General features: G+C 49.0%; 27 protein-coding genes, 3 long non-coding RNA genes and 2 pseudogenes across 74 annotated transcripts; 12 read left to right on the top strand and 20 right to left on the bottom strand.

Annotated features, from left to right (window-relative positions):
• Positions 1-56,562: 56,562 nt before the first annotated feature.
• Positions 56,563-61,378, bottom strand: AHSP (alpha hemoglobin stabilizing protein). Of its 3 annotated transcripts, none has more exons than XM_087417379.1 (3): positions 61,289-61,378; positions 57,174-57,252; positions 56,563-56,946 (listed from the first exon to the last, which is right to left on the bottom strand). In XM_087417379.1, exons 2-3 carry the CDS (start codon positions 57,246-57,248, stop codon positions 56,743-56,745), a joined length of 279 nt encoding a protein of 92 aa, XP_087273505.1. In that variant the 5' UTR covers positions 57,249-57,252; positions 61,289-61,378; the 3' UTR covers positions 56,563-56,742. The 3 variants fall into 3 exon arrangements, with proteins under 3 accessions (XP_087273505.1, XP_087273503.1, XP_087273504.1); XM_087417377.1 differs by lacking the exon at positions 61,289-61,378 and adding an exon at positions 60,377-60,482; XM_087417378.1 differs by lacking the exon at positions 61,289-61,378 and adding an exon at positions 57,425-57,614.
• On the top strand, positions 60,468-76,221 carry RUSF1 (RUS family member 1). Of its 4 annotated transcripts, none has more exons than XM_004439475.3 (13): positions 60,542-60,935; positions 61,149-61,263; positions 65,742-65,787; positions 67,442-67,474; positions 67,564-67,669; positions 69,899-70,000; positions 72,019-72,089; positions 72,169-72,353; positions 72,435-72,492; positions 72,920-72,990; positions 73,913-74,056; positions 74,166-74,243; positions 74,752-76,221. In XM_004439475.3, the coding sequence occupies exons 1-13, from the start codon at positions 60,636-60,638 to the stop codon at positions 74,847-74,849; spliced, it is 1,407 nt and encodes a 468-aa protein (XP_004439532.1). In that variant the 5' UTR covers positions 60,542-60,635; the 3' UTR covers positions 74,850-76,221. The 4 variants fall into 4 exon arrangements, with proteins under 4 accessions (XP_087273502.1, XP_004439532.1, XP_014650086.1 ...); XM_014794600.2 differs by having other exon boundaries at positions 74,693-76,221; XM_087417375.1 differs by lacking the exon at positions 74,752-76,221 and adding an exon at positions 74,610-74,745.
• Positions 75,168-82,360, bottom strand: SLC5A2 (solute carrier family 5 member 2). Of its 5 annotated transcripts, XM_087417374.1 has the most exons (14): positions 81,559-81,723; positions 80,927-80,998; positions 80,746-80,850; positions 79,690-79,854; positions 79,242-79,347; positions 78,453-78,533; positions 78,082-78,311; positions 77,634-77,769; positions 77,283-77,390; positions 76,988-77,138; positions 76,696-76,864; positions 76,405-76,620; positions 75,480-75,609; positions 75,168-75,394 (listed from the first exon to the last, which is right to left on the bottom strand). In XM_087417374.1, exons 1-14 carry the CDS (start codon positions 81,682-81,684, stop codon positions 75,168-75,170), a joined length of 2,022 nt encoding a protein of 673 aa, XP_087273500.1. In that variant the 5' UTR covers positions 81,685-81,723. The 5 variants fall into 5 exon arrangements, with proteins under 5 accessions (XP_087273500.1, XP_087273498.1, XP_087273497.1 ...); XM_087417372.1 differs by lacking the exon at positions 81,559-81,723 and adding an exon at positions 82,153-82,360 and having other exon boundaries at positions 78,082-78,533; XM_087417371.1 differs by lacking the exon at positions 81,559-81,723 and adding an exon at positions 81,752-81,885 and having other exon boundaries at positions 78,082-78,533.
• A 3,118-nt stretch (positions 82,361-85,478) lies between these two features.
• TGFB1I1 (transforming growth factor beta 1 induced transcript 1) lies at positions 85,479-90,890 on the bottom strand. The gene is made up of 11 exons (XM_004439473.3): positions 90,817-90,890; positions 89,460-89,575; positions 89,281-89,333; positions 89,040-89,182; positions 88,784-88,871; positions 88,560-88,665; positions 88,273-88,467; positions 87,206-87,379; positions 86,856-86,937; positions 86,401-86,549; positions 85,479-86,156 (listed from the first exon to the last, which is right to left on the bottom strand). Exons 1-11 carry the CDS (start codon positions 90,827-90,829, stop codon positions 85,890-85,892), a joined length of 1,386 nt encoding a protein of 461 aa, XP_004439530.1. The 5' UTR covers positions 90,830-90,890; the 3' UTR covers positions 85,479-85,889.
• Positions 86,477-88,304, top strand: LOC147913632 (uncharacterized). Its single transcript, XR_015548570.1, has 3 exons — positions 86,477-86,655; positions 86,870-87,011; positions 87,228-88,304. It is a non-coding gene; the product is annotated as an uncharacterized LOC147913632 (long non-coding RNA).
• A 1,757-nt stretch (positions 90,891-92,647) lies between the features above and the next one.
• ARMC5 (armadillo repeat containing 5) lies at positions 92,648-99,665 on the bottom strand. The gene is given in 7 exon segments (XM_014794623.2): positions 92,648-92,945; positions 92,948-93,732; positions 93,835-93,967; positions 94,634-95,148; positions 96,680-97,466; positions 97,566-97,673; positions 99,122-99,665. Coding segments are annotated over 7 exon segments (2,838 nt in total). The 5' UTR covers positions 99,600-99,665; the 3' UTR covers positions 92,648-92,913.
• A 22,987-nt stretch (positions 99,666-122,652) lies between these two features.
• LOC147913631 (uncharacterized) lies at positions 122,653-127,079 on the top strand. Its single transcript, XR_015556444.1, has 3 exons — positions 122,653-122,804; positions 123,729-123,836; positions 126,666-127,079. It is a non-coding gene; the product is annotated as an uncharacterized LOC147913631 (long non-coding RNA).
• Positions 127,080-132,628: 5,549 nt separating this feature from the next.
• Positions 132,629-133,289, top strand: COX6A2 (cytochrome c oxidase subunit 6A2). Its single transcript, XM_004439471.3, has 3 exons — positions 132,629-132,763; positions 132,919-133,055; positions 133,166-133,289. The coding sequence occupies exons 1-3, from the start codon at positions 132,691-132,693 to the stop codon at positions 133,247-133,249; spliced, it is 294 nt and encodes a 97-aa protein (XP_004439528.1). The 5' UTR covers positions 132,629-132,690; the 3' UTR covers positions 133,250-133,289.
• Positions 133,290-134,236: 947 nt separating this feature from the next.
• On the bottom strand, positions 134,237-166,138 carry ITGAD (integrin subunit alpha D). 7 transcript variants are annotated; one of them, XM_004439533.3, is made up of 30 exons: positions 159,369-159,740; positions 156,833-156,935; positions 154,823-154,926; positions 154,619-154,689; positions 154,385-154,499; positions 151,259-151,389; positions 150,463-150,608; positions 147,580-147,733; positions 147,330-147,480; positions 147,056-147,129; positions 145,635-145,764; positions 145,379-145,521; positions 145,053-145,193; positions 144,750-144,959; positions 143,919-144,049; positions 143,642-143,799; positions 142,582-142,736; positions 142,190-142,321; positions 141,270-141,343; positions 140,895-141,036; positions 139,307-139,420; positions 139,115-139,194; positions 138,917-139,000; positions 136,530-136,608; positions 136,261-136,368; positions 136,082-136,159; positions 135,766-135,879; positions 135,522-135,623; positions 135,154-135,264; positions 134,238-134,666 (listed from the first exon to the last, which is right to left on the bottom strand). In XM_004439533.3, the coding sequence occupies exons 1-30, from the start codon at positions 159,412-159,414 to the stop codon at positions 134,553-134,555; spliced, it is 3,495 nt and encodes a 1,164-aa protein (XP_004439590.3). In that variant the 5' UTR covers positions 159,415-159,740; the 3' UTR covers positions 134,238-134,552. The 7 variants fall into 7 exon arrangements, with proteins under 7 accessions (XP_087273490.1, XP_087273491.1, XP_004439590.3 ...); XM_087417366.1 differs by lacking the exon at positions 159,369-159,740 and adding an exon at positions 165,942-166,138 and having other exon boundaries at positions 134,239-134,666; XM_087417367.1 differs by lacking the exon at positions 159,369-159,740 and adding an exon at positions 165,942-166,138 and having other exon boundaries at positions 134,239-134,666; positions 145,056-145,193.
• A 16,766-nt stretch (positions 166,139-182,904) lies between these two features.
• On the bottom strand, positions 182,905-202,370 carry ITGAX (integrin subunit alpha X). The gene is made up of 30 exons (XM_087417363.1): positions 202,239-202,370; positions 201,544-201,649; positions 200,960-201,063; positions 200,584-200,654; positions 200,318-200,432; positions 198,482-198,612; positions 198,217-198,362; positions 197,820-197,973; positions 197,358-197,508; positions 197,076-197,149; positions 196,782-196,911; positions 196,526-196,668; positions 196,200-196,340; positions 195,897-196,106; positions 192,564-192,694; positions 192,289-192,446; positions 191,992-192,146; positions 191,139-191,270; positions 190,977-191,050; positions 190,617-190,758; positions 188,147-188,263; positions 187,977-188,056; positions 187,803-187,886; positions 185,743-185,821; positions 185,521-185,628; positions 185,326-185,409; positions 185,006-185,119; positions 184,763-184,864; positions 184,405-184,515; positions 182,905-183,852 (listed from the first exon to the last, which is right to left on the bottom strand). Exons 1-30 carry the CDS (start codon positions 202,291-202,293, stop codon positions 183,754-183,756), a joined length of 3,501 nt encoding a protein of 1,166 aa, XP_087273489.1. The 5' UTR covers positions 202,294-202,370; the 3' UTR covers positions 182,905-183,753.
• A 10,822-nt stretch (positions 202,371-213,192) lies between these two features.
• Positions 213,193-262,400, bottom strand: ITGAM (integrin subunit alpha M). Of its 4 annotated transcripts, XM_087417359.1 has the most exons (31): positions 262,291-262,400; positions 260,767-260,872; positions 258,626-258,729; positions 258,229-258,299; positions 257,957-258,074; positions 252,508-252,638; positions 251,925-252,070; positions 251,001-251,154; positions 249,831-249,981; positions 248,870-248,943; positions 233,354-233,483; positions 232,925-233,067; positions 226,514-226,654; positions 226,211-226,420; positions 223,935-224,065; positions 223,677-223,840; positions 221,803-221,957; positions 221,575-221,706; positions 221,339-221,412; positions 220,988-221,129; positions 220,774-220,887; positions 220,147-220,226; positions 219,230-219,313; positions 218,851-218,926; positions 218,213-218,320; positions 217,934-218,017; positions 217,660-217,773; positions 217,472-217,573; positions 217,131-217,241; positions 216,367-216,463; positions 213,193-213,430 (listed from the first exon to the last, which is right to left on the bottom strand). In XM_087417359.1, exons 1-30 carry the CDS (start codon positions 262,316-262,318, stop codon positions 216,404-216,406), a joined length of 3,438 nt encoding a protein of 1,145 aa, XP_087273485.1. In that variant the 5' UTR covers positions 262,319-262,400; the 3' UTR covers positions 213,193-213,430; positions 216,367-216,403. The 4 variants fall into 4 exon arrangements, with proteins under 4 accessions (XP_087273485.1, XP_087273488.1, XP_087273487.1 ...); XM_087417362.1 differs by lacking the exon at positions 213,193-213,430 and having other exon boundaries at positions 215,403-216,463; positions 262,291-262,333; XM_087417361.1 differs by lacking the exons at positions 213,193-213,430; positions 262,291-262,400 and adding an exon at positions 262,013-262,231 and having other exon boundaries at positions 215,403-216,463.
• Positions 262,401-297,461: 35,061 nt separating this feature from the next.
• TRIM72 (tripartite motif containing 72) lies at positions 297,462-304,883 on the bottom strand. Its single transcript, XM_004439469.3, has 7 exons — positions 304,673-304,883; positions 303,831-304,227; positions 300,933-301,028; positions 300,614-300,844; positions 300,136-300,158; positions 298,978-299,096; positions 297,462-298,055 (listed from the first exon to the last, which is right to left on the bottom strand). Exons 2-7 carry the CDS (start codon positions 304,218-304,220, stop codon positions 297,481-297,483), a joined length of 1,434 nt encoding a protein of 477 aa, XP_004439526.1. The 5' UTR covers positions 304,221-304,227; positions 304,673-304,883; the 3' UTR covers positions 297,462-297,480.
• On the top strand, positions 301,850-302,988 carry PYDC1 (pyrin domain containing 1). Of its 2 annotated transcripts, none has more exons than XM_087417357.1 (3): positions 301,850-302,260; positions 302,561-302,602; positions 302,779-302,988. In XM_087417357.1, the coding sequence occupies exons 1-3, from the start codon at positions 302,000-302,002 to the stop codon at positions 302,809-302,811; spliced, it is 336 nt and encodes a 111-aa protein (XP_087273483.1). In that variant the 5' UTR covers positions 301,850-301,999; the 3' UTR covers positions 302,812-302,988. The 2 variants fall into 2 exon arrangements, with proteins under 2 accessions (XP_087273483.1, XP_087273484.1); XM_087417358.1 differs by having other exon boundaries at positions 301,852-302,267.
• An 8,157-nt stretch (positions 304,884-313,040) lies between the features above and the next one.
• On the top strand, positions 313,041-314,419 carry PYCARD (PYD and CARD domain containing). 3 transcript variants are annotated; one of them, XM_087417355.1, is made up of 3 exons: positions 313,041-313,363; positions 313,648-313,704; positions 314,061-314,419. In XM_087417355.1, the coding sequence occupies exons 1-3, from the start codon at positions 313,105-313,107 to the stop codon at positions 314,315-314,317; spliced, it is 573 nt and encodes a 190-aa protein (XP_087273481.1). In that variant the 5' UTR covers positions 313,041-313,104; the 3' UTR covers positions 314,318-314,419. The 3 variants fall into 3 exon arrangements, with proteins under 3 accessions (XP_087273481.1, XP_087273482.1, XP_004439524.2); XM_004439467.3 differs by having other exon boundaries at positions 313,042-313,375; XM_087417356.1 differs by lacking the exon at positions 313,648-313,704 and having other exon boundaries at positions 313,041-313,375.
• Positions 314,420-322,250: 7,831 nt separating this feature from the next.
• On the bottom strand, positions 322,251-333,213 carry FUS (FUS RNA binding protein). 4 transcript variants are annotated; one of them, XM_087417353.1, is made up of 15 exons: positions 333,130-333,213; positions 331,489-331,513; positions 331,245-331,399; positions 330,350-330,494; positions 329,933-330,153; positions 329,283-329,496; positions 327,639-327,673; positions 326,097-326,129; positions 325,141-325,244; positions 324,289-324,418; positions 323,924-324,025; positions 323,667-323,790; positions 323,214-323,314; positions 322,943-323,090; positions 322,251-322,612 (listed from the first exon to the last, which is right to left on the bottom strand). In XM_087417353.1, exons 1-15 carry the CDS (start codon positions 333,140-333,142, stop codon positions 322,573-322,575), a joined length of 1,590 nt encoding a protein of 529 aa, XP_087273479.1. In that variant the 5' UTR covers positions 333,143-333,213; the 3' UTR covers positions 322,251-322,572. The 4 variants fall into 4 exon arrangements, with proteins under 4 accessions (XP_087273479.1, XP_004439523.1, XP_087273480.1 ...); XM_004439466.3 differs by having other exon boundaries at positions 329,966-330,153; XM_087417354.1 differs by having other exon boundaries at positions 330,350-330,491.
• LOC147913629 (uncharacterized) lies at positions 331,520-333,123 on the bottom strand (annotated as a pseudogene).
• Positions 333,214-353,832: 20,619 nt separating the features above from the next.
• PRSS36 (serine protease 36) lies at positions 353,833-364,173 on the top strand. Its single transcript, XM_087417352.1, has 15 exons — positions 353,833-353,904; positions 354,205-354,240; positions 354,437-354,472; positions 354,702-354,864; positions 355,284-355,564; positions 357,741-357,907; positions 359,733-359,982; positions 360,091-360,220; positions 360,554-360,810; positions 360,897-361,063; positions 361,424-361,661; positions 361,770-361,911; positions 362,172-362,437; positions 362,515-362,636; positions 362,867-364,173. The coding sequence occupies exons 1-15, from the start codon at positions 353,868-353,870 to the stop codon at positions 363,140-363,142; spliced, it is 2,568 nt and encodes an 855-aa protein (XP_087273478.1). The 5' UTR covers positions 353,833-353,867; the 3' UTR covers positions 363,143-364,173.
• A 1,421-nt stretch (positions 364,174-365,594) lies between these two features.
• Positions 365,595-369,738, top strand: PRSS8 (serine protease 8). The gene is made up of 6 exons (XM_004439531.3): positions 365,595-365,911; positions 366,172-366,189; positions 367,665-367,827; positions 368,098-368,369; positions 368,456-368,622; positions 368,755-369,738. Exons 1-6 carry the CDS (start codon positions 365,827-365,829, stop codon positions 369,076-369,078), a joined length of 1,029 nt encoding a protein of 342 aa, XP_004439588.1. The 5' UTR covers positions 365,595-365,826; the 3' UTR covers positions 369,079-369,738.
• Positions 369,739-370,052: 314 nt separating this feature from the next.
• Positions 370,053-380,955, bottom strand: KAT8 (lysine acetyltransferase 8). Its single transcript, XM_004439463.3, has 11 exons — positions 379,719-380,955; positions 378,307-378,381; positions 378,054-378,229; positions 374,306-374,359; positions 374,040-374,204; positions 373,165-373,254; positions 371,268-371,408; positions 371,077-371,170; positions 370,833-370,983; positions 370,481-370,635; positions 370,053-370,221 (listed from the first exon to the last, which is right to left on the bottom strand). The coding sequence occupies exons 1-11, from the start codon at positions 379,927-379,929 to the stop codon at positions 370,157-370,159; spliced, it is 1,377 nt and encodes a 458-aa protein (XP_004439520.1). The 5' UTR covers positions 379,930-380,955; the 3' UTR covers positions 370,053-370,156.
• Positions 380,956-382,490: 1,535 nt separating this feature from the next.
• Positions 382,491-387,002, bottom strand: BCKDK (branched chain keto acid dehydrogenase kinase). Its single transcript, XM_004439461.3, has 12 exons — positions 386,874-387,002; positions 385,939-386,306; positions 385,747-385,815; positions 385,541-385,651; positions 385,178-385,225; positions 384,978-385,097; positions 384,794-384,892; positions 384,527-384,600; positions 384,063-384,191; positions 383,881-383,970; positions 383,039-383,197; positions 382,491-382,946 (listed from the first exon to the last, which is right to left on the bottom strand). The coding sequence occupies exons 2-12, from the start codon at positions 386,131-386,133 to the stop codon at positions 382,802-382,804; spliced, it is 1,239 nt and encodes a 412-aa protein (XP_004439518.1). The 5' UTR covers positions 386,134-386,306; positions 386,874-387,002; the 3' UTR covers positions 382,491-382,801.
• A 6,475-nt stretch (positions 387,003-393,477) lies between these two features.
• VKORC1 (vitamin K epoxide reductase complex subunit 1) lies at positions 393,478-395,787 on the top strand. 2 transcript variants are annotated; one of them, XM_004439459.3, is made up of 3 exons: positions 393,498-393,731; positions 394,500-394,609; positions 395,318-395,787. In XM_004439459.3, exons 1-3 carry the CDS (start codon positions 393,559-393,561, stop codon positions 395,524-395,526), a joined length of 492 nt encoding a protein of 163 aa, XP_004439516.1. In that variant the 5' UTR covers positions 393,498-393,558; the 3' UTR covers positions 395,527-395,787. The 2 variants fall into 2 exon arrangements, with proteins under 2 accessions (XP_004439517.1, XP_004439516.1); XM_004439460.3 differs by lacking the exon at positions 394,500-394,609 and having other exon boundaries at positions 393,478-393,731.
• Positions 395,788-395,845: 58 nt separating this feature from the next.
• On the top strand, positions 395,846-402,188 carry PRSS53 (serine protease 53). Its single transcript, XM_087417350.1, is given in 12 exon segments — positions 395,846-397,270; positions 398,188-398,208; positions 398,315-398,477; positions 398,774-399,056; positions 399,059-399,337; positions 399,498-399,717; positions 400,499-400,649; positions 400,735-400,976; positions 401,058-401,203; positions 401,440-401,656; positions 401,906-401,943; positions 401,945-402,188. Coding segments are annotated over 12 exon segments (1,890 nt in total). The 5' UTR covers positions 395,846-397,212; the 3' UTR covers positions 402,017-402,188.
• A 79-nt stretch (positions 402,189-402,267) lies between these two features.
• On the bottom strand, positions 402,268-411,974 carry ZNF646 (zinc finger protein 646). Of its 6 annotated transcripts, none has more exons than XM_087417344.1 (3): positions 411,834-411,974; positions 404,201-409,614; positions 402,268-402,866 (listed from the first exon to the last, which is right to left on the bottom strand). In XM_087417344.1, the coding sequence occupies exons 2-3, from the start codon at positions 409,530-409,532 to the stop codon at positions 402,745-402,747; spliced, it is 5,454 nt and encodes a 1,817-aa protein (XP_087273470.1). In that variant the 5' UTR covers positions 409,533-409,614; positions 411,834-411,974; the 3' UTR covers positions 402,268-402,744. The 6 variants fall into 6 exon arrangements, with proteins under 6 accessions (XP_087273470.1, XP_087273471.1, XP_087273467.1 ...); XM_087417345.1 differs by having other exon boundaries at positions 411,885-411,966; XM_087417341.1 differs by lacking the exon at positions 411,834-411,974 and adding an exon at positions 410,997-411,638.
• A 27-nt stretch (positions 411,975-412,001) lies between these two features.
• ZNF668 (zinc finger protein 668) lies at positions 412,002-420,309 on the top strand. Of its 2 annotated transcripts, none has more exons than XM_004439457.3 (3): positions 412,002-412,156; positions 417,652-418,320; positions 418,879-420,309. In XM_004439457.3, exons 2-3 carry the CDS (start codon positions 417,674-417,676, stop codon positions 420,089-420,091), a joined length of 1,860 nt encoding a protein of 619 aa, XP_004439514.1. In that variant the 5' UTR covers positions 412,002-412,156; positions 417,652-417,673; the 3' UTR covers positions 420,092-420,309. The 2 variants fall into 2 exon arrangements, with proteins under 2 accessions (XP_004439514.1, XP_087273473.1); XM_087417347.1 differs by lacking the exon at positions 412,002-412,156 and adding an exon at positions 412,315-413,065.
• A 9,656-nt stretch (positions 420,310-429,965) lies between these two features.
• STX4 (syntaxin 4) lies at positions 429,966-440,727 on the bottom strand. Of its 3 annotated transcripts, none has more exons than XM_087417348.1 (11): positions 440,471-440,727; positions 440,182-440,283; positions 439,970-440,069; positions 439,759-439,833; positions 438,412-438,482; positions 436,854-436,962; positions 436,704-436,780; positions 436,096-436,233; positions 435,057-435,167; positions 434,871-434,969; positions 429,966-430,574 (listed from the first exon to the last, which is right to left on the bottom strand). In XM_087417348.1, exons 1-10 carry the CDS (start codon positions 440,498-440,500, stop codon positions 434,889-434,891), a joined length of 894 nt encoding a protein of 297 aa, XP_087273474.1. In that variant the 5' UTR covers positions 440,501-440,727; the 3' UTR covers positions 429,966-430,574; positions 434,871-434,888. The 3 variants fall into 3 exon arrangements, with proteins under 3 accessions (XP_087273474.1, XP_087273475.1, XP_004439513.1); XM_087417349.1 differs by lacking the exon at positions 429,966-430,574 and adding an exon at positions 434,526-434,775 and having other exon boundaries at positions 439,970-440,091; XM_004439456.3 differs by lacking the exon at positions 429,966-430,574 and adding an exon at positions 434,526-434,775 and having other exon boundaries at positions 440,471-440,726.
• A 6,657-nt stretch (positions 440,728-447,384) lies between these two features.
• Positions 447,385-451,227, bottom strand: LOC147913628 (uncharacterized). The gene is made up of 3 exons (XR_015556443.1): positions 451,134-451,227; positions 448,741-448,824; positions 447,385-448,182 (listed from the first exon to the last, which is right to left on the bottom strand). It is a non-coding gene; the product is annotated as an uncharacterized LOC147913628 (long non-coding RNA).
• A 1,214-nt stretch (positions 451,228-452,441) lies between these two features.
• STX1B (syntaxin 1B) lies at positions 452,442-471,849 on the top strand. The gene is made up of 10 exons (XM_004439455.3): positions 452,442-452,700; positions 461,530-461,604; positions 461,861-461,960; positions 462,051-462,125; positions 464,830-464,903; positions 465,302-465,410; positions 465,593-465,666; positions 467,802-467,939; positions 468,040-468,150; positions 468,409-471,849. Exons 1-10 carry the CDS (start codon positions 452,671-452,673, stop codon positions 468,487-468,489), a joined length of 867 nt encoding a protein of 288 aa, XP_004439512.1. The 5' UTR covers positions 452,442-452,670; the 3' UTR covers positions 468,490-471,849.
• A 111-nt stretch (positions 471,850-471,960) lies between these two features.
• Positions 471,961-475,669, bottom strand: HSD3B7 (hydroxy-delta-5-steroid dehydrogenase, 3 beta- and steroid delta-isomerase 7). 4 transcript variants are annotated; one of them, XM_087417338.1, is made up of 7 exons: positions 475,507-475,669; positions 474,962-475,133; positions 474,595-474,750; positions 474,205-474,307; positions 473,792-473,897; positions 473,438-473,600; positions 471,961-472,999 (listed from the first exon to the last, which is right to left on the bottom strand). In XM_087417338.1, the coding sequence occupies exons 1-7, from the start codon at positions 475,627-475,629 to the stop codon at positions 472,584-472,586; spliced, it is 1,239 nt and encodes a 412-aa protein (XP_087273464.1). In that variant the 5' UTR covers positions 475,630-475,669; the 3' UTR covers positions 471,961-472,583. The 4 variants fall into 4 exon arrangements, with proteins under 4 accessions (XP_087273464.1, XP_004439511.2, XP_087273465.1 ...); XM_004439454.3 differs by having other exon boundaries at positions 473,792-473,891; positions 474,199-474,307; positions 475,507-475,667; XM_087417339.1 differs by having other exon boundaries at positions 473,792-473,891; positions 474,199-474,307; positions 474,962-475,328; positions 475,507-475,583.
• A 467-nt stretch (positions 475,670-476,136) lies between these two features.
• On the bottom strand, positions 476,137-501,209 carry SETD1A (SET domain containing 1A, histone lysine methyltransferase). 7 transcript variants are annotated; one of them, XM_087417332.1, is made up of 20 exons: positions 499,584-501,209; positions 499,034-499,503; positions 498,122-498,286; positions 497,803-497,898; positions 495,487-495,757; positions 494,242-494,363; positions 493,769-493,995; positions 492,631-493,480; positions 491,689-492,474; positions 490,994-491,170; positions 490,782-490,869; positions 489,662-489,819; positions 489,420-489,507; positions 487,334-487,663; positions 480,141-481,193; positions 479,567-479,739; positions 479,374-479,484; positions 479,073-479,192; positions 477,040-477,177; positions 476,137-476,960 (listed from the first exon to the last, which is right to left on the bottom strand). In XM_087417332.1, the coding sequence occupies exons 3-20, from the start codon at positions 498,269-498,271 to the stop codon at positions 476,787-476,789; spliced, it is 5,112 nt and encodes a 1,703-aa protein (XP_087273458.1). In that variant the 5' UTR covers positions 498,272-498,286; positions 499,034-499,503; positions 499,584-501,209; the 3' UTR covers positions 476,137-476,786. The 7 variants fall into 7 exon arrangements, with proteins under 7 accessions (XP_087273458.1, XP_087273459.1, XP_014650008.2 ...); XM_087417333.1 differs by having other exon boundaries at positions 487,334-487,609; positions 499,034-501,209; XM_014794522.2 differs by having other exon boundaries at positions 499,073-501,209.
• A 44-nt stretch (positions 501,210-501,253) lies between these two features.
• ORAI3 (ORAI calcium release-activated calcium modulator 3) lies at positions 501,254-506,283 on the bottom strand. Its single transcript, XM_004439452.3, has 2 exons — positions 505,610-506,283; positions 501,254-502,699 (listed from the first exon to the last, which is right to left on the bottom strand). Exons 1-2 carry the CDS (start codon positions 505,835-505,837, stop codon positions 502,040-502,042), a joined length of 888 nt encoding a protein of 295 aa, XP_004439509.1. The 5' UTR covers positions 505,838-506,283; the 3' UTR covers positions 501,254-502,039.
• Positions 506,284-507,741: 1,458 nt separating this feature from the next.
• FBXL19 (F-box and leucine rich repeat protein 19) lies at positions 507,742-526,843 on the bottom strand. Of its 3 annotated transcripts, none has more exons than XM_087417336.1 (11): positions 526,515-526,652; positions 525,005-525,205; positions 523,442-523,585; positions 523,244-523,330; positions 522,932-523,150; positions 522,275-522,436; positions 520,636-521,147; positions 513,732-513,895; positions 513,481-513,642; positions 508,351-508,560; positions 507,742-508,244 (listed from the first exon to the last, which is right to left on the bottom strand). In XM_087417336.1, exons 2-11 carry the CDS (start codon positions 525,179-525,181, stop codon positions 508,066-508,068), a joined length of 2,016 nt encoding a protein of 671 aa, XP_087273462.1. In that variant the 5' UTR covers positions 525,182-525,205; positions 526,515-526,652; the 3' UTR covers positions 507,742-508,065. The 3 variants fall into 3 exon arrangements, with proteins under 3 accessions (XP_087273462.1, XP_014650093.1, XP_087273463.1); XM_014794607.2 differs by having other exon boundaries at positions 507,753-508,244; positions 508,351-508,569; positions 526,515-526,843; XM_087417337.1 differs by having other exon boundaries at positions 507,753-508,244; positions 508,351-508,569; positions 522,404-522,436; positions 526,515-526,843.
• A 1,268-nt stretch (positions 526,844-528,111) lies between these two features.
• Positions 528,112-529,214, bottom strand: LOC147913627 (uncharacterized; annotated as a pseudogene).
• Between the last annotated feature and the right edge of the window lie 12,456 nt (positions 529,215-541,670).

Raw genomic sequence — 541,670 nt, 5'->3', positions numbered from 1 at the left:
ATCACCAACTCCTGAACAAGCCCCAGTGATACTTCTAGAGTGAGAACCAGCTTGAAGCCAGTTTAAAGCCAGTGCCAGGTTCCGAGGAAGAGCCAGCTCCAGCACCAGCTCTAGCATTGGTTCCAGAGTTAGAGCCATTTCTGGCACCAGGTCCTGAGCTAGAGTCAGCACCAAGTTCAGAGCTAGAGCCTGTTCCAGCGACAGCTCTAGTACCAGCTTCAGAGCTAGAGCCTCCACAAGTGCCAGCTCCTGCACCAGCTCCAGAGCAAGAGCTTGCTTGGGTACCAGTAGCAGACTTAGAGCCAAAGCTGGCTGAAGAGAAAGAACCAGCTCCAGCAACAGCTCTAGCACCAACATCAGAGCTAGATCATGCTGAGTTACCAGCTCTACCACCAATTTCCAAGATAGAGGTAGCTCTGTCACCAATGCCCCTGCCAGACACTGTGCCTGCTCTAGTGCTGGAATCTTCCCTGACACCAATTCCAGAGGTGGAGCCAGCGCAGGAGCTGCAGATGTCTCCACCACCAGCCTTGGTACCAGTTACAGAGCTAGAGCTAGGACTGGCTATACAGCTAGAGTCACAAGAACCATGTCTAGCACCATAACCAGAGTTAGAGTGAACTCTAAAGCCAGAGCCAGCTCCAGCACCAGATCTCACACCAGGGACAGCTCCTGCACCAGTTCCACAGCTAGATGCATCACTAACTCTAGCACAAGGTAAAGCCACTCCGGCACCCACTCAGGAGTCAGAGCCAGCTTCAGTGTCAGCTTCAGAACTAGAGCCAGTGCCAGCTCCAGAACCAAAGCCACCTACAGCAATAGCTCTATCACCAGCTCCATTGCCAGAGTTAGAGCAGGCTCAAGAGCTATATCAAACTGCAGAATAAGGTCTAGACTATCTCTGGCGGTAGATCCAGCTGTAGCACCTTCCCCAGAGCTAGAGCTAGTGCCAGCTATAGAGCTAGAGCCAACTCCACCACTGGCTCTTGCATCAGCTCCATAGATTAACCCAGCTCCAGCTTCAGCTCCAGTGCCAGTTCTAGGATCAGAGCCATCTTTTGAACTAAAGCCAGCTCTAGCACCAGCTAGAGAACTAGCCCATGACATCACCATTATGGATGGGGCCAGGTTTGGGGCCGAGGGAGAGGACATTTTGTGCGAGGCAGGAAATTCCCAGGTACCTTGAGCACCTCCACTCCAAGCTCCTCCTCCTCCTTCCATCACTGAGGTCTAAGCCCCAGGGTCTCCACACACCCGCTTTCCCCAACAAGGGTCAAAGTTGACAAAGAGACATCTGATGTTGAAAACTATGGCCAAGACCTTAAAAACTGTATATATTTTGACCCATAAAATCAACTTCATGGATTATGTCCTAAATAAATAGAGACTTGTGGATGCAGATGTTCCCTTCAGCATGATTCAGAGAGCTAAAAACTGGAAATGGCCCATGTTCCAAGCACAGGTCTTCATAATTTCTGATGCTGGGACACAGAAGATACAAAGAAGGAAGAGGACTGGCAGTGGCAGTGTCCACCCCTGGACAAATCAGGCTCTGGAAGAGCACACACCCCAGAGTCCTCCCTGCCCGACACCCACAGCTGGAGACACACATGTGCACACACTGTATAAGTATTTCTGTGGGATAAACTCCTGGGATCAGCGCTGCCAGCACAGGTGTGCACCTGGGGAACTGTGATGGGTCCTGCACGCTGTTCTCCAGAGAGGAGTGTCTTTTCACACTTTTCTCTAAGGGTCTGCTGGGGCCTCTCCTTACATTGTCACCAGGGCTGGTTGTCACCAGACTGGAAACCTGTCAGTCTGATGGGGACCAGTGCTCTCTCCACAGTGTTGACATTTGTGCATGTCCTCATCGGGGAGGTCGAGCATCTCTGACACCTACTGCCCCTGTGTTTCGGATCTCATTGGAATTGAATGTGTTTGGTCTTTGTCTCTTTTTAAAACATTGACTTTTGAGAGATTTTTGGACCACAAGGATGTTAAACCTTTCCCTGGCCTTGCATTAGGAGGAATGCTTTTCAGTTTGTGGTTTGTCTTTCCAGCTTTCGACATTTTTCTTGTTTTGGCCACAGGGAGAGCCATGCATTTAATGTCTGGCTTCTGGTTCTGGTGTCACACTTAGAACAGCGGTCTGTACCCCAAGATTTTGCACACATTTACTGAAAGGGAATCATTTTATATGTCCTTAATCCATCTGAGATTTTCCTATCAAATAACAAAAATGCTATTTCATATAAAAACAGAAAAGAAAAATCTATCAGTCCCTCTGAAAATATACGGGCAGACACAAAAAGCACCTATTGCAGGATTCCATTAATAGGAAACATGCAGAATAGGTAAAAAAAAAAAAAAAAAAAAAAAAAAACAGAGACAGAAAACAGATTCAAGATTGCCAGAGTCTGAGGGAGGGAGGAATGGGGAGTGAGTGCTTTTGGAACAAGGTTTCCTCTCAGAGAATGAAATATTCTGCAACCAGGCAGTAGTGACGATTGCACAGTGTTAAGAATTTACTTAACGCTCATAAATCAATTTAAAATGCTAAGATAATTTTTTTTAAATTTACGTTAAAGGTATTAAACTTAAATACAATACAAAAAACAATATCGATAAAGTAAACAAAAACAGTGGTGTGGGAGCGGGTTGAAGGTGTGGTTAGGTAGCTGGTGATAAGGGAGGTTCCAAAGCAGGCTCTCCCTGCAGGGATGGTGCGTCCTGAGCTGGCTACAAGTGTCCTGCAAAATCAGGTGCAAGTGAATGTGATGGTTCTGGGTCTTCTGCAGGAGCTGGGCAGGTGATGGTTCTCACTGCAGAGATGGTGGGTCCTGAGCTGGTTCCAGGTCGCCTGTAGGAGCAGGTGCAGGTACAGGTGATGATTCTTCCTCCAGGGGCGGCAGGTCCTGAGATGGCTCTCTGTCTCCTGCAGGGACTTGTGCATTTGACAGTTCTGCTTGCAGGGAATGTGGGTCCTAAACTGGCTGCATGTTTCATGCAGAAGCGGGTGAAGCTGGACCTGGTGGTTCTGGATCTGCTGCAGGAGTTGGTGCAGGTGATGGTTCTCCCTGCAGAGATGGTGGGTCCTGAGTTGGCTCGAGGTCTCTTGCAGGAGCAGGTGCAGGTGCAGGTCATGCGTCTCCCTCCATGGGTGGCAGGTGCTGAGCTGGATTCAGGTCTCCTGCAGAAGCAGGAGCAAGTGGAAGTGATGGTTCTTCCTCCAGGGATGGCAGGTCCTGAGTTGGCTCTGTGTCTCCTTCAGAGACTCATGCAGGTAATGGTTCTGCTTGCACGGATTGTGGGTCCTAAACTGGCTCCAAGTTTCCTGCAGAAGCAGGTACAGGTGGATGTGATGGTTCTGGATCTCCTGCAGGAGTTGGTGCAGATGATAGTTCTCCTTGCAGAGATGGTGGGTCCTGAGCTGGCTGCAGGACTTCTGCATGGGCAGTTGCAGGTGCAGAGGATGTATCTCCCTCCAGAGGTGGCAGGTTCTGCGCTGGCTCCAGGTCCACTGCAGGAGCAGATGCAGGTGCAGGAAAAGATTCTTCCTCCTGGGGTGTGAGGTCCTGAACTGGCTCTGTCACATTCAGGGACTTGTGCAGGTGAGGGTTCTCATTGCAGTGGTTTTGGGTACTGAGCTGAATCCAGGTCTTCTGCAGGAGCAGGTGCTGATGCAGGTGATGAATGTCCCTCAAGGGGAGGCAGGTGCTGAGCTGGCCTCACTCCCCTGCAGGATCAGATGGAGGTGCGGGTGATGATTCTTCCTCCAAGGGTGCCATGTCCCGAATTGACCCTGTGTGTCCTCCAGGGAGTCATGCACATGCTGATTCTCATTGTAGGGACTGTGGGTCCTGCGCTGGCTCCAGTTCCACTGCAGGAGGATGTGCAGGTGCAGTTAATGGGTCTCCCTGCAGGTGTGGCAGGTTCTGAGCTGGCTCCAGGTTTCCTGCAGGAGCAGGTGCAGGTGCAGGTGGTGATTCTTCCTTCATGGGTGGCAAGTCCTGAACTGGCACTGTGTCTCCTCCAGGGACTCATGCAGGGACTGTTTGATGGTTCTCCTTGCAGGGATTGTGGGTCCTGTGCTGGATCCAGGTCCCCTGAAGGAGCAGGTGCAGGTACAGGTGATGAATCTCCCTCCAAGGGTGGCAGGTGCTGAGCTGGCTCCAGATTCCCTGCAGGAGCAGGTACAGGTACAGGTGAAGAATCTCCCTCCAGGGGTAACAGGTCCTGAGCTGGCTCCAGGTCCCCTGCAGGAGTGAGTGCAGGTGGAAGTGATGGTTTTTCCTCCAGGGGTGGCAGGTGCTGAGTTGACTCTGTCTCCTTCAGAGACTCGTGCAGGTAATGGTTCTTCTTGCAGGGATTGTGGGTCCTAAACTGTCTCCAAGATTCCTGCAGAAGCAGGTATAGATGGAGATGATGGTTCTGGATCTCCTGCAGGAGTTGGTGCAGGTGATGCTTCTCCCTGCAGAGATGATGGGTCCTGAGGTGGCTCGAGGTTTCCTGCTGTAATGGCTCTCCCCACAGGGTATCAGACCCTGAACTAGCTGTGTCTCCTTCTGCGACTCATGTATGTGATGGTTCTCCTTGCAGCTATCATGGGTCCTGAGCTGGCTCCAGGTCCCTGCAGGACCAGGTACAGGCGCCAGTGGGGAATCTCTCTCCAGGGGTGGCAGATTCTGAACTGGCTCTGTGTCTGCTTCAGGGACTTGTGCAGGTGATGGTTCCCGTTGCAAGGATTGTGGGTTCTGAGCTGGCTCTAAGTCTCCTGCAGGAGCAGGTGAAGGTGCAGACGATGATTCTTCCTCCAGGGATGGCAGGTCCTGAGCTGGCTCCAGGTCTCCTTCAGTAGCCAGTGCAGGTGCAGTTCATGAACCTCCCTCCTGTGGTGGCAGATTATGAGCTGGCTCCAAGTCCCCAGCAGGAGCAGGTGCAGGGACAAGAGATGATTCTTCCTCCAGGGGTGTGAGGTCCTGAACTGGCTCTCTGTCTCCTTCAGTAACTCTTGCAGGTGATGGTTCTTTCAGGGATTGTGGCTCCAGGGTTGGCCCCAGGTCTCCTGTAGGAGCAGGTGCAGGTGAAGGTAATTAATCTCTCTCCAGAGGTGGCAGATTCTGAACTGGCTCTGTGTCTCCTTCAGGGACTTTTGCAGGTGATGGTTCCCATTGCAAGGACTTTGGTTACTGAGCTGGCTCCAGGTCTTCTGCAGGAGCAGTTGAAGGCACTGGTGATGAATCTCCCTCCAGATGTGGGAGGTGATGAGCTGGCTCCAGATCTCCTCCAGTAGCAGGTGAAAGCACAGGTACTGAAGCTCCTTCCAGATGTGGCAGGTTCTGAGCTGGCTCCAGGTCTCCTGCAGGAGTGAGTGCAGATGCAAGTGAGGATTTATCCTCCAGGGGTGGCAGGTCCTAGTTGGCTCTCTATCTCTTCTGAGACTCTTGTAGGTGATAGATCTCCTTGCTGGGATTATGGGTCCTGAGCTGGCTCCAGGATTCCTGCAGCAGCAGATGCAGGTGGAGGTGATGATTCTGGATCTCCTGCAGGAACTGGTGCAGTTGATGGTTCTACCTGCAGGGATGGTCAATTATGAGCTGCCTTGAGGTTTCCTGCAGGAAAAAGTGCCAGTGCAAGTAATGGCTCTACCAACAGCAGTGTCAGGTCCAGAACTGGCTGTGTCCCCTTCAGGGACTCATGCAAGTGATGGTTTCTCCTGCAGCCATTCTTGGTCCTGGGCTGCCTCCAGGTCTCCTGCAGGAGCTGGGGCAGGTGCAGGTGATAAATCTCCCTTAGGGGTGGCAGGTGCTGAGCTGGCTCCAGGTCTCCAGCAGGAGCAGGTGCTGGTGCAGATGATGATTGTTCCTACAGGAGTGGCAAGTCCTGAGTTAGCTGTGTGTCTCCTTCAGAGACTCGTGCAGGTAATGGTTCTGCTTGCAGGGATTGTGGGTCCTAAGCTGTCTCCAAGTTTCCTGCAGAAGCAGGTACAGGTGGAGGTGATGATTCTGGATCTCCTGCAGGAGCTGGTGCAGGTGATCGTTCTCCCTGCAGAGATGGTGGGTCCTGAGCTGGCTCAAGGTTTCCTGCAGGAACTGGTTCGGTGCAGGTAATGGCTGTCTCGACAGGGGTGTCAGGTCCTGAGTTGGCTCTAGGACTCCTGCAGGAGCAAGTGCAAATGCCCCTGGTCATGAATCTTCCTCCTGGGCTGGCAGGTTCTGAGCTGGCTCCAGGTCTCCTGCAGGAGCAGTTGCAGGTGCATCTCATGATTCTTCTTGCAGCGGTGGAAAATCCTGAACTGTCATGGTCTCTCCTCCAGGGACTCATGCAGGTGATGGTTCTCCTTGCGTGGATTGTGGGTCCTGAGCTAGCTCCAGGTCCCCTGCAGGAGCAGGTATAGGTGAAGAATCTCCCTCCAGAAGTGACAGGTCCTGAGCTGGCTCCAGGTCTCCTGCAGAAGCCGGTGCAGGTGGAAGTGACGGTTCTGTCTCCCGGGGTGGCAGGTCCTGAGTTAGCTCTGTCTCCTTCAGAGACTCGTGCAGGTAATGGTTCTTCTTGCAGGGTTTGTGGGTCCTAAACTGCCTCCACATTTCCTGCAGAAGCAGGTACGGGTGGGGGTGATGGTTCTGTATCTCCTGCAGGAGTTGGTGCAGCTGATAGTTCTCCCTGCAGAGATGGTGGGTCCTGAGCTGGCTCGAGGTTTCCTGCAGCCACTGTTGCAGATGCAGGTGATGGCTCTCCCCATAGGGATGCCAGGCCCTGAACTGGCTGTGTCTCCTTCTGTGACTCATGCAGGTGATGGTTCTCCTTGCAGCTATTGTGAGTCCTGAGCTGGGTCAAGGTCTCCTGTAGGAGCAGGTGCAGGCTCAAGTGATGACACTCTCTCCCAGGGTGGCAGGTTATGAACTGGCTCTGTGTCTCCTTCAGGGACTTGTGCAGCTGATGGTTCCCGTTGAAAGGACTGTGGGTTCTGAGCTGGCTCCAGGTCTCCTGCAGGAGCAGGTAAAAGCACAGGTGATGAATCTCCCTCCAGATGTGACAGGTCCTAGCTGGCTCCATGTCTCCTGCAGGAGCCAGCGCAGGTACAGGTCATGAGTCTCCCTCCTGTGGCCAGAACTGTGGCCAGTTCTGACCTGGTTCCAGGTCCCCTGCAGGAGCTGGTACAGGTGCAGGTGATGATTCTTCCTCCAGGGATCTGAAGTCCTGAAATGGCTCTGTGTCTCTGTCAGGGTCTCGTGCAGGTAATGGTTCTCCTTGCAGAGATTTTGGATCCTGGGCTGGCTCCAAGTTTCCTGCAGAAGCAGGTGCAGGTGGAGAAGATGGTTTGGGATCTCCTGGAGGAGCTTGTGCAGGTGATGGTTCTCCCTGCAGGGATGGTGGTTCCTGAGGTGGCTGCAGGTCTCCTGCAGGAGCAGGTACAGGTGTAGGTGATGAATCTCACTGTAGGGGTGGCAGGTCTGGAGCTGGCTCCAGTTCTCTGGCAGGAGCAGGTGCTAGTGCAGATGATAATTTTTCCTCCCGAGTTGACAAGTCTTGTGCTGGCTCCAGGTCTCATTCAGTAGGCAGTGCAGGTGCAGGTCATGAATCTCCCTTCTGTGGTGGCAGGTTCTGCGCTGGCCTCCAGGTCCCCAGCAGGAGCAGGTGCAAGGACAAGTGATGATTCTTCCTCTAGGATTGTGAGGTTCTGAACTGGCTGTGTGTCTCCTTCAGTACCTTGTGCAGGTGATGGTTCTTGCATAGATGTGGGTCCGGGATTGTCTACAGGCCTCCTGCAGGATCAGGTGCAGGCGCCAGTGGGGAATCTCTCTCCAGGGGTGGCAGGTTCTGAACTGGCTCTGTGTCTCCTTCAGGGACTTGTGCAGGTGATGGTTCCCATTACAAGGATTGTGGGTACTGAGCTGGCTTCAGGTCTCCTGAAGGAGCAGGTGAAGGCACAGGTGGTGAATCTCCCTCCAGATGTTTCAGGTGATGAGCTGGGTCCAGGGATCCTGCAGGAGTAGGTGCAGGTGCTCCTGAGGGTGATGAATCTCCCTCCATCGTGGCAGGTTCTGAGCTGCTGCCAGGTCCCTTGCAGGAGCAGGTTCAGGTGCAGGTGATGAATCTCCCTCCAGGGGTGGCAGGTGCTAGGCTTGCTCCAGGTGTCCTGCAGAAGCAGATGCAGGTGGAAGTGATGATTCTTCCTCCAGGGGTGTGAGGTCCTGAGCTGGCTCTGTCTCTCCTTCAGTAACTTGTGTAGGTGATGGTTCTTGCAGGGATTGTAGGTCCAGGGTTGGGTCCAGGTCTCCTGCAGAAGCAGGTGCAGGCGCCAGTGATGAATCTCTCTCCAGGGGTGGCAGATTCTAAACTGGCTCTGTGTCTCCTTCACAGACTTGTGCAGGTGATGGTTCCTGTTGCAAGGATTGTGGGTACTGAGCTGGCTTCAGCTCTCTTGCAGGAGCAGGTGAGGGCACAGGGGATGAATCTCCCTCAAGATATGGCACGTGATGAGCTGGGTCCAGGTCTCCTGCAGGAGCACGTGCAGCTGCACGTGCAGGTGATGAATCTCCCTCCATGGGTGGGAGGTTATGAGCTGGATCCAGTTCCCCTGCAGGAGCAAGTGAAGATGCAAGTGATGATTTTTTCCAGGGGTGACAGATCCTGCGTTGGCTTTCTGTCTCTTCTGGGACTCATGAAGGTCATAGATCCCCTCGCAGGGATAGTGGGTCCTGAGCTGGCTCCAGGTTTCCTGCAGTGCTGGTGCAGGTGGAGGTGATGATTCTGGATCTCCTGCAGGAGCTGGTGCAAGTGATGGTTCTCCCTGCAGAGATGGTCAATTATGAGCTGGCTCGAGGTTTCCTGCAGGAACAGGTGCCAGTGCAGGTAATGGCTCTCCCCACAGCAGTGCCAGGTCCTTAACTGGCTGTCTCTCCTTCAGGGACTCATGCAAGTGATGGTTCTCCTTGCAACTATTGTAGGTCCTGAGCTGGCTCCAGGTCCTCTGAAGGAGCAAGTACAGGTGCAGGTGATGAATCTCCCTCCTGGGGTGGCAGGTGCTGAGCTGGCTCCAGGTCTCCTGCAGAAGCAGGTGCAGGTAGAAGTGATGATTCTTCCTCCAGGGATGGCAGGTGCTGAGTTGGCTCTGTATCTCCTTCAGAGACTCATACATGTAGTGGTTCTCCTTGCAGGAATTGTGGGTCCTAAGCTGTCTCCAAGTTTCCTGCAGAAGCAGGTACATGTCGAGGTGATGGTTCTGAATCTCCTGCAGGAGTTGGTGCAGGTGATGGTTCTCCCTGCATGGGTGGTGGTTCCTGAGGTGGCTCAAGGTTTCCTGCAGGAACAGGTGCAGGTGCAGGTGCAGGTAATGGCTCTCCCCACAGGGTTTTCAGGCCCTGAACTGGCTGTGTCTCCTTCTGTGATTCATGCAGGTGATGGTTCTCCTTGCAGCTATTGTGGGTCTTGAGTTGGCTCCAGGTCTCCTGCAGGAGCAGGTGCAGGTGCAGGTGATGGATCTCCCTGTAAGTGTGGCAGGTCTTGAGCTGTCTCCAGGTCTCCAGCAGGAGCAGATGCTAGTGCCCATGATGATTCTTCCTCCAGGGATGGCAGGTCCTGACCTGGCTCCATGTCTCCTTCAGCAGCCTGTGCAGGTGCAGGTCATGAATCTCCCTCCTGTGGTGGCAGGTTCTGATCTGGCTCCAGGTCCCCTACAAATGCAGGTAGAGGTGCATGTGATGATTCTCCCCCCAGGGGTCTGAAGTCCTGAACTGGCTCTGTGTCTGTCAGGGTCTCGTGCATGTAATGGTTCTCCTCGCAGCAGTTTTGGGTCCTGAGCTGGCTCCAAGTTTCCAGCAGAGGCAGGTGCAGTTGGAGGAGATGGTTCTGGATCTCCTGCAGGAGCTGGTGCAGGTGATGGTTCTCCCTGTAGGGTTGGTGTTTCCTGAGCTGGCTCAAGTTTTCCTGCAGAAACAGGTGCAGGCGCAGGTAATATCTCTCCTGGCAGGGTTGTCAGGTACTGAGCTGTCTCCAGGTCCCCTCCAGAATCAGGTGCAGGTCATGAATCTCCCTCCATAGATGGCCGGTTCTGAGCTGGCTCCAGGTCTCCTGCAGGAGCAGCTTCAGGTGCAGGTGATGATTCTTCCTCCAGTAGTGGCAGGTCCTGAGTTTACTCCAGGACTTATTTTGGAGTTGCTTCTCATGTTGGTCCTCTCACAAGATGTTCTGATGCAGTGGTGTGGTGCACCTGCCCCTCACTTTGGAAGATGAAGTGGATGTCTCCATTCACCAGTTCCTCGCTGATCTCTTGTGTGGATCTCTTCAAAGACAGTGACCAGCAGCCAGCCCAGCAGTTTCAGATCCCTGCCTGGCTGTCATCTCTGCTTCTTCTGTCCACTCGACCTAATTCTCCCAGATCAGGCACAGACCTGTGTCTGCACAGAATTCTACCCTAGATGAAAAAGATATACCTCAAGTGCTTGGGGTAAACTTCGGCAGAAGGGCACTGCCCAAGCACTCCATGTCCCATGCAACCAGCCTTGACCTTTGCTGTGAACCTGACTGGCCCACCAGGCTTGTTTCCCCTCATCAGCCTGCTCCTTCTTGGGGTGGCCCCGCCCTCATGACCCTCGCTTCCACACACGCATACATGGGGAGGGGATGTAGGGCTTCCCAGGTGTTATCAGAGTGGTGGCCTGGCCTATATTGGCCTGCCCTGTACCTCCCTGTGTTACCTTTCTGTCCCTCTGGGCAAGTGGCCAGAGGCGTCTGGGGTGAGATCTGAACCACCATCTACAGTGTGGGAAAAAGCTTTCACTTGGGTTTTCCTGAAGGCTTCAGCCTTGATACCTGGGGTTGCAACAAGAAAACATGCTGCTCATTTGAGCTTCTCTAGCCAAGTGAGCTGTGTTGGGGGCTGTCTCTAGGATGTGGGTGCCTAGTTACCAGAGTTCCAAGTTCTCTTCGGCTCTGCAAGGTCACTGCCTGGGGTCCCCCTACCTATGCTCTTTCCTAACACAAGACCTCCTCAAGAGCCCCCTGGGCTGCTGACTGCTCATACTCCACCCATACACCATGTCTATATACAGTTACGTCATCACAGACCACCCCACAGCCACAGGGGAGGTCTGGGTGCAGCCAGGGCCCCAGCTTTGAGGACATAGTATAGGGTTCAGATGTGGCTCCTCCTTCTTACAAGTGATGTCACCCTGGACAAGCCATGTGCCTCTCAGAACCTCCCCAGTCTACCTGTGTGCACAGGGGGTCATTCTAGCATCTAATTCCTCGGGATACCATCAGGTGTGATATAATAAATTTTATATTTTCAAGTGTATAGGGAAATCATTCTGGTTTGAACCTGATTTGGCCTGAATTTTATTTAAACCAAAGAAGCCTGAGTTAGCTTGTCGAACAGACATTGTACATATACTTTAATCGTTATTGTAAAGCAAAGGATGTACTCTTTGAAGATAAAAAAAAAAATCTTGCTTCCCTTTCTTTGATGCCAGCACTCTTTAAAGATAAGAGTTAATGCCTCCTTTCCCACGGTACCAAGGCCATGTTGACTTGCTGTGTACGTACTGATCTGTAACAAAATATCTCCTTGAATCCTTAATCCTTGAAAGAATGTGCACCTGTCATGCTTGATGTATGTCTCTTTGTTTGGAAATGGTATATAACTGTGCTGAAAACCAGTATTCTTCAGGGTGCTTTCTTCCCTTGTGAAGGCTGCACTCCTGGGCTATAGTCTTCAATGTGGCTCAAATAAAACTCTATACTGTAGAATGATTGTTGATTATTTGCATTGACATTTCTTGGCGACAACAAAGGTACTTCGGAGAAACCCGCCTGAGACTACCTGGAGCCTACTTTGAACCAGCACTTGGTACCAGCACAGGCCTATTGTGCTCCCCACCCCCTCCCGCCCCCAATTTCCTGGCACTCTTCAGGTGCTTTGGTGAGTTCTCCTGAAATCTGGACCTCCTTATTTAAGCTGACAGTCATGACTTATTTGAACTGTTTCAGGTCTTAAGGCTTCAATTTTTTAAGAGTATACCAGTACTTTTCCTAGGTAAAAGGAACCTTTGGGGAATATTTCCTAGGTAAGAGGAACCTGGAGGGAAAAATTCCTAGGTAAGGGGAAGCTAGGGGGAAATTTGTTGTGAACTGGTTTGGCTGACCTCTTTAATTTGGCTTTCAATTGAAAAATATACATGTTTATAAAGTCTGACAAACTTTTTGACAGGAAAATGAGAGACTGAATTTGTTCAGCTCTGAAGAAAAGGGACACTTGCTCCTTCCAGATACAAGGTGTTCTCAGGTGACCGAGAACCTAGTGGAAGTGTCTGAGGAAAATCTCCGTGAGGTGCAGTGGTTCAAGAGAAAACTCAGTCGTGGTCATTCATTTTAAATAATTAATGGCTCATCTGGAGACGCACACACAAGGATTGGTCATCCAGTGCTCTGTGCCCCCAGGGTAGTTTTAGACCTCCTGTGGAAGAAACTAAGACACATAAGAGAGTGTTCACAGCCTTTTAGGAAGTGACAGTCACAAGCAGCACACTCTTGACCCACTACACTGTCCTTAGGAATTGTTCAGACTTTATATTAAAATGAAACTAAAAGAAAATGGGAAACCATGCTTCTAAAGCTAACAAGCTCCCAGACAGGCAGCCACCGACTGAAACTCTGGCTGGCTTTATGTACAATACGTATGAAGCCTTTACTTGCAAGTACTTAACAAAATGGAGATAGCTGTAAATGGCTGGATCTTTGGATCAAGATAACCTGGGTTAATTTAAAATTACAGTGGCCACTTTGGGGCTTCTTTGAGTTTCCAAAACTTGTCTTTTTGTACACTAGATTTGAGAACTGGGGAACAGACAGATTAAATGCAACCTTTAATCTCTAAAGAGTGAAGCAGGTCACCTTCCAGCACACCTGCTCAAAAACTAAAGGTTCCAGAAGCTGTAAATATTTACAAAGAACAGGAAAATCTTTCTAATTTTGTTTTGTGTACTGAGAGTTTGGCTTGGTAACCATCAGGTTGGGTGCCCTAAAATATGATCAGAGAGAAATGTGGGTTGTATCCTATTTGTGATCAGGTATGGTCGGACAGAAATGTGGATTGAACTTCATTTGCATCTAGGTCCTACCAAAATGCCACCAGCCTCAGGAGTGTTACTTTGGCCATCAGATGGAATGTTCCAGTTAGATAAGATCATGGAAGAAGTGCACTTAAAAGCAAAGGCTCAAAAATTCCAAAAAGCATTACTGAAAGTTTTGTTGCAAAAAACTAATGAAAAATTAAGTTATAAGAGTACCTCAAAGAAAAGTCTATGAGGTTATGGCTTTACAGACACCCCCATAATCTACCTTCAAAGGAGGGTACAGAATGAGCCCCTCCCAGTGTCAATGAGACTCTGAGAGATTTTCTAGGAGATGGCTATTTTTCTCTTAAACAGTCAAGAGGAAAAAAAATTGAAGGAGTTGTTTAATAGTGCTAGAAACACAGTTTGGATCCAACTATTCTTTTATAAATTAGTGGGTTTTGTGATGTACCTGATTCATAGCAAAAATTTAACAAAAACTATTTAAGATCTCTGCTCATGTCTATGTATCTATGTATGTCTATATATATATAGTATATATGTGATATTTTTCTACCTCTGGATGGTATAACTTCTAAAAGAGCTCTATTTAATTGGCTTAAAGTAAGCACCTATATAAATTATTTCCAAGTGTAATAGAAATGAACCCAAATGTTTTTCAAGTTAACATAATATAAAATAATCTTTGGTAAATGAAAGCTTATTTAAGTTTGTTGGCTTGATTAAAATAAGCAAGTTTTCAGAGTTATCAGCATTGTATATGATGTATATATGTTATCTCTGTTACAAAACTTGTCAGCAAATATAATAACTTAGAATGATAACTGATTTTGTCTAATGTCTCATGAAATTTTTCTAAGCAATCTAAACATAATTATTGGAAACAAGTAAACTAAGTAGATGTAAAAGATAAAAGTTTGGGGGTGAACTTTTTAACAATAATTATGTGTTATGGTATATGTACTTAAAAATAATTTCAAAACCCTTTGGATAACTTGAAACCTTAGAATTTTGCTAAATTAATTTAAATAATAGAAATTTATTGAGTGTCTAGGTCATTTCCACATAAGATAAAATATTAGAATTAATTACTAAACAGATTTATCTACTTCTGGCTTCTTATTTCAGAGAAACTGGGAACATACTTGAGTTTATTAATAACATGTTTTGTGCCATGCTGAAAGGCATAAGGAGGTGTAAGGAATGGAGATATTTTTGTGTTTTTGTTAAGAAAGTTAAATTTGTCATAAAATACTAGGAAGGAGGAAAGACATGGGAAAAATTCTGAATGTAAAACAAAAAAGTTATAGAAGGTTTGTGGAAGAAAAACCCTGAGGAAAGATTTTTGTGCGTGGTCAAGTTGGCTAAGATTGAAATAGATTTAATTAAGTAAATGAGTTTCAATATCAAAAGTAAGCTGGAGCAAAAGTTAGTATATGCTTTTCTTTCTATTAAAAGGATAATTTTCTTGGACTTTTAGTCTGATCTTGATAAAGAGATTGTAAAAGGTTTTTCTTCACCTTTGAGTAAGTCTACCAAAAAGGCAACAATTTTATGTTTTGTGAAAATAATTTCCTATTTTCAAAAAGCTGAGATCTCTATTAAAAGAGGTAAGGTTTTTTAACTGTTTAACTCTCTATGTTTGTCTTTAACATCATCTGTTGTTGCTTTGGTTAAATGGATAACTAAACACTGTTTCACAATGACTTATGATCCTTTTGAGCAAGTGTTTTAAAACCTTTTGATATTTTTGACAAACTTCCCCCAAATTTAAATCCTAAATAAAGTCTTTCTTTTGACTTAGATGTAACTTTTGGAATGTCCTGCAGGCCCCTGGGACTTCTCAAAGAATTTGTTCCCTCTTCTTATAAAGAGGGAGATACTAAACTAAGTAGGTTTATTTGGTGTGTTAAATTGCATGGGAAGCATTGTCAAATAAGTGATGATAAACCTTCTTAGGTTATTTTGTGTGGGTATATGTTATTAACATAAGTATTCTAAAAATTATATAAAATTCCTAAAAATCTGATATGTCTTGGTCTAATTCTAGTCATTATCTTAAAATGTGTGTTATAAGAATAGCCAAATTTCCTTGTCAATTGCGTTATCCTGTCAAGTCTTTTGTCATCTATAGATAGTTATTATTTTACTCTAATGCTTTTACAAATGTTTCATCTTCAGAGAGATTCATGGCAAGGCCTCTGACACTTACTCTAGAAACAGGTTTCTGATGAACTTTCAGATCATAAAACTGAACTGGATTTAAAGAAATCTTTTCTCTTATCATATCAACAGTTTGTTAAAATATACCTTTGTGAACCAAGATGATAATCCCAGGAAACCACTCCATGGGTAATAAGCCACTTTCCTCTTCCTGAGGGGCCCTTTGAGGTATGGCAATTGGTCTTTGTTCAAATGCCACCATCTCAAAGATATAAATATACCTTGGTAATGGTTTATATGTTTTTACATTGAGTTGAAGCCTTTCCTTACAGCAGAGCAATGGCTCTGACAGTAGGTAAATTGATATTGGAGAGGATAATTCCTGTCTGGGGTGTCCCTTCCAAATTACATAGTTACTGGGAGACTCATTTTACCAGAAAAATAATTAAATTTATTTGTAACATTTGACCAATAATGCAACATTTTCACTGTGCTTATCATCCCCAGTCCTCAGGATTGGTGGAGAGAATTAATAGCAAATTCAAAATTGAATTGGCAAAATTTCTAGACAGTTTTAATCTCTCATGGCCTAAAGCTCTTCTACTAGTACTTCTCATTCTTAGGTCTACACCTTTGGGTAAACATTGGCTGTCTCCTTTTGAAATAATAACAGGATGACCTATGCAATTAGATGAAGGAATGTATGAACCAACTTTACTCAAGGGGGATATATTACACTATTGTCAGGGTCTTATTTAGGCACTTAAAGAAAATGAAAAGTTAGTAACTAGTTCCTTTCACAGTGAACTCCCAGGACATGAAGATCTCAAGAATCACGAACTATGACCTGGGGACTTTGTTTATTGAACGATATCAAATAAAGGATTCTCTGTAACCCTGTTGGAAAGGACCTTATCAGGTATTAATGATTAATCCATGCACCACAAAACTAAAAGAAGTAAGCTCATGGATTCACATTTCTCATTTTAAAAAGGCCCCTGCACCTGAGTGGACCTTAACTCCTGTTTCTGATACCCAGCTCTGACTGACTAAAACAAACCAGGAGGAGAAAAGATGGCATCTATGTAGACAGCAAATCCCAAGAGCCTGAACCAAGACTGTATATCCACTTCTACAACCACTTTGATATTACTATTGTCATATTGTTCAAATGTCATTTAAGATTTTTCTGATACTGTGTGTGTGTTTATCCAATCCACGTTTGAATGGGCAACTGATAACGTTATTTTTACAATGGGCCCATTCCTTTGCTGCACACAATAACCAGTCTATATTCTCCCCTTCAAGGCACAGACTGGAAAGCTTTAAGACAATTTATTATGATGGAAAGATCTGTTTCAAGTGTTCACAGCACATCTGACATTACTAATTTTGACCCTGATACCTGGCCAATCGCCCATACTATTAATGATACAGGGCATTAATACTCTTTTTCTGTTGCTCAATTTTCTCAACAATTTGCAATTAAAGCAACAAAAGTGGGTACTACAATGAGAATCATGGGAGATTTCACACAAATCTGCAATAGGTTTATTTGGCTCACTCCAAGCTATGGACCTTTACACATACCAGCACCTTTTATGCTTAGAACAAAAATCATTCCAGATAAGATCAACCTAACTACTCTCAAAACATGGGGTGGATAACCCCCTGAGTCATGCCAAAATATCATTATACTTAAAGAAAGTGACTAGTTTGGGATGGACTGGTCTCAATGCCCAGGCATTTACTGAGTGGCTCTTAATGGAACTCAATGGTTGTGTGGAACAAACCTTTGGCCCTGGCTTCCTCCTGGGTGGTTAGGGTGTTGTGCCCTGGGATTTCCTTGGATGCAAGTAATGGCTTGCCCCAAGTTAACAACCATTGCCAATATCCCAGGTGGATTCATGCAGTTTTTCACTGGTAGGACTGCCTGTCTGCTATATTGTCCCTTCCATAGGATTAGAAGATGTCATATCGCATATAGAAGCCCTGATAGGTTTACTCAACAAGGCCTTGATGATAGTCAAACTGAAATATTATTACATACTGAAATGTCTTTAATGAGAAAGGCTGTCCTTCAGAATAGAATGGCCCTAGATATTATAATTGCATCACAAGGTGGTATGTGTGCAATTTTTCAAACTAAATGTTGTGTTTTTATACCTGATGAATCTTCCAATGTGTCATCTTTGCTAAATCACATGAAAAAGCAAGTAAAAGCAATCCTACATGTGGCTTGAAAGATTTATTTAGTTGGCTTCCTACAGGTATTAACACGTTTCTGTCGTCCTGATTATAGTTCCTAATTCTGTTACTCCTTGGAACCCTTGTATTGACCATATTTAAACTAATCACTGTTTTCTTTACTCAATGTTGTAAAACCAGTATTCAGGCTAGAGTGATGATTGCTCAACAACTTGAGATGATTGACCAATCTTACAACTCCAAATAAACTTTTTTTCCAGACAAGGACTATGCTTAAGACTTATTTCCTGACTACCTTCTCATTGCTCAAATACGGCCACTTCAAATATTATTGATTGATTTCTTATTATTGTTACTGTACCTGTTCTACAAGTGTTATAAACAATGATCACAAATGGTCACACAAAATCACACATACAATATTTGTGCAACAATTTGATTTAATTGAAAATATGTGTAACCTATAAAAATGCATCCCGTGCCAGTGTGTACATCTATGATTGTCAGTTATTTTTGGTTATTTCCCTCCAACGTGGATAACTGGGCAAATTAAAATAAAGCCCAGCTCTGAGGGACATGATGGACCCAGGGCAGGGAGCAACCACCCTGGCATGGAGGGACAATATTTTGATCGTCAATGCTTTCTATCAAAATTTATTGATCAAAAAGGGAAAATGATATAAGAAATTTTATATTTTCAAGTATATGGGGAAACCATTCTCGTTTGAACCTGATTTGGCCTGAATTTTATTTAAACTAAAGAAGACTGACTTATGGCCTGTCAAACATACATTGTACATCTGCTTTAATCCTTACCCTAAAGTAAAGAATGTACTCTTTGAAGATAAAAAATATTCATGCCTCCCTTCCTTTGATGCCAGCACTCTTTAAAGACTGAATGCCTCCTTTCCCACAGTGCCAAAGCCGTGTTGACTCACTGTGTACATGCTGATGTGTAACAAAATATCTCCTTGAATCCTTGAAAGAATATAACCCTGTCATGCTTGATATATGTCTCTATGTTTGGAAATAATATATAACTGTGCTGAAAACCACTGTTTTTTGGAGCCCTTTCTTTCCTTATGAAGCCTGGTCTCCTGAGCTATAGTCCTCAGTTTGGCTCTAATAAAATTCTTATAGAATTATTATTGATTATTTGCATCAACAGGAGTATGGACCTATAAATAGTTCCTGTAAAACCCATGGGTTGCTATCACATGTAGCTCATGCACAGCCTCAGCAATGGATAGATTACAGAAAGGGCTGAGCATAGCAGACCCAAACAGACATGGGTCTGCTCTGGGATCTGGGGAAAGTCACTTCACCTGCTGCATTTTCCCAGTCCCTCCCAGGGAGGGTTGAAATGAAAATTATATTCAGACATCATCTCCCTCTGGCATGCAACATTCCAGGTCCTCCTATTATGTTTGGGCTCAGGTCCAAGGGCCTTGTCTTTGCCTGTTTGGTGGGCAGCACCCACAGTGGCTCCCAGCATACCCACCTCCTGGTCACACATCTTATGTAATTCTCTCTCCTCAAAAGGAATGGAATTTGTGACTAGGTTCTAACCATAGAATAGGGCAAAGTGATGGAATGTCACTTCCGTAATTAATGAAAAGTCTGTGACTTCTGCCTGGTTCACTCTCTTCTGTGTTCATTCTCTGTCTCTCTGTATCTCTCTGTTTCTTTCTCTATCTCTCTGTCTCTACTCTTTGTCTCTGTTTCTGTCTGTCTCTCCACCTCTCCCTCTGTATCTCCAAACCATTGTTTTGGAGAAGCAAGATCTGCTGCTCTATGATGCCCCAATGCAGAGGACTGACAGAGGGTACCAGCCCACAGACAGAAAAGAAATGAGACCCCCCCCCATCCAAACTGAATCCTGCCAATACCCCGTGAATAATCTCACAGACAGACCCCGCCCAGTCAAGCCTCTGTTTAGACCACAGCCCCAGCCTTCTGAGAGACCTTGAGGTAGAGGTTCCCAGCTGAGCTGAGCTTGGATCCTGGTACAGAAACTGTGAGATGCTCAATGTTTGTTCTTGTAAGCTCTAAGTTAGGGTAGTGCTGTCGCACAGCATAGACAACTAGTAATCCTTCCATACTGGGGTGTGGCCCTACCCTCCCCCTCTCTCCCTCCTCTCCTCCCCAGCTGTCTCCAGCCACACTGGCTCCTTTCACACCTCCTCTCTGGCCAAATTCTCTTCTGCCTCTGAGTCTCTGCACTTGTGAGTTCCCCTCTGTCACACTGCTTGCAGACGTGTGCAGGGGTAGCTCCTCTTGTCCTGGTCACAGCAAAAGATTCACCATGGATGCCTTTTAGATGCCACTGAGGGGCTCCTGGACCTCCCCCAGCACCCTGCTTCATTTCCCTGTAGCACTTGCTCTTCTCTTTCAAATGGATTTGCTTTTGTGCTTTTGTCCCTTCTGGCTCCAGGCTGTGAGCTCCTGAAGGGCAGGGACCATGTGGGTGCTTTCAGCACTGCCCCCAGGCCTAAAGCAGCCTCTGTTCAGGGTGAGTGCTAGGGCTACAGTACCTGAAAGAATAATGAGAGGATCTCAGAGCCCCCTCCCACCTCTGAGCAGCTCACATTGTGGACTTGGATGCCAACAGTAAATGGTACCTGTTGGATCAGAGCCAGGGGGATGCCCAGAATGACCCTTGGGTGTTCCTTCCCTCCTCCAGTTGCTTCACTGAGCACAAGGGGGCACAACTCACCCCTGGTGGTCAGCCCTGGCACTGCAGCCCCAGGCAGGAAACCAGAAAACAAAACACACACCTTTGTGGTCCTCAAGGCAGTGGTTCTGCCAGGGCCAAGGGGACAAAGGAGCAGGACCTGCAGGCTCCAGGAGTGACATGAGGGACTTCAGAAGCCTCTCTTGCTCCCCTCTTTCCCTCCACTGGCCCTGGTGTGTCCAGTTCACTCACAAGGCATCCTCACCCCAGGCAGGGCAATGACTCCATCCCACTTCCAAATAAGGACCCTGAGGCTCCAAGAATGAAGGTCTTGTCTCTGGCCCCTAGAACAGTAGTCTGGTGCTCTGCCATGTTCAGCACTACCCAAGTCCCCAGTCCTCCAAACCCTCAGGCTGCTCTCTGCTCAGAAAGACCTCGAGGGAGTGAAATGCATTTTCCAAAGACTGGGAGGACAGTGGGTCATGGATGGAGAGCTAAGGTCAATATACTCTTCTACAAGCTTGTGGGACCCTTGGAGTCACCACATCTATGGACCCCAATTTACAGATGAGTAAGCTGAGGCCTTCTCTCCTATAGTCCCTCCACACTAGGGAGTCGTATCCTACTTCCAGGTGCCCAGAGTGGTAGACGAGGACCCCAGACCATGTCTCTGCAGGCTGCTCTAGGTATGGCCCTGACCCAGGAATCCCCCTGGCACCTTGGGGATGCCCTGCCCATCAGTCTGGCATCTCTCCCCCTCCCCATGGTATGGGCCTGGGCATGTTGCTGGGGGACTAGATGTCCCTTCCCCATGGCAGAGCTGCCTCCAACCTCTTTCTTCTTTCCCCCATCACCTCACCAGTGTGCACTCCCCTTCTGACCCCAGCTGGGCAGTTAGAGTATGTGTGTGGAGGGGGGAATGCCTGGAGGAAAGGGATCCACATGGCAGGGGTTGGATGGAGGTCCCCTAAGATCTTAGGGGCTCTCATTCCGAAAGCAAACCCCATGGGTGGGTTGAGCTGGCCTAGGAGCCCAGAACTCTCTATTCTCCTTTCGACTCTGCCTACCTCATGGGCCCCAGCCTAATCCCTGCTTCTCCTGACCAGTTTCCCAACTCTCCCATGAGGGCTGGACATGGAACTGCATCAGCCCAGCTCAGCATGGACACAGCACAGGCTCTCTGCCCACGTGGGTATGGCAGGGATGCACTTGGATTCACAGGCCTCTCTGCCACTGGGCAGCCAAGCCTGCTGTCCATGGCCAGGTGCACAGAGGGGCCTGTGGATAGCACATGTGGGTGACCCAGCCCCCTAGGATGCACTTATAACACAAGAGGCTCCTGACATGGCTGGTTTTGTGTCTCCCCCTCCCCACCATGGGCAGGGCTTTATGCCCGTGGGCAGCACTCCTTGGCAAAAATCAGCTAGTCCTTTGGATCCTGGAGAGCAGAAGGCACATGTGGTCCATGGGAGGCCAGGACAGCCTGGTGACTGGCAGGCATCATGCCTGCAGCAGGAGAGGTTCAGGGTGAAACTGCTACTGGGTGGCCTGGGCCAGCAGGTTGGGGAGAAGATACTCACCTGGTTTTTGTCATTCTAGTCAGTAAGTGCTTAGCTACCCAGCTATCCAGACCCTCAGGAGGGTGACCTTGTGGCTGAGCAGCACTAGGGACTGATGAGAAGATGCCCTTGGCAATATCAAGTCCCTTCTCTTCAAGTGAAGGAGGGTTGAGCTGGCTCCATGCCTGATCTCATTCCCTTGGTGAAGGTGGGCTTCTTCAGGACAAAGTCATACTAGGTACAGAGTTCACAGCACTGAACACATTGGCATCGTCAGGGGTCTTCAGCTTGGTGGAGGAGGAGCCGAGGGATGGTCAGCTGTGCTCAGGACAGCCACACCAGGGAGAGAGAAATGCACAGAGACAGGAAGCAGATTGGTGGTTGTCAGGGGGTAAGGGAGTAGGAATTGGGGTGTGGCTGCTTGATGGGTGGAGGGGTTCTGTTGGGGTGATGAAAATGATCTGGAATTGGATAGTGGTGATGGTGCACAGCATACAGAAGGTAGTTAATGGCCCTGAAAGTGATGAAAACATTAAATTTTATTGAATCTAAGTTTTAACACATTAAATATAAAAAATCATAAAACATATAAAAGAGAAAAAAATAGTGCCCTCACAGGCAAGGTGAAGGACAGCTCTGGGGCAGAGCTGGAGCCAGCTGGGCCTTAGTTGCTGGTGACGAGGGTGGTGCTGGAGCTGCTCTAGCGCTGAAGCCACTGCTGTGGCTGATGCTGCAGAACCCACCAACTCTGGCTGTGGTACTGGCCTGGGAGCTGTACCTGATCTGGGGCTCAAGTTGGGTCTATGATCTTTTTAAGGAATTGTTGTATTCAATTTGCTAGTATTTTGTTGAGGATTTTGCATCTATGTTCATCAGTGATATTGGCCTGTAATTCTCTTTTTTTTGTGTTGTCTTTGTCTGGTTTTGGTATCAGGGTAATGTTGGCCTCATAGAATGAGTTAGAAAGCTTCCCTTCCTCTTCAATTTTTTAGAAACCTTTGAGAAGGATAGGTATTAAGTATTCTTTGATTGTTTCATAGAATTCACCAGGGAAGCCATCTGGTCCTGGACTTTTGTGTTTTGGGAGGGTTTTGATTACTCATTCGATCTCCTTACTAGTGATTGGCCTATTCGAGTTCTCTATTTCTTCTTGATTCAGTTTTGTAAGGCAATATGATCCTAAGAATTTATTCATTTCTTCTAGATTATCCAGTTTGTTGGCATATAGCTTTTCATAGTATTCTCTTATAATTCTTTGTATTTCTGAGGTGTTCATTGTAATGTCTCCTCTTTTGTGTCTGATTTTATTTATTTGAGCCTTGTCTCTTTTGTTCTTGGTGAGTCTAGCTAAAAGTTGGTCAATTTTGTTTATCTTTTCAAAGAACTAGTTCCTAGTTTTATTGATCCTTTCTACTGTTGTTTTTTGGGTGGGGTGGGGGGTCTCTATTTCATTTGTTTCTGCCCTGATTTTTGTTATTTCTTTCCTTGTACTGATTATGGGCTTTGTTTGTTCTTCTTTTTCTAGTTCTTTTAGGTACACTGTTAGATTGTTTATTTGAGACTTTTCTTGTTTGTTCCAGTAGGCTTGTATTGCTACAAACTTCCCCTCAGTACTGCTTTTGCTGTATCCCATAAATTTTGGCATGTCATATTTTCATTTTCATTTGTCTCCAGGTATTTTTTGATTTCTCCTTTGATTTCTTCATTGACCCAATAAGTGTTCAGTAGAATTTTGTTTAATCTCCACGTATTTGTGGCTTTTCAAATTTTCTTCTTGTAGCTGATTTCTAGTTTCATACTGTTGTGGTCAGAAAAGATAATTTGTATTATTTCAATATTCTTAAATTTATTGAAACTTGTTTTGTGGCCTAATATGTAATCTATCCTGGAGAATGTTCCATGTGCATTCAAAAAGAATGTGTATTCTGCAGCTTTTGGACAGAATGTTCTGTATGTATCTTCTAATGTGTCTAATGTGTCATTTAAGGCCAATGTTTCTTTACTGATTTTCTGTCTGGATGATCTATCCATTGATGTAAGTGGAGTGTTAAAGTCCCTCACTATTATTCTGTTACTATTTCTCCTTTTATGTCTGTTAGTAATTGCTTTATATATTAGGTGATCCTATGTTGGGTGCATAGATATTTACAAGTGTTATATCATATTGTTGGATTGTTCCCTTTATCATTATGTAGTGCCCTCCTTTTCTCTTGTTACAGTTTTTGTCTTAAAGTCTATTTCGTCTGATATAGGTATTGCTACCCCAGCTTTCTTTTCATTTCCATTTGCTTGGAGTATCTTTTTCCATCCTTTCACTTTCAGTTTGTGAGTGTCTTTAGGTCTGAAGTGTGTCTCTTGTATGCAGAATATATATGGGTCTTGTTTTTTCATCCATTCAGCCACCCTATGTCTTTTGATTGGAGCATTTAATCCATTGACATTTAAAGTAACTATTGATAAGTATAACAATATACTATTGATAAATATATACTTGGCAATAAGTATATACTTATTGCCATTTTGTTACTTTTCTTTGGGGTGTTTTAGTAGTTCTTCTCTGTTCCCTTCTTCTTCTCTTGCTCTCTTCCCTTGTGATTTGATGGCTTTCTTTAGTATTATGTTTGGGTTCCTTTCTCTTAATTTTTTGTGTATTTATTGTAAATTTCTGGTTTATGATTAGCATTAGGTTCATGTATAATAATCTATGTAAATAGCAATCTATGTTAAGTTAATGGTCTCTTAAATTTGACCTCTTACTAAATGCCCTACACTTTTACTGTCCTCCGCCCACATTTTTTGTTTTTGTTATCATATTTAAGCTCTTTCGTGTGTGTGTGTTTGTGTGTGTGTGTGTCCCTTAACCTCTTATCATGGAAATAGATATTTTTAGTACTTTTGTCTTTTGACCTTCATATTAGCTTTATAGGTGGTTGATGTGCTACTTTTACTGTATATTTGCATTTACCAGTGATTTTTTTTCTTTGATAATTTTATTATTCCTATTTGTGCTCTTTTCTTTTGTACTTAAATAAGACCCTTTAACATTTCTTGTAAGGCCAATTTATTGGTGATAAGCTTCTCTAGTTTTTACTTGTCTGGAAAACTCTTTTTCTCTCCTTCCACTCTGAATGATAACCTTGCCAAGTAGAGTGTTCTTGGCTGTAGTTTTTTCCCTTTCAGCACTTTGAATATGTCATGCCACTCCCTTCTGGCTTGTGAGCTTAGAGAAGTCAGCTGATAGACTTATGAGGTTTCTTTTGTATGTAACTTGTTGCCTTTCTCTTGGAGCTTTTAGGATTCTCTCTTTATCTTTAATTCTCGACATTTTAATTATAATATGTCTTGGTGTGGGCCTCTTTGAGTTTATCTTGTTTAGTACTCTCTGTTCTTCCTGTACCTAGATGTCTGTTTCCTTCCTTAGGTTAGGAAAATTTTCAGTTATTATTTCTTCAAATAGGTTCCTTGACCCTGTCTCTCTCTTCTCCTTCTCGGACACATATTAAATGGATGTTAGGATGCTTGATGTTGTCCCAGAGATGCCTTAGACTTTCTGCATTCTTTTTAATTCTTTTTTCTTTTTTCTGTTCATCCTGGGTGATTTCCTCTACTCTTTCATCCAGCTCACTGATCCGTTCTGTATCATCTCTTCTGCTGTGGATTCCCTCTAGTGAATTTTTTATTTCCATTATTGTATCCTTCATCTCTGATTGGTTCTTTTTTATATTTTCCAATTCTTTGTTGAAGTTCTCACTGTGTTCATCTATCCTTCTCCCAAGATCAGTGAGAATCATTGTGACTATTAGTTTTTACTCTTTATCAGGTAGACTGTTTATCTCTGTTTCACTTAGTTCTTTTTCTGAGGATTTGTCCTGTTCCCTTATTTGGAACATATTCCTTTGTCTCCTCATTTTGCCTACTTCTCTGTGCTTATATCTATGTATTAAGTAGATCAGCTATGTCTCCCAATCTTGGAGATGTGGCCTTAGGTAAGAGATATATTATGGGGCCCAGCAGTGTGCTTCCCTTTTGTCACTAGTTCCAAATGTTCCAGGAGTGTCCCCTGTGTGAGCTACATGTGCCCTTCTGTTGTGGCAGGGTTGCTCTTGCTGCAGGTGCACAGTAGGCTAGGCTGGCCCCTGGGATGACTAGTTGTAAGGTTCACAACTGCTACAATCTCTTTAGACACTTTATTGGGCAGGGGAAGCACCAGTGCAGCTGGATGCAAGGTCTAATAGCACACACCTGTTGATGTTTTGCTGTTAAGTGATTAAGGCCCTCAGCATGACTGGTTGCTAGGCTTAGGGGTTCACAATTGCTGTAGGCCTCTGGCCTGTGAGGCTGTTGTCCACTTTCTCAGGAGTACAGCTGGTTGGGGCTGGCCCCAGGCATGGAAACACACAATCGTTTCATGTGTTGGAAGGTGGGACAGACCCCCTATATGGCTGTTCGGGGAGGCTAGTGACAAGTCTGCTGCAGCTGACAAGTCCCACTGCCCCTGGGCCCACACACCCTGCCAACACAGTCCTGCCCCATGTGCATGCCCTGCGTTACCAAGGTGGACCCACTAGCCCCACTCCAGAGGTCCCACACACCCTGCATATGCAAGCCCATAAGTTCCCTGCAGGTTTGCTGGTGGGTGGGGCCAGTCCTAGGGCGGGCTGCTTGCCCTGACTGAGCTGGATTAAATCAGTGTTCTTGTGGATGAGTCAAACCGCTGCACCAACAGGCCAGAGGAAGAAATCCAATGGCATCTGCCAGCATCTGTGTCAGCCTGCCTGCACTACATCAAAATAATGGCTGCTGCCAGTGTCTCAGTCCCTGGAGAGGTGAGCCCAGCCACCTCCTGCCTCTCTGTGATGTGCTCACAGCTTAGCAAGTGAGTCTCTTTTCACCAAAAGACTATGCACCTTTCTTTCTGGTGATTTTTTGTTGGTTTCTGGAATGGATAAATCTGTGTATGGGGCCTTTAAGAGCAGGCTTTTCTTTCTCTTATGTTCAGTAGTTTTTCTGGGGGTATTCCCTATTGGTTTTAATAGCCAGCAAAGCCAGGTATTATGAAACTCATCTTGGTTGTGCTGAATTCAAAGGCTGGGATGCTTATTGTGGCATAGATATCCCACTCAGATCCCCTGCTCCTCCAGGAAAAGCCTCATTCCATAAGATTGGTCCCAGCTGTGAAGTACCACAGCTAGAATGTGTTTTTTCCTCAACAGAAAGATATTTCTGCCTCTTCCACCCCTGTCAGTGTTGTCCCTTATTATGGAGTTTTTTTAAATCCAGTTTCCAGTTCTCTCTCAGAGGTAATTTTTCCACAGGTAGTTGTAAATTTGTTGTGTCCGTGGAAGGTGAGTTCAGAGTCCTTTTACACCACCATCTTCCCTGAAATCTCAACATCACTTCTAATAAAGATGTTTTGAGACTGCTACTTGCAAGCTTCATTCAGACCAGTGTTATAATAGTGAATGGAAGTAACATCCATAATGTAATGAATGTAACGAAGAATATTAAAATACTTGTAATAAAGACATTTCTGAGACTGGTATTTGGAAGCTGAGTTCATACCACTGTTACACTAGTAAAAGGAAGTAACACCCCAACTGTAATGAATGTAGTAAAATGATTAACATTGCTTCCAATAAAAATGTTTCTAAGAAAGCTACTTGCAAGTTTTTTTCAGACCTGTGTTATACACAGAATGTAAGTGAAACCCATTCTGTAATACAGGTAATGAAATGTTTTATAAAACATATAATAATGGTATTTAAAAGAATGCCACTTGCAAATTGCATCGAAAACAGTGTAATATCAGTGACACCCCTTCTGTAATTAATGTAGTGATGTGATTAAGATCTCTTGAAATAAAGATAACTCTAAGAATGCTACTTACAACCTGCATTTAGACCAGTGTTGTATCAGTGAATGAAAATGATCCCAAATCTGTAATGCATGTAGTAAGGTGTTTAAGAACACTTGTCATGAAAAAGTTTCTTAGTACACAACTTAGAATTTCTGTTGAGAATAACGTTATATCACAGTGCATGTATGTGACATCCACTCTATAAGGAATGTAGTAAAGCATTTGAAATCAATTGTAACAAAGAAGTGTCTAAAAATGGTAGTTGAAAGCTGTGGTCAGTCCAGTGTTATATCACGAATTGAAGTGATCTACATTCTTTACCTCATGTGGTAAAATGTTTAAGAACACTTGCAATAAAGATGTTTCTAAGAATGCTGCTTGCAGCTGTGTTGTGACCAGTGTTTTCTCAGTGATTGGAAGTGATCCCATTCTGTAATGCATGCATCAAAGAGTTTAAGGACACTGGAAGTAAAGATGTTTCTTAGAATGCTACCTGCAAAATGAGTTCAGACCAGTGTTATATCAGTGAATGGAGGTGATCCTCATGTTCTAATGCATGTATCAATGTGTTTAAGAAGACTTGTAATAAAGATATTTCAAGAAGCACTACTTGCAAGCTACGTTGTTCCTGTGCTTATCAGTGAATGGAAATGATACCCATTGTGTAATATATACAGTGAAGTGTTTAAGAACAATTGTAATAAAGGTGATTCTAAGAAATCTACCTGCGAGGTGCACTTAAACCGGTGTTGTAACAGTGAATGCAAGTTATCTTAATTTTGTAATGCATGTATAACGTGGTTAAGAGCACTTGTAATAAAGATGTTTTTATAGAACACTACCTGCAAGCTGCATTCAGACTACTGTTATATTGGTGAATAAAATTGATCCCCATTCTGTAATACTCGTAGTGAAGTGTTTAAGAACACTTTTAAATAAGAAGTTTCTAAGAATGCCTCAAGCAAGCTATATTGTTACCAACGTTATATCAGTGAATTGATGTTATATTTGATTCAATGTTTGTATTTCAGTGTTAGAACAATTGTAATAAAGTTGTTCCTAAGAATGCTACTTACAAGATGTGTTGTTCCAGGATTGTGTCAGTGAATGGATTGATCCCCATTCTGTAGGGCATGTAGTGAAGTATATACAAACACTTGTAATAAAGATGTTTCTAAGAACGCTAATTGTTTTAAAACCAGTGTTATGTCAATGAATGGAAGTGTTCCACATTTTTTAATGCATGTAGTGAATTATATAACAACACATGTAAAAAAGATTTTGTATCATGATGATAGCAAGCTGCATTGTGAACAGTGTTATATCAGGGAATGGAAGTCAAACCAATTCTGTAAATCATGTACTGAAGTGTTTAAGAACACTATTGTTAAAGATATTTTAAGAACAATACTTGCAAGCTAAGTTTAGACCAGTGTCATATCTGTGAATTTGAGTGATCCTCATTTTGTAATTCATGTAGTGTATGTTTAAAAACTATTGTATTAGTTTTTTTAAATTACTTTATTGAGGTCATATTGGCTTAGAACATTGTGTAGGTTTCAGGTTTATGTTATTATATATCATTTTCTGTATAGACTGCATTGTGTTCACCACCAGTAGTCTAGCTTTTATCAATCAGCATATATATGTGCCCCTTTACCCCTTTCGCCCTCACCCTAACCCTTTCCCCTCTGGTAACCACTAATCTGTTCTCTTTATCCGTGTGATTGTTTGTCTTCCACATATGAGTGAAATACGGTGTTTGTCTTTCTCTGTCTGGCTTATTTTGCTTAGCATAATACCCTCAAGGTGCATCCTTCAAAATACACTACAAAGCTACATTTTGTTGCAAATGGGGCGATTTTGTCTTTTTTATGGCTGAGTAGTATTCCATTGTGTGTATATACCATATCTTCTTTATCCATTCATCCATTGATGGGCACTTGGGTTGCTTCCACATCTTGGCTATTGTGAATAATGGTGCATAAACCTCTATGAATTGTTCGTTTCATGTTCTTTGGATAAATACTGTGGGAGATCAAGATTTGGCCACCCTGAAATATATCTGTTTACCTTGATTGTTTTCTCTGATGGACATTTGACCTCCCCCACTAACTGCCTAAAGAATTTGACATAGATAAATAAATAAAAAATTTAAAAAAAAAGGGCCGGCCCCGTGGCTTAGCGGTTAAGTGCGTGCACTCCGATGCAGGCTGCCCGGGTTCGGATCCCGGGCGCGCACAGACGCACTGCTTCTCCGGCCGTGCTGAGGCCGCGTCCCACATACAGCAACTAGAAGAATGTGCAACTATGACTTACAACTATCGCTTGGGGCTTTAGGGGAAAAATAAATAAATAAAAAATTAAATAAATAAATAAATAAATAAAAAATAAAAAAGAATTTAACATAGTAACTCCTACCTGGAACAGATCTTCTATCTGATGGCTGTAATATAATGTAAAACAGATGTTACAATAGGAAAGGCACTAACAAGCCCATCTTATCAAAAATTCTGTCTCTCTGGCCACATTCCCTAGATAGCCCTGCAACGAGTTGCCAGACAAACATTTACATTTATAAGAGAAATCTCCATTTGTAAAGGTATCTCCCTCTCTGTACTGGGAAGAGGGGGGATGACCTCATTTCTAGAAACTTATCAATGTGGAAGGTGAGGCCTTAAATCTGCATAATAACCTTACTCGTGTTTACTGTGCTTTAGTGGTAATCTCCTGTAACTGACTCCCCCCACCCCCAACATCCTCCTTTGTCTTTAGCCGAAGATGGTATTTAAGACAAGAATTTCTGCTATTGTGTTGAGAGAAACGCAGTGTCCCTGCTTTCTCTCACGTATACATGTTATTAAACTTGGTATTATTTTCTCCTGGTAACCTGTCTTGTTAATTATTTGGCCATTCATAAGAACCTTAAGGGAAAGGGCAGAGGGGAATTCTCCCTCTTCCCCTACAATACCCAGTAGTAGACTACACGGATCATATGGTATTTCTATTTTTAATTTTTTGAGAAATCTCCACACTGTTTTCCATAGTGGCTGCACCAGTTTGCATTCCCACCAGCAGTATATGAGGGTTCCCTTTTCACCACATCCTCTCCAACATTTGTTATTTCTTGCCTTGTTAATTATAACCTTTCTAATGGGTATAAGGTGAAATCTAATTGTAGTTTTGATTTGCATCTCCCAATAATTAGTGATGTTGAATATCTTTTCATATGCCTGTTGGCCATCTGTATATCTTCTTTGGAAAAATGTCTGTTCCTATCTTCTGCCCATTTTTTGATCAAGTTGTCCGTCTTTTGTTTGTTCAGTTGTATGAGTTCTTTATATATTTTGGAAATTAACCCCTTGTCAGATATATGATTTGCAAATATTTTCTCCCAGTTGGTGGGTTGTCCTTTCATTTTATTGATGGTTTCCTTTGCTGTGCAGAAGCTTTTAGTCTGAGGTAGTCCCCTTTGTCTATTTTTTCTTTTGTTTCTTTTGCCTGAGTAGATGTGGTATTTGAAAAGATGCTGGTAAGACGGATGTGAGTATACTATCTATATTTTCTTCTAGCAGTTTTATAGTTTCAGGTCTTTCATTCCAGTCTTTAATCCATTTTGAGATAATTTTTGTGTATGGTGTAAGATAACGGTCTCCTTTCGTTCTTTTTGTGTGTGTGTGAGGAAGATCAGCCCTGAGCTAACATCTGTCACCAATCCTCCTCTTTTTGCTGAGGAAGACTGCCCCTGGGCTAACATCTGTGCCCATCTTCCTCCACTTTACATGGGACGCCACCACAGCATAGCTTGACAAGCAGTGTGTTGGTGTGTGCCCAGGATCTGAACCCCGGGCCGCCACAGCAGAGGGATGCACTTAACTGCTATTCCACCAGGCTGGCCCCTCTACTTTCATTCTTTTGCATGTGGCTGTCCAGTTTTCCCAACACCATCTATTGAAGAGAATTTCCTTTCTCCATTCTTGGCTCCTTTGTCAAAGATTAGATGCCCATAGATGTGTGGTTTTATTTCTGGGCTTTCAATTTTGTTCCATTGATCTGTGTGTCTGTTTTTGTACCAGGACCATGCCGTTTTGATTACTATAATTTTGTAGTGTATTTTGAAGTCAGGGATTGTGATACCTTCAGCTTTGTTCTTTTTTCTCAGGATTGTATTGGCTATTTGAGATCTTCTGTTGTTCCATATAAATTTTAGAATTCTTTGTTCTATTTCCATGAAGAATGTCATTGGGATTCTGATTGTGATTGCATGCACTCTGTAGATTGCTTTAGATAATATGGACATTTTAACTATGTTTATTCTTCCAATCCATGAGCAAGGAATATCTTTCCATTTCTTTACATATTCTTCAATTTCCTTCAATAATGTCTTATAGTTTTCACTGTATAGATCTTTCACTTCCTTGATTAAATTTATTCCTAGGTATTTTATTCTTTTTGTTGTGATTGTAAATGGGATTATATTCTTGACTTCTCTTTCTGCTAGCGCATTATTAGTGTATAGAAATGCAACTGATTTTTGTATATTGATTTCGTACCCTGCAACTTTGCTGTAGTTGTTGATTATTTCTAATAGTTTTCTGGTGGATTCTTTAGGATTTTCTCTATATAGAATCATGTCATCCACAAATAGTGAGAGTTTTACTTCTTCCTTTCTGATTTGGATCATTTTTATTTCTTTTTCTTGCATTATTGCTCTGGTCAGAACTTCCAGTACTCTGTTGAATAAGTGGCGAAAGTGGGCACCTTTGTGTTGTTCCTGTTCTCAGGGGAGTGACTTTCAGTTTTTCACCACTAAGTATGATGTTGGCTGTGGGTTTGTCATACATGGCCTTTGTTATGTTGAAGTGCTTTCCTTCCATGCCCATTTTATTGAGAGTTTTTATCATAAATGAATGTTGGATCTTGCCAAATGCTTTCTCTGCGTCTATTGAGATGATCAAGTGATTTTTAGTCTTCATTTTGTTAATGTGGTGTACCGCATTGATTGATTTGTGGACTTTGAACCATCCATGCATCACTGGAATAAATCCCACTTGCTCATGGTGTATGATCTTTTTAAAGTATTGTTGTATTCAATTTGCTAATATTTTGTTGAGTATTTTTGCACCTATGTTCATCGTCAATATTTGGCCTGTAATTTTCCTTTTTTGTGTTATCCTTCTCTGATTTTGATATCAGAGTAATGTTGGCCGCATAGAATGAGTTAGGCAGTGTCCCACCTTCTTCAATATTTTAGAATAGCTTGAGAAAGATAGGTATTAAATCTTCTTTGAATGTTTGGTAGAATTCACCAGAGAAGACATCTGGTCCTGGACTTTTGTTTTTCGGGAGGTTTTTGATTACTGTTTCAATCTCTTTGCTTATGATTGGCCCATTCAGATTCTGTGTTTCTTCCTGTTTCAGTTTTGGAAAGTTGTACGTGTCTAAGAATTTATCCTTTTATTCTATACTATCCAGTTTGTTGGCATATAGCTTCACATAGTATTCACTTATAATCCTTTGCATTTCTGTGGTATCCATTGTAATTTCTCCTCTTTCATATCTAATTTTCTCTATTTGATCCTGCTCTTTTTTTTTTCTTAGTGATTCTGGCTAAGGCTTTGTCAATTTTGTTCATCTTCTCAAAGAACCAGCTCTTAGTTTCACTGATCCTCTCTACTTTTTTTTAGTCTCTATTTCATTTCTTTCTGTTTTAATTTTTATTATTTCCCTCCTTCTGCTGACTTTGGGCTTTGTCTATTCTTCTTTTTCTAGTTCTTTTAGGTATAGTTTAAGATTACTTATTTGAGATTTTTCTTGTTTCTTGGAGTTGGCCTGTATTGCTAGAAATTTCCCTCTTAGTACTGCTTTTGCTGCCTCCCATAAGAGTTTGTTGTGTTTTCATTTTCATTTGTCTCCAGGTGTTTTTTGACTTATCCTTTGATTTCCTCATTGATCCAATGGTTGTTCAGTAGCATGTTGCTTAGTCTCCACATATTTGTGACTCTCTCAGCTTTTTTCTTGTAGTTGGTTTCTAGTTTCATAGCATTGTGGTCAGAAAAGATGCTTGATATGATTTCAATCTTATTAAATTTATTAAGTCTTGCATTGTTTCCCAACATATGATCTATCTTTGAGAATGTTCCATGTGTGCTTGAGAAGAATGCATATTCTGCTGTTTGGGGATGCAATGTTCTATATATATCTATTAAGTCCATCTGGTCTGGTGTTTCATTTAAGGCCACTGTTTCCTTGTTGACTTTCCTTCTGGGTGGTCTATCCATTGACGTATGTGGGGTGTTGAGGTCCCTACTATTATAGTATTGCTGCCAGTTTCTCCCTTTAGGTCTGTTAAAAGTTGCTTTATATACTTTGGTGGTCCAATGTTAGGCACATATATATTAATAAGTGTTATGTCTTCTTGGTGGGATGTTCCTTTTATCATTATATAATGGCCATCTTTGTCTCTTGTTATCTTTTTTATCTTGAAGTCTGCTTTGTCTGATATAAGTATGACTATACTCATTTTCTTTTGCTTGCCATTTGCTTGGAAGATCATATTCCATCCTATCACTCTGAGCCTGTGTTTGAATTTAGAGCTGAGATGTGTTTCCTGGAGGCAGCATATTGTTGGGTCTTATTTTTTGATCCATTCAACCACTCTGTGTCTTTAGTTTGGTGAATTCAGTCCATTTACATTTAGAGTGAATATTGATATATGAGGGCTTAATACTGGCATTTTATCTCTTGTTTTCCAGTTGCTCTATATTTACTTTGTTTCTTTTTCCTTATATTTCTGAATGCCATTTCAGTTTGGTGGTTTTATATGATATTTTTCTCAGTTTTCTCTTTATTTATGATTTGTGACTTTGCTCTGATTTTTTGTTTTGTGGTTACCATGAGGTTTGTATAAAAGATCTCACAGATGAGATAGTCCATTTTCTGATACCCTGTTATACCCATTAGCCTAAGCGAATTCCATCCCTATCCTCTTCCCCTCGTATGTTTTTGTTGTCACAAATTATTCTTCTTTGTGTTGTGAGCTTGTGATTAAATTGAAGTGTTTATAGTTATTTTTTATGATTTCCCTTTTTTTATGTTATAGTTGTTTCTATTCTGATAGGGAGCTGCAATTTTCTGATTTTGTCTGTCTATTTATCTCCTTCTGCATAGCTTTGTAAACTTTTGCCTTTTTGTTTCAGGTAAGAGGGCTCCCTTCATCATTTCTTGTAAGGTAGGTCTAGTGACAATGAACTCCTTCAGCTTTTGTTTATCTGGTAAAGTTTTTATTTCTCTGTGATATCTGAAGGATAATTTAGCTGGACATTCTTGGCTGGTAGTTTTCGTCTTTCAGTATTTTGAATATTTTGTTCCATTCTCTCCTAGCCTATAATGTTTCTGCTGAGAAATCCACTGAAAGCCTAGTGGGGGTTCTGTTGTAGGTTATTTTCTTCTTTCTTGCTGTCCTTAATATTTTTTCTTTGTCATTGACTTTTTCTTGTTGTTGTTGTTGGGGGGAAAGATTCTCCCTGAGCTGACATCTGTTGCCAAACTTCCTCTTTTTTTCACTCCCCAAAGCCCCAGTACATGGTTGTATATCTTAGTTGTAAGTCATTCTAGTTCTTCTATGTGAGCCTCCACCACCACTTGGCAACCAACAAATGAGGGGTGTAGTTCTGCAACCAGGAAGTGATTCTGGGCCACTGAAGTGGTGAGCACCAAACTTTAACCACTAGGCCCTCAGGGCTGGCTCTGTCATTAACTATTGGCAGTTTTAGTATTATATGCTTTGGAGAAGGTCTTTTTGCATTCATGTAATTAGAAGCTTCATGTATTTGTGTGTCCATTTCCCTCCCCAGGTTTGGGGACTCCTCAGCTATTATTTCTTTGAACAAGCTCTCTGCTCCTCTCCTCCTCTTTTCTCCCTCTGGGATATGTATAATCCTTATGTACTTTTCCTAATTGAGTTTGATATTTCTCAAAGAATTTCTTCATTTTTTTTAAATCTTAGTTCTCTCACCTCCACCACCTGAGGCATTTCTAGGTTTCTATCTTTGAGGTCACTAATTCTGTGCTCCATAAGGTTTACTCTATTTTTTATGCTGTCTACATTTTTTTATCTTATTAATGGTGTTCACCATATCCAGAATTTGTTTGATTTTGTTTTTAGATCTTCAATCTCTTTGGTGAAATATTCCTTCTGTTTATTAATTTTATTCCTGAGTGCATTGAACTGTCTTTTGGAGTTTTCTTGTAACTCATTGAGTTTCTTTATGGTAGCTATTTTGAGTTCTCTTCAGTTAGACTGTAGTTCTCTGTGACTTCAGGTTTAGTTTCTGGATAGCTGTCATTTTCCTCATGTTCTGCTGCGTTGATGTAGTTCTTCATTGTGTTTGCTGAATTGAGCCTCTGCTGGTGCATTTGTGGTAGTAACCACCTTTTCTTATTTGGGTACCACTTTGGTTACTTTCTTTCTGGTAACCTGGGTCTCATGTTCCTCCACTGGCTCTCCATGGGCTTGGATGCCGCTGTCCCATAAACCACCTGTGCTGCTGCTCCTGGGTTGTCTTGGGGTGCTAGTTGCACCACTGCCAGGAGTGCTGGGTTCATGGGTGTCACTGTCAAAGGCAGAGGCCTGGTGACCCAGGGACTTGTATAGAGCTCCTCCTGCTGGTGGAGCTGGTATCAAGGGTGCCAGCCACCGGGGGCTGGGGTCACCAGTTCTGCTGTGGTTCCTGTTGCTTCAGTTCACAGATTCCCCCTGTCACCATTGGGAGGGGCAGGTGCTGATTTTATGTTCCCACCCCATCTGCTGATAGTTGTGCTGATCAGCTGCTCTGTGTTCATGTGGGCTTGACCGCAGCCACTCGGCAGGGAGTGTTCACATGGGTGGGACTGCTGCAGCTTGGTGGGCACTCCCATGTGTCAGGCTACTGCCACTCCACAAGCATTCGTGCACAGGCCGGGCTGTCCCCACCTCCACTCACAGTCGTTCTGGCTGCTGTGTGAGGAGCCACATCCTGGATTGCTGCCACCATGGAGGGGGAGGGGGCCACTCCCCTATTTCCACTGCTTCCTGGGGGGTCAGTCCACCCACCTTTAGATGTATAGCTGCATAGATCTTTCAGGTATCCTGTTATGCCATGTAGGGTATCTTCTGTTGGTTAATGGATGTCCATTTAGTTGTAACTTAGAGAAGAGAGACAAAGGGAACAACTCACTCTGCCATGATGATGACATCACTCCCCTCAACAATTGTGTTAGTTTTTTCCAAGAAAGCTACTTGCAAGCTGCATTCAGACCAGTGTTATATAAATCAATAGAAGTGGTCCCATTCTGTTAAGCAAGTATTGAAATGTTTAAGACCACTTTCAATAAGGTATTTCTGAGAACGCCACTTACAAGCTAACTTCAGACAACTGTTGTATGGGAGAAATAAAGTTACATCCTTTCTGTAATGCATGTAAGAAGTGTATAAGGACGCTTGCAATAAAGATGTTTCCAAGAGCTCTACCTTCCAGATACATATAGACCAGTGTTATAACAGTGAATGGAAGTGTTCTTAATAGTGTAATTCATGTAGTGAAGTCAAGATCACTTTTAATAAAGATGTTTCTAGAAACATTATTTGCAAGCTTTGTTTAGACCATTGTTATGTCAGTGAATAAAAGTGATCCTCATTCTCTAATGCATGTATGAAGTGTTTAAGAACACCTGTAATAAAGATGTTTCCAATATGCTACTGCAATGTGCATTGAGAATAGTATTATATAATTGAATGGAAGTGACACACATTCTCTAATGTATGTAGTAAAGTGTTAAAAACACTTATAATCCAGCTGTTTCTTTTTTTCTTATAATTTTATTTATTTATTTTTTCCCCCAAAGCCCCAGTAGATAGTTGTATGTCATAGCTGCACATCCTTCTAGTTGCTGTATGTGGGACACGGCCTCAGCATGGCCGGAGAAGCGGTGCATTGGTGCGCACCTGGTATCCGAACCCAGGCCGCCAGCAGCGGAGCTCGAGCACCCAACCGCTAAGCCACGGGGCCAGCCCGATCCAGCTGTTTCTAAATGCTACTTGTAAGCTGCATTGTTCCCTCTTTATATGAGAAAATAAAAGTCTTACTCATTCAGTAATGCACGTAGTGAAGTGTTTAAGAACACTTGTAATAAAAATACATCTAAGAATGCTACTTGCAAGCTGCATTGTTTTCATATTTTATCAGTGAATTCAAGTGATCCCCAGTCTGTGATGCATGTAGTGAATTGTTTACTAACAGTTGTAATAATGATGTTTCATAGAACACTCCTCACGAGTTGCAATCAGACCAGTGTTATAACAGTGAAAATAAGTGATCCAAATTCTGTAATGCATGTAGTATAGTCTTTAAGAAAACTTTTAATAAAGATGTTTCTAAAAATGCTACTTGCAAGCTGCCTTCAAGACCAGTGTTATATTAGTGAATGGAATTGATACTAATCGTGTAATACATGTAGTGAAGTGTTTAAGAACATTTGTAATAAAGATGTTTCTAAGAACACTATTTGCAAGTTTCATTTAGACCAGTGATATAATTGTGAATGGAAGAGATCCCAAATCTGTAATGCATGTAGTGAAGTCTTTTTGTTTGTTTGTTTGTTTATTGCAGTAACATTGGTTTATAACATTGTATAAATTTCAGGTGTACATCATTATACTTCTATTTCTGCACAGATTACATCATGTTCACCACCCAAATACTAATTACAACCCATCACCACACACATGCGCTGAATTATCCCTTTCGCCCTCCTCCCTCCCCTCTTCCCCTCTGGTAACCACAAATCCAATCTCTGTCTGTATGTGTTTGTTTATTGTTGTTATTATCTACTACTTAATGAAGGAAATCATACGGTATTTGACCTTCTCCCTCTGACTTATTTCACTTTGCATAATACCCTCAATGTCCATCCATGTTGTCACAAATGGCTGGATTTCATCGTTTCTTATGGCTGAGTAGTATTCCATTGTGTATGTAGACCACAGCTTCTTTATCCATGTAGTGAAGTCTTTAAGAACACTTGCAGTAATGTTCTTTCTGGAGAACCCTACTTGCAAGCTTCGTTCAGACCAGTGTTATTTCAGTGAACGGAATTGATACCCATTCTTTAATACCTGTAGTGAAGTTTTTAAGAACAGCTGTAATAAAAATGTTTATAAAAAATGCTACTTGCAAGCTGCAGTGCTATCTATATCAGTGAATGTAAGTGATACTCGTTCTATAATGTATGGATGGATGTGTTTAGAACACTTGTAATAAAGTTTTTTAATAAGAATCCAACTATCAAGCTGCGTTCAAATCAGTGTTATATAATTGACTTATAGCGACATCCACTCTGTAATGAAGGTAGTGAGGTGTTAAGATGACCTGTAATAGATGTTGCTAAGAATGCAGTTGTAAGTTGTGTTGAGACCAGTGTTATATCGGTGAATGGATGTGATCTGCAATGCTTAACACAGATAGTGAAGTGTTTAAGAACATTATAATAAAGATGCTTCTAAGAAGGCTACTTACAAACTGCTTTGAAAACTGTGTTATTTCATTAAATAGGAGTGCCTCTTATTCTGAAAAATATATATTGAAGTGTTTAGATCACTTGTAGTGAAATTGTTTCTAAGAACATTACTTGTAAGTGGCATTCAAACAAATGTTATATCAGTGAATGAAGTGACATGGATTCTGTAATGAATGTAGTGAGCTGATGAAGAACATTTTTAATAAATATATTTCTCATAACACTATATGCAATCTCAGTTAAGACCAGTGTTATATCACTAAATGTAACTGATCCACATTCTTTAATGCACGTAATGAATGTTAAAGAACACTTGTAATAAAGATGTTAATAAGACTGCTGGAGCCGGCCCAGTGGCACAGGCAGTTAGGTGTGCGCGCGCTCCGCTGCGGCAGCCCGGGGTTCGCTGGTTCAGATCCCGGGCACGCACCGATGCACCACTTGTCAAGCCATGCTGTGGCGGGTCCCATATAAAGTAGGGGAAGATGGGCATAGATGTTAGCCCAGGGCCAGTCTTCCTCAGCAAAAAATAAAAAGAGGAGGACTGGCAGATGTTAGCTCAGGGCCGATCTTCCTCACAAAAAAAAAAAAAAGACTGCTACTTGCAAGTTGGATTTCCCATGTTATATGAGTGAATGGCAATGATCCTCCACCTGTATTGTATGTATTGAAGTGTTTAGAACACTTGTAATAAAGTTGTTTCTAGGACTTCTACTTCCAAGCTATGTGCAAACCAGTGTTATATCAGAGACTGAAAGTGACACCCAATCTGTAATGAATGTAGTGAAGTGATGAAAATCACTTCTAATAAACATTTTCTTAGAACACTGCTTGCATGTTGTGTTCAGTACAGTGTTACATCAGTGAATGGAAGTGATCCTCATTCTGTAATACTAATGGTGAAGTGTTTAAGAACACTAGTAATAATAGGCCTCGTGGGGCTGCTGGGGAGGTGGAGAAAGAAATTTGCTAAATCTCCAGGCAGCCTCTGGAGCTTGTGGTCTGCGAGTGACGTCAGCAACATGGCAGAGTGAGCTGTTCCCTGTGTCTGTCCCCCTTCAAACTACAACTAAAAGGACGTTCATTGATGATCAGAGGATACCCACACAGCACATCAGGATGCCTGAGAGACCCGAGCAGCGATACATCTGAAGGTGGATGGACTACCTCCCGAGGAGGTGGGGGAGGTGGGTGAGCACCCTCTGGACCCAAGACAGCCTAGATCACGTGTGTGGCTACTTTCCCGGCTGAAGCAACCATAGCACCGCTGCAGCCCCAGGGTGGGAGCACGCCTCAGCATGACTGTGGAAACAGGTGACAGCAGCCTTGAGCCCCCTGTGTGATTGCTTCCCCATCTAGTGGGAGAGCCCTCAGGGCCATGCTGCCCACAGAGAGCAGTGCAGGCTTGGACCCAGTGGGGAAGTCCACCCACCAAGCACAAAGGCTGGTGCAACCTAGGAGCAGTGGGTGGCTGAGCTACTGCCTGGGCAAACAAGCTCCCGGCTGCCACAAATGCCCATAGTACTGCTGCAGCCCCAAAGAGAGGAAGTGTGTCTTGGCAGGACTTTGGGAGCAGGCAACAGTAGCCCTGAGACCCCTGTGATCACTATCTCATCTGGTGGGAGAATCCACAATCCCACCCAGTCCTAGGGAGTGGCTTTGGCTCGGTCCCAGAGGGGAAGTCCAGCCTACCAAGGACAAACGCTGGTGCGACCTAGGAGCAGAGGGCAGCTGAGATCCCAGTCCATGTTGACATCTCCCAGCTGCCATGAACGCCCATAGTACCGCTGTGGCCCTGAAGCAGGGAGCACAACTCTGTGGGTCTGTGGGAGCAGGCGGCAGTAGACCTGAGCTCCCATGTGATCACTCTCTCATCCAGTGAGAGGATTCACAATCACACCAGGGTCTTAGGGAATGGTTTTGGTTCAGTACCAGAGGAGAGGTCCCACCCACCAAGCACAACAGCTGGTGCGATCTAGGAGCAGAGGGCAGCAGAAACCAAACAAGCCCCCAGCTGCTCTGAAAGCCCATAGTACCACTGGAGCCCCAAAGGGGGGAGCACAACTCAAAAGGCACTGTGGAAGCAGATGACAGCAGCCTTGAGCCCCTCACAGGACTACTTTCCCATTCAGTGGGAGACCCCCACAGGGCCACTGCAATCCCAAGGAGCGACCCAGTCTCAGACAGACACAGCTGACAGAGATCATGGCAGTGGGCTCAGATTACACAGCTCCTGCCCCTCCCCAAGTGGAGACAGGTGGAACCTGCGTCCAGAAACTATCACTATGTACCAGCACAAATCCACTCCATCAAATGGTATAAAGAAATATATTAATACACCAGACCAGAAGGAAAAAGACAAACACCCAGATATCAATCCTGAAGGCACACAAATCTACAGTCTAAATGACAAAGAATTCAAGACAGCCATCGTAAGAAAACTCAATGAGCTACAAGAGAATTCTGAAAGATAGTTCAATGAAATCAGGAACCAAATTACTGAACAGAGGGAATTCTTCACAAAGGAGATTGAAACTATAAAGAAAAACCAAACAGAATTGTTAGAGATGAAAAACACAATGGATGAGATAAAGAAAAATCTAGAATCCTTAAACAACAGAGCTGACAATATGGAGGATAGAATTAGCAATCTGGAGGATAGGAAGACAGAAATGCTTCAGATAGAGGAGGAGAGAGCTTAGACTAAAAAGAAATGAAGAAATTCTCCAAGAAATATCCGACTCAATTAGGAAATGCAAAATAAGGATTATAGGTATTCCAGAGGAAGAAGAGAGGAAAAAGGAGCAGAGAGCTTGTTCAAAGAAATAATAACTGAGAACTTCCCAAACCTGGAGAAGGATCTGGAATTACATGTAACAGAAGCCAACAGAACTCCTAATTACATCGATGTAAAAAGACCTTCTCCAAGGCATATATTAGTAAAGCTGGCAAAAGTCAATGACAAAGAAAAAATATTAAGGGCAGCAAGGCAGAAGAGAATAACTTACAAAGGAAGCCCTATCAGGCTTTCAGCAGATTTTTCAGCAGAAACCTTACAGGCTAGGAGAGAGTGGAATGATAAAATCTTGAAAGACAAAAACTTTCAGCCAAGAATACTATATCCAGTGAAGATATCCTTCAAATGTGATGGAGAAATAAAAACTTTCCCAGATAAACAAAAGCTGAGGGAGTTCATTGCCACAAGAACCCCCCCTACAATATTTGATCAAGAAGGACCTCACACCCAAAAAAAAGAGAAAGAAAGAGTTTACAAAGCCTTGAGCAAGGGGATAAATAGTTAGACAAAATCAGAAAATTGCAACTCTCTATCAGAACAGATTAGGAAACACTTAATTTTAACTCTAAAGGTAAAGGGAAGGAAAACACCAAAAATAAGTACTATCATTTCATTTTAACCACAAATTCACAACACATAATGGAATAAGTTGTGATAACACCTTAGAAGGGGAAGAGCAAAGGGATAAAATCTGCTTAGACTAAGGGAACAAGAGACTATCAGGGAATGGACTATCTCATCTACGAGATCTTTTATACAAACTACATGGTAACCACTAAACAAAAAATCAGAACAAAGACACAAACGATAAATAAAGAGAAAACCATCATAGAGAGGCACAAACTGAATTAGCAGTCCAAAACACATGGAACAAGAAACAAGAGAAATACATAACAACTGAAAAACAAGCGATAAAATGGCAGCATTGAGCCCCCATATGTCAATAATCACTCTAAATGTAAATGGATTGAATTCTCCAATCAAAAGACATAGAGTGGTTGGATGGATTAAAAAAACAAGACCCAACAATTTGCTGCCTCCAGGAAACACATCTCAGCTCTAAAGACAAACACAGGCTTAGAGTGAAACGATGGAAGATGATACTCCAAGCTAATGGCAAACAAAAGAAAGCAGGCATTGCTATACTTATATCAGACAAAGTAGACTTCGAGATAAAAAAGATAATGAGAAACAAAGAGGGGCAATATATAATGATAAAAGGGACATTCCACCAAGAAGACATATCACTTATAAATATATATGCACCCAACACAGGAGCACCAAAATACATAAAGCAACTGTTAACAAACCTAAAAGGTTTTGCAATAATAGTAGGGGACCTAAGCACCCCACTTTCATCAATGGATAGATCATCCAGACAGAAAATCAATAAGGAAATAATGGCCTTAAACCAAAACTTGATGAGATGGACTTAATAGATAAATAGAGAGCACTCCATCCAAACACAGCAGATTACACATTCTTCTCAAGTGTGCATGGAACATTCTCAAGAATAGACCATATGTTGGGAAACAAGACATGCTTCTATAAATTTAAGAAGATTCAAATCATAACAAGCATCTTTTCCGATCATAATGCCATGAAGCTAGAAATCAACTACAAGAAAAAACCAGGAAAGTGACAAAGCTGTGGAGAGTCAACAACATGTTACTAAACAACCAGTGGATCATTGATGAAATTAAAGGAGAAATCAAAGCATATCTGGAGACAAATGAAGATGAAAATACACCATACCAACTCATATGGGATGCAGCAAAAGTGGTCCTGAGAGGGAAACTCATAGCAATACAGGCCCACCTTAACAAACAAGAAAAAGCCCAAATAAGCAACCTCAAACTATGCCTAACAGAGTTAGAAAAAGAAAAAGAAACAAAGCCTAAAGTCAGCAGAAGGAGGGAAATAAAATCAGAACAGAAATAAATGAAATTGAAATCAAAAAAACAATAGAAAGGATCAATGAAACAAAGCTGGTTCTTTGAGAAGATAAACAAAATTGACAAACTCTTAGCCAGACTCACCAAGAAAAAAAGACGAAAGGCTCAAATAAACAAAATTAGAAATTAAAAAGGAGAAATTACAACAGATACCACAGAAATACAAAACATTATAAGAGAATACTATGAAAAACTATATACCAACTAATTGGACAACCTAGAAGAAATGGATAAATTCTTCGACTCATACAACCTCCCAAAACTGAATCAAGAAGAAATAGAGACTCTGAATAGACCAATCACAAGTAAAAAGATAGAAACAGTAATCAAAAACCTCCCAAAAAATAAAAGTCCAGAACTAGATGGCTTCTCTGGAGAATTTTACCAAATATTCAAAGAATATTTAAAATCTGTCCTTCTCAAACTATTCCAAAAAATAGAGGAAGATGGAACACTTCCCAACACATTCTATGAGGCCAACATCACCCTGATGCCAAAGCCAGACAAAGACAACACTAAGAAGGAAAACTACAGACCAATATCCCTGATGAACATAGATGCAAAAATCCTCAACAAAATATTGGCAAACCAAATACAGCAATACATTAAAAAGATCATACACCATGATCAAGTTAGATTTATACCAGGGACACAGGGATGGTTCAACATCTGCAAATCAATCAATGTGATACACCACATTAACAAAACGAGGAACAAAAACCATATGATCATCGCAATAGATGCAGAGAAGGCATTTGACAAGATCCAACATCCATTTATGATACAAACTCTCGAAAAAAATGGGTATAGAAGGAAAGTACCTTAACATAATAAAGGCCATACATGACAAACCCACAGCCAACATCATACTCAACGGGGAAAAACTGAAAGCCATCCCTCTGAAAACAGGAACAAGACAAGGGTGCCCACTCTCACCACTCTTATTCAACACAGTACTGGAGGTTCTGGCCACAGCAGTTAGGCAAGAAAAAGGAATCTAAATAGGCAACGAAGAAGTGCAACTCTCACTGTTTTCAGATGACATGATCTTATGTATAGAAAACCCTAAAGAATCCATTGGAGAACTATTAGAAATAATCAACAACTACAGCAAAGTTTCAGGGTGAAAAATCGACTTACAGAAATCAGTTGCATTTCTATATACCAACAATGAAATAACAGAAAGAGAGCTCAAGAAGACAATCCCATTTACAGTTACAGCAAAAAGAATAAAATATCTAGGAATAACTTTAACCAAGGAAATGAAAGAATTATACAATGAAAAATATAAGACATTATTGAGTGAAATCAACAATGACATAAAGAAATGGAAAAAAATTCCATGCACTTGGATTGGAAGAATAAACATAGCTAAAATGTCCATACTACCTAAAGCAATCTACAGATTCAATACAATCCCAATCAGAATCCCAATGACATTCTTCACGGAAATAGAGCTAAGAGTACTAAAACTCATATAGGGCAACAAAAGACCCCGAATAGCTAAAGCAATCTTGAGAAAAAGGAACAAAGCTAGAGGCATCACAATCCCTGACTTCAAAACATACTACAAAGCGATAGTAATCAAGACAGCATGGTACTGGTACAAAAACAGACAGATCGATGGGACAGAATTGAAAACCCAGAAATAAAACCTCACATCTATGGGCAGCTAATCTTTGACAAAGGAGCAAAGAACATAAAATGGAGAAAGGAAATTCTCTTCAATAAACGGTGTTGGGAAAACTGGACAGCCACATGCAAAAGAATGAAAGTAGACCGTCTTCTTTCACCATACACAAAAATTAACTCAAAATGGATCAAAGACCCAAAGGTGAGACCTGAAAATATAAAACTCCTGGAGAAAATATAGGCAGTACACTATTCGTCAACAGCCACAAAGGGATCTTTTCAAATTCCATGTCTAATCAGACATGGGAAACAAAAGAAAAAATAAACAAGTGGGACTCCGTCAGATTAAAGAGCTTCTACAAGGCAAATGAAACCAGGATCAAAATGAATAGGCAACCCACCAGCTGGGAAAAAATATTTGCAAACCGTATATCTGACAAGGGATTAATCTCCATAATATATAAAGAACATACACAACAGAACAAAAAATAAAAAACCCAATCAAAAAATGGGCAGAGGAAATGAACAGACACTTCTCCAAAGAAGATATACAGATGGCCAATAGGCACATGAAAAGATGTTCAACATCACTAATCATCAGGGAAATGCAAATCAAAACCACACTAAGATATCATCTTACACCCATTAGAATGGGTAACATAATCACCAAGACAAAAAATAAAAAATGCTCGAGAGGCTGTGGAGAAATAGGAACACTCATTGACTGCTGGTGGGAATGCAAACTGGTGCAGCCTCTATGGAAAACAGTATGGAGATTCCTCAAAAAATTAAAAGTAGAAATACCTTATGATCCAGCTATCCCACTACTGCTATCTACCCAACGAACCTGAGATCAACAATCCAAAGAGGCTTATGCACCCATATGTTCATCGCAGCATTATTCACTGTAGCCAAGACATGGAAGCAACCCAGGCGTCCCATGACTGATGAGCAGATAAAGAAGATGTGGTATATATATACAATGGAATACTACTCAGCCATAAAAAAGACAAAATCGTCCCATTTGCAACAACATGGATGGACTTGGAGGGTATTATGTTAAGCGAAATAAGCCAGAAAGAAAAAGACAAACACTGCATGATTTCACTCATATGTGGAATATAAACCAGCACATGGACAGAGAGAACTATTTGGTGGTTACCAGGGGGAAGAGAGGTGGGGGGGTGAGCACGAGGAGTGAAGGGATGCATTTATATGGTGACTGACAAACAATAATGTACAACAAAAATTTCACAATAAAGAAAAAAAATGTTTGGTAGAATTCACCAGTGAAGCCACCTGGTCCTGGGGTTTTCTGTGTTGGGAGGTTTTTGATTACTGATTCAATCTCTTTACTCATTATTCGTCTGTTCCAATTTTCTATTTCTTCTGATTCAGTCTTCGTAGCTTATGTATTTCTAGGAATTTATCTATTTTTTCTAGGTTACCTAATTTGTTGGCACCATTGGTCTTGGTAGTCTCTGAGGAGCCTATGTATTGCTGTAGTACAAGTTACAATCTCTCCTCTTTAATGTCTAACTTTATTTGATTATTTTCTTCTTTTTTCTTGGTTAGTCTAGTTAATGGTTTGTCAATTTTGTTTGTTTTTTTGAAAAACCACCTCTTAGTTTGGTTGATCCTTTCTATTGTTTTTTTCTGGCCTCTATTTCATTTATTTCTGCTCTAATCTTTATTATTTCCTTCCTTCTGCTAACTTTGGGCTTAATTTGTTCTTCTTGTTCTAGTTCCTTGAGGTGTGAAATTAGGTTGCTTATTTGAGATCTTTCGAATTTCTTAGTGTATGCATTTATCACTATAAACTTTCTTCTCAGGACTGCTTTTTCAGTATCCCATATAATTTGATATGTTGTGTTTCCATTTTCATTTGTTTTGAGATAATTTTTTATTTCCCTTTTGATTTCTTCTTTGACTCATTGGTTTTTCAGAATTGTGTTGTTTAGTTTGCACATATTTGTAGGTTTTTCAGCTTGCCTCTTGTGGATTTCTGGTTTCATACCACTATGGTCAGAAAAGATGGGTGGTATGGTTTCAATCTTTTTAAATTTGCTAAGACTTGTTTTGTGTTCTATCATAAGACTTATCCTGGAGAATGTTCCATGTGCACTTGAGAAGAATGTGTATTCTGCTGCCTTTGATGGAAAGTTCTATATGTGTTTAAGTCCATTTGGTCTAAAGTATGGTTCAATTTCAACATTTTCTTGTTAATTTTCTGTCTGACTAATCTACCCATTGATGACAGTATTGGATACTTAGGTTGTTTCCATATCGCGGCTATTGTAAATAATGCTGCAATGAACATGGGGTGCATGTATCTTTTCAATATAGTGTTTTGGTTTTCTTCAGATAAATACCCAGAAGTGGAATTGCTAGATCATATGGTAGTTCTATTTTTAATTTTTTGAAGAATCTCCATACTATTTTCCATAGTGGCTGCACCAATTTACATTCCCACGAGTGGTGCACAAGTGTTCCCTTTTCTCCACATCCTCTCCAACACTTGTTATTTCTTGTCTTTTTGATAATAGCTCTTCTAACAGGTGTGAGGTGATATCTCATTGTGGTTTTGATTTGCATTTCCCTGATGATTAGTGACGCTGAGCTTCTTTTCACGTACTTGTTGGCCATCTGTATATGTTCTTTGGAAAAATGTCTATTCAGATCTTCTGCCTATTTTTTAGTTGGATTTGTTTGTTTTTTTGCTATTGAGTTGTATGAGTTCTTTATATATTTTGAATATTAATCTCTTAGATGTGATTTGCAAATATTTTCTCCACTTAGTAGATTGCCTTTTCATTATGTTGATAGTTTCATTTGCTATCCAGAAGCTTTTTAGTTTGATGTAGTCCCACTTGTTTATTTTTGCTTTTGCTGCCTTTGCTTTTGGTGTCAAATCCAAAAAATCATTGCCAAGACTGATGTCCAGGAGTTTTATGGTTTTGGGTCTTATGTTCAAGTCTTTAATCCATTTTGGGTTGATTTTTGTGTATGGTGTAAGATAGTGGTCCAGTTTCATTCTTTTGCATGTTGCTGTCCAGTTTTTTCAATACCATTTATTAAAGAGACTGTCCTTTCCCATTGTATATTCTTGGCTCCTTTGTGGTAAATTAATTGACCATATATGTGTGGGTTTATTTCTGGGACATGCTGTGTGTGTGTGTGTGTGTGTGTGTGTGTGTGTGTGTGAGGAAGATCAGCCCTGAGCTAACATCTGCCAATCCTTCTCTTTTTGCTGAGGAAGACTGGCCCTGGGCTATCATCCTTGCCCATCTTCCTCCACTTTATATGGGACGCCGCCACAGCATGGCTTGCCAAGCAGTGCGTCGGTGCACGCCCGAGATGCGAACAGACCAACCCTGGGCCGCCGCAGCAGAGCGCGCACACTTAACCGCTCGCACCACTGGGCCGGCCCCAGGGATATACTTATTTTTGATACGTTTTTTCTTTAACCTTTTTACTATAGTTAAGCAGTTAACACACCCTTCTAACATAGAGTTACAGCTTTCTATTTCTGGCTGTCTATTTTTCACACTTACCAGAGTGTTGTGTACTTTCATATGTTTTTATGTCTCTGATTAGCACCTTTTCATTTCAGCTTGAAGAAGTCTTTTTAGCATCTCTCAAGGCATATCTAGTGGTTGTGAACTCCCTCAGCTTTTGTTTTTATGGGAACACCTTTGTTTCTCCTTATAGATGAAGGATAACTTTGCTAGATAATGTATTCTTGGCTGGCAACATTTATCTTTCAATGTTTTGAATATGTCATTCCTCTCTCTCCTGGCCTGCAGAGTTTCTGCTGAGAAATCTGCTGATAGCCTAATTGGAGGAGGGGGAGGGTATTTTTTGTAGGTTACTTTCTTTTTTTCCCTGGCTGCTTTTAAGGTTCTTTCTTTATCGTTGATTTTTGACAGTTTCATTTTAGTGTGTCTTGGAGAAGGTCTTTTTGCACTGAGATAATAAATTGTTCTATTGGTTTCTGTATGTCCAAGTCCTTCCCCAGGTTTGGGAAGTTCTCAGCTTTATTTTATTTTATTTTATTTTATTTTTGTGAGGAAGATCAGCCCTGAGCTAACATCTGTGCTAATCCTCCTCTTTTTGCTGAGGAAGACCAGCTCTGAGCTAACATCTATTGCCAATCTTCCTCCTTTTTTTTTTTTCCCCCAAAGGCCCAGTAGATAGTTGTATGTCATAGTTGCACATCCTTCTAGTTGCTGTATGTGGGACGTGGCCTCAGCATGGCCGGAGAAGTGGTGCATCGGTGCGTGCCCGGGATCCGAACCCGAGCCACCAGTAGCGGATTGCATGCACTTAACCGCCAAGCCACCGGGCCGGCCCCTCAGCTTTATTTTTATAAGTAAATTCTCTGCCTCCTTCTCCCTGTCTTCTCCTTCTGGTACACCAATTATTCTTATATTTGACTTTCTGATTGAATCAGCTCTCATAGAGTTTCTTCACTTTTTTAAATCTTAGTTCTCTCTCCTCTGCTGACTGAATTACTGCTATATCCCTATCCTTTAAATCATTTATTTTTTTCCATCTGGTCCGTCCTGTTACCAATGTTCTCTATTGCATTCTTCATTTCATTCATTGAATTCTTCAGCTCCAGAATTTTTATTTGATTCTTTTTATAATTTCAATCCCTTTGGTAAATAACTCCTTTTGTTCGTTAATTTTATTTCTATGTTCATTGAGTTGTCTTTCTGAGTTTTCTCGTAGCTCATTGAATTTCTTCATAACAGCTATTTTGAATTCTTTATGTTGGATTGCAATATTCCATGCTTTGGGGTTCGGCTGCTAGAGAATTATCTTTTTGTGTGTGTGATAGTATATTTCCTTTACTTTTCACAGTGTTTGTAGATATGCTCTTTTGCTTTCACATTTGAAGTAGCAGACAATTCCCTAACTAAGCTTTTATGTCTTCTTTGGTTCTTACAATTCAACAGGCTGGCTATTAGAAAACTTTCTTTTGTATTCCAAAAGGTGGCGCTATAGCTCAAGTTTGTGGTTTCTTCCTTGCCCACCAACCTTGGCCTATTATCCTAGCACCCACTGTGTCTACTAGGGCGCGCTCTGGAAGATGCTCTTGGGAGCACACAAGGAGCTGGCAGCAGAGTGGAGGGAGGTTAGATTTAGCGCTTGGGGCATTTGGGATGCCCACAGCCAGTGGGAGGATCCTCAAGTGGGGTACGTCAAGAGGTTGTGGGCAGACTTCTTGCTGAAGTCGTGAAGCAGACAGCAGGAAATGCTCCTTTAATGCCCTTTAATAGTCTCATCTGCTTCTTTCCCTTTTTCCTCCCTTCCCCCAGTCATGGAAGTCCCTCCTCAGAAATCCAGGTGCTGCTGGAGAGAAATGGGTTTCTCCAGCCGTAACTTGCACAACTGGGATAGCTGGGCAGTTACCACTTTCGCTTTCCACCTACTCCATGGGAGAGGTCACTGCTTCACCTCCTCTGCCAGAGAGGTCGCTGCTGCTACTGCTGTCAAAAGCTCAGCCTCTTGCAGTGTCTCGCTGGGGAGAGAGGCCTCCTTAGCATCTGCATCCGCATCCAAATTCGTCCTTATCCTGCTCCGATGATGTGCTGGAATCGCCTCTCAGGCAGGCTAGACTTCCACAAATTCTCTCTTGCAAGGGTTGCAAGGGTCATCATAAGGTGAGGGTCAGGGGAAGGTAAGGTTTAGGGTAATGGTCAAGTCAGTAAATATGAGAGTGAGGGTCAGGATCAAGGTCAGGTGAGGATCACATTATAGTTGAGATTCAGGGTCAGTGTGAGGGGTCAATTTGATGTCACTGCCAGGGTCAGCTTCAACATTAGAATCTAGATGAGGGCGATAGTGACGTTGAAGATAAGTATGAGAGTGAAGGTCATGGTCAAGCACAGGTTCCACGTGATAGTCAAGGTCAGAGCGAACATGAGAATTAGTGTGTCTAAGTGAGGATCAGGGTCAATGTCAGAATGAGCATCATGGTCAGAGTCAGGCTGAGAGTCACGGTGAGGGTCAGAGACAGGTTAGGGGTCAGTGTCAGTGAAAGGGTGAAAATCAGAGTCAAGGTGAGGGGGAGTATACATTTCAGGGTCAAAGTCAAGTAGGGCCGGCCCTGTGGCTTAGCGGTTAAGTGCGCCAGCTCCACTACTGGCGGCCTGGGTTCGGACCCCGGGCGCGCACCGACGCACCGCTTCTCCGGCCATGCTGAGGCTGAGTTCCACATACAGCAACTAGAAGGATGTGCAACTGTGGCATACAAGTATCTAGTGGGGCTTTGGGGAAAATAAAAAAAGGAGGAGGATTGGCAATAGATGTTAGCTCAGAGCTGGTCTTCCTCAACAAAAAGAGGAGGATTAGCATGGATGTTAGCTCAGGGCTGATCCTCCTCACAAATAATAAATAAATAAATAAATAAATAAATAAATAAATAAATAAATAAATAAATAAATAAAATAAAGTCAAGTAGATGACAAGTGTGAGAGTCAGGTTGAGGGTTAAGGTCGGGGTCATGGTAAAAGTGAGAATGAGGGTCAGATTTAGATTGAGCATCAAGTAAGGGTCAGGGTGAGGATGAGGCTCCGTGTCAGGTTCAAGTTTACATGAAAGTCTGGTCAAGGCTGCAGATCAGGTTCAGGATCTGTATGGGTTCAATGTTCAGTAAATCATTTGGGTAAAAGTAAGTGTCACAGTGAGGATCAGAATCATAGTCAGGTTAAGGGTCACAGTCAGTATCATAGTGAGTGTGAGGGTCAGGGTCAGAGTCAGAGTTAGTATCAAGTAAGGGTCAGGGTGAGAATGAGTTTCAGTGGCTCTTTCAGGATTGTGGTGATGATCAGGTTCAAGAGGAGTGTGAACATGAGGTTCAAGTCAGGTTCAGGGGATGGCTGGGGCAAGTGTCAGGGTCTTGATGAGGATCAGGGTCTGGGTAGTGTTAAGATAGAGATCAGAGTAAGGGTCATAGTCAAAGTTAGTGTGAATGTGAGTGTCAGGGTCAGAGTAAGTATTAAGTAAAGGTCAAGATAAAGATGAGATTCACTGTAGAGTGAGGGTCACAGTCAGGGTGGTTGTTGTCAGCATCATATTAAGGGTCATGGTCAGTGTGATGGTCACAGCCAGGGTAAAGGACAGTGTGTGGGACCAGTTCAGGGTCATGTTGAGGGTGAGAATCAGAGTCAGTGTTTATGTGAGCATCAGAGTCAGGGGCAAGCTGAACATCAGAATCACAGTCATGTTCAGTGTTAGGGTAAGGTTCAAGGTCATATTCTGTGTAAGAGTCAAGGTCACCTTGAAGGTCAGAGTCAGGATGGGAGTTAAGGTGAGACTCACGGGGACAGGGTGAGGGTAAGGTCAGAGTCCGGGTGATGATCAGAGTTAGATTAAGGTGGAAGATCAGGGTCAGGATCATGGTAAGTTGAATTTGAGGATCAGGGTCACAATGAGCATCAAGTAAAGGTCAAAATGAGGATGAGATTCAGCAACAGTCACAGTATCAGGGTCAGGGTCAAGGTGAGAGTTAGGGTCAAGATAAGTATGAAAGTGAGGTTCAGGGTCAGGGTCATGGTTCAGGGGAATGTTGGGGTGAGATCATGGCCAGGGTCAGGGTTTGGGTGAGGTAAGAGTCAGGTTAAATATCAGTGTGAAGGTTAGCATCATGGTGAGGGCAAGGGTCAGAGTGAGAATTTCCATCAGCAAGGTTGTAGGTCAAGGTGAGGTCATGATTGATATCAGGGTCAGGTTGAGTGTCAGCATCAGGGTAGTGATCAAGGTCAGTGTGAGGGACACGTTCTAAGTTAGGGTGATGGTGACAATCAAAATTGGTGACTAGGTTGCATCAGTGTCATAGTTAAGGTGAGCTTCAGTGTAAGAGTCATGCTCAGTGTCAGGGACAAAGTTAGGTCTGTATCATGTTTGGTGTCAGGGTGAGGGTCAGGGTCAAAAGTCATCCTAGGGTCAGGTTCAGCATGAGGGTAACTAAATCAAATTTAGGATGAGGGTGAGGGTCAGGATTAGCATGAGTGTGAAGGTCTCAGTCAGAGTAAAAGCAAATATCAGTATTGGGTTAGACTCAGGTTGAAGGTCATATAAGGGTCAGGGTATGGGTCGGGTGTACAGTGAAGTTGAAGGTGAGGGTCTGAGACAGGTAAGCTTCAGGATTGAGGTCAGGGTACGGGTGAGGGTCAGTTTATAAATGTCAGATTCTTGGTAAGAGTCAGGGTCAGGTTGAGAATGAGTGTCACGGTCAGGATTAGAGTTGGAATGAGGGATAGAGTGGGGTTCAGAGTCTGTTTCAATGTCACAGTCAGTGTCTTGGTGAGAAGCAGGTTCAGGGTAATGGTAAGGATCAGGTTGAAGGACAGGGTCAATGTCAGGGTGAGGGTCATCGTCAGGAAAGCTTGAGAGTTAAGGTCAGGATCAGGGTCCCAGTGGTAGTAGTGTCAGGATCAGCTTCAGGGTCAAAGTCAGGGTGTTGGTCAGTGTCAGATTGATAATTCAGGTCAAGGTGAGGGTCAGGTTAAGTGTCAGATTCAGGATCAGAGTCGGTGTGAATGCCAGGGCCTTAGTGAGGGTCTTGGTCAGGGTCAGTATGAAGGTGAGGGTAAATGTCATGGTCACAGTCAGGGTCAGGGACATGCTGAGAGTCAATGTCATGGTTAGGGTTGGGTCATAGTGAGGGTCAATTTCAGGGTAAGGGTCAAAACAAGATTCAGGTTGAGGGTCAGGGTCAGTGTCAGGGTGAATGTTAGGGTCACGTAAGGTTCAGGGTTTGGTTCAGCATCCAGATCAGTGTGAGGGTGAGAATAAGAGACAATGTCAGCGTGAAGGTCAGGGTCTTGGGACGGTAAGGGTGTCTATCATGGACAGGATCAAGGTCAAGTGGGACTGGGTAGGTGTCAGGGTCAGAATGAGGTTAAAAGTGAGGTTCAAGTTCAGAGTCAGCCCTAGGGTCAGGGTCATTGTCAGGGCAAGGATAAGGGCAGGGTTATGGCTGTAATATTTCACCTTTTTTTTTTTTTTTAAAGATTTTATTTATTTATTTTTCCCCCCAAAGCCCCAGTAGATAGTTGTATGTCATAGCTGCACATTCTTCTAGTTGCTGTATGTGGGACGCGGCCTCAGCATGGCCAGAGAAGCAGTGTGTCGGTGCGCGCCCGGGATCCGAACCCGGAACACCAGCAGCAGAGCGCACGCACTTAACCGCTAAGCCACGGGGCCGGCCCTCACCTTTTTTTTACAATCTTATTTCTAGTATTAATTCAGATACTGCTGTCAAAGCAAAAGAAGCATTACTCTTCCTGCTAATTCTGGTTAATTTTTCTGCAGGAACAGTAATGGATTTGGAGTACTCACTGTCCCAGTAATTTTAATTTTATTATTTGGACCATCAGATCCTGATGGTTCATACCACCATCTCTGAAAAATCAAAATATTCCAAAGCTTACTTCTTTGTAGATTTACGACCAGATGCTTGGGTCATAGGAACATGCAGTGCAGTGTAACAGGTTTCTGTCCTAAAAAAAAGTTTTGCAACTTCTCAATTTCATACAGCTTATGGAAGGAGTAGAACAGAATTTAGATGTTGAGGTTCTCATTCCACTACAACATACCTGATAATTGGTCATCTTCCTTTGAGCATTTGAGAAATGGTTAGCTCGAAGCTCCAAGGCTGGATAGTTCCCAATTTATGAAAAGCTTATCTTTGCTATTTGAGCCAACGTGGCTTCTGACCAGTCTTTTCAGCTACATTTCATACAGCAACAGAGTAAATCTCATACTGTTTTCAAATGATTCCTCGGTGGTCTCTCTCCTCCACCCGTGGCACAGTAGTCTGGGTCTTTTTGCAAATGTAAGGCTATTTACTACTGTCCCACCTAAGCAAGCCCTGTGTCCCCATTAACGGGCTAAGACTTCGCGAGAAGGCCCTGGCTTCCACCTGGACCACCAACCACACCTCAGAGGACCTCGCTGGCCGGTTCCCTGGGAGGCTGCCGCTCTTGCTGGTCTGGGGCCTCCCCAAGTTTGGAAGGACGGTTAGGGGCACTGAGTTCGTTCCCTTTGGACCTTGAACCAGACTACAGAGGCCCAAAAACCAAACGTCGGAGATGGGAGTGCACAGATCCGAAATGAAGGCTTGCTGGAGGCTGGAATGAGAAAACTATCCCTCTCAGCCCCAAACCTTTCCGGCTGAAGACATATCACACACAACGACCAGGAGAGCACCCCGCCACCTCCCGGGGCGCGCGCCACGCACAGCGTCTGATTGGCGCGCCCCGCCTCCTAGACCCGCCCCTCCTGCCCCGCGCGCGCTCTCCCTCTCTGCGCCGAGGCGTTCCGTGGAGATAGCACAGCCGGGGGGCCCGTCCGCATTCTCCCTAATCGTCATTTCGTTTTTTAAAATCTCGTGAGACTGGCCTGGCCCTGGTTCCACCCTAGAGCCCTAAAATAAGGAGGCTTAGGGTCTGGAGGTCGAAGGGAAAGGAGGTCTCCTCCGGAGAGTGACTGGAGTAGGTTGGGGCAGCAGGGAAGGTGGGCAGGAATCGCTGCTTCCTAATCTTGAGATCTGGGGATGAGGGATAAGGGAGCCAAAGGTTTTCCCGTCTGAAAAATAAGGGATGTGCTGAGTGGTTCCAAAGATCCCTTCCAACTCTAAATCACAGCGATACTCCGGGGAGGTATTCTGTGGTAGTCTTTAGAGTTAGAAGATCCTACTACTTTGTTCAAGCTGGGATTAAGGGCAGGGGATTGGAAAATTGAGGCGGTTGGACTCTTGATTTCACCTAGTGTAGGATGAAGACCGGGAGACTTCCATCAACTCTCTATAGACAAGTATGTCACAGGACCACAGTTTCTGGAGAGCCTCTGTCTCCCTCTTTTTTCCTACCATCCCTCCCCCCAGCACTTTCTCTGTAGTCTCTGCCTGCTTGGCCCCTCCTTCAGCCTATTTCAGTACTGCCCATTGGTTACTTAAGGCTGCTAACCTCTGCTGTAAGGAATTAAATATCCAAGATCACGTCTAGGAAGCAGGGCTGAAAGAAAAGGGACCAACTGCCTCCACAAGTCAGGGACCAACAACCAAAACAGAGCCCAAGAGCAGAGAAGACCGGAAAAACCAGTATCCGTCTTTATTGAGGTTTCAAGGTAGAATAACACTATGAACGGGCAAGAGCATGAGGATTTGAGGAATACAGAGGCGGGATTTAAGGGTTTCCTGGAGATGCAGGCCTGTCTCTGGGCTAGGAGAAAGGCAGTGGGTGGTTAGGGTGCTCACAAGGACTTCAGGAATGCCTTATATTTGGCCAGGAAAGGGGCAGACAGAGTATTCAGCTCTTGCCGAAGTTCCTGCAGAGCCCTGTCCTGCTCCTGCTGCTCCCCCACCATCTGCTCCTTGTAATAGTTGATGTAGAAGTTCACCCAGTCATCCAGCACAGTCACCATGGCTTCTTCAGAGATAGGAGGATCAGAGAAGACCTGGGGGGTGGGGGGAGATTTGCACGGGGCGAATGTGGTCAGCAATGCGATTCGGGAATAATCCACAAACTCTGAAATCCTCTTTTCTCTGATTTGTTTTCCCTGTTTCTAATTGTTTCCATCAACTCCACCATTACTCTCCCAGCTCCAAATTCTTCTCTCTTCTCTGCTCTCACCCATCCCCAACACTCCAGGCCTGTCCTTTGAAACAGAGGACCTGGGCTTACCTGCTGATTCAGCAGAACATTAAATTCCTTAATTCCTGTGGCAATGAGATCCTTATTAGCCTGAAGAAGGGCCATCTGCCTGGTTAGAGAAAGAAATAGAATTTAAGTATCCTTTTCCCTCATCCCTGGGTATTTCCTCCAATTCCCTCACTCCCCTTAAAGATCCCTGGTGCCCTGCGGGGCCACCTCCCCTCCAACACCTTTCAAATCCTGCCATGCTGAAAGATCATGTTTCTCCCAGGTTGGCTCACCTTCAGGTCCAAGAGTGCTATGTATGTCTCACCCACACTTTTCAGGATATGTCTGCCCCTCTGTGCCAAGCTAGATGTAGACAAAGAGTCAAGTATAGTCCTAAGAGGGAAACGCCCTGCGTCTAGGACCTGAGGGAGGGTGATAGGTCAACCAGGGGAGGGGAAGGAGGGAGAGGCTTCCCTGAAGTTAGAAAGATAGCAAGGCCAAGAAAAACAGATAAGTGGGGAGACCCAGAAAACCCTGCCTTCTGCCCCACATCCCAGTATCCAGGCTCCAGATGCTAACAAAACTGACATTAACTATATGATGATATATGATATATCACATCATCATAGATGATATATTAATAGCAGCTTACATTACATTTATCATTTGTGCCAGGCACTGTTTCAAGTATCAAATACCTTAATAGGTATTTATCCTTATTAAAAAATCCTATTAGACAGGTGCTGATGATAGCCACATTTTGCAGATGAGCCATCTGTAAGATGTGGGGACTGGACCCTACCAGGCTGCTCTCCACAAGAACAGAGACACATCTGTCTTGTTCTCTACCATATCGTCAGGTACTCAACAAAGCAGAAATACTCTTTTTCTTCTTTTTAAATATTTTCCTAATGTTTTCTCTTTTTGGTGGATGTTTTTCAAATTTCAAAATCACTGTATACTAGTTAAAATAAATGAAACGAGAAAAATGTACACTGAAAAAGTTGATCCTTTTTGCTCCCTCTCCTCACAAAGTAACAAGCATTAAAGATGTGTGAATTTCCTGTCACGTCTTCCTCCATTCAAAAACCAACATTCATAGGCACCTACCTATACACTCATAGAGGTTTGCTGATTTCCTTTTTTGTTTACAGCATTTTCTTAATTAACATACAGCAAAATTGACTTCCTTTTGGTGTACAATCTATGAATTTTAATACATAGATTCACATAACTACCACCACAATCAGGATACAGAACATTTCCATCACCCCAAAAAACTCCTTCGTGCTATCCCTTTGTAGTCACCCCCACTCCCATGCCTAAACCCTGCCAACCACTTATCTGTTCTCCATCACTACAGTTCAGTGTTTCTGAGGGTGTCCTCTAATGAAATCGTACATTCCTTTGAGACTAGCTTCTTTCACTCAGAATAATGCCCTTAGGGTTCATCCAAGTTGTGGCAAGTAACAGTAAGTTGTTCCTTCTATTTGTTGAGTGTGCATCACAGGGATGCACTACAGCTTGTTTATTCGTTCACCCACTGAAGGGCATCTGGATTTTTTGCAGCTTTTGACAAGCATGAATAGAGCTGCTATAAATATTTGTGTACAAATTTTTTTTTTTTTTTTGGTGAGGAAGATCAGCCCTGAGCTAACATCTGATGCCAATCCTCCTCTTTTTGCCAAGGAAGATTGGCCGTGGGCTAACATCTGTGCCCGTCTTCCTCTACTTTATGTGGGACGCTGCCACAGCGTGGCTTGACAAGCGGTACATCAGTGTGTGCCCAGGATCCAAACCTGCAAACCCTCGGGCCGCCAAAGCGGAGCGCGCACACTTAACCACTACGCCCCTGTGTACAGATTTTTGTGTGAACATGTTTTCCTTTATCTAGAGTATAAAATATTTGTTACCACTATGAGAAATAAATAGCATGACCATCTCTCTCAATCCACCCAGGACAGCTCCACCTGTTATCCCAGTGTAATTATTAATAGCGCTTCCTTTAATGACACTCTCAAAAATCTTGATTTGGACAATAAATTATATGGTGATGCTAGTGGCCATTTGACCTGCCTCATATGGAGCAAAGGGCCTCACATTTGAATACTTGACATTAATTCGAAATAATGGTCAACACTTAAATAGCATGTACTATGTGCCAAACATAGTTTAAGAGCTTTACACATACGACTCATTTAATCCTCATCCCAACCCTATGTGGTAAGAATTAGTATTATTCCCATTTTTCAGATGAAGAAACTGAAGGACAGAGAGACAAGAAACTTGCCCAAGATCTCACAGATACTAAGTGACAGAACTAAGGCCCTCTGATGGAATTCATTCATAGAGGTCGGCCTCCAAGCTCAATACACTCACAGAAGCTAACATTTAAAATATTACATGTTTGTTACCCTTCAATTTTTCACTCTAACAGGAAACTCAAAACGTAAAACAAAGAAGGAAAAAAAAAGTGCTCAGGGTCTATCTCAGCCTCAGAGAGACTCTGTATAGGTCTCAGATAAGATAATGTGGAGTAGAAGGGTGTTCCAGGCTGAGGAACCAGGATGTTTTATTTTCTGATAAAGAGAGGGCACTTTTTGCAAATTTCTACTTTGGAGTCAGTACATTGCACTAGATAAGAAGGAGAAAGGGAGAGAGGGAAAAGAAAAGATGTGAGTTGGGAGGGAGAGAAACACTGTTAGACTCTCCCTCCAACTTCATGGACCCTCTTCCCCAATAAACACACAAGAACTTCTTGCCTATTTCTCTTGTTTTCTGACACTATTAACTGCAATCCCTTGATTTTCTCATTCCTCAGATGTCCTTAGGATCCTTTCAGAAATAATCCTCTTTCAGTCTTGGAGAAGGCTGAAGGGCAGAGAATCCCTATCAGAAGGCCAGAGAGGCCGGGAGGAAAAACAAAAAAAAAGGGAAGCTTAACAGAGCCTCAGGGATCATCTGGTCCAACTTCTTCTCATCACGCATTCATTCATTCATTCATAAATATCTTTTAAGCACCTACTATGTGTTATGTACCGAGGATAAAATAAGGAGTAAAATATAGTCCCTGGTCTCACAACAAAGAAGGTACCTAAGGCCCAGAGAAGGACATTGACTTGCCCAAAGTCACCCAGTTACAAATTCTGTGGCCGCCCCGGGGCACACAACACAATGGTTCCCTAGGTACGCCCTTTTTCCTTCTCCCCATAGCTGGAAGTTGTAGGTCACAGGAATGCAGGTACCTCCAGGACTAGGCGGGTCAAAGGGCCCCCATTACTCCCGCAGCCCAGCTACAAAATGCTACAAAGAACAAAGGCCAGGATCAGCCCTGAGATGTCCGAGAGGTCAGAGAGGAAGAGTCTGGCTCCTGGGCTGGACAAACGAAGACACGGGAGCGGCTTTCCTTTCGCGAAGGAAGATTGCCCCTCTGCAGCCGCCGTAGCCGAGCGGAAACGTAGTCTTGCCACGTTTCTCAAGTGGGGCCGAAGGAAGAGATCCGGCATGGCTGACGACGCGAGTCTTGAGGCCCCGCTGTGCTCCGAGCAGTTCGGCTCCGGGGCGGCCCGGAGCTGCTGCGCCGCCGCCGACGGGGGCCTGCAGTGGGAGGCCTGGGGGTGGCGCTGGTGGGGGTTCTCTGGGCCTGTCACAGTAAAACCCGAAGGACGAGATGGGGGTGGAGAGGGGGCTCCCGGGACCGCCTCACCGCTTCTCTCCCGGCTCCTGGCCGTGTTCCTGCCACAGGGCTTCCCCGATAGCGTCAGCCCGGACTATCTGCCCTACCAGCTATGGGATTCTGTGCAGGTCAGCCCGGCCGACTCGGGTAGGGGGCGGCATCTAGCCGGGGGTAAGGGAAACAGTGCGGGCCACCTCTCCCTTTCTATTTATAGACTGGAGAAGGAGGCCCAGAGCGGAGCTGTAACGTGTTCCACGTCACACACCAAGAAGAGCTGATAATAGAATTTAGGCCCCCATACTCCTGCGCCCACTCCTCACCCCACTTCTTTTCTTCTGCAGGCTTTTGCTTCCAGCCTCTCCGGCTCCCTGGCCACCCACGCAGTCTTGCTAGGCATAGGGGTAGGGAACGCAAAAGCTTCTGTTTCAGCTGCCACGGCCACCTGGCTCGTGAAAGGTGAGCTTGGGTCCTGGAGCCTCACCTGTTGCTGATGTCAGCTCTGCCATCTCCCTGGCCCCTTCTTCCTCCGACTGCAGAGCCCAGCCCCTCCTTTGCCCCTGCTAGAGTGCTGGCCTCTAGCTTTAGGCTGCGATGTGTATCTTTGTGGACTCGTGCCTGATTGTATCTAGGAGCCAAGTCTCCCCAGTGCCTAGAACAGTGCCTGGTACCCTGTTAAAAAACAGAATTCTACTGAGTAAATTTTAAAGATCTTATCGGCTTTATTCAGCTATTAATTAGGCACCCACCGCTGGAATACCCTCATCCTGAGAGCCAGCCTTGTAGCGGCACTCTGTTCCCTATACATACTGTTCAGAGGCCCTAAATCATCTGGAGCCCAGATCCCTAAGTTAACTGTTCCCTCCCCTTTACTCCTAGTCTCTTTGTGGAGGACTGCCTAAGAGTGTTATTGGATAAAACTGCCAGCTGCCTGAGGTGCAGGAAATTGATTAGTTCTAGAAAACACAATCTTGTAGTTGGTCCTGAGTAGGAGAGAGGAGGTTCTGGGAAGGATGAAAGGCATTTTAGATCCTCTGATGCTATAAATAGTAATTATAGTAATCGTCTGTTGAATGTACAGCTTTTTGAAAAACCACTAAAAAAAAAAATTAGAATTTGGTACTGTGCCATCTAGAGAGTGAAGTAGAGAAGAAAAGGGAAACTGTTCCACATCGGAAGAGCACATGGCTCTCTCCGCTGTTCTTTGTTTTTCATTACTGTTCCCAGTGCGGATTTAAATCAGACCCAAGGTAAGGCTCATTCTGCTCCTAGCATCAGCCTGGCCACACCTCTGTTGAGCCTCCCTGGATCTCTCAGAGAATCGAGAGGTCCCTGCTCGCACCTTTACCGTTAAGACTGAGGAGACTGACCAAATATGAGTCACCTCTGGAAAGAAGCTCTTTCTCTGATGGTACATGTCAGTGGAGAAGTGGTAGTGATCTGTGGCTTGTTGTCCTAGTTGTCTCTTTTCTTAATAATAATAGTTCACGCAAGCAGTGCTTATTATATGCCAGTCTTTAAATGTACTTGTTCAGTCTTCACAATAGCTCTGAGATGGGTAGTATTGTCATTATCCCCATTTTATAGACAAGGAAACTCAGACACAGAAAAGTAACTTGCCCAGGGTCACAGCCAGTAAGTGGTAGGGAATGGATTTGAACCCAGAACGTTTAGTTCCAGAGTACACATTTTCATACCACCACACTGTGCTTTATTTGGATCTTTTCTGTTGCTCTCCTATTGGCTAAGTGTTTGGAATGCAGTAGGAGTTAGGGTCAGTAGCTGATGTTATGTCATTTCTAAGCCTTACCACCAAGATGTTGCCTATATATGTCCAACTCAGGTTATTAACAAAAAAAATAAGAGCACTCTAAGATTTGAAAATATCCACTTACTTTAGAGCCTGTTGTTGATATTAAAAGAAGCCCTCTTAATTAGAAAGGATTTTACAAACTCATTTCCATCAAACATGGGAAATTTGTATGCAGAGCTTTATACAAGAAACTCCCTTAGAATTTTTTGATATGGTCGTTTTCATCTGCAGATCTCTTAGTGGAACATGATGTCAGTTCTCATAATTAACAATAGTGGGGCCGGCCCCGTGGCTTAGCGGTTAAGTGCGCGCACTCGGCTACTGGCGGTCCGGGTTCGGATCCTGGGCGCGCACCGACGCAACGCTTCTCCGGCCATGCTGAGGCCGCGTCCCACATACAGCAACTAGAAGGATGTGCAACTATGACATACAGCTATCTGCTGGGGCTTTGGGGGACAAAAAGAGGAGGAGGACTGGCAATAGATGTTAGCTCAGAGCCGGTCTTCCTCACAAAAAAAATTAAAAAAAAAAAAATAGTAATACTACCAGCAGCTAATATTTTGACAGCCTCCTGTATGCCAGGCATTTTGCACACTTATAAGTAAAATGTAGGTTAATCTCTGCAGCAGCCATATTAGGTAGATGCCATTATTAGTACGTTTTTCAGAGGGGAAAGCTGAAGCACAACTTGCCTAAGGCAGCACAGGGCTGGGATTTGGACCCAAACTGACTGACTCCTGGGTGCCACTCGCAACCACCACACTCTTCTGCCAGGTGGGGTTTTAGAGTGGAGCCAAGTACAATTTGTAGATACATGGATCCTTGGTAGGACTCAGAAGCTTCTAGATCTTACAGCTCAGCTAATTGTAAGTGAGGCAGAGAAGAGTAGGTGGGAATTAAGTTTACTAGTCTAGTGGACAGTGCTGACTGCCAGATAATAGGGAGGGTCTGTGTCATTACTGCATCCTAGAGCCAACCTCCGTATTCTGACAAGGGCCCTGCAGCCTGCCTCTCATAAAACAACAGGCCCCCTTTCTGCCAAGTGGCCCTTGTGTGTAGGACGTACACCTGATTGGATATGAGTGCAGTCAAAGGGAAGAAAAATAGAGTCTGGCCCAGTGAGCTCTCTCTCAATCAGTAAAAGTCATCTTGCCATGTTCGGTCACTAAGTTGATGCAATACAAAAATCTTAAATGGAACAAAAAAAATTTTGTATAGAATAAAATGTACTTGAAGAGAAGAGTATATAAGGTGAGTGATAGAGGGAGGAGGCCTGTAAAGCCACCTCAGTGGGTATTGCTTCCAGGGATATAGGAGGGACAGAAATGGAGGAGCAGAGCAGGCCGGAGGGGAGATGTGTCGTACACATACCTCCTCTGAACAAAGGAGCTGCTGCTCAGCCTCAGCCAATTGTGGCGGTAAGGGAAGGCAGGCCCGGTGTTGCCATGTCTTCAGGTTCTTCCAGAAAAGCTGCAAATCCAGATTTTCTTGTAAAAAGTCCCATTTTTGTTCACCTGTCTTCTCTGAACTTCAGTTGCTTCGTCTGTGAAAAGGAATGAACCCTCTCAAGCTCATAGGATTGTTGTAAAGATTGAAAGGCATAGGTATTTCAGGTGTCCATCAGAGTGCTTAGTGGTCCCCCTCAAGTCCAGGGTTGGGTAAAGATGTCTACTTAGAAGGCCTCAATGCCCAAGGATGGAGGTTGTGGCAAGGGGTGAGTACATCTGTTTGCAGTGGAAAATGGGGAAGGCTGGCCTGTGTCCACCTTCACATGTTGTGGGAAGCTCCCAGCCCTCCTTCCTACAAGCTAGTTTCCCATCTCTTTGTATCCCCCACTTACAGGTCCATACCCTCAAGCTCAAACACGTTGGGAGTCCTTTGCCCACTGTATCTGTCCCTTCCTGTATGAAGCCTTGCCAGTTGTTTGGTTCTGAAACAGTTCTTTGTGATCCCCGTTGAACTTAACGAGTGCTGCTCTCAGTATGAGGTATAGTCTAAATCAAGAGTTGGCCAACTTTCTGTAAAGGACCAGATGGTAAATATTTTACGCTTTGCAGGATGTATGGTTTCAGTCACAGCAACTTGATTCTGCCGTTGTGTCATGAAAACAGCCATAAGACAGTCTGTAAATGAATGGGCACAGCTGGATTCCAATAAAACTTTATTTATAGAAACAGAGAGTGCAAGCCCACAGACCACAGTTAACTGATCCTTAGTCTAAACCAGTGTTTTTCATACTGATGGCTGTCTGCTTTTGTACTGGATTTTGAGCCTAGAACCATGACTTTCTGGGTCACTGTTGTATCCCCCATGCCTCCTGTAGTGCCTGGCACAGAGTAGGTAGCCAGTAAGCATTTGTTGTACAAATGAAGGTCTAGCTGATTCTGGAGACTTCACTGACTCTCCCGGGCCTAAGGAGGCCTCTCCCTCTGCCTTGCATCCCCAGCTCTCTGTCTCCAACCTGCAGTTCAAATCTTTTATTTATTTATAGTCTGATGACCACCAGTGAACTCACTACCCAACCTAAGAGCTAGAATATCAACAATAACCTCTGAACTTTCCACACAAGATTTCCTGCTTTTTTTAATAGTTTTACCATTTAGATATATATTTACCTAAACACCGTATTGTTTAGTTTTAGTTGTTTTAGAGCTTTATGAAAAGTGCATTGTGCTGTATGAGTTGTCATGGCTTACTTTTTCACGCAAGATTATAATACTAGGATTCACCCATTTTGATGTGAGTAGTTATAGTCCACTGGATTTTCGCTGCTGTCTAATATGCTGCTGAGTGAATGTACCAGAATTTATGCATTCTCCTGTTGATGAGCATTTGCATTATTCCCAGTTTTTTGCTATTATGAACAATGCTGCAAAGAATGTTTCTGGTTCATGTCTCTTGGTGTGCATGGGTACATAGTTCTCTTGGGTACATACTGAGGAACTGCTAAGTCTAGGTACTTCTGACCCCATTGTACAGCTGTGTCTATCCAGAACTTAGCTTACTAGACTGAGCTCCCAAGAGCCGTGACCCAAGGTGAATCAGCCATTTCAATGCCAGGGTCTGCTAGGCCCCACAGGCCCCAAAGCTCTTCCTTGTTCTCACCAGTGCCTCTCTCCCCCAGATTCAACTGGCATGCTGGGCCGCATCGTCTTTGCCTGGTGGAAGGGGTGAGTTTGTCTTCCCAGTCAGCAGACTTCCAGCTACTCTCCCCAGACAGGTCATGTCTGTTTCAGTCCTGGCTGTATTTTCAGCTCCCCCTCTCTCCTACAAGTCTCCAGGGGAGGGGAGATTTAGCAATTAATATTTTCAGAGCTAAGGAGTCTTTAGTGAGTGCCCAATCCTGGTGGCTTGCCCAGAGTCACCTACCCGTGGAGCCACAGAGCCTTTGCTGTGATCAGATCTGCTTTCAAGAGCACTGATTTGCCACTCTGATGCCCATCACGGAAAAACACAGAGAGCCACAAGGCTCTAAGTTTGCATGTTGAAAAAGAAGCCTGAAAGGGACAGTGCTTAATCCAAAAGGGATAACTTTACTCCAGAGGCTACTTTGGTGGCTCAGACGCTTGGTTGGACTTTGCTGAGCTGAGTAGGGAGTGGGCTTGGGCAGGTCATCAGGATCCTTGTTCCACATGGAATCAGTGTCATTATTTATCTAGAAGGGATTAAGGATGTTGTGCTGCCTGCTTCCTCGAGTCAGTACTGGGCAACCTCAAGAGTGACTTAGTATCTGCCATTGTCATTGTGAAGTTCAGTGACATAGTTTATGCAAAGTGCTTAGCACATTACATGGCACATAATAAGTAAACACTAGGTGCTAGTAACAGCTCTATGCCTCACAAGCTGTCTATATGTATCAGCCTTAGAACAACTTTGTAGAGTAGGATTAAATGTGTACATTTTACAGATGGGAAGCAAACCTAAAAGAGAGAAGTTACTCACCCAAATCACATAGCTTGTAACTAGTGAGATGGGATTTAAGCTTAAAGCCTGTACTCTTTCCGTAGTATCAGGCTGCTTTATTGGGTAGAGCCCTAGACCAGACCCATGTGTTCTAGTCCTGCCTTTGTCATATGTTTCCTCCAGAGCTCCCCATGTGTGTCCCAGACCTCACCAAGGAATGCTCTGTTTCCCTCCGGGAGATTGCAAATTAAGAGTTAGGGCTAATGCTGCAAATTCTCAGCTGGGCTGGGGGCGGCAACATCTCCTGCCACTGGAGTTGTAGAGAAGTGGTCCCCTGGTATTTGTGCATGGGCCAGGGAGTCACTCTACCTGGCAGAAGAGGCAGCCGTCGTCTTGTGTAATAGAAATATCCTAGGCTTGGATGTCAGAGCCTGGCTCTTTCTCTTGGCCTTTTCCCCCCACTCTCCATGTAATCTGAGGGAAGTCATATCCCCTCTCTGGGCTAGTTATCTGTAAGATGCAGGGCCTACACTAAATGTATTGGTTACCAGTCCAAAATACGTGCACTTCTTGCTGGGTACCCTTGATGAGCAGGAGGAAGTAGAGGGGAGATGGCAGAGGAACCCAGGGAGACCCTCTCTCGGAAGAGGGGCAAAGGTGGGGAGCAGCCACAAGACAATCAGTTTTTTTCCTTGGTGCATTATGGGTTAGTAAGGGGGAAACACTAAGTGACCACTGAAAGTCCTCCCAGCTAATGACGGCATTTCAGGCAGCAGTGACAGTGTTGGGACAGATCTGGCTTGGGTATGGGTTTTCCTGAGACCTTTGGACCTTACCTCAGCTTAAGGATGGCCTGCACTGCCCACAGGATGTGTTTTCTCCTTAAATCCAAATTGTAAACCAACGTCTCCTCCCCAACAGGAGCAAACTGGACTGTAATGCCAAGCAGTGGAGGTGAGGAGGGGCTGGGACAGAGGGGAGGAGAGTCTTCTATTATAAGGGTCTCTTACCTCTGACCTCTAACCTCTGATCCCCTCCGCCAGGCTTTTTGCTGACATCCTCAATGATGTAGCCATGTTTCTTGAGATTATGGCTCCTGTATACCCAATCTGTTTCACCATGATCGTCTGCACCAGCAACCTGGCCAAGGTACCTACCTCTGGGGCACCCCTATACTCTAGATATCTGCCTTGAGCCCTGCCTGGACCTTGTGTTCAAGGCGCTTCTAGAAGAGTAAAAAAGTTCAAGTGTGTCTACTTGGACCCAATTATATGATCTTCCTCCAGCCCAAGAGCCTCCACTGCCTCAGGTAGTCAGGCGAGGGCAGTCTCTGGAGCCACAGTTCTGGTGAGGGAGATCTGAGCTGAGAGAGAAATGGTGTCCCAGTGTCAACATCTTGAGACCAATCCTCTGGCTACCTTTCATCCTTTCCCTAAAATATTTATTGGGTGCCTACTGCAAGTTTGGCACAGAGTATGGGCCCTCTTGTCTTTGAAGGAAGGCCACACATAATTAAACAAATATTTATAGAATTATAGCTACAGGTATTCCAGATGGGAAGTGGAGGGGGCTGCAAGAAGGTTCAGCAGGGAATCTGGCCAGTCACAGGAGGCGGGAAGGCCTCTCCTGGGGCTGGGTCTTGAAGAATAAGGTGCAGGGTGGGTGTTCTGAGCAAAAAGAACAGCGTAGGTCAAGGTCTGGTGGCCAGACAGAGCACAGACTGGACAGTGAGGCTGGCGGGGCAAGTGGGGTAAATGCGAGCTCTTCTCTGCCAGGCCCTCACCCTCATAGTTTCTTCAGGTTGGCCTCATCCAGTGGGGATGCTGAGGCCTAGCAAGGTTCAATAAAGAGCTTAGCCTGTCTTCACCACAGGGTTAAGTACCTGGCATAGAGTAAAGACTCTTCAGAAGACAGGTAAGATCCATCTCAAAGGCCCGTCTGCCTGTTCAGAATCACTTTAGAGCGGTGTTTCTCGACAGGGCACTACTAACGTTTTGGATGCAGCAGTTCTTTGTGGTGGAGGACATTTAGCTTCCCTGGCTCAGGCACTAAATGCCATGAGCAACCCTCCTCCCCCGGGGCAGGAAACCCCAGAGAAAACCACTACTATAGCTGTGGACCAGGGATTGTGACCTCTGCCTAAATTCTGCACTAAACTCCACCTTTGAGGCCTCAGTCTCTTCATCTGTCAAATAAGGAAAGAGAACAGGGCTATAATCTTCCTTCTCCCCTTCACCCCCAACCCTCTCTGGAGTTCTAGTCTCCATGACGAGCACCTCTGTCCCCCAGGTACACCAACCAGAAACCTGGCTGTCATCCATGCCTTCTCCTCCCCCCTCACCTGTCACCCTCAAATAAACCTCCATTCAGTTCTGTTATTTCCCCTCCTAAATCTCTCCAATCTGTTCACTTCTTCACCTCCATGTCACCTGGTCACTCCTGACTGCTGAAAAAGCACAGTTACTTCCTAGGTAGTCCCCCTATTTCCAGTCTCACCCCTGCTCAGTCCTCAGGGCAGCCTAATAATCCTTTTAAGAGTGGAAATCAAATCAGGTCACTTTCCTGCCCTCATTGCTCTTAGTATCAAGACTTTAACAAGGCTTGCAAGATTCCATGGGATCAGGTCCGAGCCAGTCACTCCAGCCTCGTTTTGCACCACATTCCTCTTACCTTTGAACAAACTCTGCCTGTATAATAACTAGTTTATCATCTGTTGATTTTTAAGCTTCATGAGGGCAGGGGTTGTGTCTGAATTGTATCACAGCACCTAAATCTGTGGCTGGCATCTAAGAGATTTGGTAAATATGAGATGAATGAAGGTGATCAGTAATCCTCATCAATGAGCTTTACCATCCTAGATCTCAGAGGGGGAGATCCAGGTGCCTGGGAGGTCGGGGCCAATGGTGTGGGTTTTGAACTGGCCTGGAAGGCTTGGACAGGCCTCAACTAGGGCAGGAAGAGAGTGGAGTTAGTCACAGGCAGGCAAAAGTTAAGCATAAAGTTAGAAACCAGATTGGGCCTGGGAGCTCAACAACAGGGAGGGTGCAGCCAAAGTAGAAATTGGAGGCTGGGGAAGTTGTGGGCTCAGAATGGTCTTTGGGCCTCCACCTTGGGGAAAGAAATTGAGTTTCCTTGGGGCCTGGTCCACAGGGTGGTATGGCAGGCAAAACTTTAGTTTAGTCTTCTCCTGGAACAAGACAGGAGGTGGGCCTAGTGGATGTGCAGGCTGAGAACAAGACACCAAGGACGGCATTCAGGGTTTTGCTGTGTGGTGGCCTAATGCGTGGTTTTCTCAAGCTAGTGTGAGCCATTTGCTTGGCAACTGTGTTGCCACAGCTCATGGCTGCTCTGACCCTCACTCTTCCCTTTCCCCACCAGTGCATTGTAAGCGTGGCTGGCGGGGCCACCCGGGCTGCACTGACCATGCACCAGGCCCGGAGAAACAACATGGCCGATGTGTCAGCCAAGGATAGCAGTCAGGTGAGCAGCCGGTATTAGAAGGATAGTGTGGGGGAGAATGGGGGGACATCAGGCCAGGCCACAATTTGGGAGTATGGAGAGAAGCACCTGAGTGCTTCTGGGGGTAGGAGTAGGAGACACACAGGAAGAAATGTCGGTGCTGCCCCAAGCTCTGACTCTCAGGATAGGTAGTCCGATATGAGGACACGGGCTTTGGTGGCAAGTCTAAGCTGATCATCTTAGCCCCTGCCTGCTGCCCATGTGCCTGAGAGTGAGCCCTTGCCCTGGCCCTCGCCCACTGTAGGCTAGAGCCACACCCTGGGAGGTGGATGTTCTGATCACATGAGGCCCACATGTTAAAGCACTTGGCAAGTCAAAAAGTGCTCAGCATGTGAGGTTGCTGGGGTCACTGGGCAAAGGCCTCCACTCAGCAGTTTAGCAGGCCCTCTGGCAGCCCCTCAGCTGACCAAGGGAGCCTGCAGTAGGGGTGGGGACACCCCTAAGGCTGAATCTTACAGGTATTAGATCCCCTCCTAAGCCCCCATGCTAAGTGTTTATGTGCACTGCATCATTTAACTCTCACACCAACCCTATGAGGTAGATACTGTTATTATCCCTGTTTTACAGATGGGGGAAGTGAGGCCCAGGGAGGTCAGAAGTGTGACATGGTTTTCTTTGACTGAAGCAATTTAGAAATCTCTGTTCTGTCCAGTCCTACTTTTCTGGCCTTCTCTTATATTGTTTTGTTCAGTTTCTAAATAGAACTTCATTTGAAAAAAAATTAAGATTCACTCCTTTCAATAATATTAACACAAGCTAATATTTATTAAGTATTAACCATGTGCCAAGTATTTCATTTCTGTGAACTCATTAAATCCTTACAATGGTCTTGTGCAGGAGGTACTCATTGTTGCCATTCTACAGATGAGGAAATAAGGCATAGAGAGCTTTGGTCTCCCTGGGTACCTTTGGGCACGTCCCTTCTCTCAGGAAGTGGTTGGACTAATTCTTCCCCGTTATCTCCTCCATAGGTGGTTAGGGAGGGAGAAATAAGTACAATCCAGGCCGTAGTCTGTAGGATCTCCCAGCTTCATGCCTGTTGTCTCTCATCTGCTCTCTTTCTAATTCCCAGCCATCCCCTCACCCTCAAGCTGTATTTTCCAAGGCCCCAGGGCTTCCTCAGTCCACAGAGGCGGTAACACATCACAGGAGCAACCCAGGACGTGTGCTCAGTCCTGCAGCAGGCCCCTGCTTTCTGCTGATGTTGCTTTGTTGCCACTTAATGTGGCTGCCAGAAATGACTGTTCCCACCTAGAGGAGAGGAGGTTCCTCTGCTCCTGAGCTCCCAAGGCCCCTGATCCCCAGTTTACTGTCACACCCACAGCCTTTATTTCCATGGCCCACCCCCTTGCCAGGATGGCTGAGTAAGAAGAGCCCTCTAGTCTCAGGCCCACTCTGCCAGGACCAACTCTCCTGAGGACCCCATAGTCAGGGGCACCTATCCAGACTCCTCCCTCATGATGAGTCGGGGGCAGGTGGCCTGGAGTCTTTTCCCCTAGGGTGAGCTCAGTCAGGCCATCTCGGGCCATCAGAGGGGTCTGATAACACTGATTCTCAAGGGAAGAGGTTTAGATCTTATACCTTTCTTCCTGGGTGGTTCCTTGACCCCTTTGCAAAAGTGCCTGCCAGTTATTGCATACCAATGGGCTGGTGGTGATCAGCCTTTTTAAACCACCAAATAAAAGTAGTTCCACGCTCTATGGACATTCACTTGCCTGAGTGTAGGGCTACTCAGGTGACTCTTGCAAAACAAAGAAGACATTCCAACAGCATTGCATCTACCTGGGCAGAAAAGCAGCTGGTATCTTAAATGACAGCTCCCTCAACAAAAATATTAAAAATTTACTAGGCACCCTCATCAGTATAGGGAGCCTGGGGAGGTTCCAGAGGAGGGAGGATTGTGGTGAAAGGCACTCAAGGATATTTAGTCTAGCCTGGAGGGGAGCTTTCCAATTCCCAACCCCTCTGCCATTTTCCAGGAGACGCTGGTAAACCTGGCAGGGCTCCTGGTCAGCCTCTTGATGCTTCCTCTGGTGTCAGATTCCCCTGGGTAAGCTGGGATTAAGGGCGGGGAGGAGGTGCCCAGCTAGGCCTCTGCCCCCACTGACCACCTTACTCTGTCACCCCAGCTTCAGCCTTGGTTGTTTCTTCCTCCTCACTGCCCTCCACATCTACGCCAACTACCGGGCAGTCCGAGCCCTTGTCATAGAGACCTTGAACGAGGGCCGGCTCTGGCTGGTCCTGAAGCACTTCCTTCAGAGTGGAGAGGTTCTTGGCCCCACTTCAGCCAATCAGATGGAACCACTGTGGACAGGTGACCCAACCCCTTGGTCTCAAGTTCTGTGTCTCCCAGTGTCTCCCCCTGCCTGGACATCCTGACTCCAGCTTCCCACAGGTTTCTGGCCATCTGTGTCTCTATCTTTGGGCGTCCCCCTACACTGCTTGATCTCCAGGTGAGTGGCCCAGTGTCTCCCACCTACTCACTACTCCCACTCCCCACACATGCTCATTATTCCAGTTACACACTGGCCTCCCTGACCAGGCCCCACCTCTCTGCTCTAGGTTCTTTATCTCTACTGAACAGACTTCGGGGTCAGTATGGGTGCTTGAGGGCAGCAGATTGTATAACACAGAGTAGATATAATGGATGTATTTGTTGGATGAAGGAGGAAAGGGTGGATAAGGAAAATGGAGGAATGGATGCAGGAAGAAAGGAAGGATGGATGTGGGGTGCCTGGGTCATGACTGAGGGAGAGCTGGGAAGTGGGTGAAGGACAGATGAAGGATGGTCAGTTATGGTTAACAGGTAGCTGTTCAGTTGACTGGATGGTTGCTCCTACTTTTGCTTTCTCCTCCCCCACTGCACTCTCTTTCCTTCAGTGTCTTTGAGCTGCAACAGCTGGTTGAGGGGCACCAAGAACCCTACCTCCTTCACTGGGACCAGTCAAAAAGTAAGTGCGCCACATTCTCCCAGCCTTAGACTCGCCCTCCTGGGTTCAGCTTCTCATTCCTCCAGCTTCAGGGCCCCAAGCCCTGGACAGTTTGGAGGCTGCCTGGTGTCCTGGAGTGAGCTCTGGACGAGACTTGACACATTCAAATCATAGCTGCATGCCCCAATGAAATTCACTTTATCTCTCTGTAAAATGGAGCTAACAATACCTGCCTTAATACCTGCAGTGTTTTTATGAGAATCAAAAAAGGTATGTACAAGCACTTTGTACATTGCAACACACTTACTCATAGAGTATGGCCTTGGGTTATCCCTGAGGAGCCACTTTTCTCTCCATCTGGGGTCACCACTTGAGGAAACAAGTACTCGAGTTTCCTGGTCTGCTAGTTGTCTGTTAAAAGGTGCTTATTCTTGGGCTGACCTGGTGGCATAGCGGGTAAGTGCACGCGCTCTGCTGCAGTGGCCCGGGGTTCAGATCCCAGGCACAGACCGACGCATCGTTTGTCAGGCCATGCTGTGGCGGCGTCGCATGTAAAGTGGAGGAAGATGGGCGCAGATGTTAGCCCAGGGCCAGTCTTCCTCAGCAAAAAGAGGAGGATTTGCAGATGTTAGCTCAGGGCTGATCTTCCTCACCAAAAGAAAAAAAAAAAAAGGTGCTTATTCTCACTGGCCATTAAAGACATGCAAAATGAACCAACCTCAGTGAGCTGCTGTGAAGTTGTATTTGGAAGTTGGGCATTTCATTGTGTCCAGAGCATTGGGGAGCAACATGAGATGAAGTTGGAAAGGAAAGGGTGAGAGATGGCCTTTCATGCCAGGCCAAGGCCTCTGGGGGCAGACAGGGATGAAGCAGGGTGGCAGGGTTGAGAGTGTTTAGGGAGGTGGCCCTTCCCTGGTACCAGTCTGTCCCTGGGTCTTTCCAGACCATGTACAGGTAGTTCTGAGCCAGATGGCAGGCCCTGAGACCGTCCTGAGGGCCGCCACACACGGGCTGGTGCTTGGAGCCCTGCGGGGAGATGGGCCCCTCCCGGGAGAGCTGGAGGAACTGAGGAACCGAGTACAGGCAGGTAAGCACCTCCCAATCTAAACCAGATGACTAGAAGTGGGGTGGAAAAAGGAAGGACTCCCTGTTCAGCTTGGAGATCTGAGAGCTTCTGGGTCACCTTCCCCCACCAGGTCCTGAGAAAGAGAGCTGGGTCATCGTCAGGGAGACGCACCGAGTGTTGGACAAGCTATTCCCAAAGTTCTTGAAAGGTAACAACATCCTTCAGCCCTATGGCTCCTTGGCCTCTGAGGCCTTCTGCCCAGGGACCCTGCCTCCCCATCCCCACCCCTCCACCTGGGAGGTGGAGGACTGCAGTTCTCTCTGTGAGCTTAAGTCTGGGCCTCAGTTTCCCTGTCTGCAGGATAGGGAGGTTAGGATGGTCCCTGAGGGCTGTGTCAGTGTTGACAGTTTGTGTAATCCCAGTTGGCATTGAAGAACCGGTGGCAAGGGGAGGCTCCCAGATTACTGATGATGGTCTTTTATTTGGCACCTACTCTATTGTAGCCCTTTTCCGTGTGCTAGCTCAATGAATTCTTGCTGCAACCAAATGAGGTTTTAACCTTATTTTACGCCAGAGATTACCCAGGAGAAGCAAGGGGAGCCTAAGCAGTGCACAAAGCCGCGCCCGGCCTGTGCCGCTCCTCACCCTCCTCCCCAGGGGCAGCCCAGAGTCTCCTCCCCAGCAGTCCCGGCAGCACCCCCATGACCTCTCCCCAGGATTGCAGGATGCGGGCTGGAAGACTGAGAAGCACCAGCTAGAGGTGGATGAGTGGAGGGCCACATGGCTCCTGTCTCCAGAAAAGAAGTTCTCATGAGCAGCCCAGACAGAGGTCCAGGTCCCAGGACAGGAGCCTGGAGCAAGGACACTTTGGCCACAGCAGAACGTGGGAAAGGCAGCTTTATTTTTGCTTAGGGGAACTGCGTGGCAGGTTGGCCAGGGCCTCAGAGGAAGTGACTGCCAGTCAGATGGACTGGACCCCAGGCAGAGACAAGGTGGAGAGAAGGGGAACCAGGGCCTTCCCCCTCCCCCTCCTGCCCCACTCCCTTCTCACCACTGCAGGCTCCTCACCCCCACTCATTGTGAGGCTGAGCCCTGCCCTGGCTGTGGCTTATGGTGTCCAACACAGTTGGCCTCAGGCATAAAAGCCCCAGAGGAACATGGCCACAGCCATCATGAGCAGGGCATTGATGTTCACCACACGGGCCCAGCTCGGGTCCTCACTGATGTCTTCCAGCCGCCTGGCTGCTGCAGCCACCTCCTCCTGGGTAGGAGCTGGCGGACTGCCTGCCCCACCCCTGCTCATTCCACAGAACCAGAGCAGGCACCGGCGGAATGGGCCTGGTGCTGGGGACTGGAGCTCTGGGAAGAATTGAGGCCCTACAGTTAGTGTGAGGGAACTTGGCTCCCCCAGCTCCCTACCCCACCTCCTGGGGCAGTGCCTTACCCTCCATTTCCACTGCATGCTCGGGGCACCCATTCTGTACAGGGGGTGAGGTTGGACCTTCCAGCTCATCAGCGTCCAGGTCCACCCGCTTCTCCTTGCTGTGCCGGAGACTGAAAACCAGGCGGTGGAGCTGGGGAAGGGTGGGAACAGAGACCAAGTGGCAGTTCTGTTCCCTCACCGCAGATCTTCAGGCCTCTTGTCCACACTGGCACTCCCTAACCTCCTCTCTGTCCAGCCTGCATACCCAGCCCGGGCTCAGCTCACTCAAAGCCAACCTTCCATGGCTGCCTCCAACTAAACCCGAGCTCCTCTTGGTCCTGCTCACCCCCCTGCTTCATCACCCCAAGTCCCCTGTCTACACTCAAAATTGCAGTACCGTACTTTAGACTCTAGTCTTACAGTCCTTACAGTGGTCCTTCCTGTGGGTATTTGCTCACATAGTTTCCTCCTGCTGCCTTCCCCCCTTCTCCACTGACGAATCCTGCCCATCCTTCCTGGCCCAGCTCTCTTGTCCTGCCCTCCAGTCAGCCCTGCCCTGGAGCACCCGCCCTGCAGCAGCACAAGACCAAACCCTTTTGTGGGCTTTCACTATAGTACTCTGTCCTGCTCAGCCACCAGTCAGGTTCTGTGTTTTGAGTGCCAAAGGCCATGCCAAGGGTTTTCGGGGGCTTTAATCACTTCCCCCACAATCTTCAAGTCATGTCCTCCCAAACCACCTCAAATAAATGTCATTTAAATAAAACAGTGTGCCTGATTTGCAAATGCAACTTCAGAATGCACTCCTAGCCTGCCCTCACCAGCCCTATGTAGAAATTGGTCCTCCCCAGCGGGCATTCCTGGAAGGGGACTGGCAGACTGCGGGTGGAGAAGGTTGCACTAGCTCACGTGGTGCATGTTTGGTGCCCCTCCAGTGGCCGGCACTTACATGCTTGTGCGGGATGGGTGCTGTGCACAGTGAGACTACAAGGGTGAGGAGGCCAGAGCAGATGAAGAGCACGATGGCAAAGTAGAGGTAGTGCACGCCGCAGAGGAGAGCTGGGCATGCCGAGGGTCGCGTGCAGCTGCCAGAGCCAAAGGAGACCTCCGGAATAAGGCGCGCCAGACCCATCAGCAGGCCCCCAATCAGTCCCCAGAAGGCACCCTGTGGGGGGAGAGAGCATCAGCCTCCTGGGGATGTCCTGGTCCTGCCCCAGGCTCACAACATACACACACTCACCTTCTCGTTGACGCGGGGCACAAAGAGCGCCAGCACGAAGACAGCGGACACAGGTGGCGCTAGGTAGCTGGAGACTGCCTGGATATAATCAAACAGCTGCCCGCCCTGCGCCGCCTGCACCACAGGTAGCCAGGCCACCGACACGGCCACGATGAACACCACCCAGAGCCTGTGGTGGGTGGCCATGAGATGTCACCCAGGACCTCCATCTCCCCACAACTCTACCGGTGCTCCCTGCCCCGACGCCGAGCTGGTTAGTAGATGAGGAGATGGAGGTAAACCCAGGCCGCACCGTCCTACTAGCAGCAGTTCGCGGTCGCCTGCGCCGGGTCGTAGCCGCGTGTAGATGTCCATGGTGAAAAGCGTGCTGCTGCTGTTAAAGATGGAGGCCAGCGAGGACATGAGCGCGGCCAGCATGACCGCCAGCATGAGTCCGCGCAGACCTGCGGGCCAATGGGAGCCATGAGTCTAGGGCCACCAGGGTGTCCTGGGAGGGTGTGGGCTAGGCGAGGGGTGACTTGTCCCAGCGGGAGTCTGCAGCGTGTCTGCGCGTGTGAGCAGGGGAATACCCGGGTGCTCGCCCTCACCACTGGGCATGAGCTTCACGACGAGCCGCGGGTAGGCGATGTTGGAGCAGCCCACTTCAGTGCCGCACACTCGCTTACACACCTCGGGCACCACGCACGCCACCTCGTCTGCGGGAAACGGCACGACACGGCTAGGACGGGACCTAGTCTGGGAACTCAGATCCCTAAAGCAGGGACGGGGAATCCTAGTGGAGGAGAGATGGGACCACCGGTGGGAGATGGGACTGGGTGACCAGATTCCCAAATCTTAACATGGTAACGGAAATGGGAGACAGGCACCTGGATCCTTGCACAACAAAGGGGCTGGATGGGACATAGGACTCTTGGTCGGGGCGGGGATGAAGTCGTTACCCGGGTAAAGAATTCGGCTGATCATGCCGGGCATGACCATGAGGAACATGGGCATCAGCTTCAAGTAGCCGCACAGGATGCAGCCCCCCTTGATGTGGGTCAGGTTTTTCCCGGCCAGGCAGCGCTGCACTATGACCTGCGACGAGGGGCATTCAACTACCTGCATCCAGTCCTGGATACCCCCTCCCTCGGGCCTTGCCTCAGCTCGCCGCTTTAATTCAGGACTCGCCTCTGGCTCAGAGGTGCCAGCAATTCGTTCCACATGCAGACCCTGCCTCTTGGATCCGGCTCCATCTGGTTTAGCTCCACCCTGGTCCGGTTCCCGCCCCCTCAGGCCACGCCTTCGACCTAGCTCCCCTGATGGGTTCAGGCTCCGCCCATCTCAGCTCCGCCCACAGCGGTTCTGGTTCCGCACCAGCCTTGCTCCCCGCCCAAGCACTAACCGCACCTGGTCGCTGCACCAGTACCAGCCTGAGACGATGGTAAGCCCCACGAGCAGCGCGGGCCACGGCAGGTCCCCCGCCACAGGGTCCCGGAGCAGATGGTAGGAGTCGGGGCGGGGTCGATAGCAGGAGCTGGAGATGTTGCCCACGGCCGGATCCTCGGAAACCGTCAGCGACGTCATTGCCCCCAAGTATTTGTCAAAAAGCCCTGAATACCCGCCCACCTCGTGGAAAGCTGTAAGAGCAAGGCCGTCAGGGGACCTGGCGTCCGCGCCAAGGCCCTCCCTAGGACCCACAAGCCGAAAATGCGCAAAGTCCGTGCCCCCAGGTTGAGAGCTCTGTGACCCGCGACCTCCCCGCTGGCTGATACCCGTACCGTAACCCATGAGGATGAAGGCCCCCATGAGAATGACGAAGGTCTGCACGGTATCCGTATACATCAGCGCTGCCAGCCCTCCTGCAACAGGCCTGGGTCAGTGGGGACAACCCAGACAGGCTGCCCCTACATGCGGTGTCCGTGCGAATTTGAAAAAGGTGCCCCTTCCTGGAGAACAAATTTCAAAACGATGGCCCGTTCCCCAGCCTCCTGCACGCGGGCGTCAGGAGGGTAGCTGGGTTTTAGGCTCCACTGATGTCCCCTTGGCCAGGCGCCCACGTGCAAGACCCTCACTAAAGTTCCCCTTCTAGGCCTCAGTTTTCTCGTCTGTGTAACAGGAAGGGGTGATTCTCTAAGGTCCGATTCTCAGTTCCATCCCATCCCGGAGACCAGGCCCCATCCACTCTGGTCCAGTGTCTGGCCTCGGGCCCCACCCCGGGACCCTCTGAACTGCACGGGGTTTGGTGAGCAATCCTGGAGACTGGCCAAGTCCCCTCTCCCCTCCCAGGCGTTCAAGAAGAGTAAGAGCTGCTAAATAAAATCTTCCTCTTTCCCGGGCCCAGCACGGGCCCAGCGCTCTGAACTTCCAGTCCAAATCCAAGGAACAGTGGGGAAAGAGAAGGACTTCGCTTTCCAAAGATTTAGGTCCTTCTCCTTCTGGGACCACATCACACTTCAGAACCTCCCCACCCCGCTTGCTATGGTGACTCCCCTCAACCCGCCCTCACATCCACACTCCTAGCGCGGCTCCCGAGCCGGCTCCGTTCCCTAAGCCCCTGCCACGGCCACCTGTCACAGTGTAGATCATGGTGATGCCCAGGAGCGCGATGACAGAGGCATAGATGTTCCAGCCCAGAGCCTGCTGAATGAATACCGCCCCGGAGAACATGTCCACCTTGGGGTAAGGAGCGAGCACGCAGGTCAGGACCCAGGGGTCAGGGCAGAGACCCAGGTCCACCTCCTGCTCAGACCACAGTCCTACATGGCCACGCCTCAAAGGTCCCCTCCTTTTTCAATGGCCCGCCCTTCCCAACTCCCACCCACTGTGGCCGTGGCCCCAGAAACCTACTCCTGCCAGGGCCTGTCTCTGTCATGATTCTTACAGCGATTTCTCTTTGATCCCGCCCCCTCCAAGGCTTTCTGGAGACCTCTACTCCGCGGTCCCGCCCTTCCTGGGTCCCGCCCTTCCAGGGTCCCGCCCTTCCAGGGTCCCGCCCCGCCCGCCGCGCATGCGCACCGAAATCTTGGTAAAGATGTACAGAAAAAGCGAGAGCACCGACAGGTAGAGGCGGATACGATGGCCCCCGAAGCGTTTGCGCAGGTACTGAGGCATCGTAATGACGCCCGCGGTCAGGTACACCGGCGCGAAGAGCCAGCCGAGTAGCAGCACCACGAACAGCGCCTGCGGGCCCAGCGCGACAGCTCTGGGTGAATCCCGTCTGAGATCCTACTGTAATCGGGCCTTCGCCCCTGAAGAGTCTGAGAAACTTGCTTCTCTTCTTGAATGTGCTACTCCTAGAAGAGGTCGCACCTGGGGCCCAGAGGACACAACTGCAGACGATGTCCCTGGGCATTAAGGGATGGGGTCTTGACACCTTCTTGGGCCTTTAAACTGGAGTCCACCTTGCCCTCCCAGACCGTGAGCCCTGGCCTGTTCCTCCCAAGATGTTCCCTATCTTCCTCTTCTCCTCCATGCCCCCTGCCCCCTGTAGCACATGAACCGAAGCACGGATCCCTCAGCCTGACCCCAGCCTCTTCCAAGTAGGGCTGCCTCCCCTCTCCTCTCCATCCACCCAAACCTTCTGTCCCTCAAGGCTCAGCTCAGAGGCCTCCTCCTCCAGGAAGCTCTGAGCTCAAAGCCCTGGTCTCTCCAACCCTCCAAAGCAAGCCTCAGTCCCAGAGCTTTGTCTCCTTCCCACTTCTGCAAGGTCCTTTAATTTGGCCCAGAGATCTTCACAGGCCACAACTTCAGAGACCATCAGAACAAGCACTTTACTATCTTTGAGGCTGTTCACCCCACTTCAGAGGAGAAAATCAAGGCCACAGAGGGTAGTAGCTGTTCCAGGCTCACACAGCAAGTCAGGAGCAGGCCCTACCCCTGCCCTGAAAGTGGTCATCTGCTACATCCCCTTGCCCCCAAGCTGGGGGTGTGACCGTCACTCGAAGCCCAACCCCACCCAATTAGGAAGTCCCACCTCCAGGTTCATATTCCCCCTGCCTGGAGCCTCCCCAGGTCTGACTCTTCCAGGGGTTCCCACTGGGGGTGGAGGTTGTTGGCAAAAGTGGGCCTCACATTCCACTCAAATCCAGCCACAGCCAAGCCGCCTGCTGCACCACTCCCTGCCAGGCCCACGAAGTGGCCGCTGCCGATGTTGCTGGCAAAGAGAGAGGCCCCAACCTGGGTGGCCAGAGATGGGGATGAGCCAGGCTGCTTCTCTAGGCCTCCTCCCACTCCATAGCCCAGCGTGTCTCACCGGCCACCACACCATGCTTCGTCCCGCCAGGAAGTAGCCTCCGACAGTGCCTCTGTTGGTTCTCCACATGGACTGGGGGACAGGAATGGAGGGAGACCTGGGTTTGGGGCACATCTTTGGACCTCATTAGCCTCCTCAACACATTCCTCAGCCTTGTTTCAGGCTGAAGATTAACCAGTGCTCGGCTCCTCTAATGGTTCACACCCCACCCCACCCCACCCCCAACCTCTTCCCAAGCACCCATAGCGACCCAGTCCCTAACCTAGTGTCCAACTACCCAAGCCAGAGTGTGGCTGGATTCAGCTTGACTTTTCTGGGGGCCTTGGATCAGGCCTATGGGCTTCTTCTGGTCAGCCATAATGTAGAAAGAGGAACAGAGACCTCATTTAGAATGTTGTCTCTGATGAAAATCCACTGACCCCGTCAACTAGCCTGATCCAAAGTTGGGAAGACAAGGAATGAGTGTTGGCTCGGCCTCCCTGAGGCTATCAAAAGACTTTCTTGTCCCCCTGCCCCGGGTTTCTCGCTCAAAGATGCAGACATCCTGCCCCTACCACTACCTGGGTCTCCCTGAGACTTTTCCCCCAGGCTCCAGAAGCCTGGTCCCTAGTAGTACCCCCTCGACTTCTTACCCATAAGCCGACACCAATGACCAGCAGGAAATAAACAGCAATGACCAGAATATCAGCAGGATTGTCGATTAGGACCCTCTGGTCCCCTAGCCCTGGTGCTGAGCTTGCCTCTGTGTGTTCCTCCATTCTGCCCAGGATCTGCCCCTCAAGGGATGAGCCCCTGGATTTCCCCAGGGGAAGGATTAATGGTTACCTCAGGGGCAGTGAGCCGACAAGTCCCCCAGGTCTTGCCCCTCCCCGGCTTTGTTTTGCTGAATCAGTTCTCATCAAGGCCGAAGGCTGGTCCTGGGCAACTAGACCCTTTCGAGTTAAGGAGCACTCCCTTTTTGGCCTTAGCCCCCATCCCTTCCCCAGTCCCCCAGGCTCAAAAATCACTTCTTTCACCCCCTTAAAATGCCTAACCTTCAGCTTTGACCTAGGGAGCCTGGCTGAGCCAGCCCCCTGGTTCTGACTAATCCAGAGGAATCATTTTCAACCCCAAATCTGACAGTGTCACTCCCCTGCTCGGAAACCCTCCATAGCTCCCCATCACACTCAGGAGGAAGTAGAAGATCCTCAGTCTGATGTTCAAGCCCGCCTCGCCCCGACTCCTACCCGCTCTTCCCCTTGCTGCTCCGTACCAAATCTAGAGTGGCGTCACATTTCCTTCCCATGCCCTTGGCCTGCCCAGCCCATATATTTTCATACCGCCAAACTTTTGCATACGCTGTGCCTTCTGCTTAGAGTGCCTCCCTGCCTCCCAAATGGCCAACTGCTACTCAGCCTTCAATACCCAGCCCATGTCATCTCTTCAGGAAAGACTTCTCTGACTTTTCTGATACAGTTCTGAGCACATTGTGTGGTCCTTGCCTGCATACAGGTCATCTCCCCAACTACCTAAAGACTCCTCAAGAGCAGGGAATGATCTGATTCATCCCTGGAGTTGCATTGCTCAGCACAGGGCTGGATATAAGAAGGGAGGAGGTTGATGAGGATCTGTACCTCTGCTTTTCTAGAAGAATTGACCAGACTTGGATCTCTGGTTATGGAAGTTGGGTTCATGCCTGAGATGGGGGACAGAGAACAATATTTTAGAGGAATATGATGAGTTATGTTTAAGGAATGCCTTAGTTTGGGTTCCTTCAAAAGCAGACCCTAAGATGACAATTGGGGTGCAAGGGCTTTACTGGGGGAGGTGATCCCAGTAATGGCCATAAAGGAGTGGGGAAGTGAGATAAAGAAAGGAGAAAAGCCAATAAATGGTGTGTTGATTAACAGGTTACCACCGTGAACAATTGGAACCCAATCCCAATGAGGACCCTCTGAAACACTGTGGAGAACATACCTCAGAATTGACCTCCAGGGGCAAGCCCAGTGGCGTAGTGGTTAAGTACATGTGCTCTGCTTCAGTGGCCCAGAGTTCACGGGTTCAGATCCCAGCCGCAGACCAACACATCACTTGTCAAGCCATGCTGTGGTGGCGTCCCATATAAAGTAGAGGAAGATGGGCATGGATATTAGCCCAGGGCCAATCTTCCTCAGCAAAAAGAGGAGGATTGGCATTGGATGTTAGCTCAGGGCTAATCTTCCTCACAAAAAAAAAAAAAAAAGAAGAATTGACCTCCAAGGGGCGAGGAAGCTGGGGTATTTATTCACCAATTGCTGTCTCTAACTGGTTGGAGGTTACAGAACCTCTCCCACCCACTTCAGGCCTGCTGGGTACAGGAGCATACTCCTTCCTCCAGAGACCTCCTTCCCCTCAGAAACTCAGGAAGCAGCTGGGGAGACTAGGTGTCTGGGAACTGTCTACATATGATTTCCCAGGTGGGCTAAGCAGATATGGGCAGGGCATACACAGCATCTGCTTCAGGGGGCGATAACTTGAAGTGCCTGAGAGAAATCCAGGGGCAAGGACCAGAGGACACATTGGGTTATAGGCACTTATAATAAAATCTATAGGCCCCCACTGTGGCCTGCAAAGCCCTTCAAGATGTGGCATCTGTTTCCTCTTCAACCTCATCTCCTGCTACTCTCCCTCTTGCTCGCTCTAATCCAGCCACACTGGCCTTCTTTCCTTTCTTCCAATATGCCAAGCTCTTTCCTACTTCCTAGCCTTTGCATTTGCTGTTCCCTCTGCCTGGAATGCTCTCCTCAGGTTCTTTGCCTGGCTGGCTCTTTCTCTACCTTCAAGTCTCAGCTTAGATATTACATTCTCCCAGAGGCCTTCTCTGACTATCTCGTTAAAGTAACTCCTTCCCCACCTTCTCTAACTTATTAACTCTATTTTTTTCCTTCTCGCCTTCCCTCCTTTCCTTTCTTCCTCATTCCTTCCTTCATTAACAAACAGTTATTAAGCACCTGCCACCTGCTAGACACCATTCTAGACACTGGAGAGACATCGGTCAGCAAAACAAACATGTTCAGAAACAGACATAAACAAGCAACAAATAAACCCCTGTTTGCAATACTGACAAGTGCTATAAAGACACAGGGGAGGTACTGTGAGTGGAAACAAGGGGGAAGAACAACTTTCCCTGGGCCGTCAGGGAAGTCCCCATTACTTCATCACACTTGTCACTTGTGTACTTGTTTGTCATCTGTCCCCCCTACTAGACTTCAGCTCCATGAGGGCAAGGAGCATGTCTGCTTGGTTCCCTATGGTCTCCCCAGCACCCGGCATGGAGCCTGGCACAGTATGTGCTCAAGAAACACTTGGTGAATGAATGAATCAAGATTGGAGATGGCCAATTTGGGCATCCTCAAGACAGGGAGGTGGTTACAAGCAAGGGGATGGACAGCATTGCCCAGGGAGAATACGAGGAAGGGGAAGAGCGGAAGGCCTGGGAAGACCCAGGGGGAGGAGCCTCAGAGAGGAAAGGCTCTGGGAGTCAGCCTGAGGCAAGGGCAGAGAACACCTCACCTTTTTTGTGTGTGTGTGTGAGGAAGATCAGCTCTGAGCTAACATCCATGCCAATCCTCCTCTTTTTGCTGAGGAAGACTGGCTCTGAGCTAACATCTATTGCCAATCCTCCTCCTTTTTTTCCCCAAAGCCCCAGTAGATAGTTGTTTGTCATAGTTGCACATCCTTCTAGTTGCTGTATGTGGGACGCCGCCTCAGCATGGCCGGAGAAGCGGTACGTTGGTGCGCGCCCGGGGTCCGAACCTGGGCCACCGGTAGTGAAGCACGCGCACTTAACTGCTAAGCCACGGTGCTGGCCCCCAGAGAACACCTCACCTTTGTCTCTTACCCACGTATGCTCTCCTTGGCTGCTAGCTCCTCCATGAGCTGGAAGGGCCTCTGAGGTTCCATCATTTCCAGCCTCAAAGGCTCATATATTTTGGACCCAGGAATCCAGGTCCCCTCCCTAGGGAACTGCATGGTCTGAGGTGAAGGTTCTGGGGCTCAGAAAGGCCCCTGGGGCTTGGGGACTCAGATGGAGCCTGAACTTCTCCACACCCTAAAAACCCCTGGCCCCACCCTTCTCTGCTAGGGCTTAGCTCAGGTGTCACCTCCTCCAGAAAGCCTCCCAGTCTGAGTTAGAAGCCTCCTTCTGGCTCCTACAGCACCAGTGTTTCCCTCAGTCACTGCCCTAACCACCTCAAGTGTCATCCTCTGCCTAGGGGAGATGTTATGAGTCAATACTAGTAAGAAGGAAGCTGTGCCTTAGTGCCCAGATCCAAAGGGTGTGGGACGAGGCAAGAAGGTTCGATGGTGCCCAGCTTGAGCTCCTGGCTCGCCACTATCTGTACAGTCTGGCGCTGGTCGCCACCCTTTCCAGCCTCAGGCTCATCTGACATGAAGGACATCCCGCAAGGGCTGAGGCTGCAGGTCTGGCTCTGAGCACACAGAGGTGGCCCAGATCCCACTGAGGCCAGAGACAGCACAAGGGGCACGGCGTCCCGACTCAAGGCTCTCCCGCGCAGTCAGAGACACGGCACCATTGTGACGTGGAATGTTGTTTATGTAGGTAGAAAAAAGTGCACAGAACAGTGAGGGAGTGGGGAGAGGGACGTCCTGGCCTGGCCTCTGACTGGTCGGAATTGCAAGGGTCCTCCTCCAGTCAGGGGGCTCCCTCAAGAGTGGGAATAAAGTGAAGAGCTTCCACGGGGTCGCTCGTCAGTGTACGACCCACTCTGGGGGCACGTGGCCTTGGGATTGGCCGGGCCTTTTCTGAACTTGCCCACGGAGAACGTACAGTACCTTAGGGGCGGGTCTCTCCAGTGGGTGGGGCCTCACACAGCTGGGCTGGGGAGAGCCCCAAGCTCAAAGAGCAAGGCCTAGGGGTCTGGAGAACAGGGTCTTTTCGGGAAGGGCGGGGTCTTTAGGGCCGTGGTCTCCCGGAGGACCGTGGTCAGCCGAAGAGCTTGAGGAAGCAGGGCTGGCAGTAGGGCTTGCCGGCGCGCTCCTGGAAGGAGCCCTTGGTGAGCGGGCGCAGGCAAAAGGTGCAGGTGAAGTGGTCCGGGTGGAAGCGGCGGCCCAGGGCCGACACGCAACGGCCGGTCACCGGGAGGCCACACGTGGCGCACAGCGAACCGCGCCGCGCGTGGAAATGGTTCTCGCACAGCGGGCGGCCTTCGTGTTCGAAAAAGCTGCCTCCCGAGAAGGGCGCAAAGCATTCCTGGGGAAGGTCGGCCGCGAAAGGACGGGTCAGTGGCCAAAGCCCGGACCGGACCAGATAACTCGCTGTACGAGCTGAATAACCCACTGCGACCCCCGCAGCCCCACCCAGACGCGAAGCCTCGCCTCCAGGAGCGCCCTGCCCTGAATAATCGCCCCGCCCAGAACAATCGCCCCGCCCCAGGCTCCTAGTCCCGCCCCCCGTTGACCCATCCCTCCCAGGCTCCGCCCCCACCGCAGCGCACCCTGCAGACGAAACAGTCTGGGTGCCAGAGCGCGCTGAGCGCCGAGATGTAGTTATCCAGAATGGGGCCTTGGCAGCCCTGGCAGCGCGGGGCGAACAGCTGCAGGAAGTCCCGGCGGCAGTAGGGGCGGCCCTCACGCTCGTGAAAACCTAGGGGCGGGAACCGAGTGGGCAGAAAGAAAAGGGTGCGAGGCCCTACCGGGGACCTACAAGATCTGAGTCTGTGGGGCCAGAGGAGCGGCAGTCAGAGCGAGCAGTAGGTAGTGGGGGACAGGGTCTGGAGCAGGGGCAGAGCGGGAGGGGATAGGATGGGATGGGAACCCACGGGTGGGAGAGGGTGGGGCCAGAAGAAAGCAGGAGAAAATTCCCGGCCCCGAGGACTTGGAGGTCGTAGCGGGCTGGGCCAAAGTGGGCGGGGCGGGATGTGGAGTGGACTGGCGGCTTTCAAGCTCTCACCCTCGTCTCCGAAGGGCTCCCCGCAACTGACGCAGCAGAAATGCTCCGGGTGCCAGTGGGTGCCCAAGGCAGTAACCATCTTCTGCGGGGAATGAAAGGGGACACTCAGTGTGGCCCTCCATCGCTTCTTCCCTCCCTCTCCCGCCCTGAACCTAGGTGAGTGGGTTGAAGTATGAGTTTAAGGCGCCGGAGACCTAACAAGGAACTTGGGAGTCAAAGAGAGAGGGCGGAGTCCAAAAGGCCACGGAGAGGCCAAGGGGCAGGGCTGGGGAGCGATGGGGGGCTGTGAGTGGATGAGGGCCATCCCGCAGTGAGACAGAGGTGGGGCTTGTGGGCCGGGCGGGGCTCACGTGTCGGATGGGTTGATTGCAGAGGCCACATCGTGGGGAGAAGCGCTCAAAGTAGCACTCGGGGCAGAAGGGGGCTCCATCCTTCTCGAAGAAGCTGCTGCCTCCCAGGGCCATGGAACAGCCACCGCAAACGAAGTGCTCAGGGTGCCAAGCACGGCCCAGCGCTGTCACTACCTGCGAGTTGGGGGTGAGGCCCCAGGTCAGAGTGGCCCTCGAGCTGCCATGTTTAGGTGGTGCATTTCAAGTCTTTTGTTGTTGTTGTTCTTTTTACCTTTTGACTCCCTTCATCCATTTCTCCCACCTCCCCACCCAAGTCTTATCTCTGAGACATCAGGATGAAGAATCTAATATTTAAGTCAGTCTGTAAGTGCCCAGGGCCCACAATACTTTTAGGAGCCCAAGAAAATGTAATTTCTTTTAAAATCAGAAGAAAAAAATGAGCTAGAAGAAAATGACTTAATACATAATAATATATTCATCCTTACACCCACCCAGTCATAATACACAATTTTTAGTATTTTTTTTTCTAATGGAGAAAGGGATCCACGAAGGCAAAAAAAGTGCCTAGAGCCTACAAAAGTCATAATGCCACCCTGCTCTGATGAGGTTGGAAATTCTGGGATGGGAGCAGGGCACTTGATCTAGCAGGAGGATCTAGGTCAACCACGGGGCACAGTTGTCAATAACATCTGCTCAGTCAATAAGCCAAGAACCAGAGCTCCCAGATCAGACCCTGGTGGAGGAGAAACGGTCTTTGGGGGTGCCTGAGAGATGGTGGGTGTGCCAGTGAGGCTTCTGTGAAGATTAAATGAGATGGGGGTTTGTAAAGGAGCTGGCACACTGCCTGCACACAGTAGGACCACAATAAATGGGAACTGGGTTGGAATTCTCACTCTGCCACTTACCTGCTGTGTAACTCAGAGCTTCAGTTTCCTCATCCATAAAATATAAATAACAGTAATAACTTCTTCCCAGAGTTATTTTTAAAAGGGAACAGCACAAAGACTAGCTCTCAGTAAAGATGGGTCCATGAGTCTCTACCTCTCTACTCACAGGGCTCCACTTACTTGCCCAGCAATGGGTTTATTGCAGGAGCCACACAGGCCCTTGGCCTGGGTGGGAACGCCACGGCGGCTGAGGTCGGACTGCAGCAGCCCCAGCATGGTGTCTAGGCTGCCCTTGCTAGTTGGCCCTGGTGGGGATGGGGAGCCCTCATTCATGGAGCTCGGCACTGTTGGCTGGGCTGGTCCAGAGGCTGGAAGCTGCAGCAGGGAGGACATGAGATTGAATCAGCAAGGCAGCAGATGTGGAAGGGTCTAAAATCCACACAGGCCCACCCTGCTGCCTGACTCACGTGGTTCTGGACGCGGAAGTCAGAGAGTGAGGCCATCAGTCTATCCAGCTCCAGGGTGGCCGAGGTGGCCGAAGGCTTTGGGAGAACTGGGGATGGGCTGGGAGGGCTGTGTAGAAGACAACTTGTGTCAGCTCAGAGCCTCCTAGAGTAATGCTCCCTCCAGTAACTCTGGCATCCAAGATGGATCACCTCTCTCCCAGCCCTGCCAACTATACCAAACTCACAGGCTGGGCCTTTTCTTGTCATCAGATTGGTCCTCCTTCTGCTCCTCTGCAGTCTCCTTGCTAGATGGGAACTGAGACATTATTTCATCTGCAGAGAGGAGAGAAGGGCACTGGACGCGGGTCCATGCTCTACCCACCTTCCCAGTTAAGTTTTGTGTCCCTTTAGCTGCTACTCTGGGAAGTCTATACCCCTTAGTCTCCACCCTGCCTTGCCCTGCCCCCACCCCATCAAGGCATGTCTCAGTAACCCTGGTACCTGTGATGTTGAACTGAGTAGCATTAAGTTCCTGAAGCAACCGGTCTAGCTCACAGAGCCCTGTGCCCAAGACACCGCTGGAAGAGGAGAATGGAGGGGCCGCAGGGGCTGCAGGCTTCGGGGACCGAGGCTTGCACACCGTACTGGGAAACAGGGTGGGAGCCTGGGTTCAGGGGTGGGGAATCCAAGCCTCCTCTGAGTTTCAGTTGGCTTCCCCATTCCCAATTCCCAGGCCCCTCACCTGTACAGATGGTCCTTGTCCCCAGAGGCTCCTGAAGACTCTCCAGACCCCGTCTACAGAGAGAAGGACACATGTGTGGGATGATAGGCCTGTACTTTGCCCCACTCAGGCCCACATCCCCCTAGCCCTCGCCAAGCCTGGCCCTCATGGTTGCCCCCACCCTCAGCATCTGATCTCACCTGTGGCTGGTGGCCATAGGGCAGGGAAGATGTGAGGGGCTCTGAGGGCCTCTCTTTTGTAGCCCCTGACCTTGGCATGTGTGAGGTGGTGGTCTCCAGGTCAGAGAGCAGGGCATCTGCAGGGAGAGGCCGTCAGGGTGAAAGGCTGAGAGGTCAAGGTTAGGGCAGAGACAGGGCCTTAAGAGATCGCAGGATAAGGGTTCCAAGTGGGTGTATTTGAGGAGGACCAAAGCCAGAATTAAAAGCAGAGGTCAAGAATCAGAAGGAAACACAAGGCCAGACCAAGACAGAGAAGTGGAAGTGCAGCAACCAATATTTATGAACAGAACATCCCACATGGCTCATCCTGGGAGTCACGCACAAACTCAGCCTCATGTTTCTTTTATTATCCGAATCTTCCCTAATGCAGTCAAAATTGGCTCTTTACTAGAGCCAATTTTGGCTGCACCCCAAACTGCTCAGTTGGCTGTATGCCTGGCACCCAACCTAAATAGGCCCTGCCCAGTCCTGGCCCACCTCCAGGCCACACTGGGTTCCACCCTCTGCACCTCATTGGTGAGTCTGCTGGGACCTGCTTTTTGATTGGCTTATTCTTCACAGCACCAGTGCCGATTACCCCTACTGAGCAGCACCCCCTACTGCAGGGTGCTGGAACCCCTTCTGTCCCATGGAGGGCACAGCCTTCCAGGCCCAATTGCAATGCACAGGGAGGATGTGATGCCTGGATCCTCCTTCCGGCCCAAAGACAGCCGCCCCATCCCCAGATCTGGATCCTTTGAACCCTGTGCCTTCCAGAACCTGGAAGTCCCTGCCGCTTTACTCTTCATCTCTCAGCACCACAGTGGAACCCTTAACCTCTCCCCGGCATCTTGACACTCCTCACCTATTATTCCCTTTCTGCCCCAAAGACCTGACCCCTACCATACTTAGGGGCCTTGAACTCCTCCCCAAAACCCTGGGGCAGGCTCGTTTTCTCCTCCAGAACTTGATGTCACATTCTCCCCGTCCCGTCTACTTTCCCAGGCTCGGACCCAAGGCCTCTTTAACCCCTCCCTTCCCAGAGCCCGTGAGCCCAGGGGCCCACAGGCGCTGCACCTCCCTGCCCATCCGTCTGCAGCCAGTGATGGAGGAGCGGAGTGAGGGAAGAAGGGAGGGAGCGGCCGGCCCGGGAGAGGCAGGAAGGGAGAGGCAGGAAGGGGGACGTGGAGTCGGAAAGGAGGCACGGGCAGAGACCAGAAGCGAGGAGACAGGAGGCAGGGATGGGGAGATGCGGAGAGTGCGAGCGGGCTCCAGGATGGGGAAGCGGGTCCAGGCGGTAGTGGGGGTCTGGGGACTAGGGGACCCGGGACCCACTCACCCAGGTCCTCCATGGCAGGGCGCGGGCGGACCGCGCGGGGCGAGCAGGGCGGGGGCCGTGTCCGGTGGGGGCGGGGGGCGGGGGGACGTCCGGGAGCTGGAGGCCCGGCCGTGACCATGTAAGGAAGCCGGGACCCGCTGGGATGGGGCTGGGGGGGCCAGGGGGGAATGAACGGGAGAACCCGGGGTGGGGGCGTGTAAGGAGGGAAGGCCACGGCCCAGCCTGCCTGCCTGCCGCGGAGGCGGCCACACCCCAGCCCTGGCCTCAGCTGTAAGGAGCCCCAGGCAGCCAGAGCCAGAGTCAGAGAAGTGGCTCTTCCAGACCAAGCCCGGGATCCTCTGTCCAGTGAGACTCTTAGACACCTCTCAGGCCCCCAAGCAGACACCTCCCAAATCTAGCACCCTGAGTCCTAAACAGAGCCCTCCTCCCACCCAGGCCGGTCCTGAGAGACTTGCTACAGGCGGAATTTTTGGGTTGGAGGCAGGAGTGATGTTCTAAGGGTCAGATCCCAGGTTCAGAGACCTTCCCTTAGAGACCCTGACAGACGTGAACAGGGATCCCAAAAAACACACATACTAGACATAAAGAAATCTCTGAGACTGAGATAGACACAATGAACCCTCTCACAAACTCTAAGCCAGGAGCTTCTCTCCAAGACTTGGAAACAGACACAGGTAAACCAAAACCCTATGCAGACTCAGGGAAAACACTCCCAGGCAGCCAGATCCCAACCAGCCTTCAAGACAAAGCCCTTCCCCCAACACTAAGGCAACCCAGACCCATTCCAAAAGAGCCCTTTCTCAAGATACTGATGAACACAAAGAAGCAAGACACAGACTCCAGACACACAGGAACAAGAGGCCTTCCCTGGACTGAGACACTCTAGAGATGGGTATGGACAGACACAATAGTGCCGCAGCCCCTGGACTGTGGGTCTCAACCCAGACCTGAGTACTGGAATGGGGGTCTCAACCCAGCAGCAAATCAGAACAATCTGGAGAGCTTTTTAAAAATACTGATGCTGGGCACCACCCCCCCTCAGTCCAATTCAATCAGAAAGGGCCCAGGAAACAGTTTTTTTCTTAAAAGCTCTCTGGGTGGTTCTAATGCACAACCTAAGAACAGAGAGCTGGACAAACACTCACAAAGGCACAGAGACAAGTATCAAACTTAGCTCCCCAGAAGCTAACTGGCAGGCCCAGTCCAGACACTCTCCTCAGCCTGCCACCTGAGTGGTCAGTGATCCGAGAGCCAGGTGATGGAGACCCTGCCTTGGAGACCAAAGCAACATGAACCCTCCCCTCACCTGAATGCCAGCCCAGGGCTTTGGCTCTCTCTGGGCATGACTAAGATGGGCCTCAGGGACTCCAGGAACACAGCAGGTCTTCCCTCAGGAAAACAGCAGGAGGACACTTGGCCCAAGAGATGAAAACAGACCCAGAGACTGAAGGCCCAAGTTGGGTGAAGGGCACTCATAAAACAGTAATGCCAAGGCCCTGGACATACATCTCCACACTCACAGCATTCCCTCAGGACACTCACTCAGCCCTGACCAACGTTTATGTGTCCAGCTGGGTGGCTGGGTGAGCAATGAAGTCCTGCGAGCAGGAAGCAGGCTTCCCCTGGGGCCCAAAACCACATCCTAGGGAGAAGCCTGAGAACTCCACTCTATCCTAGGGCTCCAGGAACCACTACATAATTACTTATTAAACTCCTACATGCCAAGAGTGGCCTGTATTGAGACACATAGACCTGGACAAGACCTGCTTGATGTGTGAAGGGGTGGGGGGACTTCCACAGGAGAGTAAGCAGACACCACACAATAGGGATATCCAACTCCAAAGTTTTTAATTCCAACTCCAGAAGGCTGGGCCAGGCCAGGTGCCTGGAGCCCTGGGCTATTCTCCATCTCGTGGGCCCAGACTCTGGCTTTGGCTTCTCACATCATCCTGAGTCTTCAGACCATCATCCTGGAGTCTAATTCCATCCTCTCATCAGTCCTCGATGGTGACTCCTTCTGTTCAGCCTTCTCCCATGCTGTTCTGAGGGAGGCCTCCTTCATAGCCAGCTCATCCTTGGGTTCCCTCCCAGTGAACATCAACAGCCTAGGCTGGGACCCTTGCCCCCAGTTCAACCCCCATCACCACAGCCAGTAAAGCCTCAGTCAGGGGCCCTGCCTCCTCACCTGCTGCCTCCACAAGCCCCACTAGGGCCAGGGCCCTCTTCCGAGGGCACTGTCCTGGTCCCAGTGTCCAGCGGGCACAGTGGGCAGCCAGCCGGGGCCGGCCCAGGCGAAACACCTCACCCACTGACTCTGGGCCACCCTGGGGTCCTAGGTGGATACGGCCCACAGCCTCTTCCAGCTCCTCCTCCAGCCCAGGCAATAGGAAACGGCCAGCAGCCTCCAGTGCCTCCTCAGCCTCTGAGCCCAGCAGGGGCTGGCCTGGCGGGGGAACGGGCCCCAGGGCAGCTCCACAGCCCCGGCAGCCATGCAAGTGATGCAGGATAGGCCAGGCTGCGCTGGGTGACAGGCCTCGAAGTGGGACGAGGTCCATCTGGGCCTCGGCAAAGCTGCCAGCCAGCAGGGCCCGGAAGAAAGGGGAGGCAGTAGCCGAGGCTGCTCGCTGGGCAGGGAGCCGTAGGCCTGAGTCCAGTAGGAAGTGCAGGTCAGGAGCTGGGATGGGGGCTGGGCCCAGCAAAGGTTCATAGAGGCAAGGGGAGGGTGGGTCTAGGTCCATGGGGCCTGCAGGCGGGAGGGCTGGGCTCACAGTGGGAGACACCAGGCCTTGGAGGCAGGAAAGGGAGTCTGCGGCAAAGAAGAGGAAGAGTGGATGCGGAGCTGGCCGAGTTAGTGCTGAGAGGAGGAGACGGAGACCACCCTGGTCCAGAAGCAGCCGGCGCCACAGAGAGGGCTTCCTTTGGGGAGAAAGAGAATCTTTCAGAAGGTGGAAAAGGGTGGGACTGGGAACCAGCAACCTTGCTCCCTTGACCCCTGCAAGACACCCACATCCCGCTCACCGACAGATGAAGGGCAGGGTCAGTGCACAGGCCACACGGTCCTCAGGGCTCCCAGAGAGCAGCAAGTGAGTGAGGGCACCCACTCCAAAGGGCGATTCGGCCTGCACGGTCAGGTTCTGCAGCAGCATCTCACCTGCAGGGATGGGCAGACAGGTCAGGTTGGGAGCTAGTATCCAAGACTGGGGTGAGACGGGCAAGACAGGCCTCTGGGACCCTGAAAGGAAGGAGGGTAAAACCTCAGGGCATGGAAGAGGGGGCTGACTGCGGGCCCTGGAGGGATGGGGTCCAGATGCTAGGAACTGGAGGGCAAGGGCAAGAACAGGAAGTGGGATGGTGAGGGAGTGAATCTGGGCCTTCAAGGACTGAAACGGGGCACAGAAAACAGGGTAGCCCCTAGCAGTGTTGGAAGTGGTGGTAAGGCCCTGGAGGACATGGTACCTGAGCGTGGGTTCACAAGTCAGTGTGCCCAGTGGGGAAGTAGGACAATGCAGAACCAAGAATCGATTGGGTAAGGAAATGCAGACAGGCACAATTCTAAGTTGTTGGGGCCTGGTGTCGGGGGTATCTGGGCCCCAAGGCTCGGGCAAGGGATGGAGGAGAACTCTGCACGCTTGGATGGTGGAGCATAAGGGAGTCCCTCCTCTCCTCCCACCTGGTGGCTGAGGTTGCCTGGATGGTGGGCGGGGGAGGGCAGTGAGAGAGCAGGTGGCAGTAAGCTGTGTGCCCACATTCTGGGCCCACGGGAGGCATCAGAGGGGGATGGGGCCTCGCATGCAGGCGGAGAGGCACGGGGACACACCCAGCTCGCGGTGCTGGCTGCTGCGATCAGGCCGGGTACCCAGCGAGGGCCAGTCGTCCGGGGCGACGCCGAGGACGAGCCAGGCCCGCAGGAGCGCTGCGCCATAGCTGCGCACAAAGGCCTCAAGACAGGCTGGGTTGCATGTGAGGCGTGCCAGGATGCGCAGTGCACGCGGGCTCGGTGGGCCCGGCGCACCCGTCACGTAGGCCAGCAAGCCGCACAGGGCCGGGCCAGTCACCAGCGCCCCGCTGGGGTCGGGAGCCTGGGAGAAGCGCGACAGCAGTAGCAGCGCTGGCCCCTCGTGGCCCCAAGGTTCCTCAGCAGCGCCAGGGCTGCGGCCCGGCGTGCGCACCGTGCGCACTGTGCGAGGTGTCCGCAGCAAGGTCGGGCCTGGGGCCGGGCTGGCTGGCTCAGCCGGTTCCGGTGGTGGCGGTGGCTGCGGACATCGCTCAGGGGACCAGTCAGGAGAGATGTCTCCTGGGCCTGCGGCGTAGCCCTCGGAGATCAGCCATGACCTGTGGGAGGGGAGAAAGAGGAGACTGAACCCAGAGCCAAGGCGAGGGAGCAGGGCAAAAAGAGTGGTCATGCAGAAGGAAGTGACTGAAGGCAGAGAGAGGAGGTGGGTCCCAGGGGAGATAGGGGGGAAAGAGAGGTGGGGGAAAAACCCAACTCATTCAGCAAGTACTGAACTTGCTATGTGCCAAGCCCCCTTTGAGGAGCTGGGGAGAAGCAAAGCAGAAAAGGAAAATTCCTGTCCTCCTATAGTTTATATTCTAGCGAGGGGAAACAGACAAAGTCAATAATGAAACCAGGGCTGGCCCGGTGGCGTAGTGGTTAAGTTCGTGCACTATGCTGTGGGTGGCCCAGGGTTTGCAGGTTTGAATCCCAGGCGCAGATCATCACAGTGCTCAGCAAGCCATGCTGTGGCGGCCTTCCACATACAAAATGGAGAAAGATGGGCACAGATGCTAGCTCAGAGCCAATCTTCCCCACCAAAAAATAAAAATAAGGAAATCATAAGGTATGCCAGTGTGGAGTCAGTGAGGTGTGAAGTGATGCATATGAGAAAAGTAAAAGGGAACAGAAAAGAGCTGGGGGAGGGAAGATTCGACCTTTTCTTTTTTCTTTTGTGAGGAAGATCAGTCCTGAGCTAACATCTGTTGCCAATCCTCCTCTTTTTGCTGAGGAAGATTGGCCCTGGGCTAACATCCGTGCCCATTTTCCTCCACTTTATATAGGACGCCGCCTCCGTATGGCTTAACAAGTAGTGCGTCAGTGCGCACCCGGGATCCAAACTCCCAGCCACCACAGCAGAGCACACGGACTTAACCAATACGCTACCGGGCCGACCCCAGATTTGACATTTTAAATAGGGTGATGACGGTGGCCCCCACCAAGAAGGTAAGATCTAATCAAGGCACACAGGAGGAAGAATGCTCCAGGCAGAGGGAACAGCAACCCAAGAAGCCCTGAGACGGTACTTAACTGTCACGTTCAAAAACAAGCTAGGAGGCCCGTCTGCAAGAGTGTAGTGGGCACCAGGGAGAGTGGTAGGAGATGAAGTCAGAGAGTTCACAGGAAGGCTGACATTTATTGAGCGCTGCTTAGTGCCAGGTAAGGCGTAAAGTGCCCTCATTTAATCTTTACAACTCTATGGGGTAGGTACGTATTATTATCCTCCATTTTATACACAAGGAATCGGAGGCTCGGAGAAGTTAATTAACTTTCCCATGATGACTCAGCTTGTAAGTGGTGGTATCAGAATAAGAACATACCAGAGCATACCAACTAGTACACATACTACTTTCCAGTGCCCCTGTCTGGGCCCCAAAGTTCAGAGGTGTTGGGGTGGAGCGAAGGCCAAAGGTGGACCCAGAGGAGAGGAGATGTGTTTAACGGGGACTGGAAAGGGGTCAGGTCTGGGGAGAACAAGGAATCAGGAGTCAGAGTCAATAAAAGTCTTACTGAGACAGAATGAGGATGAGGTAGTGAAGAGGGCTGGAGGAGACACAAACCCCCAACCCACAGCATCAGGTGGGGACTCACCTGAGGCTTCGGAAGCTTCCAGCCTCTGCCCGCTCAGGGGTCCGCTCCTCAGGAAAGTCCCAGGAAGCAGCTTCTCTTCCCTCTTCTTCCTCATCACCAGCCTCACCACAGAGCTGCCCAGCCAAGAGGGGTACAAGTCCCAGAGCCTGTAGCCGACCCAGGGCGCCAGTATCATAGAGGAAGCCCACGAGGGCAGCCACGACACGAGGGTGCCAGGCACTGGCACGGGGGTCCCGCAGCAGGCCCATCAGCAGCTCCAAACCACCAGCATCCCGCAGCCGGGCCCGGTTGATGGCCTCCCGGCACAGCAGGCACACAGCCCGCACCAAGGGCTGCTGAGATGCTGGGCTAGCCCCACTGGAGCCCCGGCGCCGCCGGAGCTCACCCAGTAGCACCTCCACACCACCAGCATTGCCCAGTGCAGGCCGTACCAGGCCCTGGGCACACAGGTTGGCAAGGATCAGGATAGTTGCCTCGCGTACCGCCCTTTTGGGGTGGGAGGCCAGGCTGACCAGTGGGCCTAGTGCCCCACCCAGACTTAGCTGCTCAGCACAGGCCCGGGAGCAGCCTCGACTCAGCTCCAGGAGGGCACGGACTAGGGCCAAGGTCAGCGCAGGGTCTGGGGCAGCAGCCAGAAGCTCAGCCAGCGGGCGCACTGCTCCCTGCTGTGCCAGAGCCAGGCGGTGCTGGGGTGAGTCTGCCAGGTTACGGAGGGCGCGAACCACACTCTGCAGGCACTGTGAGTCCTGGCAGGCTGTCAGGCTCTCAACGAGCAGGGGAACAGCGCCTGGAGAGGGAAGGGGAGGACAGAGGGTGAGCAAGGACAGACACCCAGCCCTTCTCCCACCCCAAGCCCTAGCTAACTCCACCCTCACAGCCTTCTCACCAGCGGAATGGATGTCCCCACAGCTCTCAGGTTCCATGGCTAAGTTCCCCAGAGCACGAGCTGTTCGGTTCTGGATGCTGTCTGTCTTCACGCACTGAAGAATAGTCACTGCAAGAGAGTTTGGCCTCTGGAGGGTTCTACCCCTTCTTGTCCCCTTCATTAATCACCCCAAGAATGTGGCCTGAGAGGGTCAGGCAAGACCTCCAGAAGAGGCTTGCTGCGTCTGGAAGGTTAAATAGGTGGGTATTTGCTAGAAGGATGGTGGATGGGGGTATTACAGGGCATTTCAGGTTTGGAAGCAGCCTTTGCGAAGGCCCAGAGGTGAGACCCAGTGTCTGTGCTATGACCTCATGAAGGGCCTCGAATGCCAGGCCAAGGGGTCAGGACTTGAATGTGAAAATACTGGGAGCCACACAGGGTTTTAAGAATGGAAGTGACATGATACAATCTGGAGCTATGGGGAGATTATAGGGGAAAAGAATAAGGCAGGGGAAGCAGCAAGGAGGCTCTTGCAATAGTCCAGGTGAGAAAGGACAAGGGCTTGAACCAAGTGAGCTACCAGCACAGCCCAGCACCTGGGCACCAGTCTCTGGGCACATGATGGAAGAAGGGATAGAAGTGGATGGATTCAGGAGTTATTTAAAATGAATAGTGACTGAACCATGGGGTTTATACACTAATAAGAAAACCTATAATTCACCGAGGACTTATTAATGTGCCAGGCCTTTCGTCAAACACATTATGGTCCAGATGCATTTTATGCAAATTTAAAATATATTAATGTTTCATTTTATCCAAAAAATTAAGATTTCCTCAAAACTGGTATAACTTCATATCTGGCAGGCAGTGATGTATAAACTGTGTTAACAACATTACCACTAGGAGGCGCCAATTTAGCTGGTAAACAGAAAAGCTTGCTATCTTTTGTTAGGATTTGTTCTTACTGTGCTAGTTTTTAATAATTCGAAGTACCCAGTCCATGCTTAGATTTTCTGCGTCCTATATTTGTATTTCATTTTCTCCCTACTCCAATTTTGCGAGGTAGCTATTATTATCCCATTTTACAAAGAATCCTAGCCTCGGAGGATCCTAGCCCACTTTATGAATCACTACACCTTCTGACCTCCAGCTCATCAAATGGGAGCCCTGCACAGGACCGGACACTCAGTATGCATTGAGTGTCTCCAACGAACATCATAAATGGATGGTAAGGATCATCTAAAAGTCACCAAATAACCCTTTGGCCTCCACCAGCCCAGATGTGAGGGAGGTGCCCTACAAACAATACCCAAGAAATGACTGTAATTATCTGATCTGGGAAGCCTGGGAATATAAAGAGAACAGTATCTCTATACTGGAATATAAAGAGAACAGTTCTCTATAAAGAGAACAGTAACGTCACAGGTCGTGACGGCTCGAGAGGTGGGGGCGCTGCGCCGTCATAAAGCACACGTTCTTTCAGCCTAAGACACAAAGAACTCAAGACTCCGCCCAGGCCCAGACTAGAAGCCAGTTGCGCCTCAAATCCTTCTAGGAAATAAGGGCGGAGCACTTACCCAAAGGGACAATGCCTCCGAGTCTGCGCACTTCGGTGCGGCACGCCCCCTCCGTGCAGCAGTTGGCTAGGATGCTGAGCGCCAAGTCCAGGGTCTTGCGCAGGCGCGCTGGTGGCGAGGGCGTCGACGGCGACACAGCGGACGGGGCGGGGCCCGACGAGGGGGCGGGGCCAGCAGAAGCCGCTGACTCGACCGACGAGGGGGCGGAGCCGGGGCCAGCCTGGGACGGGGCGGGACCCGCTGCAGCCGCTCGCCGTAGCAGCGCGAGAAGGGGGCGGAGCCCGCCGCGTGCCCGGAAGCGCTCGATTCCCCCTGCTGCCTTGACGTGGCGCGTGCGGAGGGCTAAGAGCGCACGGCCCAAGGGTGTCTCGTTGGTAGCTGTGTCCTTTCCCCCACCTAGGCCCTCCCCGGCGGCCGCCGTGAGCTGCGCGAGGCAGAACGAGAGCGAGTCCGTAGGGGTTGGTTTCGCAGCCGCCATCTTGGCTCAGGCCTAAGGCTCCGCCCCCCTCCTCGCCGCTCATCCAAGGGAGCGGAACTGGAAGAGAGGGGCGTGGCCAGGCACCGCCTCTCTGACGCATTTTAAATAGCGCCGCCGCAGTTATTAGGCAAGTCGGAAGTTGTAGTTTTCGATCTCGCTACTCTGTCCTGCACAACTGCAGAAAGCACGTCGAGAGTAGTAATCTAATCGCTGTGCGAGCCCAAAAGGCGCATGCGAAGCATGCTGGGATATGTAGTCCGTGCCAAGCTTAACACGCCTAGTTTAGGACAGATGGGAAACTCCCAGGGGACTCGGAATGGGCCGGTGCCTCTGGAGAACCTAGACATCCGCCCATGAAGTCTCAGTACCGTGCTGCCCCAGGTGGCTTGGCTACTCTGCCCTCAGCGTGTCTTCGGCAGCGACCGCCTTTTCCTTCAGGCTCGCTTCGCCGTCCCGTAGCCGTGGCCAGGTCACCGAAGTCCGCGCTGACGGACTCAGAACCCCGAACCAGACCGAAAGTGTCAAGTTCCCGACAGCGGCCGCAGATCGGGAGCTCTTGTTCGGCCAGGTGAATGAGAGGGTTAAACCTACCGAGACTGTTCGCTGCCACTTCCTAGAGCGACTCGGGCTAATGGACATTGCGTTTCCGGTGCTGGACCCTGGGTCCCGAGGGTCTCCCGCTGTGGCTGTGCTTGTGAGCTGAGTGGCTGATATCTAGGAAACCAGCTGCTCTTCACGGGATGGAGTCGGCGGCGCCAGAAGTGGCGAGAGAGAACTCAGACCGGGCAGAGCGGTGGGGGAACCGGACGTCAGGATCCCGGAGGTCCGCCCTCCATTGTGGAGTTGTTCCACCTGAGCGGCCCTTCCTGGTGTGGCCGGGCAGCTGGGCGACCGGGGAATGTTGCTGGGCCTGCAATACCTATGTAGCTCAGGCTCTGGCCCTAGAGAGGAAGAATCCCCTGCCAGAACCAAGTGTCCTGCAGTCCCCAAAGCCTTCGAGTGCCGGCAGTGTGCACTGACCGCAGCCTACCTCCGTGACCTCATTCACCAGCAAAGTAGCCACGCGGGTGACAAGCCCTACTGCTGCTGAAACTGAGGGTGAAGGAGTTAAAATTTCCCTGGATTAGGATGCAACCGTATCTTGTACCCACAAGGTTTACTTGGAAACAAAGTAACCAAAGTTTCTGAGCATGCCTCGCAGAACAGCAGGAGGACCTCTGATTAGAAAGGAGCTCGCTGATAGCCCCAGCCTGACTAAGCATCTCCAGGAGCACAGAGAAGCTGGAATGACCAATTGTAAACTTTACCCACATGCTCCCCCTCCCCTACCTAAAACCCCAAATAAAAACCCTTGCTTGTAGCTTTTTGAGGAGTTCGGGATTAGCTGCCCGTTCTTGTTCAGCGTTTTGCAATAAAATTCCTACTTTGTTCACTACACCCAGTGTCAGAGATTGGCTTGCTGCGCAACAGGTGAGTGAACTCACTTCAGGTTCAATATCACTGTCCGGAGTGTGGCAAAAGCTTCCGACGTGGCTCAGATCTGGTTAAGCATCACCAGGAACACACTGGTGAGAAACCATACCCCTGCCCTGAGTGTAACTGTTGCTTCAGCCTCAGCTCCAACCTCATCCAACACCTTTGTTCCCACTCGAGCCTCCAGCACCACAAGTGCCTGGAGTGCGGGGAGGCTTTTGGCCGCAGCTCGGACCTGATTAAACACCAACGGGTGCACATGGGTGAGAAACCCTCCACTTGTGCTGAGTGTGGTAAGACTTTTAGCGTTAGCTCCAACCTGATCCAGTACCAGCGTTTGCACACGGGTGAGAAGCCCTACCATTGTGCCTGGTGTGGTGACAGTTTTGGGCGCAGCTCTTATCTGCTCAAGCACCAGCGTTCACACACCAGGAAGAAGCCCTACAATTGCTGTGACTGTGGCAAGAACTTTACCAACAGCTCGGACTGCCTACAGCACCAGCGCACCCACAATGGAGAGCGGCCCTTCAAGCGTCCTGAATGTGGCCATGACATTAGCAAGCGCACCCAGTTCACTGAGCACCAGCGCATCCACTTTGGTGAACGACCCTATGCCTGTCCAGAATGTGGCAAAATCTCCTACCACAGCTCCAAGCTCCTTGAACAACAACGCTTGCACACGGGTGAGAAGCCCTTTAAGTGCCCCAGTTGCAGCAAGAGTTTTGTAGACGGTTCAGATCTGCTGTGGCACCAACACACTCACACAGGCCAGAAGCCTTACGCTTGCAGCGAGTGTGGCAAGAACTTCAGCCAGAGCTCCCACCTGCTCATCCACCAGGTGGCTCACAGCGGTGAGAAGCCCTATGTCTGCTTGCAGTGTGGCAAGGCCTTTGCCCACAACTCCAACCTGGGCCAGCACCAGCGGACACACCAGGGTGGCAGCCCCTGCCGGTATCCCTGGCTTTCAGCTCTAACTTCGGTCCAGTCCTCAAGGATCCTGAGGGGCCCAGCATCTCTAAGCAAACCTTTTTTCTGCTCCTCTAGGGCTGCTGATTTCTGGGCTGAATCAGGGAACACCAGGCTGGAGGAGTCAGAACAGTAGAGCTGGGATCACTGCCTTCAAAGAGCCCTCCCATAAAAGAGGGCTTAGGCCTGTTCTGTGAGGCCGTAGAGACAGAACTCGGGCTGGAGGAAGAGTTTTTGGATGGCAGGAGCTGTCTAGCACTGGTCCAGCTGCTTCCAGATGTAGGACACCTTTGGCAGCTGCTGACCAGATCCTTTCACAGGCCTAGGGAGTGATGGGGTTAATCACACTAAGAACAACAACTACCTCGCCCAAGAGGAGTGGGACTACACACGAGGCACGCCCCTTTGTTGAACGCAGTGGGGTGACTGGGTGGGTGGGGTCCTAGCCTCCAGAGGAGACCATAAGGAAGGCTGTGTTCTGGTAGAAGGACCAGAGAATTTGGACTTGGGACCGTTATGTGAGCTCCAGGATGTATGACCCCTTTGAAAGAGAATGTCTTTACAGGGTGAGGCTAGGGCTAGTGGGGCCCAGTGCCAAAGCAAAGGACCAGGAGATCTGTCTGTTGAGTTCAGAGGGTGCTTTGTGGCATTCCTAGGCAGGGGCAAAAGGCCCAAGGTTTGTCATTTGCTCCTTCCTTCTTTAGCCCCTTCCCTCAGAGGTTCCCCAGGCGCATTCTCTGATCCCCCAACAGAGGAAAAAACGATGAAGATTCACTTGTTCCCAGACATTGGGGACTGAACATGGCCCTTTTGCCTGAGCATTGGGGAAGGCTGCCCAAACAAATGTATTCCTACTGGGAAAACTTAGAGTGTATAGGAGCCAGAGGGAGGCTTCCTGGAGCACTATGTAATCTGTGCTCAGAGCAGGGTCCAAGCTGTGAGGCCCATCTTTTTCCTCCCCATAGCTGTCTGTGTTCCGGGGTGAGGCACAAACTGTAGCCTTTTTGAGGTTGGGGAGGCCTAGTGGCCACCCCTGTGGGACTGTCCTTCCACCATAAGCCCCATGGATCTGGCACCCTGCCCCCGAATTTTGCCTTTTATCAGGCTTGCTGCATCTGGAACCGTATCCACATAGAATAGGGCCTAAAGGGAAGGAATGTGAAGTAACCCTTCTCTCAGCCTCTGTCACAGAGTGTCCAGGCTTGTCTCTTCCCCGCCGTGTCATCTTGGACAGGTCTACCGCTTCCAAACTTCAGTTTCCTCATCTGTAAAACAGGGATGGCGATGGCTCACTCACAAGAGTGTGATGAGGTACCCATGGGATCCCTTACATGACACACCTGGGCCAAGGGAGTGACGCTGTCAACTTCAGTTCCCCTCTCTTCCTCAAGTCTAGAGCCCTTTCACTGGTGGTGTCAGTCAACAAGCACCATGCCAGCTCACGTGCTAGCTCCTCCCTAAGGTTCCGGAGGTGAGGGAGACAGCCCCAGTCCTGGGGTAGCCTGGCGTTGTGAAGGAGATGGACTCGGGGCAGGTAACAACATAGAATGCACCATGCTAACAGTGGAGAGAGGGCCTCGCCTGGAGCAAGCCTGAGAGGCTTCACTGAGGTGACATCTAATGAACAGCACTTGACTCCTCACGCTGGGAACAAAAAATGCCCCTGGGCAGGGTTCTTGCCAGGTTCCCCATCAACAGCACTTCAGAGAGCACAAGCCAGAGTCTCTGTTAGAGGCGTGAGCCCAGCATATCATAGTAGGCACTCAATAAATCATTGCTTGATCAGGTCCTGTTTATACTGCTTGCCAGTGTTGGGCCTCAGCTTGCTCAGAGCTGTGTTGTGTACTCTGCAAAGTCTGTGACTGCATACGGATGTCAAGTACATGGTGGAGGTGGGCATGGGAGAAGGATTTGTTTGCAAAATCCCTTTCAGAGAACTGGAAACTAATTTCTCACATTAAGAATGGTATTCCCTGGGCCCCATCTCCTCTCAAATTGCAGAAACATGTCCTGCCCAGAGCAGAGAGGCAGGCCAGACCTTGGAAGCAGGAGGAATGGGCTTAATCAAACAGGTGTTTATCCGGCATTCACTGTGCCCTGAGCTGGGAGGAGAAGCAGCCTCATTGCCCAAGCACACGACTAGTGCTTAGGCCAGAGATGGGAAACATATCTGTTTTGGCCTTCACAGTGTGTGTGTGTGTGTGTAAATGATGGACATTTAAATCAGGAGATTTCACATCACAATCTAGATTTCTAGTTTGGTGTTTTTTGGAGGAGAGGGGAGAGAGAGGATCAGAAAAGTCAGCAACACTGGATCTTTACAGCAACAGCGTGTTGACCAGGGCTGAGTAGCAGCTGCCCCAGACATGGACAGCCCCCAGCACTCGTATCCCTGACTCAGCATGTTTCATTTGTGCTCCTTGCCTAACCTCTACAGAACAGTGTTTGGGGGTTACAATCCCCATCCTACAGTACGGGTGAGAAAGACCCTTCCATGCAGTGGAGCCAGTTTCTCTTTTCCCTCACCCCTTCTTGGTCCCCACCTTGTCATCCCCTCCCCCCTACTAGTGACAGACCTGCCCTCCTTGCCTGAGCTTCCTGTCTTCCCCCCACCCCAGATCCCACCCTCTAATTTTGAAGCTCCTTTCCCTTTCTGAAAGAGAGCAGGGGAAGAGCATACAGACCAGCTAGGCAAGACACACCCTGTGGGCCTTGGTCAGAGCTCAGCATATTGGGCGCTGGCCCTATGAGCCTTGAGGAGATAGTCCCTGGCAGACTTTCCTAAAGGGCTATTGTGGGAAGCAGACAAGCAAACAAGTGTGGAAGCTCTCTGTAAATACTAAAGCCTGGGTGGACTGTGGAGAGGGTGGGAGTCAGTAACATTTCTCCCCTGAGCTGGCTGTGCTTCTGCCTAGTTCTGGACATGAGATTGATTCCAGTGCAATCCAGTTCTGTCTCTGGTCTCACCCAGTCCTGGGACCCAGGTTCCCCCTCGGCCTCGTGGGCCACACAGAGGCTGGTGCTGTGGAGTGTGGCCATGATCTGGCAGCTGGAGTCCTGCTCACCTCCAAGCTCAATCATGGTGTGGTAGGTGCTTTGGGAGGGGCACTGGGGATGCTGGAACAGCACCCCCCAAGCCAAACTCCCTTCCTCCCTTCCCTAGACATACTCCAGGAGGACAGGGAACCTGCATTGTCCCTGCTAAGTCCCCAGCATCCCACATAGGGCAGGCACAGAGAGCCTTGAGGAAGATCTGATCACTGCCTGGGTGAGTCGCAGCTTCTCTTCCCTGGGATCCCGGTCCACTTTCCAAGGCTGTGGAGGAAAAGAGGGAAGACTACTCCAGCAAGGGCTGAGGAGGGTGAGCCAGCTCAGGGCAGAACTGCCCACTTCCTACCCCAGTTTAGCTATAGGGCTATTAACTTCAGGGTGTGGGGATGGGTAAACCCCTGGGCAGCAGCAGAGACTAAGGGACCATTTGGGAGCAGGTTGGTGGGCGTGGGGGAGGGAGGGGAGGAGTGGCTGGCAAAATCCAAGACCTGCAAAAGCAAGGCTCGGGGATTCCCTGACCCCAGCTACCCATGGAGGGTGGGACGGGGAGAAGGGGCAAGAAGTCCAGGAACACGACAACCGCCTCTAGCATAGTAGGACACTCCCCTCTCCACCTTACCTCCTGGCTGATTTTGATCCCAGTGGCATGAAGATCTCTGGGAATGTCTGAGATAGGTCCTGGCTTAGAGGCTCATGGCTGTTCCACGTCATGGACATGCTGCTTCTCACCTCCCTTGACCCCAGAACTGCTTCAGCCCTTGTGCTGCAGCTGTTCAGAGTTGGAAAGGAGGATGGAGAGACAGAGGCTTCATCTGGGGCCATGACTGTGAAGAACTTGGGGATGGAGAAGTTTCATTAATCATGAAGGAGAAGTAACCCCCAGTCCAGTCATCATCTCTGAGCAAAATTTCTGACCCAGAGGCTCACTGTTTCTCCCTAGGATTGGCTGGAAGAAGCCAGGATTGGAATTCCAGCATCCATAGCTCAGAACACCCAACACCAGAAAATCCCAGTCTCCTCCTCTCCTGGACCCCAGGAGTCCCACCCACACAACTCATCTACTTCTCTCCATCAGTGTCAGCTCTCTGAGCTAACCAGACCCTCTGAGACAGATCCTAGGGGTCCCCTCAGTGATAAAGAGAGGGACTAGCATCCTGCTTGCCATGCAAGCTCTCCCAGGCTTGCCAACCACCCTCCCCCGCCCACCCCCATCCAGAATCCAGCTGAGCTCCAGGAGTGAAGTAAAGGGGACCTCTGAAAGTTCAAAATAGATGTCTCCAAGTCCATGCACCCAAGCTCATGCACTCAACTCCTAGGAAAGGCCTCACTCAGAACCCAGGGCCTCTCAGTTTACTCAGTAATAAAAGACTTTGTATCATGAAAGAGTAAATGAATGAGTTAGGCAATCTGGTTTCTAAGCCAATGGCTTTAAAAATAGCAAATTAGAAGAAGGAAAGAGAATTAGGCAGACTAAAGGGTCAAGCAACTCCTCAGCAAAAAAAAGAGGAGGATTGGCATGGATGTTAGCTCAGGGCTGATCTTCCTCACAAAAAAAAAAAAAAGGGTCAAGCAAGAAAGAAAAGAGGAAAGAAAAAGAAAAATTCTTCAAAGGAGATCTGCTCTTTCCCCTTCGACACCCCCTCCCCTTCCTGAGCAATTAGATTCTAAAGCCTTTAGGGGTGGACAGAGCAAGATAGGCTTCTGCTGGGGGTGGGGGCAAGATAGTGGGCCAGTTTGGGTAGCAGAGCCCTGGTGGGGTGAGGAGGTGCCCAGAGATGGTGGTCTAGCACAGGTGTCAGAGCCTGACAGGGTTAGGAGGGCATTGTGGAAGGGAAGGAGATAGCAGGAGAGATAGGAGACTGGTTACACCAAGTATTGATCAACTAATTACATATTTAAGGATAATGACAGGGCCGGCCCCGTGGCTTAGCGGTTGAATGTGTGCGCTCTGCTGCTGGCGGCCAGGGGTTCAAATCCTAGGCGCGCACCGACGCACCGCTTCTCTGACCATGCTGAGGCCGAGTCCCACATACAGCAACTGGAAGGACGTGCAACTATAACATACAACTATCTACTGGGTCTTTGGGGGGAAAAATAAATAAATAAAGTTAAAAAAAGGATAATGAGACTCAGGTTTCTCAGTGTCAGAGAAGGAAGACACCAATTGGGAAAGGGAGAAAACTCAGGCAGCCCCTATGGTGCTGGGTTGGAATTGGAGGTATTGGAGTGGATTTATGATTTTCAATAAATGTATAGATAGATACAGAAATAAATATAGATGTAAATGTATATGTGTGTATATGTCTATATATTCCCTAGCTCTGAAGGGCCTTGGAGCAGTGCCATCCCAGTAACAAAAAGTTTTACGATAACATCAAGAAAAGGCTGAGGTCCTACTCTAGAATAATGAAGACTAAAGAGACATGACAACTGAGTGCAATGTGTGCTTCTGAAATGGATCCTTCTGCTGTAAAGGGCATTTTGGGTTAATAGACAAAACTTGAGCAGTGTCTGAGGTTTTGATGGTATAGGGGAGGAAGAGAATTCCTCTACCCTCTAGGTCCTTCTGGCTGGGCTATGAATTAAATTGACAGGAGACAGAATAACAGGAGAAAATCAAGCAAAGCTTCATAACATGTATACATAGGAGAAACCCAGGGAAACTGAGCAACTCGCCAGAATGGCTGAGGTTGCCACCTTAAATAGCATCTTCAGCTAAAGACAAAGGAGGAGGTTGGGGGTGGGGGGAGTCAGTTACGGGAGATTAGCAGAAAAGCACAGTAAACAAGAGTAAGGTTATTGTGCAGATTTAAGTTCTTGTCTTCCTCATTGATAAGAGTTTCTAGAGATAAGGTCATCCCCCTCTTCCTGGTACAGAGAGGGAGATATCTTTACAAATGGAGATTTCCCTTACAAATATAAATATCTTTTACAGGAGTAACTTCTACTTGGTTTTCAGAGCTTTTCCTATGTCTGCAGTTTTTAAAAAAATATCTGAGGGGCCGCCCCGTGGCGTAGGGGTTAAGTGCGGGCGCTCCACTGCTGGCGGCCAGGGTTCCAGTCCCAGGCGCGCACCGATGCACCACTTGTCAGGCCATGCTGTGGCGGCGTCCCATATAAAGTGGAGGAAGATGGGCACAGATGTTAGCCCAGGGCCAGTCTTCCTCAGCAAAAAAAAGGAGGATTGGTATGGATGTTAGCTCAGGGCTGATCTTCCTCAGAAAAAAAATATATATCTGATACTGAACCTCTTAATCTCAAGTTCGTGTGCCCGATGGCCAGCAAGCCAAACACTGAGACATTGGTCAAACTGGCCAAAATGAGTAGGTGGGAGCCTGGGTTCACTCAAATCCACCTTCCCAAGAGCAGAAAGTAGGGGGGTTTTATGGAGCTAAGGGGCTTGGCAGGAGGAGCTTCAGGGAAACAAAGGGGTCACTCCCAGTAAGGCAATCTGACATCTGGGCTTCAACAGCTGCTGAGGGCTGCCATGCAGTGATCGCAGCCTCCCCAAAGCCATACTCTTTCTTCTGCAAAAGAAGCTCATAAACCCCCTGGAAGACAAAACAAGCTCACAACTCCTTTTTTTTTTTTTTTGTGAGGAAGATCAGTCCTGAACTAACATCCATGCTAATCCTCCTCTTTTTGCTGAGGAAGACCGGCTCTGAGCTAACATCTATTGCCAATCCTCCTCCTTTTTTTTCCCCAAAGCCCCAGTAGATAGTTGTATGTCATAGTTGCACATCCTTCTAGTTGCTGTATGTGGGACGTGGCCTCAGCATGGCCGGAGAAGTGGTATATTGGTGTGTGCCCGGGATCCGAACCCAGGCCGTCGGTAGCAGAGCACATGCACTTAACCGCTAAGCTACCGGGCCGGCCCTCTCACAACTCCTTGAGAGTCCTGAGTCACCCTTCAAGTCACACAGGAAATAGAAAATTGGTTTAATATCTACAGTAACCCTCAGGTACCTGGCTTCATAACCAGCCAAAAACAATCCTCATGCCAAATCTTGGGGTGGCCAATTCTTATCCCCCACAATGGCAATTTCCTGCTTTTGATGGTTGTTTTGTGGTTATATAGGAGAATGGCCTTGTAGATAGAAATACACACTAAAGTATTCAGAGGTGATTATGCATCAAGACATCAATTTATTCTCAAATAGTTCAGGGGGGAAAAGTTCCTTGTACTGGATTTGTAACTTTTCTGTAAGTTTTCTGTTTCAAAAGGAAGTTTAGAAAAATAAATCTAAACACTCAGAGTATGGTAGTTCAGGAATGTTTAGCTTAGGGTGGTGGTAGCATTTTCCTGGGGGCTAAAAACCCCAAATTCTTACCACACCAACGCCACGATCGGCTCGCTGCGAGACAAAAGCCAATCGTCAAGAGGAAAGATGGTGGAAAAGAAAAGCCAGTTTATTGCAGCTTGCTAGCAAGGGGGAAGATGGCCAACTAAAGTCTCAAAGAACCATCTTAAGGGGGCATAAAGTCTCACAGCAGTTATATAGGCCAGGGGTTAGGAATGTTGACCCTCAGGTGTTACGGACTGGGAGTCACCACACCAGATCTTTCAGTTTTCATTGATGATGGCTATCAGTATAGACTCTCTATTCAAGGGTCATCACATTCCTAAGGAACTCAAAAAAACAAAGTTGTCATCTTATTGCAGCTGGGAGGTACATGCACAAACAGGGGTTGTAAAATCTGCAGAGCAGGTAGATCTCCTGCAGGGTGCATATCCAGCTGGGTTAGTTAGTCAGAGGTCATTCAAAGTTAAAATAGGGTTTCTTTTCTGCAATATGGCTTCCCTTATGTCAACCTTCTCTTGAGCCGGTATCAAAATGAGTTGCAAGGAAAGCCTTGGCAAGAGTGAGGAGGTGGGGGTGTGGAAGAAGTCAGAGAGAGACGAGGGCAGAGCACAGAGGCCTGCTTCCAGAAGTTTCATCCTCACACCTATTGGCACACACCTATTGGCTGCTCTGTGTCAGCAGTTGCTCATGTTTTCCAAGCAGTTGGGTACAAGTCACTAAATTCTCACACATAAGCAGATGTGAAACTGTTTGCAACCTGGAGATTTTGAGCTTTGTCAGCACCCTGGACAGGTTTTTTTTTTTTACTGTAAGAACATCACTGTATTTATTTTCCTACAGGTAATTTTTCTATTGCTTCAATGTTTTGCCCTCAAAATTAAAAGAGCAAAAAAATCCTGAAGCTTAGAATTAGATCATCTGGCTGTTTCTTTTCTTACCTCTTCCTAGATCAAAATGCTCGCATCTCTTAAGGGCCAGCATCCTCTTGAAGCTGAATTGGGTTCAACACATTCAATCTTTGTAAAGTCAGAAACACTTCGGATGTTTCCTGCAGATTTTTTTCCAGCCCATCCATCACAGCCTCTTTATGCCACTCTTTACCCACCCCCTAAACACTTCCTCTCTCTGGGCCTCAGTTTCTTCATCTGTAAAATGAGCAGATTGGATGAGATGGTCTTCAAGGCCCCTTCCAGAGCTACCCCTCAATGAGTTTATGATTCTACTATGTGTAGGGTGCATGATTGCGAGCACAGGTTTATACCTGCATTAAAACTTGGTTTTCCCACAGTTTGGGATGTCATTTGACACCCAGAATCTATTCTTACCTTCTTCTAATAAGCATCTCTGAACTATAGATGTTGGAAAATTAAATACTACATTTCCTAGATTCCCTTGCATATTAGGTTTTTCCATTTATTTTTTCTTTCTTTCTTTCTTTCTTTTTTTTTTTTTTTGTGGGGAAGATCAGCCCTGAGCTAACATCCATGCCAATCCTCCTCTTTTTGCTGAGGAAGACTGGCCCTGAGCTAACATCTGTGCCCATCTTCCTCCACTTTATATGGGACGCCGCCACAGTGGCTTGACAAGCGGTGCGTTGGTGTGTGCCCAGGACCTGAACCCAAGCCGCCAGCAGCGGAGTGTGCGCACTTAACCACTACGCCACGGGGCCGGCCCCTAGGTTCTTCCATTTGCATCTTCCATCCTCATGCCTTTGCATGAGATTTAGAAGGTGGAAATGAAACAGGGGCCATTTTCTTGCTGCTATTTGCTGTATTCTGATGATCCCAGTAAGGTAGAGGAGACATGGGGGTTTTCTGTCGCAGTGTTCCAGTGTCTCATTTCCAGCCTTGTGGGTGTCAAGAGGCAGGTTAGAGGCAATGAACTAATCCCTAGTTTGCAGCCATGATCCAAGTCTCCTCCAGCTTATATAATACCACATGAAGAAAAAGGTGCCCCTTTTGGGAAGACATAGCCCTGGCAGTGTGTCACTTTGGGAGTCAAAAATGCATTTGTGCAAAGCAAAGGCAGCACCACCAGGAGGCAGTCCCACATCAGGGTATATGGCTTGGTGAGTAGAGCATGGGCTTGACTGCAACCCCCATTTATTCTTCATCAGGGAAACTTTGTGTGGTGTACAACCTGCACAACTATACACAAGTGGCCTTGGCTACAGTTGTGTGGTTTTTCAACTTAGTAGTTCCAAGGGCAGCCTCTTGATTCCTCACTTTCATGATTGCAGCAGAGGCTCCTCTAGTGAGTCAATTTGGTACTGTTAACAGAGCCATCCTTATAGGTCTAGCCTAGCCAATAGTTTTGTAATCAACTAATTTGCAGCTTAAAATACATAAAGTAGTTTTGGTTTCCTGCCCTGACACTGTCACTCATGGGGTATGCTAACTTATTTAAACTTCAGTGAAAGGCTGGCCCCATGGCGTAGCGGTTAAGTGTGCACACTCTGCTGCTGGCGGCCCCGGTTTGGATCCTGGGCACGCACTGAAGCATCACTTGTCAGGCCATGCTGTGGCGGCATCCCACATAAAGTGGAGGAAGATAGGCATGGATGTTAGCTCAGGGCCAGTCTTCCTCAGCAAAAAGGGGAGGATTGGCACGGATGTTAGCTCAGGGCTGATCTTCCTCACCAAAACAAAAAAACAAAAAACAAAAAAAACTTCAGTGAACTAGCCCACACAATAGGTAAGATAATGCCCACTGTGAATAATGAGATAATGTATATAAAGTACCCAGTACATACAGGGCCTCAGTGATGACATCTCTCACCATTAATATAATTCTAGGGACTATAAAGAGGTAAAACATGAAATACAGACTGGCCCTGCCCTCTAGAAGTGAAAACTCATTGGAAAGATAAGACTTTGGCATGAAGCGATAAGCAGGGCAATGAATGATGAGGGACAAATAAGTGGGACAGCATGCCAGGGTTCTAGAGGAATTTAGAAGAGGGAACTATCCCAATGGCCACCCTTGTTGAGTACTTTCTATGTTTAAGGCATTCCTTACAACCTCCCCACACATTAGGTACAGTTGTCCCCCTTTTACAGGTGAAGAAGAGAATGACTTGCTCAGGGTTACCCACCTAGAAAATGTTAGAGGGCCGGCCCCGTGGCTTAGCGGTTAAGTGCATGCGCTCTGCTATTGGCAGCCCCGGTTCGGATCCCAGGCGCGCACGGACGCACCGCTTCTCCGGCCATGCTGAGGCTGCGTCCCACATACAGCAACTAGAAAGATGTGCAACTATGACATACAACTATCTACTGGTGCTTTGGGGAAAAAAAGGAGGATTGGCAATAGATGTTAGCACAGAGCCGGTCTTCCTCAGCAAAAAGAGGAGGATTAGCGTGGATGTTAGCTCAGGGCTGATCTTCCTCACAAAAAAATAAATAAATAAAAAGAAAATGTTAGAGCTGGGATTTGAACCAGCCCCATTTGCCTCTAGTAGTGGATTGAATGGTGGCCGCCCAAAAGATATATCCATGTCCTAATTCCTGGAACTTGTGAATGTTGCTTTATTTAGAACAAGAGTCTTTGTAGATATAACTAAATTAAGAATCTTGAGGTGAAATCATCCTGAATTTCCCAGTGGGTCCTAAATCTAATGGTAATTGTCCTTATAAAAGGAAGAAGACACACACACAGAGGAGGAGGAGATGTGAAGACGGAGGCAGAGATGGGAGTGATGTGGCCACAAGACAAGGAAGCCAAGGAATGTCACAGCCACCAGAACCTGGAAGAGGCAAGGAAGGATACTCACCTAGAGCCTCCAGAGGGAGTGCAGCCCTGCTGACACCTTCATTTCAGACTTCTGGCCTCCAGAACTGTGCGAGAACAAATTTCAGTTGTTTTAGTCACCAATTATATGGTAATTACCCAATACATGGTAATATATGCAGCCCTAGGAAACTAGTATACCTCCCAGAGCGCTGAAATTCCTGCTAAGCTGGGAACTCCTTGGTTCTCCTGACTTCACTGTCACGCCCCTCAGCCATACACTGGATCCCCTTCCTGGAGGGTGAAGAGGCAGAAGAAGGAATGAGATACAAGCACCACCTTCCAGCAAGTCTGACATCCATTCTTTTCAGGAAGGGGGAGATTGTGTAGGTAGTGATGAGGGACATTTCAAAAAGCCAAATAGAAGCCATACTTTCCCCTGCACAAAGCCAATAAGTGTGATTTAACCTGAGGTAACCACTGTCACCCCACTGACTTGATGTAACTCCTGCCAAAAGCAAAGAAACTTTGCTAGGCACTTGCTCAACTGGCCGAGTCTCCCCCTCCCTGGAGAAGCAGATGTCTCAGTATCACAGGATTTTATTTCATTTATTTTTTTTCTTTTTTGAGGAAGAGTAGCCCTGAGCTAACATCTGTTGCCAATCTTCCTCTTTTTGCTAAGGAAGATTGGCCCTGGGCTAACATCTGTGCCCATCTCCCCCTACTTTACATGGGACGCGCCACAGCATGGCTTGACAAGTGGTGCATCGGTGCGCGCTCAGGAACCGAACCTGCGAACCCCGGGCCACTGAACAGGAGCCCGTGCACTTAACCGCTACGCCACTGGGCCGGCCCCTGAATGTGGTCAATCTTGGTGAATGTTCTGTGAGCTTGAGAAGAATGTAGTTATTAGATGAAATATTCTATAAACGTCAATTAGATCCAGTTGATTGATGGTACTGCTCAGTTCAACTATGTCCTTACTGATTTTCTGCCTGCTAGATTTGTCAGTTACTGAGAGAGGAGTGTTGAAGTTTCCAATTGTAATAATGGATTCATCTATTTCTTCTTGCAGTTTTATGAGTTTTGCCTCATGTATTTTGATGCTCTGTTATTAGGCGCGCACACATTAATGACCATAGTCTTCTTGGAGAATTGACCCCTTTATCATTATGCAAAGCACCTTTTTTTCCCCTGGTAGTTGTCCTTGCTCTGAAGTCAGCTTTGTCTAAAATAAATATAGCTGCCTCAGCTTTCTTTTTTTTTTATTGCTTCTGTTGTTTCTTTTTTTTATTATTATTATTTTATTGCTGTAACATTGGTTTATAACATTGTATAAATTTCAGGTGTACTTCATTATACTTCTATTTCTGCATAGATTACATCATGTTCACCACCCAAAGACTAATTACAATCCATCACCACACACATGTGCCTAATCATCCCTTTTGCCCTCCTCCCCTCTGGTAACCACCAATCTGATCTCTGTCTCTATGTTTGTCGTTTTTATCTTCTACTTAAGAGTGAGATCATAAGGTATTTGACCTTCTCCCTCTGACTTATTTCGCTTAGCATAATCTCCTCAATGTCTATCCATGTTGTCACAAATGCTGGATTTCATCATTTCTTATGGCCAGCTTTCTTTTGATTAGTGTTAGTATGACATATCTTTCTCCATCTCTTTAGTTTTAATCTGTGTCTTTATGTTTTGTCTTAGTCCATTCAGGCTGCTATAACAGAATGTAACAAACAGTGGCTTATAAACAACAAAAATTTATTTCTCACAGTTCTGGAGGCTGGGAGGTCCGAGATCAAGGCGCCAGCATGGTCAGGTGAGGACTCTTTTCCTTGTTCATAGCTGGTGCTTTCTCACTGTGTCCTCACATGGCAGAAGGGACTAGAGATCTCTCTAGAGCCTCTTTCGTAAGGCACTAATCCCATTCGTGAGGGTCCTACCCTCACGACTTAAGCACCTCTCAAAGGCCCCATCTCCTAATATCATCACCTTTGGGGGTTAGGATTTCAACATATGAATTTGGGGGGGACACATTCAGACAATAACATGTTTGAAGTGGATTTCTTGTACACAACATATGGTTAGGTCTTATTTTTGTTTTTGTTTTTGTTTTAATCTACTCTGAAAGTCTCTGTCTTTTAATTGGTGTATTTAGACCATTGACATTTGAAGTGATTATTAATATAGTGGATTAATATCTACCATGTTTTTACCATTTTCTATTCATTGCCCTTATTCTTTGTTTTGTTGTGACTGTTATTATTTTTTGTTTTTTGTCTTCCACTCTTTCTGCCTTCTCTGGTTTTAACTGAGCATTTTATATGATTCCATTTTCTCTCCTCTCTTACCATATAAATCATACTTCTTTTTTTATGTACCTTTTTTTAGTGTTTTCCCTGGAGTTTGTGATATACATTTACAACTAATCCAAGTACACCTTCCAATAACACTATACTGCTTCACAGATAGTACAAGTACCTTATAACAGAATATTCTCAACTCCTCCTTCCCATCCCTTGTAATATTACTGTCATTCATTTCACTTTTCTGTAAGCTGTTATCACCAAACACATGTTGCTATTATTTTGAACAAACTGTTATCTGTTAAATCAATTAAGAATATGAAAAATAAAATACTTTATCTTACCTTCCTTTATTCCTTCTCTAATGCACTTCCTTTCTTTATGTATATCTGAGCTTCTGACCTATATAATTTCCCTTCTTTCTGAAAAATTTATTTTAACATGTCTTGCAAGGCAGATCTACTGGCAACAAATTTCCTCAATTTTTGTTTGTCTGAGAAAGTCCTTATTTCTCTTTTACTTTTGAAGGATAATTTTCCTGAACACAGAATTCCGAGTTTTTTCTTTCAACGCTTTAAATATTTTACTCCATTCTCTTCTTGTTTGCATGATTTCTGAAGAGAAATCGAATGTAATTCTTATCTTTGCTCCTCTACAAGTAAGATGTTTTTCCCTCTAGCTTCTTTCAGGGTTTTCTCTTTGTCTTTGATTTTCTACAGTTTGAATATGATATGCCTAGATTTTTTTGGTGTTTATTCTCCTTGGTGTTCTCTGAACTCTCCCTGGATCTATGGTTTTGTTTCTGCCTTTAATTTTGGAAAATGCTCAACCATTATTAGTTCAAGTATTTCTTCCCTTCCTTTCTCTCTTTCTTCTCTTTCTGATATTTTCATCACACATATGTTATACCTTTTGTAATTGCCCCACAGTTCTTGGATATTCTGTTCCTCTTTTTCATTCTTTTTTCTCTTTCCTTTTCGGTTTTGTAAGTTTCTATTGGTATTTCCTCAAGCTCACTGATTCTTTTCTCAGCCACATTCAGTCTACTGATGAGCCCAACAAAGTCATTCTTCATTTCTGTTACAGTGTTTTTTATTTCTAGCATTTCCTTTTGATTCTTTCTTAGAGTTTCCATATCTCTGCTTAAATTACGCATATAATGCATGTTGTCCACTCTTTTCCATTAGAGCTGTTAGCATATTAATCCTAGTTATTTTAAATTCCCAGTTGATAATTCCAAAATCTCTGCCATATCTAAGTCTGGTTCTGATGCTTACTCTGTCTCTTCCAAGTGGGTTTTGTTGTCTTTTAATATGCTCTGTAATTTTTAGTTGAAAGTCAGACATGATGTACCTGGTAAAAGGAACTGAAGTAAACAGGCCTTTAGTGTAAGATTTTATGTTTATCTGGCTAGGAGTTGGGCTGTGTTTCCTGTTTCCTGTTTGCTGTAGCTGCAGGTGTTTGAGGCTAAAATTTTCTATGGTGCCCTTGTTTTTGTCTCCTCTTATCCTTGAGTTTTCCTAGAGAGTTCTTCTTAAGTAATGTCTAAGACATGCAGTTCTTTAATTTGTATTCCATTGTTGTTATCCAGGAATGCTATTGATGAAGTGATAAGGTGTAGGTGGGGAGAGAAACATTGTATCCTCCTATGATTAGGTCCCAGTCTTTTAGTGAGCCTGTGCCTCTGGGCTGTGACCTTCACAAGTGCTTCTCTGTCCCCCTTCCTGTAGTTGTAGTTGAGGGCAGGCCTTGTTATGAACAACAGAATGCTCTGAGTATATTTCAAAATGGCTACCCCCTACCCCAACAGAAGCACAAGAGGAGTTTTCTCTGACCTTTGCTAAGAGAGCTTCTCGAGGTAAAACTCATGACAGCGTGAGGGACCCTTAAGACTGGGCCCACCTGGAGGTTTTAACTCTCAAGTTTGTGGACACTGAGCCTCTACCAATTTGTCAGTTACAATTTAAGTTTTCCTACCCCAGTGCCAGTTCCAGAGGTGCACTCCAGTAAAATGTGATTCTCTGGGTCTGTCTGTCTATCTTTTCAATTTTAGAGGCAGCAGTTTGCCCTGTGACTTCAATTCTTTGAAACATCTAAGAAGAGTTGTTGATTTTCAGTGTGTTTAGTTTTTTACTTGTTGTTAGGACAGAGTGCTGACTTCCAAGCTCCTAACATGCTGGACAAGAAACTGGAAGTCACCTTTTTTTTCTTGTTAACATCCCCCTGCCTCCCATTCTTGGCCATATGGTTTGGGCAAGATTTATCCCACCTTTAGCTCCAAGGATGGGCCCTAATTAAGTTAAGCCTGTCAATGTATCCCATTCCCCTTGGTCAGTGTGATTGGTTCAGAGCCAGTGGGATATGAGGAAATGTGTGCTAGGCCTTCTGAAACAGAGAAACTTCCTCTCTATTCCATTGGGATTTGCTAGAAAAGGTGTTTTCTTCTTCCCTGGATGTGAGGCAGAGGATTTGAGTTCAGGACTTAGGGTACAGTCTGAGGGTGAAAACATCATGGAAGGCAGAGTGGAGATCAAGAAAAATCCTGGTAACATTGTTTGAGTGATTGGATTAAGCCTTGCCTGACCTATTGTTTTGGAAAGAGCACTAAACTGGGCCAGATGTCAGATGATGCAGCCGTTTTATCTTGGACAAGTGTTTGGGTCCTTTTCCTCATCTGTAAATGAATGGACTATCCCTTCCAGCTCTAACCACTGAGTCTATGTAAATGTCTGTTAAGGATGCAGAAAAGCACAACACAGACCTGCCCTCAGGGAGTTCACAGTGCAAGCTGAGAGACAAGATATACACACATTCCCAGTCACAAAGCAATGATGGAAGAGGCACAATAGGGCAGATGACATGGGTATCAAAACAGTACTAGAGGAGGAAATGTCACCGAGGGTCAGAGATGGTCTCCTGGAGAAAGTGGCTTGAACTGGGCCTTGAAAGATGATGGTTACAGAATCATTTCAAGTCCCCTTCCAAGCTTTTTCACAACTTAAAGGGAAAATTTACCTAATCCTACTGTCTTAGTTTGGGTTCCCCCAGGAAACAGATCCAGAGACAAGGATTCAAATGGAAGAAACTTACTTGGGAGGTGATCCCAGAAACCCTGGTAGAAAAGTAGGGAAATGAGACAGGGAAGGGAAAGAGACAAGAGAGCATGTATTAACAAGCACATTACCACCATGGGCAACTAGGGCATAATCTCACTGGGCACCCCAGGAGATGATACCAAACCTCTTAATCTCAAATTCACGTGCCCAATGCACAGTAAGCCAATCACTGAGACATCAGTGCTTGGAGATGGAGAAAGATTTATTCGAATTGGCCAAAATGAGAAGGCAGGAGGATAGGTTCTCTCAAATCTGCCTTAATAAGAGAAGAGAGCAGGGGGTTTTATAGAGCTAAGGGGCTTGGCAGGAGGAGTTTTGGAGAAACAAAAGGGTATTCCATGTTTCTTTCACTGTAGATAAGCCCCTGGGCAATCTGACTTCTGGATGTCAATGGCAGCTGGGGGCTGGTTATCTGGTGATCCTGGAAGGCATTCTTTTTCTTCTGTAAAACAAGCTCATAAACACTTGCAACCCTTGAGTCACCCCTCAGGTTGAACAAGAAAATAGCAAATTGACTAGATCAACTTCTTTTAATAACAAGGGAAAAAGGTAATCTCATTGAATATTTACAGTAAGCCTCAGGTACCTGGCTTCAGACAGCACAGAACTTGAGCCTCATGGTTACCTGCCCTGAGGAGCAAGGGATCCAGATTATTAATACACCAACTCCTAGCACTCATAGCTTTCAAGCCGCTCTCAGGGGCATTAATTGTTTGGCACTTCTGGCCAACCAAGTAGCAGGCAAAGCTGACTCTGGAGTCCAGAGAGAGTCTTCAGTCAAAGAAAACAGGTGCTGGCAGTTAGAAAGGTGGTATGCACAGAAGTCGGTAACGATGAGGGGTTTTGAGCAGGGGATCAAAGCCTCAGCTACCCACTGAGCCTGAGTATGCCATTCCCCACTTTTAGGCCTTTTCTGAAACCACCATCCGAAACACCTTCCCCATCTCAGTTCCCCAAGTTCTTCTGACACGTAAACAACTCCCAGAAACTATTTTCTCAAAGAGGTTTTCTTGAATTTGTCAAAGAATACTATCAGCCAGACTATCACAGCTTTGTTGGCACAAAAGTTAGCCCAAACACTTGTGCCTTCCACACAATGATGAAGCTGTTTTGGGATCTTGGGTAGACACCAACTCTCATAGAGGGGCACGTGCAGTGCAATAGGATGCCAAGGATGCAGGATGGGTGGTCATTGAAACATTCCCCTCTCCACCCCTACTCTCCACCCCAAGGTCTACACATAACCCTCCCAGCTCCCAACATTTCCCTCCAGGCCTGCTGGCTCTCCACTTTCTCAAAGAGGAGATAACATAGCTGATACCTCTCAGTTTCTCTGATGTCATTATTATCTGATGACAGCAACTTTCTTAGAAACGTGAACCTTCTGATAAGAGCAAATAGCTGATAACAGATTGTTATCTTTTATTAAATTCATTTACTGGGTAAGCTTTCAAGGGGATTTGCAATTTGGAAAAAGTTAACTGAAATGTAAACTTCTCTAAGGAGGGGCCTGATTCTTGAGCATTCCCAGGACTTGGTGCAACTGAGAGGCAGGCAGAAGATAGTTCTGAACAGGAGGACTGTGGAACCTAATGGGCCCATCAGGTTCAGTCCTTCCCTGGTCTTCACCTAACTGCCCATGTCCACTAATGGGTCATCAACCCAAGAGGACTGGGCAGGGAGAAAGTCTGGTCATTAAAATCCAGTGTGTGGACAAAGTGAAGAAGCCGCTGATGGTGAAGTAAGGAACTGCACCAAGACCCCAGATATTAGATCTAGATGATGTGGCAGTTTCTGTAACCTTGTAAAGTAGTTGGGCTGGAATTTCAGGATCATGTGGTTAAGGGATAAGATGTTTAGTAATTCCCCTCTTCCCCACCTCAAGGCTTCCTGGCAAGACCTCACCTGGACACCAACCCTGAAGCATCTGTGGTAGTAAGGACTTGAGAACCTTGCTCTTTGCGCTTAGTGCAGTAAACTTTCACTGCTCTGTGATTTTCATCTTCACCAAGCTTCTGATCCAGGCCTCTGAGCAACGACTTCAGGGCCGTCCTGATTCTGCCGCTTACTTCATGACCAAGGGTCTGCTACAGCACCAGATTATTTCATTCATTTTTCAAATATTTATTAAACATCTACCATGTGCCAGGCACTGTTCTAGATACTTTCCTATCTTTTCCAGCATTTAACAAAATGTCCTACATACAGAAAAGCACATAAACCTACGTGTGCGTTTTAAAGAATAATTAAAAGGCAGTATCTCTATAACCACTACCCAGGGCAAGAAATGTTATGCCCCAGAGCATCCCCTCACACCCTCTTCTCTCTCCTAGGGCTATAAACACTATCCTGACATTTGTGATAATAATTTCTTGCTTGTCTTTATTGTTATTCATCTATACATGGATTTCTAAACAATAGTCTGTGACTTTGCCTGATTTTGGACCCTATAGAAATGGAACTGGAATGTATGTATTCTGTCTTGTTTCTTTTGTGCTACAGTGTTGGCAAGCTTCATCCCTGTAGTTGCATATGGTGGCAGTCATTCATTTTGTTGTTGTATAGTATTCCACTGGTTGAAATACTATCAATTTATATATCCATTTGACTGTTGATGAACTGATTGCTTCTAATTTTTGGCTACTAGAAACAATGGTTCTAGGACCATTTTGTACTCATATACAGGTTTGTGAGCTTCTAGTGAAATTTCAGAGTCTTCATCTTTTGTTCCATCCTGTGAGAATCACTGCTTTTTAGAACCACCAGGATTCTCCTCAATCATCTAGTTGGACTCTCCCTAATTTTACAAGGGGCAACTGAGGCCAAGGGGCAGTGGTGACTGGCCCAAGGTCACTCAGGCAGATGGTGGCAGAACTTAGATGATAATCAGGGTCCTTTCCAGATTAGTCCACTTCCATGTGCCAGGGAAGACATGTGGCTCCCAAAGCTGAAGGGACTTGGCAGAGGGGCACTAGGGTAAGATGAGTGAGGCATTAGCCTCTAGTGCAAAATTTAAGGGGACACAAAAATACTTGGTAATCAAGATAAATAAATAATACATTAATGCAATTTTTTAAAAAATCTGCCAAGTATAGCCTGTGCCAGCCACTGGTTTTTGTAAGGTTTTACTGGAACCAGAGCCATGATTATGGTGTGGTGAGTCAGGCAGGGTCCTGAAAACACTGGGTTGAATCCCGTCTTTGTTTAAAATTGAGATATTTTTGTTCACCATGAATTTTTTGTATTAATTTTGATTTTTTGAAATATTGCATTAAAATGTTGTTTATGTTGATTACTGAGTTTTGGGGCGCCTCCTTAAATTCTGTGCCAGAGACCAGCGTCTCACTCGCCTCACCCCGATCCTAACCTTGGGACTCCTCTCTCTTCAACCTCGCCATCTTAACCCTCCAGCGCTTTCCAGCCCCGGCCCCGCATCACTGCCTCCTGCCCCTAGGGGGCGCTGTCGTCCTGCCCTCGGCACATCATTCCCTCTCTCAATTCCCAGGTGAGGCGCGCGTCCGGGAGCAGAGGGAAGGGGCGCGCTCGGGGACAGGTCCGGCGCGTGCGCGTTCAAAGCCGCTGGGCCTGGATGCCCGGGTGAACCCTCACCGAGGGTACCTTGCCTAACGCGGGGCATTGGGCTCTGACACCTCTCGCTTTAGGAAAGCTCGCCCCTAGCCATTTCCTTTCTAGTTGGGGACTGGAATGGCGGTTCCTACGCGGCTCTTTGTGGGGTGCTCACTTTGACCGTTTCGTCCCCTTCTCGGGAAGGCCAGGGCACAGGTAGGGGCAGTTTTTTTGGAAGTGAGAAGCAAGCAGGGCGGGCCAGGAATAGAGCGCCCCCTGGCCGAGGCTGGGTAAGGACGCCCGGAGCCCTCGGCATCCCGGTCTCGGGGGCTGGGAGGACTCTCTCGTACCTGGCTTCGTGGGCAGGGGTCAAGGCACCTCCTGCTCCTAGTGCCCCTTGCGGGGGACTACATTTCCCAGCAGGCCCCGCGGAGGCTGCCGGCGGAGGCGCCTCAGCGGAGTCCCTTTCCCAGAGCCCGGCGCCCAGCTGCGAGGACTCGGCCTCGGAACCGCCGCGTTCCCTTGGGGGTCGGCCCTCGCGGGGCTGGGGCCCTCAGCAAGGCTTCGGCTGGCCTTCTCGGAGTTGGGGTCTGGCCCTCTTTGGAGAGTGGGGGTGACCGGCCTCCGCTCGTCTGCACCCCCGGGTGTCATGCAGGAGGCAGGCGGGCATGGGATCTCTCTGGGTAAGAGCTAACAAGCGGCAGCAGCAGCCCGGGCCTGCTGCCTCCTACCTGGAGCAGGGGGCGTTTCTGAACACACGCCTCCGCGGAGCCCTTTTGATGGGGAGCTCCATGACCCCCGCAAGCACACTGGTGGTATCAGGGGTAGAAGGGGCAGGACAAGCATCTCCACTGCCCTTTTCAGCTTTCCACTGTCCATTCGCATCCTGGAGTCCAGTCATTCGATCAGCTAGCTCATCTCCCAACTATTCCCTCAAGCGACACTTGCTGCACTGCAGCCCCTCCCCTAAGAATCTAGGTTCCTGCTATTCCCAAGGCCTCCCCTGCATTCTGCCTTTAACCACCGCACCACACACAAAATGTCATAAACACTCAGCTCCCTCAGGTCTAGGTTTCTCAGAACTTTCCACTAAGCCACTGTGACTAAATGCCTGAATATCCCCAGCTCAGAGACACTCCTTTAGGCTTGGATGATTTGGTGAGGTTAGATTTTATAATGTAATATTGAGTCCAGCTACAGAGAGCTGCACACTCCTCAGTTCAGGGCCTTGACTTTAGTTTATTAATACCCTGGACCCATTCCTCAGAAGGAAGGAACTGTAGTGAAAGAAGGATAAGCTGTGGTTACTGAGGATAAACTGAGATATCCCTTTAGTTCAAAGATTCTCAACCTTGGCTGTATGTTAACCCTTGTTACTCCTGGGTGCACCCTGGGCAAAAGAATTTTTTAAAACTCCTGGGTAATTCTAATGAACAGCCTAGGTCAAGACCCACTGCTTTAACCCCTAGGGCAGGCAGGGTGGGGCCTGGGAGGGCCAGAAGCACTGGGCCAGGCGCCTCCAGCTGGCAGCAGCCTCAACTTTTTATCCCAATGTGCTGCACAAATTGTTTTTAACATTTTCTGTGTGTCCCATGCTGTGAAAACAGGAAGGACTGCCCTACAGTAAGAAGCATATCTGACAGCCTTGTGTAAGAGAATTGGCAAAAAAGTGAAACAACCAAAAAGGCCAACAGGAAGCACAATATCAGGAAGAGGTAAGGAAAGCCTGGACTAGATTAGTGACAGGAAATGTAGGAGGGGACAGCTGTGATAGTTACAGAAAGAGTGATGGATTATGGTGGCTAAATAGATCAACGTTTTTGGAAGCCTGTGGTGCTTTTAATTGTCACAAGGGCTAACTGCACTAACACGTCCCAGCTGACTCCCAGAGGAGAGTTGCCAGGTCTGCTGTGGTCTTCCTAGGGCCTTCAGGAACATGAATGGGCCGGGGTCATTGTGGCTGGCCAATCTCAGGCACTAGCAAATTGAACTGCAGCCGTTCATACTGTTAAAAGAGCTGCCTTGTGGAGGCCAGAGGCCCTTTCTTATATGAGGCAGCAGCTGTGCTCCTGGGATGATTCCTACACAAGAGATTCAACAGGGGAAAACTAAGCTCTGTGCGTGGCATGAAGATGCTCATTAGAGCGCTATCTATAATAATGATATATTCCAATAATAAAGGAAATGAATAAAATATATTTTAAGCAAAAGAATTGTGTGTAGCCATTAAAATATGATCATCATGAAAGAATACGAATGAACCAGGAAAAGTTCATAAGTTAAAAAAGAATGCACATCTTCCTTTTAGAAAGCAAATTTAGATTCATCTTTTGCTTGGAGTAGTTGCCTCTTGCTTAGTATCTAAACTATGATTATAGAGTAGTTAAAATATGTAGGCGTGTTGGCAAAGCCTGAAGAAACATGCAAACATGAAAATATTTTTCTTCGGGGAAGTGGAATTATGGAGGAAAGGGGGTTTCTTTTTCAAAGTTGTCTTAATGAAAGGCATGGTGGCATAGAAATTAGGAGGCATCTCTCGAGCCAGACCCTTTGGGTCATGGTTCTGCCACTTACCATATAGATGACCTTTGGCAAGGTTAGGACCTTTCAGTGCCTCTGTTTCTTCATCTGTAAAATGGGGTAATAGTCTCTATCTTAGAGAGTTGTGAGGCTTAATCAATATGTGGAAACTCTTAGAATGGTACCTGGCACATAGTAAGTACTCTATAAGTGCTAGCTATTTAAACTGTTACTGTTTTATTTATAATTTAATAAAATCTTTTCAACATAATTGGCCGATCAGCATCGATAACTCCTGTCCACCCTCTACATCTTGGAAAAAGCTTAGCATATTTGTGCTGACAACTTTATTGAAGTTACATATAATAAAATGCACCCTTTTTAAGTGTACACTCTGGTGATTTTTGATAAATGCATAGACTAGTGTAACCACCGTCACAATCAAGATATGACATTTCTATTACCCCTCAAAGTTTTCATGTCCCTTTGCAGTTAGCCACTCCCTCCCCAACCCAGCCCCATTGATGTGCTTTCTGTCCCTATAAATTAGTTTTGCTTATTGTTGAGTTTCATATAAATGGCACACAGTATGTACTCTTTAATGTCTGGCTTCTCTGATCTAACATAATTTCACCTATTTGTTGCATGTAACAATAATTGTTCCTTTTTGTTGCTGAGTAGTATTCCATTATCTGGATATCTCACAATTTGCTTATCTCTTCAGCAGTTGGTGGACACTTGGATTGTGTCCAGCTTTTCCCTCTTATGAATAAAGCTGCTGTGCATCTTTGTAAAAAAGTCTTTGTGTGGACGTGTTTTCATTTTTCTTGGGCAAATTCCTAAGAGTAGAATTGTTGGGTCATGTGGTAGGTGGACATTTAATTTACTGTGAACAAACTGTCAAACTGTTTTCCAAAGTGGCTGGACCATTTTACATCTCACCAGCAATGTATGAGAGGACCAGTGGCTCCACATCCTTGGCAACACTTGGTATTGTCATTCTATTTAATTTTAGCCATTCTAGTGGGTGCGTAGTGGTACTCCTCATGGTTTTTAATTTGCATTTCCCTGGTGACTGAGGATAGCACATCACTTTTAAACAGTAGCTCACTCCTAGGGAAGAAAGGAGAGAGATGAGTCAAAAGAAGTTTCACCATTTCAAGCTTAGATGTCCAAGAGAATGAAAACTAACGCCACTGACAAAGAAGAGTGAAATTGGGAATCAGCGATTACTTGGCAGAGGGATATTAAATCTGAAGTGATGGCAGGGCATTAAGGGGGAAGTATCTGAGGAGCAGCATGAGTTGCAGGCTTGGAGCTCAGGTGAGAGGTCAGGGCCAGATAAAGCACAGGCAGGGGGAGCACAGGGGGTGAACTGAGGGCCAGGGATCAAGTCTTGGGGTTCAGAGTGGCCAGAAGCAGCGTCCCCTAGTCCTCATTTCCAAGTAATGGGAAATCTAGACTAATAAGCTTGATAGGCCTAAAAACAGACAAAATTAGCATACTTCTGTATGAGCCACTGGGATATTTACTAGTCCTATTGCAAACTCTACTCTTGGATAATTTGATTATTGAGATTTAAAATTAGAAGTTTACCTATAGCCTCCTTTTAAAAATTAGACTTTCCAGTCTTGTTTGTGGCAAATTGTTTAATTATCTTCTTGACCTGAGTGCCTCCCTTCTATTAATCACCTTAGCCAATAAAACAATAATGTCTTTCCTTCTGCTGTTGAAGTTGATCCTTTCTTGATGGTTTGTATTCAGATGTTCCAGGCTAATATGAATGATCCTTCCTTGCAACACTTTCATTCAGGATGAAGATGACAAAGTCTAAGACTACTAAAACTCTTACAACCCCAAGTGATATTTTAAATTACATCTTACTATCAAGAAGCACTGACTAGTTGATTCTGAAAGGAAAGTCTCCTTTACAGTTTTATAGCAAAACTGTCTTCTGTGGTTTATTCTCCCTCTCTGGGGAGAATTATGGTGCAGGAATCTGAAATCTCCAATTTCTTTCACAGGAACTGGGAACAAGAATGAGGACAAGCTTATTCAAGAGGATGGGCCCAGTAATGGGGAACATCAAGAGATATGCCCAAGAACAGTGTCATCTACTTGTGGATTCAAAGAATCTCAAGAAACCCCTTCAGGTGACATTGCCCAGAATCTTAAATTAGAGAAATCTCAAGACAACCCCTTGAAGATTGGGGGCTGGGTACCACTCCCAGACTGTGAACTCACTGGCCACAGGAAACCTGTGCCTGGTGAGAGACCCTACAGCCGCACTGACTGTGGCAAGAGCTTCCAGCATAGTTACTCTCTGACTCGTCATCTTCAAACCTCACAGTTTACAGAAGGATTTAGGGAGGTGGTAGGCAAAGGTACGTTACTGAAATGCGGGTATGTTCTCGGCATGGACAACGATAATATTAAGTGATGTCTTAATATCAGTGATTAATAAATTATTTCTCTTATGCTTTTTAAAATGTTATTTCAAAAATTATTTGTTGGTTTTCCCAACAATGTGCTATTAGAGTGAAGAAAAACTGAGTTCCTCTATGAGAATTCAAAGGGCATAGAAGTCCTTAATATCCAGTTTCCAAGCTCGCTACCCCAGTCCTTGATTCCTTTTTCTCCCATTGCTCTGCACCTCCAACTCAAGTCCCATCAGGCACCACATCCTATTTGTTCTGCTTCAGAAAGTTTTCTCAAGTTCACCCTCTCCTCTCTGTTGCCAGTTCTTCTGCCGTGAGTGCAAATCCTTGTCATCATTTGCCTGGATTATTGCAAAAGACTCCTAATCAGCTTCCGCTGCTTCCAGTCTCCGCGTTCCGGTTCATCATCCATAGAATCCACCAGTTAGATTCCTCTCTTAAACCCCAGACTCCAACACTAAATCTGAAGTCACTCCCCTGCTTAAAAGCATCGGCCCCCCAACATGGCCCACAGAATAGAGTTCAAATGCTTCCGCACTGCATCCGTGGCTTCTCAGTTTGGTTTGCCCAACCTCTGCAGCTGTACTGGCCATAGCCCTTCACACTTCTGGGCCTGAACACTTGTTTTGTTTCCCTCAACTGCCCAGAATATGCTCCCCGCTTTTCTGTCCCCCAAATTTGTCCTACTGATCATGTGAGCCACAGCTCCACTGAAAGCTTTCCCAAACTCTCAATCACACTTGGTGTGGTAACTGCTGCAGTGGCATTGTGAACCATCGAGAATGTCTGGTCACATGCCTGTCTCCCCCAGTAGACTGAGCTCCGTGAGAACAGAGACCCTGACACAGTGCCTGACTCCCTGCAGGTGCTCAGTAAATATTAATCGAATCAAGGAACCACTTCCAGTTGCTCAGGTTTTTATGCTAAGACTCAGGTTTCTTTTAATTTTTTTATTTATTTTTTCCCCCAAAGCCCCAGTAGATAGTTGTATGTCATAGCTGCACTTCCTTCTAGTTGCTGTATGTGGGACACGGCCTCAGCATGGCCAGAGAAGCGGTGCATCGGTGTGCGCCCGGGATCCGAACCCGGGCCGCCAGCAGTGGAGCGCGCGCACTTAACCGCTAAGCCACGGGGCCGGCCCATCAGGTTTCTTTTATCCTTGTTGTCCTCCTCAGATATAATGTGGACATACTTGGAAAATTAACCAAAGTGACCATGAAAGTGACCACCCCGATCGTTGATTCGCCTGCCATTCAATGATTCGTGGTTATTTCTACAGTGATAACAGAGAAAAGTAAATGAAAACAGTGCTGTTTACTTGAGTCCAGTGCATTTCATCCACACATTTGCAGTAATGAGATCACCACAAATTGTCAGAGTGGTCTCATCAAATTTTCAGCATCATTGATAGTACAGACAGGCCTCCAAGTGTATTTTCAGTAATCAGCATTTGTGGTGGCAAAATACCAGTTTAGAAAATATCTAAGATTAATAAGTCACCATTTGGGGGCCTCTTTATATACCGGCTGGCCTGGTGAACACGGCACGTAGGATATGAGATGAAGGTCTCATAATGAAAGCAGCAACTTCAAACTCTGGGGCGTGGTATAACTGCTGCCTGGGCTTGAGTTACAGCAGTCGTGCGGCCAACTGAGCACAAGTGTGCCTGGCTCAGCTAAAATCTTCAGTGTCTCAGCATTAGATACATATTCCAGAGAAATCAGGTCACAGCATATAGATTTATGTATTTACTTATCTGTTGAGTGAGTGAGTGAGGAAGATTGGCCCTGAGCTAACATCTGTTCTCATCTTCCTTTATTTTGTATATGGGACACTGGCACAGCATGGCTTGATGAGTGGTGTGTAGGTCCACGCCCAGGATGCGAACCCCGGGCCGCCAAAGCGGAGCGTGTGACCTTAACCACTATGCCCCTGGACAGGGCCTGCGTATAGATTTATTTTGATACATAACACTACACTATTATTAAATGGAAGAAGAAAATAAAAGTACAAAGACTCAGCCATTAAACCTTTAGCAAGTTGGGTTATATCTCAATGTGTAATTTATTTGACTACATTTTAATAAATACTAGATCCCTTCACTTCAAGAGCCCATTAAGTTTAATTCATTAAAGCCGTACATATTCCAGAATGTTTATTAAAGACATTTATATCTATCATATCTACAAAAGAAGGCAAAAAACTTTCAATAAAACATGGATCACAGTACAGGGGAACAGAAATTGAAAATTTGCTGGTAAAAGTTTAGAGATGTGCTATACAAGCTTCACAGAAAACGTTTTGAAATTAATGAAGACTTAACATCCCAACTCAAACTGCCTTTTTGTTCTTTCATGAAACTGAAAAGTCTAAGGGTACAGATCTTTCTCAATTCTGGCACATCTTGATCCAGGGGTTCAAATAATATTAACAAGGCTAGATCTCTCCCCATCATTCAGGTCTGCTCTGAAAAATGGCTTCAATATTGGCTTCAATCTGAGTGTCCAGCAACTCCAAGTCTGGCTGAAGTACTACTGTGTCTCAATAGTCCAAGAAAGAAGTCCCAACATTGAGACTCATGGACCTGCGCCCCTCCCAAACCAATCACTATGGCCAGGAGAACAGAATGCTCTGATTGGCTAGGCCTGGATCATGTGGCCCCTCTTGGAGCTGGAGGAGAGAGTAAACCCCACCTGAACTGAAAATGAGAGGGAGTGGAGGTGATTTCACAAAGAAAACCTGGGTTGTTATTATCAGAAGAAGGCATGCGTATGTTGGACAGATGACACAAAACAATAGATGTCCATTTTAACAAGCTTCTAGCCCCTTCCAAGGGCAGAGGGAGCTAATAGCCCCTCTTTAGAGCCTATCATACTGTTGTCATTAGCCCACTGGTGGGTTCTACCCCGATTCTCTCTTATCTCCAACTCCCTTTACCATTCACCATAGCTAACCCATGTCCTGTATCATCGTTCAGTTGTCTTTCTGGGACAATTCCAATTTCAAATATTCTGTCCTAGAGCACCCATAAACAAAATTAACATTTAGTAGATCACATGTTGGATTGATCTTTGCTTTGGAAAATATGGTCAAGGTATGTAGCATCCCAGGAAAGCGGCACAAGAGAAACTGACTCGGAGTCAATACCCTTCACCACCAACAGCTGAGGAATGTCTGAAAAGGGGCTGGGATGCTACCCACTGGGGTTTACTTAACAACTGGTAAGTTTGTTCTTCCCTCTGCCTAAGGCAAAGAAAAACCTAAACATCTAGAAACTGGAAGCTTTGGCAGCAACTCAATTAATTAATTATATAAGCGAGAACTTATGAAACAATGATGGGTACACAGATGGCAGGAGCTGGCTCTGACTGCCTCTACAGAGAGGCAGCTAAGACAAAACCACGATCAGCCTGGACAAGCAGACTGCCTCACAGAGGTCTCTGGGTACATGGGCTGGCACACCACATGAGGGCGAGAGCAACAGAGGATGGTGGCAGCCCTCAGGGCACTCACCAAGTACTAGCAAGAAAAGTTCTTAGCGGGAACTTCCAGCTGAGACAAAGGGGTGGGAATCCCTAGGGAACTGAGTGGAGTGAGGGGAGTTTTCAGGTAAAAACACCCCTCTTTATTTCTGTTTTCTCCAAGAGCCATAATCATAAGTAGGGAGGGGTTTGAGGGGACTGTGTGTGGAGGGAGATGCCAAGGAACTTTAACCAGAAAAAGGCCCCATCTTCTCAGCAGCAGTTCCAAAGTTCAACTGGGAAAAAGCAACTGTAGCAAGAATTCCTTTATAGCTCACTGAGGGCTCAGGAATAATTTAGCAACACTGTATAACATCTGACTGTACAACATTGTGTAACATCTGACTGTACAATACTGTATAACGTTTGACTGTTCAATGAGGTTCCTAAAACAAGAAAAAAGCCAAAGAAAGTTAAGTAGAAGCTAAGATCAGTTTAGAACCAAGAAGAGGAAAAGGTATGGAGCCCCATCTTAAAATGTACTTTCCTCATTTTTCTTTTATATATTTAGATTAGGTATATAAAATTCATTTTTCTCATATATTAAATTCATGTCAGGTACACCAGCTCTTGATCAAAGCTGGAGGCATCCTATTGGATTGTAGTTCTGAAAAGGCATTTCTATAGGGTTAACCAAAGTAACATGGTTCAAGCATTCATTAAATACATATTTTTAGAATACCTACTTCATAACAGGTTCTGTGCTGGTGCTGAGGACAGAACAGTGAACAAGGCAGACCTGCCCTGTCTTGCAGCTTTCTAGCGACCTGTTTTGGTAGAGGGTTGATACAGGCCTGCCTAGGTTCCCTTTTTTTTCCTCCAAGTAGTCAGATTTTTTCAGATTGAAATAACACATGTACTTGGCAGTAGATATTTGTCAAGTTTGTGGCTGCCCAGCATCTTTTGAATACTCTTCCTATATTTGGAGATTTTCTCGAAAGATACAATTCCTGCCTCCCTAAGGCAGAAGCTAGAACTCAATTTCTCAGCCTTTCTCAAAGCCAGGACACAGGCAATGACGTAGGTGTCACCAGTTGGTGCCCACATGATTCTCTGATTCAGAAGAGATGCCAGCTTCATGAAGAATCCAGTTTCAAGAGGTGGGGAGGGTGGAAGAATCTGGCTTTCCGGGGCAACACTCACGAAGTTTCTGGCATCCAGCATCCAGCAATCTGAACTGTGGTGGTGTCTCACTGCAGCTGGCCCACAGAATGGTTTGTTTCTGGCGGTACAGATCATACGCCTCTCTGGCCACACCAGGGACACTGTGAGCTACCTAAGATTTTCAATTGCTTATCTTTTTTTTTTTTTTTTTGCAGGGAAAGATTCACCCTGAGCTAACATCTGTCGCCAATCTTCCTCTTTTTTTTCCCCCTCCCCAAAGCCCCAGTGCATGTTTGTATATCCTAGTTGTAAGTCATTCTAGTTCTTCTGTGTGAGGTGCTACCACAGCATGGCAACTGACAGACAGGTGGTGTGGTTCCACACCTGGGAAGCGAACCCAGGCCACAGAAGCAGTGAGCACTGAACTTTTAACCACTAGGCCATCAGGGCTGGCTCTTGCTTATCTTTTTAAAACTACTTAGAATGAGTTCTGTTCTTTGCAAAGAACTGTGGCTAATACATATACTGAGCTACTGTTAGGTGCCAGACTCTAAGCTGGCATATTCCTATGTTACTTTACTTAAACTTCATAAACATCATTTAAGGTACAAATTATTATACATTTTACAGATGAAAAAACTGAGATTTGAAAGGACACTTAATTCATTCCACAAATATTTAAGGCCTACTGCGTGCCAGACACTGGGAATAGAGTATTGAAAAAAATAGTTCCCTGCAACAGGAAAAAGAAAGGCATATTGTGTTTTAAATGTCCCCTTACCAAAATAAGAGGCACAGTATAGCAGCTGTCTGGAGAGAAGGCCCTCATGCCAGTAGGCCCCATTTTAAATATAGAAAACCCCTAAAAATAGCCACCCATGTTACAGACTCAACAGGTGATTGGCCCAAAAAGAGGGGAGGAGAACCTAGGCCTCAGGGAAGGAGACTGAAAGGACAGTCTGCTGTTCCCAGCTTCTCTCACCGCAATGGCTCTCCCTCTGAGGTCCTTGAGTCGGGGCTTGGCCAGTGCAGCCAAGGGAGACCACGGAGGGGCAGGAGGTGAGTGGGGCCGGGGCCTGACCCTGTGGCTTCTTGACTTGCCCACCTGTCCCCCCAACCCGCCACTGGGGCCCTCCAGGGTCCTGGCAACACCCCCACTAGCCAACTCCCCCTGCCCCCCCCAGCTTCTCTCACCCCTGCCTTTCCCGCTGCAGCCAGCACCTGGCGCCTCCTGACCTTCATGCTGGCGCTCCCGAGCGTGGCCCTCTGCACCCTCAACTCCTGGCTCCACTCGGGCCACCGCCAGCGCCCCGAGTTCATCGCCTACCACCACCTCCGTATCCGCACCAAGGTACAAGTCCCCAGCACTGGGACGGGAGCGAGAGGGCAGCCAAGGGGGTGCAGGGGGACCCCGAGGCCCAGACGGCGCTGACAACTCGCTCTCCCCCCCTCTCTCCACAGCCCTTCTCCTGGGGAGACGGCAACCACACCCTCTTCCACAATCCCAGAGTCAACCCTCTGCCTACGGGCTACGAACGGCCCTGAAGCCTGGGCGGACGCCCTCAGGTGCAATAAAGGTGTGGAAGCTGTGTGTGTCGGCAGGCTCTATGGGGACCACCGGGCAGGTGGGAGCCGGGAGGACCGAGGTGGGGGGCGGGGGACGTAGGAGGAACGGGGGAGCGGGGGGAGCCCCGCGCTCCTGCTGAGCGCATGCGCACAGTGCAGCTGGCGCTGCACGTGCTCTTCTAAGGCCCTGACTTGGGAGGTGCTAGAGGGAACATCCCTGATGAACAGGTAGGAGATTGCTGCTCCTTCTCTCTCACCTATTAATAATTAGGGCTCTAGACTGTAAATGGCTTTCACATACACAGTAACTCTGGGAACAAGATATACTTTTTGTTCCCCTTTTCCAGAGGGGGAATTTGAGATTCTCAGAGATTAAATGACTTAAATTTAGGCAGCTCATCAGAGGCCCTGTGGGAACACAGAACTGCAGACCCTGAAGTACCACTTTTTGCCTGACACACATTGACAGCACCTGGGAATTCCAGCTATCTGGAGACAACCATGATTTCAAATATAGGATCTACTGCCCTATGTGTGAGGTTTCCTGACCTAATTCTGGATTTGGAATAATTCAGGCATTCTCTATGACCACCTTTAATGGGTCTTCTGTATTAGTTTGGGAAATCAGATGCTCCTGTCTGGAAGCCTGGCTCTCCTAGCTTCCCGGGACTCCATTCAAGGGGAACATTGGTTCAAACGAAGCCCTGAACATTTCCTTCACCTTCTAGGACAGTCTGCTCACTTGCCATTACCAAGGAGCCTGCAGCCCATGCTGAAACTCACACGCAACACACACACACACACACACACACACACACACACACAGAGCCTCCTTTGGCCTCCTCCCCTGACACGACTCACCGCACCATTAAGAAAAAATGATCACAGGCCCCAGTCACCTGAGAAAGTGAGAGAACATTTCCTATACCCACAAGCAGGTTCCCCCAGCTTTTCTTAGAACAGCACTCAGGTCCCTGAATTAGAGCTCTTTCATACGAGGAAAATGTGTGTAAACATCATTTTCATTTAATGTGACAATTCTTATACATATGAAAATTCATGCTGGCATCATGCCTGCTTCTGTAAATGTGGGTCATCATTGAAGACATCTGGCAGCTATGTAAAAGTGTAAAAATCTTTCAATGCCTTGGGAAGGTGGCTTAGCACTTGGTAAGTTGCTCAGGCCAGTCCAGATCTATGCAGAAGTTATTCCCATGGGAGTAGATTTGTAGTCTGAGGCAAGACTGCCCATGGGGGCGGAGATAAACAGGAAAATGGATTATTACGACAAAGGCAAATCTGTGGCCTCATAGCCGAAATCCTCCCCACTGAATGTGGCAGTGTCTTCGGGCTTGTTATGCAGCATCTCTTTGTACTGACGTTTGAAGAAGCCAAGCTATGAGGGGAAGTAAATTGGAAAAGCTGGGTAAGAGGGCAGGGAACAAAGTTGGGAGTAGGAAGAAGCTGAGAGAGAAGAAGGGAACTAAGCTGACTTGTATTTGTGTGCCAGAATGCTTATGTGAACAACAGCTGTCGTGTACTGAGACTCTACTGTGTGCCGAGCACAGTGGTTCTACACACAATCTATAGCAGAAAAGCATAGATTCTGTAGTCAGGCAGGCCTGTGTACGTACCCTGGCCTCATTTCTGTCTCACTTCAGCTACTCTGTGATGTAGGCATTATTATCATTTCAAAAATTAGGGAACAGTTTCAGAGAGGTTGAGCAACTTGCCTGACATTAAACAGTGAGTAAGACAGAGCCAAAGTGTGCGCCCAGGCCTGCCTGACTCCACTGACTGAGTTCTTCCCACTGTACTATCCTGTCTGTGGGAGGGCTTGGGTCGGATGCTGGTGGTGTCAAGAGTGGGATGAAAACACTCACCTTGTACAGTGTAGCTGTGATGAGAGCCAGAAGCAGCAGTCCTCCCACAGAGCTGCCCACAATGAGGGGGATAGGATCATAGACCTCATACTCTTCTAGCACCATCTCCATCTGATTTGGGGATCAGAAAGTATCAGGCCTCTTGCTGTCCCAGACTCTTCCTGGTTTCCCCAGTTTTTAACTCCCTACCCTCCTTCATCAGGCCCTGGGTGAGATACAGAAGCACTCATAGGCTTAGGGACAACTGTCCTGCCCAGGGACCTTCATCCTTCCTCCCTCCAGGCTTGCGAGCCTCCCACCCAGAATCACAGATTTAGCAGCAGGAGCCCTCTTACCAACCTGACCACTGCCTACCATACAGTCACTACCTGGGCTCTCAAAAATGCCTCCTGTCCTGGAAGCTGGGAATACACAGATCTGTCGAATGTGATTTCAGCCACACTCACAACCAACACCTTCTTCTGCAATGTCTGCAAAAGAGAGGGAGAGAGCTGGAGAACTAGCTCTGAGGAAGGCTCAGAGTTTGAGAAATGTCCTGACTTGAGGATGGGCACAGACATATCAAGCGCCACCTGAATCCGGGGGAGGGACTCTGCTGTTGGGCCCACACACCTGTTTGACCCAGCCGAAGCTGAGGTTGCCTTTCAGGATGAAGTCAAGTTCCTCCTGGATGCTGAAGGAGGGGATGTCACAGCGGAACCTCAGGCAGTCAGCAATGGAGCAGTTCTAGGGACAGGAGAGGAATGAAGTTGAGCAGGGTCTTAACTTAGGGAGGCACCACAAGAGAAAATAAAGTCTGTCAGATTTGGGGTGAGGAATAGATGGACAATTACAGGCCGTATATATAGCTCTGAAACCTGGCAATACTTTTCCCTGTATCCCCCAGTGCACAGCTGGTCCTGCAGTGGGAGTCCAGGGCCTTTCTCACCAGCACGGAACTCCTTGGAATTTGGGTCTGGAAGTCAGAAAGCTGGGGAGGTTCCCTCTCTGACACACAGGGGAGACTCTAGTGAGAGAGAGAAATAGCAACCAAGTGATCAAAATTTCACTGGTAAGAGGCTGTGAGGCACTGGGATCAGACCCTGGAGATTGAGGAAAGGCAGGCACCTGTGAAGGGGCCACCACAGCCACTTCCCACACAGCCACACCATTCAGCAGGATGGGAACCCAGAAATTAATGCTGATGGCCAGATCTCGCTGACTCAGGTTATTCACCTGCAGAAAATTGAGACAGAACATTACTGCGGTCCGTGGAGCATCCCAAATCCCACTTCTTTCCTGGCACTAGCCCTTGGTTCCTCTCCATGTTTCTCCACCAGCTTCCAATGTTTGCAGCCCCATGGGAGGGCAGACATGGCTATTCCCTGGCCTCTTACACGATATCGATGCTCAGCTTCTCTCCTGCTCTTCTCATCAGAAGTTGAAAAGTTGAAGTACTTGGTGGATTCTTCCTGCCTGGAGAGAGAAGGCTTGTTGGTGAAAAACAGCCCTGGGATCATCCTCAGTTGTGCCCCAGCCTGCTGCCGAGTGCTCTGTTGGGCCCAGGAGATGACCCAGGGAAATAGTGATGGTCCCCATATGCCTCTGCAGCCTCAGCTTCAGCTCCTCTGCCCCCATGTCCTTCGCCCCGGTCACACAGAACTGGTAGATCGTCCCTTGATACCTCAGCTCTTTCACATCACCATGACTTTGCTCAAGCTTTTTCTTCTGCTTGGAATGTTTTTACCCACTCCCCTTCTGGAAATTTTCACTTAAAGGCCCACCTTAAACATCACCTCTTCTAACATTTAAACATTTCCCATGGGAAAAAGGTGTTCACATTGCTTTGTCTAGTATTACCTGGCCTCAGGTAATGCTTGCAGAAGCTGCTGCCAGAACAAATAAGCCTAAGAGGACTCCAGGGAATGATGGCTGGATCACTCAGGAAAAAATGGAGAGCAAGCCCCTCCATGATGGGAATGAAGAAAGTGGATGTGGCTATCCTGGGGTAGTTAAGTAAATGTGAGGGAATATAGTGCATGAACACAAGCCCATGGAGAGGACATAAATATTCCAGGCTGAAGGTGGCTTTCCACCCATCCACCCATCTATCCGTCCATCTATCCATCCATCCATCCATCCATCTATCTATCCATGGCCTCCTTCAACAAACATTTACCATGTGCCAGGCTGTGTGCTTGGTCCAGAGAGTCAACAGTTAATGAGCCATAACCCCTGCCTTCGCAGAGCTTAACATCTAAGGTCTCAGTGGAATCAGGCAAACAAGCAGAGGGACCTGCAGGTTTCACCAGCAACTAGTGTACAGAAGCCAGGCCAGCCATACGGAAACTCCGTGGGCCCCCCAGTTTCCCACCAGATGTGACGGTCAGCTTGATGATTAAGAACATGAGGCCAGACCGCCTGGGTTCACATCTCAGTTCCACCACTTCCTACCTGAGTAACTTGAGGCAAGCTGCGTAACCTCTCTGGAGCCCTGTAGTTTTTTTCTCTTTAAAATGGGGATGCTAATAATAGTGCGTACCTATAATAGAGTTGTGATGAGGTCTGCAGCAGTGCCATAAATGTTAACATTTTTTTTTCCCCTTAGTATGCTAGCCTTCCCCCTGCCTCCCCACCCCAACCCTTTCTCTCTCTGCTTCAGTTTTCTCACCTTAAAACCTTCCAGTTCTAAACCTCTTTTCATATTTGAGTAAATCATTCAGCTTCCCCTGCCCTTGCAGAGGCGTGTAGTATATGACCGTGGGCACAAGCTCTAGAGCCAGACCACCTGGGTTTGATTCCTGATTCTGCCACTTACCAGCCAAATGACAGGGCAAGTTATTTAACCTCTTGATTTCTTTGTTAGTGAAAAGGGGGATAACAGTAACTATATTATAGAGTTATTAGAGGATTAAATGCATGTAAATACATGTAAAGTACTTAAAACAATGCCTGCCACATCATAAGTATATATAACTGTAAGCTCTTATTATAAGTTTCAGTATTTCCCAAGGATAGAAGGGGAAATTCACACATGGAGTTTGGAAGGGGATCATTGCTTGATCCTCCCCTCCCTAGTTCCTCTAAAAATTTGTACAGTAGCAGCAGCAGCAGCAAACTCTGTCCCATGGCAATATGATAAGCTTCTGACCAACTCTTTAAACCTCTAGAGTTTAGCCAGGTGCGTGGGGCTCCTTGCTCTGCCTCCAGCCTAGCCCACCCCTGCTCCTCCCCCCACCTTCAGAACCCAGACCAGCAGCCCTACACTTGCCTTTCCTGTGGCCTGCCTCGGCCTTGGGCTCTTAGTGACCTTCCCGACAGTTTCTCACATCTCTGCTCTCCTTTGAGTTTTGTGAAAACCTGACCTTTTCTTTCCTCTGTGTAGTGACAGACCATATCCTGTGGGGCACATGCTCCCCGCTTCAGAGTACTCAGAGAAGCCTCGGTCTCAGTCTGGTAGCTTTGCTTCAGCACATTTGTGTTTAGCACAAAGGAAAGGACTGGCTTCACGTTAAATGCGCTTGCATCTTGGAGGGAGAGTGGGAAGTACATGGTGGTGGCAAGGTGTGTGTGTCTCATCAGCAGGCCAGTTCATCAGAGAAGCAAGAATTTCGGTATATGGTATTATAGTATAAATAGATGGCTGGTCACAAGTATTCTCATGTAAGGAATCAGAGGGGCTGGCTTAGATACCCAACCACAAAAGAGCAAGCTGGGCTGCCGGAGGAGATACTAGGCTTAGAAGAAGGTCAGAGGTCCAAGGGGAGGGCTGGGGATTAAGCACCTGCTGATCACTGTGTAGACGGCATATTTCACCGGGAGCTCCAGCTGGAAGGTAGTCTTGCTGCTTGTAGGCTTATTATTCTCACTGGAGAAAGAGAGAGAGAGGGGAGCCCAGTTGGAAAGGAATCCAGGAGAGGAGTCTCTGGCTGGGGCATGTGACCAGAGGGTGTGGGATGCATCATACCTCGCCTGGGCTCACCTGCTTGCATTGGCCATCAGAAGCAACTTGTCTCCCAGGTTGGCCTTGTAGGAGACATCAAATGTGACAATGAAGGTGCCCTGAGAGAACAAGAAGAAGCAATGGGGATAGGGAAGGTCATAGGGGAGTGAGGGGAGGAAATGGGTCAGGACAAGGGAGAAGAGTGACAAGGATTTGGGGGGAAGTACTGACCTTAGAGCCCTCACGGAAGATAGGGTGGTTGATGCTACAGCTGCAGTTCCTCAGGCCCTTGTTCTCAGTAGGCACTGCCTCACATGCCAGGCGCAGTGGGCGCTGATGGAGTCTCTTCCAAAGGAGGAGAATGAATTTTAAAAAGTTACCCACATGCATATATGGGCTTGATATCTAACAGTGGTGGCACTTCAGAGCAGTAAAGAAAAAACATATTTTTCATTAAATGGTCCTGGGGAAATTGGCCCATACCACAAAAAAACAAGAAAAACATTGGATTCCCTACCTCACTCCATACATTAAAATAAATTCCAACTGGATTAAAGACTTAAATGCAAAAAGGCAAAATTATATAGCTTTTAGAAGCTAATATAGCAGAATATTTTCATAACCTTGGGGTAGGGAAGTATTTCTTAAACAAGATCCACACACAAAACCACTAAATACAAAGGAAAAGATTAGTAAAAATAAACCACAATCAAATTAAGACATTCTGTTTATTAAAAGACACTAAAAGAGACTGAAAAGACAAGCAGCAGGATTGGGAAAGATATTTGAACATGTATAACTGGAAAAGGACTAATAACAAGAACATGTAAAGAACTCTTACAACTCAATAAGAAAAAGATGGACAACTCAATAGAAGAATAAGAAAAAAACTTGGATAGGCACTTCCTAAAGAATAAATTCAAAGGACCAGGAAATATATGAAACGTTGCTCAGCCTCATCAGAGAAATGCAAGTTAAAACTGCAAGGAAATATCATTACTCACCCACCAGATTGACAAAAATTAAAAAGTCTGACAATGCCAAGTGTAAGAGTGGATGGAAAGCCATAGGAACTCTCAGACACTGCTGATGGAAGTGTAAATAAGTGAAAATGGTTTGGCTTTACTTATTAAAATTGAAGATACACATACCCAATGATCTAATAATTCCACATGTGGTATATACCTTCCAAATATTATGCATAGGTGCACCAGGATACATGCTCAAGAATGGTCATGGCCAAAATCAGGAAACAACTCAAATGACCATCAACTGTGGAATGGGTAAATAAATTGTGGTATAGTCACACAAAGAGATTCCATATAGCAATGAGAATATTCTAAAGCCACAAGCAACAACACGGATGAATTTCACAAACATAATATTGAAGAAAAGAAGAAAGACACAAAAGAACATACAACATGTTTCCATTCATATAAAGCTCAACTATTGGCAAAACAGAACAGTATTATCTAGGAATACACTCCTGGATGGTAAAACTATAAAGAAATACAAGAAATTGATTATCACAAAGTCAGAATAGTGATTACTTTTGGGTGAGGTTATGATGAGGAAAGGCACATAGTGACAGGGCTTCTGGGGATGCTAGCAGTGTTTTTTCTTGACCTGGAGGCTACTTGTATAGATATTTGCTTAATATTATTCATTAAACTATACATAAAGCATAAAAGTGCTTTATGCACTTTTCTCTGTATGTGTGTGTTTTTTATATTTCATCATAGAAGAATTAAAAGAAACCTACTATAACCCAGGCCAGGGGAGAGGACCCAGCCAACTAGAGCCCAAAGGAGCTGTTTACCTGGGATCCTAATACTCGTCGATAGGACAGCCCTGCTGGGTAGTAGAAGTTGATCATGCTTCCATAGGAATCCTCGCCCTCATTCCACACAGTCACTGTCACATTGAGCTCCAGGGAGCTCCCCACCACCAGGGTCTGCAAGCTGAAGGAGGAAGGACAAGACTGGGAAAGAGACTCCATTGGAAATAGGTTGGAATTGGTTCAAGGGCGGGGGCAGGACTGTGGGAACACGTAAGCTGTGGGCTGATAACATTCTAATCAAAATCATGTCTTTGTTAGAAGGAGAGCCAAAGGGCAACACAAGCACTTCTCATCCTACGAGGATGGGAGTCCCAAAAGCTTGAGTATCTGGATATGAAAGGAGATAGAGCTCACCCTGAGAAGCTGAGGTTGATACTCAGATCCCCTTCACAGAGACGATCTTGCCCACAGTTCTTCTCAAAGGGGAGCTGCAGCAAAATAGTATATTCTCCTCCCATCCATGTCTTAATCCATCTCCAATCCCCCTCATTAGGAGCACTCATCAACTTTGAGTATTACTGAGCACCCCCCTGCACCCAGCACTGTGCTAGACACTGGCAAATAGTGGGGACAGTGGGGGAAGGGCAGTTAGAATATAAGAGAAAGAGAAGACAAGATCCGTGGCTTCAAGGAAGATAAAGTTTAGTTGAGGAGTTAAATCCAGCTCACACTGGAACAACTACTCAACAAACATTATTAAGTGTCAATAATGAGACAGGTTCTGGGTTGGGTGGGGGGTTAGGAAAGGTGGAAACTACAGGTGAATTAGACATGGTTCTTGTACCTCAGGAACCTACAGTTCCAAGAGAGCCACAGAAGTAGATGCAGATTGCTAGGATTCCAGTCATGTGATATTTGGATGGTATCCCTATGATGTGATTAGGAGGCCAGAGAAGAAGTGACAGATGCTGAGTGTGGTTTTCAAAAGAGAGGGAGATAAGACTGGGGCTTTGGGGACCAGAGAAGATCTTTGAGGTGGAGAGAAGGAAATGTTTTCCAAATAAGAGATACAACGTGGACAAAGGCACAGAGGTAGGAATAAGAAAAGTTGGGAAGGAGTTGCAGAATGAGAACCAAAGAGTTTATGTTGGGATAAAGTGGATAACCGGCTGGGATGTGTGTAGGGGTCCAAGCTAGTCAGGGCCTTGGTAACTGGATGGTGGCATTCTGGACTTGATATGGTTGGTGGGCAGTTGGGAGCCACTGTAGGTTCTTAAGCACATGGAGACACAGTGAAAGTCAGCACAACCCTGGAACTTCATTAGAAGACTTACAGAAGCAATGAAGAGGTCCTGTGAGCCCACAGCCAGCACAGGGCGAAGGTTCTGGAATGGGGGATTGGGCTCCCCCATCAGGGAGAAATTGAGGCGCAGGATAATGGGGCTCACCACGTCCTCCACACAGTCCTGAGAGAGAAAGGGCTTTCAAGAACCCACTATCCTTCCCCTTACTTTCCACCCCTGAGGCTTCTCCTCCAAGGCATCCATTCCCCGCTGTCAGACAGCGCCCCATCCAAGCTGTGGAGCCCGGTTCTCTGGCCTCAACTTTCCTCTCTCTAGCCCCCATCTCCCCACCCTTCCCACCTCACTCAGCAGAGAGAAGGGATGCTAGAGGCTGGCCCTGGGCTCCTCCTCACTTCCCCCTTCCCAGAACCCAAAGTCCTCACTGGTAAAAGCAGTTTCATGGTTTTACAGTGATGCCCCAGCCCCAGGGTTTCTCTTCGAGTCAAAGTCCGGTTCTTGGTCTCATCAAAAATGGCACGAGAAATCAGACGGCCTGGGTCCAATGCCAGATCATACGTGACAGAGCTTTGGAGATCACCTGAAGTGGAAGGGGGAATGGAAGGCGGAAAGTCAAAGAGAATCTCAAATGTTGTTTTCATTTATTCATGCAATAAATATTTGCTGAGCACTTTCTACGTGCCATGAACTATAGGAGATGCTGAGGATACATGTGGAGAAGAAGATAGAGAAATACGGTGCCTGCCCTTGTGAGGCTCACAGCCTAGGAAAAGAGACAAGCGTGTAGGGCATAACGTCACAGCATGAGCAATGCAAGGGCGGGATCCTCAGACCTAGGGGACCGTGATGCCTTCCTGAATGGGCCTTCTGAGCTCTGCCCTGAAACATGAGCAGGAGTTGGCTGAAGAGTGGGGAGGAGAAAGTCCCAAACTGTGGGAACAATGGCTAAGACCAGAAGGGAGAGGGAGGCTGGAACATTTACAAAAAGTGTATGGAGTAAGTGGGAGTGGGATGAAGTGAGGCTGGAGTGGCAGGGAGGGGCCAAATCAGCAAGGCCGTTGTAGGGGAAGATTTGGTCTTTATAAATGAAAGAAGGGAGCAGTTGAGGGGTGTTAAGCAGGGAAGTGAGGAGCCTAGATTTGCATTTTAGGGCTGATCACTCTACTTCCTATGTGGAGAATGGGTGAGAGGGTGCAAGAAAAGATGCCAGAACAACTCAAAGTGTAGGTAGGAAAGAGAAGCCATCTAAAGGGAGGCAGTGGCTGGGACCAGTGGAGAGAAGTGGGCAGACTCCAGATTTATCCTGGAGCCAGAACCTACAGGCCTGGGTGTGGGAAGAGGGGGAGAGAAGGGACCCAAGCTTCCAGTACCGGCAGCTGGTGGATGTGGAGGTGAGATTTTGGATTCCTGGCCCCGTTCTGTCCTGAGGATGGGCTGGAGGCCTCTAGGAGAATGAAGGACAGGGTCCACTGGGAGGAAACTTACCTAGCTGGTCCAGTGAGCTTTTGTGAATAGTGAGACAGACTGTGGCGTCTGCAGCTTCCAGGGTGGTGGGCACCTCTTCCCAGCACTGGTAGACAGCCTTCGCCACTTTTGTGGGCGTGAATCTCATGGCTACCCCCACGTTCAGCACTGGCAGGCTCCTGAGGGCGTATGCAGAGGCTGAGGACAGGACTCTGGCCTCTGGGAGGAGAACAAGGGAGGGGGCAGCTTGGTGAATCAGACACACAGCAGGCAAGGGTGGGATGGGGGGAGTTGTCACCTGAGCAGCAGCACGTGTCCCCGGGCCCCCACGGCCAAGTCCACCAGTCCATCCTGGGTGAGGTCCTGACCCCCACTCAGCGACTGCCCAAAATACTGAAGCCTGGGGGAGAGCTGGGAGCCTGTGATCCGCTGGCCAGAGAGGGAAAGAAGTGGAAGTCAAGGAGAGGTGATCGGAAAGATTTGAGAAGAGAGATCTGGAAAGGAAACTGTAACGAAAGCAGATCTAAATCGAGAAATTGAAAAGGAGAGATGATGGGGTATGAACGGAAAGCAAGCAGAGTGAGGACCTCAGGGACCCCGGACAGAGAGAGCCGAGCTCTTTTGGCCCACCTCAGCATGAGGGTGCACGTTAATGACTAAAGCATAACAATAGGAATAAAATAGATTCATTTATTCATCATTTGTATGTTCATTCATAAATATTTGATGAATGGAGTGCTTAGTGCTCCCATTGAGTTATCTTTACAAGAAGCCTGTGGAGCTGGTTTAACGTTTAATGTTTCATGGAAGGAAACTAAGGCTCACAGAGGCTAAATCAGTCACTTGCCTAAGGCCACACAGTTAACATGGCTGGCCAAGCATTTGACCTGGGGCCTGTGGTCTCTTAACTATTATGCTGCCCACAAAAGATTGAAGTCTGTTTAGAGCCAAATGAGAGAAGAAAGAGAGTTTGTGCTTAGCTGGGCCTGGTGAAATTCAGGGAAGTAAATCACTAAAAGAAGGAGGGGAATGGCTGCTGCCATGGCCAGTGATGGGAGGTGGTATCAGGTGAATCTAAGACATAGAAAAGGAGGTGAAACTAGAAGAGGCCAAAGACAGGGGGCCTCACCTGGCTGTGGGAGGGGCTGATGCCCGGTCCTGAGGTTCCATGAAATAGATAGACAGCACCCTGGTTCTCCTGCTCTCCTGGGGCCCCAATGGCCACATCTGTCAGCTTGTCCCCATTCGCATCCCCCACCACTGTCAGGGCTGCCCCAAAGCGGCCCCAGGGGTGGCCCTGCTCCCCATAGAGAACAGCCTCACACTGCCACTTAGCCCTCTGCAGAACAAAACCAGTGTCAGGACGCAACTCAGGCAACCCCTCCACCCCACACCCAGGCCCCACCCAGCCCAGGTCTCATCAGCTACTCACGACCTGGGGTAAAGAGCACACAGACACCTGGCCCCCCTGGGTTGGCTTGTAGTAATGGGGAGCCCCGATGAGGACCAGGTCGGAGCTGCCATCTCTGTCCACATCCACAGAGCACAGGGAGGCCCCAAAGTAGGAGCCAATCTGCAGGGCAGAGCCTGAAGTCATCCTGCCTGCCCCTGCCGGAGGAACCCCTTCTGGGCCAGGACCCGCCTCTACCCAGCCACCAGGACCTCCCCCCATGGGCCCCAAACCCCCTGCGTCTCCCCCCTCTCTGTCCCTGGAGACCCTGCCACCATCATGTTCCACTTAGCTTCCTCCACACTGACCTGGGTGCCTGTGACGTTAGCCTTCAGCGTCCATTGCCTGGACACCTGGGTGAAGATGACAACCATCCCAGTGTGCTGATGGCGGGGGGCCCCCAGGACCAGGCTCTGCACCCCCTTCCAAAGGGCCAGCTCGGTGGAGTAACCTGAGGGGGCCAGGCCTCAGCACAAAGGCTTTCCCTCTAGCCCCCTCCCCTGGGCTCCTGCCCCCCCAGGCAGCTCATCCCCCACCTGTCCCCCAACCAAAGCCTTTTCTCACCCAGGTAAGAGTCTCTCATGTCCACATTCTTCTGAGACACGTAGATGAAGGTGGGGCTCATATTTGGGGGGTATAGGAAGGCACCTCCAGACCAGCCAAAGCTCCCCACAGCCCCCAGAACGGGCCCATCCTGGGAGGAAAGGATTCCAGGGCTGAGCAGGCCAGAGTGAGACGACAGCCTACTCCAGAGCAATGCCTGACGCCAACTCCATGATTTGGAATTCTCCTACTCCCTCTTCCCTAGCCCTCACCACAGCCTCTGAGTCCCTGACTCCTTATTTCCCTCAGTCCATCCCCACTGCCACTGTCCCAGTCAAGCCCATCGCCTCTCACCCACTGCCCCTTCTGCCTCCTAGCTTGCTCTCCTCTGCTCCACCTTCTACTGCCCAAGTTAGGTTTCCTCAAACCCAAATGTGTGGCACCATCCTGCTGGCAAACCAAGATGGCATCCCAAGTCCCTTAGGATGGCATCTAGGATCCTTCCCAACCAAATCTGTGGAGTTACCCTCGGTTCCAAAATGTATCAAGCCTTTGGCCTGGACACTTCTCTTTCTTCTCTTTTTCTGGCACTCCTCACTGGAAGAGTCAACCTCAAAGACAGGTGTCTCTGTGAGGTCCTTCCTCGACTCCCTCAGGGAGCAATGGGTGTTTCATCGTTTGTGTACTTTGTTTATTGCCTTTTTAAACTTTTGATTATGGACAATTTAGAATGTATACAAAAGCAGAAGGAAATGTATAATGAACCCATAAGTACCCATGACCCAGCTTCAGTGATCAATTCATAACAAACCTTGTTTCATTTCTACTGCCCCCTTGCTCACCCCTCAAAATCCCTCTGGATATTTTGAACACACATCTACTTTCAGACAAGTCATGCCATGTTGTCATTTCTTTGGTCTGCATGGTCTGGCCCTTTCCCCCTCTCTGGCCCTCTCCTTCCACGCTGCCCCTCGCTCACTCTGCTCCAGCTATGCTGGCCCTTCTAGCTCTCTAACGCAGTAACCTTATTCCTGCCTCAGGGCCTTTGCACTTGCCTTTTCCTCTACCTGGAGCAGTCTCTCCCCAGATTTTTCCAGGACTGGCCCTTTCTTATCATTCAGCCTCTGTTGTTACTCCTCAGGCCTCCTCTGATCACCTCTCTTTCTCCCTCCCAACACTGAGCAGAACCTGAAAGTCTTTTGTTTGTTGTTTGTCATCTCTCCTACTAGATATGCGCTCCATGAGAGCAGGAACCTCAACTGTCCTGTTCTCTGCTGTGCTCCCAGCACCTACATACACTGCCTGTATGTCTCTCCCCCACTGGACAGTGAGCGTGAGGACAGGGTCTGCTTTCTTATTTACATCTGGGCCCCAGCTCCCAGCCCAGGGCTGGCCCAGGGTTGGTGCCTGAGATCTGTTGACCAAGCACATGCTCCACCCACCGCTGTGAGTACTGAACTGAAGCCTTCTTGTGACATCTCATGCTGGAAGGAACTACTTGTCCTCGACTGGGTTCCTGTGGGGAAACAGGTCACTTAGGCTTCCAGAGGCCATGAGACCACAGGACTCAGAACAGAGGGAGGAGAATGTGGTCTGGGACTTGGGTTCCGGGAACAATTTCGAGTGAGCTGTGAATAGGGATGGACACTCAGGACTGTGGAGGACAATGGGTCAGGGCCCTTTCAATTCCAAGACCCAAGCTTGTTCCCCATTTACCCTCGACTGCAAAGATCTTCTCCTGCAGCCGCTTCTGGATGCTGCTGAGTGCTGCAAAGTTGTCCACCTTGAACACGTGGTCCTCAGAGCGCTCTGAGCCAATGGTGTCCAGCTCCTGCCTGGCAGTGGGTTCCTGGAAAGCATCTCCCACCTGCGACAGAGAGGCAGCTGAGGAGGAGGAGCCTGCCAGCCTTTCTGCCTGGGTGAGGCGCAGGCTGAGTCTGGGGGAGACACGAGGAAGAGGACGCACCCCAATGGCATAACGGATGATGCCAGCTTTCTCTGCCTGAGGGATGACTTCGCTGTATTCCAGGGGGTCTTTGTATTTCTGCCCATCCGTGATGACAATGAGGATCTTCTTGGCACTTTCGCGGGCCCCATTCTTACTATTAAATAGTTCTTTCCTGTCAGGGAAGAAAGGGAGATGACTTTACTGAGATGGCATTGATTCTGGAAGGAAATCATTTGCTGCGCTAGAAGCTAATCTTGAGAGATTGGGGAGTCCTGGTGCCCTCAGACTCTGCCAGCATGTTAAGAAATCAATTCAGCCCTTTTTGAAAGTCATACTGACAATAATTAGTAAGACCAATAATAAAGGTACTCATATTTCTTGTTCCTATAATTCCATCCACTACGAAACCTCATTCCCAGGAGGCAGCATGGGTCAGGGTAGAAGCTTTGGAGTCAGACACCCTTGGGCAAGTTACTTTACCTCTCTGCACCTCTGCTTCTCTCCATGCAATATGAGAAGAACAATTGTGCCATAGCTGGTCTCCAAAGATGGCCCCCAACGAGCCACAACTGATTCTCTTCCCATGATGCCCCTGGCCTATGACTTGTTTTAATCAGTAGCATGCAATGGATGACACCATGGCAGTCATGGGCCTAAGAAGCCTAGGTAGCTTTCACACTTTTGGGAGCCCTGAGCCACCACGAGAGAAGTCGAGCTACCCTGCTGGAGGCACCCCATGGAGTGACCACTTGGAGAGAGAGGCCCACCCATCCCCGCTGAGCCCAGCCTTCCAGCCAGTCCTGCCAAGGCAGCAGCCATGTGAATGAAGCTCTCATGTTCCAGCCTCAGATGCTACCTAACCACAGCCACACTAGAGACGCTACGCAAGGACAGCAGATGAACCATCCAACTGAGCCCCAGGATCTTGAAAAATAATAAGAGTTGTTGTTTAAGCCGCTAAACTTGGGAGTTGTTTGTTAGGCAACACTAGCTATCTGAGACAGTGTCCGGTTATTCTGAGAATTAAATGAGGTCAAGTTTTTACAACACTGAATGGCCCACAAGTAAGCATTATATCTATGGCAGCTGTTACAAATGATTAAATCTAACTATAGGGGCCGGCCTGGTGGCATAATGGTTGTGTTCATGTGCTCCACTTCGGTGGCCCAGGGTTCACAGGTTCAGATCCTGGGCACAGACCAACGCCCTGCTTATCAGGCCCTGCTGTGGCTGCATCCTCCATATACAGTAGAGGAAGATGGGCACGGATGTTAGCCCAGGGCCAGTCTTCCTCAGCAAAAAGAGGAGGATTGGCAACCGATGTTAGCTCAGGGCTAATCTTCCTCACCAAAAAAAAGTAACTATATGCTCATGTAGTTCTACAAACTCAGAATAAACACACACACATGCCAAACAACACACACACGCCAAATATAATACTGGAAACAACCTAAATGTCCAACATTAGGGAAAGGGTTTAGCAAATCATGACCCAGCCCCTTGGTGGAAAAGCACACAACCATTTCAAAGGAAAACAACAAAAGCTGTAGAGAAACATGGAACAGGTTTATATAACCTGGATGGAAAAAAAGTTGTTGCCCTGATTATGACTATATAAAATATGTCTGAACAAAGACAAAGATGGAAATGACACTGTGCTTTGCAGGTGGGATTTATTTATTCATTTGTCTTTATCCCTTCTTGTCGCTAAAATACTGTGAGGTGGTTGGCTAAAGGGACTAGAGGTAATACTTCTTTTTTAAAAAACTTTCCTTAATGTTACTGCCATTTTGTCTTTTTTGTAATGAAACTTCTATAAAAAAAAAAAAATAGTCAGTGGCAGGAAGGGGCTGAGTCCAGCCCTGAGATGGGCTTGGCTCTGGGGAGCGGGGAGGCTGCTGTGCTGGGAGATGGGGAGCAGGATGGTCACACCATCACCCACCACTAGGAGGAGCCTCATGGGCTAGGAAGGGACGCCACTCCAGTGTGACTTTCAACTGAAGGGAGAGACTTTCTTCCTGCTTGTCCAGTCCCAAGGGGCCAGTGTTCAAGGCAGAAAAGCTACACAAGAAGTAAAGAGGGTGCATTTTGTGGGAGCATCCTTGTTCAGCATTCCTTCAGCACCACCCCCAGCGAGGCACCCAGGGGTGTGCAGGTAGTCAAAGATCCCAGACATTCAGCCCAGCTCCTTCCCACGAGAACCACATCCTCTTCTGTTCTGGCCCCACCACCTAAGCCATTTTTTTCATGGACCACCTAGCACCCAATGCTGGGCAGGCACATAGCAAGCACCCAGTTAACATAGAGGGCACCCATGGATGAGGAATGAGGGGAGGGAGGGAGGTGAGTGGGGAGAAAGGCACAAAGAAGACACTTGGCGACAATTCCTGAGTCCCCGCCAGGAGGTAAAGAGAGGCTGCACCATCCTGGATAAAATCCCAACCAATTATCCAGCACTTGCTGAGCAGAAGCACCTCACCTATGTTATCCCATTTAATCCTTCTAACCGCATTGTGAGTTTATCCTCATTTGAAGGACTGAGACTCAGAAAGAGTCAGTAACTCCCAGGGTTGCCCAGGTAGCAAGCAGGGAGCCAGGAGGGGAACCCAGACGTGTCTGAAGCAAAGCCCAGGCCCCTGCTGCCCCAGGTGGGCTCAGGGTCCAGCCAATCCAAGGCCAGGCAGAGGGGAAACGGGTGCAGAGGAGTCCCATCCTATGTCAGGGGGCACGCAGTGAGCAAGGGGCCCGGAAACACTCCCGGGAGGACTCTGCCTGCAGCCCCTGCGTTTCCCTTTTGAGTCCCTTTCCCCAGAGCCTCCCTCAGCCTCGCAGAGGGGCTGCAGACCAGCATGAGGAAGCCATGTGGCAGCGTATCCGCAGGCAGCAGGAGAGGGAGCTTACACCACTGTCAGGATGCCCGTGGCTGTGTACGTCAGGCCCATCAGTTGCTGGATGGGATCCACCAGGCTCAGAGGGCTCGAGCTGCTCTGGAATTTGGAGAAGGTGAAGTGGATGTCCTGGAGGTTTGAGTACTGCATCAGCGAGAACTGCGAAGGCCAAGAGGAGGGCCTAGGGCTCAGGACTTGCTTTATAGTAAACTTTTAATTTGGGAATAATTTTGGATTTACAAACCATGTCCCATGTGTTTTTGAGGCCCTACAAATAATATACTGAAACCCAGAAAAAAATTTGGCCCCAAAAGAAAACTGGAAAATGGAAACCAAATAATGTTTCTTTCGTAATTTACAAAGAATAACCTTGCCAACTGCAATATTTGTTAAACTTAGACTTTTTTAAATTTTATAACACATGAAATCAATTTATAGGCTATATTTCCTTACGTAAGAATTTGTACATACATATCCACTAATTACTGGGAAATAAAATAATAAGATAAAGAAATCATGAGTTACATGGAAAACATAATTAAAAAATCAGCAATTATTTGGCCGAGTTATCTTCAGTCAAATTTCCCACAAAACAGCAGAAACATTGTATCTCCTGTGGCATGTGGGGACGAATTAAATACCATGGGGGAACCTCCAGGACCATACCTTGACCATGGACCCTAGCCTCATGTTGGCACAGATCCACTGAGCCAACCCCCTGGGATGCCAGGCCCCCTCCCAGGTTGACCTTCCCCAGAGGAACACCCGCCCCCACCGCACTCCCCAGGCCTCGGGGGCGCAGTCTTCACCAGGGTGTCGGTGCCCTCAAACTGGTCCATCATAGCTCTGACAAAATCCTTCATCTGCTTAAAGTCATTTGGGGTAATGCTGCCAGAGCCGTCGATCAGGAAGACGATGTCCATCTCTTGAACTGGACACTCTGCAGAGACGGAGGGAGGGGTCAGAGATGCACATGTGGGTCCTAGCCATCTCCTGGGGCCCAGAAACCCTTCCTGTTCCACACAGTCAGGGGGCCATTCTTGGCATAGGGATCAGTTCCCAAGGGGTTTCCAACACCATCCACAGAGGAGACCCAAATCTGTTGCCCCAGCCCCTTCTCCCCTCAGTGGGGTCCCTGTTGCTCCCCTCCTCCCACAAGGCCTGGAAAAGGGGAGGAAGAAGTAGAGGATAGGGGCTGGGTGGGCTCCTCATTCGTTTAGTCAGCAAATATTTATTGACTACACACTCTAGGGGTGCCGTAGAGCCCAGGGGAAGGCAATTTAGCAAAGTGGTTCAGAGTGTGCAATCTGGAGCCAGAGTACCTGGGCTCAAATCCCAGCCCCACCACCTACTAGTGGTAAATGCAGGCAAGTTAACATAACTTCGCTGGGCTTCAGCTTTCCCCATCCACATTAAATGCGGATAATAACAGTGCCTACTACATGAGATCGTTGCAAGAATAAAAAGAATTAATCTATACATAAAGTGCTTAGGGCCTGCCCTCGCATAAGGGATAGCTGTTATCACCATTCTCACCACATGCCAGACATTGTTCTAGGCCCAAGGACACACCTGCAAGGGATGCTGGGGTGTGCCACCAAGACCCACCCCTATCAGGATGGAGGCACGGATACCCAGCTGCAGGGAGTCTGCTGTCGATGGCTCCCAGCCGACTCTCTCCCCGCGCATCACCCCAGTCAAAAGGCAGCTGCCTTGCCCACGATTACACCTCCCGCTCCCGGGAGCAACTCGTATCCAGCCACACTCCAAGCTCCCCGTGGGTCGACTGAGGCCTCTGTTCTTTCTGATCGCTTTGCCATCCACTCTCTCCTCTGCCCAGTGCTGCTTCCCTCACACTCTCACAGGTACTGGTCCCGAGAACATTCCCAAATGAGCCTCAATCTGCTTCTGGGAAAATCTGATCTAAGACTATAACTTAAAAAAAAAAAGATACCATCCCTGCCCTCGTGGAGTCCACACCGTAATGGAAAGACACACCATATGTACAAAACCAAATAAGACATTTCAGATTGTTCCCAGACTCTCGTGAGGGGTTGTGGCTTGTGTGCAGGACCCAGTTGGTGCCTCCACCAGCACCCCACATCCTGTGTTGCTCCCAGGGTGGTGGGAGATCAGGCCATCACAGCGCTGAGGTGTGAGGCTGAACTGTGGTAGCAGCTGCCTCCGGCCGCTAAAGCCAAAAGGCGTTCTCCTCGCTCCCCGCTCCTCCCCCATCCCACCTACTCAACCAGCTGGCGCTTCACCGCTGCTGAGAAATGGAAGATCACTTCCCTCCCTGCTTGGTCCATGACTAGGAAATGCAGCCAGCCACACGCAGGCTGAGAAGCCCTCGAGTGCTCCCCTTCTTACCCGTTATCCCCACATAGCTAGGTAGCTGGAGTTCTCTGTCACCGCATCTTGCACTTGTGCCCACTTTGTTAGCTGTGTCACAAAACCACCCCCCACATCCTCTCTCAGGCCAGGCCTGTGGCAAGCTCCTCCGTAATGTCACTTCTGTTTCTTGCTCCTTTTACTGTGGCTACTGGGCTTCCAACAGCAGGCGCCTGACTGTAGCTGAGCGCCGTCTGAAAAAGGACCAAGCCAATGAGGCAAGGTTGGCTCAAGCTCTGGGCTCTGCCGCCTCCTAACAGTGGGAACTCGCCTCTCTGTGCCTCAGTTCTCTGAGGGGATCAATGGGGATCATCCTGCCCACCACCCAGGATCTTGTGAGGATGCAACATGGTGATGCACACCAGGAACCCAGCACTGCCTGGCACACGGTCCCTTCCACTTCTACACAAACCTGCCACACCTGCCCAGGTCTACACCTGCCTCTGTCCCATTTTCATCAGGCATTCCACCCCACGAGCCCTGGAGACATCTAAGAGAAGACATTTACCTCCTAGTGTTCAAATGCCACAGTCCCTACCCTGGCCGCAGACATCCCCATCGGAGCATGGTACTCCTGAGTCCTGGACATCCCTTCTCCACTCTCCCTGTCCCCTCTATAGACCCTGCTCTCACAATTTGGTCTAGGGGTGTTTCTGCTGCTGCTTCATCTTTGGCTAAAAGCCCACCACACCTGGCATCGTGGCTTCTCAGGTCCAAATTATTGTTCTCAGTCAGCACCTTGAGCACCCAGCCCTCAGTTGGGGTCCATTTCCCCCTCTGATGCCACAGACAGGGCAGTTTATATCTTCCTCCTAGTCCAAACCCACGGTCCTCAGCTATCACATATTATGTGTCAGGCAGGGGTCTAAACATTTTACATATATATTAAGTCTTTTAATTCTTGTAACGACCTCGATTATTAAGCCCCATTTTACCAATGAGGAAACTGAGGCCCAGAGAATGAAGCCACTTGCCCAAGGACACAGAAGACAAACTTAGGCAGACTGGCTCTCAGAGAGATGCTGCTGCTGTGTCCTCAGGCACCATTCTCAGTGGAAGACATCAGTGCTGGTAAAACTGTGCATCACACTTTCCACGGCCCTGTGTCTTCTCCCCTTAGAAGGGGAGGAGTTATTTTGGGCGTCCTGGCAGCTTAGCAGTGAACCATCCGAACTGCCTCCCTCTTGGATCCTTGGATCTATAATCCTCACCACACATTTTCACCAGCCAAGGCCCTTCCTCTGAAAGCCCAAGAAGTGTCCCTGCACCTGTTGGCAACTCTGAGACCCTCACACCTCCCGCAGCCAGCACACTGGGGCTTGCTTCTGCCCCATCAGAACTTTTATCCCGCAAACAGTTTAGGGCTCCTGCCATGAGCTGCCCTCCCTGCCGGGCCAGACCATGTTCCTAGCCCTTCTTGGGCTTGCTGAGGCCTCTGGGAAGGAACCATGGGCACAGGAGGCCAAGACCCAGGCCTGAAGCTCTGCCCACTCCTCAGTGCCAGCACGTGCTCCACGCAGAATCGCTGTCTTTAAGGGACCTACCTGGCAGGGCAGCGGGGATTGTCCGGATGACCTGCAGGTGGGAGTCCAAAAGGAGGCAGGAGCCTTCTGCATGCATGTTCTCCCCACAGGCTCTGTGCATTGTCGGGCCGCAGGCCTGGAGGCAGAGGCCTGTGTGAGCAAGGGAGCCTCCAGAACACCCCTCCTCTTCTCCCCCAGCCCCAGCCACCTCTGGCTCCTCCCCTCGCAACCCTCCTGTGACCCAGGAAAACTCACCAGCAGCCAGGAGAGGTTGGTGGAGGCCACCAGCGACAGGCCCAGGGACATGTTCACGGCCTCTGGAGGGGCTAAGAGGGCAGACACACATGGTCACACTCACGGGCACACTCTTATTTAGGGAAGGAAACCAGGCCGGAGCTGAGGAGCGAGCACTCCGGTGGAGGAGGGTTGAGGGCCCAGGTCCTGGGTCAAGTCACTCACTGTGCAGCGAGATGGGCTGACATCGGCCTGTGGCAGCCATGCACTCGTACAAGCGTCCTGTTTGGTTGACTGCCACCACCTCGAGAGGGGCTCCCACCACGAGTCTGAAGGCACAACCGTGACATACAGTTGCAGGAGGGGTGGGGGCACAAGGCGCTTCGGGCAAGGAAGTACCACTGTGTGACGGGAAGGCGAGACTTTGTGAGGGACACTCCTGGCATTTGCCACTTGTGAGGCTACTCAAACACCAGGGCCTGTGTTTAAGCCACAGATGCTGAAGGACCATGCTGGGCTTTTGGTTTATTTCTGTGCGTGCGTGTGTGTGTGTATATATGTAAATATATGTATATTTATGTATACAGATGGTTTAGGTTTGGTTTGGTTTGGTTTTAACATTCACCAAAAATAAAACTATTCAAAACAAAAACAACATTCCTCAACCATGGGTAAGTACATTTGTTTCTGGGTTGCCATCATTCTGAGCCACCTAAGAAACATCACCTCAAGTCAAATGGAAAAATTTACTGGGGCGGGCCCCGTGGCATAGTGGTTAAGTGCACGCTCTGCTGCTGGAGGCCCGGGTTCTGACCCCGGGCGCGCACTGACGCACCACTTGTCAGGCCACGCTGTGGTGGCATCCCATATAAAGTAGAGGAAGATGGGCACGGATATTAGCCCAGGGCCAATCTTCCTCAGCAAAAAGAGGAGGATTGGCATGGATGTTAGCTTAGGGCTGATCTTCCTCACAAAAAAATAAATAAAATAAAAGAGAAGAAAAGAAAAAAAAGAAAAATTTCTGAAGCCATAAGCTTTCAAAACAAATAGATGATTCCGTAGTTAATTGGACAAATTAAATATAATATAAACAACTTAAATTGGACTATTTAAAGCAGCTGTATCAGAATCTATATCTCTATCTTTAGTCACATAAATGCAACACTTCGTTTGCAAAACCTTGAGGGGAGAGAATTTTTTAATATTGGAAAAATTTTATCACTAGCAACAACCGCTCCACTCAGATGAGAAAACTAGACAAATACCGGTGTATTTTGGTTAATTAGCTAAGGAAGTCTTGTTAAATTGGCATTTAAAGTTTCCTTCTAGAGAGCCATTTCTTCCTGGGAAAATGAAATCCCTGTGTGTCTAGACTTGCTGATGAAAACCTAAGCAGATGGCTGGAGATGTCGCAGTTTGGGACCTGCTGGCATAGATGGGTAACCAAACTCTTAGTCTTAAACTATTGATCTACATGTTTTTCTTTACATCAACCCATTCCTTACATGTAGTCTCAATCTTTTCAGTATTTGGATTACGATTCAGCAGAAACCAGGAAAAACAATAACTTTGTAGCAATCAGAATATCATCCAATATACAGTATTTACTTTCTTGTAAATACAGGTGACCAGTGGTTAATCAATAATTTTATACTCATTTTTTAAGAAATAGGGCCTGAACACAAATTGATGGCGAGGGAGAAAGGACAGTGGGTATCTCTGGATTTGTTGAGTGTTGGGGGATCAGGAAGGGCCCAAGGAAACCCAGGGGGTTTTCTCATGCCAGTGTCACTGGGCAGGGGGCAGGGGCCGGGCAGCTGAGAACCCTTCCCTGGGAGGCAGTAAGAGGCTGGGCCGCATGTGAGCCAAGGCTGTAAGCCCCCAGTGGGGTGGGGCATCTTTACTTACAAAACACGATTGCAAAGATGAAATCATTAATAATTTCAAGAGGGAGACTGCAAGTGCCAGAGCCCCAGCGCAAGGGTGACTGCGCTGTCACATGCCGGAAAGCCACCCCTGCTTGGAGGGCAGATTCAAGGCCTCCTTCCCAAGGCAGTGTCTTGCCCAGAGTTTGTGGCCCTTCCTGGGGTTAGTAGTGTCAAAGGCCTTGGAGGAGTCGTGGTCAGGCTTATTGCCCATGCTGCCCTTCCTCCAGGACACCTCCCGGGTGTGTCACACGCAGCCACCAGCCTACAGGTTGAGGGGATGGAGGTGGAGGGAGTCGGGGGGGCCTACCTCGATCTGCCAAACTGGGCCACACTCTGCCCAAAGCCAGCTCCGTCCTCCTGGAAGACCTTGGGCTCCTCCACATCCAAGTTGAATCCATAAGAAGCCAGGACTGAGGAATATGGAGAGGTGGGGTGGGAGGGGCAGTCAGAGAAGCCCCTTCTCCTCTGGACCCCTGGCTGCTTGGGGTCTTGATGCCCACCCCACCCCAGCCTTGGTTCCCCATCTGCCCTGGAGAAGGGTGTTCTCTTCTTTGTTTCCTGATTTGCCATCTGCGTGGTTCCCCTCTCTCTCCCTCCCTCGAAAAGAATCAAACCACAAGGCAAAAGGCAACAATCCAGAGAAATGCCCCGTCAAGGACACTTTAAAAGACATCCACCATTTGAAATTAGGCCAGTCACCTCCTGGTATGTTAGCTCAGGAAAGTCTCTTAAAGATAAAGTGACCGGGGTTCAGCCCGGTGGCATAATGGTTAAGCTCGCGCACTCTGCAGCGGCGGCCCAGGTTTCACTGGTTCAGATCTTGGGCGCGGCCCTACGCACCGCTCATCAAGCCATGCTGAGGCAGCGCCCTACATAGAGCAACTAGAAGGATGTACAACTATGACAAACAACTATCCACTGGGGTTTTGGGGAGAAAAAGGGAAAAAAGGAGGAAGATTGGCAACAGATGTTAGCTCAGGGCCAATCTTCCTCAAAAAAAAAAAAAAAGATAAAGTGACCTTACAACTTACTGTCTAAACTGGGACCATCTGAGAATGAATGGGGTACCATTAATAATGACACCAGAGACATTGGCACTGCCCCAGGCAAACCAGGACGTATGGTCACCCAACTTAAAGGCTGTCCTGCTCCATCTTTTTATTATACAGAGACCCTAAGGTCCAGATTGGGGAACAGCCTTAGAGCTCTGTGATTAATTGTTTATAATTACGTATTTGCTATGTCCCCATCCCTTGGCACCAGGCTCTGACAGCCAAGGACAGCATCTGTCTTGTCTCGGTGCCTGTGCAATGCCTGGCCCTCGGCAGGTGACTAATTACTATTTGTTGACTGACCCAGAACCACACAGCAAGTCACTGACACAGCCAGGATTCCAACCCACTCTCCTGATCCTTGACCAACCACATGCCCCTCCCTGGTGGCTAAGCTTGAAAGCCTCAGGGGAAGACTTCTACATTTCAAGGGCCTTTTCTGACTCTCCTGCTCCCAAGTGGCCACCTTTCCTCCCCATTCCTCTTAGAATTCCCAGCTGTCTCTGGATTGAGGAGTCAACTCCAATCCAAGAGTAGGGAAGCTCTAAGGAGGTCAATCATCAGACCAGGCAGTGACAGGGACGGTCCAGACACCTGAACCAGAGGTTCTGAGAAGAGGCCAGATGTTTAGGGTGTCGGGACCCTACAATGGCCAGATGCAAGGGAGCCTCACGTCCTACGTCTTCCTCTCAAAGAATCCTTCTGTTTCTGAGTCTGAAAGCAGCCCCTATGATCTGACAAGTAGCAGGACACCAAGGGTCTCAGACCCAAGTGCCTCAGGGTCCAGGCAGGTGACCTCAGTGAGTGAACTGGGTGGGTGTGAGCACCAGGAATGATGGGCACTTAGAGCTGTGGCCCTTCTAAAGGAGGGAGCCGTTCCCAGGCTCTAGTACCCAGAGCCGCCAGCCCTTCTCATTTCTCAAGAGAAGCTGGAAATCTGGATTTCTGTGTGAAATCTGATTTTTAACTGACAAACGACTGATGTTTTTAAATGACACACAAATGTGGTCCCGATACAGTTTTCAACTTCTGGGTTATTCTCTTGGCAGCGGTGGGACAGCCTACCTGAAATCAAGACTTGGAGGGGGTGGGGGGAGCCAGCCAGATGGTGTAGCGGTTAAGTGCGCGCTCTGCTTCGGTGCCTCGGGGTTCACTGGCTTGGATCCCGGGCACGCACCAACGCACCGCTTGTCAAGCCATGCTGTGGCGGCGTCCGTATAAAGTAGAGGAAGATGGGCACAGATGTTAGCTCAGGGCCAGTCTTCCTCAGCAAAAAGAGGAGGATTGGCATCGGATGTTACCTCAGGGCTGATCTTCCTCACAAAAAAAATAAATAAATAAAACAACCATTAAAAAAAAAAAAAAGACTTGGGGGCAATGCAGGACAAGGAGATGCTATCCAACCTTTTCCCTCCCTAATGACTTCTGTGGCCTTCCTCTCCCAGGGTGCTGAGGCAGACTCCTCTCACCCGCACAGCACCCACTCCAGGGTCCCCACGGGAGGAAGGGAAGATGGAGGCCTTGGAGAACATGGAGAGGCAGTTCATCCTCCGCCCAAGCATAACCCACGAGCCCATGTCCCACTGCTGCCAAGAGAATAGCTCAGGCATGCCCCTTCCCAGATTCCAGGGCATTCCTCCTTCCATACCAAACCCCGACCGGACACTAGTTCCCTTCCCTGCCCTCAGCTCCTCTTGAGAGCTGTATGAGCTGACCACCAGCCACTAGGCTGCCCTACCAGAAAGAGACCCCCCACCAAGGCTTCTCCCAGCCCTGAGGACCCACACTCACCACCCAGGAGGAGCATAAATCCAAAGGCCACCACTGAGCGGTGCATTGGAGAAGCAGAGGGCTGGGTAACAGAGCACTGAAAGGTGCTCAGTGTCTCAGGGGAGAGTTAAAATAATGACTCAGGGCCCCGAAGGGTGGGAGGAAGGCACAATGAGGAAGTCTTTGGTTAATCATAGAACAGAAGCAGGGTCAGGAGGCCAAAGACACCCTTGGGGAGGATCCCCCATACTCTCCCACCATCATCACCTCCAGGGATCTGGCTTCCTTCTTCAGGGCCTGGCTGTCCCAGAAGACCACCTTCCCCCAGCCCTTGAGGCCCAGTTGGTACCCAGGGGGTCCTGGTAGCTCTCGGATAGGTCCCTGGTAGCCTCAGAAGCCAGGCTGCGTATGAGTGGAAGGAGCAGAACAGATGGCTATAGAGGCCCCACTACATGGATGTGAGCCTGGAGAGAGGGAGACCACAGCCTCAGATGGCAGTGTTGGGGGGGGTGGGGGGAGGAACGGCACAGGTGAGAGTGTTGTTTGAAAAAGCAGATGCCATCAAGAGGAGAACAGATGACCAAACTGGTAAATTTATACAATGGACTTACTAGTCAGCAATAGGTAACAGATCTATGTAACAACATGGATGAATCTGAACCTATCATAAGTGAAAGAAGCCGGACACCAGGATGCATAACGTATGATTCCTTTCATATGAACAGGCAAAACTAATCTATGAAGATAGAAATCAGAAGAGTGATCGCCTCTGGTGGAGTGGGGAGGGAACTAACATTTGTTAATTTTAAGATTCAACACTTAGTATTTTAGCATTTGTTAATTTGGGGAGGGGTAAATAAATGAGGGGTTGTTATTTACTCTCTGTAACTTTCTGTGTGTTTTCAATATTCCACAGTTAAGCATAATTAAATATTTCCCAGAAACGTGAAAAGAAATCCAATGTATGAAAGCCCAGGAATAGACTTAGACGGTTAGAATATATGACAAAATCCCTAACTATGGCATAAATTAGTTTAAGTATATATGTGACAGTTATTTAAAACACTTAAAATGTATATTGAATGTATAAGTATAGACAATATAAAATAGTTTTCTAAACAAAAATTCTAGCTCAGTTTACTCGAGCTGATATTTAATGAACAGAAGAAACTAATTAGACACTTGGGAAAGGTATTGATGGTGCCCTTGTAGGGAACGGGGCCCAAGGTTGTGATTACTAACTTTGAGGCAGACTTATCTACTTTCTGCAAAGATTGTCAAGGCCAAGTTGGGCAATAGCTTTCTCCCTCTCCTGCTAAGGGATCTGTAACAAACAGCATCCTGTCATCAGTTCTGTGGCTCTGTGAATGACTCTCTGTGTTTGGAACCACAAAATAATCTTTTAACGATTCTCCTCAATCCAAATTTTAAAGACCTCTTCATTTCCTCCATCTTCACCACACTTCATCTTTTAGACACAATCTTGAATGATACCACATTTCATACATAATCCTTTTTTTTTTTTTGGTGAGGAAGATTAGCCCTGAGCTAACATCTGTTTCCAATCTTCCTCTTTTTGCTGAGGAAGATTGGCCCTGGGCTAACATCTTTGCCCACCTTCCTCTGTTTTGTCTGTGGGACGCCTGCCACAGCATGGCTTCATGAGCGATGCATTGGTCCGCACCCAAGATCCGAACCTGCGAACCCCAGGAGCCAAAGCAGAGCGTGTGAACTTAACCACTACGCCACCAGGCCAGCCCCTCTTACATAATTTTTAATTTTGGACTTCCCTTCATAAGCAAGGCTTGAGGCTAACATTTTGCTGATTTCAGCAACTAAAAAGATTTCCAACTTTGCCTCAATTGTATTATCACTTGTCTCAGCAAAAGTTTCTTGTTTTCCACTCATTTTTAAAGAACAATAAGGGCAAATTGCAGAAAGATTTTCAAGTACTTGCAAAAACCACACACTGCCATGAAAGTGTCTTTCTCCCAAGCCCGGTGCTGAAGCTGCCAAGGCTTGGACTTCTCCGACAGTTGCTGTAGGTGATGTGCCTCAACTCTGGACATCCTCAGGGCACTTAATGAGGTCTCCACACTTAGGAGAACCACCAACTCTCAGGAAATTTTTTTAAAGCTGGTGATATTGTAATTTATAGTCAGAAATATTTATTTGGTCTTCATCCTCATTTCTGGTACAAAGCTCCTAAACCTGTTGAAATTTCCTAAGTGATGAGAGCAATAAAGGTGTCTTTTGTTACATTAATGAGATGACTTTTGGAAAGTACCTAAGGATGGGGACTGGTTGCCAGTAGAGCCAACCATGTGATTGGAACTTTCAGTCCCAACCCTCCTCATCTTCTGGGAGGGAACAGGGGCTAGAGGTTGAATCAATCACCAATGGCCAATGATTTACTCAATCACGCCTATGTAACAAAGCCTCCATAAAAGCCCAAAGGGACAAGATTCAGGGAGCATCTGGGTTGGTAAACATGTGGAGATTTAGGGAGAGTAGTGTGGGAGATCAAGATTTGGCCACCCTGAAATATAACTCTTTATCTTGATTGTTTTCTCTGATGGACATTTGACATCCCCCACTAACTGTCTAGAGAATTTGACATAGAAGATCTGTTCCAGGAAGAAGTTACTATCTGATGGCTGTAATATAATGTAAAATAGATGTTACAATAGGAAAGGCACCAACAAGCCCATCTTATCAAAAATTCTGTCTCTCTGGCCACATTCTCTAGATGGCCTTGCAAGGAGTTGCCAGACAAGCATTTACATTTAAAAGGGAAATCTCCATTTGTAAAGGTATCTCCCTCTCTGTATTGGGAAGAGGGGAGATGACCTCATTTCTAGAAACTTATCAATGTGGAAGGTGATGCCTTAAATCTGCATAATAACCTTACTCGTGTTTACTGTGCTTTAGTGGTAATCTCCTGTAACTGACTCCCCACACCTCCAACATCCTCCTTTGTCTTTAGCTGAAGATGGTATTTAAGACGAGAATCTCTGCTATTGTGTTGAGAAACTCAGTGTCCCTGGTTTCTCCCATGTATACATGTTATTAAACTTGGTATTATTTTCTCCTGCTAACCTATCTTGTTAATTATTTGGCCAGCCATAAGAACCTTAAGGGAAAGGGCAGAGGGGGATTCTCCCTCTTCCCCCACAGTAGCATTCTTGGAGAGGACATGGAAGCTCTCACCCTTTCCCCATGCCTTGCCCTATGCATCTCTTCCAGGAGTTACACCCTTTTGTAATAAACCAATAATCTAGTAAGTAATATTTCTCTGAGTTCTGTGGGCCACTTTAGCAAATTAACCAAACCCAAGGAGGAGGGGTGGCTGGAACCTCCAATCTATAGCCGGTCAGTCAGAAGCACAGGTGATAACCTGGCCTTGCAATTGGCCTCTGAAGTGGGAGTGGGAGGTAGTCTTGTAGAATTGAACCCTTAACCTATGGATTCTGATGCTATCTTCAAGTAGATAGTATCAAAATTGAGTTGAATTGTAGGGCAGCCTGCTTATGTTAGAGAATTGCTTGGTGGTGGGGAAAACCACACACACATACACACACACACACACACACACACACATCCCTCAATGGAATTGGGGTGTTCAGAATCCTTAGTTGTGTCAGGAGTGGGGTTTGCTAAAATGGCCCTGGCTCACAGAAACATGTGGTTTGGAAAAAGAAAGGATAAAAGTGCAGGGGTGAAGAAACTTTGATCCCTGGATGGCTCCCCTAGTCACCCATACTATGGAATTGCAGCTGTGCTGTGATCGGTTACTAAAGGAAAAATTTACCAATAGAATTTAGAAATGGTAGTAAACTCGACTCCTGAGGAGTTGGCTTGTTGAATATGTAAGGAAATGCAAAATAATAAGAAGCATGCCAAACATACAATCCCTTGGGTATTGTTATCCGTAATAGCTAAAATGAAAGTAAAAGAAAGTTGTTTTGGGCCTTGATGCTAAACTCAGCTCAGATTTCAGTGAGTCTGAGCTTGGGCCACTAGCCTCAAAGCAGCCCCCCAATCTAAAAATTGTGCAGGGACAACAGAAAGTACCTCTAAGACCTCTGGTCACCAAGAAGATAGTCAATGCGGGGGAAGAACAAAACCAAGAAACTACTGAAACCAGGGGGTACAGTGTGAAGGAGTTGTTGCATTTTGCAGATTGGTATCATCATCAGCTTCCTGAGGGACCTTCACTAAAATGGACAGTGAGGGTAATGAGTTGGGGGCTGTGTCTTTGGTTTTGGGTGCTGCAGAGTGGAAGAGCATGTTTGGGCTGGTGTAGGACCCGCAGCTCCCTATGGAGCAATCACCAACGGCTATAGGTCACCCAGACACACAGGAGTGTTACTGCCCAAGGGGGTTCGTCTGCCCACCACAAGACATGCCAATAGTCAAGAGGCAAGGTGGTAGGAGAAAAAGGACTTTTTATTACAGCTTGCTAGCAAGAGGGAAGATGGCCGACTAATGTCTGAAAAAAACAACTTACAGAACAAAGACTACAGGCCAGTTACATAGAGGGCTGGTCTCTGGTTGGAGGAGGCATCTGGTCTCAGGGTGGGGGCATCTATCTGGTCTTAGTTCCTGAGGCGATAATCCTTTTTGAGATAAAGGGACTGGGTGGAATCTGAACTGCCTCTACAGCTGCATTTCCAATCTTACAAAGATTTTTTAAGGACAATTGCTCTTGATTTCTCAGAAATTGGGTTGTAACTCAAATGACATTATAGGTTGATCTACCTGTCCAACTATATCACGGAGGCACAGAGAAACCACCCATGTTTTCTCCAAGATGGAGTTTTGGGGCATAACCCATCCAGTTGAAAGTGTTTCCAACTAGTTAAAATGCACCCAAGGGGTGAGTCTCTAGGGATGCTTGGGACATTCCCCATGGCGGTAAAGCCAGTGTCCCACTGACAGCAGGCCCAGAGAAGGGTGCAGAGCCCCACTGCAGGCATCAATATAGCTATAAGATTTAGTCAAGTCCCACTCAGCCCGGGCACTTAGTCCCTGAGCCAGCACAAGGCAAGCCAGGGAGGCAAGAAGCAAAAGCCCGGAGCAGGCTGGGGGCCAGGGCTCTCAACGCTGGGGTTGAGAGTTATGTCCCTGGCAAAGGTTTTCAAGTTTTTGATTTTACAGAAGGTCCAGGTTCTGCTCGGGTCCAGCCTGAACTTAACCTCTACTTGGTGACAACAGAGGAGGTGACGAATGAGACAAAGAAGGGAAAGAGGGGATAAGGTCTCTCCCTCATGGCCTCTTCCCAAGGATTATCAAGATAAGGGTCACACAAACAACAGTTCCCATGCCGGGGCACACAACCCTGGCAGGACAGTTTACAGAATAAACTACAGGTCTCCTGTCCCCATAACTGACTCAGTAGGTGCCAAAAATTGCTCAACAGGTTCTTGACAGGAGACAAAACAGGGTTCCAGATTTCAGTCAAATGACCCAGAGCCAACCTGGAATCACTCCAGGTGCCCTAAAACCAGAGAAGAGTACCCAGGGGTGGAGCATGGACTCTCTGAAACCAGAAGCCAGAGGAGAGCTCCCAGGGGTGGAGCGTGGACTCTCCAAAACCAGAAGCTGCAGCCTTGTCAGTCAAATGACCCACGGGCCAACCTGGAATCACTCCAGGTGCCCAAACAGATTAATAGAGACCAGAAACCAGAACCAGCAAGAGAGGACCCTCTCTTGGTGTCACCGGGGTGATCAGGCCTGGAAACCAGAGGAGAGCTCCCAGGGGTGGAGCCTTTGACTCTTTAAAGATTTCTTTCGGGACGGGCCCTGTGGCTTAGCGGTCAAGTGCGCGTGCTCCGCTGCTGGCGGCCCGGGTTCGGATCCCGGGGGTGCACCAACGCACCGCTTCTCCGGCCGTGCTGACGCCGCGTCCCACATACAGCAACTAGAAGGATGTGCAGCTATGACATACAACTATCTACTGGGGCTTTGGGGGAAAAAATAAATAAATAAATAAAATTATTTAAAAAATAATTTTTTCGATTTTCTTTGGAAATAATCTTTCTCGATTCCAAAGTTCAAAAGGAGCCCAAACTGGCCACTCTAACTTTAAATTATCCCAGGTTATCTTGCCAGCTGTTTACAGTTATCTCCATTTTAGGGGAATTTTCCCACGGTGGCCATAAAAAACAAGGTAATTTGTAGAGAGTTTGTTACGATCACCCAGAAACTCAGTCCTCAAACAGCCAATTTTAAGCTATTTACTGACACAGACACGGACACAGACACAGAAAAACCAGACACCAGCGAACTAGTTCCCAGATTTGGGGTATAAAGTCCTATAACTGTTCCCACTCCAAGTGAGCTCCCAGACAGTCCTATTGGACCCCAGATGGCCCTGCTGTAAGTGGAAGGACCCCAGATGGAGGGGAAGAACGTTCACGAGCGTCCTCAATGCGACTTACCCTATTCCAGATTGAGCCTGTCAACTCACTAGATGTAGCCATTTCTCTTCCTACCACAATCAGCATTAGGAGGCAGCAGGTGTCGGTATGGGAAAGCAGGAAGGGCGGTTCCCTGAGACAAAGAGAGCCTCACCAGCCACTAGGGACTTACCAACAGGTTGCCCGTCCGAGGTCAGCTGGCAGCGAGCAGGACTTAACATCCCATCTGGGTCGTCAAATTGTTACTGCCCAAGGGGGTTCCTCTGCCCACCGCAAGATATGCCAATAGTCAAGAGGCAAGGTGGTAGGAAAGAAAGGACTTTTTATTACAGCTTGCTAGCAAGAGGGAAGATGGCTGACTGATATCCAAAAAAAGCCGTCTTACAGAGCAAAGACTACAGGCCAGTTATATAGGAGGCTGGTCTCTGGGTGGGGAAGGCAGCTGGTCTCAGGGTGGGGGCATCCATCTGGTCTTAGTTCCTGGCAGTCTTTTTGTTTTACTTGATATGCATCAGAGACTGGAACAACGCCCTCTACCCTGAACTTTCAGTTGTCATTGATGATGGCTATCAGCATAGACTCTCTGCCCAGGGGTCAGCACATTCCTAAGGAACTCAGAAGAACAAAGTTATCAACTTACAGCAGCTGGGAGGGGCCATAAAGTCCAGAGTTAGTCAAAGGTCATCCAAAGTTACAATATGGTTTCTTTTCTACCATATGGCTTCCCTTATGTCAACTTTGTATTGAGCTGATATCAGGAGGTTAGTCCCAGGGGAATAGCCAGCCTGGTGGACTGGATAAAAGCCACCATTAAGGTCTGTTTACCCTGAGAATTGGGACTGTCCATCTCCTTCTACAAATGCCAAGTGAAATACGCCAGATAAAGCAGCTGATATGCTTCATACGCAAGCCACGTGGGACCGGCTTTATGATGACCGGGATATTCACCCGCTAAATATGCCCGTTACCCAGGTGATGGTAAATGCTGTGGTTAAGGGGGCCCTTTCACATGGGCACCCCACATTACCTCAAGGTTGGAAACTGAGGGACTGTTTGGGAAGCTGTCTCATGGGTCTTACAGATGCTAATAAAAACATTAGTTTAATTAACAAGAGAATGGGAAGAGGCTGAGGGGAGAGTCACGGGACTTCCCAATAAAGTGGAAATTTTTAAATGGCTATTAAGAAATAAGGTGAATAAAGCAAATATTGATAGGAAGGAAACAAGGAGGAAACAGAAAGGGGAGAGTCACGGGACTCGTCCCAGCAGGGGGAAATCTTTAGATGATTTTGGAGAAATTTAAAAAGCCGGAAAGCAGAATTTACAATGAGAAATCTGACCAGCAATCGCTTGGGCAATGGTTAGGCAGATTAACCAGGTTAAAGATTGGCAAAAGGGCAGGGGTCCCTTGGCTCAACCCCTCCCTGAAGACCCAAAGCCTTTTGCCCAAGAGTGAGTAAAATGGTCAGGGGGTGGGGAAGAGAAGTCTCCAGGACTCCTTGATACCGGAGTCCCATGAACTGTGATACCAAAACCCACCAGTGAAGCCCTCACTCGGGCTACAGTTAGAATGAGAGAATGCAAAAATGTAATGGTTGATGGGATTATGAAAGTTGGAATGTTTAAGCAGATATTATGCAAAGAAGTTATGTCAACTTTACCCGAATGTTTTATGGGAATGCATATTATGTCTGGCTGGGGAACAATTCCCCTACCAGTATTGTAAGACCAAAACCTGTAGATGAAGTCCTAATAGAGGCTACGGTTAGGAAAGTAAGAGTTGATGGAGGTAAGGTAAAAGTTTGGGGGCCGGCCCTGTGGCTTAGAGGTTAAGTGCACAGGCTCCGCTACTGGCAGCCTGGGTTCGGATCCCGGGCGCACACCGACGCACCACTTCTCCAGCCATGCTGACGCCGCGTCCCACATACAGCAACTAGAAGGATGTGCAACTATGACATACAACTATCTACTGGGGCTTTGGGGAAAAAAAGGAGGAGGATTGGCAGTAGATGTTAGCTCAGAGCAGGTCTTCCTCAGCAAAAAGAGGAGGATTAGCACGGATGTTAGCTCAGGGCTGATCTTCCTCACAAAAAAAAAAAAGAAAAAGGTAAAAGTTTGTAGGAGAATTGGTATTGTGAAAGATGGCATGAGTAGAGACATATTAAAATAGAGCCAGGGTAGCCATTTCAGAGGAATTGCCTTGCACATTTTGTTTTCTTTGTCTTCCAAACTGAACCAAGCCACCAACATTCCAAGAAGTCAGTAAGGACAAGAATATCCTGTTTGTAAGAACTGATGAAACTGAACTTTACTGATGACTGAATCACTAACCAATCAATGAAGAACAAGTCTAGCCTTTTGCCTGATGACCGAATCTCAAGCCAATCTATGAACCAGAAACCTAGCCTTAGCTCATCTAGCACGAATGAACTCTTCCCTAATACAACTTACCTCATCTTCCTCTCTTTTTCCTGTAAAAACCCTTAGTGCCTCTCCTGTAATCAGGACATTCTTTGGGTTTCTATCTGAATCTGTGCTCCCCGAATTGCAATTCTTTGATCCCAAGTAAACGCTTTGCCTCTTAAACGGGTTTCTGGTTTTGTAGGTTGACAGTATGTTTGAACACGCTTTGTGTGAAGTGGTTGCATCTGTTTTACCTGACTGTATTATGGGGATGGATATTGTATCACGCTGGGGAAGGTTTCCTCTACCTAACACTGTAAAACAGAAGGTATGTAAATCCACCCTTCAAGCAATGGTGATTGCCCATGCTAAATGGGAACCAGTAAGATTGCCCGGACCCACACAGTGTGGAAGAGAAGCTGGAGTGCTGGTAGGGACAAATTCTCTGTGCGATGGCCCTATGTGGAGCACAGGCTGGGGCCTATGGCAAAAGCCTGTGAGCACCTCCCAGCAATGGCTACTGGAACTTCAGACTAGAAAATTGAAACACTCTAATGGGGATGGTGGTGCCCAGAAAAATTCCACAACAAAATGGAAATTGGTTATACAGGATCTTGTTATAGGGAGAATGCAAGGAGGAGATACTCGTGAGCAGGGAGCCTCTTTTCCCCTAGGACTGACTCTGGAACCGTGTGAGGAGCTGCTGGATTCTGGTGTCACGTGGACAGTGCCCTGTAAGCAGCTCTTGACTGACAAAGAGCTGCTTGGCTGGTGGACGGCAGTTCCACACTGAATGGACAACATTCTGTTTGGAAGGCCACCACTCTGATCCAAGAAGGTAAAAACAGATCAGCCTGGTGGGCTGAATTGCGTGCTGTTTCCCAGCAGTGGTGGGAGAATTGAACAGTGGTAAAAAGCTCCTATGTTTGGGTTTTTACTGACTCATGAGTAATGGCCAACAGCCTGGCAGGAGGTCAGTGGAAACCTGGCCTATTAAAGGGATGCCCGTATGGGGAACGGCCCTTTGGAAATTAGAGGGTGCATTAAAGTAGGAGATGTCGATGCTCATCAGAAGAACTCCATTCCAGGTTTGGAAGGTGACTGGAATGGACAAGCAGACATCCTTGTGTGCTCCCTTGGGATGGCCACGTGGGTCCATGAGATGAGTGGACATGGGGGCACTGCCGCAATGCAGAGACGGGCTGAATCAGACACGCTCCTCTTGCACCCTCTGAGGCACAAATGCCAAGAAGAACTCTTCTGTCTGCCAGCGAGAGAGACAGATCCTGCAGATGGCGATGTGGCAGATTCCCTGGGGGACGGCCCTGGACATAGCTGGCAAGTGAAACTGATGCTGGTAGCCCTCGGGAGCTACATATGGGTCCCAACAGGAAGAGACACTGACCCGGGACTGGGCTTTGCTTACCGGGTGGTAGATGCAAATGCTCAGAGTATTAGGAAAGATCCAGAACAGAAGATATTGCAGCGATTTGGATGGCCGACCATCATTTCTTCAGACCAAGGGACTCACTTTATAGCCTATAATGTCCAACATGGTGCAGAGAGAGATCCTCCTCAGAGTACTAGTCTGATAGAGAATTGGAACAGGCAATTAAAACATTGGCTGTCTAAAAAGGGGAAATAAAGGCATGAAGGGCTGGCTGACACACCTTCAGGAGTGTGTGCCCACACTCAACACGAACATGAGTGGGGCTAAAGGAGTGTCCCCACTGGATAGATTTCTCTGTTTTTCTGATGGATCTGGGGAAGAGGAGTGGGAGAAGGTGCTGGTATTCTCTCTTCCCTGCATCACCTCAACTTTTTTCCTTTTCGCCCCTACTTGATGCAGTGGTCACAGGACCAGGGCTGCAACTACAAGGGCTGGAAGCAGGGATGACTCCTAAGCAAGAAACTATAACTGTGTTTTTAACCTTTATGTCAGAATTCCTAAGGGCCTGATGGGGCAGGATGGGCCTTCACCCCATCTGGCAAAATTGGGGCTAACAGTGAATGCAGCTCTATTGCCTGGTGCTAAAGATAGCCCACTGGTTCTGCACCTGTGTCCCCTCACCCTATGTGAACAGGAGTGGACTGAGGGGAGGTGCTTGCTAGACTAGTGTTGCTGCTGCGATCTAGACCAACACAGTGGCCGAACCTCTCATCTCTTCCAAAGATGGGAAAATTTGGGATATAAATGAGGACGGAAAAAATAGTAGCTGAGGGTAAGAGAATGAATAAATGGGTTTGTAATGAGGGAGATCCAATACTACATTAACGCCTTGAAAGAGGCTCAGAGCTAGAGATGACACTGTCTCTCAGCTCGATTATACCAGATGTCTGAGAGGATGAAGCCATGTATTGCCGAGACTGCTTTTGGAACCCGACAAGATTGAACGGAAGCTGCAAACCTGAGTGGCCTCACCCTGGGAGACATTTTCATACCATATGATGATGGACTGGATAGTTATTAGTGACTAAATGGGATTCTAGTAATGTGCCAGTATCTTTTGACTTTTATGATTGTTTTGCTGTAAGGGATCCACATCCAGGAGATGGACTGTGATATTGTGACTTATAATAAGAAATATTTAGGGTCCGCCCCGGTGGTGCAGCAGTTAACATGCGCGCGCTCTGCTTTGGCGGCCACGTCTCAGGTTCAAACCTGCTTGTCAGGCCATGCTGTGGCAGCGTGCCATGTAAAGTAGAGGAAGATGGGCACGATGTTAGCCCAGGGCCAATCTTCCTCAGAAAAAAAGAGGAGGATTGGCATCGGATGTTAGCTCAGGGCGTCTTCCTCACAAAAAAAAAAAAAAAATGGGCAAAGGACGTGAATATATGTATATCCAAAGATATACAAATAGCCAACAAGCACATGAGAAGATGCTCAACATCACTAATCACTAGGGAAATGTAAAAAACAAAACAGAAAATAAAGGAGCCAGCCCGGTGGTGCAAGCGGTTAAGTGCACACTCTCCGCTGCGGTGGCCCGGGGTTCCCCGGTTCGGATCCCGGGCGCGCACCGACGCACTGCTTGGCAAGCCATGCTGTGGCGGTGTCCCATATAAAGTGGAGGAAGATGGGCACAGATGTTAGCCCAGGGCCAGTCTTCCTCAGCAAAAAAAGAGGAGGATTGGCAGATGTTAGCACAGGGCTGATCTCCTCACAAAAAAAAAAAAAAAAACAGAAAATAACAAGTGTTGGCAAGGGTGTGGGAAATTGGAACCAATGGGCACTGTTAGTAAAAATGTAAAATGGTGCAGTTGCCATGGAAAACAGTATGGTGGTTCCTCAAATAATTAAAAATAGAATTACCATGTGATCTAGCAATTCCACTTCTGGGTATATACCCAAAAAGTATTGAAAGCAGGATCTCGAAGAGTTATTTGTACACCCATGTTCATAGCAGTATTATTTACAAAAGCTGAAAGGTGTAAGTAACCCAAGTGTCCATTGATAGATAAATAAAATGTGAATGGAATATTATTTGGCATTAAAAAAGGAAGAAATTCTGACACCTGCTACAATCTGGATAAAACCTGAAGATACTATGCTAAGTAAAATAAGCCAGTTACAAAAAGACGAACACTGTTATGATTCCACTTATGTGAGGTACTTAACAATAGCCAAATTCATAGAGACAGAAAGTAAAATGGTGGTTTCCAGGGACTGGGGTAGGTGGGAATAGGAAGTTGCTGTTTAATGGGTACAGAGGTTCAATTTTGCAAGGTGAAAGAGTTCTGGAGATGGACAGTGGTAATGGTTGCACAACCATGGGAACATACTTGACACTACTGAACTGTACACTCAAAAGTGGTTAAGCTGGGAAATGTTCTGTTATGTGTATTTTACCACAATTTAAAATAAAAATCAAAATTAAATTGGGGCCAGCCCAGTAGTGTAGTGGTTAAGTTCACCTGCTCCGCTTCAGCAGCCAAGGGTTTGCAGGTTCGGATCCCCGACGTGGACATACACAGCACTCATCAAGCCATGCTGTGGCGGCGTCCCACATACAAAAAATAGAGGAAGATTGGCACAGATGTTAGTTCAGGGCCAATCTTCCTCACAGGAAAAAAAAAAATTAAGTGACCATATTTCTCCCTGACATTGCTTTAGTATGAAAGTGATCCCCTGCTTACCTATTTCTCCATACGGCACTGCAAAGATGAATACCTAGTGGCCATGATTTAATCAGATTCACTATTCTCTCTCTCCTTCAGCACTGAATCAAGGGGGAAGGGCATACTGTTAACTCCCCCCACCTCTGCGAATAAAGTGCGTGTAGACTAGCCACTTTAAGCTGGTGCTCCATCAGCAATGATCCCACCCCCTTTTCTGCCACTCACAAGATGAACATTAATTACACACAAACAACCAATCTTCTTTTCAGTTATTGGAGTATCGGTAATAAAAAATCATCAAGCACTTCTCCCCATATACGCACTGCAAAGAGCCTAGGGCTGCCTCAGACTTCCCACATCAGTGACTGAATCTAAGTGTAAAGTGACATGTTTACTCTGCCACACAGGAGTTAGCCATTGCTATTCCACTGTGTACACAATGTCCAAGCTGTCCCTTGATAAAGGAACTTTGCCAACAGCTTATTCTTCAAGCATAACGTTTGCCAAACACTACGAGTAGCCTACCCAACAGACGCTAGCCCTGCCACCTTCTTCCTGGCTGTCGCAGATACCTCTACTATTAAGCCTGCAAAAAGCAGATGCTCACTTTCTCATCGCTCTATGTGATCAGGGAATGGAATTTGATTCAGTTCCGGTCAATGAGACCTAAGGGGAAATCAGAATCTATGAAAAAGGTTTACCTTCCTGATATATAAAGATATGAAGAGAAACCGTGTTGGTTCAAAGTTTGGGAGTCCCCCGGGTGAAATTTGAAACTGGGCCCAGTATATGGAGGGCAAAGAGAGAGAAAAAAAGGCAGACTCTGCCAGATTGGTAGGTGGCAGGTTTAATAAACAAGGAAATTTACATACATACGAGGCTTGTCTCGGACAGCTGCAAGACAAGTAGAATCTCTCTGCACCTGCTCACCAAAATCTTGCAAGTTTATATAGATGCCTTAACTGGGTTCTACTCATGTATATCGTCAGATGGTCTCAACAACACCTTGCTCTCTCAAGGCTACATCCTTGAAAACATCTCCCACTTTGGAAACAGTGGGCAGGACACACATTCCAAGGAGAGAGGGTTAGTGAAGAGCCTCCTATTACCTGGGTCCAGCTCGTGGGTCAACTGGTGGTCACATCCTCTTGATGACCTCCTCCAACACTCCACCCCTTGTGACCAGCTCTTGCGATCTTACGTGTCCCCCTCTTCTGCAATGTGCCTTAAGCAGTCAGCAAGGGGTTTCACCAGCACGGAGGTGACTCATTTGGCAGCTATCTGGCTGCACTGGAGGCAGATACCACAAAAGTAAGAGGTACATGCAAGGGAAAATACAGATCAAGATAACGATTCCCAAAATAAGTCATAATTTTTTTCACCAAGAGCCCCATGATCCAAACCACTGATTTATTAAGTCCCATGAGCTGGGGGTTGGATCACTCAGGGCATTCACTTATGTCTTCATGTGATTTAATAAAGATGATATATTAGCAGACTCATCAGGTATGAACACTCAGCGATGTGTTTGGGTAATGACACGAGTGCTTCCTTGTGATGCCGTAATAACGCCCAAAGTCACTCTTCTTTGGAGGACACCTTTTCTCATTTGAGACATTTCTATGTTCAATAAAGATAGGCTTTGTCAGCTATCATCTAAGCCTTGCTGAGTGAGTTTAGTAAGGACTTCTATGTGTGCAATGATGTCCTCCAGGCCAATGAAGGGAACAAAATGGTGGACAAATGATCACACCAGTGGAAAACAGAACATGCCCATCTGGCCTTGAGGAGAGGGAGGTTGGCAATTTTTGTTACCATGGGGTGGATTCTGCCCTGTGCCCAGGGTAAACCCAGGATGCAGCGGCCCAACCACCCAGGTGGAAGCCACAGCCAAAGATTTGTGCCAGACAACTATTGGGTCCCATTTGGGGCTACCCAATAAATACCTGGGCAGTGCAATCAATCAGTGCCAAACCAGTTGCTATCCTTTCATGTGACAGAATGACTACAAAGTTCCAGTGATATCCATCCCATATCCCTGGTGCAATTGGTTCATTCTGTTTAGAGTGATTTTTCTGTTCCCAACATAGAATTGCCAGGGTGCTCACATGTTCATAACTCAGGGTAAACCACGTGAACTCATCCCAAATCTGAGCATAGTCACCCATGGCTCTAATGGTGGTGTTTTTAGGACTCTTCCAGTTAGCAGTTTGATGGGCTGCCTGTGTAGTTTGATTGACAGGAAAAAAAATACTCATGCCCAGCGTTACTGATAGTTTTTGCTACAAGCCAGGTTTCTGGATCAGTATTGGTAATATCAGTGGAATTAAGAGTACTAGTCCTAGCTTGTTCTTCTTTAATATACTGCTTTAGGGCCTTCCAAGCCCCTCCCTGGAGTGGTGATACCCATCATGGCAATCCTGAAGAGCTAGAGAGGAGCAGCTGCCCATATACTCAATGATTGGATTGATTCCTTTTCTGGGCATATAAGTGGGCCCACTGGAGAAAGATATTTCCATCAGGTGCCCGTCCTGTGACCACATACCACAGGAGCAGTAGAGGTCTAAGTTCAAAAAGATAGATATTTAGTAGGAAATTGTGTGGGAAGATCTTCCCCTTCTATAACAATTATACTTGTGGCCTTATCCTTAGATATTAATGTGGTTTCAGCTCTAGGAATTTGACCTGGTTGTGCATACCACACATGTTGGCTGGGGAAAGCAGCACTGTCAGGTGTGAGGAGATGGACTAGAGGCGGGATATGCCAGACCAGGACCCCCATCTTCTCCCCTCTTCCAATGGTATGTGTTCCATTCTAGATATAGTGTGTTTCAACAGGTCCGTCTTACAGCAGGACAACGGGACCCCGGGGGAGATTGAGTAGTTTCCCTTCACCCAGGGGTGCAAAGTCACTCACCCATCCCAGTGGGACATCCCATTGCCAATTCCAGTAGATAATGCCTCACCCAGGCGTGATGGGGCTTGGTGTTCTCAGCAGCACAGCACGTTGATCCACAGTGAGAGTCAAGGCAATGGTTTCTTCCTGTGACTTCCATACCTTTATGGCATTGGGTGTCTCAGCAGGGGTCCCCAGTCTGGCATATGGGGCAACGGGCCCTGCTGGTTGGTCATTCAAATGTATTGAAGCCTGGGACAGTGCTTTAGTTCACTTGGTTTAATCTGCTGCTTTAATATTCCACTCTTTCTTTCTACCAATCTTGCTATTTATGGGTTATAGGGGAGATGGAATCTCCACTCAATGTCATTTTCTTTTGCCCAGTCTTGCACATCATAACCTTTGAAATGTGACCCCTGATCACTGTCTATTCAATGAGGGTATCCATACATGGTACTCAGCATCTCTAATCCCCTAATTGTGGCAGCCTGGTTTGCATGGCAACAGGGGAAAGCTTGAGTTAAGCTGGATGCAGTGTCCACACAAACCAAGGCATGTTTAGAACACTCACTAGGAGGAAGGGGGCCAATGTAATCAATTTGCCAATCACTCATCAATTGGGAGCTCCAGTGGATAGCCCCAGACTCCTTTGGCAGTTGCCTTAGGTGTTGTTTAGAACACACAGAACATGCTGTTACTGCGTTAACCAAGTCACTGTATTTCAAGGGCAATCTGGCATCCTTGGCAATACTCCATCCCACCAGGTGCTACAGTGGCGGTTCTCTATGCACCCAATCTGCTGTATCTACTGAAGGGTCAGTTGCTAGGGCTTGTACCCAAGGTAGGGCATCAGCTCCCCTATTGCCTGGGGGCATCAGTGCCGTATGAGCTGGGATGTGGAAGACAGTGAGGACTGCCTCAGGACCTTGCAGGTGAACCCAAACCTTTCCACGTATCCTGACTCCACAAAGGCTTATTCATGATCATCTACCCCTTGGCTTCCCATTGTCCAAACCATAGGGTTAATCCCTTTAGAACAGCCCAACCGTCAGTGCAAAGGGTTAACGACCAGGGCTTATGAGGGGTCACCAGCCAAACCGCTCTGAGTTCTGCCCACTGGCTGCTACAATTTGTCCTTGTTTTCATCCAGGTGGTGTCAGTGTTGGGCTGAATAGCGACTGCAGTCCAGGTGGACAGGTTGCCCCGACTAGACCCATCTGTATACCAGGTATCAGTGGGAATGTCTCCCAATCCCTCTCTACAGGGCCTAGTAGCACCCGCATTTCTAGAGACAGTGGGTTAGTGAACAGGGTGCTCCTCCGCTGCAAATAAGCATGGCACTTAGTCAACATGGGAGTATGAGGCACCCCTTAATAGGAAGGGAAGTTCTTACCACGGTATTCTGTTCCTTCATGAGAGGCTCTACCTGGAGGAGCACTGTGTACACTGCTAGGAGCTGTTGCTCTATGGAGGTATATTGGGTTTTGCCCCTTTCCAGAGCTGGGACCAAAATCCTAGGGGTACTCTCTCCTTCTGTTATCTCTGCCACAGCACCCAACCCATGCCTTCCTGAGTCACAGACATCAGAGCTTTAATCTGCTTCGCTAGTATTTTTTGCTTTTTCAAAGGCAACTGTTGTTTTGATACCCAATCTCACACATGCCCTTTCTTCACCAGGCAGTATAACGGACGGAGGCACTGTGCCAGGTGGGGAACAAAAGTCCTTCAAAACCCAAAAATCCCTATAAAGGCTTGTCTCTCTTTTACATTCTTAGGGGTTGGATAGGCTTGCCTCTTGTCAATCACAGTTTCTGGGACAATGTGTGTCTTACGTGACCATACAATTTCCAAAAACTTTGTGGCAGTTCCTGGGCCTTGAATTTTCTGTGGGTTCACCACCTATCCTCTTCCTCACAGATGTTCCAGCAAAGACTGCAGAGTATTCTGCAGCAAAGGCAAGTCTTCGCATGTTAACATTATATTGTCAATGTAATGGGCCCATTTTACCGAGGTGGGGAAGAACATGGACAGATCTTGGGCTACCATCCCATGATTTATTGTGGGGCTGTGCAGGTAAGCTTGGGGAAGCATTCGAAAAGTCCACTGTTGCCACTTCCACATGAAGGCAAATTGATCTTATGACTCAGCAGCCAGGGGTATACTGCAAAAAGCATTTGCTAAGTCTTGCACAGCATGGTACACTCCTAGGACCATGACCAAGGTATCTAAGATGGTGGCAACGTTGGGCATAGCCGCTTGGCTGGGGGATGGCTTTGTTCAATTCTCGGTAGTCCAGTCATTTGCCGTGAACCATCTGGCTTTTTTACTGGCCGTATTGGGCTATTGAAAGCACTATGGGCAGGGCATACAATATTCACCCAGTGTGATTCTTGGATAGATTCTCTTATTTCCTTATGCCCCCTCCAGGCAATTTATATTGTTTGACAGTTACCGCCTTCACAAGGGCGGCAGGCTTACTGGTTCCCAGTTGGTGTTTCCCCTCAGCACTGGTTTGATTACTCTAACCTGGGGGTGGAATTCACCAATAGAAGTTTGCAGAGTTTGACCTTGTAGGATATCAATGCCCAATATGTTCTCTGGTATTGGAGAGACACAAACCTCATATTCTCATGGGGGAGAACACATAATTTGCAGTGTCAAAGGGATCTTCCTGACCATAACTGTTTGCCCTCTGTAACCATCGATGGCACTGAGGGGGCCAGAAAACTTCTGAGGGTTACCATGTATTAGAGAACATTCGGCTCTGGTGTCAACCAGAGCCATCATCTTTGGTTTACTTCTGGAGGATCAGTGAATAGTGAGCTCAACATGAGGCCTCCGATAGTCTCCAATGGCCCTCACCCGAAGGCAATCTTGGCCTGCATCCTATACCCGGAGCATGATAGGCACCCACCCCAAAGAGTACTGTATCCCTGAGGCCTCTGCTGGAGCAAGTGGGGCATCAGGGAGGGTAGGGGCAGGTGGGGCAGATCTGAACTGTTGTTCAGGTTTTAAGGCTCTCCACAGGCTGACCAACACAGTGTTGGGTTGTGGTCTACCTTTTCAGGTGGAGTCCCACAACAATGAAGTCAAACCACATTTGCTTCCGGGTTACTTTCACCAGACCCTTTACAGCTGATTGGGATAGCTTTTTGGCTTTTCTAGCTCTCTGTCTATCTTGAGTCTTTCCCACGGTTTGTACCATTCCTGGAATTTGTCAGTCTCCCATAATCAGCTATAGATTACCCAACATCATAAATGTTTTGTCCAATGGCTGGGCTCCGCATGGATATCAGCGTTCCATACCAGGTGCAGGGGGTGGACTACGGTATCTTGGCTTTCATTCCTGCAGTGAATGTGGCCTGACCAGAGCCTTCAAAGACAGGGATGTAGATGGCCTGTCTCATTCTGAACTCCCTAAGGATTCATTGTACCTCCTTTATAGATTTCCAGGGTGCCATATGCTCAGGGAGATCCCCCTCATTGGGCCAAGCTTTCCTGCAGGCTAGAATAATCCAATCTATAAGGGAACAAGTACCTTGAATCCCCCAAGCACCATGCAGGCACTACCAGAGGGCAGGGTGTGTGGTTATGTTGCTCATTTTCTCTGCCTCCTGCCCTCTAAGAGAAATGCCATTGCTCTCCCCCACCACGCCCCCCTCCCCCATATCCCATAGCCTCACTAACCTTGTCTGGGTACTTCCCCTGGCCTTTTGCTGGAACTTGGCAGCTATATCAATAAGCTCAGCGGGCATATATTTTCTCATCATGAATCCTTCCCGGATCAGGGGCTGCCCTGCTGGCTGAGGTCGTTGTTGCTATGCTTTCGCTTTTCTCCGTACTAGGTGTCAGATGGCACATGGCGTTTCCTGCGTTTTACTGTCAATAACCACAACATCCTCCTCTTCACTCTCTTCACTTTCCCAGGGATTTTACCTCTTTAGCATCTCAATCAGGCTTTATCACAAGCACTCGGACCTTACTCTGCGGCAGCTAGCACCACCCCAGCTTTGCAAAGCGGCACGCTAAGGACTCCAACTTATTATCCTGCTCTCCCACCTTGTCTGCCAGCCCCAAAGCTAGCACAGTAGTGGACCACCCCACTGAAACTGGGAAACAGTTAGCCACTGACAGTGCTAAACAGTTAGCAGCTAGTAGCTAAAGTTTTTTTGCAATTACTAATTATAGCTTTTAGTTGTTCACCCACCCATTGTTAACTGTGCTGCTTAGGCAATACACTATCAGACTCCCACTAGATTCCTCTAAATAACGTCTCCTTGATGCCTGGGTCATCATGGTAATGGATGTTTGAGCTGTTTTTCAGGAATTAGGACTCCTTGTCTAGTTCAGGCCAGTAGAGACCACCAAGCCATCAACCGGGCCTGCGCAAATGCTTGACAAATGATGTTTTTGAGGTCAAGGAGCTAAAACTCCTCCCTGAAATGATGAGGCTGCTGTCATTTTGTGAACATGCTTTATATGAAGAGGCATGAAGCTTGGCTACACTTGCGCAGAGCATCAATTACCTCACGCCTCCTTACCTCCAATCATCTGTTCTCACACTTCAGACCACCCCACCCCCTTATCCCGTGAATATCCCTTAGGCCCCCTTTTTCAGGAGGCAGATTCTCCCACCTCCTCGCTTGGCCGCCTTGTGATTAAATACTTTCTCTTTGCAAACTCATTGTCAGGGTGATTGACATAATCATGTGGCGCGCAAAATGAACCTGGTTCTGTAGCAGTGCATCCTTTTCTAACCTCAGTCTTCTTCCAACTTTCTAACTCAAGCTTTAGCCTCTGGTTGCGCCAGCCAAACTGCCCACAGTAGAGGCCAGTCCACTACAACAGCCATTCATTTCCCTTCTTTGCCTCCAGGCACTCTGTGCAGTTCCTCAAACAAGTGAATCAAACCAGCCAGCGTTTTCAGGGCGTCCCTGTACTCACATGGTGGTCCCCAAGCATCTAACACATGGGCCACCCCTCCTCACACAGAGGTCTATGGCCAACTCGAGATTTCCCCCACAGATGCCTCTTTCCCAAGGCCCATTTCTTTGGTCTTCTGGCTGGCTCACCAGTTGTTAATTTGCAACCTTGGGAGCTCCCTAGGGTGAAATTCAAAACTGGCCACCATACACAGAGGGCAAGAAGAGACTGAAGAAAGAGGCAGACCACTCCAGATTGGTAGGTGGCAGCTTTAATAAGCAAGGAAGTTACATACGAGGCTTGTCTTGGATGGCCACAAGACAATAGATCTCTGTGCCCACCTGCCATAATCTTAAAAGTTTATATAGAGGCCTTAACTGGGTTCAGTCAGGTGTTCAGTCCAGATGGTCTTAACAACACATTCCCCTCAAGGCTGCGTCCTTGAAAATGGCTCCTATTGTGGGAACGGTGGGCAGAGCATACATTCCAAGGACAGGGGAGGGGTTGAGGAGCATCTGATTGCCCAGGTCCAGCTCTCAGGTCAGCTGGTGGTCACACTCTCTCAATGACCTCCTCCAATGAACTGCACTTCTTGCCTTTGGGCACTGTTATCTGAGGACAAAATGCCTGGCGCTATGGCAGCCATCTTGCAACGATGAGGGGATAGTCTAAGGACAAAGCATCGCAATGATGGCCGCATCTTAATGTCATTGTTGAGTCACTGAATTAACTAACGACTGTATCTGGACCTCTTGTGTGAAGGCCTTTTGTACCTCCTTATGCAGTTTGATTGTCTCCTGTTACTTGCAGCCATAAGCAACCTTCTAATACGGACGTTAACCTCACTGCTGGTTTTATAAGCTTCTTGGCAATTATATGACTCGTACCTGCTTTTGCTATAAGAGCAACTTTGATTTATGCCACTGTAGTTTTGCTGTCTTCTCTGTATTTAACGACAAAATTAATTGACTTAAGATGGGAAAATGATATGTTGCAGTTGTTCTACAAGATCTCTGTTGCCCTATGTGAAGAGGTCATAATGCTCTGTTTGAAAATGGCACAAAAGCTTTGATAGCTTATGCCACTATTTGACAAAGTTTCATAATGGACAACAGCCTAGCAACAAATAGATAGCTGACCCAACCTGTGCAGATAGCTGCACACCACCTGTTTTCAGATGGTATAATATTTTCTAGGTATATTTTAATTTTTTGGCTCACAATCACTCACCCCAGCATTCCTACATCCCTATATTAAATGTGCATGGAAATCTCATTCAGTTTTAATTTTGATGACATTATTCTAGTTGGAGCAATTATGTTTTATTTTTTTAATCATAACTTTCATGCTTCGATGAATAATTTTTGAGCCACTGATCTATTTTTGTTATTTGGGGATATAATACAACACAAAAGCAACCCTGAAAAATGCAAATATAATGAATGTTAAGCAATAACTCACAAAGGAAAATTGTGTGAAAACAGCACCTCTTGCCTGCATGTCAGACAAGAGCCCACTGCACTCCTTGGAGTCCATAGACAACTTTAAAAACACAATTATTAAGGTTATAGCAGGATATCTGTGAAAGTCACCAGTTTCAAATGTGTGAGATCTATGGGTTTAAAAGTGTTTCTTGCTTTCTTTCTCTAAAACTTAGCACTTAGGAGACCAACAGAGACCACCAGTGGTTCATAGAACACATTTTAAGAAACAACACTGTAGGGCCGGCCCAGTGGCTTAGCAGTTAATTGCGTGCGCTCCACTACTGGCAGCCCAGGTTCGGATCCCGGGCGTGCACCAACGCACCGCTTCTCCGGCCATGCTGAGGCCACGTCCCACATACAGCAACTAGAAGGATGTGCAACTATGACATACAACTATCTACTAGGGCTTTGGGGGAAAAAAAGGAGGAGGATTGGCAATAGATATTAGCTCAGAGCCGGTCTTCCACAGCAAAAAGAGGAGGATTAGCACGGATGTTAGCTCAGGGCTGATCTCCCTCACAAAAAAAAAAGAAACAACACTGTAAAGATGGATTCTCATAAAGTCTAATCTGAAGCCCTACTTGTGGCTATTGCGTGATAATTGGTTTTTCTGGAGACTCCAAAGCTTCAAAATCCAAAGGCATTTTGGACCCTATGATGGTGGATGGGGGAGATATTTTGGGGTGGAGGAGAAGGGCCACTTTCCAGCTTCCCCTCACATCACAGGGTCAACTGCCTCCCCCTTCTGTTTTTCTAACTAAAACATCAACGTGGCCTGAGCATCACGGTGGTGGCAGCAGCAGCGGGATCTCTCCAGGGAAGGGAATGGTCTGCTATGTATTGGTTCTCAGCTCAGTGCCAGACACCATTTTGAGCTTTATGCTGAGATGAGTGGCATAACAGCAAGAATGAGCTTATTGGGAGCGGCAGGTCCCTGATCTAGGACTTCGAAGTGCCCTTCAGTCGATAACCATACGCAAATAATGTCCTCTTCACCACATCCCAGGATTTGTAAGAAACATCTGTGTATTGGTTCACTGCAATGACCTTTCCAGCTGAGAGAACAGCCACTGAGAGCTGCCCCTTCTCCTTGTCCCCCACCCACAGCCCCATCAACTTCCATCAGTGAAAGCCCTGAGAATGGAGTGAGTAGATTAAGGTCAGTTTACCCCCAAATAAAGGGATGTTCAGGGTCCACCATGATTAGGGGACACCATGAGTGTCATTGTACAGGACTCACATCCATAAAACGCCTTAATTTTAGACCTTTAACATATTTCCCAATAAAAGTACATACATCTTTTTTGTGCAATATGTTAATTTATTAATTTTAAAACATTCAAAATACACAATTTTTATAATAATGTTCTGGCATTTCTTCACTTACTATATTTGGAACCTCAAAAAATGGAAGTGACCTGGGCCTCTTGATCTCTGAAAGTTCCTGGAGCTGGTTGAGCCAAAGTCGCACTGGGGCAGTGCCCTTCCTGGGGTTCCACTCCTCCCTCCTAGCCAGCAATGCTGACCAATGCTAGAAGCCAAGGTTACAAATTCCAATGTGCAGACATTTCACTCTCAATTCCGTTTGGGAAATATGGACTGAGATTCCCAAGATGAAGCTAAGACCTAATACTGACAGTATTTTACTAGAAATGGGGATGACAGGGAGGCACAGAGCAACTCACGGTGTGTGCATTGAAGCCTACCTTCTAGAAATGGAATTGGATTCCTAACATCAAGCTAGAGAGTTCAGATGTTATCCTGTGAGTAATAGAGAGCCACTGAAAATGGATGAGGATATGTGGCTTGTTCAGGACTGTATTTTAGAAAGATCACTGGTGGCTAGTGGGGGAAGAGAGACCAGGGCCTGAGGCTATTGTCAACATATTTCTAGGAAGAAATTCCAAGTCAAGTCTTCCAGGAGGCATAGCAGGGATCCTGTCCTAGGGTTTCCAACTGGAGACTTTACAAGACAAATGGCCTTTCCCAGGCAAGACACTTTATGCAAACATGCTGAATCCTCCCAAAGGGAGAAAGCAGCCTGATCCCAGCCTCCTTTAATGGAACATTTCTTCCCCCGCAGGCTTGTCTTAGGTGAGAGTAAGAGGGCCAGGAAACCTCTCAGAGAGTAGATCCAAAGGAGAATAGGAGGTAGTTTCTTATTGCGCAACTTGGGGGTCTGATGTCCCATTTTCTGGGACAGTCTGTCCATTTGCTTCCTCCATAATTTCCTTGTACTGACGTTTGAAGAAGCCAACCTGTGGGGAAGGAAAGAGGAGAAAATCAGGAAGTCCAGTGGAAAGAGGAAAAGAGATGACTGTGGGAGGGAGAGGGATCACCATTTCTGGAACTCCTATTATGTTCAGGCACTGCACTAGGAATTTTATACACATTGTGTCATTTAGACTTTACCACAATTCTGTGAGCTGGGTAGATCACCTTCAGAATGAGAAATCAAGACCCAGAGTAGACAAGGCACTTGCCTACAGTCACAGAAAGAAGCAGCGGTGGTGTCAACATCAAATCCAGGGCTGTGCTTTTATGTTATAATCTGCTGTCAAGGGAAATGTAGAGAGACAGAGAAGAGTGGAAAAGAAAGGGAGAGAAATTAGAGGAGTCCTGAGAATCAGATAGGAAGCCACAAACACGGGGGACAGCTGGGGACTGGTGATGTCATAGGTGGGAAGGGATCTCTCAAATGAAGTGACTTGGCAAGAATGTGCATCTGTCTCCAAGGTAAGCTCTTTCTTACACTGCAGAAAGAGTGGAATCAAATGCTGTTGGTGTCAAGAGTGGGATGAAACACTCACCTTGTACAGTACAGCTGTAATGAGAGCCAGAAGCAGCAGTCCTCCCACAGAGCTGCCCACAAGGAGGGGGATGGGGTTGTGGACCTCATACTTCTCCAGCGTCATCCCCATCTGGAGTGAAGGTGACCCACCAGAAATTATCAGGCCTCTTGCTGTCTCAGTCTCTTCCCAGGTTCCCCAGTCTTTAACTCCCACTCCTCCTTCCCCAGGCCCTGCTCCAAGGGGTGAGATACAGAAGCATTCATGGGTTTAGGGACAAGCCCTCCCTCCAGGCTTGCAAGCCTCCCACCCAGCATCACAGATTTAGCAGCAGGAGCCCTCTTACCAGCCTGATCACTGCCTACCACACGACCACTACCTGGGCTCTCAAAAATGCCTCCTGTCCTGGAAGCTGGGAATACACAGATCTGTCGAATGTGATTTCAGCCACACTCACGACCAACAGCTTCTTCTGCAATGTCTGCAAAAGAGAGGGGGAGAGCTGGGGAACTAGCTCTGGGAAGGCTCAGAGTTTGAGAAATGTCCTGGCTTGAGGATGAGCACAGACACATCAACTACCACCTGAACCCAGGGAAGGGACTCTGCTGTTAGACCTACACACCTGTTTGACCCAGCCGAAGCTGAGGTTGCCCTTCAGGATGAAGTCAAGTTCCTCCTGGATGCCGAAGGAGGGGATGTCACAGCGGAAGCTCAGGCAGTCAGCAATGGAGCAGTTCTAGGGAGAGAGAAGTAGCACCAGGCCAGAGAAAGATGGGTTTGAAGGTGGAAGACAGCATTAAACTGTCTGATTTGAGGGGAGCAGCCACATCAGAATTCAGGAGGGACGTTCAGCAGATGGCCATCTGAACGTAACAGGGATTCCTGAATTAAATTCCTCTGATGTCTGGCTTAAAGTGGGGGACAGCGCAGAGCTCTCCTCACCAGCACAAGATTCTTCTGAATGTGGGTCAGGAAATCAGACTCTGTGGGCGCTATTTTCTCCCAAGGGCACTGAATGGATGGGTTCTAGGAAAAGACAGAGAGCAAGCACCTCAGGGGGGCCGTCAGGGATTCATGAGGGACAGGGAATCCAGGTAAAGGGTATTAGTGGAGGAGCCATACACAGTCCTTGAGTACCTGGGGGTGGGAGACCTCCACCTCTGTCCACACGGGCACTCGGTTCAGCTCCACAGGCACCAAGAAGTTGATGCTGACAGGCAGGTCCCTTTGTCCCAGGTTGTTTACCTGCACAGAGGGCAGTGAGGGCAAAGACCATGCCAAACCCCACATTCCCCCCCCGCCAATCTCTGGCTCCTGGGCCCCTGCCCCAGCCCACGTTCCTGAGTCACCATCACTTGCCTGGTATCTATGCTGGACCCTGCTGCTTTCCTTCTCCTCTGAGGCTGAGAAGTTGAGGTACTTGGTGGATTGTTCATGGCTGGGGAGAGAAGAGGCATGGGTAGATTTGAAGTTCTATGGGGGCCTCCTGAAGAGGCTCTGGCTGGGAGCATGACAAGACGGGGGTCACTGGGGCTTTGGAGTGGCCTAGAATGAGGTCTGTGGCTAACTTGGGGTAATGAGAGGGTGTAGGGACCAGGGCTACGCTTCCAGCTAGGTGCAAGGTGCTGGCAGAAGGTGCCAACAGAGGAAAGTGCCAAGGGGGCTGTGCAGAGGGTGGAGTGAAAGGGACTGAGAGCTATGCCACTGACTCACTAGGGGAGCAGGGGCCAGGGCCTGCCCTCTCTGTGCCTCAGTTTTCCTTTCAGCCCTTCACAGGCATGGAGGATGCTGGATGGGCATGTAGGACACAACAAAGATTTAGGAAGACTCAGGCTGATGCTGTTGACAAATGTCTACTGGACACTGCCCCTGTCTGGTGTTTCACAGGCCTTCCCTGGGGCCCTTCTCTCCTGTTTCTTTGGCTTTTCTGGGGTGGGGCTTGGAGGTGAAGGAGGGCCCAACAGCAGATTCTTCACTGGGTTTCAGTGTAACAATGCCTTCTGAGGCCTGCCTAGGCCCATGCCTGGAGACTCAGTGGCCAGCCTGGCCCCTCACACGAGCAGCTGGTCTCACTTCTGCCCCTCCCTGCTCCTCTCCTTGGGTACCTGTCCATTGCCTGCACAGTCCAAATTCTAGACCACCACTCCTACTCTGAAGTCTCATCCTTCTTCTGTGCGGGACTCCCCAAAAGTGCCCCAGCCTCATCCTGGGGGACCTTCTGAGTGCCCCCACCCACAGGGTTACATCTGCAGAGTACAGCTATGCTGTAGGGCCACACACGACTAGATGTGGTGTGCCCTGCCTGTGAGTGCCCTGCAAGGAAGTGTGCTAATCCCAGTGCACACTCCAGCAAGCAAGCTCAGAGCATGCACCTGGCTGGGCTGCCGAGAGCCCACAATATGAAGATGTGAATGAGCATGTGAAACTCTAGGCAGGAGGAAGACATCCAGTGAGTCACGTGGGCCGAACTAGCAGAGGAATGTACGCAGGCTAAGCCACATGGGCCTGTTACACCTCACAAATGCACACATCCCACAAGGGCAAGGGTTTACATCCGGTTTTGATTACACATAATAGAAGCTCAATAAATCTTTGCTGAATATCAAATGAATGTATGGAAAACAACCACAGCATTGCGTCTGGAACATAGCAAATGCGAGGAAGGTATTTGTTGAAGGAAGGCATCTGCTCAAACACTTGACTTGACTCCTTGGTTTCAAACACCTCGCCTATCCCTCCTTGGGCAGCATTATAGGGCATTTTCCTTTCATCCAGCTTCTCCCTGATATCCAGCCTCTGCAGCAGGCAGGTCATTTCTCCCTATCCTTCCCAAAGGGGACTGGGAAAAGGAGGAGTAGTGGTTCTAAAAGCCCTGTAGGGTGTAAATCTACTCCTAGCAATGAAGAATTGTACTGCCCAAATGCCAAGGGCCAAGTCAAATGCCGTGGACCCTTTAACCCTTAGCTGAGGCTCCTTTGACAGGAGGCCCTAGCCTCCTGGGAAACTCACACAGCTTCGGGGTGCAGAAGCACAGCCAGGCCCTTGGTGAGATTCTGCCTTGGATCGTGGTAACCTTGCTCCCCGCTATGGCTGTAGGAACCTTGAAGACAGGGACATGTCTCATATCTCTTAGGGAATGTAGGACAATATTGGGCTTTTGAGAAAGCCTTCTGAGAACTATAGCCTCTATTAAATGTAGGAAGTATGATAATAATATCACAATTATTATTATCATAGCTAGTCTGCAATAAACACTAGATGATTGATGAGTAAGTACAGCTAGCAGTATCATCTATTGATTGAAAGGGTGGCAATGAAACCTAAATATCCCAGATGTTTAGCTGCTGCCAGGAATGAGAATCTCCCCCAGCCCCACCAGAGTGATGGAGAAGAACGCTTTTGAGGTCGTGGTTTGGCACCTGCTGATCACGGTGTAGACAGCGTACTTCACCGGGAGCTCCAGCTGGAAGGTGGTCTTGCTGGTCCTGGGGGTGTTATTATCACTGAAGAAACAGAAGGATCTCGGTTGACAAGTGCTCCAGAGGAGGAGGCTGGGCGTGAAGGGGCGCTGCCTCAGGCCTGGCCCAGCTCACCTGCTCACATTGGCTGTCAGAAGAAGCCGATCTCCTAGCATGGCCTTGGAGGAGACGTCAAAGGTGACCATGAAGGTGATCTGAGAAAGAGGCAGGAACAGGGGGGAGGTCACCAAGGATTGAGACAGGGTAGGAGCAGAGGAGTGGGGGTGGGCAGAAGCAAGGCTGACCTGGGCGCCCTGGCGGAAGACAAGGTAGTTGATGCTGCAGCGAGTGCTCTGAGTGCCCTGGCCCCTGGATGGGGGACTGTCACAGGTTAGGCGTGGGGAGTGTGGCTGCAGCTGGCTCTAGGCAAGGACAGTTGAAAAAAGACAGGTGAGCATCTGTTAGTGTTCCAAAGAGACTCCATGAAGTAGTGAGAGTTTCCTGGAATCTATTTTAAGGTTATGTTTTACAAAATCCTTGGACACTACCTGGTCAAACTTCCTCCTAATGTAGAAATCCCAGATTTATTAGAGTTTCCCCCTTTTTTATTTATTATTTTTTAAAAGAATTTTTTATGGAAAATTTCAAACACACTCAAAAGTAGAGAGACTAGATAAATCAACCCCCATGTACCCATCGCTCAGCTTAAATTATCAACATTTGCCTACTCTTGTTTCATTCAGCTGCTCTCCACTTTTTTTTCTGAATAATTTAAAACACATTCCGAATATCATATTGTTTCACCCAGAAATATTTCAATGTATACCAACAACAGATAAGGGTATTTTTTACCATAACCACAAGACTCAACAAATCACACCCAACAAAACTAACAACTCCTAAATATCAGCTAATATCCAGGTCATGTTCAGTCTTCCTAGATTGTCTCCAAAAATGTTATTTTATAGCTCATTTTTAGATCAATATCCAACGAAGGTCCACACGTTGCATTTGGCTGATATGTCTGGAAGTACTTTCAATGACAGGGCGCTCACCCCTCACGCCTCTGGAGCTTGCCATTCCCAGTGCATTCCTTCAGACTAATCAAAATGTGTCTTCATTGGGAATACTAGCCTAAGAGAGACATAGGAGACCAACCAACCAAATGTAACATGTGGACCTAGTTTATATGCTGATTCAAATAAACCAGATGTAAAAAGATATTTTTGAGACAATTAAGGAAATTTGATTATAGTCCCCATACGAAGGAATCATTCATTTCATTGGGTGTGATAATGGCATTGGGGTCATATAAGATATCCCCACTATCCAGAACTATCTAGCAAAATAGGGAGGAGCACAATGGCACGAGGTCTAGGATTTGTTTTTGTTTTTTTTGTGTGTGAGAAAGAGCAGCCCTGTGCTAACATCTGCCAATCCTCCTCTTTTTTTGCTGAGGAAGACTGGCCCTGAGCTAACATCCATGCCCATCTTCCTCCACTTTATATGGGATGCCACCACAGCATGGCTTGCCAAGCAGTGCGTCTGTGCGCACCCGGGATCCGAACCGGCGAACCCCAGGCTGCCACAGCGGAGCGCGCGCACTTAACCGCTTGCGCCACTAGGCCGGCCCCATAGGATTTGTTTTAAAATACTTCAGCAAAGGGGGAAAAAAAAAAAACAGATGAAACAAATGTGGCAAAATGTTGCTAATTGTTGAATCTGGGTGATAAGTTCTGGGGAGGTTTGTTGAATTACTCTCTACTTTTGCAAGTGTTTAACATTTTTCATAATAAAACTTTGTTAAATCTCTGTTTCTCTTTGACACCGGGCAGTCCTAGTTCTGTCTTCTAGAACAGGGATTGCCAAACAACAGCCCACCACCAATTTTTATAAATAAAGTTTTATTGGAACACAGCCATGCTCATTCATATACATGTTGTCAATGGCTGCATTCGCCCTACAACAGGAGAGTTGAGTAGATGCGACGGACCCTGCACGGCCCACACAAGTGAAATATTTACTATCTAGCCCTTTATAGAAAAAGTACGTCAAGCCCTGATCTAGAGTAACCAATAAATTCAACTCCTACAGAATGGTGTTTTAAAATATTTGAAGGCTAAGATATGTTTTTCTTTTTTTTTTTTTTTGTGAGGAAGATCAGCCCTGAGCTAACATCCATGCTAATCCTCCTCTTTTTGCTGAGGAAGACTGGCCCTGAGCTAACATCTATTGTTCCTCCAATCCTCCTCCTTTTTTTTTTTGCCCCAAAGCCCCAGTAGATAGTTGGATGTCATAGCTGCACATCCTTCTAGTTGCTGTATGTGGGACGCAGCCTCAGCATGGCCGGAGAAGCAGTGCGTTGGTGCGCGCCCAGGATCCGAACCCGGGCCGCCAGCAGCAGAGCGCGCGCACTTAACCGCTAAGCCACGGGGCCGGCCCTATGTTTTTCTTTAAAAGAGGAATGTTGATATGATGTGGAATACAAAGAAATTTAAAGCAGGGTGCCCTCTTTCTCCACATTAACAGCCTCTTGGGTATTCCTTCTTGATAGCCAGTGCCCTTAAAACGCAATGCCTAGAGCTGAACACAGCTTGAGCCCACCCAGGTAAGTCCCCGACAGCACAACCACATCCATCCAACCATGAGCAGCCCAGACCTCTTGGCTTATGAGAGGCTGCTAAGCGATGGCAGCCCCAGCCTGAGCTTTGAACCCCACACAGGAGTCTACTGATCCCCAGTGGTCAGCCACTTCCTCCCCCAAGGGAATAATACCTGGACCCCTGCCACACGTCGATAAGACAGCCCTGGAGGGTAGAAAAAGGTGACTGCGGTTCCATAAGAGTCCTCGCCATCATTCCTCACTGTCACTTCCATGTTCAGCTCCAGGTTACTCCCCACAATCAGGGTCTTCAAGCTAGGTGTTGGGATAGAGGGCAGGATTCTGTGACTGGGGCTAGAAATGGTCTGGGGATGAAACACAGAGCGGGGAGGTCGGGGAGAGACGAGGGACAGGATGTCTGGTTTCCGAGCACAGGATAGAAATGGTAGTGAGGGCCGGGGCAGGAGCTCTAGGTTCCAGGAGGGGGCTGGGGGACCAGGGCAGATCTAAGGAGGTCTAAGGTGGCTTCTCACCCTGAGAAGCCAAAGGAGATGCCAAGGTCGTCCTGGCAGACATGGTCGGCTCCACAGTTCTTCTCAAAGGGGAGCTGAGAGGGAAGGCAAAGCCGGGTTTTCCCTAAGGTCTGGAGTCCACACCCTCCACCCTCTCTGGAAGATCCCAACACGGGGACTCACAGAGGCCGTGAAGTATCTCTGAGCATCCACAGCCAGTATAGGCCGGATGCTTCCGAAGGAAGGGATGGGCTCGCCCACCAGGGAGAAATTGAGACGCAAGATGATAGGAGTCACTGAGTCCTCCACACAGGCCTAGAGGATGGACATTGAAGACAGCAGGTGACTAAGGAAAGCACCCTCACGTTCATTAGCTGTGTCCCATCTCCTCATCTGTGGAATGGGGTAACAACGATACCTACCTGCACTCTATAAACGCTCATTGCTACGATCCCACCGTGCAGAACCTCTGCTGTGCTTGTCATCTGCCTTGAACTCCCTTCCCCCAGCCTCCCACAGGCTCACTCACTCTATTCAGCATCTTCTCAAACTTCACCTGCTCCAAGAAGCCTCCCAACACCTTCTTTGTTCTCTCCCTGGCTTTATCTTTCTTCATAGCATTCATCGCTACCTGACATCTATTATCCAGGAACCTGATTGTTTTTGGTCTTCCCCCAGAGCTCCCTATGGGCACAGGCTGTTTTGTCCACTGCTGTTTCCCTGGCACCTAGGATGGGGCCTGTCTCAGAGGAGCGGCTCGATGAAAGAATCCCTGCCCACCACCCCATAGTTCTTTGAAGCAACTCTCTTTCTTGAAATCCAGCTGTGTAGCTTCTGGCGATTGCAGCCAACCCATCCATTCATTCAGTCACTCGCTCTCTCATTCAGCTAACAAGTTTTAAGCACCTCCTGCATGCCAGGTACCGTGCTGCGGATGAGCCACAGCAAGGACCAGAACACACCCTGTTCTTTCCCTGCCCAGCCCACTGCCAGCCTCAGAATTGCCTCCATCCCCAGGACTCCGAGGTCCCCTCACCGGGAGGAGCAACTTCACAGCCTCACAGTGTTGCTTCAGCCCAAGCACTCGGACACGAGTCAGATTCCAGGTCTTTGTCTCCTCGAAGATGGCACGGGGACTCAGGCGGCCAGGGTCAAGGGTCAGGTCAAAGGTCACAGAGCTTTTGAGGTCACCTGTAGGGGAAAGTAAGGGATGGGGAGGGTTGAGAGAGCCAGGAACTCCTCAGGTGGGCAAGTGGCAAGGCAGGAGACAGGAGTCCTAAGCTGGAGGACTCCAGAGGTGAGGATGTCCTGGGCTGGAGAGGAGAGGACTCACCCAGCCGGTTCTTGGGGGTTTCATAAATACGAAGGCAGACATTGGCGACACCCAGTTCCCGGCCAGAGGCCATCTGCTCCTGACACTCAAACACAGACCTGGCAATCTCTGCAGGTGTGATGTGGATGTTCGTCCACACCCTGAGCACAGGTCTAGTCCTGTGGATAGAACACTGAGCTGAGGACAGGCTCTTGGTCCCGGGAGGACAACATGGGATGGGGAGTGGGGAAGCTGGTGTCCCATGTGGACTTAGGACCACCTGGGGAGCGTCTCACCTGAGCAGCAGCACGTGCCCCTGGGCCCCCACAGCCAGGTCCACCAGTCCGTCCAGGGTGAGATCCTGACCCCCGCTCAGCGACTGCCCAAAATACTGAAGCCTGGGGGAGAGCTGGGAGCCTGTGATCCGCTGGCCAGAGAGGGAAAGGCAAGCCGGGTTGAGAGGTGAGGGAAACAAGTTGGAAATCAGCAACAAGAGGAATAAGGAGGTAGGAATGTGGGAGACAGAAAGAAGAGGTAAGTAGTGAAAAGATGTTGCCAAGAAGTGCCTAAAAAGAGGAGGTGGGGATGGGGAAATGACGACTAGAGAAAAGGAAAGAGTCCTGAGACATAAATGAAGAAGTAGCGATTGAAAGACTGGCCTGGTGACCTGCTTCATTCGTTGCTTATCTAGTTAGTCTCAGGTTCCAATTCTGGCTCCTCCACTTATGAGCCATAAGGCCTTGGGCCAGGATTCAATCTTTCTGTGCCTCAGTTTCCTCATCTTTCACGTGGGGATAATACCTCAGAGTTCAGCCATGAGTAGTAAATGAATTAATTCATATAGTTCCTAGAACAGCACTTAGAATATGGTCACTAGTCAATTACTTATGATGATGAGTATTAAGGCTGGAAGGGACCTTGGAGCTCATCCAGGCCCACCTCCCACTTCACAGACAGTGCCAAGACCACACAGCCTTTAAGAGGCTGACTCCAGACCTGAAATCAGATCCTCTGACCTCATGCCCAAGGCCCCTTTTTGCTCCCCATGGCCATCCTGTCTCTTCAGAGGACTAGGAGGGGCCAAGTTGGAGTGGCAGCGCCCATACACAGATTCTACACGCCCCTTGAGGTCCCTGCTCTTTTATTTCCATCGCTCCTATAATGAGGAGCAATTCCTTGGAGAATGTGCCCTTTAAAACTCTGGGTGCTACTGGGACTGGCAGACATTAAGAGTAGTAATAATAAAATGAAAGAGAAATTTACCAATTACTAAGAGAGTCTAGAAAGGAAGGGCCGGCCCAGTGGAGCAGCGGTTAAGTGTGCGTGCTCCCCTGTGGCGGCCCGGGGTTCGCAGGTTCGGATCCCGCGCGCACACCGACGCACCACTGGTCAAGACACGATGTGGAGGCGTCCCATATAAAGTAGAGGAAGATGGGCACGGATGTTAGCCCAGGGCCAGTCTTCCTCAGTGAAAAAAAAAAAAAAGAGGAACATTGGCATCGGATGTTAGCTCAGGGCTGATCTTCCTCACAAAAAAAAGAAAGGAAGAAGGGGGTAGAAATAGTACAAACACAGTCAAGTGGCCTCACGCTCTGGGAAATTGATCTCACAGCCATATCCTCACATTGGTGTATGGGCCCATGGGGAACAAGGCAAGTCCTTCCCAGTCAAGTATGTGGTGGGATATGTCATGGAGGGAAGAAGGAAAATCACGGCGGGCCAGCGAATCTGGAAAGGTCTCCTCTTGGAGTCAGGCTTTGTGGGTATAACTCAAGTGATATTTGCAATTGGGGGTCTACGGAAATATGCCTCTAAGCTGCTGCAGCCAGGGGAAGATCAATAAGTTGGTGTGGACTGAATGTAGTTTCATGACAACAGGTGGCCTCTTGTTATTCTCAGAAAAGGCATTCACTCTCTTCCTAAAGTTCCAAGTTCTTTAGAACCCTTGCAGTTGTTCAACTGTATTAACAATAATGGATTTAATGATATAACACATATTATGTGCTAGGCACACGTGTATGTATGTGCTATATATGTCTTCATCCTCACAGCAGCAGCCCAATGAGGTTGACTCTACGATTATCACCATTTTACAGATGAGGAAACTGAGCACAGAGAGGTAAGTAATGACCACGATCACGTAGCTGCAAAGTGACAAAACTGCACAGATTGTCTTTGACATTTTTTTCCAACAACTTTTTGAGACATAATTCACATACTGTATAATTTACCCTTTTAATGTACACAAGTCAGTAGTTTTTAGGATGTTCACAGAGTCATGCAACCACCACCAAATCAATTTTAGAACATTCTCATCACCCCAAAAAGAAACCCCATACCCGTCAGCAGTCACCCCCTTGTCCCTCACTTCCCCCTACTCCCAGCCCCCAGCAACTACTAATCTACTTTTTGTCCCTATGGATTTACTTATTCACATAAATGGAATCATACAATATGTGGTCTGTTGTGACTGGCTTCTTCCACTGAGCATAATGTTTTCAAGGTTTATCTATGTTGTAGCATGTCTCAGTACTTCATTCCTTTTATGGCTGGGTAAAATTCCATTGTGTGGGTATACCACACTTTATTTATCTATTCATCAGTTGATGAGCGTTTGAGTTGTTTCCACCTTTTGGTTATTATGAATAATGCTGCTATGCACATTCATGTATAACTTTTGGTGTAGAATATGTTTTCAATTCTCTTGGGTGTAATTGCTGGGTCATACGGTAACTCTCTGTTTAACTTTTTGAGGCAATGCCAAATTGTTTTCCAAAGTAGCTGCACCATCGTACTTTCCCACCGGCAGTGTATGAGGGTACCAAATTCTCCACATCCTCATCAACACTTGTTAGTATGTGTCTTTATGATTCTAGCCATCCTAGTGAGTGTGAAGTGGTGTCTCATCGTGCTTTTGATTTGCAGATGACTGACAACTTATGTTGTTGAACATCTTTTCATGTGCATATTGGTCCTTTGTATATTATCTTTGGAGAAATGTCTATTCAGATCCTTTGCCTGTCTTTCAATGGGGGCTTCTTTGACTTTTGCCAAGGGTCTCTGCCGCATTAGTTGAAGGGCTCCTGCCTATTTGGGCATTTGGCAGGATAACTGACGGCAGGAGAGAAGAAAGTCATATAACATCTGAGGATGAAGGAGTGAGTGGACAGGCAGACTGAGCAGCCGGACCTAAACTGATTGGCAACAGGGAGCCACCAAGAGACCGAGTACTGGGTTAGCAGTCAGGAGATTGGAACCTCCCTAATTACCATTCCTGATCCACTATAAACCCTAGACAAGTCAAGTCACTTATGTCTTCCGCGCCCTAGATTTCACCTGTAAGATGGGTTTGCTAACGTCTGGCCTATGTACCTTGTAAAGCTGCTGCGGGATTAAAAGGTCTGGGTGGAGAACCCACTTAAGTATCAAGTCCCCACACAAAGCAAGGAACCTACCAGTCAATGTTTTCATTTCTCAAATTCCGCAGATTTTGCTTGCTGCCTACAAGGTGCTCAGTGCTGGCAAAGGAGGTAAGATGAGCTAAAGGAGAATTTTCCAGGTGCAGTGTAGAAGATGGGGAGAAGCAAAAGGAGGTTGTTGTAGGGACAGGATCTGTGACCAGTCCTCACCTGGCTGTGGGAGGGGCTTATGCCCGGTCCTGAGGTTCCATGAAATAGATAGACGGCACCCTGGTTCTCCTGCTCTCCTGGGGCCCCAATGGCCACATCTGTCAGCTTGTCCCCATTCGCATCCCCCAGCACCGTCAGGGCTGCCCCAAAGCGGCCCCAGGGGTGGCCCTGCTCCCCACGGAGAACAGCTTCACACTGCCACTTAGCCCTCTGCAGAACAAAACCAGTGTCAGGACCCAACCCAGGCAACCCCTCCACCCCACACCCAGGCCCCACCCAGCCCAGGTCTCACCAGCCACTCACCCCCCGGGGCAAAGAGCACACAGACACCTGGCCCCCCTGGGTTGGCTCGTAGTAATGGGGAGCCCCAATGAGGACCAGGTCGGAGCTGCCATCTCTGTCCACATCCACAGAGCACAGGGAGGCCCCGAAGTAGGAGCCGATCTGCAGGGCAGAGCCTGAAGTCATCCTGCCTGCCCCTGCCGGAGGAACCCCTTCTGGGCCAGGACCCGCCTCTACCCAGCCACCAGGACCTCCCCCCATGGGCCCCAAACCCCCTGCGTCTCCCCCCTCTCTGTCCCTGGAGACCCTGCCACCGTCATGTTCCACTCGGCTTCCTTCACACCGACCTGGGTGCCTGTGACGTTAGCCTTCAGCGTCCATTGCCTGGACACCTGGGTGAAGATGCCAACCATCCCGGTGTGCTGATGGCGGGGGGCCCCCAGGACAAGGCTCTGCACCCCCTTCCAAAGGGCCAGCTCGGTGGAGTAACCTGAGGGGGCCAGGCCTCAGCACAAAGGCTTTCCCTCTAGCCCCCTCCCCTGGGCTCCTGCCCCCCCAGGCAGCTCATCCCCCACCTGTCCCCCAACCACAGCCTTTTCTCACCCAGGTAAGAGTCTCTCATGTCCACATTGTTCTGAGACACGTAGATGAAGGTGGGGCTCATATTTGGGGGGTATAGGAAGGCACCTCCAGACCAGCCAAAGCTCCCCACAGCCCCCAGAACGGGCCCATCCTGGGAGGAAAGGATTCCAGGGCTGAGCAGGCCAGAGTGAGACGACAGCCTACTCCAGAACAATGCCTGCGCTGACCCCACTCACTCATGATGCCCACCCTTGCCTTCCCTCCTCCCTTCTCTCCCTCATTCTACATCAGTGGCCTGAAAAGTGCCCCACTCACAGGCGTGAACACAGCACTGAAGCCCTCCTGGGCCATCTCCAATTCGAAGGAACTACTGCTTAGGGTCTGTGTACCTAGGTGAAGGCATGACACTTAGATTCCAGGGGGAAAGACAGGCTTTGCCAGGTCCAAGAAGTACACCTCAGCTGTAAGAGGATCTAATGTTGGAGACTAATACTGAAAGGGAAGGGTTAGTGCCCATGACACGGGTGTCTGGGTTCAAGAAGGAAAAGAGTTTATGGGTGAAGGTTTCTCAAGTGAGTAGTTTCATCTCTGACTTACCTTCAATGGCAAAGATCTTCTCTTTCAATTGGTTTTGAACGTCTCTCAAAGCATCAAAGTTCTCCACGGTAAATATATGTTCATGGGAGGGCTTCGACGCAATGTCATTTAATTCTTTCCAGGATTGTAGCCCTTGAAAAGCCGATCCCACCTGTCCCCAACAAAGACCAACTCCATGAAAATTATCAGAAATCTAATATGCCTACCGTGTGCTGGGTGCTGATATCCTCCAATAACCCAGCAAAGTCAATATTATTACACCCGATGTACAGGTGAGAAAAATGCGGTTCAGACTGCATCAAGGAGTTTAGGGAAAAGGATCATGGGTCCCCCAGGCTGGAATAGAGTTTTCCCCCTGGAGGTAATAGAAGCTGAGGGAGCTGGGGTTTCTGTCCTTGAGGGGGAAGTTGCCTTAAGAGGAAGAAAGGGGAGGAAGTGGTTGGAGGGCATCCCACATCCTACCCCGACTGCATAGCGGATGATGCCCGCCGCCTCAGCCATGGGGATGACAGCCTCATAACCCAGGGGGTCGCCTTGTTTCCGCCCATCGGTGATGACGATGAGGACCTTGGAGGCATCCTTTCGGGCCCCACTTTGGGCACTGAACAGTTTTTTTCTGTCAGGAAAGAAGAGAGTCCTGAGGCCTGTGAACAGAACTGCTGCTAGTCCCTGTGCCTGTGTGAGAACAAGGAGATGCCACTTCCTCTGGGAAGCCCCGGTCCCATCCGGAGGGCCCCAGCTTGGCCAGGAGACCACAGACAAATTTTGGTCCTCATCTGTCCCTTTCTCATGGAGCTAGATGAGGCCCAAAGGAAGACGAGATGCTTTGGGGAAGGGTGTGGGAGAAGTCAGGACTCACGTGACCTCTCGGATGGCTGAGGCTGTGTGAGTGTACCCTCTCAGCTGGCGTACAGAATTCAACAGGTCTAGTGGGTCTGAGCTGTGCATGAAGAGTTCGAAGGTGAAGTGCACCTGGAATATGCTGGCGAACTGCATCAGGGAGAACTGGAAAAAAAAACGTGGGGCTGGGGGCCAAGGCCACCCCACCAGAACCCCTGGGGCTCCTCCCACCAGCCTCCCCCAGTAGGCCCTGCACGCTCGCCTTCCCTCCCCCGAGGGCACACCTGGGTGCTGGGTCTCTGGAACTGGCTCATGATAGCTCTCACGAAGTTCAGCATCTTGGCAAAATCTCTGGAGTTGATGCTGCCTGAGCCGTCAATCAGGAACACAATGTCATGATCCTGCTTCGGGCACTCTGGGGAAGGAGGTGGCACCATCGGGAAGGCCAGAGTCAGAGCCCAGGACCTCAGCCTCCTAGACTCAAAACTAACCCCCTCACCCCCACAGTGGCTTCCCTAACCCCGACCTAGAACAGGGCCCTTCCATCTCCTAAAATCTCTAAAGAGGCTACATCTGTGATTCAGCTGCTCAAACCTGCACAGCCAGCCTGGTTGATAAAAAAAGTGCAAGTTCCTCCAATCCAGATGGTAAGAAGCTGAGGGGCCCTCCTTCTACCTTGGCTGTCCATGCCCCTCCCCCTCGGCCCTACCCCACCTCTTCCCCCAACATCCCCATGATCCAGCATGAAAGGACCCTGCTCTTGCCCCTGGCCAGGGTCTGTCTTCATTGGTGAGTGCCAAACTGTACTTTTTTTTTTTTTTTTGCTGAGGAAGATTGGCCCTCAGCTAACATCCATTGCCAATCTTCCTCTTTTTGCTTGAGGAAGCTTCACCCTGAGCTAACATCCATGCCAATCTTCCTCTATTTCATACATGGGTCACTGCCGCAGCACGGCTGCCAACGAGTGGTGTAAGTCCACGCCCAGGAATCGAACCTGAGCCACCGAAGCAGAGTGCACCAAACTTAACCACTAGGCCAGGGGGCCAGCCCATTGTTAAATATTTTTAAGTCACCCATGTTGACAGCCACACACTGGCCCTATTCTGTTTTCAGCATAAATACAGGCCCCTACTCCCCTTCTGGATAAGTGTAGAATCTGTCCTCAGAAGAGGAAGCTCTCCCAGCTCCCAGAGAGGAGACCCCATTCCATTCCTAGCTCCCAGCTTCCCCTTTCTGCCCCAAAGGCCTCCCACCAGGTAGAGTGGTGTCCTGGGTGTTCTGATGGGAGCCCAGGCGCCTGGGGGTGAAGTCTAGAGCCCCATTCAGTGGCCGGATGTCCATCTCTCCAAGGGCCTGAGTGTGAATGTGAAACCAGGGAGGGGCCTTGGTCTGCTGTGGGCTGGATCTGAAAAGCTCACATTCCACCTCATCTCCCATCCTCACCAGCACAAGGGAAGCCAGATCCTATGTCTCAACCTCCACACACACACACACACACACACACACACACACGCTCACACACACACGCACACATACGTGTGCGTGCACACATGTGCACGTACACATGCATGTGCACACACGTGTGCTTACACGGGCACACACATCCCTGCATCTATACACATGCACATGCACGCACACACACATACACACTGTTTAGTGTCTGCACCGTCATCATCCTTTCCCAGGCTGCTGCACAAACCAATTGGTTATACCCCAGGGTGCACTGGGTGGAAATAAATTCCCTTCTCTCTAAAAATAATAGCAGCTGGCATTAATTGAGCCCTCACCACATGCCAGGCACTGTCCTAAACCCTGGCCATGGATCATCTCATGTTATTCTCAGCGCTGAGTGTGTTATTATCCCCATCTGACAGACGAAGAAACTGAGGCTCAGAGAGGCTAAGGTCATAGAAAAGGCCTGCAGTGGGATGGTGATGGGGCACTGGGGAAGCAGGCGGTGACTCCCAGCCCGTGTTTAGAGCCACTACACCATCCAGTAAATATTTTTTTCCGTGTCTTGCTTTTTTTATCCACTCTGGCAAGAGTGCCTCTGGCCCCATTGCACCCCTAGTCAGCCATGAGTGGGCTCCTCAAAGGACAAGGTGGCCCCGAACACTCACCCTGCAGGGCAGCAGGGAGCCTCTGGGCCTGCCAGGATGGGGAGGCCATCAGGAAGCAGAACCCAGTCAAGTACACGTTCTCCCTGCATGCATGGTGCACGGTGGGGCCACAGGCCTGGGGACAGAGAGGGCTGGTGGGAGGGGCTTCCCTGCTTCTGTCCCACCCTCCAACCCCAGCACCTCCACCCTAGTCAAGACCCCAGCCCCAGCAGCCCCAGGTCCCCACTCCTCCCCTCAGGATGCTCTCGTGACTCAGGGCAACTCACCAGCAGCTGAGAGGGGTTGGTGGCAGCCGCCAGGGACAGGCCCAGAGACATGTTCACAGCCTCTGGGGGGACTAAGGAGACAGATATTTGCACGGTCACCCTCAGGACAGAGGAAGCTGTGTAAGATCTGGGCAGGGGGCACCTCAACCCTGGGAGACAAGGAGATCTAACAGGTCAAGGGGGCTTTCAGGTCTTGGTGAAGCTACGGGGGGCAGGGGTATGTTGGGCAAGGAGGCCTTGAGGGGGTCAGGAAGCCTGTCTGAGGGTAAGGGTCTGCAGACAGAGCTGAAGCTGGGAAGTGGGTCTCCTATGCTCCGCTCAGGCCCCCAGATCATGGCAGCCAGGACCTGGGTCCCGGGGAGGGGCAGCGACTCACCCTGCAGGCGGATGGCCTCACACCTGCCTGTGCTGTAGTCACACTGGTAGAGGCCGCCTGTTTGGTTGGCAGCCTTTATCTCCTGGGGGGCTCCAACCACCACCCTGGGGGGAAAGAACACTACAGTTAAGAGTGTGGACACTGGAGTCAGACTTCACCTCTCTGAGCCTCCATTTCCTCATCTGTGGACTGGAGATTAACAACAATTTAAGCTCCAGTGGGATGGATTTTTGTCTGTTTTATTCTCTAGTGTATGCCTGGCTCCTGAGACATACAGAAGATGCTCAACAAATATCTGTTGAATGATTGATTACTACCTCATAAGGTTGTTGTGAGGACTAAATCATGGCCCACTAAAGGGTGCCTGGCACAGCGCCTGGCGCTGTGCTCAATAAACATTAGCTGTGATTGTTGAGATGGCAAGGCAGCGCCTGCTTTCAGTCCAGCTCTTCATGACCTTGGGGGAATTGCCCTACCCGACAGAGAAGACAGTTTGTGAATATAGGGAAGGGCATGGGGAGGAACAGGACTCTGTGCAGCGAGAGGCATTGAGAGCCAGAGGCCAGTCACCACCCGGGCCTCACCGAGAGTCGGCGTACTGGACCACGCTGTGTCCAAAGCCAGCACTATCCATGTGGAAGATTGTTGGCTGGTCCGTGTCCAAGTTGAAGCAGAGAGAGGAAGCCAAGGCTGAGGAGAAGAGTGAGAAGAGAAGCTTTGGAGACGGGTCTTCCTCCTGCTCTATCTCCCTGGCCCCCAGCCCCCTGCTCTCCTCTCCAGGCCCAGTGTCCCAGCGTCTCCTGGTCTTCTGGACTCCCAGGCTCAGACCTCCCTCGGCCTTGCTTCTCCCCTTCAGATAGTCCAGAGACAGCACTTCACCCTGGCTTGCTGGCAAGTTTCAATTCTCCATTTCCACAGAGCAGTACACAAGCTCTGAAGATGCTCCTTCCCCACCCCCACCCCTGGGGTTCCTAGGAGGGAGAGTCCAAGAAAACTTGGGGCCAAAGGGACCCTGTGGACAGAACACAAGGTTGACTTGTTTTGCCTGCTTGAGAAATCTCTGGGTTGTCCAGGCAACCGGCATCTCTTCCAGCATCTCTTGAACTTCTGCCAAATTGGTTCATCAGTATTCTCTCCCTCCACAAACTAAAGACCCCAAACCCTATGTAACTCCAGATCCCTCCCCTAACGTCTTAGTCTAAAACATGTGCGTTCTCAGCTCTCTCCATTACCTGGACCCCAACCCCCTTTTCCTCTTTCATCAGATTCCCCAGCTTACCCATCAGCAGGAGGAGAGATGTCCTGGTCCTGGTCATAACTGGAAGGTCAGACATGTTCTTCTGAGCTCCTAGCCACTGGAGGCACAGCCGGACCAAGGTGCCAAAGGAGGAAGCGAGCAGAGAGGTGGTCAGGGGGCTGGAGGCAGGGAGGGAAGTTGTCAGCATGACTCAGAAGTAGAGGGTGGAGAATACAACTAACTAAAATAAGCAAAGAAAGGGGCCGAGGCAGCCCATGCACTTCAGGTCTAAGAGTCTTTCTAACCACAGATGACTTGGCTTGCTTCTCTTGCCTCACCAGTCTAGGCTTGTGTGGATGCAAATCCCCTGCCCTGTTCCACCTCTCCCAGGATCCCTTGACCTTGAAACTTCAGTTAGCCTGGGCAGAAGAAAGGGGCAGATGCCAGGGTGGGGTCAGGGCCCTAATGGAGACCTTGGTGGGAACCCTCCACTTCTGATCTGGAAACCTCTGGGCCAGGGAGTCAAGCATCTGGCTCCTAGGAGGAGTACAGAATGGATGTTCACTCATTTATTCAATAAGCCTAATTTGAGGCTGATTATGCACAACTTCTGTTAGCAGAGGGAGAAAACACAAACCACAAGGCCCCAGCCCTGGGGTCAGAGGAGAATGCGAATGTGTAAACAGCAAGTCTCACTATGAGGGGAAGCCCATTGACCACAGGGTGCCTTACCCAGGGTAGGAAGGTGTGGATTTCCAGGAAGGCTTCTTGGAGGAGGTGGCACTTGAGCTGAGTCTTGAAGACAACTGACTATAGGGGAACGTGTTTCAGAAGAGGTAGCCAAATGTGTAAGAAGCACAAGACAGGAGGGCCTCTGGGAAAATCAGTGATAGAAACCAGAGAGTGGGAGGTGGGAAGCGGCAAGAGATGAGGTCAGGGCAGTGGGGCAGGAGAGAAGGGGAAGCAGTCCCCCTGCCCAGAAAGCCACCTTCAGGCATATTGACTTTATGCTGAGGGTAGAGGGAAGCACTGAAGTGAACTGGAAAGACAGATCTTCAAATTTATGTTTTAGAAGGCTAGAAAGAGGGGCTGTATGGGGCATGCTTTCTTTGGAAACTAGCTGGAGACAGATCAGTCAGGAGGCAGATGGTGGGGGCCTGTGGAATGAGCTAATGGCCATGGGAATAGACCGGAGGCAGACTGGTCCCTGAGGAGAGGACAGTGGTGATGGTCCTGAGCTAGAGAGTACTGGAGGAAGGGAGGAGAGGTGCGTTAGGCCAATTTTAGTTTTAAGAAAACCAAAATATAGTGTTTAAGAGCTTGGCTCTTTCAACCTCTCTATGCCTCAGTTTCCTCATCTGCAAAATAAAGGTAATAATAAAAGTATCCACCTCCTATTGTTGCTGGGAAGGTTGAGTTAGTCAATGTGAAATGCTTAGAAGAGTGTGTAAGAGCTTTAATTATTGGCTCTTATCATTACCATGCTGTGAGGATTATTGTGTTAGATAAGAGGGGCCTGAAGGGCTTCCAAGAGGAGATGTCCTGGAGGCAGTTGGATATGTGGGGCAGATCTCAGGAGACAAGTCTGGGCTGGAGATGAGTTTTAAAACCTTCAGCAGAGGTGCTGGATGAGATCCTGGTAGGAGTGTGAAGAGGGAAGAGAAAAATGGAGCTGGAGTAGGTCCCAGGGAAATGCCAATGTTGGCAGCAGAGCAGAAGCCCATGAAGATTGAGAAGGGAGGGGTTCTCAAAGAGGGAGAAGGAAACCCAGGAGAGAGAAGGGCCTTGTGGAAGGCAGCCTAGAGAGCCTGGAGAGAGTGTAAACAATGTCACAGGCTGCCAGACATCAAATGAGGTAAGAAACGAAGAAGGCCTAGGATCTGGCAACAGAGGCTGGCAGTGACCCTAGCGTGGGCCATGCCAGGATAGTGGGGGAGGGGCTGGGGCTGAGGAATGTGGGCAGCAGTATCACCTGGAGGTAGGCAGCCCTGAAGAGACCTCAGACACAATATGGCTGGAGAAAGGCCCTGAAATTCTCCCGAGATGAAGAAAATTTGAGAGAGAGAAGAGAGGGTGGGGTGTTCAATTCCAAGAAGGAAATGATGACAAAAAATCCCAATAAGGAGAAAGAAGAAGTGGCTAGACTCTAAAGAAGATAAAAGATGAGCTGAAAGTGACTCAAGCCAGAAGAAGTCTAGGAAACTCAAGGCTAGTCTTACAGACAAGGCGAGTACCAGAGAGGGCCCCAGCCCTCAAAGGTGCCTTGAATCCCCTAGCCTTTCCATGGCTCCCTTTCCTCAGGCTTGGGTTCCACCCTTGGTGGGTGAGGGTGGACAAGACAAGAATGCTGGAAGAATAAGACTCCATCTCTTCTTTCAAGCTGCCTGACGCACTTCCATAACACTTCAGAGAAAAGCCAAGGTAAGACACCTCACCTTTGGCAAGGATAACTTAGATCATAAAAGTGTAGACCAAGATGTATCCTTAGTTCAACCCACTCATTTTACAGATAAGGGAAGTGAGGCTCCAGCCGGGGACCTTAGGGTGTCTAAAACTCACAGCCCCATGTCAATGAATCATGGCTGTGACATTTCCAGAAAAAGGATGGCAGCTGAAGGGGATGATATAAGCAAGGAAAGGGTGGACACCCAAGTTACCCATCTCCTCAGCCCAGTTGGCCATGAGTCAGTCACGTCCAGCTCTGTCCATCTGGCACCCCTAGTGCTCAGAGCCCAGGCTGAGCTTGTGGGAAGAGATCAACGGCAGAGGGAAGATCTGGGGAAATTTGGAGAGGAGCCAGCCTTTACCACTGCCAGCATTCCTGACTCAATAAGTTTCTGCTCTGTCCCTGAGCTTAGAGGTACTGACTGAAGAAGATTCTGGCAGGGTGGTGGGGCAGGAGGAACTGCATCTGATCTGCCATACATTGGAGGTGGGGGCGGAGGGTGGAGAAACCAGGACAGAAGGTGCTTTAATTCAGGTCTGATTTGCCTGAGCTAAGTGGAAGTAAATAATTTGGGGTCTGTCTCCTGGGTTGCTTCTTTTCCACGAGAAGAAGAGAACAGAAATCTGGTGGGCAGAAACTCTCAGATTTCTCAGTCCATTTCCACACCCTCCGCCCCCGCTCACCCATGGGGCCTGAATAAACTTCCCCTAAAGTTTCTGCCCTTCCTCTTGCTACATGCAATCTGTCTCACTTCTCTGTCTTTGAAGGACAATTCCCTACTCCACCCTCAAAATTTCTCAAAACAGAATGTATTTTAATTCTACACACATGCAGAGGTACTCAGGCAGAGGCTCCCCTCCAAATCATCTGGTTCTCCCTGCACACCTGGATCCCTGGGCATGGACTTCTGGTGTGATGGATCATTTGGGAATCCTGGAGGGTTTTAGCCAATGGTTGAGAAGCTTGGGACATGGAAATGTTGACTTAGAAAGTAAATTGGGAGCCCGGCCCAGTGGCGCAAGTGGTTAAGTGCGCGCACTCCGCTGCGGCAGCCTGGGGCTTGCCGGTTCAGATCCTGGGCGCACACCGATGCACCGCTTGGCAAGCCATGCTATGACGGCGTCCCATATAAAGTGGAGGAAGATGGGCATGGATGGTAGCCCAGGGCCAGTCTTCCTCAGCAAAAAAAAAAGAGGAGGATTGACAGATGTTAGCACAGGGTGATGTTCCTTACAAAAAAAAAAAAACAGAAAGTAAATTGGCCAGTTGTTTTACCTGCAAAAGAAGTTTATTTGGGAATAGCCATGAGAATTGCAATTCACGATAAGCAGGGTATGGCTGACCATAGGCAAATCCAAAGAAACAAAGGAAGGGGCTTGCTTTTATAGAGGAAAAGGGGGAGTAAGGAGGGGCTGTAATAAACAAAGAGCCTTTGGAGGAAACTGGGAGCCCAAATGTTAAGATTTCTCATTGGTTGGGTTGCTACAGTCTCTCATTGGCTGGGCTGTTGCCAGGTGGGAAGAGAAATCTTCCTTCCTTCTGCTGTATAGTAAAGTAGTAAACACCTTCCTGTCGGAGATGTAAGCTTCCATCTTTTCCTCCTTGGAATAATTGAGGACGTATGACAAGGCGTGAAAGCTCCCCCTACAGACCTTCCATTGGTCGAGCTTTCATTCATTAATTCACAGAAAGGAGAAGCAAGCACAGGGTAACAACCTCTTGATGACAGAACAAAGGAGCTGTGGCAATACTAACATTAAAATCACTGTGCACTTTGTGTCTATTAGCTCAATGAATCCTCACAACAGCCCTATGAGGAGGGGGCTGCTGTTATCCGCATTTTACAGATGCAGAATTGAGACACAGAAAAGTTGAGTCATTTGCCTCAGGCTGCCCAGCTAGTACAAAGTGAGCACAAGTTTCAAGGCACTGGAGTCTTTTTTTTTTTTTTTTGGTGAGGAAGATTAGCCCTGAGCTAACATCCAATGCCAATCCTCCTCTTTTTGCTGAGGAAAATTGGCCCTGGGCTAACATCTGTGCCCATCTTCCTCTACTTTGTATGGGACGCCGCCCCAGCATTGCTTGACAAGCGGCCCGCCCGCGATCCGAATCTGTGAACCCTGGGCCACTGAAGCGGAGCTCGCGAACTCAACTGCTGCGCCACCAGGCCGGCCACGGCACTGGAGTCTTAATCGCACTGTTAATGATCTTACTTCCTCCTCTCTACTCCACCTGCTGCCTGGGCAGCATTTGTTCATTCAACCATTCATCCCACATAGGAGCTGCTCACATGACCCAGGCTGTGGGCAGTCTGCTGGGAAAGCAAGACAAGCAAGAAAGGGTGTGAGTGCTCCAGGAGATCATACCCTACAAGGGAGACTATTCTGATGCATTCGAATCCGAAGTTTTACTAGACAGCACGGTGACCCAAGTGACCTGAGTGACCCAAGGGAGGAAGTGATTAGCTCTGCTTTGGTGAGTCTCAGAAGAAGATGGTTGGAGCAAAAACATGGAATGCCTTGATGTGCCAGGGACTGGGGTAGGGACTATAGACTTCTTCAATCTAGGGCCTATGTCCTTCTAACCCCCTTATCCCCAGCACTCAGCACAACACCTGACACATAGGAAGCACCCAATCAATACTCGGTGAAGGAAAGAAGCTAAAGAATGGCAGAGCTAATCCCAGGCACGAGCACGAGTCTTTTTGTACAGAAGATCCAATAGTTCCAATCTCAGTCACTGTTGCAGCTCAGTTATGGGCCTGGGAAAGAGCACTTGCTGCTGTTTGTTGCTGCAGTTGTTAAAAGCTGAGGGCACGGGGAGAGTTAATAATCAGCCTTCCTTGGTGAAGAATAAAAGGTGACACCCTCTCGATGAGAGTCCACTGAGAGCAGTTACTCATTTCTCCTTGTCTCTCCAAGGATGCACATTAGACCTGCAGTAGACACAACCAGGGGCGTACACGTCTGTTGGGTGTATGGATGGACGGATGGTGGGAGGGTAGATGAGTTCGTGTATGGACAGGTGAGCGGGTGGATGGATGGGTGGGTGAAGGGGAGGCTGCACAGACTTGAAGTCAATGGACCAAGTGCTCAGCCCAGATCACCCTGAGGCCTGCTCAATAGTTGCATAAATCAGACAGCTGCCTCAGAACATGGCAGAAGCAGTCTTTCTAGGAGGCAAACTAACTTGAATTGGGGCAAATTTAGGATAAAACAGGGATTTGTTTAGGTTGAATAGAAAGCCACAGGAGATAAGAAGAGGAAAGCAGAGGGACATCAGGATGCACAGTGAACATGTATCTGGTGGGTAAGGAAAATGAGGCAACGAGTGAAGGGAAGAGGACGAAAGCAGCACCAGCTGGCTCATGTACATCCATTGACAAAACTTCTGAGAGAGCTAAAGGTTTGTGATTTAGCCAAGTGATTTAGCCAGAATAAGAACATAGTACTTATTTTTATTTATTTATTTATTTTTTGGTGAGGAAGATTAGCCCTGAGCTAACATCCGATGCCAATCCTCCTCTTTTTTGCCGAGGAAGATTGGCCCTGAGCTAACATCTGTGCCCATCTTCCTCTACTTTACATGGGACACTGCCACAGCATGGCGTGACAAGCGGTGAGTCGGTGCACGCCCAGAATGAGAACCCACAAACCCCGGGCCACCGAAGCGGAGCGTGAGCACTTAACCGCTTGCGCCACCAGGCCAGCCCCCATAGTACTTAATTTGTACTTAAATTCTGTGAAATAGAGACAGAGGAGAAGAGGGGAAGTGAAGACCAGTGACTGGGAAATAGGGAAAGAGAGCAGAAACAAGGTGGTCAGAGTCAGGGGTAGTGAGTCTGAAGTGTTAGTGACGGGCCTTATCTCCTTCTGGGTTTCTCTCGGAGAGAACACTCATGCTTTCCATCTGAAGACTCCACAGTGCTGCCCTCAGTTCCCAGGTGCCCACAGAAGTGAGTGGACAGATCTGGGCTGGAGCCCAAGCTGTGGGAAGACTGCTTGATCTTGGGCAAGTCACCATAACCTCACTGATCATCAGTATCCTCTTCTGCAAAATGGGAACAACAATATCCACCTCACTGGGCAGGTGTGAAGAATTTCATGAGAACTGGATTGGCCTTAAGGATAGGACTTATCCAGCCCTGACTGCACTAGAGTCTAGCTCAAAAAAAAAAAAACCATGAACAACGGGCCGATTCCACCTGAACCGTGGCATGTAGGCCAAGACGCCCTTAAACCTAAGAAGACTGCAGCTTTCCGCCTCCTCCTCTCTCAGTTTGTAATTCAAAATAAACACAATTCTAAATTTTAAAAGTAAGTGCAAGAAAGGTCTTCACAGGGCTGGTTTTCCTTCCAATGATTACTTCGATATTCCTTTTCAAAAAAATTTTCCCTCCTTTTGTTGATGCCTCGACTTTGACGGTGCCTTAAGCACAGGGTGACTGCGGGTTCTGGTTTCCAACTGTTGTCCCGAATAAGTATTACCAGCGCCCCTTTCATTCTCCAAAGCTGCCCTGCCTAAGCATACAGTGAGCTGGGGGAGGCAGCCTGTTTAAGCAACGTGGGGAAAAAGCTGAAAGCTGTCATAGGCTTCTTGACCAGGGACTGCCGAGGTCCCCAGAAGGTCACCCCTCTCTCCCCACATACATATACCCACTTCCCCTTTCCAAGTTTGTACAAGATTTAGCATTCGTAAAAAGCTGTCAGCTCCCTTAAAAAATGGAAAAAGATAAATACGTTTCTGAAAACGCAGAGGGGGTAAGTTCTCTTGCGGCTACTGCAAGACAAGCATCAGTCAATCGTTCCTTAGTAAGTATCCAGTGAGCGACTCCTCAGTGCCAGGCTTTGTAGCCAGGGAAGGGACACAAATAACTCGACCTTGTTTTCAGATAGCGATAAGGGTCATAGAGAAAACGAAACCACACACGGGCCAGAGAGTTCTTTATAATGGCAATTGCCTTGGGTCTGGTTTCCTAGACAGAATCTGAGGGGGGAATTTGGGTGCTGGCGGTTTGTCGAAGGAGGGTCTTAGGAGAAGGGGATGAGGGAAGCAGGATGGAGCAGGGAGAGAAGCCAAATGATGAGACTGGCATCTAGCTTCAGCCTGATCCCAGGGGGTGCTCTGCGGCAGGAATTGCCCCACAGAACAGGTCCCCCCCTAAGGCCGGGGTCTGGTCCTTGGCACTTGCTGCATCTGTCGGTCGTTGGCCGCTGGCTGCTCCTCCACCCTCTCCCAAACCCAGGGACAGAGGCCGCTCCTGTTCAGCCGAGGACGATTCTCCAGAGAAGGGGGCAGTTGTGAGCCTTTAGCAGCCAACACAGCAACTGCGAAATTGGTGTTAACCCAGTAGAGGGATCTCGGAGGGGCAGAGACAGCATCTAGCGACTATAGAATGGTTTCATCTTTTTTTTTTTTGGAGGGGGCGGGAGTGAGGAAGACTGGCCCTGAGCTAACATCCGTGCCCGTCTTCCTCTACTTTATATGGGACGCCACCACAGCATGGCTTGACAAGCAGTGCATTGGTGCGCGCCTGGGATCCGAACCTGTGAACGCCAGGCCTCCCATGCAGAGCGTGCACACTTAACCGCTACAACACCAGGCCGGCCCCAAGGATGGTTTCATCCTAATCTCTTTTTAGGGCAAAATGAAGGAGCAAAAGGTTCCTAGGGAGGTGGGGTGGGAGCACAGAACAGCAGACATCCAGTGTCTCATGGAGAACGTGGGCCAAGAGGGGCTGTGCCTGAGAGGGGCTGGGCTGGAGATGACTGTGGGAATTAGGGAAAGGAGAATTCCAGACAGGAGGGGTAAGGCTGGGTCATGGCACTCAGCTTCTATATCTTAGCCTTGGCCTGATAGCAGAATTGTTCTTAACAGGCAAATGTATGTATGGAGAACCTGGCAATCAATGCATTCAATTCGTGTTTACTCAGAGGGATCTGGAACTTCAATGGGCAGCAGAGGATGGGGACAGATAAGGGGAACGATTTCAGCAATCATTTGTCAAAGTCTGTGCCAAAATGGGAATGCCCACAGAGAAACTGGAAAGAAAACAGCTGTATTTATTTTTTATCACAGTCGCTGGACCAGAGGATTGTGGAAATAAACGAAGACCAACCAAATGAGAACAGCAAAGTCTATTTATTCAGAGCCTGCTCTAGCAAGAAAGTCAGACACTATCACTTGCATCTGGACAGAAACTGAAAGGCAGGAAGAAGAGTGGATAAGTTTTACAGCAGAAAAAATGGAAAGATTCAGATGTGCCCTAACTGGAGACTGTAGGTATGGGAAAGCTAGGGGTGGGCTAACTAGAAGGAGAACATCCTGTGATTGGTTAGGAGAGCACATTTGGCTTTCTGTGGTTGGTCCTAAAATTAGGACAAGGACAAAAAATTAGGGAAGCTGTGAGTTATTAATCGAGTCCTGGTCATTTTGAGCCAATTATTACAGGGGCTCTTATTTGGCTTCCTGGACCATTTGCTAGAGATAGTAGCTGACCACCTACAAGTGTGACTCATAGAGAGCAGGCTGGTCTCCTGGTTAGTAAATGAGTTGGTTCCCTGGGCTGGTTGCTGCAGATTGGGGTCAGAGCTCTGTTTCTATATATGGTCTGCCCATTGTCCATTTACATATTCAGTCTCTCAGGATTTAGAAAATGTGCAGTAGTCACATATAGTCAGATACGATATAGTGCTGAAGAAACGTGTTGGGATGTAGGGAAACAGATTTTGGAGAGCTCTGTCTTCTGGTAGAGGGCGCAAAGATAACAGGAAATTGGGAAACCCAGCCTCTTCATTCATTCACTCGTTCATTTACTCAACACATACATTCATGTTCCCGATATCGTCCTCGGGGTTCCTGCCCTCCGGGAGTGGACAGTGTCCAGGGGAAAAAACACAGGTTACTGGGGCAGCGTATGAGAGGTGGAGCTTCTCTCAGCTAGGGACTCGGGAGGATCTGGAGGAACTAACACTCAAGCTAAGACAGAATCAGGCGAAGGAGGAGAGGAAGTGAGTTCTAGGTGGAGGGTACAGCATGGGCAAAGGCTGGGAAATGAAAGGGAATGTAGGGAACACAGATACATCCTGATCTGTCCTCGACAGGTCGTGTGTAGGCCTGACATCCCAGTGTAATTATTAATCACACTCCGTTTCACTTTCAAAAGGGTCCTGGTTGGTCACCCTAAATATGGTGCACTTGAGAAATACGAGGCGGAGACAGACGGGCAGGAGCAGAAGGTGAGCTGTAGAGGTAGGCAGGGGCCATATCACGCAGGGGCTCAAAGGTCACCTTAAACACGGCCCTGGCCTCAGGCAGGAGTGCTGTATGGAGTGAACCTGAGAGCCACATCCTGCCTAACAAGGTGGCTCAGCCTTGCTGTAGCCTCATGTTGCCCAACGCCCTCATTTTTCAAGAGAAACCATAGGTCTGGATTTCTCTCAGAAATCTCTCAATTTTAAAATGTCAGTAACTAATCAAAAACAAATAAATAAAACGATGTGGGCTAAATAAAACCTGAGGGCTGGATTTGGCCCAAGAATTGCCAGTTTGAAATCTCTTTTCTAAACTGTAAGTGGTTACGAGCTAAGGATTAAAAAAACAAAAAAGCCTGTGAGCTTTCTTTGGGAAAGGGCAATCCACACCATCAGGACACACATCTCTGGGTAATCTCTCAAGAGAGGGAGGGGAAATGCCTGCCTAGGAACTTTCTCCTGCATCTTTCTCATGCATCAGGGAAAACAGGTCAGTTAATTTCTCTATCAGGTCATTTTGTCACCAGGAAGGAAGAAATAGAGGGATAGACCCTCCCCTTGGTGCTCTCAGAGGTTGAAGATAAATCCTTGGAGATCAAACCAAGTGGGCTCATCAGGAAGGTCCCACAGATGGAGAAAGCATAACTAAAGCCCGTGACCATCCCAAGGATGGATAGAGGGGGACACTCCCAGGCCCTCCATTTTGGGTGCCAACCATATCATGAGTTGTGATAAGGAGGGCACTGAAATGCTAGGAGTTGGGTAGAAGCACCATCAAGAAGCCTTCAGGCTTTACCACAAGGTTAGCTTCTTGGACCAAGTAGGAAAACAGAACCTTTGGGAAGGTAGTGGTATTAGTTACAACACAGGGGCAGTTACTGTATTGGAGGCTCAGAATACCAGTGTTTTAAACAAGATCAGTGTTCATTTTTCTCTTCTATAACAGTATGACAGTATGAAATCCAGGGCTAACGTGGTGGTTCCACAGAGTTAGAACTCAGGCTCCTTCTGTCTCACTCTGGCATTCTTGGGTGTTGCCCTCATCTGCAAGGTCCAAAATGGTGCACCATGACATTCACACTCCAGCTGGTGGAGAGATGGTAAGGATAAAGGGAAGACACTCCTTCTCTCAAAGGACCTGACTCCAAAGTAGTTCACTTACTCTACTCACATCTCATTAGCCAGAACCTAGCCACCTGGCCATCCCTAGCTGCAAAGGAAACTGGGAAATGTGCTCTTTAACTGGGGGGCTATATTAGTTATGCATTGCAGCATAATAAACCACTCCAAAACAAAGTGGATTGAAACATGAACAATTTATTATTTCTCAAAGTTCTGTGAAGTGACAATCTGGGCAGTTCTGTTGGATTTGCCTGTGGCTGCAGTCATCCGGTGGCTGGACTGGGCTGGAAGGTCCATGATGGCCTCATGCACGCAGCTGTGCTGCCTGTCAGCTGTGGGCCTAGTTGTCACCCCCACGTGGTTACTCGTTCTCCAGTAGGCTAGACAGGTCTCAGCATGGTGGTCTCAGGGTGCTGAGAAGGTGAGAGCAGAAGCTGCAGTGCTTCTTACAAGCTAGATTCTGGAACTCACGCAACATCAATTCTACCACATTCTGTTGGTCAAAGGAAGCCACAAAACCAGCCCAGACGCCAGGGGGTGGAGTGATGCGCCCCATCACTAGACGAGAGGAGCAGCAATGTCACATTGCAAAGGAGTGGGACTTCATTGGGGGTCATAGTTATAACAATCTTTCATAGTGGCCCAGATAAGAACCATATTACTAAGTATGCAAAGGAGGGAGGAGACTGAAGGAATTTATTCTGAAGCAAGGGACCCCACAAAGTGAAAACAAGGGCAGATCTTCCTAGGTCTGGCTGCTTATCACCAGAGATTTATGGCCCTGTTTATTAGTAACTTTGTGGTCATGCTAGGGTAATTTGTCACTAGAAATGATTTACTTTCTAACCCATCATAAAGCTCCTATCTGGCTGAATTCTACACAAGCTCCCAATTTAAAACTGCTGATGTGGACTCTGAGCTCATAGGACCTTAACTGCCCATTCAGGGACAGATGCCTGCAGATACAGAGGCCCCCTCCTTTCCTGGGTCAATTAAGAACTTCTAGAGATATTGAGGTCTTTTGTCTTTGAACCCAAGGAAGAAGAAAACCATTTTTAACCCATTTTAAAGTCAGGAGAGGAAATTGTGTAGAACCATCTAAAGGTGACATGTGTTGTGGCACCCCCAAGGATACAAAGGGCCATTGTCTCATTAGTCACCCTTTGATGACATCTTATTGCACTGTGAATAAAACTGAAACTCCTCACTCTGGGTAAGCTCCTGCCCAGGCTTCTAGCCTCACCTGTGCTGCCCTCTGACTGGAAAACTCCTGCCCCTACTTGAGTCAGGTGTCGCCTCCCCTGGGGACCCTTCCCTCACCTTCCCAAGCAGGATAAGTTCTCTCTCCTTCCTATCACATCTGGAACATATGTCCCTCTAAGTCATAATTTTCTTGTATTTCAGTGAACCGCATGACATTGCCATTTTTGTCAACAAATGTGTCAGCAATTTCATATGGTTCACCAAATATTATAACAGCTAAGTAACAGGCTCTGTCTCCCCACACCTCCCTCAGGCCTGCTGCAGGGCCATTCCTCTGAGGCCATCAGGACAGTAAAAGAGAAAAGCTTTGGAGCCAGAAAGAGCTGGGTTTGAATTCCAGCTCCACTCCCTTCTCAGCTGTATGACGTCAGGCATTCGGTATGATCTCTCTAAGCCCCAGTTTCCTCATAAGTGACATTCAGATACTATAAACAGCAAGTGGTGCCCACTTGGCAGACTGGTGTGAGAATTAGATAGGATGCATGCTAAAGCCAGAGTAGTGGTTACTGCATTGGCAAAAGTATGGGAGATGGGCACTGGGGGTACCCCCTTGAGAAGTGAGGGCTACCTAGATGCAGTTATCAAAACTTGACCTGCACACACCCTTGGTAGCAAGTGCTGTTGGTGCCCTGCCTGGATCCCTGTAGGCCTTGCCAGGGCTATACTCCCTGTCAGACTTCCTTGGCAGCACCTATATCCCTTTCTCTGGCCACCAGAGCCCACTGCCCACATTCAGGGCTGGCCAGAAGTGCCAGGGAATTAATACCACCCCCACTCCCTCCCAAGAACAGCCCTCAGCCAATAACTACGTGGAATTGGTATATACATACTCCAGCTCCTTCTCTCCTCAGGCAGGACAATGCCGAGGTGTGCATTCTACTCTGTCTCCCAGAACTCCCCATGGGGTTATGGTCCAGGGGCTCACCATGGTACCTCTGTTGATAACACACCCTTGAGCACATGGCTGCCTTCCCTTCCCCAGCTCACATCCCTCCCCATTGGTATTTCCTGGGGCCACTCTTAAATAAATTTTCACTCAAATTCTTATCTTGGCTTTGCTTCTAGGAGAACCTAAACTTCTGGGAATATATCCTATAAATTATTCTTACACATATGCAAAAATGATATATATTCAGTTTATTAATTCACCATTATTTGTAATTGTGAGAGGTTGGAAATAATATATCGAAAGGAGACTGGTTAAATGCATTATAATCCACCCACATGATGGAATACTATGCAGCTGTATAAAAGAATGAAAAAGTATTTTGAGTCTTGATATGTAACAATGTCTGAGCTATATTAATGAAAAAGCAAGAGGCAGAACAGTATAAATGACATATGCTACCGTTTGTGTAAAAAAGCTTGTGTGTGTGTGTGTGTGTGTGTGACCCAAAAACACATAATCTTGACTGTCCTTTAGGAGGGACTTGAATGGCCGGGGGGACCAGGATGGAAGGGAGACTTTTCACCACACACCCCTGCACATCTTTGATTTTTGTACTGTGATAGTTTTATCCATTCAAAAAATAAGAGTAACATTAAAATAGTAAATAAATGGATAAAGGGAGGTGCATCATTGCTCATTGGACGTATTTAGCTCTAGTGTGGAATGAGTTGGACAGGCCCCTCTTGGCTGACCAGATCCTGGTTCCATCACGGCTTCTCCATGTGGTCTCAGTCCCAGCTGCACAGGCTGCTGCAGGTCTGCGTGCTCACTCACAATAGGAGGTCTCACTTCCTCCAGCAGGGAGAGGATCTGTTGCATCTCCCTTTCTGTTCACCCACAAGAGCTGCCATCACCTCTGTCCCAGAGGAAGGCCCAACGGCACCTTCACCCACACACAAAGAAGCCCAAGCAATTCCCTTCCGCCTGAGAGGTTGTGCTGAATGCACCTGTCCCCATGCAAGAGACATCTGAGTCACACACACAACTCACACAAACACTCATGCACACACTTGCACACACACACGAATGGAAACCCAAGCAGGTCTTTCCTGAGTGAGACATCACCGCCCCCCTCTCCTAATGGATGTGTCTGTCCAGCAGTCTGGGGACCTGCTGTTGGTCTAACCAAAGTCTTGCCTGCTGCAGGAGAGGCCACTCAGTGGGGAAGGAGCCGTTACTGGGATGGCGAAGCTTCACTCATCATGTCCTTGTACTGCCGTTTGAAGAAGCCAAGCTGTAGGGGCAGAGACAGAGGAGTAAGGGCCACCGAAGCTGATGGGTGGGGGGGTGGCATGCAGACAAGGAGCGGAGGCAGAGGGACCAAGAGGTGCAAAGAGTAATGCGGCAGAGTGTAGAAGAGACCTGGGAAAAGTGGGGCATGGAGGGAGATGGCATCGATATTGGGATGGAAAAAAAGGGAGGAAAAAAATATAAGAAGAAGAAGAACTACTCCTTATATGGTGGTCACTCTGTACCAGGGACCATTCTCAGTGCTCTATATATATTAACCCAATTACCCTCACAAAATAGTTACAGTCATGCATCGCTTAACGACGGGGATACGTTCTGACAAATGCATCGTTGGGCGATTTCATTGTGTGAACACCACAGAGTGTGCTTACACAAACCTAGATGGTATAGCCTACTACACACCTAGGCTATATGGTACCAATCTTATGCGACCACCATCATATATGTGGCCCATCACTGACCAAAACATTGTGTGGGGCACATGACTGTATTTATATTTTCATTTTACGGCTGAAGAAATTGAAGCTCTGCGACTTGCCCAAGGTCACACAGCTGGCAGCACCGCTGGGAGTCAAACCCAGTAATGAGCAGCGGAGTGAGAAGCAGTGCGGGGGGATGGGGGCGGGCAGGAGGAAGGCCACGGGGAGTACCTTGTACAATCCGGCAGTGATGAGGGCCAGGAGCACCAGCCCCCCCACCGAGCTGCCCACGATAAGCGGTAGAGGGTCATGCACTTCATACGGCTCCACTTTCGTCTCCGTCTGGCGTGGGGGCGAGGGGCGTCAGGGGACATAGACTTTGGATTTCTGGGGGTTCCCCAGTCAGACCTTGTGCACTCCCTGAACCCAATGACTAATCCCTCCCTATGTCCCTAACCTCAGCCCTCACCCCTCCTCCCCACCCCTCTCTCTCTAACTCTTTGCCCAGAGATCTCCACAAGCCCAGCCTCCCCTCCTCCCTCCAATAGTCCCTCTGTGTCTGAGACAAATACCTGAGCCCTCACAAATTCCTCCTGTCCTGGAAGCAGGGCAAATATCAAATCATTAAACAAGATCTCCACTGTGCTCACAACCTGAAGGTAGTTATGCGAAGTCTGTGGGAGAGAGAGGATGGGAGCTGGACCCGTGGGCCCTCGGAAGTATCATGTCTGTGTCTGGCTGAGCTTAGGACCCCATGTACCTTGATATACCAGTCAAACGAGAGGTTGCCTTTGATGGCGATGTTGAATTCTTGCTGGATGCCAAAGGACGGGATGTCACACTGGATTCTCTGGCAGACAGCAATGGAGCAGTTCTGGGGAAGGGAGGAGAGGAGAGAGATGACTAAGAAAGCTGGATGCAGAAAACACCTCGTGTACTCAGCCCACTCGGTTGAAAGACAGTATTGGGCACCAACAAGGGGACAGCACTGAGTCTTCGTGTGGCCCGGAGGCTAGGGTTAGGCTTATTCTCACCAGCACTGGGGTCTTCTTAAGCTCTGCCAGGAAGTCAGAGACAGGAGGTTCCCTCACCTCGGTGTGGCACGTACTGGAAAGGTTCTGAGGAAAGAGTTTCATGGTGATAAGAGAGAGAAATGAGGGTTCCTGGGTCCACCCTCAAGGAGGGCAAGATGGCCTAGGTCCAGGAGAGGTCAGATATGGCTCCAAAATCCAGCAGAGGAAACAGAGATTTTAGGAAAGCCAGGGCTGTGGAAGGAGGAGGGGGGCCCACTCCTCAGGCCCAGCTTGGCTTACCTGAGAGAAGGTAAGCTGGGGGTGGTCCCACACGGCCACCTGGTTCAGCTGGATGGGGACCCAGATGACCACACTGATGGGGGGGCTCCTCTGCCCCAAGTTTTTGAACTGCACAGTGGAGGGAGGGAGGGCGGCTATCAGGGCTCTGGCCTTTCTGCTCCCACCAGCAACTAGAGTCAGCCTGCCCACTCACAACAGCCCAGTACCACTGAGAAGGCCTCACAGACCCAAGCATCCCCCTCTTGATGTTTTGTGGGAGGCAGTAGAGTGTAGCAGTTAAACACACGTTCAAGAGCCAGACAGGCCCATCCTAAGTAGTGGCTCCTCCACTTAGTAGCGTTGAAACTGTGGGCATGTTCTGCTAACCTCTCCAAAGCCGTTTCTTCATCTGAAAACTGGGGGTAAAGATAGTGCCTCCATCACAGAGTCATTATGAAGGTAATATGAGTTAATTATGTACATGTGTGTACACACATACATAAGTATGTGCGTGCTTGCTGTATAGGCAGTGAGAGCAAGCTTGGAACAGAGCCTGGCACATAGGAGGCACCTGATGCATGTTTCCCGTCATTATTTCTGCTTTCCCATCCTCTGGATATCGCCCCCCACCCGCCCCGTCCACCTTCTCAGCTCCCCACCTGATACTCATGGTTTATAATGCGGCTGATGTCCTTTGAGGCTGTGAAGTTGAGATATTTGGTAGAGACCTCACGGCTGATGAGAGAAAGAAGAAGGGGCAGGAGGTGACAGGACATCAGGGGTGTCCTGGGAGGGGGTCTTGGGCTAAGCGTGTAAGGGGTGAATGGGCACATGGGTAACGCAGCCCTGAGAAGGTGCAAGCAGGAGAGGGGCCATGTGTGTCAGATACACTGTGTGCATTTGGGCCACACACACACACGCACATACCCTCAGACACACACACAGGCACACATGTGCACAGACGCACACACACAGGCACACAACGGGCCATGTCCAACCCAGTGGTGAAGGCAGAGCTAAAGCCCTGGAAACCGGCACCTGGTGACCACCATGGAGACAGCGTATTTCACAGGCAGCTCCAGCTGGAATTCAGTTTTGTTGGTCCTGGGCATGTTGTTCTCACTGAAGGGAAACAGAGAGCTAGGGCCAGCTCTTCAGAACCGAGAGTCAGACTTTCCTTCTCCCTCTCCCTCACCCCCCACCTCCAACCAAACGCCAAGCCCTGTCCTCTCTGCACCCTAAACACCACTGGTCTCTCCCTCCTCCCCTACCAGCCCAGGCCCATCCCTACTCACCTGGATGTCTGCAGCACTTCTCTCCGGTCCCTGAATTCAAAACTACTCCCACCCCAATCCCCAGTCCTCCTGGAGAGTGATCTTTCTAGCATGTCATTGTGATCACTCCCAGATTAAACTGGAAATTTCCTGATAGCACCCATCAGTCATTTGATGACACAGCCCATATCTAACCAGCTCCCTAAATCCTGTAACATGTGCTTAGACCACAGTGAAACATAGCCTTGATCTTCCAGTCTCCAGGCTTTGCTTGGTACACACTTACTTCTTTCTGTCCTCATGCCCACCCTCAATTCAAGCCTTTGCTTGGCTAACTCACAGCCTAAATACATCTTCTTCAGGAATCTTCTCTGAACACCAAGCTCCCAAGAACACTGGACGTAGCTAATTTCTGACTCTATTGTAGTCGCCAGCTTTCCCATCTGTCTTTGCCACTAAATTATAACCTCTGTGAGGGCAGGAACCACAGCTGTCTTGTCCATCGCTGTCCCACCAGCACTGAGCACAATGCCTCGCACATGGTGCATGCTCAGTCAGTGTTTGTTGAATGAATGAATGAGCTGAAGGGACAACCAGTGGGGAGAGGGCAATAGTCCACCCAGGGCAGGGGGTTGGGGCCTCAAAGGGGAGGATGCCTGTGGGAGGCCAGGCACAGCGCACCTGGTCACACTGGCCTTGAGGAGTAGTCTGTTTCCAAGAGATGCAGTAGAGTTCACATCAAATGTGATATTAAAGGTGACCTGGAGAGGGAGAAAGGACAAGAACAGGAGAGAAGAAACCACCAAAATGTCCATCAACTGAAGAATGGGTATTAAAATGCTGAGCACCATACAACAGAATATCATTCAGGACTAAAAAGGAATGAAGTACTAACACGTGCTGCAGCATGGACGATCCTTGAAACCATTGTGCTAAGTGAAAGAGTCACAAAGGACCACATACTGTATGATTCCATTTATATGAAATGTCCAGAATGGGCGAATATAGAGACAGAAAGTTGTTACCTAGGGCTGGGAGAGATGGGAGGACTGGGGCTGATGGCTAAGGGGAGCAGGGTCTTTTCTTGGGGTAATAAATTGTTCTAAAATTGATCGTGGTGATGGATGCACAACCCTGTGAACATACTAAAAGCCATTCAATTGTACACTTTCAATGCGTGAATTGTGTGGTACCTGAATTATATCTCAACAACGCTGTTTTTCAAAGGAACCTTACTTTGAAAAAAGAGGAAGAGAAGAATTCAGGAGAAGACAAAGGAGAGGAGGTGAGGAGGAGCAGCAGCCTGACCTCAGAGTTGTCTGGGATGATGGGGTGGTTTATGTTGCAGCTGCAGTTCTTCAAGGCCCCAGGCTCTTCGGTGGAGGTAGAGTCACAGTTCAGGCACGAGGATCGCTGTGAGAGCTGGTTGTGGAAAAGAAGGGAGGCAGAGGTGGTGATGTCAACACCAGCCATGGGGACGGGGAAAGTAAAGTCAAACAGAGCCTGAGAAGCATCTGGCTACCTGGATCCCTGACATCTTCCGATAGGACAAGCCAGACGGGTAGAAGAAGGTGACCTGAGTCCTGTAGGAGTCCTCACCCTGGTTTTTCACAGTCACTGTCACATTGAATTCCCGGGGACCACCCACCACCAGGGTGTTCAGGCTGTAGGGGGAACAAGACAGGTCATGAGGTGCTGAGGGCTCAGGTGGGAAGGAGGCGTGGACACCTAGACAGAGAAGACAATGGATGGGACAGCTACACAAACACCTCTGAAGCAGCCGTTCTGTGCCGGCTCCCTCAAGGGCCAGGAGAAGAACAGAGCACCGGGTCGTGGTGTGGGTTTGGAGGTAGCAAGGAGAAAAGAAACTCACCTCACAAAACTGAAGGTGATGCTGAGGTCATCCTGGCAGATCGTGTCATTGCCACAATGCTTCTCAAAGGGAAGCTGCAAAAAATAGAATATGATAAAATGAAAGGAAAGGAAATGCGAAATGAAACAAAATAAAATATTGAAATAAAATTATGTGAAAGGAAATAAAATGAGCTTCAACAATCTTGACCTCTGGTCCCTTCCACACCCCTGCAGGACCCCAACTCCAGGACTCACCGACGCTGTGAAGAATCTCTGAGCGTCCACAGCCAGCACTGGCCGGAGGTTCCCAAAAGAGGACAAGGGCTTCCCCACCAGAGAGAAGTTCAGGCGCAGGACGATGGGGGTCACTGGATCCTCTACACAATTCTGAGAGATAGTGGGGATTTGGGGGTCTGCCCTCCTCAGCTTCCCAAGCTTACCCCATGCTTGAAAGACCCAGGAATGTGGTCACTGTCTGCTCACCTCTATCTGTAGCTTCAGAGTCTCACATTTCTTATTCAGCCCCAAGGTCTGTATCTGTCTGCGTGTGCTGTTCTTTGTTTCATCAAAGACGGCCCGGCGTTTTTGGCGACTTGGGTCCAGAGCCAGGTCGTATGTGACGATGCCCTGGATCTCTCCTGAAGTGGTAGGGCAGCATGGTGGTGAGGAGCCCCGCTTTGGAGTCAGACAGACAGGGGTTTGAGGCCCAGCTCCTCTGCTCCCCAGCCGTATAACTTTGGGCACATTATCTGACCTCTTTGAGTCTCAGTTCCTTGTTTTTAAGTTGAAGATAATAATTGTACCTTCCCAGTGGTGAAAATGAAATGAAATAGTGCCTATAAAGCATTTAGCACAGTGCCTGCCACATAGTAAGTGCTCAAGAACTAAATCGTAGCTATTCTGTTACCTACTAGAAAATTAAGTATATTTTTCCAGCTGCTTTTAGCTGTTTTCTCTCTGTGTCTGGTCTGCAGCAGCTTGTACCTTGGTACGGTGCAAAGTATACTGTTGTGTACATTGGTGTAATGTGCTGTGGTATGGTTTCCTTTATATTTATCCTGCTTTGATTTGGTGAAAAATCTTGATGTCTTTCATCAGTTTTGGAAAATTCTTTACCACTATTTATTTAACTGTTGCTTCTTTCTAATTCTCTCTCTCTTCCTTTTGGAATTCCAATTATGTGTTTATAGCTCTTTCACTATATCCCATATGTTTCTTATGATTTTTTTCTGTATCTTTCATCCTTTTTTCTCTCTGTGAGTTAATATGGATACTTTCAATTGACTTACTTTCCAGTTCACTAATTCTCTGTTCTGCTTCTAATCTGCTATTAAATCTATTTATTGAATTCTTAATTTCATTCAGTGTATTTTTCAGTGCTAGAGTTTCCATTTGACTCTGTTTTGTGAATTCTGGGTCTTTTCTGAAGTTCTCCATCATTTCCTCTTTTTTCTTAAAGATATTAATTATAGTTCTTTTTAAAATTCCTATCTGATAACTCTAATTTCTGAATCACCTGTGGGTCTATTTCTATTGTCTGTTGTTTCTTGGTTGCTGGTTCAATGGACATTGTCCCAGTGGAAAGACCAAAGTGTTTACCAAAACTCCTCTCAAATCTCTGTTTTCCCAGCACTGGGAAGTTGCTGAATTTCTGCTCAACTCTCATTCTCCAGTTGCTGTCTTCTACTGAGTTTCTTGGAGTTTTGATCTGGATATGCATCACTTAGGAGTCAGTCAATGACTTGAGAGGAATTTCTATGTAGATTTTGGGGCACCTTCTCTGCAATTCTCTACTCTCCAAGACTTTGCTTTCAATTTCTAGCCATGCTGGCTGCCCCAAACTCTGCTGTCTCCTCAGCCCAGTGAGATTACTGCTAGAAACCTAATTTTCCCCCTCACCCTGTTTCTCTCTAGTTCCACCACTACTATTCCCACACCCCAACCACAACGCCACTCTTTGAGAATAGAGACAAGAGAGGAAGTCAGGCTAGTTGTAATAAAATGCACGTATGAATGCTTCGTGAATTTGTGTTTAGCTTCATCAATTCAACCACCCCTTTAAATGAGTTATCTCTCAGTTTAAAAAAATCCTGGTTAGTTCACAGGTGTGGAGCCCTTGGTTCTCTGGAGAACTGAGAAAGTAAGGGAGTGCCACATGCTCACTTACTCGGTGGGCTCTGCTGGGCCTCCCCCGCCAGCAGGGGAATCTCCTGCTCACTTCAGCCACACTTGGAGAAGGCTGTCAGAGCTTGTGAGAACTTTGCTCTGGACTGCCAGAAGGCTGGGAAGACTGCGCTGGGCCACCCATCAACATCCCCAGTCATTTACTCTCTTGAGACTTACCCACCAAGCCTCACCTTCTCTCAGCCGGTCCCGTGTGCTCTTGTGGACACGGAGGCAGACTCTGACCTCCCCAGCAGTCTGATTTCTCACCACCTGATCACGACATTCAAACACATTACTTGCCACTTCCGTAGGTGTGAACTCCATGGTCGCCTCGACTGTGAGCACTGGCTGGGACCTATAGGGACACCAGAGAGCCATCAGGGGCCTTCAGATGGCAAAGCCACTCCTAAAAGGGAAGATATCTGGTGTGCTCCAAAAGAAGTTCTCACCTGAGCAGCAGCACACGCCCCTGGGCCCCTACAGCCAGGTCCACCAGTCCGTCCATTGTGAGGTCCTGGCCCCCACTCAATGACTGACCAAAATACTGGAGCTTAGGGACGAGCTGGGAGCCTGCAATCCGCTGAGGGTAGAAAAGAGGAGGGGAGAAAGGGAGTGGAAAAGAATAGGGAAGTGTGTAACTCAGTCACCCAGGGTGACCCAAGGAGAGGTTCTCTGGGCTCCACTCAAGTCTCATCTCCCACAGCTTCCCACAGAATTAGGGTAAATGTTCATCTTTAGACCATGGCCTTGAGATGAGACTCAAAGTTTCCATTCATTACCTGGGTTTTCCAGGGAAAACAAAAAGTTTTACACAGGGAAGAAGTGACACAGTGTACTATTTGTCTCTGCTGAATCTCATTTACATGATCAGGATAATGCAAACACTAAATATTGATCAAACCAAAATTATCATGTAAATATGAGGAGTGGGGGGTGAGGTATGTGAATATGTGGCAACAGGGATCTGAGAGAGAACTCAGTCCTCACCTCCCATGGTGGGAAGTCAACGCTAAAACAAAAATCAAGAAGCAGCAAAATAATCACGTCGTTGGGAAGTATGGAGAATCATTGAAAGAGCTGAAAGTGTATTCCTCAAGAGAAGGGAGAATGAAGAGGAAATCCAGTGTGGTATGGAAATTGTTGTTTTTCCTGACAAGCCTTTAAGAACTATTTTGACTCTTTAATCTATGTGCAAGAGTAACACTGAAAGAATAACAGCCAAATAATAAATTAAAGAGAAATTTTAAAAGTGATTTTGTCATGTACTTAACGCTACTGAAGTATACACTTAAAATTGGCTAAGATGGTAAATTTCATGTCATGTATATTTTACCACAATTTTTTGTGTGTGTGTGTGAGGAAGATCAGCCCTGAGCTAACATCCGTGCTAATCCTCCTCTTTTTGCTGAGGAAGACCGGCTCTGAGCTAACATCTATTGCCAATCGTCCTCCTTTTTTTTTCCCCAAAGCCCCAGTAGATAGTTGTATGTCATTGTTGGACATCCTTCTAGTTGCTGTATGTGGGACGCCGCCTCAGCATTGCCGGAGAAGCGGTGTGTCAGTGCGCCCCCGGGATCCGAACCCAGGCCCCCAGTAGCGGAGCGCACGCACTTAACCGCTAAGCCACAGGGCCGGCCTTACCACAATTTTTTTAAGTGATATTGTCAACTGAAAGGAAGGATGAGGAAGCATGGGGCACTGGAAATGTGCTGTATCTTAATCTAGGTGGTGTTTACTCAGGTTCACAGATATGTCAAACTTAATCACTTAAGATTTGTGTGTTTAGTGCATGTACATTATACCTCAATTTTTTTTCTTTTTTATTGTTGTCATAATAGTTTATAACATTGTGAAATTTCAGTTGTACATTATTATTTGTCAGTCACCGTATAAATGCCTCCCTTCACCTCTTGTGCCCACCTCCCAACCCCCTTCCCCCTGGTAACCACCCAACTGTTCTGTCTGTGTGATAGTTTATCTTCCACATATGAGTGAAATCATGTGGTGTTTGTCTTTCTCTGTCTGGCTTATTTCACTTAACATAATACCCTCCAATACCTCACATTTTTTTGAGAAAAATGTATTGTATTCTGTTGGGCGGAAGTTTTGTTTTGAAATTATGTAGGATGTGGTAGCTGGGAGATCCACAGTTTGTTTGCTTGTCCAAACACTGTCACCCCGAGCCCCATCATAGGAAAAAACAAGCAAAAATTGCAAACAGTAGAACAATAGGATAGCATGATCCTTTTTGCATTTGTTTTTAATTCCAAAGTCTGTGGGGTGCGTGTGTGTGTGTGTGTGTGTGTGGACACCCTCAGTAGAGTGACCAACCATACGGATTTCCTGGGATGCAACTTTCAGCGCTAAAATCAGGGCAGATCTGGGCAAACCAGGAATATTGGTCACTCTACCAAGACTGAGATTTGGAAGAAAGAAAAGCCTAGATCCCAACACTTCCAGCTTGTCATTTACCACCTCTGAGCCTGTATATCTTCAGCTGTAAAGTGGGGGTGATGATGCCCCCATGTACCCCCTATAGGTGTGGTAAGAATTAATCTAGAATTGAGGATTCTTTGAGGTTTCTGTGAAGTGTGTGCAATTCTTTTTGAAGGTTCTAAAAAGGAGTACTGGGAAAATTGATCTGGCGGCTGTAGGAACCTTGAATTAGAAGGCAAAGATCAGTAAAGAGGCCACTGTTGTGATGGGGACAGTGACCAGGCCTCACCTGGCTGTGGGAGGGGCTGATGCCCCGTCGTGAGGTTCCGTGAAATAGATAGACGGCACCCTGGTTCTCCTGCTCTCCTGGGGCCCCAATGGCCACATCCATCAGCTTGTCCCCATTCACATCCCCCAGCACTGTCAGGGCTGCCCCAAAGCGGCCCCAGGGGTGGCCCTGCTCCCCACGGAGAACAGCCTCACACTGCCACTTACCCCTCTGCAGAACAAAAACAGTGTGAGGCCCCAACTCAGGCAAACCCTCCACCCCACACCCAGGCCCCACCCAGCCCAGGTCTCATCAGCCACTCACCCCCCGGGGCAAGGGGCACACAGACACTTGGCCCCCCCGGGTTTGCTCATAGAAATGGGGAGCCCCAATGAGGACCAGGTCGGAGTTGCCATCTCTGTCCACATCCACAGAGCACAGGGAGGCCCCGAAGTAGGAGCCGATCTGAAAGAGATGAGACCAAGATCACACACATCTTCCCACCTAACGCAGAGTGTAGGGGTTTTCTTCTTATGAAGAAAAACCATGCCTGCTGGGAAAGCCCTCTGAAGTGGGTGCAATACTCTATATGATTCATGATAAATTCTCATTTGAATGTGCCGCCAGCTAGAGGACCATATTATAGAGTTGATGGGCAGTGGGTGAGGATTTACCCCCAAACGGTGCTCCAGGGAGATGACTGAGACAGTGAAGAAGTTGGATTGGAAAATACAGACAGAAAAGCCTAGAAGAGCAGACAGGATACACTTTCAATATATTGGAAGTCTTTAGAGGGGTACAAAATCAAAGCTGACAGTCTGACTAATAAGGAATTAACAAGCTTAGATTAAAAATAATGATTGCTACAGAAATTTTCTTGTGTTATACTGAGAAAAAATGTCTACGTTTTAAAAGGATTTTTAAAGTATGTTCAATGTCAATATGTAGAATTCATCCACAGGATTCATCCATTTAATCATCCACTTATTCATTTATTCATTCGTTCAACAAACAAGGGCTTGCTATTCGCCGAGCAGGAGGCTGGGTAGTAGAGACATAGTGCCTTCCCGGGCTCTCAGCGTAGCAGGGTGGAGCGGAGGGGAATAGCAACAGATAAACAGGGAGATGTACGAAGCAGTCTCAAACTGGGGCAAGTTCTAGGAAGGAAAAGCGCAGGGGGCATCAAGACATGACTCACTGCAATCTGATTTCTGCCCCACACACCAGTGAGGGAGGCCTCACTGACAGCCCAATGAAGGCATTTAAACTTCATCCTAAAGTCAACAGGATTTTTTTGTTTTTAGGTCAAGTTTATTGGGGTATAATTTACACACAATAAATTTCAGCCTTTTTAGTGTACAGTTTCATGAGTTTTGACAAACACATGAGCTCATGTAACCACCACCACAACCATAATATCAAACACCCAAATTATCCCCTCCTGCCCCACTGTGGTCAACCTCTCCCCTCAATCACCAGCACCTGACAACCACTGATCTGTTTTCTATCCCTATAGTTTTGCCTTTTCCAGAATGTTACATAAATGGACTTATATAGTATGTAGCCTTTCAGATACCTAGAATAACAAATTTAAGATTCACCCATGTTGTTGCACGTATCAGTTATCCACTCCTTTTATTTCTGATTAGTCTTCCATTGTATGGATATACCACAGTTTGTTTATCCATTCCCCAATTGAGGGACGTTGGGTTGTTTCCAGCTTTGGGCAATTATGAATAGAGCCATTAGAAACATTCACATACAAGTTTTCATGCAAACATCTGTTTTCATTTCTCCTAGGTAAATACCTAGGAGTGGGATTGCTGGTATGGTAACTGCATGTTAAACTTTTAAGATATTGACAAACCTGTCCAAAGTAGGCATGCCACTTTCCATTCCTACAGCAATGAATGTGAGTTTTAGCTGTTACCCCCCTTGCCAGTTCTTGATATTGTCAGTTTATTTCTTGTTTATGTTAACCATCCTAATAGGTGTGTAGTACTATCTCATCGCGGTTTTAATTTGCATTTCCCTAATGATTGACATGGAACATGTTTTCCTGGGCTTATTTGCCATCCACACATCTTCTTTGGTGAAGTGTCTGTTCAAATATTTTGCTTATTTTTTAATCAGATTGTTTGATTTCTTATTGTTGAGTTTTGAGAGTCCTTTATATATTCTGGATATATGTCCTTAGTCAGACATGTAACTAAAAATAAGGAAAATTTGCAAATATTTTCTCCCACTCTGCAACTCATCTTTTCATTCTCTTGATAGTGTCTTTCACAGACCAAAACTTTCCATTTTGATGAAGTCTTATTTATAAATTTTTCCTTTATAGACCATGGTACAAAATATGGGTAGAGATTTTTGTTTTGTTTTGTTTACCATGGATGTCCAATTGTTCCAGCACCATTGAACTTTCTATTGAATTGTCTTCATGACTTTAGTGAAGATCAATTGACTATGTGTCAGTCCATCTCAGGCCTATTCTGTTCCACTGATCTTCATGTCTATCCTTTTGCCAATGCCTTACTGTCCTGATTACTGTAACTTTATAGTAAGTCTGGAAATCAGGCAGTGAGTGTATGAATCCTCCACTAAATACCTAATGGTATTTATCTAAGTTGTTTTTCAAAACTGTTTTGGTTACTCTACTTTCTTTGACTTTCCAAATAAATTTTAGAATCAATTTGTCAATTCTACAAAATAAACTTCTAGGATTTTGATTGGGATTGTGTTGAATTTATAGATCAGCTTGGGGAGAACTGACATCTTAACAATATTGAGTCTTCCAGTCCATGAACACAGTATACCTCTCCATTTATTTAGGTCTTTGATTTCTCTCATTAATGTTTTGTAGTTTTCAGCATACAAATAATGTACACATTTTGTTAGATTTATACCTAAGTATTTCATAGTCTTTGGTGCTATTGTAAATGGCACTTTTTTTTTTCATTTTAATTTCCAAATGTTCATTGCTAGTATAGAAATACAACTGATTTTTATCCTGAGGATGTAATTTATACAGTTGATCTTGTATCCTGAGACTTTACTGAAATAACATACTAGTTATAGTAGCTTTTTTGTAGAATCTTTGGGATTTTCCATGCAAACAATCATGTCCTCTGCAAATAGAGACAGTTTTATTTTTTTCTTTCCACTCTGTCAGCTCTTTTTCTTTTCCTTGCCTTATTGCACTTGTTACATCTTCCAGTATGATGTTGAATAGGAATGGTGCAAGTGGATATTCTTGCCTTGTTTCCAATTATAGGAGAAAAGCATTCTCTTTTACTTTTAAGTATTATGCTAGCTGTAGATTTTTTTGTAAATGCTCTTTCTCAGGTTGAGGAAGTTCCCTTTAGTTTCTAGTTTGCTGAGAACTAAACATTATGAAAGGACTTGTATTTTGTCAAATTCTTTTTCTGTATCTATTAAGATTATTATGGTTTTTCTTCTCTAGTCTGCTATTATGATGAATTACATTAATTGCTTTTCTCAGAATAGCTTTTTAAAATTGAGATAAAATTTACATAACATAAAATTCACCATTTTAAGGTACAAAATTTAGTGGTTTTTAGTATATCCACAATGCTGTGTAACCATCACCACTAATTCCAGAATATTTCCATCACCTCAGAAAGAAACTCTGTTATCTGTTAGCAGTCACTCTCAATTTCCCCCCTCCCTCTATCCCCTGACAACCATTAATCTACTTTCTGATCTATGGATTTGTCTAATCTAGACATTTCAGATAAATGGAATCAAACAATACATGGCCTTTCGTGACTGGCTATTTTCACTTAGCATAAAGTTTTCAAGGTTTATCTACGTTGTAGCATATATCAATACTTCATTCTTTTTATGGCTAAATAGTATTCAATTGTATGGATATGCCACATGTTGTTTATCTATTCATAAGTTGAAGAACATTAGGTTCCTTCTACCTTTTGACTATTATGAATAATGCTGCTATGAACATTCATGTATAAGTTTTTGTTTGAAAACTTATTTTCATTTTGGGGGAGGGTATACACCCAGGAGTGGAATTTTTGGATCATATGGTAAACCAATATGTAACTTTTCAAGGAACTGCCAAACTGTGTTCCAAAAAAAGCTGTATTGTTTTACATTCCCACCAGCATAGTGGGTTGCAATGTATGAGGGTTCCAATTTCTCCACAACCTCACCAACATTTGTTATTTTTCATTTTTTTTACACGGCCGTGCTAGTGGTATCTCTATTGTGGTTTTGATTTGCATTTTCCTAATGACTAATAATGTTGAATATCTTTTCATGTACCTATTGGCCATTTGTATATCTTCTCTGGAGAAATGTCTATTCAAATCCTTTGTCCATTTTTAAATTAGGTTATTTATCTTTTTATTGTTGAGTTGTAAGGGTTCTTTATATATTCTAAATACTAGACCTTTATCAGATATATAATTTGTAAATAATTTCTCCCATTCTTTTCATTTTCTTTTTTTTTTTTTTTTAATTTTTTGTTTATTGCAATAACATTGGTTTATAACTTGAAAACACCAATTTGCAAAGGTACATGCACCCCTGTGTTCATTGCAGCCTTATTCATTTTCTTGATAGTACCTTTTGATACTCAAAAGTTTTTAATTTGATGAAGTCAACTTTATCTATTTTTTTCTTTACGTGCCTGTCCTTGCAGTGTCATATCTAAGAAATCGTTACCAAATCTATGGTTACAAAAATTCACCTATGATTCCTTCTAAGAGGTTTATAGTTTTAGTTCTTACATTTTGGTCTTTGATTCACTTTGAGTTAATTTTTGTATATCATGAGGTAGGGGTCCAAATTTGTTCTTTTGCATGTGGATACCCAGTTGTCCCAGTATCATTTGTTGAAAAGAGTATTTTTCCCCATTGAATGAACATGGTACCCTTGTCGCAAATCAATTGACCATAGATGTATGGGTTTATTTCTAGGCTGTTGGTTCTATTTCATTGGTCTATCCTCAAGCTGGTACTACACTGTCTTAATTACTGTAGCTTTGTAGTAAGTTTTGAAATTAGGAAGTGTGAGTCCTCCAACTTCATTCTTTTTCAGGGCTATCCTGGATCCCTTGCATTTCCATATGAACCTTAGAATCAGCTTGTCTACTTTTGTAAGATCATTGAAAAAGCTCTGCATTCCTGGGATAAACCACACTTGGTCATGATGTATTATCCTTTTCACAGATTTCTGGATTCAATTTTCTAATATTTGTTGAGCATTTTTAAGTCTTTATTGGATACTGGTCTATAGTCAACAAACGGTCTTAAACTGAAGACTGATACAATTTCTCATCTAGAAAGTTTACCCCCCATCTACGGATTAGAGGGAGGTAAGAGTGGACTTTGGGAGACCAATAAAGAGGCTACTGCTGGACTCACAAGAAAGGTGATGATGGCCTGGACTAGGCTGAGGGCAGTAGAAAAGGAAGGAGTGGATAGATTTGAAATGTATCTGTTTCCTACCCTTCTACCCAGTGTTTTCTCCCACCGCTCCCCCCACCTCTATACACACACACCCTGAACTCTGTCTCATGCTCGCTCCTTCCTCTGGCCCTTTTCTTTCCCCACTCTTCACTTCTCTAATTCTTCCACCTTCACTGTCACTTCCTCTGGGAAGCCTTCCCTAATGCGCTTCTGTGGGTGCCCCTCCCACTTGCTCTCATAACACCTACACTGTCCCCGTTCAAATACTTAAGTATTTATTGTAATTTGCATGTGTAATACCTGTGTGTGGTGGGGAGTTGACCAGCCAGTCTTCCCCATGTGATCCTGGACCACACATACAAACAGAGAAGTAGCATCACATTCACACTTGACTTCTTGGAATTCTCCTAAACAATCTCCCCCATCTCACACCTTATATGTGCCAGGCCCTGATGCCATCAATGGTCAATATGTGTTGGTAAAACCTATGAAAAGACCATATGAAGAATTTGACTATTGGCAAAGAATTATGACAAGCTGTTCAGGTATCAGAGCAAAGTGGGTTTCATCCACATATGGTACATTAATTGCAGGCCAAAGAGAACCATTGATGACAATTAAAGGAATACACACAAAACTACAGGCACAATATCATGGGTGCAGTCCTGTTTCAGGAATTTGCAAAGATGACTCTGACTAGAGTTTTCCCTCACACACCACATAAGATGCCCCACACAAGACGCAATCATATTGCTTTTGCAGAGGTAATATTCAAAATATAGAACTACTGGGACTGCTCAAGCACTGACCAGGCACTTAGCTGGAGCAAGGTCCTAGAGGTCTCCTAAGGTGCCCTGCCTGACCTGATAGTTGCTGGATCATGGGAAAGTTCAAAGGGTACTGGGGAAGGGGCCAGAGTGCATGTTGGTGGCAGAGAGAAGGCATCTCAGGGAAGCAGCTATTCATCAACAGATATGGAATTATTTCAATATTTTAATATCTAATATGGCTATACTGGTTATATACTGGTCAAATACCAGCTCTGGGCACAGGCAGATAGAGAGCTCTGTACTGGTCAAGTGTTGTCAATTATTGTTGTTAGAAAAGTGAGGATGCAGTGTTCTCAAATGCAAAGCTGATCCCATGACTCTCCATTTCAAAGCCCTCTGAAGGCTCTTTTACAGAACTCTGCTAAGCGTGGCACCTAGTGATGCTCACTGTGGAATCTCTCAGCCCCCAGGGTGCCTCTGTTTGCACATTCATGCTCCACATGCTCTGCACTCACCTGGCTGCCCTTGATGTGACTGTTGGTCTGCCAGGCACCAGCATTCTGTTTGAACATCACCACCAGGCCAGTGTGCTGATGTCGAGGCGCCCCCATAACAAAGCTTTGCACTGGGCTCCGCAAGATGACTTCAACAGCATAACCTGAAGATGGTGATCTAAGAGGAGAAGTGCTTTCCCTCACAGACCCTGCCCCCTCTAGCAGGCCTATCCCTTGAGTAGGGGCAATGGGGCAGCCCCATGCTTGGTAGGTTGGGGTAACTGGGCCCTGCACTACATTTTTCTTTGTTAACATAAGTAAAATGAAATTTTGAAATTTCTGTCTTTAACACTATCTCAAGGGCCTGTGAAGGATCCAATAACATCTACACTAGTTGAGTTATGCCAGATCCAGGCCCCATCTTAGAGTAACCCCGCCCTCTCCACTTACCCAAGTAAGCATCATTCATGTCCGAATCTACCCTGGTTGTGTTGATGAAGGTGAATTTATCCTTTGATGTACGCAGAAAGGCTCCACCAGCCCAGTCAAAGCTCCCCACAGCGCCCAGCAAAGGACCACTCTGGGAAAGAGGACAGAACAGGATTGAGAAATCTACAGCTTCAATGCAATCCCTATCAAAATTCCAATGCTATTTTTCACAAGACTAGAACAAACAATCCTAAAATTTGTATGGCACCACAAAGGACCCTGATTAGCCAAAGCAATCTTAAGAAAGAAGAACAAAGCTGGAGGCATCATGCTTCCTAATTTAAAACTATATTATGGGGGCCGCCCCGTGGTGTAGCGGTTAAGTGCTCACGCTCTGCTGTTGGCGGCCTGGGTTCAGATCCCGGGTGCGCACTGATGCACCGCTTGTCAGGGCATGCTGTGGCAGCATCCCATATAAAGTGGAGGAAGATGGGCACCAATGTTAGCTCAGGGCCAATCGTCCTCAGCAAAAAGAGGAGGACTGGCATGGATGTTAGCTCAGGGATGAACTTCCTCACAAAAAAAAAAAAATTAAAATTAAATAAATATAATTAAAAAAATAATAATAAAAATAAACTATATTACAAAGCTATACTAAACAAAACAGTATGGTACTGGCATAAAAATAAACACATAAATCAATGTGTTTGGTTAGCAAGCCCAGAAATAAACCCACACATATATGATCAATAAATTTATTACAAAAGAGCCAAGAATATACAATGGAGAAAAGATTGTCTCTTCAATAAATGGTGTTGGGAAAACTGGACAGCCATATGCAAAAAAATGAAACTGGACCACTGTCTTACACCACTCACAAAAATCAATTCAAAATGGATTAAAGGCTTGAACATAAGAGCTGAAACCATAAAACTTCAAGAAGAAAACATAGGTGGTAAGTTCCTTGACATTGGTCTTGGCAAAGATTTTTTTGGATTTGACAACAAAAGCAAAACTAAACTAAAAAGCTTCTGCATAGCCAAAGAAACCATCAACAAAACAAAAAGGCAACCTATGGAATGGGAGAAAATATTTGCAAATCATGTATCTGATAAGGGGTTAATATCCAAAATATATAGAGAAAGAAGTCAAGATGGCGGCGTAGGCAGACTCTGAACTCACCTCCTCCCGCGGACACAGCCAATTTACAACTACTCGTGGAAAAATTACCCCTGAGACAGAACTGAAAACTGCATAGGAGGAACTCCTGCAACAACGGACAATCCTAGTTGAGGTGGAAGAGACAGAAACTCCCTTCTGGAGAGGAAAAATGCCACCTTCACAAGCCGCCAGCATCATGGCCGCCTGGGAGCAGCCCACAGGTACGCAGCCCTCCCTGGAGGAGCGGGGCCCCAGCCGGGGAGCGCCCCAGCTGTGGGCATTTTGTGGACCCAGCACAATCCAGACGAGTGGCATAATATCTGACTTTGCCCGCAACTAAAACATTGGGGAGTACCCCCAGAAAAGCTGGTTCACAAAGAAATTAAAACCGGCTCTTAAAGGGCCCACACGCAAACTCACCCGTTTCAGAAAGCAACCTAAAATCAGTGCACAGTGCTTTGGTGAAAAGAGACTCACCTAATAGGCCCTGAGTGCATCTCAGTGAGAAGTGAGACCTCTCCAGGGACTGGGACATTGGTGGCGGCCATTGTTGTGGCCTGGTGTGGGTGTGCTGACACAGATGCCATTGGAGTTCTCCCTGAGGCCTGCTAGCCCAGGGTCTGCTCCACCCACTAAAGCACCGATTTAATCCAGCTCAGCCAGGGCAGGCAGCCCACCCTAGAGACTGGCCCCACCCAACAACAAGCCCTCAGGCAACTTATGGGCCTGCACAGATTGGTGACTGGATTCTCTGCAGCCTGGCAACTGAGCTGACTTCAGTGGGGCAGGGTGGGCACAAGGAGTGGGTGGAGAGTGTGGGGCGGTGGTGGAGTGTGTGGGGATCCAGCCGTGGAGAGACTGGGTCCGCTTCGGGAGGTCGGGGTGCACACACGGGGCAGGACTGTGTTGATTGTGTGTGTGGACCTGTGGGCGGCAGGGCTTGTCAGCTGCAGAAGACTTGTGCTTCTCAAAGACCCACATAGGGGGTTTGCCCCACCTTCCACAGCTTGAAACAATTGGGTGTTCCCATGCCTGAGGCCAGCCCCATCCAGCTGCAATCCTCAGAGAGCTGACAAGAGACCTAAAGGCTGGAGGCGTATAGCAATTGTAAGCCCCTGAGCCTAACAACCTGCCACGCTGGGGGCCTACTCACTTAAAAGAAATACTGCAACACAGATGTGGTATTAGAACTTGCAGCCAACTGTGCTGGGGCTCCCCACACCTGATAAAGAGACTGAAGGGCCCACAACAACTACAAGCAGCTGAGCATTACAACAGCTGGCCAGGAGCATAACTCGGCCTCCCTGGGCGCCTACAGGGAGAGCAAACAGGCCACAACAAAAGGACACACATAGCCCACATAGGGGTCACCCCTGGAACGTTGAGAACTGAGGGAAGCACACTGCAGGCCTCCTAAGGCATCACTTACTTAAGGTCACCTATCCAAGAGCAGGAGACGTAGCTGACCTACCTAATATGTAGACACAAGCACAGGGAAAGAGGCAAAATGAGGAGGCAAAGGAATACATTCCAAGTAAGGGAACAAGACAAAACCCCAGAAAAGGAACTAAGTGAAACAGAAATGAGCAACCTACCTGACAGAGAGTTCAAACAAAGATTGTTAAGGATGCTCACTGATCTGGGGAGAAGAATAGATGAACTCAGTGAGAATGTCAACAAAGAAATGGAAGATATAAAAAAGAACCAATCAGAAATGAAGAATACAATACTGGAAATGAAAAATTCACTAGAGGGACTCAAAAGCAGAGTAGAGGATACAAAAGAATGGATCTGTGAGCTGGACAAAAGACTATAAGACATTACCCAAGCTGAACAGGTAAAAGAGAAAAGAATTAAAAAGAGTGAGGACAGTCTAAGGGACTTCTGGGACAACATCAAGGGCACTAACATCCATGTTATAGGTGTCCCGGAAGGAGGAGAGCAAGACAAAGGGGCAGAGAATCTATTTTAAGAAATAATAGATGAAAACTTTCCTAACCTAAGGAAGGAAACAGACATCCAGGTACAGGAAGCACAGAGAGCCCCAAACAAGATAAACCCAAAGAGGCCGACATCAAGACACATCATAATCAAAATGTCCAGAATTAAAGATAAAGAGAGAATCCTAAAAGCCGCAAGAGAAAGTCAAGTTACATACAAAGGAAACCCCATAAGGCTATCAGCTGACTTCTCAGCAGAAACCTTACAGGCTAGAAGAGAGTGGCATGATATATTTAAAGTGCTAAAAGGAAAAAACTTACAGCCAAGAATACTCTACCCAGCAAGGTTATCATTCAAAATGGAAGGAGAGATCAAAAATTTCCCAGACAAGCACAAATTAAAGGAGTTTGTCACCAAGAAACCAGTGCTACAAGAAATGTTAAAGGGACTGATTTAAGGGGAAAAGAGAAGACCACAAATAGGAAAAATTATCTATTTCCATGATAAGAGGGTAATAGATACAAATGCACAAAAAAGAGGTTAGATATGATATCACAAACATAAAAGGAGGAAGGAGGGGAGTTAAAGAGTGGAGCTTTCAGACAGAGGTCAAACTAAAGAGACCATCAATTCCGTATAGAAGAAGAAAGGACCAGAGAAGGACTACTAAAACACTGAGAAAAAAAAAGTTAAAAACTGGCAGTAAGTACATACTTATCAATAGCTACTTTAAACGTCAATGGACTAAATGCTCCAATTAAAAGGCATAGGGTGGCTGATTGGATAAAAAAACAAGGCCCATATATATGCTGCATACAAGAGACACACTTCAGACCTAAAGACACTCACAAACTGAAAGTGAAGGGATGGAAAAAGATACTCCATGCAAATGGCAATGAAAAGAAAGCTGGGGTAGCAGTACTCATATCAGACAAAATAGACTTTAAAACAAAAACTGTAAAAAGAGACACAGAAGGGCATTACATAATGATCAAGGGAACAATCCAACAAGAGGATATAACACTTGTAAATATCTATGCACCCAATATAGGTGCACCTAAATATATAAAGCAATTATTAACAGACATAAAAACAGAAATAGACAGTAACACAATAATAGCAGTGGACTTTAACACTCCACTTACACCAATGGATAGATCATCCAAACAGAAGATCAATACGAAAACATTGGCCTTAAATGACACACTAGAACAGATGGACCTAGTAGATATATACCAAGCATTCCATCCAAAAACCGAAGAATACACGTTCTTTTCAAATGCACATGGAACATTCTCCAGGATTGATCACATATTAGGCCACAAAACAAGTCTCCATAAATTTAAGAAGATTGAAATAATACCAAGCATCTTTTCTGACCACAACGGTATGAAACTAGAAATCAACTATAGGAAGAAAATCAGAAAAGCCACAAATATGTGGAGATTAAACAAAATGCTACCGAACAATGACTGGGTCAATGAAGAAATCAAAGAAGAAATCAAAAAATACCTGGAGACAAATGAAAATGAAAATACAACATGCCAGAATTTATGGGATACAGCAAAAGCGGTTCTAAGAGGCAAGTTTATAGCAATACAGGCCTATCTCAACAAACAAGAAAAATCTCAAATAAACAATCTAACAATGCACCTGAAGGAACTGGAAAAAGAAGAACAAACAAAGCCCAAAATCAGTAGAAGAAGGGAAATAATAAAAATCAGAGCAAAAATAAATGAAATAGAGACCAAAAAAACAATAGAAAAAATTAATAAAACCAAGAGCTGGTTCTTTGAAAAGATAAACAAAATTGACAAACCTTTAGCTAGACTCACCAAGAAAAAAAGAGAGAAGGCACAAATAAGTAAAATCAGAAATGAAAGAGGAGAAATTACAACAGACACCTTAGAAATACAAAAGATTATAAGAGAATACTATGAAAAGCTATATGCCAACCAATTCGACAACCTGGAAGAAACAGATAAATTCTTAGAATCATACAACCTTCCAAAACTGGATCAAGAAGAAGTAGCGAATTTGAATAGACCAATCACCAGTAAGGAGATCGAAACAGTAATCAAAAACATCCCCAAAAATAAAAGTCCAGGACCAGACAGCTTCCCTGCTGAATTCTACCAAACATTCAAAGAAGACTTAATACCTATCCTTCTCAAACTCTTCCAAAAAATTGAGGAGGGGGGGAAGCTCCCTAACTCATTCTACGAAGCCGACATTACCCTGATACCAAAACCAGACAAGGACAACACAAAAAAAGAAAATTACAGGCCAATATCACTGATGAACATCAATGCAAAAATCCTCAACAAAATACTAGCTACTCACATACAACAATACGTTAAAAAGATTATACACCATGATCAAGTGGGATTTATTCCAGGTATGCAGGGATGCTTCAACATTCTCAAATCAATCAACGTAATACACCACATTAATAAAATGAAGAATAAAAATCACATGATCATCTCAATAGATGCAGAGAAAGCATTTGACAAGATACAGCATCCATTTATGATAAAAACTCTGAATAAAATGCGTATAGAAGGAAAGTGCCTCAATATAATAAAGGCCATATATGAGAAACCCACAGCTAATATCATCCTCAATGGTGAAAAACTGAAAGCTATCCCTCTAAGAACGGGAACCAGACAAGGATGCCCACTATCACTACTCCTATTTAACATAGTACTAGAAGTCCTAGCCAGAGCAATCAGGCAAGAGAAAGAAATAAAAGTGATCCAAATTGGAAAGGAAGAAGTGAAACTGTCACTATTTGCAGATGATGTAATTTTATATATAGAAAACCCTAACGAATCCACCAGAAAACTTTTAGAAGTAATAAACGAATATGGTAAAGTTGCAGGATACAAAATCAACATACAAAAATCAGTTGCATTTCTATACACTAACAACGAAATAGCAGAAAGATAAATTAAGAATACCATCCCATTTACAATTGCAACAAAAAGAATAAAATACCTAGGAATAAACTCAACCAAAGAGGTGAAAGAGCTGTACACGGAAAACTATAAAACATTGCTGAAAGAAATTGAAGAAGACACAAAGAAATGGAAAGATATTCCGTGCTCTTGGATTGGAAGAATTAACATAGTTAAGATGTCCATACTTCCTAAAGCAATCTATAGATTCAATGCAATCCCTATCAAAGTTCCAACAACATTTTTCACAGAAATAGAACAAAGAATCCTAAAATTTATATGGAACAACAAAAGACCCCGAATAGCTAAAGGAATCCTGAGAAAAAAGAACAAAGCTGGAGGTATCACACTCCCTGATTTCAAAATATACTACAAAGCTATAGTAACCAAAACAGCATGGTACTGGCACAAAAACAGACACACAGATCAATGGAATAGAATTGAAAGCCCAGAAATAAACCCACACATCTACGGACAGCTAATCTTTGACAAAGGAGCCAAGAACATACAATGGAGAAAAGAAAGTCTCTTCAACAAATGGTGTTGGGAAAACTGGATAGCCACATGCAAAAAAATGAAAGTAGACCCTTACCTTACACCATACACAAAAATTAACTCCAAATGGATTAAAGACTTGAATGTAAGACCTGAAACTATGAAACTTCTAGAAGAAAACATAGGCAGTACGCTCTTCGACATCGGTCTTAGCAACATATTTTCAAGCACCGTGTCTGACCGGGCAAGAGAAACAATAGAAAAAATAAACAAATGGGACTACATCAAACTAAAAAGCTTGTGCACAGCAAAGGAAACCATCAACAAAACGAAAAGACAACCTAACAATTGGGAGAAGATATTTGCAAACCATACATCTGATAAGGGCTTAATCTCCAAAATATATAAAGAACTCAGGCATCTCAACAACAAAAAAACTACCAATCCAATTAAAAAATGGGCAAAAGACCTGAACAGACATTTCTCCAAAGAAGATATACAGATGGCCAACAGACACATGAAAAGATGTTCAAAATCATTAACTATCAGGGAAATGCAAATCAAAACTACAATGAGATATCACTTCATGCCCGTCAGAATGGCTATAATTAACAAGACAGGAAACAACAAGTGTTGGAGAGGATGCGGAGAGAAGGGAACTCTCATACACTGCTGGTGGGAGTGCAAACTGATGCAGCTACTATGGAAAACAGTATGGAGATTCCTCAAAAAATCAAGGATAGAACTACCATATGATCCAGCTATTCCACTGCTGGGTATTTACCCAAAGAACTTGAAAACACCAATGCATAAAGATACATGCACCCCTGTGTTCATTGCAGCATTATTCACAATAGCCAAGACTTGGAAGCAACCTAAGTGCCCATCAAGGGATGAATGGATAAAGAAGATGTGGTATATATACACAATGGAATACTACTCAGCCATAAGAAACCATGAAATCCAGCCATTTGTGACAACATGGATGGACATTGAGGGTATTATGCAAAGTGAAATAAGTCAGAGGGAGAAGGTCAAATACCGTATGATTTCCTTCATTAAGTAGTAGATAATAACAACAATAAACAAACACATAGAGACAGAGATTGGATTGGTGGTTACCAGAGGGGAAGGGGGGAGGGGGGAGGGTGAAAGGGATAATTCGGCACATGTGTGTGGTGATGGGTTGTAATTAGTATTTGGGTGGTGAACATGATGTAATCTATGCAGAAATAGAAGTATAATGATGTACACCTGAAATTTATACAATGTTATAAACCAATGTAAAAAAAATAAATAAAGTAGACTATAGCCTATAAAAAAATATATATATACATATATATATATATATATAAAGAACTCAAACAACTCAAGAGCAAAAAAACAAACAATGCAATTAAAAAATGGGCAGAGGATGTGAATACACCTTTTTCCAAAGAAGACATAAAGATAGCCAACACGTACGTGAAAAGGTGCTCAACATCACTAATTATCACAGAAATGCAAATCGAAACTACAATGAGATATCATCTCACATCTCTTAGAACGACTATCCTCAGAAAGACAAGAAACAACAAGTGTTGGCAAGCATGTGGAGAAAAGGAAACCCTTCTACACTGTTAGCGGGAATGTATTTTGGTACAGCCACTATGGAAAACAGTATGGAGGTTCCTCAAAAGATTGAAAATAGAACTACCATATGATCCAGCAATTCCACTTATGGGTATTTATCTGAAGGAAATGAAAACACTAACTTGAAAAGATATATGCATTCCATGTTCCTTGCAGCATTATTTACAACAGCCAAGACATGGAAACAACCTAAGAGTCCATCAATCGATGAATGGATAAAGAAAATGTGATATATATAAATACAAAAATATATTCTATATGTATATAAAATCCATTGTGTGTATATATAGATTATTTTATAATCCATATATAATTATATAGAGAATTATATATAAAATTATATATAATAAAGTATATTATATAAATTATAAAATACATTAAATAATTATAAAATAATCTATATATACTGTATGTGTATATATATATACACAATAGAATATAATTCAACCATAAAAAAGAAATCTTGTCATTTGCGACACGATGGATGGACTTTGAGAGCATTATGCTAAGTGAAATATGTCAGAGAACGACAAATACCATATGATCTCACTTATATGTGGAAGCTAAAAAGAAAAAAACAACAAGCTCACAGATACAGAGGACAGATTGGTAGGTTGCCAGAGGTGGGGGCAGGGGGTGAAAGTGGCCAAAAAGTACAAACTTCCACTTATAAAATAAATAAATCCTCGGGATGTAATGTACAGCATGGTGACTATAGTTAATAATACTGTATTGTATATTTGAAGGTTGCGAAGAGAGTAGATCGTAAAAGTTGCCATCATGGGCCAACCCAGTGGTGTAGAAGTTAAGTTCACACACTCCACTTAGGTGGCCCGGGGTTTGCAGTTTCGGATTCCAGGTGCAGACCTATGCACTGTTTATCAAGCCATGCTGTGGCAGGCATTACACATACAAACTAGAGGAAGATGGGCAGAGATGTTAGCCCAGGGCCAATCTTCCTCAGCAAAAAAGAAAGGAGGAGGATTGGCAACAGATGTTAGCTCAGGGAGAATCTTCCTCACTAAATAAATAAATAAAGTTTGTTTATAAAAAAGTTCCCATCACAAGAAAAATAAATTTGTAACTATGCATGGTGATAGATGTTAACTAGACTTATTGTAATCATTTCACAATATATACATATATCAAACTATTATGGTGTATACCTGAAGCTAATACCATGTCACACATCAATTATATCTCAAAAAAAAAAAAAAAAAGAACAAGGAGTGACGTCAGCATCATGGCGGAGTGAGCTTTCCTGTAAACTCTCCCCGGATAAGATACAACAAAAACGACATTCACATACCAACAAAGGACATTCACACAACACAAAAGGAAGTCTGAGAGACCCACGCAGCCACACATCTGAGAGTGGCCGTGCTGGAGCCCCAGGAGGAAGTGGGGAGAGGTAAGGAGAAATCCTCCCCATCCCCAGCCGATCAGCAACTTGGGTCCGCACAGCTCCCAGAGAGGGGGGAGGGGGGGCCTTCTGCAGGAAAACTGTTGCTCTCCAAGTTCTCTCACAGCCTGTGGGAAACTCCCACACAGAGGAGTCTGAACTGTTGTGGGGGTGTCCTCAACATCTGAGCACCCCAAGAGAGCAGATAGCAAGGGAAGAAGGAGGCAAAAGAAAGAGCCCCTCCCCCCCCCCCCGCACAGCCGGCACTTGAGCTGAGCCAGTGGGCCAGAGTGCGTGCGAATTGCAGTGGTCTCAGAATACACAGCCCTTGACCCCCACCCAGTGGCGGCAGGTGGAAACTGCAACCAGATATTGTTAGGATGAGGAGAAACAAGCTAAATTCAGCAGGCATGAGGCAAAAATATATTAAATCTCCAGACCAGGAGGAAAATGACAGGCACCCAGAAATCAACCCTGAAGGCACAGAAATTTATAACCTAAATGACAGAGAATTCAAAATAGCTATCATAAAAAAGCTCAATGAATTACAAGAAAACACAGATAAACAATTCAATGATATCAAGAATTTCTTCACAAAAGAGATTGAAACCATTAAGAAAAACCAATCAGCATTGTTGGAGATGAAAAACACAATGGAGGCGATAAAGGAAAATCTTGAATCTTTAAAGAACAGAGCTGACAATATGGAGGAAAGAATTAGCATTATTGAGGATAGGAATGCAGATATGCTCCAGATGGAGGAGGAGAGAGAACTAAGACTAAAAAGAAATGAAGAAATTCTCCGAGAAATATCTGACTCAATTAGGAAATGCAACATAAGAATTATAGGTCTTCCTGAGGGAGAAGAGAGGGAAAAAGGAACAGAGAGCTTATTCAAGGAAATAATAGCAGAGAACTTCCCAAATCTGGGGAAGGAGCTGGAAATACCAGTAAATGAAGCCAATAGATCACCTAAATATATCAACAGGAAAAGGCCCTCTCCAAGGCATATAGTAGTAAAGCTGGCGAAAGTCAATGACAAAGAAACAATATTAAGGGCAGCTAGACAAAAACAAAAAATAACATACAAAGGAACTCCCATCAGGCTCTCAGCAGATTTCTCAACAGAAACTTTACAGGCTAGGAGAGAGTGGAACGATATATTCAAAATTCTGAAAGACAAAAACTTTCAGCCAATACTCTATCCAGCGAAAATATCCTTCAAATATGATGGAGAAATAATAACTTTCCCAGATAAAGAAAAGCTAAGGGAGTTCATGGCCACAAGACCCCCACTACAAGAAATGCTCAAGAAGGCCTTCATGCCTGCAAAAAAAAGAGCAAGGGAATACAAAGCTTTGAGCAAGAAGAAGAATAGGTAGACAAAATCAGAAAAAATAGTAGCTCTCTATCAGAATAGGTTAGCAAACACTTAAATACCAAAATCAAAGATCAAAGGAGGAAAACACCAAAAATAAATATAACCTCATCACTTTAAACACACACTCACAACACAAGATGGAATAAGTTGTGACAATAATAACTTAGAAGGGGAAGAGGAAAGGGATCAAATTGACTTAGTCTACGGAAATACCAGGTCATCAGATAACGGACTATCTCATCCACGAGATTTTTTATACAAACCTCAAGGTAAGCACTAAACAAATAATCAGAACAGAATCACATATAATAAATAAAGAGAAAACTAAAAGAGTCATCAGACAGAACTACCAAACTGAATTGGTAGTCCGAAACACACGGGACGAGAAACAAAAGAAATGCAAAAGAACCAGAAAATAAGTGATAAAATAGCAACATTAAGCCCTCATATATCAATAATCACTCTAAATGTAAAGGGATTGAATTCTCCAATCAAAAGACACAGAGTGGCGGGATGGATTAAAAAGCAAGACCCAACAATATGCTGCCTCCAGGAAACACATCTCAACTCTAAAGACAAACACAGGCTCAGAGTGAAAGGGTGGAAGACAATACTCCAAGCCAATGGCAAACAAAAGAAAGCAGGTGTTGCCATACTTATATCAGACAAAGTAGACTTCAAGATAAAACAGGTAATGAGAGACAAAGAGGGGCAATATATAATGATAAAAGGGACACTCCACCAAGAAGACATATCAATTATAAATATATATGCACCCAACATAGGAGCACCAAAGTACATAAAGCAATTATTAACAAACCTAAAAGGAGATATTAACAACAACACAATAATAGTAGGGGATCTTAATACCCCACTTACATCAATGGATAGATCATCCAGACAAAAAATGAATAAGGAAATAGTGGACTTAAATGAAAAACTAGATGAGATGGACTTAATAGACATATACAGAGCACTCCATCCAAAAATAGCTGACTACACATTCTTCTCACGCGTGCATGGAACATTCTCAAGGATAGACCATATGTTGGGAAACAAGGCAAGCCTCTATAAATTTAAGAAGATTGAAATCATAACAAGCATCTTTTCTGACCATAATGCTATGAAACTAGAAATCAACTACAAGAAAATAACTGGGAAAGTGACAAAGATGTGGAGATTAAACAACATGCTACTGAACAACCAATTGATCATTGATGAAATTAAAGGAGAAATCAAAAAATATCTGGAGATAAATGAAAATGAAAATATGCCATACCAACTCATATGGGATGCAGCAAAAGCAGTCCTGAGAGGGAAACTCATAGCAATACAGGCCCACCTTAACAAACAAGAAAAATCCCAAATAAGCAACCTCAAAGTACGCCTAACAGAACTAGAAAAAGAAGAAGAAACAAAGCCCAGAGTCAGCAGAAGGAGAGAAATAATAAAAATTAGAGCAGAATTAAATGAAATTGAAACCAGAAAAACAGTAGAAAGGATCAATGAAACAAAGAGTTGGTTCTTAGAGAAGATAAACAAAATTGACAAACCCTTAGCCAGACTCACTAAGAAAAAAAGAGAAAAGGCTCCAATAAATAAAATTAGAAATGAAAGAGGAGAACTTACAACGGACACCACAGAAATACAAAGGATTATAAGAGATTACTATGAAAAACTATATGCCAACAAATTGGACAATCTAGAAGAAATGGATAAATTCTTAGACTCATACAACCTCCCAAAACTGAACCAAGAAGAAATAGAGAATCTGAATAGACCAATCACAAGCAAAGAGATTGAAACAGTAATCAAAAATCTCCCAAAAAATAAAAGTCCAGGACCAGATGGCTTCTCCGGAGAATTTTACCAAACATTCAAAGACGATTTAATACCTATCCTTCTCAAACTATTCCAAAAAATAGAGGAAGATGGAACACTCCCCAACACATTCTACGAGGCCAACATCACCCTGATACCAAAGCCAGACAAAGACAATACAAAGAAGGAAAACTACAGGCCAATATCACTGATGAACATGGATGCAAAAATTCTCAACAAAATATTGGCAAACCGAATACAGCAATATGTTAAAAAGATCATACACCATGACCAAGTGGGATTTACACCAGGGATGCAGGGATGGTTAAACATCCGCAAATCAATCAACGTGATACACCACATTAACAAAATGGGGAATAAAAACCACATGATCATCTCAATAGATGCAGAGAAGGCATTTGACAAGATTCAACATCCATTTATGATAAAAACTCTCAACAAAATGGGTATAGAAGGAAAGTACCTTAACATAATAAAGGCCATATATGACAAACCCACAGCCAACATCATACTCAACAGGGAAAGTCTGAAAGCCATTCCTCTGAGAACAGGAACAAGACAAGGGTGCCCCCTCTCGCCACTCTTATTCAACATAGTACTGGAGGTTTTGGCCAGAGCAATTAGGCAAGAAAAAGGAATAAAAGGAATCCAAATAGGTAACGAAGAAGTGAAACTCTCATTATTTGCAGATGACATGATTTTATATATAGAAAACCCTAAAGAATCCATTGGAAAACTATTAGAAATAATAAACAACTACAGCAAAGTTGCAGGGTACAAAATCAACTTACAAAAATCAGTCGCATTTTTGTACGCTAATAATGAACTAACAGAAAGAGAACTCAAAAAGATAATTCCATTTACAATTGCAACAAAAAGAATAAAATATCTAGGAATAAATCTTACCAAGGAGGTGAAAGACCTGTACAATGAAAACTATAAGACATTATTGAAAGAAATCGATGATGACATAAAGAAATGGAAAGATATCCCATGCACATGGATTGAAAGAATAAACATAGTTAAAACGTCTATATTACCTAAAGCAATCTACAGATTCAATGCAATCCCAATCAGAATCCCAAGGACATTCTTCACAGAAATAGAACAAAGAATACAAAAATTCATATGGGGCGCCAAAAGACCCCGAATAGCTAAAGAAATCTTGAGAAAAAGGAACAAAGCTGGAGGCATCACAATCCCTGACTTCAAAACATGCTACAAAGCAATAGTAATCAAAACAGCATGGTACTGGTACAAAAACAGACACACAGATCAATGGAACAGAATTGAAAGCCCAGAAATAAAACCACACATCTACGGACAGCTAATCTTTGACAAAGGAGCTAAGAACATACAATGGAGAAAGGAAAGTCTCTTCAATAAATGGTGCTGGGAAAACTGGACAGCCACATGCAAAAGAATGAAAGTAGACCATCTGCTTTCGCCGTTCACAAAAATTAACTCAAAATGGATCAAAGATCTGAAGGTGAGACCTGAAACTATAACACTCCTAGAAGAAAATATAGGCAATACACTATTTGACATTGGTCATAAAGGAATCTTTTCGGATACCATGTCTACTCAGACAAGGGAAACTAAAGAAAAAATAAACAAGTGGGACTTTATCAGATTAAAGAGCTTCTACAAGGCAAATGAAACCAGGATCAAAATGAATAGACAACCCACCAGCTGGGAGAAAATATTTGCAAATCATATATCTGACAAGGGGTTAATCTCCACAATATATAAAGAACTCATACAACTGAACAACAAAAAGACAAAAAACCCGATCAAAAAATGGGCAGAGGAAATGAACAGACACTTCTCCAAAGAAGATATACAGACGGCCAATAGGCATATGAAAAGATGTTCAACATCACTAATCATCAGAGAAATGCAAATCAAAACTACACTAAGATATCACCTTACACCTGTTAGAATGGCTATAATCACCAAGACAAAAAACAACAAACTTTGGAGAGGTTGTGGAGAAACGGGAACCCTCATTCACTGCTGGTGGGAATGCAAACTGGTACAGCCTCTATGGAAAACAGTATGGAGATTCCTCAAAAAATTAAAAATAGAAATACCCTATGATCCAGCTATCCCACTACTGGGAATCTATCCAACTAACCTGAAATCAACAATCCAAAGAGACTTATGCACCCCTATGTTCATTGCAGCATTATTCACTATAGCCAAGAAGTGCAAGCAACCCAAGTGTCCCTCAACTGATGATTGGATAAAGAAGATGTGGTATATATATACAATGGAATACTACTCAGCCATCAAAAAAGACAAAATCGTCCCATTTGCAACAACATGGATGGACCTGGAGGGTATTATGTTAAGCGAAATAAGCCAGACAGAGAAAGACAAACACCACATGATCTCACTCATATGTGGAAGATAAACCAACACACAGACAGAGAGAACTGTGTGGTGGTTACCAGGGGCAAGGGGGCTGGGGGGTGGGCACAAGGGGTGAAGGGATGCATTTATATGGTGACTGACAAACAATAATGTACAACCAAAATTTCACAGTTACAAACTACTAAGACATCAATTAAAAAAAAAAAAAACAGGATTGACGCGGAAGGGAGAAAGGTCCACTGCTATACCTCCCAACAAGTACCCATCACAAGGAAGAGCCTCCAAACCCTTGTGCCTCTTCTCTCCCTTCTTTTTGCCCCCTCCCCCCAATTTAATGAAGGACCACTTACAGAGGTGATGGCAGCACTGAACCCTTCCTGAGACATCTCATACTCAAAGGAGCTGGCACTTCCTGTCCGAGTACCTGTGAGGAGGAGAACTTTCTACATTAAAGAAAGCAGAAGAGGGCTGGCCCTGTGGCTTAGCTGTTAAGTGCGTGCGCTCTGCTGCTGGTGGCCCAGGTTCGGATCCCGGGCGCGCACTGACGCACCGCTTCTCCGGCCATGCTGAGGCAGCATCCCACATACAGCAACTAGAAGGATGTGCAGCTATGACATACAACTATCTACTGGGGCTTTGGGGGAATAAATAAATACATAAAATTAAAAAAAAAAAAAAAAGAAAGCAGAAGAGCCTAGAATGAGCTGGAAACTCAAATACTATGGTGGCCAGACAAAGAGATTCAGATAGAAGCTATGTTGAACTAGACAGCATATGCCCCTTTTAAAGGGATGGTGGCTATTCGGCTCCAGCCACTTTTTGCCAAGTGGTAATGTGGCCCTCAAGGTATCTGATCTTCCAAGTTTTCAAAAGAAGCCATGAATCTAGATTGTATATGAACCTTCCCTCAATTTTTAAATTCTTTTATTCAACAAACACTTATTGAGCACCCTCTATATACCAGGCACTATTCTAGGCACTGGGGATACAGCAGTGAACCAAACAGACAAATGTTGGCAACACATCCAAATTTTTGGAAAAATACTGTCTGGGATTTGGCTCCGCTACCCTCCAATTTTTCAGCCTATAGCCAAAACTTGCAAATTTAGAGATAAAAGTCTAGATCCTTCAATTTCAAAGGAATTGCCCAAGAGAGGCCCGAGTTGCTGGAAACTGGAGGAAGTGGAGAGAGAGCTGATGATGAGGGTGAGAATACCAAGGATTAGGAGGTTCTAGTTTCTAGAGGGGAATACGTTTTGGGGTAATGGGCTGCCTCTGGAGCTGCTCCAGGAATACAGAACCCTAGCTCACCTTCGACTGCAAAAATCTTTTCCTGAAGTTGGTTCTGAATGGTCTTCAGAGCCTCAAAGTTATTCACTCGGAACACATGATCACGAGATGGCTTGGACGCAATGGTATTAAGCTCTTGGCGGGATTTCTCACTGTTGAAGGCATCTCCCACCTGTTACCAAGGAACAGAGGCTCAATCAGACACTGTCTAGGGGTAGAAGTCTCATCCAGCAAAGAAAATTCTTCAGGAAAGGAATCTGAAACAATATTTGTCAAATGAGGGAATACACCAGAAGGCCCCAGGGACAGGGCTGCCAACTATAGTAGAGCAGGTTGTACACTGCACAAGGCATTCTGTCAAGGGAGCAATTGGGGGCTGAAGCCCAGCCTTTTGTCCATTTGCTGGACACACCCAGGAGGGTGTGGGGTTGGCCTCTCCCAGAGAAAGGGAGCCTTTTTCTTTACATGAAGGTGTTCCCTACCTGCCACCCCATGTACCTTTTTCTATGTCACACAAGGTACTGTGGTAGTTTGATTACACTGATGATCCCAACCCTTTACCACTTCCTGTACCCAAGCCCTTTTCCCACAACTTTGCTGTGCCCTCCTACTCTTGGCAGAGTAATCTGCCCCACTCATTGTCTCTGGGCTGAGCCATGTGTCTTGCTTTAGCCCATGGATGTTATCAAATGTGATGCTAACAGAGGCTAGAAAAGGTGCTTGCCACATTTCCACTTGCTCTTTTATTCCTCTGCCTTCACCATGAGGACATGCCCAGGCTAGCCCACTGGAGGATGAGACACTGGGAGCAGAAGAGCCAAATTATCCCAGCTGTTCCTGCCATTCCAGTCCAGCAGACAAAGCTGGCAACCCACAGAAATGGAGAGAGCCCAGCGAAGATCAGCAGAGTAGCCAACCAACCTGCAGCTGATCACAGACGCACGAGGGAGCCCAGCTGAGACCACAATTGCCCAGCTGACCAACAGACTCACTTACTGTTTTAAACCACTGAATTGGGAGATAGTTCGTTACACAGCATCATTGTGACGATAGTTAACAAATACAAGCACATACGGGCTAGCAGTGATCCGTGCCCCACTTTGATTTCATCGATATTTGCAAATTGAAGGGAAGGTATATCCAACCGGAAACCCTCCACAGAAGCATCAGGCGGACAGCCTCATTTCCTACCCCAATGACATAGCGAATGACTCCCGCTTGGTCTGCCTCAGGGATGACATCCTCGTAACCCAAGGGATCGCCAAACTTTTCTCCATCCGTGATGACAACTAAGATCTTAAGAGCATTCTCCCGGGCTCCACTGCTGCTGTGAAACAGTTCTTTTCTGTCAGCGGAAAAGGAAGGACAAAGTAAAACGCAAGCAGACAGAGATACTCTCAGTGCCTGGGAGGGAATGTGGGCGTCCCAGACGCAGAGGCAGCTGAGCTCTGTCTAGGAGGGGCTTGGGATCCCATGGGATGAACACTGAGATGTGGCTGCCCCAAGACCTGGAAAGGCAGCAGCAGAGGGAGGGAAAGGAAGCCTTCACTGACTTAATATACTTTTGCATAGGTTGATTTTTTTTCAATTGAGTATTATCCCTTTTAAATTAAAAAACATTTTTTTAAAGAAGCTTAATTGGGCCTTCATCGAACCTCTCCTGGAACACTGCAACTGCTCTCCAGCTCATCTTCCTGCACTTTTGTACCAAACCCTACCCTCACCTCTACACACACACACACACACACACACACACACACACACACAGAGTGAACTTTCCAAAACAAGATGTGGTGACATCTCCCCACTGCTTAAAACTTTCAGTGGATCTCCACTGGCTCTTCAGTTGCCTATAGTGACCTGGCCTCAACCGATCTTTCTAGCCTCCCTCCAGCCTTCTCCTCTCCTCCCCCCTCTAGTCCCATCTTTACTTACAACTTGCTTTTTCATGAACATACCACGCATAATCCCTCCTCCAAACCTTTACTCATGCTGTTCCCTCCACGAGGAATACCCTTTACCCCATCCCTATCTAAACAACTCCCCTCATCATTCAAAACCTAGCTGAAAATATCACCTCCTCCTTCCATCCTAAGCAAAGAGGGAAGAGCTTACACTACTTTGAGGATTCCTGTGGCAGTGTGTGTCCTCCCAAACAGCTGTCTTATGGGCCTCACCAGCGCTCTCGGGTTAGGGTTGTTAGCGAAATCCTTGAAGGTGAAATGAGTCTGGAAGTCTTCAGAGTACTGCATCAAAGAGAACTGGGCAGAGGCACCTGGTGTTACACTGGAGAAGGTGCCTCTCCTCCCCCTCCACCATCTCCCAGCAAGCCCTACATAAATCTTGAAACACTCCAATCTCCCAATTCTCACTGCCCCCAATCCTTCTGCCTCACCAGAACAGAGATCTGCCATCAGCTCCCACTTCTCAGTACTAGAACTCAGCCAGAGAGGACAGGTGAGTTTCATCTCCCATGCCAACCCCTATCAATTAGTCTGAGCTGCCTATTTATGGAGGGCTGGAAGAATCGTGACACTGCATCCAGACACGGCAGGAAAGAGAATCGGGAAAGAAAACCAAGATGGATTGGCAATTTGGCAATGTCTGCAATTGAAGTAGAAGGGGAAAATGGTGGCCTAGTTGCCATGTACTGCCAGCCTTATATGGACTATTCCCTAAACCACCCGTTGCCCCTCACCAAGGTTCTGGACTTTTCGAATTGATCCATCACAGTTGAGACAAAGTCCTTCATCCGCTGAAAGTCGCTTGGGGTGATGCTACCAGAGCCATCAATCAAGAAGGCGATGTCACTGTCCTGCTGAGGGCACTCTGGGGAAAAGGAAAAAGAGCATGAATTGATTAAGAACGAGAGTCTTGGGGTTTATTTTGTGCGTGTCAGCTCTCTGCTGAGCAATGAGAATAAAAGGTAAACGAGATTCAACCCATGCTCCAAGCTAAATAAAAATATGGACAAAGTGGTATGGAAAAATCTGGTTAACTCTGCCCAAAGGAGTCAGGGAAAGTGGTGATATCAGAGCTGGCTCATGAAGAATGAGAAATAATTGGCCAGAAATACGAAAGGAGAAATAAATTACAGAGAAAAAGGAAGAACACATACAAAGGTATGCTGGATGTCCTCCTCCTTTCTGCCCCCAGCCCCAAATCCACTCACTACCCTCCTCCATTCTGCTCTGCCACCCAGGAAGTCAGCCCACATGGACCACATCAACAAGGCTCCTTTGCCCTCTGGCTTCTAGTTGGATTTGCTCAATTAGCATTCTCAACAGGAGACTGGAGGGAGGGAGGAGAGTGAGATCACAGTGTTCTCCCCTCAGCTCCCTCCCTGCAAGGTTGCTTTGGGCCAGCTGTGTCCCTCAACAGAAGATCACTGCTCTTCTCAAGGAGTCCCACTTCACACGATGCTCTCTCCTTCCAGATTCTGGTGACTTCTCCCTCTCCTCGTCCCATCAGCCTAGGGGTGGTAACAGCTCTGCTGCTGCTGCTTGCCCAGGGTTCCTGGACCATACTTTGTAGTTCCCTTAGACCCCACCACACCTTTATAATTAGTGCCTTTGTAAAAAAAACAAAACAAAAAAACTCTCCTCAAATTATCCTAACTGAGGTGTGCTGTCTGTTCCAGTTGAGACTCTGACTAATACAAAGGGGATGGGCCTAAAAGGATTCTGGCAGAATCAAGGAATGGAAATGGCACTCCTAGGGTAAATCTATGTGATGGGGATGGAGATGAGGCTATGACATTAAGCAGGGAACAGTTGGGAAAGGCCTTCCCAAAAAGAAATTTGACTTTATCCCTTAGGCAGTGGGGAGCCACCGAAGGTTCTTAGAAGGAAGTGAGGTGATCTGTTTTGTATTTTAGAAAGATTGCCATAGCAGTGAAGAGTTTCTAGCAGCTCTATTCATGATTGTCAAACATTGGAAACAACCCAAACATCCTTCACTGGGTGAATGGATGAATTGGTGAATGAGACTGTGGTAAATCCATGCAATGGAATACACTCAGCGATGAAAAAGGAAGGAACTACTGATACACACAACAACATGGATGAATCGCAAAGGCATTATGCTAGTGAAAGAACCCACTTATGAAAAAGTTACGATGCCATTTATGTATCATTCTTGAAAGATAAATATAGTTTTTAATATACAATTATATGTTATATATAGTGATGGAGAACAGTATCAGTGGGTGCTAGGGGCTCAGGGGGAGGGGGAGGAGGCAACTAACCATAAAGGGATAGCATGAAGTATTTTTTAGGAGGGTAAGAGAACTCTTTTGTATCTTGTTTATGTTGTTGTTTACACAAATCTATACATATCTTAAAATTCATAGAACTGTACACTAAAAGAAGAAAGGTCAATTTTACTGTATGATCATTGAAAAAAATAAAATAAAATTACCCAAAAATATTATTGGTGGTTTTTTAAATAAATAAGCAGATTCTAACATTTACATGGAAAATATACAAAGATCAGCCAGAAAAATTTTTGAAAATCTCCAATATATGTTAAGTGAAAAGAATCAAGGTACAGGGGCCGACCCCATGGCTTAGCGGTTAAGTGCGCACGCTCCGCTGCCGGCGGCCCGGGTTCAGATCCCGGACGCGCACCGATGCACTGCTTCTCCGGCCATGCTGAGGCCGCGTCCCACATACAGCAACTAGAAGGATGTGCAGCTATGACACACAACTATCTACTGGGGCTTTGGGGGGAAAAATAAATAAATAAAATTATTAAAAAAAAACAGGGATTCTAGTATTGAAAAAAAGAATCAAGGTACAGTACGGTGTGTACAGCATGCTACCATTTGTGGCACAAAGTGAGGAATATGGATATGGATATATTTGTAAGACATGGAGTTATTTCCAAAAGAAGACACAAGAAATTAGTAACAGTGGCTGCCTCCCAGGAAGGAAACAGGAAGCTGGAGGACCCAAGAAGGAGAGATTCTTACAGTATATCCTTTAGTGCTTTTTGAATTTTGAACCAAGTGCATGTTTTATCTATTTTAAAAGAAATGAAAATTTTGTGTGTGTGTGTGTGTGTGAGGAAGATCAGCCCTGAGCTAACATCGATGCTAATCCTCCTCTTTTTGCTGAGGAAGACCGGCTCTGAGCTAACATCTATAGCCGCTCCTCCTCCTTTTTTTTTTTCCCCCCCCTGGAAGCCCCAGTAGATAGTTGTATGTCATAGTTGCACATCCTTCTAGTTGCTGTATGTGGGACGCGGCCTCAGCATGGCTGGACAAGCGGTGCATCGCTGCGCACCCGGGATCCGAACCCAGGCCGCCAGTGCGCGCACTTAAGCGCTAAGCCACTGGGCCGGCCCTAAAAGAAATGAAAATGTTTTTAAAAGAAGAATCTTGAACTCCTGAGAGTGAGGACTAAAGAGAGAAATGTAGGGTTGGGAGCTGAAGCCACAGAACTGGGTGTGATCAGGAAGGAAGAACAGATGGGCAAGAATAAAAGCTGTAACCTGATGCCCCAGGCAAGAAAGGCAGAGGAAGAAGGCTGGGGGATAAAGCTTAGCAGAGGCCCTCACAGTGGGAGAAGCAAGGGGAAAGGAATGGGAGGGGACAGGGCAAGAGGGGAAGGGAGGAGAGGGGAAGGGAGGGGAAGAGATGTCTGAGGCCAGGTGTTTGGAGAAGGAAGAGGCGATCTGCAGGTCACATCGGAGAGGTCAGTGAACATGAGGACAGAAAAGAGATTTAGCATTTAGAAGGTCACAGATGCCATTTGCAAGAGCAAGTTCTGTACAACAGGCGGGCAGAAGCCAGATGTCACAGGGTGAAGAATCCTGACGTGGGGGAAATGGAGACAAGGGGAGAGAACCCTTTCAAGAAGTTTGGTGGTGAAGGGAAGGAGAGATGGCGGAAGATGGGGAAGAGTCCAGACAGAGGGAAAGTTATTTCCATTACTATCAAATTTGGCGGTTGATTGTTTTTAAGATATAGGTAGCATGAGCATGTTTACACTTGAAGGAGGTGGAGAAATTTAAGCTCCTGGAGAGAATGAGTGATTGAAGATGCGGGCCCCAGAGTTGGTGATGTGAAAGAGCCTCAAAAGCCCAAATGGAAGAATTACTCATGGAAAGGTGGAGAGATGGGTCTTCCTCTAAAACCGGTGAGACACTGCCAAGGGTGGTGCCATCGTGGAAATTTGGACAAGAATAAAGGGAAAGTGTAGGGAGTTCATGCATGGCAGCCTTGGTTTTCTCTGTGAAGAAAGAGGGAACATTATCTGTTGAGAGTAAAGTACAAAGGAGCAGAGCTTAAGAAAAAAAAAAAAACCATGAAAGGAAGACAGGTCTTCCCTTGGTTCCAGAACCGACTTGGAGACAAGGAAAGATGGCCAAGCAGTTGAAGAAATCAATGGCAGAAAGTAGCTTGAAAAAAAGATTCATTCACTCACTCACTCTCCTTCAACCAACAAATGTTTGGGGAACAGGGGTGTGGTAGGTAGCCAACAAGATGATCTCCAAGATTCTCACCTCCTGGTAATAATATCCTTGCATAGTGCCCTCCTCTTGAGTGTGAGCTGGACTTTTTGACTCACTTCAAAGGAACATAATATGGCAGAAGTAATGAGCTGTTACTTCTGAGATTAGATTATAAAAAGACTGTGACTTCTGTCTTGGGTGCCCACTCTCTTTTGCTCTCTCACTCTTTGTCACTCACTCAGAGGGAAACCAGTTACCATGTTTGAGCTGCTCTATGGGGAGGCCCATGTGACAAGCAATTGAGGGAAGCCTCCAGCCAACAGCCAGTGAGTACCGAGGCCCTCAGTCCCGCAACCTTGTAAGTGAGCTTAGAAGTGGATCTTCCCCCAGTCAAGCCTTCAGATGAGAACACAGCTCCAGTTTGACAAGTTAACTACAATCTCATGAGAGACCCTGAGGCAGAGGCATCCAGCTAAGCCGTGCCCAGATTCCTGATTCACAGGAACTATAAGATAATTAAAGGGCCGGCCCCGTGGCTTAGCGGTTAAGTGCGCGCGCTCTGATGCTGGCGGCCCGGGTTCGGATCCCGGGAGCGCCCCGAGGCACCACTTCTCCGTCCAACGCGAGGCCGAGTCCCACGTACAGCAACTAGAAGGATGTGAACCTATGACGTACAACTATCTACTGGGGCTTTGGGGGGAAAAACTGAATAAATAAAATCTTTAAAAAAAAAAAAAAAAAGATAAAGCTTGCTGTTTTAAGCTGCTAAGTTCAGGGGCAATTTGTTAAGCTGCAATACATACAAGGGCACAGAGCAGTGCAGAAGCTAGACAATATCCCTGCTATCATGGAGCCTCTGTTCCAGAAGAAAGGACAGATAAGAAACAAGGAAAAGGGGCTGGCCCTGTGGCATAGTGGTTAAGTTCGCAGGCTCCACTTCAGTGGCCCGGGGTTCACAGGTTTAGATCACAGGTGTGGACCCATGCACCACTTATCAAGCCATGCTGTGGCAGGCATCCCACATATAAAATAGAGGAAGATGGGCACAGATATTAGCTCAGGGCCACTCTTCCTCAGCAAAAAAAGAAACAAGTAAAATATGTATGTATAGATATGAAAATGGTAAAGTAAGGCAATGCAGTAGAGAGTGATGGTGGGAATGATTAGAAGGGCCACTCAAGGAAGGCCTCTTTGAAGGAGTGACATTTGAGCTGTGATGACAATAATGTGTTGTCGGCTGAGATCTGGGGGAAGAGCATGCCAGGCTGAAGGAACAGTAAGTGCAAAGGCCCTGAGGCAAGGACAGCTTGTTGTGGTTGTTGGAGAAGAAGGGCAGCCAGAGTGGCTGGAGCACAGTGACTGAAGTAGAGGGATGGGTAAGAAGTTGGAGAGGTGGACAGTGGCCACACCATCTAGAGCCTCAAAGGCTATGGTCAGGACACTCAGGCACTTACTCTAAGGACAATGGTTGGGACATCAACTCACAAAGATGAGTGGCTGTATCAGGACTTTTCTTAAAGTGCAAGACCCTAGCATCTCCCTCCTCCAGCCTCTCTCTCTATTGGAACCAGTTCCCTCATCCACCCGCACCTAGACCTCTAAGTCTCCCCCTAGACCATGAGCAGTCCCCAGCCAAGACCTGCCCCCACCCTCATGCTGCCCATCTGTACCCTCTTCCAAAGGTGACCTACCTCTGAGGGTCTCTGGGAACATCTGGGGCTGCTGCAATAGGTTGGCTCCAAACAGGAAGCAGAAGCCATTCACATAGGTGTTCTCTTTGCAGGTTTGGTGCACGGTGGGGCCGCAGGCCTGGGGGGCAGGGTACAGGTGGGAGGGCCTGTCCCTGCTTCCTGTCCACTCACCTCAGCATCTCCACCCTCCACAAGAACCCAGCCCCGGCAGCCTTGGATCCCCAACTCCTTCCCTCAGGACTCCTTCCCTCCTGAGACCCAGGGCAACTCACCAGCAGCCGAAAAGGGTTGGTGGCGAACGCCAAAGACAGGCCCAGGGACATGTTCACAGACTCCGGGGGGACTGAGGACAGATATATACATGGTCACCCTCAGGGGGCTGAAAGGGACTATGTAAGAGCTGGACAGGGGTCACCGTGACCTGGGAGACACAGAGGTCTGACAGGTCAAGGGGGCACCTAGGTCGTGGGGAAGGAACATGGAGGGGGTGCCTGAGGGTGTCTGAGGTAGAGTCTGCATATAGCACAGAGGCTGGGGAGCTGGACCCCTGGGCCCCCCACCACAGACCCCCTTGAACAGACCTCCAGAACAGAGGGAATGCCTGTGGAGTCCAGGTGTACGCACAGGTGGAACCCAAGCCCTGGGTCCCAGGGAGGGGCAGCAACTCACCCTGCAGGCGGATGGGCTCACACCTGCCCGTGCTGTAGTCACATTGGTAGAGGCCACCTGTTTGGTTGGCAGCCTTTATCTCCTGGGGGGCTCCAACCACCACCCTGGGGGGAGAGGTGGGAACAGATCACCACCGGGACAAAAGACAACTCTAACTTGTCGGGAGAGAAGACCATGGAAGTTCTGCCCACCCAGAAGAAAGTGGGGGAGCCAACCCTTACAAGATTCTCCAATTCCCAGAAATAGGAGGAAGACTCAGCAAAGAAAAAAATGTGAAAATTCTAAATCTTGGAGGGGGAAGGGCCTCTCTAAGAATGATACAAAACCCAGACGTCATTAAAAAGTGAATAAATTCAACCACACAGTCATTTTAAATAAATTTCTGCATGGGATCAACTATCCTAAGCAAAGTCAAAAGTCAAAGAGTCATGTGGGGGGAGGGAGATGAGCATCTCGTACCCCAGCCCCTTTCCTCCATGTAGTCAGAGCTCCCACAAACCAATAACAAAAACAAAACAATAACCCAACAGAAAAATGGGCAACAGATAAGAAAAAAGTGTTCACAGAAAAGGAAATACATCTCTCATTTTTTTGTGTGTGTGTAAGGAAGATTGGCCCTGGGCTAACATCCGTGTCCATCGTCCTCTACTTTATATGGGACGCCGCCACAGCATGGCTTTATGATAAGCGGTGCATCAGTCCGCACCCGGGATCCAAACCTTGTGAACCCCGGGCCACCGAAGCAGAGCACATGAACTTAACCGCTATGCCAACGGGCCGGCCCCGTCTCTCATTTTTGAAAAGTGCAATTTAAAACAAAATTGAGGGGCCAGCCCCCTGGCTTAGCGGTTAAGTGCGCGCGCTCCGCTACTGGCGGCCCAGGTTTGGATCCCGGGCGCGCACCGCTTCTCTGGCCATGCTGAGGCCGCGTCCCACATACAGCAACTAGAAGGATGTGCAGCTATGACATACAACTATCTACTGGGGCTTTGGGGGGAAAAAATAAATAAATAAAATCTTAAAAAAAAAAAAAAAAGGAGGAAGATTGGCAATAGATGTTGGCTCAGAGCTGGTCTTCCTCAGCAAAAAGAGGAAGATTGGCATGGATGTTAGCTCAGGGCTGATCTTCCTCACAAAAAAATAAATAAATAATAAAAAAATAAAACAAAATTGAGATACCATTTCTCACCTATTCAGTTTGCAAAGATCAATAAGTTTGATAACACATTGGGTAGGCAAATGGGTGCAGAAGTAGGTGTGTCCATTTCTGGTATAAGTGTAAATTGTTGCCACCTCTATAAAGAGTAATCTGGAAAAATCTATTAAAATCACATATGCATTTGTACCCTTTGATCCAGCAATCCTAGTTCTGGGAATTTATTTCCAAATATCCTTGCACATAAGAAAAAAGCACTGTTTGTTTAGCAAAAGTTTGGAAACAACCTAATGTCCATTAAGAAGAGATTTAAATGTAATAGAAACGTAAATTATGGTACCTCCAAACAACAGAATATGATCTAAGCATCAAAAAGAATGAGTAAGCTCTTTATAAGCTTATCTGGTAAAATCACCAAGCTCTATTAAGAAAAAAAAAATGCAAAAGACAGTGTAGAGCAGAGGCCAGCAAACATTTTCTGGAAAGGTAATATTATTTCCGTAAAGGCTTTGCAGGCTGTGTAGTCTCTGCCGCAGCCTCTGGATTCTGCCATTTTGGCTCCAAAGCCGCCATAAACGATAAATGACGATGGCGGGGGCGGGAGGTGCGGCGAGGTCAATAAAATGCATTATAAAAATAGGCAGCCGGCGGTGGTTTGAGTATAATGCGTGCTACAAATTGTGTGCGGGATGGGGTCAGGGGAATGCGGAGGGGTATATAGCGGAGGATCTCTTGGGAAGAACAAACAAGACACCAGGTACCAGACCCGCCCCCCCCCCCGGGAAGGGAACTGTGGGGAGGGGCGTGCGGAGGACCTTTGTACTATTACACTCTTTTGTATCTTTTGAACCCTATAACTGTATTACCTATTCAAAAAATAAATCAAGAAAAAGACAAATCAAGGAAATTGCGACTTTTTTTTTTTCAGAAATACAAGTTTTGGAGGAAGAGCGGATGAGACCCGGCTCTCCACCTGTGCCCTTACCGGGATCCCTCGAGCTGGACCACGGTCTGCCCGAAGCCCCTTGCGTTCTCTTGGAAGATCATTGCGTTTTCAGTGTCCAGGTTGAACCCATGACATAAGGCCAAGGCTGAGGGAGAACAAGGGAGTGAGGGTCAGGTGGAGATAAGGAGATGGTTAAGAAAGCAGCTTGGGCCCGGCGTGGCTTAGCAGATAAGTGCCGGCGCTCTGCTACTGGCGGCCCCCATTTGGATCCTGGATGCACACGGAGGCACCGCTTGTCCGGCCATGCTGAGGCCGAGTCCCACATACAGCAACTAGAAGGATGTGCAACTATGACATACGACTATCTACTGGGGCTTTGGGGGGGAAAAAAAGGAGGAGGATTGGCAATAGATGTTAGCTCAGAGCTGGTCTTCCTCAGCAAAAAGAGGAGGATTAGCACGGATGTTAGCTCAGGGCTGATCTTCCTCACAAAAAAAAAAAAAAGAAAAAGCAGCTTGCCCTTCTGTGCCTGCATCTTCCTGCCAGGATTCACCCTAACCCAGCACCGAGATGTCTGCCTCCCAGGTCCAGCTCTGATAGCCTGGGGCAGAGGTCAGCATGCTTTTTCCATAGAGGGCCAGATAGTAAATATTTTAGGCTTTATGGGCCAAGAGGCAAATAGAGTATATTACGTGCAGGCACTTATATAACAAAAGAGAAAATGCACTTCCACAAATTTTTCATTAAGAAAATTCAAAATATAATAATTGTGTATAATTTTTTTGTAATACAAATTTACTAAGGAGACAAATGGACTTCTTTGGGGAAGATAACATTTCACATCATTGGGATTCAAAGTTAGTGTTCCCTATCATGAATCAATTATAAACGCTCATCTACGACCTCTGGCTCACATAGGTCAAACAGGTGGTGGAATCCTTGCCTTAGCCCAAGGCCAGTATGCTAACCTTTAGCCTAAGGACCACCATCGTGGGGTGCATTCAGCCCCTCTCTGAGCTCCACCCTGTGTTCTTACTTTGCTGATTTGCCCGACAATCAAGTTCCCAAAGACTCTCAGTTAGGCAATTTCCATCCTATGCAACTCGCAAACATTTCTTTCCCCTCTTTGGCTCATTCACCACAAAACACAGGCATAAAAGGATTTTGATCAGTCAGTCATTCAACAAACATTTACACCTGGGTCCTTGGAAAATAGAACTGGAGGCAAAGTGGAGGTGGTGAGGTGGAATCCAAGAAGAAACACCCTGAGAAGAGAATCTAGTACCTGCTGAGCACCCTTGGGCATGTCATTTCACCTCTCTGGGCCTCAGTTTCCTCACCTGCAAAGTAAAAGGGCCAGCCGAACCCCCCTTGTCATTCGTCCGAGCTTCTCTGGTCATCCCACCTTGGTCTAGCTCTACTCTCTGCTTCCTCTTGAATCTCTTGTCCTTCCCCAAATCCCCTAGTCTAAATCCTAGATATTCTGCACCCTTTCTCTGCAATCACAGACTCCAAAGTTCCCCTTCTCCTCACCCTGAGGGCCCGCCCAGAGCCCTGGCGCACCTGTTAACAGAAGGACTCTGTGAGTCATGGCTGGAGGGAGCAGAACCAGGAGGCTGCACACACCACAGAGCCACTTGAAGGAAGCCACCAAAGCCAAAAAGGCCAGAAAAAGAGAAGTAGGAGGCAGAAGTCTGTAAGCAACCCAAAGGAAGAGGGCGGGGGCTCAGTGAGCACACAGCCCTGCTTGACCTTCCTCTTGGGGCTACACGAGCCTGTGCTCCCTCCCTACCCAGCTTCCTGCCCAAACCATCAAGGTCACTATCCCAAAGGTGTTCTTTGTTCGCCCACCTGCTGCTAGGTTGGCCAAAGCACTATGAAAGGCAAGCCGAATAGACGGAGGGCCTGCCTCCTGGAAGGTGTGTTCTAAACATCAATACAAATCAAGCAAGTGTGGGAGGTCACAGCCTGTGTGCCCCTGAAAGTGTACTTTGCAAAATGTCCTTCCCTCCTGCCCAGGGAAACAGGAGCACCCTTCAGCCAGACCTGGCCTCCTTCGTAGCGGTCAATAAGGACAACTCAGGTACAGAGAAACCTGGTGCTTTTTGAATATTATTTTGCTTTTTAAAAAAAAAAAGCCTCAAACCCTTCACCCAGGAATTCTCACTTCCAAGAATTTATCCTAAGTAATAGCTGAGTACAAAGATGTATGTACGAGATTGTTCATTGCGGCGTTGTTTTCAATGGTGAAAAACTAGAACAGCCTGAATATCCAACAGAGGAATGGTTGAGTGATGTCCACTCTGGGATACATCCTTATATTCCATCATGTCTAGTCACTTCGAAACCTGTTTTCAAAGACACGGAGCACACTTTCATGAAATATAGAGAATACCAAACCGTACCTTGAGTGGGACTGCTAATGCGATCCCCAAGCCAATCATTTTTTCACTCTATCTCCAACACATTTTCTCTTGCTCCTAGTTCTACTTTCTTAATAACCAAAGCAAATAAATGTTTGCTCTCTGAAAAAATTCCATAAAAATTCTGCACATTTTATTTTAAAATGACCTGTTTAAACATATGCGTGGGTAGGAAAACCAAAATGTTAATAGTGGTTATCTCCGGATGATAGGATTATGGATGTGTTCCAGTCATCTATGGCCTCACAGCCAACCGCTCCAAATCTTAGTGACTTAAAACAGCAACTATTATTGTCTCATGGTCCTGTGGGTTGTCCAGCCTCCGCAGTACTCACTGGGGGATCTCATTTGGTTGCAGTCAGATCGTGACTGGGGATGGACTCACCCAAGGCCCAGTTGGGCTGGACTTTCAAAATGGATCACTCACATGGCAGGCAGTTGACGCTGGCTGCAGGCAGGGAGCTCGGTTGGGGCTGTCAACTGGAGTAGCTACCTGTGGCCTCTCTATGTGACCTGGGCTTCTCACATCAGCGTGGTTAGATATCAGGAGGAAGTGTTCCCAGAGACAAGAATTGAGAGTTTCCAGTCTCTTAAGGTTTTGATCTGGAAACTGTCACAGAGTCACTTCCACCATATTCTCTTGGTCCAGCAGTGGCAGAGCTTGTCTATATTCAAGGAGAGGGGACATAGATCCTACCTCTCAATGGGAGGTGTGTCAAAGAATTTGTGGTCAACTTGAAGCTGCCACAGGACGATTTTAATTTTCTTCTATATATTTTTTGTATTTAAAACTTTTATAAAAAAAATTTGAATGACTTTTATAATCAGAAAGAAAAGAAAAACACCAATAAATAGCTTAAAACAACAAAGTGCCTACACTTGATAGCAAAAAAAACGGGCTGAGGAAAGAGGAAGAAGGCCGAGGATGAGAGGATGAAAAGATACCATCGGGGTGTGGGGGAGTAATTTAATGGATAAGCTGGGTTGTTTTGGTAAAAGCTTTCACACTCTGACCACCACAGGAAGCTGCTAGAACTCAGATATCGGGGCCCCTCCTTGCCTCAAACAGTAGCCAAGGGCCCACTGTCTGTAAAGGCACAGGCAAAATCTCAGAATGGCTATCCAACCCACAGAGTCTTTCTCAATGATCCACCAATAGGTGTGCACCTGACCAGATGAACACAGGTGGGCACCTATCTACAGGCTTCCAGCCACTCCCTCCCATCCAGCCCCCCACCCCAATTCTTGATAAAATCTTAGCTTGGGTTCCCCTATAAATGGACCCTGAGACAAGGATTCAAGTGCAAGTAATTTACTTGGGAGGTGATTCAGGAAACACTTGTGGGGAAGCAGGGGCAGGAAGAAGCCCCTAAAAGATGTGTGATAAAACAAGGTACTGCTGTGGACAATTGGAGCTCAATACACTGAGGAACTCTGGAAGCCAGCATAGAACATGCCTCAGAGTTGTCTGCCTGAGGGGAGGGGGCGTAGATTCTTATCCACAACTCACATCAGCTATCAGTTGAGGTGTGCTCTGTGGGAAAGCCCTAATTCTCTGGTGCTCCCAACCTGCCCTGACCCAGGCAGAGAAGGCTCCAGGAGCCAGAGAGAGCCCTCATGCAAACACTTGCAGGTACTGGCAGCTATAAATCTGGCCAGCTTGCATGAGAATGTTAAACGCTGATGGGACATGAATGGGGCAACTACAGTGTCTGCTACAGATACTCAAATATTTTTTCATAGCACTTTTCATTACATGAAATTACATTATATATTTATTTAGTTTTTCTATTGTTTGGCTCCTCTACTAGAGTATATAAGCTCCATGAGAACAGAGATTCTTGTCTGTCTTTCTCACCTGTCTATTTGCGGTGCACAAAACAGTGCCTGGTTCATAATAGAGACCCCTCCCAAAAAATTAATTGAATCAGAGAGAGAATTCTAGAAAGATGATAGAGTATGAAGGACCAGGAATCCTTCTCCCTGCCTAGACAGCAATTGTACTGGCAGAATCTGTCTGATGTAATCATTTAGGAGCTCTAAAGTCTACCCAATGATTTGTGGCTAATTTCAGTCTATTTTGGCTGTTAGCACTGGAGCAGCCACCAATCCCCCATACCCCCACAGCCCTGTGGCAAGAACCTGTGCATGCATTCACAGAGCAACCTGGATGCAGTTTGTGGTAACCAGAGTGGGCAATGAGACCCCATCCCCGAAATATCAAGGATCAGTGCTCTGATTGTTGATTGTAGCTTCTGATCTCAGAGGTTCAGACACAGAGGCAGGCAGCCATTGTTGGACCCCCTACCCATTGTGCAAGCCCCTCCACCTCTGGCTGAAGCAACTTCCAGGAGATTTAGAGGCCTGGTGCTTTTTTTGCCTCCTTCATTTTCCTCTTTTTTATCCTTTTGGGAGCCAGACATTTAAGAACCAGGACATTCAAAAGCAACCACATACACAGAAGAATTTAGAAAGTCAACATGCATGCCCTAAGAGGAACTTAAGATCTTAAGACCTTAAGCTGATCCCTGGCAGAGAGACAGCCCATAACAATAAAAATAAATAAAAAATAACAGCAAACCCTGGGGAAGGGGAAGAAGCTGATTTCCAGAGTTGCTATATTATTAGATTCAAATGTCCAGTTTTCAAGAAAAAAATCACAGGGCATACAAAGAAACAAGAAAGTATGGTCCATTCAAAGGAAAAAAATAAACAGAAACCATTCCAGAGAAAGACCAGATAGCAGACCTACTAGACAAAGACTTTAAAACAACTGTCTTAAAGATACTCAAATAGGGCCGGCCCCGTGGCTTAGCGGTTAAGTGCGCGCGCTCTGATGCTGGCGGCCCGGGTTCGGATCCCGGGAGCGCCCCGAGGCACCACTTCTCCGTCCAACGCGAGGCCGAGTCCCACGTACAGCAACTAGAAGGATGTGAACCTATGACGTACAACTATCTACTGGGGCTTTGGGGGGAAAAACTGAATAAATAAAATCTTTAAAAAAAAAAAAAAAGATGCTCAAATAGCTAAAGGAAGACATGGAGAAAGTCAAGAAAATGATGTATGAAAAAAGTGGAAATATCAATAAAAAGAAACCAAAAAGAAATTCTGGAGCTGAAAAATACATGAACTGAAATGAAAAATTCACTAAAGGGATTCAAAGGCAGGTTTGAGCAGGCAGAAGAATGAATCAGCAAACTTGAAGGTAGGACAATTGGAGTTATTGAGTCTGAGAAACAGAAAGAAAAAAAGATTGCGGGCCAGACCAGTGGCACAAGCGGTTAAGTGCACGCACTCCGCTGCAGCGGCACAGGGTTCACCAGTTCAGATCCCGGGCGCGCACCGACACACCGCTTGTCAAGTCATACTGTGGCGGCATCCCATATAAAGTAGAGGAAGATGGGCATGGATGTTAGCCCCAGGCCAGTCTTCCTCAGCAAAAAAAAAAGAGGAGGATTGGCAGATGTTAGCTCAGGGCTGATCTTCCTCCCAAAAAAAAAAAAAAAAAAGATTGAAGAAAAGTGAAAAAAGCCTAAGGGACCTATGGGACACCATCAAGTAGACCAGCATATACATTGTGGAAGCGCCAGAAGAAGAGAGAGAGAAAGGGTCAGAGAGATTATTTGAAGAAATATGGCTGAAAAGTTCCCAAATTTTATGATAGACATGAATATAAATATTGCAGAAGCTCAAGAAACTCCAAGAAAGATGAACTCAAAGAGACTCCCACCAAGACATATAATCAAACCGTCAAAAGACAAAGACAAAGACAGAGTCCTGAAAGCAGCAAGAGTTGGGCTGGCCCCATGGTATAGTGGGTAAGTGCGTGCGCTGCGCTGCTGGCAGCCCGGGTTTGGATCCCGGGCACGCACCAACGCACCGCTTGTCAGGCCATGCTGTGGCGGTGTCCCATATAAAGTGGAGGAAGATGGGCACAGATGTTAGCCCAGGGCCAATCTTCCTCAGCAAAAAGAGGAGGATTGGCATAGATATTAGCTCAGGGCTGATCTTCCTCACAAAAAAATAAATAAATAAATAAAGCAGCAAGAGAGAAGCAAATCATCACATATGAGGGGTCCTCAATAAGACTTTCAGCAGATTTCTCATCAGGAACTTTGGAGGCAAGAAAGCAGTGGGCTGGTATATTCAAAGTTCTGAAAGAAAAAAATTGTTAATCAAGAATCCTATATCCATCAAAATGATCCTTCAAAAGGTGAGGGAGAAATCAAGACAGTCTCAGATAAAGAAAAGTTGAGGAGGTTCATTACCACTAGATCTGCCCTGAGAGACATGCTAAAGGGAATCCTGCAGGTTGAAATGAAAGGACACTAGACAGTAACTTGAAGTTGTATGAAGAAATAAAGACCTCAGTAAAGGTAAATACATACAATTATAAAAGCTAGTATTGTCTTAACAATGGTGTATAACTCCTCTTTTTGTTTTCTGTGTGATTTAAGAGATTAATGCATTTTTTTAAAACTATTAGTCTAAAAGTTAGTATTATTGTAGCTTTGGCTTGTTAACTCCATATTTTGTTTTATACATAATTTAAGAGACTAACGTATTTTAAAAAACAATTATTAGTATATATTTTTGGTCACACAATGTATAATGATGTAATTTTGTGACATAAATAACTGAAACAGGATGGGGATGGAGCTGTGAAGGAGCAGAGTTTTGTACACCATTGAAGTTAAGCTGGTACAATTCACATTAGAATCTTATGAGTTTAAGATGTTAAATGCAATGCCCGTGGTAACCACAAATAAAACAAATACACAATATACACAAATGGAAATGAAAGGGAATTAAAATGTTTCACTGCAAAAAATAAATCAACTAAACACCAAAGAAGACAGTAATGTGGGAAATGAGGGATACAAAAGTTATAAGGCATATAGGAAATAAACAGCAAAATGACAGAAGTAAGTACCTCCTTATCACTAATTACTTTAAATGTAAATGGATTAAACTCTCTAATCAAAAGATAGAGATTGGCAGAATGGATTAAAAAACATGATCCAACTATATGCTGTCTATGGGAGACTCGCTTTAGATACAAAGACACAAACAGATTGAAAATGAAAAGATGGGGGCTGGCCCAGTGGTGCAGTGGTTAAGTGCATGCACTCCGCTTCAGCAGCCCGGGGTTCACAGGTTCGGATCCCCAGCATGCACCAAAGCACCGCTTGTCAAGCCATGCTGTAGTGGCGTCCCATATAAAGTAGAGGAAGATGGGCACAGATGTTAGCTCAGGGCCAATCTTCTGCAGAAAAAATGAGGAGGATTGGCATCGGATGTTAGCTCAGGGCTGATCTTCCTCACCAAAAAAACAAAAATTAAAAAATTTAAAAAATAAAAGCAAAAAAAAGAAAAAAGATGGAAAAAGATATTCCATACAAATAGTAATCAGAAAAGAGCAGGTTGCTATACTACCATCAGACAAAATAAACTATAAATCAAAAAAAATTTACAAAAGACAAAGAAGGACATTATATATTAATAAAAGGTTCAACACAGCAAGCAGATATAACAATTATAAACTTTTACATGCAGAATAACAGACCATCAAAATATATGAAGCAAAAATTGACAGAATATAAGGGAGAAATAAGACAGAACATTAGTAAGGAAATAGAGGACTAGAACAACACAATAAACCAACTAGATCTAAGAGACATATCCAGAACACTCTACACAACAACAGAATATACATTTTTCTCAAGTGCATGTGGATGTTCTCTAGGATAGACCATATGTTAGGCCACAAATTAAGTCTCAATAGATTTTATAAGATAGATAGTATACAAAGTATCTTTTCCAACCACAGTGGGATGAAGTTAGAAACAATAATAGAAAGAAAACTGGAAATTCACAAATTTGCGAAAATTTAACAACACACTCTTAAACAACCAATGGGTCAAAGAAGAAATCACAAGGGAAATTAAAAAATACTTAGAGATGAATGAAAACAAAAATGCACATACCAGAACTTATGGGATACAGTGAAACCAGTGCTAAGGGGAAAATTTATAGCTATAAACACATTAAAACATAAGAAAGATCTCAAATCAACATCCTAACTTTACAATTTAAGGAACTAGAAATTCAGATGTATTTTCCATCCAGACTGTGGATTTCTGTATCAGTAAGGATAGGCTAGGTTATGCTGTAGTAACAAACAATACCAAAATCTCACTGCCTCATGCAACGAAAGTTTTTTTCTTATTTGTCCAAAATTCACTACAGGTCTGAGAAACTCTCCCAAGCAATTATCCTCCATGTGTTATCTCAGAAATCCCGTCTGCTTTGACGGCATCCAAGTTCCACATCAACATGTGACTCCATGATCATCAAGGCAGAAGAAAAAGAAACAAAGAACTGTGTACAAGTTCTTAAATGCTTCCACCCAAAAGCGACACACATCCCTTCTGCTCACATTTCATTGGCCAAAGAAGTCATATGTCCACTCCCAACTTCAGGTGGCAGGGAAGTGGAATTGTCTCCCGTATCTGGAAATAGAGGAAAACGTTAGTGATTGGTGGTGAACTACCTACAAAATCTTCAAAACTTGAAGTAATTTGAGTGAACCAGTGTTCCTAACATAAATCAACCTAAATAGAACATAGGCACCTTGCTGGGGGATTCAAAGGTAAAAACAATTATCACCGACTAGGTGCCTCAAGAAACTCAAAGGTGCGTTTGGAAGCAATTAACAGTTTTTCCAAAAGTTGTTTCTTTTCCTTTTGTATGTTAAGGAGATGTAACCACCAACCATTCTGAAACTGATCAGGCCTCACCACAAGAGCTATGCCCATGACCTTTGCCTTATTTTTAATGCAAAGATCTCTCCAGGAGTTGCTTAGCCCTCATTATGTGGAAGCATGTTCTCCAACTGAGCCTGTGCAAGTGAATACTTGCCTCTGCCTTTTGGAACATTCATTCCCCAACCAAAATAAAAGTTCCTGCTTCCCTTTGTTCGAGAAGGCCATGACTTTGGAAATGATTCCTCATGGCCTTCTGTTTGCTGCAAATACACTTTACTTTGTGAGACAACTTCCACTGGTGTAGAGTCTTATTTAACTCACCGGGAGATGAGTCCACTTGGTTCAGTAAAACAATCACCATTTGCCTAGCACTTTGTAAGTTACTTTCCCACACATAATCTCTTCTGATACTCATGTTCAAACTATGAGTTACATGCTATTACTAATTACAATTGTCATTTCTCTTGGGAAGAAGCTCTTATGTTTAATGTGGCCAAACTTATTGGTAGCCTTTTCCGTAACTTGCTTAAGAAATCTCCAAAGTTAGAAAAAATTTTTTCACCAGTATATTCTTCTCAAATACCTGTTTTACTTCCATCATTTAATTTCTGACATTGTGTAGAGCTTTTTTTTTGGTTTTTGATTTTTGATTTTTTTGTGTGTGGTGTGAAATAGGGAATCCAATTTCGTTTTTGTCTATATGAACAAATAATTTTCCAGTTCCATTTGTTGAAAAGATTTTAAAATAAGCTTTTAGAAGAAAATTTTACTTCTCTATACTTGTCAATTTTTTTTTTACTGCCCATCTGTTCTCTACCAAAGTCAATATAAAGCAAGATTTCAGTATTACACTGGTACAATTATTTTCTCTTTGAGTCTGAGTAAATCTGGATGCACACAACCCACAGCCCAACTCTGTAGACAGCCGGGGAACCACTTCAAAGGAAAGAATTGTTCTAATTTTTTTGTTGCCTCCCTAAGAGCGAAAATGATGGGCAGCAGTAACATCCAATCATAACTCTATTTCCTGTTTGAGGCAGGGTCAATGGGTAAAAAAGTCATCATTTGAAAAAAGTATGAAAATCCAAAACCATTAACTGACAACTTGTTAGAACTAATCTTGTTCAGTGAGATCAATATATAAAAATCTAATCCATTTCTTATTCAGCTAAGACTGACTAATTTTCTTTTCCTTTTTTTTTTAAAGATTTTATTTATTTATTTTTTCCCTCCAAAGCCCCAGTAGATAGTTGTATGTCATAGCTGCACATCCTTCTAGTTGCTGTATGTGGGACGCGGCCTCAGCATGGCCGGAGAAGCGGTGCGTCGGTGCGCGCCCGGGATCCGAACCCGGGCCGCCAGCAGCGGAGCGCACGCACTTAACTGCTAAGCCACAGGGCCGGCCCGACTGACTAATTTTCTAATTAGAAAATATAATAGGAAAAACTCCATTCATAACACCAAAAAGCTATAAAACACCTAGGCCTAAATGTAACATGAAATATGTAAGAACTATATTTTTTTAACTGTTAGGCTTTCCTGAAAGACATAAAAGAACAGAGAGACATGCCATATTCATGGATGACAAGGTTTAACATTATAAAGATGTCAGTTCTCCATCAGATTACTCAGTAATTCAGTGCAATCTCACCCAACAGAATTATCATAGAATTTGACAAGCTAATTCTAAAATTCACCGGGAAGACAAAACACACAAGAATAGCCTAGAAAACTATGAAACATACCTTATTACATCATCCCATTCCACAGCCAGACGTGCCATATCAAAGCAATACCCTTAAGCCATAGTAACTAAAAAGTATGGTGTTGGTTCTGGAATAAATACTACATAAGGCCAATGCAAAGAATACTGAGTGTACAGTCAGCCCTCCGTATCCGCGGGTTCCGCATTCAAGGATTCAACCGACCTGGGGAAGATCCGCGGATACAGAGGACCGACTAAAGTGAGAGCATCCGTGGATTTTGGTACCCACGGGGAGTCCTGAAACCAATCCCCCATGGATACCGAAGGACCACTGTAGATACAGAAATATGATATTCCCATCGGAAATAATATATTTCTCTTAATGAAAAAGCAAACAAACTCTCTTTGACCCTACTTCCCCCAGCAACCACTGCCTCATTTTTTGCTTTCCTGTTGCAAAACAGTTTCCAAAATAGTTGTCTATATTTGCTGTACCGGATTCTGCTCCTCCCACTCTCCCTTGAACCTATTCCAATCAAGCGTTTGCCCCACCCCACGCCCGACTCCACCGACTGTTTTCGTCAAAGTCACCAAGGATACGTGGTTAACACCCAAGTCAGTTCACCATCTTCATCTTAAGTGATTCAGCAGTAGCCTCTGACATTTGACCACTCACTCTTTCCTGGAACTATTTTGTATGCTGGCCTCCAGGACAACTCCACACTCCTGGTTCTCCTTCACGCTCCCCCCTCCTCCCAGTTTCTTTTGCCAATTCCCTCCTTTTCTCCCCACCTCATAGGAGGATCCCAGAGCTTGGTCCTTGGGCCTCTTTTTTTTTTTTTTCAATTGAGGTCACATTGTTAATAACATTATATAAATTTCAGGTGTACATCACTATATTTCAACTTCTGTATAGACTACATCGTGTTCACCAGCAGAAGTCCAGTTGCCATCCATCACCAGACCCATGTGCCCCTTTACCCCTTTCCCCTTCCCCCCACCACCTTCCCCTCTGGTAACCACCAATCTGTTCTCTGTATCTATGTGTTTGTTTGTTTGTTTATCTTCTGCATATGAGTGAAGTCACACAGTAATTGTCTTTCTCCATCTGACTTATTTCACTTAGAATAATAACATTAAGGTCCATCCATGTTGTTGCAAATGACAAGATTTCATTTTTTTTATGACCAAATAGTATTCCATTATGTATATATACCACATCTTCTTTATCCATTCATCCATCGATGGGCACTTAGCTTGCTTGCAAGTCTAGGCTATTGTGAATAATGCTGCAATGAACATACAGGTGTGTGTATCTTTTCAAATTAGTGTTTTCTTGTTCTTTGGATAAATATCCAAAAGTCAAATCACTGGATCATATGGTATTTCTATTTTCAATTTTTTGAGGAATCTCCATACTGTTTTCTACAGTGGCTGCACCAATTTACAGTCCCACTAGCAGTGTACGAGAGTTCCTTTTTCTCCACATCTTCTTAAACACCTGTTATTTCCTATCTTCTTAATAATAGCCATTCTGATGGGCATCTTTTTTATCTATACTCTGTCCTTAGGTGGCCTCAGGGCTATAAATATCATCTATATGCTGATGATGCCTAGGTTTATGTCTCCACCCCAGACCTTTCTCTTGACCTCCAGACTCAGATATCCAACTGCCCGCTCCGTGTCTAACAAACACTTCAAACCAAGTATGTCTAAAACTGAACCCCTGATCGCTCCCAATCTTTCTTGCCTCGGCTTGCCCCATCTCAGCCTCAAGCACACAAGACAAGGCTAGGCCAGGCCAAGCCCTCGCTGATTCGACCAGTAAAGATACCATGAGCCACTGTTAGGCTCAGTTTATTACTTACATAGACAGCAAAACCAGATTTCCCCATGGTTCTTGTCCCACACATCAAAAAAGATAACATTGAAAAAAGGGAGGCTATATTCTAGACAAAACAGTTTTAGTCTGTAGCTCTACTGGGGGCTGGGAGTGGGGGGAAGGTGAGGCAGAAAGACTCATACCTTGTTAGAACCTGGGGCACCACAGAAAAACTGGCATCCTAAGGGAGGTAGGAAGGCAAGTGGGAGACGGCCCCAGAGCCGCTCCCCACAGGCTTTCCATCCTCTCTGTCCCAGAAAGATCACCGGTGTTCTGCCAAAACTCAGACAAGCTGTGGTTCAAGCCTCTGCCTGTGTGGTCTGTGTGGTATAGCCAGGTGGCCAGGGCTCCATGGTGGAGCTGTCCCCCACATTCAGTCTATGGCAACAGTGGCCTTCTGCTTTCTCAGACTGAAAGTCATCAGGAAATCCTATGGCTCTACCTTCAAATATGTCCAAAATACGGCCACTTCTCACCACCCACTGTTATCAAAATTGTGGAAGCCACCACCATCCCACCTGGATTACGGCACTAGGCCTTTCCTGTCCCCCATTGCTTCTCTACTTCTCTCCCTAAGTCAGTTTTCAACACAGGAGACAGAGTGAGCCTTTCAAAACACAAGATATATCATACTGCTGTTCTGCTCAAAATCTTACAAAGGCTCCTCACCTAGCTAGAAGGACAAGCCAGTCCTTTCCATAACCTACAAGGCCCTGTGTGATCTGCCATCCCAAGTCCCCACCCTTACCTCTCTGAGTTCACCTCCTTTTCTTTGACCCCTTGCTCCTTTCACTCCAGCCATGCTGACTTCCTTGCTGTTCCTCACACATGCCAGGCACACTTCCATCTTAAAGCCATCACATTGGCTGTTCCCTCTGACTGGACTATTCTTCCCCCAGATGTCTGCAGGGCTCACTCCCTCACCTACTCTAATAAGTGGGTTTTGTATCACATGACTCTCTATACTCAACTTCACAAATCCTCTTTGCCATGTTTCTTCTCCCAAACTTTTCTGGCTTTGCTCTCAAGAGAATGAAGGTAGCAGGGCCTCCTTCATCTCCTGTTACTCCGCACAGCACCCAGGATCATGGCTCCTCTATTCCCAACACAATCTCCCAGACCCAGCTCTCCAGATCTCTTTCCCTCGCTTACACAGACAATTTACCTCTGTCTAAACCCCTCCAATTTGCTTGACCCCCCACATGCAAAGGAACTGGCCACACAGGATCTACACGCCTGAGAAGGTTCTGGGAAGTGCAAATAACAAAATATTGTTTTCCAGTACATTGAATTGCCAAAAAAAGATTCCACCTGAATGTCATTCTCAGCAATCTGGTTAAGCCTCTGGGGCCTGAGGCCAGGCTATGGGGGGTTAAAATCCTAGCTCTACAAGTGTGTGACCTAAAGCAAGTTATTCTCTGGACTTCACTGTCCCCGTCTGGGAAATGATGGTAATAGTAGTACTCACTTCTTGGGGTTGTTATGATTATTAAATGAGACAATAGATGTCAAAGTGCACGTAGTGATATTCAGTCAACATTAGCTATAATTATTCTACCCACTGTGTCTTGGGTTGACAAATGACACATCTAGCACAGCCCAAAAGACACATACAGGGTATGTTGGCTTCAAAGTTGCCTGTTGCTCACTTGGAAGCATTCTAGACCTCACCTGCTCCTCCAGTTGTCCAAGCAGGTGGCCAAATGTCAGGCAGGTCAGAGAAACAGTCCCACCATAGGTCTCATGTGAGTCTTGGAAGTTTCCACCAAGATCACACCAAGAGCATGGTTGGCCAGTGGTCACTTGTAGGGCAGGGACGCAACGTACTGCCACCACCCCTGAAATACTTCCTCCTGCTTCCCATCCTTGAAAGCAGAAGTAGCTCAGAGCCTGATCTGAGTAGGACAGAGGAGAAAACTACCAATTCCTGGGATAGGACAGTGCAACTTCCTTCACAGGAGAAGAACAGAAGAACCACAAACTCTTTTATATGGATTCTTTTGCTTCTAGCGGTGAAGAGGTGGATGCAAATGTCAAAGGGCAATCTCTCCCCAACTCCATGGGCCAGGTCATTTCTGGACAGTGGGTCAGATGTGTCCTAAGATACCTGACTCTGTTCAACCCCTGAGAAGTTGAGCCAGGCCTAGGAAGCCACTGTAATTGTATTTTTTTCTCCCAATTGTATTAAATATTAACAATTGTGTTAATTATACAGTTATTAACCAACAGTATTGTGGCAATATTAAAGAAAACAAGAAAAAACAACACACAGTCCCACCACAATAATATATCAGCTTTTATGCACTCACTTCCAGCACGGATATCTTTTACAAACTTGTCATGAAAGGGTAGGTTTAATTCTGTAACAAGGCTTTGTCATATAACATTTAGCACAAATATTTCATGTACTCATAATTTTAACGGGTATAATGTATCTATTAAGTTGAGAAATGTTACTGTTTTACTATTTTAAGCAACGCTGCATTAAATAATTTTCTACATACAGCTTTTTGCTTGCTTGGAATTCTTTTCTCTGGATATAATTTTTAAGATGAAATGACTGGGACAAATTAAGTGCACACTTTGGGACTCTTCAAATTCACTGTCAAATCACTCTCCCAATGGGTTGTACCACATGCCTTCTATTTTGAAGCCAACATTTGTAGAGTGCTTTATAGCTTCAAACCATTTTATAAATTTCATCTCAACCACCCTGGGGCAGGTACTTTAGCAGGTTAACTCCAGCTCCATCTCCTGTGCCTCTCTCCAATAGACAGACTGGAAAAGCTGCCTACAAGCTTTCCCAGACCGCCTTGAAGCTAGGAGTGACCATGTGACCTCATTCTGACCAATGAGATGTAAGGGAAAACCCTGACAGACAAAGAGCCTGACTCCTCCCCTCCCTGAACCTCCTGCCTAGAATGTGGAACTGATGCCTGGAGCAAACTAAGTTATGAAGGAGTAGAGGTAACAGAAAGGGAGTGGAGTCTATTCACAGAGAGGAGCAAAGATACTGCGAGGGGGCCACACAGCCTCTGAGAGAGAAGTGGAGCGCGAGCCCTGGAGCAGCCTGAGTTCTGGGGGTGCTTTCCACTTTTTAGTCCAGTCCCTACACATCCTCACACCTGAGCCCATGTATCTTCACACCAAGGCCCCAGTTTTGTGTAGAAATTCAGGCAGGTCTCTATTCTTCCTTGCAATCAAGCCAGCGAGGATTACAGCTGTTCTTCTCACAATTTGTATTCCATGTTGGTGGACTCAAAGGGTGGGGGCAATTAGGAGTTTTGTTCTTCCCAGGCCACAAGAGGAGAGGAGGGTGTTCACATGCCAGAGGCCCTTTGATCACTGTCTGAACCATTTGTGTCCTGCAGGGCAGTGTGGAGGATGAAGCAGCCTGTAGAGATGACAACCACATTTCTCTGATTTTCCATAATCCCAACTTCAAATTTTCGTTCTGTTGTCAAAGTACACCCCCAATTTGTGGCCAGGTAAGGCCAAGATTCAACAGGGAAATAGGGCTCCCATTAGATCCATGTTTATATCCTCTTAGAAGAAACATGAGTCAGTAGAAGGCCAATTGGAGAGTCAAACATAAATGTACTTGGTCTGAGTTAGTCACTGGAAGCCACACAGCATCATGGTTAAGAGCATGGCAGTTGACCTGCGTTTAGTCACTAGCTCTGCTTTCTACAAGCTGTGTGACTTTGGGCAAGTTAACTCACTTCTCTGAGCCTCATTTTCCTTATAATATAATTGGAAATCATATTACTTACCCATGGTGAACATCTGTTGTTTTTAGGCCACTCAGCATCCATTCCTCTCTTCTTTTGCCAGAGGCACCCGACTCCCCCTTGGCCAGTTACCTCTCCACCACTGTATACAGTCTTGGTGAGACAAGAAGTCACAGTAAGTTAAGGTGCCTTACCCTTCCTGAACTAAATGGGTAGCCTCATGACCAAAGCTAGGCCAGATGGACTCTCTACCTTTTAATTTGAATTTTGAGCACAGTGATGCAAGGATAGAAAATTAACATTTGGTTTCTATCTTTCTCCTGGAAAGACCTCCAAAGCCACGGTTTCTGTCCTCTCTGAGTCTGTTTCTTCAACTCTCCCTTCCATTCTGTGAGCCACCCTATTTCCTTCCAATAAATTCCATTTGTTACTTGTTAGCCAGAGTCCATTTCTGTTGTTTTTGCCCAAAAGGTCCTAACTGATGCACTACTTAACGAAAAATTTTGTTAAGGATTAAATTTAATAATGTACGTGAAAAGTTTAACACTGTGCCTGGCATGTAGGATGTCCCTGACACATGGTAATTTGTATTGGTTGAGGCTGAGGTTCAACTGCTATAAGATGCAAAATCACAGAGGCTTAAACCAGACTGTCCTGTTGACACGGAAGTTATAGAAGCTCCACAGTGTTGGAGAGCCAGCTTCCTTCCACCAGCTTGCTCTGTCATCCCAAGGGTATTGTCCTCACTCACCTCATCGAAGATGCCCCACCACCGTGTCCTTCCGGCTAGCAGGAAAAATAAAGAGAGGATGTGGCGGGTGTGCCTCTTTCCTTTAAGAGTGTGGCCCGAAAGTTGCACACATCATTTATCCTCCCATCTCATTGGTCAGATGGCCACACACAGCTGCAGAAGAGCCTGGGAAATGTGATCTTTATTCTAAGTAGCCATGTGCCTAGCTAAAATTTGGAGTTGAATTACTAAAAGAAGAAGAGGAAAACAGATACGAGGAGTCAACCAGCTCCCTCTGCCACATTATCATCACCATTACGCTAAACACCCTCTGGATAAAACATCTTGTAGAGTTTGACAAAGTAACTCTGATCTTTGACCTGACTCTCTGTCATTACTGTCACCTTCAACTTCAGGGCCTCCATATTCAGGGCTTCACAGGCCTTGGGGTTTGGGGAAAGGCTGCAGGGATAACAGCTTTCCTCCAGAAAAGTTTTCTGTGGCTTAAATAAGATCAAGAAACAGGGCGATGGGGAATTCATGGTTTCACATGAAAGAACACAGGTTAGAGACAGGGCTAGGGCATAGCCCCCTGGAGAGGCCAAGTGAGGCGGGCATCCTCCTCTCCAAGGAGTTCCTTAGCGGAGAAGGGGGCCGTAAGCTAAATATCACTCCCAGGAACATTTCTCATTGCGCTAATTTTTATCCAAAATCTTATAGGTTCATTAAATTTTCTATTAATTCAATACTGAATAGGAACACCTTGAACCTCGGATCCTGAGAACCATGAGCAAGAGATGGACCCATCCTGCACTAGAGTGAGACAAGGGGCACCTTCAACCACCAACGGGCAGCCAGGCAAGTAAGGAACCCTCTGACATCTCTCCAAGTCTTCCCTCCCGGTCTCTCACTGTGGAGGAGCTGCAATCAGAAGAGGGAAGAAGAGAAGGAGGAGAAGTGAAAGAGCAGATCACAGTTCCCTTAAAGTCCCTAGAGCCAGAAATATATCTCATACAGTGTGGTGAATTCCATATATGTCTGTCTTTTCCCCAGACTATTCATTTAACAAATATTTACTGAGTACTATTTAACAAATATTTATTGCCTGCTATGTGCCAGGTGCTGTTCCAGGCTCTGAGGATATAGACGTGAACAAAAGAAAAAATTCCCTACCCTCAGAGAGCTTACATTCTCGGGGGATTATATACCGTGCCTCCTTTGAAAGCAGTGACTGTGTCCTGTTCTTAGCTCTATCCAGAGCCCAACACTATACTTAACTGAGGCTCGGTAATGTTGTTTAGATGAACCACACAATTTTGATTCTGTGTTGGACACTTGTGGTTGCCTCCTCAGCAGCCGATTTCCCTCTTCCCAGCAACTCTCAATTTCTATTTGGAGGACTATGCGGTTTGGCGACTTCACCCCCAGCTCCAAAGGTGGAGCATGTGAACTAAGCTAGGTCAATCCATATATTCCACACCCCTGACTTCAGCGACTGGTTCAAGTATGAGCATGTGACCTAAGCCAGACCAATCAAAGTGGATCTGAGGATAAAGATGCTTTTGTCTTTCCAGTGTAAGGTAAAACCTGGAATCACTACAGCCATTTTTGCTACTGTGAAGGAAGTCCACCTGAGGATGAATCAACACATGGTAGAAACAGAGCCAGTTACTTCTTGAAAATGTGAAACTCTGGATCAAACCACACCTGAAATCCTCTCTACCACTGGGCTTTCCAGTTGCATGAGTCAATAAATTATTTTCATTTCTTAAGTCATTTTGAGTTGAATTTTTTATTTGCAACCACGAGTATCCCAACTGATACAAAGAGATTACATTTTACGTAGTGGAAGAATATCCAAGCTGACATATGACACAGTGTCCAAAAGGCAATCCAACACAAAGAGAAAGAATGAGATGTGTGTAAATCTACATACAGTTTCAAACAGCCCAAAGAAAAAGCAGAGGGCATCAGGGGGCTCTTTTAAACATATTGGACAGCTCTTGCTGTGAAATTCAGATAAGAAGAGACAGTTCAACCCTCTAGGTGCCTTCTTAAAAACCTTTTGGGGGCCAGCCCGGTGGCATAGTGGTTAAGTTCACGTGCTCCGCTTCAGTGGCCCGGGGTTCACGGAATCAGATCCCAGGTGCAGACCTACACACTTCTCGTCAGGCCCTGTTGTGGTGACATCCCACATACAAAATAGAGAAAGATGGGCACAGATGTTAGCTAAGGGCTAATCTTCCTCAGCAAAAAGAGGAGGATTGGCAATGGATGTTAACTCAGAGCCAGTCTTCTTCACAAAAAAAAAAAAAAAAAACTTTCAACATTTCCCTATTACCAACAGTTAAAAGCCAAACTCCTTAGCCCTTGACAATTTAGTCCGTAAATAACTTTCAGGCTCATTTCTAACTGTTTATAGCCCAAGTACACCACATCAGTTACATACAGTGCCCTATGTGGTAGCCAGCATCCAAGATGGCCCCTAACAATCTTCCTCTCCTAATATTCATACCCTTGTGTAGTCCCCTTCCACAATGAATCATGGCTGGCCTGTGTGACCATCAGAATACAGCAGGAGTGAAGTTGTGTGACTTCCAAGGCTAGGTTATGAAAGGCTTTTCAGCTTCTGCCTTGCTCCCTTGATTGCTCTCTCTGGAGGCTGGAGGAAGCGAACCACCTTGCTGTGAGGACATTTAAGCTGCCCCGTAGAAAGGCTCTCATGGAGAAGAACTGAGGCCTCCCACCGACAGCCAGTACCAACTCGTCCTCCATGTGAGTTAGCTACTTTTGTGGTGGGTCTTTCAACCCCAGTCAAGCCTTCAGATGACTGCAACCCCAGCTGACTTCTGACCACAACTTCATGAAAGATGCTGAGTCAACTACTCAGTCAACCATCCCCAACTTCCTGACCCACAGAAATCATGGGTGATAAGACATAACTATTGTCAGATTTTTTTGTTTGTTTTGTCTTGTTTTAACACAGACAATTTTTAGAGCAGTTTTAAGTTTACAGCAAAATTGAGGAGAATTATGAAAACTTCCCATATACCTCCTACCCCCACACATTCACAGCCTCTGCTGTTATCAACATCCTCCACCAGACTGCTGTTTTTACTGTCTCCATAGTGTTGCCTTTTCCAGAATATCGTATAATTGGAATAAGACAGTATGTAGCATTTTCAGACTGGCATCTTTCTCTTAGTAATATGCATTTAAGTTTCCTCCATGTCTTTTCACAGTTTGATAGTTCATTCCTTTTTAGCACTGAATGATACTCCATTTTCTGGATGTACCACAGTTTATTTATCCATTCAGCTACTGAAGGACATCTTACTTGCTTCCAAGTTTGGGCAATTATGAATAAAGCTGCTAGAGACATCCATGTGCAGGGTTTTGTGGGGGCATAAGTTTTCAGCCCCTTTGGGTAAATACCCAAAGCACAATTGCTGGATTGTATGGTAAGAGCATGTTTAGTTTTGTAAGACACCACCAAACTGTCTTCCAAAGTGACTGTACCATTTTGCATTTCCACCAGCAATGATTATTGCTGTTTGAAGCCACTAAGTTTGGGGTCATTTATTTATTTATTTTTTTGTGAGGAAGATCAGCCCTGAGCTAACATCCATGCTAATCCTCCTCTTTTTGCTGAGGAAGACCAGCTCTAAGCTAACATCTATTGCCAACCCTCCTCCTTTTTTTTCCCCAAAGCCCCAGTAGATAGTTGTATGTCATAGTTGCACATCCTTCTAGTTGCTGTATGTGGGATGCAGCCTTAGCATGGCCAGAGAAGTGGTGCGTCAGTGCGCGCCCAGGATCCAAACCCGGGCCGCCAGTAGCAGAGCGTGCGCACTTAACCACAGGGCCAGCCCTTGGGGTCATTTATTATGCAGCTTTAGATAACTAATACAACCTATCATTGAACATGTCTAGAATGCCTTTGTTCTGCTTCTTTTTGTCACCCTCCGAAACTCCTACTTGCTTTCCAAGGGCCAACTCAAGCTGTCACCTCTTCTGAGAAGCCTGCCCTGATTTTCCTACTCCGACCCAGGCTCTCTTGCACAAAGCTCTATTAGCAGTTCTCACACTGTGACCTCATTAAGTGTTTATGAGGTTATTTCTCCTACTATAGCTTATTGAAGGCAACAATCCTGAATTATCCAAATGTATGTTCCCAAGACTCAGCATGCTATGTGCCACCTTAAAAGGAGCTTATCAAATGTTGATTTAATAAATAAATAACTGAGACTTCAGGTCTGAACAAGACAAAGAATACCTTCCACTGGTCTGGGGAGCTAAGAAGGGGTAAGAAAGAAGGAAATAGTGGAGAGAAGGACCGAAGATATTATTGCAGGACAGGTCTAGCTCCTAGCTCTTTAGTTCCCCTTGAAAACTTCTTTCCCTGGTCATAAAAATGCCAACAAAACCTAGGTAAGCTATAGTGGGTGGTTCCAAGGTGTCTGTTGCTCTCAAAAAGTTAATCTGCTCTAGAAAAGTGTAAGAACCCTTGCAACAGAGAGCTGGAGCAATAATGTGGCCAAAAGCTGAGTGTCAGGGCCATGGCAGGGGAGGAAGGTGGCTGGATCTTGACAGCATCTAGAAAGGAGGAACACCTGGTTTCAGACACTTCCTGCTCGCAGACAGAGCAAGAGGAAGTGTGGTTTTAAAAGGGGCCCGCCAGTGGGGCTAGAAAAGCCGTGGTCTGGGGATCTTTCTCCAGAATCTTGATAATGAAAGTTATTGGGGGTGGAGAACAGGAAGGTCTCAGAGGTAAGGCATTGAGTCCAGAAACAAACTGGAATTTGAGAAGAGGTTGGAAAGATGTCCAATTTGAACACAGGAGGGAGAGGTGAATCTAGAAGTAGAAAGTAGAAAAGGGAGGACAAATTCAGAGTTAGTTATAGACATGGGAATTAAATGATCTGAATAACACAACTAACAAGGTAGTATTAATAGATATATGTGAAAGATTAACTTTCAAAATAGAATATAGTTTTTTTTTTTTAAGATTTTATTTATTTATTTATTTCCCCCCAAAGCCCCAGTAGATAGTTGTATGTCATAGCTGCACATCCTTCTAGTTGCTGCATGTGGGACGCAGCCTCAGCATGGCCAGAGAAGTGGTACATCCATGCGCGCCCAGGATCCGAACCCGGGCCGCCAGCAGCAGAGCACGCGCACTTAACCGCTAAGCCACGGGGCCGGTCCAGAATATAGTTTTTTAAGCACTAAAATATGTTTTATGAAATCCATTCCAATTTTATGCCACAAAAGTGTAGAAATGGTACATGCCATATTCTCTGATCATGAAACATTTAAAGTAAAAAATAGAAAATACCAAAAATACAACTAAAATTGCCTAATTTTGAAAACTGAACATTTTAAGAACATAGAACAAATAGTTAACACATAGTGTAATAACATATTATATTTTAAAATAACAATAAAACACTAACAACAACTGACATTGATTATTTGCTCTGTGCCAGGCACAGTTCTAAGTGCTCTGCATGTGTTAACTCACCTGATCTTCATAGAAATCCTATGAAGAAGATATTATTGCCCCCATTTTCCAGATGAGGAAACTGAGGCACATAAAAGTCATGTAATTATATACCAAGTTTTACAACAGAGCTTATATCTGTTGGGATGTTTTGGGCTACAAATAATAGAAATGCCAACTCAAATAATAGTCAGCATATCATATCACAGAACAAGACCAGAGGCAACTCCAGAGTTGGGTAGTCAGCAGCTCAGTGGCATTATTCAGGACCCAGTGATTTCACATCACTGAATTTGAATTCCATGATTATACTAAACTGAATTGTTCTCAAGTTTCTCTTTACCACTGTAAGGGAGGAAGACTATCCTCTACCCACTCTGGGTCCTTTCTGGCTGGGCTACAAATTAAATTGACATGAAACCGAACAGCAGGAGAAAATCAAACAGAGATTTATAACATGTGTACATGGGAGAAACCCAGGGAAACTGAGTAACTCGCCAATATGGTGGAGCTTCTCATCTTAAATAATATCTTCAGCTAAAGATAAAGGAGGATGTTGGGGGTGGGGAGAGTCAGCTATGGGAGATTACCAGAAAAGCACAGTAAACAAGAGTAAAGTTAACATGCAAATTTAAGTCTTCGCCTTCTGCACTGATAAGAGTTTCTAGTGATAAGGTCATCCCCCCTTCTTCCTGGTACAGAGAGGGAGATACCTTTACAAATAGAGATTTCCCTTATAAATGTAAATGCCTCTTACAAAGGATAACTTCTACTTTTACTTGGTTTTCAGAGCTTTGATAAGAATGGGCTTAGCAAGGACCCTCCCAGTCTATCCATACCCAGAGTTATCTATCTTAGATTCCTTTAGGCAGTTAGTTGGGGGCAGGGGGGGTGGTCAAAGTTTCTTTCAGAGTCTTTTGAGCCTTTATTGTCTTCAGCTCGAAATAATCCAGATACCAGAGTGGCATATCTTGGGGCAGCCTGCCATGAACCCCATCACCACTTTATAGGTTCTCCTTGCTTCTCCTTTTTCATATGAAAGTGAGGTTTGTTTACCTAAAGTGTTTAGCTTCCACAATATCTACTACTGTAGTTTGTTTAGCCTCTTGCTGGATCCTTAGAATTGAATTCATGAATTCCTCACTTATTCATTTGTTCATCAAAATATCGTATATTAAGCAACTATTATGTGCCAGGCATTGGGGATCTAGAAGTAAGCAAAAGACACAACATCCCTGCCCTCATGGACTTACATCCGCTCTGGGGAGTATAGCAGACACTGTCAGCACCCTGCCCTCAAACCCCTCAGATCCTAACGCCCTCAGACCCTGCTGGACAACTTCCAGGCTACTAGGCCTGCAACCCATTGAGCTGGAAGTGCTCAAAGAGGAATGAATGCCCACCCCACCCCCAAAGCAGCTCTCAACCAATTAGTCTCAGAAGTTGGTATATAAATACCCCAGCTCCCTCACACCTTAGGTAGGATAATCTGAGGTATTTGTTTTTCATCATTTCCCAGAGTTTCCCCTCTGGATGAACATCCAATCACCCACTGAGGTAGCTGGCTTAACAACACACCCTTTGTCCAAACTTTCAGTTATTCAGAATGAATAAATTCTGAAGATTTATTGTACAGCATGGTGAGGTAATCAATAATACCATACTGTATACTTGAAATTTGCTGAGAGAGTAAATCTTAAATGTTCTCACCTCAAAAAGAAAGATGATTATGTGCGACAATGGATATATTAATTAGCTCGATTGTGGTAATCATTTCACAATGTATACATATATCAAAACCTCACATTGTACACTGTAAACATATACAATTTTTGTTTATCAATTATGCCTCCATAAAGCTGGAGAAAAGATGAAAAAGAATTGCACCCTTTAATGGCTGCCTTCCCTCCCTGCTCCTCTGCCAGTGATCTCTGCAGCTCTCTCATATACTCAAATCCTTGTCACAGGGTCTGCTTTGGGGGGAATGCAAACCAAGATGGAGAGACAGAGATAAGCAGAGTGAGGAAACTGCTTCAGGGAAGTAAGACGGCAGCCGTGTGACCCGCTGATGAGAGGGGAAGAAGAAAACAGAAAGGTGTCCATCGGATTTAGCAACCAAACATGACCTTGAAAAAGGTCTTTGCCAAGGCCGGGGGCATGTGGAAACCAGACTGCGGTGGCTTGAAGAATAAGTTGAAAACAGCAAAACAGGTGTGGTCTCCACACCAGGAAGAGGGAGGGGCGATGGCCTTGGGAGCTGCAGCCACAGAAGGGAGATAAAAGATGAGAGGGACAGAGAGCCCTCTGAATGCAACACCTGACGTGTCTGGAAAAACCAAGATGAGGTTTAGATAACTGGCAGAGAGGCTGGCGACTGATTTAGTGATAACCACTAAGATAACTAAGCAAAAAAAAAAGAAAGAAAGAAAACAAAGACAATTATTAATTATAGAGAAAACAAAAAAGTTATACAAGAGAGAAAAAGAAATCAGAATATATTACATGGCTTGGCCATGAATAGCATTTATATAGTCTTAATAATGTAAAGCCAGAACATCGATTTAATTAAAAATAAAGATGTAACTATATTGGGAGGACAGAGGAAAGGGAGAGGGAGTGGTAAAACAGTCTCCTGTCCCCCTCCCCCACGTTTACTCCCCACCCAGAAACCCAGACTCCCTGGCCTAGCCCCTAATCATTCTCGAAAAATCCATTCTGCCTTCAGTATCTGAAGATCTAGTGCAAGGCCTGGTGGTTCATGAAGCCACCCACACACTCGCTTCTCCAGGCCTGGAGTGTTGCTCCAGGACACACAGATGCAGGCAGAGCCACAGAGTATAACTCAGTCCTCACGGCAGGGGTGACTCAGCCGAGACAAGGATCACCCAGGGAGCCTGCTTTGCTGCTGTGTCCCCCCCAGGCCGGTTCCACTTGTCCCCCCGCCTGTCCACTGCTGGCTTGCCCACATCCAGGAACTAAGAGTCCTCTAGAAGCCCTCCTACTGCCTCCATCTTTATCTCAGGAAGCCCTCTCAGGCTGAGACTCTGAGGCTGAGAGTTGGAAGGTGTGACTGACACTGGCTGGTCCCTTGGCCTCACGCTTCTGTGTGCTCCGGGACTTCCCACCGCCATAGCGACTCCTCCCCACCTGAGGGCTTTCTCTGAAGCCTCAGAAGGTGCCCTTGTCCTTGTGAAGAGCAGGCTAAAAGTGCAGGGGGATTAACTCCCCGGGGAGCCACCCTCCACCAGCGGCTGACAGGAGTTGCTAAGCGCCCAGATCCTTCATCCTCAGGTGCGATGAGGTGAGTGTTTTCTCACCATTTCCCAATAGGAGAAAGCTCCACCTTCCACAGTGCTAACCCGCTTCATAATGCACCTTCCCTGGCTCGCTTCCCCATGCCCCATGGGTGTTTCCTGTGCCTCGTACCCCGTGGGTGTTTCCTGTGCCTCGTAAATCAGCCTGCTTTCACTAGGACCTTTTTCTTAAGGTCTGCTTCTGGGGGAACCCAAACTAAGACAGTGGGATCTCAGAGAATTCTCTAGGCCAGCTACTTCTCACTACAACTGAGGAAACTGAGACCCAGAGATAAGAGACGACCTGACCACTGACACCTTGTCATCATCATGAACGCCTCCACCCACATGGCCTCCTCTACTTAAAAGAGAACTCACCAAAATACCTCAAATCCTTCAAATAGTGCTTCTCAGACATTATTCATTCATGTGCTGTCTTCACAATTTTTCACACATGTGGCCAAAAGCCACATGCTCTTCTCATATTTGTCAACCCACATTACCACCTGTAGTATTTACCTAATATATTTTAATAGACTCTTTTTCACTTAAATTTCCTTTTTTCCATGTTCATTTCTGTTTTAAAAATAAAAATTATATTTTTGATAGATAATATATTCATATGGTTCAAAACTCAAAAGGTACAATAACGTACATAATGAAGAGTTCCCCACCCAGGCCCGCCCCAGCCTCCCAGAACCATAGAACTAGTTTCTTGTACATCTTTCCCAAGATAATCTAGGACTATACAAGTGTGCATGGGTGTGTTTTCTCTAATATATGTGTTTTAAAAAGTTAATATTGTTACCACACAAAGGGCACAATCTGCTCGCCACAAGACAAAAGCCAATCGTCAAGAGACAAAATGGTGGAAAAGAAAGGGCAGTTTATTATAGCTTGCTAGCAAGGGGGAAGATGGCCGACTAACGTCTCAAAGGACCATCTTACAGAACAAAGACTACAGGCAGATTATAGACAGAGCTGGTCTCCAAGTGGGGGAGGCATCTGGTGCCAGGGTGGGGGCATCCATCTGATTACTGGGTGGAGGCATCAGGTCCCAGGGTGGGGGCATCCATCTGATTACTGGGTGGAGGCAGCTGGTCTCAGGGTGGGGGCATCCATCTGGTCTCAGTTCCTGGCAGTCCTTTGTTTTACTTGATATGCATCAGAGACTGGAGCAACGCCTCTACCCTGATCTTTCAGTTGTCATTGATGATGGCTATCAGCAGAGACTCTCTGCCCGGGGATCATCACATTCCTAAGGAACTCAGAAGAACAAAGTTATCAACCTATAGCAGCTGGGAGGGGCCACAAAGTCCAGAGTTGGTCAGAGGTCATCCAAAGTTACAATATGGTCTCCTCTCCTCTACAATATGGCTTCCCTTATGTCAACCTGGTATTGAGCCAGTATCAATATTATTTCAAAAGTCATAAATAAAAACTAGTATCACTTTTTTATGAGCGGTAGAAGATGCCTACCATTACCAGAAGGCAATGGTAAAAATAAATATAATGAATGCAAAACAAAATTAAATTCCTAGAGGACTTGGCTTGTTAAAGGGTGTGAGCCTGAGATGTGTTCTTTCTCCATTACAAAGAAGAGTAAGTGGGGCCGGCGGGGTGGCACAAGCGGTTAAGTGAGCACGCTCTACTGCGGCGGCCCGGGGTTCGCTAGTTCAGATCCCGGGCACGCACCGACGCACTGCTTGGCAAGCCATGCTGTGGCGACGTCCCATATAAAGTGGAGGAAGATGGGCATGGATGTTAGCCCAGGGCCAGTCTTCCTCAGCAAAAAAAAGAGGAGGATTGGCAGATGTTAGCACAGGGCTGATCTCCTCACAAAAAAAAAAAAAAACAAAGAGGAGTAAGTGTCAGAGAGGTGCTAAGGATCTGAGTCCCAAATGGAGACTTTCTTCTGACTGAATCAGCAGAATTATGAAAGTACCAAAAAGAGGACATTCTCATGTATGAGTCACTGATGAAGGCCAAGCCTGTCCCAGTAAAACCAACCTATCATTGGGAGAACTTCCCCTCCAGAGACAGAATTTACCTCATGGCCTTGAGCTGTGAACTAGCTCTGAGTTAGACTGAATCAGCTTCGCCACTTCCTACTTGTGTTCCCTTTTCTGAGCATCAGTATCTTCATTGGTTTGAAAAAGAATAGCATGATAGTTCCCACCTAACAGCACTCTTAGCGCAGTCCCACGCGACGTCTCTCTCCGAGCCCTCACTCTTCCACCTCAGGGACATTCAGATGGCACCCGTCACTGCCGAAAATGGGGAGACCGTAGAGAAAGATGAAGAAAAGTTAAATCACCAGGAATCCCATGGGTGACATGTTTTGGCATTTCTTTTATCTTTTTTTTTCTTTCAGAGAAATTTTTTCTCATAATTGCGACCACAGTGGACATACAGTTTGTTATGATGCTTTGCTTGTTGTCTCTCGCTTATATCATGAGTGTATCCCATTTCATTAAAAACTCTGTGACATTGGATCTCATACTATTCGGTTCACAAAGTTTCATGATGGTTTAAAGAAAAAGGAAATGTGTTTACACAGTGGGAGCTGTTTCTATCCATTCAACCAGGCCTTGGGCAACTAAAGCGGGGGTGTTTCCTGGCTTTTGAGTCCTTTCCTGAAACTCCCAGCTCCACCCAGCCTTGCTAAATTCCCTACTCAGCCTAGACTCTCAGGCAGAAGCCAGAAAAACAGTAGGAACAATTTAAATTGTCTATGATCACCTTCAATTTTACTAACACACCGTTGCTTCTGAGGATCTCAGAGTACCTGGCACGTTTCCCCGGCAAATTCTTCAGAATTCTTTTAAGATGGGGATTATGTAATGACTGTGTGAGAGGTCAAGTCAAGACAGGCCAAGATTTGAAAAGACTTGGGCTCCAGGCCTGGCACCATCACAGTTGCCATCAGGAACTGCTGAGAGCCTCAGTTTTCTCCAATAAGATGGGAACATAATCCTGATCCTCCTCCAACCCTCAAGAGGATCAGATGAGATTATAGATTTGAAAGCACTCAGTAAAACCCACTACCTATGTAAGGTGCAGTTGCATTGGAAGTGGGATGTTCTAAACAAGTTAGGGTTCAAGTTTTAAACTCCAGTTAGAAATATTTTAGGGACAAGGAATTTTCCTACAAGTAGAGCAGTGGAGACATTGATACGAAGAGCAGGTGCTCGGGAGTCAGAAGCCCTGTCCCTCCAGGAGGAGCTCATGGTGCAGAGAGAAGTGTGTGTCGTCATCCAGGCACTTTGAGGGCACAAACAACCCCGTGCAGATGACACTTAGGTCAGAGCCTTTCAAACTTTTCCTCTAAAAACCATAAGAACTCCATAAAGTTAAAGGAAAAGCTGTCAGATTAGACGAAAATATTTGCAACTTATGTATGTAAAAGACAAAGGATAAGTATGCAGGATATATAAAGAACCACTGTAACTTATCAAGAAAAATGAGCAAGTGATATGAACAGGCAATTCTTAGAAGAGGAAAATAACTGGTCAACAAATACATGCAATGAGAAATATATAAATTGAAATACAAGAACAGGGGCCGGCCCGGTGGCACAAGCCTTTAAGTGCTCGCGCTCTGCTGTGGAGGCCCAGGGTTCACCGGTTCAGATCCCGGGCACGCACCGACGCACCGCTTGGCAAGCCATGCTGCGGCGGCGTCCCATATAAAGTGGAGGAAGACAGGCATGGATGTTAGCCCACGGCCAGTCTTCCTCAGCAAAAAAAGTGGAGGATTGGCAGATGTTAGCACAGGGCTGATCTCCTCACAAAAAAAAAAAGCACAAAAAAAGTTAAAATATAAGAACAATGGGATGCTGTTTATTTATTTATTTCCCATCACATTGACAAAAAGAAAAAAGAATTTGAGTTTGATATTGAGTGCTGGAGAAGATTTAGGGAGACTATATTCTCATACGGTGCTGTTGGGAGTGTAAATTGATAGAATTTTTGTTTAAAGCCCCAAAGCTGAGGACGGTACATGATTGATACGCTGCCCCACCTTCTAAGGAGAACTGCAGACACACCCTTTGGGACTTCCTAGTGAGAGAGCAGATCCAGCTGTGAAAATTCCATCCTCATCACATACCTCAATGGAATACAGAGCCGTGGCATTTCCCCTCCTGTCCCCCATAAAGGGCTCCCCACACCTAGAAGCAAGGGAGAGGGTTGCTCCAAAAGAACCCCTCATGGAGGCTGGAGGTACCTCTCCTGCCCTGAGCTGCAGGAACTGGAAGGCCCAGATGAAGGTTGGTGAGAAGTGCCGAGGAGAGCCTGACACGTGTTCCCAAGGGTTTGGAGACCTACATGAATATGGAGATCAGTGCTGGCTTCCCACCTTGAGGATTTGAGAATCAGAGCAGCCCAAGATGGCCAGACAAGGAGAGAGAAAGGAGGTCGCCCTCATCTTATATGAGACACCCTAGGCCAAGTAAATGCCGCCAAAAGTAGCTGGGCTGAAGGTGTTGTGACAGGCCCCTGCCCAAGATCACCACCTGCCTTGGCACAGGGACCTGGCAGGAATGTAACTCTGGGGTGGGGGGAGGGGGACCAGAGCAGAAGCTGAGGGGTTGTCACAAGAGGTCAGCCCAAGAGTGTCTGCCTGGAGAAAGACAAATACCCTATGATTTCACTCATATGTGGAAGATAAACAAACAAACATAGATACAGAAAACAGATTGGTGGTTACCAGAGGGGAAGTGATACCAGCTCAACACAAGGTTGACATAAGGGAAGCCACATTGTAGAAAAGAAACCATATTGTAATTTAGAATGACATCTGACTAACTCTGGATTTTATGGCCCCTCCCAGCTGCTATAAGTTGATAACTTTCTTCTTTTGAGTTCCTTAGGAATGTGATGACCCCGGGGGCAGAGAGTCTCTGCTGATAGCCATCGCCAATGACAACTGAAAGATCAGGGTAGAGGGCGTTGCTCCAGTCTCTGATGCATATCAAATAAAACAAAGGACCACCAGGAACTGAGACCAGATGGATGCCCCCACCCTGAGACCAGCTGCCTCCACCCAGTAATCAGATGGATGCCCCCACCCTGGGACCAGATGCCTCCTCCACTAGGAGACCAGCCCTCTATATAATCTGCCTGTAGTCTTTGTTCTGGAAGATGGTTCTTTGAGACATTAGTTGGCCATCTTCCCCCTTGCTAGCAAGCTATAATAAACTGCCCTTTCTTTTCCACCATCTTGCCTTTTGACGATTGGCTTTTGTCTTGCGGTGAGCAGATCACACCGTTTGTGCCGTAACAGAAGGGGGACAGAGGGGAGGGAGCAAACCGGGTAAAGGGGCACATGTGTACAGTGACAGAAGGCAACTAGACTTTTGGTGGGGAACATGACGTAGTGTATACAAAAGTTGAAATATAATGAGGTACGCCTGAAATATTTATGTTATAAACCAATGTTACCTCAATTTTTTAAAAAAAGAATGTCTGCCTATATCATCTCTGAAGGACCCAACAACACCTCCCATCAAAGCAGCAGTCTTCAGACTCCTGTCATGACAGGGGTCCCAGAGTATAGCCACACCAATCACGTGTCAATCCACCTCTTTTCCTCTAATTAACCTAAACCTTGAAGGAGCCAGCAGAGCCGGGGTGGGAGGATTCTGGGGAAGGAGGGAGATTGAGAAGAGAGTGAAAGACAGAGCCTTCTCCCTTTTCCACTTCAAGTCACTTTATTTTTTTTCCTTTTAAAAATGACAAATTCATTTATTAAATCAGAAAATATATATAACCAAATGTTAAAAATCGTAAGTCATATGATCATTCAGAGATAAGGATTGTGGGTTTTTTTCCCCCTTTTTCTCCCCAAAGCCTCAGTAGATAGTTGTATGTTATAGTTGCACACCCTTCTAGTTGCTGTATGTGGGACGCGGCCTCAGCATGGCCGGACAAGCGGTGCGTCGGTGCGCGCCCGGGATCCAATCCCGGGCCGCCAGTAGCGGAGCGCGCGCACTTAACCGCTAAGCCGTGGGGCCTGCCCCTAAGGATTGTTAACATTTTGGTATATCTCCATCCAGAATCATTTTTGTACAGATAATACATATTTTATTTTATTTATTTTTTTATTGAGGTACAATTTACATATAACATTATATTAGTTTCAAGTGTACAACATAATGATTTGATATTTGTATATATCAGGTCACTTTAAATTGGACGTGATGTTGAAATTTTGAATTATGCTGGACTGGACTTTTTCATCCCTAAAAATAAGACTGTTCGGGGGCTGACCTGTTGGCGTAGCGGTTAAGTACACGCATTCCGCTTCCACGGCCCAGGGTTCGCTGGTTCGGATCCTGGGCGCAGACGTACTCATCGCTCATCAAGCCATGCTGAGGCAGCATCCCATATAGAAGAGCTACAACTCTACAACTATGATACACAACTATGTACTGGGGCTTTGGGGAGAAAAAAAGAAAAAGAGGAAGATTGAGAACAGATGTTAGCACAGGGCCAATCTTCCTCTAAAAAAAAAACAACACGCCAACTTTAAAAAAAAAAGAGACTGTTCTTACAGCTGAAAATGACCAAAAAGCTATGCTGTCCTCCGGGGCACGGCTGAAACCAGTGATAAAAGAAAGTTTCCTCATATAATCCTTCAAGTCCCACCACTTGGAAGTTTTAACCACTTCACGTCCATGTAATCCTTCAAGGCCACCACTTTTTCTTCAAGTCCACCATTTAATGGTAATATCATTAAAATGTTAAAGGCACGTACACTGGGACACAGAAACTTCACCACTCAGTATCTACCCTAGAGAAACCCTTGCACGTGTGCGCACAGAAGAACGTACAAGGATGTTCACTGCAGCGTTGTTTGTAATAACAAAAGTCAGAAACCAATTAATTGGGGAATAAGTAAGTAGCAAGGGCACATTCATACAGTGGACTACTACACAGAAGTTAAAAAGGAGAAGGTACACTCTATATAGTAACATGGACAGATCTCCTGACTGTATGACTGAATGAAAAAAGCATGTTGCAGGGACCAGCCCCATGGCGTGGCGGTTAAGTGTGTGCGCTCCGCTGCTGGCGGCCCGGGTTCGGATCCCAGGTGCGCACCAAGGCACCGCTTGTCAGGCCATGCTGTGGCGGCATCCCACATAAAGTGGAGGAAGATGGGCACGGATGTTAGCCCAGGAGCCAGTCTTCCTCAGCAAAAAGAGGAGGATTGGCATGGATGTTAGCTCAGGGCTGATCGTCCTCACAAAAAAAAAAAAGCATGTTGCAGAATATGTAGAATAATATGTTATATTCACGTAAAGTATGACATAATTTATATCAAAATAAAAATAGATTATATATTTTCTCTGGGACACATATATGTGCAGAAAGTGCTGGAAAACTACTCACCAAACTGACAAGAGGGATTACTTCTGATGAGGGAGGAAGAGAAGAAATCAGGATTGGGGGGTATGGTCAAAGAGAACTTTCCCCTTATTTGTAAGATATTATTAAGCATATTCATTTATTATTTACATTTTTAAAAATAATTTTAAGAAGTCATATCCCTGAGGGTCTGGAAATCTAGATCCAAACAGCCAGCAGCAGTGCCAAACTTTGTGGATATCTCTTGTTTAATATTGAAAATTTATGCAAATTCTGTACTCTATAATATGTTTGTTTTAATACGAAGATGATGTTCTCAATGTTTACTTATTGGTTAAATTTCACAACTTTTTCCCACCACCACTACCACTACCAAGAATAATAGTAATAATCGTGACATAACGTCAATACTCCAAGATGCACCAGGCATCTGTGGACTTGGGTCCTTCATGGTCGTACCATCATGTTCCAGGGGATACTCGAACCCTGGCAGAAGAGGCAATGGAGGCTAATGGGGCGCTGGTTGCTGTGAGGCCTAGCATTGTGAGGATAAATGAGATGTTGAATATGAAGTTATTGACACACAACAACCTCTCAATAAATGTTTTTGCTTGCAGTTAGCATGGCCGTGACGGGCCAGTTTGTTCTTGTCCACGAGGAAGTCAGGAGGCACAGGAAACCTCTCAGCAGCCAAGTGCACTGGGTTTCCAGAGTCCCCACGAGGGGGAAGCGCTACAGGAGGAGACTCTGGTCCTCTGGGAGGCAAATGCTGGTGGGACTCACTTCTCTGTTCACCTTGCACCTTCCTCCAGCCCCAAGGAGATTCTGGCTGGGCCAGGTGGCCACCACCCAACAAGTAACACCCTGATGAGGCAGAGTTTCTCACAAACTCGCCCCATCATGATGGCTTTTGGCTCAGAGACCTCATCTCTCACCCCATCAGCCATGCGCAAGGTCACGGGGTCATGTCTCTTAACGCACACGGCTGTAACCAGGGTAACTTCATGCAGAAAGAACTTGTGGCGGCTGTGAAAAGAAAGTTTCCTAAAATAACTCCAACAAAGGGGAGCAAATGACTGAGGGCTGCAGCAGAAGAGCTGTGAAATCCACGCCTTGGCAGCTGCGTGCTGTGCCAGGGCCCAGCTCCACTGGCTGTGCCAGTGACTGCGCATGGCAGGGACACACAGGGCTCCTCTCAGGGGCGACTTTGCAGAGGAGTCCTCACAACAGTGGAAGACACTTCCACTCACTCTCTCACTCACTCAGGGTCACACTGCCACCACAATTTGCCCGCCCTATTTTCTCTCACGGGGCACCTTGCCTCATAAAATCCTTGCACATTTACTCCTGGCTTGGCATCTGCTTCTCAGAATACCCATTTCCTCAGAAAGAAGCTTTGGGCCCTTGCACAGACACCCATGACAGGGCTTCAGTGGAGTGGGTACACATGGTAAGGAGGTGCTGGGGTCAAGAGGGGATAGGAAATGGTGGAGCTTCAGGAGAGTTTTGTAGGACGAGGGGAGGGACAAGGCATTCCTAGCCAAGCGTTGTGTGTGTGATGCTGGGGGTACAAGGACCCCACGAGCTCAGTCAGGCCAGAGTGTAGGCAGTGGAGTGGCACAAGGTGCGGCTGGAGACTAGCAGGGTGCCTCGAATGCCAAGTCCAAGACCTGGGGCTTCCTCCCACAGGCAACAAGGAGTCGTGGAAAGTTGTGAGCAACTGAACCACATGACCACATTTGTGTTTTTAGAAAGATTAGATGTGTCAAGACTGAGGGCTGGGAGGGCAATAAGGAGGTTACTGCCTAGCCACAGGTCATTTGTCTCTTCATACAGATTTAATAAAATCTGTGAAGTCTGTGTCTGACTCCTGAGGAAGGAGTCAGAATATAATCGTTTTTATTTAATGGTGCTGGATTTTACAACCAAATAATCTGTTTAGTTTATTGTTTTATTTTCTAGTATGAAAGAGCTTCTCAAATTAATCCTCTTCTGTCTCCCCAAGCCAGAGCCCAACAGCTCTTCCTCCGGGAGACACAGCCAGGAGTGCCCCCCCAACCAGATCTTGAGGCCTTTCATACCCCACCCACAACCTTCCTTTCGCCCTCTTAGTCCCATCCCCCAAGAAAATCCCCACTTTGGCAACGGTTGCCAGGGGTCCCTATGCCCTTTTGCACAGCAGTAGCAGCAGCCCAGCAACATCATGTGAGAGCAAATGGCCCCAGGCCATCATCTTCCCTCAGGATGGGGGTGGGGGGCAGCAGCCTGGGTCCCACCTGCCTGAAGGCCCAAAGGCCTCTCTCTCCACTGAAGGGGGACTCTCACTCTTGGCCTCAGTGGTTACTCCAGAGCCCAAGAAATTGGCCTTTGAGGTAAAACCAAAGAAAGTGTGAACCAGCAAGTAAGTAGTGAAGGGCCAACTTCCAGGGCTAGGGTGGGGAGCTCTCTATTCTCTGCAAGCAGCAGGGCCTGGCGTGGGGTTAGCATCAGTCTCTTTCTCTTGGTTGGCAACTTGGGAGATTTCCTCAACATCCGAGACACTCAGCAAACACATTCCAGAGGCAAAGGGAAATAAGTTGGGGGTCGGTTTATTCACCCAACATAGGCTCTGGCAGTTTTTAAATGGCTGTTGAATGGAGGACTATATGTTGGGTTTTCTATGCCTGGTAGCTAGCTGAAAGCTACCTGATAACTGCCTCTACATGACGCGTAGCTGACTGAACAGATGGGCGTCTGAGTCAGCCGTCCTTCAGGTGGGATCCCACTTGTGACCTGCAGCATCAGCATCAGCTGGGAACTTGCTAGAAAGGCACATTTTTGACCAGCCCCAGATCTACCGCATCAGAAACTCAGCAATCTGGGCTTTAACAAGTCCCTGTTTTGTGCTTTGAAAAGGTGATTTTGACGCAGGCCCAAGTTGGAAAACCACTAAGTGAAAGGCCTTTTGGTATGGCCAGTCTGGACCCCTGCCCCAGGCCCAACGAGGAGGGGAATATGAGGCTGCAGGGGCTCCTTCTCCGCAGGTTCTCCAGCTCCTCCCCTCAATGCTCCCCAGACGACAGACCCCCTTCCTTCCTTCCCTCAACCTCAGTTTCTTCCTGGAACCCTTGGGCCTTCAGGTGCCCAAACTGGGACTCCCTCACTGACCTGACCGTAGCTCTCCCCTCCCACAGCCACCTCAACCCCTCATGAACCCGTTCATGCCAACCCCCACCTTCTCAGACCTCTTGGAGCCCCCAGTCCCCACTCCCCCTGGCCCTGCCTTCAGCCCTGGCAACCCGCAGCCCCGCCCGTCTCCCCCCAGGCCCCAGCCACCAGGACCCCCACCCCTCCCCAACCCAGCAGGGGCTCAGGCCTCCTCGCCATCAGGCCCCACGATCAGCAGCGGCTGAGCGTTCTTGCCCTTGTCGTGCCAGCACACGTCGAAGAAGGGGTACACGGGCCCGGGCAGGCGCTCGTGGAAGGCAAAGAGCAGCTCCAGGGCGTCGGCGTTGCTGGCGTCGTAGAAGGAGAGGACGCCGTCGCCGAAGCTTAGGTAGATGCCGATGCGCGAGGGCCGCCTCTCCGGGGTGCGCAGTGCGCGCGGCTCCTTGGCTTCCACGTGCGCCTCCAGGATCTTGCCGTCGCGCAGCCCGAGCAGCCAGAGGCCCTGCGAGGGCACTGCGTGCAGCCGGCCGCGGCGGCTGGCCTGGGCCGCGATCACGCCGAGGGCCCAGCGCGGCTTGTCGCCCACCTCCACCTCCCAGTAGTGCTCCCCGTCCGAGAGCAGCTGGCGCGTCACCACCGCCACGGCCCTGTCGAACTGGCACGGGTCCTCTCCGGCCGGCGGCGCCTTCTGCTCCGAGCACTCCACGCGGCGGCCCGAGGGAGACACCACCAGGCTCGGGTGGGCAGAGCACGGGTCAAAGGTCAGCTCCTTCAGCGCTGCCGGATGGGAGACCCGTCAGGCCCTGGCGTGTTTGCCTCCTGCCAGCCTGCTCCCAACCAGTTATGGGCCAACCTTGTGTCCTCTAATTCTCCCAACATGTCTGGGAGTGAGCCCCTCTCTGCTTGCTGGCTTGGGCTGAAGACTAGCTCTCTGAGCTTCAGTCTGCTCAGCTGTAAAAAGAGGCCATAATTGCCTCCTTCCAGCGTTGTGGAGAGGACTAAGTTGCTACAAGTCATGCAATTCATCATCCGAGGCCCAGAAAAGGCCCCAGGTCACAGAGCAGGAGACAGTCAGGAAGCCTGGTTCTACGCCAGCCTCCACCTCACCTGGCTGTGTGACCTCTCTCAGTCTTGACCCAGTCTCTGGGCCTCAGCCTTCTCTTGAATAAAACAGAGGTCCCTCCATTCCCACCATGTGTAGCCCTGTGAACCTGTAGCACCCCATGAGCTCTAGTTCTTGAAGAAGGGAGGCTGAGCCCTTAGGCCTCCCCAGCCACAGGCCACCAGAGTCGGTGTCTGACCCAGGCCAGTCCCCAGGGTTCCAGCTCTGCAGATCCTCAGCCCCCAGTGAGCAGGGATTATCATCTCCACTGTCCAGAAGGGGCAGGGACTGGCCAAGGGTCACACGGGGAGTCAGCGGCTAGAACTCAGGCCTCAGCCTCTCCTGCCGGCAGCAGCAGCACCCTGTCAGTAAGCAGTGTCCTCTCCATGTCAGTCAACCACCTGTAAACCCCATGCCCTCAAAGGTCCTTCTCCTCTGAGCCCAGGTTACAAGGGTACAGGGGGAACCCCAGAGGAAAAGGGGCAATGGGCACCTTCTCCAATGACCTCCCCAGTTGGGAGGACTCTCTGTGTGTGGCTGGAGCCTCCCATCAACCACAGTTACAAACACAAACCTGGAGTCGGCCCCTCCCAGTACCTGGCATCAGAGCCCGGAACATCTTCTTCCACACCTGGAATTTGAAGTCATCTGAGATGACTGGAAGCTGGATGTCCAGACGGGCAGGGGGTGGTGACTCTGCCAGGATCTTCTGCAGCCTGCGAGTGGGGAGGTGGGGAAGGTGTCTGTGAAGGGACTTCCTGGAGGAAGCATGGGGTGGGGGGAGGGCAAGAGGAAGTACCAGAGGAGAGGAGGACAGTTCCAGGATCTCCCCCACATCACACCCTAGCTAAAACTCTTCTGCTGGAATTTCAGTTTGGAAAGATGAAAAAGTTGTGGAGAGGGTTGGTGGTGATGGGTACACAACAACGTGAATGTACTTAATGCCACTGAACTTAAAATGTACACTAAAACAATGGTTAAAATGGTAAATTTTGTTATGTATATTTTACCACAATTAAAAAAAAAAACACCTTCTTTTGGATAAGGTCCAAGTCGTCAGCCCTCCACTATTTGCTCACACCTGCCACCACAGTTTCATCTTCTTTCCTCTTACCAGTCTTTGCACTTGCTGTTCCCTCTGCCTACAATGCTCTTCCCCCAACTCTTTATCTAGCCAACTCCTGTTCATTCCTCCAGCATCCAACTCAAATGTGCACTCCTCTGGGAAACCTGCCCTGGCCACCGCCTTCCCTCCACAGCAGCACTGAGCACACAGTGACGCCCGTGTCCCTGCCCAAGTCTGTCCTCAGTGCCAGTTTGGGAGGCCCCTGAGGAGAAGGACCAGGTCAGGTTCATTTCTTTTTTTTTTTTTTTTTTGTGAGGAAGATCAGCCCTGAGCTAACATCTGCCAGTCCTCCTCTTTTTGCTGAGGAAGACTGGCCCTGCGCTAACATCCTTGCCCATCTTCCTCTGCTTTATGTGGGATGCCGCCACAGCATGGCCTGACAAGCGGTGCGTCAGTGCGCGCCTGGGATCCGAACCCAGGCCGCCAGCAGCGGAGCACGTGCACTTAACCGCTACGCCACAGGGCCGGCCCAAAGGTCAGGTTCATTTCTGTGTTCAACACCAAGCGCAGGGCAGTCGCAGTGGACTGAACAGGAGTCCTCAGGCAGATTGTGAGTAGAGGGTGAGCCAGCCAGTGCCCCTGGAAGACTAGGGAAAGTTAGGGAAAGGGCAGGGCCAAGTCGATCTCACCTGCTGGTCACCAGGCAGTATTTCTGGAGAGAGAGCGAGAAAGAGAACAGAGGTGAGGCAGGCGGGGCATGAGGTGGACCACCAGGAAAGCTGAGTGTGGGGTCAGGAAGAATCAGAAAAGCCAAAAGAGATCCAGAACTCAAGGCCACCCACAGCCCTTTACCTCTGTGTGAATTAGAAACTAAGGTACCCCCTTTCTCAAAAAACTAATTCTGCCTGCTAGAAGAGTGTCCTAATAAATATACAAAACTACAACGTCTATGATATGAATGGTGCCCACTTAGCTATAGTGTCCTTGTGCAGTGCCCAACCTAAACAACCATAACAGCAGTCCTGGGGCCCACCCCTGCTCGATGTGTGACCCTGGCTTGTCCCTGCCCCTCTCTTGGCATCAGGGTCCCTGTTTGACAATGAGATGAGGTCTCTGGAGCTTGAACCCTGGCTGAGGGGCAGAGAGGAAAGTTCATCCCCTGCTCACCATGAGGAACTCAGTCTGCGGCTTGTCTGCCACCTCCTCCAGCACCTTCTCCATCTGCCGCAGCTGCTCCAGGTAAGAGTTCAGGCTCCCCAGCTCCCGCCGCAAGGCAATCCCTGCCTCACCCCGCACACGCTCTGCCTCACGGTCCAAGGAGCCCTCCAAGGCAGCCAAGAACAACCGCATCTTGCCCAGCTGCTCCCCCACGGCCCCCCGGAACTGACGCACCGTCTCCTGTGGGGCCAGACAGGCAAAAGCACTTGGCTGGGGACCCCCAGCCTGGACATCCAGTCCCCAGGCTCTGCCATGCTGAGCCCCTCACCTCCACCTCCACCAGCTGATGCTCCAGCACAGCCACGCTTTTCTCCTTGCGCATACAGGCCTCCTGCAGCTGTATCTTCTGCTGTGGGAGCTGCGTCTGGGGGTGGGACATAAAGAAGTGATGATGCTGCCCCTCAACCCACCCCTCCCACCCCTAAACCTGCCGTTTCCAGCTCCGCCTCAATGCCAGCTCCTCCTCCAGCCACCTGGCATTTCACCGTTCCTCAAACCCACTCGCATGTCTCCAGGCCCTTGCAACTACTGGTCCTGCCGTCTTCGATGCCTTGCCCTCCCATCGTCTATTTTGGTAATTCCTCCCTAGCCTTGTCTTCCCTGATGCCACCCACTCTGCAGTCAGCCCCCAGCACAGGTCTTTGTAAGCCTGACAAACACAAATATGGTTTGGTCTCCACAGACAGGTACAGGGCTTGGCACACAGCAGCCTTCAGGGGGTGGGTGTAGGATGTGTGAAGAAGAAATGCAAACTCCTCCTATTCCTGGGCTTCACCCCATATTTAAAAGCAGAACATTAGCAAAACACCCCAATCAGCCTCCCTGCACACCCATGGGCTCTAAGGGCAGGCAATTTAATAAAAGTGTCCAGTGCATTGAGCAACCAAACACAACCAAACACATCTGTGGGTGGGATCCCGCCCTAGGCCTGTCAGCTTGTGACTCCTGCAACACAGGTTTAGGGGAGCTCCTAACACCTCCTGCCAAGCCACTCTTTGCTGGGAGGTGCATGGCCCTGGAATCAGACGGTTCCAGTCCTGCCTCCTTCCAACCTCAGTTTCCTCTCCAGAAGAATGGGAACATCCATCCCCACCTCACCCGTGGTTGTGACAAATTGGCGCCCCCCACCCCCATTCCTCCTTCGGGAAACTGGGAGACCCTCCAGGCGCAGTTTGCCGGCGAGTCCCGGCCCGGCAGGAGCCACAGGATTGGACCACGGCCTCCCCTGGCCAGCTGCCAGGTCAGTCTCCTCCCCAGGACGTCCTCTGGGGCAATGGCCCTGCCTGCTGCAGACCGACGGGGCCGTCGGAGCTTCAGAAGCGGCAGCGCTGAGCCATGGGGAAGATTCGAGACGCCATCCTGGAGGCTCTGGAAAACCTGACAGCAGATGAGCTCAAGAAGTTCAAGCTGAAGCTGGGGGCGGCGCAGCTGCGCGAAGGCTTTCGCAACATCCCGCGGGGGGCGCTCGGGCCGCTCGACGCAGTGGACCTCACCGACAGGCTGGTCTCCTTCTACCGCGAAGAGTACGGCGCCGAGCTCACGGCAGGCGTGCTGCGCGACATGGGCATGCAGGAAGAGGCAACACGGCTTCAGGGGGTCCGCGGTGGGTCCCCAAGGCCGGGCGGATGCCACTCATCCTTGAGTCTGGCGCATGGTCTCTGGACCCAGCCCCCTTCCTCGCCAAGGACCCAGTCCCGCCCCAGCCTTCCTGTTCCCCTCCTCCTTCAGGCTCCTTCCTGGAGCCCCTCCTTCAGACCTCTGGCCAGCCCCTCCCTGCAGCTTAGGGCTGGGAGGATGAGGAGCCTAGCAGACTGTATCCCGCCCCACCTGCCCCTTGAGGCTCCTGGGCAGCCTGGGTTCCTGTCCCATTTCATGGACTTTGTTCTTTCTTCGCAGATGCAGTTGGGCGAGGTTAGGAGTTCTGGGTTATCAGCAGAGGTAAGCCTGGGTTGGGAGGGCTCCTGGGAGGAGGAAGCTCCTGCACTGGGCTAGGAGACCACCAGCCAGCACTTGGCTGGAGTGGGCAAGACAGGGGCGGGAGGGACGGTGAGGCTGGCCCCAGGGGGAGTCTGGGGACCTCAAATAGCCTGAGAACCAGGGTCTATTCCCTCTAGGAGTCTAGGGGCCAAGGAGCAGCGCAACGCTGATGTTTGTGGGCAAAGATAACCTGCAGAAGCTCACCCCGAGAACCGGTCGCGAGAAGACGGCGGCAGCTTCTTCACCGCGGGGACCGAGGACCGCTCCATGCCTCCAGACCCCGCCTCCTCCCGCCCCTGCACCTGTCGTTTATTATTCCACAGCCCAATAAATGCTTCATGACAGACCTTCCTGGGCCTGTGTGGACACATACCCTCTCGCAGCTACATGCGTGTGATTTGCCACACCTATGACACGTGCAAGCCAGTGTGTGCCTGCATTTCCATTTACCAATGTCTGGGTATCTTTGCTGGGCACCCGTGAGGATCGCAAACCTTGGGGGACACACAGCTGTGTGTGGGCTCTGGAAGTGTTCAGGACTTCCAGCTCCAACCAGAAAAACAGCCTGGACTTGGGTCTCGGTGCCAACCTGGGCCTGCGCACAGAGGTGCGTGCCCAGGCGTGCCTTGCCCTCCCCATCTCCCCTTCGGTTAGGCCCAATCTCCTGACGGTCAGGCCAGCACAAGTGTTACAGCTCCAGGGGCGCGTGGGCCACCCCCGGGCAGCTGTGCGGCGCCGCCCAGCCACGCCCCAAGCCCCGCGTCTCTAGTCTTCCCGGAACGTACGCCCCGCAGCCGCGCCAGCGCCGGTGGGCCGGAGGCACCGACTTAGCCTTCCGCTCCGCCCCCAGCTTATCAGACTTTACTCTGTGGCTGCGCCCCCGGCATCTCCGGGCGCGCTCCAGTGGCTGAGGCCGGGAAATCTAGATTTATGCCGCGTCCGTCCCGCCAGAACCCGCCCCAGCGCGCCTCTTCAAGGGTCCCCTCTCTGCCCGGCTCCGCCTTCAGCTCGTCAGCCCCGGATTCCTTAGCCGCCTCACCCCACCCATGTCCCCCGCAACTCTGGGTGCCTTGGGCCCTGAAGCTCAGAGTCCAAGTCAATGCAGCCACCTCCTGATTGGCCAGGCCCCACCCCGTCCAACGGTCCCATCTGACTCCGCCCCCGGCGGGAGGCCGCCGGGGTCCCACACCTTGAGGCGCGCGTGGGCTTCTGCGGCGGGCAGCAGGCGGTGGCCGCGGTGCGAACCGAGCGAGGCGCACACGCCGCACACGAGTGCGCGGTCCTGCTCGCAGTAGATGCTGAGCGGGTCTAGGTGCTCCTCGCAGTGGCCCTGGGGCACCTGAGCCAGCCCCTCCACCAGGCGCGCCAGCTGCAGGTTGGTGCTGAGCGCCTGCGGCCGCGTGGGTGCCTGGCAGCACGGGCAGAGCACCGTGCCGTCCTCCGCGGGCTCCCCTGCCACGCGGCTCAAGCAGGCGCGGCAGAAGCTGTGGCCGCACTCGGCGGTCACGGGCGCGTCGAACAGCTGCAGGCACAGCGGGCAGGACAGCTCCTGGTGCAAGAGGCCGGGCGCAGCCGACATGGCGGGCCTGGGTAGAGGAGGGCTCAGTTAGGGAGGCTCAGCCGGGCCGCAAACCCGGCCTAACCTCAGCCCCCAGCCCAGTCTGCAGCCCCACAGGGAGGAGCCCCAGCCTATAAAGATCTCGCATCCTATACAAAAAGGAACTCTGGTCCCCGCCAAGGGGGAAGGGGGACTAGGTCTCAGCCCCAAAGGCAGCCTCAGCTGCTGTTCTCAGCCCCAACCCTGAGAATAGCCCCTATCAGAGACCTTATCTCAATCCCAGTTCCTAAACATGATCCTGGGTTGCAAACACAGTCTTACCTACTGTCCTTCCCCTTTGTTAGCCCCAGGCCTCAGCCCCAGCTCCAAATTCTCCAGAACCCCCACCCCCTACCCTCCTCTCACTCAACCCTCCAGGATCCCCAGCCCTCCTCTCCCTCATATCTCCAGGCCAAGTGGACCCAAGGACTCACAGGTCTGGTTGGAGATCTTGGGCAAAAAGAGACTCCCAGGAGGCCCAGTCAAGGTCAGGCCTAACCTTAGGGGGTTCAGACCTGTGTTGGAAGACAGGCAAGGGGCAAGCACCAAGCTCAGAGCAAGGGCAGGGGACTCACAGGGGCAGCTAGCAGTGGACACCACGGGTGATGGGCATGCAGTGAAGAGCAGACAGACCCTCCCAGACTGAGCCCTGGCCCCAGGACTATATTTAGCTTCCCTGCCCACCCCCTCCGCCACTTCTGGAAACCGTTCTAAAAGTAAGGACTGAGTGGTCAGCGGACAAGCATCACATGTCAAGCCACCTGTCCTGGCCCATCCCACTGTCTCCTTTCTGCCCAGCCTGGAGCCAGAGCTCAGTGCCAGCAGGGAGACAGGGCCTCTCATACCACAGAAAAGACAGAAACATGGTTGGGGGTAGTCTCCCCTTTCTCCTTGACCCCCACCTCCACACTCTCCAGCCTTCCTCTTCCCTACCTGTGGCCCCTCCCCAGCTTGTCACCCACGTAGTCCCCAAGCTTATGGCTCTCCAAGGTCACTGACAGTATTATCTCCACCTGCAGGAGGCCAGGACCTCACCCCACCCTGAAAGGGTTTCTTCCTCCAGAACTGAGGGCAGAGTTTTTTCCCTGTACCCAGCACAAGCCCTGGGGCAAAGTGGCCCTCCCTAAATGCTTGGAAAGTGAATGAGAGGACAGTTGAACAAATGAATGAACTGAATCCAGAGCATGCAGCCCACAAGTGGATTCTGTCTGCCCTGGGAACCTCAGGCCTTCCTATATGCTTATCCTGCAAATCTCAAATTTAAACTTCATTCAGAATAAAAGCCAAAGTCCTCACTGTGGCCTACAAGTCCCTACCAATCTGACCCCATTCATCTCTCACCCTTCCCCCTCTGCTTACTCCAGCCTCAGCCTTTGCACTTGCCATCCCCTCTGCCTAGAACACTCTTTCAAACCCAGTAATTCCATGGTTTCCTTCCTCAGACCTTTCCCAATGTCCTCTTTTCTCTGATGCTTTTCCTAACTCCCTGATTTTAAATCTCACATCTCCCTTCCCTGCTTTCGTTTTCTCCATAACACATTTATCACCATCCGACATGCAATATATTTTACTTGGTTTTTCATCTGTCTCCTCCTACTAGAATAGAAATTTTGTTCACTGCTTGTCTCCAACTTAGAATAAAGTGTGTGGCACACAGCAGGTGCTCAATAAATACTCCACGAATGAATAAACACACAAATTCACTCGATTCTTCTCTTTTGGCCTCTCAGTCACTTTCTCTCATCTTTACCTGGATTTACTCATTTCTCCCTCGACCGTTCTTGTCTCTCTTAGTCTGAGTTTCGGTTTCTATTTTGGTGTCTTAATCTCCTCTTTGGACTTTCACTTTGCTGCTCTCTTGGGTTTTTAATGTTCATTTTTATTAATTTTATCCCAGATGTGCACATGAGGTGTTCTGGATCAGAGACAGATTTCTTATTAAATACCTCACAGTAAATAGTAAATGTTTTGGGCCCCCTTGTGCCTTATGATGATGTGATGAGAGCCAGGTCAATCGTTCTGAGAGTAGCCAGACACCGCATAGGTGAGCGACAAGGAAGAGTTATTTTTCCTGCTTATAAAGGGGAAGGAGGCAGCTGTCCCGCTCCCCTCCTTAAAGGTCTTCTTACTCCAACTCTTTGGCAGGTAAATGAATCTCCCCTGGAGCCCGATCGCTCCTTGCACGTCTCCGCTTTTATGACAAGTCTTTGGACTTGTCTCCAAGTTCTGGGGCTCATTCCTTTTTGAACGCTTGAAGATCCTGTATGTTGCATGCTGACTCTCTTAGGAAGCTACTCCGGGCTTCCTGGCCCCTTGGAGGTTTAACCTAGGAACATTGTTCAGGCTCTAATCATTTGGGCCTCTCAGGAAGCGATAAGAGAAATTTTATTATTCTTTTGGATCAGAGCAATTAACTATACAAATGACTACAGATTTTTTTTTTTTTTTTGTGAGGAGGATCGGCCCTGAGCTAACATCTGCCGATCCTCCTCTTTTTGCTGAGGAAGACTGGCCCTGGGCTGACATCCATGCCCATCCTCCACCACCTTACATGGGATGCCGCCACAGCATGGCTTGCCATTGGTGCGCACCCGGGATCCGAACTGGCGAACCCTGGGCAGCCGCAGCGGAGCGCGCGCACCCCACCGCTTGTGCCACTGGGCCGGCCCCATGACTACGGATTTCATTCTCAGAGTACGTAAGGAAGCTCGGGCTTTTTAACCCTGAGAAATCCAGGGAAGTTCAATATCCCCACTCTCTTTATCTCTAAGTCTCTGATTTCCTCTCTGCCATTTTGATGGCTCACACTTGGCCTTGGGTTATCAAACAGGAGGGGTGGGGGGATGACAGCATATCTGGAGCCGGTCTCTGAAGCTACAAGCCACTTCACTTCAGCGCAGAATGCCAATATCCCAAACGTAGCTCTAACCTGGAATTTCCATCACTGCCAGGCTGGGGCTGAAGGTTTTGGTCAATAGGAATGGGTGCCCAGGACAGGGCGGTGACAGTCAACTAAATCCATCTCAGTAAATGGGGTCAGGTCTGACCTCTGACCCGTGGAAGAGACACTGATTATCTACAGCAGATTGGAGGACAAGATGGGGCTAGAAACTATGTCCAAGGGAGGAGGAAGTAAGGACTAGTGTTGCCCACCCTAAGATGGAACTCAGTGAGATCCTTGGGGCCCACAGAGATCAAAGGGGACAAATTTCAGCTTGTCCTAAGGGAGAGCTTCCCAACAGCTAGAGTGATCAATGCCATGGGAGATGAGAGCTCCTTGTATTGGATAAATGTAGAAAGGAACCAGATATCTCCCAATCAGGGCCACTGCAGAAGCGGGTCCTGAATGCTGGCATCACAAACTCATGCTGGGTGCCCGCAGGAAGATCACCTACCTTTCTGGACTTCAGCATCTGCAGCTACAATATAAGAATAGGTAGGATAATAATACCATGCCTATAGGGTTGTTGTGAGGATTAAACTAGATAACATTCTAAATGAACACAGGGATGGTGTGCTGGCGCCTGAGGGTTTAGGAAGTGGTGACAGCCACTCCTAGGTTCAAGTCTTAACTCCACTCTTTCCTCGTTGTCTGGGCACGTCACTTAACCTGATTTTCTCATCGGTAAAATGAGGATCATTTAAGGATTATCATCAAGACTATTGGATTTGTTATGAAAATTCAACAAACTAATTCATGTAAAGCTCTTAACATAATGCCAGGCCCATAGAAAATGTTCAATAAATGTCGGCTATTGTTATTATTACAATTATTATTACTAATTGTTCTAATGAATCTTCCCTACAACCCTATAAGGTCAATAATATCATCGCCACTTTCAGACTGGGAAAGCGAGACTCAGAGACTTTAACATGACAAAAGCACCTAGTATGTGCCAGGCCTGTTCCAAGCACTTCACAATTCTTTTTTTGGGGAGGAGGGGTGGTGAGGAAGATCAGCCCTGAGCTAACATCTGCCAGCCCTCTTCTTTTTGCTGAGGAAGACTGGCCCTGGGCTAACATCCGTGCCCATCTTCCTCAACTTTATGTGGGACGCCGCCACAGCGTGGCCTGACAAGCGGTGCGTCAGTGCGCTCCTGGGATCCGAACCCAGGCCGCCAGCAGCAGAGCGCGCGCACTTAACCACTACGCCACGGGGCCAGCCCCAGCACTTCACAATTCTTAATCCATTTATAGCTTCATAACCTCATTTATAACCTCACAACAACCCCATCATTGTTCCTATCTTACAGGGAGGCCATGAGGCACAAAGAGATTAAGTGACTTGACTCATGTCCTGGCAGTCTATGGTCCTTTTGGCCCCAGGAGGAGCAATCTGGCTCCAGCAATCAAAGCGAAGACCTGGAGGTTCTTCCATACCAGGGGTCAAAGCTCAGAGCTCTGAGCACTTCTCCCAGAAAAGGGGGGTCAAGGGAGAAGGGATTACCAGGCCTTCCCAGAGAGCTGCCCAAGGCTCCCATTCCCCACCTCCCCAGGTGGAAACCACCCTGGCAGTCTCCAGGAATGAGCAGGCTCTGCCTCTACCTCACTGGGGAACTCTGGGCAAGTCACTGCCCTTCTCAGAGCACTCATTCCCTACAGGCTGGTGAAGCGAGCGCATTAATGAGAAAGGATGCAGACCCCAGAGAGGGGCTATGACCTCCCTAAGTCACACAGCTAAGAGGTAGAGGGTCTGGGAATCAAATCTGAGTGGGTCTGACACCCCTCATCTCCTATTTTTCCCACTATTCCACAATCCTCTGAATGTGCTTTGTAAGTTCTAGAGCATTCTGCAAAAAGGAGGCAGTTAATGGTGTCATTACTATTATTGCAACATCTGCCCTCCCAAAGGTATTTAGGAACGGTCTGGAGGAGGTATAAATTTCCATATACATAATCTCTCTAAGCAATTTGTCAATTTTTGAGGACAGAGAGTGGGACTTTTAGGATATTGGTTGGAATTTGGGCCTAGGGGTCACATGGATATGGGTTCAGTGTTTCCTCATTTACTACCAGTGTAGGATTCCAGAGGAACTTTTTTTTTTTTTATAATTTTATTTATTTTTTCCCCCAAAGCCCCAGTAGATAGTTGTATGTCATAGTTGCACATCCTTCTAGTTGCTGTATGTGGGACGCGGCCTCAGCATGGCTGGAGAAGCGGTACGTCGGTGCGCGCCCAGGATCCGAACCCGGGCCACCAGCAGCGGAGCGCACGCACTTAACCGCTAAGCCACCGGGCCGGCCCCCAGAGGAACTTCTGAGAGCCTGAGTTTTCTCCTCTGTAAGGTGGGATAAATACACATACCTCATGGGGTTGTTGGGAGAACTGAATGAGAAGATGCATGTTACGTATTCAGCACATGTCTGGAACACAGTAAATTCAAACACTGGGATCTGTTGTGACTACTAGGACTGTCTTGCACCAGCATTTATCACAGGGTTGGGCATCTAGTAGATCCTTAATACATCTTTTTAGAATAAGATAAACTCTCCAAAAACTTTGTTCTCTTCTGAATTCAGAATCTACAAGGTGCCAAAAGGTGCCACTCGTTCTCACTGAGCTCCAGCCTGAAACCACTGCAGGAGCGAGGCTTCCAGTTCAATGGGAGGATGGCTGTATTTCCCCAGCCCCACATCCCTTGCCTCCCTGCGATACCACACCACAGGCGTGATCTGAGGCCATGTCAGGTGAAAGTCACAGCCAAGATCTTCCGTGCCTCAGTCTGAATGTGTATGAGCAGGAATGCGACTGGGGTCAGATGCCAAGAGCAAGCTGGGCCCAAAAGGAAGGGTCCAGGGTGGTGATATGCAGGAACAAAGGAAGTTCAAACAACACCATGACACATGTCCTCAGCTCCCTCACCCCAGGAAGCCAGTTTTGAGGAGAAGCCCACCTTCTCCTCCTGGTCATGACACACCCTCCCCAGGTGCAATTTCCTGCAGCCCCAAAGGTTCAGTTGAAATGTGTTACATCGGTTCTACTTAGAGCAAAGGCCACCCCATTCCAACAAGGGTTCAAGAGATGCCGTCAAATGGCCACGTGGCCAAAGGGATCCCTGCTGTGTGTGGGGGTTGAATCAGGCAATTGTTTTTTAAATTCCGTGGCTCAAACACCCAAAGCTTCTAAGATCTGCCAAATGTGAAAAGAGCAGGTTTCTATGATTCTAGATTCTAGGATTCTTTTGTCATTCCAGAAAGGCTTATCAAGGCTGGATCTGCACCAAGCCCTGTGCTGGGCACTGTGGACCAGAGAAGGTCCTCAAGGAGCTGTCAGTGTGGTGAGGAAAACAGAGCAGACAGACACATTGTATGATAAACACTGTGGTAGAGGCATCAAAGGGACATCCTGTGGACATGGACAAGGAATAATTCATTTTGCACAGACAGGACAGAAAAGTCAACAGAGAAGAGTAGACAGAGGACACACTCAGAAGCTAAACAGACAAGTTATACGATCTCCTCAGCTATCTGACCTTGGGCAAGTCTTCAACCTCTCTCTGCCTCAGTCTTCTCATTTTTAAAACGAGGCTACCATTCCCTATCCCAAGTGGATTGTTATAAGGCTTAGAAATAATGCATGTGAAGGATCATAGCCTAAAAAGGGGCTCAAATATTCATTATTTCTTAGAAAAAGTGACACCCAATGAATATTGGAGGTCAGGCAGGAACTCACTAAACACACCAGAAGGGAAAAGAGGCCAAGCAGAGAGCAGGTGCCACATGTGCAGAGGTCCAGAGGCCAAGAGGGTAGAAGGTATTGCTGAGGAGGTTGGCAAGGGCCTTGAAGGCCAAGCCAAGGAGCTTGGACTTGATTCTGAGGGCCCTGGGGAGTCATGGGAGGCTTCTGAGCAGGGGAGGGACAGGATCAATGTGTAGGCTAGGAAGATGTTGACTTCTGGCCACAGCGCACAAAATGAGTTGGAGATTCTGAAAGGACAAAGACCAGTGAAGAGGCACAATAATAAATAGCCATGAGCCAGGAAACACTGGCTGTTGGACCACAAGTGCCACCCATGGTGAGGATGTTGGCACACAGCACTACCCAGCCCACGTGGGGCAACAAGCATGAGGATAGGGAGCAGGGCCCTGCTACCCTGCTGGAAGTTCTTGAATACAACATGCTGCAAGTAACACAGCCTCACTCATTCCTTCATTCAGCAAATCTTCACTGAGCACCTACTATGTACCAGGCACTCTCTTGATGGGATTCAGCAATGAACAAGATAGACAAGGTCCCTGCCCTCATGAAGCTCACATTCTGGTGCGGAGATGGACGCCCGATAAACGAATAAGCGTATATGTCAGGATCACATCACTAGAAGGAATGGTGATTGTTACCACCCAGCTGAAAGGAAAAAATGAAGGATTCCCAATACCCACCTAGGAAGGAGAGCCAGCATTCAAACCAGGGACTGTATGGCTTCAAGTCCGTGGTCTTCAGCTCCTGGAAGCCGCCTCTCTTTGAAGAGCTTATCTGTAAGGCACCCCTTTCAGTACTGATATCCTCCCAATTGAGCGACAAGGCCTGTTCATTCATTACTGATTCCACAAAGGGTTACTGAGCACCTACTATAGGTCAAGCACTGCTCTGGCTGCTGTGGATAGAACAATGAGTCAGACAGACATGATTTACAGACTGGTGGGGAAGACTAAAGCTAAACAAATACACAGAGTTAGTTACAATTGAGTCACAATTGCTATGAGAGCTACAAATAAGTAGCAGGTGTTATGAACTAGTCTGGGAGAGATTCTAAACCTGGTCTCCAGAAGGAAGTGACATTTAACTTGAGACCTAAACTTGCAAGAGTTTGTCAGGCAGAGTGAGGGAAGAGATTTCCAAGATGAGGGAAGAACATGTGCAAAGGCTTGGAGAAGCAAAGGAGCCTGACACATTTGAAGAACTGAGAGGTCCTTGTGGTTGGAACTTTGAGATGAAGAGAGAGCAGGGTGTGGTGCAAGACAAGGCTGATGAGGTCCACAGGGGCCAGACCAGCAGGGCCTTCCCAGCCATATTAAGGGCAAGTTAAGGATTCTGGGCACAGCTTGGGCTCCAATGCCGACCTGCACCACCTTTCACCTGCTTTTCTGGGTCAAGTCCCCTTGGCCCAAAGTGGCTCTCCACCCGTGACTCTCCCTCCAGTCAAGAATTTTCTCAACCATTACGAGTGTCTCTTGTCATCACTTTCCAAGAAATTCAGCTCCTAGAACCAAATCCTGGCTCTCCCAGGAAGCATTTGGCAAGGTTTCAGGAGCCATCAGGTAGCCCATGTTATGCTGGAATATTTACTAAGTGGATGAGTGTTATTCTCCCCATTTTACAGATAAGGAAACTGAGGCTCAAAGAGAAAGCACAGCTATTCTCTACCCTTTTTTTACACCTCATTTCTCCCCAGTATGCGGAATTTGGGAAGCTACATGGTTCCAGTTGTTAGAATTCTATGATTCTATGATTCTGAGACATGTGAGAGAGAATGCTAAGGTTCAGGGAAACCTGGAGATTTCAGGGTTCTAGAATTCCAAGATTCTAAGCCTTGGAGCTCCAATAAACCAAGTTCCTGGTCTGTGCTAGCTAACGCAAGCCTGGACACCCAGGCGCCACCCATAAGCCCGTCTCCGCTGGGTCTCCCAGCGCGCGGACCAGCCGGAGGACGCGATCCTGGCGCCCTCCGATGGTCAGGGGACCGAGTCCGCAGACCTCGGTGGGTGGGTACCAACAAGGTAGGCGGGAGTACCCTACGCTCGAGGGCAATATGGGCTGGAGCAGAGACGGCAGAAGGCGGGGAGTTCCAGGTCCCGCCCCGGAGCGGACTTCCTGGTCGACGGACACCCCGAGTGAGCGGCAGTGGCGGCAGCGGACCCCGGAGCCATGGGGCGCACGCGTGACGCCATCCTGGAGGCGCTGGAAAATCTGACTGCCGACGAGCTCAAAAAGTTCAAGATGAAGCTGCTTTCAGTGCCGCTGCGCGACGGCTACGGGCGCATCCCACGGGGAACGCTGCTGCCCATGGATGCCATGGACCTCACCGACAAGCTCGTCAGCTTCTATCTGGAGCCGTACGGCGCCGAGCTCACGGCGTCCGTGCTGCGCGACATAGGCATGCAGGAGACGGCGGAGCAGCTGCAGAGTACGTGCAAGGGTGAGCACGCCCCCTCCACGCCCGACAGGTGCCCAGACCCCCGGGCCTCCTCCCGTATCCCCTCATCCTGTACACACCCCCATCTGAACGTTTGCCCCTTGGGCTCTTTCGCTTTCTGTTTCTCCTACCCTCTAATAAAAGCTCCTCTTGCGGGTAAGGGAAGCTTCCTGCTCTTGGTCCTGACTTTGGCTTCCGGACGAAAGGGCCCCTGACCCCAGAGAGACTGGAGATATGCTAGGAAGAAGGGGACCACTTGACTTATTTCCGTACAGATCCTGGAGCCAGGCCAGCCCTGATGAAGGCCCCTCCCCAGATGGCAGCCAAGCCAGGTGAGGCCTTCACACCCAACCCCACCTGCCTGGACACCTCTCCAGCCCCACCCCACCACCCCCTGCACAGCCTGTTATCCGAAGCCAAAAGCACCGGGAGAGAGCAGACTGGGCCAACCCTTCCCACTCACCTACTCACACATCTCCTTAGGGCGAGCCTGGTTGGGGGAAGAAAGGGAGGCAAAGTTATACTCATCTCACTATATCCCAAGTCCTGGTGGGCTGCCACCTTGAGCCCCACCCCTTAGGGTTGCATTCAGAGCAATTTCTGAAGAAAGCAAAGTGTTCAGCAAGGACAGGCCCCAGCACCCACTCTGGGCACCCAGCTCATCTGCTCTCCTCCCTTCTGCCCCTAGCACCGCACTTTATGGATCAGCACCGGGCAGCCCTCATCACACGGGTAACAGACGTGGATGGGGTACTAGATGCCCTGTATGGGAGTGTCCTGACAGAGGAACAGTACCAGGCAGTGCGGGCGGAGACCACCAATCCAAGGAAGATGAGGAAGCTCTTCAGCTTTGTTCCAGCCTGGAACCTGACCTGCAAGGATCTGTTCCTTCAGGCCCTGAAAGAAACCCAGCCCTTCCTGGTGGCCGACCTGGAGCAGAGCTGAGGCAATTTCCCCAGCAGCAGCCCCACACATAACTGCTGGCTGTTCCAGCCAACTCATCCTGATTCTGATGTTTATACACAATATATGAAAAAACAGCTTGTACTTGTGTGTGTGTTCTCTACTTCCAGCCTGAAAGCACATGCAGGATACATATACAAATGCCACAGAAGCTCAGGTGAAGCTCCACTTCACTGCCTGTTCCTAGGGCAGCAGGCTCCCCTAACACTTCATCCTTTCTGCCTCAGTCACCATGGAATATTCCCTCATTCACCATTTGGTGGGTCCTCCAGTGCTACCTAGAGGGTCTGCCCTTGAGACTATAGGTAGCCCTGTGGCCAAGGTCTACAAGTTAAAAGTACAGATATGTACAAAGTGTCTGTAACTTTAGGGGGCCAGATTTGTCAGAGGCATTTAGAAACAGACTACATAGCTTCTCTTTTTTATTCCCTAGGGAAAAAAAAAAAAGTAATTGTAAAGTTAGAGCAATTTTCAGAGGGAGAGACAGAGTACCATCTAAACGTAGGACAGAAGAGCACAAGCCAAGTATAATTCTAGGATTCCTTCTGGCACTGGCACTGACACCAGCAGGCTTAATTGCTCCCTCTGCTCCCTCCCACCTCCTGGAAGAAGGGGTTATAAGTTACACTTTGCTCAGAAAACATGCAGCCACAAAAACATTTAGGAAATGAGTCCTAGTAGCTGTTTCTTCTCTTCATGGAATTTTTGCCTACAACAGGAAATATGAGTATTTCTCTCCAGGAAACAGCACTTAAGGAGCCTTTTTGTGTGTGTGTGTAAGGAAGATCGGCCCTGAGCTAACATCTACCAATCCTCTTTTTTGCTGAGGACTGGCCCTGAGCTAACATCCATGCCCATCTTCCTCCACTTTATATGGGACGCTGCCACAGCATGGCTTGACAAGGGTGCGTCAGTGCGCGCCCAGGATCCGAACGGACGAACCCCGGGCCGTCGCAGTGGAGCGCGCGCACTTAACCTCTCGCACCACTGGGCCGGCCCCATTAAGGAGCCTTTCAGGAGGCTGTTAGGGAACCAGGATCCTAGGGCTACACCCTGAGTATACCTTGTACCCAAATTTTGGCCTGGGGGAAAGGGAATATGCAAAGCAACAGGCAGGGCCCAAGGAAGCCCAGTATCCTTAGCAGTTAGATCATCAGATACGGTGGGGGGGGGGGGTTGGAGGGGATCCAGGTGTGAGGGTACAAGGGTGAGGGTACACGGGTGACTGGTTCTCTGTGTCATTCACAATGATACACCAGCCCACAATGAACAGAGCTGTGTGAAGACTTCACTTTGAATACTCTCACCTAGATGACACAAGAATTAGCAAATGCAGTGTGTTTATTCCCCCACACACACACTCCTTCAAGGGTATATGTACAATCTCATTCTGACAGTCTGTGTAACACTTCCCTATTCTGATCTACTGGATCACCAAAGCAACAGGAGAAAACAAGTGGTTTGCTATAGGAGGAGGCTACCAAGAAGCTAAGCTGTGGCTACTGTCAAGGCTACACGGTCACATGAGCCTGCTCCTAATGCTACTCCGGACTCCAGGAGGAAAGCTGAGCTTCCCCAAAAGAGGGAATCGGCCCTAACACTCAGTACCCTGTGGGCTCATCTTTCTTTAGCCAGCCATCCCATAAAATAAATGCTGATGCTTCCCATTCCATCCTCAACCTTCTTCTACCAAGTCTTCTTGAGTCTTATAATTCAAGCCTTGTTCAATCCAAGATGTGTTCACTTACACATTCTGCAAGGACCTTACCATTTCCAAAACTGAATGTCTTCATTTTACCATCTCTGTTATCTCGACACACGGCAACAGCACAGCAGCCTAATCAGAGAACAAGAAATCCTAGTGTGTTCCATAAAACCCAGATTTAGTCAGTCTTGCTGATGCTAGCTATCCCAACTTATATCCAACAGCCTTCCTTTTCAACTTCACTGCCTCCATCTGGCTTACACATGTCTTACCTGCAACAGACCTCCCCCTGCCTCTAGCCTACCACCTTCAAGGGCCTGAGTGACCAATACTGATCATGGAAATGGACTATCTCACTTCTAACATTACACCTAAACTCTCCTTCCAGCCTGGCCCTTAAGGACCCCATCAGCCAACCTCTCCTAATTTCTTCTTCATATACCCTACGATCCCAACAACACTACTTGCTCACACCCCATGCCCCAGCACATGCTGGTCTCTCAACTTGGGACACCTTGAAATCTTCTACCTGTCCTAGCGTGCTTCCTCTGGGCTCCAGTGGCACTTGCTGTGCAGTGTCTCTGTGGTAAACTGAACCACATTGTCATGGTCTACTTTCACATAGGACTCTTCCATTAGACTAAACCCCATAAAAAACATCTTTTCAACCTCTGTACAAGTGCCTTGCACGTAAAAAGTAATCAAAAAAATGGCAGTTACTGTGTAACTTGAGTGTCTAAGGGGATTTTTTAAAACCTTCACAGGAACCTAATGATTCTTATAAGATAGGGCCATAGCTAACATTTCCTTGCACAACAGACATCCTTAAAAAAAGCAGCTACAAAAACCACTGCAGGCCTGAGGCAAAAGAAATGGTTCTAAGAAGCTCCCCTTAGTTAAAAAATTTCTTGGGGGCTTCCGTTTTCCTTTTTATTGGAGCTGGGGGGAGAGCTCAGAGTTCTACCAGAAGTCTTTAACACAGTACAGTATAGTGGTTAACAGGACACAAATTCTACAGCCAAAGGATATAGATTCCAATCCCTGCTCCACCTCTCTCACCAGCTATGAGACTTGGGGCCAGTTTGTACTTCAGCTTCCCCATCTATAAAATAGGGATACAGGACATAGCTCACCCCTAACAGCAACCGACCCAGAACAAGTTACCAGCATCTCCACACTAGGATCTTTGTTCCTAGCTCCCCAAATGTTTAGAATAGCATCTGAAACAATCAACAATTTTTGCGCAAACCTTCCAGCATCACAAGACTGAAAAGGAACCAGCAGAACAAAGGCCAGTGTTGGCTAAGCCTGTACTAATTGGAACAAAAACCCAGGGGGCGGCCCCGCGGTGTAGCAGTTAAGTGTGCGGGCTCCGCCGCTGGCAGCCCGGGGCCAGATCCTGGGCGCGCACCGGCGCGCCCATCAGGCCATGCTGTGGAGGCGTCCCATATAAAGTGAAGATGGGCACAGATGTTAGCCCAGGGCCAGTCTTTCTCAGCAAAAAAAAAAAAAGGATTGGCATGGCTATTAGCTCAGGGCCGATCTTCCTCACACCAAGAAAAAAAAAAAAGGAACAAAAACCCATATGCAGGACCCAGCCTTCCGTGAATGATCTTTTTCTTAGCTCCTAGCTAGCATTGCATACGTAGAAAGTTTTGTACAAAGTCAAGATCCCCTCACAGGGAGGATAGAGGGAATTAGCAGAAAAGGAGTCTCCGCAAAACTTGAGAGCATGGCTCTAAAAGTGTGCTGTTGACGGCTAGCCCCGTGGCTTGGCAGTTGGGTGCGCGCTCCGCTGCTGGCGACCCAGGTTCGGATCCCGGGTGGACACCGACGCGCCACTTCTCCGGCCACGCTGAGGCGGCGTCCCACATGAAGCAACTAGAAGGACGTGCAGCTGTGACATGCAACTATGTACTGGGGCTTTGGGGGAAAAAATAAATAAATAAAACTTAAAAAAAAAATTAAAAAATAAAAGTGTGCTGTTGAGTCAGCAGCATCAACACTGCTAGAGACTGTGCCCTACCGGGACCTACATACTAAATTAGAATCCACATGCTAACAAAATTGCCAAGTGATCCACATACATGTTCAACTTGGACACACTGCTATAGAGAAAATTTGGCTCTACCACCTGTCAGACTGAGACAGGATTGCTGAGACCTTCCCCCACATGAGGATTTGCTTTTATGCAGGAAGACGTATACAGGATGGGCCAGCTTTCCCTCAAACTCTGGAAAAAACAACAAAAAGCCATCAGCATAGACCAAATAGAGGGGTCTCCATCCAAGAGGGACTGCAGTGAAGCCTAAGGACACTGCATGGAACAGCTACAGGGAATCCGTGCAATTGTGCAACAATGCCACCCTGAGGTGTGCGTGCAGAGAGCTTGGCTCCTGCTCCCTCCAAAGGTTTCTTCTTCCCACAACCATCCCACTCACTTCCCTTGGAGTTCTCCACTTAAAGCCACCTAACCTTGGTTCCCCACTACAGCACAAGGAATCCCAAATCTTCAACTCAACAGTCCAAGCTCCTTTCCTCTGTCTCCAGTCACCACAATGGTGGCTCTCAATTGTTCTTCCTATTAGAGTCCTTCTCTCTAGCACTATAGCCCCAAGATTTACGGCTGAAGCCACAATCCAAGGAGCTAAGAGAGCACTATCCATCAGCAGAGACCACTATTTCCAGACCCAAACTCCTGCTCATGAGATACGTACTTTTCTCCTCTGTTTCTGCTTCAAGGATACTGAGTTTAGATTCAATGGTCTCCAAAGCTCTTCCAACTGCTAACACCATAGGATTGAGGACCCAATAATTTCTACAGGTCCTAAAGTCAAATCTGCTAGCCAGATCCACTGACACTATTTCCTCAGTTCTTACATGCCAGCACCATGAAGACTGTATCTGCACGGGAAGATGAATGAGATAATTTTTCTGGAAATTTTCTTCTGAGTATGAAAGAGGCTTTCTAAGTACTGAGGGCCCAAAGGTAAGAAAGGGAGTCTGAACTCTAGAAAGACTGGAGAGGAATGTTTGCAGATAGGACCCTACATCTCAGAGTTCAGCCTCTCTTGCAGACTAGTATAGGAAGTGAGATCTGGTTACAAATCCATGGTGGACGATTAAGAGACAAAGAGGCTGGAAGTAGGAAGAACCGTGCCTGAATAACGATGTGATGTGTTCAGTCTCACAAGGGCTGGACCCTAGACCTTAACTCCTGGTCAATCTACCCATCAGTGGGCCAGCCCTGTGGCTTAGCGGTTAAGTGCGTGTGCTCTACTGCTGGCGGCCTGGGGTTCGGATCCCGGGCGCGCACCGACGCACCACTTCTCCGGCCATGCTGAGGCCGCGTCCCACATACAGCAACTAGAAAGATGTGCAGCTATGACATACAACTATCTACTGGGGCTTTGGGGGAAAAAATAAATAAATAAAATTATTAAAAAAAAAAAAAAATCTACCCAATCAGCAACTTAACTTCAACCCTATATCCAAGTTACGGAAACCCAGGCAGGCCCAGTAAGTGAAGGTAAAAACCTGAAAAGACTGAGAACTACTTCAGAGAGGGAGGCAAAAAGACCTACAGCACACTTCTCCCCACCCACAACCTACTCTCCTCACTTCTTCCTTCCTGTCCCAATCCCAATCCCAGTTTTAAAAAGCCAAGCACCTAGTGATTCAAGATTGCAGACCATCTCCAATACTCATTAAGAATAATGTATTCTTGGGCCAGCCCCGTGGCTTAGCGGTTAAGTGCGCGCGCGCTCCGCTGCTGGCGGCCCGGGTTCTGATCCCAGGCACGCACCCACGCACCGCTTCTCCAGCCATGCTCAGGCCGCGTCCCACATACAGCAACTAGAAGGATGTGCAACTATGACATACAACTATCTACTGAGGCTTTGGGGGGAAAAAAAGGAGAAGGATTGGCAATAGATGTTAGCTCAGAGCCGGTCTTTCTCAGCAAAAAGAGGAGGATTAGCACAGATGTAAGCTCAGGGCTGATCTTCCTCACACACACAAAAAATAATAATAATGTATTCTTTAGAATACAAAGGGCTAGTCTAAGATCCTCACCAGAGAAACAGGTTAATACTGGTCTATTACAAGGGAATGCAGCAAAGAGCGGAGAGTCCAAAACCCAAACCCCATAGGCCTCACTCCTTTCTCACCAATAATGAGCTGGAACTGGAAGGAGATTCTCAGAAGCAGCATTCCCTCTGCTACTGCCATCTTCACCCATTCTCCCAGAAAAGCCCCCCAAACTGGATTTACCCACTCATCAGACACCTGGGACCCTAGTTCCTTATATTTAAAGGAAAGGCCAATCACTGAAGGCCTTCAAAGGACATGTTAGTACTAACAGGCAGTCAGTAATCAGGTCTCACAAGCTTTAATCTCTTTCAACCCTAGCAGCAGGGATCAAGGAACCACAACGGGACCGTAACACCAGAACCCTACTAGGTGAGGCAGAAACAAACTTCTCAGAGACATGGATCAGGCCATTCAAACCAAACATTTTTTAAGAAAGCAAACCAAAGACAGCAGAGGCAGCCTGACCACACTGGGGAGAGAACTACTGCCATATCCTTGGCTCTAAATCTGAGGGCTTCTCACATGTACCACGTTCAGTAAGCCAAAAAGCCAAATCAAAGCACTGCCTGGGAGAACCTCAGCCATTCTCAACCTACCCTGTTACTGAGTACCCCAACTCAGTAGGAAGAGGAAAGCACTTTTCCTTTTGGCAAAGCCATAGCTTCCCTGTCTCAAATAACCAGATTTGAGGATGAACCAACTCTTCTCTAGAAAACACCTTCAGCATACTTAATGTTCAACAGAGGAAAGCACTTCCCAATGGGGGGCTGTCTCCAGCACTCTACAAGCTATGCTTCTGATAGTGAAGTACCATTTTTGCTGTTGGCTATAATTTTCAGTTCTGTATAACTAAAATGCATGCTCAACAACTAATTGGCAAGTACGGGCAAGTTTTTTTTTTTTTAAGTAATTTTATCTTTTTTCCCCCAAAGCCCCAGTAGATAGTTGTATGCCATAGCTGCACATCCTTCTAGTTGCTGTATGTGGGACGCGGCCACAGCATGGCCGGAAGCGGTGCGTGGGTGCACACCCGGGATCCAAACCCGGGCCGCCAGCGGCAGAGCTCACGCACTTCAACCGCTAAGCCACAGGGCCGGCCCCAGGGGCAAGTTTTCTAAACTCAATTTGAGAGTTGGAAAAAGAAATCCTCTGGGGGTCAGGAAAGGCATATGGTCTTAAAGTTGAGGGGCACTACTCTGAGATTTCAACTCTTTGGCCTCACCCTTTCCCCATCTCCCACACTCCCCCCTTGAGAGGGGAAGGCTTTCCACCCCCAATCATTAAGGTTCAAGCCTGAACTCTCAAAATATAAATGACCTCAGCCCTCTGGGTATAGGCAGAATGTAAGTGACGCAACTAAACCTCTGTCTCCCTACAGCAGGTTGTCTATCTACCCAAGCCCTACCTTCAGGAAAACGGGGGGGGGGGGGGGGGGGGGTCACTCACCTTGAAATACAAGGAACTGCTTCCACCTTCCTTACCCAGCTACCCTTCCCCGTCTTCTTACTATCTCTTTTTATTCCCAAGCCTCTTCCCTCAAATTTACCATCCTCTTAAGGCCTAAACAACAAAATGTTTGGGAAAGGAGTTTGTCCCCTTCAGAAAAAGGGTTTCAGAATGAAAATGCTAAGAAATGAAAATGAAGTCAGAAGACTAAGACTCAGTCCTGGCTCTACCATTTTCTGGTTCTGAGAGCCACATAATCCATGCACTTCATTTTCTGCCTGTCAAGTGAGCAAGGCCACAAAACCTCTGCCATGAAGTATGTGCTTCAGTTACTCTCCTTCTGGAAAAGACTCAATTTGGCTAGCTACGTGCTCAGCATCATGGTCAAGTTTGAATACTGCCTCAAAGGCAAACTTAGTTTGGTTGAGCATCCCCCTTAGTAAAGTGTCAAAAGAGCCAAGAGTCCTTAAAAAGGGTAAAACAGCTATAAATAGTAAACTAAGACAAGCATGTGAATAAATGTGGTAAAACTCCCACAAAGTTGCATAAATTTAGGGCAATACTCAATCACGTGTTCTTCATTTACCCCATTCATATACATTCAATTTTTGTCATGACAGAAAAGTTTAATCTCTACTTTCAAGGATACCACTTGACCTTTTCTCCCCTGGACCAAGTATCAAACACTTTATTCCAGTTTCTGCTAAGCAGGAACAAACAGATTATTCCAGTTCCTGCTAGGCAGGATGAATCTGAAAGAGGAAAACTCCCCACAATCCTGATTCAGACATCAATCCTCCAGGAGAGTGAAGAGGGGGAAGAGGAAGAAAATTTAACTAAAACGATGGTTTTTAATGGGAACCAGAGGTATGGTTACAATTACAGAGTCCGACACAAAAAACCCGTGGGTATATCAGGAGTTGGAAGGTTACAAAATAATGAGGGTAACGCTGGGTACAGGAAGAAAAGCTGTTCCAGAACCTCATGAACCAGGCTAATACGGCCTCTCCCTGCGATCCTGTCTGTGCTCACCCCTGCAAGAAAGAGTATCCATTAGGTCTGAGTTACCAACCTCTCCACCCACCCCACCCCCAAACTCCAATCTGCCCATCTGCCCCTGCTGCCCAACCCCAAGAAATGTCTCATCTCTTTAAGCAGAATATAGACTATTTAAGTGTGGGTATACAGATTAGTTCCCTGAGGTAACTTTCCTTCCTTCCTTCCCTACCCATTAGGGTTACAATCTCAGCTTTCCAATCTAGTCCTCAAAATTAAACCACTTTCTCAACAGAACCTTGCCATCTGCTATCCCATGACTTCTGTTCAATTGCTCTACTTTTATCTCAATTTAGAGTCTTACTTACCTGGAGTCCATCTTGCCAGGGCCAAAACCACCTCTGTCCCCACCACCCCGGCCCCCTCGGAAGCCCCCACGGTCCCCGCCTCGGCCTCGGTAGCCACCCCGATCATAGCCTCCTCTGCCACCACGACGATCATCTCCATAGTTACCGCCTAGAACAAAAAAAATATATATCATACCCCCTAAAGCCCTCCTACCTTCCCTCCAGGCTCCCTGCTTAAAATTAAGGGCTTTTTGATCCCAACTCCTTATTACCAGCTCTGCCTCTTCCTTACCCATATGAGAGCCTCCTGGTCCCCCTCCTGGGCCATCGGGTTTAGGGGCCTTACACTGGTTGCATTCATTCCTCCAAGAGAAGTTCATGTTTTCACATGTACTGAAAAAAAGGAAGAGAATTAGTCTGGAGGAGTGGGAAGTGGGCAAGACTTAGAATTAGGAAGACTCTAGGGAACTTACAGATACAGTAAGGAAACCGAGGCCTCACAAAGGCAAAAAAAAAAAAAAGGCTTGCTTCTCAGGAGTAGAGCCAGGAACAAAAACTGCAGATTACTGAACCCAGTCCAATACTTGTCCCACTATGGTGACCTTACATAGGTAAGCTCTCGGGCCAATCTGTTCCCATCAGTAGGGCCTTGACGTTTATTAGTTTGGAAAAGACAAAACTCCACTATGGTTATCAAAGGCACGTGTAAGATGACTGAGGAAATAATTAAACAAATTTCACTCACGGATTCGGACACTTCCAGTCCCCAGCTCGCTGCTGTCCTCCACCACCACCACCTCCACTGGGGAATCCTCCCCGGCCACCGCCACCACTGCCACCACCTCCATAGCCTCCACGGCCCATGGGTCCTAATGTAGATACAAGTATGGGTCTGCTTCCCTTCCAAGTTTGGTTAACCTAATCTTCTTTTCTATGCAAGCCTTACCATCCTCCCCCCTCCTCATCACCTCTTCATACCAGCAGCAATAAGTAACTCCTCACCTCCTCGCCCTCGGCCTCCACGACCATTGCCACCACCCCGATTGAAGTCTGCTCGCCGAGTAGCAAATGAGACCTTGATAGGATTCCCAGAGAATTCTTTACCTGAAAAAATAAAGGAGATATAAAAAGAGACTTTTTACTAAGATCTGTGGGTTCAAAAGTACACATGGTACAATCAAGGTAAGGAAAGACAACGTCTTCCTGAAAAGGTTTATAATCTACTGAGACATAAGCAAAATGAGAGTATAATGAAATCACAGATAAAGTAAAATGTTGGAAAACTCAAAGGAACCCTCAAAATGTAGCCTGCGTTTCCCAAGGCTAGTTGCCTTATGCCCTACCCCCACCAGCCTCCTCATACATACCATCAAACCAGTCAATAGCTGCTTTAGCAGAAGGTGGGTCGTCAAATGATACCGTTGCCTCTCCTTTCAGCTTTCCTGTTTCCCTGTCTGTGTACAGATTTATCATGGGCTGTCCGGTTTTCTTATTTGTCTAAAAAAAAGCAACATGAGATAACAACAGTCTTACAATATATAGCACTACCCACTTTCCAACTTCCTCCGCCAGAGCACCTGAGATTTATTGTAACCACACTTTTGCTCCTCTCTTCCCACTTACTATTTATCTCCCATGTAACTTGAATTAAAGCCATTGACTACAATGGTTTCTCACTTCAATATTAAAAGATAAAGATTACAGCCTACGAATTCAAAAGTTTAGGACACTCCTTTTATCAACTGTGCCTTGTTGCATTATTTTTGTGTGTGTGTGAGGAAGATCAGCCCTGAGCTAACATCCATGCTAATCCTCCTCTTTTTGCTGAGGAAGACCGGCTCTGAGCCAACATCTATTGCTAATCCTCCTCCCTTTTTTTTTCCCCCCAAAGCCCCAGTAAATAGTTGTATGTCATAGTTGCACGTCCTTATAGTTGCTGTATGTGCGACGCGGTCTCAGCATGGCCAGAGAAGCGGTGCGTCGGTATGCGCCCGGGGTCCGAACCCGGGCCGCCAGTAGCAGAGCACGTGCACTTAACCGCTAAGCCACGGGGCCCGCCCGCCTTGTTAAGATGTGATTTGTTCTAGAAAATGGCAGCAGCTAATGTTCTTTCCTCAACCAATTAAGCTGGCAACCATTAAGAATTTTTTTTTTTTACTAAGGTGTGAAATCCAAAATCCTCCAACTGATAGAAAGCACCCACTCTGCTCCACAAGTACCTTAATAATACCAATCTGCTTGAAGTAATCAGCCACAGACTCAATCGTAACATTCTCGCCCAGGCCTTGCACGAAGATGGTGTTGTTGTCTGAATTATCCTGTTCTGCTTGTTGAACACAGGAGGAAATGTGAATTTGAAGAGAGAAAACAAGCAAAAGTAAAACCAATCAGTGACCCTTATAATAATCTAACTTGCAGAAATACTTGATATTAAGCTTTCTTGATTTAATCAAATCAAGCTTTCTTTCTTAAATCAAATACTTGATTTAACCTTTTTAGAAAAAAAATTCTAAAGCAACCAATAATCTGGCTTAGGTCAGACAAATGGAAGAAATCCACATCCCTTCTATTTCATTATTTGAGTGCCTGTATGCTAGCCATTTCACAAATTTAAATTTAGTTTTACAACTACCTTTTGAAACCCGTTGATACCCATTAAAGAAACCACCACAGCTCAGGAGTTAATTGTCCAAGATCACACAGTAAGTACACCAGTGTTCTTTCGATTGAAGACCCCAAGGTTAAGAAACCTATTTTACACTAAAGTCCAGTATACAAACATAACCAAAACAAAATATATACTAAATGCTTCTTTTATGTGTCTTTTCATTCACTAATTTGGGCATGATCCACATTTTAAAAAACTACTGCTTTAAAAAACAAGCAGTTCTGTAGTATGGTCCACACACAGATGAATCAGCATCTCTTGAGACTTGTTAGAAAGCAGATTATAGGGCTCCTCCCAGACCTACTAAATTGCTGGGGGAGGAAACCCTTCATCTGATATATGTTCCTTTATAACTCACTGCTATAGCTACATCTAAATTCCCTTCTCTTCATTTTCTTTCCTCTTTACCCCTGCTCTTCTTTTTCAGATTCCTTTAAGTTTCAAACAACATCCAGGGGAAGTCCTGATAGCATTTTAGCCATTCTTTCATGCCAACTGGGGACTCACCAGAGTCATGACGTGATCCTTGGTCGCGAGGGCCTTAAGTGACATGAGAGAAAAAAAAAAAAAAACAAGGAAAGAGGAGCCATTAGTCACCAAGTAGAGACAGACAAGGAAAAAAATTAACACCAAATCCAAACTCTTGCAAAATATCAGGTTAAGTGCTCAAAGCCTCACTCCAAACCCTGTCCTCAGTTGCCTGCCCAGAGAAAATCCTAGGCAGGGCTGGGGAAGACACAGGCCCCTTTTCTTAAGTTCTGTATGCAACCTGAGTCCGCACAGGGACAACTCCACACTTCAGAAAGTGCTGCCTCCCCCAGATCAGGCTGGGAAATGTCCTCAGCACAGATTGGGGGCGCCAGGAGGGAGACCCATTGAAGTTAACAAACCAACTCATAGCGTGGCCCTGTTCTCTCAACCCAGAGAGAAATGGGCTCACCAGCAGCAATGTGATATGCATCCATCCAGTTTCTCCAAACTTTAACACCAAAGACACTTATCCCTTGTGGAACAATTTTTCAGAACAATTTTTACTTTCATCTTTAGAAACCATTCTTAAAACCATGTTAAGTTTCCCCAAAACCACATGAAAATAAAAAACATACATAAAAGCTATTGTATTTTTAAAGCATGTCCCAGGGAACAGACCAGAAATCTTATTTCCATAATGCAGCCTCTATTTTTTTTTCCAGAGACCATCTTTGACCAAAGTTTATCTGAATTCACCATATACATATATATATATATATATATAGTACCCACACTCAATGACACCTAAATTATGAACCCGAGCCTTTGGCTTTAAATGTTGAGACAAATCAAGAAACCTTTTGTTAGTTAACCAAACCAGAAAAGTTCCAGCTTACTGGGAGACTTCTCAAATTTGCCATTTTTCCATGAATTCAGTTTGTGCTGTTTAAGACCTGGTTATTTCCCATGAGCCACACATGCTCCCAACCTTTCTTGAAGCAGTCCACACCTTCCTTCCCAGAGCTAGTTTCTATTTGCCCTTCTGAGTAGCATTTAAGTACATATATACGTAGAATTGCATTGACACCATTCAGTATTTAATATGTAAATATATACCAACTTCACCATCCTCAGGGCAAGGCAATATTTCACATCCCTCTTCCAGAATTAAAACATTTGGAGGTTGTAATACACACACACTAGCCTTGGACACACTGATCAAAAGGATCCTAAAGCCAAGTTGGCAACACGTGTTCCAGCACACACTCGCCAGTTTCTCGTAACGGTGGTCACTAAGTGCCAGGTGTGGCAACACTCCTGTCAGAGGCCTACTAAAACACCTCTTATTAACCTGGGTCAAACCAATTTGGTACCAGACGACTGCTGAGTCTTACCCCTGCCTGCCTTCAGGTTAGCACACATCTGGCAGCAGGTGGCATTCTATCCCACCCCTTTCTAGAGGTGGTTCTGGACACTTTAAAACCTTTTGACACTTAAAACACGCTAAGACATCTGCAAATGAACAATCAGACAAAGCATTGCTGGGAGTTGGGAATTTTGGAAACTCTGTTCACTTACCACCAAATTTATTGAAGCCACCACGGTCACTTCCGCTGGAGAAGACAAGTTAGAAGAAAGGACATGAAGCTTCCAACGGCTACAAAAGGGTGTTTTTTGATTTTGTTTAACATTCCCCAAACATGGGTAGGTGTTTTGGGAAAAAGATACAAGTGGCTACTACAATACATTCCCCTTCCTGACCACCCCTTGTCTGACCTTTGAGCATGTCACACACACGTGTGCAATTTCTCAGACACAGTTTTTAAGGATTTTGCTTTAAAAGGTTATATATCTATTTCCTCTGGAAAAAAAAAAAAAAATGACCTATTTTCCTTGGTCGTTCTTCCGATGTAGCAGATGTTTTTTCCTCTTGTCGTGAGTGGTTGACAACCCAGTACTTGGTTTAAAAACCCTACCGCCAATTTACCCAGAAGACATTTCACACCAGGCTGGGGTAGCCCTGAACACATTTTTGTGGTTTTTGCTATGAAAGCAGCAAGCAGACCCAACCCCGTTCCATAAAAAGTCAAAACCAAAGGCAATCTCCCCTTAAAGCAAGACAAACTTAGCTAAGCCCTATCCTAACTACTGAGCTGTTTTTGATTTTCCCCCACCCCCGGGGTCACCCCTTCTACACTGCGAGAAGAGCGGAGTATTTTGCAATGTCACCTTTCATACCTGTGGCACATAAAATGCAGAGCAAGTTAACAGTCACATAACAGTTGTTTTTCTTTTTAAAGTTTTGCATTAAACACACGCACACAACAGAGTTTTCCTTATTTTTGTACCGTTTTTGAAATGCCCCCACCCACCTCTGAATACTTACCATATGCGAACTCTCATTTAAATAACCTACTTTTCCCAAAAGCAATAACACACTGACATTCCTCCCCTTTTCAAGGGAGACAGAGTAGGGTCCTTCAAATCATATTTACCAACAGATTTGACAAATGCTTTACCATCAAATCTAGGGTTTTACTTCAAATCAACTACAGCAGGGAGGGAAGAAGGTCCAGTTGGACAAATAACCAGGGGAAGAGGGACAGTGGAGCGAATAGGTGGGATACCACTGTCAAGCATATCTTGTTCAAAAGGTCTGCACATTTCAGATAGCCCCATACACCAAGTGACACACAAAATCATTACTGTCAGTCAAATTAGTGCAAATCAAGCTCATGGATTCAAATGACTACAGAATACGGGAAAAGTAGCCAATTGCTGGAAGCTGAAGTCAGGTTAACCATTAATAACTCCCTTAAAGGACACACGGGAATACAAGTAATAAGTTTCCCTATTCCCAGGAGTAGGAACATCGGTTTCCCTTGCAGAGAAAGAATACTTTACTTCCATGTTTCCTGCCTAGGCTATCAATGACTCCAACCTATACACACTCATGTATTTTCTCTTTTTCTTTGGAAATAGAAATGTCAGTACTCAAATCTCTATCCAGAGCTGTGGGTAAGAGGAGTTCAGGCTCCCAAGTTCTCACAAAAATAAAATGGGGATGTACGAAGAAACAGTCAATGCCTCCAAATCAAAGCCCTCACAAATCCCTAGAATAAAACTAACCATGCACTAAGGGACTGGGCTTCAAGGGAGATTATTCATGCAGCCCCTCACATTTCCCAACTGATGTTACTCCCTGGCTCACAAGACACCTACCCCATGCCGCCTCTGCCTCCACGGCCACCTCCACGACCTCTTGGTTCATAGCCACCACCGCTGCGGTTGTAACCACCACCACCGCCCCGGCCACGGCCCCCACGGTCCTGCTGGCCTCCCCCGTAGCCACTGCTGCCGCCACCACTCTGGTCCTGATTTCCATAACCGCCGCTACTGCCACCACTCATGGAGGACTGATCTTGGCCATAGCTACCTGTCAGGAAAGAAAAGGTGTGTTTTTTTGTGTGTGTGAGGAGATCAGCCCTGTGCTAACATCTGCCAATCCTTCTCTTTTTTTGCCGAGGAAGACTGGCCCTGGGCTAACATCCGTGCCCATCTTCCTCCACTTCATATGGGATGCCGCCACAGCATGGCTTGCCAAGCAGTGCGTCAGTGGGCGCCCGGGATCCGAACCAGCGAACCCCGGGCAGCCACAGCAGAGCGCACGCACTTAACTGCTTGCGCCACCAGGCGGGCCCAGAAACAGTGCTTTAAAAAGAGAAAAAAGCCTTGTGAACTGGCATACAACAGTTCAACAGTGCCAAAGGATAAAAAACAACAGAAATAAGAAAACGGCTATGGAACAAGAAAGCAAGATTTTTAAGAAACCTTTTACGGTAAGGTCCAAGCAATGGAATATAAATCCTTACAGAAAAGAGACGAAACTGAAGACACCTTCTCACCTCCACCACCCCCTCCGCCACCTCCACTGCCACTGTTGTACTGGTTCTGCTGTCCATAGCCCTGAGGGGGATTATAGGAGCTTGGCTGCTGTCCATAGCTTGGCTGCTGTCCACCATAGCCAGACTGCTGGCCATAGCCACCACTCTGGGGCTGCCCATAGCTGCTGCTCTGGGAACTGCTGCCGTAACTAAAGAAAAGGAAAAAGAATCATAATGCCAGCATATCCAAAACTTCCTTTCGCTTTTGGTACGTCCCATTGTCTGTACCCAAGAAAGACCACCCCCCTCCCCATTACTCCTCATGATTGCTCCTATTGCTGGTCACATTATCATTCCTTATCAATTCACCCCTAATCTTTCAGGCCTCTCCCCACAACTCCTTACCTTCCCGAGGTGCTGCTAGGAGCCGGTTGCTGGCCATAGCCAGGGTAGGAGGACTGCTGCCCGTAAGACGACTGAGAACTCTGGCTACTGCCATAGCCACCAGCTGAGCCATATCCTTGGGGAGCTGACTGAGTTCCATAGCCTGCTATAAGGAAAAGAGAAAGGAAACCACAAAAGCTATGTAGAAAGAGAAAAGGCAGGGAATGGGTTGAAGAAAATATTATATAATATCTAATGCTAGCCATACTTGAAAAGTTCGCCTCTCAGAAACTGCTTAGAATCTTGCAATTCATAAAGTTACCCTTCTCTTCTACCTAAGGCTAATGTTCCAACTTCTATCAACTTTGGACTTCCGATCTCACCATACCCACCCCAAAGCCAGTCTCCAGGACCACGACTAATCACAGCCCAAAAGATCCCTACTCATTAACAGCATTTTAACCTGCTCAGATGTGTGCAGTACACATAGAACCCACATTATTTACACTGCAAGACCTCAGGGCAAATTCCACCTCCTTGTGTATCACATGATATTTGGTAGTGTGACTTCAACCATCTTCAAGCAAATCATTTTCTCCCTGTAAGCACCAAAAATCTAAAACTTTCTCCCTTTAGGGAATACTCTCCCCCACGTCTCACTTTCATGCTAAGGGGAAATGGGGAAAAGGGCAGCATTAAAAGAAAAATAAGGACTCAAGAAAATAAAGAGAATTACAAACCAATAAGCATTTTTGTTTGAAAGGACTCAGACTCCAAAGAGTTTTAAGAGTTACAGACCAGTTAAGGGAAAAGAAACACGGGACAGTTTCAACATTTCAGCATTGCTCAGGTTTAAGAAAAGCAACATTCAGGAGGAGCAGGAAGGGGGTGGGGTGACCCACTAAAAGAGACTCACTGTTCTGGGTCTGTCCATAAGAAGAACCATAGCTGCTCTGGCCATAGCCTGAAGTGTCTGCTGACTGACCGTAACCACTGTAACTCTGCTGTCCATAGGGCTGACTGCTCTGCTGGGAGTAGCCCTGCCCAGGCTGGGTGGGGTAGGCCCCATAGCTGCAGAAACAGAAACAGTGTAATTAGGAAAAGATACCCTAGCCACCCTTGACCTCTACAAACCCTGAAAGCCCAGAAATGACTCTCACCTTTGGGTTGCTTGTTGGGTATAATCTGCAAAAGAAAAATACAATTATTTTTTTCAAAAAAAGAAAGCAACAATAATACAATTACATTACCTTCAGCCATCCCTGAAAAAACAATAGGGCAAAATTCCTTAATTCAAGCCCTGGGGCCTCCAGATAAGAAATCAACCAACAAGACCGTGTTGCAAGAAGGGCAGAAATTCTCTCCTGAAACACTAGTTGAGAGGAGGGGCAAGCTGGCAGATCAGAGTCAAGTTTTCGTACTTGACTCTGAAAAAGAGTCAAAGAAAAAGCAAATTTCTGCAGACACCAAGAGGCCTTAACTACTACTGGAAAAAAACAAGAATCTTGGTGGACATCTACAATTTTCTGCAAACTCAACTCATGTCAGGAATGGCACAAATTCACACACATTTCAGTTTCACACCCACTCTATGAGGAAAGTATCACCAAGAATCAAGCTAAAGTCCCAGAGCTACTTAAGTGGGACAGGTTTTAACTCAAGCTGGAGGCAGCAGTGTTCGAAATGGGGCCTCCACTCTCGCAATCGAGACCCAAAGAACAGAATGTCTCAAACTTCTTCACCCTCTGCCTAATCTTGAAAAGCGGCAAAGTGGGCTTTCAGTGCAAAGCCAGGTAACCAAGAGAAAAGAGCCCTCGGACCACAAATGACAAATCATCAAAGTGCTCGCCCCAGGAGGCAGCAGTTAACTGGTCCTCGAGTCCTCAGCCCTGCGGCTCCAATCCCCTCTCCTCATCTACCCTGCCTTCCTCGGAGCTGTGAGGAGACAGCAAACCAAATGCAGCGGAAGTGCTTTTAAAACGCCACACTGAGGACGCACTAACCAGATCAACGCATCCCCTGAGTACAGGAAACGAGGCGCTTCCCCCGCAGGAAAGGGCCAGAGGACCGGGAGAGGGTGTGGCCTCGGGCAGCCGTTCTTTCGGTTCCCACCTCAGAAAGAGGAAATTTAGGCGGGAAAACCCTCGGGCCCGGTCCCCAACCCCGTTAGACGCCCCCACAGCCGTTAAGCGGGCGCGCGGCCCCGCTCCCGAGCCTCCGCCCGCGGCCGCGTGGCAACCGAGGCGGGAACCCGGCGGTCCCGCCCCTTCCCGAGGGACCCCGGGGGGCGAGGCCCACACCGGACGCGCAGCGCAGAGTCGCCAGCGGAGGGTCTCGCGGCAAAAAGCAGCGCCAACACGAGGCGGGAGGGAGTTCGGGCGCGAGAAAGGGGGGAGGGGCCAGCAGAGCGCGTGCGCGCACCGAGTCCCCGGATGCAGCACTGCGACAAAGCGGGCCCGAATGCCGGGCTGGGACCGAAGGGAAAAAACGGCTACGGGGACCGAGCATTTCCGTCCGTGTCTCACGTATCAAATCACCCAGAAGCGTCCCTCTCGACCCTCACCTCCAGTAAAGGCACTGCGAAGGCAAGACCTCCTGCCCCGCGCAAGGCGCCGGAGGAGCGAAACAAAATGGCGACATCAGCCTCCCCTTTCCACCCCTCTCTGCTGCTTCCCGCCACCGTGGTGCGAGAAGACCCTACACGCGATCACTGCCCGGGTCCCACCGAAAAACAAAAGCCCAGCTAGGAGAGAACGAGGCCCCGGGCCGGCGCGCCACCGCCGCCTCGTGCCTTTACATACCGTTTGAGGCCATGTCCGCGCACGCGCGCACAGGCCGACAGGCAACAAGATTCCAACACCACGGAGCACCGACGCCTCGAGGACTGACCAGCCCCGCCTCCTGCGTCGAGGTTTATGTACGCCTCCCGCCTACGTACCGCGGAGGAATGCACCAAGTGCGGCTAGGAAAAGGGGGAAGCATGGCTGGAGTCCTACCACTCTTCAGGGAGTATACAGGGTCTGAGCAGGCAGAAGGGAAACATATTAACTGAGAATCATGAAAATAATATATACAATCATGTTTTCTCTGATAAAAAACTGGGATTCACTCTGCAGGACTAGCCTGCTATTCACCTCTACCCCTATAAAGGCATAATGGTACGGTCTGATTACCCTCTGGGGGCGGGGCGAGGGGCCCAGGGCGTCTGCGGACCCAACCCTAGTCAAAGCTGGGAGGCGCCAGGCGGGAACCGAAATTCCTCTGGCTGGACCCTTTCACTGGGCCCCACTTTCACTCCGGATGGCGAGATCCTGCGCTCCGTTGCCCTCGCTGTACACAGGACGTGTCGTCCTTCCGGCCGCCAAGCTCCCTTTCTGGCTCTAAAGTTCCTCCCCCGACAACACACACCGACCCTCTCTCTCTCTCTCCCTGGGCCTCGGTTTTCACTTCATAGTCTTTCAGGGTCTCATTTCCTTAGTCCATACCAGGGTTTGTAAATCGTGACGTCTGACCTGAAAGAAAGCATGGAGTTTAGCCCAGATCCCTGGATCCTCGTCTGGTCCAGCACTGATCGCCCTCCCAAACCCTCGTGACTTTGACCCTGACTGGCGATGGAAGGGGAAAGCCCAGGCCCTCTGGACCTCAGAGAGCGTTGAGATTAGGTTAGGGGTCTCCTAGCCTTTTACAGACAAGGAGCTACTTTTTATTGTTCTAAAGCACTACCAAGGAACCAATATGGAGATCCAGTAATAACTATTTGCATATGGCTTAAGTGGTTTCAAAATGCATAATTAATTGCTTTCCCATCACAATCTTTTAAGGAAAGGAAATGTATCTCTTTTATAGATAAGAGAAGTGCGACTCAGAGAGGCCAAGTGCAACCCATGATTATAGAGCAGCTGAGGGTCAGATCTGATTCGAATCCAGGTCTGTGTGGCTGCAAAACACTCCTTTTGTTGGTTATATGAACACCTGGCAGTGTTCTGAAGCCTGTTCACTCCCTGTGAGAGCGAGGACAAAAAGTGGAGTTTAGATTAACTTGCAACTTGCAGTCTAATCAGCCTTGCCTGGAGAAGGCAATTTGAGAGTATTGAATAAAACAAGACAAAGGAGGTTATTCCTGGTACACATGCCATGCAGATTTTCTTTCCCAACTTAACTTTGACCTGGGTTCCAGTAGTTCCTTTGTAGGTTTGACGTGTTTTCCTAGAGAAACAGTTAAGGTCTAGGCCCTAGGCCTGCCCACAAACTTCTACTAAACCCCTGATGGCCCTTGAACACCCTGTCACTCACCCCACCCTCATTGGGAGGGCAGTGTGACTGTGGAGTGAGGGCAAAGGGAAGTCCATCATTCCTTCATTCATTCATTCTACAAATATTTATTAAGCACCTGTAGTGTACCAGGCACTGTTCTGGGCACTGAGGATGCATTCGTGTGCAAAACAGATATCTGAAGGAACTTAATAACAAAGCTAACTTTTTGTGTGTGTGTGTGAGGAAGATTAGCCCTGAGCTAACATCCGATGCCAATCCTCCTCCTTTTGTGCTGAGGAAGACTGGCCCTGGGCCAACATTCGTGCCCATCTTCGTCTACTTTATATGGGACACCGCCACAGCATGGTTTGACAAGCAGTGCGTCGGTGCGTGCCCGAGATCCGAACCTGGGAACCCCGGGCCGCCAAAGCGGATCACGTGCACTTAACCACTGCGCCACTGGGCCGGCCCCCAAAACTAACACTTAATAATGATATTTATATGTTATATATAACACATTTATAATAGCTTAACACTTTGATAAGGCTTACTAAGTATAAAGCAGTGTTCTGAGTCTTTGATCATAACTTATAATAGGCACAGAAAGGTCAAAAGCTATCCCCAGGGCTACACAGAAAGCAGCAAAGCCAGAGTCCCAACCCAGGCAGCCTGGCTCAGAGTTCCTGCTCTTGACCCCTGTGCTTCAGCAAACATTGCTTGAGCACTGCATAGTGTGTGCCAAGCATGGGGCAGACGTAGAGAGAGGAGGATAAAAAAGATCCAGTCCCTGAACCGCAGGACCTTATAGCCGGTGGGTGAGATGTGAGTGAGACACACGGACCCCAAAGTATGTTTGAATCGAATGTGGTGAGTGCTGTGACATGGAATCAAGGAATCTGGGAACTCTGTGAGGAGAGCAAGTCATCCATTAAGTAGACAACCACAGAAGAGGAAAGAGAGATGGTGACACTGAAGCAGCCCTTGCAGGATAAGTAATAGTTCACCAAGTGGTGAGAGAGGGAAGGGTGTAACAGGTGGAAGGAATGGCAAAGACAAAGGCAGGGGTAGGGAAAGGCACTCACGGGCAGAGTGCAGGGAGTGACAGGTTTATACTGTGACCTCATCAAGTGACCGTTTCTCCAGGCTTATCTCTCTCAGTGGACCTCTCCTGAGTCACATCACACAGGGACCTCTCACTTCACCTTAAAAGTCTCCTTACTTGACATCCCTGCTTTCAGCCCTCGCACCTTTCCCACTGTCCCTCTGTCTCCTTCCCCTGCAGTGTCCTCCTCTGCTCACCCTACAGACAGCAGGGCCCTCCAGAGTTCTGTCTTCAGCCTTCTTCGCTTCTCCCTCAAGAGCCAAAGCCCCAACTATGACCTGGTGTAAGATGCAGCCTGCAGACAGGTTTTGTGTAGCCAGCACGTTGTTTTTAATTAACTAGTTGCCAATACTAAATATAGGGGAAAAATCCAAACTTCTGGCTTTTCTTGAAAATTAGAGGCTCTGGCCACCCTGGGCCTACTTTCCCAGAGGGCAGGGGTCAGCTGGAGCAGGAGGCTGCTGGGGCATGTGCTTGCAGCTTGCCACAGTCTCCCTCACTCCCTAACGTTTCTCTAGTGGGAGAGTGTCGATTGTCATTTATATCAGGAGTTGAATGCAGTTTTTCTTCGAGTTAAAAGCAAGAGAAAATATTTCTTGTCTTCAAATGTAGGAAAACAAAGCAGGCCCTGGTTTTCAGGCCTCCAGCTGGCCCTTGAAGGCATTCAGATTTGTGATCTGTTCCCAGATCATGGATCCTTAACCTCTTTTTGTATCAGAGTTTAATGAAGTCTGTGGACCCCTTCTTAGAATAATATTTGTAAATGCATAAAACAAACTTTGTAAGAATACAAAGAAATCTAATGGAAATAGTTATCAACTATTTCTTAAAAAGATCTTTGTGATCCAGTACACAGATCTGATAGTGTAATAACTATCTTAATTTTTTTTCTGTTTTCTAATAGTTTTTTTTCCTTTTTTTCATAGCTATCTTAATTTTGAAGTAGAGTGGAATAAAAAAAATGTTTTCAGGTACCTACAACAAGTGCAATGTGGTACAATTTCTAAGATTTCTGTCAGTGACCAAGACCAGAAACTGTTGTGATTTATTGCCTACAGTCATCATATTGAGAAAAATGCTAGATGTCAATTGGCAGTTAGTGAAAATTGCCATGTAATGTTTCCCTGTCCAAATCTGTGACCCCCTGACTGCTATCCTCAGACCCCTAGTGGGGACTCCAGGTTAAAGACTCTAGACAGTCTAATCTCATCCACATCATGCCTTCAGCTACTGGATGCGTACGCCCAGCCATGACCCTCCTGAGTTCCAGGCCTGTCTCTTGATCATCTCCAGCCCAATTTTGTCAAGCAGATGCATTACATGAGATTGGAAGCAGCAACTATTGGTGGAAAATTCACATGTTCTGGCCAGCATAGCAGCCCAAGCCTTTGGTTCTTCATGGGTAACTTTGGTGGAGGTTATAACATCCTTAGTATCATTAACATCAATGGCATGAGGCAACAGCACTGGAATTTCCATTAGAAAAGTACCAAGGGCCCGCCCCATGGCTTGGTGGTTAAGTGCGCGCGCTCCGCTACTGGCGGCCCGGGTTCGGATCCCGGGCGCGCACCGACGCACTGCTTGTCCGGCCATGCTGGGGCCGTGTCCCACATACAGCAGCTGGAGGGATGTGCAACTGTGACATGCAGCTGTCTACTGGGGCTTTGGGGAAAAAAAGGAGGAGGATTGGCAATAGATGTTAGCTCAGAGCCAGTCTTCCTCAGCAAAAAGAGGAGGATTGGCATGGATGTTGGCTCCAGGCTGGTCTTCATCACAAAAAAAAGAAGAAAGAAAGAAAGTACCAAGGTGTTGTTGGACCCTTGGCCTGGTATGTATTACTGTCTGGGAAGCATCCAAGCTTGACTCTTGACCATCTCAGAAATTTTGTAACCACCTATCATAATCCCTTTCTGCTTAAACTATCTAAAGTGGATCATTGCCATTGCAGCACTGCCTATATATCAAAACATTAGAAACCGCCTAAGTGCCCATCAAGAGAGGGTCTGGTTGACTTAATTATTATACAGCAAGGTTTCTCAATCTCAGCACTTTTGGCATTTGGGGCCAGTTAATTCCTTTTTTTTTTTTTTTTGGTGAGGAAGATTAGCCCTGAGCTAACATCCATTGCTAATCCTCCTCTTTTTCCTGAGGAAGATTCACCCTGAGCTAACATCTGTGCCCATCTTCCTCTATTTTATATGTGGGACGCCTGCCACAGCATGGCTTGATAAGTGGTGTGTAGGTCTGTGCCTGGGATCTGAACCTGTGAACTCCAGGCCACCAAAGCAGAGCATGTGAACTTAACCACTACGCCACCGGGCCAGCCCCTGGGCCAGCTAATTCTTTATTTTGAGGGAATGTCCTGTGTATTCTAGGATATTTAGCAGCATTCCTGGCCTCTACCCATTAGATGTTAGCAATAACCCCCAGTTGTGATAACCAAAATTGTCTCCAGGCATTGCCAAATGTCCCTGGGGGGAGTAGGGGGGCCCAAATCATCCCAGATTGAGAACCACTGTAATACGGATATACCATGAGATTTGAAAAATGAAGTGGATCTAAATGCACAGATATAAAGACTATCCAACTTCTATTATTAATGGGAGGGGGGAGCAAGGTGCTGGACAATGTGTATAATATGCTACTATTTGGGTTTAAAAGCGGGGGAGGAGAGTTACTGACAAATATGTTTGTTTATACATCAAATATCTCTGCAAGAAGAGAAAATCAGTAACAGTGCTTATTTCTGGGAAAGAAATCTGGGAAATTTGGGGTCAAGTGTATGAAGGAAACTCACTTTTCCCTGGGTCCCCTTTTATATTTTAATTTTTTACCCTGAATGTATATTGACCTATTCAAAAAACACATAGACTCTTACAGCACAGCAGGAGGTGTTCAGGGTGGGACCACAGAGGAGGGGTGATTAGTTTTGCAGTGGGTAGGGTGGGATAGGTCAGCCTTCCCTGAGGTGATGACATTTCAACAGGCACTTTACCAGGGAGATAAGGCATTTGTCAGCCCAAGAATAGGTGAACAGGGGACAAAGGGAGGAGCCAGCTTGACGGAGGGCCTGTCCTGCTCAGGCACTTTGGCTTGGTCCCTGTCTACAGGGCGCAGGAGGAAGATCAGGCAACGTCCTTCTTCTCAGGAGCCTTCACTGGGACTGAGGAACAGTGTGGAGGGATGGAGTGAGGGCTTTGGGCCAGACCCGGGCCACCTCTAGCCTGCAGTGCGTCTTTTTGTAAATTACAGAAAGGGATCCCTTCCTCCAGGCCAAAGCAGCCCATGCAGGGCCCAAGAAGAGAAGAGAGCAGGAGCTGGATTTCACTCAGCCCCAATTCGCCCCTCAGCAGATGACTTTTCTGCAGGACAAAACCCACACCATCCTAAGCAGAGGCCCTGAGGTGTAAGACGACTCTGCTACTTCATGTCACTCAAAACAGGAATAAAAGAAAGCAACCTAGTAGGTCTATTGTGGATATCAAATGATATTTCCATCTGGGTCTGGAACGTAGACAGCATGAATAAATGTCCTTTTCTCTCTCACCCGTCTTTCAAGATGTATGGCTTCAAGCAAGAAATAATTGCTTTATTATTTCCTTGGGCAGCACCCAGGACAGGAAGTGCCCCGTGTGGGGGGCCCACTCAGGTTTTGTGTCTCTATGAGACGTTGTCATGGTAAACAGAACTGGGAAGGTAAAGACCAGGCAGATAATTGGGCTGTGCTAAGAGAAAACCTGCTTGGACCAGCCGGAAGAGGGCCACACAGGTCGCTGGGTCTGAGTGACAAGGACAGAAAGCCTCCCAGGAGGCAGGGCCAGGAGACAGAAAGGGTAGGGACAAGGAGTTTGGTGGTCATGGTGACAGAGTAGGAAATTGTTCCTCATAGCTGTCCGCTTCCAAATGGGTTAGAGGTCCCAGGGGAACAAATTGGGCATCCCAAAGTACTGCAACCTGAAATGTAACGTAAAGGCTCTGGTGGCACTTCCGCATCATTGCCTCTAGGGTCTCTAGCTCTAAAGAAAAAGGAGAATGGAGAAGGGCTAAGAAAAGGTGGCAGTACAGGGGCTTCCTGACAAATACAAACAAATCTGAAGAAACTTGTTTATGCTTGACTTGTTTATGCAAAGATTTGAACTCTAACATGCCAAATATATATATTTTTCCAGATTCGTTTGCATATTTTGACAGGAAGATACACGTAAGAAAAGAGTTCTGATTTTCACTGTGGGGCAACTAAAATGAAAATTACACGTATAAAAAAATGTTTTTTAATGGATGTCTCAAGGGAACTATCTGAGCTGTAAGATCCGCTTATGTACTTTTGTTTTGTTTTGAGGAAGATTGGCCCTGCACTAACATCTGTTGCCAATCTTACTCTTTTTCTTTTTTCTCCCCAAAGCCCCAGTATAGTTGTGTATCATAGTTGTAGAGTTGTAGCTCTTCTTTGTGGGACGCCGCCTCAGCATGGGTTGATGAGCGGTGAATAGGAGTGCGCCCAGGATCTGAACCAATGAACCCCTCACCGCCGAAGTGGAACGGTCGAACTTAACTGCCACACCTTGGGGCCGGCCCCTCCACTTATGTACTTTTAAATTTTCTAGGAGCAACGTTTTAAAAAGTAAAATGTATCAGTGAGATATTTTACACCGTTTTTTTCATACTAAGTCTTTGAAATCTGGTGGGTCACCAAGATGAGTTTGTCCAGGCCGCACACAACAAGAATGCACAGACAGACAGACACACGCACACACCTAGAAAGGCATCTCTTGTAATTTCCACGATAGACTTTTCTGTTTCCAACTAAACCATTTTTTTTTGTTTTTTTTCCTTTTAAGAATTTTGCCCTAAGGCTCCTGCCTGTTAGCTGATTAGAAACCAGAGAATTTAGCCACTCCTTTCTTTAGTGAAAGCTTCCTATGAAATAACTTAGGAAAGTTTTGCTTTAAAAAATAAAAAGCATGAAAAGCAGGCATGATAAAATTGGGAGATTTGCTTCTCATTTCAGGAGTTTTCTTACCTGCTGATCCTTATTGAAATAAGGATTTTTGTGGGTAATTTGGCTTTAGTAATTTTTAGGTGAAGACATGTTGGTTCGCAAACTGGCCCCCATACACAGAGGGCAAGGAGAGACTGAAGAAAGAGGCAGACCACTGCAGGTCTAGTTGGCAGGTTTAACTGGCAAGAAACTTACAGAAGAGGCTTGAGGCTTGTCTTAGGTGGGCACAAGACAGTGGATCACCGCACACGCCCGCCAGAATCTTAAAAGTGTATGTAGAGGCCTTGATGGGGTTCAGTCACGCATCACGAACACCGTCCAGATGGTCTCAACAACACATTACCTTCTCAAAGCGTCGTCAAGGAAACGGCTCCAGCTGTGGGAACGGGGGGCAGAATGTACGTTCCCAGGACAGGAGAGGGGATGAGGAGCCTCTGATTGCCCGGCTCCCACTCAAGGGACAACAGTTGGTCACATTCTCTCGATGACCTCCTCCAACAAGATGTGTTTCTTTAGGAGAAGAAACACATCACCCCGTCACCCAAAAACTAACTACCACTGAGTGTAAAACCGGAGATATAGGCCTGGTTTATTTTAGTCCACAGGAAAAATAACATAGCTCTGCTCAACATAATTATCTGCTACTTTTTCTATGACAGTAGGCAAAAACCTCTGGACCACTACCAAAATTGTGTGAAAATTTGCTGATAATCATATCAAAATGTATCTAAATGTAGTGGAATTATGAGGTCATAATTCACCAGGGTTTGCATACATCAGAACTTCCTTTTACTTCTCCAAGACAAGTAGTATTCACATTGAAATGGTTCAAATAAACTCTCTGGGTGAGAGATTTCCTGAATCTTGAATTCATTTCTAGAGCTCTTATCCAGTGGTGTTATCTAAGGAATATAATAAGCATTTGAATATACGCAAGTACCACAAAGTAACTGGAATTTATCAGGAAAACTCAGGATGGTCTTTGATGTCTTTGTTCCAGCTTAGGTAAAGCAGGTCCTGCACACCTATTTGCTTTTGGTAATAATTAAAGAACTAAGACCAAATAATTCAGACTTTTACTTTAGCCTCTAAAATTCCTGAGGAATAAGACCTTTAATTTTTAATCTCTGTACCCTGGAAACACTGTGTCTCTCAAAAAGAGGCCAGAGGGCAAATGGGCACAGGCCTAAAGAGAAAACATGTCCTGATGCTGAAAAGTCGGTGAAACCTGGAGGATTTTTACGTAGAGATGATAAAATATGATACAATGATGTAAGTTTTTTCCCCCAACACAGGGAAAGCAACAACAAGGAAACTGCCTGTAACAGAGAGCGCCTATGATTCTATAAATGGGATAATATAAAAATAGGTTCCAACAGCAGGGATTCCAGTTGGCACGCTGGGGGACCTTATGGCCGCAGCGTCTGATGTGCTGGCTGGGAACACCACTGGGCCGTGTGCACCACAGAGGCTGTTTCAGGAGGAATGGCCCGCAGGATAGGGTGAAGAGCAGAAGAAACGAGAAGGGAACAGAAGAGCCAAACCGCTGCACTGCTTCAACAGGTGTGCTGGCCACCTACTCTGTAAATTATATTAGTACTCCCAAAGCCCAAAATGGAATGGGCAATGATGCTCCCCTATGGGGAAAATATAAAGCTCTGGATAGCACTGTAATTTATTTATTTTTTTTTTTTTTACTAATTTTATTTTTTTGTTTATTTTTTCCCCCAAAGCCCGTAGATAGTTGTATGTCATAGCTGCACATCCTTCTAGTTGCTGTATATGGGACGCGGCCTCAGCATGGCCGGAGAAGCGGTGCATCGGTGCGCGCCCGGGATCCGAACCCAGGCCGCCAGCAGCAGAGCACGCGCACTTAACCGCTAAGCCACGGGGCCGGCCTGATAGCACTGTAATTTAAACATACACTTTTGTGTGATAATATGTATCATAAAACAAATATTTTGGGGCCAGCCCCGTGGCTTAGTGGTTAAGAGCCCACGCCCTGCTGCGGCGGACCAGGGTTCGCAGATTTGGATCCTGGGCGCACACCGACACACCGCTTGTCAAGCCATGCTGAGGCCACGTCCCACATGCAGCAACTAGAAGGATGTGCAGCTATGACATACAACTATCTACTGGGGCTTTGGGGGAAAAATAAATAAATAAATAAAATTATAAAAAAATAAATAAAACAAATATTTTGTGGAAATGTACATATGTATGAAAAGAAGGAAGAAGAAAGGAACCCCAAAAAACTTTTCTTTAGATAGGTTATATCTATCTATAGATATATATTAAAAATTAAAACTAATAATTTTAGGGGGCTGGCCCAGTGGCGTAGTGGTTAAGAGCGCACGCCCCGCTGCGGCGGCCCAGGGTTCGCAGATTTGGATCCTGGGCGCACACCAACACACCGCTTGTCAAGCCATGCTGTGGCAGCGTCCCATATAAAGTAGAGGAAGATGGGTACAGATGTTAGCCCAGGGCCAGTCTTCCTCAGCAAAAAGAGGAGGATTGGTGACAGACGTTAGCTCAGGGCTAATCTTCCTCACACACACACAAAAAAAAACTAATAATTTTTTAAAACACAAGAACACACAGCACACATTTCATTAGCCATCAGAGCGATAATGTCATCTCATGTTATGTAGTCCCTGGAAAACTCCAGAGAGTGAAAAATGCAAATATCCTCTTAGGATTATTATGAAAATAGTTTTGACCTTGCAGACCCTCTAAAAGGGTTTGGGAACCCACAGAGGTCCCCAGACTTCACTTTGAGAACTGCTAAGCTAGATTCTTATGCTGTGGTAATACACAACCCCAGAATCTCAGTAGCTTAACACACAGGTTTACTTCTTGATTCTTGTCCGCTGAGGGCTGACTGAGAGCTCTGCTCTGCATCATCCTCATTCTGGGGCCAGGCCGGAACATTGCTGGTTACTGAGGAAGGGGAAAATCAGAGTTAGAAGGGCTCAGAATTCAAGCTTCGGCCTGGTAGTTGTCCATGTGTTGGAGGAGGTCAGGAAGAGGACGGCTGGTTGACCCGAGAGCTGGATCCAGGCAATCAGAGGCTCCTCAACCACTCCCCTGTCCTTGGAATGTACGCTCTGCCCACTGTTCTCACAGTGGGAGCCGTTTCAAAGACACAGCCTTGAGACAGTAAGGTGTTGATGAGACCATCTGGACAGTATATGTGTCTGAACCCAGTTAAGGCCTCCATATAAACTTTTAAGATTCTGGCGGTGGGTGTGGAGATCTACTTGTCCTGCAGCTGCCCAAGACAAGCCTTGTCTGTAAGTTCCCTTGCTCATTAAACCTGCCACCTACCAATCTGCAGTGGTCTGCCTCTTTCTTCAGTCACTCCTTGCCCTCTGTGTATGGGGGCCAATTTGTGAAGCAACATGTCATTTCCACTCACAGCTCATTGGCCAGAACTAGTCACATGGCTCTTCCTGACTACAAGGCTTGCCTTGTGAAAACGATCCTTTCGAGACTTCTCTTTTGTGAGGAAGATCAGCCCTGAGCTAACATCCATGCCAATCCTCCTCTTTTTGCTGAGGAAGACTGGCCCAGAGCTAACATCTGTGCCCATCTTCCTCCACTTTTTGTGGGATGCTGCCACAGCATGGCCTGACAAGCGGTGCCTCGGTGTGCGCTCGGGATCCGAACCAGGGCCGCCAGCAGCGGAGCGTGCACGCTTAACCATTACGCCACGGGGCTGGCCCCAGGAGATTTTTCTTTCTTTTTTTTTTTTTTGAGGAAGATCAGCCCTGAGCTAACATCCATGCCAATCCTCCTCTTTTTGCTGAGGAAGACTGGCCCTGAGCTAACATCTATTGCTAATCCTCCTCCTTTTTTTGTTTTTTTCCTTTTTTCTCTCCAAAGCCCCAGTAGATAGTTGTACGTTATAGTTGCACATCCTGCTAGTTGCTGTATGTGGGACGCCGCCTCAGCACGGCCCGACAAGTTTTGGGTTGGTGCTCACCCGGGATCCGAACCGGGGCTGCCAGTAGTGGAGCGCACCCACCTAACTGCTAAGCCATGGGACTGGCCCCGAGATTTTTCTTTTTAGTAGGGGAAGAAAGTCTTTTTCAGAAACCGCAGCAGACTTCCCCTGGGTCAGAATTGGACCAATCACTGGTAGAGAGGAATAGTGTTACCCCAAGAGGCTGAGACCCATCATTGTGCCCCCCTGGCAGGAGGTAGGGGAACTACATCTCTGAACAAATTGCTGCCTGCCCAATGGCTGAAGAAAATTGGGGTCTGGTTAGCAAGAAAGAAGGAGAGGGGGGCTGGCCCGATGGCATGGCGGTTAAGTTCGCGCACTCCACTTCAGCAGCCCGGGGTTCAGGGGTTCAGATCCCAGGCACGGACCTATGCACCACTCATCAAGCCATGCTGTAGTCGCATCCCATGTACAAAGTAGAGGAAGGCTGGCACAGATGTTAGCTCGGGGCCACTCTTCCTCAAGCAAAAAGAGGAAGATTGGCAACAGATGTTAGCTCAGAGCCCACCTTCTTTACCAAAAAAAATAGGAGAGGAACAGCTACCACAATCTTCTCCTCTCATTTTTCTTTTGGTCTGCTCTCACACTAGCAATCACAAATAGTATACTGAAATAGGCAGGAAACATACCTAGGGTGTATTTCTTAAAAAGGAAGATTTCTGTTTACAGCAACAGTTGCCTAAGAGATATCAAAACTGAATATTATGTTTCATCACACTGATTCCAACCAGCTGAAGCTAAAAACAGGTATGGACTTTGAGTGACTCCTGGATGCCAGACCCTTATTGGACCTAACTGAAGACTCCTTCCTTCCCAATGAGCAATGGGACTTGTTTTAACCCGTTGGGTCAGACCTATGGATTCATTCCATTCTATCCAAAGTGTTAGTTTTTAATTCTTAATTAGCATATTACCATGAAAACCCCTTCCTAATACTTAAAACTCTCCTGACCTCCCCCTCTCGGCAACCCCATCCGTGAATTTCTTCTTTACTGATGAGTTCCCTCGCCTGTCAAGTACATTCAGCCTTTTTCTTTTTTAAACTTTGGTGATCTTTGTTTTATTCATTGATGATCTTTAGAAATGATATAATTTTAGCTTTTTAAAATAGTTTTAAATGGGAATTTGGTCCACAAGTTCACCATCTAGAACAAGGGTCATTAAGCTTTATCTGTAAAGGGCAGATCGTAATATTTTAGGATTCATAAAGGTCTCTGTCACAAGTACTCAACTCTGCCTTTGTAGAAAAAAGCAGCCATAAGCAATACGTAAATGAGTGGGAGTGACGGTGTTCCAATAAAATTTTATTTGAAAACAGGCTGATGGCTGGACTTGGCCTGAGGGCCATAGTTTGCCAATTCCTGAACTAGAATTAAAGCCACTAAACTACGGGGGCCAGCCGGGTGGCATAGCGGCTAAGTGCGAGCGCTCCGCTGCAGCAGCCCGGGGTTCAGATCCTGGGCACGCACCGACGCACTACTTGTCAAACCACACTGTGGCGGCGTCCCATATAAAGTGGAGGAAGACGGGCATGGATATTAGCCCAGGGCCAGTCTTCCTCAGCAAAAAAAAAAAAAAAAAAAAAAGAGGAGGATTGGCATGGATGTTAGCTCAGGGCTGATCTTCCTCACACACACAAAAAAGCCACTAAACTACGGTGTATTATAAAAATCAACCTGAAAGCAGGGTAGAAATCAAATTGGAAATCCCTGGCTGTACCCAAATCTCCTAAGATATAGCCCTCTGCAGAATCATCCCTAGCAAAAAGAGATCAGGAAACCACATGGCTGCTTCTAAGAGCCGACTGGGGCTAAGTATAAATTGGCCTGTCATACCCTAGACATTTCATGTACTAACCTAACCAAGGCAGTGGCCTTTGGTGATCAGAAGTTTAAGACCATTTACAGGAAAGGTCAACTATCAAGGGAGCCAACCCAATTCCAAAACCAAGATAAAAGTGAGTGCCCCTCTGTAGATAACTATGAGAAATACCAATCCATCAGAGGGCAGGGCCAGTCACAGTCACCAGCAGGCCACCATCGTTCCAAGTATCCAGATCGGCCTAGCTTGAGTCAATGGTCCTGGACCAAGAACTGACCAGGGAGGTGAGGTTGTGTCTTTCAAAATGGCTGATAATATGAGATCGTATGAGATTGGGACCTGTTTCTTCAGGGCATTGTAGGCCCTAGTGAGGAGTTTAGTTTTATTGTAAGAGCCCTGAGCAGCCACAGAAGATTTTTAAGCAGCGGCAAATAATTGTTAAATTTGATTTAATAGCAGCTAAGGCCCCACTCCTCTGGATCAAGGGAGCAGATTGGAGGAATGGTTATTGTAAGCTAGACAAATAACCTAGAACAGTGGCTGTCCAACAAGACTTTCTGAGATGACAGAAATGTGCTACATCTGTGCTGTCCAGTACGGCAGCCACTAGTCAGCCACATGTGGTATTGAGCATTTGAAATGGGGTTAGTGTGACTAAGGAACCGAATTTTAATTAATTTTAATTTTAGTAGCCACACGTGGTTAGGGACCTCTGTGGTGGACAGTACAGGTCTAGAAGTCCAGCACAGGTAGCTCTCCTTTGAAAACTCTGGGGATTCAATGAGAAACCCTCAATATCCTTATAACAATGTGCCTGTTTTTGACTAAGATAGTCTGAATGAGTTTCTACTACCTACAGCTTCCCTCCTCATACACACTCTCATTTTAGATATTTATTTATTTTTTTTTTTAATTTTTTGTTTATTGCAGTAACATTGGTTTATAACATTGTAAAAATTTCAGGTGTACATCATTGTACTTCTATTTCTGCATGGACTACATCATGTTCACCACCAAAATACTAATTACAACCCATCACCACACACATGTACCGAATTAACCCTTTCACCCTCCTCCCTCCTCCCTTCCCCTCTGGTAACCACCAATCCAATCTCTGTCCCTATGTGTTTGTTTATTGTTGTTATTATCTACTACTTAATGAAGGAAATCATACGGTATTTGACCTTCTCCCTCTGACTTATTTCACTTTGCATTATACCCTCAATGTCCATCCATGTTGTCACAAATGGCTGGATTTCATCGTTTCTTATGGCTGAGTAGTATTCCATTGTGTATATATACCAAAGCTTCTTTATCCATTCGTCCCTTTATGGGCACTTAGGTTGCTTCCAAGTCTTGGCTATCGTGAATAAGGCTGCAATGAACACAGGGGTGCATGTACCTTTGCAAATTGGTGTTTTCAAGTTCTTTGGATAAATACCCAACAGTGGAATAGCTGGATCATATGGTAGTTCTATCGTTGATTTTTTGAGGAATCTCCATACTGTTTTCCATAGTGGCTGGACCAGTTTGCACTCCCACCAGCAGTGTATGAGAGTTCCCTTCTCTCCACAACCTCTCCAACACATGTTGTTTCCTGTCTTGTTAATTATAGCCATTCTGACGGGCGTGAGGTGATATCTCATTGTAGTTTTGATTTGCATTTCCCTGATAGTTAGTGATTTTGAACATCTTTTCATGTGTCTGTTGGCCATCTGTATATCTTCTTTGGAGAAATGTCTGTTCAGGTCTTTTGCCCATTTTTTAATTGGGTTGGTAGTTTTTTTGTTGTTGAGATGCATGAGTTCTTTATATATTTTGGAGATTAAGCCCTTATCAGATGTATGGTTTGCAAATAGCTTCTCCCAGTTGTTAGGTTGTCTTTTCGTTTTGTTGATGGTTTCCTTTGCTGTGCAGAAGCTTTTTAGTTTGATGTAGTCCCATTTGTTTATTTTTTCTATTGTTTCTCTTGCCCAGTCAGATGTGGTGTTTGAAAAGATGTTGCTAAGACCGATGTCGAAGAGCGTACTGCCTATGTTTTCTTCTAGAACTTTCACAGTTTCAGGTCTTACATTCAAGTCTTTAATCCATTTGGAGTTAATTTTTGTGTATGGTGTAAGGTAAGGGTCTACTTTCATTTTTTTGCATGTGGCTATCCAGTTTTCCCAACACCATTTGTTGAAGAGACTTTCTTTTCCCCATTGTATGTTCTTGGCTCCTTTGTCAAAGATTAGCTGTCCATAGATGTGTGGGTTCATTTTAGATATTTAGAATTCAGAAAGCACAAAGAACGTACAGGAGAAATATCTGCTATGTCGTGAGTACCCAAGGTCCCACCATGCCCCATCCCCCACGTTTACCACGGGGTCCAGAAAGCTTCCAGAGCACAGGCCTTCAAGTCAGGGCCATGTTGCCTCTAGCTGCTTCTCAAAAGTCTTGCCCTCACCCCCATCCTCTCCTGGCCTCCTCTCTCATCCCCAGTGGCTACACCGGGCTCAGCCACACGTGTCCAGTTTGTGCAGGAGAACCCCAAAGCTGCTCTTCTCAGAGGCAGAGGGTCTCTATCCCAGACCCCAACCCAGATCATTTCCTCTTTCTGTCAGGAACCACCTTCCAAACGGCATATAGTGCATCTCACTAAAGTGAGGTACTCTTTTTTTTTTTTTTTTTTTTTTAAAGATTTTATTTATTCAGTTTTTTCCCCCCAAAGCCCCAGTAGATAGTTGTATGTCATAGGTTCACATCCTTCTAGTTGCTGTACGTGGGACTCGGCCTCACGTTGGACGGAGAAGTGGTGCCTCGGGGCGCTCCCGGGATCCGAACCCGGGCCGCCAGCATCAGAGCGCGCGCACTTAACTGCTAAGCCACGGAGCCGGCCCAGTGAGGTACTCTTGAAGTAGGGCTGCTCATTTAAGACAGAAGTGCTGAGTCCTGGGGCAATTTCTGGCTCCAGTAGGCCTCAGCCACTCGGGATCCGTACTGGGGGAAAGGATGGGAGGTGCAGGAGAGGACCTGGTGCCAGCGTGGTCCCTGGAGACCAAGTGACGGAGGCAGGAGGTGGGGGTGCCCGGCAGAGAGAAATAGAAGGAGCAGTTACTCTTCCTGCCACAAGGGGGAGCTCCAGGAGGGCAAGTCTTGATCATATCGGTCAAGTTGGCTTCTGGTACAGAGCAGAGTCAAATGTTAACTTTTATCAATGGTCTCTCAAATACTCCCACGCAGAAGGTCACTCCATTGAGTAAGATGGAGTGTGCATTTTAGGCCCCATCTCATGTTATTTTGGAGCACACTTCAGAAAGTCTCATTCTTCCATGCAGAGAGGCAACAACACAGTAACTTAGCGAGAAAATGTTATGGCCAAGGGAATAAGGTTGCCAGATTTAGCAAATAAAAATACAGGACACCCAATTAAATCTGAATTTCAGATAAATACAAATAATTTATTAGTATAAGTATTTCCCAAATATTGCATGGGACATAGTTATACAAAACAATTATTCCTTGATTATCTGAAATTCAGATTTAACTGAACATCCTCTATTTTATCTGGTAACCTTACCATGGGTTACATTTGCTTTAACAGTTTTCCAAACTAAAATGTTTGCAGCCTTGCTCTGTGATGGCACCCATTCCAGTGTGCATTAGAGCAGACACCCCAGATTATTTTCTGAGGAGACATACAGCCCTGCCTGCAAGATCTTCACAGAACAACCCTGACCAGAAGTGGAATGACTTCCAATTTCTGCGCATCCTCTTTTCCCAAGGAGATGAGGCACTGCCCAGCTTGGCTGATGTGGAGCGTATGTGGCTCTGCCCTTAACCTATGGAACAGTCTCCTGCTCCCTCCGTTCAGTACTTTTCAAAAGCTTGGCTGAGAGAAACAAAAATTTTTAAGGATTATCTGAAGAATGTCTTTTTTTCTAGGTCAGTGATAATCTTTTTAGGGAGAAGGCCAATTTAGAAAAATGAAACCTGTTACCAAATTTCTTTTAAAGAAATTATCCTTTTTATCAGGAATGTAATATCAACAACTTTGCTTAAGCATGCTTTTATTGTTTCTCCAATTGCTAAAGGGTTTCATTATTTTTCTCTTTCAGAAACTACATAACATGCACGTCCTGGTGTATCTGATGTAATGCTTCACCTTTTACCAAAGTTTGTGGTCTAGGAAAGCATTTTTGGAGCTGGTTCAGTTCGTTTTTCCTTAACCAACCCTGGAATTTACTTAATTGCAAAATGTGTTTGTCTCTTTTTATTCAGACATAACAACCATACAGTAAAGTGCATAAAGTGTACTAATCTTAAGGGTACAGCTCAATGAAATTTTGCATTTGTATACACCTGTGAAGCCAACACCTAGATCAAGATATAGACTTTCCTGCATTCCAGCAAGTTCTTTGTGCTCCTTCTTGTGTTGCCTGTTAGGAAGCTTACAGCAGTGCTTCTCAAGCAAGGGCATCTTGGGATGGAGGAACAATCAGAATCACCTGGGCAGCTTTTGCAACCTGCATTTGCACCCACCAGAAATTCCAATCTGTCTTCCTAAAGGGAAGTGTTCCCCCTTCCTCCCACAAGATCCATTGCTTTGGCGAACCACTGTGCTATTTAGAGAAGCAAGTCCTATTCCTCAGATCTGTTGGCTGGGGAAAGGGTTAAGAATTATTGTCTTAGGGCCGGCCCCGTGGCTTAGCGGTTAAGTGCGCGGGCTCCGCCACTGGCAGACGGGGTTCGGATCCCAGGGCGCGCACTGACACACCGCTTCTCCGGCCATGCTGAGGCCGCGTCCCACATACAGCAACTAGAAGGATGTGCAACTACAACATACAACTATCTACTGGGGCTTTGGGGGAAAAATAAATAAATAAAAAATTAAAAAAAAAAAAGAATTATTGTCTTAGAGCAGCAGTTCTCAAATATGGTCTGGGAACTCCTAGAGGGGTCCCCAAGGCCAAAACTATTTTCATGATGCCCAGTGTACAGCCTAGGTTTCCAAAGGCTACTTGACATGTGATATCCCAACATGCTCGATGCAGAAGCAGATATGAGAATCCAGCTGTATTCTCTTAATCCAGACACTAAAGAGGTTTGCAGAAATGTAAAATAATACCACTCTTCTCATTACTTTTTTTTTTTGTTTTGGAAAATGTAGTTATTTTTCATAAAAATGTTATTTACATTAACATATAAAGGACTTATTTTTTTTAATGAATTTAGTATTTTAAGTATTTCTCAGTTTTAATTTCAAATGCAGTAAATATTGACAGCTATAACCCACATAAGCACACACTCTTTGTTTTTTTTTTTTTTTAATTTTTATTTTTATTTATTTATTTATTTATTTATTTAGTGAGGAGATCAGCCCTGTGCTAACATCCGCCAATCCTCCTCTTTTTTTTGCTGAGGAAGACGGCCCTGGGCTAACATCCGTGCCCATCTTCCTCCACTTTATATGGGACGCCGCCACAGCATGGCTTGCCAGCAGTGCGTCGGTGCGCGCCCGGGATCCGAACCAGCGAACCCCGGGCCGCCGCAGCGGAGCGCGCGCACTTAACCGCTTGCGCCACCGGGCCGGCCCCTGCACACACTCTTTGGATTCCTCAATAATTGTTAAGAGTGTAAGGAGGTCCTGAGAACTACCGGGCTGGCGCGAGCAGTTGGTAGGTGAGGGTCTTCACGGCAGTCAAGTTTTGCTTTAACCACCGTGCACATTCTCTCTTCTTTCCTACATTTTTTTGCCCATTGCCTCATTTTTCTGAGCGTTTCTTGAATAAATGACTGGTTCTTTATCTTTGGAGGGGCAAATGCCTACAAATGAGTGCCCGAGGAGACCTAGAACCTCCAGGATTTGTTAACAAGTCTGAAGTTGTTACCACCACGTTCGCCTTCACTGTCTGCCGTGGACCAGCTGAGGTTAGCAAGATTGTCACTCAATCCAGTCAATTGTTGGGTCCCTGGATTTGCATTTCCTCCCTCCCTGATCACTTCTCATTTTCCCTTGCTCTTGCTGCCCTGGATTGTACCTCGCAATAAAGCACAAGCCTGTAGGCTTAGCCTAGGCCTCTGTTTTCTAGGGAAACTGGACTAATAGAGTTACACCATTATTATTAGCTTATACTATTGGTTAGAAAATAGATATATGTATGTGGATACTCTTTGTCTGACCCTCCATTTCCACTCTCCACCCTTCTCCATCCTGATCTGTTCCCCTGGAGAGCACCCTTTATGGGCCACATCATGGGCTCCCTTGCCCTCTGGCTTCTGGTAGGTTTCAGACGATGGGAGGAGCTGGCAGGTGATCAGAGGGTAGAAGGACAGTGAGATGGGGATTTCTGTTGCCCAGCTCCCTCTCTGCTGAGCCACAGATTGATGAAGGTTGCATTCCTCCACTGAAGGCGCTGGCTGGCCTCTCCTACAGCTGTAGCTCTGTCACTTTCTTGGTTCCAGTATCGGCTCCCTCTCTTTGCCTCTCAGGCAGGGCTCCCCATTACTGCTAGCCCTGGGGTGCTTTACTAGCCCCTGTTGGTTTCCCTTAACCCTCCCTACACCTCTGTAAATAGTTCCTTCATCGAACTCTCCTCAATTCCTCTTTGGGGTGCCATATGTTTCCTAAGTGGACTCCTATGGATATACACTGAGAGGTTGAGTGACTTTCCCAAGGTCACACAAAGACTAAGTGAAAGTACTCACTCTAACACAGAGAAGGGTAGAGTCTTTTTTGGCCTTGCCAGCCTGCCCAGCCCCCTCCCAGAATCCTATGCCCTGCCCAACCTGCCGGAATCTGTGATCCTTTTGTTGGGATGGGATTGAATTCCCTAGGGCCCCTGTTCCGGACCTGGCCAGCAACTCCAGTAACCAGAGCTGTGTGAGAAGAAAAGGCGAAGCCATTGGGGTAGCCGCACCCCAAGCAGAAGTGAGGTCTCAGGTGAGTCATGCCAATGAGGGGCCACCTCCTCTGTCCCAAGGGCCACTGCTCACCTGCAGTCCTGCCTCACCAAGGACCCAGAACATTGGCCTCCCAGCCCCTGGCTATCTTCTCCTTCTACCTTTGCCCACAGGGTTCTCCATTCCTTCCTCCCCCGCCCAACAGGTGTCCTGGAACTAGGACATCTGCCTTCCACCCCCACCCTGGGCCTCCAGAGATGTGAGATGTGCACAGGGATCTGGGTGGGGCCTTCAGGCTCCCTACTTCCCCCTTCCAGCCCCAGATCCTCTCAGATTCCCAGAGATGGGCTCCAGCCAGGGAGGGTGGGGCTGCTCCTGGGGCCATCAGGAGTCACTGGCTCTTAGGCAGTGACAGAGCCGTGGAAGGGAGTAGACCTTCACCCATCTCTGCACCTCCAGCTGACTCAAATGTGCCATGTCCCAGCACTTGCTCCTCCCGCTTGTGATCCTTGGTAACCTCAAGGGACAGAGGATCGCTGCAAGTGGACTGGGTCCTAGCATTTGGGGAGCTGGAAGGCAGAACTTTTGGGTTCTGTGTGCAGAGTGGGGTGTCAGAGGAGGAAGGGTACTGGGACATCAGTAGAAGGAGAGGGGGAGGAGTCGGGAGGGAGAGGAATAGTGCCTGAGAGGAGGGGAAAGGAGGCCTGGGGGCCATGGAGAGATGCAGTAGCTGTAAAGCTTGTGGGGAAGGAGCCAGGGTGGGCACATTGTAAGCACAGGTCTCCAGCTTCTCCCTGACTCCCTCTTTCCAGCCATCAGCCCCATCCCAGGAGCCTTCCAGGACTCAGGTAAGGCAGCTGGACTGGGGGAAAGTCAGAAAAGATAGAAGGGGTAGCATGGGTGCTGGTGGCGGGGCTGGAAGCGCAGGGAACTGGAGAAGAGAAAGGTAGGGGGTGGAGGATGGAGATCAGGAAGATGGGGGCTGGGCAGTGTCAGGGGCTGGAAGTCACCAGACTCTTCCTCTCTTTACCCTCTGACTCACAGCTCTTAGTCCTACCCAAGAAGAACCTGACGATCTGGGTAAGGAATGGCGAGGGGAGGTCCTCAGATCTTAAAGGAGGTTAAGGCTGGCTGAAGGGGATGAGCGAGGTGGAAGTGACCAGAAACTTAGAAGTGCCTACGTCCTCTCTGTTATTTGTTCAGGGGGCAAGGTGAAGCAGGGTCAGGGAGGGGGCTTTCTCCTGAGTTACCCGTGCATCTGGCATGGGGGACAGGAGCGAACCATGACCTCCTCGGTACGCCGTTGTAGACTGCGGTCGCCCTGAGCCCTCTGCCCGCATCATGGGGGGCTCAGACGCGCAGCTGGGCACCTGGCCGTGGCAGGTGAGCCTGCATCAGAGGGGGGGCCACATCTGCGGGGGCTCCCTCATCGCCCCCTCCTGGGTCCTCTCGGCTGCTCACTGTTTCGTGAAGTGAGTATTCGCCCTTGTCCAGCCCCTCTCCTTCAAAAGCCAAGCACGGCCCAAAGCCTGACCCCTGCGTACTCCAGGCTAACTTGGAGCCGAGCTGCCCCCGCCTCCTCGCTCTCCCCCAAGGTGCCCTACGGGGTATCCTGGTTCTCAGCCTGGTGGTGCCGCCAGCAGACCTGTCCCACCGCTCTCCAGACATCCGAGTCTGAATTTCATCTTTCCAATGCCCCTAATCAACCACCTCCAAATCAGATTCGCTCCTCCCCTTTTAAGAGTGTATCTCAACCTCGATCGCCCCAGCACCAAATCTGGGTCCGACTCCGCCCCTCCTGGGTTCCTGCTGACCCCACCTTCTCCCTGGCTCTGAGCCCCCACCCTCCAGAGGGTCAACCTAATCCCCTCCCGCCTCGCCCTCGGCGCAGGAACGGGACCTTGGAGCCCGCGGCCGATTGGTCAGTACTGCTGGGCGTGCACTCCCAGGACGGGCCCCTGGACGGCGGGCAGGTCCACGCAGTGGCCGCCATCCTGGTGCCGGACAACTACAGCAGCGTGGAACTGGGCTCCGACTTGGCCCTGCTGCGCCTGGCCTCGCCCGCCAGCCTGGGCCCCGCCGTGCGGCCCGTCTGCCTGCCCCGCGCCTCGCACCGCTTCGCTCATGGCACAGCCTGCTGGGCCACGGGCTGGGGCGACGTGCAGGAGGCGGGTGAGTAAGGCTTAGGGTGTCCGGGGAGGGAGGTTATCGCAGAGGTGGAGCCTACTGAGCGGTCCTCAGGGCGGGACCTTGGGGGCGTGTCCTAAAAGCGGTGGCCCCGGCAGGGCGGGCCCACGGGGCGGGGCCTCAGGCGGAGCCTGGAGGGCGGGTTTCTGCTGGGCCACGGTAAGTGCCGTGCCTATCTGCATCTACCCTCCGCCCCAAGGGCTCTCAAACTAAGACCACTGAATCATCCCTCCATTCCCTCCTCCTCACCTTTCCTTCTAGTGTTTTTTTCCTGGATTTAGGATTCGACTAGGGTTCCCATCCCAGCTCTGCTGTTTCAGACAAAGCACTTCACTTAAGTCCATTTCCTCCCCTGAAAATTGAGGAAAATAGTGCCCAGTTCATGGGGTTGTTGTGTGGATTAAATGAGAAAACCCACGTGAAGTTTATAGCACAGTGCCTAGCATAGCGGTAATTAATGCATTTTAGATATTTGTACCCTAGGTGCCCCGGGCACTGCAGCACAGCCCCTGGCATATTACTATATGCATGTTCTGCCATTCTTTCCTCCCGTCCCTCCTCCTCCCATCCTAACCTCCCCCACTCATCTCTTTGCTTCCCAACCTCCTGTCTTCTCCCTACTCACCCTGGTTCGTTCAGTCCGTCTTTCATTCATTCAACACACATTTCTTGAGCACCTCCTTGTGCTGGGCACCGTTAGGCTTTAGAGATCCGCCAGTGAACATAAGCCAGAATCCCTGCCTTCTCAGAGCTTACACTCTAGCAGGTAGACAAACAATAAATTGAATAAATAAGCAAACACCTATGTAAGCGGGCGGGGGGTGGGGTGAAATAGACCACTTTTCCATCCCCCATCATCCTCATTATCCAGTGCTACCTTTCCATGTCAGCAAGGCCCCACAATTATTCCACATCTGCTGCAATCAGACTTGTGCAGTGCCCGGGGCTTTGGCGAGGGGGCTTCAGGAGGAGATGCCACAGCCTCTGCTTGCAGGGGCCCCTCAGGGCAGGAAGTGACAAGGAAGGGTCATTCTGAGCACCTAAGAAGTCTGTGCAGAGGGGGCCAGGCCATCCTGACAAAGGGCACCCAGAGCAGGAGATTTCTGGGGAGGTTTTGTGAAGAGAACACATTAGTTGGCATTATAGAAATGTGGAGTGGGGGGAAATGGACGCCATCCTGGGGACCCAGGTGAGGCATAGTGGATGGAGAAGGGCCAGGTTGCCAGGCTGGAGTGGAGGGGATGGAGGCAACAGAGGCTGCAAAAGCTGCTGGGGCTGGACCACCAAGGCCTTCAGGTCAGACTAAGGGCCTGAGTACCCCTCAGCTCCAGAAAGCCCTGGGACAATCAATCCCAAACCTCCCTGGATGACCCTTGAGTACAGCCTCAGCCATCACCTGACCTCTCAGGATTCCCGGTGGGGAGGGAAGTAGCTCCCCCACCCCTTTCTGGATCCTGAGACTTTGTTTCCATCAAAACCACGTTCACCTCAGGACAGGGCTGAGGCCTCAGGTTTAGACAGTGGAATCCATTGCTTGTTCCTGGTAAGACCAGAGCTGAGCTTTGAAAAAATTCCGCCGGCAGCAACAAGTGAAGGGTGGGTTGGGGAACAGACCAGTGAGGAGGCTGAGCCAATCGTCTAGGCTCAAAGTTGTGGCTCCTGAACTCAGGCAGTTGCAGTGAAAATGCCAAGAAGTCACAAATGAGAGGTTTTCTGGACTTGGGAAGTGATTGGGGAGGGAAAGTTGAGATGGGTCAAGGATGACACCCAGATTCCAGGCTTGGTAACTCAGTCTGTATGATGTCTTTGTTGAAAAGTGTGCCCTCTCAGGACCGACACAGCCCACGTCAGGGCTCAGAGCTTAGTGATTTTAACCCCCGCCCGCATCCTTTGTTGGCTGGGGACCTTTGTGCAGTGCACAACCATCCATGGCAGCTCTCCATGGATGCTTGATGGGGCCATGCTGGGATGAGAATGTAGGAAGAAGAACAGAGAGGAGCAGGAGGAGGTGATGATTGGTTTTGGATGTGGGGCGCTGAGGTGCCATGGGGCATCTAGAAAGAGATTTCCAGGAGGCAGCTGGAGGGGACAAAGCTGAGCCCTGGGGAGCAGGGCACTCCCTACCTGCCTCACAGCATTTGCTCTCTGGTTCTGCCTGCAGACCCCCTGCCTCTCCCCTGGGTGCTACAAGAAGTAGAGCTCAGGCTGCTGGGAGAGACTGCCTGTCAGTGTCTCTACAGCCGGCCCGGGCCCTTCAACCTCACTTTCCAGCTATTGCCAGGGATGCTGTGTGCTGGCTACCGGGAGGGCCGCAAGGACACCTGCCAGGTGAGAGGAGGTCCCTGCACCTGCCCAACAGGGCCAGGGAGAGCCCTAACCAATAGGAAGTGGTGTTAGAAATAGATCTCTTCTCTCTCATATCTCTGAGCCTCATCTGCAAAAAGAGGGCAAGACTGCCAATGGATAGGATTGATGTGAAGATTATAAATGGACAGAATTTGGGTCTCAACAAGTGGGCACTATTATTTATGGCAGTATAGTGCAGTGGTTACTCTGGAGTGAGTTGGCCTGGTTGGAAGCCCAGCACCACCACTCATTAGCTGTGTGACCTTGGCCAAGTTATTTAACCACTCCATGTCCAGACTTTCTCATCTGGAAGATGGAGATGATAGTGTTACCCACCTCACACGGTAGTTACGACGATTAAATGAATTTGTATACATGAAAGCACTTAGAACAGTGCTTGGTCCTTAATAAGAGCTAAATAAGTATTAGCTATTATTATCATTATTATTATTATTATAATCCCACATTCCAGCTCAGAGCACAGCACCTGTTGCTTAGTAGACACTCGATAAATAGTTATTTAAAAAAATGAATTAATCCTTCACAGAAGGAAATCTTCCAGATAACCTGCTGCAGGCCAAAACATAGTATATTTTAACCCAGAAACTTTCCTCAAATGACACACATTTTTGAGGGCACTCAAGCATGCCTGGTGGTGATGGGAATTCAAGCTAGATGGTCTTCAGGGTCCCTCTCAATTATGAGGTTCCAGGACCTGTGGACATAATCCCCTGCCTTCTTGAACAGGATTGCAAACAATTCAAATTCCTCTAGACCAGCACTGTCCAGTATAACTTCCTATGATGATAGAAATGTTCTTTATCTGTGCTGTCCAGTATGGTAGTTACTAGCCACATTGGCTATTGAACATTTGAAATGTGGCTAGGGGTGACTGAGAAATGAATTTTTAATTTTATTTCATTTTAATTAATTTTAATTTAAATAGCCATATGTGGCTAGTGTCTACCATATTGGACAGCACAGTTCTAGATGATTCTGAACCTTCTTTGTGACTCTCGTCAGGTCACAGAGATGCCCGACCTGGATTACAGAAATGTCTTAGGGACAATGCCCCAGCATTAAATGGCCCCAGAGGCATTGTTTTAGTGTCTGTTCATTGTAGTTCTTCCTCCTTACTTGCTTTCAAACTGTCCCTTCTTGCTGCTTTTAGATTGCCTATGTCTTTTTCTTTTTTTTAAATTTTTATTTATTTATTTTTCCCCCAAAGCCCCAGTCGATAGTTGTATGTCATAGTTGCACGTCCTTCTAGTTGCTGTATGTGGGACGCGGCCTCAGCATGGCCAGAGAAGCGGTGCGTCGGTGCGCGCTGGGGATCTGAACCCCGGGCCGCCAGTATCGGAGCACGCGCACTTAACCGCTAAGCCATGGGGCCGGCCCCTAGATTGCCTATTTCTAACAGCCTCTTCCTCCTGCATGCTGGCATCTCTGATTTACTTTATCAATTGGGTGAACTCAGAAACCCAAGACAGGGTTTATTTGAACTATTTAATGAACAAGAATCATTTGGCTCTGAATGAGACCTGCAGGCCTCTCTGGCATGGCCTTTAATGCATTAGCTTGGTGCTCCCGGCTTTGGCCGCTCATAAACCTTTCTGCTTTACAAGGCTTTCTTCTGTTTAGAGTTGTAGGGAATACAGAGAACAAGGCACAGCCAAGGCAGGTTTCTAGGAGAAGGTGGCTGTATGTTGAGCCATCAAGAAGAGGTGTAGAAACTCTGTGAGGTGCTGGTGGGTATAAGTGCTGGGTCCCTGAGCTGATCTCCTGACACTGAGTCATCTATCATCAGGGAGACTCTGGGGGACCCCTGGTCTGTGAGGAAGGTGGCCGATGGTTCCAGGCAGGAATCACCAGCTTTGGCTTTGGCTGTGGGCGGAGGAACCGGCCTGGAGTCTTCACTGCTGTGGCTCCCTATGAGGCATGGATACGGGAACAGGTGATAGGGTCAGAGCCGGGGCCTGCCTTTCCCCCCCAGTCCTGGGAGCCCCAGTCAGGACCTTTGGAGGCCACTGATGAGAACTGCACCATCGCCCTGCCAGGTGAGGGGGCAAGACTCCTGGATGTCAGCTGGACATGAGAGATTTGAGTTGGAGTGGAAAAGGCTGGGGGTTCAGGAGGCCCCCTGACCCAGGCCTCTCACCCCTCAGAGTGTGGGAAGGCCCCGCGGCCAGGGTCCTGGCCCTGGGAAGCCCAGGTGATGGTGCCAGGATCCAAACCCTGCCATGGGGCGCTGGTGTCTGAAAGCTGGGTCTTGGCACCTGCCAGCTGCTTCCTGGAGTGAGTAAAAACACAGATTCTTGCCCCCCCCCCCCCATCAGCCTGAGACACTGTCTACACGTAGGCCCCAGCCCTTTCCCTGGGCGGGGTCAGGATGTGGGGCCCCCTTGGGAGATGTAGGATCCAACTCGCAAAGCGAGGTCCTAGTCTATTGGGGGCAAGTAGAAGGGTAGTATAAGTTCCATCCAGGATGCAGGGGTCTGAGTACGCAGTTCTCAGGCCTCAGGCCAGGGATGCAGGATCCTCGCCTAGGCTAGAGCCTAAGCCCGAGTGCGAGGTTTCGAGCTGAGTGTGCAGGATCCGGCCCACGTCCCCAGTCTCCCTATCCCACAGCCTCATCAACTCAGACCGCCAGCCCCGCGACCTGGACAACTGGCGTGTGCTGCTGCCCTCGCGCCCACGCGCGGAGCAGGTGGCGCACCTCGTGCCGCATGAGAACGCCTCGTGGGACGACGCCTCGGACCTGGCGCTGCTGCAGCTGCGCGCGCCCGTGAATCTGAGCGCAGCCCCGCGGCCAGTATGCTTACCGCACCCAGAACACTATTTCCTGCCCGGGAGCCGCTGCCGCCTGGGTCGCTGGGGCCGCGGGGGTGAGCAGGGGCCCGGCGCTGGGCGAGGTGGGCGGCGCGGGGCCCGACTGGGCCGCAGCGCGGGCTCGCTCCCTTTTCCCTCCCAGAGCCCGCATCTGGCCCCAGCACGCTGCTTGAGGCGGAGCTGTTGGGCGGCTGGTGGTGTCACTGCCTGTACGGCCGCCAGGGGGCGTCAGTGCCGCTACCGGGAGACCCGCCCCACGCGCTCTGCCCCGCCTACCAGGAGGAGGAGGAGGAGGCGGGCCGCTGCTGGGTGAGCGGCGGGGGCGGAGCCTGCTGGTCTGAGGAGGACCCAGAGGGGCCGAGGGGGCTCGGAATGAGGCTGAGCGCTCTGGGGGCGGAGCCGGGTCCTGGAGGACTTTCGGGAGGGGCCTGAGGCGGGCCCCGGGCGATGTTGGGCTTTCTTGCTACCCTTCGGTTTAAAGAGAATCCTAAAGCAAGGGCTGACTTTTTATATAGATTAGTATTGGAGCCTGGCTTGGAGGAGGTGGGACCTGTTATGTCCGAGTACATGAGATTGTGGAGTCCAGGAAAGCCCCAGGATCTTTGATACACTCTCACCAACTTGCGCACACTCACAGAGGCTGGCAACGCACATGCTCTCTTGCAACAGAACGACTCGAGTTGGAGCCTTCTGTGCCGGGAGGAGGGGACCTGGTTCCTGGCTGGAATCAGAGACTTCTCCAGTGGCTGCCTACGTCCCAGAGCCTTCTTCCCCCTGCAGACCCATGGCCCGTGGATCAGCCATGTGACTCGGGGAGCCTACCTAGAGGACCAGCTGGCCTGGGACTGGGGCCCTGAGGGGGAGGAGACTGAGATACAGACTTGTCCCCCACACACAGAGCATGGTGGTGAGGAGGGCCATTGGGGCTTAGTTCCTGGTGATGCTTAGACCCATGGTAGGGGCTTCAGGGGTCAGCTGTGGGGTCCCCACTGAGGTGGTCACCTCCTCTCCCTAGCCTGTGGCCTGCGGCCAGAGCCCGCTCTGATGGGGGTCCTGTGGCCCTGGCTGGCAGAGGTGCATGTGGCTGGAGATCGAGTCTGCACTGGGATCCTCGTGGCCCCAGGCTGGGTCCTGGCAGCCACTCACTGTGTCCTCAGGTGGGTCTCACTCATCTCCTGGGCAAGAGGGAAGAATTGGAGATGGACCAAAGGACTCTTGCCATTGAGGGCTCTTACAGCGCAGGGAAATTGCTGTGAAGTGTTTTGAGACAGAAGAGAGATTCAGAGGGAGGAATAATGAGAGAGTTGGTGGAATGACCCTGGAGATTCATTCCACACTTTCCCCTGGGCTGGGAAGAACTTTAGTAGCAATCAGGAGCAGGGGGGACAGGAGGTGACATTGGGCCTTGTTCCAACAGGCTGGGCTCTACAACAGTGCCTTATATTGAAGTGTACCTGGGCCGGGCAGGGGCCAGCCCCCTCCCACAGGGCCACCAGGTATCCCGTTTGGTCATCAGCATCCGCCTGCCCCGGCACCTGGGACTTCGGCCCCCCTTGGCCCTTCTGGAGCTGAGCTCCCGGGTGAAGCCCTCCCCATCAGCCTTGCCCATCTGCCTTCACCCAGGAGGTATCCCCCTGGGGGCCAGCTGCTGGGTGCTGGGCTGGAAGGACCCCCAAGACCGAGGTGAGAGCCCTGGGTCCTGGAGGTGAGAGGTGACTGGAGGCCAGAATCCCTGGGACAACCCTCTTTCTTCTCTCTAGTCCCTGTGGCTGCTGCTGTCTCCGTCTTGACACCACGACTCTGTCACTGCCTCTATCAGGGCATTCTGCCCCCTGGGACTCTCTGTGTCCTGTATGCAGAGGGGCAGGAGGACAGGTGTGAGGTACAAGGGCCTGGGCATCCTGGTCCAGGGAGGGGAGAGGCAGTGTTGGGCAGCTGGACCCTAGAGAGAGAGCAGGATTGGAATTCTTGGGTACTGGGCCCCAAATGGGAAGAAGCACTGCTTTCTGGCCGGACCTTGGAGAGAGACCAGGGGCCAGGATGCCTAAGGATGGAGACAAGCAGTGCTTTGTGGCTGGACAGACGATTTTGGCCTTGGCTCTGACACTGCAGGTGACCTCAGCACCTCCGCTCCTGTGCCAGACTGAGGGGGGCTCCTGGGTCCTTGTGGGCTTGGCTGTTCGCGGGAGCAGGGAGCTGTTTGCTGCCATTGGCCCTGAAGAAGCCTGGATCTCTCAGACAGTGGGGGAGGCCCATTTCCTGCCCCCCAGTGGCTCCTACTGGCCCCCTGAAGGCAGCGATCTCTGCCCCCCAGACACGGCCAGGGCCTCAGGATCCCCTCAGGCTGCTCTGTTCCTGCTGCTACTGATGCCCCTGATCCAGGGCTGAGGGGGCCTGGGTCCCTGGGCTACCTCTCCTTGTCCCCCGCCACCCTCCTCCAGCCTTCCACTTCCCGCCCAGTGCGGCTGGAATGTGACCCAACCGGCTCTGTTCCTTTGCCAAAATCTCCACAACGCCCCACCCACCTAGACTGCAGCGGCTTCAGATCATTGGGCCTCAGTGCCTGGCTATTTCGGGCCCTGGAATCCTTGGGGGCAGTGGAGCAGACAATAAAGGTGTAACCACAGACACGTGGCCTTGTGACATTGCTGGGGGCAGCCTGAGGGGCTGGGGGAAGCCCCAGGGATAGGGACCCTCCCTCCTGGGTCTCTGTGAGTCAAGCCTTGGGCTCCCAGGAAATGTGTCCCTGATAACGTGGCAGCTGTCCCTCATTCCTGCCCCAGGGTGTTGGAGGTTGGGTGGCCAGCTGAGTGTGTGTCACCTCTCCAATGGAATCAGCATCCCCAGCACCTGCTGGACACCTCAGCCCTAGCTCAGACCCTGCTGCCCCTCCCCCCAGAACAAGAAAGACTGAGAGTGAGGGTCAGAGGAAGGGTCCAGCACTCTGAGATTCCAGGGTCTGTCTACCATATCTTATATCCACAGGGAGCCGCCCCCCATAACACACCCTGATGAATGATGCCCCAAAGTGTACACCTCCAGTGTCCCCAGTACACACACATGACACTTGAACCCTTCAAGGGTCCACCACTTTCAGGCCCTGCCCAGAGCCCCCAGGTTTGGGCCCCATCATGCTTGTGTGTGTGTAGATCCCACTCCCTCCCCTCCCCCGACCAGTGCTGCTCCCTGCATTAACTCGAGCACATTTCTTGCTGACTACTAAGTCAGGGCACAGCTGAGATTTGATAGATAAGCCCACGAAGTGCTCCCAGTGTAGTGGGGGACACACATGGACACCCTTGGCTGAGGGTCAGGAAAGGGTCATAGAGGAGGTGATGTTTGAGCACAGAAAAAGGGCAAATGAGGAAAGGGGGGTGCTTGGGGTGGAAGCCAGCTGATGAGGGTGCAGAGGGGTCACCCCGGGCTGCAGTCAAATCTCTGGGTTGAATAGGCAGAGGATGGGGGAGGGGAGACCTAGAGGGAAGTTGGAAGTTCTGCTTGGGAGACTGAGGAGATGGGCAGAGGTTGTTGAAGGGCCAGGCTTATCTTTAGCTACCAGGTCCCAAAAAGAATAGTCCCCTGAATCTGCACAGGGACAGACATCACCCCCTGCTCCCCATACCCAGCCCATCACCCATATGCCATCCCCCACAAACATTTAATATACCTCATCCACTACCTAAACCCACCCACAATGCCATATCTTGCCCCCTCCTCCCCAGCTTAGACACCTTCCGGAGTCAGCCTCTGTCCCCTCACTCACTCCAGTAATTCCCTACCCTCCGGTTTGGGTCCTGAACTCCTGGCTCAGCGGTCTAGTCTTATGGAAGGTAGGCGGGGAAGCAGGGGTCTGTGTTTCTGAAGCTTGAAGCCAACATGCATTCCCAGTGCCCACAGACTCATACACTGACAGAGGGTGCACCTGGCCCCCAACCCGGTCACTCGGGCCTCCTTCCCCCAAACCTGTGCCACCTGCGCCCTCCACATGAGAACGCTTCACCTGAAACACCCTTCCCCCAGCTCTGCCTTGTTAACACCTTTTCATAACCCCTTTAGGTCTCAGTTCTAAAGGCACTTCCTCGAGGATCCCTTCTTGATGCCAGCCATGTCAAGCTCCTGTGAATGGCTCCCAGAGCCCCCATTCTTCTTTCTCCATCACAGTTCCTACTTTGAAATTATTCTGTAATTGCTTGTGTGACTATCTGATTCAAGTCTGTCATCCTTACTTCAGGGTGAGCTCAGGGAAGGCAGGGACGGTGTCTGCTTTGTCTCCCGTGCCTGGAACACAGTGGGTGCTCAGTAAATATTTGTGGGATGATTGGCACTGCCAGACACGCTCACCACACCTCACCACAAGCGGATGAGGCTGCCGGCTTCACAGAAGGGCCTGAAATGGCCCTAGCCCCAGGCAGACCCGGGTGTCCTGGGTTCAGACACCAGGCCTAAGGAGAGAAGGAGGCAGGAGTGGCTGTGGCCCGATGATAACAAAGGCTGGGCCAGGCCCTGGGGGGACATAACTGTCTGGGAGACCTGAAAAACCTGGGGCAAACAGCAATTGGGTAGCACTCCAGGGAGTCAGGCCCTCAGGGTTCCCAGTCCTGCCCGGGGCTGCTCTCTGGCTGATCTCTCTCTCTGTCTCTCTGTCTGTCACACACACACGCACACGCACACGCACACGCACACACACACACACACACACACACGCGAAGAGTCTAGGGGTCTGAGAGGACTCAGTACTTTGGTGGCAAATGAAGCCAACAGAGCTGAGCAGGAGGGCGGGGCCAGGGGAGGGGCCGGCAGGTAGGTGCCTTTCTCCAAAGAGCCGCCACTCTGGAAGGTCTCTGCGTAGCCAGGCTGCGCTAGAGACGTGTCCTCACTGCTGGCTGTGGAGACAGTCTCTTGTGCCTGCTCCGTGCCTTCAAAGCCAGCCTTGGACACCTGCTCCCCGTTCCCGGTGTGGATTCCGGGATCCCTTCCGTCTGGACCTAACATCTGGATCTTGCCTTCGAAACCAGCCCTAGGTCCCTTCCTGTGGGTGCCTGGTGTCTCCCCAGGGGCCCTCATCCTGGGCCATGGCCCAGAGGGCGGGCCTAGGGTCTGGGCGTCTGGAGGCTGTGGCCATTCTGCTTTTGCTCGGATTATTCCAGTCCGGGATGGGTGAGTATGTGCAGGCGGGGAGCGCGGGACGCGGGGAGGGGTGGTGCACAGGGGCCGAGGGTAGTATAACCCTTTTATGGGGCACGTCCCTTATTCTGGGCTCAAGAACCCTGGGCTGGGCCTCCCTCGCGCTTGACTTCTCCCTCTCCCTTCAGCTTTGGCTTCCTGGGGGGGCCGGCACTCCCAAGAAGCGGCAGGTGCTAAGGGGTCTGGCACCTCGTCTTCTCTGCTTACCTCTCCCTCTTTCTCTTTCCCTCCAGGAGCCGACGGGGCCGAAGGTGAGGCTTGCCGGGACGGTAGGGGAGGGGAAGAGGAGGGGACATGGACTCAGATTCCCATGGAGTGTTTAATGAGTGCCTGACCCTCTCTCTGCAGGGCTGTCTCGCCCACCCATATTGTCTAATTTAAGTCCCTTATTTAAGTCTCACAATAGCTCTGTGAGATAGGATTATAGGCCTCGTTCTATGGATAAAGAAACTGAGGCACACAGAAGTGACTTGCCCAAGGGCACACAGCCATAAGCAGCAGAGCTAGGATTTAAACCCAGGTCTGACTCCAAAGGTGGGTCCTTTGGAGAGAAACAAACCAAGGGTCTCCTTTCTTGGAAGGCACACCACCGGACTCCAAATCAGGTTTTCAATCCGGGCTTCACCACTTACTAGCCAGTCCTCTCACCTCTAAAATGAAGTTGATTATGTCTATCTCCTGGGGCTGTATGAGGAGTCAAGAAAATAAAGGAAGTGAAAGCCCCTTTGGGGCCTGGCATTGTTTAAACAGTCACTAAATAGTAGCTATTGTCATTATTATCAGGGGAGGGGCCTGGCTGGGTAGTTTTCTATGCTCCTGGGAAGGTGACTTTGTGAAGAGCAGTTAGGTCCTGCTTCAAACAGTGGCCTCAGTGGGGGTGGGGCTGTCCTGGAAACTAGACATTCACACCATGGGAGCCCGGCTATTCTGTATATCTGTTCAACACACAGCCACAACTCCCTCTGTGTGCCCAGCCCTGTGCTGGGCGCTGGGCACCTGGGATCTGCTCTAGTCCCTGCCGCTAGGGAACGCCCAGGTTGGTGTGTTGAAGCAGACACAGTCATAGACACGAGAACAATTGTGTGATCGGGCAGTGCTGGGGAAGCACGGGGCCCTGGGAGCTCTGAGGCATTGCCTAACTCAGCCAGCAGAGTCAGGGCAGGTTCCAGAGAGGCTGACATTTGCACAGTTTCCATAGGCAAAGAGAAGTTTGCTGAGCAGAGTAGGGATGAGGAAAGGTGTTCTAGGCAGAGTGACCTGGATAAGTAAAGATCTAGAGGCGAACAGGTATGTGACCCCATGTATGCGACAGGAAGTGTCCAGAGAGATGGCTGGAGTAGATGTCAATGTCATGGAAGGGCTGGAATGTATCTTAAAGGCAGTGTGGAGCGGGGGAAGGATTTAGGCAGGGGTGTGACCTGGCCAGATTTGTGGTTTATAAAGATCTTCAGACTTATAAGGAGTGGATGGGATGGAAGGCAGGAAGGCCTGAGAGGAAGGAAGCCGGGTGAGACCTGAATTAGGTAGTGGGTCTAGGATGGCAAGGGGGCAGAACTGACCATGACTGGTGAGCAGTGGGATGGGGACAGAGGGTTGGCTGGCTTCTGTGAATTCACTTCCCAAGCTCCAAACCAGATCTCCTGGGCTACATGGGGAGTGGCAGGGCTAAGGACCTGGTGTGGGGGCCCCAGAAGGGCCTGACTTGCTCTCCTTCCTCCCTGAGCAGCCTTGTGCGGCATGGCCTCCCAAGCACGCGTCACAGGTGGTGGCAGTGCAGCCCCTGGCCAGTGGCCCTGGCAGGTCAGCATCACCTATGACGGCACCCATGTGTGTGGCGGTTCTCTTGTGTCTGAGGAGTGGGTGCTGTCGGCTGCTCACTGCTTCCCAAGGTACCAACTGGATGGGGGGCAGGGAAGTCAAAAGTGGGCTGGAGGCCCAAAGTTTAGAGATCAGTCTAGGTCAGAGGTTGGGGTTCTGCATTGTGTCTAGGGGTATCAGGAGTGAAGGCCAGGGGTGACAGGATAAAACCAGGGCGCTGTTTGGGGCCTGAAAGGTCCTTCGCCTGGGATGAGAATCTGGGGTGGGATGCTACAAGGCAACAGGGATCAGGGAACTAGGACAGGTTTCCTGGGTCCCAGCCTTTGCCCTTCTGCCTACAGGGAGCACCGCAAGGAAGACTATGAGGTAAAGCTGGGGGCCGACAAGCTGGACTCCTACTCCACTGAGGCCCAGGTCCGTACCGTGGCGCAGATCATTTCCCACACCAGCTACCGCCAGGAGGGCTCCCAGGGTGACATTGCGCTCCTCCGTCTCAGCAGCCCCATCACCTTCTCCCGCTACATCCGGCCCATCTGCCTCCCTGCAGCCAACGCCTCCTTCCCCAATGGCCTCCAATGTACTGTCACCGGATGGGGCCATGTGGCCCCCTCAGGTGAGGTGGGCGCTGACATCTAGAGGCATGGAGGGGAGCCGGACTCAGGGTAGAAGGCCCTGGGTAAGCATCTTTTGCCCCCACAGTGAGCCTCCAGGCCCCCAGGCCACTGCAGCAACTTGAGGTGCCACTGATTAGTCGCGAGACATGTAACTGCCTGTACAACATCAACGCCAAGCCCGATGAGCCCCACTTTATTCAGGAGGACATGGTGTGTGCTGGCCATGTAAAGGGGGGCAAGGATGCCTGCCAGGTAAATTCAGGGGGTCCAGGGGAATGGCTGAGACAAGCGCATCTTGGAAGATGAGGGCTGGATGGGGCTGGCATGGATGATTGAAGGCCTGGGGCCTGGTCCTAACAGCCGTTATATGGCTTTTCTCCTCAGGGTGACTCTGGGGGCCCACTCTCCTGTCCTGTGGGGGGCCTCTGGTACCTGGCAGGCATTGTGAGCTGGGGCGATGCCTGTGGGGCCCCCAACAGGCCTGGTGTGTACACTCTGACCTCCAGCTATGCCTCCTGGATTAACCACCATGTTGCAAAGCTCCAGCCTCGTGTGGTGCCCCAAATCCACGAGTCCCAGCCCGACAGCAACCTCTGCAGCAACCATCTGGCCTTCAACTCTGCTGCAGCCCAGGGCTTATTGGGGCCCATCTTGCTGCTGCCACTAAGCCTGACCCTGGGCTTCCTCGGTGCATGGCACGAGCACTGAGCTACTCACCCTAGGAGCTGACTCTGCTTCCAGAACTTCCACGTTGCACCCAAGGATAGACACCTGTTCCCCTGAATGGACTTGCCGCTCCCTGACATTCTGTGGGCCTGGGCCTGGCTTGAGCCACTCCTTCCTCCCAGGACCCTGCGGGAGTCCAGGGCACCATCCTGAATTTTGAGTCCACTCTTCTGGGTCTGTTCTTTGGGACTAAATCCAGAGTTAGGAGTTTTACTGCCTGTGGTACTGGCTAGAACCTCTGGCCACCTACACCTGCTGTCCACAAGCCTATTGGTTGGGCTCCTATGGAGCCCCCAAGGACCCTTAGCTATGAAAAGAGGCCCTGGCTCCTCACTCTCTTTCTAGAAGACTGGGCAGCTGCCTAGCTGATTGCTGCTGAAGGGCTGGCTCCACCACCCCACCTGCTCTGCTTGATGAGCCCCATCCTTCACCCTCTTCCTGTCTTCTGGGCTGGGGCTGCCTCTGGGCAGCATGTTTTCAAGGACAGAAAAGGCCTCAATCTTGCCTCATTGGCTGCCATGCCCCCCTTCAGCCCTGACTCCTGGACTCCGGAGGACTGAGCCCCCACCGGAACTGAGCTCGGGCTTGGATCTGGGATGGGGGGTAAAAGGAGCAAGAAGGAATAAAATGTTTTGAGCATAACTGGCTGTGTCTGTGATGTGAAATGAAGAACATCAGGGGCCGGCCCTGTGGCCTAGTGGTTAAGCTTGGCACACTCCGCTTTGTTGGCCCAGGTTCAGTTCCCAGGCAGGGACCTACACGGCTCAGTGGCCATGCTATGGCAGTGACCCACATACAAAATAGAGGAAGATTGGCACAGATGTTAGCTCAGGGCGAATCTTCTTCAAGCAAAAAGAGGAAGATTGGCCACAGATGTTAGCTCAGGGCCAATCGCCCTCAGGGAAAAAAAAAAAAAATCAGCTCTTGGCCTCCCACTCACCTCCGAAGTCCAGAGCCACCAGCAGAACTTACTTTATTAAAAAAATGATGAAACAGGTCTGTACATATTTACAGGCTAGGGGGCAAAGAGGCATGGTCCAGCAGCAGGGGCAGAGGCCACTCACTTCTTGGAGAGTTTGACTTGCTTGTGCTTGGGGGGTGCCCACTTGAGGCAGACAGAGTCCACTGTGGGGAGAAGAGGCATGAGAGGCAGAGGTAGGCCTCTGGGCCCAGGCCAGGTTTCACCTCTAGGTGAGAACAGGGGCACACTGAGTCCTAAGGAGGGGGCAGGGAAGCCCAGGAATGAGTAGCCTGCCCCAGGCTTCAGGTCGGAGAGCTGGTCAGACTGGTTTGGGATCAAGTGACAGCAGAAAGGAGGCTCTGGCTCCCAGCAGGCCTTACACCTACCCTCCACCACACACACCCTGGGAAGCCCCCGACCCACCTGTGATGGGTGGTTTCTTATACTGGGCACTTTTGAGGTGTTCCTCTACCAGCTTGGGTGTGACACAGATCACGTGCTGGCCCTTCCAGTACTTGACCATGTTGAGGGACTGTAGGGTGCTGATGATGTCATTCTGGGTGATGCTGGTCATCTGGCTGCAGAAAGAATTAGAGCAGATGCTGGAGAGAGTTCCCTTGTGGCGTCTGGCTGGGACAACAAAAGGGGACAAGGAGACAGGATCATGGCCAATCTTAGAAGAGTCCTTCCCTCTTTGAGGGTTCCAGGAAGCCTCCCTCATGAGGTCCTTGATGGACAGCATGCCCTGGACAGGGCTGGGGATCAGGGCCCTAACCTAAGGTCCTTGATGGACAGTGTGCCCCGGAAGTCTCGCAGGATCTCCAGCAGGACCCAAGACCAGTAGCTGCGGTAGCTGAGCTTGCCCAGGTCAGACAGCGGCTTCTCAGGTGAGCCTACCGTGCTCTCGAGCTTGGATAGCTCATAACCTGGCAGTGGTGGAAATAAGGATCTTGAGGACCCAGCCTGCCCTGGACCCCCACCACAGTCGCCCCTTCCTGGACAGACCAGGAGCCACTCACTGAAAGCAATGAGGAACTTTCCGTATCCACGGCGCTGGTAGGGAGGCAGGGTCAGGATGCAGGCCACATTGTTCCCATCTGGAGACTCCTTCTCCTGCAGGGATGGGGGATCAGGACCTCTGCGGAGGCTCAGCCCCATCTCCCATTCGCACTCCCCACCTTCCCTCAACCTGGGCTTCCTGACCCAGCACCTTAGAGAAGTAGCCGACGATGTGGGCCCCCTGCCTGTCCACCTCAGTCAAGATGTAAAAGACGAAGGGCTCCACGTCAAAGTACAATGTCTTGTGGTCCAGGAAGAGCTTGGCCAGCAGACACAGGTTCTGGCAGTAAATCTGAGGGGTGAGGGAGGTGGAAGCAGGCTCAGGCAGCAAGTACAACCCCCCCAACTGGCCCATCAAGGCCTGGGCAGGAGCTGCCACCCTGCTCTGCAAGTGCCAGGCTCCAGAGAGCAGCCAGTGCCAGGCAGGTCAGAAGTGGGCTCCTCACCAGAACAGTAGTATTTAGAATTGGAAAGCGTCTTGGAGTCATTTTCTGATGGACAGGGAAACTGAAAACCAGAGAGCTATTAGCAATGGAGGAGGTAATGGCAGAGCTGGACTAATCCTGGCTACCACTTTTGAGTGCTAAATATGAGTTCAATCTTCACAGACCTTAACTCTTATGTTTCAGATCAGGAAATAGGCTCAGAGGAGATAAGTGGCTTGCTGAAGGCCCCACAGCTGGCAAGAGCTAGGGCAGGATTCAAACTGGTATATGAGTTTTGTCTGGTTCATAGCTGTGTCCCTGCACTCAGCACAAGGCTGAGCATGAAGCTGGGTGGCTGGTAAACGTCTGCTGAATGGACGAGCCTCAAGCCTGACTCTGAAGCCTGAGCTGCCTGTCCACTTGGCCGTGCTCCTCTGCTGGGCTTCACTAGCCTCCTTGCTGCAGGGCCAGACACCCACCCAGGCCAGAGACCAAAGTCAGGAGGGCCAATGGGACCCTGAGGTTGGCTTCACAGCACAGATCAAGGGGCCCTCTGGTTTATGACACCTTTTACATCCACTCTCATCTGACCCAACAATTGTGTGAGCTCAGCATTGCTAGTCTCATTTTTTTAGGAGTAAAATGAGGCTCTGGGAGGGGAAGTGCTTGCCTGAGGCCTCAAAGCCAGCAGAGGGTAGAGGTGGAAGGAACCCCCACGTCTCCTGCCACTCCCCGTTTATGCTCAGGAAGGCAGAGCAGCAGGCAAGCGCCAGGCTAAGAGCAGATATTCCCCAAACTTATATATTACAAGGCTGGTTTAGCCCCAAGAGGTCACCGAAAATAACAAAGGCCATGTTTACTAAGCACCTACTCGATGCCAGGCCCTGTGCTAAGTATTTGACATTGTTGTCTCATCTACTCCATTAAGAATCCTATTAGGTAAATATTATCATGACTCCTGCCTTATGGATGAGGAAACAGGAACAAACAACATTAAGTAACTCGTCTAAGGTCAGCTAGGAAGTGACGGGCGATCTGAAGCCAGGGGCCACTCAGAAGCCTGCCCTGTTCATCTGACACTATACTCCCCTTCCACAGGAAAGTGTCTCACTTGGGGAGACCTTCCTAGACTGACCAAGCAAAGGCCAGGTTCTCAATGACAACAAAGCAGGCCCCAAAGGCCCCACCCTGCCTGTCTTTCGGACAGGAACAAGGAACTCAGCCCTCAGAGCCACCGAGCTCTCAGGCAGGAAATCTTACACAAAGCGGTTCCCTCCCAGGAAAGACAAACATCCTTCCTTCAGGCAGAAAGAGAAAGTGCTTCTAGAAGTGGCCTCAGGCACAACAATCTCCACTCTGGGTTCCGGAACTGGCCAAACCTAAACTACCCCATCAGGAGAAAGGTCCTCAGGGACACAGGGAAACCCAGTCCCCGAGGCTGGCACCACAGGGCCACGTGATTACTATGCACCAGCCACAGGCCAAGTGCCAGGCTAAGCATGATCCACACGCCTTTTCCCGGTGGAGGCTCATCCTAAGGCTGGTCCTATCCTTTGGTGACAATGAGGATGGTCACGAGGTGCCCAGTGCTTGCCCCCCACCCCACAGCGCCACCCAGCTCACCTTGTGGTCCTTGCCGTCTACCTCATACACAGAGATGTTGCTCTTGCGATAGATTTCCTTCCCTGGGGGCTGCCGCCACTGACACTGGCCCTGGGGGTGGGCAAAGGGAGATACAGGCTTGAGACCCTAAGGTTCTCTGCTAGGTGCCCCCATCTCACCCTGTGTGGCTTGCAGCAAGGCTCTGCTTCTCTTGGTTTCCCCATCTATATACCCTGGGCTCAACACTTCACCTAGGTGGAGTAACCCTCCCAACCACCTGAGGAAACAGAGCCTATTTTACAGATGAAGAAACCAAGGCACAGAGAGGCTAAGTAACTGGCTTGCACATCGCGCAGCTAGATGGTTCAAGTCCAGGTCAGCCTGGCTCTAGAGGACCCTGGAGGGCTCTCATCTATGACAAGGGTGTTTCCTTAGCGGCGTTCATTTGCTGCAGGTTGCACTCTTGGGGAAACACCCTGCTGCGCTAGTGATGAAAGCCCCTCGCCCCTGGCAGCTCTGTGTACCACTGCTTCCCATCTGTCACACGTTATGGTCCCATGGCTCACGGGCCATGCTTGCTTCCTCTCTTGCACTGAGGAACCTGGCCCTGGGATAGCCTTGATAAAGGTGGTAAAAGGCAAGGGACCCGAGGAGGGGTAAAGACAGGGATTACTGTCCCCATTCCACAGGAGAGGAAACTGAGGTCTGCAGAGGGGCAGCAAGTTGGCCAACACCACTCCAGCAAAGACAAAGCCAGGCCTGGAATCCAGGTCTTTCAGCCCGTGGCAGCTTTTCCTTGGGCTCAACCCCTCTGGACCTGTCTCCCTTCCCTAGCGCTGCTGCCTCAGGCGCCCTCAGCCTCCACGCCCCTCTCTCACCAGGCAGCCCAGCCTCACCAAGTGGAAGCGGTAGCTCTTCTCGTATTTCATGTACTTGAGGCAGTACTCGCAGAGCCAGAGCTTGGGCTGCTTCCCATAGTCTTCGGGGAATGGCGAGAAGTACCAGGCATCGATTTCGTAGTTCCCGATGTGGATCTTGTCCACGTACTTCACCTTGGTGATCTGTGGGCAAGACGGGAGTGCAGGGCAGTGGATGGCTCAGTTGGGGCAAGGAAAGCGGGAGGGAGGGAGAGCCCACAGGCAGGACCCCTGCTCCTGCTTACCGCCTCATGCTCCTTCTCCAAGGCTGCTGTCGTGGGGTCCATCTCTGCATAGGTCTGGGCAAGGAAAGAGCAGCAGACAGAGGTGAACAGAAGTTGTGGTCAGGCCGTCCCTCCCCTGCCCTAGAACTCAGTGCTTCCCTCCTGTCTTCCAGACCTCATCCCCTGAATGACAGTAAGAACAATACAAATAGCTAACTTGTTTTACCTGGTTTTGAAGCTGGCTGGTCTAAGCTCCTCTCCCGTCTGCCTGCCCACCCATACATCCCAGATGCCCCAGATGCCCGAGTTTGGACCTTTTGCCAGATGAACAGGACTAGGATCAGGAGGGCTGGGTCCAGTCCTTGGGTTGATAAGAGCTCCAGCTGTACAATGATCACTCCAGCTCTGCCAAACTTGTTGTGAGACAGATGAAATAATGGATCTTGTCCTCCACGCCCACAGCTGGAACTGGTGCCGACTCCCCATTGCGCCTGGACCTCTTTCCTGAGCGCCAGACCCAAGGAGCGGCCTGCCCGTGAGACTGCTCCCAGAGTTCCTTCCACAGGCACATCAGACTCGAGTGTCTGGAAAGGAACTCAATCTTTCCTCCCTGCAAGCCTGTTCATCCTCCTGGGTTCCCCACATCACTAGGAGCATCAATCTCAGTCCAACTTCCCAAGACCAATAACAGGCCTGCTCTTAAGACTCTTCCCTCTTTCTCAGCCTGGCATTCAGTTAACAGCCAAGTCCTGGACTCCCTGACACCTCTGGAATCAGTCCCTCTCTGGAATTCTCCTCTCTGTCCCACTCCAAATAGTCACTGCAACCATCTTAGGTCTGGACAATTGACTAGGCCTCCTTAGATTCCCAGCCTCCAGTCTCAGCCCCTTTAAATCTACACTGCTATCAACACCCCTCTTTTTCCAGCGTTCGTGCCTTTGCACATGCAGTTCCTCCCTCCTTGAATGTCCTTCCCTCTCCTACTGCCGCCAGAACATGTTTACTCCACCCAGTACAGAGCGTGAGCTAGGTGAGTGTGTGATGAGGCAGAGCTTTGTGAGCTAGCATGTGTAATTGTTCTCACTGTGCTCCTTCCTGTCCTTCAAGGCCCACCTCCTCCAGGAGGCCTGACTGGATTGTTCAGATGCAGAATACACCCTCTCCTTCCCAAGTCAGGAACACAGTGGTTAATAATAATACCCTCTGACTGCCCCCACTTGGTTTCCCCTATTTTCCAAGTCCTTAGAAAGCAGAGACTATGGGCCGGCCCCGTGGCTTAGCGGTTAAGTGCGTGCGCTCCGCTGCCGGCGGCCCGGGTTCGGATCCCGGGTGCGCACCGAGGCACCGCTCCTCCGGCCATGCTGGGGCCGCGTCCCACATACAGCAACTAGAAGGATGTGCAGCTATGACAGACAACTATGTACTGGGGCTTTGGGGGAAAAATAAATAAATAAAAATCTTTAAAAAAAAAAAAAAAAAAAAGAAAGCAGAGACTAAAAATCATGTCACACTCACAGCACATCCTGTTCCTAGGCCTGACTCTGTAGGAGGAACCAAGTACAGACAGACAATGGAGGGGGGACCCAAGGCCTATGACCTACAGCAGAGTAGACGGCGGCAGCCTTGTCCTGTAGTTGAGAAGGGAGAAAGGAGCCAGTGTTTTACCCAGAACCCCCTTCCACAGAGCACTTTGCCTATATGGCCTCATTTAGCCCTTTCAGCAACCCTGAGATACAACGTTCTTCTTTCTATTTTACACAAAAGAAACAGGAGGGAGAGGGGAGGTCACTTGCCCTTGGGAACTAGCTGCCAAGCACTCCACAGGCGTTATTTCATTTGGTCCTCACAGTGAGCCTGAGACAAGAGTGTTCATTATCCGCGCTGCACAAAAGAGGAAACTGAGGCACAAAGAGGTGAGATCACTTGCCCTAGGTTAGCACAGTTGGGCATGGGCCCCCACTCTGTCCAACTCCGAGCCTAACCCCCGCAAAGATGAGGGAAGAAAGATTTTCCTGCTCATAGGCCTCTTTAAAATGCATTTCCCAGACTCTCACAAGACACAATCCTCTTCTGCAAATGCATTAAAGAACTACAAAAACACTACTTTTCTTAAATGCTGCAATTTATTTAGAACGAAACATTAATTAGGCTCTGAAGAACCTTGCTGATCGTTACCTCGCTGATTATCCACCCTTTATCACCATTGGCCCATTGTCATTCACCCTGCTGATTGCCAGCTTGGAGGTACATCTTTGAGACTTAATTTGCCAGTGCAACCTGGTTGGGGAACTAAGAGAACCTTAGAACCTGTCCAATCGAGTAGCAACTAGCCACGTGTGGCTTTTTAAATTCATTAAGTTTAAATAAAATTTAATTCTTAGTCACACTAAACACCTTTTAAGCGCTCAGTAGCCACATGTGGCTAGAGGCTACTCCGCCGGACAGTACAGATATAGAACGCTTGACATTTATCACAGGAAGTCCAACTGGACAGTGCTGCCTTAGACCTGGAGAGGACTTTCTAGTTCAGGGTATTTCAAATTATCTTTTAATCACAACCCACAGTAGGAAGTGCAATTAGCACTATAAACCAGTTGACATGTTTGTGTATATACATATGTGTACTTGTACGTTAAATAAAAGTTTCTCAAAAAAATACTTACCTTTAATAAAATTCAATGCACTCTAATATTTTCTGTCTTATCCTATTTCTTTCTTCCATTTAAAAAATATAAATGCTGGTCACAATGCACTGAACTAATCTGGCAATGTACTAACAGCTGCACCCCACAGTTTAAAAAACATGCCGCAGAGCACACGAGCGATCAGAAGGATAAAAGCGCACTGGCTGGAACTAATGAATGTCCGATGCTTTGAGAGTTCAACAAACCCTGTTCTCGTCTGCACTCCCCACTTTACAAATCAAGAAACCGAGGCTCAGGGTGGCAGGAAACTAACCCCCCAGGGGCTGGCTGGCTTGGTGAAAAGAACTCAGGTTTTAGAAACAAATGGCCTGAGTTTCTAGGATGTGTCAAAGCCACAGTTAATGGTTTGTGCCCCAAAGTAGAACAATCTAGTTGGCAAATCTAATTCGACTGGGTTCCTAAACCTGTTTGTTCCTTCCCTGTAAACTGAGAATAATAATAATGCTTACCTCACAGGGTTGCTGTGAAACTTCAGTGAGGACATGTAGTAAAACACTTAGCCTAAAACTCTGGCTCACGAGCCAATTAATGTTTGCTATTATTGTTCTAACTCCAGCCCACCTTTTTACTAGCTGTGTGACCTTAAGCATGTCACCTAACCTCTCTGAGCCTGCATCCTCATTCACAAAAGGAAACAATTATCTTTGTGGTGTTGAATTGTTAGGGAGGATATGAGCTTACACATGTACAGTACTCAGCATGATGCCTGGCAATAGCAAGTGCCCAACGTCATTCATTTTCTTCTTTCCCCTTGGACTTCAAGTCATTTTGTCTAATGTGGCACAGCCAACGGGAGACAAAAGAGGCTATCAGTACAGGAGGCCTGAGTTCCAGTCCCAGCTGTACCATTTCTTTGCTGTGAGACTACAGCCAAGCCCCTGCCCTCTCTGAGCCTCAGTTTTCTTATCTCTTCAAAGAGTACATAAGAAGAGGTAGGTAAAGTCCCTGTCGCACTGCAGGAGCTTAAGAAATGGGAGCTGCTGTGGTTTTTGCACTGGGACCCAAAGGAGTCGGCAGAGGTAGCTGAACCTCCTGGGGCCCCAGGGAAGGGGGGGGGCCCGGACCTTCTGCACGTGGTTGATTTCGTCATGCTTGCGCTTCTGGTTGCGAGTGATCTTGCGCTCAGGCTGCTCAGCCAGCTCACTCAGGTACTTCTCTGAGTTCTTCTGCACAGCATCCTTCACTGTCTTGGTCAGCGCCAGCCGGTTCTTGTCCACCCATTCGTCTAGCCGCCGGTTAACTGTGAGGATGGGCCATGAGGGTGCTGCCCTTCCACCCCTCTCCCCCACCCAGGCCCGGATACCCCAAGTCACTCACAGCCCACGTAGTGTACATAGAATTCCTCTCGGCCCTCCTGATCATTCACTCGAGACTGGATCACTTCAGCAGAATCTGTGAAGGAAGAAGGCTAGGATCATCAGGAAGGAAGGCAAGGCTGGAACAAGAGGAATCTTTTACACTGAGGAGCAGTTTCCAGATTCCAGAGCCACACATAAGCTAACCTCACCTGTCCACATCTGCCATTCCATTCAATCATCGCCTGTGAGGTGGGCCAGGATGGAGCTGTTATTCTTATTTTACAGATAAGAAAACTGAGGCTTACCCAGGCTCACAAAGTTGAAATGTGATAAGAGCTAATACTTAACTGGGTATAAGTCTGGCTCCAAATTCAATGCTTATTTCACTATACCCAATCATTCATTTGTTCAGGGGTCATGAGGGCTGGCTCTGGAGTCAGACAACCTAGGTTTATATAGAATTCTAGCTCTCAACTTCCTAGCTATGTTTAACTAAGCAAGTTATTTCAACTTTCTGAGCCTCAGTTTCTTCATCTGTAAAATAGGGATACTAGTGCCCACCTCAGAGGGTCAGTTAATGCCTTTAAAGCTTTAGTAGTATAGCACCTGACAACTAGCATACCATTTAACACATGAGTAAGACAACCATTGCATGTCTGGCCCTATGCTATGCTATTGCTGGGTACAGAGGACACAGCAATGAATCACAAGCAGACCTACCCTCCAGAAGTTCCCACTTTGATAGGAAAAGACACAGAGAGACAATGACAACATAACGTTACATATTCCATAGCTGAGGTATGAAGAAAATGCTGCAGGAACATACAGAAGGGAATGACTCACTTTGCCTGAAGGGAGTCAGGAATGGCATCGCAGGGAATATGGTGTTAAAGAGATCAGTAGGAGCTAGCCAGGTGAACAAGAAGGGGAAGAAAGGGCAGAGGGCACAGGTGGTAAAAGACATATGGTCTTCGGGAAGGTACAGAGTGGTCTGGTCTGGAAATGGCCTTTGCTAGGGGTGGTTAGACACCAGAGAGGTCACAAAGATGAATGCCATTCTAAGGGGTTTACTTTGAAGATGAGGCAAGGCAATGGAAGGGAAGGGAAAGCTCGTTTTTGTGTTCTGGAAGGTCCTCTCCGCTGGCAGCTGTAGGGGACGGATGGAAGCGGAAGTCGCAGAGACAAGAGAGACCAGCGAGGAAGCAAGGTTAACAAGAAAAGGGAATGAAGCCTAACAGTGGGCAAGAAGGTGGAAAGGAAGCTCTATATACAAGAAGAATTCTGCGATAGCCTGACAGGTGGGGTTTGTAGGCGGCGCCCGGGATAGCCTGAAACTTCGCCTTCTCTTTCCTCCAGCCCCGCCCTCCACGACTCCCAGCCCCTCAGAGAACCCGTCCCCAGGCCCCGCCCATGCCCCTGCTCCGCCCTCACGCCAGGTGCTATCCGGACGCCGGCACAGGTACGTTTCTCCGATCTCCACGGTGACTTCCGGCTCGCCGCGCGCCGGGGTCGGCGGAGAGACCCGGCCCGGGGACGGGGCGGTCCCCTCGACCGCCGCACTCTCCCCGGGCCCGGGCTCGCCCTCCCCCGCGACCCCTGAAGTTGCCGCCGCAATCGCCGCAGACGCTCCCTGTGCCGCCATCGCTGTGGTGGAAGTGACGCCAGATTCCGGCGCCGCGCAGTGCTTTCAGCTCCGGGTCAGCGACGCGTGGCGGAGGCAGCAGCAGGCTGGAGGGTGGGGTCTGTGACGTGTCAGGAGGTCATTGGTTAGTGTGGCCATGTGGGCGGCGCCGAAGACAAGCTTGACGTTTAGTGTGCCGAGTGCCCTGGGGTTCCTTTCTTTCGGTGTGAGAATATGGCTGCACCCTAGAGTTGAAAAGAGGAGACTTTCTTGATCTGATGACTCAGCTCGATCTTTTTAAAGGCCCTGGTCCCTGAGGAAGCCAAGACGTGCCAATTATCAGGCCTCGAGCCAGGAATCAACACCCACTCCTGCGCCGCCCACTTCGCCAGCCTAGTACCGATCACCCCTTTTTTTAAACATTGAGGAAACTGCCTTCCTTGTTCAGGGTGGGAAAAGGATACGTTTGGGGTGGGGGAAGCAGGACGGGTGTGTCTAGGGACAGCCAATAAATTATTCTCACAGAATCAAGCCTTTCTAAAGAAATGACTAGGCCCCCAAACCAGACGACCCCTGAACAGACACTAGCCAAAGGCAGTGGACATAATGGAGAGTGTCTTGGACTTAATGAGTGAGGAATCCTGGGTTCTGACTCTACTCTGAGTAAGTTGTACAAGTGTGTCCATTCTCCGAGTGTAGGTGAAGGTAAAACTATATATAACTGTATAAGCCATATAACTATATGAAGGTTAAACCACATATTTATCTAGCTCTTATGTATATAAAACAAGTGTATTGCACAGTGCCAGACAGGGTAGGTGCTCAGTAAACATTCCCTTTGGCCACTCGCTGAACCTTCTTTGACTTATAATTTGGTTATTGGACTTCGAAACAATTCTAAGACGGGTGGAATGCTCAAGGCCTAAGGTTACAGATCAAGAAGTAACTGAGTCAGATATTTGGGGGGGATGGCAGTGGGAAGTGCTGATAACTTGGCTTTGGGGAAATGAGGAGTTGTGGGGGGCAGTGAATGCAGCTGTCTGGCATCATGAGAAACAGAAGACAAACAACAGTCAGGAAAGAAAAAATTAAAATTGTAATGCCTTTTCCCACTCCCCACCCCACCCCTCATCTTCAAGATTGTTATTCTATCCACCCAGGGTTCTGGTGCCTCACCTTTGACTTCACCCAACATCTTCAGTTACAAATACTGTCCTTCTAGTTAAGGATTAGCCTAGGTTTTATAAATCCCTGATCAAGGTCACTGCACCAAGCTCCTCACTACTGTCCCTCCACCAGTGATTCTTCTGATATGCGAAACACTGTTCTTCCTAGAACTACGTAGATCCCCTGGAATCTCTCTTTATTGCTTCTCTGTGCCCCGATTACCTTTGATGTGCTTTCAGAAACCAGCACCAGAGGCTCTTCTTTGTCGAACTGCCTCTCGGCTAATAGAGCTGTTTTGCCTGAAAGAGCTGAAAACTCAATTTTTCGGCCTGGAAGTTCAAGTACCTCCCCACTCACACTTCCCAACACAGACATTAACCAATGATTGTCAGATGGAGGAGTTCATCAATGACGGTGGAGCTTAGTTACCAATCTGGCCTCCAGCTCTGAGGCAGAACTTTGGCTCGGAACTTTTGCCTTAGACCACATCCTTGCCTGGCCTCCTGCCCTTCCCTTTCCGGCTTCCCCTACTCACTTCCGGGACTGCTTTCTCAACAAATCACATGGACACAAATCCTCCGCTCGGGGTCTGCTTCTAGAGAATCCAACCTGAAACATCCCTTCCTAGCTTAAAACCCATCCTCCTGCAGGATAAAGCCCATGCTTCTTGGCTGTACATTCAAGGCCCTTCACCCTGACTGCCACCTACCTCTTTAGCTTCACCCCACTGCTGCAGCCAACAGGATTTTCAGCCTGGCAAGTCACTGTGGTTTCCCACCCCCTGGAATTTGCCCTCTAGATACAATCCCTGTCTTCCCTCAAAACCTCCACTGCCATCACCAGTCCCACCAAGCAGGCCCTCAGGCCTGTCTTCTCCTTCCCTAGCAAGATAGGGGTCCCCACCTGCTCTCCAGAGCCTTTTCCTTTTGCCCTCCCAACCAGGGCCCCACTGTCCTCGGGGGCCTGCCACGGCACAATCGTGTGTGTTCCTTTCCTTGGCAGCAGCAGGCACAGCTGGCAAGCAGTATTTTTAACCTTACTCAGGTTCAGCAATCAGGTGGTTCAGGAGGTTGCCAAATCTGGTGACCTTCACCTCCAGAACCTGTGACTGCCAGGAAGGGAAGAGTCAGAACTGAGGTCTGAAGCTGGGCCCACTTGGACCCTCAATGTTGTCTGGGACCCAGAAACATTTGTAACATGAAATGAATGAAAGGTCTTTGTATAAACTGCCAGACCGCCCCTCACCCCCACTCCCACCAAACAAAATGTGCAAGAGACTTGGGGCCAATTCTACTCCTGGCTGTCAGGACAGTTAGAGACTGGGACATGAACTAGTTTAACCCAAGGGCCCAGGGAACTTGAATGTGGGCAGAAACAAAAGCTCACCTGCCCTCCCCACACACGGGGCCCAAGAGGGCATTCCAAATGTGAACTTTAATAACAGACAGCAGGTCAAAGTGGGGGTTCCCCAGGAACGAGAATGACGGAGCTGGTGCTGGAAGCCTCAAGGGTCCCCACTTCCTCCCCTCCAAGGCCTGGAGGCAGGGAAGCAGTGGATCCTGTCAAGGAGGGGTGGCTCCCAGCTCCATGGAAGTCCATCTGTTTGGGGCCCTAAGACCCAAGATGCAGCAGCATGTGGAGCAGGGTGGCACCCTGCCTGGCCCAGAAGGTCTGGGCAGGGTGGGTGGCCCAGGCTGGGCAGGCGAGCAGGCCAAGGGCTGCGGGGTCAGATGCGGAAGCTTTCCTCCCGGCCATCGATGTGACGGAGCCGCAGGTAGACATCCGTGCCAATGCCCTGCAGGGACTGCAGCTGGAGGGAACCACCAAGGTACTCCGCGTAGGCCCGTGATGTGGGCAGCCCGAAGCCAAAGCTGGGAGTGGGCAGGGGGATAGGACAGGGGCTTCAGAGGCTTGAGTCTCCTAGAGCCCCCCACCCCTCCATCCTGGCCAGGTGGGGTCTCACCCATGCATGGGTCCTGACTGGCCACCACTGTGCATGTCCAGGTGGCCAAAGAGGGGACTGATCCGGGGGTCCTGGGTGCTGGCCTCAGCTGTAGTGAAGTGGTAGTCCATAACCCGATCCAGGTCTTTGTGAGCGATTCCCCCGCCCCGGTCTGAAATCCTGGCAGGATGTCGATATCATGAGTTTGGCTCAGCTTCGATGGGGAGCTCACTACCTCCCAAGCAGACAGTGCTAAGTCTGCCTTCCTGTCCCTTCCACCCAAAGATGGAATGTGGTCCACCTAGACCCTTGGGCCTTGTTTTTTATAAGCTACATTCCTCCATCTTCAGTTCTGCCTGGGCCACTGACTGCTCATACCTTCTCTCTCCAGCTCATGGCAATCTCAGGACCAGAGAACATCTTGTCTGATCAGGGACCAGGTCTCAGAATGGGGCAGGTACTGGCTTGAGGTCATACAGCAAGTCAGAAACAGTGCCTGAGGGCCGGTCCCGTGGCTTAGCGGTTAAGTGCGCATGCTCCGTTACTGGCGGCCCGGGTTCGGATCCCGGGCGCGCAACGACGCACTGCTTGTTCGGCCATGCTGAGGCCGCGTCCCACATACAGCAACTAGAAGAATGTGCAACTATGACATACGACTATCTACTGGGGCTTTGGGGGAAAAAAGGAGGAGGATTGGCAATAGATGTTAGCTCAGAGCCGGTCTTCCTCAGCAAAAAAAGAGGAGGATTAGCATGGATGTTAGCTCAGGGCTGATCTTCCTCACCAAAAAAAAAAAAAAGAAAGAAAAGAAACAGTGCCTGGAACCTCCACCCACCCCAGCCCCACTCCCACTCAGAGCAAACCTGATGACAAGATCGATATCATTGTTGGCAATGGTGATGACCACATCTGGGACATTGTAGGGAGTGTCCAAGTGACTCTCCATCGTGGCTCTATGCAAGGGGGAAAGACCAGTAGGTAGTGGTACCTCAGCCTCACCCCAGAGTTCATGTCTGCCCCCTTCCCACATATGCAGCCAGCCCACCTCATGGCATTCTTGAGCAGCTCGGGCAGGATGTAGTCCAGCGGCATGGGGATGAAGGGGAAACGGGCGGCCACATGTCCATTGATGCGGACACGGGGGGCATTGCCATACTTGTGCTCACACAGGCGTCTGTGGATAGGGGCAAGGGTTCAGACCTAGACCAGCGGTTCTCAACTGGAGGCGATTCTGCCCCCGCTCCCCCCCAGAGAAATTTTGCAATTTCTAGAGACATTTTTGCTTGTCACGACTGGGGAGTACTACTGGCATCAAGTGAGTAGAGGCCAGGGATCCTTCTAAACACCCTAACACGCACAGGACAGCCCCTCACAAAAAAGAATTATCTGGCCCAAAATGTTAATAGTGCCACGGTTGAGAAACCCTGCCCTAGACTGCTCTGGGTAAGGGTTCAGACCCAAGCTTTCCCTGCCCAAAGACATCCACCCCCTTAGCCGTTCCAGCCTTACCTGGCAAAGTCCACCCACTTTTCGATAATCTTCTTTGGAGAGAGGCGAGTGCAGATGATGCCAACAAAGTCAGGCTGGCAGGAGAAAGAAAGTCAGGAGTAGGCAGCACCTCTACCCACACCTCGGCCACCAAATGCTTGCAACCTCTGGACTGCTGAAGCAGCCTCAAGCCTCTCCCAGGCCCTCGGCCCAGTCCCCAGTCCCCTCGCTCAGTCCCCTCTGTCCCACTTGACATTCCCAGGTGGGTCTCAGGTCCCAACACCCCACCTTGTCCTCATGCAGTGCCAGATGATGTGTGGCCAACATGCGGATCCCAAGCCTTGAAGTCAACGTCTTGTCCAAGAAGTAGCGGACTAGCTTCTCATCCTGTATAAAGAGTGGGGCCTCAGAAACCCTCTGCCCTTCCCAGGCCCCCCCAACAGGCCTGGGCCCCCACTGCACTGCCCCTGACCTCTATGTGCTTCCGGCTCTCACGTAGTCCCTCAGCTAAGAGGGTCACCACATCCTTGTGGTCGTCCAACAGCTGTCGCACCAGCTGGCAGTATCGGGCCTCGTCCGTCTGGTCCTTGATCTGCAGGCCACGGAGTCATGAGTATGGATGGTCCAGCCCTGACCTCTCAGCCCCTCACCCTGCCCTGGCCCAGCCCTTACCGGAGGGAAGTCTGTCAGCTTCTGGAAGGCACGGATGTACAGCTCGTGCTGCAAGGAAGAGGTATGGGAATTCACAGGGATGCTGTGGCCACCAGGCAGAGAATAGCCACCCGTGCCTACCCATGGGGATTGCCATCCACCCCAATTCCCTTGGTTCAAATCCCCATCCCCGTCTTTCAATCTTCCATGAGTATGCAGCTTTGGCCTCTGAAGGCTTGGGTGAGTCCTCCATGGCCCTGAAACCTTTTGGCAGGCAAGTCTCTGCCACTCTGGTCCCGTCTCCCTATTTGCCCCGTGGGCAGTGGGACATTGATCTAAGGTCCCCTCTACTAGGGAAACCCATGCCCCTGGAGGCCACCTTACCACGTGCAGTATGGTGGGGTTGCAGCCAATGATGAAGGGAAGGCTGCGGAAGCCCTTAATGCGGTGAGCGATCCTCACTGGCAACTCTTGCTGCAAGTACCGGCCACTTTTCTAGATGAAAAACAGGAGGGAAGGCAGGGCCAGGGCCTGAGTGGCTAGGCTAGAGCTCCAGGGACCAAGAGAAAAACAGGAGGTAGGAATCTTACCAGAAGGTGGCTGCCATCCTGAGAGCGACCTGAATAGAGCATCATGGTCGGAGTGAGGCGGACTGAGGGCTGGAGGGGCAGATGGGCTTTGAGCATTGGATCTCCAACTCCCTACCACACCACATTAGCTCCACCCTTTCCTGGACACCCTCTCTAGCCCCGGCCCCGGGCCTTGTTGCCCCAGGTGCGCACCTTCTCCGCTGCCACATCGATGGCTGACTGGTTGTAAAAGGAGGTCACGGTCTTGGAGCGCTCCCGCGCCATCTCCACGTGGTGTGTATCGGTGGCTGATGTGGAGCCTGCCCGGAGCAAGAGTGCGGGCCCCAGGAGGGGCCGGAGTGGAGGCCCACCCCGGGGGCCACTCCCCAGCACCGACGCCAGTATCATCGTCCTGCTCCTCTGTCGGACTCGGCGGCCCCTAGGGTTGAGGACCAGACAGACGGAGGCGACCCCAAAACGGGGCAAGAGGGGTATGGGTGGGCAGAGGCTCTTCTCCGACTTCAAGGGCGAGGGCCAGGCGAGGATGCTGACGAGCTCAGCCCCACGGGAGCAGCTCCCATCTACCGGGGTGGGGGAAGGGGAAGTTGTAAGGACCCGAATCCAGACAATCCGCACCACCTCTCCACACGGGCACTGGTAACCTCAGGCCTGGGCAATCTCTGCCCACCCCTTCCACCACCTCCCCAAACACACACAGGCCGAGCATGGACAACTTTGCTGTCCGTAGCTCCTATTCTTCAACCTGAGGCTCCATCTGGTGCTCTGGAAGAGAGGAGACCCTCAGCCCGAAAACCTTGCCCCCGCTCTCTCTGGTCCTGGGCATCCTCGTTCAGGGGGCGGGGCTGACCCCTATCCAGCGTCTTCAGACCGGAGCCCCAAGCCTGGCTTGCATACGTGCGGCACACAGTATTGTGCGCCCGAGGGCCGGCTGCATGGAAGCCTCGGGCCAGGAGGCCCCGTCTGGGTTCTCGCTCCGCAGGGTCACCTGGTTCTGCCCGGATCCCCACCATACGGTAGACGCCAGCCCCCGTCCACGCGCACTCCCGCGGTCCAGCGCGATGGCGAAAGCTGCAGGCACGCGCTGCGAAGCCCGCGCAGGCAGGGTCCGCGCGGGTTACTCCACTTACCGCGGGGCCAGAGCCAGGACCGGGGTCCGAGTTGAACCGCCCAACAGTCGACAGGCCAGGCGAGCCGAGCCGCCTGCGCCTTCTGCCGCCCTCTCTGCCGCCGTGACGTCAAGTGGGCTGGGGGCGCCCGGTGCCTCCTGGGAATTGTAGTTTGGAGCAGAGAACCTTGGCGCCAGCCCATCCTGGCTATGCCCCTGCTCCCGAAGCCCCAAATAAATACCACGGCTCCCTCCACAGGGCTCCCAGAGTTATCTGTGGTCTCTCTGGGCCTCTGTCTCCTCCTCTCTAAAATGGGATCCCTAGGAGCGAAACGGGAGATGGCGCGAAGACCCTTAGATGTAAAGCGCACAGACCAAACCCTACCTGGACTCCTTCCCTGAGGTCCCGTCCTTCTCCTTCCAGCTCTTGACTCACTTACGGGAAACCAGACTGCCCGGTTCAAACCTCAGCTCAGCCATTTACCATCTGGGGCAAGATACTTATACTGCTCAATGCTTTAATTTCCGTACTGGTAAAATAAGGATGTATCAACCTTGAGGTCGTGTGGTTACATGAATGTATATATGTAAAGTGCCTAGAACCGTGCCAGGGGTGGAATTAGCACTATGTAAGTGTTAGGTATTATTATTATTCGTTCGTTTATGCCTGCAACAAACACAGATTGGGTCACTTCTCTGTGCCAGGAGAGAAGATTGGGTGTTAAATCAAATAAATGGATCTTTTCCCTGCCCTGAAGAGGAAGACAGACAGTTTCAGTGTCATCAGCTGTGATGAGGGCTCCACAGGAGGCTGTGGGAGCATCAGATAGGGACTGGGACATTGGTACAGGTGCAGCATGAATAGGACTTGGCCAGGCAGGGGAGCTGGAGTGGGAAGGATGGCAGGATAGAGAATAGCCTGGATAATCTGAGGATATGGCTGGAGCCATGTAGAGTCTGGGAAGGAGAGGGGCCAAATGGGGTGACCAGAGCCAGATCATGAAAAATAAGGAGTCTGCATTCGTCCTGAGGTAGTAAGAAGTCACCCAAGGGTTTTAACTCTTAGAACATTCTGGCTATAATGATTGGGAGAGTGCGGGTCAGTGAGACCAAATGCAGAGTGACCAGTGAAAATAGAATTACTGGGGCCGGCCCGGTGGCGCAGGCGGTTAAGTGCGTGCACTTCGCTGCGGCGGCCAGGGGTTCGCTGGCCCGGATCCCGGGCGTGCACCGACACACTGCTTGTCAGGCCATGCTGTGGTGGCATCCCATATAAAGTGGAGGAAGATGGGCATGAATGTTAGCCCAGGGCCAGTCTTCCTCGGCAAAAAAAAAAAAAAAAAAAGAGGAGGATTGGCAGGTGTTAGCTCAGGGCCGATCTTCCTCACAAAAAAAAAAAAGAAAATAGAATTACTTTTTCCAAGAGATAAACGGGAGAGAGACTTTTCAGTGTGTCTGTGTGTGTGTACTTGTACTGATTGGATTTTTCTTCACCGCAGTTATGTATTTTCTAAATATTTTAAAAATTTTAAATATAAAAAGGGTAGGGGTCGGCCCCGTGGCTTAGCGGTTAAGTGCCCGCACTCCGCTACTGGCGCCCGGGTTCGGATCCCCAGCGCGCACCGACCCACCGCTTCTCCGGCCATGCTGAGGCCGTGTCCCACATACAGCAACTAGAAGGATGTGCAACTATGACATACAACTATCTACTGGGGCTTTGGGGGGAAAAAATAAATAAATAAAAATTATAAAAAAAATAAAAAGGGTAAAGCGAAGCAGGGGACATCTTTGGACCCCAAAGGCTTTCCTTAAACTTCAGCAGAGGTGCAACCCTTCACCAAAGGGGCTCCCTGAGTCTCTGGATTTCCTCTTCGCCCCCCATCCCCACACCATTCCCACCCTTTCTTTTCCAGCGTCTTGACACTATCTTGGGGTGAAGCCAGGAGGCCACTCAGCTCTAGAGGCGGGCACGGCTTGAGCCTGCAGAAGGCAGAGGGAAGGGTGCTCCCGGCAGGGAGGACATCTTGCGCAGACAAGCAAAGGACTCACGGTGCTTGTGATGTGCCAGAACTCGGCACTCACGTGGCCACGGCGTGGACAAGAGGGCGCGAGACTGCTGCGGTGGTTGCCACAGAGGCGGGCGGTGTCCGGGAATGGCCTCACTTCTTTTGACCCGGCGCGCTTGACCAGCGCTCGGCCTGAACTCGCTGCTGCCCCCCGGCGGCGGAGGTCGAACATGCACTCCACGAGCTAGCACTCTTCTAAAAGCTTCATAACAACCCTCCAGAGGCAGGTACTATTATTATCCTCATTTTACAGATGAGGGAACTGAGGCGCAGGAAGATTAAAAGATTCGTCCCCCTCTCTCCTCTCCATCGTCACTCCCCCACACTCACTGTCTCCAGTCACACTGGCCTCCCTGTTGTTCCCCAAGCACACCAGGCACCTTCCACCTCAGAGCCTCTCGCTGGCTGTTCCCTCTGCCTGGAACACCCTTCCCCTAGATAGCCACATAGCTTACTCCCTCACCTCCTTCAAGCTTTTACCCAAATGTCAATTGAATGAAGCCTACTCAGACCATGCTATTTAAGATTGCAATCATCTCCATTCCCCTCACTCTGCTCCACCTTTTATTTTATCCAAAGCCTTTATCACCAACAACATACCATATACTTTATGTATTTATTATATTAATTGCTCATTTTTTCTCCTCTTCTAAAATATAAGACGAGAGCATGAATATTTGTCTGCTTTACTGATTTATCCGAAGCCCCTAACACAATCTCTGGCACGTTGCAGTACTCAATAAACATTTGTTAAATAAATGAAAGAGATATTGGGCTTTATTCTCCCATTTATTGGAATGGGATGTTATTGAAAGGCAGCAAGCGACAAAACTACAACTTTATTTTATAAAGGATCACTTTGATTGCTGAGTGTGGAGAATGGATCTTGGGGTGGGAGACAAGAATATCTGGGAAGCCAGCGAGGAGGCTACTGCATTTATCTAGGTGGGAGGTGATGATGGCTTGGGTCAAGGTGTGGTCTGCCTAGATTATGGGGAGTGAGAGAGTAGTCCAGGAGGAGCGGCTTAGGTGGATGGATGGGCCATGGTTAAAATGGGAAACCCCAGAAGAGGAACAGGTTTGGGGAAGGTAAGGGGTTCAGTTTTGGGTGCATTGCATTGCATCTGATTGGCCTGTGAGACATCTAGATGGTGACATCCAAGAGGTGTTTCTGCTATGGGGTCTAGAGCCCAGGAGAGAGATCTGGGCTCAAGTCAGAGCTTGGAAACTGTCACCTATCGGGAGTAAGAGAAGACAGGGGAGGAAATAATGTTACTCCCTGTGACAGTTTGTATTTTCCAAAGATGGCCCACCCCACATGAGCTTCTTAGAATATGCCTATGACACTTCTCTCATCAAGAGGTGGCATTCTATGTTCCTTCCACTTGGGACTGAGCAGGTTTATGATTACAGTGGAATACTATACGACTTCTGAAGCTAGATCATAAAAAATGATGCACTTTGAAACTATTCTTAAAACATTTTAACATTAAAAAATAAAAAAATAATAATAGGTGATGCAGCTTCCACCTGGCTACAAGTCAGGAGCACTGGAGCCCTGTGGGAGCCAAGTACAAGGAGCACTTGTACTGGAGCCCTGAGCTGCTGTGTAAGCAGTCTGACTGCCCTGTATTAATCATCTATTGCTGTGTAACAAATTACCCCCAAAATATAGCAGCTCAAGGGCCGGCCCTTGAGCTAAGCAGTTAAGTGCACATGCTCCGCTGCTGGCGGCCTGGGTTCGGATCCCGGGCACGCATGACGCACCGCTTGTCAGGCCATGCTGTGGCAGCGTCCCCTATAAAGTGGAGGAAGATCAGCATGGACGTTAGCTCAGGGCCAGTCTTCCTCAGCAAAAAGAGGAGGAATGGCAGATGTTAGCTCAGGGCTGATCTTCCTCACAAAAAAAACCCAACAACATAGCAGCTCAAAACAAAAACATTTATTATCTTACGCAGTTTCTTTGGGTCAGGAATCTGGGAGCAGCTTAGCTAGGTGGTTCTGGCTCAGGTCTCTCATGAGGTTGCAGTCAAGATGTTGGCCAAAACTACAGTCATCTGAAGGCTTGACTGGTGCTAGAGAATTCACTTCCAGGGTGGCTCTCTCACATGCCCAGCAAGTAAGTGCTGGTTGTTGGCAGGAGGCCTCAGTTCCTCACTAAGTGGACCTCTCCCTAGGGCTGCTTAAGTGTCCTCATCACCTGGCAGCTGGCTTCCCCCAGGGTGAGTGATCTGATTCGACAGAGAGATAGATGGAAGCCACAATATTTTTATGACTTAGCCTTGAAAATCACACACCATCATTTCTGCATTATCCTATTGGGTCAGGTTAGCACTATTCAGTGTGAGAAGAGACTACACAATGTTAAAAGTACCAGGAGATGGAAATCATTGAGGAAAGTTTTGGAAGCTGGCTGCTGTAGCTTAGAGGCTGCCATGCTGTGAGGACGCCCAAACTAGCCCCTTCAGAGAGACTACACAGATACATGGATAGCCCCTGAGACTACAAGAAGAAAGAGAGAGAGCTGCTAGGTTATCCCTCAGCGGCGTCAGTCTCCCATCGTTCCAGGGTTAGCCATCATCTGACTGCAATTATGTTAGCCGGGACTGCCCAGCCAAAATTCTCTTCCCAAATTCCTAATCCATAAAAAGTGTGAGAGAAAATAAAATGATTGTTATTGTTTTAAGCCATTATTTTTTGCAGTGGTTTTTGTTGAACAGCAATAAATCCTCAATGATTCCCACTTCCTGGTATTCATACCACTCTGTAGTCTCTTCCCACACTGAACAGGGCTGACATGACCCAATAAGATAATGCAGAAATGACAGTGTGTGACTTTCAAGGCTAAGTCATAGAGATATTGTGGTTTCCATCTTTCTCCCTCTTAGATCACTCATTCTGGGGGAAACCAGCCACAGATAACAGAAACACTCCAGGAGACTGTGGAAAGAGATGAGAAACAGGCGTAAGTCCTAGTCCTCTGTATTAGTTTCCTATTGCTGCTGTAACAAATTACCACAAATTTAGTGGCTTAAAACAGCATGAATTTGTTATCTTACAGTTCTGTAGTTCAGAAATCTGACATGGGTCTTGCTGGGCTAAAGTCAAGATCTCAACAGTTCCTTTCTGGAGACTTTAGAGGAGATTCCGTTTATTTGCCCTTTCCTGCTTCTAAAGGCCATCCACACTCCTTAGCTCATGGCCCCCTTCCTCCATCTTCAAAGCTAGCAACATTGGATCTCTCTGTGCCTTTCTTTCATAGTCATATATACCTCTGACTCTCTTCTTCTGCCTCCCTTTTTCACTTTTAAGGACCTTTGTGATTACATTGGACCCACGGGATAATCTCTCTGTTTTAAAATCAGCAGATTAGTAACCTTAATTCCATCTGCAACCTTAATTCCCATTTGCCATGTAACCTAACATATTCACAGGTCCCAGGAATTAGGACATGGACATCTTTGGGGGCTGTCATTCTGCTGACCACACTGTCTGGAAGAAGAGCAGTGGGTCTGAGAAGGAGCAGCCAGAGAGGGAGGAGGGCCAGCAGAAGAGTGAAATATCACAGAAGCCAGAGGAAGACCGAGTTCCCAGGAAGGAGTGCTCAACGTGACTGATACTCTTGGGAGGTCAAGCATGATAAGAGCTGAAAAATATCCATTGGATTTAGCGTCCTGGTGATACCAGCCATTAGTTGTTAGAGGAGTGTTGGGGGCAGGAGCCAGTTTGTGGTGTGCTGGGCAGCAAAGAAGAAGTGAGGAAGTAGAGACTGGGATTGTAAAATCTTTTCCAAAACTGGATTGTGAAGGGAAATGTGTTGCTGTTTCTGAAATGGGAAAGAGAAGCAAGTTTCAGTGCAGACGGGAAGGAAGGAGAGGTATAGGAGAGATGGGTCATCAATAGATGCGATGTCTGTGAAGGGGAGAGCTCAGCTAGCTCACCAAAGGCTTGGAAAGGAGAGACTGTTGGGTTGACCCAGGCTCGGGTTTTGCCAGGCGGGCGCCACAATAGAACATAGGTTAGGATACTGGAAAGAGGGTGGGCGGGGTGATGGAGCTGGGAATTCAAGAGGGGAGAGACCGGCCGCAGGAGGCGCTGGTGAGGCAGGAGGAAATGGCTGAGCAAGCTAGGAGGATTGGAGGTATAGTCCTAATGATGCTGAAGTAATAGTTTCAGGGAAAATGCTGTGTTCTTGATCGGATCGCAGTATTCACTGGATTCCCTGATCCGTTGGTCTCTAAGTCCTGGATGTTCCAATGCTTAGAACGGGGCTTGGCATAGATTAAGCGCCATACTATACTGTTAGCCATATTAATATAATTTTTAAAGTCCGGAGACTCCATTTCCCTTGAGGCATTGCGGCCACTCCGACTACAACTCCCATCCTGCCTAGCAGGCCGCCTGGTCCGTAATTGCCCACGTTCCCTATCCGGTTTTCCAGTTCCAGCTTTCCTCACTGTTTTCCTACCTCGCCAGCATGCCTATCAAGTCTTAGGAACAACCAATTGGGTCAGGGAGTGCGAGACCAGACAGGCCAATCGCCCAGGCAGAGGGGCGGGAGAGGGCGTGGCCATATCCTGCCCTGCTTCTGCTCCGTGGCGGGTTCCCTTAGAGCTGGCGCCTCGGGCGGGGCCGGAAGACATGGGCGCTACCTGGAGGAGCCCGGGTTGGGTGCGGCTCGCCCTCTGCCTCGCGGGCTTAATACTCTCTCTCTACGCGCTGCACGTGAAGGCGGCGCGCGCCCGGGACAAAGATTACCGCGCGCTCTGCGATGTGGGCACGGCCATCAGCTGTTCGCGCGTTTTCTCCTCCAGGTGCGCGCGCAAGTGGGAGGCTTCGGGGACCGGGCTGCTCGTGGGAGCAGTGCATGGAGGCCAGATTGTCAGATGATTCTGGAGTCTGGGATCGGGGTTCCCGTGGAGCGGACGCTTGGGGGCCGGGCTGCTCGAGGGGGCGTTGCCTGGCGAAACGGGTGTGTCCGAGATGGGTGGGGGGCAGATAGTGCTGGGGACTGGGGTTATTCAGGAGTGTAACACGTGGATCCTGATGCCAAGTAATAATGGTCACTGGGCAGGAGGGGGAGGTGGGGTAGCGTGTAGGGACTGCTGAAAAGGCCGTGCTAGGGGATAAGGTGGCCAACTCTGGCTATGCATGAGAGCCCGAGGTTAGTGGGATGAAAGATTACAGAGGAAGGGAGTGGGCGGCCAAGGAGCTGGAGATTTAGGGGTGCAGGGCAGAGAGATTCTGTCTTGGATTCCCAGTTTCTAGTAACTCTGTAAAGCAAGGTGAACTGTTATACCTACTTTGCCATCTTAAGAATTATTGAAGGTCTAAGATGAAAAGAGAGGCCTGTGGGGGAGCCATGGCCAGGCCTAACATAGGATAGGGGCAGTGACATGGAATCCTGACCTGGCCAAAGGGTGGCTATGCTGGGAGGTCACCGACCCTTGGACTCACGAGCGGGTTGGGGGAAAGGGGAGAAAGGGAAGGACAGCCCAGGTGGCTTCTTGGAAATCACCCTTCCAGCACATGGCCCAAGGCACTGAGTTGACACTCCTAACCTGGGGCCTCCCCTCCACCAGGTGGGGCCGGGGCTTTGGACTGGTAGAACACTTGCTGGGCCCGGACAGCATCTTCAATCAATCCAACAGCATATTTGGTTGCATCTTCTACACACTACAGCTATTGTTAGGTGAGTGGCCCTGCCCCTTCATGACAGGCCCCTTTCCCCCTTGGCCAGCCCAGCCCCATCCCTTGCAATCTTGGTGACCCAAACAGCAGCCAGCCAGCTGCTTATCACAGAGCACCCTGCGGGCGGGAACTAACCGGAGTCGCAATTGGTTTAGGTACTGTCAGAGCTAGAACGGCCCTTTTTTTTTTTTTTTTATAATTTTATTTATTTATTTACTTTTCCCCCAAAACCCCAGTAGATAGTTGTATGTCATAGCTGCACATCCTTCTAGTTGCTGTATGTGGGACGTGGCCTCAGCATGGCCGTACAAGCGGTGTGTTGGTGCGCGCCCAGGATCCAAACCCTGGCCGCCAGCAGCGGAGCACGCGCACTTAACCTCTAAGCCATGGGGCCGGCCCTAGAACGGCCCTTAAAGACTTCCTAGGACCCCAGTTTTGTGGAAAAGACTCAGAAGTTCCTTTCTGTGGGAAATCCAAGGATTGCTTGCCTTTCTTCTCATGCAGAGCTCAGCAAGAAAATTCCCTATTTGGGTTCCAGGGGTCACTGAACAGATAGGAGAACCAAGGCCTTGATGTGGCCTGTCAGAGCCTCATTTTAGAGCCTCTTCCCCAGCAGCCCCTGATGTCTGGGTGGCACCATGAAGTCATGGCAGTGTTCTAGAGGTGGCCAGTCCCTAAAGCCCATGCCTGATCCTTTTCTACCTTGCAGGTTGCCTGCGGGCCCGCTGGGCATCTATCCTGCTGGTGCTGAGTTCCCTGGTGTCTCTCGCTGGTTCTGTCTACCTGGCCTGGATCCTATTCTTCGTGCTCTATGATTTCTGCATCGTTTGCATCACTACCTATGCCATCAATGTGGGCCTGATGACGCTCAGCTTCCGCGAGGTCCAGGGACCCCAGGGCAAGGTCAAGGGGCACTGAGCCCTCATGTCAGGCTGACCTCATCTGCTCTGCTTTGGCATGTGAGCCTTGCCAAGGGGGCCATGTCTGGGTCCTTAGAAGAGTCTGCAACCCACCCCCACCCCCACCCCCACCATCCTCGCACACAGGACAATGAACCAAATGTGCCACGCTCTTTCCTCCACCCTAGTGCCTCTGGCTCTGTCTCCAAGGGCTGGTTTCCAAAGCTCCTGCTGTTACCCAAGGAGGGAAGGTTCTGAGCAATAAAATTTCTTAAATAAATTGGCCAAGTCTGAGCATCTGTCTCCTAGGGACCCTAGTGTTGGGGCTTCCCCAGTCTTGCCTCCTCTGGGACTGGAAGGATATGAGTCAGAGCGAGAGTGGAGGGCCTGCCTGGGAAGGGTAGTTAGTCCCTTCTCCAGTGTGTGGAGTGAGCAAGACCCTGGGGCACCATCAGCACCCACCCCCACGAAACAGGCCAGCAGCTTGTCCCTGCTGCCCACAGGAGCCAGGACTCTTCTCCTGGGAGGACAAAGCACACACTTGCAAGGGTAAGCTGCCCTTCTGGTTCTGTGCATGCTTGCTGTGAAGTTCTTCCTATAGTCTAACCTTAACCCCTCTGGCTGCCTTATCTACCACCCCGGGCCAATCTTGGCAGCCACGGAGAGCCAAGAACAGGTTGTGTTTTTGTATTGTTTTTTCCTAATATGTATTGAGCACTTACCCACATGCCAAGCACTGTTTAAGAACATGACATGTGTTAATTCATAGTCCTCATAGCAAGTGTGTGAGGTTGGTACTGTTATTATCCCTATCTTGATGAGGAAACTGAGGTACAGAAAGGCTAAGCAATTTGCCTAAGATCACACAGCTAGTGCTGGGGAGGGTATTAGGGAGTCCTGAGGATTGGAGTCCCCTGGGGCCAGTTGGCTCCAGTGTCTATGGTTTTAACCCTAGCCACAGCTGCTTCTGTGTTGGGGTCAGGGTTCCTGCACAGGCTGGACTGGCCTGAGTTAGAAGTCAGGAAGAGAAAAAGGATGCACCTTGAGCATTCTTCCTTCCTGATTGAGTCTTCCAACACCGGCAAGAAAGGCGGGCACCACTGTAACCCTGTTTCCCAAGGAGGTGGCAGAGACGTGATGAGATTTGCCAGTCTCATAGCCAGCAAGCAGCAGCCCCGGCCCTTCGACACCCAGCTCTGCACACACTGCCTCTGCAGCAAGATGGGAGAAGGTATGTGAAACTCACTTGGACCTGGGCCTAGCGGAGAGGCAGGGAAGCTGAAATGAAGTTAGAACTGGGAGGGCCTGCCCACCGTGCCCTTCACAGTTCCAGGAGGAGAGCTTCCATGCCTGGAGTAAGTTCATTCTATGCCAGGCTCTGGACTAAACATTTTTACATTCAACACTTCTGAGTTTTTCACACAAGGCACAGACAGGCTAACTGTCCAAGGTCACTCAAGTAGTGAGGGAAATGGGATTTGAACCCAGGCAGTCTGGCCATGGCTGAGGCGCCGAGAGGAGTGGTGAGTAGCCCAGGGTCATGCAGTCACAGCTCCAGAGCTAGGAGCTGCTGGCTCCCTTCCAACCCAGGAAAAGTAGTAACACCTCACTACTAGCCAACTGGGGGCGGAGCAGAGGTGGAGCCAGGGAGACCCAGGTGGCCTCTCAGAACCAGAGCACAGGTGGCAGAGTGGCCTGGAGCAGCATGAAGCAGAGCTGGGGACCAGGGCTGCTCATTCTGGGAGCGGTGGTCCTCACAGAGGGTGAGCCATCTGTGTTTGAGCGGGTGGGAGTGGTATGGTGGGAGTTTAGGGGCCACCCTCTGCCCGAGCAGCCCCTGCAGCTTGGTGTCTGTGAGGGGACAGTCTGCCTGTGGCAATATAACTGAGTGTGGCTGTGTGTGTGGGGAGGTGTATGCAGCCACCTGTGTCAAAATGGGTGTGATTTTCTTAGGCTAGATTACAGTCTACGTCTATAGAAACTGTCATTGTGTCTGTGTGTGTACCCTCTGCCCTGTCTGCCTCTCTACCTCCAGAATGACTCTAGGCAAGTTGTGGGGCCCTTTGGCCTCACTCTCCCCATCTTTACACGTCCCATCTTTCCTGGCTCAGATGTTCAATGGCTGTGTTTGTGTGCCCGTGATGGGGAAGAGGCAGGGCAGGAGACCCTCCGGTAGAGTTTCTGGAAAGGTGGGGGAGTCTAAGTCGCCAGAACAGAGGTGGGGTGCGTCTCAGTCTCTTGGAGCCCTCCCCTACTTGGACATGACGCAGGCTTCTAATCCTTCCTCTTAGGCCTCCATGGCTGAGGGCACAATTAAGCTAATACTCTCCACATACACAGGCCGCCCCCCTGACTCAGGGCAGGGGCAGAAGTTGGGGGTTCTGAAGCCTGGAGGAGGGTTGGCCTGGTCCCAAGCTGAACCCCTGTTCCTCAGGCCCAGGAGTGCTGAGTACAGTTGAGGGAGGAAAATTAATTACTGAGTGTATGCCGTGAATAGGTTCCAATAAAAGCTGTTTCTTAATCTCATATAAATATTTTCATTCTGGGAGGGGCTGGTGAGGTAGCCACAGAGTCATAAGCAAGGACCCAGAGCCCGTCCCCCCAAACCTGTCCCCTCCACCAACGCTGGGCCAGGCAGGTAAGGCTCCCCCAGGTCTCACCCGAGTCTCTCTCTTCCTAGGTCTTCAAGCAGCTCAGCCTGGTAAGCTCTGGACACGTGGGGCCTGGGTATTCCTTGGGTCTGGGTCAGGCCTGGGGTGAGAGCAGGACAGGGGCCTGCTGTCAGCCTGACCCACCCCTCTCCACAGCGTGTGGGCAGCGCGGCCCTGGCCCCCCTGAGCCCCAGGAAGGCAACACGGTGCCTGGCGAGTGGCCATGGCAGGCCAGTGTGAGGAGGCAGGGGGTCCACATCTGCAGTGGGTCCCTGGTGGCAGACACCTGGGTCCTCACCGCTGCCCACTGCTTTGAAAAGTGAGTTATGGCTGGGGTCAAACAGGGTTTCTGGCTTTGGGGGGTGGGTGATTTGTCCCCAGACCCCGCAAAGTTGATCCCTGCTGTTAGAATAACAAAGTACCACTTACTGAGAATATGCTGTAACAAGCTTTCATGGTAGAAGCCTTATAGGTGAGAAAACTGAGACGGGGAGAAGGAAAGACCTTGCCTAAAGCCATGGGCTGACACTCGTCCACCTTTCACCTACCGTGTGCTGTCTCCCATGGTGTCACTGTTCCCTTTGCACTCAACGCCTGGCCTTGTCCCTCTTCCAGGGAAGCAGTGACAGAACTGAACTCCTGGTCAGTTGTCGTGGGTTCTCTGCAGCGTGAGGGGCTGAGCCCAGGGGCTGAAGAGGTGGGGGTGACTGCTCTGCAGTTGCCCAGGGCCTATAACCACTACAGCCAGGGCTCAGACCTGGCCCTGCTGCGGCTCGCCCAACCCACGGCCCACACACCTCTCTGCTTGCCCCAACCTGCCCATCGCTTCCCTTTTGGGATCTCTTGCTGGGCCACTGGCTGGGACCAGGACACCAGCGATGGTAAGTGCTGTCCCAGACTGAAGCCCAAAGAGGCACTCCACTTGCCAAAGGTCACACAGCCTCAGTTGTCAACTGTCCCTGCCCCCAGTCTCCCTTGTTTCCCCGAGCCCAGACTCCGGTCCCAACCCCCTCTCTTTTGCCAGCTCCCACAACTCTACGGAATCTGCGCCTGCGTCTTATCAGCCGCCCCACGTGTAACTGTCTCTACAACCGGCTGCACCAGCGGCTGTTGGCCAGCCCAGCCCGGCCTGGGATGCTGTGTGGGGGTCCCCAGCCTGGGGTGCAGGGGCCCTGTCAGGTCTGAGAGGGAGGACAGGGGAAGGGAGCAGCAAGGGAGGAGGCCTAGCCTTTGGCTGGGTGCTCAATCCACAGGGATGGGTGGGAGGGCCGCTGTGGAAGGGCCTTAGCCTAAGGCTGGGGCTCAGGTGTCTGTCCTTGCTTCCGTTGCCCGGCTCCAGGGAGATTCCGGGGGCCCCGTGATGTGCCGCGAGCCTGAGGGACAGTGGGTTCAGGCTGGGATCATCAGCTTTGCATCAAACTGTGCCCAGGAAGACACTCCTGTGCTGCTAACCAACATGGCTGCTCACAGCTCCTGGCTGCAGGCTCGAGCTCAGGGGGCAGCCTTCCTGGCCCAAAACCCAGAGACCCTAGAGATCAGTGATGAGGACAGCTGTGTAGGTATGAGCAAGGGGTGTTAGGAGTGGGACATGTGGGGACACCCAGGTCTGCATGACGACTTCTGGGCAGCAGGTGGAAGCTACAGTGAAACAAATTTCAGCTCAGAATACAGAATTGATACAGGGCATCCACATACTGCCAGGGGCTAACTATGGGGCTTTTAAGGCCACTTTCAGCCCCCAGGATGAGAACAGCCCCATTTAGGGCTAAGAGGCATAGATGCTTCGGAACTTTATGGGTTTGGAGTTTAGGTAAGAAGACGGGTATCTGAGATCTGGCTGAAGGTTTTTGGGGTAAGCTCCAAGTTTCCAAGTGGGGACCCAGCGAGATTAGACAGGGCAGGGCTCCCACTTAGAATTGTGGCATTAAGTGACTAACATGCAAATTGCATGCAAAGTAATTCCTGAGACGGAAGCTATGTCTTGATGACAAGAGGAGCACTAGTGAGCCAGGAATTCTGGGGTGAGTCCCAGCCCGGAGGGATGCAGACAGGTGGGGTAGGGGAGTGATGAGCAGGCCACTCCCATGAGGCTGGACCATCAGAGTTAAAACCTTAAACCCTGGCTTTTGAATCCCAAGTCTGCCAGCTGCTCGTGGTTACTGAGCTAGAAAGTCACTTAACCTCTCTGGGACTTTGGTTACCTTCGGTAACAAGAGTAACAAAATTCAACTTAAAAGGATATTGTGAGGATTTGACAGTGCGTGGGAAACACTTAGCACAGGGCCTGGCATGCAGTGAGCACTTAGCAAGAAGGCAGATGATGTAATCGGTCTGTTTCAGCCTGTGGCTCCTTGAGGAGAGAAGGTCCCCAGGCAGGAGCCCCCTCTGCATGGCCCTGGGATGCCAAGCTGAAGCACCAAGGGAGGCTCGCCTGTGGCGGAGCCCTGGTATCAGAGGAGGTGGTGCTGACTGCTGCCCACTGCTTCATTGGGTGAGCCCCGTCTCCCTCGCCTTTGTGCCCCCTGCCCTTGCTGGCGGCCCTGCCACCCAATGCTGTCAATGCTGCTTCTGCACAGGCGCCAGACCCCAGAGGAATGGAGTGTAGTGCTGGGGGCCGGACCAGAGGAGCGGCGCCTGAAGCAACTCATCCTGCATGGGGCTTATACCCACCCGGAGGGGGGCTATGATGTCGCCCTCCTGCTGCTGGCGCAGCCTGTGACACTGGGCCCCAGCCTGCGGCCCCTCTGCCTGCCTTACGCTGACCACCGCCTACCTGATGGGGAACGTGGCTGGGTCCTGGGGCTGGCCCAAGGAGCAGGTACATAGGACAGGGCCACCAGCAGCTGTCCATCTCGCCTAGAGGCCACCGGGGCAACTGGGTCTTTTCCCTTCCCTACAGGCACCAGCTCCCTTCAGACAGTGCCTGTGACCCTCTTGGGCCCCAGGGCCTGCAGCCGGCTGCATGCAGCCCTTGGGAGCGATGGCATCACCATTCTGCCAGGGATGGTGTGTACCAGTGTTGTGGGTGAGCCGCCCCGCTGTGAGGTGAGCCCCAGTCCCCAAAACCTCACCCCACAGACTCCTGGTGTCCTCACCCTGCAACTTATAAATAGACCTTCTGCCAGGCTTGGTCTCCAGACCTGCCTCTCACCTGAAACTCAGCCTTTCTGCCTACTGGCTCCCAAAGAGCCAGAGCCTCAGCCCAGCCCCTAGCCCCTTCTGTCCCCCACAGCTGCCTAGGGGGAAGAGGAAGTCACCCAGTGTCACCTGACCCCTGACAGGGCCTGTCTGGGGCACCACTGGTGCACGAGGTGAGGGGCACATGGTTCCTGGCTGGGCTACACAGCTTTGGAGATGCCTGCCAAGGCCCTGCAAGGCCTGCGGTCTTCGCAGCACTCCCCACCTATGAGAACTGGGTCAGCAGTTTGGACTGGCAGGTCTACTTCGCCAAGGAGCCGGAGCCAGAGGCTGAGACTGGAAGCTGCCCGGCCAACATGAGTAGGTGCCCTGGGGCCTCCCTGCCAACACTTCCCTCCCTAGACCCCTTCTCTCTCAGTCTAGGAAAAGACCTGTTCTGACCCACCTGCAGCTGCCCTCGTTGGGGTGGAGCAGTGGACAGACCCATCTGGATTCGAATTCTCGTTCTTTGTCACTGTGTGACACAGACCGGGCCTCTCAACCTCTTCGAACATCAATTTTCTCATCTGTCATGGGGGATAAGTAGCACCTCCTTCCTCTTCCTTCAAGGAAGGGAGGAAAGTTGTGAGAATGAGGCCAACCCTATACCTCCTTCCTCTCCCTGACAGGGCAACCAGCCGGCTGTTGACAAGTGGCTCTGGGATGCTGCAAACACAGTGAGGCAATTCCTGCGTCACTGCCCCTGCCCCTCTCCCATTCCCTCCACCCACACGATTCCAGGCACTTGGGCAGGCCCAATAGCCCAGGAGGCTCTGGGAAGGAGCCTGCCTGGACCACCACCTGCTCCCACGCCCCACCCTGCAGGACAGGGAGATGTCACCTGTGGAAGTTCCCCCACACCCAACTCTGCTGTCTGACGCACGCGTCCCCAGCTATTCTTCATCCCCTTGGATACAGTCACACCAGCCACGTACTTCGAAAATTTCTTTTTTTGTGGGGAGCAATTTTCCTTTTTTTTAAAACTTAAATAAATTGTTACAAAATAGACTTTAGAAAATAAGTTACAAATTGTAGCAAAAGGCTCCCCTTCCACAGGCAACATTCCCACCTGTGGCTCTCTAAATCTGCCTCTCCCTGGTGTTGGAATCTGGCTGGCGAGGGTGGTCCAGCATCATGGCAGCGCCTGGCACCAGGTTTCTTGCAGAGCTGGTCATACGGAAGAGCATGGTGACAAAGGCTGGGGGAAGGACGTCCTTCAAGGACACAGGAACATGAGGAACACCTTACCCCCTCCTTGGGAAAGCAGCCAGATCTGGGTCCTCTTGGCAGGGGGAGAGGAGAAAAGAGATGGGGATGCCCAAACTACTCCTGAGCAAAACATGGAGATCAAGCCTTTCCCTGCAACCCACCCCCCCCACCCCATATTCTGATCTTTGGAGACTTGAAGTTCAGAGGGAGAAGCTGAGGTCTGCAGGCCACTGGGGTGAAGGGTCCAGGAGTGGGGTGGTGGGGGTGGGTGGAAGAGGCAATGACAAGTCCCCTCCTCCCACTGCTGGTGCCTTTGGGGCTCCTGGGGAGAGAGAGAGGAGGTCACTGACTGGGGCAGCAAACTCCACACAGCTTGTACCCCCCTCCCTAGCCCTGCAGGCCATTCCCCCGACCCATGGCTCCAGAGGCCTGTAGGAGAACTCCCAATTACCTCCCCAGACCTGGCCAACTAGCTCCTCACTCATTCCCTTGAGGTCACAAGAAATCTGTGATCCTGAAAGCCATCTCATCAGCCCTCTCAGGGGACTCTCACCCACTATTTCCTCCTTCCCTGACAATCAATCTCTGGTCAAGGGAACACCATCTCAGGGACACCCACTCTTGGTGGCCACTAAATGGAATGGGTCCTGAGAGAAAGGCTACAGATCTCTAGAGGAGGTGGAGAGCTCAAGCCCAGGGCCTGCTGAGGAAACAGGCTGTCCTACTACTCCACAGCCTCATCCTCCAGCAGGGCTGGGTGGAGGTGACTTTCCAAGGAGATTCTTCCTGATAGAGGACAGGAGATAGGAGCTAATGACTGCTGTTGCTACCGCTGGGCCTGGCTTCAAAGAAACAATTATCTGTGACTCAGTCCTCCAGTTAAAGCTGTGTTGGCAGAGAGGGTGATGTGCAGGTGGAAAGGATGGTTTGGTTGGATCCTAAAAAGGAGATACGCAGCAGAGAGAGAGGAAAAGGATTGAATAATGGGAAGGGAAGAGACATGGGCAATACCGGTAAGAAAGGACCAAAAGTCTAGTTTCCAAGAAAAGAGAAGGGGGAGCAGAGACAAGATGCAGGGAAGGAGGGCCAGGGAGCTAGGTGCCAACCAGTGACCCAGTCTCCCTGGCCAAGTCAGCACAGTGAAGCCACAAAGCAGTCCAGTCTGGGGTGCCTCCCATGCCCTCTTCCTCATTCCCTGGCTCCCTACCTACCCTAGGAAAGAGCAGAACCTAGATGATCTTTTTCTCTGGAAATCATTACTTTACTGGCTGGATCAGGAAGATTTCCAGATGTAGTAGCCACATGGTACCCAGCTACCTCCCCTCCTAAAACAAAAAGACCATTCTTCTTTGGCTGCAGCACAGCAGAGGAGCCCAGAAAGCTGCCTCTGCCCCCTGACCACTCTCTACCCCACCTCACTGTGCTCTCTCTTTACCTGACCCAGGGGTTCACACCTCAGCCACTCAAAAGGCAGCATCCTCAAACTTGTTTTCTCACTCCGTATCCAAGCCCCCAACCACCTTTTGGAATCCACGTGACCCTCTCCTCTCACTCCTTGCTCCTCTACCCACCTTGGGACAAGATTTTGACCTCCACTGTGTGCCTACCTCCTGAGACCCTTTGATCCTCTCCCCAAGCCCATTCATGCCCCCGTACCAGAGCTGGCCACTGTCCATTCCTCCTGGTGCTGCTGCCGGTGCTGCAGGAAGCTGATGCGGCGGCGGAAGTGGCGGGGACAATGGGGGCAGGTGAAGGGCCCTTCCCGGGGTGCATGGACTCGCCCATGGCCCTCCAGCCGGGCAGCTGTCCGGAAGGCCTTGCCACAGATGCTGCAGCGGTGGCGCTTGGGGTCCGTGTGGGTCCTGCCATGGTTCTTAAGGGACAGCAGATTAGGCAGAAGCTTGGGGCAGAGGGAGCAGGGATAGAGTCCAGTGGTGTGAGCCTTCTGGTGGTTCAGCAGGCTACCAGCATGGCGGTAGGCACGTCCACATTGGGCACAGCGGAAGGGCCGCTCTTCGTCTTCAGCCACTGTGGACTTTACTCCTTGCCCTCTATTAGGTCTCTCTCTTGGGGCCCTGGGGTGTTCTGATGGGGTCTTCTGGGCTTTCCCTTGGACAGGGAGATCCACCTCATCCTCCATAATCCCAGCTTTGGGATCTCTGGCCTCCTCTATCTGGGGTGGCACCTGTCTGAGGCCCCTGGCATGAGTCTGTAGGTGGCTGGTTAGTTCATGGTGGGACTGAAAGGCCTTGCCACAGTCAGGGCAGGCAAAGGTCTGGGCAGCTATGTGGTTGCGGCTGTGGTTCTTGGTGGCCACAGGATTCAAGAAATCCTTGGAGCAGAGCAGGCAATAGTGGTGGTCTGTCTTGTGGGTGTTGTGGTGGTTCAAGGGACCTTCCGATTGGCAGGTCTTGCCACAATGGCTACAGGAAAAGGGATGGATCTCTGGTTGGAGCTGAGGTCTGCTGTCTCCATTGTCCCAGCTATCCACATGACTCAGACTAGGTCCATTGGGCTGGCTGTTGCCAAGGGGGTAAGGACCCCGGGAGACACTGTCCCCTGACTCGTCTTCTGGCTTGGTCAGTACATGACCCTGAGGAACCCAATCTCCATCATGATTCACCTGTCCCCTGGCTCCTTGCCACCCACCTGCTTTCCCCACGCCCCAGGACACTGGTTCTGTGGCTTCTGAACCTGCTGCCCTCATGGGGCTCTGACTCTGCTCCCCTGGCCTCATGGCTCCATCCTCCAGCTGGGGTACCGACTCAGTACCACCCAATCTGTCCTGTAGTCCCTGGTCATCAGCCAGGTTCCCCTCACTACCCTCTGTGCCATTTGGGCCTCCCTCACCACTTTTGGTCTCCTCCTCATGCTCTCGCAGGTGCCGCTCCAGAGATCCCCGGCCAGGGAAGGCCCGACCACAGAGGGCGCAGCGCACAGCTGCCCGCCGGGATCGCCCTGCACGCCGCCGCCGGCTCTCTGAGTGCAGTCTCTGGTGGTCCTTTAGGGCCATGCGGTTGGAGTAGGTCTTGGGGCAGGTGGGACAGCTATACTGGCCTGTCTCATGGCTGCGCCGGTGGTTTAGGAGGCTACCAGCATGGCGGTAGGTCCGTCCACACTGCCCACACCGGAAGGGCCGATCTTCCCGAGTCAGCTTTCGGGTGGCCCCACCCCCACCCCGCTCAACGTGGACCCGCTGGTGGCTGGCCAGCTGTTTCCGCAGGCGGAAGGCCTTCCCACACTCGCTGCAACGGAAACGCCGGGGATCTGCATGGATGCGCCGGTGGTTCTTGAGGGACATTAGGTTTGAGAAGCCTTTGGAGCAGGCCTGGCAGCCAAAGTGGCCAGTCTGGTGGCTCTGCCGGTGATTGATGAGGCTGCCAGCGTGCTTGTATGACCGGCCGCACACCTCACAGCTGAAGGGCCGCTCAGAGCTGACCTCGGTCTGGCAGCCCTTCTCTGCAGTCTCCAACCTCGGCTCCATCTCTTCCCCCTTCACAGTGGTCTCCTCCCATGCCTCTTCTTTCACCATCGCCAACTCCTCCGAGGGCTCCACTTTAAGTTCTTCCTGGAACTTCCCCACTTCTGCCTGCCCCAGCCCCTCCTCTGCCATGTTCTGGGGCTCACTGCTACCTCCTGCCTCTGCAATGGGCCCCACCTGGGGCTCAGAGCCTTTGCAGCGCGGGTGGTTTCGCAGATGATTACGGTAGGCAGCCAGGTTGGGGTAGCAGCGGGAGCAGACAGGGCAGATGAAGTCTCCGGTCTGGTGGATCTTGCGGTGGTTCACCAGACTGCCCCCATGGCGATAGGTCTTGCCACACTGGTTGCAGCGGAAGGGGCGGGGCTGGTCCTCCAGAGAACTTTCCTCACCCTGCATGCAAAGGCTGTCTGCAACAGTGGTACCTACACCCTCTCCAGACTTTGTGTCTCCATCCTCCCCAGAGAGAGAGATCACTGTGCCCTCAAAGACACTGTCTGCAACCATTCCTGGGGCATCAGCACCTGACTCTCCCAAGTGGTTGGGAGCCTTGTCTGCGGTGTTCCCAGAACTCTGACTTTGGTGGTGACGCTCTAGGCTCCCCAGGTCATCATAGGTCTGACCACAGCAGCCACAGATGTGCCCATAACCAGCTCCATCCAGCGCCTCTACCTCCCGCTGCAGCTGATTCAACAGCTCTGCTTCTGAGAGTTGCAGTGGGGGGCTACGAGTGGATGCCTCTGCGGCTCCTTCCTCTTCCGCCTCCTCCTCCGAGCCCTCAGTCATGCCAGAAGAGTCATGAGCCTGGCGCTGGTGAAGCCGGTAGCCAGCCCGCCCGGGGAAGATCATGCCGCAGAGGCAGCAGAGGAAAGGCTGTGCTGAGGCTGCTTCTCCGGGCCCGTGGTTCTGGAAGTGGCTGCGCAGGGCAGGCAGAGAGTCAAACTCCTTTGGGCAGAGGGAGCACTGATAGATGCCTGGTGGATGGCAGGGCCTGTGGCTCAGCAGGCCGGTGGCATGGGGGAAAGAATGCCCACAATCAGAACATGTGTGGGACACCTCAGCCTCCCAGCTAGTGACAGCTTCGGCAGAGTGGGAAGGGGAGCTGGGCTGGCTGGTGGCTGGTTTCTGGTCTTCATCCATCCCAGTGAGGCCATCACAGAAGCGAGTCCCATTTCTTTCCTCATCACCTGGGATGTCCAAGTTGTCAAGGAAACAGGCCTCCTGCTTTTCCAGTCCTTCCTCAGTGCCTCTTCTCTCTCTATCACCCTGGAAACAGGCCTCATCCCTCTCAAGCCCACACTTGTCTCTTTCAGCTTCAGCCTGCAAACAGGCCCCATCACTTTCCACGTTGCCTTCAGCTCCACTAGGACTTTCCCCTAAAGGGTCTTGGGGACAGTCTAGGCCGTCGTCGTCTCCCACCAACTCCTGGGCCCAGTTCCCACCTGACAGGAGTTTGGCTTCTCCCCCACCACCAGCACTACCAGGCCGCCTCCGGTGCCGCCGGCTCCGCCGTCGACTGTGGCGTCGCAAGTGATTCTTCATGGCAGCCATGGTATGGAAATGCTTGGCACAGGCCCCACAACTGAAGTCTCCTGTCTGGTGGGTCTGCCTGTGGTTGATAAGGCTGCCTGAGTGGCGATAACTCTTTCCACAGTCTCGGCAGGCAAAAGCCCGAGGTGGTGATCCCCTCATCTCTGTCCTGATGTTTTCCCCTTCCCCATGGGTCCGCACATGACGTTCAAGGCTCTCAGTGTCTTCAAAGAGCATCCCACACTTGCTACATATCTGTGCTGCTGTCTTATCTGCTGCTGGGGGGACATCAGTGGCCTCTTCTTCACGTTTCCACCCATGCCCCTGATCTGTATGTGGGGCTCCCTCTGCTCCCACTGGGTCAGGCGGGAGCTCCACCTTGAGGTGGCTGGGGGCACCCTCAGTTCCTGGGCCTGCGCTGCAGCGAGCAGCCTTGCAATGGACCCGCACGTGGTTACGCAGGGCCATAAGGTTGGGATACTTGCGGGGACAGAGTGAGCACTGGTACTCTCCTGTCCGATGGCTGTGGCGGTGGTTCACCAGGCTTCCCCGATGGCGGTAAGCCCGACCACACTCATTGCACTTATAGGGGCGGTGGTCCAGGGTGGTGGTGGGGACCTCTTTCTCTTTGTAGGTGGTCCCAGCCAGAGGCAGAGGAGCTAGTGGCACTGATGGCTGCCCATCCTCCCCAGCTCCTTGCCGGGGTCTGTGATGAGCCCGCACGTGGTTTTTGAGGGCAGCTGCATTAAACAGCTGCTTGGAACAGATGGAACAGGGGTAGACACCTGTCTGGTGGCTCTTGCGATGGTTGATGAGGCTCCCAGCATGGCGGTAAGTACGGCCACAGTCACCACAGCGGAAAGGCCGGTACTCCTCCAGGCCACTGTCCTCCAGCTCCCCAGAGGTGCTGAGCTTCCCAGAGCCATTCAGCATCTGTGTACTAGGGAGTTGGTCCTGGCTGCTCCCGTCTGTGTGCCCATTGGTGGTAGGCATCCCTTTCTCTTCCCACAGCCGCTCTTGCCTTTCACCCTCATGGGACTGCTGGTGTTCCAGCAGCTCTCGGGGGAGCCGGAAGGCACGGGGGCAGTGGGGGCATTGGTAAGGCCGATACTGGGCATGGAGTCGGGAGTGGTTCTTCAGAGCCATGAGGTTAGAGAACTCCTTGAAGCAGACGGCACAAGGGTAGACGCCCAGGGTGTGGCTCTGGCGGTGGTTGGTGAGGCTCCCAGCATGCTTGTAGGTCTTGCCACACTGACTGCACTTGTACCGACGTTCCTCCTCAGCAGGAGGGGACTGGGTAGGCTCCTGGCCCCCAGTGAAATTCACTACTGATTCAGCCAAATACTGTTCCAAATTGCTCAGGAGGCTGCTGGCTGGGGTGGGGAGAGGTGGGGCTCTGGCAGAGTTGGTGGTGGGCCCCCAGCCCTCTGCACCCTCCTCAGGACCTGGCTGGCTTTCCCAGCCTTCTCTTTGTCTGGTGGGTGGATCTTCCCAAGTGCCCAGAGCTGCCCTGGGATCAGGCCCAGACTCACAATCAGATGTCTCTTCAGTACGTTTTTTCTGGTTTTCCCAGCCTTCCTCAGGGCCAAGCCTCTGGCTCCAGGAGTCAGGGGACACTGTCTCCCCCTGGAGGTGTGCAGGGGCTTCCTTGGGGCGAGGGGGCCTGCGTCTGCGGCGGCCCTCAGGTGCATGAGTCCTCATGTGGCTCTTGAGGGCCATGGGATTGGTAAAGTCCTTGCCACAGGTGGTACAGGGGAAAAGGCCAGTCTCGTGAGTCCGGCGATGGTTGACCAGGCTTCCTGGGTGACGGTAGCCCCGCCCACACTGCTGACAGCGGTAGGGCCGAGGGATGCTGTCAGCCTCCTCACTGTCCTGGCTGGAAGATGGATGGAGCAGTTCACGGTGCCGTGACAGTTCCGGGAGGCTAGGAAAGTGGCGCTGACAGTCAGAGCAGCTGAGTGAGGTGGGCAAGTCCTCCATGGGGCAATGTGGCAGAAACCTGGCGGTTCAGGAAGAGCAGGCAGGTGGCAGCAGCATCTTCCTCTGGTGGAGAGGCCAAGGCCTAGGAAGAGGGGGCAGTGGTCAGAAGGAAGGCCTGAATTAACTTGGCCTCTTGGCTCTATGAGCAACAAGTTCACCAGTGGTCACAGAGAGGTTCCCCAAGCAGCAACGCCCAGAGACCTGCTTTCTACTGGATCTAATCTGGAAGCACCACCATTTAAGGCTTCCCTACACACAAGCTCCCCAAATATGGGAGCTCCCCTAAGCCTAATGCATCCCTAGAGATATAGATAAGGAAACTAAAGTCTAGAGGGATGACACCTACCTCTGATCACAGACCCATTATCCTGTTTTTCAGACCAAATCCGAAAGTCTTACTGTCCCTAACCTTCTGCTCTCTATAATTCTGAAACAAACAAACCTACCTCCTGTGACATCTTTTTTTTTTAATTGCAGTAACATTGGTTTATAATGTTATATTCCTGTAACATCTTGAAAGGAAACCTGAGCCTTTTCTAGGACCTTCAATAAAATAAGTCCAATCATCTCTCCTTCACTTCTCAGCTAAACAGAGTAATCTAAAGGCACTGAAAAAGCAGCCTCTTTCTCCAGTTGACAGCTGAGGGTCTGAGAGGTGAGGTTAGGGGCCCCCTTCAGAGAAAGAGCTGGCTTGTTCCCCCACCTCCCCTATTGCTTTCAGGGTCACTAGGTCGCCTTCCTAAAGACTCTCTTGGCCACTTCCTTCACCTACTTCCCCTGAACCCAAACTATCTTCCATCTTGGAAATTCCATCCCATTCCAGGTTGTTCTTCGCCCCCTACCTTTTTCCTCCCCACGCCTCCTCACTTTATCCACCCCATCCGTTCTCACTTGTTCTTCTACTTCCTCTCATAATACTGGTGATGCCAGCAACACATGCTAACTGAGCATTACCATATGCCAGGCACTGAGCTAAGTAAAGAATAATCACTGTATCACTTAACCCTCACAACACACTGCAAGACCTGTCATCCCATTTCACACACGGGCAAACCCACTGACTCTGCCAGTCTTCTTTCCAGAGTCCTTGTTCTCTCCACAGCAGGCCCCCGTGCCTCCTACATCACCTTGGCCTTCTCTGACTCTGATTCTTCACTCCCACGGGACCCCAATACAACTCCTATCTCCGACTCTAAACCCCCTCATTGAAACTGCTCCCCGAGGGCCGGCTCCGTGGCTTAGCGGTTGAGTGCATGCGCTCTCATGCTGGCGGCCCGGGTTCGGATCCCGGGCACACCCCAAGGCACCACTTCTCCGTCCAACGCGAGGCCGAGTCCCACGTACAGCAACTAGAAGGATGTGAACCTATGACATACAACTGTCTACTGGGGCTTTGGGGGGAAAAAAATGAATAAATAAAATCTTTAAAAAAAAAAAAAAAGAAACTGCTCCCCGAATTCTCACCTCACACAGCCCTTAGCTCAAGAGTCCTGTCTCCTAATCAACTCCCAATGAGGTCCTCTCGCCTCAGTCATCTCCTCGGCCGATTTGCTCTTAGGACCCCTACCTCATACGGGTGGCCCCTTCTCGTTCCCGCCGCGGGTACGTCCGTTGGGGACCGCGAACGGGAGCGCGCCTGCGCACTGGGACCCTCACCCTAACCGCAGCCGCGCGCCTCAAGGAGTGGCTGTGGGGGGCTCTCGCGCTCGCACGCACGCACACTCAGCTAGGGCTCCTGGGAGGTGGGAGGAGAGGGAAAGAGGAAAAGGAGAAGCGGGAGAAGAAAGGAGGTAGAGGAAAGAGGACGCAGCTAGCACGACCCAGGAGTCTACCCCGAGCTCCGCGGACACTTCCTATTGTTACTAGGAAACAGGAAGTGTCCTAGCCGCAAAAGCTTCCCCGCGAAACCTGCGCCCTGAGAACACTTCCCGTCCCTCCTCCAAGCAGCCTTTCTACACAGGCACACTTCCGGCGCTGGGGGCGAAGTAGCTCAAACGCGACTCTGACCCCGCCCACGTAGGTCAAAGCGCGGCGTTGTTTAGCATTAACCTTAGCCACACTTCCGGCAAGAGCCGCTAAAACCTTTCCGGTGCATATTAGCTGAGCGCAGAAGAGGAAAGAAAAAGAGTTATGCAGCACCGGCCTCAGTACTCTGGCGATATTTTTCGTGGGTCTCCCTGAAAAACTTCCCAAGACAGATTGAGGGAGCTTCATTCGCTCCTCGCTCTTAAGGGAAATGTTGTGGAATATAAGCGGATTTAGGTACTACAGATCTTGAATATGGCCTTTCTGTCCTCCCACCTTCTAGTTCTTGGTGATCTGGCCCCAAGCTAGCAATAGCCCGGTGTATACCGTAGACCCGTCCGGCATCCCCTGTCATTAGCACCCACACAGGACCCGTGCAGGATGCTTCTCCGCCACTTTCGGCTGGGGGTGCTTCGGTGAACTTTGCCTTCCTCCCTAGCCGGGAAAGCTCCCGTCCACTTCCGCTCGTAGGCCCCGCCTCCCCTCCTCCCCCTCCCCCCCGCTGGGTCCTAGCGCCTGCCCCTCCCTGGCCGCGTCCGGGGCTCCGTCGGCGAGAGGAGCTGCCGCTGACGCCACGGAGCCAGCCCAAGTCCGTTCAGGTAGGAGACGCCGGCGGGAAGCCGCGGGACCCCCGGGCGGCCCCAGCGCGGACGCAATCCGAGCGGGCCTCAGTTTCTCTGTGGGTGCCGAGGGCGGATGGGGTTGGCCTGGCGCTAGCAGCGCGGGCGGGGCGGGAGGAGTGCGGCCCCGAGAGGGCGCGGGCGGGCTCCGGGCCCAGTGGGTCCTAGAACCCGCCGGCTGTCCCTGCGGGTCGGCTGCTGCAGAGGCTCGGGCTCGGCCAGCGCGGCTGCCCGCTTTGCACGGTGCGGGCCCGGGGGGTCCTAAAGCCCGCCATGTTGCGGGCTTTTGTCCCAGGTGTGCGGCCCGCCTTGCGAGGTCCCCAATGCCTGCAGCCCCCTCCCCGGCCGAGGTGCTGGCCGCCGCTCGTGCGGTCCTAGAGAACGCCATCTTGCAGGCCTTTGTGCAGCGTCCGGCCTTCGGTCCATTCATTTGTTCATTCTCTTATTCTTCGTTCACTCCTTCTTGCCACGTTCTCGGAGGCCACGTTTTCCCAGGGCTTATTCTGAGACGAGTCAGCCCAGGGCCCTGCCTTGCGGGGCTGTCTGCCGGGGGGCGCCGACCCATAGACGGTTGCAGGAAGCGAAAAGCGCAGAGTTTCTGCAGCTCTCGGCCCCTCCTCAGTCCATCTGGTAGGCCCTGATGCCCTTCAAACTGCCACCTGCCTCAGAGACCCCATTTTACTGCTGAGAAAATTGAGGCCTAGAGCGCCTTGGCGCCCTTACCTCTACTGCCTGTTAACTGTACCTGAGGGCACTGGGGAAGCTGGTATTTGAAGGATGCAAGAGAAGTCAAGGGAAGGATGCAAGAGAAGTCAAGGGAGAAATCCATGGGAGAAGTCAAGCAAGGGCTCCTGACGCAGAGGGAACTGCATATGGAGATGCATTAAGGTGGGGAACTTTGAGAATGGTGAATTGTGCCTAGAGCTTAGGTCGTGGTCAGGAGGGGGACACTGCTACTGGAGCTGAGGCTGGAAAAGTAGGTTGGGATTAGGCTGTGAACTGACCACATTGGAGTTCTAGGGGATCAGTAGCTCTCATCTCTGCACGTTCAGTTTCCCATCTGCCTTCTCATCAGATCTCTCACAGCCTCTGAGGCCTATCCGTGACTACTTGTTTAGACACGGGGAGACTGAGGTGCAGAGAAGATAAAAAGTAGCTCCTTTTCACCTCATACCTGCTCGCAGGGTCCTAGCCTACGTTCTCTGGGAATGAAACCTCTGCATCCCTGGTGTTTAGAGCCTGTTCAGGCAGTGGGACTTCATCCCCCTCCTAAGCCAGTAGTGAAGCAGACAAGCCTCCCTCAAGAGAGCAGTGAACCCACTGTGGGGTACTGGGGCAATATTTGGACCTTGTGAACTTGAAAAGGCAGAGAAATTCGGTTAATAAATAGTTGGTGATGGACATTCTCACAAACACCTACTATGGAGGAGGCAGAGGCTAGAGACCTGGGTTCGAATTCTGTCTCAGAGGTTGATTCATTCAGTTTGTTCTGGGGCACCAATCAGTTCCAGATGTAGACTATACAGAATAATAAAGCTTCCTGGCTCTTTGCCAGCTGAGACATGCTGGAGACAGAGAATTAACAACCAAGCCATAAAACGTGTAAGTGCTACCAAAGCAAGAATCGGGACAGAGCACAAGTTTGGGAGACAGACCACCTGGCTTTGAATACAGCCTGTGACCATTACTAGTTACTTCATTTCTGTGTGCCTCAATATCCTTGTCTGTAAAATGGGGGACATAATACTGTTTAACTTAGTCTGTTCAGGCTACCATAACCAAAAAACAGACTGGGGGGCTTAAACAACAGAAATTTATTTCTCACAGTTCTGGAGGCTGGCAAGTCCAAGATCAAGGTCTGGCCGATTCAGTTCCTGGTGAGGACTCTCTTCCTGGCTTGTAGATGTGCACCTCTCTCTATGTCCTCATATGGCCTGTCCTCCGGCCATGTGCGCATTTGGTCCATAACAGACCCTAGGCAGTGGTGAGGCTTAGCCTGATTAGTACACATAAAATGCTTAGAATGATACCTGGCCCATGGTAAGCTTGCAATGAATGTTCTCCAGATGAGCACCATAAAGGAAACTAAAGAGGGAAGGTAGGGAGTGATTAGCAGAGGTGCAGATAGCATAAGAAAGGTGGTCAGGAGAGCCCTCTCTGAGGAGGTGACAGCAAGCTGAGACTCAAATGAAATCAGAGGTAGCTACACAAAGATCCTCCGGGAAATACTGGTTCTGGCAGAGGGAGCTACTAGTGCAAAGGCCCTGAGGTGGGAAGGCGTTTAGCTCTTTGAGGAATAAAAAGGGAGCCTGTGTGGGTGGAGCCTAGTGAGCCAGGGAAGAGGAGTGGCAGGTGAGGTAAGCAGGAGTGAGATAGTTCAGGGCCTTGCTGGCCACAGAAAAGATATTGGTCTTTGTCCTAGGGGCAGTGGAAAGTCTCATGATTTGGCTAATAAACCTTAAGTAAATGAAGACTGATAGAGAAAGAGCCCAGCTCAGGCGTTTGAGTCTGTGCTCCTTGACTAGCTGTGTGTCCTTGTGCAAGTTTTTTCCCTTATGGGGGCCTTAATCTCCATATCTGAAAAAGAGATGTAGTAAAAATGTCTCTCCTAGAAGCCTGTGAAGACCTAAGGATGTGTTTTTGGTTCTTAAGTGTTGAGTGTTGGTTGGAATGACCCAGAGAGTGTGTTTAAAGTACAGGTTTCTGAGTCCTACCCCGTGCTCCCTGGATGACTGTTCTCATGCAGGGGGTTCACAGACCTGACTTGGAGAAACATCACTCTAGGGAGGGGTGGGTGGAAGAGTCCTCAGTGAACAGTGAAGTGAGGAGCTAATGGGGCCATTGGAGACAGGGGCCTAGCCTACCTGGCCCTCGCTCTTCATGGAGCTGGGCGCCTGCCGGTACCAACCTGGCGCTTCCCTACCTTTTCCCCTGGGAAGTGCCTTAGGAGGAGAGATTTACCCCTCCAGCTATCTCCTTTCTGGTTCAGAGATAGGAAAGCCTGAGGCCCAGAGCTCACACCCCATGTGTCCAGCCCTCTGAGAGGGAAAAAGAAACATAAAGGATGCTGGCTCTGGTCTCAAGGCAGTTCTACAGGGATGAGAGAAGATGAACGTGCGACCTGAGCTCAGAGTTCTGGTCACTGTGGGGCTGGCCCAGGCAGCAGACAAGTCTAGGGGGCCCAGATGACTGAGCAAGGGCCCAGCAACTCAAGGCAAGTTAAACCCCTGGATTCAAGTCCCAACGGCGAATTAGAATTACTAGCTCTGCGACCGTGGGCTAGTCACTAAACCTCTTGGAACCTCAGTTCATTCATCTGTAAAATGAGGACAATAATCCCTATCTCAGGAAGCTATGAGAGAATTAAATATGGTAGCATGCTCAGCAAAATGTCTGGCTCTGAGAAGATTCCCAATAATTGAGGGCAGTAATTATTCTTATCTCATTCAATCTTCACCCAACCCTGTGAGGTAAGTACTGTTATTACCTCCATTTTTCAGATGAGAAAACAGGTCCCACGGCATGAAGTAAATTGCACAAGGTCACAGCTAGGAAGTGAGGGAGGCAAGACTCAAAGCCAAGCAGTTTGGCTTCAGAGATGGTGCACTTAACTACAGTACTATATTGTTTCTCTGGGCCTACATTCCTTATCTGTGAAAAGGGAATAATAATAGAACTTTTCTCGTGGTATTGACATGAAGTTTAAGTGAGTTAATACATGTAAAGCGCTTACGATACTGCCTGTTGTTTAGCAAGTGCTCAGTAAATGTGAGCTATCATTTTTATTAAAGAGAAACTGTATCAGTCAGACTGTCCAGAGATGGTCTGGAAGGGAGGTAGTGAGTGCCTCATCCAGAGATAGGGAGGGATCCCCTGGAAACTGTAGGGGGAAGTCAAGCCATGGGGAAGTCTGGACCTCAAGCCCTTTAACTCACCTTCCCGCCCCAGGATTTAGTGGGAAACCAGGCTAAGGATGGAACAGAGTTGTGTGGCATTGGGGCCAAAAACCAAAGGAGAGATGCAGGAAGAGCTTCCTGGGGGAAGTAAGGCTCAAAGGAAGGATTGGTGGGATTTGTAACAGCCAGGAAGGACCTGGGAACTTGTATGCTGTGATGGAAGCCATGGAAAGTTCTTGAGCAGGGGACAGAGCATCATATGGTACTTTAGGGAGAAGACTCCAGCTGCTGTGCAGACTAGATTATGTATGTAGGGGTGGGGGACTGAGGCAGAGCCACCAGGCAGAAGGGTGCTGACTCTAAAGATGCAGCCCTTGCCACTCACCCCAGGGGCTCCTGTGTTCTCCCTGGGTCATAACTTAAGCCACCAACCCCTGAGATGTACAGATAAGGAAAGGGGCCTAGAAGGGAGCACTAGAACTCAGGCCTCCTACCTCCCAGCCTGGCTTCTGGGCACACCTGGCTCCCCTCCCCTCCTATAGCAGTTATCCTTCCCTGCTACCTCATCCGCGCCCAGCAGCTGCTGCTGAGCACTCCTTAAGTGGATGTGCCATAATCCTCTTCCCTTCATCCCCCAGGGAGGATGAGCTGGTGTTAAGACTAATGCAGCCGATAATCCTATTTCCTCCCAGCCATGATCCCCAGGAGCAGCTGGGTGGAGGGTGTCTGGGCTCTGAACTGAGAAAGAAGAGGCCTTAGCTAGAGCTGCTGTCCCAGGAGGCCAGGCTAGATCAGATACATTGATTATGACTCAGAGGCTTCTAAGGGCTACCAGTGGCTCAAGCTGCCTTGAGAGTAACTAAGCTCCCCATTACCAGAGCTATGAGAGCAGGAGCCCAACAGCGATTCCAGAGCAGAGGGTGGGCCGGGATTCCTGGCTGGGGTGGAGTCCCTTACAGCTGTGCAAGGCCAGAATTTTGTGTGAACAGTTGCTGCCTCTAAAAGCTAACCAACCAGAGGGGAATAACAAAATACCTATGCTGGGGACTTATCACTTCCAGACAGACAGTGCCAATCACCGCATTTAGCCTATTGGTTCTGCCCTCTTCTGAACCTACCTCTGTCTTCCCTGGGCACTTGGAGATCTTCAGGCCAGACCCATATCTGCGTAGCCTCTGTGTCTTCAGTCTTGCACAGGCCTCTGCGTTCTGGCACAGGCCTTGTACTCTGAGCTTAAGAAGGAAGATGGTGAGATGGATGAAACCTGGGCCTTCTGGGAATGCCACAGGGTTTGGAAAAGCCCGAAGGGAAGTGCAGGTGAACATTTTGATGACCCCAGCCTCCTCTCTTAGCCCCTCTGAGGTCCAACTCCTTTCATCAATGAACAGACCAGAGAGGAAACTTGAGTGCAGAGTGTCAGACCCAGGAATGTTTGGAAGGAAGGATGTGGCTGTCCTGAGCGGGAAATGCAGATAAGATAGGGTTCCCTCCGAGGCCTCGCAAGGGCTTCGGTGAGGAGAGAGGCCTTGGAGAATGGCAAAAGGATGTCGCTTCTGTGTAACTTTGCTTCTCTCGCAGAGAAGCTCGGTCCATCGAGGCCATGGAAGTGGAGTCCGCGGAGGCCCGGTCCCCAGCCCCCGGCTACAAGCGCTCCGGCCGCCGCTACAAGTGCCTGTCCTGTACCAAGACGTTTCCAAATGCCCCCCGGGCAGCGCGCCATGCTGCTACACATGGGCCTGCAGACTGCGCAGAGGAAGTGGCCGAGGTGAAGCTGAAGCCAGAGACAGAACCCAAAGCGGAGGAGGCCGGTGGGGACAAGGTGTCAGGTACAGCGGCTAAGCCTCGGCCTTATGCATGCCCGCTGTGCCCCAAGGCCTACAAAACGGCGCCCGAGCTGCGCAGTCACGGGCGCAGCCACACGGGCGAGAAGCCCTTCCCTTGCCCCGAGTGCGGCCGCCGCTTCATGCAGCCCGTGTGCCTGCGAGTGCACCTAGCCTCGCACGCCGGCGAGCTGCCCTTCCGCTGTGCACACTGCCCCAAAGCCTACGGCGCGCTCTCCAAGCTCAAGATCCACCAGCGCGGTCACACCGGCGAGCGGCCCTATGCCTGCGCCGACTGCGGCAAGAGCTTCGCCGACCCTTCGGTGTTCCGCAAGCACCGGCGCACGCACGCCGGCCTGCGGCCCTACGGCTGCGAGCGCTGCGGCAAGGCCTACGCCGAGCTCAAGGACCTGCGCAACCACGAGCGGTGAGGGCTCGGTGCTGGTTCAGTGGGTGGGTAGAAGCGGGCCATTGGGGCAGAGGTGGGACCACAGCGGCTGCCTTGTGACCAATGGGGCCTGGGGTTGAGTCGCAAAGAGCGGAATGAGCCAATGGGAAGGTGAGTGGGGCGGAGCTGTAGGGAGGGGCTGAGCACGTGGGAGAAGTTGGTGCCAGGGGTTGGTCCGGAGCGGGCCAGCTGCCTTGTGATGGAGCCTGGAAGAGGGGACTGGGGTCTGATTGGCCTAGGTTCCTGGACAGCAGGAAAGGGAGCAGAGCTGGGGCCCCTCAAAGGGTCTCTGGTGGAGCCCAGGAGGTGTGAGTGGGGCCTGGGCTGTCGAGTTCTTTGGTGTGCAGAGAGGAGTCTTTTCTGGCATCTAGACACTCAGCCTGAAGGTTTTTTACTCTGGGGTGTAGCCCTGTGGCCCTTAGGGATTTGGGCCAAGGCCCCAGGGATGTTAGGGGCGCCTGAGTTGCAGTGCAGACTGGCAGCGGGGTCAGGTGATGTGCCTGCCACCTTCACGCCAGGTCCTCCACACTCCCACAGGTCCCACACCGGTGAGCGGCCCTTCCTCTGCTCAGAGTGCGGGAAGAGCTTCTCCCGCTCGTCCTCGCTCACGTGTCACCAGCGCATCCACGCGGCGCAGAAGCCCTACCGCTGCCCAGCCTGTGGCAAGGGCTTCACGCAGCTCAGCTCCTACCAGAGCCACGAGCGCACGCACTCCGGCGAGAAGCCCTTCCTGTGCCCGCGCTGTGGCCGCATGTTCTCCGACCCCTCGAGCTTCCGGCGCCACCAGCGGGCGCACGAGGGCGTGAAGCCTTACCGCTGCGAGAAGTGCGGCAAGGACTTCCGGCAGCCGGCGGACCTGGCCATGCACCGGCGGGTGCACACCGGCGACCGGCCGTTCAAGTGCCTGCAGTGTGACAAGACGTTCGTGGCGTCCTGGGACCTCAAGCGGCATGCGTTGGTGCACTCAGGCCAGCGGCCCTTCCGCTGTGAGGAGTGTGGGCGAGCCTTCGCTGAGAGAGCCAGTCTCACGAAACACAGCCGGGTGCACTCGGGGGAGCGCCCCTTCCACTGCAACGCTTGCGGAAAGTCCTTTGTGGTATCGTCAAGCCTGAGGAAGCATGAGCGGACCCATCGAAGCAGTGAGGCCGCAGGGGCTCCCCCGCAACAGGAGCTAGTAGTGGGGTTGGCACTGCCTGTGAGCATGGCAGGCGAGGGCTCAGCGGCCCCGGCAGCAGGTGCAGGGTTAGGGGACCCTCCAGCAGGGCTGCTAGGGCTACCCCCGGAATCCAGTGGTGTGATGGCCACCCAGTGGCAAGTGGTGGGCATGACAGTGGAGCATGTGGAGTGCCAAGATGCGGGGGTTGGGGAGGCTCCTGGTCCTTTGGGGGGGGCAGGCGAGGTGGGGGGTGAGGAGGTTGATGAGAAGCCACCACAGTTTGTGTGCCGGGAGTGCAAGGAGACGTTCTCCACGCTGACGTTGCTGCGACGGCACGAGCGCTCACACCCAGAGCTCCGGCCCTTTCCCTGCACCCAGTGCGGCAAGAGCTTCTCAGACCGGGCTGGGCTGCGCAAGCATAGCCGCACCCACAGCTCTGTGCGCCCCTACACCTGCCCCCACTGCCCCAAGGCCTTCTTGAGTGCCAGTGACCTGCGTAAGCACGAACGCACCCACCCTGTGCCCATTGGGACCCCCACACCCTTGGAGCCCCTTGTGGCTTTGCTAGGAATGCCTGAAGAGGGGCCAGCCTGAGGCCCATGCCCCCTTGCCACACTCCTAGGATCCCAGCCCCACAGGGTGCCTCCTAAACCTCCCTTTGCCCCAGCTCACTCTTTAGACTCCAGATCCCTGCCCCTCTGGCAGCTAACTCACCTTCCCAACAAAGAGAGCTGGGACAGTGGAGGCTGGCAGCAGCTGTTGAGAGACATGGTTCTCTTTGAGCAACACTCATTAAAGGATTCACTTTGACACTGGGCTGTCTTCTGTGTTCTGGTGGGGGTAAGGGAGTGGGAGTTTGGGCATCAGATAAGGTATAGTGGACACCACTGGACTGACAGATTAGAAACTTCAAGGGTCTTTGGGTGCATTGTTTCCCAAAGTATGTTTCAGAATGTTTTGTGACAAAAGGTTCCATGATCAAGTAAGTACAAGAAATTCCCTGTGCGCCTCTTGGGGGTTCTTGGGGATTGATCAGAAGTGTATTAAGGGGCCGGCCCGGTGGCGCAAGCGGTTAAGTGCGCGCGCTCCGCTGCGGAGGCCCGGGGTTCGCTGGTTCGGATCCCGGGCGCGCACCGACACACTGCTTGGCAAGCCATGCTGTGGCGGCGTCCCATATAAAGTGGAGGAAGATGGGCACAGATGTTAGCCCAGGGCTGTCTTCCTCAGCAAAAAAAGAGGAGGATTGGCGGATGTTAGCACAGGGCTGATCTCCTCACAAAAAAAAAAAAAAAAAAAAAGTGTATTAAAGTCATTGATAAGTTCTATGATGAATAAATCTACTTGGCTTTGTTTAGCCCATACTTATGTGACCATGGAAACATTTTACTGAGTAGTTCTACTTCTATCCATTTACAGATAATAAACTGAGGCTCCAAATTAGTATATTTCCTATATACTGCAATAACAAATTAGAAAATATACTTGGGGGGAAAATGGGTCCCATCCACAATAACAAAACCCATAAACTACAAAGGAATAAACCTCACAAGAAACATGCAAAACCTATATGAAGAAAATGATATCTCTGTCCTGAAGGATATAAGACCTAACTAAATGGAGACATGCCATGGACCTGAATGGAAAGACATTAAAAGATGTTGACTCTCTCCAGTTTAATCCTTAAATTCATTGCCATCCAAAAGGACTTTTTAACAGAACTCGAAAACCCGAAGTTCCCATGCAACACATTTTTAAAAACAGTGGAGGGTGATGTATTTTCATACTAGATAATCAAACACCAAAGCACTGAAGTAAAAACAGGGTATTATTGGCACAAGAAAGAGATTAACCGATGAAGTCAGGGAGAGGTTTGGAAACAGCCCTGACTGATTGTGGGAATTTAGTTTATGATAAATATGATTATTCAAACCAGTAGGAAAAGGGATAGGTTGTTAAATAACTTTACAGTTATACCCATACTCTGGAAGGCTACACAACTTAGAGTAATTTTTCAAAGATTTTATTTATTTATTTTTTCCCCCCAAAGCCCCAGTAGATAGTTGCATGTCATAGCTGCACATCCTTCTAGTTGCTGTATGTGGGACGCGGCCTCAGCATGGCCGGAGAAGCGGTGTGTCGGTGCGCGCCCGGGATCCGAACCCCGGCCGCCAGCAGCGGAGCGCACGCACTTAACCGCTAAGCCACGAGGCCGGCCCTAGAGTAATTTTTCAAAGACCAAAAATGGAAAAACAAAATGAGGCCCCACATTTACTGTAAATTGGTACAGCCTCTTGGGAAGATGATTTGATCATATTTATCAAAAAGTTAAATGCATGTACCCTATGACTCGGAAGTACACCTCAAAGAATTAATGCCACAGATTTCTTTTTCTACTTTCGTGGTGAAATTGCAGATAAAAGAATGTTCAGTGCAGCAAAATTTGTGATAACTAGGAATACTCTAAATGTCCATTAGCAAAGGACTAATTAAATAAGGCTAGCCACTATAAAATATATTTTGTAGATGTTTAAAAAAATGAGGCTTATCAATCTGTCGTTGAATGATATCCAAAAAATACCTTACGTGAAAAAAGTGCAAAGCCGTGTGGTTAGTATGCTCCCATTTGGGTCCAATTACACATAAGTGATCAAACTCCTATAGAACATTTCTAGAAGGATACTCAAGAACTGATTCTGAACTATAAATTCCAGCCACTAGGGCCTTCCCCATTTATAAGCTGAAACAGCCAAAGGTCAGAGTGAACCAGATCCTCCTTTCCACGCTACTATCATCTCTAGACTTGAGGGCCACCAAGTTGGCATCTCATGAAATGACTGCTGTGCAGCCCATCTCCAGGCCCACGTGCCAGTCATGGGGGACTCTGCAGCTGCTGGCCATAGCCCGGGACTGGTACACCAAGTAGCGCCAGGAACAGAAGTAGCGGGTATCCCCTTGATGTTCGCCTCATTCAGCATTGCCATGCCCAGGCCCTCAGACACTAGCTTTAGAAGGGGCCCTCATTCCTGTTTCCATTGGAGAACAAGGGGGGCCACATGGCAATAGCAGGGGTCAGGGTATCATGGCTGCAGGAAGAGGGCGCTGTTTGGCCAAGGACACTCACTGCCCATCCCCATACCCAGAGCAGGACAACCACTGACCCCAGGCCTCCTGCCTGTCCAGGCTGGGACCAAAGTCTGAAGGAAGGGGTCCAGGAAAGGAACTGACGGGACTAGGGGGGGTTGGAAGCAGGGAGACTTTTGTTACTACCGACTTGATTTGTGACCTTGAGCAAGATGATTATTCTTGGGGGTGAGGAGGCATCTTTTAAAAATTGGTACAAAGATACCATATACACTAATGAACAAATATCCCTGGGTATCCATCTACAATGAAGGATGAAGTGGGCCCCATGGATATTCAGAAGGGATCCACAACTCCTGCTCCCTTTCTGAGCCCAGGCAACCCACTCATCCCTTGGTTCCTCTTCTCTGACACCCCTGGCATCCCATACCCTAGTTCCTGCTCCCTGAGGATTCAAACGGGCTGACTTTTTAAAAATTAACAGCTTTATTAAAATATAATTCACATACCATACAATTAACCCATATCAAGTGTACAATTCAGTGTTTTTTAGTATATTCACAGGGTTATGGAACATCACAATCTAATTTTAGAATATTTCCTTCCCCCTAAAAGAAACTCCATACCCATCAACTGTCACTTCTCCACCTGAACTCCTTTCCCTCAGCCCTAGTCAGTCACTAATCTAATTTCTGTCTCTGTGGATTTGCCTCTTGTGGACATTTCATGTAAATGGAATCATACAATATGTAATCTTTTGTGACTGGCTTCTTTCACTTAGCATAATGTCTCAAGGTTCATCCATGTTGTAGCTTGATCAGTACTTCATTCTTTTTTATTGTCAAATAATATTACATTGTATAGATATACCCCTTTGTTTATCCATCCATCAGCTGATGGACATTTGGGTTTCTAATTTTTCATCTATTGTGAATAAGGCTGCTACGAACATTCATGTACAAGTTTTTGTGTGAACATATTTTTCAATTCTCTGTGTATATACCTAGGAGTGGAACTGCTGGGTCATATGGTACCTCTGTGTTTAACCATTTGAGGAACTGTCAGACTGTTTTCCAAAGTGGCTACACCATTTTACTTTCCTGCCAACAGAGTATGAATGTTCCAGTTTCTCCACATCTTCACCAACAGTTGTTATTGTCTGTCTTTTTTATTGTAGCCATCCTAGTAGGTGTGAATTTGTGGTGTTGATTTGCATTTCCCTGAATGCAAAATGATGTTGAGCGTCTTTTCAGGTGCTTATTGGCCGTTCGTATATGATCTCTGGATAAATGTCTATTCAAGTCCTTTGCCCATTTTTTAATTGGGTCATTTGACTTTGTTGTTGAGAGGTAAGAGTTCTTTATTTATTCTAGATACAAGTTCCTTATGATTTGCAAAAATTATCTCCTATTGTGTGGATGTCTTTTTACTTTTTTGATGGTGCCCTTTGAAGCACAAAAGTTTTTAATTTTGTTGATGTCCAAGTTACCTATTTTTTCTTTTATTGCTTGTGCTTTGAGAGCTGTATCTAAGAAACCATCTCTTAATCCAAGGTCATGAAGATTTATGCCCATGTTCTCATCTAAGAGTTTTATAAATGTTATAAAGTTTATAACTTAGTTATAAACTTACAACTTTAAAATTTATAGGTTGTTGATAAACTGTAAACGTTCTATAGCTAAAAGCTTTTACATTTAGGTCTTTGATCCATTTTGAGTTAATTTTTGTATATGGTTTGAGGTAGGGGTCCAACCTCATTCTTTTGCATGTGGGTATCCAATTGTCTCAGCATTTGTTGAAAAGACTATTCTTTCTCAATTGAATTGTTTTTCACACTCTTGTTGAAAATAAACTAAGTGTAGGGGCCAGCCTGGTGGCACAAGCGGTTAAGTGCACACGCTCTGCTGTGGCGGCCCGGGGTTCGCAGGTTCGGATCTCGGGCACGCACCAACGCACTGCTTGTCAAGCCATGCTGTGGCAGCGTCTCATATAAAGTAGAGGAAGATGGGCATGGATGTTAGCTCAGGGCCAATCTTCCTCAGCAAAAAAAAAAAAAAAGAAAAGAAAGAAAATTAACTGTAAATGTAAGAGTTTATTTCTGCACTTTCAATTTTATTCCATGGATATATCTCTTTCCTTATTCCAGTACCACTGTTTTGCTTATTGTAGCTTTGTAGTAAGTTTTAAAGTCAGGACCTGTTAGTCCTCCAACTTGTTCTTCTATTTCAAAATGATTTTTGTTTTTCTGGATCCATATGAATTTTAGGATTAGCTTGTCATTTTTGAAAAAAAAGTAAAAGAAGCTAGCTGGGATTTTGATGGAATGCATTGAATCTGTAGATCAATTTGTGGAGTATTGCCATTTTAACAATATTAAATTTTCTGACCCATGAACATAGTATGTTTTTAAGTTTACTTAGGTTTTTAATTTCTTTCAACAGTGTGTATACTTTTTAGTGTATAAATCTTACACTTTTTTTTTTTTTTTTTTTTGGTGAGGAAGATTCACCCTGATCTAACATCCGTTGCCAATCTTCCTGTTTTTTTGCTTGAGGAAGATTAGCCCTGAGCTAACATCTGTGCTAGTCTTCCTCTATTTTGTATGTGGGATGCCTCTACAGCATGGCTGATGAGTGGAGTAGGTCCACACCCAGGATCTGAACCCACAAACCTGGGCCACTGCAGCTGCGCACATGGAACTTTAACCACTTGGCAATGAGGTCGGCCCCTAAATCTTACAATTCTTTTGTTAAATTTGTATCTAAGTATTTTATTCCTTTTTTTACTATTATAAATGGAATTGTTTTCTTGGTTTCATTTTTTGGTTGTTCGTTGCTAATGACAAGAAACACAATAGATTTGTGTACATTATTCTTGTATTCTGAAACCTTGCTGAACTAGTTTACTAGCTCTAATAGTTTTTATGTGCAGATTCCTAAGGATTTTCTATATACAAGGTCACGTCATCTGTAAATAGAGATAGTTTACTTCTTCTTTTCCAATCTGGATGCCTTTTATTTCTTTTTCTTACCTAACTTCCCAGGCTAGAACTTTCAGTACAGTGTTAAATAGAAATGATGGGAAGAGACTTCCTGATCTCAGGGCGGAAACATCCAGTCTTTCACCATTTAATTATGATGTTAGCTGTGAATTTTTCATAGATGTCCTTTGATAATTAGCATGTTAAGGAAGTTCCCTTTTATTCCTAGTTTCTTAAGATTTTTTTTATTATCATGAAAGGGTGTTGGATTTTGTCAAATGTATTTTCTGTGTCTATTGAGATGATCATATGGTTTTTGTTCTATTAATATTCTGTATTACGTTAATTAATTATTTGATTTTCGGGTGTTAAACCAACTTTGCATTCCTGAGATAAATCCCACTTCGTCATGCTGTATAATTGTTTTCATATATTGCTGGATTTGGTTTGCTAGTATTTTGTTGAGGATTTTTACATCTATATTCATAAGAAATATTGATCTGTAGTTTTCTTTTCTTGTTATGTCTTTGTCCAGTTTTGTTATTTGGATAATGCCCAGATAGTCTGACTTCTGGCCCTCACTTTTCTTCTACCCTGACTTCCTTTACCTCCCTGGCTCTCTACCAGGACTCTCCCAGGGAGTGAATGCATCTTGGGAATATAAAATCATAGACTCTGCTGCTGGGGCAATAGCTAGCATCACCCCTTAGTCTATACTGTCAACTGCAGTTATCATCGCATCCCCAGCCAAATGGCTGGATAAATTGGGGCTCTTCACAGAATAATGCTCCAGGACCAGGGCTGAGGTAGAGGCAGGGACAGGCAGCAGGCTTTGTAGATGGGCTAGTCATTTGGGATTCAACCAAGGAAATTTGGAGACTTGTTCTCAATTACTTACAGAAATTCCCACCCCTGGAGCCTGCCTTCCTTTTAGTTCCTACCTCAGCTCTGACTTCATGTCTTACTTACTCTTTCCATTCAGCAGACTCCAGCTATGCTGGTCTTCTGTTTATTTGGTTTCTTTCTTCCCAGTCTTGAGGCCTTTGCATTTGCTCTTTCCTGAGGATGGAACCCACTGCCCTAGATTTGCCCGTTGATGCTCTTTCTCTTCATTCAAGTCTCAGCTCAAATCTTACTGTATTAAGTTTCTATTGCTGCATAATAAATGACCAAAAACTTAGCATCTTAAAAACAACACCCATTTTTTATCTCATAGTTCTGTAGGTCAGAAGTCCAGGCTGACTCAGCTGGGTCCTCTACTTAGGGTCTCACAAGGCTAAAGTCAAGGTCTTGGCCAGCCTGGTCTCTCATCTGAAGCCTGTGGCATAGAATCCATTTCCAGACTTATCCAGGTTATTAACAGAATTCAGTTCCATTTGGCTGTAGGACTGAGGTCCTCATTTCTTTGGGGCTGTCAGCCAGAGATTGTTCTCAGCTTCTAGAGGCTATCTACATTCCTTGGCTGGGGGACCCTCCATCTTCAAAGCCAGCAATGGTACATTGAGTCCTCCTGCTTCAAATTTCTCTGACTTCTCCTTCTGTCTTCCTCTTCTGTTGCTAGCTGGAGAAGGTTCTCTGCTTTTAAGAGCTCATGTGATTACATTGGGCCCACCTGAATAATTCAGATACTCTCCCTATTTTAAGGTCAACTGATTAGTAAACTTCATTACAACTGCGAAGTCCCCTTTGCCTTGTAAGGTATGGGCATGGATTCTTTGGGGACCATCTGCTTACCACAGTTCACCCTCTAGCCCTCAAAGATTTACTTCCTCCCAAGGCCCCTAAAAGTCTCATCCTATTACAGCATCAAGTCAGAGTCCAAAAAAGTGTCGTATAAATCTCATCAAATCAAAAGTCTCAAATCTCATTATCTAAATCAGATGCAGATGAGGCTCTAGGTATACTCTATCCTGGAGCACAATTCCTCCCATCTGTGGACCTGTGCAACTAAAGAAACAAGTCGTGTACTCCCTACATGCAATGGTGGACTATGCATAGGATAATAGACATTCTAGTTCTAAAAGGGGAGAAATAGAAGGTAAAAAGGAGTCACTGATCCCAAGCAATTTCAAAATCCAGCTGGGTAAATTCCCTTAGGTTTCCAGGCCTAGAAATAAGCCTCCATGGTTCTGTTCTGCCCTCTGAGCTCTCAGTTCCACCCTTTGGATTAGTCATCTTCCCTAAGAAGCCATTCCTGACTACCTGTTAGAACAGCCATCTCGGGCTGGCCCTGTGGCGTAGTGGTTAAGTGTGTGCGCTCCGCTGCTGGTGGCCCGGTCCGGATCCCGGCACGCACTAATGCACCGCTTCTCAGGCCATGCTGTGGCAACTCCCATATAAAGTGGAGGAAGATGAGCACAGATGTTAGCCCAGGGCCAGTCTTCCTCAGCAAAAAGAGGAGGATTGGCATGGATGTTAGCTCAGGGCTGATCTTCCTCACACACACAAAAAATAATAAATAAACAAAAGAACAGCCATCTCCAACCCCTTGTCATTTTTTGTCACATTACACTGCTTAATTTTTTTTTTTTTTTTTTTTTTTTTTTAAAGATTTTATTTATTCAGTTTTTTCCCCCCAAAGCCCCAGCAGATAGTTGTATGTCACAGGTTCACATCCTTCTAGTTGCTGTACGTGGGACTCGGCCTCACGTTGGACGGAGAAGTGGTGCCTCGGGGCGCTCCCGGGATCCGAACCCGGGCCGCCAGCATCAGAGCGCGCGCACTTAACCGCTAAGCCACGGAGCCGGCCCGACACTGCTTAATTTTTAAATAATACTTGTCATGGTTTTGGAATAACTTAGTTATTTCTTTACTCTTCCTCTCCACTAACATATAAACTCCATGAAAGCAGAGACCTTGTCTGTATTTTCACCTCTATTTCTCCAGCACCTCTAATGCCTGATACATAAGTCTTGCTCAATAAATATTTTATGAATAAATGAATGAATGAGTTAAATGTGAAATAGGGTGGTGTAGTAGGCTGAACAATATGTCCCCTAATATGTCCACATCCTAAATCCTGGAACTTGAGAATGTTACCTTATATGGCAAAAAAAGATTTTGCAGATGTGATTAAGTAAAGGATCATGAAATGGGAGATTATCTTGGAGTATCTGAGTGGGCCCAAGGTACTCACAAGGGTCCTTATAAGATGGAGATAGGATAGTCAGAGTCAGAGAAGAAGGTGATATGATGATGGAAGCAGAGATTGGAATGATGTGCTTTGAAATGGAGGATAGGGCCACTAGCCAAGGAATGCAGGCATCCATTAGAAGCTGAAAAAGGCAAGCAAATGGTTCCTCCAGAAAGAGCCAGCTCTGCCAACTCCTTGACTTTAGCACAGTAAAACTAATTTTGGATTTCTAACCTCTGGAACTGTAAAAGAATAAATGTGTGTTGTTTTAAGCCACTAAGTTTGTGGTAATTTGTGACAGCAGTAATAGGACACTAATACAATTGGGGTGGGTTAACACTCACAGTGTGCGGCTGCAACTGCTAGTGGTCCCTCAATATTCCCTCTTCCAGAGTGGGACTCCTTCCTGGGAATAGTTCCTTAGTTCCCCTAGAACTTTTTTCTGGGCAAAAACCTGCCAAGGGTAAAGATTATATTTCTCAGCATCCTTTTCAGCTAGATGTGGCCATGTGACTACATTCTGGCCCCTAGAATTAGAGAAATAATTATTTGTACAATTTCAGCAATTTAGGATAAAGGGAAAGACATCCCCTCCTTCACTTTTTTACTTCCCAAGGGCTAGACTGTGGAAGTGGTGGTGGACCATCTTGGACCACGTGGGTGAGGGCTATAACCCAGGGATGGAACAGCAACAAGATAAAATAATGACTTTTTTTTATAATTCATGGGTCCTGATGACTTCATGCAAAGACCCACCATACTAATTTGTATTTTTATATAAGAGAGAAATAAACTTCTACCTGGTTTAAGCCATGGTTAGTTTGGATCTCTGTTTCATGCAGCTGTACCCATACACAACCTGATACAGAATTTGTACTTACTATCCATTATGTTGGGGCTGCTCTGAAGGGTGGATATCCATGCAGTTAAGGTGAGTTTGGGTTTTACTTTCTCTCTCTCTTTTCCTTTTGGACAGTTCCTTTGTAATGGTGCCATTGTGGTCTTACGATGTATGTGAGATTGAAATTTACTAGGCACCAAGTTGATGCTAGAAGGTCTGGGGCCCCATGCCCCCAGATGTTTTTCTAGTTCACATGAGCAGCTACCACTAGTTGCCAAGAACCAGCAAGAATCAAGAAAGCTCACTGGATAGGACCTGAGAGTAAACATCTCAGAACAGGGGACAAAGACTCAGACCTCACAGCATCATGACAACTCATTTTGGCATACCAACTATCATGGTGATAGGAAAGGAGAACTGAATAGAGAGCCTCTGCAATATGGAGGGAGCCTTTATCAGTAAGCTAGGATCAAGTTATGCTGCAGTGACAAAAACCCCCAAATCTCAGTGGCTCACAACAACAAATGTGTTTTTCTCATGCAATTCCATGTCCTCCGTGGGACAGCTGAGGCTCTGTTCTACGTCATCTTCATTCCAGAATCCAATGTGAAGGAACAGCCTCAATCTGGAACTTTCAATCTCAAGACATAGAGAGAAGACAGGAAAGTTGGCAGATCCCACAATGGCTCTTAAAGCTTCTTCTTGGGAGTGATATATATTACTCCTACCCAAATACCATTGCCTAAAGCAAGCCATAGGCCAAAAGCTGATGTCAGTGGAGTGGGGATTTATAATCTTTTCATATGGCGGGACCCCGTAGGGAGGACCAATGAATGTCTTTGAACAACTGTAAAATCTTCTCCAGTCTGTCCTCTTTGTCACAAATACTGCCTTTGTGTTTCTTCCATGTGCAAAATAAATGCATCCTCTTCTCAAGGAAGACCACCCAAATGACCCATCTAATCATGGCATCAGGCTCAAGTCCAAGATCTCTAATAGCCTCTCTATCAGGTGCATATGTGGCTTCTCTTGATCCAGACATCTATGAAACAAACAAACAAAAAAAATATAACACAATTTATCTCTGCCCCCCCCCACCACCGCCGCCACCACATTCAGCATATGAAGTGGAACAGGGGCAGGATAATGGCAGTAAACACTCCCATTCAGAAGGAAGAATGGGAGGCACACAGAAGTTACTGGTCCATAGTAATTCTACAATCCTGCTAGGGAGATATTGAGAAGGTCTCCCAGCTTTCCCTGGGAGTGGGACTGCTTCCTGGGACTAGTTCCCTAGTTGGTTCTTCCCCATGTCACTGGCTCTGCCCTTAGAGTGGCGTATCCTTTTCCATTTATTCTCCTTGGCCGCATTTAAGAAGACATTGGAGGTTATGACTTTCTGAAGTAGAGCAGCTTTCTCGGTCTCCTTCATGCCCATAGAAATTTGAGATCCCTCAAGGTCATATTAAGTCTTGAACACTCACGGTCTTTTAAAAATGCAAGGTAATGCCTTTTGTTGGGTGGGGCGGGGAGGGGGGGGCTTCTTCTCTATTTGATTCGAGTCAGTTCCATGGGCCAACAGCCAAACCCACAATTCTTTTCAGACATGCCTCTCTCTTTGGACTTAATTGTAGGCAAATGGAGTCTACTAACTCCTTTGGGAGAAGTTGTATATTTCACTGGTTAAAAATGTAGATCACTTGCCTGGAGTTTCTGTATTCTCTTCCATTTCTGCTTAAAAACTGGCCAATTAGTTTCTGAGTCATCTCTTTCTTATAGTAACTTGTCAAATGCACCCAACAGCAATCAAGGCATGCCACCAATACTCTCTTTCCCAATTTTTTTGCCTAAAGCCCCAAGCTCATTTGGACATTTATATTCTTAGTTATTTCCAGCTTAGAGTTTAACCAAATGCTTCACCACTGCATAACACACATCACCATCTTTCCAACTTCCGATGATAGCTTCCTCACCAGCCACTGTGCAGCTCCAAAGCCACATAATTCAGGTTTATTTTTTCCTGTAGCAGCACCCCGCTTCTGGATACGAGTTCTGTAACAGTTGGTTTAGACTTATTATGATGTGGTACCAACTAAACTCCACACATCAGTGGCTCACAGCAAGAGAAGTCTATTTCTCACTGACATCACACATCATTTCACAGGTGGACTAGAGGTCAGCCTCACGTCATCTTAATTCTGGGTTCCAGGCTGAAGAAGTCTTGATCTAGAAATTGCCAGACTCATGGCAGAGGGAAAAGAGAAGAGAAGCTGCCAGACTTCCCTTCTCTTTTAAGACCATTGGTGCTTAAAGCTTCTACTTGGAAGTGGTACTTTACATTTCTACTCACATTCCACTGGTCAAAGCAAGTCATATAGCCAACCCTTTTGTAAGGGGGGCATGAATGTATAATCTGCCTATAGTGAGGGGCTCTGTAGGAAGGACGTTATATATTTGGAACAATAATACAATTTACCACAGGGTTTACCAGAAATGTCAATCATTGAGCTTGTCCACTCTTCCTTCATACACACTCTGCTGCAGCGTTTTGTACCATGTAACGCCTCATCTTGGTCAAGGGTAAAGTCTTGACTCAAGGGAGACAACTCATAGGCAGGTCAATGTAGCCTGACCTAGACCAATCTGGTTCCTTTTCTTGGGAATTTGAACCATGAAATATTGAGTGAATGAGGCAATAAGTGGAGATAGAGCTGCAGCTAAAAGGTTGTGATGCAAGATGGATTTGGAAAAACCACAACTAACCAAGACCCTGTTCCCTGAAAGTTGGGCTGACAGCAGCCAAGCCAGGATTTCAGTGTAAAACCTGCCCTTAGCTCCTCACTCAGTCTTGTTTCCCACATGGAAGGGGTATACACAAGAGAGAAATCTCCAGTGCATGGGTCCATTTGTCTGCTACGTCTGCTCCAAACTTGCCACTCACCTGTTCAAAAACCTTTCATGGGTCCCCTAGCCAAGGAAAAGTTCAAACTACTGAGCTTGGAATTCGAGGCCTCACTTGGCCATCTAGCCGCCTCTTCTAGGAGGTTATGGACAGCTTCCTGAGTGAGACAGATAAGCAGCCATTTAGGGGTGGCGCTGTCCAGTATGGCCAAGCAGAAGTCATAGGCAGCACATGGACACCCAATTACATAAATGTGGCATAGTCTCTGCATAGGTCTGATCGTCTCTATCAGATCCCAGTAGGTGCCACGGGTCGTGCAGTTATTTACTCTGAGGGCAGTAAGGTGAGGGAGAGGGCAAAGGCGACCAACAGGACAGGATTCCGCTGAAGATGCAGGCCACAGGGCAAGAGATGGAGAATCAGAGAAACCCAGAGTCCTCGTGTCCAAATCAGTCTTCTATCAGGGCAGGACCTGTCCGGCCCCACAGTTTTCCCATCGGGTGGACATCCAGATTGTGTTTGCACACTGCTAAGAATGAGGAGCTCTTTCCTGTAGGCATTTAGGGCTTCATCTGTACACAGGACACATGATCTCAGGCAGGACGAAGGCGTGGGTACCCTCCCAGACTTGCAAGTTCAGCGGCTGGGAGCCGGACCCGGGGACCCAGCCACGTCTTCTCAAGTACAGTCCCTGACTCACTACTCCTGCCAGTCTCTCACAAGAGCATGGCCTTCCGCCTCCTTTGGAGGTTTGATCATGCCCCTTGCGCTCTGTGATCCAATCACTTTTGGGTGCGACTGGCGAATCGCTCTGAGGCCCCGCCCATACCAGCGTCGCACGTCTAATTGCTGTTTAATACTGGGGTGCTCATTCCCCTCACCTCAGCCACGCCCCATAAACTCAGACTTGGCGCAGGCGCAGTACAACGACCACTCCAGGGCCACAGGGAGGCGTTGCAGGCGGGCGGCCAGCCGTGGATGGAGACAGACCAGGCAGGGGTCGCGTGTCACTGGGGCCCAATCCCGCCCTCTGGCCCCTCCCCAAGCCCAGGTCCAGGGGCGGGGTCGAGACTACACCAACGACATCATGTCCAGCCCTTCCAGGACTCGCATCACTCCGGCACCCACGTGTGTGCCCCACACTCGGCGGCCCAAGCAAGAGGTACTGCGTCCAGATGGGCTGGAGCTAGGAGCAGCAGCGGCGACAGCAGCAGGGGCCTGTGGGATCGAAAGTGGGATGGGACCGGCCAGCTGGAACCCGGCCGCCAGACCTGCTTTGGGTCAGGCGCCGCCCCACTCCAACCAAGCTTTGGAACCGGGAGCGGGCTTACCCCTGAAACCACGTGTCTGGGGACAGCCGCCACATCCAGCTCCAGAAAGTAGGCATGGGACTTGGAACTCTTAGAAATTTAGAGTTAGGGCCTGGAGCACAGGTGCCTCACAGAAAACAGGTCAGTCTCCTCTACCTCTACCTTCTTCAGCCAGATAACCCCTTAGAAACTAAGTGTGCTGATCCAGAGTTGCTGGCTCTCTAAGCTGAACTCTTATATAAAAGGCAATGCCTTTTTCTGGGCCCAGGGCCTGGCCTGCTGATCCTTCTGCCTGGCAACCTCTTCCCCTGCTTCTTCCCATAACTGGCTCCTCCTCATTTAACATTCCACTCAAATGTCACCACCTCTGAGACAGGCTGTCCCCTATCCACTGTATCCAAAGTAACAACCTCATTTACTCCACTACTTTTTCACGGTGCCTCTTCCTTTTGGCCTCAGGAATGTCCACCGATGCCACACACACGTCTCACCTGTGTTCCAGCCTGGCCTGGCCCAGCCTCACTGCTTCCGAGTTAGGTACTCACAGTGGTCTTTCCCCAGGGACAGTACTGAGCCAGATGTGGGTGTTACCCCCTCTTGTTCCTATTCATTCCTGTAGGAGAGTGGAAGGGCAGTGCCAGCCTGCTGTGGTCACAGCGCCTAGAACAGTCTGATCTGAGCCTTCCTGGGCTAAGCCTGGCCCCAAGGATGGCCAGGAGGTGGAGAGACTGGATACCTGGAGGCCCCGGGCCAGCCCTTCCAGGAACACACATGCACAGGGGAGTCTCCAAGCGTTTTTTTAATTTCTTACAAAACCATGTGTCCCAGCCAAACAGGACACTGCAGGCCCTCCCTCAGGCATTGTGGCCTGAGGATGCAGGCCCCCTTGAATGAGTGGCTGCCAACCCCAGAAAAACTGCCTCTATGCACAGGGCCAGTGTGAGGAAGGGGGTCCAGCTGGAGGCTCTGTCCTGCACCCCCCCAGCTGCTGAGACAGAAGGCAGACCCTGGATCCCTGGTGCTCTTAGTGCCTGCAAGGGAAGGAGGGAGAAGAGGGTCTAAGGGGAGGAGGAAAGGCTGGGGCCAGGGATGGGGCAGGCCAGGGGGCAGGCCCATAATATCTCACCAAGAATGCGCGACGCTATCAAACCAATGCAGCGATGACAATGATGACCAACAGAATGAGGACAGTGATGGACACACAGATGCCAATCAAGACTTTCTTCTGTGGGAAAGGAGGGTGTCAGGGAAACTCACTCAGGAGGGGAGGGAGGGCCACCCAGGGCTGGGGACGGAAGGAGGGGAGGCTCACCTTCCGCGCCTTCTCCTTGTTGTCCAGGGCTATCTTGACATCTTCCCGCCCATGTTCCACATAGTCCATTGAACTCAGGATGTTCTTCTCAATCCGGTTGATCATCTCCCCCTACTCGAACGAGTGGGCAGTTGAGGCTGGTAGGGATGACTAGGAGTGGAGGGCTCAGCAGCCCCTTTGTCTGCCCACCCCAGCCCCAAATGACTGAAGGACACTCCTGGCAGAAACACTGCACTAACATAGACATGGAGGCAGGACCACATCTGACAAAAGTTCACACTCCTGAGGGTGGCTTCCAGGCCCCCTTCCATCACATGGTCCCTTCTGCCCTGCTCCCTTGCCTCAGACAACCTCTATTTGCAGTGGTGGCTTGAAGCCCAGTGCTTTAAATGGCCCATACCTTTTCACAAATATGTCTGAATTCACCCATTCTTCTAGGCCTGTCTCCCAGCTGCTGTGAAGCCCTCCCTATCCCTGCCTCCTCATGGCACCACCAGCCTTCAGGTCCTGGTTCTACTGAATGAAATCCCTTCCCCATGACTCCCAGCTGCAAAAGGGCATTGGCTGCAGCACTAGTGGGGTCAGCTCCTATGGGACCAGGCTGGAAGCTCCCCTCACCCAGTACAAGCAGGGCCAGGGAAAGAAGACCACCTCCCACTCCAACCTGGCACAGGTTTTAGGAGGCAGGCCTTCTGGGGGCAACTCTGACTGGAGCACTTAGCAGTATAAAGGCATATTCTATTGGTGGAGGAGGAGCCTAGGTTGGGGCCATTCCTGGGGTGGGCTCAATTTAGGGCTGGATGCAACATATAGAGGAGTGGTCATTTGGGTAGCTGTGGAGGCAGACACAATTCTGGGGCATGGCTAAGGGTGGAAGTAAGGGCCAGTCTGGGGGCATGGCCCAGCCTGGAGGGAACCAAAGCCTCAGGAGAGAGGCTAAGGGTGGAGGTGGGCTGACAGTCACGGCTGGGGTTCTGACTGAACCTGGTCTGCCATCTGGGGGCTAGGTCACGCCCACCCGGCTGCCTAGGGCACCCACCTGCGTCTCCACCTCAGCAGCCACAAGAGTGAAGAGCTCATGAAGTTCACGGATACTGCGTTCAAGCTGCTGGATCTCACTGTGCCGGGCCGAGATCTCATTTAGGGCCTGTCGAGTCACCTGTGTGTCCTTCAGTATCTGGGGAGTGGACAGGAGTGGAGGGACAGGTCATCGGGAAACCAGCAGCAGGTAAGAAGTACCTGCTGAGCTCTGGGGCAGTCCTCAGGCCTAGAACTGGGGCCAGGGCCCTGAAGAGTAACTCTAAGCATGCTAATTTGTTCCCTCCTGGGCCTTAGTATTCCCTCAATCAAAAAGGGCCAGGGAGGGCCGGCTCCGTGGCTTAGCGGTTAAGTGCGTGCGCTCTGATGCTGGCGGCCCGGGTTCGGATCCCGGGCACGCCCCAAGGCACCACTTCTCCGTCCAACGTGAGGCCGAGACCCACGTACAGCAACTAGAAGGATGTGAACCTATGACATACAACTATCTACTGGGGCTTTGGGGGGAAAAAAAATGAATAAATAAAATCTTTAAAAAAAAAAAAAAAAAAAGGGCCAGGGATCAGAGAGGATGGGAGGCCTGGGAGAGGGAAGCTGGCTGTGGGCACTCACATTCGACACAAACACCTCACTCTGCCCACTGTCCAGCATGTGCTCCAGCTCCTCATCAGACACCATTCCAGCATTTGCTGTGAAGGAAAAGGCCAGGCTCAGAGCGGGGGTCAGGTCACCTGACCCTGTGGGCCGGGCACCACAACTCACTGATCTTCAGCTGCCTCCGAATCCGCTCCACATTCTTCTCCCGGTACTCGGACTGCATCGAGTTGCACTTGTTGATGAGCTCCACGAATTGCTGGGACAGGATCCCATGCTAAGGATGGAGAACACAGGCTAGGTACCCCTGGGAGGATCCCTGCCTGGTTTGGGCCTCAGCATCCCCACGGCTACAGTGAGCAAACAGCATGAGCCGTTATAGGAGGCTGCCGCCTTAACCACCTTATGATAACCTTGAAAGGCTCCCGCATTTCTCTCAGAGTAAAACCCAAAGCCCTTCCCAGGGCCTACAAGGCCCTCCATGACCTGCCCCTCCCCCCATTTCCCCTCTGGCCTTACCTCCTCCCATTCTTGCCTCCCTCCCTCCCTCCACCACAGTGGGCTCCTTACTCCTCCCTGAACAAAGCACACCCCCACTTCAGGCCTTTGCACTCACTGTTCCTTCGGCCTAGAATGCTCGGGCCCCACAAAGGCCTTTGAGTCTTTGTTCCAATGTCATCTTCTAAATGAAGTTTTCTTCACCTTATTGAAATTGCAACCTGCCTTCTCCCAGCGCTCTCAATCCCTCTTCTCCTGCTCTTTTTTCCTGAATACTTACTCTGTTCTAAAATAATTTACTTATTTATTTTGGTGATTGTCTCACTCAATAAATCTGTTGAATGCTGGCGGAACACCCGTTTTATTGCTTAGATGGGAGGTGTGCTAGTGGGCCTGGAGGTCAGCCTGCCGCCCAGATTACAGGTCCACCTGGGCCGTCAGCCTCTCACACTGACGACCATCACAGGCTCCCCCTGAAACGGCTTCTCGCCTTGTCCATTCCCCTATTGCCTTAAATGTGCTCATTCCTTGGACTACCTTCCTCAGAGACACATCTGCTATCCTGGCTTCAGCTGTCTCCTTTCAAGATGCCCAAACTGCTCCATATTCAATCTTGTGCTGAACTCTGGGCCCACCTACTCCAACTCTGACCTCCATAAACTCCAAACCACTCCTCACTGGGCATCCAGAGGGGGCTGGTCACATCACCTCAAATCTCCTTACTAAGATGTGATTCAGTGACCTTCCCTCCCCCAGGGAAGTTCCTCTTCTGGACTTCTTGACTTCTGCCCATGGGGCAGAGGATGTCCCTGTCACATGGGCAGGAAACCTCCCAGTCATTTATGACTGCTCCCTCTTCTTCCCTGAGCAGAGCCATTAGCTACCAAGTGCTACCTGAGTAATGTCTTTGTCACCTATTCAAGTTTAACTCCCCATCTTGGCTCCTAGAAAGCATGTCTCCCCACAGCCAAGCCCAGGTCATGTCTGGAGACTCAACAACTTCTCATTGAATGGAGGAGAAGGCAGGGTGTTAGAATGGATTAGGAGTGAGGAGACCTGGGTTTTGGACTTGGGTAAGTCCTTTCTCTCTCTAAGCCTCAGTTTCCCCATCTGGAAAATCATCAGGTTGGACTTGATAATAAGAAGGAAGGGCCCTTCGTTCTTACTTCTGCCATCTAATGATCTATAAAACACTGAAATGACCTAGTTCTGGGAATAACAAACCCACCTGGGTTTTTCTCATTCTCGTGTTGACCGAGGTGTAATTCTCATCACCTTCTTCCTTCTGGGGCTCTATGGCTGTGGGAAGACACAAGGGTATTGCTGGGGGAGGGGTTTCACCTGTGGCTTCTGAAAATCATTTAGGGACCAGGACACAAGGCCAGGGCCATACCCCAGCCATACAAAAGAGAGGTGTTTATCTCCATAGGATTGGGGGTGGGGATATAATTTATCATAAAATGACTAATTCTGAACTTTTTTTTTTTTTTTTTTTTTTTTTTTTTTTAAAGATTTTATTTAGGGCCGGCCCTGTGGCTTGGTGGTTAAGTGCGCGCGCTGCGATGCTGGTGGCCCGGGTTCGGATCCCGGGTGCGCATCGAGGCACCACTTCTCCGTTCATCCTGAGGCCGAGTCCCACATACAGCAACTAGAAGGATGTGCAGCTACGATGTACAACTACCCACTGGGGCTTTGGGGGGAAAAAGTAAAATAAATAAAATCTTTAAAAAAAAAAAAAAAGATTTTATTTATTTTTATTTTTTCCCCCCAAAGCCCCAGTGGGTAGTTGTACATCGTAGCTGCACATCCTTCTAGTTGCTGTATGTGGGACTCGGCCTCAGGATGAACGGAGAAGTGGTGCCTCGATGCGCACCCGGGATCCGAACCCGGGCCACCAGCATCGCAGCGCGCGCACTTAACCACCAAGCCACAGGGCCGGCCCCTAATTCTGAACTTTTGACAAGAGAAAAGTTATATTTTTCTTTGCAATACATCAGAGAATTCTCACAGGTACGCAGAGGCTTCCTAACAAAACCCCCATCTGCCTGCCCAAGGAATGCACACTGGGCAGCAAAAATTGTAGGAGTAAATGGTTTCATTACAAATAAAGCCTCAAGAGGCAGGCATGTGCCATGGAAAGTACTATAGAGGGGCGGCCCAGTGGCACAGCGGTTGGGTTCGTGCATTCTGCTTTGGCGGCCTGGGCTTCACCAGTTCAGATCCTGGGCGTGGAACTACTCACGGCTCATCAAGCCATGCTGAGGTGGCATCCCACATAGAAGAACTAGAACGACTTACAACTAGGATATACAACTATGTACTGGGGGCTTTCGGGAGAAAAAAGAAAAAAAATGGGGGAAGATTGGCAACAGATGTTGGCTCAGGGCCAATCTTCCTCAAAAAAAAAAAAAAAGAGAAAGTACTGTAGACTGGAAGCCAGGAGACAGAGATTCTAGATCGAGGCCTGCTGTGTGACCTGGATATATCTCTGGCTTCTCTGGGCCACACACTCCCCATAAGCCAGGAGCTGGGCAGGAACAGAGGGAAGGATCTGTCTGAGGTCCTAGGAGCTCACCCTTCAGCTCCGCGCGGATCTCCCTCCCCAGCTGTTTGATCTCGTCGCGCAGGTTCTGCAAGTCCTGCTTCATACCTGAACAAAAGAAAGCCATGACTCCCAAACAGCATCCTATACCTCAACAAATCTTCCTGGCCACCACCTGCCTGGAACTGCAATCCCCACAATCCCTCTGGCTGAGCATGCGTTCTGCACCCGGGGTTTCACTCACCCTCCTCGGGAAGGGGCGTGGCCAGGATGGTGACCTGCTGCTTCTCCAACACTCGGACTTTATTCTCCAGCTTGACAATAGCCTGCTGAATTGTCCGGACCTGGGGAGGGTGACCGAGAGGCCTGAAGGAGATATAGGGGTACTCCAGACCGCGCTGCTCCTCAGGTCTTCCAGTTCCCTCGTGAATCCAGGCCGGGACTCCAGGCTCTTACCTTCTGGAAGAACTCATCGTCCGGGCTCCCCAACCGCGCCGTGCCCGGGTGTACCACCAGCGCGACCCGCTCCTTGTTCTCATCGTCCGAGCTGTCATCCCCCTGCCAGGGCCAGGGTCACTGGCATCACTTCCTTGCTGTAGTCTCTTCCCGCAGAACTCACGGGCTTCCGGGTCTTTCCTTCCTAGCCCTCAGCCACCCCTCCCTGCCCCAAAGACCAGGAGTCCTGCATTTCAGCCAGATCCCACCCCGTCCGCCCGTCCCCAACCCTGCTGCCCCGACTTCTCACCTGCCTCAGCTCGTGGGTCCTGTCCCGCATGGCGGCCGGAGCTCTCTTTCCCCGGCGCCGGAGCCCCGAGGGCCTCAAGATTCTAAGTTTGGAACTCCGGTACCCCACTGGCACTCTGACACTCCCCTCCGCCCTCACCCCGCGGACCCCAAAACCTCCCACGAGCCTCCAGAGGCTCTGTCCCTGGCACCATCCACAGTCAATGGGAAGGAGGCGACCTCGGGGACCCCCAAGTTTCCACAGGTTGGAATTCCCTTTTCTTTCCCCCCTCCCGCCCCGGTGGCCTCGGCCCCGCCCCCCTGGGATGATTCAGGGCATGCGCACGGGGTCGCGTCTCTTCCCCGCCCGAGGGAGAGGCAGAGGTCGGAAACTGGAGCGCCCCGAACGGAAGCAAAACTGCCAGGATGTGAGAACCCTCCCCCTCCACCGGAACTGTCGCATCTTTCAACGGAAATCTGCTTGCCAAAAGGGGTGGGAATGCGTCATTTGTACGTAATGTGAGAGGCCCTGCATTTCACATCACCCCACAGTGCCCCCCTGCGTCACGTGACCGACCGGGTCCCAGCCTCTCGGACCACAGAACGTGAGCCTTTGACTGTCACGTGTCTTGGCTCTGTCAACTCTGTATCTGAAACATCCTTCTCCCCACGACGTCCGCGGCACTCCGGAGCCCGAGCTACGCCCTTCCAGCCCACCGAGGCGGGGAGGGGGCGCTATCCCCAGAGACCTGTTGAGGCAGTGGGTGGTAGGACCCTTGCTGAATTCAGCTTTATTTCTTTGGGGCCCAGGGCCGTGGGCAGACGACTTAGAATTTGGGGCTGTCAGCATTATGGGACCTTGAAATTCAGAAAATAATAAGATCCAGCGTCAGAGAATTGCAGGGTTTTGTAGGCAGAGAATCAGGGGGTGGGAAGTGACCTCACCCAAGGCAGAAATCTCTTTTTCCGCATACTCCTGGCACAGCTTCCCACAGGTGGGCGGCTGGCGCCCTGCTTGAACATTGCAGTCCTGCTGCACTCATCACCTTCTGAGCAGCGAGACCATTTCAGGGCAGCTCAGGCTAAGAAAAATGTATTATATTGAGCAGTCTGCCACTTACACCTCCCTCCCACCCCCGCCCGCCCCCACCTTGCACCTAGGTCTACCCTCTGGAGTCCACAAAACATTCTGCCCACATTCCACATTATAGCGGACTGTGAGCTCTTGAGGTCAGGGCATGACTGTCTTGTTCTTACCTGAATCGCCAGCACCTAGTTCAGTACCCAGCACATAATGGGCCCTCAATAAATATTTGTGGACAGAATTTTAGCCTTTCATGCATCTGAAGATAAAGCTCATAGTTCCCTAGTCTTCTGTTTCAGGCTTCAGGCTCTCACGGTGACACTCCCCTAACCCTGGCCCTCTAGAGGTTCATTCATTCAGTGGATGTTTATTGGGCATTTACTATGGGCCAGACACTGTTCTAGGGGCCGGAGATACATCAAGGGCTAAGAGGCAAAAATGCCTTGCCCTTGTGGAGCTTACATTCTTTTTTTTTTTTTTTTTAATTTTTATTTATTTATTTGTTTTCCCCCCAAAGCTCCAGGAGATAGTTGTATGTCATAGTTGCACATCCTTCTAGTTGCTGTATGTGGGACGCGGCCTCAGCATGGCCGGAGAAGCGGTGCGTCAGTGCGCGCCCGGGATCCAAACCCAGGCCGCCAGCAGCAGAGTGCATGCACTTAACCGCTAAGCCACGGGGCCAGCCCCTGGAGCTTACATTCTATAGCAAGAGTCCCCAAGACTACTCAGTGAGTCTCAGCATAGCCAGAATGGATATCAAGTCTTCTGGACCCCGGGGCTCTTTCCAGGGTGCTTATATGAAGATTCAAGCAAAGGAAGGAATAAGCCCCTCTCTAGTATGCCCTGGTAAGGAAAACTAGATTCCTGTGACTGAGTTGCTGTGGACTTCTGGAAAGTCACTTATCTCTGGGCTTTGATCCCCCATCTACACAATAGGTGGCAGTAGGAGGATGGGGAGATAATCTTGATGGGTATTCCCTGCTCTAATGTTCAGTGATATGAGGTTGGAAACTGTCAAGTGCTGTCTGATTCTATGTGAAGACTTTGATCCTTCTCCTCTTCCCTTTAGAATCCAGCTCGCCTGGGTTGGGAATGAAGGAATGAGGATGTGCTGCCCTGATCAACCCACAGGAGGAATAAAGAGTGAAGGGTTCAGGAGGCCAAACCCTGCCCAGTGGAGTCCCCTGGAGATCATGAGGAAGGATTTCTCTGCTCCTGGATCTTCCATGTTAGCCTCTGCCTCCCTGCCCTCCTCCCTTTTTTCTCTCTGTCTCTGTCTGTCTCTCTCATACTCTGAGTGGTGCAGTGGAAGGGCTTTGGACATCTGACTCCTAGTCCTGGGGGTGATCTTGAATAATTCATTGCTCCTCTGTGGGACTTAATTTCTTCATTTGACAACTTGGTCTGGTAATTTCTGTCTTGCCTAGGGTAAGAACTGAACAATATCAAGTGAGGTTAAGAAGAATTTGGAAGGGTCTTGTAAACTGTGGAGAGTTCCTCCCTCTGTGAGCTTTCACTACTGTGGGTTCCAGCTCTCTCTGGGCCTACAAGTCCCACCTGCCTCTCTCTGTTTCTTAGCATTTTGATGACTTGCCTTCTTGGTTCCCAGCTGTGATCTGGAGTTCTTGGTGCCTTTGTTAAATTTCCCAGGACTATGATATTCATTTTATTTGTGGTCTCTGGGTAGGATCGCAGGGCTTTGCGATGGTGGCTTAAGGCCACAGGAGGGAGGCTGAGAGCCTCATGGAGGGGTGTGTGGAGGGGCCAGGGAGCAGGGGCCATCTAGGGAGAATGGCTCTGGGGATAGAGCTTTCCAGAGCTGAGCCCTTATCTCTATTTCATAGTCCTTTTTTACTCCTCTCAGGCCCTCAGAGCAGCTTTGAAGTGTGTGTTAAGTATATTGGGTTTTGCATGTGTGGGTGTTGGGGGGGGGGTGGCGGTGTGTATTTTCTTTTCAGTGTGTCTGAAGGTTGGGCCCTACCTGTTCCTGAGGCATGGCAGCCTGTCCCTTCCCCTCCACCTATAGGTCCATTCTATTAACACTGGAGCCAGATGACCTGGGTTGGAATCCCAGCTCACTCAACTACTATATAATTCTATAAGACAAGTTACTTAACCTCTTCATGCCTCAGTTCCCTCATTTGAAAAATAGGACGGTAACAGTACCAACCTCATAGGGTTGCTGTAAGGATTAAATGAGATGATATATGTAAAGTGAATAGAACAGTGCCTGGTACGGAATAAGTGCTATATAAGTGTTTGATGCTATTATATGACAGAAATGATGATGATTTTTACCACCAGGGTGTCCGTAGCCCCAGTGTCTCTGCCAGAGATTCCACTCTGCTGCCTGTCCAGGCTCTTCCTTTCCTTTTCCATCTCCTGAGCCCCACTGTGCACCAGGTCCTAGGCTAGCGGTCCTGCACATCTCTCATGTCTTCACTTGGATCTGACACACCTTCTATTTTGCTTATTTATTTTATATATTGTCTATCTTCACCCCTCCTGTCCACCCTGCTAGAACCTAAGCTCCATGAGGGCAGGGATTTTCACCTGCATCTTTCACTGCTGTGTCCCCAGCACCTACAACAGTGCCTGGCACATAGTAGCTGGTCAATAAACATTCATGAATGAATGAAATTATTTCTTTTTAGTTTAATACTTACATAACATTTACTCTGTGCCATGCACCAATGTAAGCAGGTTATAGATATTTACTCATTTAATCCTCATATCAATTCTATGAGATTGGTACTATTATTGTCCTCATTTTACAAAGGAGGAAACTGAGGCACAGAGATGTTAAGTAACTTGCCAAAAGTTACACACTAGTAAATGAGAGAGCCGGAATTTGAACCCAGAGAGTGGAGGTCCAGAGTCTATGCTCTTTCTTAACCACTACACTGTGACCCAAGGAAAACACTAGCCAGGACTGGCTTCCCATGTTCCACCCACCTTTGGGGACTTGCTGCCAACTATTGATGACCTGCTTTGGATCATCTAGGGGAAGGAGGGGGCAGACTTTGCAAGACTGAGCCTTCTCCCCTCCCCTGTCACAGGGTCTCTCTTCCACACCTGCTGGGTTGGGGCTGACTGCTGGAGAGGTTGTTGGTATTCCTCCCTCGCCCTGTTTGCTGTGTCCCCGGGAGCCAAAGATGTCCATGCATGTCTCACGTAAAGGGCATCTGTTCATCCTACAAGTGTCTCTGAGGCTATTTTTGTGCCAAGCCCCAAAGGCTACAGAGATGAAGCCCCCACAACTCTCTCCTCGTGATGTGTTTTGGGCCTGACCTTGATCACTCCCTAGAGCACCATCTGAGAACCTCTCCTCTTCAAACTCTACACACACTCTTGTGGCTTTAACTGGCATCCATATGCTGGCTCCCAATTCCATGTCTCCAGTCCCAAATTTTCTTCTCTGCTCCAGACCCCTGAATCCATTTGCCTCCTGGACACCCTGTCCTGGAGGTCCCACAGGCATCTTAAACTCAACGTCTCCCAAACAGGATGCATTATCTCCCCCTGAGAATCTCCTAAATCAGCTTTTGTTCCTCCTGTTTCCTCTCCACATGGGTGACACCAGGTGACCCATACCATAACCTTGACCTTGACCTTCATGCGAAAGGTGATGGGTCACACAATTTGTCAGGATAAACTCCATAAAAATACTAGAAGAAAATATGGGCAAAATCCTTTATAAGTCTCGGAGTGAGGAAGACCTTTCCAACTGCAACTCAAAATTCAGAAGCTATAAAATGAAAGATTAATACATTTGTCTACATGAAAAAATTTTGCATGGTAAAAACATCAAAGCAAAATCAAAAGATAAACAGCAAACTGGGAAAAAATATTTGCAGTTCTTATCATATACAAAGGGCTAATCTCCTTATTATTTAAAGAGCTCCCACATATTGATAAGAAAGACCAACAGTTCAACAAAAAATGGGCAAAGAACATGACAGATCACAAAAAAGAAAATACATAAGAACTAAACACATATGCAGATGTTCAACTTCGCACAATAAGAGAAATGAAAATGAAGATGATACTGAAATACCACTTTTTATTTACTGCATGAGCAAAAATCTACATTTGACGATTCGCTTTTTTGGCAAGACTGTGGGGAAACAGGGACTTTCACCCATTGTTGGTGAGACTGCAAAATGATACAACCCAGACAATATTTATCAAAATTATAAATGCATATACACTTTGAACCAGCAATCCCACTTCTGAAAATCTATCTGAATGGTATTCCTGCTGTATCAGTTAGCTACTGCTTCATAAGAAACCACCTCAAATCTCACTGGTGTAAAATAACAATGATTTATTGTTTCTCCAGATTCTGAGGATGGCCGGGTGGTTTCTCTGCTGGTCTTACCTTAGATTACTTAGATGGCAGCAGTCAGCTGGCACCTTGGCTGGAGCTGGATGGCCCACCGTGGCCTCTCTCACACTGGCATGCCTGGGACCTTAACCCTAATGGCCAGGTTGGCTGGGGTGGCTAAGCCACTCTCTCCATGTGGTATTTCACCTTGGGTTTCGTCATAGCATAGTGGCCTCAGGGGTCCCAGAGGGTGAGAGCAGAAGCTGCCAGGTCTCTGGAGACTCTGCTCAGAAGTTGCACAACATGACTTCTGCCGTATTCTATTAGTCAAAGCAAGTCACGGTCCATACGAGCTGCAAAGGGTGGAGAAATAGAATTTTAATTCATCTTATCTGCACCTGTATGAAATGACACAAACATCACTGTTATTCATTGGATATTGTTTGCAATGGATTAGAAACTTGTCCATTAGCAGGTATGCAGCTGTCAAAAAGAATGAAGATGCTCATTATGCATAAATATGAAAATGCTTCAAAATATATTGTTAGTTAAATATCAAGGTGTAGAATGAGTATATCACGCTACTGTTGTATAAGAAAAAAAGTGTGTGTGTGTGTGTGTATCCTCATAAAGAAATCCTGGAAAGTTACGTAAACTAATAAAAGTGGTTCCCTATGGGTGGTTTGTGAGAACAAGGTGAGTACAATTGTTAGAATAAGAATTTTCACTGTAAACCTTTTATATTATTTAGATTTTTGAACCATGTGAAAGTATTACCTATTTTAAGTAATTATATCAAAGGAAGAATGGTAATGGGATACTTTTTTTTTGGTGAAGAAGATTGGCCCTGAGCTAACATCTGTACCCATCTTCCTCTATTTTGTATATGGGGTGCCACCACAGCATGGCTTGATGAACAGTGTGCAGGTCTGCGCCCGGGATCCAAACCCGTGAACCACAGGCCACCAAAGCAGAGCGCATGAACTTAACCACTACGCCACTAGGCTGGCCCCAAGGGATACTTTTTAAGCAAAGAAATCTGCCTCAGTCAGTTTGGGCTGCTGTAACAAAATACCATAGACTGGAAAGCTAAAACAACAGATATTTATTTCTCATGGTTCTGGAGGCTGGGAAGTCCAAGATCAAGGTGCCAGTGGGTACAGTTCTTAGTAAGGGCTCTCTTCCTGGCTTGCAGATGGCTGCCTTCTTGCTGTGTCCTCACATGGCAGAAAGAGGAAGCTCTGATGTCTCTTCCTTTTCTTGTAAGGGCACTAATCCCATCAGGGGCTCCACCCTCATGACCTCATCTAAACCTGGTTACCTCCCAAGGACCCCACCTCTTGATACCATTACTTTGGGGGTTAGGGCTTCAACATATGAATTTGGGGGGGACACAAACATTCAGCCCATAACAGAATAATATGATCAAACCTTCACTTTATGACGATCCCTCTGGTGGCCATGTGCAGGGCCACCACAGATGGCTGTGCTGGCGTGCACCACACGAGGCACACACAAGAGGGGCACCAACCACAAATCAAATCGTAGACATCATATATTTGAATATTTATTACAATGATTATTTGACATATGGAGGTAGAGTGTCATGAGGAAGCGATACCTTTTTTCTATTTGCACAAAGCTGCAGTAACAGTTGGCAGTAGCCCTGACTATGTGAAGGTTGATTGGGAAATCAGTTAGGAATCACTCCAGGCCAAAAATAATGAGGCCTACACTGAGGCCTGGAGGTGGGGACAAAACATCCACTCAGATAGAATCTATCAGACAAGGTTGCAGACTGGAAGGAGTGGCAAGGGAGTAGATCACGCCTGGGTCTCTGGCTCTGGCTGTATGTGGAGGCAAGTTCAGTGGAATAAGACAAGTATCTTCAATTGTCATTATAAATCATAGCAACAAACTGTTAGGAAATGTTAAATCATCATTTATAGAAATATATAATGCCTAATTAAGCTTTTAAAAATATGTTAATTTATGTCCTTTATGAGAGAAAAATTTTATCAAAAGACTTTAAAGAAGTCCTAAGCAAATGGATAGATATACCATGTAAATGGATAGGAAGACTCAATATTGTAACAACACCAGTTCTCCCAAAATGTATCTCTACAAAGTCAGCATCATGATCCAGTCTCTGCTGCATGACGTTGACTCTGGTTTTGGTGGAGAGAAGGGCTGGCGTGAGTCCCTTAGGAGGCAGACACAGTTGACCAGGAGAGTTTCAATAGTCCAGCGTTTCTGCCAGGATTGGGTCTCAGCTCCTGCCTTGAGTAACTTATACAAACTCCTTGTGCTTCAGTTTCCTTATCTGTAAACAGAGATAATAAGAGCAGTAACCTCAGATGGTTGTTATGAAAATTAAATGAATTAATACACATAAAACACTTAGAACTTCACACATGATAAGCCCTATATAAGAATCAGCTATTACTATCACTATTATTATTAATGTTATTAATGTTATATTCATTTTACAGGTTCATGATGATTTGAACAGGCAGTGGAAATAGTGAGGAGAGGGATGTGCGACCAAATTCTGGGGGCCTAATGAATAAAACCTGAAAACTGGACCGAGGGATGGAGGAACAGGAAGGGGCACACACCAGCATAACACTGCTCTTTCACATCTGCTTCAGTTGAGATTTTGAAGTTACAAATGGCTTCCATACTTGTCTTCTCAGTCAATCCTCAGCCTGGGCCTGAGGGGTGAGTATTATAGCCCACTTTATAGATTTGGAACCTGGGCTTAGAGAAGTTAGGTAACTGGCTCCATGGGGACAGGTTGATGTTTGCTTTGCTTGCCACCATGTCTCTGGCACCACAGCATAGTCCTGGCCCAAAGAATGTGGCCTCAGTAAATACTTACTAGTTAATGGATGAAGAGGTCAAATGGGTATTCTTTCTTTTGTTCCTGAACACAGCAGTCATGACAGGTCCTGTGCCAGGTACCCTGAGGAGGCGGAGATTAATCAGATGGGGTCCTCGAACATGAGGCACTCAGAGCCCAGAAGGTTGATAAGCTATGTTTAAATTTCTCCACCTGAAGCATTGAGGCTTCTTTGAGGGACAGATGCTCTGGGAAGTAACCCAAACCCACTGCAAAAATAAACCTTTGTTATAGTAAGTCACTGAGATTTGGAGGATATTTTTTTAATGTTACTAATTTTATTATTAATGTTAGCTTTTTTTTTTTTTTGTGAGGAAGATTGGCCCTGAGCTAACATCTATGCCAATCTTCCTCTACTTTGTATATGGGGCACCGCCACAGCATGGCTTGATGAGCGGTGTGTAGGTCTGTGCCCGGGATCCAAACTGCGAACCCCGGGCCACCGAAGCAGAGCACACAAACTTAATCACTATACCACCACGCTGACCCTGGGGGATGTTTGTTTTATAGCATAACCCAGCCTTGGCCTTGCCTACCTGATAAACCATGGTTCCTAGACTTGACTGAAAATAAGAATTGTCAGAGGTAACTGCTAAAAACCTAGATTCCTGGGCCCCAACCCAGATCTACTGAATCAGAACTTCCAGGGAAGAGGCCTGTCATCTGTATATTTAACCGGCTTTCCCTCCAGCTTCGGGAGGGCCAAGAAAGACTCCAGCAGCTAAACTTTGAAGGAAGAGTAGGAGCTGGACTTGGGGCTGAGAGAGCGAAGGGCGTTCCAGGGCTCAGGAACAACGTGAAGAAAGGCACGGAGGTGGGAAAATGCAGGGAATCCAGCTTCGGACTGGAATCGGGGTACAGGCAGGATGGTGGTGTGCGCTCAAGTGGGAAGTCGGGTTAGGAAGTCTGGGCTTTATCTCATGAGCGTCAGGGAACTGGGGTGGTTTTCTGAGCAGGGGCTGGCCTGGTTATACTGATGCTTTAGAAAGGCCACTCAGACAGGGAGACTGCACAGGAGGCTGGTGTGTGGTCCAGGTGACCCACCTCACAGGGTTATTGGGTGGACTTTAAGTGACTGTGGATGTGATAAGCTCAAAATCACTGAACAACAGGAGGAATCACCATTGTTATCACATCGTATGTGCCTATGTCCACCTTTAGAGCCGCAGCCAGATTCGAGTTGCGTGCCTTTCACTCATTCATTCATTTAACAAGTATTTCTTGAGCACCTACTACGTGCCATGCCATGGTGCCACTGGAGAACCAGCAATGAACGAAACAAACAAAAATCTCTGCCTCCGTGGAACTTATTTTCTCTGTCTCTATGCCTGGGTAAAGGTGTGAGGGAATCTGCCATCCATCCACTCATTTATTCATTCAGATTTGTTGTGAACATCTACTTTGTGCCTGACCTTTTGCTGGTTGCTGGGGAGAAGCAGACACGAGTCAGGGCCAGGCTGGTCTAGTGGGGAAGCAGACTCAGCCCACACCTTGTGAGCTGGTCTGCCTGGACTGCTGAGAGACGCGTGAACTGGGCCTTGAAGGATGAGAAGCCTGACTATCAAAAAAAAGGGCTAACCCGGGTACTGGGCAGAGGAAACTGTGCAGTGAAAGGTGTTTGGGTCCATGACTCCATGGCCTGGGGTCCATGGCATAAGCAGGGAAGTGAGGATAGATGAGGTGATGGTGGTGGGATTCAAATGCCAGAGCAGCTACTGAGTGTAATCCGGGAGGCTGTGGGGGTTGATATTATCACGTTTGTCTGGGAGACGATCACACTAGCAGCTGGGGAGAAAGACAGATGTGAAGGAAAGGGGCTCGAAGTGGGAAGACCAGAGAGGAGGCTGTTCTGATGGTCAAGGTGAAAGCCAATGAGGGCCTAGACTGACCTGAGATGGTGGGGATGGAGTGGACCCAGAAGACAGCTCTGGATTGGGCAGTTGAGGGAGGAGCTATAACATTGTGGTTTTGTAATCAAAAGATGCAGGCAAGAGTGCCAGCCATGCCCTTTACTAACCTGTGAACTTGGATCTGTTACATAACCATTCTAAGCCTCAGTTTCCTGATCTGGACACTTGGGATAATAGCAGTAGTTGCTATGAGGTTGGGAGGATTATGGGAGCTACTCAGCATAGCACCTGGGACAAGGTGGATGCTCTGAACATGGTAGCCTCATTTGGATGGGAGAGAGAGCCAAGGACAGCTTTGTGTCTGCTTTGAGTGACTGGGGGGACAGAGGTGCCATCTCTGATGCAGAACACAAGAAGGAGCACCTTGCGGGAAGGCGAGGCCGCCACGGTCTTGGAAGTTCCATCATTAAAGAAGAACGCTTCAAATGCCAGAGCAGCTACTCTAGTTATGGCTCTACTCACATCTCTGATCACATCTTTTGTCTCTGTGTTCTTGGTGCCCAGCTCAGCGCTCAGGCACGTGGTAGGTGCTGCCTTTGAGGAGCAGGATCTGGCTTGCAGGTGTAGACGTGGGTATTGTAGGCATGAGTTGCAGCTGAACCTGGGGAGGTGAGAGGGTAAAGAAGAGAACCTGGGATGGCGCCCAGGGAACCCTGATGTTGAGGGGTTGTGGGAGAAAGGAGGAGTCTAGAAGGAGGCTGGGAAACAACATCCAGAGATTGGGGGGTGGGGGGTGGACAGGAGGCAGGTGGCAGGTGGGGAGCCAAGGAGAAGAGAGTTTCAAGAAGAGAGAGGTCATCAGGGTCATATGTCGCTGAAAGATCATGGAGGATAAGGCTTGCTGAGTTGTGGATGGATTTGGCATCAAGGAGGTTGCTGGGTACTTGGCAAAAGCAGGTTCAAGGCCGGTCGGGGGCCAAAGCCCTACTGCAGGGGTGGAGGAGTTGACGTGATGTTAAGATATAGAGATGGGGAGAGGAGAGGCGGGCATTAAGGAGAGGGATGCAGGGTATTTGGACCCTCAGGAGTACCAGAATTTCTCTCCCAATAAGGATGAATTTCGTTCTTAACAATCAGAGCCATCTAAAGATAGGCCAGGAGGTCTGGGGAGGTAGTCAGCACCCTGTCCCTGGAGGTGGAAAAGCAGAGCTCTGAGACCCACCGCTGCCCAGGGACTCACACTTAGAGTTGGGGAGGCTGTGCAAAAAAAACAAGCCCCTTGTCCTCCTCAGCTAGGCTTCGCTGGTTCCTTGCACCACAAAAGCCACCTAGAGGGTCAGTCTTGCTATTTCTAGTGTCCAAAGAGCCTCCTGCAGGGACACACACACACAGAGGTGGTCGTGCACAGGCTCACACAGTTCCTCAGACACAAAACATAAAATCTATCTACATCTCCTGCTGTAAAGGGACTCACAGCTCCTCTCCCCAGGTTATTCTCTTAATTCATTTCCTTACCCCCCCTTTCTGTGGGTCACCCCCACCCCACCCCAGCATCTCGGGGCCTCCCGCCGCATCTCCTCTGCCTCTCTCCGCATCTCTCCCTGCTTCTCTGGCTCTGCCCTTCCCCACCCCGCTCTAGGCCTCTCCAGACCCCTCCCCGTGGGCCCCCCTCCCCGGACTACAACCCCCAGGCGCCCCCAGCCCCGGGCGCTGCGCATGCCCCCTGCTCCCCGCCCCCTCCCGGTTCCCCCCTCCCTCCCTTCCTCCTTACCTCCCTCCGCCCCCCTCCCCCGCGCTTCGGCTCCCGCATCCCTCCATCCAAGCCTGTGCCGCAGCCGCATCGCCACCGCAGCCCCGGCAGAGCCGAGCCCGGCCCAGGCCCCTGCCCCTGCCCGGCCCTCGGCCCGCCGCCCCTGGCTCCGCCCCCGCCCACGAGCCACCCCTAGCGGCTCCGGTGCCCCCCGGCGCCCCTAGACCCCGGCCTCCAGCACCGAGGCAGGAGGCAGGGAGCAGCAGCAGAGGCAGGAGGACGAGGAGGAGGAGGAGGAGCCGTCGCAGGATGAAGGATCGGACTCAGGAGCTGCGGAGTGTGAGCTTGGGGGTGGTGAAAATGGGAGGGCGGGACCCCAATATTTGGGGAGCGCGTGGGGGTGGAATGGGGAAGGTGCTGGGATGTGGGGGCAAATGATGAGACTTGAGGTTGGTGGCAGGGGCACCCCAATATCTGGAGGCACCTGATGCCTCCAATGAACCTGCATTTTGGGGACAGTGGCCGGAAGGAGTTGGAGGCCATTAAGACACAAGAGGGCAGGAGAGGTCTCTGGGGCCTTGGACACCCCACGTTCTAAGGAGGGCCCTGGGGTCTGACCTGGGGATGGGAGAGAGTAAATGTCAGGAGAGAATTGGAGGGTACTGCCATTCCCTGGGCAGATTTGCCAAATTAGAAGGATGGGGGTGGTTACTGGGCCAGGCTGAGTCTAGCGGGACCCAGATTTGGGGGTGCTGTGAGGAAGGACACAGGTTGGGACTGAGATGCCAACACCGGGCAGTGAATGAAGTGTGTGTATGTGTGTGCACTCTGGTGGGTTGCTCCCCATGGGAAGGGGGCACCTCTTAGAGACAAGGAGGAAAGGGGTGGCCTCAGGAGACAGCCAGAGGGCCAGGGCCTGAGATGGGGTGACCCCAGAGGTAGGAGATGGGGATGCAGAGGAGAGGGGCACGAGGTTCCACACACAGGGCTTCGGAATTGGGTTGTATGACACGGACTGTGCTCTGCTAGGGGGAACTGGGACATCCTGAACAGTCAGGGGCAGGCTGACGTGGGCCCCGGGTCTGCGGGCCTGAAGCGGCCAGCCTCCAGGAGTCTGGCCAGGCAGCTAGTTCTGTTTGGGTGACGGGGGAGGAGGGCGGCACTGGTGTCTGCAGTGAAGGCTGCATTTGAAGGGGCTGCGGAGTAGGGGCTTGATGAGTATGGTTTCTGGGACAAGGAGGATGCTGGGGGATTTGGAGAAATGACCTGGGGCCCAAGGAGGCAGAGCTGACAGCCTGCTGTGTGCTCATGGCCTGTGGTGTTATGTTAATAAAGTCCTAGCCCTAGCCTGTGTATCCTGATGCACTGGGTCTTTGCCGGGAGCCTGTTGGTTGTTACTTCCGGGCTTATTACTCCATTTGACAGATGAGGAAACTGAGGTTCGGAAATGGGAAGGAACTTGCCCAAGGTCACCAAGCAAGGGAATGGGAGGATCAGACTGGAATCCGGGTTCCCGTCTGCCCAGTAGACCTGTGTCTCTGCACTGGGGGTAAAAAACTCTGTCTTCCGAGAGCCCCCTGGATTTGGGGGTGGGGAACCAGCTTACAGAAGACAAGAGGAAGGGGCTTGGAGGCAAGTGACTGTTGTGTCTGGGGAGAGATGGGTTGGCGAGTGGGAAGGAAGGAGGAACTGGTGGTTGAGGGAGGGAATTCTGAAGGTTTATTTCTTTATTAAACTTTTACTGAATTTATGCTCAGGTATCAGGAAAATGACAATAATAAAAATAACCGACACTCGTGCCAGACACTGTTCTAATTGTTTTATACGTATTAACTCATTTTGATCATCACAGCAATCCTAGGAGGCTGGTACTAGTATTATCCCATTTTATAGATAAGGAAACTAAGGCCTGGAAAGGTTAAGTAACTTGACCAAAGTCACATAGCTGGTAAAAGGCAGCCAGGCAGGCTGCCTCCAGCATCATGCTCTCAACTCCCCTTCTCTCACGATGCAGTTTTCAAAGCAGGTTGCCGTCCGTAATCTCATTAGACTCTCACCAGCCTCCTGGTAAGGTAGGTAGACTGAGAGATTGCTTCATTTTATAGTTGAGGAAACTGAGGCCCAGAGTGGTTAAATAACTTGCCCAGGGTCACACAGCTAGCAAGAGAGGAGTCCAGATTTGAATTCAGATCCCCCGCTGCCAAGACGAGTCCATGACTCCAGAACCCAGAGAAATGGGAAGTGAGTTGGGGTGAGGCTGCGGTGGAATTGTGGTATAATTAGAGGGAGGGAGGGAAAAGGCCTTTAAGACGGGTGTGTAGGGGGAGGCAGGGGATGGGGGTCCTCATCTGAGTGGGTCAGGGGGCCCTGCCCGGAGCTGAGCAATCCTGTCTGCTGGGGCTGTTGGGGCAGCCAGGTGGGGGAGGTGGGAGGTGGTGTGGAGGGGTAAAGGGGGCTGGGAGAATGCTGATGGCTCCTGTGTTAGTCACAGCTCAGGGAAACTAGAGATTTGGGAGGGGGCGGGTGGGGCGGAAAGAAGCTGCCAGATGCAAGGAGTTCAAGGGTCTCCCTGCTGGAATTGAGAGTGAGGAGGCTGGGAGGCAGGAGAGACTGGACAACCTGTAGGAGACCTAGGTAAGGGGTCTCTGAGATGCTGAGAGGGGTGAGGGAGCAGTGGTGGGAGGGGATGTCAGCCTGGGGGGCCTGCTTGTCTTTCCAACAGTACCTTAGCATTCCGAGGGGTTCTCGGATCTGTTTGTCATGTAGTAGTTGAGGGCACAGATTTGGGAGTCTGGATTCAAATCCTAGCTTTGCTACTTCCTGTGTGACCTTGGATAAGTTGCTTAACCTCTCTGGTCCTCAGTTTCTTCATGTGTGAATCGGGAGTAATAGTAGTATGTGCTTTGCAGGGTTGTCCTAAGGATTGAAATTAGTTAATGTGCAAAGTGCCTAGAGGAGCCTGGGCACAGCAGTGCTCTCTGAGGGTTTGTTATTCCATGGTGGACTTGTTTATTTCTCCTGAACCTCACATTAGCCCCCTGAGATAGGCAGGATGTGACCCCTAATTTATTTTGGAGTAAACTGAGGGCCAGAGAAGTAACCCTGACTTGCCCAAGGTCACACAGTTGTTAATGGCAGAGCCGGGGTTGAACCAGGGTTTTCTGTCTCCAGTTCCCCAAGCACCTTTGGTTCGGCACTGGGAGGCACTGGGCTGGAGTGGAGGCTGCAGTGGGCAGTTAATCAGCTGGATTGGTGTCCCAGGGTCCGCGGACGGGGGCCAGGGATGGGGCTCAAGAGTGGCGGTGGGGGAGCAAGTGGGGTAGAGAGGAAGGTTGGTGGGAGAGAGAAGGCACAAGGGCACATGTGGGCTGCAGCCTGGGAGGTGGCCGTGGAGTGGGAAGGCAGGAGATCGGGAGACTGGGAAATGGGGAAAGGGAGGCCTGCGGTGAGGGAGGCTTGAATTTGAGGCCGAGGGGGAATGGAGGTTGCTGTAGGATAAGTCATGCACCCCGAGGGCAAGGGTTGTGTCGTCTGTGTCACACTTGGGTGTGGGATGGGCACAGTCGGTGCTGTAGAAAGGCAGACCTAAATAACAGAAGGAAAGAGTGGCCCAATGTGCGAGAGAGTGGGCAGGGACCAAGAGAACCCTGGGCCCTGGACTGGTATCCCCTGGCTACAGTGGGCTTGTTTCTGCCCTTCAGACATACCAAGGTCCTGCCTGCTTGAGGGCCTTTGCACTTGCTGTTCCCTCTGCCCAGAATGCTGGTCGCTCTGTTTTGAATGCTATTCCCTCTGCCTGGAACACTGTTCCCTCTGCCTGAATTCTGTGTCCTCCAGAGTGTGGCACAGTTGACTCCTTCAGGACTTAGCTCAGATGTCACCCCCCGGAAAGGCCCTCCCTGACAGAACTGTATAAAGCCGCCCCTGATGCGATTTCTCTCTATCACATCTGATTTCTCTCCCTCCTGCTCCTGAGGACAATCTGAAATTATCTTGTTCATTTTTCATGGTGTCTCCCTCCACTGGAATGTCAGCCCCTTGGAGGCAGGGCCTTCCTCCTGTCTTGTTCACCGCTGTATTCTCAGCAGCACCCAGAGGAGCACTTGGCACAGATCATACGTATTTGTGAGATGAATGAGTGACTCAGTGGGGCAGAGGGGAAATGAGGAAGGGAGTAGGTGGGGAAGGCAGGGAAGGCGGAGGAGAGAAACAGGGCGGGAGAGCTAGGCTATGTGCGGGGAGGGAGAGAGGCCCAGGTCAGGGAGACAGATGGACAGGAGTGGGGGAGCGCTGGAGAGAGGCTGCTGCCTCTAGATCAAACGATGCCTGCACTCCGGGGAGCACATGCGAGCATGTGTGTGTTGTGTGCTTGGGCACACGTGTGTCTACACACACTATGACTTTTCTATCACCCAATGCCAGACTCTTTCCTCCTGTCTTATAGTCACCATCTCACTGTCTGTCTCTGGTTACTGACTTGCTGGATCACATCGTCCCTCTCCTCCTTCCATCTACACATCTGTCTGTCGTCTCCCCCGACAGACACACACAGGAGGGCCCTTGGGTCTCTGATGGGGAAGGACTGAAGCTAGAGGCTTGGAGCTGGTGCCCCCGATCCCCACGGTGGTTTCCAGAAGGCGCTCAGGCTCTCTGCACTCTTTCGTTTAATCCTCTCAGGCACCTGAGGAGTTGGTGAGCAGTACAGGGCAGAGAGCCTGGTTCAAATCCAGCTGTATAATCTTGGGCAAATTATTTGATCTCTCTGTACCTCAGTTTCCTCACCTGTCAAATGGAATAAGAACAGTATCTACTTCACGGAGTGGTCGTAAGGATTAAACGAGAAATACTAAGCACTTGTAACAGGGCCCAGCTCATGTTAATCAGCACATGTGTTAGATGTATATAATTCTTACCTTCTTCATTTTGCACATGAGGAAACTGAGGCTTGAATTGTCCATATAGTGGATGGGGGCACGTTTGGTTATCTTTTCCTAGGTAATCTCATTTGCCCACACCCTGCTTTCTTGTAGGCTGGCCAACTTCTTCCAGAAATGCAGGCTGTGCTCATTATTAAACACACATACCTCAGAGCAGGGAGGGCCTGCATCATGCCCACGCATGCATCAGCCCGCCCGTTTCACAGAGGAGCTGGGGCCCAGAGAGGGGCTGAGATTTGCTGAGGGTCACACAGCAAGTCAAGTGGAGGCTAGAATGCCTGGCTTCCTGTCTGGGCTCTTCCTGCAGCCAGGCACCTCTTACTGGTTTTTCTCTCGCGGCCATAGGAGTTCGGCTGTACTGAGGACACAGCAGAGCGACTCTTTGGGGCCAGGTAGGAATAGAGGGATGGAGGGGAAAGAGCCTGGGATTTAGCACTGGACAGTTCAGGTGCCACCTCGGCCTTATTTGCTGTGAAGCCTTAGACAGGTCAGGCAACGTCTCTGAGCCTGTTTCCTCATCTGTAACATGAGAGGGGCAGGGGATAATAGCCAGCCCTCACCAAGCACTTCTTCTCTGGCAGGATTAGGCGTTTTTCCTGCCTGGTCTTATTGCCTCCTCCTGCCTACTATTTGGGGTAGACATTGGGGCCAGCCCAGTGGCATAGTGGTTAAGTTTGCACGCTCCACTTCGGTGGCCTGGGGGTCGCAGGTTCGGGTCCCGGGTGCGGACCTACGCACCGCTCATCAAGCCATGCTGTGGCGGCATCCCACATACAAAATAGAGGAAGATGGGCACGGATGTTAGCTCAGGGCCAATCTTCCTCAGCAAAAAGAGGAAGATTGGCAACAGATGTTAGCTCAGGGCAAATCTTTCTCACCACAAAAAAAAAAAAAAAAAGAGAGTGGGGTAGACGTTATTACCATTCAGCAAATGCAGAGGCTGACGCTCAGAGGGGAGAAATCAAGTGGCCTTCTAGCTGCTGACCTGGGCAAGTTCTTTAGTCTCTCTATGCCTCAGTTTCCCCATCTACAAAAGGGAGCTATAATAATATCTACTTGGGGGGCTATTGTAAGAATTAAATGGGTAAATATATGCAGAGTGCATAGAACAGTGCCCAACACGTTGTAAAATGCTGTGTAAATGTTTGCCATAATTATGATTATGTTGGTCAATGGTCCTTACAGAGTTTTAATGAAGATTAAATGAGATAACAAGAATGTAAGACCTATGCAAAAGGTGCTATTGAATGCTAATATTTGGTTAGGTTTTCGGGGTGCAGAGCTTCCCCTAGATTGGGCCTGAGCAGGAGCTGACCTGAGAGGGAAAATAGCTGGTGGCAGAGTTGCCAGAAGGAGGTGGCTTGGTCTCAACCCCTTCCAAGGGGTTGTGGGGGAAGCATGTCTTAGATGCCTGTGATTTCCTGGCCCCTGTCAGCGTGGATGTCCTTGGGCAAGTCACTTTCCTTTTCCCCCTCTGACCTCCTGTCCTGTCATCTGTGAAATGGGGGACAGTGATATTTGCTCAGCCTTTCTCACAGGGCTTTGGTGGTGAGGATCAGAAGGGATTAGAGATGTAAAAGTGTTTGTAAACCATAGAGGATTATTAGCTCTCAGCTCTCTGTAATTATTATACAAAATAAGTCAAACTTGGGCCCTCTACCTCTCTTCCTCTTTCAAGGACAAGTAAACAGGAAGCCAGGGATGCCCCAGGGCAGACTCTAAGGGAACTGGCTCTGGGAACAACAGGAGAGAGAGAAATTAGACTTTAGGAAGTCTCAAGTCAGCAAGGCGAAGGGAAAGAGACAGAGACAGGCAAGTTCCTGGGCACCTGTGCCAGCGAGAGCTCTCATGACCTGTGAGCACTGGGCTGAGGGTTGAGTGCTTGAAGGCAGAGAACGGGCAAAGGAGTAGCTTTTGGCTTGAGGGGAAGGAAGCCTGGTGGGGCAGCTGGCTTTTTGATGACAGAGCGTCCTGGGAGGCCGGTGGATCCTCAGAGGTGAGCCAAGCATCCCAGAGCCTCTCAGGGCCAAGGTCTATCGGAGTGGTCCGGGGTCAGGTGGAGGCTTGAGAAGCCAGAAATCTATCAGGGTCCCCAGTCCCCACCTGGTGCCACCCCTCCTTCTAGGGGCAGCTGTGGGCAGAGACAGAGGAGCCTCCCTTTCTGGGAGGATCTTGGGGATTCTCTGGAAATTAAATGTGAGTGCTGAACACATTTTCTGATGTGGTGTGGGGCCCAGCGTCTCTGGGGAGGATCCCTGGAGTTCCATTTGGGAATGAAGCTGGGGTGGCTTCGAGAGTGTCCAGCTGGAGGGCTCCTCTGGGCTTGCGGGCGCCTCCTGGAGCTGCCAGGGCTCTGCTGACTCCGAGTTCCCTGCCTGTCTAGATTGCATCTGGGTCCCATCTGGCTCTGTCTAGGTTCGATCTGAGCTGTCTGAGATGTGTCTGTGTCGAGTTTAGTTCGGTCTGAGTCTGTCTGGTTTCTGTCAGGTTCTGGCGGCGATCTTCTCGGACCCTGTCGAGGTTCCATCTGAGCTCCTCTCTTTAGAGCCCCACTGGCTACACCCCAGGTGGACGCTGTTTGGATCCTGTTTTGAATTCATTCAGGCTCTGGTTGTTAGATTCTGTGTGAGTTCTGGCTAAGCTCTTTCTGGAAATCAGGGTGAACTCTGTTTAAATTTTCATTGGGGGCCGGCCCCGTGGCTTAGCGGTTAAGTGCGCGCGCTTCGCTGCTGGCGGCCGGGGTTTGGATCCGGGCGCGCACCGACGCACTGCTTCTCCGGCCATGCTGAGGCCGCGTCCCACATACAGCAGCTAGAAGGATGTGCAGCTATGACATACAACTATCGGCTGGGGCTTTGGGGAAAAAACGGAGGAGGATTGGCAATAGATGTTAGCTCAGAGCCCGTCTTCCACAGCAAAAAGAAGAGGATTGGCATGGATGTTAGCTCAGGGCTGATCTTCCTCACAAAAAATAAAAATAAAAAAATTTTCATTGGGCTGATTAGGGCTCCGGATAAAATTAAGCTTGGTGGGCTCAGCTTTTGCCCTCAGACTTCTGTCCCGAGCAGAGAAGAGTCTTGGGTCAGGAGTGTGTAGCACTGGGGAGCCCTCCCTATACCCCTTCCTCTTTCCCAGCTCTGAATGAGTGTGCAGACCTGAGACTCAGAGAAGCTGGAGAACAGGCCGGGAGGGCCCTCCCGAGTGTCCCTGGGGGTGCGGGTGAACGTCCGGGCGTCCACGTGTCAGCATGCAGCTTTGCTGTGGGTCTGTGTGCGGGTGAACGTCAGCGTGTCAGTGTATCTCCGTGTGGGTGTCAGTGGGCCTATTTCTGTGTGCCTTGTGTGTCAGCCCTTCTGTCTGTGTCGCTGGTCTGTCTGTCTGTTGCTGGTGGTGGCAGTGTGGGTGGGTGAATCCCTTTGTGTCTCTGAGCCCTGGGGGTGGAAGGCTGAGCAGCTGCAGGTTGCAACTGGGAAATCCAAGCAAGTGAGAGAAGGTGGGTGTGAATTTGGAAGAGGCTGGGTGAAAGCAAGTGAATACACCGAGCAGAGTCAGTGAGGGGCAGAGCCGCTGAGGGGGTGAGGGTGGGCGGTAGGAGAAAGACGCAGGGAGCAGGGAGCAGGGAGGTCGGGGTGCTGCCTGTCTCTCTCCTCTAGCCCTCACTGGGCTTGATGGTGCTTGCTTAACTTGGCGCCCGCGGCCCGCCACTGGCACTGAAGTGACCTTGCAGAGGAAACATGGCTTGTTGGGTGGAGGCTGGAGGGGAAGAGAAGGGGAGCAAAGTGAGGCCTGGGCAGGAAAGGCTGGTGGGGCTGGTGGAGAGGGTCAGCCTCCTGGGACTTCATTCCAGACCCCTTCTCGAAGCTCAGAGCCAATTACTGCAAGGCTGACATTTAGCTGGTTGTTACAATATTGAAATACCTCCATATGGTTGGTTAATAGCAGCTGTCCTGAGCGCCACCCACCTCCAGAGTGACTGCCCTCACACGGCCCCTTCCGCCCCCTGAAAGGGTGCCTCTTGCTAATTCCCTCCAAGGTGTCCTTTGGCCTATCAGCTGCCTGGCCTCCAGGACCCTGTTCCACAAGATATCTAGTGTTCCTTCTGAGTGCTTGGTGCCCTTGCTGTCCCCCCTGCATATGATCCCTCCCAAGACCCCTGCTCTGAGCCTAGAGCTGGGAGTGTCAGGACCAGGGTACGGACTGCTCATGGACTCCACCTTTGTTTGTCTCTCAGGCGAAAGACAGTGATGATGAGGAGGAGGTGGTCCATGTGGATCGGGACCACTTTATGGATGAGTTCTTTGAACAGGTAATTAAGCCTCCATTGAGCCCCTAGACCCCCCTCCATTGACCCCCACCACCACCACTGAGCCCCCAGAGCCCAAACCTGGCCCCAAGCCAGTAACTTCCTTCTCCCTGTCCCCCCGCTGTCTACTCCTACACCCCCTTGGCCTTTTACCAATCCCTCTGAGTCTGGCCCATTGCCCTGAACCCTGACTGAGCCCCTTGGAGCACCCCCGTCTGGCCTGATGACTTGGCTGAGTATAGTCGATTTGCTGCCCCAGGTGGAAGAGATCCGGGGCTGCATTGAGAAGCTGTCGGAGGATGTGGAGCAAGTGAAAAAACAGCACAGTGCCATCCTGGCTGCCCCCAACCCAGATGAGAGTGAGTGCTGCTGCTAGGGGACTGTGGGTGGGGGGAGAAGCGGTCTGGGCTCCGATCCAGACTTCTCACCGGCCCTGGCCCTCCCCTCAGAAACCAAACAGGAGCTGGAGGACCTCACTGCAGACATCAAGAAGACGGCCAACAAGGTTCGGTCCAAGTTGAAAGGTGAGCAGTGCAATCCCCGATTAAGAATTCTGCCCTCCATTGGACCAAACAGGCCTTTCTATAAGGAAAGTCTGCAAACTTCCAGGAGCCAGATTCCTAAACAGTGAGAAAGCCCAAAACCCCAGATTTCCCTCCGTGCTTTAGATTCTTTGGAGAAGGCTACGTGACAGGGAAATGAGGGAGAGGAGGCTTTCTGTCCAAATCGCATCTGAGCTCTGCTGGTTTCATCAGCATGAAGGTCCATCGGAAAAATATAGTCTTCCAAGTGGCTTTGGTTTCATTAAGGCCTCATTTCTACAGAACAGGTGCCGGGCGTGGCGCTGAGCGCCCAGTAAGTGGGCTCAGCAAATGCTTCTGGATTGGTATCCTCAGCTCAGGACAGATTGGACTGTGTGGCTGACATCAGGGACTGGCACACTTTCAGAAGGGACTTGCCAAATGCTCATGTATTCACTCTATTTAAGGGCTTGGGTGCTGGTAATAACCACCTTCCCCTCAAGCACTGTGGGTTGGGAACCTCCTTGTCTGCTGGTGCCAGGGGAATAGCAGTGTTACCGTGATGCTAATTTGTATGGTCATGGTAATTCGGCAGCAGAAAACATTGCCCAGCACCTACTCTGTCCGAGGCACATTGCTGGGCTTTGGGAAAAAGGAGCATGTCCGCCCTGAGTGCACTGACCTTGCCAGGGAGATGAGGACAGGGACTCTGTGCCCTCCTGGACTCAACCGGAGGCCATGTGTGAGCTGTCAATGCTGCTCTGTAAAAGCAAGCCCTTTGCACACAGGACAGTGTGCTGGAAAGGAAAATGACCTAAACTGGGAGCACATTAAGTGCAAATCCAGGCAGAGGGAGTCCAGCCTCCATGATCACCTCATTCCAGACAAGTACTCTACCCTCAGCTTCCTCATAAGAAAAACTGAAGCAGGGGCCGTGCCGGTGGTGTAGTGGTTAAGTTTGCATGCTCCGCTTCAGCAGCACAGGGTTTGCAGGTTTGAATCCTGGGCGTGGACCTACGCACCACTCATCAAGCCATGTGTGGCGACATCCCACATATAAAATAGAGGAAGGTGGGCACAGATGTTAGCTCAGGGCTAATCTTCCTCAGCAAAAAAAAAAGAAAAGAAAAGAAAAACTGAAGCAATTTCAAAGCTGGCTTAAGAAAATTTTTTTTTGTAGCAAAGTCTTTTTTTTCCCAAATGAAATCTTACAAAGAGGTCCAAAATATAAAACACATAAAAAAAAAATCAATCTGTTCAGGCTGAACTAGAGTTGGGAGGCCCAGGGCCCTACCTGCCTGGCCTCCCCTTCACTCCTGGCAACAGCCCCTGAGATTTCTTCTCAGAAGCAGGATTCTGTGCAACACAGTCTAACAATCCCTGGGCTCAACAGTTTCTTTGGGCCCATTGAGCTCTGACCTTAACAGTCCCTATAAGACCATGAGGAGGGCTCCATGTTTTAGGGGTTCAGGAATAGACCAAGAAAGAAGCTAGGGAAAGTGGCAGTGGCTAGAGAAGCTGACTTTCCAGACCTCCAGACAAAGAGAGAAGCTGCTCTTCTTCTCCGTCTTCCTCCAGCAGTGTGATGGCACACGCTCGGACTTTGTGTGTGACCTGGAGTGAGTTGCTTCACCCATTTGAACCTCGGTTTCTAGTCTGGAACATCGTCTGATATCACTGAACTCCCAAGGTTCTTGGAAGAAGTCAGTGAGACCCTGTAAAGGACCCCTCCCTCCAGGGCTTGGCCCCAGCCCCAAGTCTGACAACAGGGTCCCGGTCTGGGCCAGAGATTCCGAGATCCCAGGGTGTGTGTCCCTGTGCTTTTCCCACAGCAGCTGGGCCAGAGCTGTCACTCAGTCACTGTGCCTGCCATGGCTGGCAGGGAAGCGCTGGGGTGCCATCTAGCCCCATACCTCCCCTGCTGCCAGCAGAAAGAGAAGTGATGTTCTCAGGGTTGGCCTGAAGGCCCTTCCAGGTCTTAGAGGGCCTGGTGATTCATCCCTGCTGCATTTTCCAAGCACTGTAGATCTTACCGCAAGCTCTTTTTTAGAAAATCTGAATGGTAAGTGTCAGGAGTGCATGATCCAGAAGCAGGAATCCCAGTTAATCTGTCTGATTTTCCAGAACATCTTTTAGAAATAGGAATTCCTGGGACAGGGATCACCTTGCAGGGCAGGAGGAGAGCAGTTTTCTCTGTTGGAACATCCGTCCACTCACCCTAGAATTTTCCAAGGAAAGGGTGGCTACTAGAACCCCACCCACCTGGAGTGCCTGCCTTCCACCAGAAAAATCCCAGGGTAGGTTCCTGTCCCTTTCCAGAGGCTGTAGGAAGTGGAGTTCCCCAATACACCAGACCCTCCAGTGGACTGGGCTCACACCCCCGCATGGGGGTTGGGCAGGACTTAACAGCTGTGGGACTTTCCAAGATCCAGTCCTTCCACCAGAACAAACAGCCCCCTTCTGTCTGGTGATCTGTTGACCCTCAATCTCCCCTCCTACCTGCCTTTCAGATCCCCTCAAATGTCTGTCCTTTTATTTGCCGGCCTCCTGCCCCCTCACCCTGGATCCTATACTCTGCCCTCGCCATGGGTGTGACATCTCTTCACAGGCCTGGGGCCTGCCTCGGGGTGTCGACCCTTCATAGGTCCCAGACCCCTGCCCCACATATCCTGGGTCTCCTGCCCGTCACTGCCCCTCTCTCCCGCAGCGATCGAGCAAAGCATTGAACAGGAGGAGGGGCTGAACCGTTCCTCCGCGGACCTGCGCATCCGCAAGACCCAGGTAGGAGGCGGCGGCCAGGCCGGGGTGGGACCGGGACCGGGACCGGCACCGGCCAGTGGAGGAGCCCCGGCTGGAGCCTGGCGGGTTGGGGGTGGGCGGGCCAGAGCGGAGCAAGGCGCGGGGCGTGGCCAAGGAGGAGCCTGGAGCGGGGCGGGGGCGGGGCGGGGGCGGGGTTATAGCGGAGGGCGGAACCTGGCCACATCGCGGTGCGCTGATGCGGGCCGAAGCTGGTTTGAGCGTGGGATAGGGGGCGCGGGGTAGGGGGTGTGCGGGTGTGAGGGGTTGGGATCGTGGCGCGAGCTGAAGAAGGGGCCGGAGGCCAACTCATCCCCTCCTCCCCACTCCATCCCTCCACTGCCTGCTCCCCTCTCCTTATGTGTCTGTACCCCCCACCCCAGCACTCCACGCTCTCCCGGAAGTTCGTGGAAGTAATGACCGAATATAACGCGACCCAGTCCAAGTACCGGGACCGATGCAAGGACAGGATCCAGCGGCAGCTGGAGATCAGTGCGTGTGCCCTCCCTCACCCCCTAAACAACTCAGGCCTGCCCAAGCTCCCTTCCAGGCCCTTCCTCTCCATGGAGAGGGCACCTGGCCTGAGGCTGGGTTGGAAGGGTGGGCTCCCAGGTCCCTGCCCCAGGCCCCCAGGCCGGCCCTGTTCCTGAGCAGGGAGTCCTTTCTCCCCACAGCCGGAAGGACCACGACCAACGAAGAACTGGAAGATATGCTGGAGAGCGGGAAGTTGGCCATCTTCACCGATGATGTGAGCCGTGGGTGGGGGTGGAGTCTGTTTGTGGAAAGCATTCGCCTCTCCTCCCTCTCCAAACTTAGGTTGAACTCAGGGTCCTAAGTCCACCCTGGAATAACAAGCAGTGGGAAGCCTGCACCTGGAACTGGGGAATTCCATGGGGGCAGAGCAGGAAGGCACCCCCATAAAAATGGCAAATGGTAGTTTGCCAGGCACTGTTCTAAGCACTTACATATTTATATTTACCTACTAACTCATTTAATCCTCACCACAACCCTCTGAGGGAGCTGCATTTCACAGATGAAGAAATCTGACCCAGAGAGGTTTAAATAACTTGCCCTGACTTGCCCGAAGCCTCAGAGCCAGGATTTGAATCCACAGTCTGTGTTCGGGAGTCAGGACTCTTTACTACTAAGATACACTACTCCCTACTGAAGCAGGTCATTTCACCAAATGACTAATTTGCCTTCATTTTGAATATTTTTTTAAAAACCAGTTTTACTTTTGCTGAAGTTTTGCACACTGCCTGCCTTTGTCATTTCATGTGTGAGTGGATGGGCTTCCCCCAACTGTAGTTCTTTCTCTTGTTGACTTTTGCCCCGGCCTGGCCAGGTCTGTCTCTCTGCTTCTGGTGGCAGAATGGCTCTGGTCAAGGTTTCTAGACCAGGATTAAAGGATGTTCAGTGACTATGTATCAGTTTTCAGCAAATTGTTATTTAGATAATTGATCTTTCTTAATTAATTTTGAATAAATTGACTGAGGGCCAGTTAGCCTGGAGCACCCAGAAACAGCTCTGCATAGGCTGTCTGTGTGTCTGAGAATGGAGGGAGCCTGGTGAGTGGTTTTCAGGGGACAGAGCTGATCCCTGCCAGTTAACCCACCATCACTGCAGTCCACAGGGTGGTTGGGACCTTGCCTGAGGGCTGTGCAAGATGCAGACAGGCCCAAGGTAGTGGTTAACCACTGGAGTCCGGGAAGGCTTCCTGGGGAAAGTGGCATTGAGCTGTGCCTTAAGAGACAAGGGGACATGGGGAGATGGGCGAAGGGCAAACTAGACAAAGGGAACAGTTGAACAAAGGCAGGTAGAGTGCACCACTTGCCAAACAGCCATTGGATGATTTTGGCTCTTATAGGATATGTAGGAGATGAGGGCAGAAAGGGAGACTGGGCCTTGACTGCTAAGGTAAAGGTGTGTAGCCTGTGGGTAGTGGGGAGCCCTGGAGGGTTTTAGAGCAGAGGAGTGGCTTGCTGCGGTCTGAACAGTCACTGGTTTGGGAAGGTGTTTGTGGGGAGGAAGTGGATCTGATTGTGGGTTGGAGTCTCTCTCCCACTGACTCTTGAGGCTGCAGTGTGTTTCTTTATTATTTCTCCCCTCCCCCTCATGTGGTGGGGGCTCCAGGGGCCTTGTGGGCACACTGCCTTCTCATCTGGGCCTCCTCTTCTGCTCTCTGCTGTGTCCTCTTCCATTACCCTGTCTGCCTTTGACCAGACAGGGGCCCCCAATACCAGTGGGGCCCCTGCACCCCTATCTTTCTCCCTGGGCTTCCCTGGTGTGTGTGATAGAGAAAGCCCTGGAGTGAGGTGGTGGGCGCAGGACAATTTTTATTTCTTATAATTAAAAAAACTTGTTTTGGGGCCGGCCCGGTGGCATAGCGGTTAAAGTTCGCGTGCTCCACTTCAGTGGCCTGGGGTTTGCAGGTTGAGAACCACTTGTTAAGCCATGCTGTGGCAGCTTGACATATAAAGTAGAGGAAGATGGGCACAGATGTTAGCCCAGGGCCAGTCTTCCTCAGCAAAAAGAAGATGATTAGCTCAGGGCTAATCTTCCTCACACACAAAAAAAATTTCAAAAAAACCCCCCCAAAAACTTGTTTTTAGTGCTTGCTGTGTGCCAGGTACTATTCTAATCAATATACACATATTGACTCACTTAATCTGCCCAACAACCATGTGAGATAGGCACTGTTATTTTCCATCTTTTCTAGGTGGAAAAACTGAGGCCCAGAGAGGTTAAATAATTTGCCCACAGTCACAGCTAGTAAATAAAAGCCAGAAATGAACCCAGATGCTCTGGCCACAGAGACCGAGCTCTTATGGGGGTGAAGGGTGGTCTGCAGCTCTCCCCTCCACCTCACCCCCATCGCCCTAGATCAAAATGGACTCGCAGATGACGAAGCAGGCACTGAATGAGATCGAGACGAGGCACAACGAGATCATCAAACTGGAAACCAGCATCCGTGAGCTGCATGACATGTTTGTGGACATGGCCATGCTCGTGGAAAGCCAGGTACAGCCTCTGCCACACCGCTCTGGAGCCTCCCCCAGGTCCCCGGGGTTCCCTCTTCCAGCCCAGCCCCTACCCCTCCCTATGCACCTCTGCTCTGCAGGGTGAGATGATTGACCGCATTGAGTACAACGTGGAACATTCCGTGGACTATGTGGAGCGAGCTGTGTCTGACACCAAGAAAGCTGTGAAATATCAGAGCAAGGCCCGGAGGGTGAGCCGGGGTGGGGGCCTGGGGGGTGGGTGGGCCAGCCAGCCGGGGGCTGGGCTCAGGCCGGGGCTGAGGTGACTGAGGAAATCTGTGCGAGGCCTTATCTCTGGCTCTGACCTCTTCCTTTTTCTGTTTTCTCTCCCCTCTTCTTTTTCCTCACACCCTCCTTTCCCTCCTTTTTTCCCATCTGTCTGTCTGTCTCTCTTTATCTGTTTCTCTGTCTCTCGCCTCCTTCTTCCCTATTGCCCTTCCTGCCTGCAGAAGAAAATCATGATCATCATTTGCTGTGTGGTGCTGGGGGTGGTCTTGGCGTCATCCATTGGGGGAACGCTGGGCTTGTAGGCCCCCCACCCCATCTCTCCCAGACCCATCCCCCACCACATCGGGAGCAATACCCCCACCAGTCCTTTCACTCCATCCCCTACTCCAGGCTCACCCCCAAGACAGACCCAGACAGTCCCCCTTCACCCCCATTAGACCCTGGAGTCCCTGGACCTCAGCCTGCCACGGACCACCCCCGGCCCCCGCACGTAGATAGCAGCAGGCGTGACTACACATGCACACCAACATGCATGCTGCCGGCACATGCTTGAGACGTGTGGGCACCCCAGTGTGTGTGTGTATGTGTGCAGATGTGTGTAGAAGCACCAAATCACACTTCATGCCCCCCACCTGGAGCCTGTGTGCTGTCTGAGCTTCCTCCCTTCACTTGGGTGGTTGTGTAGACTGTGGCTGAGTACAACACAGCAGCCCACCAGGCCCCACTCTGTCTTCTGTGAATAGGTGTGTGTGTGTGTGGCACAGATCTGTGGACACAATTTGTGTGCACGGAATTTTGTGTTCGAGTGTTTAAATCTAATGCAACGTCACTTCCCTCACTGTCACCCCCTTCCCTGTGTCTGCTACAAAGAGGGTGGGTTGTGTGTGTACAGATGCTCACACTCACTTTCCCAGAGGATCCAGGTAGGCCCAAATGCAGGTAGGCCATGGCAGACACCCCAGCGTGATATAGAGCACACCCTCCTGGCTTAGTCACCCCGGGGGCTGGCACATGTCCTGGGGAGCGTGTGTGTGTGTGGTCAGCCCATGGAGTTCAGCCAAGGTGAGTGGAAGCGCATGCATGTAAATAACCTAGCTTGGCCTGTATATACGTGTGCATTTCCCCCGGCAGGTGATGTGAGGGACACGTGTGTGTGTGTGTCTCAGGGATGTGCCTGAAGTGTTGGTAGGTCTTCTCTTCAGACAGAGCTCTCCATATTGTGCACTGGACACGTGTTTTGGGTGGGCACAGAAATCTGTGTTTCTGTGCTGTCTAGAATATGACTGTGTAAGTGTGTATATGTGTGTGTGTGCATTTGCGTGTATAGAGGCTTTCTACATAGTGTTTCTGCTCCTATGTATTATACACACACACACATTTATCTTTAGGGACGTGTGCCCCATCCAGGTTTGTTTATCCAGATATATTTGCCCCCTCCCTGTCTCCCCAGAGCTTCTGACCAATATCTGGTGTGGCTACACACTGCTACATCAACATTGTGCAGCTTCCTGCCTGCAAGGTCTCAGAGCCCCTGTGCACACATGCCCAGATGCTTATCTTTCTCTGTGTCTCTGCACCCCTGAGAGCTTGGTACACCTCAGTGTCCTCACACATGCCAAGGCTGAGGAGGCCTCGTGCAGGTGGCCATACCCAGGCACACACATACACACTGGAGCACACGTGCATGGTAACATGGGCATGGTGCCCCTACAGGTCTGCACCCGTTTGCACACGAATGCCTCCTGGAAGGGCTATTTGTGGGATACCTTACTCATGGGGCACATGTCAAGGGCTGCCCCAGACAGACTGACAATGAGAGCATGCCTGCCTTCCACACACTGAGCTTGGAGCTGGGAGAGGCCAATGTTTGTCCCCACTGCCTCAGGGACCTTGAGTTTGGGGAACTGTTTATTTCAGATGTACTGGAGTGGCCAGTGTGGCAGCGGCCACTCAGGATGGGCTAAGTCCTGGGACCCGTCCCCTGACACCTCTTCTGCTGAAGTGTTGGCGACAGCCATTCTCCCACCAGGATGAGATTGAGGGTGGGATGCAGGCCTGGTTTCTGATGGTGAGGAAAGGGCTAGGTCCTCCCTCATTGTGTAGACAACAAATGCATGGGTGGGTTTGTGCATTTGGTGGCAGGTGAGAAGTACATGGGCGGAGGACAGTGTTAGAAGCCCCCCACTCCATGGCTCAGGAACATGGACCCACACATACAGGATGGAACACACAGGTGCAAGAATGTGCCCTGCCTTGGGGTTGGGCACACATGTGCACAGGGTGAAGGACTCCAGGGGGTGTGCAGATCATTTCCAGGGTCCCACTTCCTGTGAACCATGTGTGTGTCAGACATGACCTTCCAGTGTGTGTGTGTGTGTGTGTGTGTGTGTGTGTGTGTGTGTGTGTGTGTGTGAGAGAGAGAGACAATGCAGGTGTGACCTTCCAGAACACAATACTCCTCCCCACTCCCACCCCAGCTCAGATAGCCTGCCTCTTCCCTCGCTGGCTGTGTGGGCCCTGCCTGTGTGTGGCTAATATATGTAACCCCCAAGGTGTGCTGTCCTGAGGAGGGAGCCTGCCTGTCCATTCCCAGAATGCCCTTCTGCAGGACAGGAAGTTTGCCCCCGTGTCCTGACTGCAACCCTCCTGCTCCCATCTCAGGCTTCTTTGGGGACGTCAGAGCAGGGCCCAGCAATTCCTTCCTTTTTCCTTCCTGCTGCCCAGCCAGGACACCCTTTCAGCCCAGGTGTTTCCAGAATTCCCACAGCCTTGGGGCCACAAGGAGAAGGGTGGAGCTCTGGCTGGAGTGATGCTACTGCCTCTGAGTAGCTGCCCATCTCTGGGCCTCATTTGGACCAGAGGGCCCCAAGGGTCTGCTATGCCCCAGGTTCTGCAAGTCCCATGCATTATACGATGTGTTTGCTTGTTGGCTGCTGTGTCTGTGTGTCCTGGAGTGTTGTCCGGGGGCGTGTCTTCTGCATGGTCTCAGACAAGCAAGTGTGTGCTGCCTACTCTCCATGCACCCACAATCATCAGGCCCATGAGTGCCCCATGGGTGGTCCCGGGCCTGGCTAGGGCTCGCCACTTCCCCTCCCCCTTTCTTCCTAGCCCTGCCTCTCACGAAGCACACTGCGTGTCCATCCCATGTGCCTGTGGGTCGATGCACGCTCTTGCCACGCCTTGAGCGTGTGTACATGATGTGTTCTATGCATTCACCCTGCACCCCCAGCCTGCCCCGCAGAGGACAAGATGGGTGGCCCCCGGCTCCCTTCTCCCCCATCCGCCCCCTGCCCGCTGTGCAGCCGTGTGCGTTGGCGTGTGTTCCCGTGTCGCTGGCGTGTCACGTGATGTAGCCGTGTTTGCTGACATGAGTCCCTGCCCCTTCTGTTTCTCTGTTGGTTTCTAGAGCTCTTTCCCTCTCCTCCCCAGAGGGGACAGGACTCCTGGGGCCTGGCTGGGGACCCAGAGCCAGGCCACCCTCTCCTGTTAGCCCTCAGAGTCCCATTTCTCTCTATTGGTGACCAAGTTGCAAATGGATAAAACACAGGAAAATTCTGCCCCCGCCCCCGCCCTGCATGTCCTGTCCCCAGAGCCCCCACCCCCACCCTGGGCCGGGTCGGGCCCCGTGGGACGGGAGAAATAGCAACCAATCCAACAGCGGGCGTTCTGTGTGCTCACTTCCTTCTGTCCACACATGGGACGGTCGCCGTGGGGAGGGGGAGACACATGGTGGGAGGCGGGCTGGGGAGCTGGAGAGGCGGATGGACACAGGCTTGGATAAGGAGTTTTAATCCAGGGCTTGGCCAGGTACAGCATTGCTGGGGCATCCTCAGGCAGAGATCTAACAATATTGCAGGAACTGATTTGGGTAGAGGAGTGGGAAGAAGTGAAAATACACGGATTTCCTCAGCTTTCATTGGGGAGAATTAAAAGATAAATGTCTAAAGGTGATAAATGTTTTAAAATAATGGGAATATGATGCCCCAAGGAGGGACAGAGTGATGGGAGGAGCCAGAAAGCATCTTCACTCTGAATCCAGGCCTGAGGATCACGCCTGGATGTCAGAAGGCCAGCATGAGGCCTGTGGAACTTCTCCCCACTTCCTGCTGGGAAAGCCGGCAATGGGGCGGGCAGTTGAGAACACCAAGTCAGACCCTTGCCAGCCAGCCTTCAGGCCTGGGTAGAGAGTGAAGCCGTTCCTGCCTTAGAACTGAGAGGCATCAGGACACAGACTCAAGCCTCATGGATTTAAACTGTGGAGAGCTCCAAGAGAGCCAGTCTGGCACCAGACCCCTGCCTCCAGCTCTCAAATGTTGCCTTCCCCCCCACCCAGGGTTTGAGGGCTCTGGACCCGGAAGGATGTGCCACGCTGGGCCTCCAGGCCCCAGCTCCACCGTCACTGGACTGAACCCTCCATGGCCTGCACCCAGCGAATGGTGCGGGTCCGGCTGTCCTCCCATGAAAACAGGGGCTCATAGCCAAAATGGCGCTGAGCCTTGTTGGTGCTGACAGTGAAGGTGGTGTTGGCCACGGCCAGCGTGTAGGGGTTGAGCAGGGGTGCATAGAGCAGCAGTGGCCGCAGCAGCCACTGCAGCAGGGCATTGAGGGCAGCCAGAAACACCAGCAGCCAGTAGGGCAACAGTGGGCGGGTGCCCACCAGCCGCAGTCCACAGGGGCCCAGGAACTCCATGTTGAAGTCCTCGTAGCTCTTATAGGGTGACTTGTCATAGCAGAAGTACACCTGGCCACCCATTAGTGCCGCTCGCTGCTCCAGCTCCCGGGCCACCAGCACATGCATCCAGGCTACGTTGCCTGCCAGTGGAGAAAGGGGTGGACATGACCGAGTGCCCTTGCGACCATGTAGATGCTGCTCTCTCCTGGGCCAGCCCACGTACAAGCCATTCCCTCTTTCGGCCCATGTAGATGCTGCCACCATAACTACAGCCCTAGTAAAGGCTGCTTTCTCCCTGGCCCCTGTAGCCACTTGCTCTCCTGGGCCAGCCTGTATGGACCCTATTCCTTCTTCTTTTGGTCCAGTGTAGATGCTGCCCCTCTCCTCTCCTCAGCTTATGACGTTTTTATGTCAGCCTTCCCAACTTGCATGGATACTGTTTTCTCTGTGGCTTGTGCAGACAATGCCCACATATCAGTCTACCCCGGCCCGTGTATAGACCATCCTTTTCTAGGCAGTGTACATCCACCCACCCCCCAGCAAATTCTTCGCCTCCCCTCGCCTAGCCCGGGCCTCACCCACGTAGACCCGGCCGTGCTCCACAGAGGCTGGGACGGCCCGGAAGAGCCGACCCCCCAGGCGCAAGCCCTGGTGGTAGAAGTCCCTCATGATCTGGTGGCCTTCACCATAGATGCCGGTGGGACGCAGGGCACACGTTACCAGGGGCAGCCCCCCGCGGACCTGGGAGCAAAAAGCAGGCACTGCTAAGACCTAGGACCCAGTGACCCACCCTCTGCCCTGGCCTCCTCAAGCTGGAGATGGAAAGGAGGTACCCAGGGCAGGATGCAAAGAAGCCCAGCTGGCCCTGGTTCTGCCTTTGACTGGCAGCCCTCCCCACCCCCATCTCTAGGTCTCCTCTTCTCCAGTCTCACCTTCCTTCCATTGGCTTCCAGGACCAGCCGTTCAGCTAGGGCCTTGCTGCAAGGATAGGGGTGTCTGTGTATTGCTTCATATGGGGTGTCCTCATTGCCCCTGGTGGTGGGAGAAGGAAGATTCTTTTTTTTTTTTTTTTTTAAGATTTTATTTTTTGCCCCCAAAGCCCCAGTAGATAGTTGTATGCCATAGCTGCACACCCTTCTAGTTGCTGTATGTGGGACTCGGCCTCAGGATGGACAGAGAAGTGGTGCCTCGATGCGCACCCGGGATCCGAACCCGGGCCGCCAGCATCGCAGCGCACGCACTTAACCACCAAGCCACAGGGCCGGCCTAGGGAGAAGGAAGATTCTTAATGCTGAGGGGAGATGGAGCTCTTACAGTATTAGGGGGAACCTCAGCTCACCTGTAGAAGGGGTGGCCTTTGATGTTCGGCCCCACAACTTCCATGCTGCTCGTGTAGACCAGGAACTGTGTTCCAGCCTGCACACAAGCCTCAATCACGTTCTGTGTGCCTGGGGAAGGCGGGGGGTGTGTCCAAGCTGAAGCTTCCTCCCTCTCCACATCTTTCCCCTCCCCATCCCAAATCTGGTTGAGGGTATGTGCTTCCTTCCCCAGGTCCAGGGAAAACTACAGCAGGTCACAGCCTGCCGTTACAGGGGCAGGGTGTCCACAGGACAGATTGTCACCAGAGAATCACAGAGATCAAGGTCAAAGAGGGGGTGGGGAACAAACAGCCAAGATCAGGCCACGTGCCAGGGAGTGTTAAGTGTGTTATTAGAACTGGTGGGGAGCATCTCACCCTGCACGTTGACCTCATGGATGGTCTCAGGACTGGCCCTCCCAAACACGTCCACCAGCCCGGCTGTGTGGATGACCACATGGGCTCCAGCCACAGCCGCTGCCACTTCGTGGGCCTGGGTCACATCCCCCTGGATGGCAGTCACCTGCACGGGCCCTGGTAAGGGGTTAGGGCAGCCAGATGCAATGTCAGAGCTGGGGCCATCGGCCAGCTGCTGCGTTCAGCCTATACCCTTGGGAGCCACATGTTCCCAGTGTGACTCACTCATCCCATTTATGTGCCCTGGAGATAGTAAACAGGCATCATCTTTTCCACCACAGTGAAGGGAGTCCACACCCTCCCCCCATTTCCTCCCCACCACCATCACCTGTCTTCAGCTCCTCCAGCCAGGGACCCAGGTGTAGGTCAAAGATCCGCAGCTCACGGAGCCGGGGTTCCTGCTGCAGCAGCATTCGCACCACGTGCTCCCCCAGGAAGCCACAGCCACCTGTGACCAGGTACACCAGCTTCTGGGCCTGTGCAGAGTCTGCCATGCCCAGCTGAGGAGAGACCCTGGCTCACCTGGGTTGCTTGCCGCCACCTGCCCCAGGACCGGAGGCCCACTTGTTACTCCTGGAAGGGGCCTCTGGCCTACGGACTGGAGCAGTGACCCAGGGGCCAGGGCTATTCCTGGAGGGGCAGCTGTGGGTGCAGCAGTCAGGCTCCCTGCCCTCTGACCCTGCCAGCTGCAGTTACTGAGATAAGAAGGGTGAGGGCTTAGTGTGCAGGAAGGGCTCAGGGTTTGAGGTGGATGGGGAGGTTCTGGGACAAAAAGGGAGGGGGAGAGGCAGGAACTGGGGAGAAAGGATTGAGGAAGGTGGGCAGGGCTGGGACTAGAAGGGACCCCTGGGCCCTGGCATCACCTCTGCCTACCTGCAGCCACAGTCGCAGGGCGCCCAGATGGGCCTCCGAAGGGGCTGTCTTCTCGTCCGCCTGGGCCAGCCGGCCAGCAACACACCATCCCCTTCCGCTTGTTCCTCCTCCCTCCTGGCCCATTCCAGGAACAAGAGACCAGCCCAGCCTCCACCCCTCCGTCCCCTACACTCTTGCTACAGGGCACCCCCTGGTGGCCACTCTTCACTCCACTGGCATCTGGTTCCAGCAAGAACTGGGGGAAGGGGGCGGGAAGCCAGAACCTGCTGGGTGGGTGCTGAGGGGTTTCAGGCCACAGGATGGAGCAGGCAGAGTGACCTCACTCCCATTGCATGATGTCAGTCCTTCCCTCTTGCTGGATGTCCCAGGAGGCCAGAAGCTCAGAGGCAGCTGTGGCTCTGGGAAGGGCAGGAGGCCTGACCTTGGCTGGCCTTGGTGGGGGATTTCTGGATGGCTGTTCCAACCTATCAGGTGGCCCAGAGCAATGGTGGCTGAATCTGCAGGTCTGGGCTCTTGCCTGAAAGCCCCTCTACAGACCACAAACTCCAGGCCACCCATTTCCACCTCTGTTCCCCATTTTCCTCAACCCCCATCTCTCCCTACTCTTCCCGAAAGATACTGACCAAGCACTTTTGTACAATAAAGTTTAATCACAATTATAAAAATGTGGCGTTGGGTTTGCACTATTAACATATGTACAATCCAGCCCAACAGGAAGGGCCCGCCCCCCACCGTCCAGGCCTGGCAGAGCCAGAGCTCCCAGACACCAGGGTGGGAGACTGACCCACAGGTGCTGGCAGGAACAGAAGATGAGGCAGGGTTCCAGGCACGGAGTCCCCAGGACTGGGGGCGCAGGGCCCCCCCCAGGGGGAGAACATGGCCACTGCCCCTAGAGACCCCTAAACCGGGGAGGGGTGCACGCAGGGCACAAAGGGGAAGTCCCCCATTAACACAAAGCAAGGGGGCTATGTAGCCCCCAAGAACAGGATCTGTACAGGCCGGCACCCCAGGTTTCCACAGGAAACAGCTGCTGGCAGCTACAAAACATTTACAGCTTCTTCTCCGCAAAGAAAAAAAAATTAGGGTGTGGGTGGGCAGGGGCGACAGGGAGGCAGACGATACCTCAAGGGATTGAGGCTCCCCACCGGGCTCAGGGCTTCCAACCCCGTATTTGGAGATGGGGCACGTGGGCCCTGCTGAGCCCACTAAGGCTGGGGGGCTGGGAGCTCAGGGCCCCAAGGGGGAATAAATAGGGGTGTGGGCACCAGTCCTGCCCCACCTCAGTTGAGGGAGCCTCGGCAACTCTCGGTGCCGCACAGACACGGGATCTTGTTGTCCTCCAGCGGGAACTTGTAGTCGTAGGTGATCTCCTCATCCACGCCGATGGGCTGCTTGGAGTAAATCACAATCTTTTTCTGGGACTCGATGGTGATCACCTTGGCGTAGCAGTTGGGCTGCAGGAGGGGAGGGCAGTGTGAGCCGAGGCCGCCCCCTTGGACCCCCCGCACCGCCCCGGTCTGGCCCCTGGCGCACCGTGCAGCAGTGGTTGATGAACCTTGCCAGGTTGCCACACTTGGTAGCATCGATGATGGTGTCATGGTCCACCCGGAACAGGTAGCTACTGCCAATGCCCTCCTGCACATAGCGCTTCTCCCGCATGTCGGCCACCATCTAGTAGGGTGAGGTGCCACGGTCAGGGAGCTGGCCTCTCAGCTTCCTGCTGGACCAGGCCTGACCCCACCAGCCCCCATGATGGGGGATCTGGACAGTCGTCCAGCTACCACCTCAGGGGCCACATCGACCTGTGGCTCTCCTTTTGGCTCCCACTAACCCAAGACGTTGACTCCCCTGACTTTGCTTCCAGGAGCCCTCCCTCTTAGGGCCACCCACCCTAAACCTTTTTTTTTTTTTTTAAAGATTTTATTTATTTATTTTTTTTCCCCCCAAAGCCCCGGTAGATAGCTGCATGCCATAGCTGCACATCCTTCTAGCTGCTGCATGTGGGATGCGGCCTCAGCATGGCTGGAGAAGCGGTGCATCGGTGCACGCCCGGGATCCGAACCCGGGCCGCCAGCAGCAGAGCGCGCACACTTAAGCTAAGCCACGGGGCCGGCCCCCACCCTAAACCTTTGGCTGCCATTCTAAGTCACCCAAAGAGGACCCCAGGAAGTCTGCACTGGTCACTGGGCAGAAGCAGCCACTGGCTCCTCCTCAAGTGTCTGCCTGACCCACCATGGAGCCCCCAGACTGCTGTGGGGCTGGGGCAGTTCCCAAGATGACAGTGGCCACTTCGTGGACCACACCTTACTCATCTCTTCTCCCAGGACCTTCTCTCCAAAACAGACACCCACTGGCTGCCACTGGCATCCACGTTAGGGCCCTCATTCTTATGTGAGAAGGAGTAACTCGTATTTTCCAGAAAACAGGATGCTAAGTCCCCTGCGCTCTCTCCTTGGGTGATCTCACTCTTTTCCAGGGCTTCAACTGCCAGCTAAGTGGTGGGGACTCCTCCCAAACTTCTGTCTCCAGCCAAAAGCCACCTCAGTGGAGCTGCTGGGCGTCATCTCCTAGACGTCCCCCAGGCCCTGCAACTTCACATGTCCTGATTGGAACTCATCTTAACCACCCGCCCGCTCCCTCTTCCTCGCTCCCCATCTCACTGGCAGCCCTACCTACCCTAACTGCTAAAGGCAGCATGCTGAGAAATGGCCTCCCCTCCCCTCTTGCCCTCACTCTCCCGAGCCAACTTGTTGCCTAGTCCTGCCAGCTACCTTGGGCCTCCAGACTCCGTTACTTCAGCTGCCACAGAGGCTCGTGCCAAGAGGCCTCGGCTCGTCCAGGCCACCCTCGCTTTTGGCCAGGATCTCTCCAACAACTGCCCACTGGCCTCAGCCTCCAATTCTCTCTCCACACTGCAGCCAGAGGGAGCTTACTACCCTCCAAGGTCCTCTCCTGCTCAACGCCTTGTGGCAACTCTCCTCTCTCACCATCAGGCCAAACTTATTAGTGTGGCTCCCAAGCCCTGCCTCCACCTGCCCCTCCAGCCTCACGTTGCTGCCACTGGCCCTTAACTAGCCATATTGACCTCCTTGCCCTTGTAAGAATATCCTGCCTCCAAGGCCCTTGCACATGCCATCCCGCAACCGGGAGGCCCTTCCCTTCACCTGAGCCTGCGAGTTCAGCTTCATCCTTCAGCTCCTGGTTTAAACATCACTGTGTTGCCACTGCCCCTGCCTCCCCAAACTTCTCCTTCGCATCAACCAAACGCCATCCTTTATTGCAGTTACTTGTTCAATGCCTGTCTTCCCCACTAAACTGTGAGGTCCTTAAAGGGAGAGAGAATATTAGTCTTGTTCCTTGCTGGATCATTAACATCTAGTTTACTAGTACCCATTACTAGTTGTTGAAGGAAGAAAGGAAAAAAAAATAAAGAGGCAGGTTTCACTGGCTAAGTTGTAGAGCCAGGAGGGTATGTGGGGCTTTATCCAGAAGGTCAGATGCTTCTCCTGTGAGCTTTCCCATGCTGCATCAGATCAGGGGTTAGGGCTGGGTATGAGGCCTCTCACCTGGCGGATGTTCTGGCCCACGTATTCGATGACCATCTCATCAGCTGCAATGGGTTCCATGGCAAACAGACCCCACTCGTGGATCCGGCTCCGGCCAAATCGGAGCTTCTTCTTCCGGAACTAGAGAGCAGAAGGCAGACTGTGCTGCTGGACTCCTCCAGAACCCTAGCTCCTTGCCTTCCCTGCAGACCTCCAGGGAAGGAGGGTATTCTAGCCACTCCCCACCATCCCCACCCCTAGGGGACTCCTGGATGCTGCCTTTCCACTGAGCCTCTTTCCTCCCCTAGGCTCCACTCCCCACCTTGAGCTGGTTTAGCTTCAGCAGATCGCTGTCCATGATGGCTGAGGTGCCGATGGCGCTCAGCAGCCGCCGCTGCTCAGACCGGCGCTCCGAAAGCACACGGTTAGTCCCCTGTGAGAAGTAGGACAGGGAGGAGGGAAGTGACAAGAGAAAGAATGGGAAGAGTATGCCAAATATGAGGGCAGAGCCTCACCTGAGTGTCCGCTCCTTCCAGCTGCCGGGCCGAGACAGGGCACACGTCCAGGTACCTGTCCTTCTCCTTCTTGCTGATGGGGTAATAGCCTTCGCTGCGGGCTGAGCCTGTCTGGTGCTCACGGGGCCCATCCTGGGGCCGCCGCTTGCGTTTTGGAGTGCTCAGGTTGGTGAGTACAGGGTGTTAAGGAAGAGACGGGGTTCCTTACTGGTCAGACCCCTGGGGCCCCTGCTCCCCTCTGTCCCGCCCAGTCCCAGTCCAAGGAAAGGGCGACTGACCTTATAGCTGGAGGTCCTGAGCACACTCAGTGTGAGGAGGACAGATAGATAGAGAGATTTAAGTCTTAGACCCACCTTTTCTGCCAGAAAATGTCTGGGAGGCAGAAAAGAGGCACGAAGCACAGTGAAAAGAGTGGCTTGGTAGCCAGAGGAGAAATAACCAGGCTGAATACAGCAGAGAGAACATGGATGGGGAGAACCGGAGGGAACCGGCTGGGTGACCCCACGGAAGTCCACTCCCACCCCCGGGCCCGTCTTCCTATCCTGAGAAGGCCAGCCGCTAGGGCTCAGGATATTGGTGTGATGGACCCAGTGGGTGTCGTTAAGCCAGTCAGCCCCGCTTGTCTGCTGCAGCAGCCGCTCATATGTGAGCCGCAGGTAGCTCATGTCCTCCAAGTCCAGGCCCGAGTTCCAAATGTCATATAGGATGGTCATCTGCTCAAACTCACTGCGGGGCTCGAAGGTGGGGGGCGGTGGGGGTGGGGGTGGAGGGGGTGGCCTCCTGCGCCGGGTGTGGGAGCGGAGGCTTCGCCTCCGGACAGCCCCCTCGCCGTCACTGCTGCTGCTGCTGCTGCTCTCAGATGACTCTGACTCCTCCTCTTCCTCCTCCTCCTCCCCCTCCTCTTGCTGCTGCTGCTGCTGCTGCTGCTGCTGCGACTTGGGCTCCTCCGCCTCAGCCACTACCACCTCAGGGGCCTCTAGGACCTCATCTGCTGGGGAGCTGAAGAGGGCTGCAGGGGCAGGAACTGGCTCCAGGGGCCGAGGAGCTGGTGTGGAGGGTGGGGGCTTGATGGCCAGGGCATAGTTGTGTTCCAGGAGAATGTGGCTGAGCAGGGGGCCTGGGCGATCTGCCTCGTCCGATGTCTCTGTGGCCTCCGAGTCATCGCCAGTAGGCAGGGCAGCCAGCCCACGCCGAGCTGGGGTCAGGGCCAGGTCGGCCAGCACTGCCAAGTCTACTTCTGTCCCTGGCTCAGCCTCTTCTTCCTCGGTGGAGCGGCCTCGGCCTCCAAGCCGATTCCGACCTCCTCGGGACACCTCCTCGGGCCAACTCTTGACCAGAGACGCGTGGTCCAGGGGCAGGTTGCGAATGGTCCGCTCCACACCCCGGGGGACTTTGCGGGAGACGGGGCCAGGAGACTTGACCTGGGGTGGGGGAACTGGGGGAGGCTCTGGGGCTGGCACCTCCTCCACAGCAGAGAAGGAGACGGTTTTCCGGCGTTTCTTGGGTGGGGGCAGGAGGGTGATAGGAGAAGAGGGGCGATCATCAGGGCGGGGAGTCGGGGCTGGGGGCCCAGCTGGGGGCTCTGGGGGAGGCTGGGGCACACTGGGAGGTGCTTCCTCAGTGGAGCCTGGGGAAGGAAGCACACAGGGAAAGGGAGAGGGTCAGCTTCTTGGCCCGACATCAGACTGAGATTCATTGTGGGCAGGACACTGGCCAGCCTCACTGGGGAGTCCACAGCCCGGCTGCCTTCAACGGTCTGCCCTCACTCCCTCCTCAGCTTCTGAAAGAGATTCCTGCTTGCTCAGGGAACACACTGCCTGCCTCTCACACCCCCAACGTTCCTAGCACTATGGGCTCCCAGGCTCCCGTGACAGGATGGGATTTTGCACCTGCTCATTCATCCATTCGACAAACACTGACTGAGCAACTATGTGTCAGGTGTGGGCAAAACACACTGAGCAGACACATTTGAAGCCCACACAGAGATTACAGTCCAGAGGAGACAGTTAGAAGAAACAAATGTACAGCCTACACTGTGAAGGGTGGGGGTGGGGGCTCGAAGGAAACAAACACCTGGACTTGCCTATTTACCAAGACTGTGGTGACAGAACGACATCCAACAAACCACCAAGACAGTTTTTGTCAGCTGCATATTATAATAAGGATGCAATTAGCCAGATGTGAATTAAAGTATCCATTATTTCAACTACAATCAATATTCTCTTTAGTGAGGTGAAAAAGATACAACGTAAGAAGCTGAATCTTTGTATTTAAATATTTTATAACATTTGTATTCCTCTCCACTGCCTGCCAAACAGCACCGGGCATGTGCCCACGTGGGGAGAGGTCAGAAGTCTCCCCTAAAGAAGCTAAGGGTGAAGCTGAGATCCGAAGGATGAGGGCTAGGTTGGGGAGGGGACACACTGTCTTCAAGCAGGCGATGCTGGCCCTCCCCAGCTTACTCCCCACAGAAAGGACAGTGAGCGCACCCTCCCTCTGCTGGGACCCCCAAGTCTGCTGCTGAGCGCACTGCTCAAGACACGCATAGGCCTGTCCCTGGGACAGACCCTGTCCTGTACACCTGACCCACCAGATAATTCCCGTGAGGCCAGTCCACGGCCTCGCCCTCTCATCCTAGGTTTCAGCCACCCAAAGAGGCACGGCCTTTCAGGCCCCTGGGCCTTTGCTCACACAGCTCCCTGTGTTCGGAATGCCTCTCTTCCCTCACCCATAGGGAAAGCTCACATGCAGCTTTTAGACCCAGCTCAACGCCACTTCCTTTGTGAAGGCTTCCTCGACTTCCGCAGACATTGGGATCTTCCTCTCAGAACCAGAAGGCTGGTGGTTCTCAATTGCCAGTCTTCAGGTTGGCTGCAGCAGATTAATAGCTAATATTCTGTGCAAAGCACCAATCCAAGTCTTTTACATATATTAACTACTCGTTAATTCTCACAACAACCCTATGAGGTGGGTACTATAATTAACCCCATCTCACAGAGAAGGAACTTGAGGCAGAGAGAGGTTAATAACCTGCCCAAGGTCTCACAGCGAGCAACCGTCAGAACAAGATCTGCACCTCGGGCAGCCTGGGTTGAGCTCGTGCTCTCATCTACTGCCCTATGCTGCTCTGGACGCCCTGCATTGGGCACTCAGTGGTTTCACATCTGGCTCTACCACCCCCAGAGCTAAAGGGCAGCCAGCACCAAGCCTGGCCCGAGCAGGCAGTGATGAGCATGTGTCCACTGCCTTCACAGACACTCTCCAATCTGGCACCCTGAGCAAGGCCCTCAGCCTCCTGCCTCCTGAGGCTCTGGATCCCATCTGGGGTCTCAGTCAGCAGTAACCCACACTCTGAAGCTGGCAAGGCCCCAGGTGCTCGTCCTAGGCCATCCAGTTTCCAAGTCCTCTCACCTCTTCTCCTCTCCACTATTTTTGGGCAGCCTCCCCCTCTAACCCATCCTCCCAACCTAGCCCACTTCGCCCTCTGGAAGCCTGACTCTCGAGAAGAATAAATTCCCCTCCTGGCTCAGCTTCTTCACACATTTCCCTTTTGCTCCCTGTCCTGAAGGAAACCTGGCCATGCCTTTCATTTAGGGAGACTTTTGGGGTACCTGCCCAGTCAATACAACTCCCAGAAACCACTGTTTCTAGCGTATGACCTGTCTGCTTTCTGCCCCCGGCCATCATTAACTGCTGACTACCTGACCCAAGTCAGCCCAACCAGAAACTTCCCTGAGAATAAGGATCTAAGATAGGAGTGGGTCCATCTGTGGGGGCAGACGTCCTCTGCTGGAAAAGAGAAGCAGCCAAAGCCCTTTCGAGGAAAGAGAGAAGAATGCATCAGACCGGAAAACAGAAGAAAGGCAGTCCTACAGGCGGCCAGGTCCCTGGTTCTGGTCCCTGTCTTTGGGTTCCACAGGACAAGCCCTCTCCCAAGGTTCTGCCATCAGGCCACACAGCCCTCTATCCAGTTGCATCCTCGGTAACTCGGATTTCCCTATCATTCTCTGAAAACCAAGGGACCTGCCTTAATCTTCCTCACCTCTCCCACCCCTGCCAGCTATCTAGGGGACTGTGATATCCCACCTGTTTACCCTATTCTCACATCTCCAGTGACCTCCTTCATTTATCCTCAGCTACCCTCCACCAGTCACATATGTGACTTTGTCACCCCCCAGAATGGCTCCACCTTGGACCCTTACACTCTGATCCTCTACACTCTGATCACAGTTCCCCAGGTCCTTCCAGTTCACCCCACTGCACCTTTTCTTTTCTTTTTTTTTTTTTTTTAGATTTTTTATTTATTCATTTTTTCCCCCCAAAGCCCCAGTAGATAGTTGTATGTCATAGGTTCACATCCTTCTAGTTGCTGTACGTGGGACTCGGCCTCGGGTTGGACAGAGAAGTGGTGCCTCGGGGCGCGCCCGGGATCCGAACCCGGGCCACCAGCATCACAGCGCGCGCACTTAACCGCTAAGCCACGGAGCCGGCCCCCACTGCACCTTTTCAATTGCCCATCCTTCTGTCTCCCTTCTTCCCATCACCTTCCCTCTAAGTTAACTTCTTACTTCGCTGTGCCCAGACCACAGGGGCCCGCACTTTGTCCTCTCCTTTCACAGTACTTTCCAATCCTTCCAACACCTCCACCCTGTAGACTCCTAACGCTGAATCTACCCAACCACCTCCTGTCTTTCCTCCTTCACCCCCAACCCCCACCCTCAGCAGGGCTTCTGAGTTGCTGGCAAGCCTGGGCAGCTTCCATCCTCACTCCCTGCTCTCCTCACTTTCCAAGGCTTCTACTCCATCCATCCTCCTCCCACTCAGAAAATGTCCTTCCTTCCTACTGCAGAGTGAAAAAGGAGGCCTTCAGGCATGAAACCCTACATCTCCCTGCCTCCCCATTGACGGAGAGATTTACATCAGATCTAGAGTCCAACCCCTCCAGCTCCCCAGGTATGCCACTCCAGCCAAGTATTTCTCTCTCTCCTGGTCCATCTACCTGTTCCCTCTTCCCTGCAGTGTACGCTCAAGTCTCACCAACTTTGAAAAGCCAACCCTTCATCAACCCTGCATTCTTTTCTTGCTATCACTCCAATCCCAGCTAGGTAAACTTAAGCATCTCACTACGCCTCAAATTCCTCATCTATAAAATGAGAGTAAAAGGGATATTGTGAGGACTGAATAAGAAAATAAATGTGCAATGCGCTAGGCCTAGAGCCTGGCACACAGGAAATACTCAATAAATGTTAACTAATATTATTAATTACAACCCTTCAACTCTCTCTTTTCTTTCACAGCATGAGTTGTCTACTCTTCCAGAAGACTGGCTCTCTTTGTCACCTGCCCTCACTCCTTAACACCCCATAACTTGGTTTCAGTCTGATCCACTCTACTGAAATTGATGAAGTCACCAGTGACCTCCTAACTGCCGAATCCAACAGACATTTTTCCTATCTTACAACCTCTCTGGTGGCCTGCTGATACAGACCACTCTGTCCTTTGGACAACCTGAGCTCCTCGGTTTCCTCTGACCCCTCTGATCACTCCTTTTCAGCCTCTTCTGGCTCCCCTTTGCCCGCCCCCCTCACCAGACTAAGGCTCTGGCCCCCTTCTCACACTTCATACATCCTCCTAGCATACACAAGTGGATTCATGTCCATACTTTCACTACTCTCAGATATCTACCTCATTTCCAGCCTACTGTTCTTTCCAGAGCTTCAGATCTATGGATCCAACTGCCTGCTGAATATTTCTACCTGGAGGTCCCAGAGGCACCGCAAACTCAACCCCAACTAAACGCATGAGCTTTCTTCCTAATCCTGGTTCTCCTCCTTGAGTTTCCTTTCCTGGTCAGTAGTTTAACCAAGAGGTTCTAGCTCCTAAACTGCTCTCAAATCCTCATCCCCACTTCCACTCCCTGCACCTCACTGTAACCTCCAGCATCTTTGGTTCACGCCCTTCGCTTACCTGCATCCCCTCCAACCTCCTCACGGGCCACCCTACCTCCTTCCTTACCTCTTCCAAGTCCCTCCCCCTCCTGCCAGAATGATCTTTCTGAATGCAAATCTGACCATATCCCACTCCTTCTTCCCAGCCTACTGAGAATGACAGGGTACTACAATTTATGCCTTCTGACCTGCGACCCCACTGGCTCTTTTGCTACCGATGGACTCGGGAGAGGCTGGGAGAGTTGTCTTAGGATTAAATGAGAGACTCGACTCCTCTTATGGGGTCTGGACCAGAATAGAGTGTACCAGTGCTAAGAGGTCTTCATGTAGTCACTGCCTATCTCAGACCACGAATTCTCAATAAGGTTCAAGGGAGATCTCTGGAAGGCCCTGTGCATCTCTGAAGCGTACCTTAAAAACTAAGTTATTATTTTTTTTGTGAGGAAGATCAGCCCTGAGCTGACATCTGATGCCGAGCCTCCTCTTTTTTTTTTTTTCCCCCAAGGAAGACTGGCCCTGGGCTAACATCCATGCCCATCCTCCTCTACTTTATATGGGACGCCGCCACAACATGGCGTGACAAACGGTGCGTCGGTGCGCGCCTGGGATCCGAAACTGCGAACCCCGGGCCGCCGAAGCAGACCTCGCGCACTTAACCACTTGCACCACCAGGCCGGTCCCCTCAAAAAACTGAGTTATTAATTCCATCATAAGAACACCCTACTCCAAGTTACCACCATTGCTTGCCTGCCTTACTCACTGCAATAGCCTCTTAAGCTCCCTGCATAAACTCTGGCCCCTCTCCAAATTTTCTCTGCACTGCATCTTTTCAAAACACAAACATGATCACGTCATTCCTCTGCCCTCAAGATGAAGACCCAATTCCTAATATGGCCTACTGATTTTGCATGGCCCAGCCCTTGCTCACCTCTCCAGTTTCAGCTCCCCCTCACACTCAACCCTCCAGAGAGTTAGCTTTCTTTTATGTCTTCCAACATGCTGTTTCCTCTGCCTTAGGGCCTTTGCACGTGCTAATCACTCCCTCCCACCTTCTTCGCCTGATTTCAGCCCAGCAATGCTTCAGCAGGGAAGACTTCTCCACAGATGTGCTTGGCTTCTCAGAATACCCTGTATTTTTCTTTCAAAGTGCTTATCACAGTTTGTAACCACACATTTTCTTACGTATTTATTACTCAATTAAACTGTCTGCCTGAAGACCATAAGCTTCATGAGGGCGAGAGCAGTGCCTGCTGTGCATACCACTCTATTCCTTGCACTACTGTAGGGACTCAATAAATAAATATCTGTTGTCTGAAGGAACAGTTCACTCAGCAGGATGAATTATGTGTAGGTGCTATAAAAATAAGAACTAAATGTACAAATCCACAAAGGAAAGCAAAGATAGAACTAAGTTCTGAGTTCATGTTAATAATTATTTTCTACCTATCTGTCCATTTAATCACCTGCAAGCATAAACTACACATTAAGGGATGGGCTTAAGAAAAATTAGGAGGAGGAATTTGTTAAATGCGGAATTTTCTTTTCTTAACTTCCTTGGAAAGAGACCATTCTGTTTTACTTCAGTAGCCAAACACCCTGGTCTGGCTCTGTAAACCATTTATGGCAGTGCAGTTTGTGTTTGGCCATAAATGTCTTTAAGGGAGGAGTGACAGGAAATAGTGACTTCTGTCCAACTTTGTATGTTTTCCAACACTCACACACTTGTACACAATTAATAAATGCTGACCCCACTGTTCTCATGGAGACAGACACACACACACACCCCCAAAGATCAAATCGACAGCTCCGCACCACCTACCTGCAGGTCTCGCTGGAGACTTCTCCTGTTCCGGGAGAGGTGCGACTGGGGAGCCTGCAGCCCTCTCTGGCTCGGGCTCCTCCACAGGTGCTGGCAGGGGTGCAGGGGCGTCTCTGGGGGGCGGTGATGCTGAGGGTATGGTTGCTGGTTGCTCCTCTTCCTCTTCTTCAGAGGAGGACTCAGATGATGACGACGACGATGAGGAGGAAGATGAGGAAGATGAGGAGCTGGACGAGCTGCTGCTCTCGGAGTCCGACGTGCTATCATTTTCACCATCTGAGTCAGCATACAGAGAACATTTGGAGGACGAATCGCTTTCCTCGTCCTCGCCTGGAAATCCAGAAGGGACAATCAGGCGAGGTGGGAAGACCCCTCACTTGGTCAAACTGTGGATCCATTCACTCAGACTCACTACTAAGGACATGTTAGGCGCTATGCTAGGTGCAGGAAGTGCTATCCTCAAGGAGTTGGATAAGCACGCGATTTGTTCATAGTGTGCTAAACCTCAGCATGAAGGGCAGGCAACACTGTGCAGGAGACACTGAAGTCAAGAAGGACAAGCAGGAGTCCACCAGGCAGACACGGGGGGAAGTGGGGATGTCAAAGGTAAGAGAAGATGGTGCACTTGGAGACTGGCAAGCAGTCTGCTCTTACTACCAAAGCTTTTCCCACAGTGGGTCTTACAGGCACTGCCTGGAACGGACTTGAAAAAAGGATACCAGGGTAAAATAAGCTTAGAAAACGTGACATGCTCTATGCCTCTGGGAGATGGTAACACATTGGAAGGGCTTTAAGAAATTAAGAATTCTGCAGTCTTTGAAGAACATAATTGGGTAAATTAGAATAGAAGGTAGTGTTTGTGGAGGGGTCTGGAGAATTGCGAGACGGAGCTGAACAGATAAGCAGGAGCTAGATCATAAATGGCCTAGAGTGTCAAGCTGACGAGTCACCTTTTGGAAAATGGGAGCCAGGAAAGGACGTTATGGAAGGAAGTAATGGGGTCAGGTGTGCATTTTAGGAAAGAGAATTCCGTCAGCAGGCTGGAAGATGGATTGAAATGGAGAGGGAAGGATGGAAACAGGGAGATCAGTCAGAACTGCTGCAGACTCTAAGTAAGAAAGGCAGGAGAGCAGGAACAAAGGAGGTGACAAACTTGAGAAATACAGAGGTGGTGACGCTGACAGGAATTGGTGACCAAGTGAATCAGGGTAGGGGTCTGCACCCCCTCATTCTTAGCAGATGACCTTGCCCTCTGCTTTACTGAAAAGAGAGGCTCTCCGATCATCATTCTTCGCGTTCTGGCCTCTGCTGCAATGCACCTCTCAGAGGCACTCCTTCTTTCCCAGCTCCCCTGCCCTACCACTCTCTATCCCCGTAACCTAGCGTATCTTCTTCAGAGCACGTATGTCCATCTGAAGCGCTATTATTTATGCTATTATTTGTTCACTAGTTTGTCAAGTCTCTCCCCCCTCTCCAACTGATCACAAGCTCTGCAAAAGCAGAATCCATATCTGTGTTAGTCACCGAATTGTCTCCAACACATACAACAGTGCCTGGCACAGAGCAGGGGCTCATTATACATATTTCCAAACAAATAGTGAAAAGAAAGACTAAATCATGTACCCAAGCCTCAATGAATGTGGAGGGACAAACAGGTGTTCAACTGAAGAACAGAGTTGTGTCTGGTCACGGCCGCGGCAGGGCAGGGAAGAGGGAGGCACAACTTGGTGGCTGGGCCTTAAAGGAAGAGCAGTGCTCAAAGGCCCAGTCTGGTAGCATCAAAGGGCAGCGGGAGAATGCAAACCCCTTATCTTGAGGACTTGGGAAAAGAAATAGGCTCTGCTGGGCTGTCTTCAGGGGAGAGCCGTGTTTCAGTAGCAGAGGGAGCATTCTGGGTATTGGGGTTCTTGTTTACAACAGGCCAAGGGTTCCAAAGGATGGGGCTAAAAGTCAGTTGCTTTTGGGGAAGACAAAGGTGACCAATAAATGCAGCAGGAAGGTTATGTGGGCTCAGGAAAGGGCTAGACAGGTGACTGAATCCCTTCTTCCCCAAGCCAGAATTCTACTGTGTTCTGTCTGTGCTTACCATCTGATGCCTCTGTCTCCTTCTTCGTGGTATCCATGGCTTCCTCACGCTCTTCATCTTCCTCATCTTCCTCATCGTCCTCCTCATCCTTAAGGAAAGAGACAAATGGGGACTAAAGGAAAGGACAACTAGTCCTCCAGGAGGCACAGCTACCTGGGCTCTAGCCCAGAGAGAAGTTGGCTATAGGGAGAGGTACTCAGGACGTAGGCTTTTAGCAGGGACTGGGTGCCTTGGCCCCTCACCTTCTCTGAGGAGGACTCCTGGGATGCCTCCTCCCCCTCACTGTCCAGAGCAAAGGACTTGTGGTGCTTGCCCTGGGTCTTGCCTCGCTCTTCGTCTCGCTTTGGGGGCTTGGTCCCCGGACGTCCTGGCTCTCCAGCCTCTTTCTCTCGCTCAGGGTCTAGGCCCAGGGGAGAGGTAGTTAGAGCAATTCACCATCAGCAGTTAACAGTTACCATTCCCCTCCCCCGTGAAAGGAGCTTTGCACACACCATCGCTGATCTTCCTGACAGTCCCACAAGACAGACCTTGTTCTACAGACAAGAAGCTGAATGAAGCTCAGCAGAAAAACACAAAAACCTCAGAGCTACTAATATTTTATACAGTTTTTTTTTTTATTTAAAAGATTTTATTTATTTATTTTTCCCCCCAAAGCCCCAGTAGATAGTTGTGTCATAGCTGCACATCCTTCTAGTTGCTGTATGTGGGACTCGGCCTCAGGATGGACGGAGAAGTGGTGCCTCGGTGCGCGCCCGGGATCCGAACCCGGGCCACCAGCATCGGAGCGCGCGCACTTAACCACCAAGCCATGGGGCCGGCCTATACAGTTTTAAATATATCGCACCCATTTTATCTTTCATCCTCTTCTGGGTCAGGTGGAAGAGGGAACTGACTTGTTATGCCTGGCCCAAGAAAATAGTGCTAAGGCCAATGGGTCTCCAGAGAAGACTGGACTTAATAAGGAAGTTTCCCAGCCCCGTAAGCTGTCAACCAATGGCTTAGACTTAGATCAACTGGTAGGAAGGTTGCAGAAGAGCTTAAGCGTTAGATGGTAAACTTGGGTTTAACCTCGAAATTCCGTGATTCTAGATGTTGAAGTCATTATTTCTACTCTACAGAAGAAGACCAAAATACAGAAAACTTAAATCACCATACCAGAGTAAGAACCACAACTAAAATACAGGGATAAGCCTATCTGAAGCCTCTTACATCTCTCAGAACTGCTTTAACCCTGTACCAAAATTTCCACTTGGCTCCTTGCCCTCAAGACACATTCAGCCCTTCATCATCCATGCCTCCTGCTTTCCTACTAGAATCCAAGCAGCCTTTCCTCTTTATCCTTCCACCTGAGCTCCCACTCACCATCTTCATCTTCCTCAGCTGGTGTGGAAGGCCGGGGCCTCTTTTCCTCACTGGCCTCTGAAATTTCTGAAGGCTCTTTTCGCTTTACCTGGGGGATGGGAAGAGATGGAGCTCATTACAGCCCAGACACTCATGGTTCCCAACCACCCCCACCCCAAGGACGGGGGACCCCCTTCCCTTTCCCTACTAGGCAAGAGCACAGTTCTGAGTACCTTGAAAGATGGCAGCCGCAGGGCCCCTCGCAGCCCTGACCCAAAGGCGAAGGCCTCGATGCCTGTGGTGCCCCCACTCTTGGCCCAGTCTACGAGGGACAGCAGGCCTGGCTCTTTGAGCTTCGTCTTCTCTTTATCCTCCTCCTTCGCTTGCTGTTTGGCTGCGTTCTGGAATGGCTGCAGGCAGTAGGGGGACTGAGCCCCAGAACCCAGGCGCTCCCTCCTGCCTCCTGCCTGAGGACTACTCCCAGGCCCCAGGAATACAGAAATGCATCTGCTCACTCCTGCATTCAACACACATCTCTGCCACACCTCCCTTGCACCAACCCCCGGACAGGCATTTTCTCAAAAGGTTGCTCATTTGGTCCATCAACTTCATGAAGCAACTACTTTTATTCCCACTCTAAAACTGGAGACCCTGAAGACTGAAGCCCAGAGACATTTCAGGGTCTTGTCCACTGCAAGTAAGCAGGAGAACCAGAACAAAGCTCTTCTGACTCTCAGGCTCATGCTTTTCTCCTGTTCTGTGTGCCCCCAACTACTGTGTCCCACTAAGTCTCTCTCTTACAGTCTCTCTCTCTACTTGTCTTGATCATTTCTCTTCTCTATTTTGAAGGGTGTAGCCTGGAGAAGCCAGAGGTCTATCTTCTCCAATGGAGCCCCAGGCTCCCCCAGTCCCAGGTATTAGCCCTCACCTTGGCCTTCTCTTCCTTGCTCTCCCACCACTGGTCAAAGGCTCCAAAGGCCACATTCTCCACCATCTTGCGGTTGAGGTCTCGCTGCATGATGCTCTTCATCTCTTGGACTAGGGTGGCCAGCACACGGCCCACAGTGCCTGCTGACGGTAGGGCCTTGCCCTCTGCCAGCTCTGCTTCCTCTCTGGGAGGCAGCCGGGCATCTTCTCCCGAGACTGAGGAGGAAGGCAGGGGCTCGGCTGCCATGGGCAAAGGCAGGTGGTAGGCCTCCCGGGAGTATGCCCCTCGGCCTTCTTGCCCTTGTGTGTACAGAGCATAGGGTAAACCATAGGCTGCCTCTTGAGGGGGTGGGAATGGGAGGAAGGCCTCCCCAAAGGCCCCACCAGGGGGACCTGCTGAGGCAGCAGTCAATCCCTTGCCCTGCCGCAGCTGGTGGAGCCGAGTTAACATCTGGGTCTGCATCTGGAAGGACATGGGCATCCCTCCCCACTGAGCCCCAAGTCGATCCATGAGCTCTAGGGAGTTCACAAAGTCATAGATGTGAGGGGGAGGTGGAGGAGGTGGGGGATACTCAGGGGGTGGTGGCCCATCAGGGCGGGGTGGGAGGAGGTAGGCAGGCTGGTGGGGAGGATAACCAAGGGGAAGAGAAGCCAGGTAGGGAGGGGGAGGTGGGGGTGGAGGGGGAGGGGGTGGAGGCTGCTGGGGGGGTGTTGGGGCCGGAGGGGGTGAGCCGCCCCTGTCATCGTCGGAGATCTCCATGTCCTCTCCAGAAGAGCATGGAGAAGCCTGTAGGGGTGCAGAGGAGGGTCACAGAAAGCTTCTGCCTACTTCCTGGGTTTTTCCTCAAGTCCCTGTTCTTTTGTCTAGTCCCTTCCCTCTCCCCCTGGGCCCAACCCTGCCTCCCAGATCCCAGGCACCTCCACTGGCTCACCCCAACCTCACCTGGTTCTGTCCGTTGGCCTTAGGAGACTCCCGGGCAGTCCCTGGTTCCCCACTCCCCGTAGGTGCCACATCTTCAAAATTAGCTGGGGCTGGTGGGGGCGTGCAGGGACCATGACCTGACCCAGAAGGCACCTCGTTCCCTGTGTCTCTAGGCCCAGGGCCTGTGGTGCTGTTCTCTTCTTCTTCCTCTGTGTCAGAGGCCAGGAAAGAAAATTTGGAGCGCTGCTCCTTCAGCAACATCTCAATGCGGGAATCCAGGCTGCTGTGTTGAGCAAAGGGCACACTCTCATTGGTGGCCTCCGGGGCTGGGGAGCCGGAACGGGCGGGTGAGGCTGGGTGCGGGGAGGTCCGAGCTTCTTCTCTCTCAGGGCTGGGCCCCCCACCACCCCCGCCTCCACCAGGTTCTGGAGGCTCTGGGGGTGGAGCCTCTGAGGCAGGAGGCCGATAGTCCTGGTCAGCGGGCCGGCTGGGCTCCGGGGGCAAGTAGGAGGTGTAGGAAGGTGGGAAGCGCTCAGCTGTATTTTCAGCAAAAGGCGCCCCAGAGGATTCATCCCGAGTTGCCCGGCGAGGTGGGTAGGAAGCATGGCGTTGGTAGCGATTCCAACTTTCATAATACGCTGGGTAGCTTGAGTCAGAACCACGAAAATGAGAGGATGAGGAAGAAGAGGACGATGAGGAGGATGAGGACAATGAGGAGGAAGAGGAGGAGGATGCGGCGGTGGCTGCAGTAGTGGCAGAGATGGCTGCAGAGGTGGTCGTGGGGGCCGAAGATGCAGAGAAATGGCGGCGGGAAAAGGAATCTTGGTAGCTGTTCTCTGACCGCCGGGGCTTAAAGGAGGTTGAAGTGGTGCTGGAAAACAAGTGCAGGAGTTAGCTGGGTTCAGCTCTGTAAGACTAAACCCTAGTGTCCCGGTTCTCAGGACCCACAGCCCCTCTACACTGCCCCCAAAGGAAGATCTAAACACTGCTGGGTTCCTAGCTAAAGAGTGAGTTCCCTGAGGACAGGGATTTGTTGGCTGAATCCACAGAGAAACTAAGACAAATTATTCCCAGCTCCCTCTTAAGAGAGACTCCGGGTTTCTTCTTCCCAGTGGCAGCTCGCAGAATCTGGGGGTCCTAGAGGTTATTTAATTTGTACCTGCTGGAGTAGGCAGAGTCCTGAGAGTAAGGGGTGCTGCCTCGAGACGTGTAGGGGGTTCCTTGGGAGGACTGAGGGGTGAACTGGCCAAAGGAAGATGGGGTGTCTTGTCGGCTGCTGGAGAAGCTTGTGTCCTGGGAGCAGGGGGTGCCATTGCCAGGAGTGCCCACAGCAGTGCCTGCTGAGTAGGCAGCTGTGTCGGAGGAGGAGCGACGGCGGGATTCAGTCTGGAGGGAGAGAGCGGAGCAGGGAAAAAGGAAAAGAGAGCAAGTATCATTTGATACCTCACCCTTCCCCAAACCAAGAATCTCAGTGCCCGGTCTTTTGAAAGCATCTAGGCATCTTTTCTTGGCTTTTCCTATACTTAACACTTCCTAACACTTAACAGAAGCCCAGAATCTCACCAAGACTGCCCCTGGCACCCAAGAACCGTGCCCACATGGCTAGGGCTATGGCAACCACAAGCTTCTCACCGTCTCAGTGGCTGTACCAGAGCCCTGAAACTTCTCACTCAGGGCCTTGCCCCCGGTGGGCACCGTCTGAGGGGTGTAGGAGCCATTGACTATCAGTTCATAGTACTTCATTCGCTGTTGTCCTGGAGGGAGGAAAACAGGAACCAACAGAGTCAGAGGGAGGATACAACTCCTTCCTGATATGGTATTCCCACTTCTTTCTCAGGCCTCAAGTCTCCTATGATTTCTTGGAGTCTCGGGTTCGGGGATTTTAGTTCTTCTACCTTATATCTATCTTTGGGACCTTCCACCTCATCTCTATCTACGAGCTACTGCAAACAACATATCATACAACGCTTCACAGTTTACAAAAGTATCTACGTGTCTTACTATGTTGGATGATCACCAGGAAAAAGAAGCATCAGTACCCCTATTTTATAGGCTTAAAGGAAATTGACCTGCACAAAGTCACAAAGTTGGTCAGTGGCAGAACTGGAATTCAAACCCAGGTCGTCTGATGCTAGATCCCACCACGCTCTTCACCCTACAAACTAAAGGTTGCAAAATGGCAGCCTGAGGGCTAAATCCAGCCCACAGTTGTGTTTTATTTGCCCTACACAATAACTTAAAAAATTGGGGGGTGTGGGAAATGCAATATTTAAAAACCATGAGATTTCACAGAAAAACCTAGATTTTTGGCTTAAAAAAAAACCAGGTTATTTAGCAACATTAGTCCTCATTCCCATTTGCAAATTGGCTAACGCCAACTAACAGCTGCCTCCTTTAGATGGCACTGTATGCTACAGTATGCCACTGTCCCCATCTTTCTCTGTCGCTCCTTAACACAGAAGCCTAGAGTGCTTCACTCATCTATACAAGTCCCTAATTCTCAATCCAAAATTTCAAAACCCAAAAACTTCAAACCCTAGTATTTTTGGGAATTTGGTGTCAAAACTTGACCTGAGTTGAGGCTACTTACTACAGTTTTTATTCATCCTACCTAGTGTGATCCTTCATTTGTTTTCTTACAAACATAGTCATGTCCTAGACTATACGGTGCTGTTCCAACCCTGCTGGAAATAACATATGAAAAACCATACATGTACCACAATCCCTCCATGAAATTCTGACTTCAGAAATACATCTGCCCCCAAGAGTTTCAGATGAGGAATCATGAACCTGATCACTTGCCTGGCCCCAACAGGCATTTGCGTGTATAGTCTCTGCTACAGCCCAACTTTGGGCAGCAGGCAAGGGAGCCCTCACCTTTGATGTCGAGCTGGGCGTGGATGATGTTGCCCATGACAGAGGTAAGGTGGAGGTTTTTCACTGTTTCCTTGGCTCCCCGAGTGCTGGTGAAGAGCACACGGGCCAGGCCCAGGTGCTTGCGAGTACGGGGGTGAAGGAGGATCTCTACCTCTTCCACCTCACCATACTTTCGGCACATATCCTTCAGGAAGGTCTCTCGGACGTTGTCATTCAGCCTTGCGAAAGTCACTTCCTTCAATGGGATCTGTCCGATATAGAACTCATCCAGCTATGGAGAGAAAAGGAGTTAAGTCTGGGGTCTCAATACTGACCACTGTTCCTCTGCCCTTTGGGAAACTTTAATGAGATCCATGAGGTCAAGAGAGTTGGACTGGGAAACCCAGAGGCAAGGGAATGGGGAAGAAGGCCCAACAAGGGATATATCAGTCTTGACCCCTCTCTTCCCTGAATTCTTCTCACCACAGAACAGCAGCAAGAACCAGGAAAAGAAATGTACAAACTGAGGATAAACATACATGGCAGGAACTAGTTATAGGGAAATAATTCACTAGCTCAGCTTTTACTAAATGATTACAACAAACTGGGCACTAAAAACACGAAAATGTAAAAAAAACAAGATTCCTGTCCAGAAAAGTAGACAAGACAGACAGACACACAATCACAACCATGACACAATAAGTGACAGTAGAGGTGCAGACAGGGTGTTTGGGAGCCCAGAGAAGGAACCTTTTGCTCAGAGTGGAAGCAGGGACGAATTCATCAAGACCGTGTCATTTGTACTGGGTTTTTCAGATAAACAGCTCACCCAGTTGACAAGGACTTATAGGGCATGGAATTATAAAAAAAAAACTTAGCATTTTCTAGAAATTGCAAAGCATATGGTAGGATGGAACCCAGGTGTGCAGTATCAAGGCAGGAGATGAAGCTTGGCTACATCAATAATCACTCATGTCAATGCACAGAAACATGGACTTGGCAACAAAAGTAAAATAAGAGAACAGTAACCTTAAAAAGACAAATGACAGCAAGGTCGAACACGAAATGGAGAAGAGAATGGAGGCAAGGAAACCAAGTGAAATGAATATAAGAGCCTGCATTAAAGAAATGGCAATGATGGGGCCGACCCGGTGGCGCAAGCAGTCAAGTGTGCGCGCTCCGCTGTGGCGGCCTGGGGATTGCCGGTTCGGATCCTGGGCGCACACCGACACACTGCTTGGCAAGCCATGCTGTGGCGGCGTCACATATAAAGTGGAGGGAGATGGGCACGGATGTTAGCCCAGGGCCAGTCTTCCTCAGCAAAAAAAAAAGGAGGATTGGCAGATGTTAGCACAGGGCTGATCTCCTCACAGAAAAAGACATGGCAATGAAAACAGAAAAACGAAAATATAAAAGAGATACATTTAGGAAAAAGAGTCAGCAGGATTTGGTGTAAGATAAAGGAGAGGAGAAGCATAGAATGACTCCCAGGTTTCTAGCTTGTGCAACTGAGTAGATGGCGCTGCCATTCATCAGTAAAGGGAAAATGGAAGGGAGAGCAGGACTAAGCAGGTAAAGATAATCTGTTTTAGATCTCTTGAGTTGGAGTGGTCTGTTGGGCCTCCAGATGGACCCGTCCCTCTACCAGTCATACAAGTCTGGAGCTCAAGAGACTGATCTCGGCTGGAAACAGAGATTTGGAAGCCATCGACATTTCAGTAATAGTCGAAGGTGTCCAGGGGAGTGTACAAAGTGCAAAAAGAGGAGTGAAGGAACTCCACAAATGAATTATTAAAAAAGGAAAAATAATAAAGAATTAGTGAAGGAAACTAAGAACCATCAGTTTTCTAGGCCCAGTCCAAAGCCTGGATGAGTATCTTGCCTAGATAGGGAAATGGGAATCCTGCGAGGAAACAAGACAGAGGATCAAATGGCCAACTGAGGGGTGAAGAACAGAGGACTCCAAGGATGGAGTCCCTGGCCTTTTCACTCCCCTTAATTGTTGAGAAACTGAGGTATCACACTGGGGACAGCACTGCCAGGCTACACAATGTCTAGGAATACAGAATGATAGGTATAGCAGCTAAACCTGTCTTTACTTCATCCTTCAAGAAGTGAACACCCCTGCTTGGAAGACCTCCCCTACACCCTTCTAGGAGATAAACACACCTCCTATCCAGAACAAGTCAGTCTCACAGCCTCAGAGACAGTCAGATCTGGCTGTGATCCTTTCACTGGAAAACTCCCTTTTATTAGGCTACATTAAGACTAGACTGCCAGGATGGATCCTCCACACCCTCCAAGGGCCACGACACCAGGAGGCTAGCAGACACATACCTTAAACTTAGGGACTGGGAGGGAAAAGTCTCTGTTTTTGGACCTGACATGGCAACGGGGATCTTGGAGGTCTTCGACTGGTATATACTTTGAGTCCTAGGAAGGAAAGCAAGAACAGAAAGATAGGTCATGGTGAAACCACGTTATTGAGCTCTAGGAAGCCCAACTGGAGACCCACATGCAAACGAGAAGAGCTGTGGGTGCCCACTTTTAAGAATGCAGGCTATAGGTATGGTTGTTTTAGGTGTTGAACAGAGGTAACAGAGGAGAATGGGGCCTGGAGTGCCCTGGAAGGCAAGGAAAGGCCTGGGGCACTCACGTTGACACTGAAGTGGACTCCATCATAGCGGTACACCTTTTGAGAAGGTCTGCGCAAGGCAGGGTCCAAGGCAGGATCCACGATGAGCTTATAGTTCCGCCACTGAAAGCTCGGGGCCTTCTGCCCATCTCCCCCACCTTCCTGATCCATCTTTGCTCATTTACACTGTTAGAAAAGAGGAATACACAGGGGTGTTCAAGACTTAGGCCTGACTCCCTTGCTGCCCCTTACCGACTAGCCCAGACTCCAGATTCTCTCATCACCCCAGTTTCCACACCTCACCATGACCCGTGGCTCCCCCAGATTTTCCCCCAAGTACCCTGTTTCCCACAACACCTCATTCTCTCTCCACCTCCCAACTCTCCCCTCAGGCCCCCAAGCCGATCTCGCGCCCCCTTACCTTCCCGCTCTCCCTAGCGCGCGCCCCACTTGGCCTCCGCGCAAGACCCTTCCCCCGCCCCCTGGCAGGCCCCGCCCCCTCCCGCCTCCTCACCGGCCAGCGGCCCGGGCCAAGCCCGGGTCCCGCTCCCACACACCCGCTCTCGTCCCCGCGCCCCGATCTTCTGGCCAAGAGGTGGCACCTCTTCGGGGCGTTGGAAACACCGCGAGACCGAGCCCGAGACCCGGCTGCGGCCCCGAATCGGGGCGGGGGGTGGTGAGGGGAACTCGCGCCGCTGCCCTCTCCTCCCGCCCCGGCGCGTTCTGGCCCCCCCATCTCCGCGCACGCGCGGCTCGGCCCCACTCACCCGCTCGTGGCGAGCGGCTCCCCCTCCCCCCACCCCGCGCGGCACCTTAGCGGCGCGAGGCGGCGGCGGCGGCGGCGGCAGCGCGAGACCCGGCCCCGCAGCGGTGGCGGCGGCGGCGCCCCCCCACCACCACCTCCCCGGCGCGCGCACCAAACACCACCGCCACCTGCGCGAGGCCCAACGGGCACAGCGTCTACATTCGCACTTTCGCCACGGGTGCCGCCGGGAGACCCACGGGGCCGAGGATAGCGGCTTCGCCTCGACCGGTGCCCTATAAGGCTTGCGAGTTGCGGCCCAGGGAGCCTGAAGATTGGCCGCATCCCCCGGAGAGTGGGCTTCACCACGACTATCCAGCTGCTCTGGACTGGGGTCCTTGACGAATCGGCGGCGACGAAAGCAGCGACTAATCCCTGAGGAAAAGGGGGCGGGGCGGAGGGGAAGAGGCCAGCCAGAGCTGGGGAGATTTGAGTGGCGCGTTGAACAGGCGCAGATTCGTCAAGCGGGCGGGGCGAATCGGTGGACAGGATGCGCGCTCCTTTGCTCGTCTTTCCGGCCCCTTCCTCGGGCGGCCAAAGGTCTAAGAGGCTGCAGATTCGCCACAAGTCCTGGCCTCAGCTGTCGCCACCCTTCAACCGCCTGGATGGAGTCAAGAAAATAACGCCTGGTTAGCCAAGCCCTGTTGGCAGAGTTGGCCAATTTCTCTGGATCTTTCTTACTAGCACAACTCAGAGGACTGCCCAATTCCGACCCGGGGGAAATGGCTACGGCCCAAAGGTCCTCTCGGAGTCCGATGAGAATTTTTCGGCCGAGTATAGAAGGCCCCGAGCAATTCTGAGGAGGAGCCGGCCTAGCGAATTTGTGAATTCTTCTGTGGGCGGGGCCAAGGCACAGCGCGCAGAGGGCGTGGTCAGCGTGCGGAGCCCGGTGTCGTGCGGGCGCTTCCTGTAGGACCCACTGAAACCGGGGCGGGCTGGGAGGGGCGCCCGGGAGGTGGAAAAATACAACCAGCAGCGGTGACTCAGGCCGTTTGCCTGGCGCTGCACATAATGCAGGGAGCGTTTTCCTCCCGTTATCCCCCTTGGGCCTTTAGGTGTCTAAGGTGCCCATTTGACAGATGGGGAGACTGAGCCTTGCAGAAGATACCGAATTTTGCACGTACTGGGCCTACTATTAGTGATTAAATCCGAGGCTATCTCAAAGCTCTGTGGTAAACTTGATGGGGCCTAAAGACCCTTGAACGGGTCCTGTAAAAAATAATAAACTAGGTCCTACAGGAACTAGGGTGGGCTGGTCGATTCTCCAGGCATCATGGTCCCAGTGCCCGCCGTTTTCAGCCGTGTGCCCCCTATGTTTACGCGGTCCCACCGCTCGAGGGCAGCACCAGCCCAGGCTTACACCTGGGACCCTGGGGCTGAAGTCGCCTTGATGCTGGGCACCCTTTTTCTCCGTTTTGGAAGCAGGGTATCCTGGTCTCTAGGTAATGGCATTCCCAGGAGGCATCTCTGCCTGAGCTGAAGATGCCCTGGGTTCCAGACATCTCTGCGTCAGTCCCTCGCTGTATGACCTTGGGCAAGTCATTAACCTCCCAAAGCTTCAGATTCTTTCTCTGAAAATGAATGTTAATTCCTGTCCTGCAGGTCTATTGTAGGCATCAGAACAGTGCAGGAAAGGCCCTTGAAGCCTGGTTCATGCAAATTCACCATTTTAAGTAATAGGAAAAGAAAAAAAGGAGGACTTGCCCAAGATCTCACACCATAAGAATAGAAGAGAGAGGATTGGGACCCTTTAAAATTTTGAAGAAAATGAGGCTGAAAAAATAAATTTGCATGGAAGCATGGGTGATGAGATCAGATTCCTTTCTCTTGTCCCAGCTGAAAGGTATTTGCTCCTTTTCTCAAACAGATTTCATGTGACAGTAAAGGTAGTCCAGGTTTTCATTGACTAGTTGTGTGGCTTTGGGCAGAATCCTCAGCCTTCTTGGGTCTCAGCTTCCTTATCTCTGAAATGGTAATGATAAAGACTTGTCTCTTGAGGTGGTTGTTAAATAAAATAAATTAGGTACGTTAAAAAAGATAACCTATGAAAAGCTCCTAGTAAGTAGTAGTCACTCAAGAAAGAAACTTAAACTAAAAGAAACATATTAAATCCTCAATGGAAGAGATAAAAGATCCTGGGCTCAAGGACAAAAGGCAAAAGCCTTTAGCCTTAGAGTAATGCGGTCTCCACATTCAGAAGCTACTGGTCCCTGTCAGCACCAGAAGGGAGTCATACCTGGTACCCTCTCTCTCCCACCCCCAGGTACACTTGCCTCCATCTGACTCTTAAGGAACAAGTCACCTGACCCCAAGGAGGCCTCCCGTTCACCCCATTCACAGCCACAGGGACATCTGTGAAACACAATTTATTATACAAAACAAGGTGCATCAAAAATTCAGTGTCAGAAGAGCTCTGTATTTCAAGGACTAGGGACTGGACCTTCTCCCTTAAAACCTCCTCACCCCAACCCCTGCTAGGGAGTCAGGCTGGACACATAGACCCCCAGCCCTGGTCCAGGAGAGTGAGAACCAGATATAGAAGCGTAAGTGTGGGTCTAGGGCAGTGGGGCAGGCACTTGAACCTCCCAAAATAGGGAGGCTCTTCCTGGACCTATGCCTGGGGTAAAAACACCCAAATCTCTCTCTACAGCAACTAAAGCAAGAGTGTAAAACCCATCAAAATCTGAGGATGGGGAAAACTTCCCCAAAAATGCCAACCATAAAACAGATTCTACAAAAATAAAGCAAGAGTTGGCTGCCTTCTGGGGCAGCTGGGTGGGCGTGTAACCTTCTGACCTCCACATCCTGTATAGGGGCGAGTGGATAAGGTTCAGCACCAAAGGTCTGACCAGGGTCTCCTTGCCCTCCCCTCCGCCTACCGCAGTGGCCTCGGACTGAGGCCCTCCACCTCCTCCCAGCCCAGCTGTAGAGTAGAACTTAGAAAACCTAAAGGACCGACTGATGGAGAATCCCTGGGAATGTGGGAGCTGCCCCAAGGCCCAGCCCAAAGGACCCTGAGAGCAGAAATCTGGTCTCTACCTGAGAGTGGCCACAGGAAGTGTCTCCAGGCAGGGGCAGGGATGGGGTCTGCAGACCCCTGAGGGAGGCAGTGCTTGCAGCTGGGGCTCACACCAGCGTCACACAGCCTGCAGCTCCCCCTGCAGGCGACTTAGCTCCTCTAGCTCTTGCTTGTGGCGGTCTGTCTTGTGTGCCACCAAAGAGCGGTAGAAATGCAGGGCGAAGGCCACGAACACAAGCCCTACAGGTACCATGATTGCCGTGGAGGCCATGGCTGCTTGCCAGCCTGGTCCATGGGCCCCGCCCCCACCACACACTTGCCGGGGTGGGCAGGCCTCAGATGGCTCAGCCTGTGACGGGGCTACAGAAGCAGAGGATGGCTTGGAAGCTGGACTAAGGGAACTGGTCACTGATGGCAGAGTCCCAGGCACCTGGGAGGCAGGTACCACAGGGGCCGGCGTGCCCAAGGGGGCCCCAATGGGCACAAACTTGACCCAGCCAACCAGGACAACTTCAGCGAGGAAGAGGAAAGTGCCCAAGGCAGTGGAGAAGCCCCAGGCCAGCTCCACGTAACGGTGGAGTCGCTGGTGTGGAGACTGGTGGACAGAGTTGAGGTTGTGGATGTTGCTAACGGCTTCAATGTGGGGCAGCAGACACGTGGAGACCATGAGTGCAAAGAGGTGCACCGCTACTAGCACGGTGGTGCAGGCACTAAAGGCCACCAGCAGGCCTGGTGGGTAGTCGTGGTTGCTCTCCAGTTGCACCTCCACCATGGCCACCTGTGGGGACAAGAGGAAATAGATTGAGTGCCCATAACCTCCTCAACAGTACAGGAGTTTTTGCCTGTTGGTATACATCACTGATTTATCCCTAGGACCTAGAACACTGCCTGGCAGAAAGAAGGCACCTAGCCTTTGTTGAGCGAGTGAATGGGCAGCACTGCCAAGGCTCTGTCCTGTTCTGGGCCTTGGTTTCCACATCAGGCTATCAAGAGGGCTGGATGACATTTCTGACAATCTTACCTTGTTATAACACAGGGGTTAAAAAGCACAGATTCTGGGGCTGGGCTGCCTGGGTTCATTCTCAGCTCCACAAGCTATGTAATCCTGAGCAAGTGACTTAGTTCTCTCTGTGCCTCAATTTCCTCATCTGAAAAATGGGGACTGATAATAGCATCTACCTGCCTTATAGGGTTGTTGTGAAAATTAAATGAGATAATATACATCAAGTGATAAGAATAGCACAAGGCACATAGTAAGCACTGTTTGCTGTTATTATTTAGAGTGGACTCTAAAGTCCAAGGCCAGAGTTTGCACACTGGCACACCGTGAACCCAAGCCAGCTTACAGACATGTTTTGCTTGGCTCATGCAGTGTGTTTTTTAAAGAATTAAGTTGCCAACTTTTAAAACTCAAGAGATTTCATATAAATATGCCTATTTCCAGATCCTCTTGAAAATTTGCAAGATCTGGTTACACCAGGCCCACATTCCTGCATGGCAACTATCAGCTAGAGTTGTCATGGCTGCTCCCTTTGAACAGGACATGGGGTCTCTTGATAGCCACAGGCCCCACCCAGCCAACTTGGTGTCCATATTACCTGCCTGGCCTTTGCAAACATTTAAGTTGATGATCCTGTTCTAGGCTTGTATAAATTTGGACTCTAGAGCCAAGTTCAAATCCTGCCACCTCCTTGCTGTGGGACCCTGGGCAGGTGTCTTAACATCTCTGATCCTCAGTTTTCTCATCTGTAAAATGGCCATAGTAGAGGTTCCTATTTCATAAGATAATAGAAAGATGATGCACATAAAAGCCCTAAGTACAATGCCTGGTACTTAGTGACAGTTCAATACAACTTATATAGTGTTATTCTAACCTAAGCCACCTGGATCTTTCCCCACGCCTGGTTCTTGCAGGATCCATTCGATTGCTCTGGGGCTGGGAGAAGGAAGGTGCAGAGCCTGGAGGGTGGTAGTAGGAAGACAAGGCTGAGTATTTTGGGAAACTGGGCCATGGCGGGTGTCAGCAGGTGGTTTCCATAGACAGGGATCTGGGCCAGGCCTAGTCCTGGTTTCTCCCAGAGCTTGACCCAGCCTTGCACTCCCCTGGCAGGACTGGGGCCAGTCCTGCCCCCAGAACTTACTCATCTGGCCTCTTGATCCTGCAGAGAAGGTCCTGGTCCTTAAGCTGTTGCCCCAGCAACCTGCAAGTCCAGTAGCAGGCCGGATTGTCCCCTTGGGAACAGGCTGGACCATGGGGTAAATGGGGGTGGGGGACTCCCTCAGCTAGGTCCACGGGGCTGTTCCCTTCTCTCTGCAGTCTGTACAGGGGAAGGGGAGTCAACTCCCTGTCCCTCGATGACCCCACATCAGGAAGAGTGGGCTGGCCTGTGGATCCTGGGCTCCCACACAGAAAACCATAGACTTAAGATGACCCTAAGGGATAGAGACTTTCTCTCTCATCGTTCAAGTACAGAGACTGTGGCACAGAGAGGGACAGGGACTAACCAAATCACCTAGTGCTATGATCCCTCTATCCTCATCTGGACCACCCCCAACCCCTGCAGGAGCTTGTTCCTATGAGGACCCCCCTCCAGCCCGCTTTCTCCTTCTTCCTGTCATGATGGTGGGGAAACACTGGACTAACAGTCCAGTGACCCTGGGTCCTATTCCGTTCTATATCCTTCATCTGCTGAGTGCTCTTGGCAGAGCCACTGCCCCATTCTGTGCCTTGGTTTCCATGCCTGTCCAATTATCAGGTAGTCTGAGCCATCTCTGATGTGTGTCTTGCTCTGACACGCTTGGATCTAGGGTTAGGCAGATTCATCCTGGGGTGGACACTTGGCAGGCTACAGAGGGCGCACCCTCTGTGATCTCACAATTTCCCACTGGCCTGCAAGGGGGTGGAGGCCTGTCCAGAGTCACATAGCTGGCCACAAGCAGGGAGGAGCCAGGACTCGTGCCTGCTGACTATTCCTCACCCGAGGACCTCCCTCAGTCCCACTTCCTAGGAGGCCTCTGCTGGGACCATTAGCTGATATCATCCGCCCACACCTGCAGTTTATCAGCTTAAGAATCATGTATCAGCTTCCTAATCAGTTTCTTTCCCTAGCGGCTTTCTTTCTTTTCAAAGCCTCCCTGGGCTATGCTAAGCCTTCTTTGTGCATGCTGGGTACTAGCTGCCCTCCTTGAGATGGGCCCACCTTCAGTTGGGTGACCTTTCCGCCCAGCTTACCCTCTCTGACCACCCCCAGCCCTAGTCCTGTTTATACAGCCCCCACCCAGCTCTGATTTCCCTTTGAATCTCTCACGGGGACCTAGTAATCACTTCTGCCTGGGCCAAGCTCCTTTTGGACCTCTTTGTCCCATCTTTGCATATGTTATCCCCTTTGGTGATCTGTCTACCCCCATGACATGACTTGTGTCCCCCATGAAACTTCTGTGACTTGCTTATCCTCCCTATGGCCCATTCTACTAGAGATCTGCTCACATACAAATACACACCCCCCACTCCCCAAAAAGGGACTTGTATAGTCACTTGGACCTTGTTTGTTCCCTTCTTTTACCTCTTAGAACCCCATCTTTTCCTTGCCTCTGTCCTCTCTCCCTTGAGTATCCGTTCACTTCGCCAACGGCTCCGTGCCCCCCATGTGCCTCACCCCCACCCTGTGCGCCCCTTCCCTCCCCTCACCATGGCGAAGCCCGAGAGCAGGGCAGACGTGCGGCTGGAGGCTTTGAGCTTGGCCCGGCTGAGGTAGAGGCGGCGCCAGCTGAGCGCCCGCAGCGAGTGCTGACTGGCCCCCATGAGGTCCAAGTAGCCGCGGTGCACGAACTCTCGGTACGTGGCCGAGCCCGCGGGGCTCTCGGCCTCCGGGTTCAGCGGGGCCTGTTCGCCCGCGTCCCCCTCGCCGCCCCTCATTCTCGGGGCCGCAGCACCAGGCGGGCTGGGTGGTCAGGGTGGGGCCGAGTCTCCTCGGGGGCCCCAGCAGGGCCGGCCCAGGCCGGGGAAAGGCCCCATACCCCGGCGGGGCGAGCGAGGATGCGGGCGGCGGGCGCCCAACAAAAGGCAGCCCGGGCGGAGCAGGAAGAGCAGGCGTTGGCGGAGAACCCCAGGAGCCGAAGCGGTACAGCAAAGACCGAAACAGGAACTAGGGCGGAGGCGGAGCCGGGCGACCACATGATGGGGTGGAGCCGGGGGACCGTCCGCAGAGATCCCAAGGGACCCTGCGACCCCAGTCCACCCAGGATCTCATCCAGGTGCCCGAGTCTTGCTGAGATGAACGCCCAGTCCCAGCCAGTGACTGGGAGTTCCCGGGCCCTGGACCATTCGAGGTACACCTGGACACCCCTAGATGTCCAAACCCCCACCTAAATAGTGAATTCGGAGGTGAGCCCATTCATCCGCAGGGACCGCAGAAGGCCCTGTATCCTCAGTTCCGAGAAGCCTAGGAGGTCCAAAGCCCCCCGGATCCATCTAAACAGCCCCCTCCTCCGAGAGCCCCGAAAGGTGAGCACTCCGGTCATCCCCGCCCCCGCCGCCCGCCCCCAACGCCGCAGAAAGACACACGAACTCGGCGGCCCCGGCTAGAAGATTTTGAGTTTTATAGCAAACCGTATTGTACAGACCCGGGGCCCAGGGGCCCAGCCCGGCTGGGTCCCCCACTTATCCCTCGCAGGGCTGCCTCCTCCCTCTCCCCTAAGCGGCCCCATCCTCAAGCCTTTCGCAATTCCCAGGACCCCCTCCCCTCCGGCCTTTGGTCCGCCCAGTCCCTCCCCCCTACCCGCGCACCTCCCTGTTACCTGAGGTATGTGGAAAGATCACCCCTCCCCTACATGGTACAACCCGGCTCCCCGGGGAGGCCTGGGCTGAGGGACGGGACCGGGCCCCGACTCCTCCCCCTGGCTCCCCAAACCCCACTCCCTCACTGGAGGAAGGGGCAAGGGAGGGCCAAGTGAGTCTGTTACTAAGTCCCATGGCACCTAAGAGGAGCCATTTCTAGCCTTAGCACTGGCTTTGGGAGGTGTCCATTGGCTGCTATTTCCATGGCAACCAGGAGTGGCAGTTCCCTAGGCAAATGGGATACAAGTTTCCATAACGATGAAAGACTGGGAGGAGCCAAGCTGGAGGAGTCCCATTTTCCCCATCACTGGGCGGGCACCCCACCCCACCTCAGGTCAGGAGGTGTCGGGCTGCTCAATACAGTAAAGCAAGAGAGACCCTGGGGGTGGTGCAGTCCAAACTGGGTGCCCACCGGTCCAATCTCAGTCCCAGCTGGTCCCGTCCCCTCACATTCGGGCTCCCCCAGGTCCGAGGTTCCCCCGGTTCAAGTAACACTTCAGTACAGATGAATGTTCAAGTATTGTGTGGGGAGGCAGGTAGGGGGCTGGGGTACCCCTCACCACTCCCCTGGGCCCAGCGGGCAGGCCCACAGCCCCCACTCCTCACAATAGCTGCCATTGTCAATGACGTTCAAGGAGTCAAGGTTGGGGGGAAGGAACTGACATCTGGGGAGGAAGTAAGGAGAGGGGTGACCCCCTGAGGGGTACTACTGCCCCCCCACCTGCTCTTGCCCCCCACCCCTTGCTCAGTCCTGGTTTTCCCCTGGTCCCCCGCGTCCCCCCGCCTCTGATACTTGGATCCCCAATTGCTCCTCTGGTTTCCCTTTTTGGACCCCCCTCCCCACCCCCCAACTCCAAGTATCTGGTCTTTGTTCCCTGAACCCTTGATGGTCTGCTTTCTGCCCCCCTCCCCAGCCCATCCTCCACCTCCCCCACTCCCCTGGCTCCCAGTATCCTCTGTGCAGATACCCTTTCCCCATTCTCCCTCCCTCAAACTTGCACCTTAACCCCCCTCCCACCATCCCTTTGGCTCAGCACCCCCCAGTACCTCTGACCCACTCCCCCCAGGGGATGGACAATGAAGCAGGTGGAAGGGGGAGGGGATGGGAAGGAGAGACCCCCAGAGATATCAGTGCAGGGGGTAGAGATGGGGGGAGGCTGGCTCGAGTCCCTGGGCAGGAATCCCAAGTCAGAAAACTCAGGAATCCCAAGTCATGAGGTGGGTAACCTGGCCTCCCAGCAGGGGTGAAATGAAGGCCCGAGGTCCAGGCTCCTGAAGAGTCCTGGGGGAAGGTGGGGGGCGCCCAACTAGCTGTCCTTGAGAAGCAGCTTCTCTTCTGGGCAGCGGAAGGGGCCAGGAGGCCCGGCAGCTGCCAGCCGGGCACAAGCTTCAGGTGAGAGCTGGCGACAGGAGCGCAGGTCTAGGCGGCGTAGGCGCGGGCAGCGGCGGAACAACGGGAGGCAGTGGTCCGTGAGGCGGTGGCAACCTGGGGATGGGGCAGTGGTAGCTGAGACCAGGAAGGTGAGTACAGGGTAGCCACTAGCCATGGGGACAACAGCTAGCAGGATGGACAGAGAGGGGACCATGCTTACCAGCAAGATTAAGGTGTACCAGAGTCTCACGGAGTGGGGACGTGGGGGCCGTGAGGAGGTGGACGCTGGGATCCCCGACGTGGGCGCAGTGGCTCAGGTCCAGGGCACTCAGCTGGGGTGCGTGGCGCAGCAGGAGCCGCAGGGAGGCATCTGTCAGCTCCAGGCCCGCCAGGCGCAGCTCTGCTACCCCCTGCAGCCGCCCACGGCTCTCTGTTTGCCCTGGGCAGGCAGGTAAGAGGTCAGTCCTCCTGGCTGCTCCCATCCCTGCACCTAGGCATCCAAACCAGCTGTGTGCCCACTCTCATATTCCTCCCCACCCACTAAACCTGCTCCGACTATAACAGAGCCTCGACTTGCTGTCCCCTCTCCCGAACACGCACAGAACCTGACCACATCTCTCTGTCCGTTGCTCACATCACCTCCATAGTGAGGCCTACCATGATTACTCCATTTGAAACTATAACATTCCATGTACTCTGACCCCTTCCCTGCATTTTCTTTTTTTGCCCTTTTCTCACCATTTGGCATATATATGTTTTTTCTTCTCCCACTAGAATGTCAGTTCCATGAAGGCAACAAGTTTTGTCTGTCTTGTTCCTGCTCTATCCCCAGCAACGGGGACATAGGTGCTCAATATATATATACATATTCACTCATCCAACAAATGACATCCCTAATGGGACGGCCATCCCAGGCTCTTCCACTTCCCTCTCCTTCCATGATTAGTAAAGTCACCATCTGGATCCTTTCTCTCCATTTCCCCATCACCACTGTGCGTCGACACCACTCCTGCCCCAGCCTCCTCACTCACTCCCGTCTCTCCTCTTGACCTGGTGTCCAAAGAACCATTCTCGAACACAACTGGGACAACATCCCTCTTCTCTCAAAAACTCTCTGAGGGCACCTCAGAGAAGGCCGATCTTCTTGGTAAAACATTCCAGTTCCTATAAGGTCTTGTCCCTGTCTCAGCTCCTAACTCCTCTCCGTCACCCCCAAACACTGGGGCCAAACTCCACAGGTAACCCTGCCCTGCGAGACTCTGCCTCTGGCCACCTATGCTCAATCCTCTGCCTGGCCAGGGTCCCTGGCTTTCAGGTCTGAGCTCGGAGGCTTCCTCTTCCTCCATCTCCAGGGTAGAAGAGCTCCTTCCCCTCATCTGTGCACCCAAAGCACGTGGTCTGCTTTTCTTCTATCTAGCTACCACATTCCTGCATTGCGGTTTTTGTTTTTTAACTAAGCACCTATGGTGCACCGGCCGCCATTAACTGAGCACTGACTGTGGGCCAGGCACCAGCTAAGTGGCTGCTGGACCCTATGCCAGTCGCCACAGTAGACAGGCTTCTGTGTCCCCTGGAGGGCTGGTTAAAATGGATTGCTGGCCCCACCCCCAGAGTTTCCGTAGTCTAAGGTGGGGCCTCAGAGTTGACTTTCCTAACAAATCCTTCAATGATGTTGATGCTGCTGGTCTGGAGACCACACTTAAGAACCACAGCCTTGGGAGATGAGTTCTCTAACCATCATCCCTGTTTACAGATGAGAAAATTGAGGCTCAAATCATTAAGCAATCTGTCCAAGATCACATGACTGAAGTAACAGAGCCAGGACACCAGGCCTGTTGACTCCAAGTCCAAACTCTTACCAAAATGCTATCTGCCTCCCAGGCACCAGCCTAGCCCTGAGATAAACTAGATCAGACGGTACAAAGTCAGGAAACTAGCCTACACAAGTGTTTTATGGAGTGTTCATGATGCTAAACATTTTTTTAACGACTAATGCTACAAAAAGGACTTTTTTTTTTTTTTTTTGGTGAGGAAGAGTGGCCCTAAGCTAACACCTGTTACCAATCTTCCTCTTTTTAGCTTGAGGAAGAGTAGCCCTCAGCTAACATCTGTGCCCATCTTCCTCTATTTTGTATGTGGGACACTGCCATAGCATGGCTTGATGAGTGGTGTAGGTCCATACCCGGGATCCAAACCCACAAACGTAGGCTGCTGAAGTTGAGCGTGCTGAACTTAGCCACTATGCCACCAGGCCGGCCCCCCAAAAGATATTTGTATAAAGAAATTTAGATATTGAGCTTTTCCTTGAAAAATCGTAAGATCTGGCATCACTGGGCTACCCCTTTCACCTGACAATGATTATCTGGAGCTGGGTTGCTAGGTGCTACAACCTGATGTCCTGTGCCAAGCCCATCACTTCTGTTACCTACCAGGCCTCCTCTGTGGGCACCTGATTTGGCAAGCCCTGAATTCCACCCCCTTTTGTTCCTGTGCGGAGCTGTGAGAGCCTGAGAGGGGATATAGCTACAGATGCCCTCCATCTTGGGCCACAGCTAAAAGCCATTAGAGGGAAGCAGAGGAAAGAGAGGTCACTTCTGGCTTGGGAGGGGGCAGGGACTAGGCACAAGTGAGGATTTCACTGAGGTGGCAGCATTTAAGCTGGGCCTTCAAGGATCTGAATGTGCAGAGAGGTGGGAGAAGGGTCCACCAGGCAGAGAACAGGAGGGGCAAAAGCAAAGAAGTGGAAGAACTTGAAGTTTTGCTCTAGGAATGCTGTGTGAAGCCAGGGAGCCCAGATAAGAAAAGCAGGTGTAGGCCGGCCCTGTGGCTTGGTGGTTAAGTGCACGCGCTGCGATGCTGGCGGCCCGGGTTCGGATCCCGGGTGCGCATCGAGGCACCACTTCTCTGTCCAGCCTGAGGCCGAGTCCCACATACAGCAACTAGAAGGATGTGCAGCTGTGACATACAACTATCTACTGGGGCTTTGGGGGCAAAAAATAAATAAAATCTTTAAAAAAAAAAAAAAAAAAAGAAAAGCAGGTGTAGAGTCCCAACATGCAAAGTAGGCCTCGAGGGCTCATCTTTGCAAGCTCCTGATGAAGAGGCTTAGACTAAAGTGAGTTCAGACAGGAGGAACGGGGTCAGTCTGCTAGCCAACCAGCACTTTCTCCCCTCATGGAACGCAGTTTCCAATGCCCACTCTCAGCCTGCCTAAATCTTTCTGGCTCAGTCCAGTTCCAGTAAGAGTGGACAATGGGTGGGTGCTCTGGTCTGGCTCTGCCTGTGTGACTTGCAGTCACTCAACCCCTCTGGGCCTCTGGTGCCTTGTCCAGAAAATGGCAAGAATCCTAGTTGCTTAGCTACTCTTCTCCTAAGGCTGTGTGAAGTGGGGTAGGCAGAAGGGAGTCATAAAAGAGAGCTGTGAAAGCAAGGTGCGGGAGCGAGCAGTCATTGCCCTCACGGAGCTTATGAACCTAGTGGGAGGAAACAGATTTTAATCAAATCACTTCACGACTGTACAGTGATATGCTGGGAGGGGACCACTCTCAAAGCTGAAGACGGACTCTGATCTCAATGGGGGAGAGGATCATGGAGAGCTTCTAGGAGGAATTGGCATTTACACTGAGGCCTGAAGGATGATTAGGTGTTAGACAAATGCAAAGAGGAGTGGACAAAGGTCCTGGGGCTGGAGGGAGCTTGGCAAGGAGGCTGAGGTGGCTGAAATGCAGGAATGGCAGAGGTCAGTGGGAGCCAGAACATGCCAAGCCTCAGGGACAAAATATTGGTCTTTATCCTAAGAGCACTGGGGAGCCACGAGAAAGAGTTTAGAGTACAGAGGTGACATGAACAGATTTGCCCTTCTGGATGGTTCCCCTGGCTTCAGTGTGGGGAACAGACTAATAGGGACCAGAGAAGATGCTGTGAGCACCCCAACTCCTGGCTAGATGAGGAGCCCCCATGCCTCCTGGGGCTCCCCCACACCTCCGTGTGACCAGGCCTCTGCTCACCTGACCAGCCTCAGCTCCCAGCATTCCCCTCTGCCAATATGGGCCTCATGCCCCACAACACTGCTTATTCCTGCCTCACACTCTCTGAGAAAACCCTGTCCCTCTCAGGACTCAGTTCGAAAAGCCCTCAAGGAGGGCTTCTCTCACCCCCTCACCCTCTGACCACAGCCCTTACCACACCATGCCATAACCTTCCACATCTGAGTCTCTGTCTTCAGTATGACTGGCGTTCCACCAGGGTGGGGAATGGGCCTGATTCAGTTTGAGGTCTCCAGGGCCCTAACCACGGCCAGACCCAGAGTATGTGTTCAACAATAAAAGCTGAGTTTACCTGGCAGGGGACCTGGGCCTGACCCAGGCAGAAGGGGTAGCTGGTCTGACTTGGGAGATGATACCACCACCCCCATGCAACCTTCCAAGTCAACTGGCTCCCTCTTTCTGCTCTATTCCCTCAGGAAAATCCTTGTCCTTTTACTGTAGGGCAAGGAGTCTAGGGATCAAATCTGTTGCTCAGTCACATCTTTACTGGGTCCACACATGAATTTTAAAAGAATCTGAATTAATTGCCATCATTTAAAAAAATGATGGCTATTTTTGGATAAATATCCAAAAACCAGGATATTTCACAGACAAATCTCTATTCCTGGGTCCTCTTAGCAAATGGGACTGACTGGCCAGTTTCAGCAAATGGGACTGACTGGCCTGGACCTGCATTCTTCCACAGCAGTCACCACAGCTCCCTCTGGAGGAGGCCCTCCAGTACTGCCCATGGCACTCAGCAGCTTCACTAGTATCTATTGGCCACGCCCTGGCTTCCCCCAGAATTCTTGTCATCCTCCTGTCCTATATTGTGTTTCATTACTCCCCCCTGGAGGGCAGGGGCTAAATCTTCTTCATTCCTGTTCTCTTGGCTCCTAGCACAGGGCCCAGCATGTAGCAGGTAACTGAACGAATGAACACAGCCAAGCAGCGCCTTCTCTTTAAACTCATGTTTTGTCCTTTTTTCAAATCCTTTAACACCAAGCATGAGTCAGAAGAGACCCTGGAGGGCCGGCTCCGTGGCTTAGCGGTTAAGTGTGCGCGCTCTGATGCTGGCGGCCCGGGTTCGGATCCCGGGAGCGCCCCGAGGCACCGCTTCTCCATCCAACGTGAGGCCGAGTCCCACGTACAGCAACTAGAGGGATGTGAACCTATGACATACAACTATCTACTGGGGCTTTGGGGGGAAAAAACTGAATAAATAAAATCTAAAAAAAAAAAAAAAAAAAAAGAAGAGACCCTGGAGGCCTCATACCCCCAATCTTGCCCAACCCATTCTACAAATGAGCCAACAGAGGCTGCACCTGGTTTGGTGTCTGGCGGAGGCAGCAGCAGCTCGCGGAGCTGGGAGTCTTTAACATCCTCGATCCAGCGGAGGTCCAGGAGCCGCAGGGCCGGCAGTGGCGCTGAGCCCAGGGCAGAGACGGAAAGCCAGGAGCAGCCGGAGAGCACCAGCTCCTGCAGGCCTGGGGGGTTCAGGAAGCTGGTGCTAGGAGGACTCTGTCCCAGGTCTGTCCCCCTCCTCACCCTGTCCTGCCTCACCACCCCAGACTACCTTGCAGTCGGTTCAGAAGCCACATGAGCTGCTTCTTGGAGACACCTGTCCAGCTGAGGTCCAGGGCTCGAGGCTGGCGACGAACCACACCACTAAGCATGGGCGGGGTCAGTGACTTCCGCCGGCTCAGGTCCATTCGAGGCCACAGACGCTTGTCATAGCACCTGCCAGCCACAAGGGGGAGACAGAGACCTTAGTCCTCAGCTCTCAGGGTGCCCAAAATCCTCTCCATCCTCCACGTTCCCCATAGTTCTCTCCTGGTCCACACAGACAGCTGGGAAGGCAGGAAGCTCCTGGCCCTAGGCCAAAAGCACTGAGTTTGGGGCTCAACTCCATCATTAACTGGACGCGAGACCCTAGGCAAGTCAATTCCTCTCCCTGAGCCTCAGAGGCCTCGTTTATAAGATAAAGATCATCCAGACTTGGCCTGCCCCACAGGGCTGCTGTAAGATCAAATGATTGGTTATTAGTTTGTGGGCCTTACAGCTTATAAAGCATTTTGCCAAAGACACAAACATCCTACACACTGTATTTGATGTAACACCAAAGGTATCTGTCAGCAGCCTCCACCCGCCTTCTCAGGCTTCTCGCTAAGTGGTGGTTCCTGGGCACCTCTCATCTCCTCACTAATCTTTGCTCTTGATCCACATCTGCCCCATCCTGATAGCCAGCTGCCCAAGGCTTGACTTACAGCCTGATTTTCTCTCTTTATTTGATTACTGTGTCCCTCCAACTAAAACGTAGGCTCCACAAGGGCGGTTCTGGCTTTCTTCCTTCAATACGCCCAGCACTATGCCAGGTGCATGGTAGGTTATCTGCTGCACATTTGTTGAATGAATGGTATGAGCCAATGTGAATTACTTGAAGCTTCCACAGAGCACCTCCACAACACACCTCATTTATAGCTTTTCATTTCACGCACTTAATCAATGTTTATAGAAGGCTGGCAGGTCCCAGGACTTGAAGCTACAAAGACAAATGAGGCCTGAACAAAGTTCAACACGTTTCCCGATCCCAGCATTTCCTAGAGCTTTGACTAGTCTAACATGCAGTGAACTGGAGAAGGGCTTCCCAAACTTATTTTACCAGGGAACCCTTCTCCACCTCTCCCAAGGTCATCTATTAACACTTTGTGGGCCACTACAGTTCCTCGAGACTCAGTTTGAAAACTCCGCTCTAGTGCAGTTCTCAAAGGCAAGTCAGGAAATTCCCACTGGACAGTGCGAAGCACCAGGGGTGGGGAGGGGCCCAGGAAGCTGTATCCTCCCTCCCTTGCACCCCCCATTGGAAAGGGCTTTCCCTTTAAGAAGCCCTGATCCCCAAACTCCACTCATTTGCTCTCCACTTATCTGCAGAATGTGAATTTATCTTTAAATTGATCCCCTCTTTGCACTTAAAACCAATACTGTTTCACATAAATATGTTAGCCTTAGAAATAAACACAATAAAAGCAAACCAGGGTTACTAAATTCTAGCCAGGTGTTGCTGTGGCTTTCAAGTACCACCTGAAGACTATTTTCCTTAAACAGGGAGCTAAGTATTAGAGAGGTGTTAAAGACACAATAGCATCCAATGGTGAGACTTCCTTTTCAAAACTAACAGAAGGATTAAGCCATGTTTTTGTGCCACGTAAAAGTGCCAGGCCTACTCCAGAGCCCCACGGACATTTAGGAAATGCTGGAGGCACAGACACTACGGCTTCAATCCAAACAACTCCACTCTGCTGCCCCACCTGCCACCTCCTGCCCCTGCCATCCTCTTCTAGAGTTAGCCTCTCCCTCTCCTGGTCTCTTCCACTCAACCAATAAACATCTGCAAATCTCTCCAATTCTAAAAACGAAAACAACACAACCTACCCTCAACCCAGCTTCTCCTCTTAGGTCCTGCTCCTTTTCTCTTTCCACTCAGTGAAATCCTGCTCCATCCAAAATCTCTCCCTGCCCACTCTGGCCCAGTCTGGAGACCCAGCTCAACTGCCACCACCAGCTGGAAGCCCTTCTGGATCTTCCATGGTTATGTGGAACCCTTCCCCCAGGGCGCACACAGGCTCCCAGCTGTTTCTGTATCATACTCCACAAGAGCCAGGCCAAACAACCTGCCAGCCTAGAGACATGCAATGCTGTCTGGTGCCAACACATTTTGGCACATGTTGTGCCTCTGCCAGAAATGCCAACCAACCCAGATCCTTCAAGGCTCAGCTCCAGTGCCTCCTCTTCCAGGAAGTCTTCCCTGACTTTTCTTGGCTGAAGCTAATTGGTCCCTTTGCCCTTATATGACCAGGACACTGAGTTTAAACCTCAGCGTGGCAGCCAAAGTCACTGGGGCCCCTACTGATACTAAGTGTCCAGCCTCCACTGGGGGAGACACAGCCTGTCCACAGAAACTGAAGTGACAAAGGACATGATAAGAGTCAATGAGAGGACGGGGACAGGTGAGCCTCTCAGGGCGACAATGCCCAATCTGAGACTTGAAGGAAGGCAGTAGTTGCTCTGGCACGGGGACAGGAGGAAGAGAGCGTGCACTCCAGATGGGGGAGAACCAGTGTCCAAGCCCAGGACACACAGAGAAAATGGAGCTCTGAGAGCCTCAGGGAGCAGGAACAAGGGGCAATTCATCACCTCATCATAATAACGAGAAGGATGATGATGATGACGACGACCACAGCACCAATAAGCAGTGTTTACTGAGGGCTTACTATGTGTCAGAAACTGACTGTTCTGTGCATTAAGCATTTTACCTCACAACAGCCATAGGAGGTAAATACTGTTATTATCATCTCCTTTGTAGCGTTAAGGAAAATGAGGCCCAGAGAGATCAGGAAAGTTGTTCAAGGTCCCACAGCTACTAAGTTGTAGCAGAGCCAGGGCTTAAACCAAGCTGGTCAGAATTGAGAGCCTGAACTCTGAGTGGGGAAAAGGCAAGGGTGACGCTGCAGAGGAGGCCCAGACTAGGGGTGCCATGTCACGGAGGGCTGGAATCCCAGGCTGGACTGTCGTGGCCACAGAGCCCAGAGGTGAAGAGTGTGAGTGAGCACCATGGGGATCTAAACCCCAGCCCTGCTACCTCTATGCTTTGAGTGACCTTAGGAAAGTCACTTGCCCTCTCTGGGCCTCCATTTTCCAAACCATAAAATGGGGTAGAGGCAGCACTTGCTTCAAAGGTCTGCTGCAAAAATGAAGGGAGACAGTGCAGGGGAAGCGTTTCGTGCAGTCACTGGAGGACTGTTCACGTCCAGACATCCAAGAGGACCATGGAAGTTTGTTGTGAGGGCGACAGGGAGTCATGGACGGGTTCTTTCTAAGCGGGGGAATGACACTAAGGCAAGAGGCAGGAAGAATGCTCAAGAGGCAAAGGCATGCCATTATCTGAGGGCTGGGGCTGCATGTGCAAGTTCCCTCACCTGCTCACCTTCTCCTTGACTCCAGCCACCCCCTGACTAAGTCATCGCCTCACTAAGCCCACCTCCAAAATTCTCAATTCCAGTAATGAACCTCCCTCTTGCAGAGGCCCTCCGGGGATGCAGAGATGGATCAGACCAGACCGCCGCTAGTAAGCAGCTCATAGCCTCCTGGGCTCCCACCAAAGCTAGCTCTTCCTTCTCAGCTTTCGCGGCTCCTCGATGCCACCGTCTTCTGATCTGTCCTTCTCCAAGCCTTTACTCCCAACCCCAAATGGCCCTGACCCTGTGTTCCAGTCCCTTCCTTGCCACCCTCTGCCCATGTCCTCCAGAGCCCCAACCCTCTCCCCTGCAACTCAACACCTCCTCCACGCTTCCTCCGCCCAGCCTCTCTTCTCTCATTCTTGGTAGATCACCTCACGTCCCAGGTCCGAGAGAAGACAGAAGCCACCAGACAGGAAAGCTGCAACTTCCTGTTCTCCCTCCAACAAATTCCTCTCTAGCTCCACCCCACTCCCTCTTTCCACACTCCATGCTGATCTCCTCACTTTCATTCATGCATTCAACAAGTATTTTTTTAGTACCTACTGTTTGCCAGGCACCATCTTAGAAACTAGAGACAGACCAGCAAACAAACAGATCAAGTTCCTGCCTTGGAGCTGACATTCTCAACCCCAGTCAACTTGGCTTTGGTCCCCCCACCATCATGGTCCCCCCCAACACAGCCAAGGATACCAAGGCCTCCTTGTAGCAAAATCCACCTGCCACTTCTGGTCCTTCATCTCCTATGACCTCTCGCCAACATCCAACACTGTTCATCATTTACTCCTTCCTCACTCTCTCTCCTTGAGGACACACCTCCACCCTCGATCTCCTCCAAGTCTCTGGCTGTTCTCTCTGTAACTCACAAATCCTGACATTCTGCCTCTGCCCTCTTCTTTGAAGCTGCTACCTATAGGTTAAAAACTCCTCGACTTAGGCCGGCCCCATGGCTTGGCAGTTAGGTGCGCGCGCTCCGCTGCTGGTGGCCCGGGTTCGGATCCTGGGCGCGCACGGACGCACCGCTTCTCTAGCCATGCTGACGCCGCGTCCCACATACAGCAGCTAGAAGGATGTGCAACTACGACATACAACTATCTACTGGGGCTTTGGGGGGAAAATAATAAATAAATAAAATCTTTAAAAAACAAAAAAAACTCCTCGACTTGGATCTTGTTCTTGAGCATCAGACCTGTACCTCCAGCTGCTCTCCTGCTAGCTCCTGACTGGCCCACAGGCCTTTCAGACCAAATGTCAAATCTGAGCACTTCACTTTCCCCTGGAACCTGCTCCTCTTCAGGTATTCCAGGGCTTGGGGAATGGCACCGTTGCCCACCGAGGCCTGTGGGCCAGAAACTCATGTGTCACCCTGCTGTCCCCCTAGCCGTTTAGTCACCAAATCCAAGCCATTCTGTTTCTTAAAAAGTTCTCAACCTGAATCCCTCCTCTCCATCCCGACTTCTGTGCCCAGGCCTGACAGAGCCTCCTGCCTGGCCCACTGTGCCCCCCAGACCCCTGCTCTGCCCTACCCTGGTCCTTCTCACTGAAAGCCACCATCTTATTGAGTGTTTAGTATGCTTCAGGTACTGTGCTAAGTGCTTTGCAAGAACCACCTCGTTTAATCCCCACAAGATGAGTATTAATATGAACCCTAGACTACATACGAGAAAACTGAGGCCTTGGGAGGTACAGCTATCCACCCATGGCCATACATCCAGGAAGTGCAGGAGTGACAGCTGACGAAACCCATGAGTGCCAGACTCCAGGGCCCAAGCTGGAAACCACTATGCAGTCCAGTCTGTCTGTTTTGTCCACTTCCAGTCACAAGTCTCTCCTTGAGGCAGAAACCAAGTCCTCTTCAGTTCTGGATCCCACACGCCAAGCACGGGGGTGGCCTTGATGAAGAGGCCTCAGCAAACATTTCCTCAATTAATACATGAGGCAGGGGCGGGGGGAAGGGGGAATGATCCCCAGCAACTGTTGTAACTATTTGCTTCTATGTTGCAGGTTAACTGGGAGCTCTTCAAGGGCACAGATCTATGTTCTGAGGATGTAAAAGTCTGTGCTTTCACTAAATATTTCTAACTGAGTGAATACCAACGATTATTATTAAGGCACTGAGTAATTTCTATTTCCCAAGTACCATCTTCACTTCTTTACGTTATGTTAGCTCACAAAAACACTATGAAGTAAACGCTTTGGTTATCCTGTTTTAACAGATGAAAACACTGAGGCATGGAGAAGTTAAGAGAGTAGACCAATGACGTACAGCTCAGAGGAAGAATAAGATTCAACCACAGGCAATTTACCTCAAGCCTGCACTCCTATCCTCTTAGCTCTATAGCTTCCACAGAGACCAGAAGGCATGAACCAGCACCCCAGAATCCAAAGGAAAAGGATTCAAGTTTGAGTTCAGCCATTAACTTGCACTGTGACTTCAGGTGTCTCTCATTCCCTCAGGTGTCTCTCATTCCCTCAGAGGGCTGTTACTATGAGGAACAAATCAGCTCACATTTGCAAAGTGCCCAACAGGACACCCGGGCCACAGTAAGAGCCTGGGAAAGAGCCTGGATGTACTCATTTAATACAATATTTCTTGAGCACCTACACTGCCCCTTGTCCTGTGCTGGGAACATGAAGATAAAACAGACACAGTATCTCCCCCACCCCAGCAACTGATGGGAACATGAAAATGAATAAATGAATGATGGCTTGTCTACATGCAGAAGGCCTCGATGTGCTCTGTGAGGGGAACAGAGTGTCATAGGAGTTTCATGGTGGGGGCCGAGGGGGAATCTGTAGGGGGCAGGATCAAAGAGGAAGACCAGGGGCTTCAGAGGACGCTTGACATTTCTGAACAAGCAAGGTTCAGGAAGCAGTGGGGAGATGGGGGGAGGACAGGCAGAGGGTGTTGGTGGTGGCTCCAGAACATGAAGAAGTTACAAGTGGAGTCAGGAGGCCCAAATATGGCCATCTCTGAGAGGACAGGGGCCAGTTCAGCAAAGGGCTATCTTATGTGCCAGTGGGACCAATAATAAGACTGTCCCCAAGAGAGGGAGTGTGAAAAGCAAATGAGATGATGCATGCACAGGAGTTAGCACTATGCTTGGCACATACTGAACATTCATAAATGATAGTTATTAAGAAGAAAGATTCTGGAGCCAGGGGGCCTGGGTTCAAATTCCTGGTTCTACTGCTTCCTCTCCATATGACCTTAACCTCAGCTTCATGTGAAAAAGGGAATAACAGTACCTACCTCACAAAGTTGTTGTGAGGGTTAAATGAGCTCATAAATGGAAAGCAGCCTGTGCAGAGTAAACATGGAAGTTTTTACACTCATACGTACATCCTACGGAAATATTATCAATACAAGAATAAGGCCTTGAGAGGACCAGGGAACTGTGGCTGGTCTCACAGCAAGGGAGGAGAGTGTTGGCAGCGGAACTCAGGCCTGTCTAGGCCACTCACCAGCGGCTCCAAGTCCGGCAGACTCGCATGCAAATGCACAGCTCTCGGGGCCCGAGGTGCTGGAAGACACGAAGCCAGGCGGCGCGGGGCAGGGGGTGGTCGGATCCAGCAGCCAAAGGCAGCGTGTCAGGCTCAGGGCTTCGAGGTGGGGGCCGTACCACATGCCGCTCCAGCTGTGGGGGCCGGGGTGGTGGGGCGGGGCCCAGGGGCCAGCTGAGGAGGGGCCCCCCACTTCCAGGGCGCACAGCCCGCCGCCCCCCGCGGTTCTCCTTCTCGCCCGAGCTGCCCCGGGCTGGCCGTCGCCCATTCCGGGCCTCGCCAGGGGCCTCATCCTCACTCAGCGATGTGCCTGACGAGTCGGAGTCCGAGTCTGAATCCGAGGAGGACGAGGAGGTGTCAGGCACCCGCTCCAGCAGCTGGCACATCCGCTTGAAACGCTCCAGCTTCTCCCTCTGTGGTGATGGAGACGGCACCGCCGGGCCCTCAGCAGAAGCCAAAGGCGGCTTTGGTTTCTACAGGGAGACAGGGTGAGGCTGTTCTAGGGCCTGACACACGCTTTCCCAACCCCCTGCCCCTGAGGGGTCACCAGGGGATGAACAGCCCAAGGGACAGTCCTGAGTTCCAGTCCTGGCTCTGCACCCAAGTGATGTGGGCCCTCAGCCAAGTCATGTCCCTCTGAACTTTAGTTTCCTTATCTGTAACACGAAGGCGCTGACTCAAAGAATTAAAAGCCTTATGGGTTTCAATGGGTTATGAATTTCCAAAGGCAGTGAGGTATGGAGAAGTCAGAGACCTAGTTTTGAGTATTGGCCATCAAGTCTCTGTGTGACCTTGGCAAGCCCCTGCCTCATTACCTACAACATGGAACGCTGGACTAGACAATTCTAAGTGTCTTACTCAACGATGTGAGAGGAACAATGATCGTCTGGCCCCAGGTTGCTGACTCATTACATTCTCACAATGCTGAATCTAATGGCAACTTGGGCCACTCTTTTTTGACATGAGGAAACCGAGGCTCAGAGAGATTAAGGAGCTTGCCCAAGGTTTCAAACTGACAAATGACAGAGGTAGGATTTGATCAAAATCAGGCAGACCCTTGCATTTAGTGTGTCAGTGCGAAGCGGTTTCTGAATTCTAGCTTTGCTGTGTGACCTTGGACAAATCCTTTAACCTCTCTGAGCCTCATTTTCCTCAAATCTATAGTTTACAAAGCTTGCTGACTTTCATTAGATTTAAACAGTTCTGTGGGATAGGTGGGTAAAGTAGGTAGTATCATCTCTACTTCACAGATGAGGAAACTGAGGCTCAGAGCAGCCAACAAGCTGCCAAGATGACACTGGGAGTCAGTGGTTGGGCCAGGATTTAAACTCAGTTCTTTCCCCTTTAAGGTTTGGAAAGATGAGGCAAATGGGTCAGATGATACCCCAAGGGTTCTTGGGAAGTCAGGGGCTCCTATGGCCTGGCCCCAACCCACTCGCCTTCTCCACTCTTCCCAGGGGTCCACTCTTCCCACTTGCCCATCGTGGCCAAGTGGGGCTGGGGCAGAACAAGGTGAGCAGGAAGGGATAGATCTCTGTCTCTAGGGTGGAGGGTGGGGCAAGGAAAGGTGGGAGGGGGAAGGAGGAGGTCCCCGGCACACCTCCCAGTTCTCGGGAGGGAGCCCAGGGTGGCAGGACGAGAAAGCCTGGCTTGGATTCAGAACCCTGGGGGGCAGAAGGCCAGGGCCGCCTGGGTCCGATCCTCGCAGGAGGCAGGCGTCTCCACCCACCTTCTTCAGGTGCCTCTCTCGGCCTCCTTTCACCTACCGGGGAGGTAAGAAGGAAATATGGGGAAAGGGAGAGGCCCCATTAGCCCCTCATTATCCACAAAACTAAGATCCATGCCCTCCTCTTAGACTACAAATCCCAGAAGCCCCCATCTCAGGAAGAACTCTGAGCATGCTCACCTCGCAACCAGTCTTGGCTCACTGAGCATGCTCTCATCTCCTCTTTCTTCCCCATCAGGCCCTTTCCAGTCCCTCCTTCCTCCTCGGTAGCAGCTAATTTGAGCATGTTCTCTCCCTCCTTCCTAAAACACCCAGGGCTCCCAAAGCTTCCCCACCCAGTGCCAGTGGCCCCTTACCTGTACCTCTCCTCCACACTAAGCATGCTCCATCCTCCCTCCAACACCTCTTGAACTACATCTCCCAACAACCCACAGACGACTGACTTCCAGGCCCATCCTCCCCAAAAAGGAACAAAACTAGAGCTCCCAGAATCCCTTGGGCTGGACCTAGTGAGCATGCTCCCTGGCTCACCTTTTTCCTTGGGGTGGGGGGCTCATTCCCTGCCTCCCTCTCCTTTCTTTTGGGGGGCCCAGGCACGTCCTCTGGGGGGGGCCCAGCAGGTAGGGGCCCCTTGCGCCTGGGTGGGGGTGGTGGAAGCGGCGGCTCCTCCGTCAGCTTCCATCCACTCCCCAGGCTGGCGCCCTCCTCGCCGTTGTCAGCCCTGCGGCGGCCTGGTCCCTCACCTGAATCCTGAGGAAATGGAAGCTAGGGGTGAGATCCTGCACAGCTCTCTGAGCCACCACTTACCCAGAGTCCAGTGCCCTGCCCAGCCCCTGCCCGTACCTTGCTGGTCCGGCCTTCCTGGGTGCAGCGAGGGCACTCCCAGCAGTTGGGGATCTCCGCATTGATGACACCCTCAGCCTTCCCCATCTGTCAGCAGAGGGCAGGGAGTGGACGTAGCATGCCAGAGGCAGTGTTCCCACTTCCTTGCTCTCTGACCATCAGCCCCACCCCAGACTCCAGGGTCCCCAGGGCCATCACCTTCAGGCAGCCAGGGTGGACGATCTCGTTGCAGATTGTACACTCCATGAGGCTCAAACCAAATTTCTCTTCTTCTCCCTCCACTGTGTCCTCCTTCCCAGCCTCCCCACACAAGAGGCACACAGCTGTGTGTGGGAGCACGGGCTGTCGGTGGAGAGGGGGCATCAGGGACCCCGAAAGCAAGCAACAGGGGAAAGACCCTTTCTTCTGGCGACCCTGGCCAGCTGATGGATGAGGTTCAGAACCACGGGCCAAGCTTGGTCAAATCCTGATTTTGCTCCTTTTTGGCAGTATGACCTTGGGCAACTGATTTAATCTCCTTTAGTCTTTATTTCTCCATTTGTAAATTGGGGTGAGGACTTTTTCCCTTCGCAGGACTGTTGTAAGAATGGGATAACACATGAGAGGCGTTCGATACACAGTTGTCATCACTGTTGTGACTACTGCAGCTGATCACACGCCTGTGTGACCCTGACATTGTAGCTGGCTTTGAGGAGGGAAAAAGACCATAAGCAAATATGACAATAATACTCAAGGTTGGAGGGGACACAGCAGCAGCTTGGGGTGTCTCCAAGTTTGCTCAATGGGCAGCCAGGGTTGCTCTGGACCCTACAATGAACCTGATTTTGGCAAGACCCCTGGGAACACTAAAGGCAGCTGGCTGGTCCTGCATAAAACAGGAGCAGGCTCAGACAATGTGACTTTGGGGAGAACAATGGTAATAGTGAGTTGTATCAGGGATGCTGAAGGTTGTGAGACAGGCTCAAGGAAGAAGGTGGGGAAGAAGGAACAGGAAAGTGAGGCAAGGGTTGGGGAACAAAGGAAGAGAAGAGAGAGGCTGTTGGGTGAAGAGACCAACCAGGAAAGAGTGGCTGTAGGAAAAAAGGGAGGTGGTGGTGTGGGGAGGGGGACACAGGAGGCAACTGGCTCCTCATGGCTGCTGGGGAAGGGCTGCGCTCTGGGGCGCTGGGAAGCTCAAAGGATGAGGAAGGCTGGGAAAAAACCCATGCTTCTCAGATACCTACTGTGCGCTGGGCCTTATAGCAGATACATTTAAATCCATTCTACTGTTTAATCTTTACAACTCAGCAAAGGAAACATCTTAGAGAAGATACTTGAGGTTCAAAGTAATTTGCTCAAGGTCACACAAAGGGTAAACCTGGCCTCAAATCCAAGACCACTCTGATGGGTGAGGAAGAGGCCAAAGAAGGCTAAGAATTTGACAGGGGCCAGCTTGGGGGGGGGGGGCGTTAGTTCCTGTGCACAGATACCTCTGAGGAGGGGTATGACAGTGGCAGAACTTTCTATGGGTCTGTACCTGTGAAAGTTGGGAAAAGTATGAAGGTAGGCACTGGGCTAGATTCTTCTGTGCACCCTAACATTACCCCCAGCTTGGAGCTGAGAACAAAAACAGGCCTGGTGAACACCTGGGCAAACCAGTGAATGAATGAGTGAACACACAGCAACTCTACAGTCCACTCTAGGAAGCAGCCACCAGCCACCCCAGAAAGGCACTCGGGCCAGCTGGGGAAGGGAGCCCAATGCGGTGGGGGCAGAACTCACGGCAGTGCACTGCCGGAGCAGGCACGACTGCTTCATACGCCCGGGCCCCCCGAACTTCTTCATGTCTCGGCAGAAGTGGCAGTCCCCGCACTCAGTTCGCACACAGGCCCGGCAGCGACGGCAGCGGGTTCGGCGTCGGCGCGCTCCGGCCCCCGGCCCCCGGCTGCTCGACGACATTGGGGGCGTCAGCAACGCCGAGGGCTGTGGGTGAATGGTGGCAGGGTCAGGTGGGCCCACTGGGGCCCTGGCCTGGTAGGCTCCTGGATGCTGCCCCCACTCCTAGGCAGCCAGAGCTTGCCCTCCTACCCAGGGAGACAAGGAACAAGGAGGTCACCCGTCTGCAGGGGCTGCGGGGAGCCATTCTCTCTACTCAAGGTTTATCTCTCTCAAGCAGTGCACCTGGCTCCTCTGGGAGCCTGAGAACTGGCTTCATAACCTCACTCCTCCTCTACCTTTCCTCAGCACCCCCTCACCTAGCCCAGGGAGGATGAAGGGACACTTGGCCCTCTCGACTGACACTCTCACACCAAAGCTCCTTGGAAGGCTAGGGGCTCCTTGTCTGTGGAGTTACCTTAGAGAAGTCCCAACTCTTCTCCTGTTATGTACTACGCCCCATGCTCTTCCCAAACTAAAATTCCCCAGATTTACCTCCAAGGTACCCACAGATTCCTGGGTGGAAGCTCCAGACCTTTCTTTCTCCCTTCTTTATCTCTCTCACACACAACTACCACCCAATCTCTCTTCTCCCAAAACCTAGATATCCTCACCAGCTCCAATGGGATCCTTGCCCCCCCACAGCCCTAAAGATTCACTGCACTGCCCAATCTCCCAGGGCTCAAGGACGCCCCTGAGACGCTGCTTCAGGGTCCCTCCTCTGCCCAAGATCTCAACTCCTCTGCTCCCCACAGAGCTCCCTCTCCTCCAAGACACCCTCCTCTTGGGATCTCTCAGGTCAACCTGAGCAATCTCCCAGATTCCCTGTGATTCTAAAATCCAGGCTGACATCTCACAGAACTCAGAATGGGCTTAGTCCTACATGTGCCCCCCTGCCCCCCACCAGCTTCCCAGGCTGCTTTCCAACTCTAATTGTCCAGAATCCCTTGGGCTCCCCTTCCCATGGAAACCAGATCCTCCAAGCTCCCAGACAGACTCAGCAGGCCTGGAGGGTCTCTTCATGGCCAGAGTCTTACCCCAGCTTCCCCCTTTCCGGGGACTTCCAGACCCATCCAAGGGGGGAAGGGGCCCTCTAGCACTCCAGGAGAGGGGGCTGAAGGGCGGCGACTGCAGGAGGGGATGAGGGGATGGGGGTCTGCAAGGGGAAGCAGGGTCCAGGAAGGAAGGCCAGTTCCCCAGGGTTGAGAGGTAAAAGGAAAGAGGGCTGGAGATGAGGAGTTTGGAGCAAAGAGAGGGTAAGGCTGGGGGCGGGGAAGGTAGAGAGAGGCCAGGCTGAGGATGAATGGGAGTGGGAGCTGCCTAGGTCTGGGGGTGAGGAGGAGCCGCATGAACCCACCTCACACGTGTCCCGGGAGCCATCTCTCCCTTCTCGGCAGCTCCCGGCGGGTCGGCGGCCATCGGCGGCGGGGGGGCCGGGCGGCGCGGGGCGCGGAACGCTCAGAACGCCGGGGTCCACGGCCCCCCGAGGGCGCTCGGCCCCTCCCTCCGGCGGAGGCCGGGACGGCGGCGAGTGGAGATGGGGGGCGCCGGAGGCAAGGCCCTCCCACGGGCTGCGGCGCGGCCCTTCCAGGGGGAGGTCCTGCTCTGGGGGGCTCAGTCCCTCAGCCCCCCCAGACCAACGGGGGCTCCTCGGGCGCAGGGTGCTCAGCTTCTGCCCGGGCCCCACTCAGTCCGGGGTCCGAGTCCCAGCTCCCCTCCCCCCACCCCGCCCCGCCTCTCCCCAGCGCCCCCGGCCCTTTAACTGGCCCCTTCCCGGCCCCCACTGTCCAGGGGTCCAGGGCCAGGCCTGGGCCCCCCACCGTTTCCGGGGTTCAAGCCCCACCCACCGCCGGTTCCCGGGGAGGGGGGGGTCCCTGTAACCTGCCCCCCTCCCCTGGGCCCGCCCCTGGACTGCGGCCCCCTGCCCTACGGCTACCGGGCGAGCGGAGGGGGGTGAAGGAAGCTGCTCCGGCCCCGCCCCCCAGCCTGTGCGCGCCCCCGCCCTCTCCCCCTTCCCCCAGCGCGCACGACCCTCCGGAGATAGAGATTTAAATAAAATTTGAATAAAACCCCTTCCTCAAGCAGGAGGTTGGAAGGAAAGGATGGAAGGGGGCAGGGAAGAGGGGAGGGGGCAATTGGGGTGCCTCAGCCCCCCCGGTCCCCTGGCCCCGCGCTGCTTCGGCCCGGGGCCCTGGCTGCCTCTCTCATCCCTCCTTAGCTCCTTCCTCCTTCCTCCTCTCTTCCCCCTCCCCTCCCCTCCCTCCTCCTTCCCTCCTCCTCCTCTTTACTCCCTCCTTCTCCCAGAGGAACCCCGCCCCCTGCCCCCTCCTTCCCCCACCACCTCCACTTTCTAGGACGAGCACGCGCAGGGCACAACGGAAGTCGTAGTCCTGCGGACGCTGATGCTACGGAGGGAATAGGCGGCTGGGGCCAGCGGGAACTACAAACAAGATGGCGGAGAGCGTGCCAAGCCGGGAGTTGAGGATGCTGGGAGTTATAGTCCGCTTGCCCCAAGGCTTCCCGTTACAGAGCATAGATAAGGAGCGGGAACGATGACTACAAACAAGATGGCCTTCTCCCCTGACCCGACCTCCTTCCCAGACACTCGCACGCCCTCCTGTCCACAACCCTCCGCGTGTGTGGTACCTGACGGGAGTCGCAGTCCATCTGCTGCCTTCCCGCTGCCATTTCTATTCGTCAGGAACAATGGAAAGGTGAAAAGGAATGAGGACTACAAGCAAGATGGCGGAAGAGGGGCGTACACCTGACGAGTAGTCGATCTTGTGAGGTGCGATGGGAATAGTAGTTTTCTAGCCTTCTAGTGTTCCTTCAGAATGGCGGAACCAGGAGGATGAGGAGACTACCATAAAGATGGCAGGTTACCTAGCCTCTCCCCGTCCCCTCATTCTACCACCTTGGGCACCTCGCCCGCCTGTAATATCCAAATCCCCCCCCCCCCCGTAGCGCAGAGCCTGACGGGAGTTGCAGTCTTCTCGGCTCCCTTCTGTTATCTTCGGTCGAGACAATGGAAGGGGAAAGGGGCGGGGACTACCGGCAAAGATGGCGGCCGCAGGAGAGGGGAGACGGCGACCTGGGATTTGTAGTCCACTTGCTAAGGCTACTCCCTGCGGAAACGGGGGAAAGGACTACAGTGAAGATGGCGGCATATCACTGGCACAGAGTGCCAGTGCCTGTTGGGGGACGTAGTCCCTTCCTTAGCTCTACAGAGAAAGGACGTGGGCTGTTGAAATGTGCATCACGGCGGACACGCCAAATTGCGAGCCGACGGAAACGGAGAGTCTCTTTCCTCGTCTCCCGCCACCCCCTTCTGAACAACTGCCAGGAAATGTAGTCCCACACCTTCACTCGCTGGTGGAGGGGGAGAATTTATGTCACCCGTGGGGAGCAGTGCGGCTGAGGGAGAAAGACGTCCGGGTGATCCAGGAATATATAATGTCCGCCTCCCCATGTGGCGAGGACTTCATATTTCATGGTAAGCCTCTTAAAGGAAAGCAACAGTAATCAGTATTGTCGCGACAAGGGAGGTGTGGTTCTCGCCGAAAGTCCCGTCACACTGTTGTCCCTTGGAAAGCTTGGGCGCCACACACCCGATCCTTGTCCCCCCGCAAACCTCAGGGAATCGGTATCTTCCAAGTCGTGAGGGCTCCAGGGAGAAGGCTCCGGAGTCATACAAAATCCCCGCCCCTCTTGGGAAGTCACCAAACCTCGGTTTTCTCCTCTGAAAAATGGGGGTGATGATACCTACCTCGAAGCAGATTTTGGACTGTTAAGACTATGTTCACGAAAGTGCCCAGCTCAGGGCCTGACACGGGGCACGTGTTGGTAGTTCCTTTTTCGAGGTCCCTTCCAACCCAGCTGTTCTAGGATCCCAGGAATCCATCCTGCCGGAAGGAGTTAGCTCCTGTGAGAAGAAAACTGTGGCGGGCAGTCTAACCCCATCTTGAGCCGCACCCCCTCCGCACCCCCCGTCCCTCCTCATCTGGGTCCTCCAGCGTCCACTACCAAGCACTGCTCCCAGGGGGCGCCCATTCTCCATTTGGCCGAGATCCTACAAACTGGCCAGATTTCCTCAACCTGAAGTTGTAGGCGCTGCATATTGCCTAGCCTCATCTCCGCCCAGCCTCATCTCCACCCAGCCTTGGAAGCATCCCTCTAGACATCTCAGCCGCCAGAGCAAATGGGACTGCTTCCACCTTCTGTGCCTTCTTACCTGCCTTCTCAATCTTACTCCTCTGCCTGGAAAACTACTCTTGACCCCAGGGCAGCCCCCTGTGCTGCCCTCTCTTCTGTGTTTGAGAGGAGAGGGTTAAAGGGCCCAGCAGAAGACTTGGTGGGTGTGGTTTTTCTGTCAGGGAAGTTAACGCAGTGTGGTGTGAAGTCCTAAATTTGCAGGCACTGGCCTCGGGCTGAACTGAGGCTCTTTCTAGCTCACACTTTGTCAGTCAGCAAATCCTTGGCTCCCAGAGGATTTTCTCCTTTATGTCCTCACTGCTTTAGCTTTGGCTTGCAGGATTGGTTCAGGGCTTTCTTGAGAGCTGTTCCCTCTGCCTGTTATGCCCTTCCCCTCCTCTCCAGTCCGATTCTCCACCCAATTAACTATTCATCTTTCAGGTCTCTGTTTAAATGCCACTGTCCCAGTGAAGTCTTCCTGTAATTTCCAGATGAGATTCATTTGTTGACTCTTCCACTAGATTGTAAGTTTTTATGAGGAGTCCACCTCACATGTTATTAAGTGCTTTCAGCATCTCATTTGATCCTCATAAGAATCCTATGAGGTAGAATCCCATTTTATAGATGAGGAAACTGGGGCCCAGAACGGATGAGTGGTAGAGCCAGCATTCAAACCTAAGACTCCAGAGCCCATCCTCATAACTACTGCAACATCCACAAACTGATCAAATCCAGCCCATGTATATGTTTAGTTTGCCATAGCAACAGCAAATTTCTTGTGCAAAAATGTATTTCCACTTTCACCTGAAATCGTGAAATCTAGCAACACTGAGTCTGCATTCCTTGAACAAGAAACAGCTGGAGCTGGGCAGTGGCTGCCCTTTTTGGGTAAGACACGTACTCACCAGTTCAGCACAGTCCCCACCTGGTTTGCTTCAATTCTAATGTCAGCATTATTGACCCAACTCCATTAACTGAAACAATCAGAATAAGCCTATTGAGGGTCTAGACCATTTCTTACACTGTGTATAGTGCCTCAGTGCCAGGCGCTGTGCCTGCACCCACAGCTGGGTAGGTAGGGGGATGGCAGAGTGAGATTGCATATGAGGATATACGGAAACTTTTACTTTTCAATTTGTAAGCTACTCTACAGCTTGAAATTTTTACCAGGGGCTGATATTATTTATATACTTAAAACATGAGTTGAAAATACTATAATCCAGCCATGTTGACATTAAAATATAAAGACAACAGTCAGACCTTCTCAGACATAAGTGAACTCATGGAATATAGCACCCATGAACCCCTTTTCATTTGTACAAAAATCGTGTTTGTTTTCTGTCAACTTGTTGCATTTTGTTTAAGAACCTTTGGAAGGATGGGTTAAGACCACTCGGTGGTGGTTTCCTATGTGAGCGCCTGGGCCGTGGGGCTGCAGACTGGTTTCAGAAACAGGTCAGACCATTCAGTCTCCAGTAAAGAGCTGCTGAAAAGTAATGGAGGGCACCTGCCTCCTTTCAGAACTATCTGCCACCTTGGAATGAGCACACTGAACTCCGGAGCTGCAGCAGCCCATTTATCCTGAGGTCTGTTTTTAGCACTGGCTGCTGTTCCTTCTCGATCTCTTCTGGGTCTCTGTAAAAGTTCATAGCTTCTATATCAGCCGGGGTAGGCTAGGTTATGCTGCAGTAACAAATAACGCCGAAGTTTTGGTGGCTTATAACAACAAAGGTCTATTTCTTGCTCATGCTGTATGTCTGGTGTTGGTCGGTGGAGGAGGTCTGCTGACTCGAGTCACTCAGAGACTAAGGCTGAGGAAAGAGGCTCCACCCCAATCTGAGCTTCCGTGATCACCATCCAATCATGGATGGATAGGGGGAGGAGGACTTGGTGAAACACACACTAGCTTTTATAACATCTGCCCAAAAGTAACACATGACAGTTCTGCTCATATTGTATTGAGCAGTCCATAGCCTTGCCTAACTTCAAAGGCGGCAGAAAAGGAAACTCTCTCTCCACGTGCCTGGAAGGAGAAGAACTAGAATATTTGTGAGCAATCCTAATGACAAGCGCAACTTCCTATGGGCCCCAGAGGAAGTTAATGTCACCATATAGAGGATTTTCTGGGCAAGCATCCACTACAAGACACCTGCTGAGTGAGGCCTTTTGTTGCCACATGGTATGGCAACATCCATGTAAAGCGGAGAGGAGTCTGATTTACATTGAACTATGGTGGGCAAGTGAACAGAAACGCCTCAGCCCTGGGATCAGTAATCACAAAAAGCAAGGCTCCCAAACAGCTGCCTCGATTTGATAGGTGAAGATCCCAGAAGTAAGATGCTCAGCAATGGGTGTGCCCACAGAACACTTTAGGTGCCCAGAGAACACTTCAGTAGAGCTCATTTGCTAGTGTTCCTGGAAGATCTTGAACCTTCTCAAATTTATCACGTAGATAATATCACATTTCTTTCTGCGGATGTACCCTTCCATTTGGGAGCAGGGTCAATGCTCTAAGTGGGTTCCTGCAGCAAGGGCTCTGGACATTGTAAAAGTTTCCCTTTTTAAGATAGTAAACTGTATGTTTTTTTTACCACAATTAAAACTTAAAATTTATTTTTTTAAACTTTCCCTTAAGTTACTGTGGGAACTAGGGACAATGCAAAATGGACTTCTCTCTAGGTAGAATGGAAAGGGCATGATCCTTTCTTGTAAAAGCTATTTGAGGATAAAATATAGCTAAGAGATGAGTCAAAACAAAAAAAGATTGTTGGTTACCATTGAAAATGTTTAAATATCAATCTAAGACTAAACAATTAAGGAAATCAGTGTTGCAGAATAGAATATACTATAGATGTTATAAATACTAGTAAACTAAAAATAGTGTTATAACAAATCTGGATGGAGGGGAAGAGAGTGAGAGAAATATTAGGAATTAATTGGGAGTGGCTCATGTGGCAGGAAGTTAACTAGTCATGTCTACCTTTAAAACATGTGATTAATAAATAATAGTGAGTCCATCCTTCATGTTTTTCAAAATCTCTTTTTCTTAACCTTAGAGGAATCTTATAGAAAATAATATCACTTTTCATTTATCTGAAGTTCAACGATTCTTTCAGTTTCACTTACATTTCTTTTTCTGTTAACTTCAAATAAAGTTAAATGTAATGTTTTTGTTTTAAAATAGAACATACAGTATGAATAGATTGTTATAAATTTTTTCCATTTCTTTACCTATGAGATGTATAGAATGATATTCACCAAATGTTGATACAGTAATAGCTATTTCTGGGTGGTGAAATAGGGTGGTTGGTTTCTTTGTTCTTTTCTGGTTTGCTTGAATTTTTGTAATGAACAAGTATCATTTTAACAAAAATGATAGAGTCATTAGTCGTTTAAATGTATATTTTTAAGAATGCAATTGCAGACTTGATAGACATTTTTCCAAAGAAGATATACAAATGGTCAATAAGTACATGAAAAGATGCTCAACATCATTAGTTATTACGGAAATGCAAATAAACCACAATGAGATATCACTTCACACCCCCAAGGATGGCTATTATTTAAAAACAAACAGGGCCGGCCCGTGGCTTAGCGGTTAAGGGTGTGTGCTCTGCTGCTGGTGGCCCGGGTTCGGATCCCCGGCTGTACTGACGCACCGCTTCTCCGGCCATGCTGAGGCCGTGTCCCTCATACAGCAACTAGAAGGCTGTGCAACTATGACATACAACTATCTACTGGGGCTTTGGGGGAAAAGAATAAATAAATAAATAAAAATTTAAATAAAAAGTTTAAAAAAATAAAAAAATAAATAAAAATAAAAACAAACAGGGCCAGCCCTGTGGCTTAGCGGTTAAGTGCGTGCGCTCCGATGCTGGCAGCCCCGGTTCAGATCACGGGCGCGCACCAACGCACTGCTTCTCCGGCCATGCTGCTGCCGCGTCCCACATACAGCAACTAGAAGGATGTGTAGCTATGACATACAACTATCTACTGGGCTTTGGGGGGAAACAAATAAATAAATAAAATCTTTAAAAACAAACAAACAGAAAATAACAAGTGTTAGCGAGGGTGTGGAGAAATTGGAATCCTTGTGTATTGCTGATGGGAACGTGAAATAGTGCAACCACTGTGGAACACAGTATAGCAGGTCCTCAAAAAATTAAACAGTAAATTAATGTGTAATTAATTAATCAAACAGAATTAAACATAGAATTACCATATGATCTAGCAGTCACACTTCTGTGTATGTACCCAAAAGAACTAAAAGCAGGGACTGGAACAGATGTTTGTTCACCCATGTTCATAGTAGCATTATTCACAATAGCTAAAAGGTAGACACAAACTAATTGTTCATGGATGGATGAAGGGATAAATAAAATGTAGGTACATACAATGAGATATTATTCAACCTTAAAAAGAAGTGAAATTCTGATACATGTTACAATGTGGATGAACCTTGAAAACAGTTTGCTAAGTGAAACAAGCCAGATACAAAAGGACAAATATGGTATGATTTCACTGATATGAGGTACCTAGAGTAGTCAAATTCGTAGAGACAGAAAGTGGAATGGTGGTTACCAGGGCCTGGGGGAGGGAAATGGGGAGTTATTGTTTAATGGGGACAGAGTTTCAGTTTGGGAAGATGAAAAAGTTCTGGAGAGAGATGGTGCTGATGGTTGCACAACAATGTGAGTGTACTTAATGACAATGAACTACACAGTTAAAAATGATTAAAGTGGTAAATTTTGAGCCAGCCCCAGTGGTCTAGTGGTTAAGTTCAGCACGCTCCGCTTCAGTGGCCCAGGTTCGGTTCCTGGGGACGGACCTATACCACCTGTCTGTCAATGGCCATGCTGTGGTGGCAGCTCACATATATAAAGAGGAAGACTGGCAGCAGATGTTAGCTCAGGGCGAATCTTCCTCAGCAAAAAAAAAACATAAATTTTATGTTATGTATATTTTACCACAATAAACAACAACAAACCACTGTACTGTAATAAGAGGGAAAAGAGAATGTAATTGCAACAAGTTTTCTAGTTTAGAATGGGTATAGAAGATACGGGTTTAAATTATGCAGTGAACTCAGAGTATTACCTGGAAATGTCACTAACTGCCCCAAGTAACTCAAAGGAGGTTTCAGAAGCACTTAACTGTTTCTCCAAATTGTTTTTTTAGTTATGTGAAGAGATGCAATCTCCAACTGCCCTGAACGAGTCCAAACCCCATTGCAAGAATGGCGCCTGCACAGATGGGCTGAGAAGTGCCCAAGAGATTACCTTTGCTTCATTTTAATGTTAGGATCTCCACCCCAGGAGGAGCTTAGGCCTTATTACCATAACATGCGATGCATGTATGTGGAAGCTTGTTTTCCAACTGACCCTGCAGGAGCGAGTACTCACCTCTCCCTTTTGAATATTCATTCGCCATCCAAAATAAAAGGCCCCTGCTTTCCTTTGCTTGGGGAGCCACAGCTTTGGAAGGGATTTATTTGCAGCAAATAAATTTTACTTTGTGTGACAACTACTTCTGGTGAAGGCTTTGATTTCAACTCACCAAGAAGCGGACCCACTTTGGTTCAGCAACAGAAACTTTTCAAACTTATATTCCAGTCACTTTCCACTTTCTTGTAAAAATAGAATAAATAGATATAATTGTGGTTTTAAAAAAAAACTAGTATGGAATGATTTTGAACAACATTGTTAAGTGAAAAAAGCAAGGTGCAGAGAGCAATGTGTGTAGTTTGCTACTGTTTGTTTTAAAAAGGCAAAAGACCAAGCGTACATATTTGATCACATATACCTAAAATATCCTTGAAAGTATTCAGAAGAAAAAAGTAGCCATGGTTGCCTCCAGGGAGGGTAAATGGGTGGCTGGAGAACGGAGGTGGGAGGAAACCCTTTCACTGAACAGATACCTTTTTGGCCCTTTTGAACATTGAATCAGACAAATGAATTACCTGTCCCAAAATGACTGCATTACCTTGTAAAGAATCACACATGATTATAAAGAATCAAATGATGTTAAATGCTTTCTGGAAAATTCTGATATGTACATCTGGTTGGTTGAGGACCACTACCATTAGACTGAATATATGGGTATTAAGCACCCTTGTATGCCAAGTCCCATGCTAGGCAGCTATGATGCAAAATTTCTGGCCTAATCCAGAATGAGGAGGGAACCTCAGGCCTCTGTCTACCTAGAGATGGGGGTTTGGGATTTATTCTCCCCATGATCTAGGATCTGAAAGACTGTGGCCTCCTGCACCATACTGCATCCTTCCAAAGCTCCGTGGAGAGCCCTGAACCCCCATGTAATACCTCCGCCAGCTGCTTCTGGGCTCCCTGCCTCCATCTCCTTTCTGAAATGGGCCCAGCTTCCCCATCCCTCTAGGGCCAGGGGAGCCTCTAAACTTTAGCCAGTCCTTTGCAGATACTAGGAACCCTTGAGGGCTTAGATTTGCTGGTGCCCAAAGCTCTCTCTTCCATTAGAATGGCCTGAATCCCACTGGCTTGGTTAAACAGGGGTCAGAGGTCAGCTGCTTCCCAAGCCTGATTCTATCCTCCCTCCCTCTGTCCTTTCCTCCCTCCCTCCTTCCTTCCCTCCCTTCCTCCCTTCCTTTGCTTTTGCTTTTTCATATTTATGGTTATCTTTCTCCATCTGAAATGTTTATTTCTCTTGTTATTGTCTTTTCTAGCAATTAGAATACAGTCAATACACAACAGCTTTAGATTTTGTATATTCTTTCAACTTTCAGTGTATGATTTTTAGCTTCAATTCACTTTGATTTTTAACTATTATGGAAAAGTTCAAACACATATAAAAGTAGAACAGTATAATGAATCCCAATATCCATGTAACTGTTACCCACTTCAACATTTATCAATATATGACTAACCCAGTTTCACCTATACCCCCAATCCTCCTCCTTCTCCTGCCCCGTTGTATTATTTTAAAGCAAATCCCAGACATCATAACATTTTGCTTATAATAATATTCTTCAGGATATACTTCTAAGACATAATCTTTTTTTTGTTTTGTTTTGCTGAGGAGGATTAGCCCTGAGCTAACATCTGTTGCCAATCTTCCTCCACTTTATATGTGGGTCATCACCACACCATGGCTGATGAGTGGTGTAGGTCTGTGCCCAGGATCCAAACCTGCAAACCCGGGCTGCAGAAGTGGAACACGCTGAACTTAATCACTATGCCACGGGGCTGGCCCCAATCTTTTTTTTTTTCTCTTTAGCGTAACTACAGATGTTTGTCACCTCTAAATAAATGATGATAATTCCTTAATATCATCTAATACACAGTCCATGTTCAAATCTCCTGGATTATCTCATAAATGTCTCTTTACAGTTGGTTTACGGAAATCAGAACCCAAACCAGGTCCACATATTGCATTTGGTTGTTGAAGTAGGCAGCTTCTGATATGGCTCCAAATGATCCCTGCCTCCTGATATTCCCCTCCCCTTGATGTAGGCCAAACTTAGTGACTTGCTTCTATGATGAATGGAATCAGCAAAAGTGATGGGATGTCACTTCAGAGATAGGGCCATAAAAGACTGTGACTTCCACCTTCTTAGCACTCTCTCTGGCTCTTCTCAGGTTCTTTGATAAGCAAGATGTCATGTTGTGAACTGCCCCACGGAGAGGTCCACATGGCGAGGAACTGAGAGCAGCCTCCAGCTAACCACCAGGGAAAGACTCAGGCCCTCAGACCAACTGCCTTCGAGGAACTGAATCCTGCCAAGCCCATGGGAGTGAACTTGGAAGCAGATACTCCTGCCCATGAGATGACTGCAGCCCAGACCTTGATTGCTGTCTTGTGAGAGCCTCTCAGCCCAGATTCTTGGCCATTGAAAGTGAAATAATAAATGTTATTTTAAACCTCTAGGGTTTGGGGTAACTTGTTACACAGCAATAGATAATTAATCCTGTGGTTATGTCTCCTGAATCTCTTTAATCTACCACAATTCCCCTGCCTCTTGTGTTTTTTTCTTGCCGGGCCTGGTTCTGTATAGAAGACAGAGTTGCGTGTATTATTCCGTGTCCCTTAAAGTGGGACCCAGAATCCCCTGGGAGTTGGGGTGAGGGTGGCCCGTATACTAAAAGTGCAGATGCCTGGGCGCCTTGGGACCTATTGAATCTGAGTGGGGAGCATCCCAGAGGATTCTTTAGTCCGCTGAAGTCTGGAATCAGATAGACTTGGTTTGAAGACATGGCTTTACCACTAGCTGTGGGGCACTGTGTGACCTCCCCTCTCTGAACCTCAGTTTCTCATCTGTAAGATATGATTCTCATAGTATTTACTTCATAGGATGTTGTACCTAGCAGCTCCGTTTCTCACTTTCTTGAGTCTTAGATTTGCTCTCTTCTGTGAGAGAGAAAGGGAATGGGTTGCAGGTAGAGTGGGGAATTGGGCCTAGGCACAGATCCTCACACACTCAGTGTTACTGGTAAGCCCAGACACACTCAAGTCCTTGCACAGGAGAGCCAACTGGGTTTTTCAGTTTGCCAAACAAAAGTTTCTTTCTTTTTTTTTGTTTTTACAAATATTTTATTAGTATTAATATTATTCCAATTACTGCAGTTTTAGTTCTTTTTGTTTAAATATTTTTAAGGTAGCATCACTTGGACACAGGAAACTAGTGTGCATTGTTCTATTAATAAAAGGAGTGGTTGTTCTCTGATTTGATTGTTTGAATTGTGTGACAAAAGTTTCTTCTGCATGCTAATTTTCACATAGGTAAAACAACTTAAACTATATTTATGGGAAAATCAGCTCAATTGAATATGAAATGTTGAAGATGTAAGAAATTCTATGGAGTCTGAAATGTTAAAGACCCTTTTGTTACCGTGTTTCGAATTGTCCAGATTCTGTCTGCAAATTGCTACTGAGTCTATGTAATTCAATTGCTCTTCATTTTTATGCCGTGTATTTCACACAGTCCTTGTTTTAGTTATCTATTGTTTCCCAAATTTAGTGGCTTAAAGAACAATAATCATTTACAATCTCTCATGGTTTCTGTGGATCAAGAATTGAGTCAGGGCACAGCAGGGATGGCTTGTGTCTGCTCCGCCATGTTTGGGGTCTCAGCTCAAAGACTTGAAAGCTGGCGACTAGAATCATCTGAAGATTCATTCACTCACATGTGTGGCTATTGATGCTGGCCATTGGCTGAAGGCCTAGCCTGGGGCTGTCAACCAGAACACCTACACATGGCCTCTTATGTGGCCTGAGTGTCCTTATAACATGGGACCTGGGTTTTAAGGGCAAGTGTACAGAGAGACTTCTTGTGACCTAGCCTCAGAAGTCACACAACATCACTTCTGCCCCATTCTGGTTGTTACTAGCGAGTCACTAGAACCAGCCCACATTCAAGGGCAGGAGAATTCGGGCTCCTCCTTTTGAGGGGAGGCATGTCAAACAATTTGTGGACGTATTTTAAAATCATCATGATACTAATGAAAATATCAGTGTAAGCATAACTGTTCTGTATTGTGGGGGAGTGCACATCAGTAATCATGAGCAATATTTGGGTGCACTTATGGTAAAAAGAAAATAGAGATCTACTTAACTTTATCAACCTTTTACTTTTTGCTTTATGGGTCTCGTATTTTGTGACTTGTTTTAGAAGGCTTTCCCTTAGCCCAAGCTTTTATTTCATTTTAATTGTTTCTTCCTGTTTTATTGAGATGTAATTCACATATAACACCATATAACAATGTGTAAGTTGAAGGTGTACAGCATAATGACTTGACACACATATATATTGCAAAATGATTACCACAATAAGTTTAGTTAACATCCATCACCTCATTACAGAGAAAAAAAATTTTTCCTGTGATGATAACCTTTAGGATTTACTCTCTTAGCACCTTTCAAATATACCATATAGCAGTGTTAACTATAGTCATCATGCTGTATGTTACATCCTCAGTAGTTATTTATCTTGAAACTGGAAGTGTGTACCTTTTGACCACCCTCACACAATTCCCCCACTCCCCACCCCCCACCTCTGGCAACCACAAATCTGATCTCTTTTTCTATGAGTTTGTTTTTTTGAAAATCCATATATAAGTGAGATCATAGAGTATTTGTCTTTCTCTGTCTGTCTTATTTCACTTTGCATAATGCCCTCAAGATCCACCCATGTTGTTGCAAATGGCAAGATTTCCCTTTTTATGGCTGAATAGTATTCCATTGTGTGTATATACCACATTTTCATTATCCATTCATCAGTCATGGACGCTTAGGTTGTTTCCATGTCTTAGCTATTGTAAATAATGCTGCAAGCCCAAGCTTTTAAAGTATTATTCTACTTTTTTGCTTAATAATTTCAGAGGTCTCTTTCACATTTAAATTTTTAATCTGTCATTTATTTTTTTTTTAATAGTGTTAGAAAGGACCTGCCTTAGGTCAGGTTCCTGAGAAATAGCCCAAGATGGGAGTTCTTGACCAAGTGACTGGAGAAGTGTTCTCAGAAGAAGGAGAATGAGGTCGTCAGGAGAGGGCAGTGAGGAAAAGCTGAGCAAGAATGTGCTCTCGGCTGGTGACTGGCTTTGGTGGGATCCTAGAGAAAGCTCTGGAGCCCAGATTGTACCACCAAGTTAGTCTCACCTGGAGGTAAGGGATCTGCCTTTTATACATCTGTGCCAGTCTGTCACTGGCCAGGGGTGCTGGGCAGTTCTCAGAGGTGGGGGTAGCAGGGGGCTGGATGCACTGTTGGTGAAGGGATCTGGGTAGGGCACCAATAGTGTGCACTATAGCTCAGCTTTGCACTGCTCAGATCTCCTTGCTTTTCCCATGAGCTGACTCCATCTGGGTACAGCTTCTCCAGGATTCTAATTGGTTACAATTTCTGGGTAAACTTAGTAGAGGAGAATTAGTTCTAGATCCTTAACTGATATTTTTCCTCTGCCACCCACCCTTCCCTTCTACTCTTGGCCTCAGCTAGTGTTTCTACTGCTCTCAATAGCTTGCCTGGTGGGTTGACCCTGGTCCTCATCGCCAAACGGTGGAGTCCCTAGTTACCATGCGCTATCAGGCCAAGGATATAGTACTTGCCCATTTACAAATAAAACTCAGCATGGGTATCTGGAGATGTCCCAGTGGATCATCTGAGTGCTAAACATATTCCTGCCTGCCCCCGTTATGTAGCAGCAGTCCTACCTCCTGGTGATGATCAGGGTCTGTTACCCCTGCCAGTATGGCAGGTCCTTTCTTTGCCTGCTGGTCTGTTGGCACGAGGAGACCAAAGTGATCGGGCAGCAGGTGTAGCTCAAATGTCATTGAGTCTCTTGCCACGTCCCCTGGTGGAAATGTCCCTCCCCACTCTGGGAATTAGGATTTTTAGACACATAGGGCCCAAAGCTGGGAGCTGGAAGCACAGTTTGTCCCCAAGGAGGTCAGTGGGAGTGATGGTAAGTGGGGCCCCTCCTGCTTCTCTTCCTTGGTTCTCAGACTCACGTACCTCTGTTCTGGAGCACAGCACCATAGAATAGCCATTGGTTTAAGGTGTATACCTCCTCCTGAAGGATGATGCTGTATCCTCTCCAGGCTGGCATCTCAGCCGTGCCTTCCAGAGGCTATTCCATCACCCTAAGAGGCCAGCAGCTTCTGGAGCGTGCGGCACATGGTAATGTGTCTTCCATCTACCTTTGTTGTGAAGTGGGTCCCTTGGTCCAAGGGAGGGGGAGGCAGGTGTGAGTCATTGGCAGCCGGCGCTCACACCAGTTGAGGGTAGGTGCGCTGTCAGTAAAGGAAATCTGAGAGGGACACCAGCCGCACGCCTTACAGGATCTAAGTTCAACTTTTCCAGGCAGTTTTCCAGCTACCCCGATCCCTTTTATTTTAATGGTTTATCCTTACCTCCCTCATTTGAAATGTCATTTTTATCACATCCTAAATTCCTGTGTATACATGGGTCTATTCCCGGTCTTTCTATTCTGTTCCATTGACCTACTTGTCCAGTTCTGCATCTCTATCATACAATGTTTAATTTAGTATGGTTTTAGGGTTGTTTTGTTATTTGGTAGGGTCTACTCATCTGATTGGACCCTGCGCATGTGTCACTTCTTTGGGAAGTTCAGGTTACAGGGTGGGAGTTCAGTATGTAACGGCTGACTGGAGAACAGCCTGCTGGCTCAAACTCCACTTACTCCCACTGTTAAAACTGACCCCCCGACCCCGCATCAGACTCTGCTCCTGGTGCAGGCTCATTACACCTCTTCCTCTGGCCTTCCTCATCAAGTCTGGGGCTGCTCGGGAAGCAGAGGCGAAGCTTGGCTGGATTCTAGAGGTTGCCACGGGCTGG

The sequence above is a fragment of the Ceratotherium simum genome, chromosome 26, assembly GCF_057802395.1.
Source record: "Ceratotherium simum simum isolate JZ-2026a chromosome 26, ASM5780239v1, whole genome shotgun sequence".
Lineage (NCBI taxonomy): Eukaryota > Metazoa > Chordata > Mammalia > Perissodactyla > Rhinocerotidae > Ceratotherium > Ceratotherium simum.
This window is presented reverse-complemented; position numbering and strand designations above follow the sequence as displayed.

Excerpts from the sequence above, each read along its gene's own strand:
- AHSP (XM_087417379.1), bottom strand. The coding sequence starts at position 57,248 with ATGGCCCTTCTTCAGGCTAATAAGGATCTCATTGCCACAGGAATTAAG. Across the intron at positions 56,947-57,173 it reads ATGTTCTGCTGAATCAGCAG|GTCTTCTCTGATCCTCCTAT; the intron begins GTAAGCCCAGGT and ends CCCACCCCCCAG.
- RUSF1 (XM_087417376.1), top strand. The coding sequence starts at position 60,468 with ATGTCCGAGAGGTCAGAGAGGAAGAGTCTGGCTCCTGGGCTGGACAAA. Across the intron at positions 61,264-65,741 it reads GGCCACCTGGCTCGTGAAAG|ATTCAACTGGCATGCTGGGC; the intron begins GTGAGCTTGGGT and ends TCTCTCCCCCAG. Across the intron at positions 65,788-67,441 it reads GTCTTTGCCTGGTGGAAGGG|GAGCAAACTGGACTGTAATG; the intron begins GTGAGTTTGTCT and ends CCTCCCCAACAG.
- SLC5A2 (XM_087417370.1), bottom strand. The coding sequence starts at position 81,040 with ATGTGCCCCAAACCCAGGTCTCCCTCCATTCCTGTCCCCCAGTCCATG. Across the intron at positions 77,391-77,633 it reads CAGCCGAATTCTTTACCCGG|ACGAGGTGGCGTGCGTGGTG; the intron begins GTAACGACTTCA and ends CGTTTCCCGCAG. Across the intron at positions 75,610-76,404 it reads CACCCATCCCGCACAAGCAT|CTCCACCGCCTGGTTTTCAG; the intron begins GTAAGTGCCGGC and ends ACCCTTCCCCAG.
- TGFB1I1 (XM_004439473.3), bottom strand. Across the intron at positions 89,183-89,280 it reads GACAAGGACCATCTGTACAG|TACGGTGTGCAAGCCTCGGT; the intron begins GTGAGGGGCCTG and ends CCTGTTTCCCAG. Across the intron at positions 86,157-86,400 it reads CAGACTGTTTCGTCTGCAGG|GAATGCTTTGCGCCCTTCTC; the intron begins GTGCGCTGCGGT and ends GACCTTCCCCAG.
- COX6A2 (XM_004439471.3), top strand. The coding sequence starts at position 132,691 with ATGGCTCTCCCTCTGAGGTCCTTGAGTCGGGGCTTGGCCAGTGCAGCC. Across the intron at positions 132,764-132,918 it reads AGACCACGGAGGGGCAGGAG|CCAGCACCTGGCGCCTCCTG; the intron begins GTGAGTGGGGCC and ends TTCCCGCTGCAG. Across the intron at positions 133,056-133,165 it reads ACCTCCGTATCCGCACCAAG|CCCTTCTCCTGGGGAGACGG; the intron begins GTACAAGTCCCC and ends CTCTCTCCACAG.
- ITGAD (XM_087417364.1), bottom strand. The coding sequence starts at position 165,990 with ATGTTAAGTCCTGCTCGCTGCCAGCTGACCTCGGACGGGCAACCTGTT. Across the intron at positions 145,522-145,634 it reads CATGAGAGACTCTTACCTGG|GTTACTCCACCGAGCTGGCC; the intron begins GTGAGAAAAGGC and ends TGGCCCCCTCAG. Across the intron at positions 141,344-142,189 it reads AGGACCTCTTCATTGCTTCT|CTCCCCTTTGAGAAGAACTG; the intron begins GTAAGTCTTCTA and ends ATTTTGCTGCAG.
- ITGAX (XM_087417363.1), bottom strand. The coding sequence starts at position 202,293 with ATGTCTGACCTTCCAGTTATGACCAGGACCAGGACATCTCTCCTCCTG. Across the intron at positions 197,150-197,357 it reads GAAGATCTTTGCCATTGAAG|GTACACAGACCCTAAGCAGT; the intron begins GTAAGTCAGAGA and ends GCCTTCACCTAG. Across the intron at positions 185,120-185,325 it reads TTCAGAAGAATCTTGTGCTG|AACTGCTCCATTGCTGACTG; the intron begins GTGAGGAGAGCT and ends CTCTCTCCCTAG.
- ITGAM (XM_087417359.1), bottom strand. The coding sequence starts at position 262,318 with ATGACTCACAGAGTCCTTCTGTTAACAG. Across the intron at positions 218,927-219,229 it reads GTCTCCATGGTGGTCACCAG|CCGTGAGGTCTCTACCAAAT; the intron begins GTGCCGGTTTCC and ends TTCTCTCATCAG. Across the intron at positions 218,321-218,850 it reads TTATAAACCATGAGTATCAG|TTCAAAAACTTGGGGCAGAG; the intron begins GTGGGGAGCTGA and ends TCCACTGTGCAG.
- PYDC1 (XM_087417357.1), top strand. The coding sequence starts at position 302,000 with ATGGGGAAGATTCGAGACGCCATCCTGGAGGCTCTGGAAAACCTGACA. Across the intron at positions 302,261-302,560 it reads AGGCAACACGGCTTCAGGGG|ATGCAGTTGGGCGAGGTTAG; the intron begins GTCCGCGGTGGG and ends CTTTCTTCGCAG. Across the intron at positions 302,603-302,778 it reads GTTCTGGGTTATCAGCAGAG|GAGTCTAGGGGCCAAGGAGC; the intron begins GTAAGCCTGGGT and ends TATTCCCTCTAG.
- TRIM72 (XM_004439469.3), bottom strand. The coding sequence starts at position 304,220 with ATGTCGGCTGCGCCCGGCCTCTTGCACCAGGAGCTGTCCTGCCCGCTG. Across the intron at positions 300,845-300,932 it reads ATCAGCTGGTGGAGGTGGAG|GAGACGGTGCGTCAGTTCCG; the intron begins GTGAGGGGCTCA and ends CTGGCCCCACAG. Across the intron at positions 298,056-298,977 it reads GTTCCGGGCTCTGATGCCAG|CGCTGAAGGAGCTGACCTTT; the intron begins GTACTGGGAGGG and ends CCCATCCGGCAG.
- PYCARD (XM_004439467.3), top strand. The coding sequence starts at position 313,105 with ATGGGGCGCACGCGTGACGCCATCCTGGAGGCGCTGGAAAATCTGACT. Across the intron at positions 313,376-313,647 it reads GCTGCAGAGTACGTGCAAGG|ATCCTGGAGCCAGGCCAGCC; the intron begins GTGAGCACGCCC and ends ATTTCCGTACAG. Across the intron at positions 313,705-314,060 it reads CCAGATGGCAGCCAAGCCAG|CACCGCACTTTATGGATCAG; the intron begins GTGAGGCCTTCA and ends TTCTGCCCCTAG.
- FUS (XM_087417353.1), bottom strand. Across the intron at positions 331,400-331,488 it reads ACCCAACAAGCAACCCAAAG|CTATGGGGCCTACCCCACCC; the intron begins GTGAGAGTCATT and ends CTGTTTCTGCAG. Across the intron at positions 323,315-323,666 it reads GACTGGAAGTGTCCGAATCC|TACATGTGAAAACATGAACT; the intron begins GTGAGTGAAATT and ends CCTTTTTTTCAG.
- PRSS36 (XM_087417352.1), top strand. The coding sequence starts at position 353,868 with ATGTCCCAGCACTTGCTCCTCCCGCTTGTGATCCTTG. Across the intron at positions 353,905-354,204 it reads CCTCCCGCTTGTGATCCTTG|CCATCAGCCCCATCCCAGGA; the intron begins GTAACCTCAAGG and ends CCCTCTTTCCAG. Across the intron at positions 361,064-361,423 it reads AGGAGGCGGGCCGCTGCTGG|AACGACTCGAGTTGGAGCCT; the intron begins GTGAGCGGCGGG and ends CTCTTGCAACAG.
- PRSS8 (XM_004439531.3), top strand. The coding sequence starts at position 365,827 with ATGGCCCAGAGGGCGGGCCTAGGGTCTGGGCGTCTGGAGGCTGTGGCC. Across the intron at positions 368,370-368,455 it reads GGGCCATGTGGCCCCCTCAG|TGAGCCTCCAGGCCCCCAGG; the intron begins GTGAGGTGGGCG and ends TTGCCCCCACAG. Across the intron at positions 368,623-368,754 it reads GGGGCAAGGATGCCTGCCAG|GGTGACTCTGGGGGCCCACT; the intron begins GTAAATTCAGGG and ends TTTTCTCCTCAG.
- KAT8 (XM_004439463.3), bottom strand. The coding sequence starts at position 379,929 with ATGGCGGCACAGGGAGCGTCTGCGGCGATTGCGGCGGCAACTTCAGGG. Across the intron at positions 378,230-378,306 it reads CTATGTACACTACGTGGGCT|TTAACCGGCGGCTAGACGAA; the intron begins GTGAGTGACTTG and ends CCATCCTCACAG. Across the intron at positions 371,171-371,267 it reads TCGTCGGCTACTTCTCTAAG|GAGAAGGAGTCTCCAGATGG; the intron begins GTGCTGGGTCAG and ends CCATCCCTGCAG.
- BCKDK (XM_004439461.3), bottom strand. The coding sequence starts at position 386,133 with ATGATACTGGCGTCGGTGCTGGGGAGTGGCCCCCGGGGTGGGCCTCCA. Across the intron at positions 385,652-385,746 it reads AGGATGGCAGCCACCTTCTG|AAAAGTGGCCGGTACTTGCA; the intron begins GTAAGATTCCTA and ends TTTTTCATCTAG. Across the intron at positions 384,601-384,793 it reads TGGCACTGCATGAGGACAAG|CCTGACTTTGTTGGCATCAT; the intron begins GTGGGGTGTTGG and ends TTCTCCTGCCAG.
- VKORC1 (XM_004439459.3), top strand. The coding sequence starts at position 393,559 with ATGGGCGCTACCTGGAGGAGCCCGGGTTGGGTGCGGCTCGCCCTCTGC. Across the intron at positions 393,732-394,499 it reads TCGCGCGTTTTCTCCTCCAG|GTGGGGCCGGGGCTTTGGAC; the intron begins GTGCGCGCGCAA and ends CCCCTCCACCAG. Across the intron at positions 394,610-395,317 it reads CACACTACAGCTATTGTTAG|GTTGCCTGCGGGCCCGCTGG; the intron begins GTGAGTGGCCCT and ends TCTACCTTGCAG.
- ZNF646 (XM_087417344.1), bottom strand. The coding sequence starts at position 409,532 with ATGGAGGACTTGCCCACCTCACTCAGCTGCTCTGACTGTCAGCGCCAC. Across the intron at positions 402,867-404,200 it reads ATGGACAGTGGCCAGCTCTG|GAGCCCCAAAGGCACCAGCA; the intron begins GTACGGGGGCAT and ends CTCTCTCCCCAG.
- ZNF668 (XM_004439457.3), top strand. The coding sequence starts at position 417,674 with ATGGAAGTGGAGTCCGCGGAGGCCCGGTCCCCAGCCCCCGGCTACAAG. Across the intron at positions 418,321-418,878 it reads GACCTGCGCAACCACGAGCG|GTCCCACACCGGTGAGCGGC; the intron begins GTGAGGGCTCGG and ends ACACTCCCACAG.
- STX4 (XM_087417348.1), bottom strand. The coding sequence starts at position 440,500 with ATGCGGGACAGGACCCACGAGCTGAGGCAG. Across the intron at positions 440,284-440,470 it reads GGACCCACGAGCTGAGGCAG|GGGGATGACAGCTCGGACGA; the intron begins GTGAGAAGTCGG and ends TGGCCCTGGCAG. Across the intron at positions 436,781-436,853 it reads TCGGAGGCAGCTGAAGATCA|CAAATGCTGGAATGGTGTCT; the intron begins GTGAGTTGTGGT and ends TTTCCTTCACAG.
- STX1B (XM_004439455.3), top strand. The coding sequence starts at position 452,671 with ATGAAGGATCGGACTCAGGAGCTGCGGAGT. Across the intron at positions 461,961-462,050 it reads TGCCCCCAACCCAGATGAGA|AAACCAAACAGGAGCTGGAG; the intron begins GTGAGTGCTGCT and ends CCCTCCCCTCAG. Across the intron at positions 465,667-467,801 it reads TGGCCATCTTCACCGATGAT|ATCAAAATGGACTCGCAGAT; the intron begins GTGAGCCGTGGG and ends CCATCGCCCTAG.
- HSD3B7 (XM_087417338.1), bottom strand. The coding sequence starts at position 475,629 with ATGGGCCAGGAGGGAGGAGGAACAAGCGGAAGGGGATGGTGTGTTGCT. Across the intron at positions 475,134-475,506 it reads CCCTGCGACTGTGGCTGCAG|CTGGGCATGGCAGACTCTGC; the intron begins GTAGGCAGAGGT and ends GTCTCTCCTCAG. Across the intron at positions 474,308-474,594 it reads CCATGAGGTCAACGTGCAGG|GCACACAGAACGTGATTGAG; the intron begins GTGAGATGCTCC and ends CGCCTTCCCCAG.
- SETD1A (XM_014794522.2), bottom strand. The coding sequence starts at position 498,271 with ATGGATCAGGAAGGTGGGGGAGATGGGCAGAAGGCCCCGAGCTTTCAG. Across the intron at positions 479,740-480,140 it reads CCACTGGGTCCATCACACCA|TCACCAACCTGAGCACTCCA; the intron begins ATATCCTGAGCC and ends AACACCCTGTAC. Across the intron at positions 477,178-479,072 it reads TGGGCCAGAACATCCGCCAG|ATGGTGGCCGACATGCGGGA; the intron begins GTGAGAGGCCTC and ends TCACCCTACTAG.
- ORAI3 (XM_004439452.3), bottom strand. The coding sequence starts at position 505,837 with ATGAGGGGCGGCGAGGGGGACGCGGGCGAACAGGCCCCGCTGAACCCG. Across the intron at positions 502,700-505,609 it reads TGCTCTCGGGCTTCGCCATG|GTGGCCATGGTGGAGGTGCA; the intron begins GTGAGGGGAGGG and ends TTGTCCCCACAG.
- FBXL19 (XM_014794607.2), bottom strand. The coding sequence starts at position 525,181 with ATGTCGTCGAGCAGCCGGGGGCCGGGGGCCGGAGCGCGCCGACGCCGA. Across the intron at positions 523,586-525,004 it reads TGCTCCGGCAGTGCACTGCC|CCCGTGCTCCCACACACAGC; the intron begins GTGAGTTCTGCC and ends CTCCACCGACAG. Across the intron at positions 513,896-520,635 it reads TGCCGGACTTGGAGCCGCTG|GTGCTATGACAAGCGTCTGT; the intron begins GTGAGTGGCCTA and ends TGTGGCTGGCAG.